Source organism: Homo sapiens, chromosome 5 (assembly GCF_000001405.40).
Source record: "Homo sapiens chromosome 5, GRCh38.p14 Primary Assembly".
NCBI lineage: Eukaryota > Metazoa > Chordata > Mammalia > Primates > Hominidae > Homo > Homo sapiens.
In genome coordinates, this window is record NC_000005.10 from 152,561,906 (window position 1) to 153,138,621 (window position 576,716).

General features: G+C 37.6%; 2 long non-coding RNA genes and 1 pseudogene across 2 annotated transcripts, besides 16 other annotated features; 2 read left to right on the top strand and 1 right to left on the bottom strand.

Annotated features, from left to right (window-relative positions):
* Positions 34,592 to 34,761: an enhancer, noted in NCBI's record as "experimental_83006 CRE fragment used in MPRA reporter constructs". NCBI's record gives its function as "activates a minimal promoter by MPRAs in K562 erythroleukemia cells, with activity observed for the introgressed 5:151976143 variant allele {active_cell/tissue: K562}" and the evidence as "EXISTENCE:reporter gene assay evidence [ECO:0000049][PMID:34662402]".
* Positions 47,131 to 47,306, top strand: TRC-ACA1-1 (tRNA-Cys (anticodon ACA) 1-1; annotated as a pseudogene).
* LINC01470 (long intergenic non-protein coding RNA 1470) lies at positions 57,060 to 410,444 on the bottom strand. Its single transcript, NR_109877.1, has 5 exons — positions 410,361 to 410,444; positions 404,336 to 404,429; positions 258,340 to 258,395; positions 122,756 to 122,880; positions 57,060 to 58,877 (listed from the first exon to the last, which is right to left on the bottom strand). It is a non-coding gene; the product is annotated as a long intergenic non-protein coding RNA 1470 (long non-coding RNA).
* Positions 80,853 to 81,438: an enhancer, noted in NCBI's record as "NANOG hESC enhancer chr5:152022318-152022903 (GRCh37/hg19 assembly coordinates)". NCBI's record gives its function as "activates a minimal SCP1, AML or CMV promoter by ChIP-STARR-seq in primed H9 embryonic stem cells {active_cell/tissue: H9 hESC(primed)}" and the evidence as "EXISTENCE:reporter gene assay evidence [ECO:0000049][PMID:30033119]".
* Positions 97,220 to 97,759: an enhancer, noted in NCBI's record as "NANOG-H3K27ac-H3K4me1 hESC enhancer chr5:152038685-152039224 (GRCh37/hg19 assembly coordinates)". NCBI's record gives its function as "activates a minimal SCP1, AML or CMV promoter by ChIP-STARR-seq in naive H9 embryonic stem cells {active_cell/tissue: H9 hESC(naive)}" and the evidence as "EXISTENCE:reporter gene assay evidence [ECO:0000049][PMID:30033119]".
* Positions 122,883 to 123,052: an enhancer, noted in NCBI's record as "experimental_83100 CRE fragment used in MPRA reporter constructs". NCBI's record gives its function as "activates a minimal promoter by MPRAs in K562 erythroleukemia cells, with activity observed for both the introgressed and non-introgressed 5:152064433 variant alleles {active_cell/tissue: K562}" and the evidence as "EXISTENCE:reporter gene assay evidence [ECO:0000049][PMID:34662402]".
* Positions 147,868 to 148,037: an enhancer, noted in NCBI's record as "experimental_83142 CRE fragment used in MPRA reporter constructs". NCBI's record gives its function as "activates a minimal promoter by MPRAs in K562 erythroleukemia cells, with activity observed for the non-introgressed 5:152089418 variant allele {active_cell/tissue: K562}" and the evidence as "EXISTENCE:reporter gene assay evidence [ECO:0000049][PMID:34662402]".
* On the top strand, positions 158,456 to 166,740 carry LOC124901117 (uncharacterized). The gene is made up of 2 exons (XR_007059009.1): positions 158,456 to 158,723; positions 160,567 to 166,740. It is a non-coding gene; the product is annotated as an uncharacterized LOC124901117 (long non-coding RNA).
* Positions 190,567 to 190,736: an enhancer, noted in NCBI's record as "experimental_83185 CRE fragment used in MPRA reporter constructs". NCBI's record gives its function as "activates a minimal promoter by MPRAs in K562 erythroleukemia cells, with activity observed for the non-introgressed 5:152132117 variant allele {active_cell/tissue: K562}" and the evidence as "EXISTENCE:reporter gene assay evidence [ECO:0000049][PMID:34662402]".
* Positions 206,467 to 207,046: an enhancer, noted in NCBI's record as "H3K27ac-H3K4me1 hESC enhancer chr5:152147932-152148511 (GRCh37/hg19 assembly coordinates)". NCBI's record gives its function as "activates a minimal SCP1, AML or CMV promoter by ChIP-STARR-seq in naive H9 embryonic stem cells {active_cell/tissue: H9 hESC(naive)}" and the evidence as "EXISTENCE:reporter gene assay evidence [ECO:0000049][PMID:30033119]".
* Positions 249,760 to 250,959: an enhancer, noted in NCBI's record as "P300/CBP strongly-dependent group 1 enhancer chr5:152191225-152192424 (GRCh37/hg19 assembly coordinates)". NCBI's record gives its function as "activates an origin of replication core promoter dependent on BRD2, BRD4, P300/CBP, MED14 and CDK7 cofactors, with strong dependence on P300/CBP, by STARR-seq in HCT116 cells {active_cell/tissue: HCT116}" and the evidence as "EXISTENCE:reporter gene assay evidence [ECO:0000049][PMID:35650434]".
* Positions 250,169 to 250,428: an enhancer, noted in NCBI's record as "active region_23470". NCBI's record gives its function as "activates an Ori minimal core promoter by ATAC-STARR-seq in GM12878 lymphoblastoid cells {active_cell/tissue: GM12878}" and the evidence as "EXISTENCE:reporter gene assay evidence [ECO:0000049][PMID:35858748]".
* Positions 306,302 to 306,471: an enhancer, noted in NCBI's record as "experimental_83374 CRE fragment used in MPRA reporter constructs". NCBI's record gives its function as "activates a minimal promoter by MPRAs in K562 erythroleukemia cells, with activity observed for the introgressed 5:152247852 variant allele {active_cell/tissue: K562}" and the evidence as "EXISTENCE:reporter gene assay evidence [ECO:0000049][PMID:34662402]".
* Positions 387,886 to 388,055: an enhancer, noted in NCBI's record as "experimental_83428 CRE fragment used in MPRA reporter constructs". NCBI's record gives its function as "activates a minimal promoter by MPRAs in K562 erythroleukemia cells, with activity observed for both the introgressed and non-introgressed 5:152329436 variant alleles {active_cell/tissue: K562}" and the evidence as "EXISTENCE:reporter gene assay evidence [ECO:0000049][PMID:34662402]".
* Positions 438,652 to 438,821: an enhancer, noted in NCBI's record as "experimental_83450 CRE fragment used in MPRA reporter constructs". NCBI's record gives its function as "activates a minimal promoter by MPRAs in K562 erythroleukemia cells, with activity observed for both the introgressed and non-introgressed 5:152380202 variant alleles {active_cell/tissue: K562}" and the evidence as "EXISTENCE:reporter gene assay evidence [ECO:0000049][PMID:34662402]".
* Positions 474,367 to 474,564: a silencer, noted in NCBI's record as "fragment chr5:152415832-152416029 (GRCh37/hg19 assembly coordinates)". NCBI's record gives its function as "represses an EF-1alpha promoter that drives an FKBP-Casp9 reporter gene in an ReSE screen in HepG2 liver carcinoma cells {active_cell/tissue: HepG2}" and the evidence as "EXISTENCE:reporter gene assay evidence [ECO:0000049][PMID:32094911]".
* Positions 514,279 to 514,819: an enhancer, noted in NCBI's record as "H3K27ac-H3K4me1 hESC enhancer chr5:152455744-152456284 (GRCh37/hg19 assembly coordinates)". NCBI's record gives its function as "activates a minimal SCP1, AML or CMV promoter by ChIP-STARR-seq in primed H9 embryonic stem cells {active_cell/tissue: H9 hESC(primed)}" and the evidence as "EXISTENCE:reporter gene assay evidence [ECO:0000049][PMID:30033119]".
* Positions 553,160 to 553,329: an enhancer, noted in NCBI's record as "experimental_83469 CRE fragment used in MPRA reporter constructs". NCBI's record gives its function as "activates a minimal promoter by MPRAs in K562 erythroleukemia cells, with activity observed for the introgressed 5:152494710 or rs75526615 variant allele {active_cell/tissue: K562}" and the evidence as "EXISTENCE:reporter gene assay evidence [ECO:0000049][PMID:34662402]".
* Position 553,245: a transcriptional cis regulatory region, noted in NCBI's record as "Neanderthal adaptively introgressed variant 5:152494710 (GRCh37/hg19 assembly coordinates) or rs75526615 in the experimental_83469 CRE". NCBI's record gives its function as "modulates activity of the experimental_83469 enhancer by MPRAs in K562 erythroleukemia cells {active_cell/tissue: K562}" and the evidence as "EXISTENCE:reporter gene assay evidence [ECO:0000049][PMID:34662402]".

Here is a 576,716-nt window from a genome sequence, read left to right on the forward strand (position 1 = left end):
TTGATGACTCTTTTGGACTCTGATGGCTCTTTGTCTTTTCTAGAATATTCCTTTTAACAAGACAGGGGAATAAAGGTAGCAGACTAGACAGAAGTGCACTAGTAGTTATCGGTGCCAATTCTGCCTCGAGTACTGAGTTGGGCTTGTATGATTTGTTAATGTAACTTAATTGAATTTTACCCAGTGTTTCTCAGTTCACCTTTCAGGAGAAGAACCAGGATGCCATATAATCCTTTAATCCACTGGTCTCAAAGTTTAAAATGTCTATAACAGCCAGTCAGGCATCAAAAACATAGCTGACCAGTTTCTAGAGAATATTTGCACATCTATGGGACTCAAGACCCACTTTGGATGTTTTCATGTTTCTAGAGATGTTTTCAGTTTCTAGAAAATATATGCCTCCATTTATTTCCTGACTTGCTGAATTTTTCAAATAAAGCTAGAAAAAAAAATATGCCCAATTTCTTGGTTTGTAAAAAGTGTTGGTGACAAGCATAAATTTTATAAAAAGTAGAACATGGGATGAACAAAACCCCTCTGTGGGCCAGATCCAGAGTATAACTTGTCCATTTGTAATCCTGATCTAATTCTTGACAATCACTGTTTGTTTTGAGATGGAAGAGACCTTTGGTTATGTGGAGTAGTAGAAAGGATACCAAATATGTTGTCAGGGGACTTGATGTTAGTCTCGATTCTGCAAAACACTAGCTAGGAGACCTTGAGTAGTTCTCATCTCTCTGAGTATCAATATTGTACTGAAAAAAAAAAATGGGATTAATAGTACCTTCTTCACAGGACTAGTATAAGGCTAAAATGAAATACTATGTGTCAGTATATTCTATACTTCAGTAACTCAAAAACAACCTTCACTTTTTTTGCCACAGCCAGATAACACATCTACTATTATTTACTTAATATTTTTCTTTCTTTTCACTTTTAAAAAATCTGAAATATCTACATAGCTCTCAGTCAAAGTAATACTATTCATAGAAATAGGAGTTCAGGCTAGGGACATGTTTTTCCCCATCATATGATAAATTAAATATGAAACACATTCAAATAGTTTGGCTATATGCCACTTTATACTTCCACAATACTTTCATAAGATTAATACACTTATAAAATAAAATAGCAGATGAGTGGGTATAATTGCTTCAGTAGTAACTTTATGGCAAATGTTGATCATTACTTTTAATGAGGTAAAAATTGATTTTATATTTATGAAGTAGCTCTTAAACTAGGAGCTCTCAGTTTAATTTTTTCTCATTTTCAACTTGGGGCTTGCAATTCCTTTTCTGCTTTCTTTAATAAAAATCAGCATAGGGTAGGTAGGATCCAATAACCTAGGATGTATTTAATATCACAGCTTTTCCTTGATATTGATTTGTATATTTATAAACATTTCCATTTTTAGCATCTCATTTTAGTGTTAAGTCAATAAACAGTAATATCTTCAAATATATTTTTTTATTACATGGTTGATGGGTCTTTAGTATTCCAAGGTTGAAGTTAGATGATAAGGGAGTTAAGGTACCTGATACGGTTTGGCTGTGTCCCCACCCAAGTCTCACCTGAATTGTAATAATCCCCATGTGTCAAGGGTGGGGTCAGGTGGAGATAATTGAATCATGGTGGTGGTTTCCCCCATACTGTTCTCATGGTAGTAAATAAGTCTCATGAGATCTGATGGCTTTCTGAATGGGAGTTTCCCTGCACAAGTTATCTCTTGCTTCCCACCATGTAAGATGTGACTTTGCTCCTCCTCTGCTTTCCACCATGATTGTGAGGCCTCCCCAGCCACATGGAACTGGGAGTCCATTAAACCTCTTTTTCTCTATAAATTACCCAGTCTCTGGTATGTCTTTATCAGCAGTGTGAGAACAGACCAATAAAGTACCACACTTAGTTCCTAAGGCTGACTCTGTAGTTATTTACTCAACAAAAAACATATTGAGTATACAGCCTGGGCACTGGGAATACAGCAGAGAACAAAACGAAGTGTTAGTCCTTATGAAGTTTCAGTCTGGTGGGGGAAAATAAGTAATCAAAAATAATATATTTACTACATCAGCTGGTGATAAATGCTATGAAAACAAAAAGCAAAGGTGGAAAGAGACAGCAATAGGGTTGGTCCTATTTTATTAGAGCCTGAATAAGGTGAGAGAGTAAACCATGATGTTACCTAAAAGAAGTATGATCCAGCAAAAGAAAAATTAGGTATAAAGGCCTTGAGAAGGGTGCTAGGTGTGCTTGTGAAGTGGCAAAGAAGCCAGCATAGCTGATAGCTGGAAGAGATCAAGCAGGAAGGAGAGGGGCAGGTAATGGGGTCAAATAACATAGGCCTGTTTTTTTTTTTTTTTTTTTTTTTTTTTTAAACTGAGTAAGCGGGAAGCCTTTGGGGAATGTGAGTAAAGGAGTGACATGATCTGATATGATTTTGAGCTATCTGTCTAGCGATTATGTGAAAAAGAGACTTGAGAGGGATAAGTGTGGGAAAGGCAGACCAAAGACCGTTGTTATGCTGCCTTGAGAGAGCATGGTGGCTTGGACTAAAGTGATAGCCTTAGAGGTGAAAAAATGTTGTCAGATTCTGGACACATTTTAAAAGCAAAGTAGATGATACCCTCTGATGAAATAGATGTGGGATAAGAAAGCAAAGAGTCAAAGATAAACCTAAAGTTTTCAGAAACAGAGCATTGGGAAGAATCAAGTTTTGATTTACTGTAATTTTCACCTTTGCTAAGCCTTTCATGCTTTTTCCATACACAGGGCTGCCTTCACAGGGCACCCTGATATAACTTACTTCCCTGTATGGCAAAGGCTAGTTTAAATTCATGCTTTATTATGCAAATAATATGCTTTTGGCCAGTGATCACTGACCACTTTTGTTAGAGTGGCCAAAAGTATCAATTAAAGAGCTCAAGATAAACAGGGAATAATGCTTACTTTTCACCATTCTTCTCCTCTATTTGATTCTTTGTTTTAATGATGTATTACCTATACCTAAAACGATGAGCATTTCCCAAAAAGTTCATATCAAGTAAAATAATTCGACTTGAATTATTTCTCCCTTTCTTGTCTACTTTTTATTCCTATGAACCTAATCATCCACTATGTCCTGAACACCAATCAGTACTCTTCTCTTTTTCTTTCTCTAAATACTATGTATCTTTGCACTTTAAATACTATTAAAAGCTTACCAGTGGGTTTTCATCAACCCTAAGTTGTATTATCTCCTTTTACAGTTGAAAAAACTGAAGTTCAAAGACTTTACTTTAATTAATCAAGCTCACAAATCTCAGAAAATGTGGTACTGAAATTTGAAGGTACAAGGGTCTGACTTGCAGGGCCAGCTCTTACATGCTATGCTTTACTGCATCAATGTTCTGCTTTTGCTGTATGGCATTCACAATAATCACATTCCTCTTACTCTACTGATTCCACTAGCTTCCCAGTAGATTCTATTAAGATGTTGTCTTAAAGAAAAAGTGGAAATTTCTAAGTGGGGGACCTGTCTCCACCAGGAAGCCTTCCTTGAATGCCTCAGCTTTTCTATGAGTCTCATTTCTTCCTGAAATACTACAATATTGAAACATTCTCACTGGCATATCTAAAATATCAACTCCTTTGTGAAGCCTTCCAGACTATCACCATTGCAATGCCTCTCTCCTTCCTCCTCCTACAGTGCTAAACCATCTCTATTATGCCGCTTATTAGAGCCCACCTCCAGTAGCACTGGTCTTGTAGTACTAATAGTACTGTTGTTTGTTGGTGGTGTCAACTCTCCCATTGAGTTCCTTAAATGGGCACCATCTTTTTGTATTTTTCATAGCCCAGCATTGGTACTAAATATATTTAATTATTTGAGCATAAGAATCTACGTTTATTCTATGTGTTTCCCAGTGCCTAGCAATACAGTTAGATATAAAGTAGGAATTGAATATATCTTGAATGAGCAAAGGGAAAATAGAGAGTTTCTATTTGTCACATTACCTTCTAAAGAAAAAAAAATGTATAGTCAGTTTCTCTGGCCTTTGTATATTCATGAATTTCCCTTCATAAGGAAGGTTTATATTTTTGTCAAAAGAATTTCTCTAGGATGTACATGGAGCTTACTGAGGCTGAGCTTTCTCTTTCATGCAGCAAAGGCCAAGTCAGCAGGGAGACTCCTGCCACCCACCCCAGCCTACTCCAAACTTCATGCAATTTTTATTAGCCCTCTTCTAGCCAGCCAACCCAGTATTGCAGTTGCATAAAAATTCAACCCTCTGGCATCTGATGAATAAAATAACTCTGTGGCCAGATAGACTTGTGGCAGGGGAGGGATTCAAAAGACATCCAGCTCTGCATCTACTCAGATTTCCTCAGTGAGGCATCCTTCCCATTTCAGTGCCCATCAGTAATTAGCCCAATGCCATTTGCTCACCTAGAGTGTCTTTGCAGTGGGAGGCAGAAGGGCAGGATGACTGGAAATCAGGAGACCTGCTCTAATATTTACTAACTTTTCCACTTGTCTCAATATTTCTGATTCTGCAAAATGGGAATTAAAAATCGCTTCAAAAGCCACTGGGTTGTTTCTAGAATCAAATGAGAGAGGACGTATGAAAATGTTTTCTAATAGATAATTCTATTTATAAAATAACCTTAAAATGACCTGTCTTTGCAAGATGATCATTAGTAAAGTGAAGAAGAGGTGCTCAAATAAGAAAATGAAACACTTAGCACAGTCCTGGTACCTGGCAAATGCTCAGTATGGCTGAAGTAGTTGCTGCTTCTATCGGTTTTGTTGTTGTAACCTAGTTTCTTGACTTTACCCCTACCATGCTGATGATCCCATCTCTAAAATTAGTAATAATTATTAATTTTGGGTGTTTGCTAAATGTCAGAAACTATGATAACTGCTTTGAAAAGATTTTCTCATTTAGTGCTGGTATCAAATGTCCCCGTCTCCTCTTCCTCCTCCTATTCTTTTACAAATGAGGAAATTTGTGTTGAGAGAGGTTGCGAGTAACTTAGTTTATAAGTAATCTGACATCTGAACATGACAGTCTTAACTCCAGAGGCCTTACATTTATTGCTACAAATTATTGGCCATTGGTGTAATGTAACACTGTAAAAATAAATATAGTGAGGTATCTAGCTAAAGTAATTCTGGAATTTTATATTAATCATCTGCCTTTTGATCTGAGCAGTACACAAGACATCTTTAATTACCTTTGTAAATAAGGAAACTGAGAGAGGCCTAAAATTGATCAAGAAATTGTGCCATTTCACAAAATTTTAGAATCTTGGAGCTCATCTTGTTTAAACCTGTCATCTTATAGAGGAGATGTTTGTGGGGAAGAAAGCATCATCTATTCAGCATTATACGTTGAGCTAGTAATAACATCAAGGCTAAAATATATTCTCTTTTAACCATATTCAAGGACAAATTGACCAGGCATGGAAGCATTATCAATAGTTACATATCAGATCACATGAACTGATCTATACAGCTTTGGAATGAGTAAGATTTCTAATCTACTTTAACTCCTTGTTTGCATAGAAATATGGTGTTAGTTCAGGTCCTGAAGTAATTCATGCCATTATTTCTACTGTGAGCAACTTTAGATTGAATCAAAGGCAGCTATTGGAGGATTTACCAGGTTCTTTATTAACACCTGAAATGAAAAGTACAACGCAAATGGATCTTTTTACAAGGATACTTGAAGCAAATACGAGGCCAGTGGGGAAACTGATTTCCTCCTTAAGTTAGAGACACTAGAGGGAGGGGGTAGAGGCTCATTGACCTTAGTGTGTCTGACATTCTTGGGAGCGACAGAAGTGCTAAGCCTTTGTGATCTGACAATGGGTGCCAATATTTCATATGTAGTACAGAAACTATGATTTCTGGGATTATTTTTCTCCCTATTGAAACAAATAAGTATTGGAAAAGCACTTACTTTCACCAAAATCCTAAGCAACAATTCTTTCCTCATCTAACATTGTATGCTTTGCCAATGATAGTTTTGAAATCTATTTTTTCTTCTCTTTTCTTTCTCCCAGCAATGACACCCTAATAATGATGATGATACTTTAAAAAAAACACAGTAATAATGACTCATAAAAGCTCTCAGTCACTAGATAAAAAACAAGATGCCAAGTTTGAGGCTCTCTTGTGATTTGGAAGAAATTATTTTTTTGTCATTGACTTATGTACTTCATCAAACAGCTTGCTATATAACTTGGCGATGGTTCAGAGAGAGGTCTAATGCACATGAAATGTGGATGTTGAATCCAAAAATGCCACTGTATCTCTTAGTGGAAGAGAAAACTATATACTCAGGCTTGTGACAACTGTTAGACAAAGGATGCATAATAATACTTCTGGGGAGGACTTGTACACAGGCTATTGTGGATGAATAAGTGGAGCTGTCCGTGGAACTGGACAAAACCCAAGAATCTGTGCAAAGCCATCTGGAATATTTAGGCCTTCACAATGGGGGCAATCAGACTTCTTCTAAGAGGACTGATTGCTAGTCTTGTTAACAGGGAGGAGTTAGTGATCAATGTGTTTAATCACAGCCTGACAATAACTTCTAGTAAATAAGGACTTAAGGAAAAACATTTTAGACATGAATCAGTGTTCTATAGTGTTTGAAAAGTTTTGTGTCTTGCTTCTTCTTTTCAAATCTATCAACCCAGGCAGGCTTTTTTTTTTTTCTTTTTAATGTCTGTCTTTTTCTTCATAATAAAATCATATGGATAAAAGATACTGAAATCTGTAGAGCACAGGAATGTGACTTCATGGAAATGTGTGAGTGGAAATCTATAACACTGTAGGTGACTTTGGTTTGTGCTTATGTTTGGGCAAGAATAGGTAGTTGCTTATGTGTAGGTATTTTAACTCAATGAATAAAATTCCAGTGTTAGCAGTATCATCTTTGAGGGTGATTTGGAAATGTTCCAGGCACAGATTTAAATTATAGTGGAGCTAAACTGCAATAACACACATTCCCTGATGTCAGATTACAAAATAATATAAAGTATAACAGGTGACATATTATATAGAATAAACTAATTCCTTTATTGAGAGGTACAGACAGTTTAATAGGAATGTAAACCAGACAGAGAGAGAGAGAGAGATTATATATTTGGTAGAAAAACAAAAATGTGAGATGTAGAAAATGACATTTGAGATGGTCTTTGACAAGCAGACAAGATTTAAATTATCAGTAGTGGGTCATGTCAAGTATCATTTTTCCTATATAGTAATCTTTTATTTTAACTGTATAATCCTTCACGGTAGTATGACATACTAAAGAATTAAACTAAAGGATGCAAATTGGTGGTTTCAAAATTTTTCAACTAGTACAGATTTTTTGACTGAGCATTTTGTTACATATACTCTCATAGGTTTTTAAAAGCATTGCAATGAAATAGTGTTTCATTTAGTAATAGAACAAGTGCTTAGTACATATTTTTGTATACCCAGAAAGCATTGTGATAACTTTATTAACCTTCATACGCTTGAATTTATGACCTCTGCCCTAAATAGTAATGAGTTTATCAAATTTATTTCTTTTGGAGACAGGGCTAATGTGGGCAGAATGAGGAATGGGATGTTTTGTGGAAAACAGGAGGCATTAAAAGAAAGTACTTGGTTATGGAAAGGAGGGAATGAGACCCCTTTCTATGGAAGTCATTAGTTCCTCTTTTATAGATAGAAAATTGAAACCCAAGGATTTAATTAGAATCGCATAGTCAGCCAATGGCTAAACTTGGAAGTTGGTCAGTCAACCAGTCAACTTGTCACATGTTGTTTTTCTTTTTTCTTTTTCTTTTTTTTTTTTTTTTGAGAGAAAGTCTTGCTCTTGTCACCCAGGCAGGAGTGCGCTGGCATGATCTCAGCTCACTGCAACCTCCGACCCCTGGGTTCAAGTGATTCTCTTGCCTCAGTCTCCCAAGTAGCTGGGATTACAGGCACAGGCCACCATGCCTTGCTAATTTTTGTATTTTTAGTAGAGACGGGGTTTCACCCTGTTGGCCAGGCTCGTCTCAAACTCCTGACCTCGGGTGATCCTCCCGCCTTGGCCTTCCAAAGTGCTGGTATTACAGGCGTGAGCCACCACACCCAGCCCATGTTGTTTTACTTACACCCTAATAGAAGCTGTTTTCAAAGACAACTGCCTTCTAAATTTGAATGTTCACATACAGCTCATCCTGACAGGTTGACTTACAGGGACATCTCAGTCTTAGGGCAAAAATGATAATGATATTGATGATGATGGTGATAGCTTGAACCAAGCAAGCCATAGAAAAATGGGATCTGGATCAGTGAAAAAGGATACAGATTTAAAAGCATTAGCAAGTTCATAGATTTCTAGTTGTTTAGTTGAATGAAGCACTAGGTAGTCTATTAAATTATTTATTCTGGTAATACCTTAATATCTCCTGTTGAAATATACAGAAATATATTTTAATTATTTTTTTTTCTGAGAGAGAAAAATGTCCTAACTACCTGGCTGTTATTTGTGTTTTTCCTCTGACTACCAATGTCTTTATTGTTTATCCTTTTTGCAGCAGGAATTTATAATGGATAAGAACATTTGGGTATAGGGGAAAATGCTGACATTGGAGATGAATCATTGAGTAAATTGACACAAATTTATTGTGACTGCAGGTCAGTGTGCTGACATCAATTCTCCCAAGCAAAATTGTTTTATCAAAATACAAATTAATGAAGAAAAATTTTCTATTTTCTTTCCTTTGAAGAAATTATTCTTGGTCCTTCTTATATAGAGTGCCGAATATTTCTGAAAGTAATTATTCCTTAGGAAAATAAGCTTTGGATAACTTCATGAGTTGTAAAAAAAATGCTAATGAAGAATATCTGATTTTCTGGCTACAAGTAAGGCATTTTCCTTTTGTGAGACTGTGATGTTCAGAGTGGACTAAAGCATGCACAGTTTGAGTTTAATAGCACTTAGATACATTTGCATAATATTTTATGTCAGTGGTTGTCAAACTTTATAGTGTATCAGAATAACCAAGATGGCATGTTAAAATGATATTGCAAACTGCCAGCCCCTGCACCTCTCCCCCGGCATTTCTGATTCAGTAAGTCAGGGGTGGAGCATGAGAATTTTCATTTCTATTAAGTTCTCAGGTTGTGCTAATGGTACTGACTTAAGGACTACATGTTGAGAAAATGTTTTACACTGTGCTTTAAAAATTTATTTCATAGTAATCATCAGGTTTGTTTATCAGATAAGCTTCATAAAATAGGAAAGGCTGGCAAAATTTATTGTATGTTATGCATGGTAAAAGGGGATGCTGAACTAATTTGCCAAAGTTTGTATGGTAAATCAGTGTTGAAAAACATACTGAAATCCATCTTCTAACCCGTAAAGTTGGCTTTAATGATGCAAAATCTTTTTTAAATGAGGCCCACTTGATGAGGCTAAGAAACAGACAGGGTATGAGATGATCTTTATTGGCAAGTAGATAAGATATAAATTATATAGGGAGTCTTTTGCCCTGTGATATGGTTTGGCTATGTCCCTGCCCAAATCTCACCTTGAATTTTAGCTCCCATAATTCCCATATGGTGTGGGAGGAATCCGGTGGGAGGTATTGAATCACGTGGACAAGTCTTCCCCGTGCTGTTCTTGTGTTAATGGATAAGTCTCATGAGATCTGATGGTTTTATAAAGGAGATTTCCCCTACACAAGCTCTCTGGCCTGCTGCCATGTGAGATGTGACTTTGCTCCTCATTCACCTTCTGCCATGATTGTGAGGCCTCCCCAGCCACGTGGAACTGTGAGTCAGTTAAACTTCTTTTCTTTATAAATTACCCAGTCTCAGGTATGTCTTTATTAGCAGCATGAGAACAGACTAATACAGTAAATTGTTACCAGTAGAGTGGGGTGCTGCTGTAAAGATACCTGAAAATGTGGAAGTGACTTTGGAACTGGGTAACAGGCAGAGGTTGGAGCAATTTGAAAGGCTCAGAAGAAGACAGGAAGATGTGCAAAAGTTTGGAACTTTCTAGAGACTTGTTGAATGGCTTCGACCAAAATGTTGATAGTGATATGGACAATGAAGTCCAGGGTGAGATGGTCTCAGATGGAGATGAGGAACTTGTTGGGAACTGGAGTAAAGATCTCTCTTGCTATGCATAGAGACTGGTGGCAATTTGCCCCTACCCCAGAGATCTGTGGAACTTTTAACTTGAGGGAAATGATTTAGGGTATCTGGCAGAAGAAATTCCTAAGCAGCAAAGCTTTTAAGAGCTAGCAGAGCATAACCGTTTAGAAAATTTGCAGCCTGAACTAGAAATACCATTTGACCCAGCCATCCCATTACTGGATATATACCCAAAGGATTATAAATCATGCTGCTATAAAGACACATGCACACATATGTTTATTGTGGCACTATTCACAATAGCAAAGACTTGGAACCAACCCAAATGTCCATCAATGATAGACTCGATTAAGAAAATGTGGCACACATACACCATGGAATACTATGCAGCCATAAAAAAGGATGAGTTCATGTCCCTTGTAGGGACATGGATGAAGCTGGAAACCATCATTCTGAGCAAACTATTGCAAGGGCAGAAAACCAAACACCACATGTTCTCACTCATAGGTGGGAATTGAACAATGAGAACACTTGGACACAGGATGGGGAACATCACACACCCGGGCCTGTTGTGGGGTGGGGGAGGGGGGAGGGATAGCTTTAGGAGATACACCTAATGTAAATGAGGAGTTAGTGGGTGCAGCACACCAGCATGGCACATGTATACATATGTAACAAACCTGCACGTTGTGCACATGTACCCTAGAACTTAAAGTATAATAATAATAAAAAATAATAAAAAAGAAAATTTGCAGCCTGATGATGCAATAGAAAAGAAACCCCATATTTTGAAGAGAAATTCAAGCTGGCTGCAGAAATTTGCGTAAGTAACAAGAAGCCAAATGTTAATCACCAAGACATTGGAAAAAATATCTCTAGGGCATGTTAGAGACTTTCATGGCAGGACCACCCATCACAGGCCTGTAGGCCTAGTAGGAAAAAATAACCATTTCATGTGCCTGGGCCAGGGCGCCCCTGCTACACAGCCTAGGGACTTGGTGCCTGCAACCCAGCTGCTCCAGCCATGGCTAAAAGGGGCCAAAATATAGCTTGGACCATGGCTTCAGAGGGTGCAAGCCCCAAGCCTTGGCAGCTCCCACGTGGTGTTGGTCCTGTGGGTGCACAGAAGCCAAAAATTGATGTTTGGGAACCTTCACTTATATTTCAGAGGATGTATGGAAATGCCTGGATGTCCAGGCATAAGTTTGCTGCAGGAGTGGGGCCTTCATAAGAACCTCTGATAGGGCAGTGCATAAGGGAAATGTGGGGTTGGAGACCCCCCACACAGTCCACACTGGGGTACTGCCTAGTGGAGCTGTGAGAAGAGGGCCACCATCTTCCAGACCCCAGAATGGTAGATCCACTGACAGCTCACACTGTGCACCTGGAAAAGCCACAGACACTCAATGACAGCCCATGAAAGCAACCAGGAGGGGAGCTGTACCCTGCAAAGTCACAGGGGTGGAGCTGCTTTGGGAGCCCACCTCTTGCATCAACCTGACCTGGATATGAGATATGGATTCAAAGGAGATTATTTTGGAGCTTTAAGATTTGACTGCCCCACTGGATTTCAGACTTGCATAAGGTCTGTAGCACCTTCGTTTTGGCCAATTTAAGTGTATTTACCCAATGCCTATAGCCCCATTGTATCTAGGAAGTAACTAACTTGCTTTTGATTTTACAGGCTCATAGGCAGAAAGGATTTTCCTTGTCTCAGATGAGACTTTGGACTGTGGACTTTTGAGTTAATGCTAAAATGAGTTAAGACTTTGGGGGACTGTTGGGAAGGCATGATTGGTTTTGAAATGTGAAGACATGAGATTTGGGAAGGGCCAGGGATGGAATGATATGGTTTGGCTGTGTCCCCACGCAAATCTTATCTTAAACAGTATCTCCCATAATTCTCATGTGTCATGGGAGGGACCCGGTGGGAGGTAATTAAATCATGAGAACAAATGTTTCCCATGTTATTCCATTGATAATGAATAAGTTTCACAAGATCTGATGATTTTATAAAGGGGAGTTCCCCTACACAAGCTCTCTTGCCTGCTGCCATGTAAGATGTAACTTTGCTCCTCATTCGCATTGTCATGATTGTGAGGCCTCCCCAGCCATGTGGAACTATGAGTCAATGAACCCTCTTTCCTTTATAAAGTATCCAGTCTCAGATATGTCTTTATTAGCAGCATGAGGACAGACTAATACACCAGCATTCAAGGTTTTCTTGACCTATCTCAGTCTTTTTGTTTCATCTCCAAATTATCTCTATTCTAGGCTCAAACTGGGCATTCCTTAAATAGTCAGATGATTTTCAGCTTTCAAATAGGAAGATACCCAAAGTATTTCCTCCATCTCTTCTCAATAAAATTGTATCTCAGAATTCAGTTAATATGCTACCTCTTCCATAGAACTTCCCATGTCTTTTCTAGCCTTACCCCCTTGTTCACATAGTAAGTGCTATGTAAGTCTTTACTAAATAAGTGAATAAAAGCACAGCATTGTGGAAGAAAAATATTAAGCTTTTATTTGATTTGAGGGGAGGTACACAGACAAGTGGGAGAAGCACATGGTAAGTTTTCCATATTTGATAGCCCTTTGCTTGTCATTTATTTTCTATTTTTGTGTTTAATTTTTAATACAACATAAAATTTACCTTTATTATGTGTATAGTTCTATGAGCCTATGTTTAGATTCATGTAACTATTGCCAAAATCAGGATATATAACAGTACTATTACATTATAAAATGACCTCATATTATCCCTTTGTACTCACACCTTCCCTAAACTCCTAATCCCTGGCAACCACTGATCTATTCTGTGTCATTATAATTTAGTCTTTATAAGAATGATATACAAATGAAATTGTATACAATATAAGCTTTTGAGACTGGCTTCTTTCATTCAGTATAGCTTTGAGATTCATTTAATTTGTTGCCTATATCAATAGTTTTATTTTTTATTTTTGTTTTTTTTTTTTAAAAAATAGTAGTACTCCATTGTATGGATGAAACAGAGTTTATTCACCTACTGAAGAACATTTGGATTTTTTATTCTTTGTTGATTGTGAATAGAGCTCCTATAAACATTTGTGTAGAGATTTGTTTTTGTGAATGTAAGTTTTCATTTCTCTAGAGTAAATATCCAGGAGTGGGATTTATGGGACATATGGTAAATGTATGTTCAACTTAAGAAACTGAAAAATGGATTTCAAGTGACTGTATTATTTTTCATCTTCACCAAAAATATATGAGAATTGTGGTTGTTTGCCATCCTCATCAGCATTTGGTTTTCTTAGTATTTTTAATTTTAACCATTCTAGTAGACATGAAGTGATATCTCATTGTAGTTTTAACTTGTGTTTCCATAATAGCTATCAGTCTTTTGTGTGCATATTTGTCATCCAAATATCCTCTTTGTGAAATATCCATTATTTTGATATTTGACCATCTTTTCAGATTTGGGGTCTCTTCCTGTTGCCTAGGCTGGAGTGCAGAGGTGAGATCATGACTCACTAAAACGTCAAACTCTTAGGCTCAAGTGATTCTCCCATGTCAGACTTCTGAATAGCTGGGATTACAGATGCTAGTCATCACGCCCAGCTAACTTTTTTAGTTTTGTAGATATGGGGTCTTACTATGTTGCCCGGGCTGGTCTTGAACTTCTGGCCTCAAGAAATCCTGCCTCCTCACCCTCCAAAAGTGCTGGGATTGCAGGCATGAGCCACCACACCTGGCTGACCGATTGGGCTGTTTGTTTTCTTACTGTTGAGTTTAGAAAGTTCTCAGTATATTCTGTATTTAAGTTGTTAGATGTGTAATTTGCAATTGTTACCTCTCAGCTTAATCTTCTCATAGTGCCCTATGCAGAACAGAAATTGTTAATTTTTATGAAGTACAATTTGTCCATATTTTCTTCTATGAATCATGCATCTAAAGTTGTACAGTAATTCTTTGCTAAGAAAGGAGATTAATGGATGCCTAGAGCTAAATGGTGAGGAGGAATGGGAAGGGTTGCAAATAGGTATAAAGTTTTTTATGCTGGTGAAAATGTCCTAAAATTAGATTGTAGAAAGAGTTTCAAACTCTGTGAACATATTAAAGTTCTTCAAATTGTGTACCATGGGTGAATTTTATGTAAATAATATATCACAAATTTATATATTATAGTTCTATAAAACTAATTAACTTACAATCAGTGATTACTAATATATCAATATTATTTGATTTAAAAATAATTCATTCAATTATATAAATAACATTATTTTTAAAAATAACTCTGTCTCATCCAAGATGATGAAGATTTTCTCCTATGTTTTCTTCTGAAAGAAAAATAGTTTTATATTGTACACTTAGACCTATAATCCATTTTGGTTAATTTTTATATAAGATGTAAGATTTAAGTCAAGGTTTTTTTTTTTTTTTTTTTTTTTTTTTTGGTAAATGGCTGCCCAGTTGCTTTAACATTATTCATTGAAAAAAACGCATCTTTCATTGATTTGCCCATGCACCTTTGTCAAGAATCAGCCATATTTGTGCTGACATGCTTCTGGATTGTTTATTTTGTTCTATTGGTCTATACTTTTGTCAATACCATGCTGTCTTGATTACTGTAGCTCCATAAGCTTAAAATCTGCTAGTGTGACTTCTCTGACTTTATTTTTTTAATTCATATTTATTTTGGCTGTCTTTATTGCTGTATCTTTTCATGTAAACTTTAAAATAAGCTTCCCTATATCTATAGACAATTCTGCTGAGATTTATTTGGAATTGTGTTGTCTATAGGTCAATTTGGGGAAAACTAACATCTATATAGGATGTCTTCCAATCCATAAACATGCTATCTTTCTCCATTTACCTAGATTTTCTTTGATTTATCAGCATTTTGTAGTTTTCAGCATACAGCTATTGCACATGTTTTATTATATTTTACATAAGTATATTATTATTTTGGAACTTTGATGCATTAAAAAGTTCTGTTTTCAATTGCTCATTCTTAATATGTAGAAATACTATTGATTTTTGTGTGTTGACCTTGTGTCGTGTGACCTAGCTAAAATCAATTATTACTTCTTAGAAATTATTATGGATGCTTAGAATTTTCTCAATTATCTTCCTTTACAATGTACATTACTTTTATTTCTTATTCTTAGCTTATTTCACTGACTAAGACTTCTAGGATGATGTTGAAGAGAAGTGGTGAGAGTAGATATCCTTGCTATATTCCCAATCTGAGGGGGAGAACATTCTGTGTTTTACCATTATATATTAGGGTAGTGGTAGGCTTTACAATTTTTTTATTTTTATTTTTTAAACCTTCTGTTAGGATGAGGAAGTTTTCTTCTATTTTTACTTTGCTTAGACTGTTAGCATGAATGGATGATGATTTTTTAAATGATTGTTCTGTCAATTTTGTTATCCTATAGGTTTTTTTCCCTTTGGACTGTTGATATAGTAGATTACATTGAATTATTTTCAAATATTGCAACAAAAGTGCATTCCTGTGACAAGGCCCACTTACTTGTGGTGCACCGTTCTTTTTATATATTATTGAGTTGGCTTTGTTAATATTTGGTGCAGGATTTTCATGTGTATGTTCATCAGAATTATTGGTTTTTAATTTTCTTTTCCTGGACTGTCATTGTCTGTAGTTAATATTAAGGCAATGCAGATCCTACAGGATAAATGGAAAAGTGGTAGCCTTATCTTCAGTTTTCCAGAAATAATATGTAAAATTGATATTATCTGCTCTTTTAATATTTGGTAAATTCACCAGTGAAACCATTTGGGCCTGGGAATTTTTTTCTAAAGAGTTTCAACTATGAATTCATTTAAAAAAGTAGTTATAAAGCTATACAGGTTATCTGTTTCATTTATTTGGTAATTCATGTTTTCTGAGGAATGGGTCAATTTTATTTACATTTTTGAATTTATGTGTATAGAGCTGTTTGTATTATTTCCTTATTTTATTTTAATGTCTTTTGTCTGTACTGCTATTTCCTCTTTGATTCCAAATAATTTGTAAACTAACTTTTAGTGTCATTTATTTTCTCTTTGTTTTATGTTTCATTGACTTTGCTCTTACCTTTATTATTTCCTCCTTTAGGCTTACTCTTAATTTTTTTAATTTTTTTTATTTCCTTAAATAGAAGTTTGGATTTCTGGTTTGAGACCATTTGCCTTTTCCAGTGTAAGCATTTAATGCTATACACTTAACTCTTAGCACAGCTTTAGCTGAATTGCATAAATTTTGCAAAATCATACTTTCATTTTTGAGAGTATGGTAAGTTCCCACTTACCAATGTTTGTTCACAATATTTTCTAATTTCCTTGGAGACTGATTCATGAAGTATTTACAAGTATATTATTATTTTTTTTAAATTATACTTTAAGTTCTGGGGTACATGTGCACAACGTGCAGGTTTCATTTCTAAGTGGATATTTTTCTGTTATTGTTCAGTAATTTAATACTAGTTTATTTCTATTATAGTCATAGAAAATGTTTCATATGATTTTAATTCTTTTAATTTGCTAAGCCTGAGATATGTCTATTTTGATGAATGTTCTGTGTATACTTGAAAAGAATGTGTTCTGCTGCTTTTGGATAAAGAGTTTCAAAGTTGCAGTGAGATTCATTCAATTGACTAATGATGTTGTCCAATTCTTCTGTATTCTAACAAATTACAGTCTATTAGTTCTATTGCTAAGAGAAAACTGTTGATATCTCCAACAATAATTGCAAATCTGTCTGTTTTTTCAGTTGTATGAGTTTTTGCTTCATGTCTTTTAAAGTTCTATTATTGAGTGTGTATGTAATTAGGATTGTTATTTCTTGCTGATTAGTAGCCCTGTTATCATTATGTAATGGTCCTCTTTTTTCCTGTTAATTTGCTTTGCTCTGATGTTTAATTTATTTGATACTAATATAACCTCTCTAGCCTGCTTTTAATGTTTGTGCAGTATATGTATTTTTCATCCGTTTGATTTTAACTTTTCTATGTCATTATATTTGAAGTACGTTTTTTGTAGATATAGTAATTCTTTTATATACATTCTGACAATCATTGATTTTTCTTCTTTTTAAAAAAATTTCTAACTTTTAGGTTCAATGGGTACATATGCAGGTTTGTTATATAGGCTAATTGTGCATTGCAGAGGTTCGGTATACAGATAATTTTGTTACCCAGGTAATTAGCATAGTGCCCAATACATGGTTTGTCAATCCTCACCCTCCTCCTACCCTCTATCTTTGAGTTGGCTCCAGTGTCTACTGTTCTCTTCTTTGTGTCCATGTGTACTCTGTTTAGCTCCCACTTATAAATGAGAACATGAAGCATTTGGTTTTATGTTCCTGTGTTAATTTGCTTAGAAAAATGGTCTCCAGCCCATCCATGTTGCTGAAAAGACCATGATCTTATTTTTTTATAGCTGCATAGTATTCCATGGTATGTATGTACCACATTTTCTTTATCTAGTTCACCATTGATGGACATTTAGGTTAATTCGATGTCTTTGCTATTGTGAATAGCATGTGTATGTTGCAGTGAACATACACATGCATGTGTCTTTATGGGAGAATGATTTATATTCCTTCAGGTATATACTCATTAGTAGAATTGCTGGATTGAATGGCAGTTCTATTTTAACTTCTTCAAGAAATATCAGACTGCTTTCCACAGTGGCTGAACTAACTTAAATTACCACTTAGCAGTGTATAAGCATTCCCTTTTCTCTGCAACCTTGCCAGCATTTGTTATTTTTTGACTTCTTAATAATAACCATTATGACTGGTGTGAGACAGTATCACATTGTGGTTTTGATTTGCGTTTCCCTAATGACTGATATTGAACATTTTGTTTTCATACACATGTTGACCACATGCATGTCATCTTTTGAGAAGTGTCTGTTCATGTCTTTTACTGATTTTTCCATGGGGTTATTTGTTTTTTGTTTGTTGATTTGTTTGAATTCCTTATAGATTCTGGATATTGGACCTTTGTCAGATGCATAGTTTGCAAATATTTTCTCCTATTTTGTAGGTTATCTGTTTGCTCTTTTGATAGTTTCTTTTGCTGTGCAGAAGCTCTTTAATTAGGTCCCACTTATCAATTTTTGTTTTTGTTGCAATTGCTTCTAGAGTCTTTGTCATGATGTCATTGTCTGAGCCAATGTCCAGAATGGTATTTCCTAGATTTTCTTCTAGAGTTTTTATGGTTTTATGTTTTACATTTAAGCCTTTAATTCATCTTGAGTTGATTTTTGCATATTATAAAAAGTAGGGATCCAGTTTCATTCTTCTACATGTGGCTAGCCAGTTATCCCAGCAGCATTTATTGAATAGGGAGTCCTTTTTCCATTGCTTGTTTTTGTTGACTTTGTCAAAAATCAGATGGTTTTAGATATGCAGCTTCATTTCTGGGTTCTGTAAGCTGTTGCATTGGTCTATGTGTCTGTTTTGTACCATGTTGTTTTAGTTACTGTAGTCTTGTAGTATGGTTTGCAGTTGGGTACTGTGATGCCTCCAGCTTTCTTTTTGCTTAGGATTGCTTTTGCTATTTGGACTCTTTTTTGGTTCCCTGTGAATTTTAGATGGTTTTTTCTAAATCCAAAAAATATCATTGGTAGTTTGATAAGAATAGCATTGAATCTATATGTTGCTTTGGGCAGTATGGCTGTTTAACAATATTGATTCTTCCTATCCATAAGCATGGAATGTTTTTTCATTTGTTAGTGTCATCTCTGATTTCTTTCAGCAGTGTTTTGTAATTCTCATTCTGTAGAGGTCTTTCACCTCCCTGGTTAGCTGTATTTTTAGGTATTTTATTCTTTTTTTGACTATTGTAAATGGGATTCCATTCTTGATTTGGCTCTCAGCTTGGACGTTGTTGGTGTATAGGAATGCTACTGATTTTTGTACTTTGATTTTGTATACTGGAACTTTGCAAAGTTGTTTATCAGTTCTAGGAGCTCTTGGGCAGAGACTATGGAGTTTACTAGGTATAGAAACATATCATCGCAAACAGTTTGACTTCCTCTCTTCCTATTTGGATGTCTTTTATTTCTTTCTCTTGCCTAATTGCTCTGTCTGGGATTCCCAATATTATGTTGACTAGGAATGGTGAGAGGCAGCATCCTAGTCTTGTTTTGGATCTCAAGGGGAACGCTCCCAGCTTTTGCTTGTTCAGTGTGATGTTGGCTATGGGTTTGTCATAGTTGGCCCTTATTATTTTGAGATATGTTCCTTTAATGCCTAGTTTGTTGAGGGTTTTTAACAAGAGATACTGAATTTTATCAAAATCCTTTTCCATGTCTATTGAGATGATCATGTGATTTCTGTGTTTAGTTTGGTTTATGTGGTAAATTACATTTATTGATTTGTGTATGTTGAGCCAAACTTGCATCCCATGAATAAAGCCTACTTGATTGTGGCTGACTAGTTTTTTGATTTGTTACTATATTTGGTTTGTTAGTATTTTGTTGGGGACTTTTGCATGTATGTTCATCAGGGATATTGGCCTGAAATTTTCTTTTTTTGTTTTGTCCCTGGCAGGTTTTGGTGTGAGAATGATACTAGCCTCATAGAATGAGTTAGGGAGGAATCCTTCCTTATCAATTTTTTATGAGGGTTTCAAAAGAATCAGCACCAGTGCTTCTCTATTTTTTTATTACTATTTTTTAGACAGGGCCTTACTCTGAAACCCAGGCTCAAGTACAGTGGCATGAACATGGTTCACTGCAGCCTTGGCCTTCTGGGCTCAAGCCATCCTCCCACTTCAGCCTCCCTAGTGGCTGGAACAACAGCCACGTACCACTAGACCTGGATATTTTTTAAATTATATTTTTGTAGAGATACGGTATTGCCATATTGCTCAGGCTGGTCTCAAACTCTAGGGCTCAAGTGATCCTCCTCACTCAGCCTCCCAAAGTGCTAAGATTACAAGCGTGAGCCACCCAGCTCTTCTTGATACAAGTGGTAGAATTTGGCTTTGAATCCATTTTATCCAGGGCTTTTTCTGGTTGGTAGCCTTTTCTTTTTCTTTTCTTTTCGTCTTTTTGTGTGTGTGTGTGACAGAGTCTTACTCTGTTGCCCAGACTGGAGTGGAATGGCACTGTCTTGACTCACTGCAACCTCCCCTTCCTGGGTTAATGCAATTCTTCTGCCTCAGCCTCCCGAATAGCTGGGATTACAGGCACCTGCCATCATGCCCTGCTAAGTTTTGTATTTTTGTAGAGACGGGGTTTCACCATGTTGGTCAGGCTGGTCTTGAATTCCTGATCTCAGGTGATCTGCCCACCTCAGCCTCCCAAGGTGCTGGGATTACAGATGTGAGCCACTGTGCCCGACCATAGCCTTTTCATTACTGGTTCAATTTTGGAATTTGTTACTGATCTGTTCTGGATTTCCTTTTCTTCCTGGTTGAAGCTTGAAAGGTTGTATGTTTGCAGGAATTTATCCATTTATTCTAGATTTTCTAGTTTGCATGCATGGAAATATTCATAATAGTCTCTGAGGGTTTTTGTGTTTTTTTTGTATTTCTGTGGGTGTCCTGACATGTGAGATGGGTCTCTTGAAGACAGCATACAGGTGAGTCTTTGTTCCATGTCCAATAGTCACTCTGTGCCTTTTGAATGGGGTGTTTAACCTGTTTACTTTCAAGGTTAATATTGATATGTTTTGATTCGATCCTGCCATTGTGTTGTTAGCTAATTGTTATGTAGAATTTATTGTGTATTTGCTTTATAGTGTTGATGGTCTATGTACTGGAGTGTGTTTTTGTGGTGGTTGGTAACAGTCTTTGATTTCCATACTTAGCACTCCCTTAAGGACCTCTTGTAAGGAATGCCTGGTGGTAATGAAGTCCCTTAGCATTTGCTTGCCTGAAAATGAATTTATTTCTCCTTCTCTTATGGAGCTTAGTTTGGCTGGATATGAAATTCATGGTTGAAATTTCTTTTGTTAAGGATGCTGAATATAGGCCCTCAATCTCCTCTGGCTTATAAGGTTTCTGCTGAAAGGTCAGAGTGGGGTTCTGTTAGCATGATGGGCTTCCCTTTGTAGGGTGACCTGCCCCTTCTCTCTGGCGGCCTTTAATATTTTTTCTTTAATATTAACCTTGGAGAATCTCATAACTATTTTTCCCAGGGATAGTTGTCTTGTATCTCACAGGAGTTCTCTGAATTTTCTGAGTTTTTATGTTAACCTCTCTAGTGAGGTTGGGAAAATTTTCATGGACAGTATCCTCAAATATATTTTCTAAGTTGCATGCTCTCTCTCCCTCTCTTTCAGGAACACCAATGAGTCATAGATTTGGTTTCTTTACATAATCCCATATGTCTTGGAGGTCTTTTTCATTTTTAAAAATTATTTTTTCTCTATTTTTGTCTGAGTTAATTTGAAGAACTGGTCCTTGAGCTCTGAGATTCTTTTCTCAGCTTTTTCTATTCTGCTGTTGATACTTTCAATTGTGTTATAAAATTCTTGTGAATTCTTTTTGGCTCTATCTTCTTGGTTTGGTTCTTTTTTAAAATGGCTATTTCGTGTTTCATTTTTTGAATTATTTTACTGGATCCTTTAGATTATTTGGAATAGATTTTAATTTCTCCTGAATCTCAGTGGTCTTTGATGTCATCAGATTCTGAATTCTATCTCTGCCATTTCAGTTATTTCCTTCTGGTTAAGAACCACTGTTGGGGAGCTAGTGCAGTCGTTTGAAGGAAAGGAGATACTCTGGCTTTTAGTATTGTCAGAGTTCTTCTGCTGGTTCATTGGCATCTGTGTGGGCTGATGTTCCTTTACCTGTGGTGTCATTTGAGTATAGTCAGTTGACTTCTTTTCTGGATGTTTGTAGAGGGCTGAGGCTTTGTGCAGGGTCTTTATTTGTGACTAAATTCTTGTCCTTGGTTTAACAGGGGGACATAGCAGAGTATTTTTGGTTTTGAAGTTTGGGCTGTGATGCAGTAGATGGCATTTACATGTAATGGATAGTAGGTAGGCTGTTGCTCAGCCACAAGGCTCCTCTGTGTGTCTTTGTGTTTATGGTCATGCTCTCTCTCCATGCTCTGTGTATGGGCTCCTCTCCCACTTGAGTGCTAGCTGCACATCTTGGCTTGGCACTTCCAGGCTGCATACAGAAGCCCTGGGGCAAACTCAGGCTTTATGTTTCCTCTTCAGCTTGGGGACAGCAGGGGTGGGAACCTTGGCAGTGGCAATGACAGAGGACCTTTCACTTGTCTCTTGGCACTCCGCCCCAGAGAACCACCGCCAATTGGAACAATCTGCTTGGGGTTGGGTGGCTGCATTGTGGGCCCAAGCCAGGGGTCCAGCCTGATGATAAGCAGAGGAAGGTGGGGGGCTTGCAGCGGCTCAGAGGGAAGACAGACTGGCCTTTTTTTCCCACAGGGCACCTGCAGCATGCTGGAGATGCCAGTAAAGCACTGAGGGTCTTTGTTCCTTCCCCAGTCCAAGGGCAGCAAGGGCAGTTCCACTGCAGTGGCAGAGGCCTTTCAGTTGCCTCTGGGAGCTCCATCTCGGAGAAACACAAAGCTGCTGCCAATGGGAATGTTCAGTCCTGGGTGGGGTGGCTGTGCTGTGGATGGAGCTGGGGGCCCTGCTTGGTGAAGCGTAGTGGGTGGGGGCTCACAGGGAAGAGAGACTCAGCTCCTCTCTTTATGGCAGCTGTGGCATATTAGAGGTGTCAGTGAAGTGGTCAGGCCCTTAGTTCCTTCCCCAGCCCAAGAGCAGTATGGATGGTACTTCTGCAGCTGCAGTGGCAGAGGGGCTGTGGATTGACTCTGGGCTTTTTTCCCTAGAGAAAGGCAGAGCTACCACTGACTGAAGTGTGTAGACAAGGGTAAGGCAGCTGTGCTGGGGGCCCAAGTTGAGAGGCCCTGGGCAGTGAGGAGTAACAGGGGCAGGGACTCGTGTGGAAAACAGTCTGACTGCATTTTGGAAGGCATCTGTGCTGTCCTGGAGGCTGGTAATAGTCCATAAATTCTTCGCTACCCACCAATCCTGAGGGCAGTGGGGTGGGAGAGAAGAGAAGGGCAAAAATGGCAGGCCTGTCTTTTACCTCTGAGCTCTGTCCCTGGGAAATGCAAAGCTTCTATTGGCCCCAGAGCTAAGTAAAGGATGGGATGTCTGTGCTGGGATACAAGGTTGGGTGGCCCTGCACAGTGAAGATTAGAAGGGGTAGGAACTCAGCAATCACTGATTTTCAACTGCTGTGATTAAGCCTTTAAACATACTACAATTATTAACATATTTGGATTTAGGTCTTTTATTTTCTTATATGTTTCCTGTTTCCCATTTATTTGGTTTCTCTCTACTCCCTTCCTTATCTTTCTTTCATATTGAATATTTAAAAAAATTCTACTTTATTTACTTTATTTTAAAACTATCTCATCCTATCATTTTGATAATTGTTTCTCTAGGAATTACAAATATAAATGCTTAATTCTTTTATTTAGAATCAGTATTTTACCATCTCAAGCGTAATGTTCAAACCTTACACTTTGATATAAGTTTCTTTTATGTTGTGGTTTTCTTATATATTGCATATATATCCATTGGGAACCCTATTAGACAATATTATAATAATTTTTACTTTCAATAGTCAACTATATTTACTAAAACAGGTGGTAGACTAGATTTGGCACATTGACTATAGTTTGCCAATCCCTTTTCTATAAATTGGATTGTAATGGAGGAAAAAAGACACAGAATAACAAATTATAAAATCTAAGAACATTAGTGGCTACTACAGGAGTGCTGAAGATGAGTTATCTAACCTAGCACAATAGTGATGCTTAAGAAATTCTTTCTGGAGGAGGTCGTATCTGAGATATGCCCTGAAGTGAAAGTGAAATTAAATGAGAAGGCCAGGCACAGTGGCTCACGCCTGTAGTCCCAGCACTTTGGGAGGCCGAGGCGGGCAGATCATGAGGTCAGGTGTTTGAGACCAGCCTGGCCAAGATGGTGAAACCCCATCTCTACTAGAAATACAAAAATCAGCTGAGCGTGGTGGTAGTGGGTGCCTGTACTCCCAGCTACTCAGGAGGCTGAGGCAGATACTTGCTTGAACCTGGGAGGCGGAGGCTGCAGTGAACCAAGATCATGCCACTGCACTCCAGCCTGGGTGACAGAGCAAGACTCAATCTCAAACAGAAAAAAAAAAAAAGAAATTAAATGAGGAATGATTAGAGAGAAAAGGGAGGCATTAAGAGGGCATTTTCTTAGGAGAAAAATAACATGAGCAGAGTACAGAGATATGTGTAAAGAATTACTCATAGACTTATGATGTTTTCAGAAGGTTAAAGGAGAAGGCCAAGAGTAAGTTTTTTTGAAGTATGCGTGGTGCTCAAGTGAGAGATGAGGTTAGAGAAGTAGATCAATAGGAATCCAGTGAAAGTTCTTAGGCAGAGAATTAATGTGTTCAGGTTTTCATTTTATGTAAGTAGCTCTGGTGGCCATGTAGACAGAAGATTTAAAGAAATCCTGGAAGCCATGACTTTATTAGGAGGCTATCCAGAAGAGGAACAATATCCAGAAACTGGACAGAAGTGAAAGGCAAAGAGGTTGGGGGGATAAAATCCAAGAAATATTTAAAAGCCAAAATGAGTGGGATATAATAATTGATTAGATGAATATATCATATTTGAAGGTGAGGGGAAGACAAAAGTCAGAAAACAGGGGAGGTTCCAAGATGGCCGAATAGGAACAGCTCCAGTCTACAGCTCCCAATGTGAGCGACACAGAAGATGGGTGATTCCTGCATTTCCAACTGAGGTACTGGGTTCATCTCAGTGGAGCTTGTTGGACAGTGGGTGCAGCCCACCGCAGCTCAAGGAGGCCTGCCTGCCTCTGTAGACTCCACCTCTGGGGGCAGGGCATAGCTGAACAAAAGGCAACAGAAACTTCTGCAGACTTAAATGTCCCTGTCTGACAGCTTTGAAAAGAGTAGTGGTTCTCCCAGCACGGAGTTTGAGATCTGAGAATGGACAGACTGCCTTCTCAAGTGGATCCCTGACCCCGAAATAGCCTAGTTGGGAGACACCTCCCAGTAGGGGCCGACTGACACCTCATACAGCTGGGCGCCCCTCTGAGATGAAGCTTCCAGAGGAAGGATCAGGCAGCAACATTTGCCATTCTGCAATATTTGCTGTTCTGCAGCCTCTGCTGGTGGTACCCAGGCAAACAGGGTCTGGAGTGGACCTCCAGCAAACTCCAACAGACCTGCAGCTAAAGGTCCTGACTGTTAGAAGGAAAACTAACAAACGGAAAGGACACCCACATCAAAACCCCATCTGTAGGTCACCATCATCAAAGACCAAAAGTGGATAAAACCACAAAGATGGGGAGAAACCAGAGCAGAAAAGCTGAAAATTCTAAAAATCAGGGCACCTCTTCTCCTCCAGAGGAATGCAGCTCCTCGCCAGCAATGGAACAAAGCTGGACAGAGAATGACTTTGACAAGTTGAGAGAAGAAGGCTTCAGATGATCGGTAATAACAAACTTCTCTGAGCTAAAGGAGGATATTCAAACCCATCGCAAAGAAGCTAAAAACCTTGAAAAAAGATTAGATGAATGGCTAACTAGAATAAATAGCACATGGAAGACCTTAAATGACCTGATGGAGCTGAAAACCATGGCACGAGAACTATGTGTTGCATGCAGAAGCTTCAGTAGCTGATTTGATGAAGTGGAAGAAAGGGTATCAGTGATTTAAGATCAAATGAATGAAATGAAGTGAGAGGAGAAGTTCAGAGAAAAAAGAGTAAAAAGAAATGAACAAAGCCTCCAAGAAATATGAAATTATGTGAAAAGAAAAAATCTACATCTGATTAGTATACCTGAAAGTGATGGGGAGGATGGAACCAAGTGGGAAAACACTCTTTAGGATATATTATCCAGGGGAACTTCCCCATCCTAGCAAGGCAGACCAACATTCAAATTCAGGAAATACAGAGAATTCCACAAAGATACTCCTTGAGAAGAGCAACTCCAAGACACATAATTGTCAGATTCACCAAAGTTGAAATGAAGGAAAAAATGTTAAGGGCAGCCAAAGAGAAAGGTCGGCTTACCCACAAAGGTAAGCACATCAGACTAGCAGCGGATCTTTTGGCAGAAACTCTACAAGCCAGAAGAGAGTTTGGGCCAATATTCAACATTCTTCAAAGAATTTTCAACCCAGAATTTCATATCCAACCAAACTAAGCTTCATAAGTGAAGGAGAAATAAAATCCTTCACAGACAAACAAATGCTGAGAGATTTTGTCATCACCAGGCCTGCCTTACAAGAGCACCTGAAAGAAGCACTAAACATGGAAAGGAACAACTGGTACCAGCCACTGCAAAAACATGCCAAATTGTAAAGATGATCGATACTAGGAAGAAACTGCATCAACTAATGGGCAAAATAACCAGCTAAAATCATAACGACAGGATCAAATTCACACATAACAATATTAACCTTAAATGTAAATGGGCTAAATGCTCCAATTAAAAGACACAGACTGGCAAATTGGATAAAGAGTCAAGACCCAACAGTGTGCTGTATTCAAGAGACCCATCTCACGTGCAGAGACACACATAGGCTCAAAATAAAGGGATGGAGGAAGATCTACCAAGCAAATGGAAAACACAAAAAAGCACGGGTTGCAATCCTAGTCTCTGATAAAACAGAGTTTAAACCAACACAGATCAAAAGAGACAAAGAAGGCCATTACATAATGGTAAAGGGATCAATTCAACAAGAAGAGCTAACTATCCTAAATATATACGCACCCCATACAGGAGCACCCAGATTCATAAAGCAAGTCCTGAGTGACCTACAAAGAGACTTAGACTCCCACACAAGAATAATGGGAGACTTTAACACCCCACTGTCAACATTAGACAGATCGATGAGACAGAAAGTTAACAAGGATGTCCAGGAATTGAACTCAGCTCTGCACCAAGCAGACCTAATAGACATTTACAGAACCCTCCACCCCAAATCAACAGAATATACATTCTTCTCAGCACCACATCACGCTTATTCCAAAATTGACCACATAGTTGGAAGTAAAGCACTCCTCAGCAAATGTAAAAGAACAGAAATTATAACAAACTGTCTCTCAGACCACAGTGCAATCAAACTAGAACTCAGGAATAAGAAACTCACTCAAAACCGCTCAACTACATGGAAACTGAACAACCTGCTCCTGAATGACTACTGGGTAAATAACGAAATGAAGGCAGAAATAAAGATGTTCTTTGAAACCATGAGAACAAAGACACAACATACCAGAATCTCTGGGACACATTTATAGCAGTGTGTAGAAGGAAATTTATATCACTAAATGCCCACAAGAGATAGGAGGAAAGTTCTAAAAGTGACACCCTAACATCACAATTAATAGAACTAGAGAAGCAAGAGAAAACACATTCAAAAGCTAGCAGGAGGCAAGAAATAACTATGATCAGAGCAGAACTGAAGGAGATAGAGACACAAAAATCCCTTCATAAAGTCAATGAATCCAGGAGCTGTTATTTTGAAAAGATCGACAAAATTGATAGACCAGTAGCATGACTAATAAAGAAGAAAAGAGAGAAGAATCAAATAGATGCAATAAATAATAATGATAAAGGGGATATATCAGCACCAATCCCACAGAAATACAAACTACCATCAGAGAATACTATAAACACCTCTACGCAAATAAACTAGAAAATCTAGAAGAAATGGATAAATTCCTCGACACATACACCCTCCCAAGACTAAACCAGGAAGAAGTTGAATCCCTGAATAGACCAATAACAGGCTCTGAAATTGAGGCAATAATTAATAGCCTACCAACCAAAAAAAGTCCAGGACCAGACAGATTCAGAGCCGAATTCTACCAGAGGTATCAAGAGGAGCTGGTACCATTCCTTCTGAAACTATTCCAATCAATAGAAAAAGAGGGAATCCTCCCTAACTCATTTATGAGGCCAACGTCATCCTGATACCAAAGCCTGGCGGAGACACAACAAAAAAAGAGAATTTTTAGACCAATATCCCTGATGAACATTGATGTGAAAATCCTCAATAAAATACTGGCAAACCAAATCCAGCAGCACATCAAAAAGCTTGTCCACCACAATCAAGTGGGCTTCATCCCTGGGATACAAGGCTGGTTCAATATGCACAAGTCAATAAACGTCATCCATCATATAAACAGAACCAAAGACAAAAACCACATGATTATCTCAATAGATGCAGAAAAGGCCTGTGACAAAATTCAACAGCCCTTCTTGCTAAAAACTCTCAATAAATTAGGTATTGATGGGATGTATCTCAAAATAATAAGAGCTATCTATGACAAACCCACAGCCAATATCATACTGAATGGGCAAAAACTGGAAGCATTCCCTTTGAAAACTGGCACAAGACAGGGACACCCTCTCTCACCACTCGTATTAAACAAAATGTTGGAAGTTCTGGCCAGGGCAATCAGACAGGAGAAAGAAATAAAGGGTATTCAATTAGGAAAAGAGGAAGTCAAATTGTCCCTGTTTGCAGATGACATGAATTGTATATCTAGAAAACCCCATCATCTCAGCCCAAAATCTCCTTAAACTGATAAGCAACTTCAGCAAAGTCTCAGGATACAAAATCAATGTGCAAAAATCACAAGCATTCCTATACACCAATAACAGACAAACAGAGAGCCAAATCATGAGTGAACTCCCATTCACAACTGCTTCAAAGAGAATAAAATACCTAGGAATCCAATTTACAAGGGATGTGAAGGACCTCTTCAAGGAGAACTACAAACCACTGCTCAACAAAATAAAAGAGGACACAAACAAATGGAAGAACATTCCATGCTCATGGGCAGGAAGAATCGATACTGTGAAAATGGCCATACTGCCCAAGGTAATTTATAGATTTAATGCCGTCCCCATCAAGCTACCAATGACTTTCTTCACAGAATTGGAAAAAACTACTTTAAAGTTCATATGGAACCGAAAAAGAGTCTGCATTGCCAAGACAATCCTAAGCCAGAAGAACAAAACTGGAGGCGTCATGCTACCTGACTTCAAACTATACTGCAAGGCTACAGTAACCAAAACAGCATGGTACTGGTACCAAAACAGAAACAGACCAATGGAACAGAACAGAGTCCTCAGAAATAATACCACACATCTACAGCCATCTGATCTTTGAGAAACCTGAGAAAAACAAGCAATGGGGAAAGGATCCCCTATTTAATAAATGGTGCTGGGAAAACTGGCTAGCTATATGTAGAAAGCTGAAACTGGATCCCTTCCTTACACCTTATACAAAAATTAATTCAAGATGGATTAAAGACTTAAATATTAGATGTAAAACCATAAAAACCCTAGAAGAAAACCTAGGCAATACCATTCAGGACGTAGACATGGGCAATGACTTCATGACTAAAACACCAAAAGCCATGTCAACAAAAGCCAAAATTGACAAATGGGATCTAATTAAACTAAAGAGCTTCTGCACAGCAAAAGAAACTACCATCAGAGTGAACAGGCAACCTACAGAATGAGAGAAAATTTTTACAATCTACCCATCTGACAAAGGGCTAATATCCAGAATCTACAAAGAACTTAAACAAATTTATAAGAAAAAATCAAACAACCCCATCAAAAAGTGGGCAAAGGATATGAACAGACACTTTTCAAAAGAAGACATTTATGCAGCTAACAGACACATGAAAAAATGCTTATCATCACTGGCCATCAGAGAAATACAAATCAAAGCCACAATGAGATACCATCTCACACCAATTAAAATGGCGATCATTAAAAAGTCAGGAAAGAACAGGTGCTGGAGAGGATGTGGAGAAACAGGAACACTTTTACACTGTTGGTGGGACTGTAAACTAGTTAAACCGTTGTGGAAGACAGTATGGTGACTCTTCAAGGATTTAGAACTAGAAATACCATTTGACCCAGCCATCCCATTACTGGGTATATACCCAAAGGTTTATAAATCATGCTGCTATAAAGACACATGCACACGTATGTTTATTGCAGCACTATTCACAATAGCAAAGACTTGGAACCAACCCAATTTTCCATCAATAATAGACTGGATTAAGAAAATGTAGGACATATACACCACAGAATACTCTGCAGCCATAAAAAAGGATGAGTTCATGTCCTTTGTAGGGACATGGATGAAGCTGGAAACCATCATTCTCAGCAAACTATCACAAGGACAGTAAACCAAACACCACATAATCTCACTCATAGGTAGGTATTGAACAATGAGAACACTTGGACACAGGGTAGGGAACATCACACACTGGGACCTGTTGTGGGGTGGGGGGAGGGGGAGGGATAGCATTAGGAGATATACATAATGTAAATGAAGAGAAAACACTCCCTGATTTACAGGTTGATAGTACTACGAAATTATATCAAGAATATTGGTAGGAAAAAGCAATTTAGGGGAGAAGATAGAAGTTTAGACAAGTTACATTTCAGGCAGCTGTGGGAGATGCAGATAAGGTTGTTCTGGCTTCCGTTAAATATCTACAACCAAAGGTGGAAGAAGGAACATGAATGTACACAAGAGGGAGCAGTTTCTGGAGGGAATGCTATATCATGTTATTTTTAAAGACTGGAGGAATGAAGGTGAGGATTGGTATAGACACAGGTAATTTGTAGTTGGCAGTAGGGAAGATAGTTGCAAATCACCCTTGGTGGCCTCAATTTTTTGATGAAATAGAATACTGAACCATACTTTAAGAGAGATACAAGGGCTGAGTACTGGGCTTGAGGATAGTGATAAAGGCCTGCAGAATTCCCATGAAAAATGGGAAAGTGAACTGATCACAAAAAACATGAGGCTCATAAGCAGCTTCAACTCATGAAATTATAAAGACTCTGATTTTCACAGTGAAATGAATCTTTCTAGTGATGCTAGTCACTTAGAAGGGCAGAGACAGAAGACTGTAGAATTGAGCCAGGGTTATGGGCTTTCTAAGCAGGTAGGGTGCTCAAATGAGTTGGAAGACTAGGAGAATGCCAGAAAGGAATGTGCCACAATTCCTGAGCACTTTTATCTTTTCTTCTACTGATGCTTGGATTTTTTCCTGCTTTGTCTACAATACAAAGGGTTTTATGCTGTGACTTAGCACAATCCTCCAGATATTTCTCTCTTTGTGGTTCTAAGGCAAAGCACAACCCTGCTATTATCTGATATATATAATATATTTAATATATGATATGATTATATATTATATATAATCATATCATATATATTATATATCATATATTATATATATTTTATGTTATATATTACATATCATTATATATTACATATAATAGATATTATATATGATATATAATATAAAATATATAACATATCATATTATATATTACAAATAATATCTGTTATATGATATATATTGCATATAAAATATACATAATATATATTTTCAATTTAAACTTCTTTAAGTCACTTTAATGTGATCTGCTTGAAAATTGCCCTGATATCACAACAAATACATAGTGACAAGGAATGTGAGTAGTGCCCTCTAGAGTTGGGAAACAAAAAACTTACACAACAGTAAGCAGTAGTCTTGGTTAAACAAATAACATGGTCTGACCCCTGGTAAACAAAGCAAAACATAAAGGAAGATTGAACTACTGATTCAACACACTAACTTTCAGCTTATTGACTCCGGTTGATTATTTCCATGCCCATACCTGTAATTCTTTATCCAGAAGATTAGGATCTCTGGAATAAATACATGAAATGATTTCTGTTCATTATATTTCACCTTGGGTTAGATCTTGGTTCCAGATGCTAGGGGAACTCGTTCTACATACCTAGCATGTTTTACTCTGAGGAAACCATTGTTAAACACAAACTGTCAAACTGACAAATCAGATATGCCATCCCCCCTCCATCCCCAATTTTTCTCTTCTCTTTATGTTTTAGAGGTCTAAATTCATTTTGGCTTTCAGGAAAAGCACTGGAATCTACAATTGTTTCCCTGGAGTCATCCTAATAAAGGTGTGGAGTTTTAGAGTTGTTGGGTCTGGATTCAAATTCTTGCTGCTGCTTTTGAGCACCTGCATCTCAATTTGGATGCTTTATCCCACTTTCTTTTCTCTCTCTCTCTCTCTCTCTCTCTCTGTGTGTGTGTGTGTGTGTGTGTGTGTGTAATTCAACATAAAGTACAACTTAAAACTTGTTTTTAAGATGAAAATTAAGTGATGTCAATTTTTTTGCTCCTTTTTACAAATGAGGAAACCAAGGTTTAAAGAAGTTAAATATGCTGTATAATCATGGTCTATAATAACAAGTGACATGTTTACACTCAGAAAACGTTAGTGTCATATGTTCTATTGAAAGGAAAGATTTAGAGTCGATTTGTAGGTACTATTAAAAACATTAAAGAAAATAAGAAGCCATGCTGCCCTTAAAAATAAAGGATATATTATTCAGCTCCAAATAATAGAACTAGAAATAACACAGGTTGAAATTTAAGTACTTTGAGATCGATATAAAGAAAAACTTTCTAACATTTATATCAGACCAAATATAAAATCCATAGTGAGAGCTAATAATTTTTGGTCACTTTATTGGAAATTCTACAGAGTTCCTGATAGTCAATTTAATTTAATTTAGTCAATTTAATTTTGATGACTGTGCCACTCTGTGCCATTACAACTTTTCTTAAGAGTCTATTCAATATATCTCAAAAGCTAGTCAGCTTTAGAATCCCATGTCTGAATGCAACATAAATGAAAACAGATTCAATAAAAATAATACTGTTAGGCAAAATTGTATTTTAATAATAAATTACATTTATTTCTCTCTGAATCTATTAAAGGACTTTCATTGCGTTGTTTCTGAAAACAAAGTAATTTAAGAAATATTGGCATTGGTTTTGGATTTTCTATAACCAAAAAAAGTGTAAATAGTATTTTTTGAAGATATTTATTGAGTTGACTTCTCCTAAAGACAGGTATTTCCATGTAATTGGTTACTTGTCTGTTAATAAATGTAATTTGATTTAAAGCTCTTTGTACAAAAAAAAAAATTCTAAAAACCCACATTAATCTACTTAACCTCTTGAGTCAGGTCAACAGAATTGGAATCGGATGAGTTTGGCGTATTACCTGTGCTGTGGGAATTTCTGTTTATGTATATACCCCAACCCCTCTGATTAGGAAAGTTTATACTCACACTAGTGTGTGTGTGTGTGTGTGTGTGTGTGTGTGTGTGTGTGTGTATGCATGCACTACACTTAGAAGAGATAATAGTCAAGCAAGAAGCAAGGGGCCATGCCCAGACTCTAGTTAGTGCCACTCTTACATTTAGTTGCTCTGAGCTAATTTAAATCCACATTTCTCCTTTTTCTTCTGGGCAGGGTCTCTCCAGAGACACAGTAGCTGTGAGTCTGTAGCCTCATCTGTTATAAAATTGCTCTGTAATGAAAGGCCTAGAGCCAAAGACCTTATTTCTTTTCCCCAGAGTCTTCACAGATGGAGGTTAGGATTTCTATTTCACAATGCGAAAGAGCTTGCTATTGGAATTACAGTCTCTGATTTTCCACTCAATTAAGCAAATTCAAAATTTAACATCCCCTGCTGCTGACCTAGTTATAGGGGCTGTGTTTTGTTAACCTGGCTGTGTCCCCTTTGTGGCTGTGCTTTAACTCACTGCAGGACCAGACCCTTGCATGGTTAGGACAGATGCTGCAGCTTGGCCCTGTTGAGTAGCATAAGAGAAAGGAATCCACAGAGATGCTGTAAGAGACTTGTGGCTGCCAATGTGAGGTTTTGGGGAATACTGTTCACCATTCTGGACTTTCTATTTATGTATTCTACAGGAATCCCATTAGTGACCTATAATCTACCTTCTTCCTTTATAATGAGGATTGTGAGGCCCAATATATTAGTAATTTGTCTAATTTTATACTGCAATTGAAAGAGGTAAACCCCAAACTTAGATATCCCAGAGCCCTTTTATATCCTCGGGTTATATATATTTTTAATTTACTTATCTGTAATTATCACTCATTTTATTGTGAAGTGGTGCTCCTTTCAGATCAGAGTTTTTTCAAGTATTATTCCTAAGAAATCTGCATCAGAGTCTCCTGGTATACCTGTTGAGATGCAGATTCCTGGGCTCTGCTCCAGGACTATCATTTCCATGTCTCTGGGATTGGAGAAATTTGTGTTTTCAACTCATGCTTCAGATGATTCCTATGAAAAATAGTGTGCATATGTTTTTGACATTTTGTTTTGAGATAATCTTAGACTTCCCATGAGTTATAAAGACAGTACAGGGAGTTCTTGTGAACACTTAATTCAGCTTCTCATAAGTAATGTTAACGTTTTACCTAACCATATAACAAAGATCAAAACCAAGAAATTAACACTGGAACAAAATTATTAACTAACTTAGACTGTATTTATATTTCATCAGTTTTTTTTCACTATTTTTGTCCCCTCTTCCAGGACCCAGCTTAGGGGTCCCACATTGTCTTTAGTTGTTACATATGGCAAGTTTTACTGTTCTATATAATAGTCCCATATTCCACGTGGATAGAGGCAGAATCCTGGCTCTGAAAGGGGTTAGAGAGTTTATTCAGGTAATGATATGACAAAAACTCAAGTCACGATGACAGGACTGTTAAATAATGCTGCAAACACTGAATTGGCCAGATTCAGAATTAGAGCAGAGATTTAAAAATTATTCAATCTTGCATTCTTATTTCATTGATGAGGACTTACAGCCCAGAGAAGAAACATAAGCAAGTTGGTAGAAAGATTGGAACTGAGCACATACCACTTGGCTCCAAAGTTCCTTGTAACGTATTTAAATATCTGCCTCCGATTATATTTCTTTTAACTCAAAGCAAGGATCATGAACAGTTAAAAACATCATATCTATGGCCTCATATGATTCTTCCAATTTTTCAGCGAGAGGAACATGAAAAGTCTCATTTCCTCTGCGTTGGGATTAAGAAAACAGGTTCAGACAGAGAAACTGACTTACCCAAGGTCCCATGGCCAGGATACACTTGAGCCATGTCTGTATCTCTATGACCTGACTCCAGAGTTGGTGCTATTTTGCAGTACATCACACTCCTCTGGCCTAGAATTTATGCACTCTGTGCTGAAATGGATATTTTGTGTATTCAAATGGAACATTTGGAGGAGTGAGTATTTATATACAAATTCAAATAGGGCACCCAAATGGGGAAATGTTGTGAACCTGGCATATTTAGCAATTATAAATGGGAGATGTGATTGTAGGAAGAGAACTGACATGAATCAGCATGAAATTTTGCACTTGGCAGATAGAACTAGATAATCCCAAGGTGTTTCTTTTTTCTTTTTAAATTAAATTTAATTTAAGCATCTTAGTCCTTGTCTGTCCTGAGAATGAAATGGGTTGCTTTTATGAATTTTTCTACTGCCGGTAGTTTGGCATATTTCTGAAAAAAAAATTGTTCTTGGGAGAATAAGTATAATTTAGGACTCTGCCATAAACACAGCTACCAACAAAATTGTAGACAGACGAGAGAGTTTATGTTTTGCCACTAAAACTTGTTATGTGCCCATAAGCAAATAGCTATTTTTGGATGCTATGCCTCAGTCACACAAAATGTAAAATGAGAGTGTTAGAATTGGTGACTTCTTGGGCAAAGCCATAGCTGGGATAGATCATGGGAGATGCCCAGGGGAGGGGAAGGATGGGTTGAACAACATCTGTACCATTAATTGATGGGGGTGGTATTTGCATAAAAAGTACCACCTTTTTCCTATATTGTCTGTGATTCCCAAGGTCTTGGTTTAACACTGTTTCCTGTGGTATCTTTTTGTCATCTTTAACAAAAGCCATGTCTGTGCCTGTCTTTATTTTTACTTATTGCTTTAAAGGCATAACTAGTTGTAAAAAGTTTCTATTGTTCCTATTCCAGCTGTGTCTCTGTCCTGAATTCCTACACTTTGTAAGTTTACAGGACAGAAGTACCACTCAGTAGGTAGAATAAAGAAATCTTGTGTTCTTTGAGGGCTTCAGATAACAATGATTTGCAGAGTGGACAGCCTTTTGGGCAAAACCATATGAAATACTCAATTATTGCAACTAGAGACCTAGTGTGGGAGACACCTTGGCAAATTGTGGATTAGTGAAATATGGCTTTAGTGTCTGGCACCTAACTTAGTATTTCTATACCCCAGTACCACCTACTTGTATCCCTATTTCCCCAGCTCGTAAATAACAAACATGGCCTTAGGGGGTTGCCCTGCCAATAGGATTTGCCTTCTAACAGGGGAATTTTACAGGTAAAATTTCTGAAGGGTGTCTGGGATTTTGAAAGACATTGTTAGCTGACCAGGACATATCCTAAAGTCAACCATAAGGGGATTTTTTTTTTTATTCTTTAAGGTTAGCCCCAGAAGTTATATTAGAAATTTTACTTAAATTTGAAATACATGACAAACTAAAGTGGCCCTTGCCCTTCTGTATCATCCTCCATCTTTTAAAACCAGAACCATAGTTACAGATAGTGGTAGTTCCAGAATTTCTTAGTTGGAGAGTCTTATATGAGCTAGAAACCTTGTCTTAAAATGGACACATTGGTTTAATTTATATGCTTATTTGATGTGGCTTGAATGTGGAGTCACTTTGCCAAGGATGGAGACAACCATAGACATTACTTTCTCTGACTTTTCTTTTAATTGATGGGGACACCGAGTTCAAAGATGGGAAATAAATTGCCCAGGATCACAACATAAATCAGAAGAAGGGTGGTGTTTGAAAACCAAGTCTAGGATCCTCAGGAAAGCAAACCCTTCCCTATAAAGCCATTAATTAAATTCAAAGCCTCAACTGGAGGGAATGTCTGCTGTCTTAGATGAGTACCCTTTTCCCAAGGCCAACTCAATACCGAGTGCATTTCAGCCGTATTGATTTTACAGAACGCCCTTGTAATTCTACAAGGCGCGAGAGAGGTTTTTATTTGTTTTGAAGTTTCTAGCCAGCAGCATTTTACAGGTATTTTGAAGAAAAGGGTGTCTTCTATTTAGATTCACAAGTATTTTGTGACTCAGAAGAAAAAGGCAGTAGAGAAAAATTCTCCTCTAAAATTACAGAATTTTAAGATGTTATTTTAAGATAAAAGGCAAGTTCAGTAGAACTAGTGCATCAATGAAGACTAACAAGGCAGTCAAGCCTCATATTTAAAAACGGACTCTCAAGTCAGCATGGGAGGCAAACATCAGGTTTAGTTACAACTATTCTTGAAAATATCCTAAGCAGGTGACATAATACCTCAGAAATTCAACAGGGCCAGTTTTTCCTCCAGTGACAAAACAGATATCTATTTCTTTGGATGAATATAGTTAAAGTATTTTCAGGACTGTGTAATATAGAAAAAAGTGCAGTGTGTCATTAAACAGAAAGCACATACAGCCCTGTTAGATGTTCATTCCATGAAGCACAGGTAAGAACTAGATCTGCTAAGTCTCCCACCTCACACTCACTACTGGACATGAGGCTTATTGAGGGGAATGGTGTATGGAACTGCTTATACTATTTAAATCATGCTCTCATGCTTTCTTAGTTTCTCTTCTCATTAATGCTCTCACACAATTCCTAACCCCCAGAACGAGTCAGATAGAGTTTGCCTACATGCATGTAAGATACAGAACTATAGACTCACCTATAACTCCAGTCTTTGACTCTGGTTCCAGCCTAACATTTATTGACACTTCCATTCCTTCTCTTTCCTCTCCTCTCCTCTCTTTCTTCCACAAATATTTAGTTTGTGCCTATCCATGCCAAAGACTATAGAAAATATTGGGATGAACCAGGTAGAATCTTACCCATATGGAGTTCATAGACTTAGGGGAAAAAGTAAAAGCAAATAATTGCTGGTTTATTTATTAAGTTGAAGAGGCAATAGAAGTTCAGAGTACTATGAGATCATATAACAGGATGACCTAATCATACCAAGCTCGGGTTCAGAGAAGCAGAACTCATCCTATTCATTAGCTATGGGACCATAAATATATCACTTACATAACTCAACTTCCATTTTCTCAACAATTATATTAGTAGGTTGTTAATAAGACTTCAACTAAATAGTGTTTCTGGGAGTACCTGGTAACCTATTGATTGTAACACAAATTATTTGTGCTATTTTTGACCAGCCTGTTTCCACATTTGCACTGGGCTCTACTGGAAATACCATAGAAGTAGAAGATGCAGATCTGCCTTTTTCTGCTTGGGAGGTCAGATTCATCCAGGGGAATAGTGAAGAGATGGTATTGTAGGACTCAAGTAATACATGCAACATAAGTTCAAAGAAGGGAGGAATCTATCAGTATGGATGGGGACATAGGGTAGTCTTTAAATAGTTGACTGAATTCTGTGGGTTTATTTAGAGGGAAGAATGAGTAACTTGTGTTTCCAGGAGGGGACACAGAATGTGATGTGTATAGGTGTAAGGATGCCATCATACTGGACTAACCTATCATGGATGAACCTCAAAGGCAAGCCACTATGTAGCTAGAATGTTTGTGTTTCCATGTTACTGGTATTTTTTTCCCACACCTTTCAAACAACAAAATGTGCAGCTTTCCATTATAGACCATTAAAAATGTTGCATTACCATAATGTCTCTATTAATAAATGCACATGAGAATGTTCTCTTTTTTGTCCTTTCACTGTTTTGAAGCTACAAGAAACAAACATATGGCTGCTTTGTGGAATGGTCATGCCCATATTTGAAGACAGTTTCCATGTGCCCTTTTCTCATACCTCAAGTTTGTTTACTCTTATGAGTTACCTAACTTTTCTATAATCCTGCAATTCCAAAAGCAAGGGAACCATTTTTGAGATTTCTATGAGTTGTATAGACCATGAAATTTTTCTTAAAGTAAAAGTGATCCTCCTTTTTGACCACCATATTTCTTTACTCTTAGTCAAGGCACATTTTTGTGGTTACTAAAATGGAGTTTTATAGTCATAAGCATCTGTGAAGATGTCAAAATTCATTTTAACTATTACTTCTCACAGTATACACTTTCTGGGCCACACAATAGAGCATGTAATTTTATGCCATCTTGCATTGTATTCTGCAAGATTGTTGTCTGTTTCTTTAGGTTCAAAGATACTTTGGACAAAAATCCTATGTGGCCTTTGTATCTCCTACTTAAAATGTCTAGCAGAGCTAAGTATAACATTTTTTAGTTAATTTTTTGACATTTTGATGGACACTGCGTTACATTTCTTAAGCTCAAAGTAAATATCAACTGAAAGAATGTTTGAGGTTGTTGATGAATGGGGCTCAGACTACATAATCTTGGATATCTTCCTATTAGGCCAGAGGAAAATAGTGTTTATCTTTGGTAATGTACCTTATAAAGCTGCTCTGGAATCAAATAGTCTGGGTTTGAAGATAGTTTTCTTGTTCCACCACTTAATAGCTGTGATCTTTCATCTCTCAAAATGTGAACAATAATGGTAACTACCTCATAAAGTTGTGAGGATTAAATGAAGCAATGCATATAAAGTAATTTGCAGTCTCTGAATATTATTTATACTCATTAAATGTTAATTCTCTTTAACATCAAACTCTCAAATATGGAGTAGTTTTATTTTTTAATACTTAATTATTAGGGTTTTTTTCAACCCATTATTGTCAGAAGGAATTACCAATCCATAAAGGCCCATTTCAAGTATTTTCCCCCTGGAGATCATTACAATGGGGGGGATAAGACCTCAGTGGTCTTAATTATAACCTGACCAGCTCATTCCAGAGCATTGCATGGAAATCACAGCTGGCCCTCAATACCATGTCAGACATTAACAATTGACAAGATCTGGCCAGGAATTTCATACCTTTGAGCAGTTGTCTCCTTACCAATTGAGGATTCCCTGTTCACTTGTTTATGGCTGGGTGAGTCAGGAGCACACTGACTGATTCTTTCCTTGAATTCCAACTTCTAATCCATCTTTGTTAGATCTGGAAGCTAACCACCTATCACTTGGATCATGGGCCTTAATTGTTTTCTCTACAGACTTGCCACATGAAAATCTTTAGACTAATCAGCTTAGACAAATGTTATCTTTTATCTTTTTTCAAAGAACCAAAAGTATTTGATTGAAATAGCTCTTGAGTCAGCAACTGGGCAGGAAACGAGAAAATAGTCTCTATGCTTAAAAGGTTTCCTTTGATAGCAGCTGTATTTGCTTGGGGAGTTGGTGGTGGTTTGTTCACTAAGGGTTACTGCAGGCATACAGACACAAAGATATTTTAACCAAGGGCACTGCTGTGTTTTCATTACATGGGTGCTCTACCTCAAAATTTATCCTGAATCTTGCCTCTTCTCTCCATCTTCAAAATCACCTCATTTAGGCCTCTGGGGTCTCTTGCCTATGTGTACTGCAGTAGCCTCTAACCTGTTTTCCCCCAAAGAATCCGTTCTTCACACAGCAGCCAGACTGACTCATGAAAAAGTAATAAAAATAGCAATAATGATGATGGCTATCCCTTGTATACCATTAACTCTATAATGGGTTTTGCTTTTTTTGAAAGAGCTTTATTGAGAAATAATTCACATAACAGTCACCCTACTGAAGTGTATAATACAGTGAATTTTAGTGAGAGAGTTGTGGAACAGGCACAATTATCTAATTTTAGAATATGTTAATCAACCCATAAAGAAATCCCATACTCATTAGCAGTTCCTTTTCCTACCCCTCAGTCCCTGGTAATCACAATCTTCTTTCTGTCTTTACAGATTTGCCTAGAGTTTGCTGGATATAGAATGATATTCTTTTTTTGTTTTCTTTTAGCACTTTGAAAATGTCACACCACTGCCTTCTGTTCTTCATGGTTTATGATAAGAAGTGTGCTCTTAATCTTTTTGAGGACCTCATTGTATGTGAAGACTACGTTTTTTCTCTTGCAGTCTTCCAGATTCTCTTTTTTGTAAAATTTTCAATAGCTTAAAATATGATATGTTTGGATGTAGAACTCTTTGAGTTTATCCTACCTGTAGTTCACTGATATTCTTAGATGTGTAAGATTAATGTTTTTCTTCAAATTTGGGAAATGTGGGGCTATTATTTCCTAAAATATTCTTTCTGCTCTTTTCTCCCTGGGTATTTACGAAAGTGAAATGAAAACACATATCCACACAAAAACTTTCACACAAATGTTCATAGCAGCATTATTTGTAATAGTAAAAAAAATGAAACAACACAAATATGCAACAACTGGTGAATAAATGGAATGTGGTATATATATATAATGAAATGTAATTCTGCTATAAAAAAGAATGAGCTACTGATATCTGCTATAACATGGATGAAGCTTGAAAACATTCTGCTAAGTGAATGAAATCAGACACAAGGACCACATATAGAATTCATTTATGTGGAATGAAGTCCAATGTATTCTTTAACTTTCATCAGCAAGTATTCCTTCTTGTTGTTGTTGACATGTTCTAATCTGAACCATTGACAAGTATTTATATTTTAAAGAGACTTATCCGAGGAGAAAAAATATTTATCATGTAATGGGTACTTAGCATGTGACTAACAGCAGTCACATGAAGAAGTTTCAGTCACATGTATCTGGAACATGTAAAATGCACAGGTAGCAAGCCCATCAAGGAAATTAATGGTAATGAACCTATTCCTGATAAAGGGCATATAAAATAATCTGGTGGAGTAAGGGCTTGGGAGTTGAGCAAGGTTCAATCCCAACTCAATCCCTTTATAAAATCAGTGATCTTAGAAGGTTTTAAACTTCTGTCTGATGTACTTTGTTCATTTTAAAATGGATATAATTATGCAATGTGGAAAAATTATCAGGAAAATTGAGTGAGAGAACTTATGCACTATTCCTGGCATGTACCAGGTTCCAAGTACAAGTTCACATAGGAAATTCAATGCTGGGAGACACAACTTTAGAGGAGGCGCTCTCAGAAATGGCTTGCTGAAGGAGCCTAAACTCTAGGTAATAATTATTATTACAAAAGTATATGTAGAACTTACTTGAAATGAATGACAAAGGTTATATGTATTATTGGAAAAGTGGTGGTGTTGATGTAGTTTAGAGTGAGACCAAGATTTGAATGCTGTAGGTATACCACTTAATAACTGTGAAACCTTAAACAATTTTTATTTTTTATATCTGAGGAAAAGAAAATTAAGCTGCCTCTCTCTCTGACTTATGGTAGTGACAGACATGAGAACACTTGAAAATGCCTGATCCCAGACAAATGTCAGTTCATTACAGGGAATAACTGGGGTGGAGGGGGGGAGTGGGTAAAAGGAGTATTTCAGATCCAAATAGGCTGGAAAGAGTTATAGAGATGATAGAGCTTATATAGCCTTTGACCAAGAGTTGAACACTTGGGTTTTCACAAGCACGTGGCATTCAATTTCCAGAAATTCATTACAGCCCCCACAGTACCTGCTTCTCACCTGACCATGGTAGTTGCACTGTCAGTGGTTGCTGTCTGGTTATAGGTTGATTACCGGTAGAGGAAAAGTGAGATAATGTGTGGAGGCAGGAGTCTCTGATCTCATTCTTTGGATCAGAGGTCTCCAAAGGGTAAGGCCCATACAACAAGAGGCAACACTAGGGTTGGGAGTGAGGGAATATTAAAATAGATATTTACATGTATTTTATAATAATTTGCATTTTTAACTTTTTTCACATTTATTTAAAAAATTGACAGATAAAATGGTATTTATTGTATACAACACGTTATTTTTAAGAACAAATACATAATGGAATGGTTAAATTTACCTAATAGATGTATTATTTCACAGTTATTTTATGATGAGAATACTTAATATCTACTCCCTTAACATCTTTCAAGAATACAATATGTCATAATTAATGATAGTCATCATGCTGTAAAATAGTCCTTTTGAACATATTTTTCCTATCTATAATTTTGTATCCCTTGAGCCAGCATCTCTCCAACCCACCATCCCCAATTGTCCCAGCCTCTGGTAACTGCCATTTTACTCTATCTATGAGATAAACTTTTTTAGATTCCACATATAAGTGGAATCATGTGGTATTTGTCTTTCTGTACCTGGGTTATTTCACTTAATGGATTTCCTTCGGGTTCATCCATGTTGTTTTAACATGGCAGGATTTCCTTCTTTTTATGGCTGATTGGATTCCATTGTACATATACCACATTTTCTTTATCCATTCATCCATCAGTGGACACTTTGGTTGATTTTGTCGTATCTTGGCTATTGTGAATAGTGCTGCAATGAGTATAGGAATACAGAGAGGTCTTCAACTTACTGATTCTATTTCTTTTGCATATGTACCTAGAAGTGGAATTGCTGAATCATATGGTAGTTCTATTTGTAATGTTTTGAGGAACCCATACTGTGTTCCATAATAGCTGTACTAATTTACATTCCCATCAATAATGTACAAGAATTCTCTTTATCCATATCCTTGGCAACACTTGTTATGGTTTGTCTTTTTGATAACAATCATTCTAAAAGGAATGAGGTTATATCTCACTGGGTATTTGATTTACATTTCCCTGATTGTTGATGTTGAGCAACTTTTATATAACTTGGTTATTCCTATGTCTTTTGTGAAATGTTTATTCAGGACTTTTGCCCATTTTTAATTGGGTTATTTAGGTGTTTTGTTTGTTTTTGCTATTAAGTTCCTTATGTGTTTTGGATAGTAATCCCTTATGAGATAATAGTTTGTATATATTTTCTCCTATTTTGTAAGTTGTTGCTTTACTGTCTTGGTTGTTTCCTTTGCTGTGCAGAGGCTTTTTAGTTTGATGTAATCCCATTTGTACATTTTTACTTTGATTGCCTGTGCTTTGAGTCACATCCAAAAAATCATTTGCCTAAATCAATGTCATGGAGCTTTTCCCCCATGTTTTCTTTTAGTAGTTTTATAGTTTCAGGCCTTATGTTTAAGTAATTAATCCATTTTGAGTTGATTTTTGTATATAGTGTGAGATCAGCATCAACTTTCAGTCTTCTGCATGTAGATATTCAGTTTCCCCAGCACCATGTATGGAAGAGACTGTTATTCCCCCATTATGTGTTCTTGGCACTTTTGTTGAAAATCAGTTGGCTGTAGATACATGATTTTTTTTTTTTTTTGAGTCAGAGTCTTGCTCTGTTGCCCAGGCTGGAGTGCAGTAGTGGGATCCTGGCTCACTGCAATCTCCGACTCTTGGATTCAAGCAATTCCCCTGTCTCAGCCTCCCACGTAGCTGGGACTACAGGCACACACAACCATGCCTGGCTAATTTTTGTATTTTTAATAGAGATTGGGTTTCAGCATGTTGGCCAGGCTGGTCTTGAACTCGTGACCTCAGGTGATCCTCCTGCCTCGGCCTCCCAAAGTGCTGGGATTACAGGCATGAGCCACTGCACCTGGCCTAGATACTTGACTTTATTTCTGGGATCTGTATTCTGTTCCATTGGCCTGTGTGTCCATTTTTATGCTAGTATCATGCTGTTTAGGTTACTATAGCTCGGTAGTATATTTTCAAGTCAGGTTGTTTGATGCTTTTAGCTTTATTCTTTTTCCTCAAGATTTCTGTGGTTATTTGGAGTCTTTTCTGGTTCCATATGAATTTTAGGATTCTTTTTTCTATTTCTATGAAGAATGTATGTGCTTTGGTGCAATCACAGGAATTGGAGGAATCATAACTTTTTTGTTGTTGTTGTTTTTTATTAACTAAATGACCCTGGCAAACCTCAATTATATCATGATTCTCTAAACACATGTTGGAAAAGCTAATGCTAAGAAAATTCATCACCTCTTTCCCTGCCAGGGCTCTATCATAACTCTTTCACTGTCCTTAATTCATTCTGTTTTAAAAATGTAATTTCATTGGTTGGGTGACAAATGTTGCTCTTTGTGGTGGAACACATTCTGTTCATGTGGCCCTGGCTGCCTGAAGGGAATGGATTTTTCTCTGTGGAATTACCTTGGGAATCACTGAAGCATCTGTGAAGCCTTTCTTGCCAAGTAATGCTTCCTTATTTTCTCCCCCTACAAGGGAAGGGGAGATTGGAGATGTGGCTGGGGAATCTCTCCCCATTGAGAATTCTTGCATTTTAAATAAAAAGAATCCCACAAGTCATTCAATCTATTAACTCATGTGGAAATGGTTATATGGCCCACATCAGCCTTTCATTGAAGACACCGTCTTGATTTTATGCTTAAAAGATATACAGATAGTAGCAGATTTGGACAGCAGAAATATATTTGTCATTGACTTTAAGGAAAGGGATTTTAAAAAGAAAAAGAAATGGTGTGTTTTACAGATTAGATTATTAGGATGAAACATTGCTCCTAGGCAAATGTGTTTTTTAAAAATGTAAATGAACTTCCACCATTATTCACTCTGAATCCTCCCAGCCTCCATTATGTGAAATCAAATGGGCTTTTATACTGAGAAGCTGTTCAACTCACAGCAGGCTATTCCCTCCCAACATACTGACAGTTGTTCTGCTTCAGAATTCTCTCAGGCTTCCTGTCAAAGAGGAGGCCTGTTCTGTGCAGTGCAATCAGGGTCAGCTCAATAGGATGCTACATCCACACCTGTGAAAGAGCCACATAAGCATCTTGGGTAATGAGAGTATTGCAGGACCTCCATTTGAGTAAACCAGTGAGCAGAGGGTGAAAAGGTCTGCAAGGAGAATGCTTTAATGAAAAACAGATAGTTTAAAAGTGATTATTTCTGGGGCCATGGCTTCAGAGAAACTGGGAAGTGATGCAAATGAGAAGTGGTGGGTGGTCCTAACAGAGTGATAGAAATGGAGAGAGAGAGAGGGCAGCATGGTGAAGAAGAAAGAACAGTGATTGCAAATCTGCAAGCTGAGTGCCAGCTTAGGTTCTGCTTTTGCCATCTGTGACGCCTTGTGCAAATCATTCTACTTTTTACTCGTTGGGCTTACACCCAAACACGGGTGTCTTGGATTACCTTACATTCATGTCTTCTTTTAGCTGTAATGCTCTCCTGATTAGCAAAGCCCATGCATTTCAATTTCAATCTGGCTGTTTTTGATAATGCCCAAAGGGTTGCAGTGAGCTGAGATTGTGCCACTGCACTCCAGACTGGGCAACAGAGGGAGACTCTGTCAAAGAAAAAAAAAAAAAAAAAAAACAAAAAAAAAATATATATATATATATATATATATATATATATATATATGATATAGAGTCAGACTACCTGGAGTTTTAAAATCAACTCCATTTCTCACTAACTGTGCGATGCTAGGCAAGTTACTTGGCCCTTCTGAGGCTCAGCTTATTTATTTGTAGAATAAGGGTCACAGCAATGCCTACTTTACAAGGTTGATGTGAACGTTAAGTGAGGTATTAGTCTTAAGTGTTTTGTACATTCCCTAGCATGCGAGTATTCAAATATTAGCTGATGAAAATATTTAATAATGACAATAACTGCTCAGCTATAACTTCTGTAATTTTCTAGTTATAAGCTTAAGCTTTGGGAAAAATTGGAACTTCTGTGTAACTTGGTAAAGCCATCTGTGAGTAGGTGTGAAGTAAATATCCTCCGATGTAGCCTGCCAGACAATTGTCTAGAGCCATTGCAATGGCCTTTGAAAGAGAACAAATGGAACGTGGCAGGCTTTTGGCCTTCCTTCTGAGGACTGACTCTTGGCTCTGATGTTCAGACTTCTGCGGACCAGCTGGCCAAATAAAGTACAGCTGACTTTCTCCCCACTCTGTTCCTCACAATAGCAAATGGAGGGGAGAATACAAGAAGGTATTATGGAAGAGGTATGATAAACCCTGAGGCCCTATTGTCAATAAGAAAATTGCAACATCGATGAAGACATTCTGGAGGGAATAAGGGAAACTGAGAAGTAATGGCCAGTAGGAATAAGTATTCTTTGTAAAAAGTACTTCCCATTAGTTAAAAGAGACTTCAGATTAAATGTGGGTCTCCTCACAGAATCCTATATTCGGGGGGCTGTATAGCTCAGTGGTAGAGCATTTGACTACAGAATCCTATACTCAGGGGAAGGAGAACTGGGGGTTTCTCAGTGGGTCAAAGGACTTGTAGTGGTAAATCAAAAGCAACTCTATAAGCTATGTAACAAACTTTAAAGTCATATGTAGCTGGGTTCAAATCCTGTTTCTGCCATTAATGAGCTGTCTGATTTGGGGCAACTGATTTCCACTCTCCATGTGTTACTTTTCTCATCTATTAATGGAGACACTATTTGTTTCCCTCTCATTGTTGATAAAGAATTTCAGATAATGATGGGAAAGCACTTAGCCTAATGTATGGCACTGGTAATCATTCAGTAAATGTTAGCTGAATGAATAGTAAAGGTAAGATTAGTATTAATAGATTAATTCTCTATTAATCTTAGTATTAATAGATTAATTCTCTATTAATCTTAGTATTAATAGATTAAAAGATTAATACCAATGTTACCTATTAATAAAGGGAATATTATATTGAAATCTTGTCTCTGGCTAAGAAAATCCCCTTTATCTTTCTCGAATCTCAGTATGCAACAAGAAACCCAGAAACAAATCAGCAGTGCCCCCAAAGGCCTCTGCATAAGGTGTCTGTTTCAATCAGTAGCCAAGGAGATGGGGATGGAAGGTCCCGCCTGTTCTTTGTGATCCTATTTTCAAAGGTTAGGGACATGCCGAAGACATTCTGTTCTCCTTTGAAGATATATTAGTTTTTCTAAATCTGTCTTTTAATTCCACACAGTTCCTTGGGAATAATGAATTTACCACACTTAGAAAAAGGACATTGAAATAGAAGGAGCCTTTGTGGTTCTGTGACACCAAGTTGCCATGTGACCTGTGGCTGGGGATGTACAGTCTTAGGTGTTCATTTTCCCCACTGGCAATACAAAGGAACTTCATTAGCTGAGTTGGAAGGTCTCTGGGAGATTCAAGTGTATGATTCTAAACTCTATTTCCTTTCATTTATTTTGAATTTACATGACCAGAGCTTTACAATGAATATGGAAAAAAGATCACTTTTGAAGTATTCTTGGGTTTAATCATGTAAGCCAAAGTTGCTGAGCATTTACCAAATGCCAGACACTGTTTCAGTCACTGGGGATATAATACTAAACAAAATAGGCAAAACATCATGCTCTTATGAAACTGACATCCTAGTTGGTTTGATGTACATGTTATGTGTTCATCTTCTCTTTGATATTCCTGATATCATTCATGGGAAGTTGATTGGTGACTTTCCAAGGAGCCATGGGGATAAACCAAGCATTATTTTTACACTTAATTAAATCACAGAATGTCAATATTTAGGGGTGCTTGGTTGTTCTTCCTTTGGAGTGGCCTGTCTTTCTAATGCACACCTGGGTTTCATGGACATTCATGAATATGGTGTTAATATTTCATGTGAGGGTTGGATTTTATAGTCAGAGAATTTGGGTCAGTGTCATAGCTTTGTTGTTTACTAGTGTATAACCTTGGTCAAGTCACTTTAATTTTCCTTAACTGTGGTTTTAGATCATTGATATTTACCACAAGAGTTGGATAAAGTAAATTCAGACATAAAAATGTTGTCCTGCTTTTTTTTGAAGATCATATATGTTATTGGGTATGAAAACATTTTTAAATAATTTTATTCATCTTATTACTAAGCAAAGTGAAAAAGTTGCAGGTAGCCACTCTTCTTAGCTGTTCTAGTTATGGAATACTGCATAACACTAACTCAAAGTTAGTGTTATAAAACAACCATTTGTTATGATCACAAATTCTGTGGGTGAAAAATTCAAACATCACTCTTCGGGGATGGTTTGTCTTTAGCCTCTTGATGTCTGGGGAATTGAATGGAAGATTTGAAGACTGGGAGCCGAAGTCGTCTGTAGGTTTGTTCACTCACATGTCTGGTGGTTGATGCTGGCTGTCAGCCTAAGTTTCTTTCCACGTGGGACCCTTTGCATGGACTAGTGTGGGCTACCTCCTGGATGGCTGTTCGATCCAGAGCAAACATTTCAAATAAAAAGAGCAGATAGAAGCTGTATCCTTTTTTCTTCTTTTGGTTTGGATGCTTCTATTTTTTTTAATTTTTATTATTTTTCTTTCAATTTTTATTTTAAGTGCAGGGGTACATGTACAGGATGTGTAGGTTTGTTATATAGTGTGCCACGGTGGTTTGCTGCACAGATCAACTCATCACCTAGGTATTAAGCCCAGGGAGGGAGAAGCTGTATTTTTTTTTTTAAGACAAAGCCTCAAAAGTCACAGAACATCACAATGTGCTTTGTTGGTCAGAGCAGCCACAAGAGAGCCAAGGTGCATGGGGAGGAGAAATAGACTATCATTTGTTTGCAACAAGCAAGATTATAGAAGAGCAAGTGGGATTTGAAATGTTGCTGTAACTATTTTTTGAAAAATGTAATCTGCCACAGTCAGCCTTCCGGCCACAATAATTCACATTCTTCTCGCATGCATGTAAAATATACTCACCTCTCCATCTATACTCGTTTATCAAAGTCCCATACCATTATAGTATCAGGCTCAGGTTTGCGGCCTAGAATTTCATAATCTGAAACAAGAACAGGGATGAAAAATGTTCCATAGATATAGCATCTCAATATAGCTTCTTAGGTGCAGTTTCTCTTAACCTATAAACTATAGAAACAATTGTCTTCCCACATCCATCCAACATACCACGGTAGAACTGGCATAGGATAACTACTAAAGGCATTCTTATTTAAAAAGTTAGAAGACATGAGGCACACAGCAATCACTAGTCCATAGGAATTTTGAAATCCAACTAGGCTTTTTTTTTTTTTTTTTTTTTTTTTTTTTTTGCCGGTTCTTTGACTGGTTCTCAGGACTACTGCTTGAGAATGATTCTCAGTGGCTCTTGGCTGTGTTTTCTGAGTCATTCTTCCATTTCCTTAAGAAATAGCTGGCAGTGTTTTCCTTTGTATATGAGAATATATAAGGGAATATAATAATTATCTTGTAAATGTTGTAGATTTTCTGTTTATTTATTGAGGTTAACTCCACTAGACAAAAGCTACCAACCACAAATATGATTGAAATAAGTCCTTGCCTACCTTAGACTTATTGTAACTCTGCAAGGGAACAATGCCCTTAAGATTTTTAGAAATCCCACACTTCAATAAAAAGGATCTTTGAGACATATCCTGAAGATCTTTGAATGGGGTTTTGTATGTTTGAGACACCACCTTAAGTCTTTTTGAGACCTCAACAAAGGGTTTGAACGTCATACCCTTGATTTTATCTGTAGATCATGGTTTCCCGACAGAACCCAAGATTTGATCTCTACACCAAAGCAGTTTATTAATTTTAGCATAATTTGCCATCTGGAAAGCCTAGGAATGAAAACTACTGTTATTTTTAAACCCAGAAAGTCCTGGCTCCTTTACATTCAGTAGTTTTTCATTAGCATTTCTCTATTTTCTTATATTTAACATAGAATGCTCTAGCAGTCTATGGTACAGGTGGCACTTTCAATAAATACTCCACCTGGAAGTCTCCATGGCTCAATTATCTAGACCAGTCAATACATTTTCTAGCCTCCATGTTATCACAGGTAATAGAGTTTCTAAACTTTCTACCAGTATATCACAAGTGTATTCTTTCAGTTTCCAGTAACCCTTTTATTTATTTAATTCCACTCTTAGACTCTTCTTGAAGGCCATCAAAGTTTCATTGTCAGACTTCTTAAGACCCTTTAGGTTTTCGCCAACACTCTCCTCAGTGTCTTTCCAGTCTCTATTAATCTCCAAATCCCAAAGTCACTCCTGTGTGGTTTTTAGGTAGTTTTGTTATGACAGCACCTTGTTTCCAGGCATAAAATATGTTTCATTTATTTAATGCTACATAACAAACTACTTTGAAATTTAGGATATATAAAACCCATTTATTATGTTCATGGATTCTCTGAGTCAGGAATTTAGACAGGGCATAAAGAGGATGGCTTGACTCCTCTCCATGATGTGTGGGGCCCCAGCTAGAAGATTCATTCTGAGGGCTGGAATCATCTGAAGGCTTGTTGACTCACGTAAATGGTGGTAGATAAAGGTTGTTGACTGGAACTTCAACTACACTGGGCATGAACTTCTCTGTGTGATCCTTTTGTGAGGGTGAGTGTGGGCCTTTTCATAGCATAAGGGTTGTCTTCGCAAGCAACCCAAAACGAAGGAGCCAGGGGGAAGATGGATTCTTTTTGAGACCCAGTCCCAGAAGTCATACAGCATTACTTCAATCTATTCTAATGGCTGGAAAAGTCACAAGCCTTTCCAGGTTTGAGGAGAGAGGAAATAGGTGACAACTCTTGTTGGGGAGTTGTAGGGTTCTGGAGAGGCATATGGAATTGAAAATATGCTGTGGCCATCTTTGGAGATTACAGTCTGCCACATTGCCTTTTATTAATGTCATTCAAACATTCCTGATTTTTAAACATTAAACTGATATGTGCATATGGCAGAAATAAAAAGACCAAAAGGTATTATACAATGTAAGAATAAAAAGGCCCTCAGTTTTTTCCTAATCACAAGTATGCAAGCTTAAATATTAGCAATTAAATTTAATCATTATTAACTTTATTGTGTAGTCTGTCAAAAATGCTCTATGCACATACCAACATATACTTATTTCTATTATATTCTATTGAGTCTCTACGTTCTAAAACCCTTTCTTATTTATCCGTATAGCTAGGGTTATAAATTACAGACTATTCTTGGAATTTTTCTCTTGAAAGTTTTTCTGAGTCTTTTTCTTCAAATCTGCTATGCCTATGGTTTGACTAAGCTAAAATACAACTGTATCTCCAATCACACACGGATGACAGAAAGTAGAGCAGAGGTTGACTGTATCCTGAGATGGCAGAGTGGCCATTTAGGAGGAAAATATTGTCCCTTGATGACAAAGAGTGGGTTTTGTTTTGTTCTCTCATGTTTAATGTTTTTAAGAGTTTGGTAGGGCAGATAAAAAAACTCATATGAGGATTTTGTATGAGTATGAGAATCTCAGGACACCTCAAGACTTAATGATTAGGGGATGAAGGGGAAGTGTGTTTCAGGTTTCTGATATATACTATGTAATAGAAAAAACCCTAAGTTAAGATTTTAGAGACTTTTTGGTCTTGGGTCTTCCTACTGGGAAGCTTTGTGACCTTGAACAAGTCTCCTTTCCTTTAAGCACTTAATTCATTTGCAACATAAAGAGGTTGGACTTAAACTCTAAAAGTATGGTCCATGAAACAGCAGCATCCACATCATGTGGGAGCCTGTTGAAATCTTGAATTTCTCTCCAGAACTAGTACATCTGATTCTACATTTAAAAATCTTCAGATCGTTCACAGTAAAGTGTGAAAAGCACTGAACTAAAGAATCTCTAAGGTCCCTTTCTATTCTAACTTGGTAGGACTGAAAGAACTTAAAGGAGAAGGATAAGAAGAAAACACAGCAACGATGATATTGATATTTTCTGAAAAAGTCAAATATTTTCTTTTTTTCTAGTTGAAAACTAGGGTGGCAAAAATGCTGAATGATACAAAGTTGCCTGTTGTATTTTGTAATATTGTAGCCCTGTTGTAGTTTCCAGCCAGAGCCTTTTCTGCTTCATTTGCTGTTCTCATTAGTCAGCTTCTCAAGGTAGCTTTCAAGAATTCTGTTAGAAACAAGCTAGGAAAAGTAAAGTAACCTACCAAAGATCATGCTTTAAGGCAGTGCTGAAAATACCAGTCATAATAGATGACAACAGTATTCCAGAAAGAGCCTCAAAAGATGTAAAAGATTTAGTTAAATAAAGCCTAGAACAGTAAGTGGTGTTTCGGGTGATTTAACACATGGTAGAATAAATAAAAGAAAGGGAGTTACTTTGTAGATTCTGGATATTAGCCCTTTGTTAGATGAGTAGGTTGCGAAAATTTTCTCCCATTTTGTAGGTTGCCTGTTCACTCTGATGGTAGTTTCTTTTGCTGTGCAGAAACTCTTTAGTTTAATTAGATCCCATTTGTCAATTTTGGCTTTTGTTGCCATTGCTTTTGGTGTTTTAGACATGAAGTCCTTGCCCATGCCTATGTCCTGAATGGTAATGCCTAGGTTTTCTTCTAGGGTTTTTATGGTTTTAGGTCTAACGTTTAAGTCTTTAATCCATCTTGAATTAATTTTTGTATAAGGTGTAAGGAAGGGATCCAGTTTCAGCTTTCTACATATGGCTAGCCAGTTTTCCCAGCACCATTTATTAAATAGGGAATCCTTTCCCCATTGCTTGTTTTTCTCAGGTTTCTCAAAGATCAGATAGTTGTAGATATGCGGCATTATTTCTGAGGGCTCTGTTCTGTTCCATTGATCTATATCTCTGTTTTGGTACCAGTACTATGCTGTTTTGGTTACTGTAGCCTTGTAGTATAGTTTGAAGTTAGGTAGCGTGATGCCTCCAGCTTTGTTCTTTTGGCTTAGGATTGACTTGGCGATGCGGGCTCTTTTTTGGTTCCATATGAACTTTAAAGTAGTTTTTTCCAATTCTGTGAAGAAAGTCATTGGTAGCTTGATGGGGATGGCATTGAATCTATAAATTACCTTGGGCAGTATGGCCATTTTCACGATATTGATTCTTCCTACCCATGAGCATGGAATGTTCTTCCATTTGTTTGTATCCTCTTTTATTTCATTGAGCAGTGGTTTGTAGTTCTCCTTGAAGAGGTCCTTCACGTCCCTTGTAAGTTGGATTCCTAAGTATTTTATTCTCTTTGAAGCAATTGTGAATGGGAGTTCACTCATGATTTGGCTCTCTGTTTGTCTGTTATTGGTGTATAAGAATGCTTGTGATTTTTGTACATTGATTTTGTATCCTGAGACTTTGCTGAAATTGCTTATCAGCTTAAGGAGATTTTGGGCTGAGACAATGGGGTTTTCTAGATATACAATCATGTCTTCTGCCAACAGGGACAATTTGACTTCCTCTTTTCCAAATTGAATACCTTTTATTTTCTTCTCTTGCCTAATTTCCCTGGCCAGAACTTCCAACACTATGTTGAATAGGAGTGGTGAGAGAGGGCATCCCTGTCTTGTGCCAGTTTTCAAAGGGAATGCTTCCAGTTTTTGCCCATTCAGTATGATATTGGCTGTGGGTCTGTCATAGATAGCTCTTATGATTTTGAGATACGTCCCATCAATACCTAATTTATTGAGAGTTTTTAGCATGAAGGGTTGCTGAATTTTGTCAAAGGCCTTTTCTGCATCTATTGAGATAATCATGTGGTTTTTGTCTTTGGTTCTGTTTATATGCTGGATTACATTTATTGATTTGCATATATTGAACCAGCCTTGAACTCAAACAAATTTAAAAGAAAAAAACAAACAACCCCATCAAAAAGTGGGTAAAGGATATGAACAGACACTTCTCAAAAGAAGACATTTATGCAGCCAAAAGACACATGAAAAAATGCTCATCATCACTGGCCATCAGAGAAATGCAAATCAAAACCACAATGAGATACCATCTCACACCAGTTAGAATGGCAATCATTAAAAAGTCAGGAAACAACAGGTGCTGGAGAGGATGTGGAGAAATAGGAACACTTTTACACAGTTGGTGGGACTGTAAACTAGTTCAACCATTGTGGAAGTCAGTGTGGCGATTCCTCAGGGATCTAGAACTAGAAATACCATTTGACCCAGCCATCCCATTACTGGGTATATACCCAAAGGACTATAAATAATGCTGCTATAAAGACACATGCACACGTATGTTTATTGTGGCACTACTCACAATAGCAAAGACTTGGAACCAACCCAAATATCCAACAATGATAGACTGGATTAAGAAAATGTGGCACATATACACCATGGAATACTATGCAGCCATAAAAAATGATGAGTTCATGTCCTTTGTAGGGACATGGATGAAACTGGAAATCATCATTCTCAGTAAACTATCACAAGGACAAAAAACCAAACACCGCATGTTCTCACTCATAGATGGGAATTGAACAATGAGAACACATGGACAGAGGAAGGGGAACATCATACTCTGGGGACTGTTGTGGGGTGGGGGGAAGGGGGAGGGGGGAGGGATAGCATTAGGAGATATACCTAATGCTAAATGACGAGTTAATGGGTGCAGCACACCAGCATAGCACATGTATACATATGTAACTAACCTGCACATTGTGCACATGTACCCTAAAACTTAAAGTATAATAATAATTTAAAAAAAAGGGAGTTACTTTATTCCTCTTATAAAAACATTTTTTCCTTCCTCACTGCAGCCCAGTATGTGGACATAATAGGAGCCTATTATGGTGAATTTATTCTTTCTTTAATCTTTCCAATAAATATTTATTGGGCACCTATTAGGTGTCAGACCTTGTGCTGTAAAAAAAAAAAAGACAACTTTATTCTTTTATTTTTAATAGTTAAGTTACAATTCACATACTACTCTATGATTCACATATGTAAAATATGTGAATTTAATCATTTTCATTGTGTTCATCAATATGAGTAACCATTACCAGAGTCAATTAATTTTAGGACACTTTCATCACCTGAAAAAGAAGTCCTATATCATTTAGCTATCACTCTCCTGTCTTCCCTTGCCCCAGCTCTGAGCAATTGCTACTACTTTCTATCTACAGATATTTCTTTATTCCGGACATTTTATATAAATGGAATTACATGATATGTGGTCTTCTTGTGACTGGCTTTTCACTTAGCATAATAATATATTCAAGGTTCATTCACGTTGCATGGATCATACTTCATTCCTTTCATAGACAGTTTCTTTTAAATAGATGCATTGCATTTTTCTTATCCATTTATCAGTTCGTGAACAGTTAGGTTGTTTTCACCTTTTGACTATTGTAAGTAATGCTCCAATAACTATTCACATGCAGGTTTTTGTGTGGACATAAATTTTCATTTCTCTTGAGTGTGTACTTAGCAGTGAAACTGCTAGGTCATACAATAATTCTATGTTTTATCACTGAACAACTACCAGACTGTTTTCCAAAGTGGCAGCATGAAACTTCACTCCTAGCAAACTTAAAGAAATGGGGTTGAATTGGAGGTGGCTGGCAGTATGTGAGATATTTGACAACATGCAGTCTGAATCTCATCACCCCATCCATTTCATTATTCCCACCTCCATCTGTATATGTTTCTTAAAACATCCTTATATTTCCCTGCTGAAAGACCTACCAGGGAAACTCACTGACTGGTAGGCCCATGCCCTCAAGGATGTGATACTCAAGGTGCTCCATATTATGACGTAAGCAGAGCAGTTTAAACATTGTAGCTTTATGTTCTTGAATGTATAATTCATTTATTTCTGCCTCAGTTTCCTTTTCTCTTAAATAGATTGCCATAAAATATTGAAATGTAGAATCTTTAATAGAGTTTCTGACATATTACAGGTAACCTATGGCAATGATTGATATAACATCAATAAAAAATAAAAAGTTGTATTTCTATTTAGCTGCAAACATTTGGAAAATGTAAATATACCATTTATAATAGCATAAACAGACCATATATATTTAACAAATTTTAATTATGGATACGTAAGAGTTATACACATTTATGGGCATATGTGATATTTTGATACAAGCATACAACATGTAATGATCAAATTAGGGTAGCTATCACCTCAAATATTTATCATTTCTTTGTGTTAGGAACATTTCAATTCCACCCTTTTAGTTATTTTGAAATATACCATAAATTATTAACTGTAGTTGTGCTATTGTACTACTGAATGCTAGATCTTATTCTTTTTAACTGTATTTTTGTACCCATTAACCATTCTTTCTTTATGCCCCCCTCTGCACTACCCAAAAAGATACAGAAACTCTACTAAACATTCTAACATATTCCTCAGAGATTTAAAGAAGACCCAAGTTTATGAAGATAGAGAACATGTTAATGAACTGGAAGATTTAATATGGTTTGATTAGACCTAATTACAAACTAAATGAAATTTGCATTTTTTTGGTGGAAATACACAAGTTTATTCTAAAATTTATATGAAAATACAAGAAATAAAGAACTTCCAAAGCTATCTTGAAAAAGAACAAATTCAGATAAATTATATTATTACTTTATATCAAGACCTGCAGCAAGCCACAATAATCAAGATAGTATTGCATTAGCATAAGGTTATACAAGCTGATCCCTGGGACAAAGTAAAGCTCAGAAAGAAATCAATACACACATAGTCAGTTAATTTCAATAAAAGCTCAAAGACACTTCAATGGAAAGTCTTTTTGAACAAACAGTGCTGGAATAACTAGATAACCATGGAAATAATGAATCTTCTTAGCCACAATTCACAATATTCACAAAATTAATGTAGATAAATTATAGATTCAATTATAAAAGCTAAAGCTGTAAAGGTTTTATGAAGAAAAAAAACACAGAAGACTATATTACAATCTTAGGCTAGGCAAGATTTTATAGAGATGAAAGAAAAAACACTAGCTGCAAAAAAGCAATAAATCGGATTTCACAAAAATAAAACAACAAAAATTCTCTGCCCATCAAAAGAAAATTAAAAGTTTAGCTGTAATGTGGGAAAAAATATTAGCAATATATATTCGATGATGAACTTCACCCAGAACAAGAGCAAACCATTAATAAAAAGATACTGTTGTTTTTTTTTACAACTGAATGAAAGTTTTGGACATTTAAAAAAAATGGTGAATTGCACATGAAAATGTGCTTGATATCATTAATCATCAGAGAAATGTAAACGAAAATAAAAATAAACTATTGCACCACTTCGTTGTGGCAACAACAAATGTTGGTGAGGATGTGGAGTAAGTGGAACTCCCAGATCTTACTCAGAGAAGTAGGTAATGGAGCATCCAGTTTGGAAAACAGCTTGATGATTTTCATAAAGTTAAGCATATACCTCTGTTGTGACTCAGAAATTCCATCCCTGACTATTTACCTATGAGAAATGAAAATGTTTCTACAACAAGACTTGAGCATGTTTATAGCAGCTTTACTAGTAAATAGCCAAAAGCTTTACTAACAATAGCCAATGTCAAGAGTACAATGGGTACATAAGTTGTGGTATATTCATATAATGGAATACTCCTCAGCTACATCAAGGTAACAAATTACTGATAACATGGAACAATATGAATGGATTTCAAAAAAATGATACTGCCTAAACTAGCAAGAAACAAATGAGACAGCACTATATGATTTCCTAAGATGTGAAGTTCTAGTACATAATGATAAAAATCAGAACTCTAGTTGTTTCCTGTGGAGAGTGGATTGACTGGAAGGGGACATGAAGTAATTTCCTGGGTGATAAAAATGTTCTGCATCATGATAGTGTTGTTTACATGGATGTATATAGTTGCTAAACTCGTGTAATTGTGCACTGAAGATTTGTGCATTTAACTTTCTGTAAATTTTGCTTGAAATAGGAAACTCTAAATCCATCCTGGGAAATGTATTAGCTTGTATACTTGGCAATGTGGTTTACTTGCCTGCACATTGGCACCTTTATCTCTTTAATGGATTATTACTGGATTTAAAGAGAAATCTAAAGTGTTCAGTTATTTTTGGCACATTACAGGTATAGAAGGTGTAGCATATCATTAACACAACTAAACTTTCAACTCGCCAAATAATTTGCTGTAGCCAAATGAGAATCTTGACGAGTTTTGCATATATCCATTTCATTAATTCTTCTTCGCGTTTGGTTCTGGACATCTTGGAGCTTGAACCTATGAAGTTAATCATTGAAAATTAAGAGTTGGTTATGCTAGCTACGACATGCTACTACAATCTTAAACCTTTTATTTCTTTCCACTTTTGTTTCCTCATATTGCTTCCTATGCCTAGCTGTGCATTAGAATCAGCTGGTGACGTTTTTAAAGTACACTGTTGTTTGGTTGTCATGGCAGAGATATTCATCTAATTGATCTGGTGTGAGGAGTAGGCGTTAGTATTTTTAAAAAGCTGTCCAGGCATTTGAATCTGGAGTCAGAGTTAAAAACCACTGGACCAGGTGATGTTTAACGATCCTTTCAGCTCAAATGGCAAATCTACAAGCTAAAAATATTCAATGGAAGTGTTTGGTTAAGCTACATTTTTAAATTGTTGTTGTATTGATGTTGTTGTTGAATTACAAAGTGTTTAAGCAGAGAACAGAGGTTCCAACTAAACATCAACACTATGCTTTCTATTGCTTCATATCCATCCCTTTTCCCTATTTACTTTATTCTGAAGGCATCGAATTTTCATATTTGTGATTTTTGGTTCTAAAGATATTCAATTCAGCAGCACCTATAAGGAAAGGGTCCCCCCCCCTTTTTTTTAACCATTGTGACTTATTGTCATCTTCTATGAATGAAAGTTCTGATCTTACTCATCTGGAAAGACATATAGAACTGGGAAACTAAATTTTGAATACAATCTCTCATCCTGCCTTGTTCAGTTGCAGCAAGTTGGCTACAAAATTGCCCTACACAGCTATTGTATCTACTGCTGTATCAGCAGAATAAAGGGAATCTGATATAAAACCTTCAGAAAATGCAGATAGTTATTTTTTTTAAGTCTGGGAATTACAGAAGAGATGAAAGAACAGCTTCACTGTTTTCTTTCCATATATAAGGTATTCAACTGGAGTCGGGGTAGTGAGGTCACTAACTGCATTACAAATAGCTGGATCAGGTGGGCTCTTATGAGAATAATAACTTAGTAGAATTCATAAAGAGAGAAAAGAAGGCGATACTGGGATTGGTCCTAAAACCCCTTTCAGTTCAAAGGAGCTGGACTAATGTGTTGTATCAGTGATAAATGATTTGCTATTGTCAAATCTTCCAAATGGCTGATAGTATAATCCACAGCCCAGAAGTCTGTATGTATTTGAAATGTTTCGTTCCTTTGTAGGGAAAAATTTAAAAAGTAAATCCCATGACAATTGAAGTAGATGATATCTCTCCCCAGCCACCTTGATCCATCCAGACATGTGACATATTTCCCTCCTTAATTTTGATCAAAAATTCTTTGGCATTTTATACAAAAGTAGCCCAAGTTACTTATTAAGATTTAGCAAATAAACATATGAAATCTTCCACAATAGTGCCTAATAAAGAAGAAAAGATAACTTAGAAAATATATGACTGAGTTGGTTAAAAGTTCCTTATGACCACCTGACATTAGACATGCTGCAGAGAAATTTATACATGTATTTCTTTTTGAATATTTTGGATATTAGGTACTCATTACTTCACAAGCATTGTTTTTCATTTTTGGACAAGTTTTAGAGCTTTCAACTATCAGTTGTATTCTGTTCTCCAAACCCACATAAAAAAAGTCATCTTCTTCAATGTGACAATTTTAAGTGTTAGGTAAAACATAACTGTCTTTAATTTCCTTTTGTTAGAATAAATATTCTCAGGTTCTTCATTCATCCACCACATGCCATTGCTTTTTGCCCCATCATCATCCTGGTCACCCTTCAAGTTCTAATTTCCCAAAGACCTCCTGAAGCTCTTTTTGGAATTTAGGACTCTCTTTCAGTGTGTGATCTGACAGCCAAAAGTGTGGAGAGAGATTTCTATCTGCTTGTTTCTACACAAAAATTGTATTACACCCTTAAAGCCTTCATGAAGAAGAGCAGAGAGAAAAAACCAACAAATGCCTGTTGTTCTATTTAACACAGTCTCAGATTGCATTAGCATCCCCCACCCCCAACTTTGGCAGCTTCATTTTTCCTTTTCAGTGAACTCAATCTTCACAGCTGGTTAATTCTGTCACTTGAGTGTGTGATTCAAATGAAGCCAGGCTGAGGGCCAAGCCTTCCATGGACACAACCCACAGCCCTTTTCCCTGCCAATCATCTGCCCACAGACCCTTGGTCATGAGAGAGACTGACAAACACTTTGTTCTTCCCATCCCCTAAATGGCAAATCTGAGGGCAGAGAAAAAATAAGCTGGGTATTAGCAACTTGGGGTGATAGTTCTGGATCTTCTCAGAATGGCTTGGTGACCTTACATAAGTTCTCTAACAGGGCTGCTAGAAGTTGTTGTAAAAATTAAATTGATACTTTGGGAGGCCGAGGCGGGCAGATCACCTGAGGTCAGGTGTTTGAGACCAGCCTGACCACCACGGTGAAACTCCGTCTCTACTAAAAATACAAAAATTAGCTGGGTATGGTGGCAGGCACCTGTAATCCCAGCCACTCAGGAGGCTGAGGCAGGAGAATCGCTTGAACCCGGGAGGCGGAGGTTGCAGTGAGCCGAGATCACACCATTGCACTCCAGCCTGAGCAACAGAGTGAGACTCCATCTAAAAAAAAAAAAAAATTAAATTGATATAGAGCATTCTTCTTACTCATATCCATTGTTCAGTATTAAGCATCATATTCCTTTTTTTTCTTTTTGAGATGGAGGCTCGCTTTGTTGCCCAGGCTGGAGTGCAGTGGCATGATCTCCGCTCACTGCAATCTCCACCTCCCAGGTTCACGCCTTTCTCCTGCCTCAGCCTCCCGAGTAACTGGGACTATAGGCGCCCGCCACCACGCCTGGGTAATTTTTTGTATTTTTAGTAGAGACAGGGTTTCACCATGTTAGCCAAGATGGTCTCGATCTTCTGACCTTGTGATCTGCCTGCCTTGGCCTCCCAAAGTGCTGGGATTACGGGCGTGAGCCACCTCGCCCGGCCCAAGCATTATATTCTTTTTGGAAGGTGAGCACATGATTTTATTAGTGGTCTGATAGAGCAGCTAAACATATTGAGCTTTGTTCAAGTGATGGACTTTCAACTGTCCTTTTATTTTCTTCTCTATTGAATTCTGAGTATGGAAAATCACTTTCTTTACTGTCACAACTTTTGAACATTCATTTAATTCCCCACTATATTATAAATACATAAAGGAGCTTTATTGTAGATTGAATTCTATTATGTTTAGTAACAGGTGTGAGGCAGTGTGATGGTTAATAGGAAGTAGAAGTGGCACCACTCACCATTACCCCTAGTGACCCAACAGCAGAATTTTTGCTTCCTGTTCCCATGACATTATGTTCTGCTGGCCTAGAGGTCTTAGTTCCTGAGGGAGGAATGCTGCCACCCAGACACAACATTGATTCCATTGAAATGAAAGTTAAGACTGCCACCTGGCCACTTTTAACTCCTCATGCCTCTGAGTCAAAAGGTTAAGAAAGGGGTTACAGTGTTGGCTGTGGTGACTGACGTAGACAATCAAAATCCACTACTACTCCACAGTGGAGGTAAGAGAGAGTATTTGTGGAATATAAAAAATCCCTTAGGGTGTCTGTTATTAATAGTATTACCCTGCCTTATAGTTACGGTCCACAGGAAATGACAACAGCCCAATCCAGGCAGGAATAGGGATGGCCCAGACCCTGTGAGAGTGAAAGTTTGGGGCCTGGTGTGGTGGCTCACACCTGTAACCCCAGCACTTTCGGAAGCCGAGGCAGTCAGATCACCTGAGGTCAGGAGTTCGAGACCAGCCTGGCCAACGTGGCAAAACCCAGTCTCTAGTAAAAATACAACAAAAATTAACAGGGTGTGGTGGCATACACCTGTAACCCCAGCTACTCGGGAAGCTGAGACAGGAGAATCTCTTGAGCCCAGGAGGCGGAGGTTGCAGTGAGCTGAGTTCATGTCACTGCACTCCATCCTGGGCGACAGAATGAGACTCCATCATCTCAAAATACAAAACAAAATGAAACAAAAAAAATAAGTTTGGGTCACTCTAGCAAATAAAAAACCACAACCAGCTAAGTACTTGTTAAAGACAAAGAAAATACAAAATAAATAATAGAAAAAGGTAATTTTTTAAATTTTAAGACAGAGTCTCACTTTGATACCTACGCTGGAGTACAGTGGCACAATCTTGGCTCACTGCAACCTCTGCATCCCGGGTTCAAGCGATTCTCCTGCCTCAGACTCCCCGGTAGCTGGGATTACAGGTGTGTGCCACCACACCCAGCCAATTTTTGTATTTTTAGTAGAGATGGGGTTTCACTATGTTGGCCAGGCTGGTCTCGAACACCTGACCTCAGGTGATCTGCCCACCTCGGCCTCCCAAAGTGCTGGGATTGCAAGCAGGAAAAGGTAATTATTAATACCAACTATGAACATGTGACCTGTTACAGAAATGAAGACTATGTTTGCTCATTTTGTTAAAAATATGTTTGTGCATATATATATACCTGTATTAAGCAAATATCTTTATTTTCTTTATTCCCTTGACATGTAACATAAAATATATTGAATTCATGTCGGCACTTCAGTGTTAATTTTATGTGATAATATTTAAGGATTTGTGCATTTTTGCTTGCATGGAGAATAATTATGTTAGGCAGAATTATGACTTATCTTTAGAGATTAAGTATAATTTTAAAATATATATGGGTGTCAAGTTGACAAACAGTGGATTTTGTGATGGTTAATATTAAGTGTCAACTTGGCTGGATTGAGGGATGCCTAGATGGCTAATGAGGTACGGTTTATGAGTGTGAGTGTGAGTGTGTTGCCAGAGGAGATTGACATTTGAGTCAGTGGACTAGGAGAGGAAGGCCCTCCTCAGTGTGGGTGGGCATCATTCAATCATCTGGCAGCACAGCCAGAACAAAGCAGGGGGAAGAAGGGGCATAAGCAGCTTGCTGAGTCTTCCAGCTCTCTCTTCTCCCTCTCTGCCTCTTTCTCTTCCTTTGTGAAAGGAAAATAAATCTTAGAACCCCAAAATCATGAAGCCAAAGGGAAAATTCAAGCTGAGAACTGCTTAGGGCAAATATGCCTCCCATTCTATTGCTTAAAAAGATAGCTAAGATAAGCTACATACCTCCCTGATAAGGAATTTCCTTGTGGACAAAGGACAGACAGAACTCACTGAGATAAATGCATATCTATTTGATCACCTACTTTGATCAGAGACTCAAAAGAATGGAACAATTTGTCTCCTATCTATCCTATGACCTGGAAGCCCCCTTCCTGCTTCGAGTTGTCCCACCTTTTCGGATTGAACCAATGTGCATCTTGCACATATCGATTGATGTCTCCTGTCTCCCTAAAATGTATAAAATCAAACCGTGCCCGACCACCTTGGGCATATGTCTTCAGGACCTCTTGAGGCTATGTCAGGGGTGCACAGTCCTTAACTTTAGCAAAAGAAACTTCCTAAATTGATTGAGACCTATCTCGGATATTTGGAGTTCACACCTTGCTGGACACCTTGCTTCCTCTCCTACTGCCCTTGGACATTAGGCTCCAGGTTCTTTGGCCTTAGGACTCCAGAACTTGGACCAGGGGTCCCCTGGGGCTCTCAGGCCTTTGGCCTTACACTGAGGGCTGCACTGTCAGCCTTCCTGATTGTGAGAGGTTTTTGTCTTGAACTGAACCTCACTACCAGCCTCTCTCTTTCCTCAGCTTGCAGAGGGCCTATTGGGAGACTTTCCTTTGTAATCACGGGAGCCAATTCTCCCTAATAAATGTCTTTATATATATATACATACATTTTATTGATTCTGTCCCTCTGGAGAACTCTGACCAACTCAGGCAGAGTGGAGTTAGGAAAACAAACATTTCAGCTGTGAAATTCTAAACTAGAGGATAGTGATCTAAAACCTTACGACATTGAGCCACTCAGGGTTGTGGTAAGATGTCTTCACATGAGTCCAAAATCCATTACAATGTTGCCAATGTAGTGAAATTGTCTTTGTTCCTTCACTTCTCACCTGCGGTATTTGGGCAAGCTTACACCTATAGTTAGTGATTGCTCAACCTCTGGAACCCAGATCAGTGTTGCAAATACTCTCTGTGCATGTCTTCATTCACCTTCTTACCTGTGGCAGACTTCAGCCATTGAGTATAGCACTTCTTATGAAGCCCAAACATAGCCCAAAGTACTTTTCCACAGAGGACCAAAGAAACTCACTACTAGTCTGTGGCTGGCATAAGAATAAAATGTCATTTTAGCATAATATTTAGAGTTCGACCATCTGCGTTCAAAGTCCATTTTCTCAACATAAGATTTAATTTCTCACTGTCTGTTTCCTCATATGTAATATGAAAATAATAATACCTACTTCATAGAGTTGTCAGGATTAAATGAGAGAATGTAAAAATGTTAGAACAGTGTCTATACATAGTTAGTTCTTACTATATATGGTAGTTTGCAAGTCAATCTAATTGCCCTTTTCTTTATGTAGTACTACCTTCAGCTATGTAATTAAAACTTTTTCTTCTTCTTTTTTTTTTTCTTTGAGAAAGAATCTTGCTCTGTCGCCCAGGCTGGAGTGCAGTGGTGTGATCTCAGTTCACTATAACCTCCGCCTCCTGGGTTCAAGCGATTCTTCCGCCTCAGCCTCCCAAGTAGCTGGGACTACAGGCACACGCCATCACGCCCGGCTAACTTTTGTATTTTTAGTAGAGACAGGATTTTACCATATTGGCCAGGCTGGTCTCGAACTCCTGACCTCATGATACACCTGCCTCGGCCTCCCAAAGTGCTGGGATTACAGGCGTCAGCCACCGCGCCTGGCCAAAAAGCTTCTTTAGTGATAAAGCTGGATATGAGTCTTAGCAGTGATACACTTCATAGTAAGAGATGTTCAAGTATGTGTCTGTATGTTTGTGTCCAAGTTGATTTTTATGTGCATTTGGAATGAATCTAGAAGGACTGCGGTTTATGTTTTTATATCTTGCTACTTCAGTTAACATTTGAATAGGGTCATTTGGTGAACATGAACACTAAAATATTCTTTCCAAAATGGGAACCAATCTGGATAATGATAATACTTAGCCATTAACCTGAAGTTCTTCCATTAGTAATTCTATTTACGGAATTCCAGAAAAAACTACCAAAAGCTTTAGGAAGCAGGAGCGGGTCATGCTAACCTTTCTGTTGGCATTTGATCAGGTCTTTCTGATTCATTCTTTTTTGGTCACACAGTTTTTGTCCCTGTGCCTGTCTTTAAAGTATTTGTGGGCTCTTGTTTTAGACAGCTTTGCTGAGATGCTGTTGTTACTGTTGTTGATATCAGAAAATATGCAGAAGTGAAAGAGAGTGAGCATGTTGTGTGATTTATGGGAGCATATTTATGTGTAGGTGTGGACACATGAGTTGTATATGTTGAGTTAAGGAAAACGAGCCTATTGTGTATATATGGGATGTGTGGGTGGAAGAAATGTATAGCTATGTGTCTCTGTGTATATATGTTTGCACGTGTGCACCCTTGGCAGTATAAAGAACAGCCTCTCCTTAAGTTGATTTTTTTTTTTTTAAACTCAGCCTGTTCAAGGTTATCCTGTGGTTTCTTTTTCCCTTTGCTGTCTTTTCATTCTACTCCTTCTTAATCCCTTTCCTTTCACATTTCCACAAGTTTCACTCTCTCCTATTGTACTAAGACTCAACAGTTTACACCTTACTATCTTTCGCCTAGAGCTAAAGCCACCATGTATTTACCTGCTGAGGGCTTCACAGAATGACTCCACCTAGTCTCTCAATGGTTCAATATAAGATAGCTCATGTTCACCCAAAACATGTATCACTTCTGGCTTTCTTGGGTCAAATATGCCTGAAACGTTGACTCTCAACTCTTCTCTGCTGCTCCCTTTGCAGAGCATTTATGGTCTGCCAGCTCCAGCTAAACAGGGCAGATATAATTACTCCCCCTTGAATAGTGAGGATTTAGAGGGCTATGAGAGGGTCAGAATTAGACTGTGGAGTTCTACAGAGGGTTGGTAGGGAAGAACTCTGCAGATCAGACATGTGGAAGGGGCTTATCAATAAAATACTCCCAGAATATTCTTTTACATTCTAGCCTTTTTCTAACCCCCAGTATTGTTGAATTATTACTCATGACAGGCCTTAGTAGTGATCTGTCTTTTGCTTGACTATTATTACAGGTCATGAATGAGATGTATATCCTTTTTTTAGTTTTTATTTTTGGGGGATACATAATAGGTGTATATATGGGTTATATGAGATATTTTGATACAGGCATACACTGTTTAATAATCACATCGGGGTAATTGGGGTATCCATCCCCTCAAGCATTAATCCTTTGTGTTATAAACATTCCAATTATGCCCTTTATTTTAAAATGTACACTTATTATTGACTATAATCACCCTGTTGTGCTATTAGTACTAGATCTTATTCATTCTATTTTTTGTACCCGTTAACCATCCCCACTTCCCCTCCCCCACTCCCACTACCATTCCTAGCCTCTGATAACCATCATTCTATTCTCTATCTTCATAAGTTCAACTGTTTTAATTTTTAGTTCCCACAAACAAATGAGAACATGTGAAGTTTGTCTTTCTCTGTCTGGCTTATTTCAATTAACACATCCACCCATGTTGTTACAAATGACAGGATCTCATTCTTTCTTATGGCTGAATAGCCCTCCGTTGTGTATATGTACCACATTTTCTTTATCCCCTTGTCTGTTGATGAATGCTTAGATTGCTTCCAAATCTTGGCTATTTATGCACAGTGCTGCAATAAGCATGGGAATGCAGATATCTCTTCAATATAGTAATTTCCTTTCTTTTGGGTATATACCCAGCAGGGGGTTACTGGACTGTAAGGTACCTGGATTTTTAGTTTTTTGAGGAACCTCCAAACTGTTCTTCATAGTGGTTGTACTAATTTACAATCCCACTAACAGTGTACTAGGGTCCCCTCTTTTCCACAACCTCACCAGCATTTGTTATTGCCTGTCTTTTGGATAAAAGCCATTTTAACTGGGATGAGGCGATGTCTCATTGTACTTTTGATTCACATTTCTCTGATGATATCAACGATGTTGGGCACCTTTTTGTATACCTGTTGGCCATTTGTATGTCTTCTTTTGAGAAATGTCTATTCAGATCTTTTTCCCATTTTAAAATCAGATTATTAGATTTTTTCCACTATAATTGTCTGGGCTCCTTATATATTATGGTGATTAATCCCTTGTCAGATTGGACATCCTTTCCTTTTGGAGTGGCATTCGTAGTGAATTAAGTTCTGGATAAAGGAGTTGCCTTTGCTTCATGTTTAGTACCCATGTTGACAACCTGCTCTGTTAAAATTAAAAGTAATATTAATAATCGTGGCAGGTCATGAACAAAATCTGTTGGTATCACTAAATATTCATGCATTCTGCAGCCCTTATGTTCTGTTTACAGTTCTAGTAATTAAGTAGCTCAGAGCTTAGAGAAATAACTGAGTTTAATAACAATTATGAAATTTTAAAAGGTAGCATTTACATAATGCAAATAAGGTAATTAATTACAACCCTGGAGAGAGTTCTTGCCTGCTGGTGAACTCTAAGCCCACAATATTCACATTAGGTAAGCTTTACCTTTTTTCTTTCAATGACATTGACCTTCCAACTGTCCATGGAAAGAGGACTACACCTTGGGGATTTAGAGGGTGTGAGCCTAAATATGGTAACTCTACATCTGATTCACAGGGTGACTTCAGTTTACAGCTAGTGCCTGATATATATAAAGCCCTTTGAATTTCACAATTTTTTTTCTTGTACATGGTCTCCTTTAAGACTTATAACCACACAAGGGAAGGGAGGTCAGATTTTACTTTTGAGGAAATAAAGTTACACAAGCAAATGAATACCTTTGGAAACATCTCAGCTGACAAACAGTCCCCTTGAAATGAGAACTGATCCACCATCTATTGGGCCAAAGGAGTGGGCCTCAGGCATGATGTCTAAAATTCATACACACTCTGTTCATACTTTTTGGTGAGGGGGAATTAGCTAGGCCTATCATACCTTCAGCTAGGAATTAAACATGGAAATGAGAATCAGGAATCAGTCTTTCCTTGTGGCTGGACCTATACCATGAAAACTTGGATTATCTTGTCTTCCACCAGGCAGACTGGGAGGTAAAGGAAAAAAAGCTGATTGTCAGAGAGAGAGAAGAAAGGGAAGCAATAATGAAAGAGGAATGGGCCCCTTGTAGTAGCTTTCTAGATCCCCTATCCACTGCCTTTGGGACCCTGTTGGTAACTCTAGTGTGTTTTTATTGTTAAAAGAGTCTCGAGTAAGACAAACATTTTGCCTAAGTCAAAAAACTAATGAGTAACACAGAGTGAGAGAGAACTCAGGTTTTCTAACCACTAATGTATAGTTCTTTCTATAGCACTGCAACTGCCTTTTATATTTCTCAGGCCTCATCCCTCTATTCAGGACCCATCCTCCCTGTCATGAAGATGGAGCCGCCTTAGGGTTCTCGGATCTTAGAGTCTGGCTTCTAGCATGTCCAGATGTACTCTATCAGGATGCTCCTTGATTCATTAAAATGCTATAAGAAGGAAACACAGCCAGCTGCCATTCTCTTTGCTCATCATCTTCCCTGGTGTCAGTCGCACCTCATTGCATTTGGCAACACTCCTGACGTGAGTGACATTAGCTGGAGCACAAATCAGGTAGCATCTGCTGAGGAGCAGAAAAAAAAAATCACAAACACATTTATAAAAGGGAAAATAAAATCAGGGTGACATTCAAGTTGTCTTTTTGATAGTCTCTGTTTCTACATTTGTATTTAAAATAGATGGCTCCATTTCGTGGTGTTCTAATTTACCTGTTTTTGAAGCCTGTTCCTAACCTTTACCTCAGAGGAAACTCACGACATTGAATAAATATAGTAGAACAGGAGTTATAACTAGGGCAACCATGTGGGTCAGTTTGCTGAAGATGACCCCAGTTTAGAGTATTGTCCTAGTATAATTTTTAGTAGACCCTTTTCCCCTTTCAAATATGTCCTGATTTGGATGATAAATAATTTGATCACCTTGGTAACAGTCTCCATTGGATAAACCATCCACCAGTGATACTTAGCATCTACTATGCATGACCAAAGGTGGTGTGTGTGTAATCATGTCACCACTATCTCTTCCTTTAATGAGCTTCAAATTTAGGGTTACCACAATAGCAAAACAGAACGGCAACTCCAGGACTCATCTTAACAGTGGGACCCAGAGAAAACAAGCCAACTGGTTATCAGTTTCCTATTCTTGAAATGAATGCATGCCAAGGCAGGGTATGCATGGGTCAAAGACAGAGAGTCTGGAGACAGACAACTTGGGCTCATAACACTTCCATTTCCTAGTGCTGTGACCATGAGAAGGTTAACTGATTTTCTCAAGCTGCTAATTTCACAAGTATACATATGGATGATAACAGTATATCCTCCTCCTTGTTGGAGTGCTGTGAGGATTAAGTGCTATAATGTGTGGTTGGGTAATTAACATAGTGCCTAGTGGAAACTAAGAGTTCAGTAAATGAGACCTACAGTAGGATCCATAGCAACAAGTGCTTCTTGGATTAAAACTCCTTAGAATCAGCCTTTCTATCTTTCAAACTCAGTGACATATTAGGTAAGGCTAATCATAGAAATCCCATGGTTGGAAGGGCCTGTGCTATTTTCCAACCCGCACTCCCTACCACTCAGTGGTGGATGGTTAGTAGGTAAACAACATTCCTCAGAATCATTCATCACATTTCTTCTCGACATTTTCAAATAGAGTTGTGACAGCAAGGCAAACTGTGTGCTGTAGGCTAAAAAGAACAGATGGTGTCAGAAGAATCTAGCATGTGATAGAAAAACATGGTATGTTTCCATCCAGCATAGGGAGGGGCAGGAACAGTGTGTACTGAAGAGCTCCTCCTTCCAGGTGGTGGGGTGGGAAGAGAAAAAGAGTTGGTGGGGTACCAACAGCAAAGTCCTTTGTGGACAAGGTCTGTCTATACTATAACTTCTCTGGGATTTCTTCCCTGAGTCTAGAAAGATGCTAAATTTTGTTAAATGCTGTTTGAATACGTTTCTTGGAAGTAGACTAGGAACACTTTCCATGACTTGATTGAACAAAGGCCAAAGAACATAGACCCATTAAAGAAAAACAAATATAAAGCCAAGTATTTATTCAAATTATTACCTATTATTATCATAGAAATTAATGGCTAACATTTATTGAACTACATGCCAGATTGAACTAAAAGCTTCGGAAGCATTATCTTATTACGTGTCTACAACTCCACTGTGACATACATGCTGGGATTATCCCAATTTTGCCTCCAAGGAAACTGGTGAAAGAGGCCTAGGGGTAGCACAGCCATTAGGAGGGGCGCCTTTTAACCTAGGTCAGTCTGACTGTTATATATACAATTGTTTTGTGCTCTTGACCATTATGCTGTGATTAACTTGCCAGAAAAATAATCTATTGCAGAACTTGGTAAGCAAAATGCCTTTGGTTATCACTGTGTTTAAGGATGAAGTAATATTAAATAAGAGGAAGAAAAATTAAAATATTGAGGGCTAGAGGACATTTCTGGTTTGGTTGAAACTTTCTCCTGTTCCCAATATGAATTACAGGGCATCTGGCCTTACAGTTGGGTGCCTAGTCTTGTTTCACAAAGAAGATCAATTTATTTTTCTTCAGGAAAACATTCTGAGATTTTAGTGGTATTAAATGCCAGAAAGGTCTTCCTGCTTTTTAACCTAAGATGATCTAAGTAGAGCACAGGAAGTAGGAATTGGAACACAGTTCTTTTTGCTATATTTGGTAACATACCAGTTCCTTATTTGTTTTCTCTTTAGTTTTATTTTTAATTATATAAATATTTGTGATATGACTCTTATATGCCATGCTCTGTACAAACCTATAAATGACATGAAGGTGAGAAAAATAGACACAGTGCCTATCCTCATTAAATGTATTATCTTGATTTTTTCTAATAAAACAAAAAAGATTATAAAATTTTGCCACATTCAATAGTTGAGTGTGTTTAATTGTATTTTATCAATCATGTCTATTTAAAATTTAGTTGCTTGCGTATCTCTCTAAATACGTTCATATGCTATTTTAGAATAAAGCAAGAGAGAAATCAGTAATGCAGCATTTATAGCTGATTGCCTTGATTCAGAAAGATAAGAGGGTCAGAGCTTTACTGAGTGACCTAGAATAAGTTGTTACATTTCTCCAAGCTTATTTACTAATTTAGAAAATGACCCTCTGCCCTCCGTTCCCTACAGGCAAACTGCAAATATATAGTCACTTCCCATGTGAAAATGCATCTGTCCCAGAGTTGAAAAGTACCTGAAGTCAGATGTCTGTGAAGAGCTGGTTTTAGAAGTACAAACTCTGTCTCCTTTTCCTTGTCTACCTTTAGGTGATTTACCTCATTTTGTATTAAGTGAGAGTGTCACTCCATTTTCTATTGACCTTGATGATGGCCCAATGTTAAGATCTAATGAGATGGGTGTGAAGATTCTCTATGAATTTAAGGGTTTCTAGTTGAACAAAGCTGAAATCTGAGCTGAGCTGCTTAGATGAGAGATATGAGATGATTTCAGACTGCATGGTTGTATGCCTTGCAATATTAGAGGATTTCTTTGTGGATTGTATGGGTGAAGAAGATGATGATGCAAATTATTTTCTGAATTCATTTCCCACTGTAACAAAAATATCTACTCTAATGTAATGTCTTATGACTGACCAAGTGGAAATGCCTGTACAGATATCTATCAATGCAGCTAATAGTCCATGCAATAAAATGAGTTCAGCCTCAAACTTCTATCCCTCCTGTTTCAGGAGAGATGTCCATAGCTCCTGGCACCAAGTCCCCAAATCTGCTTCCAGATTACAGCATATGCTCAGCAGGGAGCTGCTCCCTTGTCAACAATGAGCATTAGTATAGCAGTTGGACTGGAAGGAAAAGCCTTGGTCTATTAGGAAGCCTGCAGAGCTTGGTTGCTAGGCAACCCAGTCTGGAGGCAGCAACCAGTGTGCACCAAGAGGAAATCTAGGGAGGTGGGTCTAGAAAACAGGGAAAAGCAATTCTTTTCTCAGAATCAGCTGAGGCAGAAAAAAAGTCAATTGTACTGCCTACCATCCAGGTAAAGAAGTGCTCCATATGTTTATTTATGCAGTACATTTTAGCATCAAAGTGTTAGGTGCCAACACTCACAGGTAACTCTATATTGTCATCTGGAAAATTATGTGACCTTGAGTAGGTGACTTACTCCAGCGTTGGTTTCTCTGACAGTAGCAAAAAGTCAAGGAGTCAGGTAGCAGCAGCTTCTCCTCATGCCTACCACTGCAGCCATCACCCCTGTGCATAACCCTTAAATCAGAGAAACACTGAGTCTGATCTATTAGAAAATGACCCTCTGCCATGCCTTCTCTACAGGCAAACTACAAATATATAGTCATTTCCCATGTGAAAATGCATCTGTCCCAGAGTTGAAAAGCACCTGGAGTCAGATGTCCGTGACAATCTATCACTGAAAGTAATAGATTGTAAGCTTGGCAGATACAGATTTAAAGCAGGGCTCCTTCGCTTATTTTAGTTGTTAACCTTGGGCATGTTTCTTTGCATAGTTTACTCATCAGTGCTTGGGGCCTGACATATTTGTAAACAATGAATAGAGGCTAGTGAGCTAGCCAGTGTAGAGACTTGGGTTAGTGTCTCAGACTAAAACTGAATGGCATGGTTAAAAAAAAAAAAGTACAGGAGAAGGAAGTGAACATGGAAAGGTCCAGTAATAGGAGTTGGGAATCCAGACTTCCGTGGGAGTCTATGTCATCACCAAGCAATCAGTCCAAGTGGGATCTGGATCAATAATTAGAGTCAATGATCCCAGCTCAGAGGATGCACAAAAAGAGCAAGCGCCTGTGAAAGGCCACATTCCCAAGTATCACAGAGAACTACTACAGATCTCTGCTGAGGCAGGAAGATCGCTTGAGCTGAGTAGTTTGAGGCTGCAGTTAGCTACAATAGCACCATTGCACTCCAGCTTCAGAAACAGAGCAAGACCCTATCTCCAAAAAATTAAAATAACAAGAGAAAGAACCAAAATCATTTATTTTTGTTAACTCTTCAATATTTTGATGTACCGAATATACAAAAAAGTTTAAAATCTTTATAATAACATTAAATCAAAATAACTAATAGAATCAAGGCAAAGGAATATTAATTATTGCAGATTCTTCCATTTGCTAGTATGTCTTCAATTAGCAAGTTAAGAAATCAAACACTTTTACTGTATTGTATTAAGTTGTATATTTGGAAAAGGAAAATATTACTTGGGATTTTTCTTTGTTGTGATAAAAGATGGCATCTGTATTTCCAAACATGGAACAGTATTTTTCACATCTTACTTGATGTAAGATTTCTCAAAGTAGAATCATCACTTTTTAAAATGCATCTTTGAAATAAAGGGGGAAAATGCAGGCAAAAAAAAAAAAAAGTTCAGCAAATTGACTCCAAATTCAGAACACTTCCAGTCTGAAATTTGTAATTTGCAGGTATCACCTTTCTTTGAATGCTTTCAGAGGCTTTTGTATTCTTGGATCTGAGTATTTTGCTTTCCAGAAGACGACATTTGCAGATTGTTTTCTATTGAATAGGCCTTGCTCTAAACAATGTGTATCATTTTCCTTTCTGAGCTCCCATCTCCTCACCAATAACAAGAAAAATTGGCCTAGATGGTCTCTGAATCAACTTCAGCTCCAGTATTTTATACATTTTTCTAATACTTAAGAGCCTTGGAACTTTCCATTCATTTACCAGACACATTTTATTCAGTGCCTACTAGGTGCCAGACACTGTCATAGGCACTGAAGATACATACGAAGTTAAATAACCTGGCAAAACTTCTGTTCCCATGGATCTTATGATAGCAGGAGATGGATTGATAACCAGGTAATAGGACTGCCTGATTATTTCATATGGTGCTAAATGCTATGAAGTACTTCAGAAAAAGAATAGTCTTAGTTACAATTTCAAAGTAAAACTATCAAGAAGTTACTTCCTTAAAGCAAAAATTTATTTTCATGGTTCTGTGGGTTGACTGGACTCAACTGAGTGGTTCTCCTCCTCCCTGTGCTGTAGTTGAAGCTTTTCATGCAACTGCATTCAGCTGGGAAGTCAGCTGGGGCTAGAACAACCAAGATGGTGTCTCATTCTCAAGGTCTTTTCATCCTGTTGCCGTGCTGTGTTCCTTCCCAAGCTGTTTTATAGTACGGCAGTGGGACACCAAGAGCACAAGCCACAATATGCAAACGCCCCTAAAGCATATGTGGTCATGATGGTTTTATTTATTGAGACAGAGTTTTGTTCTTTGTCACCCAGGCTGTAGTGCAATGGTGCAATCTCAGCTCACTGCAACCTCCAGCTCCCAGGTTCAAGCGATTATCCTTCCTCAGCCTCCCCAGTAGCTGGGATTACAGGAATGTACCACCACACCTGGCTAATTTTTGTACTTTTTAGTAGAGATGGGGTTTCATCATGTTGGCCAGGTTGGTCTCAAAGTCCCGACCTCAGGTGATCTGCCCTGCCTTGTCCTCCCAAAGTGCTGGAATTAAAGGCTTCAGCCACCATGCTCGGCCTCATCATGGTTTTTTTTTTTTTTTTTTTAATGTGCCATTGGCAAAATTAAGTCACACGGGTAAGCCTAGAGTTGGTTTAGGAGGGAACAGTACAAGGACATAAATGCAGGGTGGTGGGAGATACCAACGTTTGGGGAAGATGACAACTTCCTATCAAAACATGAGAAAAGCCTTTCAGAAGCAGTGCTATTTGAACTGAGACCTGAAGGCTGTGAGTAGATCAGAGAGAAGAAGTTTTCAGGCAGAGAAAAAAACAAGTACAAAGGGGCTGGAGTAAGAAAAGCTTAGTGTTTTCACACATCTGAGATGAGGCCTCTATGACTGGATCTTTGTGAGCAGGGGAAGGAAGAGTTAGAAGATAAAGTCAGTGAGGGTGAGCAAAGGCCAGATCATAAGGCCTTCTAGGCCATAGTAAGTCTTCAGGTTTTACTCTACATGCAGAGAGATGCCGTCAATATATTGAAGATGGAGGGTGAATGGATGTAATTTACATTGCAGAAACAAAAGTCAGACTTCTTTGTGAAGAAAGGATGTTAAGAAAATCAGCCCAGGGTTTTTAATAAGTTGGAAACTTAAAAAAGACTATACTAGATTGAGAGGTTTAAATGACAACAAGGTACAATGAGTGAGTCTGGAATGGGGGAAAATAGCTGAAAAGACAATTGAGGATAATTGAAGCAATTAAAAAATTATTAAATGGAGAGAGATTATCCACTGGAAACAATTTACAAAACAGGAACACTATGCTGTCACGTTGGTTTAAAAAAAAAACCCACATATATGTACATGCATGGATAGAGATCCACAAAGATGTATATTAAAGTATCCTCTTAGTGGTGATTCATGAGTATAAGATTGTGATGTTTTTATTTGCTTTAAAAATAATGGTAAGGAGGCAAGATTGAAAACTTGAATAGATAAGAAGCTGCTGCGGGTGAGATAATTGTCATTTTAATAGATTAATTGCACTGAAGTTGGTGAGAAGTAGATATATTGGGGATATATTTTGGAGGCAGAGGGTTAAGACTTACTGATGAATTAGCAATTCTAGGAGAGGTAAAAATTAGAATGACTCCTAGGTTTGTGGCTTGAGAAACAGATGGAAGTGGCTGACATTTTCTGAGATGAGGAAGACCAAGCAAGTCAGAAGTGGATACCTTTCTTAGAGGGAGGTTCAGAGGTGCATGGACACTCTGTGGATGATGACTTATGAGATGTACCATTTGAAGTTCTAAATTGTCTCAGATGAGTTCCCTTTGATCTCCAGAGTTCTATTCAGGCCAAACTTTGTCAATCAGATTCTTAAAAATATGGCTAAGCGAGGCTGAATGAATGAAGACATGTCTTGAATGGTTCTCCTGGGATGCTAGGTAGAATGTAAATAAAATAGCACAGGATGCTCCATTACTCATGACTCTCCATTTTAGGAAGTCAGTACTCATACTTGAAATGGGCCAGAGCAAAGGAACCCAACTACTTACCACAAATGAAAATAGGACCACTGAAGAACAGAAAGAACAGTAAAGGTTACTATGCCGAGAGAGTGAAATCACACATTTTGGAGAGAGATTTATCAACATAAATCATCACTTTTTTTTTAGCCAACTCTCAGTTATATGAAATCTCCAGTTAACACAAACTCATATGTGATGGTTTTATTGTGATAATTTCACAACTTTGTAGGACTACCTGGAAGACTTCCCTCTCTCTGCTAAAATAAAGCAATAAAAGTTTTATTACAGGTGGAGAAGAATTTCCTGAATAGTAAGTCAGGACTAGAATAGAGGACTCTACCCACAGAAGTAAAGATTTCTGCCCTTTGAGACTATTTCCTAATTTATGACTTCATGTCCAAGTCTGTAAGACAAAAATAACCAGACTGTTGAAAGGCAACTCCATCCAGTGTATTTTTAAAAACCTGGCCCATAACCAATCTACCCAGATGCTTCCCAGCTGAATCAATCCAGATGGTTCTTTGAAACAGCCAAACTGCGCATTTCAGATGTGCCACAAATTTGGATATTGGAGATCTCAGGCTCGTCACTAAATAGGAAATCTGTGATGCCAATTACAGAAGCTCTGAGACCATGGGAATTAAGAGGGTAGGGGTAAAATGTCAAGTGATGAGCAGGTGTAATTTTTAACGGAAAAGCAATTCCCCAGCCTTCAATTGAGTTCAGGTATTCAACACAGTTTCTTCATTAACATTGTTCCATTTTTATAAAAAATATTGAAATTTTATACTGTCTAAAGAAAAATCTCAGAATACATGCTTTCGCTGTTCTTATTTAAGAAGTAACTTCCCAGTGGAAAGAAGATAATGTATAAAACACTTGGTTGTCTTAACAGCCTGTACAAAATAGTTGGGTGTATAGTCAAAAGTTTGCTTTCTTTAGCATAGCTAGACTAGTAAGGCTAAATGATAACTGTTCTAAACATTTGTTCTCAAAAAAGTCTCACATAAAATAATTTTCTCAACTATCAAATATAGAAAACATTTATCCATATCAGATAGACCATATTTCATTGCATAGTTACGTAATGCAGGCTTGCAGACAGCTGTGTAACTAGAATTCATCCTAAGACAGGCACGTCCTTCCCTTTCAGATCATCAATACATATAGCCTATTGATAATCAAATCTTAGTGTCTTTGAAAAATTCCCCAATAAGTGAGTTTAAACACTGGAAGTCTAAGAAATGGGGACAATAAAATATATGGGCAGAAGGCTGAGAAATTTAGTAGAGATCAGATTAAGCACTGGACTCAAGTTCTAGTTGGTTTCCATGGTGAGAGAAGGACAAAACAGGTTTTAAATAATCCATAGGTGCCTTCAGATGCCAAGTGAAGATGCCCAGTGATGGGCCATAGGCACTCTGCTTGATCTCTTCTCTTGGTAGAAGTTCTATTTCCATAGAGGGAAGAACAATGCTAGAGACAAAACAACTCAGGTCACAAAAACTCCCTGAGAAAATTATACAGAACTGGGTTCATATACTGACTGTATCAATTATTAGCTCTAGGACTTTGGATATGGCCCTTCACTTCTCTAAGTTTCCATTTTCTCATCTGTAAAAGTGTTGGTTTTGGAAATTAAGAGGCTGATATAAATACTTTAAAGTATACAGTGTTTGATATCAAATAAGTCTCATTAATGTTAGCTGTTTTTTATTATAGTCTAAGGAAATAAACAGCATAGATAAACCAAAAAATAAATCATGCGGTGGCTCACACCTGTAATCTCAGGACTTTGGGAGGCCGAGGCAAATAGATTGCTTGAGCCCAGGAGTTCGAGACTAGCTTGGGCAGCATGGCAAAACCCCATCTCTGCAAAAAATTAGCTGGGCATGGTGGTGTGCACCTGTAGCCCCAGATACTCATGAGGCTTAAGTGGGAGGATTGCTTGAGCCCAGGAATTGGAGGTTACAGTGAGCCAAGATCATGCCACTGCACTCCAGCCTGGGCAACAGAGTGAGACCCTATCTCAAAAAAATATTAAGAAAAACATTCAAACTAATATTATGGATTTTTCAATTGCATAACAGCACTATTTCTGAAAATGCTATAGTTCCTTCAAATACTGTAGGGAATAGAATCGCATGGAAAAGCCACGTAGTGCTAGAAAGCATATAGCTCTCTCAATACTTACAGTCTGAAATTTTCTTAGTAGCTATTAATATTATTTTATCACTGGGCCAAATTTGTTGACAAACAATTGTCTTAACATTCCAGGGGGCCTACAGAGATAAGATGATTAAATCTACTGTGGATTCATTCTTAGCTCCCTAATTTGCAAATTTAATAACTTTTGGTTGAATACCACCAACTTTAGGCTGGTAGTGCAAAGATGGTGCAACTATAAACAGCTTCTGCCGTGAGACACAGTTCAATCGTGTCAACTAGAGCTGTTCTTGTTTAACCCATAACTATTTGAATTCTAAATTCTGTATTTTCCTTTGCATGTGTGGAATCTCTCTTACATGGAATTGAATATATGTAACATGTTTTTTCTTTTCCTTTATCTTAGCTCTATTCCTTGGACTAGTCCTTCATTCATAGGTCAATTAAGTTTTTAATAAACCACACATACCGAAAACAATAGGAAAACTCTTACAAGGCAATATTTGTAACATGTTACGGTTCTAATAGCACATACACTTATATAATGCCCCATTTACCAATGGGGGATCTGAGGTCCAGAAAAGACCAGGTTACATAGGAGCAGGGGAAGGGAATTATTATTCAGGTCCTGGTGTTCTGACTCTATGGCGTTTTTTTCTATTTCACCATTCTGCCCAAATATTATGACCTGAGGAATTAGGATGGGGAGAATCAGGGAAAAGTACTGAGCAAAAACAAGTCTCAAAGGCAGTGATAAACAAGAAATGGGCCAGGAGTGGTCATGAGGGTATTTTCAACCAGGTACAGCCACACATATCCTAGTTTATGGATTAAAAACTCAGGCCTTGAATTTTGAGGCGGAAAAGCGTAAGTCTGTCATTTGGCTCTTTCATCCTTACGATGGTAATGTTATTTTCTAGCACAGAATGCTTTTCTGCATGGTGGGTGGGCTGGCCACAGTGCCTAATTTAATCTTCCACTGAATATATTTCCTCAAATATAGTATCTTTGTTGACAGTTATTAAATGCCTGGTTGACTACAGACATCAAAGAATTGAGGAACACACATTAGGTGCTGCAGATTCATTTAGCAATCAAAGAGAACTGCTGGATAAATAACGACCAGAGTAGATTTATTTTCAGGATGAATGGCCAGTTGCTATGTGAATTGCAATTCCTGCATATGTCCTCTTCATCAGCTTGCCAGAACACTCCAGAGGCACTCGTTTGAGGCCTTTCAGAGATTGGTTTTTAAATTCTTACTGCTGCTTAACCAACAGTTCTTTCAGATGCCAAAATGAATTTTCCTCGCTCACATCATTCCTCCACTATACGTTTAGTTTTTTTCACTATCTTAGCTGGCGTGGCATCTGTTACTTGAGAAATTCCTAAAAAGGGGGATTTTTCAATCCTCTCGCCTCTTCTTTCCCAATCTCTAGGGCGACCAGGCAAGTTCGCATGGAACCACACTCTTTGCTCTGCGGCTGTTCTTCTAAGCTGAAGTGTGCCTGGGAGTTTCACATTCCCAAGTCTCTACCTCCTCATTCTTTGTGTAGGCCTTCCACTGGTCAGTATTTTAGGGAAGATTGAGTCATACTGGTGACACAAGTGAATTTCATCTTATACCATCTTAATCCTAAACAATGATCCATATCTAGTAGAGGAGAAAACACAAATGCCTGCAGGCGCATGAAATGTAGCAAAAAAAAAAAAAAAAAAAAAAGAATCTGAGACTGGTGAGGCCAGTGGTGAAGAGGGGAGGACATACCTTGTCTAATGGCATTCTCATTGCTCATCATTATCAAGACTTTTTTTTTTTTTTTGAAGGACAACTCTTTCAAGCCAAATTTAAAACACCGGTGGGGCAGATTGGATCTTGGTCTCCCATTTGTAACTTCTTATTTACTTCTTTGTAATTTTCAAAGCAGTATCACAGTATGTGCATTTGATTCCCAGGGCAACTTAAAGAGAGATGGTAATGATTAGTTCTTATGCAAATGAGAGAACACAGCTTAGAGACTTAAAGGAGACCAGGGAAGAGTTAGGGCTCAAACCCAAGCCTTTTCTCTGCAACCCCAGAGAAAAGGAGTTGCACTCTTCATTACACTATGCCTATTTTTCCTCCTCTCTACTCCAGCTTTTCTGTCTAGGTAATCAGGGCCCCATTTATCTCCTAGTCATTCAGGGATACTATATTGATTCTAAGTCTGGGGTCTCAACAATTTCCATTTTTCCCTCAAGAACTTTTATGCCTGCTGTGACATTTTAGAATGCCTGTTAATGTGTTTGCCTATCAGTGAGTAATTCTAGGTGAGTAATCAGATAGGCTAAGAGTTTTAGGCATCACAATGCTGGAGTTCCTGTGTCAACTGTTTTTGAGAGAATTAACAGGAGTTGGTATTTTTTTCACTGAACAAACATTATTAGCATACTTAACATCATCTGATAGTTTTCTAAAAAGGGAGTTTAATTTCCCTTTCGCTTAGAAACTGCAAATAATAATAAGTGCAGAGTACAAACTTTGTGGGCCAGAAAATTTTGGTTCAAACTATAGAACCACCACTCTCAAGCAATGTGACTTTGGCAGCAAATCCTTTCAACTGCTTACACCGAAGTTTCCTCATCCATAAAATGGATAGTAATACTAGCTAACTGAATGTTCTAAGAACAAAATGCGATAATGCATGTAAAGCATTTGATACAAATACAATAAGGTCTTTGGTAGATTTAATAACATAACCCAGGCAGAATGTGCAAGAGATATTTCAAGACCAAGTCCATCAGATTACAAAGAATGCCATCTTTCCTTTTTCCATTGTTTTCTCTCAAGCCAAGCTCTGAGTCAATTAGAGACAGAAGCACTCTCCTGCCCACCATGGTCTACAAGTAGCCCCCATATAACTCATTGTTTGCTCTCTGACCCTGGTAATATAAATTTGACCCCAGATGGTATGAATATACAATTGTGTATAAGAAAGAAGCAGATTACATTTGTCTGACACTTATCTCTGTACTATAGCCAATTTTCTAATTGATGTGATGCTTTTTTAAAAGTAAATCATAGTCTCTTTTTACTTAAGCATGTTCAAACTTGTTGCAAAAAGCAAAATATTCCTCCTAGTATGGAGTGAAAAAGCAGTCTGTAAACACAGATCTTCCAACGTTCAAAAGGAAAGAAAGGGTGTGACTGAATTGCAAAATTATAAGGAACGTTAGGGAAATGTAAGCCAGAACTGTGAGGGGAACAGCTGAGAAGGGAAAGGGTGGGAGGAGTATTGATATAAGTGAAGTCAATTTTCAACAGAATAATAACAAATAAGATGGTTTAATAAGAATAAGAAATCATCCAGATAATGGCATGTTGGTATGTGACCTCCTCTGGTAGTAAAGGAATACATTAAATCAATCAGTTAACAAACAAATAAGTGCAAGCACATGACTCCAGGCATAGGTAATGGTTTACTGGATAGCTGTGGACAAGGTCATTATTCCTACTGTGAGTAAAGTCAATAAAATCACTACTGAATGGCTGCTTGGCTGCAATGTAATAGGCAGACCCACTCAGGGCAGATTCTGAAGGATCTGTTTTACAGCACCTCCTTCCAACTCAACTCCCATCTAAAAAACCTCTCTTAGATTTCAGTGAGCCAGATACATGGGTAGAAGTGTGCTTCAGAATCCTCCCTGAAGGGAGATTCCATCACACAATACTTCCCTTCAAGCCACTGCTTGAATAAGATCATCTTGCCATTGCTTCTCAGACGGTCATTGTTCAAGGCACCCAGCAGTACTATTTTTGTTTTTTTCCTTGTTCCTGAGTTTTTGCCAGAACAATGCAAATGGAGTTATATGTCCCCTGCCATGGCATGGTATTTGCCACTTGGAAGGTGAGGTGGGCTCCCAGCTTGGTTGACCTATTACTTCTATCCCTAGTTACAAAGTCCTTGTCACTCAGATCTGAGATTGAGACATAACTGTCACTTTACTATTTGGCAAAATATTTTACTTTTCCAAGCCTATTTCATGACCTACAATGAGGATAAGGTTGTTCTAGTCCCAAAGGTTAGGAAAGTTAACATTTATACAATTCTTAGCATTGGTTAGCATACTTTGAGTGCTGAACCTGTTGTCAATTTACTTCAAATTTAATCATGAAAAATCTCATAGAAGTTAATTGTGACACTTAAAGGTATATTATTTCATTTGAGAAGAAAAAATCTGTTAGGTTTATTTTGAGGAATTACTTAGAATGGATGCATTTTGAGAGGAATATAGTGATCAAGAAAAATAATGAAGCCATTGACCTTAAATATACTCTTGGACTGATAGACTAATGACTAATTTTTTTTTTAACTTTTACAATTAGAAAACTAGAAGGTTAGATAATTTTTAAAGGCTGTGTCACCACAAATTTATCTCTAAATCCCAGAGTAAGAAACTGTATCAAAGATTCTTAATATGCTCAGCAAAGACATCTTTAAGAGGACTCTAGTCTAATTCAATCCCAGTGCTTGAATTTTTCCACATTAACTCTTTCTGCTTTTATATCTTAGATGGTAGGGGACTTGCTATCTCCTCAAGACTCTTAATTCTCTTCTGAACTTGAATGTCTTCAACTACTCTATTTAAACACACTATATGAAAGACATTTCTGACTCCCTGCAACTTCCAGAAATTTAATTCTTGTTGTCACAATGTACATAACAAGTCTTTCCTTAACAAGACAGTCCCTTCATTTGATTCAAAGAGGGTATCACAGACCTTAGAATCTTTTCTTTCTAGTTAAATAACCTTCGGTTGTTCAATTATACTCCATGGCTGATAGTTTTAAAATCTTTTTTTTTCCTCTTGGTAATATTCCTCTCAAAACACTAACTTGGTGGTATGGTGTCCTTCTTAATGAATAGCACCCAGAAACATTCCACATGCTTATAATCTGAATTCTACATCTCATGTTCTCATAATCACAATTGCATGTCAAATTGTTTCAACCTTTATTCCACATAAGCTCCTGCCAGGCCACATTGCCTAGGTCCACTATGTGTATTTCCTATGTGTATATTTGTTTAAATCTTATATTTAAGACATACACACAAACTAATATGTCAGTTAGTCTGGAGATAATTTTCATCTGTTTTTTTTCCCCAAGAAGAATACTTGCTCATCTTGATAGATAATATTTTTGCACTGTGAAAAGAGGTTAGGTTCTGTCCCATTAGGCAAGGTATTTAAATTCGCTTAAACTCTCAGCTCTTAGGTAAAATGGGCATAATACTAAGACGTGAAGATTTAAAGAGTTATAAAATAATGATGGTACATGGTGACTTCCAGAGAATCAGAATTTGCAACCCCTCAAGTAAATCAGATTTTCTTTTTTCATAAGCTACACGTCTCAGAAGCACTTTGTGTCTACTTATATTACATTCCTAGAAGGAAACTGGTTACCAACCTCTACAAAATAACCTTAGTCTTATACTTCAAGCCTTCATCATCCTGCAGAGGTTAAATTAACAGTTGCTTTGACATTCATTCTTTGACCTCACAGTTTTCAGGGCACATGAACCTCCAAGAGAAAGGAAATAGGTAGGAGTCATCGGAAATTTTATCTTTGGTCTTTTTAGGCAATGTAATTCTTTTTATTTTTCTTAAAATTTAGGGAGGATTTTAAAAAGTTATCAGATAGAAATAGAGCCATCTCTTTAATTGTAGAAAATTGTAGTTCATCTACATATAAACTATTTTAAGTGAAGAGATTGCTTTCTGGAAATGAATAGTCCTGATGTGGATTGAAATTTAGGAGTTTGCATTTTAGCTTTGCTATGCAATTAGGCAGTATAATTGTCTACTGTAGCTAAAATTCTATATTTTATATTGTTTTGCTTCAGATTGCTGGACCAGTTCATGATTCCTTATGCGAAATGAGGTTTCACATATGTTATAATGACAAATTATGATTTTTGTATGTTTACAATACTTAATTTTATAAATTATTTTTTATCGACAAATTAAAACTGTATTTATGGTATACAACATGTTTTGATATACGTATATACTGTGGAAAGGCCAGATCCATCTAATTAACATATGCATTACCTCACATATTTGTCATTTATTTTGGTATTAAGAATTCTTAAAATCTACTCTTTTAGCAATTTCCAAGTATGTAATGTATTGTCAGTAATTGTAGTCACCCTGATGCACAATAGATCTCTTAAACTTATTCCTCCTGTCTAACTGAAATTTTGTATCCTTGACCAATATTTTCCCAATCTTTAAACCCCAATACCATGTATTTTAATAATGTTTACTTACCCTTTGGAAGTGAAGATATATTTTTCTATTTTATACCTGAGCAAACTGAGGCTACTCTAATTTTATAAACTAGGATGGAAGCTATCATTTCTTCTTCTAAGGGAGAAACACAGTAACAATAATGACTATTAAATAAATGAAATAGTAATTAAAACAGTATGACCTTATTATAATGCAAGGATGACAGAAGTATTTAAATGCTAAGAGGACATTTGCCTTGGGGAGTAAGGACTGGTTGCTGTGAACCCTTCTGTCCCCATCCGTAATAAATATAACAACAATTCTATAAAAGGGGTTTAAAAAAGTTATTTGTGGTATGAAACTGAGCAGACAGACATTTGGATTTGCATTGTACCATGATTAAACTCCTTTCTCTTAGCTGAAATCACATGTTCCCTTCTCCTCTTTACTAGGCTAGGATTTCTTCAATCTCTTGCTTCATGAATGGCCCTCAGACAAATTAAAAGCCCGGGAGAATTGCCATATGGATATTTCTAACATAACATGACAAGTTTCATAGGAGATCTACCCTGAAGGCCATCAACATGAGTTGCCCAGGAAAAGATTTCAAACACTCTGAAGGCAAAAAAGAAACAGTGACCACAGGTGGCATGCCAACCTTTTAAGAGTTGTGGTTATTTAAACTGGGAGAGGGTTCTGGGCAAGGGATACCTCATTTGGTAGTCGTCAACATATACGTGGTAGTGGTATTTATGTACTACAAATAGATTAGATTAGCAGAATGGCTATTGATAGAGAAGCAAAGAGGACCAAGGATTGAGGCTTGGTTTATTCCCATGTTTAGAATCTGGGGAGAAGGGGAGGAAGCAGCACAGGGAGTTAAGTTGGAAGAGGTAGAAGCTGAACCAGAACAATTGAGGTATCCTGGAAGCCAAGTGAAAAAAATATTTCAGGCTGGGTGCGGGTGGCTCACACCTATAATCCCAGCACTTTGGGAGGCTGAGGCAGGTGGATCACTTGAGGTCAGGAGTTGGAGATCAGCCTGACCAACATGGTGAAACCCCATCTCTACTAAAAATACAGAAATTAGCCAGGTGGAGGTTGCAGTGAGCCAAGATCATGCCTGCACTCTAGCCTGGGTGACAGACTGAGACTCTGTCTCAAAAACAAAAAAGTTTCAAGGAGGATCTGCTTGTTCCAAATGTTACTGATGGGTCAAATGGGATGAAAAAGGAGAATGAAATACTGGGGTTAACAATGTGTGTAGAGCAATAGTGATATTAAAAAGAAAAAATTTGTTACAAGGGATAGGTGAAAGTCTAATTGGAGTGAGTTAAAGAAAATTGGAGGAGAGGCTTTGGAGAGAGTACCACAGAAAGTCTTTTTAGGAATTATACTGTTAAGGGGAACAGAGAAATGGGGCTGCAGCTAGAGAGAAAAGTAGGTTAAAATGAGTTTTGTTATTTTCATTTTGTGTCTTAAAATGAAAAAAATTTCATATTTATGATCTGAATGGAAAAGTCCAGTAGAGGTAAGAAATTGATGAGAGAATGTATAAAACTGAAATGACCCTGAGAAGGTGAGAAGTGATGGCATGTGGTGCACCAGTATAAGGATTGACCAGGTGGGAATTTAGAGTGTGCATGGGAATTCTTACATTGCTTCACTCTGGAGCACAGTGGCCTGAGTTTGCCTGCTGCCTTTGCCACTCTTAATGCTAATTTCATTAGGTTTTAGGGAGATTAAATAAATCTACATATACAAAGTATGTAGAACTGTGCCTGGCCCATAGAAAATGCTTAATAATTAGTAGTTGCTTTTATTCTTCCATCATTTGATGAAAAGTCACATCTTCCAATAACAAAATAGGATGTATTATCAGATTTAGTCTATTCCAGGCTAGCACTATCTGTCTCTGCTTCTTTTGAACTCTGCCTAGCAGAAGAGTGAAGATATTCCAAGTCACTCTCCTGGGAGAAGCTAAACGTGGCAAAAGGATGATGCATATAGTCTATTATTCCTACTTGTTTTTTACATGGACTTATTCTAGTAACATTTAATTTTCAATAGCTCTTTAAGATAGATACAATTATTGTCCACCTTTGTTAGGTAAGTGATCTGGAAGTCAGAAAGGTTAAATACTTTGCCCGAGGTGACAGTATTAAAGTTGGCTGTGAACCCAAGAAGTCTGACTTCACTGCCCTTCTAATTAGTCTACAGGTAAGTATTCATAATTTGTATTATACCTTTTTGGTCCAAAGCATTCTTACCTAAATATTACTGTAGTTAGCTAAGGATACTGAGAAATACATTAAATTAACCATGTCATATCTTTAGCAAAGAAAAGAGTGCACATTAGTCAGTATCAAGTGGAACAGAAGCTTAAGGAGGCTATTAGGAAGGAATTAAAATAGTGAGTCATGAAACTTTTTCCAAAAGGATCCTATGCCAAAAAAAAGAATTGTGGAATTACCAGGCTATAGCTCAGCATGGTGAACAAGATTCTCTTCCAGAAAGGTCTGAGGATTAATCAGTTAATCATTTGGTGACATTTAATCAAGAGTCAGAAATCCAATCAATGGCCAACCTATTGCAACACTGGGGGTACTGGTTTGGCTTCTTGCCTGGATTGTCCAATGTTAATTAGCAATTATCTCAGCTGGATGACCCCTTGCTCCTGGGAAATTTCAAAAAGAAAAAACTATTTCTAAGTGGAAATTTCACCTTTTGCCTTCATCAGTTGTTATTAGTCAGTATGTTTATTCAGTTTCCAATGTCACATGGACCCATTTGACAAAAAGATCTGGGATTAGCCCAACAGTTACTTTAATGAGAAGAAAAAATGGAGCTGTCCTGAAGGCAGATGAAAGATTCTCTTTATTTTCATCTCGTTTTATAACTTTCTTCCTTTCTGTCACTCCAAAAACTGGCCTTATTTTATTAATTTAAGTTCCTTCTGGACTCAATAAAAGAAACCCAGCCCAGAGTCAAGAATGATTTTTGCTTCAACTCAAAACTCAGTTTTGAATTTTTTTTTTTCAGAATAAAGCCTTACTCAGATTCCTTCAATGATATTTTCTTTTGACTTCCACTTCGGAAGGTCTTAGATTCAAATCATGACTTTCCCTCTATGTGTCCACAGGCAAATGACTAAATTCTTTGAGTCTGTTTCAGAGGGGAGGGTCAGGAAAAGCATTTGTGTAGAGGTGTCATGTTAGCTAGGAGCAAAGTGAGCACACACAATGATTATCAAGATTGAGGACATTCCTGGAAAAGTGCTTTGTATCTTGTGGCTGGAACAAAATGAACCACACAAAGAGTGGTATATGCTGAGGCCAGAGACAGACACGGGCTGACCACACAGGACCTTGTAGATAGGGTGAGGTGTAAGAGGATTTTACCCAAAATGCAAGTGGAATCTATGGGAGAGTTTTAAGCACTGGAAGGATATGATCTAATTTACGTTACAAAAAATTCTCTTTAGTTTCTGTGTAGAAGACCAACAGGAGAAAATGTAAATAGAGTATGTAGCCCAATGTCTGGCTTATAGTATTTGAGAAATGTTAGCTATTGTCATTATTATTATTGTACTCAGTGAGGGGCACACTCCCTAGGATGGCATGTCAGAATCTTCCCTGAGAGGGGGCTGCATCTCAAACTAGGAATCCCTTAACCCCTAAAGCATGTAGTCAAGTTCTATAGGAAGAGGTGCTCTTACCAGGGTCCCCTCCACTTTCTCCATTTTCCTGTGGAGTATCATCAATGGCATGGTGTGTGTTGTCCATCTCAAGTGTGATGAAGGTGAACATAATGTTGAGAACCTTCATGGTTGTATCTAATCTCCCTCTGCAGAATTATGCTGCCACTGGGATTATATCAAACTCAAACTGGTCTGCAGTTCATTAGAGAACCCATTTCTACACCAAATGGAGGAACATAATATTTGCAGATAAGCACATTTCAAGGAACTCATTAGAACTCCAATTTTAAAAGCTGCAGCAGTGAAAGCAAGTCAATTTTTATAACATGTATTTATTTGCTGCTGTTAATAATACCAACAAGTGGCCTTGGATGACACTGAAAACATGGAATGACATCTTGCAAAACTTCATCTCATTTGACCTTTACAATAATCTGGTAAATTAGGTAAAGTTGGTATGGTGACTTCCACAGGGACAAGGATTGTGTGACATGCCCAACCCCACCAAGAGCTCCAACTGTGACCCCTAGTTGTAAATCACTGTAATACTCTTTTCATCATCCTAAATGACTGCTGCCACCACTTGTCTAGTGTTATGGAGAATAGGAGCATTTTAAAGTGCCATATAGAATGGGGATTTCTAAAATGTCATAGTAAAAAGCATGCCAGTGTTAATTTAGTATTCTAAAAAGAGAGCAATTCTGAATGGGCACTCTTAAACAGAAAATGTATGCGTTCGAACATTTTGCAGGGGAAGACTAGATTTCACTTGGAAACCTAATCTGTTTGGAATCAACTATATCTCTCAGGCACATGAAAAACCTGCTAGGTTTTGGAGAATAAACTGCCTAGGTGTAGTTTTGTTTTTAACCTATGATTTTCATGAACCTTCTTAATAAAGATTCTAAAATAAAAGCGGAGCTAACAGTCTGAGGAAATTCTAGGATTTGCAATGGGATTCCTACTTTTAAAATGAACCACTTTTTTGTTTTCATTTTGTGAAGTGTTTATTAAATGATAACATCCATAGAGGACGGTCCACACATTTTGAGTCTAACTATTTGACTAATTTTTACCAAGTGAATATGCCTGTGTAATCACCACCCAGATTGAGAAACACATCACCAGCATCCCAGAAACTTTCCCTCCCAGTTAATACCCTCTTATCCAGGAAACCACTATTTTGATTCTCTTATCCTAAGTTAATTTTCATTCTCTTAAATTAGTGGATATGATTTGATATCACATTTGGTGGGGCTTTCTTTAATGCTTTCCTTGAGGCATAATTATTTACATAACATAAAATTTAACCATAAGTATACACTTAATCATTTATAGACAACTTAGAGTTGTGCAACCATCACCATAATCAAGTTTCTGATCACCTAAAAATTTCACCCTGCCTGTTTACAGCTAATGTCTACTCCCATTCCCATCTCCCACCCGAGACAACCACTAATCTGTGTTCTGTTTGTATATATTTGCCTTCTGTGGAAATTTTACAAATTGCAAGCACACAATATGTGCTCTCTTGTGTCTAGCTTCCCCCACTTAGCATAACGTTTTTGAGGTTTATCCATGTTTAATTAATAGTCACCACCTGCATTTTCTGGAAATACCACTGCACCCTTAATAGTCTCATAAAATCAAGTCCTGCAAAGGGGAAGATATAAATATTGAAAGAGGGTTTTGAATGACAGAGGTTTGTGAATCAGTAGTTTGTTTCTTCTTATGGATGAATAACATGCCAATGTGTGACTTTTGTTCATCAGTTCTCACACATTTTGGTTGCTTCTACTTTTTGGTTATTATGAATAGGGCCACAATGAATATACAAGTCTTTGTGGAGATATGTGTTCACTTACTTACCTTGGTAAGATACCTAGGAGTGCAATTGCTGGGCCATACGGTAAGTATGTCCTTAACATTTTAAAGAACTTCCAATCTGTTTATAACAGTGGTTGTACCTTTACATTCTCATACTAGCAATGTATGAAGCTTCTAGTTTCTTCACATTCTTACCAATATTTCATATTAGTTTCGTTGATTCTAGCCATACTAATAAGCATGTAGTGCTATCGCATTGTGGTTTCATTTGTATTCGCCTAAGACTAATACTATTGAGCATCTTGTGTTTATTAGCCATTTGTATATTTTCATTAATAAAATTTCTACTTTAAACTTTTGCCCATTTAAAAACCTTGAGTTACATGTGTTCTTTATATATTTGGACCACAAGTCATTTATCAGATATATTGTGATACAATCTGATTTATCTTTTTCTTTCATGGCTGTGCTTTTGGTGTCATATTTAAGAAATCTTTACCTAATCCAAGGTCACAAAGATTTTCTCCTTTTTTTTTCCCATAAGTTTTGTATTTGTAACTGTTATATTTAGACATATGATGCTGTTTGAATTAACTCTTATGTATAATATAAATTAAAGGTCTCTGTTCCTTACATGTACATTTGCTAAAAAGACTAATTTGAATTGTATTGACATGAACATAAATATCAGGATTTATTTCTTGGGTATTTTTCCAGTTCTTTTGATCTATATGTTTATCTTTATTTCAATACTTTACTATCTTGACTACTGTAGCCTTCTAGTAAGTTTTGAAATCAGATAGTGTTAGACATTCAATTTATTCTTTTTTTCCACAAAAATTATTGTTTTGACTATTCTAGGTCTTTTGCCTTTCCAGATATCTATTAGACTCTACTTATTAAACGAATAACAACCTCCTTGGATTTTGATAGGAATTTCATTGAACCTATAGATGAACTGCCATATTAAAAATATTCTGTCTTCTAACAAACACATGAACATGGTGTGTCTCTCTACTTGTTTAGATCCTGAATTTTGGTTGGCAATGTTTTATAGTTTTCAGTGTATAGACCTTGTTTTTTTTTTATTTTTTTATTTTTTATTTATTATTATTTTTTATTATACTTTAAGTTTTAGGGTACATGTGCACATTGTGCAGGTTAGTTACATATGTATACATGTGCCATGCTGGTGTGCTGCACCCACTAACTCGTCATCTAGCATTAGGTATATCTCCCAAAGCTATCCCTCCCCCCTCCCCCCCACCCCACAACAGTCCCCAGAGTGTGATGTTCCCCTTCCTGTGTCCATGTGATCTCATCGTTCAATTCTCACCTATGAGTGAGAATATGCGGTGTTTGGTTTTTTGTTCTTGCGATAGTTTACTGAGAATGATGATTTCCAATTTCATCCATGTCCCTACAAAGGACATGAACTCATCATTTTTTACGGCTGCATAATATTCCATGGTGTATATGTGCCACATTTTCTTAATCCAGTCTATCATTGTTGGACATTTGGGTTGGTTCCAAGTCTTTGCTATTGTGAATAATGCCGCAATAAACATACGTGTGCATGTGTCTTTATAGCAGCATGATTTATAGTCCTTTGGGTATATACCCAGTAATGGAATGGCTGGGTCAAATGGTATTTCCAGTTCTAGATCCCTGAGGAATCGCCACACTGACTTCCACAATGGTTGAACTAGTTTACAGTCCCACCAACAGTGTAAAAGTGTTCCTATTTATTTCTCCACATCCTCTCCAGCACCTGTTGTTTCCTGACTTTTTAATGATTGCCATTCTAACTGGTGTGAGATGGTATCTCATTGTGGTTTTGATTTGCATTTCTCTGATGGCCAGTGATGATGAGCATTTGTTCATGTGTTTTTTGGCTGCATAAATGTCTTCTTTTGAGAAGTGTCTGTTCATATCCTTTGCCCACTTTTTGATGGGGTTGTTTGTTTTTTTCTTGTAAATTTGTTTGAGTTCATTGTAGATTCTGGATATTAGCCCTTTGTCAGATGAGTAGGTTGCGAAAATTTTCTCCCATTTTGTAGGTTGCCTGTTCACTCTGATGGTAGTTTCTTTTGCTGTGCAGAAGCTCTTTAGTTTAATTAGATCCCATTTGTCAATTTTGGCTTTTGTTGCCATTGCTTTTGGTGTTTTAGACATGAAGTCCTTGCCCATGCCTATGTCCTGAATGGTAATGCCTAGGTTTTCTTCTAGGGTTTTTATGGTTTTAGGTCTAACGTTTAAGTCTTTAATCCATCTTGAATTGATTTTTGTATAACGTGTAAGGAAGGGATCCAGTTTCAGCTTTCTACATATGGCTAGCCAGTTTTCCCAGCACCATTTATTAAATAGGGAATCCTTTCCCCATTGCTTGTTTTTCTCAGGTTTCTCAAAGATCAGATAGTTGTAGATATGTGGCATTATTTCTGAGGGCTCTGTTCTGTTCCATTGATCTATATCTCTGTTTTGGTACCAGTACCATGCTGTTTTGGTTACTGTAGCCTTGTAGTATAGTTTGACATCAGGTAGTGTGATGCCTTCAGCTTTGTTCTTTTGGCTTAGGATTGACTTGGCGATGTGGGCTCTTTTTTGGTTCCATATGAATTTTAAAGTAGTTTTTTCCAATTCTGTGAAGAAAGGCATTGGTAGCTTGATGGGGATGTTATTGAATCTGTAAATTACCTTGGGCAGTATGGCCATTTTCACGATATTGATTCTTCCTACCCATGAGCATGGAATGCTCTTCCATTTGTTTGTATCCTCTTTTATTTCCTTGAGCAGTGGTTTGTAGTTCTCCTTGAAGAGGTCCTTCACATCCCTTGTAAGTTGGATTCCTAGGTATTTTATTCTCTTTGAAGCAATTGTGAATGGGAGTTCACTCATGATTTGGCTCTCTGTTTGTCTGTTGTTGGTCTATAAGAATGCTTGTGATTTTTGTACATTGATTTTGTATCCTGAGACTTTGCTGAAGTTGCTTATCAGCTTAAGGAGATTTTGGGCTGAGACAATGGGGTTTTCTAGATATACAATCATGTCTTCTGCCAACAGGGACAATTTGACTTCCTCTTTTCCTAATTGAATACCTTTTATTTCCTTCTCCTGCCTAATTTCCCTGGCCAGAACTTCCAACACTATGTTGAATAGGAGTGGTAAGAGAGGGCATCCCTGTCTTGTGCCAGTTTTCAAAGGGAATGCTTCCAGTTTTTGCCCATTCAGTATGATATTGGCTGTGGGTCTGTCATAGATAGCTCTTATTATTTTGAAATATGTCCCATCAATCCCTAATTTATTGAGAGTTTTTAGCGTGAAGGGTTGTTGAATTTTTTCAAAGGCTTTTTCTGCATCTATTGAGATAATCATGTGGTTTTTGTCTTTGGCTCTGTTTATATGCTGGATTAGATTTATTGATTTGCGTATATTGAACCAGTCTTACATCCCAGGGATGAAGCCCACTTGATCATGGTGAATAAGCTTTTTGATGTGCTGCTGGGTTTGTTTTGCCAGTATTTTATTGAGGATTTTCGCATCAATGTTCATCAAGGATATTGGTCTAAAATTCTCTTTTTTTGTTGTGTCTCTGCCTGGTTTTGGTATCAGAATGATGCTGGCCTCATAAAAAGAGTTAGGGAGGATTCCCTCTTTTTCTATTGATTGGAATAGTTTCAGAAGGAATGGTACCAGTTCCTCCTTGTACCTCTGGTAGAATTCAGCTGTGAATCCATCTGGTCCTGGACTCTTTTTGGTTGGTAAGCTATTGATTATTGCTACAATTTCAGATCCTGTTATTGGTCTATTCAGAGATTCAACTTCTTCCTGGTTTAGTCTTGGGAGAGTGTATGTATCGAGGAATTTATCCATTTCTTCTAGATTTTCTAATTCATTTGCATAGAGGTGTTTATAGTATTCTCTGATGGTAGTTTGTATTTCTGTGGGATTGGTGGTGATATCCCCTTTATCATTTTTTATTGCATCTATTTGATTCTTCTCTCTTTTTTTATTAGTCTTGCTAGCGGTCTATCAATTTTGTTGATCCTTTCAAAAAACCAGCTCCTGGATTCATTAATTTTTTTGAAGGGTTTTTTGTGTCTCTGTTTCCTTCAGTTCTGCTCTGATTTTAGTTATTTCTTGCCTTCTGCTAGCTTTTGAATGTGTTTGCTCTTGCTTTTCTAGTTCTTTTAATTGTGATGTTAGGGTGTCAATTTTGGATCTTTCCTACTTTCTCTTGTGGGCATTTAGTGCTATAAATTTCCCTCTACACACTGCTTTGAATGCGTCCCAGAGATTCTGGTATGTTGTGTCTTTGTTCTCGTTGGTTTCAAAGAACATCTTTATTACTGCCTTCATTTCGTTATGTACCCAGTAGTCATTCAGGAGCAGGTTGTTCAGTTTCCATGTAGTTGAGAGGTTTTGAGTGAGATTCTTAATCCTGAGTTCTAGTTTGATTGCACTGTGGTCTGAGAGATAGTTTGTTATAATTTCTGTTCTTTTACATTTGCTGAAGAGAGCTTCACTTCCAAGTATGTGGTCAATTTTGGAATGGGTGTGGTGTGGTGCTGAAAAAAATGTATATTCTGTTGATTTGGGGTGGAGAGTTCTGTAGATGTCTATTAGGTCCACTTGGTGCAGAGCTGAGTTCAATTCCTGGGTATCCTTGTTGACTTTCTGTCTCGTTGATCTGTCTAATGTTGACAGTGGGGTGTTAAAGTTTCCCATTATTAATGTGTGGGAGTCTAAGTCTCTTTGTAGGTCACTCAGGACTTGCTTTATGAATCTGGGTGCTCCTGTATTGGGTGCATATATATTTAGGATAGTTAGCTCTTCTTGTTGAATTGATCCCTTTACCATTATGTAATGGCCTTCTTTGTCTCTTTTGATCTTTGTTGGTTTAAAGTCTGTTTTATCAGAGACTAGGATTGCAACCCCTGCCTTTTTTTGTTTTCCATTTGCTTGGTAGATCTTCCTCCATCCTTTTATTTTGAGCCTATGTGTGTCTCTGCACATGAGATGGGTTTCCTGAATACAGCACACTGTTGGGTCTTGACTCTTTATCCAATTTGCCAGTCTGTGTCTTTTAATTGGTGCATTTAGTCCATTTACATTTAAAGTTAATATTGTTATGTGTGAATTTGATCCTGTCATTATGATGTTAGGTGGTTATTTTGCTTGTTAGTTGATGCAGTTTCTTCCTAGTCTCAATGGTCTTTACATTTTGGCATGATTTTGCAGCACCTGGTACTGGTTGTTCCTTTCCATGTTTAGTGCTTCCTTCAGGAGCTCTTTTAGGGCAGGCCTGGTGGTGACAAAATCTCTCAGCATTTGCTTGTCTGTAAAGTATTTTATTTCTCCTTCACTTATGAAGCTTAGTTTGGGTGGATATGAAATTCTGGGTTGAAAATTCTTTTCTTTAAGAATGTTGAATATTGGCCCCCACTCTCTTCTGGCTTGTAGGGTTTCTGCCAAGAAATCCGCTGTTAGTCTGATGGGCTTCCCTTTGAGAGTAACCCGACCTTTCTCTCTGGCTGCCCTTAACATTTTTTCCTTCATTTCAACTTTGGTGAATCTGACAATTATGTGTCTTGGAGTTGCTCTTCTTGAGGAGTATCTTTGTGGCGTTCTCTGTATTTCCTGAATCTGAACGTTGGCCTGCCTTGCTAGATTGGGGAAGTTCTCCTGGATAATATCCTGCAGAGTGTTTTCCAACTTGTTTCCATTCTCCCCATCACTTTCAGGTACACCAATCAGACGTAGATTTGGTCTTTTCACATAGTCCCATATTTCTTGGAGGCTTTGCTCATTTCTTTTTATTCTTTTTTCTCTAAACTTCCCTTCTCGCTTCATTTCATTCATTTCATCTTCCATCACTGATACCCTTTCTTCCAGTTGATCGCATCGGCTCCTGAGGCTTCTGCATTCTTCACGTAGTTCTGGAGCCTTGGTTTTCAGCTCCATCAGCTCCTTTAAGCTGTATTGATTATTCCATTTATACATTCTTCTAAATTTTTTTCAAAGTTTTCAACTTCTTTGCCTTTGGTTTGAATGTCCTCCCATAGCTCAGAGTAATTTGATCGTCTGAAGCCTTCTTCTCTCAGCTCATCAAAGTCATTCTCCATCCAGCTTTGTTCCGTTGCTGGTGAGGAAGTGTGTTCCTCTGGAGGAGGAGAGGCACTCTGCTTTTTAGAGTTTCCAGTTTTTCTGTTCTGTTTTTTCCCCATCTCTGTGGTTTTATCTACTTTTGTTCTTTGATGATGGTGATGTACCGATGGGTTTTTGGTGTGGATGTCCTTTCTGTTTGTTAGTTTTCCTTCTAACAGACAGGACCCTCAGCTGCAGGTCTGTTGGAGTACCCTGCCGTGTGAGGTGTCAGTGTGCCCCTGCTGGGGGGTGTCTCCCAGTTAGGCTGCTCAGGGGTCAGGGACCCACTTGAGGAGGCAGTCTGCCCGTTCTCAGATCTCCAGCTTCGTGCTGGGAGAACCATTGCTCTCTTCAAAGCTGTCAGACAGGGACATTTAAGTCTGCAGAGGTTACTGCTGTCTTTTGTTTGTCTGTGCCCTGCCCCCAGAGGTGGAGCCTACAGAGTCAGGCAGGCCTCCTTGAGCTGTGGTGGGCTCCACCCAGTTGGAGCTTCCCGGCTGCTTTGTTTACCTAAGCAAGCCTGGGCAATGGTGGGCGCCCCTCCCCCAGCCTCGCTGCCTCCTTGCAGTTTGATCTCAGACTGCTGTGCTAGCAATCAGCGAGACTCCGTGGGCGTGGGCGTAGGACCCTCCCAGCCAGGTGCGGTCCGTCACCCCTTTCTTTGACTCGGAAAGGGAACTCCCTGACCCCTTGCGCTTCCCAAGTGAGGCAATGCCTTGCCCTGCTTCGGCATGCGCACGGTGCACGCACCCACTGACCTGCACCCACTGTCTGGCACTCCCTAGTGAGATGAACCCAGTACCTCAGATGGAAATGTAGAAATCACCGTCTTCTGCGTTGCTCACGCTGGGAGCTGTAGACTGGAGCTGTTCCTATTCGGCCATCTTGGCTCCTCCCCCAATACTGACCTTGTTTGTTAAACTCATTTTTTAGTTCCAGTTTTGTTTGTAGATTCTTTCAAATTTTTAAAATATAGTATTATATTTCTCTCATATTTCTCTCTAGAGAAAGGTATTTTCATGTTTTGCTTTTCAAAGTGTATGCCATCTATTTTTCCTTTGTCTATGGGCCTTATAACGTTGTATTTTTTTTTTCTGATTCAACTTGTAGGAATTCTTTATATATTTTAGTTAAGAGTTCTTCAGTGGCTATTTGTGTTATAAAATCTTTCATCCTGTGTCTTGCATTTTCATTATTTACTTAACTGCATCTTTTGATATACAGATATTTTCTATTAAAAATAGAATTTTATAGTAAGTTCTTCCATACAGCTAAAGAAAGAGCAAAACAAAGCACCAATCTTATACACATTCTTCCATGACATATAAAATAAATAAAAACTCCCCTACTTGCCTTCTGAGGTAAGCATAATAGAACTTGACAAGAGCATTACAAGAAACCAAAATTGCAGGTCAAGTTTTCTAACGAACATGGATACAATATTCCCAAACAAAATATTAAAATCTAATGACACATAAAATAATATAACCAAGATGGGTTTATTCCAGGAATGCAAGATTTATTTTACATTTGAAAGTCATTGCATTTCATTACATTAATGGAAGAAAGCAGAAAAATTTTATAAAATCAAGTGAACCTCAATATGATTAAAAAAAAAATACCTGCAGTGGCCATTATATTTAACAGTCCCATACTGAAAGCCTTTTTTTACCCCCAAGTGTAGGAACTACATGAAGATGTCTGACATTGTGACTTCCATACAGCATGTGCGAAAGCTTCTAGCCAGTGCAGTAGGAAAGAAGAATAACTGGCATAAGATTTGAAAAAATGAAGTAAAACTAGTAGTATTTGCAGATAACATGCTTATGTACATTGAGAATCTTCATGTATATACATTTAAAAGTAAATTTTAGAGAAAATAAGGCAAGATGTTGGAATAGGACTTTCTAGCATTCATTCCCCCACAGAAACTGAGGATGGAGAAATCAGTTTGCCCAATATCATAAAGCTATAAAATCATGAAGCTGGAATACAAACCTGATGAATTTGCATAGCTACAATAATAGAAGTACAATGTTTTCATTGAAGATTTCTAAGGTATAAAAGAACATATTAAATTCAGTGCCTAAAGAATGTACATTACTGAAAACACCCAGGAGGGGTTGCATGTGCCAATATCTATGGGAACTCAGATATATCCTCTAAACTTTTCAAATGCAGTAGTTCTCAAAGTGGTTATGACATTAATGTTCTCAAACAATTTGAAGATGGGCCTTAGATAATTTTTCCTCTAAGTACTGACATTTTTAAATGATTTAAACATTACAGCAGATGAGAGATTACAGCATCTGGTGTAGCACAGAAATAAGAGATACATTGAAGACGGTAGAAAGGACAGTTTCAAATTACCCATGTCACCTGTCCCCACAAGACCAGGCAGCACAGCATAGAGATAAATACCATTTACTGAAGGGAAGAACAGGAAAGTAAGCACTAGAATTTTCCTGGGACCCAATTAAAACCTTAGACTAGCACTAGGCAGGCCCCCATGGCCATAGACTTCAGGCTTGTACCTGTGGACAGAGCATCCTGGCCTGCTTCAGCACAGGCTGGATCCTGTAGCTACAGGCTTTCCTGACAGACCCAGTTACAAGGCCCTCCACACCCTGAGGCATGCAACAGCACTCCCTAGCCATCAGGCTGGCACTTGAGGACCCAGACTTCAGGCCCATTCCAAGTTCCAGATCACTTTGGTGGATCCACCCAGTACCAGAGTTGCTCTTGTAGATCTCCACTTTAGAAGACCTAGGGTCTAAGTTCATTCCAGTAGACCCCACTGCTGGCACAGCCCCAAAGAATCCAGGCTCCAGAACTGCCCCTGTGGACCCTGTTTCCTAGCTTTCAGGCCAGCATCTACAAACCAAACCTTTAGGCCAGTTTCTGTGGACTCAGACTTCATGACTTCCCTAGTAGCAGGGTCCAGGTTTCCTCCAATAAACCTTGGTTCCAGGCTGGCCCCTGTAGACTCAGGCTCAAGGCCTACCCCCACGCTTCTGTAGATCCAGGCTTCAGGCCAACCCCCATGGGTACAGTCTCTAGGTCCAATGACATAGATTCAGGTGCCAGACCTTCCTGCCTGCTGATGGACCACATCTGATAGTCTGTTCAGAATATCAGGACAGGGTGATTGGCATTGTCTGGGAAAGCCCTTCACCAGTCTGCAAGCACTACAATAAGTTCCTACTTCTTCAAACACACAAACATGAATATAAAGCAATGAGAAAACATTAAAAAACAAGGAGATATAATACCATCAAAAGAATACAATTTCCCAATAGCTAACTTCTAAAAATTGGAGACATACAAACTGCCTGACAAAGGACAGTCATGCACCACATAAGGACGTTTTGGTCAATGATGAAGCACATGTATGATAGTGCTCCCTTCAATTATAATGGAGCTGAAAAATTCCTATTGCCTAGTGATACTGTAACCATCATAACTTTGTAACACAATGCACTATATGTTTGTGGTGATGCTTGTGTAAATAAACCCACTGCCTTGCCAGTATATAAAAGTATTGCACATACGTATAGTACAAAATATTTGACAAAGATAATAAATATGTTATTGATAGAGGTATTCCGGAAGAAGGCATTGCTATCCTAGGAAGTGAAATCTCTATTCATGTTACTGCTCCCAAAGGCAGTCCAGTAGGACAAGATATGGAGGTAGAAGACAGTGATATTTATGATACTGACCTTGTATAAGCTTAGGCTAATGTATATGTCTGTTTTTAACAAAAACATTTAAAAAGTACAAAAAAAAAATAAACACATATAGAATGATGATTTAAAGAAAATATTTTTGTCCAACTGTACAAGGTGTTTGTGATAAACGTAAGTGTGAGTTAAAAAAATTTAAAATTTATGAAGTAGAAAGTTACAGTAAGCTGAAGAAAGAAAATTTAAAAAATAAATTTAGTGTAGCCTAACTGTACAATGTTTATGAAGTCTACAGTAGTATACAATAATGTCCTAGGCCTTCACCAATCACTGACTCACTCGGAGCCACTTCCAGTCCTGCAGTCCCCATTCACAGCAAGTGGCCTCTAGATTTTTAAAATAGCATACCACTTTAAAAATCTTTCATACCATATTTCTACCATACCTTGTCTGTGTTTAGATACACAAATACATACAATTGTGTTACAACTGCCTATGGTACAGTAACATGCTATAAAGGTTTTTAGCCTAGGAGCAATAGGCTATACCATCTAGGTTTGTATAAGTACACTCTGATGTTCACATAAATGACAAAATTGCATAACATCACATTTCTCAGAATGTAACCTGGTTGTTTTAAGGAAGTTCAGTAAGCATCAAATACAGGGAAAAAACTCAAGGAATAAGTGACCAAAATTAGAAACTTAACAGAGATCAAAGCACTTTAAAAAAATCAAACAAATCCTGGAACCAAAAACCATAAAATGAAATTTTAAAAGCAATAGAACATGTCAACATGCAATAGCGGATTGATGATACAGAAGAATCAGTAAACTCAAAGAAAATTATTTGAAAATATACAATTAGAGGAGAAAAAAGAGAAGAGAATGAAAAGAAATTAAGAAGGCTTTCTTCATTCTAAAAAGTTACGGATTTGTGGGGCAGCATAAAAAGAGCAAATATTCGTTATTGGAGTTTGTGTAGGAGAAGAGAAAGAGGGCAGAAAGCTTACTTAAAGAAATAATAGCAGAAAACTTTTCAAATATTGGGAAAGATATACCTATCCAGGGATAGGAACGTCAAATGTGTCCAAGAAGATTTAATCCAAACAAGACAACTCCAAGGCATATTTTATAATCAAACTAACAAAAATCAAAGATAAGTAGGGGATCTCAAAAGCAGCAAAAGATAAGCATATTAGATATAATGGAGTTCCAATAAGGCAAGCATATTTCTCAGCAGAAGCCTCACCATCGAGGAAACGATATGTTAAAAAATTGTAGAAAAACAAAGCAAAACAACACAACTATGATCAAGAATATTTTTTTCTGGCAAAGATGTCCTTCAAAAATGAAGGAGAGATAAAGACTCTCCCGGCCAAACAAAAGCTGAGAGAGTTCATTACCACCAGATCTGCCTTACAAGAAATGCTAAAGGAAATTCTTTAAGCTGAAGGAAAAGGATGGAAATCAATAAGAAAACATATGAAAACATATAACTCACTGGTAAAAGTAAGTACACTTTTTTTTTCCAGAATATGCCCACGGTGGTATGTGAATCACATATTTTTAGTATAAGGAAAAATACGAAAATACAAAAAATAGTATCTACAATAATTTAAAGGGAATGCACAATATAAAATGTATATTGTGACATTGAAAACATAAAATTTTGGGAGCAGGTGAAATAAAAGTGTAGAATTGTTTATGCAATCAAAGTTATTAGCTTAAAATAGCCAGTTATAATTATGTTTTATGTAAGCCTCATAGTAAATACAAACTAAAACCTCGTAGTAGGCGAGGCACAGTGGCTCATGGCTGTAATCCTGGCACTTTGGGAAGCTGAGGCAGGCAGATAACCTGAGGTCAGAAGTTTGAGACCAGCCTGGCCAACATAGTGAATACTAAAAATACAAAAATTTGTACTACAAATACAAAAATTAGCTGGGTGTGTTTCAATGTAAATAAATCTTCCAATCAAAAGACCAAGTGGCTGAATTGGGGGGAAAAATACACAACTACATGTTGCCTACAGTAGAAGCATTTCACTATTAAGGTTACAAATTGACAGTGAAGGGATAAAAAAAGATATGCCATGTAAGAAGAAAAAATGAGAGCAGAGATAGCTGCACTTATATAAGATAAAGTAGATTTTAAGTCAAAAACTGCAAAATGAGACAAAGAACATCATTTATATAAAGAGACTTATTAATCAAGAGGATATAACATTTGTAAATATATATGTACCTAACATTGGAACACCTAAATAGATAAAGCAAATATTAATGGATCAGAAGGGAGAAATAGAGTACACTGAAATTATGTAGGGGACTTTAATATCCCACTTTCAGCAATGAACAGATCATTCAAACTGACTTGAATTACACTTTAAACTAAATGGACCTCACAAGACGTATATAGAACATTCCATCTAACAGCAACAGAATATACATTTCTGTCAAGCACACATGGAACATTTTCTAGGGTAGACCACAAAACAAGCCTTAACAAATTCAAGAAGATTGGAATTATATCAGCTATCTTTTCTGATCACACGGTATGAAACTAGAAATCAATAACAGTTGAAAATTTAGAAAATTTACAAAAAACATAGAAATGAAACAACTTGCTACTGTAAAACCACTAAAAGGAATATCATAAAATACCTTGAAACAAATGAAAATGGGCATGCAACATGCCAAAACATGGGGTACAGCAAAGGCAGTTTAAGATGACAGTTTACAGTGATAAATGTGTACATCAAGAAAGACCTTAAGTAAATGACCCAATATTACACTTCAAGAAATTACAAAAAGAGCAAATTAAGTCCAAAAGTTAGCTTAAGGAAGAAAATAATAGAGATTAGAGACTAGAAAAATAATTTAAAAATCAACAAAACTAGGGATTTTTTAGAAAAATAAAATCTACAAATCTTTAGGTAGACTTCTAAAAAGACCCAAATGAAATCAGAAATGAAAGAAGAAATACCACCAACAAAGAGGATCATAAGAGACTCTAAGCAACAATAGATTTGATAACCTAAAAGTAATGGATAAATTCCTAGATACAAACAACTTACAAAGACTGAGTCATCAAGAAAATCCAAAGAGGTCAATAACGAAGAAAAACATTGATTCAGCGATGAAAAAGTATCACATCTAAGAAAAGCCCAGGACCTGATGTCTTTACTGATAAATTCTACCAAATATTTAAAGAAGAACTGGGCGTAGTGGCATGCACCTGTAGTCCCAGCTACTTGGGAGGCTGAGCCAAGAGGATCACTTGAGGCTAGGAGTCCAAGGCTGTAAGATGCTATGATTATGCCTGTCAATAGCCACGGTACTCCAGCCTGGGCAACAGAGTGAGAACCTATTTCTACAAAAATAAAAATAAAAGAATAAATAAATACTAATCTTTCTCAAATTCTTCAAAAAAATCTAAGAGGAAGCAATATTTCCCAACCCATTTCATGAGGCCAGCATTACCCTGATACCAAATCCACACAAGGACACTACAGGAAAAGAAAATTATAGGCCAATATCCCTGATACAGATACAAAATTTCACAACAAAATACTAAAACACATTAAAAACAAAATTCAAAAACACATTAAAATGATCATTCACCATGATCAACTGGGACTTATCCCAGGGATGCAAGGGTGATTCAACATATACAAATCAGTAAATGTGATAATACCACATTAACAGAATGAAGCACAAAACTCTGATGATCATCTTCATAGATGCATAAAAGGCACTTGATGAAATTCAACATAGTTTCATAATAAAATATCTCAGTAGATTAGGTTTCAAAGGAATATACTTCAACACAATAAAGGCCATGTGTGACAACCCCACAGCTGACATCATCCTTACTGGTGAAAAGTTGAAAGCTTTTCCTCTAAGACCAGGAGCAAGATAAGGCTGCTCACTCTCATCATTTCTTTCTTTCTTTTCTTTTCTTTTTTTGAGATGGAGTCTCGTTCTGTTGCCAGGCTGGAGTGCGGTGGTGCGATCTCGGCTCACTGCAACCTCTGCCTACCAGGTTCAAGTGATTTCCCCTGCCCCAGACTCCTGAGTAGCTGGGATTACAGGTGTGAGCCACCACACCCAGCCCACTCTCATCATTTCTATTCAACATAGTACTGGACCATTCTAACCAAAGCAATGAGGCAAAAGAAAGAAAAAAGAGGCATTCAACAGGAGAGAAAGAAGTGAAATTGTCACTATTTACTGATAATACGATTTTATATACAGAAAACTTTAAAGATCTGTTAAAAAAAAAAACCTGCTAGAAGAAATAAATGAATACAGCAAGGCCTCAATCTTGTCAAAAGATTCTTGGAAACTGCAACTTTAAGTGAAATGACCTATAATGAAACCATTTTTTCTCAACATTATAATTAAACAACATTGAAGGAATCTACTTTATTCAAGGACCTGTCATATGTCATTTCATTTAAAGTCATTCTTTCTGAAAGCCACTGATGGTGTTAAATGAGGACTTACTGGACAGCAAAGTTTCAGGACACAAAGTCAACATGCAAAAACCAGTAGCATTTCTACATAAATAATTAACCATCTGAAAAGAAAATCAAGAAAATGATCTCATTTATAATAGTATCAGAAAGACTAAAATATTCGAAAACAAATTTAACCAATGAGGTAAAATAACTATACACATGAAAAACTAAAAGCATTAATTTAAAAAATTGAAGGCACAACTAAATGAAAAGATATCTTATTTTCATAAATTAGAAGAGTATGGTTAAAATACATTACTCAAGGAAATGTACAGATTCAATGCAATCTCTATCAAAATTCCAAAGGTATTTTTTGCAGAAATAGAAAAAAATCCTAAAATTTGTGTGAAAACACAAAAGGCCCCAAATAGCCAAAGCAATCTTCAGTAATAGAACAAAGCTGGTAATATTAGGCTGCCCATTTTCAAAAGATGCTACACAAAGCAACATACTGCTGATGTATAAGCAGACAACAGATCAATGAAACAGAATATAGAGCTCAGAAATAAGGTCATGCATTTACAGTCTATTTTCAACAAATGTGCCAAGAATATACAATGGGGAAAGAGTAGCCTCCTAAATAAATAGTGTTGGAGAAACTGTATATCCATATGTAGAAGAATGGAATTAAACCCTTATCTGAACATTTTATACAAAACTCAGTTCAAACTAGAATAAATTTATAAACAGAAGACCTGAACTTGTGAAACAACTAGAAGAACAAATAGGAGGAAAATTCTATGACATTGGTGTAGGCAATGATTTTTTGAATATGACCTCAAAAGCACAGGTAAGAAAAGCAAAAATCGACAAATGAGATTACATGAAACTAAAAAGCCTCTGCATAGCCAAGAAAACAATCAACAGGGTGAAGAGATAACTCATGGATTAGGGAAAAAATACTTGCAAACCGTATATCTAGTAAGGAATTAATATCCTATATATAAGGAACTTAATAGAAAGCAAAATATATAAGGAACTTAAATATTCCAATTAAAAGTGGACAAAGAACCTGAATAGACATTTAGCAAAAGAAGTTACACAAATGGCCAGATATGTGAAACAATGTTCAACATCACTAATCATCAGAGAATTGCAAGTGAAAACTATAACAAGATATCACCCCACTCCTGTTAGAATGGCTACTTAAAGACAAAACAAGTGTTAGTTGGACTCTGTTAGTTAGACAGTTAGTTGGACAAGTGTTAGTTAGATTAGTACAGCCAATACTGAAAATATTGTGGAAGTTTTTCTAAACAATAGAGATAAAACTATCATATGATCTAGTAATTCCACTTTAGGTATATATCCAAAGGAAATGAAGTCAATATCTCAAATGGAACTCTGCACTCTCATATTCCTTGCATCATTATTTGCAGTTGTCAAGATATGGAATCAACCTATGTGACCATCAAGGAATGAGTAAAGAAAAATGATATATATACATAACGGAATACTATTAACCTTTAAAAAGGAAGAGAAATTCTATCATTTGAGACAACATGGATGAACTTGGAAGTCATTACATTAAATAAGCCAGGCACAGAAAGGCAAATATTACATAATGTAGCTTATATATAGAATAAAAAAAAATTGAGCTCAAAGAAGCACGGAAGAAAATGATGGTTACCAGGGGCTGGGACGGGGACTGGAGAGATGTTGTTTGGTCAAATGATACAAAATTTCAGTTAGCTAGAGGTAATAAGTTTAAGAATTCTAATGTATAACACACTGACTATCATTAGTAACAATGTCTTATATTCTTGAAAATCACTAAGAGTAGATTTTAAGTGTTCTCACCACAAAAAAAAGGTGTTTGAAGAAATACATATGTTAGTTTGATGTAGCCATTCCACCATGCATACTTATTTTAAAATATGCTGTACAAAGGAATACGTACAATGTTAACTCATCAATTAAAACAGCATGAAGAAAAGGTTTAAAATATTTTAAAGAATAATCCCAAAATTTTAGGAATAAAAGGGGAATATTAAGACGTGAAATATAAAAATCAATTGCATTTGCATATACTAACAACAATTATAAAATAAATAAATAAATTTTTGAAACCACTGAAATTGGAATTCAAACAACATTAGATATCTAGGAATAAATAACAGGAGATACACAACATTCCTCAGAAAACTAGAAAATATTACTGAGATAAACTAAAGAACACCAAAATACATGAAAAGTTATTTAATGTTCATGAATTAGATGCCTTACTATTTTACGGATGTCATTTCTCTTCCACGTTGCTATATAGGCTCAGTATAATATCAGTAAAAATAATATCAGGGATTTTTTTTTTCTGTAGAAACTGACAAGCTGATTTTAAAGAATACAGTAAGAGAGTCTATTCTGCCAGAAATCAAGACAAATTAGCTACAGAAATTAAAACAGAATGATATCGGTAGGGAGTTGATAAATTGATCAGTCGAACAGCCTATAGAGTCTCAGAACAAGTGGATACATATTCAGTCACTTGACTTATAGAAATGAAGTTTTGTCAATAAATGGTTCCAGCACAATTGCCCTAGTTGTAAAGCTCATCTGCTACCTTAAATCATAAACATTCAATTTCTATTTGATCATGGATCTAAATATGAAAAAAAACAAATTTCTAGAAAATAATATGTAGGAGAATATCTTCTCTGATAGATAAACATCTGATCTTGAGGTAGGTAGGTAGGCAAATAATTGTCAAACAGGGCACAAACAGCACTAACCATAAGAAAACAGAATGGTAAGTTGGACTTCATTAATATTCATCTATCAATTTTTTAAAATTATCTACTTGTAAAGAATAAGTAAATTGGAATTTGCAATCAGATATTGGAAATAAGGGAATATTGTCTTTTCTGTCACAACACATACATGCATGCACACACACATTCCTCTCTCCCTCTCTCCTTCCTAACTGCCCAGAAAACAAAAGACAAAACAATCTTATACACCAAATATAATGGTCCTTGATTATACATGAATTGACAATATTTTGTAAGCAAAATCATGTTCATATTTAGATAGATAATTAAATTACAATTTGCTTAAATTCATGGACTATCTCAGGCTTTTCCAGGTGATCAATTTGACTTGACTAGCAGTAAGATTCATACCATCCTTAATCCACGGGACTCCAAACAGAAACTCAAGGCTAAGTGAGAAAGGTCTTGTGAGGAGGTAAGTAACACTCAAGTTCACATAGGCCTACAATCTAACTCAAGACAGCACCCAAACCACAGAGTGCGATTTAAGACTACAAATTAGAAGGCTGGGCATAGTGGCTCAAACCTGTAATCCCAGCACTTGTGGAGGCCAAGGTGGGCAGATCACCTGAGGTCAGGAGTTCGAGACCAGCCTGGCCAACATGGTGAAGCTTTGTTTCTACTAAAAATACAAAAATTAGCTGGGCGTGGTGGCAGGCACCTATAATCCCAGCTACTCGGGAGGCTGAGTCAGGAGAATTGCTTGAACCCGGCGGGTGGAGGTTGCAGTGAGCCGAGATTGTGCCACTTCACTCCAGCCTTGGCGAAAGAGTGAAACTCCGTCGAAGAAGAAGAGGAGGAAGAGGAAGAAAAGGAGAAGAAGAGAAAAGAAGAAGAAGACGAAGAAGAAGAAGAAGGAAGAAGAAGAAGAAAACAACTACAAATTAGAATAGGTAAGGTACCTGGGAATAGAGGCAGCAGGAGGAAGCCTGCAATGTTTGTGTTTCTTGGCATGTGACTCAGTAGTTAAATATAATTTGGGATGTCTGAGGGGGTTAGAAATTGCAATTTGGAATCAGCCCCAGGACTCCTCCTATCCAATTTTACCAGGAATAGGCTAATATTTTGTACCATATCTTCCTCCTGTGTTTTTTTCCCAAGTTATAAAGTTAATGGGGAAAGAGGGATGATCAGTTATTGTACTTAAAACCAAACAGTGGCCCACTGAATTTGATGCTTTTATGGGACATTCACATGGAAGGGATGTTCGAATAACCATCTTTCAATACAAGTGTCAGGTGTTGGCTCATGAGGAGTTAGAGATAGAGGTCTGGAGTACAAAAGAGATAACATGAACAGAGAGTGAGTGGGAGGAGAAATGATGGAGGGCCTACAGTTCCCAAGTAAGTTGTTTCGAACATGTTCTCTGAGAAGACAGGAAGCCTCTAAGTCAATGTATATTTTGAAATGCATATACAGTTATTGATTTATTGTGCTGTTGAACTGACATCTACTGAAACTCGTAGGTAATATAGCAACAGTTCATAATCTTATTCTTCTTCTCCTGCACTATGAGACTTCCTATGGCTCATAAAAACATATCTCATTGTGGCATTTAGAGGAGTAGAAAAAGAAAGCATTGGTGTAGGTTTCTGAAAATAAATTGCTCTAATACTGCAGCTGTATTAAACTGTCATAAGCAATATTCCCATTGGGCTCATGGATAAAACACTGGCTTTAAACAGTGCCTCATGACTAGGTCCAAGGCTCTAAATTATATCTGGGTTTAGCCACTTGTTACAGAGGTAAGATGAATGTTTGGGAATTAACCATGCCAACTGAACACCTCTGGAATGCTGACAGAGATGAAGCATGTTAATGGAGTGCTACACTTCAGACTGATTTATTAAAAATGGATTATCTGGAGAGAAAGTAATTCTTGGTAGGACTTGGCTTAAATTGATTCCCTTGTTGCCCTTGAAAATAAGGGAAAATCCCCAAGCTTTCTTAGTGGTACATAGAGATGATGGTGTTGGATGGAGCTAAAGGTAAAAAACATTTCTAGGCCCAGCTGTGTCAATCAATAACTTGTGGCATATATATGTCTTCTTACTAAGAATGATAGTTTTAAAATTACGTGATTTCTGTGGAATCTTACAGCTTTAATATGCTTGGGTTAAATTAAAGTGTTTCTCATCAAATAAGTAGGAATTAAAATAATCTTTGTTATATTTGGGACTGTCCCTTCTGTGAGGCTCAGGCTTTTATTTATTCCCATGAAATTTTATTCTAAAATTTTGTAAAAATTCAATTTTTTTTTTATTTTGTTAAATGTGATTATGATGTTGTGGCTACTTAGGAGAATATCCTTTTGTGGAAGAGATGTGTGCTAGAGAAATTAGGAGTGAAGAATTAGGATGATTGTGACTTTCAATGTTCCAGGCTGAAAAGGTCTTTTATCTTTAATGAAAAGTACATTATATCTGCTATTGCTTTACAGCTTGCAAAGTAAAACTATCACTTTCATAAAGATTATCTTGTTGATCCTTGGTCTTCTAACGCACTTAGGATTAAATCTAAAATTTTGAAATACCTACAAGGCCTTACATGATGTGGCCCCAGACTGATTTTTCAGTTTCCTTTAGAGCCACTCCCTCCCTCCTTGGATCCGGAAGCACCAACCTTTTGAGCTCTCCAACATGTCACACCCCTTTCCTTCCCCAGGGTCTTTGTAAATGTTTGTTTTTAGCCACACAACTCTTTCCATTCTCACAGCCCTTCTGTATCTAACTCTTACATGTAGTACTAGTCCACTTTTGCATGGTTATGACACAGTAACGAACAATCCCCCAATGGCTGACAACAATAATAATTTCTCAATCATAACAGCCTTCTAAGGACTCTGGGAATTTAATTCCCTTCACCAGGTTTTCTCCTCTATCTGCAAAATGAGCTGATGATATCCATCCTTAGTATGTCATAGAACTCCCTGCTGTACTTAGAGTACAATCCAAAGTCCTTAAGCACAGCCTGTGTGACCTTACACCAGCCCAGAGATTTTGCCTTGTTGTGAATCACTTTCTTTATTCTTCAATTTGTTCCTATTATAGTTATCTCCTTCTGGTTCTTTGAAAGGACCCCACTTTCAGTGTTGTATGACACTCCCTGCTCATGGGAGGCTTTTACCCCTACTCCATAACTAACTTTCTAAGTCCCAGCTTAAAACATCCTTTTTCAGAGAAGGCTTTTTAGTTTTTCGATTTAAAATTAAGAGCTTCACCACTCCTAGGAGCTAATTATTTTCTCTCTTAAGAGGAAGCAGTGCATTTAGTGGTTAACAATTTAGGTTCTGGAGTCACAGTGCCTGGGTTTGAATCCTAGCTCTGATAGTTATAGTATTCCCAACTTACCCATGGGACATACATTCAAAGAACCCCAGTGAAAGCCTGAACCTCCAGACAGTACCAAACCTAATTATCATCAATCAGAACATCTGTGGTTTTGTTTTCCACATACAAATTTGGTGCCTTTCCCATCTTAACTAAACACCAATCATGCACTGTAGCCATAACTTTTGCCATTTTTGAGGTGCAACAGCAAAACTATCTCAAATTTCTTTTTTCTTCTTTACAATGTCACAGATAGAAAATTCATTCTTACTGCAGATCTTAGCAACCTCAGCATATGATTTTGTTTTCTTTCCTTAAGTTGAGAACTTTCACCTTCTCTCTTAAAGAAAACACTTGACAGCTTCTCTTTGGCATATCATTGGCATCACTACTCTTGGGCTGTGAGTTAATTATTAAGTAGAATAAAAGTTACCTGACAGAAGCACTGTGAGTTGATCAGATAACTGTGACAGCTACTAAGTCACAATGGGTGAGTAGGGTCTAAAGCTTGGATCCAGTGGAGAAAGGGATGATTCACAGAACAGAACAGCATGAGATGGCTCAATATTTCATCACACTACTTAGAAGAGTGCACGTTTAAAACTCATGAATTTCTTATTTCTGAAATTTTCTACTTAATATTTTCCAACTGCAGTTGACCATAGGTAATTAAAACTATAAGAAAGTAACCATGGAGACTACTGTTCTTAGTAGGTAACCTTGGGGAAGTTACCTTAACCTATTTTTGTTACCTTTAATATGGGTATTAGAACATTGCCTACTTCATAAATCTGTTACAGGAATGATGTGAATTAAAGGGCTTCACATAGTGCCAGGCAAATATCAAGTACTTCATAAATAATAGACATCATCATAATACTTCTAATAGTCATAGATTTACATGTTTCTTGGACACTTGCCTTTTCAAGTTAAAAGAGATCTTAAATATCTTATTAACTGATCACTTCCCTGACTCAGAAATGCTTTCTCTGATATTCTGGATAGTCACCTAGACCTTTTTTGAATATTTCCTTGGGTGATTTTGCTATATTACAAAGTAGTCCTCAATTTTTGTAGGTTTATGGTGTTAAATTGAGATATGTGTTCCTATAAATTCCACCTCTTGATTCTTCCTTCTAGGAGAAAAAAACACACACACAGTTAAGTTCTATTTTCTAAATGGCAAGTGTTCCTATACTGGAGGCAGCTTTCCTGGCAGCCCAAGGGACACCAATTCCAGTGTCAAGATGTCAGGTCTCACATCATCACTTTTCCAGTCAGCTTTTGAATCTAAAATGATCCTGGATGCCCTCTCCTTCATGCCATGTGAGTTTGCCAGTTTGTTTTATGGAGCTCAATGATGACTATGTGGAAGTGTGGAATGTGCATGTGGAATGTGCATTCAGAGCTAATGTAGATGCAAGGGTGAGGAGGTACTCCACAAAAGTAAAGTTAGGGCTGGTAGCGTGCTTGGAATACAAGCACATTGACAAAATCTGAGGACATATTCTCATCTAATAAGACTCTTCTGGATTCCTTCTCATTTGTACATCCTCATTCTTCTAGAACATGTATAGAAGTTAGCCAGGCAATCAGTACTCACTTGGTGCCTGTGATGTGGCTCTTTTCTGAGTATGGGGGATGTAGACACTCTGTAGTCATGGAGACTAAAGTCATAGAACTTTTTAGTCTAGACAGCAGAGAATTGATATGTGGATTCAAAACTGAAGTTACTTGTGTTGACATTGATAACAAAACTACTGAGTTGGTGTCAAGACTTTAGCTATTCAGTTAGCATTTGCGTACCTACTATTTGTCAGTCACCATAGCCACTGAAATGGAATAGGAAACAAGAAGGCAAGGCAATACAAGAAACTAAAGTCAGTAGAAAGTGTAAAAATACACAATCTTGAGGACTAGCCTTCAGGTGCTCCTAATGCTTATACTGGGATGGGAGTGGAGGATGAGTGGCCAAGGTGGGCTGCAGGGTTGTTGAAGCAGTCAGACCTATACAATATAGAATCTCTTGGAACATGGATGGAGCTGGAGGCCATGATCCTTAGCAAGCTATTGCAGGAAGAGAAAACCAAATACCACATGTTTTCACACATAAGTAGGAGCTAAATGATGAGAACTCATGGACACAAAGAAGGGAACAACAGACATTGGGGCCTACCTGATGTGGGAGGAGGGAAAGAATAAAAAAACACAAACTATGGGTACTAGGTGTAGTACCTAGGTGACGAAAATGTGTACAACAAACCCCTGTGATATGAGTTTACTATCTAGCAAAACTGCACATGTACCCCTAAACATAAAAGAAAAGTTAAAAAATATATAGAATCTTAGAACTGAGGAATGTATTGTAACTGAATAAAGATCTCTGGGTACCTACTTTATACCTCTTGTACCTGACTTAATTTATGTCCATACTTCCTCCTTTCTAACTGCATTCTTAAGCCTATTTTCTAGGCTTAAGATTTCTAGGATGCAATGTGTAGGGGACTGTTAGAGGAACAGTGTCTGGAATGGCAGGACGAAAACCTAATGAGGGTGGGTCAAGGAGAGAATTAAAGGAGAGGAACTAGAGACAATAAGCATAAACAAGTTTTTCTAGTGCTTTGCTATAAAGGGAGCAGAGAAATGGGGTGGTAGCTAACTGAGGGAGAAAATGAGGTCAGCAGATGTCAGAAGAAGTTAGAAGCCTAAATTCTTCTTAAGCCTATTCTGTCTGACCGTTAAATAGACAGTCAGCAAATGCTCCCCAAATGATTCTCTAATGCCTTTGGAAAAACTGCCAGGACCTGCATAGAGGCTGCGACATTACAGTGGCAGCTAAGCTAGAAAGGCTGCTCCAGTGGCAAATGGCACTAAGCTACTTGCCTTTTTTTATTAACACTAGTACATAAAGGTTGCCAGCAGAAAGCCCTTGTAATAACAGCCAACTGCTTCTAAGCATCTGAGCCCTTAATGAAACCCCATCCTCCTCCCCAGGGGAGGGAAGAATTGTTGGTTTTCTCTCTCAATTATTTTTCCAGTCTATTAAATTGTCACAACCCCTGTGTCTCTGTGAGAGGCGGGTGTCATCATAGCTCATCTCCTGGAGACAGGGAATAGTGCTGCCAGAGGAGATGTTTTCTGAGTCTGTTTCACCACCGCCAGAGAAAAGAAGGTGATGATGGAAAAACTCCAAAGCAGCAGCAGTAGACGTCCTGGAGAGATTTATGAGACACACAACAAGCGAAACGAGGATGTTTGTGCCATCAGGTTATAAAAAATATGCAATTTTAATCCACTAAGCAGTTTATCTTTTCATGCAGCTTAGTTTGCTGGGATAATTACCTTTCTGAGCAGTCCATGACATGGACGAGGCAAAGTGTGTGCAAAATACACAAATCTGTGTGTGCCATTGGAGAATATGTCAGAGGAAGGAGGATTAACTCAAATTTTGGAAAACATGCTGTAGACAATGCAGACAGTATGCTGAAAGTTTTTCTTCTGTCGTTAGCCAAATTATGAAGGTTTATTTTCTCTTAGAGCAACAGTAGCTATTTGACCCCTTACTATACATTAGATACTCTGTGGTATATTTTTCAAGCACCACAGAGGTTCAGGGAGATTAAATAATTTACTCAAAAATATGCAGTAAAGGCATGTGTGGGCTTAGATGTGACCCCAGGCCGTCTGCCCCAGGAGCCTGGATCTCCTTTCCTGACATGAGCCATCTGCGCCTATTGAAGACTCACACCTTCACCAGAGCATTTGACCCTTTCCCTGCAGCCTGATGACACACTGCAGCCATTCTCCCCACACTTTCCTGACATTTATTTCCCTTTATCTACTAGTTCTTTCCCATCAGTATGCACAAATACAACAGTTTTCCCATCTTGAAAAACATCTGCTGACCTCATTTTCTCCCCCAGTTAGTTACCACCCCATTTCTCTGCCCTCTTTATAGCAAAGCTACTAGAAAAACTTGTTTATGCTTATTGTCTCCAATTCCTCTCCTTTAATTCTCTCCTTGACCCACCCTTATTAGGTTTTCATCCCACCATTCCAGACACTGTTCTTCTAACAGTCACCTACACATTGCAGCATGTGGCATTGATCACTCCCTCTTTCTTGAAACATTTTCTCCTTTTTTTTTTTCTTGAGACAGAGTCTCCCTCTGTCACCCAGGCTGGAGTGCAATGGTGCGATCTTGGCTCACTGCAACCTCCGCCTCCCAGGTTCAAGCGAATCTCCTACCTCAGCCTCCCGAATAGCTGGGATTACAGGCTCCTGGCACCATGCCCAGTTATTGCTTGTATTTTTAGTAGAGATGGGGTTTCACCATGTTGACCAGGCTGGTCTTGAACCCCTGACCTCAGCTGATCGACCCATTTCAGCGTCCCAGAGTGCTGGGATTACAGGTGTGAGCCACCACACACGGCCAACATTTTCTACCTTTAGCTGCCAAACAGACATAGTCCTGGTTTCATTCCTTCACACTAACCCTTGCTGGTTTCTTTTCATCTTCCTGACATCTTCATGGTTAGGGAATACAAAGGAGCTCATTCCTAGGACTTCTCTTTTCTGTCTACACTCACTCTCTTGTGCTGATGAACCTTCCAGACATCTATCTTTGTATTTAATATCTTCATCTGGATGCTAATAGCCATCTCAAGTTCAATATATCTCAAACCAATCTAGCAACCTCCCTGCTTCTCAGCCAAATCCACTCCATCCATAGTTATCTACAATCTCAGTCGATGACAATTCTATCCTTTCAGTTGCTTAAGCCAAAACCATAAAGTCACCTGACTCCTGTTTATCTCATGCTCCACGTTCAATGTATATCTAGATTCTTACTGCTACTCACCCTCCACTGATACCACTATGATCCCTGTCAACATCATATTTTACCTTGATTATTGTAAATGCCTTCTAGATGCCTGTTTCCTCCACCCTTACTCCGTACATCCTAGTCTCAATGTATAAGCCATAATGATACTTTAAATTTGTCAGTCAGATCGTGGCATTTACCTGTTTAAAACACTGCAGTGGCTCTCCATCTAACTCAGAAAACACAAAGTCTTTACAAAAGTCTGTAAGGCCCCATGCAATATGTCCCATCCCTGCTTCAAATCTCCAACCTTCTCTTTGAATCACTCTGAGTTAGACATAATGGCCTCCTTGCTGTGTGTCCTGGCTTTTCTCTCTGCTGCACTGCAGTGCTCTTTCTCCAGATAGCCATATGGTTTGTTCTCATCTCCTCCTTCAGGTCTTTGCTCAGATGACTCTTTCTCAGTGATGTCTTCCCTAATTACTATATTTAAAATCAAACTCCCCCTCAAATACACATGCATAATCTATTCTCCTTCCGTACATTATTTTCTCTATTCCATTTATTGTCCTTTAACTTACTACATAATTTACTATCTGCTTCCCCAACTGGGATACAAATTCCTTGAAAGCAGTTTTATCTGTTTTCTTCAACACTGTATCCCAGAGCTTAGAACAGTGCTGGAAACACTGTGAAGTGACTATTTGATGAACAAATGAACAGTCATGACTCTTAAAGTCATTACCTAGAGAGGGTTGGAAATGACCTGAGAGTGAAAGATTTCCTCTTCCAAGTGGGCTGGTGTGCTGCCCTGAATTAGCATTGGAAACTGTAGCTACAATCCCATCAGTTATAATGTCTATAATTTACTTGTGAGAGGCAGTGGAGTGCTGGGGTTATATGTGGACTCCTGAAGCCAGATGGCTTGGGTATGGATTCCATCTCTGGCACTTACTAGCACTTTGAATAAGTTTCTAAAACTTTTTGTGCCTAGTTTTTTTTTCTCATCAGCAAAATGGAAGTAAAAATATTACTTACCTGAGAGGGTTGTTATAAGGATTTGATAAGTCAGTCAGTATACACAAAGTGCTTAGATCACTGTGTCCCATGGGCTTCTGCAACAAATTTCCCATGCCTTCGATGTTTTCAAGAAATGTTCATTACCTTCTTCCCTTAATATAAACCTGAATCTTTCCTGAGGATATGGCCACCCTTGAAGCCCTCTTGCTATAGGTTCTTTCTCCCCGATATCTCTTCTACAAGGGCCCTGAGGTGGAGTAAATGTCCTCCTTACTCTTCATTGATACTTCCAGATGCTTATTTATTTATTTTTTAACCTAAAAACCTATTGGAATCTTATATTGACCTCACATACATGTTGCCCCCTTAGTGTCATTGTCAGATGACACTTCATCATTATCCCTCATTCCTTAAAGATTTTGGTTCACTGCTTTTCCCTATTTAAACTTTCTTCTGGAATAATCTTTAGTGAAGTCAAAATTCACCATAGTGGATTGTTCAACACCTTGGCCTTTGTTTCTAACGTTTCCTTCTTCAGTCTTTTTCTCTTACTCATTCCACATACCTTATCATTAACAATAACCACAATACCTCCATAACCTCATTTTTAAACATTTCATTCACAAACCACCATCTCCCATCTCCCTAGCTCATTCTATTTACTATCCTAACTACAACATTCTATTGAGCCCACAGTCATCTAAATTCCTTGCTTTTGGTTATATATATGTATATTTACCATTGTGTGCATACCTAGTTTCACTGGTGCCATAGAAGAAGTTCATTAAAAGTGAAAGACTAAGGATATTAACAAAAGTGTCAGTCTGAAAATTTTCTTCTCCATAAAAGCAGAAAGAACACCAGCATAAATTGTCAGAATTAACTTTTTCAAAACTCTAAAAATTAATTAAAGGCTTATGGAAATCCTGAAAATATTTAAGATAACCAGCTGAATCTAGGTATGAACAGTGAGCTTTATGACATCTTAATTTTTCCTATTTGCATCCCCTCCCCTCCCCAGCACCACAGTAAGTCTTGAAATCCAAATAGCCTGCAATCATGGTAAAATCCAGCAGCCTAAGAACCACCAAAGGGAGTAGAATGGGGCAAAAACCCTTTCAAAGTCCCACTATCAGAGCATTGTCATTATTTGATCTGTTTGGTGGTTTCCTAGAAGAACCCACTAGCAAAGCTTTATTTATTTAACCTAACAGGAAGCTTAACTCCTGAAGAAGTGGGAAACAGTTGAGGAAAATAATAGGCTAACCAAAAAGCTTAAGGAAATCTTGGGAATAAGAGATCCAAAGGGTGTTTTGAAAAGCTCTGATATATTTCAGAGAATCTAGAAGGTCATAGACATGCACATAGGGCTGTGTACATGTTTGGGCCTATGAAAATGCCCTGGAAACACCTGAGCTCTTACTTCTGGCTAACCTTGAGTTTCTGCAGAAGGGGGAGATAAAGGCTAAATCATGGTTGTTAACTGCCTGGCAGAGTGTTGAAGGAGTGCAGTCCATCAAGCACACTAATATATAGACAATGGTAACCCCAAGAGGATAGAGAGAGATAGAATATTTGAAGAAATAACGGCTGAAAACATGTCCAAGAACTCCAAATAAGATGAATTCAGAGATCCATGCTCAGACCCATAATAATTGATTGAGCTGTTGAAAACCTAAGACAGAAAAAATCTTAAAAGCATCAGAAGAGAAGAAACTGATCATTTAAAGGGGGTGTTCACTCAAAGAGAATAAAACTGATTTGCCATCAGATATCATGGAGACCAGAAGACAGAGGAATGGCATATTCAAAATGCTAAAAGAGAAAGACTGTCAACCAAGAATCTATATCCAACCAAACTATTCTTCAAAAATAAATTTAGACATTACCAGATGAACAAAAACTGAGAATTCACTAACTTGACTTTTCCTATAAGAAATGCTAAATGAATCCTTCAGCTGATGTGAAGAAACACTAGAAAGTAACTTTAATTCACATAAATAAATGAAGATAACCGGTAAAAATAATTGCATAGGTAAATATAAAATACAGGTTAAATATATTTTTGTTTATAAGGGTTTTATTCTATTTGATTTAAAAAACTGCATAAATAATTATAAATTTGTGTTGATGGTTATATCATGTGTAAAGAAGTTATTTGTATGACAATAGCACAAAGAAGGGTGATGAACTGGATCTATGCAGAAACAATTTTTTCTATACTGGTTGAAATTGATTGAAATAAACTAGATTGTTTCAAATTAAGGTCATTGACATAATCCCTGGGGTAACCACTAAGAAAATAAATTAGTAGTAAAGGAAACAAGGTGATTAAAATGGTACACTTGAAAATATCTATTTAACACAAAGAAGGCAATAATGAAAGATAGGAAACAAAAAATAAGGAAAATAAATACAACATGGCAAATATAATTCCTACCTTACCTTATCAGTAATCCCATTTGTACTAAATTCTCAAATTAAGAAGCAGAAATTAGAAAAATGGATCAAAAGAAACCAGGATGCCACTACATGTTGTCTACAAGACATACACTTTACATCAAACACAAAAATAGGCTAACAGTTAAAGGGTGGTAAAAAGAAACACGATGTAAACAGTAAGCAAAAGAGAGCCGGAGTGGGGCTAGACTAATATCAGACAGAATAGACTTTAAGATAAACATGTTCTAGCAATAAAGAGCAATATTTTATAATGAGTCAATTCATCCAAAAATATACAATAATTATATAAGCATCAAAAAAGTCCCAAAATACACGAGGTAGAAACATACAGAATTGAAGTGAGTAACAGAAAATTTGATGATAATTGGAGACTTCAATATCTCAATTTAAGCAATGGATAGAACCAGACAGATGATCGACAAGAAAATAGAAGACTTGAACAACAATATAAATAAACTACATACAAAGTTATCTGTAGAGTACTCCACCCAGCAACAGTAAAATAAATCAAGTGTTCCTGAATACTTTTCAAGATAGAATCTATATTAGGCCACAAAACAAGTTTCAATAGATGTATAATGATTGAAATCACAAAAAGTATGTTCTCCAAGTACAATGGAATCAGTAACAGAGGGAAACTTGGGAAATTCAATAGCATGTGGAAGTTAAACAACATACTCCTAAACAACAATAAGCCAAAGAAAAAAATCACAAGGGGAATTACAAAACACTTCAAAATGAATGTAAACAAAATAGCATGCCAAAATTATGGGATGCAACTAAAGTAGTGCTTAGAGGGAAATTTACAGCTGTAAATAAGTCAATTAAAGAAGAAAGACATTTCTTTGAAGAATATATACAAATGGCCAATGAGCTATGAAAAGACAGTCATCATCATCCATCATTAGGGAAATACAAATCAAAACCAAATGATATCATCACTTCATACCCACTAGGATAAATCCATTTTAAAAAGACAATAGGTGTTAGAGAGAATGTGGAGAAACTGGAAAGCTCATATACTTTGGGTAAGAACGTAAAATGGTGCAGCCAGTTTGGTGAACAGTTTGGCAGTTCCTCAATGGGCTAAACGTAGAGTTACTATATGATCCAGATTATTTTACTCCTAGCTGGGTGTCTACCCAAGAGAAATGGAAATAAATGCCCATATGAAAACTCATACATACATGTTCATGTCAGTATTATTAATAATACTCAAAGTGGAAATGACTCAATGGCTATCAATTAAGAAATATAATATATTGACAGAAGGGAAAATCAGCCATATAAAGGGATGGAGTACTGGTTCATGCTCTACATGGATAAATCTTGAAAACATCCTAAGTGAATAATACCAGACACAGAAAGCCACTCATTTTATGATTCCATTTGTATTAAATGTACTGAATATGCAAATCCATAGAGACAAAAAGTAGATTAGTGGCCGCTAAGGGCTGGGGGGTAAGTAGAATAGAGACTGACTGCTAATGGGAACAAGATTTCTTTTTGGAGTGATGAAAATATTCTAAAATTATTGGTGTTGAATGCACAACTTTGAGAATATTCTAAAAGTCACTGACTTTAAAAGGATGCACTTTAAAAGCATCAATTTTAGGGCATGTTAACAATATCTCAAAAAATGAAACATTAATTCTGGTTAGGAAAATTATAAAAGACTTCATTGTTAGGGTACATTCACAGTAGAGCTAGATCATGAACACTCTGCAAACAGGGAGACAGTGTTATGGTGTGGAAGAAGGGAACAGGGAGGCAGGAAAGCATTAAGCACAAGTCAGAAGTTAATGCTTCTATTTTGGGCTGCAACGTGATATTGGGGAGTGAGTTTAGAATTGTTACTTGTAGCTAGGTTGGAGAGAAGCAACATTGAACCTCCATGCATGCTGCAGGCCAACTGTTTATGGCCCCAGGTTTAAAATGAAATTGTGGAGTACCTAAAATATTCTCAGTGGTGGCCTCAAATTTTGCTTTCATTATTCTTTACTCTGTACATTTAGGATTGTCCTGTTGTGAGTTTTCCAGGCCAGAGAGTAAAAGACTCCTAATCCAAATTTCTCTCAAATCATAAAATATAGACAGCCTCCGGGTTCCATATAATTATGAAGTTAGGTTCATATTTTCAGTTTCCAAAATAGCTTTCCAAGGCTGAACTTAGGTAACACCGGTGATAATGTTTGAGCCACATTCCCAAACTCTGGAAGAAAGCCCACAGTTAACAGAAAAGTACATTTCCCCAAAGCAGGCCCAAGTCAATTTAATGACACTGCTTGGTTTAGAGTAGTTCAGAGAACCAAAATATTTGGCTGACTAAAAGCATAGGGTTTGCCTATATCCACGGCAAGAGAGAAATAGTAGAAAGGGAAGCCAAGAACCCAAGGTATATATTTGGGGGGTTTTGTTTTAGCTTTTGTTTGTCCATATGCAAATGAAGACCTGGATTTGAAATACCTTAATGTTCAACTTTCAAGCTGGCAAACATACCTGTAAAATAGCTATTGCACTGAAAAAAAAAAAAAACAAAAAACAACCCTTATGTCATTTAGTCCATTCTGCTTTTAGATAAAATGACACTTATGCATACTTGTCAGTCTAAATTTAAGCCTCTGTTTTAACCCACTCTTCATCTCTCTTTCTACCACCCCATCTTCTAGAAGTAGCTTCACACCCTGTCACCAACTTATTCTGTAATCTCTTAATATGGCCTCTGGAAGATTGTTTTAATTTATGGTGCTTATCTCTAGAGGTTGTAAGACTGCCCACTTAAGTCTCGTTTCTCTCTTATTCCTTTATCGGGACTGATAAAAAGAACTAGAAGTCACTCCTTTCTCCATTCCTCATATTCTGTCCCAATCCCAACTCTTCATACGTGGAACTCTCAGAATATACAGTGGAGTTGGCCTCTTTTGTTATTTTTATCTATGCTTGGGTTACATGGAGAAATCTCAGCTAATGTGTCTTTGTGCCTCAACTCATCCTCACTTACGGTGAGGGTATAATTTTAAAAATTTCGTTATCTTTAAAATTTTACCTTCATCTCTCTTCCAGGATGCCTCACTTTCCAGATTCCAAGATGCCTCATTCTCCAGATGCATTCGTGTTTATTCATTTCTTTCTCCAGCTCCCTCTCTCATTCTGTCCCTTTCAGACTACCATCTGGAAAAAAAATAACATATGACAGATTTTCAGAAATAACTCAGTGGTCTGAAGGCTGTGCTGATGGTGTGTGAGGATAACCCTGTGCGACTAAAAACCTGTGCATCATGGTGATGCTTTTCCTGGCATTTGCGTCTACTTTGGCTTCATAAATTAAGGTTCTAATGAGACATTTCTCAGTTCTATGATCTGTACTTTGCCCCTTGACTGCCACCTTGGGAGAGGGAGTAAGGGATGATTGATTCATATGGCAGTTCATATTATTTTGGCTTATTGATCAGCTTTCTGCTAATGACTTAATATCTTAGCCCCATTGTGAATGTAACTTTCTCCCAGAAGTCATCTGATATTGAAACTTTGAAAAATATATATATATTTATATATAATATGTATATAAATATGTTTACATATATAAAAATATATATTTTAATTTTATCCTCTGAGTATTAACTGAGCATCATCTGAACTTCTCTTATAAATACTCTTAACGAGTATTTATAATTATAATAAAGTATGAATGTAATTTATGGGAATCTATTACCATCTATAAGTACCCTGAGGCCAAAATTAATGTCTAAATGAGACTTCTACCCCCCATGGTGGCAAATATGACATTTTATACATCACAGTTAATAAGGATATTTGTTGATGGATAGGTGTATAAGTTAAAGAAAAGGAGGGCAGAACAGGAATCAGTATACTAACAACTGATTCCACAACAGAGGAATAAGGGATATAGCTACTGAGAGTAGAGTCTGGGGGAAGAAAGGTCCGTAGTACCAAAGACAAAATTGACGCCCAGAGGACTTGGTGTAGAGACCTGTGATAATCATGACTTAACTGAAAACAGGAGAAAGATAACTTTAGCCAACCACCTGGAGAATCCAGGAGCTTGGCTGGCCAGGCTTAGTGTTGAATCAGCAGGTTATAGCTAATAAGGTACAGACAAAAAGAGAAATGATTATCAAGCGTTTATCACGTGCCAGATGCTATGATTAATGCCTGACCTCTTCCTTTCCCTTTCATTCACTTACTCTCATCCTCATTCTCTCATTTGTTTTTAGTAGAAAGGAAGTCTCATGCCTATTGTAATAAACCAATACTGTGCTATTCAGTATTGTTATGGTCATCTGAAAGCTTTATAGAGTGATGTAAAAGGTTACCTGAGGTTGTAATGTTAATACTTGTGAGGGATAAAAAGTGGAGGAAATAGAATTGGGCAAATTTAACAAGTCTTGGACCACCCATTGGGAAGACACAGAGCCAAGAGATAACCCACAGTGGGCAAAAATGGCCAAACTCTGATAACCCCATCATACTGAGTCATTGGCTGGGGATGCAGGTGAGGAATGTGGCATCAGCTGGAAGGACGGGGCAGATCCTGAAGCTCCTAATATTTGGAGGGTATCAGCTCACTGTATTTCTTAGAGTTGAATAGCAAGTTCCTTAAGAGTGATCCAAATGGCGTATGTCCCTGGCTGCCATACCACATACATGAGATCTTAATTGATGTATATAGACATTCTAATGACATCGTGCTTTCCTGATTCTAGTGTACTGCCTCATAGATTGATAAATCTATGAAAAACATCTAGTCCAATCATTTACAAAACACATTCCAGATAGTTCCAGATTTCCCCCGAAGATGTCTCTTGGATCACTGTAGGAATCATAAAAGAAGAGAGAGTAGCCAGTTGCTGTAACCTTCCTCCCAAACACAGTGGCTTCACTTTCTTGTGCTAGAGATTTGGGCTTCCATGTGAGATTCCATTTAAAAAGTAGTCTCTGCTATTGATAAATTAAAAGTGTAAAAAATCATTCATATCTGGCAGTGAATATCAGGGGTTTATAACTTTTCAGAGATTAATAGATTTATAGTAGGTACCAGGAACTACACATAACCCAAAGCCAGTCTTGTTTATGCCATAGTCACATACCTGGGAATAGCCATAGAAGAGTGTAGGAGATGGGTCAGAGTGGTGGGAGAAACCAGAGGGAAAGAGGCAGGCCTTCAGAAAGGAACAGGCCTTCGGAAAGGTCGGAAGGCTCTGCATAGCTTCAGGGGAGAATAGCTGAAGGCAGCTGTTTTCTAACCCTGAGGCAGAGGGCAAGGAGTAGATACAAGGGAGTGTAGGGGAATTTATCTTAAACAGGCTTGTTTACTTAAATTGACCAAAAGCTGACCTTTGATCATCCACACACATCCCTTTCCCTGAAAGGGGCACAATAAAGGTTACCCACAGATTGTGTTTGCTCCAGGCTATTGGCATTGTGCCTACACTGAGTAAATGCAAGCAACTCCAGCTTCTCGGGGCTGCTGCACTTTGGCCACTAGAGCACGGCAGTACCCTAGCTGCTCTTACACTGCATACCTGTGTCTGAGTACTCCTTTCATCTGTCGATCGGCCAGGGTCTGTGGGGCAGACCTGGCAGAAGAGTAACATCTAGAGACCAATGGGGGAGAGTCAGGTTGAGAAAGGGGATGGGATTTCCTCAAGGTTACAGGATAACTAGGGGCAGGAATAGGACACCAGTGGCCTGGTCTCCTGAATCCCTGTGCACTATTCTTTTCACTCTGCCATTATATGCCTATGACTCAGCAGACCCAGACAAAACTCTGAAAGTACAATAGACACTACTGAGAGAGAACTGTCAAACATCATTAGTGTCTACATTAAAAAATTAAAATCAATATGTTGAAGGGATAGCTGTACTCCCATGTTTATTTCAGCATTATTTACAATAGGTAAGATAGGAAAGCAATCTAAGGGTCCATCAATGAAAGAATTAGTAAAGAAAATGTGATATTTATACATAATGGGATACATACATCCTTTAAAAAGAAGATTCTGTCATTCATGACATTATGAATGAAACTGGAGGACATTATGCCAAGTGAAATAAGCTAGGCACAGAAAGACAAATACTATATGATCTCACTTATATGGTGAACCTAAAAACATCAATCTCATAGAAACAGAGTAGAAAGGTTACCAGAGGCTGAGGGGAAAGGAGATGGGAAAAAGGGAGATGTTGATCCAAAGGTACCAAGTTGCAGTTAGACTAGAGTTTTAGTGAGCTATCATACTCCATGGTGACCACAGTTAATAATGCATTGTATATTTTGAAATTGTTAAAAAATCGACTTTTAAAATATGGTTTGTATATATCATGGAATACTACTCAGCCACAAAAAGGAACAAAATAATGGCATTTGCCGCAACCTGGATGGAATTGGAGACCATTATTCTAAGTGAAGTAACTCAGAAATGGAAAACTGAGCATCATATGTTCTCATTGATAAGTGGGAGCTAAGCTATGAGGACACAAAGGCATAAGAATGATACAGTGGACTTTGGGAACTTAGGGGAAAGGGTGGGAGTGGGGGGTGAGGGATAGAAGACTACACATTGGGTACAGTGTACACTGCTCAGGTGACGGGTTCACCAAAATCTCAGAAATCACCACTAAAGAACTTATTAATGTAACCAAATACCACTTGTTCCCTAAAAACCTATTGAAATAAAGTTTACCACGAAAAAAATATAGGCTTTTAATGTTCTCAGTCACACAACAATAACTTGCTGAGGTGATAGATATGTTAATTAGCTTGAGTGAATATTTCTATAATGTATACATAGATCAAAATATCACATTGTATTGCATAAGTATACAATTATTATTTGTCAATTAAAAATTAATAAAAAAATACTCATCCCAGTCCCTGGAGTAGAATCCTTTTTTTACAGAAAACTTAGTGCGATACCACAGTACAATGAACAAATGAAAGTTGAGCAGCTCTGATTACAATTGGGGGTGGGGGTTAGTCCAAGTCAGAGGCTTCCCACCCTATTTGGCCTTTCTTTCTCTTCTCCTCCCACATTATGGTCACTCCTGAACACCTCAGTAGAGCTCTTGGCCTCTAAGTGATGTGATTTAATAAAGAGGAATGTGCCAAGACTCAGAACAGCACGGCCGCTTGCAGTGTTATAAGTGGATTAGTCATAAAATGAGCTGACTCATCATCGCAGCCCACAATAAGACACTGCCTTTGAAAGCCAACTCCTATCCTTTAAAACCAGGCATTTTAGAAAGTTTTGGGCTTAGAAATTATTCTCTCCTGTGTTGTAAGTTTGAACCTGAAGGCAGCCACTGATTTGAAAGTATTCATGGGGTTCAGGTCAAGGTTAGGAAATTCATTTCCAAAGATAAACTAATATGAAGGGAAGACTGCTATCACTCTGGAGCAGTTGATGCTGCAAATCAGTCACCTGACAAAGCAATTTACATCTGTCAACTCCCTGCCTTCCCTTAGGAGCAGGTAATGGGCTCTTGGCTCACTAAGGTGGCAAGAAGTACCACATTGTGGAATGAATTCAATTACCTGCTGAAATGTATATTTTGACTCTCCTAACTCTGCTGTGGGGAATGAATTTAAATTCCTCCATCTCATTAGCAGGGTGGGCTGTTGACCATTCTGCCAGAATGGGTCTCCATTCAGAGAGTTGTAACACACAACCCTGGAAACTAGAAAAGCAGTCAGCAAGCCACAGTGAGGACCTTCCCCTGGGCTTTCCATTGGTTGTGCTCTCCTCTCCCCACATGACCACTCCTACCTGCTCTGAGCCCCAGGCTGTCTCAGTCTCACCAGTCGTGTCACTCCCACCAACTGCTGCAGAGACACACTCAGGAAAATCTTATTGGGAGCTGCTCAGTCCCTTGAGGCAGAAAATGTGATTAGATTTCTACACCTTCCAAATGCAATACTGCATGCAGTCGGTCAAGCGAATCACTGAGCACTTTTAATCAGTCATTTCACGGGGAAGTTCCTGGGGCCTTGGGCATGGTCAGACTTCCAGGAAGGAGGCATAGGAAACACTCTTGGGAAAGCGGCCAAGGCTGTATGGGCCCAGGCTCAGCTAGATGTGCGGTCGAGGATAAAGCAAGTACAATTCGAAAGGACTTCACAGTTTACAAAGCACAAACGTGCTCATTATTTGAGGTTCTAAACAAATCTATGAGGTAAAGCTAAAAGGAAGTATTCTTCATTTTTTAGGTTTTATTTTAAAAAATTGAGTTCATATAAATAAATAGTTGCTAACCCAATTCCATGCAGTTATTGCCAAAGCTGAAACTCAAAGCAGGGTTTTGTGATTCCAAGTCCCATGTTGTTGGCATTTTCTTGCAAGATGCTAAACACACACAATGATCAGTAACAGCAGCAGCTAACATTTCATGAAGTACTATATGCTAAGGCCCTGCACAATGCGTTTCCTGTGCTGTCTTCGCAGACATCCTGTGAGATGGGTACTGACACATCCCTGTGAAGCACAGTGAAGCTGAGAGTGACTGTAATCTGCTAAAGGTTACCTGTCTCCAGGCTGCAGCACTCTATGAGGCAAATTTGTCTTCACCTATGCCACTAAAACCTCCTTAACTTCAGGGAAATTGGACTGATCCGCACATGTAGTTTCTTCCTTCTACCCCTAAACCTTACATAACTTTGGGAGAATCTCACATACCATTCTCTCAGCAGCCCTAAAGAGGTGCCTACTTACAAGGCTTGGGAGATGATAGAGGGTAACCCTGGAAATACAGTTATAATTTTGCTTCAGTTAAAAAGTCAACAAGTGTTAGTAATGACAAGAATCCTTCTACACTAAAAAGAATGCTATTCTTTTCATTTTATTTCTTCCTCTGTTCTACCACGCCTGCCCCCAAATATCTACCTAGGTGATAATGTCACAAAGTTGGAGGGACACAAGGATTATCGTGTTCTGTGTGTCCCTTTGATTTGTGTGATGCACAGCTCAACCCTTCTGTTACTTGAGAAGGCCCTTTGATCCTAACGTCTTGGAGTGTGAGGCAGGAGAAGGCTAGGTAGAAAAAAAAAAGAGAAGCAATTTCAGAAGAGGGTAAGACAAAAGCTGAATGTTCAGTGTTCCTCTCTTGGCATTTTGAGTGAGGTTGTGGTTGAAAGGAACTTGCAATTGTGGTGGCTTGAACTGAATAAGTCATGAGAACTGGACATTAGTCTAATCCTGTTTCTTTGCATTCTGGAAAGCAGAGTAGGAAGTAAACTGGGAAAACAATTGACACTTTTCATAAGTTTTCTTAATGAGACTTTTCTTTAAAGAGGTGCAAGAATAAACTTGAAAGTAAAGCCTTCTTGCCCTTGGGTGTCCTTCCTATGCTTTGCTTGTTACTTGTCCAAGTCTCATGCCAGCTTCAAGGTCTTCCAATGCCAAGAATGCCTTCCTTAATCTTCTACACACTCAGAAAACACCATAGCATTTATTGCCAGAACTCAAAACAAGTATTGATTATATAGTTACACTGTTTTCTAATTATTTAGTCTGGTAGTCTTAACTAAACCTCAGGACACTTGAGGGCAATGATCGTATTGTCGTCCTCTTCCCAGTGTATCTTATGCCATTTGCAACTTAGTAGGTCTGTACATGTAGCCAGTGATAAATAAACCTAAGTGCCTGTTAATAGTGATATACATGTAAAACTTTATCCCTCAGTAATAAAACTTGTATAGTGCCTGAGTACAGAACACATGTGTTCGTATTTGGGCTAATAACTCTTAGTGAGGGAAGAGAATTTGCAAGTTCACTATTAATAAAATAATTTTAATCTTCTCTAATGTTTTTAGAAATTTCTAAACCATAAGACTTCTAAATACTTGTACCATTCAATGATATTTGTGGATCACATTTTATTTTTTATACAGTCACACCTTAGACATATGGTGGGTTTGGTTCCAGACTACTGCAACAGAGTGAATATTGCAATAAAGTGTGTCATACAATTTTCTTTGTTTCCCAGTGCATATAAAAGTTATGCTTACACTATACTTCCTCTCCTTGTAAATTTCCATTAGAGCTCTTGGGTAACTAGGTGCATTGTCAATGATCAGTAACATTTTGAAAGGAATTTTTTTCTGAGCAGTTCTCAACAATGAGCTTAAAATAATCAGTTAACCATGCTTTAAACGAATGTGCTGTAATGCAGGCTTTATTTCTAGAGCACAAACAGAGTATATTTATTATAATTCTTTTTCCCCCCCACTGAGATGGAGTCTTGCTCGTCACCCAGGCTTGAGTGCAGTGGCACAATATCGGCTCACTGCAACCTCTGCTTCCTGGATTCAAGCAATCCTCCTGCCCCAGCCTCCTGAGTAGCTGGGATTACAGGCATGTGCCACCACGCCCAGCTAATTTTTGTATTTTTAGTAGAGATGGGGTTTCACCATGTTGGCCAGGCTGGTCTTGAACTCCTGACCTTGCGATCTGCCCACCTGAGCCTCCCAAAGGGCTGGGATTACAGGTGTGAGCCACTGCGCTCAGCAGATTTAGTATAATTCTTAAGGACCTTAGGATTTTTTGAATGCTAAAGGAGCATCAGCCTCAACTTCAAGTAACCAGCTGCATTTGCCCTTACAAGAGACTCAGCCTGTGCTTTGAAGCCCAGCATTGACTTCTCCTCTGTAACTATGAAAGTCCCAGATGGCATCTCCTCCAACAGAAGGATGTTTCCTCACCATTTAAAATCTGTTGTTTCATGTACACCTTCATCTATAATTTTAGCTAGATCTTCTGGGTAACTTGCTGCAGCTTCTACAGGAGCACTTGCTGTTTCAGAGTGCACTTTTCAGTTATGGAGATGGCTTCTTTTATAAAATCTCACAAACTCATCTCTGCTAGGTTCCAATTCTTCTGCAGCTTCTTCACCTCTCTCAGTCTTTACAGAATTGGACAGATTTAGGTCCTTTCTCTGGATTAGGCTTTGGCTTAAGGGAATGTTGTGGCTGGTTTGATCTTCTATACAGACCACTCAAACTTTCTCCATATTAGCAACAAGGCTGTTCACTTTGTTATCATTTGTGTGTTCGCTGGAGTAGCACTTTTAATTTTCTTCAATAACTTTTCCTTTGTATTAACAACTTGGCTGTTTGGCACAAGAGGCCAAGCTGCGGCCTGTCTCAGCTTTTGACATACCCTCCTCACTAAGCTTAATCATTTTTAGCTTTTGACTTAAAGTGAGTGACATGTGACTTTTCCTTCCACTTAAACACTTAGAGGCCATTGTGGAGTCGTTAATTGGCCTGACTTCAATATTCTTTTCTCAGGGAATAGGGAGGCCCAAGGAGAAGGGAGAGAGAGAGGTTGGGGAAAGGCCAACCTATAGAGCAGTTAGAACACACAGTTTGTTGTCTCCTATAGTCACAGTTTGTAGTGTCCCAAAAGAATTATTAACATTAAAGATCACTGATCACAGGTCACCATAACAGATATCATTTAAAAGTTTAAAATGTTGTGAGAATTACCAAAATATGACACAGAGACACAAAGTGAGCACATGCTGGTGGAAAAACTGGCACCAGTAAAGTTGTTCAAAGCAAGGTTGTCACAGAACTTCAGTTTGTAAAAAATGCCATATCCATAAAGCCCAATGAAACAAAGGATAAAGCAAATGCTATATCCTAGTCCAAGTAGCTCCAATGAAAGCCTAAGTCCCTCATTAAACAAAATGGAAAACTAGCTTAAAATACATATTTTTGAATATTAAATCAACCAAAAGCAATATATTGTGGGTTAATTTGTGTCTACCACTGGAGGAGAAGCGTCATTGCAAGATTTAACAAGTATTTTAAATTTCTCAATGCAGAAGCCATTAAGAAAAATAGGACAACACATCAGATTCACAAAATGGCATGAGAGAGAACACAAGAAGGCTACACTTTGATATGTTTCTGTCATTCAGAATAAAGTCTTGGGGGCATAGTATAGAAGATTCATTAGAGAGCTTGAAGTTGAGCTAGCCCAATCCCCTCAGGTAACAGGTGAGGAAACTGAACCTTAGAAGTGTTAAATTGTGCATGTAGAGTTCCACAGTTGAGTGGTCAGGCAACTTGGTTCTAGTCTCAATTCTGCCTCCAATACGATATAAGCACCTTAAGAATATAAAGATGACAGGAAGGTAAGGTGGAATAGTCTAGGAAAACTTACATAATTCTTTACTGATTTTATTCACTGTTTCTCTTCAAGATAGGTGGGAGGATATTTGTCTTTTTAACTTTGGAAATTCTACTGCCCAGAATATTAAAGCACTAGAAAAAATTGAGAGCTGAAAACCAAAGAAGGCTCATCCCTATTCATCAGATGTAAATGCAATGATTTGACTATCACTATCATTAACTGGTTAATAACTATTTATGACCCCAGGATGTAGTTTCTACCCAGTTAATGGGCTCCATAGTAAAGCTATGATTTTATCTTAGCTGCTATGACTGTTGGTTTCAGTTGCTTGCATTAAGGGATGAGCAGGTTCTGCTGATTATCCACATAATAAGAGATCATGTCCAAGGGCCTTCAAAAAAAAAAAAAAAACCTCTCATCAAACAAAATAGGAATTGTGCCTGAGAAGGAAGCCTTGCAGAAATAACATGTTGATTGCCCCCAAATAACCCTCACAAATCACACTTAAGGGAACTCGATCATACATTTTCTCAGCCACATTTTAAAGCAATTGTGAATCACTAAGTGCTGGGGGATTGTATCTGCTGACACTTCGCAACTAAGATTTTCCCAAGCTGTTTTCACTTAGCCTTTCAGCTAGTACCCACCCCTTGTAGGCACAGCTTTGTGAAAAATACAGAGTCAAGTGTGGCTGAGCTGGGCTGTAAGTGCAGGGGCTATTTCTGAATGCTTGGCCAGATGGGCTCCCAAGGAAGAATAGGTCCTGACAATCCCTACATCTGGTATCTTGACCATCCTCCAAGCCAAGCTCCACTTCTTCCTCCTCCTATTTTTTTTTCTTCCCTTTAAAAATTGCTTTCCTTTAAACATTGTATTCCTTTATTCAATCTGTATTTAATGAGCATACATGATGTGCCAGGACTAAGAAAGATGTGAAGAAAGCTTAAGATATGTTTCTTGTTCATTCTGACCTTGCAATTTAGTTTACAAGATGAAATATATACAAAAGCATTTTTCTAGATTTTACCTGATACCTACTATTTCTACTATATCACTCCTCCTGAAATTACCACTTTTGCCTGGACTATTGGAATGGCAATAACCCCAGCTGACATCCCCTTCTCCATTTTTGTTAAAAGGTCAGTCAGATCATTTTAGTTCTTTTTCAGAAAGGCTCTAGTGGGTTTGTATCTCATTCAGAGTAAAAGCCAAAGCCCTCCCATGACCTACAGGCTGTCTGTGACCTGGCTCTGTTTTTTTGCTTGACATTATTTTCTGCTACCTGTCATCTTACCTCACTCTGATCTGGCCCCACTATCCCTTTGCTGTTCTTCAAACACAATAATGGCTAAAGCATGTTAAGGCTTTTGCCCTTGCAGTTCCCCTATGTGGAGACATTTTTCCCTAGCATACACGTGGTGTTCATCCTCATTTTATTTAGGCTTCTTGTCAAATGTGAATTTGCTCTAAACCACACTCATCACTCTTTTCTCACCCAGCCTCATTTTTCTTCTCAGCACTTAAAAGCACTTAATGGGTTAATGTATCTGTTTCCCCAAACTATGTAAAGAGACATTGCTTAGTTCCCCAGTATATCCCTAAAACCTGGAACTGTGACTGGCACATAGTAGACTGTTATTACATTGGTCAAACTGGAAAACTTAAATGCTTCAATGACAAGAGACAAATGAAGGAGTGAATAAATGGAGTGTCCAGATGAGCTTCCCACTGTCTAGTAAATGAAATCCTGTCTCTTTACCTTGGCCTTCAGATATTTTTCCATTAGGGATACTTTCAGATTCAACCAACAAAATGCTTTATGAGCAGAAGTTTAAGCAATAAAGATACTCAATAAGGTCATACAACAAGATGCTGAGAGGTAAGCAATCTTGACCCAGCAGGTGCAAAGATGTATCAAAGACAGAACATCTTTCTATGTTTACTCTCACTACCCTTAGTATGTTCCCTTATAGCTTTATGGCCATAAGACCGTGGCTGTACAACCAGGCAGCATGAAAATATTCAAGGCATAGAAAGTGAAAATGGTAACAAAAGTGACATTTAACCCGTTTTTCAGGAAAACAAGAAGTTTCCCAGATGGCTTTTCCTAAGACATTTTCTATTATAACTGTGCAATTTATTCATCCCTCAAGGAGAAAGTAGTTTTTCATTTTTCCAGCCTCTAGGAAGAAGTTGGGCAAAGAAATGGGTTGTAAATGTGATTTTGTGTAGTCAACCTCCACTGTCTGTCACCTAATGCCTTCTATGATATGACCCCCCGACCTGATTTCCCACCATTCCACTATACACAGTCCTTGTTCCAGCCCAACTCTTTACTGTTCCCCAGATACTTCTCTTCTTTTTAAAAGGGTTTAAAAACTATTTTAACAGAAAAGTTGAGAATATAGTACATGGAAGTCCCATATCCCACCTTATTATTATCATCTTCTATGAACATGGTATTTTTTATTTACAACGAATGAACTAATATTGATACATTATTATTAAAGTCCATACTTTATCCAGATTTCTTCAGTTTTTACCTAATGGCCTTTTTCTTTGTTAAAATATATTTAATTGATTTGTAACAATTATACATATGTTGGGGTACATACGTAGTGGTACATGCATACAATTTGTAATAATCAAATCAGGATAATTAAGATATCCATCACCACAAATATTTCTCATCCTATTGTGTTAGAAACATTACAGTTCTTCTCTTCTAGCTATTTTGAAATATACAATAAATTACTGTTAACTATAATTTCCCTACTGCGCTATCCAATGTTAGAACTTAGTCCTTCTATCTAACTGTATTTTTGTTCCCTTTTGACCAGCTTCTGTTCATCTCCTGACCCTCTCCCCTTTCCAGCCTCTGGTAACCACCATTCTACTCTCCACCTCTATACATTATACATCTTTAGCTTCCTCTTATAAGTGTGAACATGCAATATTTGCCTTTCTTTGCCTGGCTTATTTCACTGAATATAATGTCCTCCAGTTCCATCCATGTTGCTGCAAATGACATGATTTTATTCTTTTTATGGCTGAATAGTATTTCATTGTGTGTGTATATCATTGTGTGTATATGTGTGTATATATATTACATATTCATATATTATATATATTTTTATATATTATATATGTATTATATATACATATATATGTAATATATAACACATATATAATATATAGATGTAATATATATAACACATATATAATATATAGATGTAATATATATAACACATATATAATATATATTATATATTATATATATTATAAATGTATATATGTATATTATATATACATATATACATATATACACGTATATATGTATATATGTGTATATATATTATATACATATATATTATATTATATATAATATATTACATGTTATATATAATATATTACATGTTATATATAATATATAATATGTTATATGTTATATATAATATGTTATATGTTATATATAATATGTTATATGTTATATATAATATAATATATAATATATATTATATATAATATATATTATATATATTATATATTATATATTATATATTATATTATATATATTATATATTATATATTATATATTATATTATATATATTATATATTATATTATATATTATATATTATATTATATATATTATATATTATATTATATATATTATATATTGTATATGTATATTATATATATTATATATTATATATGTATATTATATATATTATATATTATATATGTATATTATATATTATATATATTATATATTATATATGTATATTATATATTATATATATTATATATTATATGTATATTATATATGTATATATACATATATGTATATAATATATGTATATTATATGTATATAATATATGTATATTATATGTATATAATATATATGTATATATGTATATAACATATATACACATACATATATACATAATATATATACATAATATATATGTATATATACATATATACTATGTATATATGTATATTATATACATATATATGTATATATGTATATTATATACATATATATGTATATATGTATATTATATACATATATATGTATATATGTATATTATATACATATATATGTATATATGTATATATGTATATATGTATATTATATACATATATACGTACGTATATATGTATATATACATATATACGTATATATGTATATATGTATATTATAAATGTATATATTATATATTATATTTATATATATTATATATAAATATATATTTATATGTATTTTATATATTTATTATATATTTTAATATATTATAAATATATTTTATATATTTATAATATATAAAAATATACTATATATATTTATATATCAATAAATATACATTTATAATATATATAATATATATTATACATATATATGTATATATTATACATATATATGTATATATTATACATATATATGTATATATTATACATATATATGTATAATATATTATATATATGTATAATATATTATACATATATACGTAAATACATATACATATATACGTATATACATATACATATACATGTGTATATGTATACATATATGCATATATGTATATGTACATGTATATGTATACATGTACATATACAATATAATATACGTATATAATATATGTGTTATATATATTATACATATATAATATATATAATATATTATATACGTATATATGTGTTATATATAATACATATATTTTATATATATGTATTATATATTACATATTCACCTAAGTGAATTCTATGGTGAATTCTATGTCTTGGCCATTGTGAATGGTGCTGCAATACGCATGGGAGTGTAGATATCTCTTCTCTATACTGATATCCTTTCTCTTGGATATCTGCCTAGCAGTAGGATTGCTGAATCTTACGGTAGTTCTATTGTTAGGATCCCATCCAGAATACCACATTTAGGTGTTATGCCTCCTGAGGCTCCTCGTCACTGTGACAGTTTCTCAGACTTTCTTTTTTTGAGACGGAGTTTTGCTCTTGTCACCCAGGCTGGAGTGCAATGGCGCGATCTTGGCTCACTGCAACCTCTGCCTCCCAGGTTCAAGCGATTCTCCTGCTTCAGCCTCCCAAGTAACTGGGATTACAGGTGCCTGCTACCATGCCCAGCTAATTTTTGTATTTTTAGTAGAGACGGGGGTTTCACCATGTTGTCCAGGCTGGTCTCGAACTCCTGACCTCAGGAGTGATCTGCCCACCTTGCCCTCCCAAAGTGCTGGGATTACAGGCGTGATCCACAGCTCCTGGTCCAGACTTTCTTCATTTGTGATGACTTTGACAGTTTTGAAGAATACCAGTCAGGTTTCATAGAATGCCCCCTACTGAAATTTGGTTGGTATTTTTCTCATAGTTTTACTGGGGTGATGGGATTTTCTGGGAAGAGGACCACAGAGATAAAGTGCCATTTGCATCATATCATATTAGTATATACTATCAACATGAAGTGTTGGTTAGATTTCTGTACTATACAGTTATGCTTTTTCACACTTTCCCTACTGTGTTCCTTGGAAGGAAGGTCACTATAGTCCATGCTTAAGGAGTAGGAAGTTTTGCTCCCACCCCTTGAGGATGGAATATCTACATAGGCTATTTGGAATTCTTCTGCATGGGGGATTTGTTTCTTCTCCCTCAAATCTTTATTCAGCCATTTATTTATGTAAGTATGAACTCATTAATTTTTATTTTATACTTTGGATCATAATCCAGTACTGTATGAATCTCCTGGTTTGTTTAACCATTCACCTATTGAAGGACATCTTGGTTGCTTCCATTTATTGACAATTATGAAGAAAGCTGTCCTAAACATCCGTGTGTAGGCATTTGTGTGGGCATAAGTTTTCAAGACAGTTGGAAAAACCTCAGCATTGTGACTATATTTGGCTTTGGAAGAAAATGACAAACTGTTTTCTCAAGTGACTGTACCATTCTGCATTCCCACTAGCAAGGAATAAGAGTTCCTGTTGTCCTGAATCCTTGCCAGCACTTGGTATTGTTATCTTTTACAGTATTACCCATTCTAATAGATATACAGTGGTATATCATTGCCATTTTAATATCTTCAAATTTTTATGCTCTTCCTCAGGATATGAAAATTCTGCCTTATTTTTATATGTTTACACCCTTAAAAGCCAATTTCAATGTCATTTACTCCATAAAGTATCTCTCCAACATTTCCCTTCCTAACAAGATGAACTTCTACCTTCACTAAATTTAACATTCAACATTACCTTGATATTTGAAAGTGACTATGAGATCTTCAAGAACCATGTTATCATTTTCCGCATAAAATTCAACATTCTAAAATGAGATACCATCTCACACCAGTTAGAATGGCAATCATTAAAAAGTCAGGAAACAACAGGTGCTGGAGAGGATGTGGAGAAATAGGAACACTTTTACACTGTTGGTGAGACTGTAAACTAGTTCAACCATTGTGGGAAGTCAGTGTGGCGATTCCTCAGGGATCTGGAACTAGAAATACCATTTGACCCAGCCATCCCATTACTGGGTATATACCCAAAGGACTATAAATCATGCTGCTATAAAGACACATGCACACATATGTTTATTGCGGCATTATTCACAATAGCAAAGACTTGGAACCAACCCAAATGTCCAACAATGATAGACTGGATTAAGAAAATGTGGCACATATACGCCATGGAATACTATGCAGCCATAAAAAATGATGAGTTCATGTCCTTTGTAGGGACATGGATGAAATTGGAAACCATCATTCTCAGTAAACCATCGCAAGAACAAAAAACCAAACACCGCCTATTCTCACTCATAGGTGGGAATTGAACAATGAGAACACATGGACACAGGAAGGGGAATATCACACTCTGGGGACTGTTGTGGGGTGGGGGGAGGGATAGCATTGGGAGATATACCTAATGCTAGATGACGAGTTAGGGGGTGCAGCGCACCAGCATGGCACATGTATACATACGTAACTAACCTGCACATTGTGCACATGTACCCTAAAACTTAAAGTATAATTATAATAAATTAAAAATAAAAATAAAAATAAAAAAATAAAAAAAAATGTGTCAACACTTTAGATGCTTACTGATAACTACCATGTAGATGGCAGTGAATAGGAAGCAATAAGGACACCTTGAAGCAGAGGTATTGGGAAGGCAACTTAGTTCATTTACCAATGCTGCAATTCATTGCACGTACTAGTCTTACCCTACAGGGGATTCAATCATCTCCTCAAGTTCTATACTGCCATGGGCCACTGCAGGAACTTTTGAATTGTTGAAATTATGAATATTAAATCCATGAATGCAAAGAGTCTGCAGAACATTACCCAGGGCATACTTTTTTTTTTTCATCATAGTGATTTTTGCTCATGTCTTATTTCATTTTTAGACTGTAGAGACTTGAGGATAGAATATTTCTCTAATTTTATATTCAGTAAATATTTACAAATAAATATAAGTAGTACGATAGAGTTTTAAAAGGAAAGAAATATTCTTTCTTACAACAGAATTAGCTGGACTTTAACTGATTCCTTGAGATTTTAAAAAAGCCTCTGAAAGATAGTAACATAACACTAAAATAGACCATAAATTTAGTCATCTTATAGAGAAAGCAGCCCCTGTATTAATATCAAAGCCCTTGGGAGAGACATGTGTTTCCTTTGTTCCCATAAAGGCCATGGCTAGGGAGTGAGTGATGGTGCTGAAGTGATCAGCTTGCTCATTGCCATGGCAATGTAGCCACTCCTGCTGCGGTCAGCAAGTTCCCAGCTCTGCCTCTGCAGATTGAAGCCACCCACCTGATTTTTCTCTGTTTTTCCTACCTGACATGGTGCCTTTTATTGAACACAAGTCAAGGTTGGGAAATTTTGTCTCTGCCAGTGGGCTCATCAGGTGCCAGAGTACAGGTAAGCATAAAAGGATGGCTGGGGAAAGAGAAGCTGATAACCTCAGAGAATTGCTGTAGGTTATCTCTGACACTCAGCTAGGGATCCTCTGTCTCTTTTTTTACAAAGAGCAAAAGCAGTTTCAAGGAGACACTTCTCATGAAAATCCTCCTCAGCCCTAAATACGTGGTTCTATGTTCTGAGTGTTTCCAGAAGACAAATCCAGAACACAGGTGACTCCACAGACCTAAGACAGTAAAGAAGGGTCTTAAGTCAGCAAAGTCAGTGTCCCTGCAGATTCCTAAAGTTTTGCCACATTCAGGGCTGATCTTGGTGAAGGAAAGGGGAATAAGCCTCTGGAGGCATTTGAGGGAGTTGTAAGTCATCCCCTAGTTATCAAAGAGAAAGCATTTCTTTTCCTATTCAATAGTATTTTTGAGCATCTACTCTATGGCAGCCCTGGAGATACAACATAAATTAAGACAGATGTGTCTTGTCCCTCACAAATTAAGTAGATCTTCAAATTCTAATTGTTAACTACTCCCTTGGGTTACATAATTTATAAGTCATCTATAATTCATACATTTCTCGACATTAACACTATTATCAGTAATTCTAATGACAAAATCTCTATATATTTAGAGTACTTTATGACTGTCACAAAATTCAGGATTTCCTAAATCAACCCTGGGAAATTTTCATCTCCATTTTGTAGTTGAGAAGACTGAGGCTCAGAGAGTGCCTGACTTGCCCAAGTCCAAACAGTAGGCTTTCAAGATGTGGTCTGAAAACTACTAGCATTAGAATTTCCTGGGGAAGTAGTTTTTGAAAATGGACTTTTAGCAGCCGCCTCGCTTTCCACTGGATCAAGTCTATGGAGGTGGACTCAGGAAACTTCATTTTTCAGTGGTTCTAACTGTCCACTCACTAACTACTGCCGTATACCTTAGTTCATTCGGGATTTTAACTCAGATCTTCTGAGCCTTTTACACTTTCCACCCTATCATGGTGACAGCATGACCTGGGAGAAATGCTGTCTCTTGGTAACCTGAAGCATATTTGAGACTTAGTGTATCTTTCTCAGTACTTTCCTAGCTAAATGCTTCCTTGGAAAGGAAGCCTTCAGAATGCTGATTCAGGTTTTTTTTTTTTTTTTTTTTTTTTTTTTTAAAACATCAACCATCCTTCACCCATAAAGGCTGACCCCTTAAAGCACAGCACTGCTGTGAAGTGCTCGGATCACCATGAGCCTCTTGTTTTTTTGTTGGTGGCAGCATTTTGTCCCTGGAGTTTTCTGTTTTGACAGTTCATCAGAGCCCTGGAAGGTGGCAGGAACCTCACTATTCAATTAAACCTTAAGTGTCACCAGGGCATGCAGAGGAGAAGGAGGAACCTACGTAGAGGCAGATGAAATAAACGAGGTTTAGCAAGCTGAGTAGCCATTTTTCAAAAGTCAAGAGCTTCCCAAGATTTCAAACATAGTACCTAGATGCAGTGGGATACACTCTATTCTCAAGGCTCGGTTTGCTTGGCTTACATGTACAGATGGTCTCCAACTTAAGATGTTTTGTCTTACGATTTTTTGACTTTAGGGATTCGTTGGAATATTAAATGCATTTTTGACTTATGATATTTTCCACTTATGATGGGTTTATCAGGATGTAGCCCCATCATAAGTTGAGGAGCATCTGTATTGTTCTTTATAAATTATTAAGTATTCCACAAAATAATGATCAATTTAACAAATATTAAATACCTATTATGCTATGGGCATAAAGATTATAACTGCAATGCTACCCTAGTAATAAAGCACTGAGCAGGTACTACAGACTTTTAAAAAGTAATTTAAAGAGCAATGTGCATTTCCATGGAGACATTAAGAAGGGTATTCTGACACCATGTAGCAAGGTAAGTTAACATCACTCAGAGCTTCTCAAAGTGCAGTCTGAGAGCTACCTGGTCAGAAACCCCAAAGGATATTTGTTGGTAAAAATGCACAATGACTGGATCTACCCATAGACACTCTGGGGATGGGACTTAGGAAACTATTTTTTAAACAAACAGAAAGAACTCCTTAGGTCATTCTTTTGCACACACAAGCTGAGAATCACTGAGTAGGGAGTATTGGAAGACGCCAGGAAGTTGTCAAGGAAGACCTTTGTGAAGAAATGGTATGGGTGCAAAATGAAGTTTGAAGATTAAGGTTTAAACTAATGGGATTTGGGCAAAAGCTTCCCAGAAGGAAGTGACAGCATTCATGAAGATGCAACATGATTGGAAAGGAGGCAAAAAGTCCTCTGTGGCTGGAGAATAAGGAGAAATATGGAAAGAGGCAGAGATAAGGCCAAGAATCCAGATGCAGGGCTATGTCAGTATTGCAAAGGATTGGATTTTATTTTAACCCCCTGAAGGGTTTTAGGTGAAGATGGAGCATAGGTAAATTCCTATTTTAAAACAAAAAGCATGAAGAGCTTTTGGGATCTCCAGAGAGGATATTGGGGTACGAGGAGGAGGTTGTGGCAATAATTTGATGAGAAATAATGCTACCTTGGATTAGATCAGAGGCCATGAGAATGGAGAGAAATGATTGGATTTAAGAAGTATCAAGGAGGTAAAAATCAAGGTAATTCAGGGTTCCTGTAGATACAAATTGCCACCATGAGCATGTAGACTCTCTCTTGAACTTTAAGTACAGCAGTGGAGAGGATCTGTTGCTGCAGTGATGAGAACATGTTCTTTTCAAGGGACCTCCTGCCAACTCTCTCCCTTGTGGCCAAGGACATGCTTTGGTTTGGATAAGAAAATGCTGACTGGGGTAAAATTCTCAGTTCAAGGGGTCAGAAGACCTTCAGTTTGTTTCAGGTTCTGGCTTTAATCTCTTAGGCCCTGGCAGGATGGCTAACAGCAGGCTGATTCACTGTTACATGACAGCGGATGAGTACACTTGAGAAAGCTATGATCCCTGCCCTCATAGGACTCACTCTTTGAAATATGGGTATGTGAATGTGATACATACAAGGGAAAAAGTAGAAGAACGCAGTGACTATTTAGATATTAACAGTGAAGGTAAGGAGAAAAGTCTAGAAGGATTCACATGAACTAGTTTGGATACCTGGATGTTGGGAGCAGGCCCCCCCAAAACTGGCCATAAACGAAATCTCTGCAGCACTGTAACATGTTCATAATGGCCCTAACGCCCACGCTGGAAGGTTGTGGGTTTACAGGAATGAGGGCAAGGAATACCTGGCCTGCCCAGGGCAGAAAACCGCTTAAAGGTATTCTTAAGCCACAAACAATAGCATGAGTGATCTGTGCCTTAAGGACATGCTCCTGCTGCAGTTAACTAGCCCAACCTATTCCTTTAATTTGGCCCATCCCTTGGTTTCCCATAAGGGATACATTTAGTTAATTTAATATCTATAGAAGAATGCTAATGACTCGTTTGCTGTTAATAAATATGTGGGTAAATCTGTGTTCAGGGCTCTCAGCTCTGAAGGCTGTGAGACCCCTGATTTCCCACTTCACACCTCTATATTTCTCTGTGTGTGTCTTTAATTCCTCTAGTGCCGCTGGGTTAGGGTCTCCCTGACTGAGCTGGTCTTGGCACCTGGATGTGTGGGGTTACTATTAACTTAGGTAAAGAAATCTACAGAAGAAAATGAGGCCTTACAAATAAGGCAAGTTCAATTTGGGGCATCTAAACTACAATGCAAGACATGCAAATGAGAATGTTTAGTGGGTGATGGGCTACAGAATTTCACGATTTTGAAAAGAGGTCTAAGTCAGAGGCATCGCATGTCATTTCGAAAACTACCTTAAAACTTTTAAACAAATGAATGGCATATGAATAAATAAAATTCAACTAACAAAAGCTGTTGTTTATAGCAAAGTGCCAGTCTCATTTCTAAGTGCTTTGATTTATTTAATCTTCATGCCAATTCTATGGACTAGATACTCCTATGATTCCCATTTCAAAGATGAGGCACAGAAAGTTTGAGCATCTCATCCAAGGTTACACAGGCAGCAAATAGTAGGGATAATAGCATTGCAACCCTTACAGTCTGGATCTATTGCCTTTGCTTTCAAAATGAGTTTCTTCTGCCTGTCACAAACACAGTCAATGCCATAGCTGTCAGGACATCCTCCATCAGATTTCCCCTCTCCCTCACTCTAGAGCTTCTAAATGTCTTGACCAGAGATCTTGCTTTATTGGTCTTTTATTTATTATTTAATAAGTAAAGACACTGAGGGACTGAGGGGTAAAATTACTTCCATATAGTCACATTGTTGGGGAGTGGGTGAGCTGGTATTTGAACTCTGCTATTTCCTGGACTTATAAATTTAACTTCTACATATACTCATTACACAAAACCATAATTTTTAGTGCAACTTTTTGATTACTACCAGGGTAAAAAGGAAGAATGGCCATTGGTCTGGGAATTAGGTAAAGTGAATTACAGTCTAGGAAATTTTTATTTTTTTAAGTTCTGGGATACAAGTGCAGAATGTGTAGGTTTGTTACATAGGTATACAGTATTATGGTGGCTTGCTGCACTTATCAACCCATCATCTAGGTTTTAAGCCCCACATGCATTAGCTATTTGTCCTAATGCTCTCCCTCATCTCATTCCCCACTCCCTGACTGGCCCCTGTGTGTGTTGTTCCCCTCCCTGTGTCCATGTGTTCTCATCGTTCAACTCCCATTTATGAGTGAGAACATGCAGTGTTTGGTTTTTGTTCCTGTGTTAGTTTGCTGAGGATTATGGCTTCCAGCTTCATCCATGTGCCTGCAAAGGACATGATCTCATTCTTCTTTATGGCTGCATAGTATTCCATGGTGTATATATACCATATTTTCTTTATTTAGTCTATCAATCAGTGATGGGCATTTGGGTTGGTTCCATGTCTTGGCCACTGTAATTAGTGCTGCAATAAACATACATGTTCATGTATCTTTACAGTAGAATGATTTATATTCCTTTGGGTTTATATCCAGTAATGTGATTGCTGGGTCAAATGGTATTTCTAGTTAGAGATCCTTGAGGAATCACCACACTGTCTTCCACAGTGTTTGAACTAATTTACATTCCTACCAACAGTGTAAAAGTGTTTGTTTCTCCACAGCCTCATTAGCATCTATTGTTTCTTGACTTTTTAATAATCATCATTTTAACTGCTGTGAGATAGCATCTCACTGTGGTTTTGATTTGCATTTCTCTAATGATCAGTGATGTTGAGCTTTTTTTTTTTTTTTGTATGTTTGTTGGCCGCATAAATGTCTTCTTTTGAGAAGTGTCTTTGACCACTTTTTTGATGGGGTTGCTTGATTCTTGTAAATTTGTTTAAGTTCCTCATAGATTTTCCCACTTTTTGATGGGGTTGCTTGATTCTTGTAAATTTGTTTAAGTTCCTCATAGATTCTGGATATTAGACCTTTGTCAGATGGATAGATTGCACCCATTCTGTGGGTTGGCTTTTCACTCCGATGATAGTTTCTTTTGCTGTGCAGAAGCTCTTTAATTAGATCCCATTTATCAATTTTGGCTTTTGTTGCAATTGCTTTTGGCATTTTCATCATGAAGTCTTTGCCCATCCCTATGTCCTGAGTGGTACTGCACCTGGATTTTCTTGCAGGGCTTTTATGGTTTTGGGTTTTACATTCAAGTCTTTAATCTATCTTGAGTTAATTTTTGTATAAGGTGTAAGGGTAAGGAAGGGGTCCAGTTTCAGTTTTCTGCATATGGCTAGCCAGTTTTCCCAGCACCATTTATTAAATATGGAATCCTTTCCCCATTGCATGTATTTTTGTTTTTCCAGGTTTTTTGAAGATCAGATGGTTGTAGATGTGTTGTGTTATTTTTGAGGCCTCTGTTCTGTTCCATTGGCCTATATGTCTGTTTTGCTACCAGTAGTTTGGTACCAGTAGCTGTTTTGGCCACTGTAGTCTTGTAGTAAAGTTTGAAGTCAGGTAGTTTGATGCCTCCAGCTTTGTTCTTTTTGCTTAGGATTATCTTGGCTATATGGGCTCTTTTTGGTCCCATGTGAAATTTAAAGTAGTTTTTTTCTAACTCTGTGAAGAATGTCAATGGTAGTTTGATGGGAATAGCATTGAATCTATAAATTACTTTGGGCAGTATGGCCATTTTTATGATATTGATTCTTCTTATCCATGAGCATGGAATGTTTTTCCATTTGTTTGTGTCATCTCTTATTTCTTTGAGCAGTGGTTTGTAGTTCTTGAGGAGGTCCTTAGTCTAGGAATTTTGATTAAATATGTGATGTTAGATATATAACATTTGGTCCTTCTTAAGTAAAAGCTTAAAGATAAGATTAAGACTTAGATTAGACAGCCTATCAAGCTTTAGGACTTTTATGATTTTTAAATAAATTATTATAGAAAGAGGAAAAACATTGGGCCACTACAGAAAGCATCAGAACTAGCTTTAAAATACCACATTATTGTTGTTAAGTAGAGACTTCTTTAAATGTAATATCCCACTTGACCCTCCCCACCAGCGTATGAGGTGGTATTATTATTAATCATCCCTGCCCCCATCTTTTTACAGAAAAGGGAGCTTACCCTTAAGTAAATAAGCTTCTCAAGGACACACACAGGTAGTGAAGGACAGAGACATTTCAAATCCAGGTTTATCTAATGCCCAACTCTTAAACAATATGTGTCATTTCTTGTTGATTTATTGTAGAAGTGATTCCATTAAAATTGGGGCTTGATCAAGACACAGTTGGCTCAGGTAAATTTACCCTAGCAAACTGTTTGCATAAGACCAGTGAGTGAGGTATGCCACAAAATGAAAGCACTTCTTCCTTAGTGAGAACAGGGTTATTCATGCCTCTTCATCTGCTCTAAGTTCTCCAGCTTGCTCCTGATTATGCTGAAAAACACTGCAGTAGGCTCTACTACATTGACTGTGTGTTATGGAGAAGTACAAAACTGACTGTTTCGACTGTGATTTGGGCCTTGGAATAAAAATAGGTGCTAGGAAACATGTAATAGTGTGTTGGATAGAGAGTTAAGTTTACACAAATATACCTCTTCATATGGACTCACAGCAAGGTCTTCTGCCTGCTTCTTCACTAGATTTATTTTTAGTTTTGGCATTTTGAATTCTTACATTTAAAAATGATCTTACATATTCTCTGGATTTTAGCATATGTCTGGGAGAATCTTTAGTTGAACAATAAACAGAATGAACAAATGAAAGGTTGGGAAAAGAGAAAACAAGGCAGGACTGGTACTATGGATGAAATAAGTGATAGTATAATTTCTGGTTGCTTGAAGGCTTTTCTTCCCCTGATTGTATAGCTTTAATTGCCTCAATTAGTGAGTCATTTGGTCCTTGGGGTACTTCCTCTTTGAAAATGAAAATGACTATTAAAGTCCAGAAATGGCCATTCATGACTTAGTATCAATTAGTTTATGCAATTTGCTTCCTAATTTTTAGACTACTTCCTGAATTAGAAGAGCCTAAAAAATCACCTCATATAATCTCTCACATCAGTGAAGTCACTGAGGGCTAGGAGAGCACAGTAGTTTGATAAAAAATTCACAGGTTTTTTTATAATCAGCCTTATAACCCAAGCAGGAAGACTATCAGTGCACTGCTCTTTTCATCAATATTGTGCTGACGCAGATGTGAAAGTACATGAAAGTTGTGTTATCAAATGGTGTTATTGGCACAACATAATCTATAGTTAAGAGTGACATGGAGACAATACTTTTCAAAAATATTTAACAACATCAAACTACCGATTGAAGAGCTCAGAGAACACCAAACAGAATAAATACTGAAACAAACATACATACATGCCTGGACACATCATATTCAAATTGCTATAAGCTAAAGAGAAAATTTTGAAGGCAGACAGAAAAAAAGAGAACTTCTATAAAGAACAGCAAAAATAAGAAGCAGAATATACTTCTCATGAGAAACTATGCAAATCGGAAGACAAGGGAGTGACATCTTTAATGTGCTGAAATAAGGTGAAGTGAAATACAGCACCATTTGGATTGACAATCAATGTTCATTCAACAAAGAATGGTAGATTGGGGCCAGGCGCGGTGGCTCACACCTGTAATCCCAGCACTTTGGGAGGCCAAGGCGGGTGGATCACGAGGTCAAGAGATTGAGACCATCTTGGCTAACATGGTGAAACCCTGTCTCTAATAAAAATACAAAAATTAGCCAGGCGTGGTGGCAAGCACCTGTAATCCCAGCTATTCGGGAGGCTGAGGCAGGAGAATTGCTTGAACCTGGGAGGCGAAGGTTGCGGTGAGCCGAGATCATGCCACTGCACACCAGCCTGGCAACAGAGCGAGGCTACATTTCCAAAAACAAAACAACAACAACAACAACAACAACAACAACAAAAAAGAATGGTAGATCGATATTTGTCAGTTCTAGGATTATTAGGGGAATTTTTAGTGTTTTTAAGGAAGCACATTTAATATCTAACAAGTAAAATAGCAATATAAAATAGTAATTATAATCACCAACATATTTTGTATAGTTACTATGTAGTAGGAAAATGTTTTCAAATGTGCTCTCCCATATGGTTAAATGTTACCAACTATAAAATTTTAACCATTGTTAAAATTTAGCGGAGTGGTTCTTCTCTGATGAATAGAGAATCCAGAAAGTTTCCTGAAGATCATGGCAAAAAAATATATTTTTTGTTTGGGTCTTATTCCAGGAACTAGAGAGCAAGTATGGGCCTAAGTTAAAAAAATAATAATAAATAAAATAAACCTTCTCCATGTCCAGCAATGATATAGTTATATTGAAATGCAACATAGGTAAGCCTCAGTAATATGTATGGTTTCTTTCACTTCTTGTAGTCTTTGCTACTTTTTAACTTTACTCAAATTATTAAAAATAATCATTTAAAACACTTATGTATGTGTAGCCATGGTCACTAGGTGAGACAATCACTGTTTCTCATGATTTTCAAGGCCATATGTCTTAAGTGCATAAAAACCCAGACTTCAAATCTTCAGCTCTGTTTTACTGGGCTATTATAAGAACCGTTTCCCAGGGGTCATTGCCTTCCTCTTGACAATATAGTCTATCTTTATGAAGGCCAAACACGTGTCTTTTTAAAAACTAAGTGCTTACAATATTCCAGGAACTGCACTTACCACGTTATAAACATTTTCTCATCTAAGCATTATGCATTCCTATAAAGGCGACACTGGCTCTTCTATTTTAAGGATGAGGAAACTGAGGCTAAATGAATTTCTCAAAGGTATAGAGAGTCCACAGCATTATAACAAAGAATGTAAAAACCTGAGTCTGAAGCCTATGCACTTAACCAGAGCATTATATTGTTCTAAAACACTGACCTACCCAATACTGAACTCTATAGCAGTGTGTGGGGCACTAGTACTCACCCTATTTTCTTGAGATGGTAGCCCACAGCCAGAATCTAATGGCACTCATAGGACTGTAATCTAGTTTAAATAACGCAAGTTTATGTATTAAAACTCCTTTTGAGAGCCCTTAATCACTCAACAAATAGTTAATAAGTTTGCACCTGACATTACTTAGCTTTATGATATAGTAATTTTATTGCTAGTGCAGCTCAAGAGTTTCTAGCCATATATCCCAGTCGGTTTCATTTCATCTGTGTTTTTCAAATTGTAGTCCAGGTAACACATTTGTTAAAACCACCATGGCACTGAGCAAAACGGCAGACTCTAGGACCTGATCCAGACCTCCTAAATCAGATTTACTAGGGAGAAGGTAGAGGAATCTGCATTTCTAAGATGTTCCCTAGATAAATCTTGCCTATACTCAAGTTTGAGAACCACTGTAATAAACTATAATCATTAGAAGATAAACCATTTGGGGAAACTTTTGGAGTTGTTAAAAAAGGGGGAGTGGGAGGGGGAAGAGAAATGGTCTAGAACACTGACATTAAATCTTAGTAGTTTTTTGACCCACCAAATGCTTCTTAGAACATATTCTTTCTAAACTATTAAGATTTTCTTCCACATTATCATGAGGTTAACTTTTATTTTCTTCCAACTGAATGCCCTAAATTTCCCATCTTGTTTCTAGTAAAACTCCTATCTGAATGACCCATTTTTGAAATAAATCAGATTTGTTTTTATGCTTAAGAATTTCTAAGATTCTACAACTGGCTTTACATTATCATTTTTACAGCAGAGTTGCCACATGGTTCCAACTTAAAGCAGAAGAATAAAAATGCCTGCCATTCCCCTGCTCCCTATTCAAACACGTCTGTCTCAATTAACTTTTTACAGCCTGCTTTCTTTCTAGGTACTAACCTGAGAAGATTTACTGATCCCAACTAGCTACTGCTGACAATTTGGTTTTCTGTGTGAATGAGGAATTGCATCTCAGCAAGTAACTGGATTGTGTTTTGCAACAGAAAACATAAAATACTTAAGAAGCTAGGAAGCTGCATGTATCCAATATTTCTGTAATTAACAACATTCCGTGCTGTGAATTCTTAAGTTTTGAGAAGGCCACATTCCTTATGTTCCAGATAATAATGGCACATTGTAGAGCTTTCCAGGAAAGAGACCAGAAATAACCACTGAAATGCACAATTCTGAGCTTACTGGTCTCTCAGTGTATGTCATCTCTCAGATCCACAAAGCAACTTAGAATGCAACCAGCCCTTTCTATTTAAAGGTCACTTTACCCTGTAGGACATTCTAGCCATCTCTGGAATCATTATTGGTAATTTTGTAGAAGTACATAGTCATGTTGCCGTAAAAACTCTCTTCTATATATTAAAACCTAAACCTGAGATTGACACGGAAGACTACATCTCACTTTTGCTTCTCCACTTGCAATCATACCTACTATCCTTAGGACTGGAAATAGACTTATATCTAATAACAGTAGTTAGCTTTTTATTAATTTATTTTCATTTTTATATCATAAGAAATAAAATCAGAAAAACTTACTCCAGCTTTTTCCACCCAGAAAAATCACTTTCTCTTCTATATTTATTGAAACTTGAACAGTTTTTATCCCTAGTGGGTACACCTCTTGCTTCTTATTACCTGATTTTTAACAGATGTGGTATAACATTCAGCAAACAGAGTACTGTGTACTGAGCGATGTATCAGGCTGTTATGTTAAATAAAATGAGCATGGCTTTTGCCTTTAGGTACCTTAGAACATAGTGGGGCTAACAGAAATACAAATTTTCACAAAATTCTAAGTGTGTGAGTGTTAGAAAGCAGAGGTAGATGATAACACAGGGGCCTAAAGCAGAGAGATCTGACCAAATCAGAGAAGTCAGAGATGTCCTTGAAGAAGCAAAAGCAGAACCAAAGTCTGAAGGATGGAGCAGGCATTAAGGTGGCACACATTGGTGCAGAAGAGTGCTCCACATAGACAGCACAGCACAGAAAAGCCCTAGGCAGGAAAGATGCTCATAAGGTAAAGGTGGATAGGGTGGTTCACCCACAAAGAGACAGAGAGGGGGTTGATGCAAGATAGTAGGACAAATCTATTCAGGGCTTTCTTTTCTCTCTCTCTCTCTTTTTTAAATGAAAGATTTTTTTAATGGAAGAAATAATCACTTCTATTTATCTATCATTCAGCTTCAACAATTATTAACTTACAGTCAATCTTATTTTATGTATAACTTCTCTTGCACTTGTCCTCAACCTGGCTTATTTTGAAGCAAATCCAAGACATATATTTTTTTTCTTCTATAAATATGTCAGTTTTCATTCTCAAATATAAAGTCTCCTTTAAAAAATTTAACCACAAAACCATTTTCATACTTAGAATATAAACAATATTATTATTAAATCTAGTCAGTGTTCAGACTTTCCCAACTAATATGTATCAACAAATATATGTATATATGTGTGTATAGATGGATAATTTTTTATAATTTAAAAATTAAATAAGGTCCATGCACTGTAATTGGTTGATATATACCCTAAGTCTCATTCTCTCTATGGGTTCCTTCTACATTTTTGGGGTTTTTTTAAATTGATTTGTTGGAGAAGTAACATTTTGTCCTATAGAATTTCCCATGACCTGAAATGCGGATCGACTACCCGTGGTGTTATTTAATACATTCCTCTCTCTCCTGTATTTTTCTGTAAATAATTGGTGGATTAGGGGCTTGATCAGATTCTGCATTGACCATTTGGCAAGAATAACCTCATGGTGGTTCCCTGTAATTCAAGGCGTTGTCTTTCCTTGTGGTTCACAGCCATTGAAGATCATGGCTTAGACCATTATTTCCTCAGGATACACAATCATTCTGCATTCATTTATTAGCTGAAATACTCCTGTAAAGAAAAACTTTCCCCTTATTAACTATTTGGTCCCTGACATATAGTTTGTAAATGGAAGGAAGATATATGGTTGATTCTTTCCTTTAATTTACAAGTTGTCAGAATAATTATCAATGAGGGCTTTTGAAGTATCATTTTAAACACATAGATTTAAACATGTTTGCATTTCGATTCAATTAATAGTTAATACTCAAATTTTTTCACTTTTAGGCAATAGAAAGTACTTCAGGTAATAATCTGGGGTCACTTCCTTGCTTTCAGGTATGACAAAATATTTTGAGTTCATCATGTCCATTAACTATGCCAGATATTAATTTGGCTGTTTACCTAAGAAACTTTGGTTCCTTTATGGGAAATAGTTTGGAGATTACAATACAGGTAATAATAGTGCTGGGGGATCATTGTTTTTAGGACTTCTCATGGATAAAGCTTTATTTTAAAGATGTAATATTTGTGTTTATGCTTTCAATTCATATTTGAGATCACAGGGTTTTTATCTAACCTTTCAGTCTTCCATGTGTATCTCCTTTCTCCCACATTGAGAACACCGATTTTCATGGCACCGAACTAATCACTTTTTGCTGTAATCACCTAATGGACCAGAGAAAAGTCCCAAAGTGACCCCCAAAATTATAATTGCTTAAAACCATTTTAAGTCCTGTTGCAGCCTAGGTTGTCCATAGGGCATATACTCCTAGGGATATATGGTCAAATCACATTGTTTTTTGTCACTTGTTTAACTCCATTATTGTGTCTCTAATTTGATATACAGTTTCATCTTGCTTTAGATTTTAGTATTGCTTTTTATTTACTTCTGTTTCACTGTTATGTAAGTATGTGTATACAAAACACCCCAACCCATATAATGATTTCTATTTGATGATAATTTTTTAATAAAATATGTAAGCCAATACTCATTTATGTTTCAATGTCCCCCTTTTCACGGATAAATGGTAGCATACTTTATGTACTTTTCTTCACCTTGTCTTTTACACCTCATGTATCCCGGAAATCATGTTATAGTAGTTTAAAGAAATACACCACATTTTATCTTTTTTTTTATTATACTTTACTTTAAGTTTTAGGGTACATGTGCACATTGTGCAGGTTAGTTACATATGTATACATGTACCATGCTGGTGCGCTGCACCCACTAACTCATCATCTAGCATTAGGTATATCTCCCGATGCTATCCCTCCCCCCTCCTCCCACCCCACAACAGTCCCCAGAGTGTGATATTCCCCTTCCTGTGTTCATGTGATCTCATTGTTCAATTCCCACCTATGAGTGAGAATATGCGGTGTTTGGTTTTTTGTTCTTGCGATAGTTTACTGAGAATGATGATTTCCAATTTCATCCATGTCCCTACAAAGGACATGAACTCATCATTTTTTATGGCTGCATAGTATTCCATGGTGTATATGTGCCACGGGGATCTAATTAAACTAAAGAGCTTCTGCACAGCAAAAGAAACTACCATCAGAGTGAACAGGCAACCTACAAAATGGGAGAAAATTTTCACAACCTACTCATCTGACAAAGGGCTAATATCCAGAATCTACAATGAACTCAAACAAATTTACAAGAAAAAAACAAACAACCCCATCAAAAAGTGGGTGAAGGACATGAACAGACACTTCTCAAAAGAAGACATTTATGCAGCCAAAAAACACACGAAAAAATGCTCATCATCACTGGCCATCAGAGAAATGCAAATCAAAACCACAATGAGATACCATCTCACACCAGTTAGAATGGTGATCATTAAAAAGTCAGGAAACAACAGGTGCTGGAGAGGATGTGGAGAAATAGGAACACTTTTACACTGTTGGTGGGACTGTAAACTAGTTCAACCATTGTGGAAGTCAGTGTGGCGATTCCTCAGGGATCTAGAACTGGAAATACCATTTGACCCAGCCATCCCATTACTGGGTATATACCCAAAGGACTATAAATCATGCTGCTATAAAGACACATGCACACGTATGTTTACTGCGGCATTATTCACAATAGCAAAGACTTGGAACCAACCCAAATGTCCAAGAATGATAGACTGGATTAAGAAAATGTGGCACATATACACATTTTATCTTACAGCACCCCAAAGGGTAAATGTATTATAGTTTATTTTACCGTTCTCCACTTGATAGACACGTAGGTGGTTTCCTGTCTTTCCATTGCAAAGTTATTCATTTCATACTGTGTTACACATATGTTTTCATATTTTTTGCCAGATTCCTACCGGTGGATGCTGGGTAAAAATATACAAGTATGAGAAATTTTGGGCTGGACACAGTGGCTCACATCCCAGCATTTTGGGAGGCCAAGGTGGGAGGAATGCCTGAGCCCAGGCATTTGAGACCAGCCTGGACAACATAGCAAGACTCTGTCTTTATTAAATTATAATTTTTTAAAAAAGAAAGGTTTATACATATGGCCCATATACCCTCCCTAGGGTTTGTAACAGTTTGAATTCCTACTAACAGTATTCCTACTAACAGTATGTAAGAACAACTTTTTTTCACATAGCTACATCAATCAAGTATGTTGTCAAACCTTCAGATCTTTGTTCATCTGAAAGGTAAATAATGGTACCTTGACAGATTGAAGACAGCCAAGAGTGGAAAGGGTATACCAATCAAACGATATAGATATGGTACGATTGACAATTGGAATAAAGTTAAAGTCACAATATTCAGGAGGAAAAATGATAGGACTTGGTATAGAATCAAACTCAGAGACAGAAAGGAAGGGAGTACCAGAATAAATCTTTTCAAAAAGCCAAAATAGTCTGGGCAACATGGTAAAACCCCACCTCTACAAAACATACAAAATTTAGTTGGGAGTGGTGGCACACCTGTAATCCCAGCTACTCGAGAGGTTAAGCCTTCAGTGATCCAAGATTGCACCACTGCACTGCAGCCTGAGCAACAGAATGAGACCCTGTCTCAAAAAATATAATAATGACAATAAAATAAAAACATAGGAAATAAAATTTTTTTACTTGTAGTTTTCTCACCACCCTTTTAAGAAACAACTTCTAAATGCTTTCTTCTCTATGTGGAACACTATCTTTCTTTTAGTTGTAGAACAGTTTTGAGTGAAATGTTTGTAATATATGAAAATACATTTACTAAAGAAAATTGTGCTGAAATGATATAAATGGGTCAAGATGAACGTATGATATTTGAAATGATCTTAAGGTTTTGTCTGTATAAGGCAATTTTCTAGGTTTAAATTAAGTTTGGCCTAAAGCTGACTTTTTATATATTTTAAGTTCAGCCTAAAGATTTCTCCATACATGATAAACTGCAAGCCAACTTGATGTGTAAAGAGATTATAACCTACATGTCTAACAAGTAGCAGAGTCTTAGCCAATCACAGTAGCCAAATGTCAGTCAATCATAGTCAGCCAGCTGTTCAAGCCAGGTTGAAATAAGGGCAATGTCCATTTGTAACCAATCTAGCTGTTTCTGTACCTCACTTGATTTGAGACAGCCAGGTGGGAGGGGTTCCCTGGAGACACTCCAACCAGCCTGCCCACTGAGGTGGAGCCTTGGGAAGTTCATGACATTTGCAACAGAGAGGAGCCTGGCCCCTCCTCTTCCTGTGGAACCTGGGATTCGAACGGCCAGGCAGGAAGCACTCTAGTAGGGACTGTGGCTTAGCAAGAGTCCCTGTTTCCTCCTTTTCTTCCTTTTCACCCAATAAAACCCTGTCTTACCATTCAAATTGTCTGTGAGCCTAAATTTCTGTGGCCATGAGACAATCCCATCTTTAGCTAAACTAAGGAAAAGTCCTGCAACATGTTTACTGTATGTCACTTTCTTTTTTTTGTCCATAAATTTTATTCAACCACAAGATAGCCCTGGTTCTCCTCTGAACCCACTCTAGGTCCGAGGGGTTGCCTGATTTGTGAATCATTCTTTGCTCGGTTAAATTCTGTTAAATTTGTCTAAAGTTTTACAAGTGGGATCTGAAGTAGAGCTTCTGGTGACCCCCAGGAGCATCATGTGGCCAAGCAAGGTACCTGATGAGCCCACTGTGTCCGTTGCTGTCTCACAGCAACTGGGGAAGGTAAGTTTTTTGTCAAATTTGAAAACTTCAGAGATTTGTATTTTGAGCTATCTGAGTTTGTTCAAGGAAATTTTTTATCCACACTGGGCTAAAACTTGGGACAGAAATTGGACTGATTCTAGCTTTGGATTGGATCCAGAAATTAACTGGATTGGATCTTGTTATAAGCCTCAAATATATAAGTGGGTCACACATAAACTGGCATCAAATGGCAATACTGCAAGGAGTGCAAACTCTGGCTTCCAGAAATTCATAGGGATTTTGTGTTCTATTCTTTTTGTTTCTTTTCCTTGCATGCTTAGATAGGGAAATCTCATTGGCTAAGTTGATCACAAAGATCACAGAGGCAAAGCCAAGATAGAGTATAAAAATGGGACTGTTAATTTCTGAAGAACTTACTCTACCTTCATGCTACACCTACCTTTACATATATGTAGGTATTAGGCCCCAGAGGCAGCAAATGCTTACTAAAATGGCAAAATCTTACTAAACGCAATTTTAAATTATGGTGGAACATTCCAAATGAACAACACTACACTTTAAGAAATGCACTTAAAAATGACAGCTCCCAAAGTAGGCTCACCCAGGGATGCCTATTGATGTGTAGAAACTTATAAAAAGATTTTTATATTTTTATTGCCCCTTTTAAAAGACTTTTTACAAAAGGCAAATAAAAAGCATGAGTGACTAATTGATTTTAAAAATTTGACTGTGTTAACCTGTTGGTTTAGTTACTATCCTGTCCTAAAGGCAAAAAGCAAGTTGAATAAAAGTTTATACATAATGGGACCTCAGGTAAATACATAGGCTTGCTTCCTTCTCAGAGCTATTGGTGTTGAGTCCAGGCATAGACAATGTTTTCTTTGCCTTTTTTCTTAATGGGCTCCACCCTAAACTGAGTAATTTTAGCTAAGAAACAGAAGCTAAGTTAAAAAGACCACCTATGGAACTAAAATCAGTTTCTAAAATACGCCTTTCTGGCACTTAGCTGGTTATTTTGAGGTGCTTTTGTAAAATAAATTTTCATTTACAATAGAAATTTCCATTTGTAAGGATGTCTGCTTCTGTGCACTGGGAACAGAAGGAGGACTGAGTCACTGGAAACACTTACAATGAAAAAGGCATAAATTTCTGTAACAAGACAAACATTGTTTAAAGTGCTTTTTCTGGCCATCTTATCTTAACCAGGCCTTTACCTAAACCCTCCCTTCCTTGGTTTTGGCAAATGATGGTATTTAGGCCGAGCTAGTAAATAGTTTTTAGGAAAGATGAATGGACCCTTGGAAGAATGGGTAATGGTTTGTGTCAAGGTTTGTCTGAATGTGAAGTCTCCTTTCCTGTGATAAAAGTTAATCTTCCATGGTTCCTGGAACACCTAAGGAAAATATTAAGGACAATTAAGTTCCTTTGGAAAATAGACAAGGGGAATTCAAAAAGCCTTGCTTTGTTTAACTATTGGTAGCAATAATATACCAAAGTGACATATTTTAGTGTAGTATTTTCTAAACTTCTTCAATAGTCAGCTTTTTAAAAATAACCAATCCAAGCATAATTGTTAAGAACTAATAATGTAGGTAAAGGCAAATGGCATTAAAATTACCATTGAACTTAGAGTTTCAAAACTCTTTCAGCAATTTAAAATCTTTAAGTAATGTTAAATTAAATAATAGATACTCATTAAATATATGAATAATTTCTAAGCAAGTTAAAATCCTGACACATGAATTATTAAACATAAGTTGTTTATATATTCCAACATCTTGCTTTTATATAGTATACAGAAGCAAAATATATTTGCATATGTTAAGAAACAAAAAATTGAGGAAACATGACTTTCTAAAAATTATAACATGGTTTTCACCTATAAATACTGATATAAAACAGATCAAATTGCTCACTTCCTAGGATTTTCACTGGAAATTAAGGTTACTAAGAGTTAAATTGTTATTAATGTAAGTTACAGTGAGTTCCTCTTCAAAGGTTTAATTTGTTCAACTTTCTTGTTCTTTGTTCCTATAAAGAACTCCCTTGTACCTCCTCGTCCCTAGTTACCAGCTTAGTTACCTGGTTTGTAAACAACTCTTCCTACCAGTCCTGACCTGTAACTCACATCCCCCTTTCCTTCCTTATTTGGGAAAATATTCACAAATAGCCATTTGGGTCAGCTTAGATTGTGCAGTCTGACCCCAGCCCATGGGGGGAGTGACACACAGGTAGGGACTGCTTTGGGGATAAAAACCCCTTCCCTCTTTTCTTTGGGGTGCTCTAGGAGTAGCCAAAACTATGAGCAGCACCCATCTGCAGAAGTAAACTTTGCCTTGCTGAGAAATTCTCTGTTTGAGTGCTTGTTCTCTTGGTGACTCTAACCTCTTATTTCCAACAACCTAGGGCTTCGTCTGGGATCCCATTCTCCTCCGGGATCCCCTCTCATGAGGAGACACGTTCCGCTGCCTCACTGTGGCAGCCTTGGGGGTAAGGAATTGAGACCCACCGAGTTTGACAAATAAACCCGGACTCTCAGCAATGCAGGATGAAAAGGCCTACAGATACCACAATGACCAGGTAACTTTGTGCATAAACCAAGGTAAGAAAAACCACAGGGGCAGTGAAGTACTTCCTTGGTGGTCAGGACATCCTGGTGGTTGAATATGTGTGAATGAGATGCACAATTGAGTATGAAGTGAAAGCAGGGTAGTGCTGGAAACCTCCACTGGCAGAGAGGGGGTGGAGGAGTTAAGCCTGCAGGGAAAGGGTGCAAGAAATCTCTAGTAGGAGAGGTTCAGCCCCACAGAGCCTCCAGGGCAAAGGGTGCAAGAAATCTCTAGTAGAGAGGTTGAGCCCTACAGACCCAGAAAACTCAGGGAAACACCTAAAACTTTCAGGATGGGAAATATCTCAAGCAAGGCAGAAAATAAAAAGTACAAGAGAGACAATAAAATTCCCTCCGATAGTCCAGTGAGGAAATAAAGAGACCTAAGGGAAATGATAATTAAAGGAATTAGAGAATTGGTGCCCCACACCCAGAATATTACCAAAGCCTTTAATATAAAGTGGAGAAAGGATAAAGGACCTATGGGGTACTTAGGTAGGCTTAAAGAGCAAATGAGAAAGTATGCTGGCCCAGAATTAGAAGAATCCCTGGGACAAGAGATGTTAAAACTCCACTTTGTCACCAATAGTTGGCCAGATATTACAAGGAAATTACAGAAGATAGAAAATTGGAAAGACCGTCCCATAGAGGAACTTTTAAGAGAGGCCCAAAAGGTATATGTACGAAGGGATGAGGAAAGGCAGAAGCAAAAGGCAAAAATTATGCTGTCCACCCTACAACAGGGGACTCTTCAACAGGGAGCCCAGGGAGATAGAACCTGTAAGCCTTCCAAATACCTGGCTGTCAGACCCTACACAGGAGGCAAAGGAATCAAGACGGAAGGCCAGGAAATAAAAAGAGGAAAAGGGCAAAACAAATATTTCAAATGTGGAAAAACAGGTCACTTTAAAAGAGAATGCCCTAAGTGGGAAAAAGACAAGGAAGTCATCCCACTTACGGCTTTTGAGGAAGAATAGGGGGCTCTGTCTTTTCTATCTTGAATCCCACCAAGAGCTTTTGATAAATTTAGAGGTGGGACCCAACTCCAAGCTTATTACTTTTTTTTAATCGACTCAGGGGCGGCTCACTCCTCTGTTTGTCATTCCCCACCTGGTGTAATTTGTTCACAAGAAGAACTCTTTATTTCAGGAGTGAAGGGAGAACAATTTAAAGCAAAAATTATAGAGGAAACAAAAGTCATATACAAAAATAAATCAGCTAACATAAAATTTTTGTTAATACCAGAGGCAGGAACTAACTTACTAGGAAGAGATTTAATGCTAGAATTAGGTTTAGGCCCCTATGTTAACCAGAGAAAAGTTCTCAACTCCCTAAACTTACTCACTACTTAGATGAAGAGTATATCCATCCTAGTATCTGGTCAAGGGAAGGCAATCGAGGAAAGCTACTGGCTCTTCTAATCCATGTCAAATTAAAAACTCCTGGGGAAGTAGTAAAAAGAAAACCAAAACCTACTCCTTTAAAAGCTAGAATAGGTTTAAAACCTATAATTGAAAGACTTGTCCATGATGGACTCCTTGAACCCCGTATGTCCTCTTATAACACTCCCATATTGCCTGTAAGGAAACCAGATGGGTCATATTGGTTAGTACAAGACCTAAGGGCTATTAATCAAATAGTTCAAACCACCCATGCTGTTGTTCCCAATCCTTACACTCTTATAAGTAGGATCCCACACAACCACCAATGGTTCTACGGGTTAAATTCTACTACTAACCTTCCTACATTTGAAACAAAAGATCAGTTCCTTAAAAACTATATATTTGGTCTGTCTTCCACCTTTTCCTCCCTTAGGACTCAAGGTCTTCTAGCACAGACTCCACCCCTCGAATTTCCAGTTCACCAGCGCCAACCTGGAGATTACGTCCTTGTCAAAAGCTGGAAAGAGGGAATGCTTGAGCCCTCCTGGGAAGGACCTTACCTGGTGCTCCTCACAACTGAGACTGCAGTCCAAACTGCTGAAAAGGGGTGGACGCATCATATGCGAGTCAAAAAGGCATCGCCCTCTCCAAAGCCATGGACCATTGTCCCAGGGCCAACTCCCACCAGAGTAATGTTAAAAAGAAAATATTAATCTGTTTCTTCCTCCTTTTCCTCTTCTCCCCAGCTGTCTCACATCTTATTCCAAAGCCAAAGAAAGCTAGCCTCTTCAGAAAAGTACTCCCGCACCAAATGAGCACAGGGCAGTCATTGGAAGTTCTGTTTTGGTTGGGGAGATGTGGTCTGAACAATCAAGTATCAAGGCTGGACCTCCCCAGGAGGAGGTTGCACTAACCTAAACCCTTACATCCACTTTACAAAAAAGACAACTCCCTCTAATTGTCAACTCCAACAATGTAACCCTGTGCAAATCTCTATTACTGTCACCACCTCTACCAACACTAACCCCACTGTAGGTTGCTTCTATGGCATAGGAGCTGATGTTCCTGGAATAGACCCTATAGGATCCTTTGAAATGCACTTCATTACTCCTCCACCCTCTTCCCTTCCTCCACCTTCTAAACCTTATTCCAATCAAACAGCTGTTCTTTACATACCCAACGACGAAACTATAGTAAACATTGTAGAAGTTAAGGATTTAAAAGAAACCCTAGCCATAGAAACTGGGTATCAAGATGTAAATGCCTGGCTGGAATAGATTAAATATTCTGTTCACACCCTAAATAAGAGTTATTGTTACGCTTGTGCCACAGGCAGGCCAGAAACCCAAATTGTTCGCTTTCCACTTGGATGGTTCTCCAACCAACAGAGTATGAGTTGTATGGTAGCTCTCTTCCAAGACCCTGCAGCTTGGGGCAGTAAGGCATGCTGAACTCTCTCGCTGCTATTCTTGGAAGTTTAAGGCCCTGTAGGTCAGCCCCCAAGGGCCTTCCGGCCTCTGGTTAGCAATGTCAGTTTTACCTTGTGTCTCTCATGACAAAGGGAAAATTTAGCATTCCTTGGAAGCCTAATGGGATGCAGTGAGTCCAAGCCTTTTCAGGAGCTAACCAATCTGTCTGCCCTTGTTCATCCCCTGGCGGATGTATGGTGGTATTGCGGTGGACCACTGTTGGGTACTCTGCCAAGTAACTGGAGCGGCACTTGCACTGTAGTCCAATTGGCCATTCCTTTTACGCTGGCATTTCATCAACCAAACAAACAGAAAGGAAAATTGCAAAAAATGGAAGGTGCCCCTCATGGGTCTTTTGAACCTGGCATTTATATAGGTGCCATCGGAGTTCCATGAGGGGTACCAAATGAATTTAAAGCTCGAAATCAAGTAGCTGCAGGATTTGAATCTGCATTATTCTGGTGGTCTACTATAAACAAAAATGTAAATTGGATAAATTACATTTACTATAATTGACAGCAATTTGTCAATTACATAAGAGATGCCATTAAAGGAATAGCTGAACAATTAGGCCCTACCAGCCAAATGGCCTGGGAAAATAGAAGAGCCCTTGACATGATATTAGCTGAAAAAGGTACAGTATATGTCATAATTAGGACCCAATGCTGTACTTTCATCCATAATAACACCACCCCCTATGGAACCATAACAAAGGCTCTACAAAGTCTTACTATCTTAGCCAATGAGTTAGGTAAGGTATTCTGAAAATTACAGAATAAACAACCTCTTCACTAATTTAATGGGAAAATGGCTTGGCAAATGAAAGGGACTCACTCATGACCTCAGTCCTCACCTCCCTTACAACTGTAATAGCTGTACTTATTCTTGTAGGGTGCTGCATTATACCCTGTGTCTGCGGATTGGTGCAAAAACTTATTGAAACAGCTCTCACTAAAACCTTCTCCAATTCTCCCCCACCATATTTAGATAAGCTGTTACTCTTAGAAAATCAAGAAGAACAACAAAGCCAAAATATGTTAGACAAATTTGAAAAGGAAGAATTATAAAAATCAAAGGTGGGGGAAATTGCAAGGTACAGTGAGTTCCTCTTCAAAGGTTTAGCTTGTTCAACTTCTTTGTTCTTTGTTCCTAAAAACAACTCCCTTGTACCTCCTTGCCCCTAGTTACCTGCTTAGTTAACTGCTTTGTAAACAACTCTTCCCGCCAGCCTCGACCTGTAACTTATATCCCCCTTCCCTTTCTTATTTGGGAAAATATTCACAAACAGCCAATCGGGTCAGCTTAGATTGTGTGGTCTGACCCCAGCCCATGTGGGGAGTGACACAGAGGTAGGGACTGCATTAGGGATAAAAACTCCTCTCTTTTCTTTGGGGTGCTCTAGGAGTAGCCAAAACTATGAGCAGCACCCTTCTGCAGAAGTACATTTTGCCTTGCTGAGAAGTTCTCTGTTTGAGTGCTCGTTCTCTTGGCGACTCTGACCTTTTATTTCCAATATTAATATGGTTAGCATTAATGTGTGTGATTAAAACTACACACATTAATGTAAAACTACTACATTAATGTGTGTGATTAAAACTACTAAAACTACATTAATGTGTGTGATTAAAACTACTAAATAAGATAAATAATTTCATCTGCAAAGGGTACAAGAAAAACAAGATATATTTTTGGGAAGAAAGATTATAAAGAAGATATAAAAATGTGATTTTTGTTAAAAGAAAAAAATTTCCCATTTTAGAGATGACTTAAATATTGTTTTAAAATGAAGGAATAAATTTAAAAAATAGAGATAAAACTAAATGAATATTGAAAGCTAAAATGTAAAAGAAAATCTTGTGTGGTTAAACTGACTCAGGTTAAATGAATGTATTATAAGTGTTTTCAAAATTGAGCCTTAATATCAAAAGTATACCAATATAAAACTAAAATTCAGTTTTCTCTTTTAAATAATATCTTTTTGTAGTAATAATAAGAGAGCAAAAGACTTTCATTCACCTTTTGAGTGAACTACAAAAAACAAAAAAGGGGTAGGGGAGAGAAAGGGAAAAAGATTTTGTGTGTTTTCTGCTGTCTTTATTAGGTCTTTTGATTATTTGGAAAATTGAGTGTCTATCAAACAGTGAAGGTTTTTTCTTTCTCAAATCTTTTGGTTATTATTTTGGCTAAATGAAGAATTATTATCATGGCCTGTGATCCTATTTTGATCAATTATTTTAAACCTCTGACATATTTGACTGACTTTCCAAAATCAAAATTCAAAATCAAAATGAAGTCTTTTTGACCTCAAACTAACTTTGGATGTCCCAGAGGGCCCCTGAAGCATCTAAAAAAGAGAAAATAAAATAAACAAAGATAATAAATGAAGGCATATCTGATATGTTAAATTACACAAGTAGCACTGTCTTGTAACAGGAAAGAATGTTTAACCTTTTTTTTGAATTATGTTTCTATGGATATGCTATTAATACATGTTCCAAACTTGTATGAGATTCCTAAAATTCTGATATGTCTTGATGTATATTATCAGTCATAATTATTACTATTATATAAAATTATTACAGGCCACAGGAATAACCAAATTTCCTTGTCAATCGCATCTTTAACCATGACTGTTTTAAGTCTACTTGTACACAGTAAATTGCTTAATCTGATGCTTTTTTGGAAAGCTCTTTATAAGCTATTATAATCCTAAAGAGTTGTGCTTTCAAGGAGGTTCATGGAAGGGACTCTGAAAGTACAAATGTCTGATAACTTTAAGATTATACTGTTGGACTGGATAAAAAAACCTCAGAACTCTAATGAAAAAAAAATTGGTTCATAATACTGCTAACCCAAGCAGAGAAGAATTAAATTATGAGGAAATACATTGGCTAAGTCAGCCGGTACTGAAAATGTTAAAATATGCAATTTGAATGATCTCCTTGATCCAAGTCAAATTACCTATAATAATTAATTTAATAAACAGTGCTATGCACTGGAATTGGAGAAACAAAATTGGTATTTCAGAGGATATAAATTCAATATGAAATGTGTACTCACAGAGGGCCTGAACAGCTGCCTAGTCCTTCCTGCTTCCTTAACACCTCCATTATTAAAACTCTACACTCCATGACTCATCATGGAATAGATGATTGAAATAATGAAAAAAAAATGTGTGGAGACTTTTCTAAAATTGCTAAAATGATTTATGATCAATGTTTTATTTGTCAAATCCATAATCCTGGAAAGATAATCAAAACTTTGGGTACATTTCTGCTACCTGATGGGCTATATGAACATTTCTAGATGGATTTTTCATTCAATTGCCATTTTCAGTCTGTGTTTTCTGGTTGTATACAAGCTTTTTAACGCAAGAAGACCAATGCTATAACCATAGCTAAAGGTTATTAGAAAATGTGTTTTCTCCAGGGGTATACCTGGGGAAATCCCCAGTGATAGAGGTTCTTGTTTCACTGGATGAGTTGTAAAACAGTTAGCTAAGTTATTACAGACACAATAGCATTAAGCAAAACTAATTGAATCCACTGGATTGCCTTGATCAAAGGCATTGCAAATTGATGACAGTCATTTCTACTTCCAATTGAAAATATAAGTTGACCCCTTATGAAATAGTCACTGGAAAGGCCTGTGCTCCTAATAATAGAACCTAATGTACCTCCGCTCTCCTAAACTCTAGTGTGACTAAATACTGCATGGCTTTATGGTTGTACACCAAAGTATATTTTTGCCAGCTAAAGGAAGTTTTTCATGATCCACCAGCTGAGGACAATAAAACTCTTTACAGTCTAAAACCCAGAGATTAGGTCTTCTGGAAGTGTCATCAGAGAAAGAAAGACTGCCCTTGCCACCAACGCTGCAGCAAAACTTTGGGACCTCAAACCTTGGGTCCACATTTTGTAGCTCAAAAGTACCTCTTTATACTCTTGGACATGGTACACCCATGTGGATCCTAAGGTAAAACTCACCAGGAAAGTTTCTGCTCAGAAGCAGACAGTATCCTAGACATGGACAGCTTTCCCAGGATTCTGGGTCAATAGTTTTCTGTCATCATGAAACTCTTATCTTTTTCTTATTTATATATACCTCTTTCGCTCAGCAGGATAATGCTGTAATTAGATTTCCACAATCAGTACCTTCTGTGGGTAACTTTACGGAGCATTTAATATGTCATGCCAAACACAGACTTTACATGACCTAATGGATCCCGTAGTTCACACAGGGGGTAACTAGACCCACATTTTCTCATTCCTTTTTTTAATTTAACTCAGTAATGGGATACAAGGACCGGGACCAACACAAGACAGGTTTGCACCAAAAGCCTAGGAGGAGTTTCTTGCAAACTGACTTATGTGCTAGGGTACTACAGTATTCTTTCAACCTGTAATAATTCTACCTCAGACCCTTGGCTAGAAACTGCTAATTTCACCATTCCAAGTAATGTATCCATAAACAATGGAATCAGAAAAGGGGTCTTTGTACGCATACATGGGGTTTACTTTTATTTGTGGAGAATTTTGCAGACGACCCTATACATGGACAAACTTATACCCTGATTAATGGAAGATAAAGGGCCAATGTGGGCTAGAAAATTTAATAGTTCCTTTGTTGCTTCATAGTCAGAAACAGAATATTGATCCAATCCTCCTAACCTACACTGTAAGTAAGTTAAAAAGAACATTGCTGGCCAGTCATGGTAGTTCACACCTGTAATCCAAGCACTTTGGGAGGCCGAGGCGACAGATCATTTGAAGTCAGGAGTTTGAGACCAGCCTGGCCAACATGGTGAAACCCTGTCTCTACTAAGAATACAAAAATGCATGGCTGTAATCCCAGCTACTCGGGAGGCTGAGGCAGGAGAATCACTTGAACCTGGGAGGTGGCGGTTGCAGTGAGCCAAGATCGCACCACTGCACTCCAGCTTAGGTGACAGATGGAGATTGTGTCTCAAAACAAAAACAAAAACAAAAAACATTGTCAAGAGGCCTTTACCCTTCTGGATCAACATCATTTGTTAAGGCTGCTTTTTCATGGCCTGGAATGAATATAAACAAGGCAATGGTGGCAATGGTTAGATATTTATTCCCCAAAATAAACTCTACAGCAGATTTTACTACAAAGGCTCTGGTTGCACAGTAGACTTATTCTCTTGCTAAAGTTGCACTACATAATAGAATTACCCTAGCTTACCTACTGGCAGAATAGCGAAGGATCTGTGCAGTTGTTGACACTTCTTGTTGCACGTGGATGAATACAGTGGGTATTATAGAGACTCAGTTGCAAGGGATTAACAGACAAGATGCTTATTTAAAATGAATAGAATTCCTCCAGCTGATTCTTTAATGCATTTTAGTTGTGTTCGTTCATGGGAATCCCGGCGAAGAAGCACAATTCAGACTCGTGGTATTGTCTTTCTGATAGTTATAATAGTCTCCCTGATTTACAGTTTCTCTCAAAAGTTTTATTTTTTATTTTTGTTGAGATGGAGTTTCGCTCTTGTTGCCCAGGCTGGGGTGCAGCGGTGCAATCTCAACTCACTGCAACCTCTGCCTTCTAGGTTCAAGCAATCCTCCTGCCTCAGCCTCCTGAGTAGCTGGGATTACAGGTGCCTGCCACCATGCTTGGCTAATTTTTTGTATTTTTAGTAGAGATGGGGTTTTACCATGTTAGCCAGGCTGGTCTTGAACTCCTGACCTCAGGTGATCCACCCACCTTGGTCTCCCAAAGTGCTGGGATTACAGGCATGAGCCACCACGCCCAGCCTCTAAAGTTTTAAATAGTTGCATGCAGCCATCTGTAGAACATTAAATGGACCCTCTTTGACTGGAATAGAAAATCTCAAAGAAAAGCATGATTATGAGGACAACATAACCTATGAATGGCGTATTTAAACCAGAAAACTAAAAATGATGGTAACTGAGAAGAGTAGCACTCATGTCCTAAGGTTTGGTCACACTCTCACTTAGGTAAGAACCTGATCAAAAAGGGGAAATTGCTACGCAGAATTATGGGAGGGCAATGTTTTTGACTGAGCTCCTGCCCTAGGCCCCATCAGACCAGAACAAACTAAAATAGAATCACTCAGGCCAAATGCCATATAATCAAAACAAAACTTTAAGCAAAGAGATACAGGCCGGCCGCGGTGGCTCACGCCTGTAATCCCAGCACTTTGGGAGGCCGAGGCGGGCGGATCACGAGGTCAGGAGATCGAGACCATCCCAGCTAAAACGGTGAAACCCCGTCTCTACTAAAAATACAAAAAATTAGCCGGGCGTAGTGGCGGGCGCCTGTAGTCCCAGCTACTTGGGAGGCTGAGGCAGGAGAATGGCGTGAACCCGGGAGGCGGAGCTTGCAGTGAGCCGAGATCCCGCCACTGCACTCCAGCCTGGGCGACAGAGCGAGACTCCGTCTCAAAAAAAAAAAAAAAAAAAAGAGATACAAAAACCAGTTTTTCCCCCCACCCCTTCTGAAGGCAACAGATTCTGGTACATTAAGATCCCTTTAGTTCTAACCCTTACAAAAAACTAAACTGAAGTAACTTGATGTTAACCAGGCATTTTTTTTCTATTGTTCTGTTTCTTTGTTCACACCTTACAAAACCCATTGCTATTTTCTAGTGGGATTTGAGACCACGTAAGTCTATTTACAGTGGTGACAGAGTTATGTGAATGCCTAAAGTTTTGTTCAATTTCTCAAAATTGAGAGGCTGACCAAAAGGGAAGATTGTTAAACTTTGGGTCGGTTTGGCCTAAAGCTGACTTGTTATATATTTTAAGTTTGGCTGAAAGGTTCCTCTGTACATAATGAACTATAACTTGACATGTAAACCACCTGTAACCTACCATGCAACAAGTAGCAGAGTCTCAGCGAATTACTGCGGTCAAAGTTCCATTAACCACAGTTAGTCAACTGTTCAAACTAGGTTCAAATAAGGCAATATCCAGCTGTAATCAATTCAGCTGTTTCTGTACCTCCCTTCTATTTTCTGTATGCCACTTCCCTTTCCTTGTCCATAAATTTTATCTGACCATGAGGCAGTCCTGGAGTTGCTCTGAACACCTATTATAGTTCTGGGGGCTGCCTGATTTGCAAATCATCCTCTGCTCAATTAAACTTTGTTAAATTTTATTTGTTTAAAGTATATTTTTAACACTAGCTTCTCATCCAGGGAGGCCTACCTTCTTTCTCAATCCTGAGCTAAACAAGAAATAAAAACATGCTCTTAAAGTCCAAACAGACTTCTAGAGAGTTTCATTAATTAATACTGACTCATTTGGTAGAAATGTACTAGTCCCCCTACCCACAATTTTGTTTTCTGCAGTTTTATTTACTCTCAGTCAACCGTGGTCCAAGAATATTATAGTACTTTGAGAAAGAATATGTAAGAGACTGTGAATACACATATTTTCATAACTTTTATTATGGTATATTGTTTTAACTGTTCTATTGTATTATTAATTACTTACTGTGCCTAATTTATAAATTAGGCTTTATCATAGTTATGTATGTATAGGAAAATACATTTATTATAAGTCAAATTCTATATGATTTGGGGTTCTGGGCATCTACTGGGAGTCTTGGAATGTATCCCCTTGGATAAGGAGGGATTACTGTGCTACAGTGTGCACTGAATTTTTTGCAATAGTTTTCAATTTTTTGTCTATTTTCCTCTCCTCTTAACACTGTCACTCTCTTCTAAGTAGTTGAATTTGCTTATTAACAACTGCATGTACCCTGTTTGACAGGTGGTACCTTCCTCCATTTGTATTGCACTTCTCTCTACCCAATGCTAAACCTAATCCTATTTGTACTTCGAAATTCATGTTTTCAAGAGTCACCTATATTCTTTGGACCTTCCTTATGTATTCTTAATATCTATATGTGCCTTTCTTATTTTAAGTACAAGGAGTACACAAAGCAGCATAAGTAAACTGTGTTGAGTATAGGAGGGAGAATGGAGTACAGAGGACAAAAAGAACAAACTTAATTAGAAAAAGAAAGCCTGGGCTTTGTGTTTTTTATTTTTTTCCTTGAGTCTGAAACAAACTTCGTGAACTTGAGGCAATTGCTTTGTGCCTGTTTTTTCATATATAAAATATAGCTGACAATGCCTGCCTTGGTCCTTCATGGAATAGCTGTTAAGAAAAATGTATGGATATATGGTGAAATGGGTACAAGAAGTAAAATCACTATGAAGAGTTTTAAATTACATTTTTTATGTCCATATTAAACTTTTTTGGATATACAGTTTTACTTTAAAGTTCATACAGGTCATTTTTCAGTCAATACCTTAGAATGTAGAATGTATTTTCCCGTGAATATAATTTTGAAATTTTGGTTCTGATAAAAGCCTGTTTAAACTGTATTAGAAATACCACATATATACACATAGCATATATGCATGCATACATATATATGTATATAACATATTTAGGTATATAACATGATCTATATAGCAAAATGATAGAAAATATTGTTAGTAGGTACTAGAAATGGAAGTTGATAAAACAATAACCTTTATTCAAAATGATATTTCTTAAAAAAAACTGATTACTGGTACTTGAAGAAAAGTGGATGTAATTAGAGGAGTGCAAGATGTAGATACCTTTTGCAGATATTCTAAAGGAGATTTATGAACACTTAAAATCATTTTAGAAATTTAGAGCCCAAATTCTTAAGACACTGTGATTTCAGAACTTTCTTAATATAAGCGAATAATTATTAACAATAATCTTTCTTGTTGTCTTGAAGAAAAATAGCAAAGAAGAGAGAGGGAGGTGTTTTCTAACACATTGATGAGAAGTGGAAGAAGAAAAAAAGGTTTAAAAATAATAGCTGCCACTTACTGAGGGATTAGAATGAGCCACATAAGTGATTTGCTTGTGCTCTTTACTAATACTTGTTCCATTTGCTTGCTTGCTTTTAAGGTTGACTTTTATCAAGAAATAGTATACATCTTGTTTCAAATGCAGAAATCATGAGTTTACCTTGTAAATTTTCAAAATTTGAACACACACACGTGGTGTGGAACAAACAACCTGATCAAGAAACAGAAAATTACAAAGAGAAGCTACTCACATGTACCCATCTCACTTCTAACCCCATGCCATGGATAAGCACTGTCCTGACTTCTGAAACTATAGGTAATTTGGGTTTATTTAAAACATTATATGAATGCCAAGATATAACATACGTTCTTTTGTGTCTTTTTGGCCATTTTGTGATAGTTATCACTGATATTGTACATAGTTGCAATACATTCACTTTTACTGCTGTAGAAATGTAGCCTCTGATGAAATGTCTGTCAAGTCTTCTTTTTTATATCTTAGCATTTGCAAAATTATGATATTGCTATTTTATAAATGTTATATTTTTAATTTTTGTGAGTACATGGTAGGTATATATATTTATGGGGTACATTAGATATTTGTCTTTTTATTATTTTTAATGTACATTAAAATTTTACTTGATTTATAATTTTTATATATATATTCATGTGTATATATATGATCACACATACATATATATATATTTTTTCCCTACTCCATGGTATATATTTTCATTTTGCTTCTGGTATTATCACACTTAAGAAAGCAGAAAGTTTTCTTTATATTGGTGTTTATTTTATTATGTTTTTATTTTGTGTATTACCTTAATTAAAAAGTAGAACTTTTCATTTTCATTTTATCTATGCTTTGTGCAATTGTTTCCTGCTTAAAAAAATGTTGTCTACCTCAAAGTTATGAAGATATTTTGCCATATATCCTTTAGAAGTTTACTTGATTAATTTAGTTTTTCTCATTTAGATGAGCAATCATCTGGAATGGATTTGTGTGCATAGTGTGAAATCTATGGCTATGGTTTATATTTTTTCATATTAGAACTTGTATTTTATATTGTTGAATTAACATATTAGCACAAAGTTGATGGCTGAAAACAACAAAATTTATTATCTTACAATGTTCTAGGTTAGAAGTCTATCAGAGGTCTTGTCCAGCTAAAATAAAGTTTTTGGCAAGCAAGGCTATGTTCCTTTCTGGAGGCTCTAGGGGAGAACACATTTTCTTGTCTTTTCCACCTCTAGAGGCCATGTTTACTCTTTGGCTCATAGCTCCTTCATCTTAAAGCCAGCATCAATGGGTCAAGTTCTGTGTAGCATTGTTTTTCTGTTAGTTGCATCTCTCTCTGACTCTGACCTTTTCTCTCTAGGTAGATTTAAAGTTTTCTGATTGGCAACTGGTTGAAAGAGCTATTATCTAAAGGTCTGGAATCAAATAGAAAATCATATCTGGGTTACAATAGGAATTATGGAGATCAAGGTTTTATCATGCAGGTGAAGCCTTCAGGTAGCAGGCTTCAGAGAGAATAGATTGTAAATGTTTCTAACCATACCTAAAGAGTCTGTTCTGTCAGTCTTAAAGTCTCTGTATTGATATTTGTGAGGCATGTCTGATTCCCACTTCCCATCATGGCCTGAACTAGTCATTCAGGATAATCTGGGGAGGGGAGGGTGCATCAGCCAGTTTGGGGGTTTAGAATTTTATCTTTGGCTTACATCTTTTACAGATATTTCAAATAAATGGAATCACACAATATGCAGCTTTTGTGTCTGGCTTCTGTCACTTAGAAATGATGTTTTCAAAGCTTATCCATGTTGTAGCATGTAACAGTATTTCAGTCCTTTTTAGGCCTGGATAATATTCCATTGTTTAGATATATTAATTTGCTTACTGCTTTAGCAGCTTATGGAAATTTGGTTTGTTTCTGCTTTTTGTCTTTTATGAATAATGCATCTGTGGACATTCATATACAAGTTTTTGTGTGAACATGTTTTTAACTGTCTTGAGTATATATGTAGGAGTAGAATTGCTGGTTCATATGATAATTCTACATTCAACTTTTTAAGGAACTGCCAAACAATTTACAACAGTGGCTGTCCCATTTTACATCCCTATCAACTATGTGTTAGAGTTCTAGTTTCCTCACTGATATTTGGTATCATCTGTCTTGCTGGTTATAGCCATTGTCTTAGTCTGTTTCCTGCTAATATACCAGAATGTAACAGATCTGGTAATTTATAAAGAAAATAAGTTTATTTGGCTCATGGTTCCAGAGGCTGGAAATTCCAAGAGCATGGTGCTGATACCTGGTAATGATCATCTCATGGTGGAAGTTGGCACATAAGACAGAAAAAAAGAGCCTGCTATTACTAACCCACTCCTGCAATAACAGCATTAATCCATGTATGAGGGTAGAGTTCTCATGGCATAATAACCTCCCAAAGGCAGCACCTCTTAACACTAATTTAATAGCAATTAAATCTCATCATGAGTTTTAGCAAAGACATTCACGTCATAGTAGCCATCCTAGTGGATGTGAAGTGATATCTCATTGTGGTTTTGATTTGCATTTCCCTAATGACTAATGATGTTGAGCTTATTTTTATGTATGGACTGGCAATTTGTGTATATTCTCTGAAGAAATGTCTATTTAAATCCTTTAACCATTTTTTTAAGTGGACAGTTTGCTCTTTCACTATTGAGTTGGAAGAGTTCTTTATGTATTCTAAATACAAGTCCCTAATCAGATATATGATTTCCAAGTATTTTCTCCCAATCTGTCCAAGTATTTTCTCCCAATCTGTGGGTTTTTAAAAATTTATTTTTAATTGAGAAATAATAATGTTCATTTATGCAACACAGTGTGATGTTTTGATCTATGTACACATTATAGAAAAAAAGTTGACCAAGCTAATTAATATATTCATCACCTCACAAACTTATTTTTTGTGTGTAGTGAGAACATTAAATATCTATTCTTTTAAAAATGTTGAAATGTGCTTTATTATTAACTGTGGTCATCATGCAGTGCAATAAGTCACTAAAGCTTATTCTAGCAAACTTTCTACCCTTTGATCAGCATCTCCCCTTTTCCTGTCACTCTCCCTCCATCCTAGCCTCTGGTAACCACCTTTCTACCCTCTGTTTCTATGAGATTAATTTTTTTAGATTCCACATATAAGAGAGATCATATGCTATGTGTCTTTCTGGGTTATTTCACTTGGCATAATATTCTCCAGTTTTATCTATGTTATCATGAATGATACAATTTTCTTCTTTTTAAAGGCTGTACAATATCCCATTGTGTGTATATGCCATATTTTCTTTATTCATTCTTCTGTTGGACTTTTAGGTTGCTCTGATATCATGACTATTGTGACTAATGCTGGAATGAACATGCTAGTGGAGCTATCTCTTTAACATACCTATTTCACTTCCTTTGGCTATGTACCCAGAAGCTGGATTGCTGGATTATACAGTGATTCTATTTATAGTTGTTTGAGAAATCTCCATACTATTTTCCAAAGTGGCTATATTTATTTGCATTCCCACTAAGACTGCACAAGGTTTCCCTTTTGCTCACATCATCACAAACATTTATTATTACTTGTATTTTTAATAATAGTCATTGTAACAGGTGTAAAGAGATAACCTTATTGTACTTCTAATTTGTATTACTCTGATGATTAGTAATGCTGAACATTTTTTTATGTCTGTTGGAAACTCATATCTCATGTTTTGAGAATTTTCTGTTCAGATCCTCTGCCCATTTTCAATTTTTTTTCTTGCTATTCAGTTGTTTGAGTTTCTTATATATTTTGGATATTGGTCCATTATCAGATGTATGATTTGAAAATATTTTCTCCCAATCCATGGGTTGTATCTTCATTCTGCCAATTATTTTCTTTGTTGTGCAAAAGTAGTTTTACTTTGATAGAGTTCCATTGTTTATTTTTGCTTTTATTGCCTGTGCTCTTGGAATCCTATTGAAGAAATCATCACACAAACGGATGTCATAGAAATTTTCCTCTACATTTTCTTCTAGAAGCTTTAGAATTTCAAGTCTTTCTTAAGTCTTTTGTTCATTTTAGTTGAGATTTTGTAATTTTGTATATGGTGTGAGATAAGGGTCCAACTTAATCCTTCTGCTGTGGGTATCCAGTTTTCCCAACACCACTTACTAAAGAGAGTCTTTCCCCCATTGTTTTCTTGGCAGCTTTCTCAAAAATCAATTGACCATATATTATTGGGTTTATTTCTGGGCTTTCTATCTTGTTCCATTGGTTGATGTGTCTGTGTTTATGCTAGTACCATGCTGTTTTAATTACAATGACTTTATATTTTGAAATCAGAAATTTTAACGTCTTTAGCTGTGTTCTTTTCTCTCAGGATTGCTTTGGCTCTTTGACGTCTTTTCTATTTCCATATGAATTTTAGGATTTAATTTTTATTCCTGTGAAAACTGATGCTGGAATTTTGATAGAAATTTCATTGAACCCGTAGATCGCTTTGAGTAACATGAACATTTTAACAATATTAATTTTTTCATGAGTATATTTCCATTTATTTGTGTCTTCAATTTCTTATACTTCTCAGTGTACAGGTTATTCACAAATTAAATTGGTAGGTGGTAGGTGGGTAACCTCCCTTTCCTCTGCTCCAATCCTGGGTGAGTGCTTGTCTTGTCTTGCCTCACTCCTCTCTGCTCTCTATGGGTCACTAATACTTCATTGATGAATCACAATATGGCTTCCCAGATAATCCTCTTGAAGAGCTAGTGTTTACTCATCACTCTATCTCCTCTCCGTGACAGTGGTATACACAAGCTGCTTCTAGTCAGCCATCTTGGCACCTCTCCCTCGATGGTGTCTTTTGATGCAGAGAAATTTAACATTTTGGGCTGAGCGCGGTGTCTCATACCTGTAATCCCAGCACTTTGGGAGGCCAAGGCGGGTGGATAACCTGAGATTAGGTGTTCGAGACCAGCCTGACCAACATGGAGAAACCCTGTCCCTACTAAAAATAGAAAATTATCTGAGCGTGGTGGCACATGTCTGTAATCCCAGCTGCTTGGGAGGGTCATGCAGGAGAATCGCTTGAAACTGGAGGCGGAGGTTGCCGTGAGCTGAGATCCCGCCATTGCACTCCAGCCTGGGCAACAAGAGTGAAACTCCGTCTCCAAAAAAAAAAAAAATTAACATTTTGATAATATTCACTGTATCAATTTTATTTCTTTAGTTGCTTAAGCTTTTGCTGTTACAACTAAGAAACTGCTGCCTAAATTACAGTAACACAGATTTATAGCTAAGTTTCCTTCTAAGAGTTTTATAGTTCTAGTTGTTTAATTTAGCCCTGTAAATTTGAGCTAATTTTTATACATAGTGTGAGGTAAAAGTCCAAATTCTTTTGCATCTGGATATTCAGTTGTCTCATTATCATGTGTTGAGAAGATGATTCTTTCCCCCATTGAATGGCTTTGGCACTATTAGAAATATTTAGTTGACCATGGATGTATGGGTTTATTTCTTAATTCTCAATTTTATTACATTGGTCACTATGCCTGTTCTTTTGGCACTACTACACTGTCTTGATTACTACAACTTTGTGGTAAGTCTTGAAATATGGAATTGTAAGTTAACATTTTCAGTGCTATTTTGGTTATCCAGGGCCCCTTGCATTTTCATATAAATTTTATTATGGTCTTGTTTACTTCTGAAAAAACAAAATTGTAGATTTAATAAGAAATTCACTGAACCTGCAGATCCAGTTGGGGAGTACTGCTACCTCAATAATATTAAATCTTCTATCCCATGTACATGAAATATCCATTTATTTAAATCTGCCTCAATTTATTTTGACACTTATTTGTAGGTTTCAGTGTAAAAGTATTGTACTTTATCTTTAAAATATAGTTTTAAATTATTTTTGATGTTAGTGGAATTGTTTTTTCAATTTTCTTTTCAGATTATTCATTTCTAGTGTATAGAAATACAACTAGTTTTAGGGAGACTGATGTCAGAAAGATGATGGAACAGGAGGTCTCCTGTTTGTATCCCCCACAACAATAATTTGTCAGTGACACGGGAACAAAAATGGTTTGTTATAGCTTTGAGATCCAGGTAGGAGGTTACAATACCTTAGTAGAGTCAAAGACATAAGAGGGTCACTTTTGAAAAGGCAGGCTTGGACCTGCACAGAAGGATTGCCCACAGTAGTCTCAGATGCAGACCTGGAAACAGTCCTGTACCCCCATGGACTCAGCTACAGTCTTGTCACCTGGGCATTCCACAAAGGGAGCTGGCCGGAGGCATATCTGCTTGTGCCTTGGGGAACAGGCTTGTTAATCTTGGTACCAGCTGTGGATTCTGAAGTGGCCTGTAAACCAAGTCCACCTCCCAGCTGTGGTCTGGAAGTATCCTGCTTGCTAAGAATCCAGAAGGAGATACAACCATCCTTGAACTGGAGACAGGCTTGCCAACCTAATTTGACTGCAGATTTGAAACCTGCCCTATGACTTGGTTCTAGCCCTTTTCAGTTGGAGTCTACTGCCTTCCTGAGGGCTCAGTGGAGAGTGCATGGAGAGGCACGTTCCCCACTGAGCCCTAAAGAAGGACTGAGCCAAAGGCAGGGATGCCAATGGAGGTTCCACTGCAGATCCTGAAGTGGCCCTGTGACCTAGTACTGGCTGCACTCCACTGAGGTCTGGGGCCAGTCCTGCTGCCCAGGAATCTAGAAAGAGGCATACCCATCCCCAAAGACAGGCCTGTACGTATCAGTACCAGCTGTCAACACTGAAGCAGCCCTGTGATTCCATTGTCACCCATCAGCCACACTGCAGGACCACTCTGATTGTCCGTGGATGTACCCAGTGACCCAGTATGAGCCACCCCCATCTGCATAACTGGTATCAGGCCCACTATCTGTGGATTCAAATGTTGACCCTGAAATGGACACTTTCCCCAGCACTAGCCTTACTGACCAATGTCCTGGAGACACTTTGATCTACTCAGAGACCACGCAGGATCCACAATTGCCTGATGACAAGCCTATGAACCATAGACTTCATTGCAGACCCAGAAGCAGCCACATAACATAACCTAACCACAAAGCCACTTTATTGCATTCCCAAGAGGCAATTTCTTAAGTAAGGGGACCTGATAGAATAAGGTCATTATCTGCAGGATCCAGACTATAAGAAATAGAGTTGTTTGCTTCTTCAAATGCATGAACACTGATGATGCAAGCCTACATGAATCACAAAGAATCAAGCAAATATGACACCACAAAAAGAACAGAGCTCCAGTAGCCAACATGAAAAATTGAAGATCTACAAATTGCCTGACAAATAATTCGAAGTATTCATTTTAAATATGCTCAATGAGATGTAAGAAAACACAAATAGAAAACCAAACAAAATCAGGAAAATGATTTAGGGAAAAAGAGAAATGTAGTGAAGAAATAAACACCATAAAGAAGAATCAAACAGAAATCCCAAAGCTGCAGAATACACTGACAGAACTGAAAAAAAAATGATAGAAAGCTTGAACATCATACTTGATCATGAAGAAGAATGGATCAGTGAATAGAAGGACAGGTCATTTGAAATTAGCCCCTTAGAGGAACAAAAAGAAAAAAATGAAAAAGAGTCAAGAAAGCATATGGGACATATGGGAACCACCCAACAAATGAATATATGCATTAGAAGAGTTCCAGAAATATGCTAGAAAGAGAAAAAATGTAGAAAGCTCATTTAAAGAAAAACATGGCCACTTTCCAACTTTCCAAAATCTTGGGAGCAATACTAAATGTAGATTCATGAAGCTTTCAGATCCCCACTCTATATTAATCAAAAGAAGATTACTCAGAGACACCTTACAATCAGATTGTCAAAAGTTATGATAAAGAGAATTTTGAAAACAGTGAAAGAAAAGTGATTTACCACATACACAGGAGCATCTATTAGGCTATAAGTGAATTTCTCTGTAGAAACTTTGCAGGCCATGGGGAGCGGAATAATATATTAAATGGACTGAAAAACAAAACAAAAACTGCCAACTAAGAATATTATAATCAGCAAAGATGCCCTTCAGAAATAAGGAAAGATAATGATATTCTAAGACAAATAAAAGCTGAGGGAATATATCACCACTAAATGTGTTTTACAGGAAACACTGAAGAGAGTTCCTCAAGCTGAAACAAAAGGATGCTAAGTAATAAAATGAAAACTTATAAAATGAAAACATATAATAGTAAGGTAAACTTGAATTCAGAATACTTTAATACTATAATAGCTGTACATAAGTCACTTTTAACTCTCGTATAAAAGTTAAAAGCCAAAAGAATAAATAACTGTAGTTATGATAATTTGTTAAAAGGTACACAACATAAAATGTGTAAAATATAACACCAATAGCATACAATATGTGTTTGGTGGGTGGAGGAGTAAAATGTAGAGTTTTTATACATGAATAAGTGTTTATTTTAAAATACATTTTTACAACTAAAAATATTTTATGTAAGCCTCATGGTAGCCACAGAGGAAAACAAAATAGGAAGTACACAAAAGATAAAGAGAAAGGAGAAGATGGCCGAATAGGAACAGCTCCGGTCTGCAGCTCCCAGCGTGAGCGACGCAGAAGACGGGTGATTTCTGCATTTCCATCTGAGTTACCGGGTTCATCTCACTAGGGAGTGCCAGACAGTGGGCACAGGTCAGTGGGTGTGTGCACCGTGCACGAGCCGAAGAAGGGCGAGGCATTGCCTCACTTGGAAAGGGCAAGGGGTTAGGGAGTTCCCTTTCTGAGTCAAAGAAAGGGGTGATGGACAGCACCTGGAAAATCGGGTCACTCCCACCCGAATACTGAGCTTTTCCGACGGGCTTAAAAAACAGCGCACCACGAGATTATATCCCACACCTGGCTCGGAGGGTCCTATGCCCATGGAGTCTCACTGATTGCTAGCACAGCAGTCTGAGATCAAACTGCAAGGTGGCAGCAAGGCTGGGGGAGGGGGCGCCCGCCATTGCCCAGGCTTGCTTAGGTAAACAAAGCAGCCTGGAAGCTCGAACTGGGTGGAGCCCACCACAGCTCAAGGAGGCCTGCCTGCCTCTGTAGGCTCCACCTCTGGGGGCAGGGCACAGACAAACAAAAAGACAGCAGTAACCTCTGCAGACTTAAATGTCCCTGTCTGACAGCTTTGAAGAGAGCAGTGGTTCTCCCAGCACGCAGCTGGAGATCTGAGAACGGGCAGACTGCCTCCTCAAGTGGGTCCCTGACAGCTGACCCCCGAGCAGCCTAACTGGGAGGCAACCCCCAGCAGGGGCACACTGACACCTCACACGGCAGGGTATTCCAACAGACTTGCAGCTGAGGGTCCTCTCTGTTAGAAGGAAAACTAAAAAAGAGAAAGGACATCCACACCAAAAACCCATCTGTACATCACCATCATCAAAGAACAAAAGTAGATAAAACCACAAAGATGGGGAAAAAACAGAACAGAAAAACTGGAAACTCTAAAAAGCAGAGCGCCTCTCCTCCTCCAAAGGAACGCAGTTCCTCACCAGCAACGGAACAAAGCTGGATGGAGAATGACTTTGAGGAGCTGAGAGAAGAAGGCGTCAGATGATCATATTACTCTGAGCTACGGGAGGACATTCAAACCAAAGGCAAAGAAGTTGAAAACTAACTTTGAAAAAAATTTAGAAGAATGTATAACTAGAAAAACCAAAACAGAGAAGTGCTTAAAGGAGCTGATGGAGCTGAAAACCAAGGCTCGAGAACTACGTGAAGAATGCAGAAGCCTCAGGAGCCGATGCGATCAACTGGAAGAAAGGGTATCAGCAATGGAAGATGAAATGAATGAAATGAAGCGAGAAGGGAAGTTTAGAGAAAAAAGAATAAAAAGAAATGAGCAAAGCCTCCAAGAAATATGGGACTATGTGAAAAGACCAAATCTACGTCTGATTGGTGTACCTGAAAGTGATGTGGAGAATGGAACCAAGTTGGAAAACACTCTGCAGGATATTATCGAGGAGAACTTCCCCAATCTAGCAAGGCAGGCCAACGTTCAGATTCAGGAAATACAGAGAACGCCACAAAGATACTCCTCGAGAAGAGCAACTCCAAGACACATAATTGTCAGATTCACCAAAGTTGAAATGAAGGAAAAAATGTTAAGGGCAGCCAGAGAGAAAGGTCGGGTTACCCTCAAAGGGAAGCCCATCAGACTAACAGCGGATCTCTCGGCAGAAACCCTACAAGCCAGAAGAGATTGGGGGCCAATATTCAACATTCTTAAAGAAAAGAATTTTCAACCCAGAATTTCATATCCAGCCAAACTAAGCTTCATAAGTGAAGGAGAAATAAAATACTTTACAGACAAGCAAATGCTGAGAGATTTTGTCACCACCAGGCCTGCCTTACAAGAGCTCCTGAAGGAAGCACTAAACATGGAAAGGAACAACCAGTACCAGCCGCTGCAAAATCATGCCAAAATGTAAAGACTATCGAGACTAGGAAGAAACTGCATCAACTAACGAGCAAAATAACCAGCTAACATCATCATGACAGGATCAAATTCACACATAACAATATTAACTTTAAATGTCAATGGACTAAATGCTCCAATTAAAAGACACAGACTGGCAAATTGGATAAAGAGTCAAGACCCATCAGTGTGCTGTATTCAGGAAACCTATCTCACATGCAGAGACACACATAGGCTCAAAATAAAAGAATGGAGGAAGATCTACCAAGCAAATGGAAAACAAAAAAAGGCAGGGGTTGCAATCTTAGTCTCTGACAAAACAGACTTTAAACCAACAAAGATCAAAAGAGACAAGGCCATTACATAATGGTAAAGGGATCAATTCAACAAGAAGAGCTAACTATCCGAAATATATATGCAACCAATACAGGAGCACCCAGATTCATAAAGCAAGTCCTGAGTGACCTACAAAGAGACTTAGACTCCCGCGCATTAATAATGGGAGACTTTAACACCCCACTGTCAACATTAGACAGATCAACGAGACAGAAAGTCAACAAGGATACCCAGGAATTGAACTCAGCTCTGCACCAAGCAGACCTAATAGACATCTATAGAACTCTCCACCCCAAATCAACAGAATATACATTTTTTTCAGCACCGCACCACACTTATTCCAAAATTGACCACATACTTGGAAGTAAAGCTCTCCTCAGCAAATGTAAAAGAACAGAAATTATAATAAACTATCTCTCAGACCACAGTGCAATCAAACTAGAACTCAGGATTAAGAATCTCACTCAAAACCGCTCAACTACATGGAAACTGAACAACCTGCTCCTGAATGACTACTGGGTACATAACGAAATGAAGGCAGAAATAAAGATGTTCTTTGAAACCAATGAGAACAAAGACACAACATACCAGAATCTCTGTGACGCATTCAAAGCAGTGTGTAGAGGGAAATTTATAGCACTAAATGCCCACAAGAGAAAGCAGGAAAGATCCAAAATTGACACCCTAACATCACAATTAAAAGAACTAGAAAAGCAAGAGAAAACACATTCAAAAGCTAGCAGAAGGCAAGAAATAACTAAAATCAGAGAAGAACTGAAGGAAATAGAGACACAAAAAACGCTTCAAAAAATTAATGAATCCAGAAGCTGGTTTTTTGAAAGGATCAATAAAATTGATAGACCGCTAGCAAGACTAATAAAGAAAAAGAGAGAGATGAATCAAATAGATGCAATAAAAAATGATAAAGGGGATATCACCACCGATCCCACAGCAATACAAACTACCATCAGAGAATACTACAAACACCTCTATGCAAATAAACTAGAAAATCAAGAAGAAATGGATAAATTCCTCAACACATACACTCTCCCAAGACTAAACCAGAAAGAAGTTGAATCTCTGAATAGACCAATAACAGGATCTGAAATTGTGGCAATAATCAATAGCTTACCAACCAAAAAGAGTCCAGGACCAGATGGATTCACAGCCAAATTCTACCAGAGGTACAAGGAGGAACTGGTACCATTCCTTCTGAAACTATTCCAATCAATAGAAAAAGAGGGAATCCTCCCTAACTCATTTTATGAGGCCAGCATCATTCTGATACCAAAGCCAGGCAGAGACACAACAAAAAAAGAGAATTTTAGACCAATATCCTTGATGAACATTGATGCAAAAATCCTCAATCAAATACTGGCAAACCGAATCCAGCAGCACATCAAAAAGCTTATCCACCATGATCAAGTGGGCTTCATCCCTGGGATGCAAGGCTAGTTCAATATACGCAAATCAATAAATGTAATCCAGCATATAAACAGAGCCAAAGACAAAAACCACATGATTATCTCAATAGATGCAGAAAAAGCCTTTGACAAAATTCAACAATGCTTCATGCTAAAAACTCTCAATAAATTAGGTATTGATGGGACATATTTCAAAATAATAAGAGCTATCTATGACAAACCCACAGCCAATATCATACTGAATGGCCAAAAACTGGAAGCATTTCCTTTGAAAACTGGCACAAGAGAGGGATGTCCTCTCTCACCACTCCTATTCAACATAGTGTTGGAAGTTCTGGCCAGGGAAATTAGGCAGGAGAAGGAAATAAAGGGTATTCAATTAGGAAAAGAGGAAGTCAAATTGTCCCTGTTTGCAGACGACATGATTGTATATCTAGAAAACCCCATTGTCTCAGCCCAAAATCTCCTTAAGCTGATAAGCAACTTCAGCAAAGTCTCAGGATACAAAATCAATGTACAAAAATCACAAGCATTCTTATAGACCAACAACAGACAGACAGAGAGCCAAATCATGAGTGAACTCCTATTCACAATTGCTTCAAAGAGAATAGAATACCTAGGAATCCAACTTACAAGGGATGTGAAGGACCTCTTCAAGGAGAACTACAAACCACTGCTCAAGGAAATAAAAGAGGATACAAACAGATGGAAGAACATTCCATGCTCATGGGTAGGAAGAATCAATATCATGAAAATGGCCATACTGCCCAAGGTAATTTACAGATTCAATGCCATCCCCATCAAGCTACCAATGACTTTCTTCACAGAATTGGAAAAAAACTACTTTAAAGTTCATATGGAACCAAAAAAAAGCCCGCATCGCCAAGTCAATCCTAAGCCAAAAGAACAAAGCTGGAGGCATCACACTACCTGACTTCAAACTATACTACAAGGCTACAGTAACCAAAACAGCATGGTACTGGTACCAAAACAGAGATATAGATCAATGGAACAGAACAGAGCCCTCAGAAATAACACCACATATCTACAACTATCTGATCTTTGACAAACCTGAGAAAAACCAGCAATGGGGAAAGGATTCCCTATTTAATAAATGGTGCTGGGAAAACTGGCTAGCCACATGTAGAAAGCTGAAACTGGATCCCTTCCTAGGTTACACCTTATACAAAAATCAATTCTAGATGGATTAAAGACTTAAACGTTAGACCTAAAACCATAAAAACCCTAGAAGAAAACCTAGGCATTACCATTCAGGACATAGGCATGGGCAAGGACTTCATGTCTAAAACACCAAAAGCAATGGCAACAAAAGACAAAATTGACAAATGGGATCGAATTAAACTAAAGAGCTTCTGCACAGCAAAAGAAACTACCATCAGAGTGAACAGGCAACCTACAAAATGGGAGAAAATTTTTGCAACCTACTCATCTGACAAAGGGCTAATATCCAGAATCTACAATGAACTCAAACAAATTTACAAGGAAAAAACAAACAACCCCATCAAAAAGTGGGTGAAGGACATGAACAGACACTTCTCAAAAGAAGACATTTATGCAGCCAATAAACACATGAAAAAATGCTCATCATCACTGGCCATCAGAGAAATGCAAATCAAAACCACAATGAGATACCATCTCACACCAGTTAGAATGGCTATCATTAAAAAGTCAGGAAACAACAGGTGCTGGAGAGGATGTGGAGACATAGGAACACTTTTACACTGTTGGTGGGACTGTAAACTAGTTCGACCATTGTGGAAATCAGTGTGGCGATTCCTCAGGGATCTAGAACTGGAAATACCATTTGACCCAGCCATCCCATTACTGGGTATATACCCAAAGGACTATAAATCATGCTGCTATAAAGACACATGCACACATATGTTTATTGCGGCACTATTCACAATAGCAAAGACTTGGAACCAACCCAAATGTCCAACAATGATAGACTGGATTAAGAAAATGTGACACATATACACCATGGAATACTATGCAGCCATAAAAAATGATGAGTTCATGTCCTTTGTAGGGACATGGATGAAATTGGAAATCATCATTCTCAGTAAACTATCGCAAGAACAAAAAACCAAACACCGCATATTCTCACTCATAGGTGGGAATTGAACAATGAGATCACATGGACACAGGAAGGGGAATATCACACTCTGGGGGCTGTTGTGGGGTGGGGGGAGGGGGGAGGGATAGCATCGGGAGATATACCTAATGCTAGATGATGAGTTAGTGGGTGCAGCACACCAGCATGGCACATGTATACATATGTAACTAACCTGCACAATGTGCACATGTACCCTAAAACTTAAAGTATAATAAAAAAAAGAGAGAAAATTTAACAGCAATTAGGTTTTTACAAGGTGATATGCAATTAAATTTAGCTTATTTTAAAAGAAAAAAAAAGAGAAAGGAAACATTGAGCAGTAGTTTGTAGTTCTCTGTGTAGAGAGCCTTTATTTCCCTTGTTAGCTGTATTAATAGGTATTTCATTCTTTTTGTGGCAATTATGAATGGACGTTCTTTTGTGCTTTGGCTCTCTTCCTGCCTGTTGGTGTATAGAAATGCTAGTGACATTTGCACATTTATTTGTATTCTGAGACTTTGCTGAAGTTGCTTAATAGCTTAAGAATCTTTTGGGCTGAGATGTCAGGGTTTTCTAGATATAGGATCATGTCATCTGCAAAAAAAGATAGTTTACTCTCCTCTCTTCCTATCTGAATATCACCATTTCTTTCTCTTACCTGATTGCCCTAGCCAGAACTTCTAATACTATGTTGAATAAGAGTGGTGAGAGAGGACATCCTTGGCTTGTGCCAGTTTTCAAGGAGAATGCCTCTTTTGCCCAATCAGTATCATACTGGCTGGCTCTTATTATTTTGAAGTATGTTCCTTCAATACCTATAACACAAGCAAATGGAAAATCATTTCAGCCTTATGGATAGGAAGAATCATTATCTTGAAAATGGCCATACTGCCCAAAGCAATTTATGCATTCAATGCTATTCCCATTAAACTACCATTGACATTCTTCACAGAACTAGAAAAAGTATTTTAAAATTCATATAGAACCAAAGAAAAGAGCTTGAGTAGCCAAGGCAATCCTAAGCAAAAAGAGAAAAGCTGGAAGCATCACACTACTTGACCTCAAACTATACTCCAGGGCTACAGTAAACAAAACAGCATGGTACTGGTACAAGAACAGACACAACCCAGAAATCAGACCACACGCCTACATCCATCTGATCTTCAACAAACCTGACAAAAAGAATGGGGAAGTGATTTTCTATTTAACAAATGGGGCTAGGAGAACTGACTAGCCATATGCAGAAAACTGAAAATGGACCCCTTTCTTACATCATTTACAAAAATGAACTCAATATGGATTAAAGACTAGAATGTAAAAGCCAAAACCATAAAAGCACTACAAGAAAACCTAGGCAATACCATTTAGGACACAGGGGTGGTCAAAGACTTCATGACAAAAATGCCAAAAGCAATTGCAACAAAAGCCAAAATTGACAAATGGGATCTAATTAAACTAAAGAGCTTCTGCACAGCAAAAGAAACTATCAACAGAGTAAACAGACAACCTACAGAATGGGAGAATATTTTTGCAATCTATGCACTTGATGAAAGTCTAATATCCAGCATCTATAAGGAACTTGAACAAATTTACAAGAAAAAACAACCCCATTAAAAAGTGGGCAAAGGACATGAACAGACACTTATCAAAAGATGACATACATGCAGCCAATAAGCATATGAAAAAAAGCTCAACATCACTGTCCATTAGAGAAATGCAAACCAAAGCCACAATGAGATACCATCTCATGCCAGTCAGAATGGTTATTATTAAAATGTCAAAAAATAATAGATGCTAGCAAGGTTGTGGAGAAAAACAAACACTTTTACACTGTTGGTGGGATTGTAGTCAACCATTATGAAAGACACTGTGGTGATTCCTCAAAGACCTACAGATAAAAATACCCAGTAATGGTATTACTGAGTATATACCCAGTAATGGTATTACTGAGTATATACCCAGTAATGGTATTACTGAGTATATACCCAGTAATGGTATTACTGAGTATATACCCAGAGGAATATAAACCATTCTATTATAAAGACACATGCATGCATATGTTCAAAATAGCACTATTCAAAACAGCAAAGACATGGAATCAACCTAAATGCCCATCAGTGGTAGACAGGATAAAGAAAATGTGGCATATATATACCATGGAATACTATGCAGCCATAACTTTACAAGGACATGGATGGAGCTGGAGGCCATCATCCTTAGCAAACTAATGCAGGAACAGAAAACCAAATACCACATGTTCTTACTTATAAATGTGAGCTAAATGAATGCATAGAGGGGAAAAATGCACACTGACTGGGGCCTACCAGAGTGTAGAGGCTGGGAGGAGGGAACAGATCAGGAAAAATAACTAATGGATAGTAGGCTTAATACTTGGCTGATGAAATAAGCTATACAACAAACCCCCATGACACATGTTTACTTATGTAACAAACCTTCACATCCTGCACATGTATCATTGAACTTAAAGGAATCAGAGCATTCCATTACAAAACAAATAACAGCAAATAGCAAGAGACGAAAAGGAAATAAAAATGTCATAAACAATAAAATGGCAGTAGTAAGTCCTTACCCATTAATAATTACTTTAAATGTAAATTGATTAAATTTGCTATTCAAAAGACGCAGAGTGAAAGGATATAAAGAAAAGTAAGATTCAACAATATGCTGCTCATAAAAGACTCATTTAAACCCTAAGGACATACATAGGTCGAAAGTGATGAGATGGAAAAAGATATTCCAAGCAAATGAAAACCAAAAGGAGCAAGGGTGGCTATATTTCTGTTAGACAAAATGAACTCAGTCAAAATCTGTCACGAGAGACAGAGAAAATTACTACATAATGATAAAAGGGTCAATTCATTAAGATGATATAAGTATTGTAAATATATATGCAGCCAACACAGTAGCACCTAAACATATAAAGCAAAGATTGCCAAAACCTAAGGGAGAAATAGAAATACAACAATAGCAGGGAATTTCAATGCCCCCTTCAACAACAGATAGATCATTCAGATATAACTTGAATAACCCTATAGACCAAATAGACCTAACAGATACATATGCAGCACATCTCATCCAAAGAGAATACACACTCTTCCCAAGCACACATGGTACATACTCCAGAATAGATTATATGTGCGGCCACCAAACAAATGTTAACAAATTTGAAGATTTAAGTAATATCAAATGTACTTTTCTACCACAGTGGTATAAAACTCAAATTCAATAAAAGGAAGAATTTTGAAAAAATACAAACATGTAAAAAGCACACTACTGAATAACCAGTGGGTCCAAGAAGATATCAGAGATGCAAAGATGTTTCAATGTATACAAATCGGTAAACATAGTACACCACATTAGCAGAATGGGGAATTTAAAAATTATACCATCACTCCATAGATGCAAAAAAAGCATTTGACAAAATTTTGTATCCTTTCACCATACAAAAACCTCTCAACAAATGATATATACAAGCAATTTACCTCAACATACTGAAGAACATACATGACAAACCTATAGCTAACATTATACTTAATGGTGAAAAGATGAAAGTTTTTCCTCTAACATCAGCAACAAAGCAAGAATGTCCGATCTCACTATTTGTATTAACATAGTACTAGAAGTCCTAGGTAGAGCAATTAGGCAAGATACTGTAGGCAGTATCTACACGGCAAAGAAATAAGTTAAATTGTCTTTGTTTATAAATGATATGATTATATTTCTAGGAAACCCTGAATACTTCCCCCAAAACCTGTTAAAGCTAATAAATGACTTCAGTAAAGTTGCAGGATGCAAAATTAGTATAAAAAGCAGTTGCCTTTCTATACGCTAACAAGTTATCCAAAAATTATATTAAGAAAACAATTCCATTTATAATAGCATCAAACATAATAAGATACTTAGGAATAAGTTTAACCAAGGAGTTATATTTTGAAAAATTTTAAAAGATACAAATAAGTGGAAAGATGTTCTGTGTTTATAGCTTGGAAGAATTAATCTTGTTAAAATTGTTATACTACCCAAAGCAATCTTCAGATTCAGTGCAATCCTTATCAAAATACTAAAGTCATTTTTTTCATAGAAATAGAAAAAAATCCTAAAATGTATACAGAACCACAAAAGATATTGAGTAGACAAAATAATCTCGAGTAAGAACAAAAAACTGGAGGCATTGCATTTCTGAATGTCAAATTATATTACAAACCTATATTTGTCAAAACAGCATGGTACCGACATATTCAGAAAGACAAATGGAGCAGAATAGAGCATCCAGAAATTAATCCATACATGTACGGTAAACCAAGCTTTGAAAAGGGTGCCAAGAATACATGATGGGGAAATGATAGTGTGTTGAATATATGATGTTGAGAAAGCTAGATGTCTGTATGCAAAAAGATGAAATTATATCCTTATATTACACACAAAAATTAACTCAACATGGATTGAAGACTTAAATGTAAGACCTGAAACCAAAATTCTTTAAGAAGAAAACATAAGGAGGAAAAAAAAAAACTCCTAGACATTGTTCTTGGGAATGATATTTTGGATATGACACCAACAGCACAGGCAACAAAAGTAAATGTAAACAAGTATGACTATATCAAACTAAAAAGTTACTGCACAGCAAAGGAAATAATCAACAAAATGAAAAGACAACCTGCAAAATGCAAGAAAATATTTGCAAACCGTCTGTGTGGTGAGGGCGAATATCCCAAACTATAAGAAACTTATAGAACTCAAATAACAAAAATAACCTGATTTAAAAATCAGCAAACAACAATTGATAGTTAATTCTATGTATCAACTTGATTGGAATAAGGGATGCCCAGACAGCTGAGAAAGCATCATTTCTGAGTGTGTCAATGAGGGTGTTTCTGGAGAGATTAGCATTTGGATCAGCAGACTGAGTAAAGAAAATCAGGAGAGGCCAAGACGGTCGGATAGGAACAGCTCCAGTCTTCATCTCCCAGTGAGATCAAAGAAGAAGGTGGGTGATTTCTGCATTTCCAACTGAGGCACCTAGTTCATCTCATTGGGATGGGTTAGGCAGTGGGTACAACCCATGTGGAGCAAGCAGAAGCAGGGTGGGGCATCGCTTCACCCAGGAAGTGCAAGGAGCTGAGGGTCCTCCCTCCCCAACCTAAGGGAAGCCCTGAGGGACTGTGCTACCCAGCTGGGTTACTACATTTTTTCCACAGTTTTTGCAGTCGCAGATCAGGAGATTCCTTTGTGTGCCTAGACCATCAGGCCCCTGGGTTTCAAGGACAAATCTGGGCAGCTGTTTGGGCAGACACCAAGCTAGCTGCAGGAGTTTTTTTCATACCCCAGCGGCTCCTGGAACCTCAGTGAGATAGAACCATTCACTCCCCTGGAAAGGGGGCTGAAGCCAGGGAGCCAAACGGTCTTGCTCAGTGGGTCCCACTCCCACAGAGCCCAGCAAGCTAAGAACTACTGGCTTGAAATTCTCACTGCCAGTGCAGCAGTCTAAAGTCAACCTGGGATGATTGAGCTTGGTGAGGGGAAAGGCGTCCACCATTACTGAGGCTTTAGTAGGCAGTTTTCCCCTGACAGTGCTAAGGAGGTGGGAAGTTTGGACTGGACAGAATTCACCACAGCACAGCAAAGCAGCTGTGGCCAGACTGCTTCTCTAGATTTCTCCTCACTGGGCAGGGCAATGCTGAAGGAAAGGCAGCAGCCCCAGTCAAGGGCTTACAGATAAAACTCTCAACTCCCTGGGACAGAACACCTGGGGGAAGGGGTGGCTATGGGTGCAGCTTCAGTGGATTTAATCTTTCCTGCCTGCCAGCTCTGAAGAGAACAATTGATCTTGACAAGGGGGACTGTCCCAGCACAGAGCACCAGCTCTAAGAGACAGACTGCCTCCTCAAGTGGGTCCCTGATCCCCATGCCTCCTGACTTGGAGAGACGTCCCAACAGGTATCAACAGACACCTCATACAGGAGAGCTCCAGCTGGCATCAGGTCAGTGCCCCTCTGGGAGAAAGCTTCCACAGGAAGAAGGCAGCAATCTTTGCTGTTCTGCAGCCTCCACTGGTGATACCTAGGCAAACAGGGTCTGGAGTGGACCTCCAGCAAACTGCAGCAGACCTGCAGAAGAGGGTCCTTACTGTTAGAAGAAACAGTAACAAACAGAAAGCAACAACATCAACATCAACAAAAGAGACCCTTACACAAAAACCCCTTCCAAAGCTCATCAGCCTCAAAGATCAAAGGTAGATAAATCCACAAAGATGAGGAAAAAACAGCGCAAAAACACTAAAAATTCCAAAAACCAGAATGCCTCTTCTCCTCTAAATGATTGCAACTCCTCTCCAGCAAGAGCACAAAACTGGACGGAGAACAAGATTGATGAATTGACCAAGTAGGCTTCAGAAGATAATAACAAACTCCTCTGAGCTAAAGGAACATGTTCTAACCCAATGCAAGGAACCTAAGAACCTTGATAAAAGGTACAGGAACTGATAACTAAAATAACCAGTTTAGAGAGGAAGATAAATGACCTGATGTAGCTGAAAAACACAGCAGGAGAACTTCACGTAGTATACACAAGTATCAATAGCTGAATCGATCAAGTGGAAGAAAGGATATCAGAGATTGAAGATCAAGCTACTGAAATAAGGCATGAAGACAAAATTGAGAAAAAAGAATGAGAAGGAATGAACAAAGCCTCCAAGAAATATAGAACTATGTGAAAAGACCAAACCTATGATTGACTGTTATACCTGAAAGCAACAGGTAGAATGGAACCAAGTTGGAAAACACACTTCAGGATATTATCCAGGAGAATTTCCCTAAACTAGCAAGACAGACCAACATTTAAATTCAGGAAATACAGAGAACACCACTAAGATACTCCTCCAGAAGAGCAACCCCAAAACACTTAATTGTCAGATTCTCCAAGGTTGAAACAAAGGAAAAAACATTAAGGGCAGCCAGAGAGAAAGGTCAGGTTACCTACAAAGGGAAGCCCATCAGACTAACAGAGGATCTCTCTACAGAAACCCTGCAAGCCAGAATAGAGTGGGGGCCAATATTCAACATTCTTAAAGAAAAGAATTTTCAGTCCAGAATTTAATATCCAGCCAAACTAAGCTTCATAAGCAAAGGAGAAATAAAATCCTTTCCAGACAAGCAAATGCTGAGGGATTTTGTCACCACCAGGCCTGCCTTACAAGAGCTCCTGAAGGAAGCACTAAATATGGAAAGGAAAAACTGATACCAGCCACTGCAAAAAAACTAAACAAAATATAAAGACCAATGACAATACAAAGAAACTGCATCAACTAATGTGCAAAATAACCAGCTAGCATCATTATGACAGGATCAAATGCACACATAACAATATTAACCTTAAATGTAAATGTGCTAAATGCCCCAATTAAAAGATGCAGACTGGCAAATTGGATAGAGTCAAGACCTACTGGTAGGCTGTATTCAGGAGACCCGTCTCATGTGCAAAGACACACATAGGCTCAAAATAAAGGGAGGGAGGAATGTTTACCAAGCAAATAGAAGGCAAAAAAAGGCAGGGGCTCCGTTCCTAGTCTCTGATAAAACAGACTTTAAACCAACAAAGGTCAAAAAAGACAAAAAAGGGCATTATATAATGGTAAAGGCATCAATGCAACAAGAGCTAACTATCTTAAATATACATGCACCCAATTCAGGAGCACCCAGATTCATAAAACAAGATCTCAGAGACCTACAAAGAGACTTAGACTCCCACACAATAATAGTGAGAGACTTTAACACCCCACTGTCAATATTAGATAAATGAGACAGAAAATTAACAAGGATATTCGGGACTTGAATTCAGCTCAGGACCAAGCAGACCTAATAGACATCTACAGAAGTCTCCACCCCAAATCAACAGAATATACATTCTTCTCAGCACCACATAGAACTTATTCTAAAATTAACCACATAAATGGAAGGAAAACACTCCTCAGCAAATGCAAAAAAATGAAAATCATAAACAATCTTTCAGACCACAGTGCAATCAAATTAGAACTCAGGATTAAGAAAACTGACTCAAAACTGCACAACTACATAGATATTGAACAACCTGCTCCTGAATGACTACTGGGTAAATAACAAAATGAAGGCAGAAATCAAGCAGTTCTTTGAAACCAATGAGAACAAAGAGACATTGTACCAGAATCACTGGGACACAGCTAAAGCAGTGTTAAGAGGCAAATTTATAGCACTAAATGCACACATCAGAAAGCTGGAAAGATCTGAAATTGACACCATAACTTCACAATAAAAAGAACTAGAGAAGCAAGAGCAAACAAATTCAAAAGCTAGCAGAAGACAAGAAATAACTAAGATCAGAGCAGAGCTGCAGGAGTTAGGGACACAAAAAACCCTTCAAAAAAATTAATGAATCCAGGAGCTCGTTTTTTGAAAAGATTAACAAAATAGACTGCTAGCTAGACTAATAAAGAAAAAAAGAAAGAATCAAATAGACACAATAAAAAATAACGGCGATATCACCTCTGATCCCACAGAAATACAAACTACCATCAGAGAATACTATAAACACCTCTATACAAGTAAACTAAAAACAAATCTAGAAGAAATGGATAAATTCCTGGACACATATACCCTCCCAAGACTAAACTGGGAAGAAGTCGAATCCCTGAATAGAACAATAACAAGTCCTGAAACTGAGGCAGTAATTAATAGCCTACCAACAAAAACAAAAGCCCAAGACCAGACGGAGTCACAGCCTAATTCTACCAGAGGTACAAAGAGCAGCTGGAACCATTTCTTCTGAAACTATTCCAAACAATAGAAAAAGAGGGACTCTTCCCTAACTCATTTTATGAGTCCAGCATCATCCTGATATCAAAACCTGGCAGAGACACACAAAAAAAGAGAATTAATTTCAGGCCAATATCCCTGATGAACATTGATGCAAAAATCCTCAATAAAATACTGGCAAACCGAATCCAGCAGCACATCAAAAAGCCTATCCACCACAATCAAGTCGGCTTCATCCCTGGGATGCAAGGCTGGTTCAACATATGCAAATCAATAAATGTAATCCATCACATAAGCAGAACAAATAACAAAACCACATGATTATCTCAATAGATGCAGAAAAGGCATTCGATAAAATTCAACACCCTTTCATGCTAAAAACTCTCAATAAACTCGATATTGATGGAACATATCTCAAATTAATAAGAGCTATTTACGACAAACCCACAGCCAATATCATACTGAATGGGCAAAAGATGGAAGCATTCCCTTTGAAATCTGGCACAAGACAAGGATGCCCTCTCTCACCACTCCTATTCATCATAGTATTGGAAGTTCTGGCCAGGGCAATCAGGCAAGAGAAAGAAATAAAGGGTATTCAAATAGGAAAATAGGAAGTCAAATTGTCTCTGGTTGCAAATGGCATGATTGTATATTTAGAAAACTCCATTATCTCAGCCCCAAAACTCCTTAAGCTAATAGGCAACTTCAGCAAAGTCTCAGGATACAAAATCAATGTGCAAAAATCACAAGCATTCCTATACACCAGTAATAGACAAGCAGAGAGCCAACTCATAAGCGAACTCTGATTCACAATTGCTACAAAGAGAATAAAATACCTGGGAATACGACTTACAAGGGACGTGATGGATCTCTTCAAGGAGAACTACAACCCACTGCTCAAATAAATAAGAGAGAACACAAACAAATGGAAAAACATTCCATGCTCGCGGATAGGAAGAATATCGTGAAAATGGCCATACTGCCCAAAGTAATTTATAGACTCAGTGCTATTCCCATCAAGCTACCACTGACTTTCTTCACAGAATTTGAAAAAAACTACCTTAAATTTCATATGGAAACAAAAAAGAGCCTGCATAGCCAAGATAATCCTGACCAAAAAGGACGAAGCTGGAGGCATCATGCTACCTGACTTCAAATTGAACTACAAGGCTACAGTACCCAAAACAGCATGGTACCAGTACCAAAACATATATAGACCAATGGAACAGAATAGAGACCTCAGAAATAACACCACACATCTACAACCATCTGATCTTTAGCAAACCTGACAAAAGCTAGCAATGGAGAAAAGATTCCCTATTTAATAAATGATGCTGGGAAAACTGGCTAGCCATATGCAGAAAACAGAAACTGGACCCCTTCCTTACACCTTGTACAAAAATTAACTCAAGATGGATTAAAGAGTTAAAGCTGAAACCCAAAACCATAAAAACCCAAGAAGAAAACCTAGGCAATACCATTCAGGACATACACATGGGCAAAAACTTCATGACTAAAACACCAAAGGCAATTGCAACAAAAGCCAAAATTGACAACTGGGATCTAATTAAACTAAAAAGCTTCTGCACAGCAAAAGAAACTATCATCAGCGTAAACAGGCCTACAAAATGGGAGAATATTTTTGCAATCTACCCATCTGACAAAGCGCTAATATCCAGAAACTACAAAGAGCTCAAATTTATAAGAAAACAAACAAACAAACAAACAAACAATCCCATCAAAAAGTAGGTGAAGGATATGAGCAGACACTTCTCAAAAGAAGGCATTTATGCAGCCAACAAACATGAAAAAAAACTCATCATCACTGGTCATTAGAGAAAGCGAATGAAAACCACAATGAGATACCATCTCATGCCAGTTAGAATGGTGATTATTAAAAAGTCAGGAAATAACAGATGCTGGAGAGGATGTGGAGAAATATGAACGCTTTTACACTTTTGGTGGCATTGTGGAAGAGAGTGTGGCGATTCCTCAAGGATCTAGAACCAGAAATACCATTTGACCCAGTAATCCCTTTACTGGGTATATACCCAAAGGAATATGAATCATTCTAGTATAAAGACACATGCACACATGTCTATCACAAAACTATTTACAATAGCAAAGACTTGGAACCAATCCAAATGTGCTTCAATGATAGACTGGATAAAGAAAATGTGGCACATATACACCATGGAATACTATGCAGTCATAAAAAAAGAATGAGTTCATGTCCTTTGCAAGGACATGGATGAAGCTGGAAGCCACCATTCTCAGTAAACTAACACAGGAATAGAAAACCAAACACCACATGTTCTCACTCATAAGTGGGAGTTGAACAATGAGAACATATGAACACAGGGTGGGGAGAATCACACACTGGGTCTGTCAGGGGCTGAGGGGCAAGGGGAGGGAGAGCATTAGGACAAATAGCTAATGCATGTGGGGCTTAAAACCTAGATGATGGGTTGATAGGTGCAGCAAACCAGCATGGCACATGTATGCCTATGTAACAAACCTGTATGTTCTACACATGTATCCCAGAAGTTGAGATTAAAAAAAAAAATCCCCCTTCATTAATGTGGACAGCATTATCAAATTCATTAGACAAAAAGGTGGTGGAAAGGCAAATTATTTCTCTCTTCTTGAACTAAGACATCTGTCTTCTCCTGCCTTGCCCTTCAGAGCTCCCAGTTCTCAAGCCTTCAGACTCTAGGACGTACATCATTGGCTCTGAGTTCTCAGGCCTTTGGTCATGGACTTAGAGTTACATTATTTCTTTTAGTTATTGGGCCTTCAGACTCAGACCAAATTACACCACTAACTTTTCAGATTATCCAAGCTTGCAGATGGCATACTGTGGGACTTGGCCTCCATAGCTGTAAGTCAATTCCTATAATAAATCTCTGATTTCTATCTGTATAATTGTTTCTGTTTTTCTGGAGAACCCTAATACAGACCTAAACATTTTTCCTAAGATGACATATAAGCGCCAATAAGCATGTGAAAAGGTACTTATCATGAATAATCTGGGAAATGAAAATTAAAATGAGATATCTCACACCTGTTAAGTGGCTATCATAAAAAAGACAATAGATAACAAGTGTTGGCAAGGATATAGAGAAAAGGAAATTCTTATACACCAATATGATTTAGTAGGAATGTTAATTGGTACAGCTAGTATGGAAAACATTACGGAGTTCCTCAAAAATTAAAAATAGAACTATACTATGATCCAGTAACACCACTTCTGGGTGTACAGTTGTTCCTTGACTTACAATGAGGTTGTGTCCTAATAAACTCATTGTATGTAAGTTGAAAATGTTGTAAGTCAAAAATGCATTTAATACACCTACCAAACATTGTAGCTTATCCTACCCTACCTTAAACCTGCTCAGAACACTTACATTAGCTTACGTTTGGACAAAATCATCTAGCACAAAGCCTATTTTATTATAAATGTTGACTATCCTCAAGCAATTTATTGGAGATTGTACTAAAAGTGAAAAGGAGAATGGTTATATGGATACTTGAAGTGTAGTTTCTATTAAATGCATTTTGATTTCACACCATCGTAAAGTCAAAAAATGGTAAGTCAAATTATTCTAAGTTAGGAATTGTCTCTATATCCAAAATAAATGAAATCAGTGTCTTGAAGTGATATCAAATCCATATTCATTGTGGTCTTCACAACAGCTAAGGTATGGGAACAACCTATACATCCATCAGTGCATAAATAGAGAAAGAAAATGTGAGACACACTGGAGTATTGTTCAATCATAACAAAGAAAATAAATTGTCATTTGCAACAATATGGATGACACCGAAGTCATTAGTAAGTGACATAAGCCAGAAACGGAAAGACAAAATACTGTGATCTCATTTATATGTGGAATCCAAAAACGTTGATCACACAGAAACAGAATGGTGTCTGCCAAGAACTAGTGGGTAGGGAGAATGAAAAGACATTGGTCAAAGGATACAAAATGTCAGTTATAAGTGATTAAGTTCTGGAATCTAATGTAAAAATGTTGAATATAGTTAAAAATAGTGTATTGTATACTTGAAATTTGCTAAGAAAGCAGTTCTTAATTGTTCTGAGCACACACAAAAAAGGTAACGCTGTGAGGTGACAGATGGGTTATTTTACTCAACTGTAATTATATCACATTGTTATGTTCATATCAAACCATCAAAGTATATAACTTTTGTTAATTATACCTCAATAAAGAAGGAAAAATAGAAATATAACGTTTTTGTATATTGATATTGCATCCTACATATTTGCTAAATCATTTATGAGCACCAACAGTTTTTTATGGATTCTTCAGGGTTTTTTTTTATGTATGAGATTATGCCATCTGCAAATAGTGATATTTTTACTTCTTCCTTTCCAATATGAATGACTTCATTTCTTTTTCTTGCTATTTTCCCTAGCTGCATCTCCAGTACAATGTCAAATGGAAGCTGTGAGAGTAGGCATTCATGTCTTGTTCCTCTTGTTAGCAGGAAAGTTTTCAGTCTTTCACTATTAAGTCTGATGTTAGCTATGCTCTTTTCATAGATACTCATTGTGAGGTTGAGAAAATTCCCTTTATATTCCAACTTTGTTGAGTGTTTTCATTATGAAAGGGTGTTGAGTTTTGTCAAATGATCTTTCTGCATTTATTGAGATGATCATGTAAGATTATTTTACTATTATAGCATATTGATTGATTTTCAAGTTTAGTCAACCATTTGTTTATGGTGATCGTCTTTTTGAATATTGAGTTTTCCTTTTCTCACACATATGAGTTCAAGTTTGCATTTTTTTCTGTTAAGGGAGATTTAACTGCATGCCAAAAGATTTGAAAAATATTATCAATTATTTAAAAATATTTTCTAATTTATATTTTTGTTTCTTAGGAATTGGGGATTATTTAAAAGTGTTCTGCTTAATTTCTAAACATTTGAGGATTTTCATAGCCATGATTTATAGTTTTTGTGTTACCAACTAACCTCTTATCCAATTCTACCACAGGAAAATAAAAAATAATGCTCTGTATAATCTCCAATTTGAAATTTGTTGAGAATTGGTTAAATGACCTAGCAACTGATCAATATTGGTAATTATTCTATGTGAATTGATAACTATATTTTGCAGTTGTTGATTGCATATGTCTGTGATCAATTTTATTGTTATAAAAATATTTAATACTGCTTATTTTGTTTTACCAGTTACTGAGAGATATTAAAAATCTTTTACAATAATTAATGATCTGACTAATTCTCATTTTCTGTATGTGAGCTTCTTGTACTTGTTTTGCAGTTTTAAACTATGTTTATGTGTGTTTATGTGTAGATTAAATATTTTATCATAGCAAAATGTTCAACATAATCTCTAGTAATTTTTCTTTAAAATTCTACATTGATTTTAGTATACTAGTTCTCATTTGGTTAGGATTTGCATAATACATTTTCTTTTATAGTTCTAATATACCTTTCTCATGTAACTTTCTCTTCTTGCCACTTAAAATTAGTCTGTTTTAAAGTAATTTGATGTCTTCTATTTCCTTTCATTAAATTGCTTGTTACACATTTATTTTTCATGGTGTCTCTAGATATGCTGGAATGGATTATTGACTTATTAGCATTTGTAACAAATGCTTTTTCCAGGTCCCGTAAAATAAAGTCATCTTATAACATTCTAGCACATATATCTCCTCATGCTTTTAGTGCTGTTGCAATATTAAATTGTATGTATATTGAAAATTTTGAAATATATTATCTTTGGTTTTAACTAGCCAATATTTGTTTAGTTTTGTCTATATATTTACTCCTATGTTATTCAATCTTACTTGCAGTTCCACATTTCTGAGTTTATTTTTGTTTTGCTTGAAAATATCCCTTCTTCTCGGAATGCCAGACATTTCAAATTTACTATTCAAGAGCTTAAGGATGATACTGTCTTTTTCCAGAGATGATTTAGTTCTCTTATTGGCAAGCAGTTGAAGTAGGGGCAGAGGATTTGAATCAGGAATTGCAATTTTTCATGGTTGAGTTTTAGTCTTTGTAAGTCCTAGTCTATTTTGGTTTGCCTACTTCTCTGGCTTTGTTCTTCAAGGTTCTCGACTGAAAGCCAATATGTATAAGACCCTCTTCTTTGGAAGACCTAAACTCCAATAGGTGGCTGACAGCTCTACCTGTCTTCCCAGAAGCTCCCTTCTTGGCTTATGAAAATTTTCACTCTTTGCTGTTTAGAGTGAGGCAAATTCATTGAGGTAAAAAGTGATGTACCAAGAGCTACCATGGTTGCTCTTCAGTGCTTTCAAATGCCGATTTCTTTTTGTTTTATTAAATTTCTATAATTGTTCTCAGCAGGAAGGCTAGGCTATTAAGCTGCTCCATCATAACCAGAAGTGGAATTTTTTCATTACTTCTTACATTATTCTATAACACATTTATTATTACTCTCATCTGACAGATGAGGTAATTGGTTTTTAAAAAGTGGTGTTATTTACTCACAGTCACACAGGTGAGTGGTCAAGCTGTGTTTATTTTTTGATTCCAAAAATTGTGCTGTTAACAAAGCAATATTATAAGGTAGAAAGATGTTCTAAGGCCGGGCACGGTGGCTCACGCCTGTAATCCCAGCACTTTGGGAGGCCGAGGTGGGCAGATCATGAGGTCAAGAGATCGAGACCAGTCTGACCAACATGGTGAAACCCCATCTCTACTGAAAATTCAAAAATTAGCTGGGCTTTGTGGCATGTGCCTGTAGTCCCAGATACTTGGCCGGCTGAGGCAGGAGAATTGCTAGAACCTGGGAGATGGAGGTTGCAGTGAGTCGAGATCATGCCATTGCACTCTAGCCTGGGTGACAGAGAGACTCTGTCTCAAAAAACAAACAAACAAAAATGTTCTAAAGCATACTGAGAATGTGATATGAAAGAAAGTGGTGGAGAAACACAACATACCCGAACCAGTCTATAATCAGAACTCTGGTTTCGACTTAACTTGGTGGCAGTGTCAGTAGGGAAAGAAAGTATCTAAGTAGCCATAATAAAATGTATCCAAATCAGATTATCATAATTTAGGCAATACTTGTATGATTTCTTCATTCAGATGCAATATACATTTCTTTTTTTTTCTTTTATTATTATACTTTAAGTTTTAGGGTACATGTGCACATTGTGCAGGTTAGTTACTTATGTATACATGTGCCATGCTGGTGCGCTGCACCCACTAACTCGTCATCTAGCATTAGGTACGTCTCCCAAAGCTATCCCTCCCCCCTCCCCCCACCCCACAAGAGTCCCCAGAGTGTGATGTTCCCCTTCCTGTGTCCATGTGATCTCATTGTTCAGTTCCCACCTATGAGTGAGAATATGCGGTGTTTGGTTTTTCGTTCTTGCGATAGTTTACTGAGAATGATGATTTCCAATTTCATCCATGTCCCTACAAAGGACATGAACTCATCATTTCTTATGGCTGCATAGTATTCCATGGTGTATATGTGCCACATTTTCTTAATCCAATCTATCATTGTTGGACATTTGGGTTGGTATCAAGTCTTTGCTACTGTGAATAGTGCTGCAATAAACATACGTGTGCAAGTGTCTTTATAGAAGCATGATTTATAGTCCTTTGGGTATATACCCAGTAAAGGGATGGCTGGGTCAAATGGTATTTCTAGTTCTAGATCCCTGAGGAATTGCCACACTGACTTCCACAATGGTTGAACTAGTTTACAGTTCCACCAACAGTGTAAAAGTGTTCCTATTTCTCCACATCCTCACCAGCACCTGTTGTTTCCTGACTTTTTAATGATAGCCATTCTAACTGGTGTGAGATGGTATCTCAATGTGGTTTTGATTTGCATTTCTCTGATGGCCAGTGATGGTGAGCATTTTTTCATGTTTTTTGGCTGCATAAATGTCTTCTTTTGAGAAGTGTCTGTTCATGTCCTTCACCCACTTTTTGATGGGGTTGTTTGTTTTTTCCTTGTAAATTTGTTTGATTTCATTGTAGAGTCTGGATATTAGCCCTTTGTCAGATGAGTAGGTTGCAAAAATTTTCTCCCATTTTGTAGGTTGCCTGTTCACTCTGATGGTAGTTTCTTTTGCTGTACAGAAGCTCTTTAGTTTAATTCGATCCCATTTGTCAATTTTGTCTTTTGTTGCCATTGCTTTTGGTGTTTTAGACATGAAGTCCTTGCCCATGCCTATGTCCTGAATGGTATTGCCTAGGTTTTCTTCTAGGGTTTTTATGGTTTTAGGTCTAACGTTTAAGTCTTTAATCCATCTTGAATTAATTTTTGTATAAGGTGTAAGGAAGGGATCCAGTTTCAGCTTTCTACATATGGCTAGCCAGTTTTCCAAGCACCATTTATTACATAGGGAATCCTTTCCCCATTGCTTGTTTTTCTCAGGTTTGTGAAAGATCAGATAGTTGTAGATATGCGGTGTTATTTCTGAGGGCTCTGTTCTGTTCCATTGATCTATATCTCTGTTTTGGTACCAGTACCATGCTGTTTTGGTTACTGTAGCCTTGTAGTATAGTTTGAAGTCAGGTAGTGTGATGCCTCCAGCTTTGTTCTTTTGGCTTAGGATTGACTTGGCGATGCAGGCTCTTTTTTGGTTCCATAGGAACGTTAAAGTAGCTTTTTCCAATTCTGTGAAGAAAGTCATTGGTAGCTTGATGGGGATGGCATTGAATCTGTAAATTACCTTGGGCAGTATGGCCATTTTCATGATATTGATTCTTCCTACCCATTAGCATGGAATATTCTTCCATTTGTTTGTATCCTCTTTTATTTCATTGAGCAGTGCTCTGTAGTTCTCCTTGAAGAGGTCCTTCACATCCCTTGTAAGTTGGATTCCTAGGTATTTTATTCTCTTTGAAGCAATTGTGAATGGGAATTCGCTCATGATTTGGCTCTCTGTTTGTCTGTTGTTGGTGTATAAGAATGCTTGTGATTTTTGTACATTCATTTTGTATCCTGAGACTTCGCTGAAGTTGTTTATCAGCTTAAGGAGATTTTGGGCTGAGACAATGGGGTTCTCTAGATATACAATCATGTCGTCTGCAAACAGGGACAATTTGACTTCCTCTTTTCCTAATTGAATACCCTTTATTTCCTTCTCCTGCCTAATTTCCCTGGCCAGAACTTCCAACACTATGTTGAATAGGAGTGGTGAGAGAGGACATCCTTGTCTTGTGCCACTTTTCAAAGGGAATGCTTCCAGTTTTTGGCCATTCAGTATGATATTGGCTGTGGGTTTGTCATAGATAGCTCTTATTATTTTGAAATATGTCCCATCAATACCTAATTTATTGAGAGTTTTTAGCATGAAGCATTGTTGAATTTTGTCAAAGGCCTTTTCTGCATCTATTGAGATAATCATGTGGTTTTTGTCTTTGGCTCTGTTTATATGCTGGATTACATTTATTGATTTGCGTATATTGAACCAGCCTTGCATCCCAGGGATGAAGCCCACTTGATCATGGTGGATAAGCTTTTTGATGTGCTGCTGGATTCGTTTTGCCAGTATTTTATTGAGGATTTTTGCATCAATGTTCATCAAGGATATTGGTCTAAAATTCTCTTTTTTTGGTTGTGTCTCTGGCAGGCTTTGGTATCAGAATGCTGCTGGCCTCATAAAATGAGTTAGGGAGGATTCCCTCTTTTTCTATTGATTGGAATAGTTTCAGAAGGAATGGTACCAGTTCCTCCTTGTAACTCTGGTAGAATTCAGCTGTGAATCCATCTGGTCCTGGACTCTTTTTGGTTGGTAAGCTATTGATTATTGCCACAATTTCAGATCCTGTTATTGGTCTATTCAGAGATTCAACTTCTTTCTGGTTTAGTCTTGGGAGAGTGTATGTGTTGAGGAATTTATCCATTTCTTCTTGATTTTCTAGTTTATTTGCATAGAGGTGTTTCTAGTATTCTCTGATGGTAGTTTGTATTTCTGTGGAATCGGTGGTGATATCCCCTTTATCATTTTTTATTGCGCCTATTTGATTCTTCTCTCTTTTTTCCTTTATTAGTCTTGCTAGCAGTCTATCAATTTTGTTGATCCTTTCAAAAAACAAGCTCCTGGATTCATTAGTTTTTTGAAGGGTTTTTTGTGTCTCTATTTCCTTCAGTTCTGCTCTGATTTTAGTTATTTCTTGCCTTCTGCTAGCTTTTGAATGTGTTTGCTCTTGCTTTTCTAGTTCTTTTAATTGTGATGTTAGGGTGTCAATTTTGGATCTTTCCTGCTTTCTCTTGTGGGCATTTAGTGCTATAAATTTCCCTCTACACACTGCTTTGAATGCGTCCCAGAGATTCTGGTATGTTGTGTCTTTGTTCGCGTTGGTTTCAAAGAACATCTTTATTTCTGCCTTCATTTCGTTATGTACCCAGTAGTCATTCAGGAGCAGGTTGTTCAGTTTCCATGTAGTTGAGCGGTTTTGAGTGAGATTCTTAATCCTGAGTTCTAGTTTGATTGCACTGTGGTCTGAGAGATAGTTTATTATAATTTCTGTTCTTTTACATTTGCTGAGGAGAGCTTTACTTCCAAGTATGTGGTCAATTTTGGAATAGGTGTGGTGTGGTGCTGAAAAAAATGTATATTCTGTTGATTTGGGGTGGAGAGTTCTGTAGATGTCTATTAGGTCTACTTGGTGCAGAGCTGAGTTCAATTCCTGGGTATCCTTGTTGACTTTCTGTCTCGTTGATCTGTCTAATGTTGACAGTGGGGTGTTAAAGTCTCCCATTATTAATGTGTGGGAGTCTAAGTCTCTTTGTAGGTCACTCAGGAGTTGCTTTATGAATCTGGGTGCTCCTGTATTGGGTGCATATATATTTAGGATAGTTAGCTCTTCTTGTTGAATTGATCCCTTTACCATTATGTAATGGCCTTCTTTGTCTCTTTTGATCTTTGTTGGTTTAAAGTCTGTTTTATCAGAGACTAAGATTGCAACCCCTGCCTTTTTTTGTTTTCCATTTGCTTGGTAGATCTTCTTCCATCCTTTTATTTTGAGCCTATGTGTGTCTCTGCACGTGAGATGGGTTTCCTGAATACAGCACACTGATGGGTCTTGTCTCTTTATCCAATTTGTGAGTCTGTGTCCTTTAATTGGAGCATTTAGTCCATTTACATTTAAAGTTAATATTGTTATGTGTGAATTTGATCCTGTCATGATGATGTGTTAGCTGGTTATTTTGCTCGTTAGTTGATGCAGTTTCTTCCTAGTCTCGATAGTCTTTACATTTTGGCATGATTTTGCAGTGGCTGGTACCAGTTTTTCCTTTCCATGTTTAGTGCTTCCTTCAGGAGCTCTTTTAGGGCAGGCCTGGTGGTGACAAAATCTCTCAGCATTTGCTTGTCCGTAAAGTATTTTATTTCAGCTTCACTTATGAAGCTTAGTTTGGCTGGATATGAAATTCTGGGTTGAAAATTCTTTTCTTTAAGAATGTTGAATATTGGCCCCCACTCTCTTCTGGCTTGTAGGGTTTCTGCCGAGAGATCCGCTGTTAGTCTGATGGGCTTCCCTTTGAGGGTAACCCGACCTTTCTCTCTGGCTGCCCTTAACATTTTTTCCTTCATTTCAACTTTGGTGAATCTGACAATTATGTGTCTTGGAGTTGCTCTTCTCGAGGAGTATCTTTGTGGCGTTCTCTGTATTTCCTGAATCTGAACGTTGGCCTGCCTTGCTAGATTGGGGAAGTTCTCCTGGATAATATCCTGCAGAGTGTTTTCCAACTTGGTTCCATTCTCCCCGTCACTTTCAGGTACACCAATCAGACGTAGATTTGGTCTTTTCACATAGTCCCATATTTCTTGGAGGCTTTGCTCATTTCTTTTTATTCTTTCTTCTCTAAACTTCCCTTCTCGCTTCATTTCATTCATTTCATCTTCCATCGCTGATACTCTTTCTTCCAGTTGATCGCATCGGCTCCTGAGGCTTCTGCATTCTTCACATAGTTCTCGAGCCTTGGTTTTCAGCTCCATCAGCTCCTTTAAGCACTTCTCTGTATTGGTTATTCTAGTTATACATTCTTCTAAATTTTTTTCAAAGTTTTCAACTTCTTTGCCTTTGGTTTGAATGTCCTCCCATAGCTCAGAGTAATTTGATCGTCTGAAGCCTTCTTCTCTCAGCTCATCAAAGAAGTCATTCTCTGTCCAGCTTTGTTCCGTTGCTGGTGAGGAACTGCGTTCCTTTGGAGGAAGAGAGGCACTCTGCTTTTTAGAGTTTCCAGTTTTTCTGTTCTGTTTTTTCCCCATCTTTGTGGTTTTATCTACTTTTGGTCTTTGATGATGGTGATGTACAGATGGGTTGTTGTTGTGGATGTCCTTTCTGTTTGTTAGTTTTCCTTCTAACAGACAGGAGCCTCAGCTGCAGGTCTGTTGGAGTACTCTGCAGTGTGAGGTGTCAGTGTGCCCCTGCTGGGGGGTGCCTCCCAGTTAGGCTGCTCGGGTGTCAGGGGTCAGGGACCCACTTGAGGAGGCAGTCTGCCCGTTCTCAGATCTCCAGCTGCGTACTGGGAGAACCACTGCTCTCTTCAAAGCTGTCAGACAGGGACATTTAAGTCTGCAGAGGTTACTGCTGTCTTTTTGTTTGTCTGTGCCCTGCCCCCAGAGGTGGAGCCTACAGAGGCAGGCAGGCCTCCTTGAGCTGTGGTGGGCTCCACCCAGTTCGAGCTTCCAGGCTGCTTTGTTTACCTAAGCAAGCCTGGGCAATGGCGGGCGCCCCTCCCCCAGCCTCGCTGCTGCCTTGCAGTTTGATCTCAGACTGCTGTGCTAGCAATCAGTGAGACTCCGTGGTCGTAGGACCCTCAGAGCTAGGTGCAGGATATAATGTCGTGGTGCACCGGTTTTTTAAGCCCATCGGAAAAACGCAGTATTCAGGTGGGAGTAACCCGATTTTCCAGGTGCTGTCCATCACCCCTTTCTTTGACTCGGAAAGGGAACTCCCTGACCCCTTGTGCTTCCTGAGTGAGGCAATGCCTCACCCTGCTTCGGCTCGTGCACGGTGCGTGCACCCACTGACCTGCGCCCACTGTCTGGCACTCCCTAGTGAGATGAACCTGGTACCTCAGATGGAAATGCAGAAATCACGGGTCTTCTGCGTCGCTCATGCTGGGAGCTGTAGACCGGAGCTGTTCCTATTCGGCCATCTTGGCTCCTCCCCCCCACAATATACATTTCTTTAAAAGCAAGGTTATTTACTCTATTTGTCAGTATCACCACTAATTAGGCTGAACACAATACTGTGTGAACTAGAGATAACTGCTAAATGGCAATAAAGCTAGTTAAATGCCGAAGGGTATCCTTGCTCCTATTCTAGTCTGTACTCTAAAGACTAACTATATTTTGTACACCAGTTATTAATGTTTCTACTTATGCATGTTATGTTGAAATATAATGTCCCAGTACCAGGTCTAAAAAACCTCCTAATATGTTTTCTTACGGAAAATCCAAGCAAATTTCCTGGACTTTAAACTCCATGACAGCAGTAGGTCAGCATCGTCTTACTTTACCTACCCACAGTAACATCAACTGATTGACAGTGTTTGAATGTAGTTGACCCTTGAACAACATGGTTTGGACCACGTGGGTCACTTATATGCAGATTGTTTTTCTACCTTTGCTATTCCTGAGACAGTAAGGTAACCCCCTCTTCTTTTTTCTCCTCAACTTATTCAATGTGAAGACAACTCTTACTTAGAGAAGAAAAAAAGTTACTACCTTAAATACAGGGGGAGTGACAGCCTATGTGTTAACACATCACAGACTCTTCAAAGACTAAAGACTTGATCCATCTTCCTCCAAATATCTCCTACCTGCCAAATTTAAACTAATAAACAATCCTCTAATGAGGCAAACATCCCCCTCTTAAAAAGTTGCCAAAGCTTCTGAGAAAGTTAATATCATACTAATTAAATACGTTTTACCAAAATGAGGTTCATCAGCTGACATATGCATTTAATATATATTTACTCAGTACCTGCTCTTTGAAAAGAGTATAGAGTTTATAAATTGACTACATCGTTTTTGCCTTCTTGAAACTTACAGCTCATGATTAGCTACAATAAGAATAGCTGCAGTAGATCATAATGAAGAGAGTTGTAGCTTTCATAACAAAAAGGTTTTGAACAAAATTCTAGTTTCACTCCTTAGTAGCAGTTTGAGTTTATATAACCCAATTAACATTTCTAAATTTAAATTTCTTCCTTTGCTAATTAAGGATTATTATGTCACATGAGTTGTTTTGAGATTTTATTGAAAAAATATTTAAAGTACTTATCACTTCACTTGACAGGGAGTAGGCACCATATAAATAATTCATTTAAAATTATTATTAGAATTAAAACTAAAATAATTAAATTTGCTATGTTTTATACAGCAGAAAATAATTTCAGTGCTATTGGTAACACGAAACAGTTGGTAATTTAAATTCCCACAATAAGAGAGTATATTAAATTAAAAATTTAGATACAATAGACACAGTTCAAAGCAGAACAACCAACTGAAAATATATTTGCAACATGTCTAACAAATTAAGGATTCGTATTTAGAACACATCAGTAAATCCTACAAATCAATGAAAAAAGATAAATATTCCAACAGAAAAAAGTAAGCAAAGGCTGTGAACAAGGAAATCACCAAAGATTAATGCAAATATACACATGAAACAATTCACATAATCACTGGGAAATAAAGTACTGCAGCTGCATATTTCACTCAACAAATTGACAACGGTGAAATACTTTTGATGACACTGGTTATTCATGACGGCTAATGATGGTGTAAATTGTTCCTTTGGAGAGCAATTGGCACATTAAATATTTTTTTCTATATTAAAAAAATTTGTTGTAGCATACATTATGCAAAGCAATTTAAGAATGTGTAAGCATCATTGTTAGAAAAGCACCCATGCTTACATAAAAATAGAAAAATAGCACATTATATAAAATCCCAATTAGTTAGTTAAGCAAGATTATTTCATTTTACTTAGCAAGCCTACACTGAAAAATCACAATTTGCAATGTATTCTAGCTTCAAAAAAAAAAGAGCAAAGAAACAAGTAACAGTGGGATAATATGTTAAAAAAAAAATACAATGTTGAACAGGACATGAGAATTTGATACAATAACATTTGGCAAAAGGAAAGGGAAGGATGGAGGGGAGCAATGGTTTTTGGTTTTATCGTATACCAGTGATATTCTATGTGATCGTGGTATAACTACTTTTCAAATTTCTTTCAGTATATGCTTCTGGAGTGTCTCCTGCTGACTGGTAAATCACCTTGGTTGTAGAAGTTTATGGGGATTTTTTACAACATGAAATAGATTGACATTTATTTTCAATCTGTCCTTTATGTTATGAATAGCCCTATATGGATTATTTGATGATTCAGCCTTGCAACATTGCCTAATTATATGCAAACTAATGAATTATTCTTCAGTTATTACAGTGACATGTTTTTTTTTTAATTATGGAAACAATCAAATGATTACCAAAGTAGGTAATCAAACGATTACCATATTGAATCCCCATGTATCCATTACCCAATTTTAGCAATTAGCAACTCATAGCTAATCTTGTTTAATCTAATACATACTCACCACCAAACAAGGTTATTTAAAAGGAGTTCACAGACAAAATATAATTTTATAAATATTTGAGATGTATCTAGATAAAATCAGACTGCATTTTTATGATCATAGTGAACCTTTGTTATGCCTAAAAAAAACAGCAAGCACTTAATATCACATAGAGTTTCCAAATTTTCTCACTTGTATTATAAATTTTACTTTACCATTTATCTTTTATTTTAGGCCTAAATAACTTCTATACAATGTGATAGGTTGATATAAATTCTGAGTCACTTTAAACTATAATTTCGCCCCTCCTTTTATTTCCTTGTAATTTTTTGCTAAAGTAACTGGGTCCTAAGTCCTGCAGAATTTCCCATAACTTGGGCTTTGCTGATTACATTTCCATGGTTATATAATGTTTACCTAACTTTTTTATTTTCAGAAGAATTGGTGGTAGGATATAGAGGCTTGTTCTAATTCTGGTTTGTAGTTACTTTTGGCATGACAACAACACATGTGGCATGGTGTGTTTTAATCAGAAGACATATCTAGTTGACTCTCCTTCTGTGATATTAGCAACTATTACAGACCATTGTCTACATCAGTGCCACTCAAATTGTGTTCTGTGGGCCCACCTTGGTACCACCTAGAAGCTTATAAGAAATGCAAATCAGTGGCTCCACCCCAGACAGGTAAATCACAATCTCTGGAGGTGGTGCCTAGAAGTCTTTAACAAATTTCCTGGGTAATTATTTTGCACATTAAATTTTGAGAATGGCTAACTTAGGTCAATTAATTTACCATGGGTTGGAAAATGGTTATGATAAAATATCATTTCTTTTCAAATTAATAGTTGTAACTCTATATACTATATATTATTTCTTTTCAAATTAATAGTTGTAACTCTTTATACTATATATTGTTTTTTATTATGGTCATATTTATTACTATAATTTATTATACTCATTATTTTTAACTGACACTATTTGTATATATGTGTGGGGTACAATGTGATAATTCAATACACATATGCAATGTGCAATGATCAAATCAGGGTGATTTGCATATTCATAATAAAAAAATTATCATTTATTTGTATTGAAAATATTCAAAATCTGCTATTTTAGCTATTTGAAAACATAGACATAATTGTCTTTTATTATAGCCTCTCTATGGTACTATAGACTCCTAGAACTTTTTCCTCCCATGTAGCTTTACTTTTGTATTGTTGATGAAAAGAGCCAAACTCTGTAAAATATTTTAAGAGATTTATTCTGAGCCAAATATAAGTGACCATGGCCCCTGACACAGCCTTCAGGAGGTCCTGACAATATGTGCCCAAGGTGGTTGGGATACAGCTTGGTTTTATATATATATATGTGTGTGTGTGTGTGTGTGTGTGTTTGTATATATATATTTACATATATATATTTATATATACAATTTTACCAATATTTATTTTTCCTTATAGTATAGAAAGCTATATATATTTATATGCCTTCATAAACTAATTTATATGTATATATTATTAATATAAAATTTTAAAAAATATATATTTTATATTATTCGTATATATATTTTAGGAAGGCATGAGACATCAATCAAATACATTTAAGAAATAGATTGGTTTGGCACCAAAAGCAATGGCAACAAAAGCCAAAATTGACAAATGGGATCTAATTAAACAAAAGAGCTTCTGCACAGCAAAAGAAACTATCATCAGAGTGAACAGGCAACCTACAGAATGGGAGAAAATTTTTGCAATCTATCCATCTGACAAAGGGCTAATATCCAGAATCTACAAAGAACTTAAACAAATTTACAAGAAAAAAAAAAGCAGCCCCATCAAAAAGTGGTCAAAGGATATAAACAGACACTTCTCAAAAGAAGACATTTATGCAGTCAACAAACATATGAAAAAAAGCTCATCATCACTGGTCATTAGAGAAACGCAAATCAAAACCACAATGAGATACCATCTCATGCCAGTTAGAATGGCAGTTATTAAAAAGTCAGGAAACAACAGATGCTGGAGAGGATGTGGAGAAATAGGAAGACTTTTACACTGTTGGTGGGAGTGTAAATTAGTTCAACCATGTGGAAGAGAATGTGACAAATCCTCAAGGATTTAGAACCAGAAATACCATTTGACCCAGCAATTCCATTACTGGGGATATACCCAAAGGAGTATAAATCATGCTGCTATAAAAAAAAATACACACGTATGTTTATTGCAGCACTGTTCACAATAGCAAAGACTTGGAACCAACCCAAATGCCCATCAGTGATAGACTGGATAAAGAAAATGTGGCACATATACACCATGGAATACTATGCAGCCATAAAAAAGGATGAGTTCATGTCCTTTGTAGGGACATGGATGAAGCTGGAAACCATCATTCTCAGCAAACTAACACAAGAACAGAAAACCAAACACCGCATGTTCTCACTCACAGGTGGGAGTTGAACAATGAGAACACATAGACAGGGGGAGGGGAATGTCATACATTGGGGCCTATCAGTGCATGGGGGGCTAGGGGAGGGATAATATTAGGAGAAATACGTAATGTAGATGACGGGTTGATGGGTGCAGCAAACCACCATGGCGCGTGTATACCTATGTAACAAACCTGCACGTTCTGCACATGTATCCCAGAACTTAAAGTATAATAAATTACTGTGCAGAAGCTCTTTAGTTTAATTAGATCCCGTTTGTCAATTTTGGCTTCTGTTGCCATTGCTTTTGGTGTTTTAGACATGAAGTCCTTGCCCACAGAGTGAACAGGCAACCTACAGAATGGGAGAAAATTTTTGCAATCTACTCATCTGACAAAGGGCTAATATCCAGAATCTACAATGAATTCCAACACATTTACAAGAAATAAACAAACAACCCCATCAAAAAGTGGGTGAAGGATATGAACAGACACTTCTCAAAAGAAGACATTTATGCAGCTAACAGACACATGAAAAATGCTCATCATCACTGGCCATCAGAGAAATGCAAATCGAAAACACAATGAGATACCATCTCACACCAGTTAGAATGGCAATCATTAAAAAGTCAGGAAACAGGTACTGCAGAGGATGTGGAGAAATAGGAACACTTCTACACTGTTGGTGGGACTGTAAACTAGTTCAACCACTGTGGAAGTCAGTATGGTGATTCCTCATGGATCTAGAACTAGAAATACCATTTGACCAGCAATCCCATTACTGGGTATATACCCAAAGGATTATAAATCATGCTGCTATAAAGTTACATGCACACGTATGTGTAATGTGGCACTATTCACAATAGCAAAGACTTGGAACCAACCCAAATGTCCAACAATGATAGACTGGATTAAGAAAATGTGGCACATATACACCATGGAATACTATGCAGCCATAAAAAGATGAGTTCATGTCCTTTGTAGGGACATAGATGAAGCTGGGAACCATCATTCTCAGCAAACTATTGCAAGGACAAAAAACCAAACACTACATGTTCTCACTCATTGGTGGGAATTGAACAATGAGAACACATGGACACAGAAAGGGGAACATCACACACCGGGGCCTGTTGTGGAGTGCGGGGAGGGGGGAGGGATAGCATTTGGAGATATACCTAATGTTAAATGATGAGTTACTGGGTGCAGCACACCAGCATGGCACATGTATACATATGCAACTAACCTGCATGTTGTGCACATGTACCCTAAAACTTAAAGTATATGAAATATATATATATATAAATTTAAAACAAAGTATAATAAATTAAAAAAAATATACATTGATTTGGCTTAGAAAGGCAGGACAACTCAAAGTGGGGGCTTCCAGGCTATAGGTAAATTTAAACATTTTCTGGTTGACAATTGAGTTTGTCTAAAGAGCTGGGATCCCCAGAAGGGAATGTTCAGGTTAAAGGATTGTGGAGAGCAAGTTTTATTGTGTAGAGGAAGCTCTTAGATAGCGGACTTTAGAGAAAGCAGGATGTAAATTGTTTTTTATTGGATTTAAAAGGGTGTCTGGCCCTGAGTTGATTATCTCCTGGATCTGGGAAGGAAGGAAGGAAAACAAAGGGGGAAGGGGATTCTCTATAGAATGTGAATTTTTCCCACAAGAGACTCTGCAGGGCAATTTCAAGGTATGACAAGGAAATATATTTTGGGGTAGAACACTTTGATTTTCTTCCTTGTTAAGCCAGAGTCAAATTGGAAAGTAAGTCACAATATACAGGGTCAAATAAAACCCATCTGATGAAAATTTAAGGTTTGTAGGGCATGACTCCCTAGACCACTTAGATAGGAATTTGGGCAAGAGAAAAAATCAGAGCTTAGTCTGCAGTATTCATTAACCAACCACTGGCTATTTCCCTGTAATTCTATATTAATCTTTATGTTGTCACCTCGCTAATTATACTGGATTTCTAAAGCTTGTTCTACAATAGGCTCTCATGAAATGCCTATGGGACAAATACCTTATGTGTTCTTGCACATTCATAATGATTTGTCTTAGCCTTTATACTTGAAGCTCAAACTGGCTGAAAATAAAATCTGAGGGGCACATTTTCTTTGAGTATTTTATAGACATTACCCACTTTCCCCCATTTTACCACATAAAGGCTGAGATATACAGGCCGTTGAAAACATTTTATAATGAACTCTAATATACCTGCTACCTCAATTCTATTATTACTATTGTCTACAGTTTTTTAAATCACAGTTATCAATATGTCCACCTGTCAAACCACCTTAATTTTGATGGACTTCTAATTGTAGACAGTGCATACTTCCTCAATACCTCAGCATATGTATCACTTACTAGAGTTCATTTTTTAGTTTCTGTAAAATTTATGTACACTAAAATTAATAAAATTTAAAAAGCTAAAATAGACAAATGTGACCTAATTAAACTAAAGAGCTTCTGCACAGCAAAAGAAACTACCATCATTGTGAACAGGCAGCCTACAGAATGAGAGAAAATTTTTGCAATCTACCCTTCTGACAAAGGGCTAATATCCAGAATCTACAAAGAACATAAACAAATTTACAATTAAAAAATCAAACAACCCCATCAAAAAGTGGGCAAAGGATATAAACAGACACTTCTCAAAAGAAGACATTTATGCAGCCAACAGACACATGAAAAAATGCTCATCATCACTGGTCATCAGAGAAATGCAAATCAAAACCACAATGAGATACCATCTCACACCAGTTAGAATGGCGATCATTCAAAAGCCAGGAAACAACAGGTGCTGGAGAGGATGTGGAGAAATAGGAACACTTTTACACTGTTGGTGGGACTGTAAACTAGTTCAACCATTGTGGAAGACAGTGTGGCGATTCCTCAAGGATCTAGAACTAGAAATACCATTTGACCCAGCGATCCTATTATTGGGTACATACCCAAAGGATTATAAATCATGCTAGTATAAAGACACATGCACACATATGTTTATTGCAGCACTATTCACAATAGCAAAGACTTGGAACCAACCCAAATGTCCATCAGTGATGGACTGGATTAAGAAAGTGTGGCATATATACACCATGGAATACTATGCAACCATAAATAATAATACTATGCAGGGACATGGATGAAGCTGGAAACCATCATTCTGAGCAAACTATCGCAAGGACAGAAAACCAAACACCGCATGTTCTCACTCACAGGTGGGAATTGAATAATGACAACACTTGGACACAGGGCGGGGAACATCACACACCGGGGCTTGTCGTGGAGTGAGGGGATGGAGGAGGGATAGCATTAGGAGAAATACCTGATGTAAATGACAAGTTAATGGGTGCAGCAAACCAACACGGCACATGTATACATATGTAACAAAACTGCACGTTGTGCACATGTACCCTAGAACTTAAAGTATAATTAAAAAATAACAAAAAATAAAATTAAATTAAAATATACAGTTGTTTTTTGAAAACATGCATACGTCATTACTCAATTATCAAGATATAGAACATTGTCGTCACTCAAAAAGGTCCCTCATATCTATTTCCAGTTAATCTCCACTAATCCTCCCTAGATTGATTTTCACCATTCTAGAATATCATTTATATGAAATTATGTCTACATTTTCTTTTACCTAAGGCTTCTTTCAGTCACAATAGTGCTTTTAAGTTTCATTCTTGTTGTTTCATGCAGATATGTTTGTTTCAATTAATTGGATAGTATTTCATTATATGAATACATCACAATTTGTTTTATCTATTCCTCTATTGATGGACACCTGGGTTGTTTGACTTTCTTGGTTATGACAAAGTTGCTATGAATACCTGCATGTAAGTCTTTTTGTTGACACATTTTTTTTTTCATGGGAAAATGTCTAGGAGTAGAATTGTGGGGTCTTAGTGTAGGTAAATGTTAGTTGTGTAAGAACCAGAACCTTTCCTAAACCGGTTGTACAGCTTTATACTCCTACTTGATCCATAACCTTGTTAGTTCACATTTCATTTTTGCCTTTTTAAAAATAAATATTTTTGTCCTGGTATTATCATTTTTAGATCTTTGTATACCCATGAGACTAGTCCTTGGTTAGATATATGTTTTGTAAATTTTTTTGAATCTGTGGTGTACCTATTCATTTTCTTAATGGTGACCTTTAATGGGAAGTATATTAGATTTTAAAAATGTCCATTGTATTAATTTTTACTTTTATATTTATTTCTATATTGTATAGGAAACACTAGCTTATTCCCTTGTAATGAAAATATTTTTCTGCTTATTTTATTTTAAAAGTTCTATGATACTTGACTTTTACATTTAGGTTATGAGTCATCTCCCAATCAATTTTATGTATGCTGTGATATAGGGTCACATTTAACTATTTTGCCATATGGATATCGACTTGGATCAGAACAATTTATTGAAAACATATGTCTTTCCCAAACACATTTCTTCCTCAAACAATTGTTTAAGTCTTAGTTGGTTTCTAGGCTGTTTGTTTTGTTCCATTGGTTCGGTTGTCAATAATTATTTTAGTACCCACCCCCATCTTAGAAACTGTTATAGAAAGTACTCTATGTCCTTCGTGTTGTCTTTTTTCAAGGGTGCTTTGGACTGTCTAGGTCTTTTGCTTATCATATAAATTTTAGAATTATGTTGTTAATTTCTATAAAATTTCTGCTGGGAGTATGATTGAAATTGCATTCATCTGAGTCTTTCTCAGTTGAGGTAATTTTGCTTCTCAGGGGACATTTGACAATATTTGGGCACAGCTTTTGTTTTTACAGCTGAAGAAAATAGTAAGTGAGACTAGGGATACTGCTAATTATCTTACAATGAATAAATATTCCACCTCTGGCAATAAAGTATTGTCTAACCCAATCTTATTGTCAGATTTCTCTTTTTCTTCTATGAAAATTCATCTGCTTAAACCTGTCTTCAGAAGAACCTATATGGACAAATAATGTGTCCTAGGAAATCAGACGTTTTAGGTAGGCTTTCAAATATGGATTTAATCCATAATTTTATAATGGTACTATTTACTTTATTAGGATGACTGGCAAACACGTATTTCTTAAAAAGCTGGATATATAAAAGAAACAAGCATTTCTCTTGCCTTTCCTATTTGGCCTACATCATTAATAACAATGTTAATGAGAGGAAATGTCTCATTAAAGTTATTCTCAAAAATAGTTTTAAAACATAATAGAATTAAAATATCACCATTTTGCAATTGTTAATAAATTAATATATCTAGGTATTAAGCAGCAATGGGTGTAAACATCACAAAGAACAAAAACTAGACATTATATACCTCCTGATGAAAGAGTACAATGCCACACATAATCATTCCGAAGAGGTCGAATGTAAGTATAATCAACCCTTTGGGTCTGCCTCCCAATTGATAGAAAATCCAGAGGACAATAGAGTGTATTGTCTACACCAGGAGTGTACAATCAATAACATCCAGATGATAAAAAAAAAAACCTCTATAGATCAAATGTTCTGAATTCTTCAAGAGATTAATTGTATGGAAAAAGTTAAATGGTAGGAAACCTGTAGATTAAAAGGAATTTAAAAGACATATCAGGTTAAAAATGGACAAGACTAAATTAAAGAATCTAGAGATATATACTTAGGTAGTGAAATAATGAGGAAAACCAAGAGTTATTACTGTAAAATGCAGGATAGTAGATACCTTTAGGGGAAGAAGAGAGTTGTGAATGAGGCAGAGTAATAAACAAGGCTTCTGGGATAACTAGAAATGTCCACTTCATGACCAGGGTGGCAGTTACAATTAAATTCAGGAAACCATTTATTTGTTTTAGGTGGTTTTCTGTTAGTTTTATTTTATACTAAAAATGTTACAAAACATCAAAGACAAAGTACTATCAGGGAAATAATATTTGTAACTTCTTAGGCAAAGATCTATCTCTGTATTGTATAAAGAGCTCTTATAAATTGAGAATTTTAAAAACACAAGCTCTAATGCAATAATGAGCAAGGAACTTGATTAGCCAGGTCACAGAATAACATGCAAATGCACTTAGACACAGTTTTTAAAGTCTCAACTTCAATTACAATGAGATAAATTATATTAATTGCTATTTCCAGTTATTACTGGATTAGTAAAATTCGAGAAGTTTGAAAGCCCACTCTGGTGAGATTTTGAGGAAATAGGCACTTTCATACATTGCTAGTAGAAACAGAAAATGGCACAACTACTATGGCAGGCAGTCAGCGGTATCTACCAGAATCACACATGCATTGCTCTTTAAACTAGTAGTCACTTCTAGGAATGCAGACATACACAAATACTATTTCTGAAGCTATGTATTACAACATTGTTTGTGATAGCAAAAGGCACACTCTAAACATCCCTCTGAGGGGATTTATTAAATAAACCATAGTATATACACAAAATGTAATACTATTTAGCTGTAAAAAAAGAATGAGAGCCCTTCACATACATACTGAAATGGAAATACTTCCAGGATACTAGATGCAAAAAAGTAAGAATTTAACTTAGATCTAACATATAGGTACAAAAAGCAGATTAAGAGAACTATTTATATTTGTCTTCTAATAAACCTGAGAAATATAAAACAAACTTTAAAAAGAGGTATTCATAGATAGCAGAATGAGAAAAATGGCAGAAATACTTACAATAGAAAATACTTTTTCTATCATTTTGATTTTGAAACATGGGAATACATTTAATAAATAAAATGCAATTTAGTAAAATAAGCATTCCTCTAGATTCCATACCTTTTATAGATATTTTATAGATATTACCTCATTTCTGTTTACCTTACAACAAAATTCATTATGTGTACTTCTGCACCACTATTTCTTGAAACCTCTTCAATGGGACTTTCATCCCTACCATTATACCAAAACAGCTCTGATGAGGATTATCAGTAACATTTATTATATGTCTAAGCCCAATGATCAGTTCCTAGTCTTTATCTTACTTGATCAACGGCAGTTTTTTTACACAATGGATCCCTTGTCCTCCTGGAAGCATATTTTTATTTTCTTCCAGGAAAATCCCAGTGACTTGGGATTAGTCCTTGGGTCTCTTAGCTTCTCTAATCTTATTCCCTTAATGATCTCTTCCTGCAATCTTGGCTTTAAATACCATCTACATACCAATAACTTTCAAATGTGTATCTTAGGTCTGGACTTATGGCTATACTCCACATTTCTAGATTCTTCTATCTACTCACTGTCTTCACTTAGATATTGAATGTGAAACTCGATTTTAATAATTTAAAAACACAACTTCTTACCTTTCTCACCCTTGCATCAAGCCTGCTCCTCTTACAGTTATCTATCTTATTAAATGATGACTCCATCTTTCTCATTGTTCAGGCCCCAAACTTTAGTGTTATCCTTAATTTCCCTCTTTCATTCATACCCCAAATCCAATTCCTGAGAAAACCCTATAGTGTCTACTTTAAAATACATCCAAGACAGTAAACTTGCAATCAGTTCCCCTTGCTCTTTTCTGTTCTTAAAACAATAGTCAAAGGGATTCTTTTAGATACAAATTAAATCATGTTACTCTGCCCAAAACTCTCCAATGGCTCTATATTGTTACCTGCCCTGCAAGGCCCTACATGATCTGAACCCCTTGCTCTCTGACTTCTCCTCTAAGTACACTCACCATGAGCATTGCTCAGTGTCTTCAGCTACGCCAACCTCTCCTCTCCCAAAGTCATCCTGGTGACTTGTTCCTACACCTTTTTATGTTTTATGTTGAGATCTCAACTTAGTTACCATTGTGTTTCAAATGGCAATTATAAGCATTCCTTCCTGATGCTTTGTTTTTTCATAGTATTTATCATCTATCTAACATTTTATATATGTTATTTACTTATTTGCTTCTATCTCCATACAGAAAGGGATTTTTTAGTCTGTTTTGTTCACTGCTGTATTCCCAGTGCCCACAACAATGCCTGAAACATAGAAGAGACTCAGAGAATAAAAGTGGTGACTAAATGATGTACAACTTAAGCCTTTATAATTTTTGGTGCTTTTTCTTGTGTTGCTTAGTTTACATGAAGCAGAAATGAACCATTCTGACATTACATTTCTGCTGATCAGGAAATAGGCCCTTTTATACCTCCTCTACAATGGCAGAAGAAGGAAATATATTTGAAAATAAGACATACTACCATCCACGGAAAGCTCTTTGAATAGTAGATATAGTCTTCAAGAGCTCTCAATCAGAGGTCTTCCATACTCTCCGCAAAAGCCAAAGAGTTTCATTACATTTCTTCGACCTGAGCTGAAGCAGACTGTTAGTGTAAAATGTTCATGGGGATTTAGAAAAATTTTGTAGTATGTATTGTAGTGTGCATTTATGGTTCCGTGGCAGAGTGCAAGGAGCAATAAGATTGAGAAAAATTTATTACAACAATCTATTTTAATCTTTATTTTCACATGTCGAAATGCTTTAATGCTGTCTTAAATTAAAATTATGACTAAAAGTAAATCAAAGGCTTTGGAAAAATAATTGTTACAACTAAATCTCCCATTTACTTGGAATGATAATATATTGGACAAATATTTCTGGTCTAGGTACTACAGTAATTTTATACTTTGACTTGCCTCACTCTGCTCCAAACATAACAATAATGCATTAAATATATTTGGGGAAAAAATAAATTGCAGGGCTCTCAAACAAAATGAACAGAAGTGGATTAAAAACAGAAACTAAGAGAAGAACCAGAGCCATGGGCTGCTCTAGGCCTGAGTTTATCTCTTGTGTGAAAATAACAGAGACAAAAAATATTCCCACGCAATAAAGCTGCGGTCCCCGACCTTTTTGGCACCAGAGACCAGTTTAATGGAAGACAATTTCTCTATGGAGCAGGGGTGGGGTGGTTGGTTTCAGAATGATTCAAGTGCGTTACATTTATTGGGCATTTTATTTCTATTATTACGTTGTAATATATGATGAAATCATTATTACAACTCATCATAATAAAGAATCACAGAGAACACTGATCTTGTTTTCCTGCAACTAGACGATCCCATATGGGGGTGATGGGAGACACTGACAAATCGTGAGGCATTAGATTTTCCTTAGGAGTTTGCAACCTAGCTCCCTCACATGCACAGTTCACAACAGGGGTTGTGCTCCTTTGAGAATCTAATGCCACTGCTGATCTGAGGAGGGGCAGAGCTCAGGCAGTAATGCGAGTGATGGGGAGTCACTGTAAATACAGATGAAACTTTGCTCATTCACCTGCTGCTCACCTCCTGCTGTGCAGCCCAGTTCCTAACAGGGCACAGACTGGTACTGGTCCATGGCCCAGGGTTCAGGACCCTTGCAATAAAGTACACACAAAATTCATCTTATAAAATAATCTGCAAAAAAGACTTCAAAATGTGCATTAGAGTATATTTAGGATGCTCAAAATATATGTAAATAATTTATTAATATAGTAAAAGAAATCATGAACTTTAAACAGGAAAAGGTAAGCGTAAAAAAAAAAAAAGCAATCAGAAATCTCTGCTATGCTGAGATTATAACTTAATTACTCCCTTACGCTCTGTGGACCAGATTCAGAATACATGTGACCAAGGCTAAAGGCCTAGGTTCCATGGTTCATACAGTGAAGCGAGCAGTGGAGACAGGAGACAGTAGGCTCAGCTTCTTCATGTTAGTGACCTGGAGGAAGGTTCACAGCTTGAAGCCAGAGCTTGGGATAAGTCACCTCCAATCCTAAAAGGAACATCCCAAACCACCTCAATAAAGGTTAAGCTTTGACTGGGAAGACTTTACCAGAGCCATAGGCCTAGGGAAACAGAGAACAAAGATGTAGTCTTACTCCCAGTAACTATGCTAACCTGTCCCCATGCATATATATGACATAGCCCTCACACCACAGAGGAGGCTGCAATTCGAATCTGCAACAGTAAAGCCTAAGAGGTCTGGTGACCTCTTGCAACATGGAAGCCTAGTGGGACTCTGAGTCACTGCGTGGAAGTGAGGCCCCCAACCTGCATTAGACTATGCATGAGACAATATCAAAAACAAATGCTTGGTTTGTTGTGACATTGAGATTTTAGAATTCGTGTTTCTGTTGTGGGAGACAGTGTTAATAACCTAATTAATGTAACTATTTTTAATTTGCCTAGTAAAATAAAAGTAACAAGATACAATGTACAATGGGTAGTTAAAATACGTGAAAGGTCTTTTTTGTTTATAAAAAGAGAGAAACTTGCATAGCTTTAGAATTTTATAAAATTATTAAATCTTCTATCAATGCTACAAAAGGCAGATGGGAGGAAAAAATATGCACACAAAGATGACAACAAAGTGATAGAAATAAGTCTAAATAAATAAAAAATTATAATGAATGCAATCAAGTTGAACTCCTGATTAAAGGATAAATATTATCAGGTTGAATAAAAACAGTAAAACATAGTGATAACCTGCATATAAGAAACATTCCTAAAACACTCCTAAAATGAACTTGAAATAAAAATGAGCTTCATAGTAATATTAAAAATGGAAATAGCTTACAAGGCAAAACTCATTAACAAGAATAAAGAGAAATGCTACATTGTAATAAAAAAGATAATTCACCAAGAACATATCAAACCTATGAACTGGATGTTCACACCATTGTGCATTAAAGTATGTAAAGTAATACTGACAAGCACAAAAAGAAATTGACAAGTCTACAATTATACTGGAACATGTGAAACACCTCTGTGAGAATGAGATAGATGAAGCAGACAAAAAATTAGTAAGGCTATGAGAATCTTAACAACAAAATAGACACATCTAACATGTTTGCCAATCTACATATTTACCTCTACATTTGAGAAATAAAGTACTACTACAAGATATTCTTTTAATAATACAAGATTTAATTTTTAAAGGAAGTCCATTTTATTCCCTTTTTCTTCTTACTGAGATGAATTTAAATTTTGAATGTCCTCTGAGCAGCAAGAAATGAAAGCTACCATACAATCATCTTTGCACCTGCATTTTTGGTTTGTTAGTAGTAGTGATAAAATAATATAATATTTGCCTTGTTTTCATTGTCCTCAGTGGGTTTTAAAATTTTGACATTAAAAGTTCAATGTTATAAACATTGAGTAACATAAATGTGCTTTGTTTGCAAAGTTTTAAGTGAGCATTATTTAAAAGTTAAAAGAATGCTTACTACCATATTATGCAAGACAGACATATTATGGAATCATTTATTTGCAGACAGTGTTCTATAGCTTTTTTTATTGTGGTAAGAACAACTAACATGAGATTGCCCTCTTAAATTTTTAAGTATGTAATACATTACTGTTGACTGTAGGTACAGATCTTCTAATGCTTACTCACCTTGCATGACTGAAATTTTATGCCCATTGATTAACTCTCCATTTTTCCCTCTCTTCATCAAAAACACCTGGTTTTTACATCATATCAAGGAAAGAGGCACTGAAAAGGGTAGGAAAGACAGTTTGAATTGCCAAGACCAACTTTTCCCCATTTCTCAGCAGTAACCACGTGGTACAGAGAGAGAAAGTGTATGCTTGGGAGGGAGAGTGCACTGACTGTGGGACTTTGCATTGGAATTCTGTGCTGTCCTATCACAATGGAAAGCAACACAGCGTAGAATTCAATTGGCACCCAAAGAAGAAACATTTAGACCAGCCCTAGTCAGAAGGGAATCGTCCATCCCAACAGTTGGAGATTGAGTTCCCGTTAGCCCCACCACAGTGAACTAAAGTGCTCTGGAGTTCTAAATAAATTTGAAAGGCAATCTAGGCCACAGGGCTGCAGTCCTGGTCCTGTGTTGGGCTTGGAGCCAGTGGACTTGGGGTACACATGATCTAGTGAGACACCAACAGGTGTGGCCAAAGAAGTGCTTATATCACCCCTCCCAAACCACAGGCAATGCAGCTCACAGCTCTGGGACAGACTCCTTTCACCTGAGGAAAGGAGAGGGAAGAATAAACATGACTTTGTTTTGCAACTTAGATACCAGCTCAGCCACAGTTAAAAAAAGCACCAAGCAGAGTCCTGAAGCCCCCATTCTTTGCTGTAGCTCCTGACCAACATTTCTAGACAAATCCTGGGGCCAAAAGAAACCCACTGCCTTGAAGGGAAAGACCCAGTCCTGGCAGAATTCATCACATGCTGACTAAGGAGCCCTTGGGCCTTGAATAAACATTCACGGTAGCTAGGCAGTACTTGCCGCAGGCTTTGGGTGAAACCTACTACCAAACTGGGTTCAGGTATGAACTAGCACATTGCAAGCGCCATGACGACCATGGGGAGAGACTCCTACTTGAGGAAAAGAGACTTTGTCTTACGACTTGGGTACCAGCTCAGCTACAGTAAAATAAAGCACCAAGCAGACTCTTAAAACACTCTGGTTCCAGGCCTTAGCTCCTAGATCGCATTTCTAGACAGTCCCTGGGCCAGAAAGGAACCCATTACCCTAAAGGCAGAGACTTAGGCCTAGCAAGATTCATCACAAGCTGACTCAAGAGCCCTTGGGCCTTCAATAAACATCAGTGGTAACCAGTCAGTACTTGCCATGGGCCTTGGGCAAGACCCATTGCTGTGCTGACTTCAGATCTGACCCAGCACACTCCTAGTGGTGTTGGCCACAGGGATACCCCAGTCATTAACACCAGACCTGTCCTATAAGAAATGCTAAAGGGAATTCTTCAATCTGAAATAAAAGGATGCTAATGAACAATAAGAAACCATCTGAGGGTACAAAACTCACTGGTACTGAGTACACAAAAAAATACAAAATATTATAACACTATCATTGTAGTGTGTAAAATATATCAGGAACAGAAAGACTAAAAGATGAACCTATCAAAAATAATAACTCCCACAACTTTTCAAGACATAAACGGTATAATAAGATACACATAGAAATAACAAAAGGTAAAAAACAGTGGGGTGGGTTTAAGTTAAAATGTACAGTTTTTATTAGTTTTCTCTCTGTTTATTAGTTTGTTTCTGCAATCAGTGTTGTCATCAGTTGAAAATAATGCGTTATGAAATGATATTTGCAAGCCTCATGTAACCACAAATCAAGAAACATACAACAGATGTACAAAAAATTAAGAGTTAAAACATACTACCAGAGAAATCACCTTCACTAAAAGGGAGACAGGAAGAAAGGAAGAGAAGGCAGGAAGAAGGCAAGGAAGGAAGACCACAAAACAACCAGAAAAAAAAATGGCAGTAGTAAATCCTTATTAATAATAACATAGAATGTAAATGGACTAAACTCTGTATTCAAAAGATAAAGTGGAAGAATGAATTAAAAACCAAGTCCCAACTACCTGCTACCAGAAACACACTTTCCCTATAAAGACACACATAGACTGAAAATAAAGGAATGAAAAAAGATATTTCATGCAAATGGAAACCAAAAAGGAGCAGGAGTAGCTACATTTTTATATCAAGTAAAAGAGATTTGAAGACAAAAGCCAGAAAAAGAGGCAAAGAAGGTCTTTACATATTGATAAAGGACTCAATTCAGCAAGAGATTATAATAATTATAAATATATATACATTCAACATTGAAGTACTCAGATATATAAAGCAATTATTATTAGAGCTAAAGAAAGACATAGACCCTCCAATGCAATAATAGCTGAGACTTCAACACCCCACTTTGAGCAATGGACAGATGATCCAGACAGAAAATCAACACACAAACATTGGACTTAATCTGCATGCAGACCAAATGGACAGAATAGATATTTACCGAACATTTCATCCAAGTGCTGCAGAATACCCATTCTTCTTCTTAGCACATGGGACATTCTGATGGCCAGAACATATTTTAGGCCACAAGACCAGTCTTAAAAATTTCAAAAAACCCCAAAGAAATTTAAATAATGTCAAGTGTCTTCTCTGATATAATGTAATAAAACTAGAAATCAGAAACAAGAGAAACTTGGAAACTATGCACACAAATGGAAATTAAACAATACACTCTTAAATGATAAGTAGTTCAACGAAGAAACTAAAAAGGGAATTTAAAAAAATTCTTGAAGTGTCCAAGATGGCCGAATAGGGACAGCTCTGGTCTGCAGTTCCCAGTGTGAATGACACAGAAGACAGGTGATTTCTGCATTTCCAGCTGAGGTACCAGGTTTGTCTCATTGGCACTGGTTGAACAGTGGGTGCAGCCCACGGAGGGCAAGCTGAAGCAGGGCAGGGTGTCGCCTCACCCAGAAAGTGCAAGAGGTCAGGGAATTTCCCTTTCCTAGCCAAGGGAAGCCATGACAGACTACCTGGAAAAACAGGACACTCCTGCCCAAATACTACATTTCCCCAAGGTACTAGCAACTGGCAGACACGGAGATGCTCTCCTGTGCTGGTTTGGCAGGTCCCACACCCAAGGAGCCTTGCTCACTGCTAGCACAGCAGTCTGAGATCAAACTGCTAGGTGGCAGCCTGGCTGGGGGAGGGGTGTCTGCCATTGCTGAGGCTTGAGTAGGTAAAAAAAGTGGTTGGGAAGCTCAAACTGGGTGGAGCCCACCACAGCTCAACAAGGCCTACTGCCTCTAGACTCCACCTCTGTGGGCAGGGCGTAGCTGAACAAAAGGCAGCAAACAACTTCGGCAGACTTAAACGTCCCTGTCTGACAGCTCTGAAGAGAGCAGTGGTTCTCTCAGCATGGTGTTTGAGCTCTGAGAATGGACAGACTGCCTCCTCAAGTGGGTCCCTGACCCCATGTAGCCTAACTGGGAGATAGCTCCCAGTAGGGGCTGACAGACACCTCATATAGGCTCCCCCCTGGGACGAAGCTTCCAGAGAAAGGATCAGGCAGCAATATTTGCTGTTCTGCAGTCTCCGCTGGTGTACCCAGGGTCTGGAGTGGACCTCCAGCAAACTCCAACAGACCTGCAGCTAAGGGACCTGACTGTTAGAAGGAAAACTAACAAACAGAAAGGAATGGCACCAACATCAACAAAAAGTTCATCTACATCAAAACCCCATCTGTAGATCATGAACATCAAAGACCAAAGGTAGATAAAACTACAAAGATGGGGAGAAACCAGAGCAGAAAAGCTGAAAAGTCTAAAAATCAGAACACCTCTTCTCCTCTAAAGGATCGCAGCTCCTCACCAGCAATGGAACAAAGCTGGACGGAAAATGACTTTGATGAGTTGACAGAAGTAGGCTTCAGAAGGTCAGTAATAACAAATTTCCCCGAGCTAAAGGAGGATGTTTGAACCCATCACAAGGAAGCTAAAAACTTTGGAAAAAGATTAGATGAATGGCTAACTAGAATAAACAGTGACCTGATGAAGCTGAAAACCATGGCATGAGAACTTCATGATGCATGCACAAGCTTCAATAGCTGATTCGATCAAGTGGAAGAAAGGATATCAGTGATTGAAGACCAATTAATGAAATAAAGCAAGAAAAAGGTTAGAGAAAAAAGAGTAAAAAAAAATGAACAAAGCCTCTAAGAAATATGTGACTATGTGAAAAGACCAAATCTATGTTTGATTGGTGAACCTGAAAGTGATGGGGAGAATGGAACCAAGTTGGAAAACACTCTGCAGGATATTATCCAGGAGAACTTCCCCAACCTAGCAAGGCAGGCCAACATTCAAATTCAGGAAATACAGAGAACACCACAAAGATACTCCTCGAGAAGAGCAACCCCAAGACACATAATCGTCAGATTCACCAAGGTTGAAATAAAGGAAAAAATGTTAAGGGCAGCCAGAGAGAAAGGTCGGGTTACCCACAAAGGGAAGTCCATCAGACTAACAGCAGATCTCTCAAAGACACCCTACAAGCCAGAAGAGAGTGGGTGCCAACACTCAACATTCTTAAAGAAAAGGATTTTCAACCCAGAATTTCATATCCAGCCAAACTAAGCTTCATAAGTGAAGGAGAAATACAATCCTAAGCAGACAAGCAAATACTGAGAGATTTTGTCACCACCAGGCCTGCCTTACAAGAGCTCCTGAAAGTAGCACTAAACATGGAGAGAAACAACTGGCACCAGCCACTGCAAACACATGCCAAATTGTAAAGAACATCGATGCTATGAGGAAACTGCATCAATTAACAGACAAAATAACCAGCTACCATCATAATGACAGGATCAAATTCACACATAACAATATTAACCTTAAATATAAATGGGCTAAATGTCCCAATTAAAAGACACAGACTGGCAAATTGGATAAAGAGTCAAGAACCATCTGTGTGCTGTATTCAGGAGACCCATCTCACGTGCAAAGACACACATAGGCTCAAAATAAAAGGATGGAGGAAGATCTACCAAGCAAATGGAAGGCAAAAAAAAAAAAAAAAAAAAAAAAGCGGGGGTTGCAATCCTAGTCTCTGATAAAACAGACTTTAAACCAACATAGATCAAAAGAGACAAAGAAGGCCATTATGGGATCAATTCAACAAGAAGTGCTAACTATCCTAAATATATATGCACCCAATACAGGAGTACCCAGATTCATAAAGCAAGCCCTTAGAGACCTACAAAGAGACTTAGACTCCCAAACAATAATAATGGGAGACTTTAACACCCCACTGTTAATATTAGACAGATCAACGAGACAGAAGGTTAACAAGGATATCCAGGACGTGAACTCAGCTCTGCAGCAAGCAGACCTAATAGACATCTACAAAACTCTCCACCCCAAATCAACGGAATATACATTCTTCTCAGCACTACATCACACTTATTCTAAAATTGACCACATAATTGGAAGTAAAGTACTCCTCAGCAAATGTAAAAAACAGAAATCACAACAAACTGTCTCTCAGACCACAGTGCAATCAAATTAGAACTCAGGATTAAGAAACTCACTCTAAACCACACGACTACATGGAAACTGAACAACTTGCTCCTGAATGACTACTGGGTAAATAATGAAATGAAGGCAGATGTTATTTGAAATCAATGAGAACAGAGACACAATGTACCAGAATCTCTGGGACACAATTAAAGCAGTGCGTAGAGGGAAATTTATAGCACTAAATGCCCACAAGAGAAAGCAGGAAAGATCTAAAATCGACACCCTAACATCACAATTAAAAGAACTAGAGAAACAAGAACAAACAAATTCAAAAGCCAACAGAAGGCAAGAAATAACTAAGATCAGAGCAGAACTGAAACAGATAGAGACACAAAAAACCCTTCAAAAAATCAATGAATCGAGGAGCTGATTTTTTGAAAAGATAAAATTGATAGACTGCTAGCAAGACTAATGAAGAAAAGAGAGAAGAATCAAATAGGCTCAATAAAAAATGATAAAAGGGCTATCACCACCCATCCCACAGAAATACAAACAACCATCAGAGAATACTATAAACACCTCTATGCAAATAAACTAGAAAATCTAGAAGAAGTGGATACATTCCTGGACACATACACCCTCCCAAGACTAAACCAGGAAGAAGTTGAATCTCTGAATAGACCAATAACAGGCTCTGAAATTGAGACAATATTTAATAGCCTACCAACCAAAAAAAGTCTTGGACCAGATGGATTCACAGCCGAATTCTACCAGAGGTACAAGGAGGAGCTGGTACCATTCCTTCTGAAACTATTCCAATCAACAGAAAAAGAGGGAATCCTCCCTAACTCATTTTATGAGGCCAACATCATCCTGATACCAAAGCCTGGCAGAGACACAACAAAAAAAGAGAATTTTAGACCAATATCCCTGATGAACATTGATGCAAAAATCCTCAATAAAATACTGGCAAACCGAATCCAGCAGCACATCAAAAAGCGTATCCACCACATTCAAGTCGGCTTCATCCCTGGGATGCAAGGCTCATTCAATATACACAAATCAATAAATGTCATCCATCAAATAAACAGAACCAAAGACAAAACCACATGATTATCTCAATAGATGCAGAAAAGGCCTTTGACAAAATTCAACAGCCCTTCATGCTAAAACTCTCAATAAACTAGGTACTGACGGAACATATCTCAAAAGTATAAGAGCTATTTATGACAAACTCACAGCCAATATCATACTGAATGGGCAAAAACTGGAAGCATTCCCTTTGAAAACCAGTGCAAGACAAGGATGCCCTCTCTCACCACTCCTATTCAACATACTGTTGGAAATTCTGGCCAGGGCAATCAGGCAAGAGAAGGAAATAAAGGGTATTCAATTAGGAAATGAGGAAGTCAAATTGTCCCTGTTTGCAGATGACATGATTGCATATTTAGAAAACCCCATCGTCTCAGCCCAAAATTCCTTAAGCTGATAAGCAACTTCAGCAAAGTCTCAGGCTACAAAATCAATGTGCAAAAATCACAGACATTCCTATACACCATTAACAGACAGAGAACCAAATCCTGAGTGAACTCCCATTCACAATTGCTACAAAGAGAATAAAATACCTAGGAATCCAACTTACAAGGGATGTGAAGGACCTCTTCAAGGAGAACTACAAACCACTGCTCAATAAAATAAAAGAGGACACAAACAAATGGAAGAATATTCCATGCTCATGAATAGGAAGAATCAATATTGTGAAAATGGCCATACTGCCCAAAGTAATTTATAGATTCGATGCATCCCCATCAAGTTACCAATGACTTTCTTCACAGAATTGAAAAAAACTACTTTAAAGTTCATATGGAACCAAAAAAGAGCTCGCATTACCAAGACAATCCTAAGCCAAAAGAACAAAGCTGGAGGCATCACACTACCTGACTTCAAACTATACTACAAGGCTACAGTAACCAAAACAGCATGGTACTGGTACCAAAACAGAGATATAGACCAATGGAACAGAACAGAGGCCTCAGAAATAACACCACACATCTACAACCATCTGATCTTTGACAAACCTGACAAAAACAAGCAATGGGGAAAGGATTCCCTATTTAATAAATGGTGCTGGGAAAACTGGCTAGACATATATAGAAAGCTGAAATTGGATCCCTTCCTTACAACTTAAACAAAAATTAATTCAAGATGGATTAAAGACTTAAATGTTAGACCTAAAACCATAAAAACCCTAGAAGAAAACCTAGGCAATACCATTCAGGACATAGGTATTGGCAAGGACTTTATGACTAAAACACCAAAAGCAATGGAAACAAAAGTCAAAATGGACAAATGGGATCTAATTAAACTAAAGAGCTTCTGCATGGCAAAAAAAAAACTACCATCAGAGTGAACAGTTAACCTACAGAACGGGAGAAAATTTTTGCAATCTACCCATCTGACAATGTGCTAATATACAGAATCTATAAAAAACTCAGACAAATTTACAAGAAAAAAACAACCCCATCAAAAAGTGGGCAAAGGATATGAACAGACACTTCTCAAAAGAAGACATCTATGCAGCCAACAGACACATGAAAAAATGCTTATCATCACTGGTCATCAGAGAAATGCAAATCAAAATCACAATGAGAAACCATCTCACACCATTTAGAATGGCAATCATTAAAAAGTTGGAAACGAGATGCTGGAGAGGATATGGAGAAATAGGAACACTTTTACACTGTTGGTGGGAATGTAAATTAGTTCAACCACTGTGGAAGACAGTGTGGCCATTCCTCAAGGATCTAGAACTAGAATTACCATTTGACCCAGCCATCCCATTACTGGGTATATACCCAAAGGATTATAAATCATGCTACCATAAAAACACATGCACACGTATGTTTACTGTGGCACTATTCACGATAGCAAAGACTTGGAACCAACCCAAATGTCCATCAATGATAGACTGGATTAAGAAAATGTGGCACATATACACCATGCAATACTATGTCGCCATAAAAAGGATGAATTCATATCCTTTGCAGGGACATGGATGAAGCTGGAAGCCATCATTCTCAGCAAAGTATAACAAGGATGGAAAACCAAACACCGCACGTTCTCACCCATAGGTGGGAACTGAATAGTGAGATCACTTGGAGACAGGGCAGGGAACATCACTCATCGGGACTGTCGGGGGATGGGGGCTGAGGATAGCATTAGGAGAAATACCTAATGTAAATGATGAATTGATGGGTGCAGCAAACCAACATTGCACATGTATACCTATGTCTCAAACCTGCACGATGTGCACATGGACCCTAGAACTTAAAGTATAATAAAAAAATTCTTGAAACAAATGAAAATGTAAACACAATATACCAAAACCTATGAGATACTGCAAAAGCAATACTAACAGGAAGGTATATAGCAATAAGTGCCTACATTAAAAAAGTAGAAAAACTTCAAATAAACAACCTTATGATAAATCTTAAAGAACTAAAATTGCAAGAGCAAACCAAACTCAAAATCAGTAGAAGAATAATAAAGATCAGAGCCGGGCTAAATAAAATTAAAATAAAAAAAGAATACAAATGATCAATGACTGAAAAGTTGGTTTTTTGAAAAGATAGATACAAATTGACAGTCAGGCTAACTATGAAAAAGAGAAGACCCAAATAAATAAAATAAGAGATTAAAACGGAGACATTACAAGTGATACTGCAGAAATTAAAATAATCATTATAGACTACTATGAGCAACTATATGCCAATAAATTGGAAAACCTAGAAGAAATGAGTAAGTTTCCAGAAACGCACAACTTACCAAGATTAAACCACGAAGAAATCCAAAACTGGAACAGACCAATAACAAGGTATGAGATGGAAGCTGTAAAAAGTCTCACAGCCCAAAGAAAAGCCTGGGACCCGATGGCTTCACCGCTGAATTTTACCAAACATTTAAAGAAAAATAATATCAATCTTATTAACTATTTCAACAAATAGAGGAAGAGGAAATAACTTCCAAACTAATTATATAAGGCCAATATTACCCTGATATCAAAAAGCTAAAAAGACATATCAAAAATAGAAAACAAAGGTCAGTATCTCTGATGAACACTGATGCAAAAATCCTCAACAAAATACTAGCAAATAGTATTCGACAAAACATTAAAAGATAATTCACCATGACCAAGTGGGACTTATCCCAGGGATACAAGAGTGGCTCAACATATGCAAATCAATCAGCGTGATGCATCATATCAACAGAATAAAGGACAAAAACCATAAAATCATTTCAAGTGATGGTAGAAAACTACTTGTTTTTATGGTTTTTTTTTTAAAAAAAACATAAAAGTTAACATCTCTACATGATACAAACTCTCAGTAAACTGGGTATAGAAGGAATATACCTCAACACAATAAATATACCTCAACATATCATATGTATGATATAGCAACATATTATATATATGGATAGAGCAACAGGTAATATCATACTGAATGGGGAAAAATTGAAGCCTTCCTCCTAAACTCTGGAATAAGACAGACATGCCCACTTTTACCAGTTATTCAATACAGTACTGGAAGTCATAGCCAGAGCAATCAGATTAAAGAGAGATATAAAGGGAATCCAAATTGGAAATGAAGAAGTAAAATTATCCTTGTTTGCAGATGATATGATCTTATGTTTGGACAAATCTAAATACACCACTAAAAATACTATTAGAACTGATAAATTCAGCAAAGTTTCAGGATACAAAATCAACATGCAAAATTCAGTAGCATTTCTATAGGCCAACAGTGAACAATCTGAAAAATAAATAAAAAAAGTAATCCCACTTAAAACAACCACAAATAAAATAAAATACCTAGGAACTAACCTGACCAAAGAAATGAAAATCTCTACAATGGAGACTATAAAACACCTGATGAAAGAAATGGAAGACACTAAAAAATTGGAAGATATTCTATGTTGAAGGATTGGAAGAATCAATGCTGTTAAAATGTCCATATTACCCCAAATAATTTTTAGATTCATTGCAATCCCTCCCTATCAAAATACCAACAACATTCTTCACAGGAATAGAAGAGAATCCTACAATTTATGGTGACCCACAAAAGACTCTGAGTAGCCAAAGCCATCCTGAACAAAATAACACAATTGGGGGAAATCACATTACCTGACTTCAAATTATACTACAGAGCTACAGTGACCCAAATAGCACGGAACTGGCATCACAACAGAGACATAGACCAATGTAACAGAATGGATAACTCAGAAAAAATTCATATAACTACAGTGAACTCATTTTTTACAAAGGGGACGAGAACATACCATGGGGAAAGGCCTCCTCTTTAATAAACAGTGCTGGGAAAACTGGATATCCATATGCAGAAGAATGAAACTAGACTGCTATCTCTTTGATATCCAAAATCACATCACAATTGATTACAGCCTTAAATCTAAGACCTAAAACTACTACAGAAAAACACTGGGGAAACTCTCTAAGACATAGGTTTGGGCAAAGACCTTCACAAGCACAGGCAACCAAAGCAAAAATGAACAAATGGAATCACATCAAGTTAAAAATCTTCTGCACAGTAAAGGACACAATCAATAAAGAGACAACCCACAGAATGGGAGAAAATATTTTCAAACTACCTGTCTGACAAGAGATTAATAACTAGAAGATATAAAGAACTCAAACTCAATAGGAAAAAATCTAATAATCAGATTAGAAATGGACATAAGGTCTGAACAGACATTTCTCATAAAAAGATACACAAATGGCAAACAAGTATATGAAAACGCACTCAATATCATTGATCATCAGAGAAACGCAAACCAAAACTCCAGTGAGATATCATCTCACCCACATTAAAATGGCTTTTATCTAAAAGACAGCCAATGACAAATGCTGGAGAGGATATGGAGAAAAGGGGACCCTCATACACTGTTGGTGGGAATGTAAATAAGTACAACCACTATGGAGAACAGTTTGAAGAATCTGCACAAAACTGAAACTAGAACTACCACAGGATCCAGCAATCCCACTGCTAGCTATATACCCAAAAGAAAGAAAAATAGTATATCAAAGAGATATCTGCACCCCCATGTTTATTGAAGCACTATTGACAATAAGCAAGATTTGGAAACAGATAATCTAAGTGTCCATTAACAGACAGATTAAAAAGGTGGTACATATATACAATGGAGTACTATTCAGCATAAAAATGAATGGGATTCTGCCATTTACAACAACACTGATGGAATTGGAGGACATTAGGTTAAGTGAAATAAAACAGGCACAAGAAGATACACTCGCACGTTCTCACTCATTTATGGAAGCTAAAAATGGAAACAAGTGAACTTATGGAGATAGAGAGTAGAATGATGGTTACCAAAACCTGGGAAGGGTAGTGGTAGGGGGTTGTGGGGAGTAATGGGGATGGTTAATAGGTACAAAATATAGTTCATGAGAATTAATAATATCTTGTATTTGATAGCAAAACTCGATGACTTCAAACAATGATTTATTGTACATTTAAATTAACTAAAAAAGTATAATTGGAATGTTCGTAACACAAAGAAATGGTAAAAGCTTGAGGTTACCCCATTTACCCTGATGTGAATATTAGACATTGAATGCCTGTATCAAAACATCTCATGTGTCCCATAAATACATACACCTTCTATATATCCAAGAAATTAAAAATTTAAAAATTTTAAAAATCATATGGGCAAGGCACGGCGGCTCACGCCTATAATCCCAGCACTTTGGGAGGCCGAGGTGGGCAGGTCAGGAGTTCAAGACCAGCCTGGCCAACATGGTGAAACCCTGTCTCTAATAAAAATACAAACATTAGCCAGGAATGGTGGCATGTGCCTGCAATCCCAGCTACTCAGGAGGCTGAGGCAGGAGAATTGCTTGAACCCATGAGGCGGTGGTTGCAGTTGAAGGGGTGGCTTGCCCCTCCACACCTGTGGGTATTTCTAGTAGGGTGGGATGAGAGACTGAGAAAAGAAATAAGACAGAGAGACAAAGTATAGAGAAACAACAGTGGGCCCAGGGGACCGGAGCTCAGCATAACAAGGACCTGCACCAGCACCGGTCTCTGAGTTCCCTCAGTTTTTATTGATTATTATTTTCATTATTTCAGCAAAAAGGAATGTAGGAGAGCAGGGTGATAATAAGGAGAAGGTCAGCAAAAAACATGTGAGCAAAAAAATCTATGTCATAATTAAATTTAAGGGGAGGTACTATGACTGGACGTGCACGTAGGCCAGATTTATGTTTCTCTCCACCCAAACATCTCAGTGGAGTAAAGAATAACAAAGCAGCATTACTGCAAACATGTCTCGCCTCCCACCATAGGGCGGTTTTTCTCCTATCTCAGAATTGAACAAATGTACTATCAGGTTTTATACTGAGACATTCAGTCCCCAGGGGCAGGCAGGAGACAGTGGCCTTCCTCTATCTCAACTGCAAGAGGCTTTCCTCTTTTACTAATCCACCTCACACAGACCCTTTACTGGTGTCGGGCTGGGGGACGGTCAGGTCTTTCTCATCCCACGAGGCCATATTTCATACTATCACATGGGGAGAAACCTTGGACAATACCCTGCTTTCAAGGGCAGAAGTCCCTGCGGCTTTCCACCGTGCATTGTACCTCTGGTTTATTGAGACTAGAAAATGGCGATGACTTTTACCAAGTATACTGCTTGTAAACATTTTGTTAACAAGGCACGTCCTGCACAGCCCTAGATCCCTTAAACCTTGATTTCATACAACATGTGTTTTTGTGAGCTCCAGGTTGGGTCAAAGTGGCTGGGGCAAAGTGGCTGGGGCAGAGCTACAAATTAACAACATTTCAGCAAAGCAATTGTTTAAAGTACAGGTCTTTTTCAAAATGGAGTCTCATATGTCTTTCCTTTCTACATAGACACAGTAACAGTCTGATCTCTCTTTCTTTTCCCTACAGCAGTGAGCTGAGATGGTGCCACTGCACTCCAGCCTGGGAGACAGAGTAAAACTCCGTCTCAGAAAAAAAAAAAAAAAGTCATATGAAAGCATAAAACAGTGGCAGAAGTAAACTTGTAATCAAACTCAGAATACTTAGTTAATGCAATGATGGTGTATAGTCTTTCTAATCTCAGTACAAAGTTAAGAGTGAAAATAGTAACAACTATAGCTACAATAAGTTGTTAAGGAGTACATGATATAAAAAGATGTAAATTAAGGCAACAAAATTACAAATTGTGGGGGTAGGTTATAAAAGTCTATGTGACTATGTGACCAAAGTTAAGTTGCAGGCAGCTCAAAATCTTCTTCTATAGCTAAAAGACATTTTTTGTAATTCCTATTATAACCAGAGGAGAAAAAAATTAAAGTAGACACACAAATGAGAGAGAGAAATGAATCGAAGTATATCAGTACAGAAATCATCAAACCACAAAGGTAAGCAACACAAGAGGAAGCCAGGAACAAAAGGTCTTCAAAATAACCAGACAATAATTAACAGTATGGCAAGAGTAAGTACTAACCTATAAATAATAACCTTGAATGTAAATGGATTAAATTAAAAGATACAGATTGGCTGAATGAAACAAACAAACAAAGATCCAACTATATGCTGCCTACCAGTGACTCACTTTACCTGTAAGGAGACACACATAAATAGGAAATATAGAAATGGAAAATGATATTCCATGCAAATGGAACCGAAAAGGAAGCAAAAGTAGCTACACATATAAAATAGACTTGAAATCAACAACTGTAAAAAAGAGACACAAATGGTCATTGCATAATGACAAAGGGATCAGTTCAGCAAGTGGGGTATAACACTGTAAATACATGTGCATTTAACACCAGAGATCCCAGATATATAAATCAAATATTATTAGATTTAAAGAGAGAGATTGACTGAAACACAGTATTAGTAGGGGTCTTCAACACCTCACTTTAAGCCATGGACAGATCATTCTGACAGAAAATAAAGAAACAGATCTAAACCATACTCCAGATCTAATGGACCTAGCAGATATTCGCAGAACATGCTACCACACAGCTGCAGAATACACATTCTTCTCATCAGCACGTGAAATGTTCTCCAGGATAGATAACATGTGAGGCCACAAAACAAATCTTATAAATTTTTAAAAATTGAAATAGTATCAAGTATCTTTCCAGCTGGAACTGGAAATAGAATAATACTAGAAATCAATAACAGGAGGAACTTTGGAAACTATGTAAATATATGAAAATTAAACGACAAACTCCTGAAAAACAAATAAGTGTACCACTTTTAATGTCCATACTGACTTTAAAAATAATCTTGTGTCAATAATTTTGAAAAAACTGATAATTTTTAAGAAAACGATGAATAACCAAACCTATATGAACAAATAAGCATTAAACAGGAATATTTATAAAAGGGTCCCTCCACAGCAGATTCCAAACCCATAGAGTTATGTTGTCAAATTTTATAAATGTTTCAGAAAATAGAAAAAGGCAAGCTACTCAACTCATTTTATGAGAATCCATTACTTTATGAATCTCGATTCCAAAACAAAAAAAGGACAGTGTAAGAAAAGAAAATTCAGACCAATACCTCTTAAAAACACGGGTTGCAAAAGATAAACAAAATGATAGTAGACATAATTTAGCAGCATGTTAAAATATACGTATCATGAAAAAGCAGGGATTTTCTCAAGAGTGGACAGATTGTTTAAAATCAAAGTTGATTATGAAATATACCACATCAATAGATAAGATGTATCATTTAAACATTAGAAAAATATCTAATCATTTCAATAGATGAGAATAAGCATTCAATATAGTCCAAAACTATTTATGAAGAAAATTATTAACATTTAAAAATAGAAATTTTCTTTACCTGTCAAGAAATACCAATGAGAAAACTGGAGTAAATTTATTTAATGACATTTTAGAAACATCCCTTGAAAGCCAATAAAAGATGAACTTTACTGTTACTTCTCTTTTACATGATACTAGAAGAACCAGTGAAATAAGAGAAGAAAAAACAAAAGAACTGGCATATGAATTATACAGGAAAAGCTCTTTGAACTTCAATTACTATAAAAACTTTATATTGTGGTTAACAAGGCCCTGTGTGACCTGACCTTACCTGCCTCTCCCATTTTAGGTCCTGACACTCTTTCTCCTGCTCTGTCCTCCTGACACATTTGTTTATTATCAGATTTTTATTCAGTGTCTTTAAACTGACCGCTTCCCCCACCACCATTTCTAGAATATTTTCCCCCTGGCTCTATTCATGACTGGCTTTAGTTCCAGTTTAAATATACCTCATTTACTCCTACTTACTTTCCTCTTTGCACTTGCTGCAGTCTAATTGATGACTTAGTGGTGCATTCGCTAATCGTTTGCATTAAGTTGGCAACTTGGTAAAGATATCTTGTTCACTGTCGTATCTCAGGAGCTCAGCACAGTGTGCATGGCACAAAATATACTGCTCTATCAATATTTGTCAAGTGAATGAATGAGTAAATGAGCAAATACCTTGATATGCTTACTAGATGAACTTCATGTAGTACAGCACCTTCTTTCCTCTATATTTTTGAAAGACATTATCAAACTTTACATCTTTGTTCTCTCCTTTTATAGAAGTGCAGATTCATCTTGTGTGGAATAGCTCATTTGTTTTTGAGACTGAGTATGGTGTCATTATGTGGACATAATTTCTCTTCATTACAATCATAAAGTCATACAATTATGTCTCACTAAAGTTAAGCCTAGGCCACCTGGGCTGGATCTGGGATGCTGAAAGACTATTTTCTGTCAGTTTAGGAGCATCTTTAGAGGGCAGCTTCCTGTTAGCACAGTAAACAGATGACAACTTAGTAGAGTAGGCAAGAAGCAGAAGTATCATATGTATGGATATGCCTGTATACACACAAATATAATGATCTAGACTTGCTTTATAAATATACATATATTTTGAGATGCAGTTTTGCTCTTGTCGCCCAGGCTGGAGTGCAATCGCGCAATCTTGGCTCACTGCAACCTCTGCCTCCCTGGTTCAAGTGATTCTCCTGCCTCAGCTTCCTGAGTAGCTGGAACTACAGGCACATGCTACCATGCCTGGCTAATTTTTTGTATTTTTAGCAGCAATGTGGTTTCACCATGTTGGCCAGGCTGGTCTCGAACTCCTGACCTCAGATGATCTGCCCGCCTCAGCCTCCCAAAGTGCTAAGATTGCAGGCGTGAGCCACCGCGCCTGGCAGACTTGCTTTGTATTTGTAATACATTATTTTTAAAACTAAGATCTTACTATTTATATATCTGTAGATAACAAATATATTATCTAGAAAAATTGTATGACAAAATAATATACTGTGTAACAAGGTAATAATAGTTATATAATACAAATTATATTACCATGTGTATTTTACACAATATATAGGTAATACAGAACATATATTATCTAAATATTAAATATACTACCCCCATTTTAAGCAAATTTGTTTTCCTTGAAAAGCTATTACTAAAATAATAGTGCTTTAATGGAAACAAGATAACAAGCTAGAGTTAGATGTTCATTAATAAATTGGCCGCTAGGATCTGTAGAACTTAAATATCCTCAACAGATGCCCCTCTCCAGTGACCCTTTGATAAAAGTGGCAAATCATTAATACTTGTAAATCAATCATGCCACTTAGTGCTAATGAATTAAAAACTATTCATGAAGACTGTCCAATTCTTGGCTAATGATGTGACAGCTGACCTGACCAAGCTTGCTGAGGATGATGGCTTTGTTAAACAGCAACTGACTCTTCAGTTTTTATTCCTGTTGTCTTTCATAAGACCCAGCATCAATGAGTTTGGGGCAAACGTAAGGGGAATCTACATAATGAGATGCTTCATTCCATTATGTTTATATTTTCTGTTACTCTCTGTGGAATTATAAATAGAAAAAGGTCAAGGAGTTTCTTCTGCTTTCTCTGATTTGAAGAAACAAAGATATAATTGCACAAGGGGCGCAGAAAATAGCTAACTGGGAAGTTGAGAGGTCAGATATAACATGTCTCAGATGTCCAGAAATGCATAGAGGCACCTTGGCTGCAACATCTAGCCACCAAGGCCATAATAAAAAGTGATTATCATTTGACTTTCTCTCTTCATCTTGCATGTATGCAGGAGTGAAAGTAGAAAATGTTGGGAGACTACTGTGGGTTCAAGAAATCGGGTCAGAGAGACACAGGTGAAAACACCCCATAATAGGACACACAGAGGTAGGCTCTGGATTCAGGTTAGATGCTAACTATTCATGCCATGTTCTATGCAATTTGCTATCATCACAAAGAAATCTACAGATTTGTTTAAGAATACTATAGCAGTATTGATTTTAAAAACATTTTATGTGATCTACTATATTTAATTCACCATTTAGCAAAATGTGTACTGTCTTGAGTGCTGTTCCTTCATTCCTATGTGCAGCTGAGTCTTCCTATGATTTGGCTACTATGGCCTGATTATGTTCACCTTATTTCAGTGTTTATCCATACACACACACACTCACATACATGTAGCTAATTGCCTGGTTTGGTTTTACAGTAATTGGTGTAAAACAAACACAGAGATGGATGATACCAGGTTCTAGGATGGGGTCCTGCCCTGGCCTTCTACTCTATGGAAGAGCCATTGCAAATCCAGATACCCTAGCATTCCCAAATGGATACTTTTTCCTCTGCAGCACACAGATCCAACCAAAGCATATGCTGATGACTCTGGGCAGATAATCCCATTACCTTTATAATGACAGCGTTAGGTTGTGTCATGTACGGTTTTTAACTTCTATAATGTCTGTATGAGTCTGTTCTCACGCTGCTAATAAAGACATAGCCAAGACTGGGTAATTTTTAAAGGAAAGAGGTTTAATTGATTCACAGTTCAGCATGGCCAGGGAGGGCAAACATGTCTTTCTTCACATGGTGGGAAGCAAGGAGAAATGTAGGCAAAAGTTGTGGGAAAGCCCCTTATAACACCATCAGATCTCATGAGAACTCACTCTCTATCACAAGAACAGCATGGAGGTAACTGCCCCCATGATTCAATTACCTCCCACCAGGTCCCTCTCAGGACATACGGGGATTATGGGAACTACAGTTCAAGATGAGATTTGGGTGGCGACACAGCAAAACCATATCAATGTTGCATTCAAAAATCACAGCAAAACGAAGTGTCAGTTTAGGGGAGTGTTGGTACCAAATGGCTGATAGAATTTCTTGCAGCCATGAGATTTTAGGATTCTTTAAAATCACCTAGTCATGTAGACACAAGCTCACTGACTACTGTGGTCACTGTGTACCCCTTGACAAGCCACATGAATTATCTAAATAATCTGTTTCTTCATCTCTAGAAAAATATGTAAGTGACAGAAAGATAATTTTTTCAAACCTGAGCAAAAACCCCAAGTATGGGAATCTGTGGGAAGAAATAACACACATTGATGTAGTGTATCTGAACGCAATATAGTGGTTTGAATGTTTGGGTCCTACCAGAACCACTTGGCATGAGGATCTTTGCTCTGCTTCTGTGTCTCCTCTGGGCAAACCATTTAATCTCTTTGAAAATTTGAAAATTCATAATTCATTCTTGTTTTCCATTTTGTCCATTGGGAATAACAGACCTAGTTCATAGGATCACTATAAAATTAAATAAGATGAAGCATATACTCACATAGTATAGTGTTTAACTATACTCAAATACTCAACTAAGGCCAGCAGTTATGATATCGCTTATTTATTTCCAATTATTTATATATCTCAATTTTATTTTTACTCACATTCTCTGGGTTTAATAACCCATTTACGTTAAGGCTTTTCATCTAATATGAACTAACAAAATAAGCTCTGATTCACTTTCTTTCCATGAAACGCAGCCTCTTTGCATCCTCCCACATGAAAGCAGCAAACTGGAAAACAATTTCAAATACTATGCATTCCATGTGTAGAAAACCAGAGTGAGGAAAAAATACTCTATCAGATCATATTTAAATTGAACATTCTGAGCTACTGGATTTGGGTGTTTGACTCAGTCTGTAATTGACATTCCTGAAGCATAACCAAGCAAATCCAAAGTACAACAGTTTTTGCATTTCCTCCTTATTGCAGTCAGTCATCCACTCAACAACTATTTGATTCTGTCGTAGAACTGAATGATTTTGACACTAGAAAGGGGCTTAGAAATGCCCTATTACAATGTCCTTTTCAAAAATCAGGTCTAGGATGGTTAAATGCCGTGTTTTTATTTCCACAGTGGGTAGAAAATAAACAAAACATCCTTTGCAAGGCAGTGTAGTAAATAGAATGATGAGTAGGAGCTTCCACTTAGTCTTGAGGATCTTACGGCTAGTAGGGACATAAGATGTGTGTACAGATATTAATAATAGTACCTATTAATAGGAAGGGAGTTGGAAAAAAGCTGTCAAATCCTACAGAAATTTTTATAGGATGAGGTATTACTTCCAGCAAAGATAAATGGTTGAAGTAGAATCCTATGTCTGTGCTATCTCATTAAACATTCCCCTTTCTTCTGTTAGCAAACCCCCACTTTTCCTTTTAGTAGTCACTCTCCAGCACTTGCAGATCATATAGTACAGGTGGAATTAACCCCACTCCCAAGACCATGATTAACAATGATCTTGCCTACCTGATTGGAGCACCACATTCTCCAGCCATGACAACTGCCTTGGAGATGGGAGCATGACCCAGTGGCAGCCATAAGACCCCTACCAAGAACTTTTGCTGGATATATCAACAAGTAGGTTTTCTAATTTTAATAGGATTGGTAAGTTAGAAAAACATATTGCTTGAAACTGCTGGCACCCATTTTTGTTACTTCAAAAGAAGATCTATAAGGAAATAATTTTCCCCCTTTGGTAAAGAAGGCTGCATGATAGACATGTTATTAATGTTTTTGTAAAGTCTTTCCTTTTGAGAAGGAGCAACGTACTTCTATTTCCTTCTTGACATAAATTTGTGTTCTGTGGGATGATTCTTTCTACTGATATTTTCTGTTGCTTAAATGTCACTGTTGGTTCCTGGGAAATTCTAGGAGTGTCATTTCACATTCATGCACATACATTCACTTTCAGTGATGACTTACAATGTCTAATCTCTTCTTCTTTAAATCCTCTTCAACTCAAAATTTTTCAAACCCATCACCATTAGCTTAGAACAACATGGGAAAAATTATTTTACCTATCACAAGCATGGTTACATCTGGGAGTCAGTTTTTAATAATAATAATATCTTATATTCTTGTAAATTCCTTTTACTTTTTCGTGATGCCTTAGCAACAGTTCCTTACTTTGAATATCCAAATATTCTGCCAAATAATTAGGGAAGTTTTTATCCTGCTTTAACCAATTTGGTGACTATAGCCCAAATCTGCTCAACTAGTTGCTTAAGGGCAGAATCAGGCTAGTTACAGAGCTGGTGTTTAAATTTCAGACACCTGGCCCAGAAGTTTTTCTATCAGTCCAACATAATTTTTCAAAGATATAGTGTTAAAAGGACTTCTCCATCTAGCTGAAGGATACATTTGCTTAGAGACATTTACATATTTTGGAATGAAATGTGGTGATAGATTTTATGACAACAAACCTTTCGCCCTACAACTTTGCTAGTAATTCTTGAGGATAAATATTGACATACTGAAGGATTCACATTAAATACAAAAATACAGTTTCTATAGAGACTAGGATCCACTGGTTCAATCATGACCTAAGAAGGAAGGTCCCATCATTCTTCCTGCAATAGGAAAATCTTGCTTCAAGAGCTGCCTCAGAGCATTCCTTTCAAAACAGAATTGAGCAGCAGTGAGAATCACTTAAAGTGCTTATTAAAAGTACAGATTCCCCAGGCCTGCCATCACAAATTACTCAGTGGTTATGAGTGGAGGCCTATAATCTGTTTGTGGTACACAATCCACACACTGAGAACATTATGGTCCTCCAACCGTGTTTCCCAAGAAGGCTCTGAAGTTATGTCATTGTAGTGAGATTCCTAGAGGAATACCGTGAAGAGGTCTTACAACCCAGATGTAAACAACACCGTCTGCTGAAAGCTAAACAATAAAAAATGGATTAGAGCAAAAGGATGTAAAGTCATCTTGACTTCTTATCAACAAACCAGGTATGACACTAGAGTCAACAAACCTAAAAAAGTAGTATGTCAACCAGAAGAAGTCAGCTATAAAAACAGGAAAATGGTGCCCCCACAACAAAGAGCAGCCACAGTAAACATCCAGGTTGGCTTATTCTTGGGAGCTCCAAGAATGCACCCAGTGTTGACACATGCCTAATATGGATTAGACTACCTGGCTTTTCTCTAGGGCCTTGCTTTTCAATCTTTTCTTCGTTATTATCCCCTCCCAAGGAACCCTTTGGACTTTTTCCCCCTAATTGTTTCCCTATGAAATGTTAAGATCATAGATATATTGTGTATCTATTTATATATAGTATGTACAGCTGTACTTTACACATAAAGAGTAGGATCCCCTTCTCACCACCAAGAATTAATTTTTGCCTCCTTGGTGTCAATATTGCCCCAATTGAGAATACATGCTCCAGGGACACTTCAAACTTGCTGTCTTGCAGTAAAAGCTCAACATTATACGACAGACTTTTTAACATTCCAGCATATTTTCATTTATGTGCACTATTATTTTAGCAGACACTCTTAGAGTGATGCTCTGAAAATAGCCATGGCATTAGATTCATGTTATTTTGTGTAGAATAAACTACTTTCTATACTTACAATGTGAACTTGCATATATTGGCTTGGAATTTAGCCACATCTGATATAAACATGGCCTCTGTCTCTCTTGCCAAAAGTTAGTGGCAAAATGAGAAGAACCTGTTGTATCTTATTGCTAGTCTTTACAGTTACTACAACTACACAAAAGCTTCTCTGGACATCCTGACTCTAGTTTGATATCATTCCTATTTATTAAGCCTCTCCTTGACCATTTCTTCTAGAAAAATCATCTATTAATTTATTCCTTGCCCCAAATCGAACACAGGTTTTCCTTTCTCTATACCTTTGTTTCTGCTCCTCTTTTTGTGTGAAATGTCATCCTTTTTTGCATCTACCCATGCAAATTCAAGGCACATTTCTTTCATAAAGTATTCTCAGCCCATGGTGACCTCCTCCTTCTCTCCTCCAGCAGCACTTCCCATGTCTAGTATTATTTGGTATGTATTCGTTACTGGTGGAAGAGATCCGAGTTACCCCAAGTTACCAGTGGCATATCTGTAGGCCTCTGCAGCAATTTTAGTCCCTACTTCCTCAGAAAAAAGAATTTGACTGAGGGGCATAAAGCAGAAAAAGAGACTGAGGCAAGTTTCAGAGCAGGAGTGGAAGTTTATTTAAAAAGGCTTCAGAACATGAAAGAAAAGGTTCACTTGGCAGAGATCCAAGAGGGCTCCTGAAGGTCAAAGAGAGAAAAAGGGGCATTTAACCTTGATCCTAGGGCTTTCTAGGCTCACCTCTTTTCCATGATTCTTCCCTTAGGATGGGCTTCCCAAATGCTCAGTACCCTCCTTACCCTTAAGAATTGAGCAGGGGCAGTGTGTTTAGGAAGGTGTACACATGCCCATCTGAGGCTTTCTTCCTTTTTCCTGTGGAGTGTACTAGGAAGGTTGTGCTTCATCATCTTGTCTGTTAAGGCACATACCCAGGAAGTTTTTCTCCCTGGCATCCATATTCAATTCACACTTTAACGTTAATAGCTATGGATAATCAGGAAATGTCCTCTCCCTGGCTTTAGAGATGTAGTGTGATAGTTATTGAACCATCACCTGATATTCCCAGTGGGTTGGGGGAGAGCCCTCTCCTGCCCCGCTCACACCTATCTAACTACCTGTAACATATTTATGGACTCCTCAAGGGCCTAGAATAGGGTCCACACACACATACACTGAACACCAAAATGAGGATGGAAGCCCTTTTCTACAATACTCATGACAGCTGTTAATAATCAGTTATTCCCACTGAACAATGAAGAAGCTCAAGAGAGACACTTTTAGTGATGTCAAGTTAATATACAAATAAAAGCTAATTGCCTCCTGGGTTTTGTTATTATCTTTATAGACCCAGAGCCCTTAACATAATCTATGTACACAGAATATGTTCAGGAATAAATATTTCTTTGATAAATGAATAGGTGAATAAGTCTATCCAATACGGATGCCTCCAAGAATGCTACAGCCTTCATTCCAGAGCCTACAGGAAACCTAAATGGAAAGGACAGAGAAAAAATGAAGACAATAAGAGGGAGGTAAATATTAGTCATATCTAGGTGATGTTTGCCTGAGCTCTTAACTTCTCTGGATGTCAACTAAAAAAAAAAATGTAAATGATATATTCTAGGACTAAAACCCAAAGTTACCCTATATCTAAACTGCTAAAGTAATTGTCTTCAATGTCATGAAAACATTTGTCAAGAGAAGAAAAGACTCAGGTAGGCCCCAGTAGCTGCTTTTACATATCTGAAAAGATCATTCAGTTTTCAGCTCAATAGAAAGAAATTTCTTACAGTAAAATCTAGTCAAGGTCAGATTAAACTTCTTTTGGAGATGAGTCACATGACACTAACAGCATTGAAGAATACATTGGACAGCTTGGCAGGAAATCATTAGAAGGCATTCAAACAGCGGAAGAGGGCAGGGGAGACTGGACCACCCTAAATTCTTCCCCAGCCACATGAGACTGTAATCCAGATGGCTCATTCCAGGGCTAACTGGTAATTTACTGTGAGTATCATATTCAGAGCATACAAGCCATTCTCTGAAAGGGCCTGATTCCTTTATCTCATGAGGACACAAGCTATACTCTTAAACCTTGCAACTTCCTATGCTCAGTGACAAACAAAGGAATCATCACAATGAAGAAAAAATGAAAAAAACAAGTAGCTGCTTAAAATTACCATTATTGTTGCTGCTGTAAAGAAAAGCATTTGTTGATTTCTGCTTTTGTCCTACTCACAAAATTACCAAGATGCTTTTCCCAGGTGTGGAGTAGCTCTTTTGATTACAGGCTGTTTGAATATTACATTTCTTCCCAGACAGCGACTTTATGCTGTAGGCAAATTGAGCTGTTTTCATATAAATACAGCCAGTCCTTCAGCAATATTTTAATTACCAACTAAATGGGTACTTGACTTTCTCCCCCACAACCCACCACACATTACAATCCTCTGAATGACCTCCCTAATTCAGGTAGACCCATGGGAAAATCATTAAACCCAAAGTTGAAGTGTTTCCTAGAATTCCTCCATTATAATACTTATTCATCATATACACCGTGCAATAATACCTTCTCTAAGTAACCCAAAGCCCTTTCTTGGTAGAGAAAGCTCCATAAAAATAACTGATGTCTGCTGAGTACGTAATGTGTGTTACTTACATAGTGCTCACAAAACTGATGAAATAAATATTATCATTCCCATTAATTAAATGAGGAGTTACTGAGGCTTTGAAATTAGGTAAATGGCCCAAGGGGACAGAGTTAATATGCAGTGCAGCTGGAATTCAACCCTATGCCCATTTTGTTTTAGAGCCTGAGTTCTTTACCACAATGTTATGCTTTAAGTCATTGATTCTCAAAACGTAGCCCCTGAATCATCATCAGCAGCATAACCTGGGAACTTCTCAGAAATGCAAATTTCCAGGCCCCACTATATTTACTGAATCAAACTCTGTCTTCCAGTGATTCTGATGTATTCTGAGAACTACTGGGCTAAGCAAATAATGTTATCTCTACTCTGTGTCAAGAGTCATGCTAGGTACAATATAAGCTACAGAAGAAGTTTGGTTTCTTCACAGAAGAGTTTATGATTTAGGAAAGGAAAAAAAAAGATTAAAATAAAAAGAATGAGTAGTATAGAGAAACACACATAGAATTTAATAAATATTTGTTCGTTAATTGAAATAGATTCGAAATTGTAGGCTGAATGATTTTGTGGATTTAAATTTTCTGCAACTTCCTTTTCTCCCTCCTGCATATCTATTCAAGCTTGGGAAATATTTTACGAAGCTTAACAAAAATATTTCATTTTCAGATACACTTATGTATGTGTCTCTTAGTCTACTATGTATTTCTAATGTTTGTGTGATGTTAGTATGCTTTTTTTTTTTTTTTTTTTTGAGACGGAGTCTCGCTCTTTCGCCCAGGCCGGAATGCAGTGGCGCTATCTCGGCTCACTGCAAGCTCCGCTTCCCGGGTTCATGCCATTCTCCTGCCTCAGCCTCCCGCGCAGCTGGGACTACAGGCGCCTGCCTCCGCACCCGGCTAATTTTTTGTATTTTTAGTAGAGATGGGGTTTCACCGTGTTAGCCAGGATGGTCTCTATCTCCTGACCTCGTGATCTGCCACCCCGTGATCTGCCCGCCTCGGCCTCCGAAAGTACTGGGATTAAAGGCATGAGCCACCGCGCCCGGCCTGTTAGTATAAGTACCTTGCATTTTAATTTTCAGAAGACTTTCCAGTAGAGAAGGACACTTCTTCAAATGGACTAATCCCAAGGAGCTGAGTTCTGAATCTGCCATGTATACCCCACACAGATTCTGCTGAACAGTGGAAGGAGGCCAGGATGGGAAGTTTGTCAAAGGGTCACACTAAGGTTCATTCTGCAACCCATCTACACTCCTGAGTGTTTCCCAAATGCTCTGGCATCACTGTCAACATTGTTAACTCATCCTCTCAGAAATAAGGGCTTCATTTTCTTTTAAAAACAGGATTAGAACCTGGCAGGCCATCAGTATATAAATTTGTTTAATTTAGTCAGTGATTCTCAACAAGGATAGCTTCATCCCAAGGGGGAACTTTTTGGTATTACAACTGTTTGATGCTACAAGCTTTTACTGAGTGAGATCAGAGATGTTAGAAATCTTGCAATTCATCAGACCTATACTAAGAAAAATTGTCCTATATCCCCCAAACTTTCTGAATACCTTGCCAGGCCCTCGGGAGGTGGAAAATACAGTTTATGATAATCTGAGCCTAGAACCTAAGTAAATTTTACACATAAACAAATGGCATTTTTGCATGGTGTTATGCGAAATTTTCTAGGAATGTAACTGTAAGGTAAATCAAGGGAAGATCATATTTTTTTTCATAACTTTATCAAGACTTATTCACTATTTCAATAAAGCATTCAGTCATCAGTATTGACGTTCTGTTTGTCTTGCTAATGATACACCAATATCAGTAGGTACTTGTAGCTTTGACAGTCATTATGAATTTAAATGTGTATGTTAAGCCTCAATTTTGAAACAGCAATTATAATAAAAAGTATTGATTATATTCAGATATATATTGTCTTATTGTCATATTTCTCTCAAATCTAAACATGTTGTTCATTATAAGTAGATGTGGCTGGGCAGGGTGGCTCATGCCTGTAATCTCAGCACTTTGGGAGGCCGAGGCAGGAGGATTGCTTGAGCCCAGGAGTTTGAGATCAGTCTGGTCAATAAAGTGAGAGCCCATCTCTCTCAAAAAAAAAAAAAAAAAAAGATAAAGAAAAAGTACATGTGTTGTAGAATACTGTATCAAGGTAACAAATAATATAATTGTATTATAAATGAATCTTTTTGTATTACTTTTTATATTTGGATTTTATAAAAGTATGATTTTGTTGATTACCAGAGATGGTGAATTCCTCTTCAAAGGGTTTAATTGAGTAATGTCCTTGTCCTTGGTTCAGAGGCCTCACCTCCTTGTACTTTCTTGTTTCTAGCCTGCTAGCAGCCCTCCCACTCTCGTTGTGCACCCTGACTTGCCCAGACATGTCCGAACATGCCTTGTGCTGTAGCAGAGGGACCACTCCTTCCGCCTCCCTCCCTTGCAGATGGAACGTTTACCTTAATTGGAAAAGTTTAAGTCAGCCAACCAGGGTCAGCCTAGATTGTGCAGTCCAACCCTAGCTAATAGGGGAAGGACACAGGGATAGGGACTGCATTACGAATAAAAACACCTTCTCTCCTTTGTTTGGTGTGCTCTCACAGCAGCCAAAAGTGCAAGTGGCACCCTTCTGAAGAAGTAAATTTGCCTTACTGAGAAATCCTTTGTTTGAGTGCTCATTTTCCTTGAAACTCTGAGCTCTTGTTTCTAACATTGATGAAAATGTTGATTTGATCAAAGTATGCATCAAAGTTGTTTATATTATAAGCTTCATATCAGGATATGAAAAACATTATGAAATATTTGTTATTAAAAAGGAGCTCTGGGTCAAGTAAGGTTGAAATATGAATAAACAAATGATGTTTTGATGTATACATTTTTCTGTATTACTCTTCCTAGACTATAAACGCCACAGGTCCAGGCATCTGTTACATTCACCATTGTAACACCAATGCCTAGGATAGACCATCTCACCTAGCAGGATCACTCACTCACTCTACAAACATTTGCTGAGCATCGCTGAGTCAGGAACAAAGGGAACATACCCATGGATAAGACAGCAACCAACAAATGGCAAGTAGTATACATATAGACTGGAGCAAGTCCTAGCAGGAAAATACAGGTGGTAGAAGAACAACCTAGGATGGGTGTAATTTGACAGCATGGTGAAAGCGGGTCTCTCTGACAAGGTGACTTTTGTAAAAAGGCTGAGCTGTGAAAGTAAGCCAGCCATGAGAGAGCCCTGAAAGAGCATTCTGGGCAAAGGGAACTGTGACACAAATGCCTAAGGCAAGGTAGGGATGAGCTTGACCTCAGGACAGAAAGCCAGATGTGTGGCTAGAAGGTAGTGATAGAGATGGTGGGAGATGAAAGTGATACAAGGTGAACTGAAAGAAGCAGTCAGGCGCCAAATCTCACTTGGCCTCATGGGTCTTGGTAACACATTGGAATTTTATTCTGAGAGCAATATGAGGCTACTGGAGTCTTTTAGGGAGAAAAGGAATATGATCAAGTTTCCATTTTAAAAAGATTACTCTGGCTGCAGTGAGAAGATTAGACTATTCAATGTTCACTAGTTATTTGAATAAGTAAATGCCCAAATAAATACATTTTTTGCATGAATGAATGAATAAATCTGTGAATTCAATGACACAAAAAATGCCAAGGGCTGCAGCCCTATGCTGGGCTCACATGACACCTCACTCCTCCTTTACCTTGCTTTATAACCTCCCATCTGTCCCTTTCTGAACCTCAGGTTCCTCACGGTAGGAAAATAAGGCCTTGAAGATACCCTCCAGCTCTGGAAATAATTCAATAACTCCTGCCAACCCCACCCCACTGCCAAGGCTCTCAGGCTGCAAACAGCTGAAAAGGAATGATGAATGCCTCTGCTCTGTTTATCATCCTCGCTTTGGCATTTCATCTGCAGCTGGAGCCCTCTCTATAAGACCACTCAGCAGCTATAAGCTGACTAATTTCCATGTTGATTGCAAAGCTAGAAATGTACACACTTGTAATTCTTATTCTTGGCCCAAATGCTTCTTGTCGGCAGTATCTCTGACGATGAGGCGCTGACACCACTCACTAGTTATTGTCTGACGTGCTTGCTATTGATATGAGTGGGTTTAGGAAGATGCACAATTTGATAATCAGACCCCATCTGCAAAGCAATCACGAGTCACATTATGGAGAAAATTTAAGTAAATGCTGGAGATGTGACTGTCTTATTTTCAACTTCCCTTACCCTAGCAAAGACTGAGTAAACAGATGTTGATGTATGAAACAATTTTGTATTTTTTTAAAATATAAAGAGCATCTCCCAGTGCTTTAGCATTTAATATAAGTACAGCAAATGACAGGCTATAAAACAAAATGCTTTTATGTGTATGATCTCCTTTTGCAAATGCATTGTATTAGAGTCGTAAAGTAATACGTGTTTGGTGAAGATATTCTGACCATGGGGAAACATACGACACTGAAAGAAAATATCCCTGAAGTACATTTCGGTATCACCCCCAGGTTGATGTAGTGCCTGAGGGCAGAATTTCTGGTCAAACTACATGGATTTAAGTCCTGTTTTCATCTTGTAGATCATTTTCTGTTCTGACCTCAGACTTACTATTTCACCTCTGTCCCTCAGTTTTTCCATCTGTAAAGTGGAAATAAAAATAGTACCCTCATAACAAAGTTGTGATGCCAATCAAGTTAGTTAATGAATATAAAGCATTTAGAATAGTGCCTGACACATATTAAGAACTCAATATATATTTACTATTCTCCGTCTTACCAATTTTATTACTTCTCCTCTTCGAAGCCAACCATATTTCATGGTGTCGTACAGCTTTCAATCTAACAATTCATCTGCCCACATACCCTTTATTTCTATTTTTTTAATTAAAAATGAAATGATAGGTATGACAGATTTTCAATTCTTTCCACTCAAAATATATCATGGGGATTTTATTAATATGTAGATCTGCATCGTTAACAGTTGCATAGTATTTAATCTTAAGGATGGACTAGTGTTTAACCGTTTTTCAATTAATGAACACTTAGCCTGACTCTAACTTTTTACTGCTACAAATAGTGTTAAGGTAAACTTTCCTATCAACGTATCTTTGCCCATTTGTGAGAATTTCTGTACAGGACAGATGCTGAGGAGTACCTAATCTCATTTGTATCATCACAAAAACTCTAAGGGAAAACAGGGTGAGTGAGTGCTGCCATTCACAAAGGGGGCAAATTTTAAAAGTTGAAGAAATTTCCTTAACTCCTCACAAATGCACTCTTCATAGTACATGATGGAAATGAGACAAATACTCAAGTCTTCCATTTCCAAACCCTATGCTCTTTCTACTAGATGATGAGTTGATTAAAGATTTGCTTAGTGTGTCTGATGACTTTTGCAGCCTGCAAAGTTGCCTGTATTAAAAATCTTAATAGATTTATTAGCTCCAGCTGCAGGTGAGCCTGTCAGGCCTGACTATAAACTGATTGCACATAACTAGCCATGTCTCCTTTTTATATATGTCCATAGATAATTCCCCATCCTTAAACATGGGTTAAAGATAATATTTACTGATAACATGGTAAAGACACCATACAGGGGATACAAAGGAAACAAAGTTAAAATCAGATCCTGTGGAGAGACTTTTCCCTCCATCAGCTCACAGTCTAGTAGATAGATATGAAATGTGTGTAAATAATTAAAATAAAAATTAGATTGATCACTCAAGCAAAGTGACAAATAGCAACTCTTGAGGGCTTAAGGAAGAAAAGACTGGTTATTAAAAAACATAGCCTACCCCTTCAAGCCTTCTCCTGAGTGTCCTGCCACCACATCCCTAAAGTAAATTAGGTATGGCATCAATCCTGTAACCTCATCATTTGAGTCCTTGCCATCCACAGAATGACTATTTACTCATGAATGGACAGTACTCTAGCACTCAACCAAAAATGCTTAACTTTTGTCACTTAATTTGTGAATACAGATTACAAAATTTTTACATATATATATATGTATATACATATAGAAAACTGTTGAGATTAAATGTGTAGCTGAAATGGTCTATCCAAAAGTTTGGATTGTTAAAATCAACTTTATATCATATTTTGGCAATATTCATTCAGGTGAATTACATAAAAAATTCTATTTAGTGCATTGTTATTAAATTTTTTTGAAAAATCAATAGCAATTCTTATAATGGTCTCTCTGGTCATTATCAAGCTATTCAAATATATTTTCTTTTTTTTTTTTTTTTTTTTTTTTTTTTTTTTTTTTGAGACGGAGTCTCGCTCTGTCGCCCAGGCTGGAGTGCAGTGGCGGGATCTCGGCTCACTGCAAGCTCCGCCTCCCGGGTTCACGCCATTCTCCTGCCTCAGCCTCCCGAGTAGCTGGGACTACAGGCGCCCGCCACTACGCCCGGCTAATTTTTTGTATTTTTAGTAGAGACGGGGTTTCACCGTTTTAGCCGGGATGGTCTCGATCTCCTGACCTCGTGATCCGCCCGCCTCGGCCTCCCAAAGTGCTGGGATTACAGGCGTGAGCCACCACGCCCGGCCTCCAATATATTTTCATAGCATTTGTTAGAGTCATTCTTTAGCAGCTTTTATACCATGGTTTAACTCTACTATATTGGTACAAATGAAATTCTATTTCTTTTTGATGTTTGTGGTTATTTAAAATCCATAATCAGGCAAAGGGGAAAATGGGGTGGTCCTTAGCACTCTGATCCCTAGAATGAATTTTATCTTTTTACTGTAGGCATAAAAATAAATACCAAAAATGCCAGCTGTCTTAGCTATATTAACCAGTGTTCGCTATTAAGAGGCTGAACTTGTTGGATATTACTCATAGCAGTTTTAGGTGTAAACTTGCTTATCAATGCTCCTTGAAATTCTAATTTGTTTAAAAGACTGATGCTGTTAATATCCATTCGATTTTTTCATATGGAAATATTCTGGCTCAGAGGCTGCCAATATACAATTCCACATCCTACTTGAGCAGTGATTATACTATAGATAAAAAGGTGGTGTAAGAGAGGCAGGTATACACATAAGTTCATAATCACTAGTATCTTTGTTAATAACAACTAATTCTAGAACAGCGAAATAAAATATCTCCTGACACATTGCAAATATCTATGAGTTTCGGAAAAAAAAGAAAGAAAAGAACAATTTGATTGGTTCAGTGGAAATGAATCAGGAACATATGCCTTGGATTTCTCAGTACGGGAACATGGCTGGCAAAATTCATTTAAACTATGCGGAACCCATAGTGCTTGAAAATGAGCTTGACAGACTGAAAATATATCTGTGCTATCCTATGAGCAATGCAAATAACTCTTGAATTAAGCCCAGATTTTTTTCCAACAGGCCATGAAACCTAACTGTATAATAACAGCTTGCATTTCCATAGCTCTGTTTTTCTGCCTCAACAATCCTGAAATACCGTGAGCGATGCATCCATTTTTCCTCTTTTCGCTTACAGCAGAATGTTTCGGTGGGACAGAACACACACACACACACACACACACACACACACACACACACTGATGTTTTCTGGAGTTCAAAAGAAGAAAAACAGCCACCATCAATTAAAAGCTTACTGTGAAAAAAAATGCAGTTGCAGGGCACTCTAAAAGCATTCATGCATGTAATACTTTCAACAAATACAGAAAATAGGTTGTCTTGTCAATCTCTATTTTAAAGATGTGAAAATTGAGGTTTATAAGTAACTTGGCAAGTTAGAAATTGACAGAACTCCAGTCTGACTTACTACTTAGCTAGTAATTGTAATCACTATGTTCTACTTAGCATTACCAAAATACGACAGTTAAGTCTGAATTTCAGATAAATGATTAATATTTTAAAATGGATATGATCTATGCAATATTTAATGTCATGTTTATACTAAAAATAGTAATTTAATAATTTTTTAGTATAAAAATGTGCCATATATTATTTAGGATATATTAATACTTAAAAGTATTTGTTATTGACCTATAATTCAAATTAACTGGGTGTTCCATGTTTTAATTTGCTAAATCTGGAAATCCAACTTCTATTGCTTCCTTAAATTAAATAAATGAGACAAGAGATGGAGTTTGTGGATTAGAGAAGTACGTCTCTCTACAAAGGAAAACGACATCTGAAATAAGGCTACAAGTAGCAGAAACTTTTCACCAACCAGTTTTTGGGCTCAGAAAGGATACGCATGCCATTACAGTTGGCAAACAAACAAACAAACAAAACACAACCAGTTTTAAAAAACATTACTCAACTCCTGGTTTCCTAAAAGCCCCTTCCTACTTTCAACAGTATTGTGGGACAATTAATTATTCTTAGAAGGAACATAGTTGATAGCTATTTTAGATAGATACTTGTTATTTGGGGAACTTATTAGAGAGAGCATGAGGTCACTGTCCACCTGAGTAGGGGAGGAGAAAGGCAAACACTGAGGAGGCAAAGAAACCCAATATGTGCATTATGGGTACCACAGAAGAGCATGCTCTCTAGAGAGGGGTCCAAAGACTAGGAGTCAATAGTCTTTGTGAATCTCTTACCCTCTATCTTGTTTAGTGTTAGAGTCTCAGTTCCCAGCACAGTGCTTGGCAGTGTTGGTACCCGATAATTATTTGTGGAATAAATGAATAAATGGATTTTCTCAGCTGTAAACATCAAAGAATGTAACCAACTCAGGCAGAACTGCAATGTTTCAAACCAGGCCTATTATTTTTGCAGATTTTTCTCTGGGGTTACCTTAACAGAATGGCTCCTGAAGGCAGGCAGGGAAATCCTGGCACAATTCTTACTTCAGCCAGAGCACCTCCTGGTCTAGCTCTTTAATACATTGAGGTGCAAATGAGATTTCACTTAGAAATAGTTCCATTGTAAAAATTAAATAGTTATAATAATATGTTTAAAATTTAGGAGAAAAATCTCATTTCTCAGGTTTTTTTTTTTTTCTCTCTCTACCCGTGGTCTATTCTCCAAAGCAAAATGATCTTACATGCTTGCTCAAAGCCCGCAGGTGAGGACGGAGAAGACACGATCTACAAGACAGCAGAGTGAAGATGGACCCTCAAAAGGACTTCTCACCCCGGTCTCCAGTTTTCCCAAATGATTTTTCTCAGTAACCTCAAGTCTTGCCTGAAGAGATAATTACTTGGCAAATTAACAGTACAAAAAATGAGGGAAAAAATCATGCACAATCTCTCCAGCAGTTTGTCATATTGAAAATACAGCATAATTGATTCTATTAATGCACCAAGGGAATACAAAACCGTAATCAGTTTTTCTGTCATGTTTATATGTATAGTGATGGAAGTCTAATTGCATAATTTATCATTATGAAATAACAGTACAGATTACAGGTATGCGTAGTAAACAGCTGGATGGTGTTAACTAGCTTTTGTATAAATCATTGTAGGCCCTTTTGATTCAGTACACAAATCAGTCTGGGGAAACCTCAATTTTGACCATGTTCAACTATATTATAATTCTCACGTTAACTGTTTCAATACCTACGTATGTCACTAGCTCAAGCTCTGGTCATCTCAGAGGGCATGTTACAGGAGGGCGACCTTAAAAATTCCCTCAAGCCATGCTCCGGTCTGCACAATAGCCTTCAATGGCTTCCCGTTAGCACAGAAGAAATTCAGACTGCTCAGTCCTTATCTCCAGCCCCTTCTCTTTAGGCCCTACCATGCACCCATTATATCAGAGCTATATCAGATTACTTGCCACTCCTTGAAAGCTCAATCTTCTTTATCTTTTATGGTCCTTTGTTTATTTTTCTAAATCCTACGGTTTTATATGTGGATTAAAATGTCTTTAAATAAAAACTATTCGGACATCAGGCATGCTTCTAGGCACATGTCTGTTATTAAAGTAAAGCGGAAAGCTTCGGAGAAAACAAAATAGATAACACCTATCCCTACTTCTCCTGTTAAGCACAAATAAAAACGCTGAACATTATAAGACAGACGGAAGACGACTCTGAAAACTGGGCAGAAGGTGGCAGACTGGATAGGGAACTGTGCCCTGAATGATGACATGGCTATGAGTTTCCTGGGTTTTCTTTTATTTTGCATCAGACAACTCAGACTAAGTGCTGGTGAAGCCAGCTAACTGGAAATACCAAAAGGCACAAACAAGCTAAGCAACATCAAAAGACTTTCTCCAGTCAAAGCAGTGTTCAGGCAAAACCAGAAAATGTTTAGCCAATAATGGCACTCCTGCAGCCACTCTGACTCCTCACTTCCATGTTGTAACAAGAAGTGCCAGCCTCCCCCAACCCACCAGGGTGCTGTCTGAGAAGGCCAAGTGAGAAACTGAAACTTTTATCCCTGCTGGGCAGTAACAAGCTCCAATCCCTATCAGTATCAGAGTAAATCATATGGGGGAACCTGGACTTTCACCCAAACCCAGTAAGGAGGCACACCTTCTCTCCCTCCATACCTTCTCTCCTTCCAGGTGGTGTATCAGGAATGTCACAGGAGATGTCATTACAGAGACTGTAAACATAAAAAGGAGAATAAGGGGCTACTATGAACAATTCTACACTTACACATTTGACAACTTAGATGAAATAGATCAATTCCTTGAAGCTATCACAACACATTCAATGTAAAACAGAGAATTTGAATAGCCCAATAACTATTAAGGAAATTAAATTCACAATTTAGAAACTCCCCATAAAGGAATCTCCAGCCCCAGATGGTTTTGCTGAAGGATTTAACCAAATGATTAAAAAGAAATAACACCAATTCCACACAATCCCTTCTAGAGCAAAGAAGAGGAGGAGGAGGAAATACTTTCCAATTCTTTTATAAAGCGAGGATCCCTCTGATCGCTGATACTAAATCAGAGAAAGTACAAAAAAGAAAACTATAGACCAATACCCATCATGACATGGACACAAAAATCCTTAACCAAATATTAGCAAACGAGTTTAGCAATAGGCCAGGCCGGTGGCTCACGCCTCTAATCCCAGCATTTGGGAGGCCAAGTTGGGTGGATCACTTGAGCTTAGGAGTTTGAGAGCAGCCTGGGCAACGTGATGAAACCCTGTCTCTACCAAAAATACAAAAAATTAGCTGGGCATGGTGGCGTGCGCCTGTGGTCACAGCTACTCAAGAGGCTGAGGTAAGAGGATTGCTTGAACCTGGGAGGCAGAGGTTGCAGTGATTTGTGATCACACCACTGCACACCAACCTGGGTGATCAAGTGAGACCCCCCCTCTCAAAAAAAAATAATAAATAATTTGGCAACATATGGAAATAATTATAAATCATGACCAAGTGGAATTTATTTCTTAGATACAAGTCTGGTTCGATATTCAAAGATATGCCAATATAATCCAACATAGATCTAGGTTAGAGATGAAAATAGATAACATAGGCTGGGCACGGTGGCTCACGCCTATAATCTCAGCACTTTAAGAGGCCGAGGCAGGTGGGTCACTTGAGGTCAGGAGTTCGAGACCAGCCTGGACAACATGGTGAAACCCCATCTCTACTAAAAATACAAAAAATTAGCCAGGCATGGTGGCACATACCTGTAATCTCAGCTACTTGGGAGGCTGAGGTTGGAGGATTGTTTGAACCCAGGAGGCAAAGATTGCAGTGAGCCGAGATCATGGCACTGCACTCCAGCCTGGATGACAGTAAGACTCCGTCTCAAAATAAAACAAGATAACATAGCAATTTATGCAGGACCCATTGACAGTTAGAGAAACTCTCCGAAATGTAGGAATAGAAGGAAATTTCCTCAACTTGATAAAGAGCATCTACACACACACACACCCACACACCCACACACACACATATACCACAGCTAACATTAAACTTAGTGGTAAAACACTGAATGCTTTTCCTCCGAGATTGGGGTACAAGACAAAGATATCTGCTCTCACCACTCTAATTTAGCACAGTGCTGGAATTTCTGGCCAGTGTGATAGGCAAGCAAAGAAAATAAAGGGCATACAGTTCAGAAAGGAAAAAATAAAACCACATTTGGAGATCAGAAGACTACTACAAACATTCTAAAGTATAATAATAATAAAAAAAGATGCCCTAAATTTTTAAAATAAAAGGCAAAATATAAAAAAAATTCCAAGAATCCACAAAAAAAAAAAAAAAAAAAGAAAACACCTAGAACACAAAAGTTGGTTCAGCAAGATCATAAGATACAGCATAAACATACAAAAATTAACTGAATATCTATATCTCAGCAATGGGCATATGATATCAAAATTAAAAATAAAATGATGTATAAAAGCTCAAAAGAAAAAAAATAAAATACTTAGATGTAAATCTAACAAAACATGTATAGGACTTGTATGCTGAAAACTAAAATCACTAATGAAAGAAGTCAAAATATACCTAAACAGAGAAACATACAGAATTAATGCATTAGAAGACTCAATATAGAAAAGATGTCAATTCTAGGTAAATTGAAATAGAGGTTTAATGTAATTCCTATCAAAACCCCAGTAAGGGTTTTTATAGATATACACAACTTTAAACAAAAACATATATGAAAATGCAAAGGAACTCGAATGGATAGTAGCATTTTGAGAAGAAAAAGTAGAAACGATCAGTTTATTTGATCTAAAGATTTAATATATAACTTCAGAAGTTAAGACTGTATAGTATTGGTGGAGATACAGATATATACATCAATATGAATGGATAATTCAGAAGAAGATGCACATGAATATGCCCAATTTTTGACAAAAGTACAGATACAATTTGGTGGAGGTAAAAGAGCCTTTTTAACAAATGGTAAAGGAAAAATTGGACATCCATAGCCTAGGAAAAAAAGAAAAACACTATCGTAATCTAAACCTCGCACATTATAATAATGAACTCAAAATTGATAACAGACTTAAACATAAAAATAAAGCTATAAAACTTTTAGAAGGAAAAACAAAATCTTCAGGATCTATGGCTAGGCAAAGAGTTTTTAGATTTGACACCAAAAGCATCATTCATAAAAGGAAAAATCGAGGAACTGAACTTCATTAATATTAACATCTTTGCTTTGTGAATGACTGTTAAGAGATGAAAAAACAAGCTACAGAATGGGAGAAAACATTTACAAAACCCACATCTGGCAAATGACTAGTACCTATAACAAGTAAAGAACTCTTGAACTGTAGCACTAAAAAGTCAAACAATTAAACTAGAAAATGCACAAAAATCAGGAATAGACATTTCATGGAAGAGAATAAAAACAGATGACAAATAAACATGTGAGAAAACTGTTCAATATCATTAGCCACGAGAGAAAGGCAAAATAAAACCACAATGAGATGTCACTACAGACCTAGGAGGATGACTAAAATAAAAAATATAGTGAAACTACCAAATGCTTGTGAGAATCTGGGAAAACTTCACCACTTTTTCACTTTACTAATGGAACATAAAAGGGTACAGCCACCAAGAAAATAGTGTGCCAGTTTCTTAAAAGACGAAACATATAACTGCCATATAATCCAGCAATGCAGTCCTGGACATTATCCCAGAGAAGTTAAAATGCATTTTCACATAAAAATATGTACAAAAATGTTTACAGTAGCTTTATCATAATTATCTCAAACTGGAAACAAACCAGATGCCTTTCAAGAGGTAAGTGGTTATCCAAACTGTGGTATATCCATCCTGTGGAGTGCTACCAAGCTAAAATAAATCAATCAAAAGAGACATTGATCTACTGATTCACGTGACAACCTAGATGAATTTTTAGAGATTCTTTTTTTCTGACTGAAAAAGTCCTAAAAGGTTGCATAATATATGGTTCAATTTGTATTACATTCTTATGACAAAATTATTGAAATGGAGCACAGATTATTAGTATTCAGGGGGTAAGGAAAAGGTAGGAGATGGGAAGCAATTAGGAAACAGGTTACAAAAGGGCAAAATAATCCTTTAGATAATGGTAATGTTCTGTATCTTGACTGTATCAATGTCAATATCCAGGTTGTGATAAAGTATTATAGTTTCACAAGATTACTCAGTTACCACTGGGGTAAACAGTAGGTAATCAATGATTATTTCAAAACAAAAATTTAAAAATCCATTACCATGGAGGAGGCAGGGGTGTTTCTAGAGGGAAATAAATGAATTCCACATCAAACAATAGACTGTTGGTATGTTTGAAGGAAACTACAGCACAGCTCCTATCCTATCAATTATGAGATGCTGTTAAATGGCACCTTCGGCTGGCAACAACACTTATACGCAATTTTTTTTCCCTGTGTTCCTCTTATCCTCTTTAGTGTCCCTTTCTTTCCTATCACCTTCCCCCACTTCTCTAAGGCCCTCAATACCCCTTATAAAAAAAGATAATTAACAGAATTGATCTAAGCAACTCCCTAAAGTGAGGACAACTCCCTAAAGTGAGATAAATGTTGACGCCATTTCATATAGAAGGAAATATCACCAGAAATAGAGAGAAGACCTGGGCTCTAATTCCAGCTTGATACTTCCTTGGAGAGTCATTTTGAGTGAATGATTGGACATCAGTTCCCCTCTCCAGAACACGATTAGACTCCATGTGTGTTCTGTCTTATAGTGTGTTGATTATGAGAATAAATGAAATAATGGAAATCAAGGGGTTTTGTAAAGGACAGGGTGCTGCGCATATGCTGACATTGTTATTATTTCAACTTGAGGGCATCTCTTTATATGAGAAGGCAAAAGTGCAAGTCAACCTTCACTGGCTGAATTTTCAGGAATGAGTCACAACTGACAGAGGGGATTTTTTTTTTTTTTTTGTATAACCACCACCCAATTTGCCTACTTTTAAGACTACTCTTTGATAAATTCCCAGTACAATAGTACAATTGCCATCATAGGCACAGGCATGATCCGAAATGGCAGTTTGAAAGAACATTGCACCATTATCCTCAGGAGATCTCACAGTGTCCTGCACAGAGAGTCCTCAAAATATGTTAATTTGAAAGGAATAATACTTACAAGGGCTAGCTGATGACTGTGACAATCAACAATATAACCAATATCTTGGTGGGAGGTTAAAACTATGAAGAGGGAACTCTGCTTGGCATGCAAAAATCCAAAGAAACTAATATTCTTAGGAGGTTGCTCCTTATCCAGGTACTAGGCAGAGTAGACTCTGCCTCCTACTCAAGATCCTAGATAATCTGTTTGTTTCCTGTCTGTCATCTGGGCAAACCTCCATAACCTAAACCAGGTATGGTGAATTCAAGGCATGTTTACTGCTGTACTCTGCTCCCACATCCAGGGAAGGCGTTGCTAATTGAATGCAACTCTTTGAGGTCAATCATAGCTGCCACTCAAGAAGAAATCCACTCGCCAGCACTTGTTAATATGCTCTTTGCCAAAAAGTCTTTTAATGAACACCTCCATTTCTATAGTGTGATGTAGTGCCTATTACATATAAGGCAGTAGCGGGGGGCAGCAGTTGATTTTAAGGGGCTTAGAGTCAACCAGAAGGGAAAATTTGGGCACAGATAACTTTTCCTTGGGGTGGACATGGTGACGGTGCCAGAACAAAGACACAAGTATCAAAGCAAGTCTAGAAAGTGAGACATTTACTATTAGCATCTAGGAAGACTTCATGATAAGGTGGCAAAAGTGTTGCTTGGTCTCTAGGTTGGGGAGGACTTAGATTTCCAGACATGACAGAAAGAGCATTCTATTCAGAAAGCAAATGCAATAAATGTAGGGAAGCCAAAAGTATGTATAGGGAACAATGGATACTCATGTTTGATGCATAGGATGTATTGAGGGAAATGGAAGAATGACCAAAAAGGAAATTTAACAGGAAAATTGGGGCTAAATCTTAAAGACTCTGGGTGAAATGGGATGAAAATACCTGCACTTCCCAAAACACCCAGATAGGGCAGACTTTTTCATAAACACATCAATTTTAAAACCAGAAGAGTTGTCAAAGAAATCCTCTACTTTTTATGCAATACAGTATTATTTCATTTCACAGATGAGAAAACTGAGAACCCAAGAGGCTTAGTATTTGGGTCAAATCCAGAACCAGGGTAGAATGTAGGGGCCCTGCCACTTAGTGAGCAGTGTGTTCTTTCCTGGTTTTTAGTTGTCTGTCCCGTAAGGCACAGGGGTAAATGATAAAGCGTGCTTGAATCACACCTCCCCCGGTCTCTTCATTGGTGCGGAGTTTTCCTCATCAGAAGTCACCTCCTTGTTGAGGCTTTCTCTGCCCATACTTTCTGAAGTAGCCCCCTCATCCCTTTCCATCTCATCAGTCTGATTTTCCTCACAGCCTACGTCACTCTTTGAAATTACTTTCTTCATTTATCTATTTTTATAAATTTGTCTTCTTTTTTCAGTAGGCAAGCCTTATTCTTTTTGCTTTCCCCAGAACTCTATCTTCTATTATTTCAAACCTAGGAATAATTTCAAGCCTAGGAAAAAGCAAGAGAATAAGATGAGCCAGAAGGATGAGATGGAGAGAGAGAGGAAATTTACAAGGAAGTCAATGCAGTTTACAAGGAAGTCAATGCAGTTTACAAGGAAGTCAATACTGTTCATTCAACAAACTCCGAGCACCTGCCTTTTGTGCAGCTCTGTGCCAGGCAATAATGAGAGGGATACCAGAACGAGAATTAGGCATGCTACAGTCCCCATCCTCAAAGAGGTTGTAGTCTAGAAGGAAAGCCAAAATTCATCCACTTCATATCTAGATTTTAAAAAATATTACAACTAGGGTTAGTTTAAATAAAGGGAAATCCAAGTAACTATGAGAGCATATAAGACTCAATCTTATCAGAGAAGACTTCACTGAAGAAATGATGTTTAAGCTGAAGACCTTGAGGAAGATATGAGTAAATGTGGTGAAGAGAGGAAGAATACCCTGGGTGGAGAGAACAGCAATTCATCAGCCAAGTGCCACATGCCTAGGTCTCCTACTGATAATGGTGGTCTCCAAGTGATGGTGGTCTCCAGGCAGCCACATGCCTGTCTTTCTGGAACACTGTCATCCTAGCAGGGCTCCTGGCCACGTGAGGAATAGGTGTGTGACAGGATCAGTGGTACCAATTAATTATCATTCTTTGTGCTCGAATCATTATTAGTCTCAGAATAAACACTGGATAGCTGATGAAATTTTATCTCTCTGCAGCAGCATTTTAATTTGCATGCTTTATGACACTAATATTTGTACAGTAGCCAGTAGTTAGTTTTCAAAGCCAGCCTTTCTCACCATTTATCTAATGAAGTGAGAGAGGAAATTAAGTAGTTTTCCTCCCCTCTCCCCGCTGAGGATTTCTCCTTCCTCTGGGCGTTTCTGTATTTCCTTTCACATTTCCATGACTTCACTTGCTTATTAATTTAACATTTGCTGAGTCCACTATGGGCAAGGTACATGGTGGAAGCTATGGGGAATTCTAGCTCTCAGGAAGTAAATGTACTCAGAGACTGATCAGTCTTTTTTCTTTTACATTGAAGACAAGAATCATCCTCTATTTGCAGTTCACTGAACACGCTGTTGTTTCAGGCCTTCATGTGTTAGTCTTGTTACTCTCTTTGCCTAGAATTTTCTTCTTCCTTTATAGGCCTTACACTCTTTAAAATTTAGCTAAATTCAAGTGCTCTTTTGAAGTCACAGATCTCTCAGGATTATTTTGATTACAATTGACAGAAACCCTAATTTTAAATAGCTCATATTTAAAAAGGAAATTTGTTGTCTTATGTAGCCAAACAGTCTTGAGGGATACCTGGCTTCAAGTATAGCTTATTTCAGGCAAACCAATGTCACCAGCAACCAGATCTTTTTGTGTGTGTGTGTATATTTTACTCTGTACAAACTCCAGCCCTTGTAAACTTCTGGTTTCACATCTCATGGGGGAAAACAAGAGTGTTTTCCCAGCAATCTCAAGGAAAAGTTTCATTTCTCATTGGCCTGAACTGCATCTCATGATCATCCTTGGACCTCCTGCTGTTCTCACATGAGTGCAGGGCTCTGATTAGGCAGGCTTAAGTCATGTGGTAGTCTTCTTGACCCATGGCTGTTTCTTAAATACTTTTTTCATTCCTATCATGAAATCATCCCTTTCTTTAGCCCTAGAATTACTCATAAAACTGTATTTTCTACATGTTTGGGAATTCCTTGTAGCAGATGAGGTGGAGAAAGAGACAAGGGCATGGTGACAGAGATGAAAAAGGCTGTAACTGACCTACTTGTAAAGATGTTAATAATAAATATTCATTTGTTGGTGGCTTTCTATACTCAAAGTATCACAGGGTGCACATCAAAGTAGAGGTTAAACAGGAAGATATGGCCTACACCCAAGAAACTGGATGGTAGTATTGTCAAATATTAGTATGAAAATAATGTCATTAATATACATTTATTATATACTAAATATCATTCTGTGGGCTTTACTAACATTTTTCATTTAACCTATGCAATAACATACACATTTACAGATGGGTAAAGAGAGATTTGAAGTAATTGGCTTGGTCATACAACAAATTCCTGTATCAAAATTTGAATCCACTGTAAGAGATGAATAGTGCATAAAACCCAGAAGTTATTGCCTTCATAGGGTGATACAGCTACAGTAGGAAGACATTATTTAAATAATGTATAAAAAGATCAAATTACACAGTGAAAGATTCACAATGAAGAGGCACAGGGTGCTATAAGAATATATAGCAGAGGGCCTCTGGAACATTAAGTAAAGTTCTTCTGGAAAAAACTATATTTGAACTAAGACTTTGGAGATATGACTAGGGTTAAGAAGACGGAAAGAAAAGGGACATTCTAGACAGAGTACCCAATGTGTTTAGGTGTTCTGAGGACCCAGGAAACACGACATATTTGAGGATCTGAAAGAAGACCAGAGTGGTTAGCGTACCAAGAAATGTCCTGCTGTATGGATAACCTGGTGTGTAACAAAACTGTAGAGAAAGTAGCCAACCTTGCATTTTGGCTAACCTTGCAGGAGTTTGGTAGGCTATAATACATATTTTGGTCTTTGTCTTTAGATTATTCAGAAACAATTTTGAGCATAGGAATGACTTGATTAGATTGCACTGCAGAACAAGAAAGAAGGTAGAAAGAGACCAACTAGGCATTTGTTGGATAGTCAAGACAACAGATTGCAGTGGTGTTAGAAGTAAACATAGAGAAATTGACTGATTCAATACATGATTAGGGATTAAAATCAGTAGCACTTCGTCATGATATTAATTGTTGGGTTGGATTTGGAAGGGTAGGGTGGGAGAGAAGGAAGTGTCAGGATGAAGTCCAGGTTTGTGTAGTTATCTTACTAGGAACTAAAGATAGCTGGCATAGTGAAGTGCACACATCAGGTGGGGAAATTGAGGAATGCAGGTAGAATTGGAGGAGAGGCAAGAGTGCCATCACAGGAAAGAGGAAAGCCCATGTGGGGTGGTTTTGGTGAGCAGAAAATTACCAGGAGCCATTTGGTGAGGGAAAACAATGGAAGATAAGATAGGAAAACAGGATAGAAACAGATCAAATAGGATCTCAGAAACCAGAATAAGGTGTATATACATAATTCAGTAGCCAGGGAGAACCACCAAAAATTTCAGAGAAGAGGAATGGCATGACCAGCTGAACATATAAGGAAGACTCTTGTGATGTGGCAGCACAAAAAAATAATAATTGTAGGGCATAGTGAAGGGGCATCGATGAGATCAGAGTGAGGATGAATAATACAGAGGCTGATGCCATGTCTTCAGAGAAAGACAGAAAGGGTCTGAAATGGGATAGTGGAGATGGGGTAGAGAATCAGATCCAAAATCCAAAGTAAGGTGAATGTGCCATGGTGCTGAATACCATCAGGTTTAAGAAGAATTAAAACGTGATTCTCTGCCTCAGGAAAATTACAATTTAGCAAGAAGTGAGATTTAGTTTTATTTGTAGAAGCTCAATGAGTAATATAAAATAGGACAAAACTATAGAATTTCAGAAGACAGAGGGATGATTCTATTTGAAGGGATATAAAAAGAACTCAGAAAGAGGACTAGAAGAATTCAGAACATTGCTTTTGTTCAGTAGACAGAGAAGAGGGGGAAAGCATTTTCAGAGGTCACAAACTCAAATGTTTTTGTGTCCGGAATGATCTGATTTTGATGTTTGCCTAAGATTCCATTGTCATATGTCTGATTCCTTGGTACGATTTTGCCTCTCTTTTCAGCCCCTCACTAGTAAGCATCTTCTGCAAATTGCTCTAAAGAGACCTGCAGCCCTTTCTAGAGCAGTTAATGAAGATGGTAATGAGATTGGGCTGAACTGTGATCCCAGAGAGTCCCCTGTAGACAACTTGACCTTCTTGAGGCCTGTGATGCCACTCGCCGCTACCCTTTGTCAGTTTTCCCATTACATTCTTTGACAGTTTTCAATCCTGATGACAGTGCTCATATCCAAGCCATTTTACAGTTAATCTTGCAGGTAGTCTCTCATCAAACTCTCCCACAGTTTCCTGAGATGCCAACATACAACTCACAATGCATTTATTTCATGTATTATATCAGAAAACCAGTCAAGGATTTCTAATGTTTTTATCATAATACTAAGTAGCATATCCATTTATATTTGTAGCTTCGGAGCTGACAGCTTTGTTAGAAAATGAAGCTGTAATTATCAGTGGTTGTTCTAGAATCAAAGGAACAAAATATTTTACTATAGGAAGGGGACTAAGAGGTAGTCTGATAATAACTCTCTCATATATGTCCAGCAGTTTTACAGTTTTTAACCATTCTCCTTTGCCCCATGACACACACTGGGCAGGAGTCACCATCACCATTCTGCAGTTGAGGGAATGGTGTCTGAGAAAATTAATGTGACTCACTCAAGGTGACACAGCTAGCAAATGGCACACAAACCTAAAACCCAATCTTTTGATTCTTAGTTTACTTATCTTTGTACTTTACTGTGTTGGTATAGAAAGTATGAGAACTGTCAGGGTGTTGTCAAAGTCAAATAACATCAAGGGATAGGGGGATTAGAAAGTAATAGTGTTTGATGCACCCAGGTATTATCAAACATGTGAATGATGGAACTGTAGCCAAAAGAGAAGGTATATGCCCGGTCTAACAGCATTAACATAAAACATAGCCCCACTCTTCTGGCCAAATACAGCACACATGTAGACTGGATTTGGCCTACAGAATGCCAGGTTATGACCCTTATTTCAACATCTGAGAAAAAAATAACTACCCAGTTTCTGTTCCCTCAATCCCTAGTTTTCAAAATATTTTACCTTTGTGAGAATGTTTGATATTTTTATTCCCATAGTCCTCTGTCAAGTATTCAAATCCTCAGGTTGTTACATATGCTTTTGATAATCACATTTATATCAAGAACCATATGGTTATCATGATAATTAAGATGGTATATGTACAAAATAAAAGACAGTCAAAATTACTACTGAGTTCAGAAGAGGGATGTTTTCCCTGGGGACTGATGTGATTAGAAGAGGCTTCCTGGATTATGATACTTCATTTGAGCTTTAAAGAATGAGTAGCTCTTAGATGATGATAATGTTCAACCATCAGTCTCTAAATATAGGTGCTCAAGACACCATTGAAAAAATATTATATCCATATTAATTTTATCTATTCATATTTAAAATTTTATTTAAGTTTAGCAGGCATAGAACATATTTGTGTACTAATATCTGTATATAATTTATAAACAATAAATATACATTTGTTTGGATATATTCTGAATTTTTTTCTAATGAAAGTTGAGATCAAAAGAGTTTAAAAGCCATTAGACAGGTAATGATAATTATCGTTTTTGAATGGTTATTCTGAGGTAGGTACTTTATCTATTTCAATTTCATTCATTTCTGCTCTTTATTATTTCCATCTTGCTGCTTCTTTTGGCTTTATTTTGTTCTACCTTTTCTAGACTCCTGAAATAAAAAATTAGATTATTGATGTGAGATTTTTCTTTCTTCTAATATATGTGCTATATTTAGTGCTATAAATGTCCCTCTCAGGCCTGTGTTAGTTATATCTCGTAAATATTGATATATAGTATTTTTATTTCAGTGAATTTTTTGGGTTTCCTTGAGACTTCTTTGATTCATGAGTTATCTAGACATATGCTGTTTAGTTTTCAAGTGTTTGAAGATGTTACCTTTCTGCTAATAAATTTTAGTTTGATTCTATTGTGGTCATTTCAATTCATGTAAATTTGCTGAGGTTTGTTTCATGACCCAGTATATGGTCTATCTTGGTATATCTTCTTTGGGCACTCAAAAACAATGTGTATTCTGCTGTCATTTGATTAATTATTCTACAAAATTTTGTTACATCTTGTTGATTGATAGTACTGTTGGATTTTTCTGTATCCTTACTGATTTTCTGTTTAGTTGTTCTAACAATTGTTGAAAGAGGGGTGTTAAAATGTTTAATTATATTTGTAGATTTGTCTATTTCTCATTTCAGTTGTTTCTCTTTCACATATTTTACAGTTTTTTTGTTTGGTGCATATACATTTGGAATCCTAGGTCTTCTTGGTACATCAACAATTTCATCAGTATATAATGTTCCTTTCTGTCTCTGGTAATGTTTTCTGTGGTTAAATATATATTATCTGATATTAATATAGTCAATTCTGCTATTGATTACTTTATAAATACTTTTTCCACCCTTTACCATCAATCTGCCTGTATCAATATAGTTGGCCCTCTGTATCCACAAGTTCCTGATCCACATATTCAACAAATTGCAGATCAAAAATATTTGAAAAAAATTAAAATACAATAAAATAATAAAGATAAAAACAATACATTTACAGAGAACTGACATTGTATTAGGTATTATAAGCAATCTATAAATAATGTAAACTATACAAGATGATGTACACAGGTTATATGCAAATACTACACCCATTTTATATAAGGAACTTGAATATCTATGGATTTTAGTATGCACAGGGATTTTGGAACCAATTTCCTGTGGATACTGAGGGATGACTGTATTTGCAGTACCTTTCTTAAAGACAATATTTTGATGTATCATGTTTTTCAATCTACTCTGTCAATCTCTGTCTTTTCATTAGTATAGCTAGAGCATTTTTACTTACTGTAATTGCTTATGTAACAGCGTTTATGTCTGCCATTTAATTTTTTTTATTTGTGGTTTGTTTCTGTATTGTTTTGTTTCTGTTTTTTCTTTCTGCCTTCATGGGTGTTAAACATGTTTTAGAATTCCAATTTCTCTAGTTTGAGTATATTCCTTTGAATAGCTTTTTTAGTGGTTTCTCTACATGTATTAGTTATCACATTGTTATAAAGAACTAGCTGGGTAATTTATAAAGAAAAGAGGTTTAGGCCGGGTGCAGTGGCTCACGCCTGTAATCCCAGCACTTTGGGAGGCCGAGGCGGGCGGATCACGAGGTCAGGAGATCGAGACCATCCTGGCTAATACGGTGAAACCTCATCTCTACTAAAAATATAAAAAAATTAGCTGGGCATGGTGGCAGGTGCCTGTAGTCCCAGCTACTCGGGAGGCTGAGGCAGGAGAATGGCGTGAACCCGGGAGGCAGAGCTTGCAGTGAGCTGAGATCGTGCCACTGCACTCCAGCCTGGACAACAGACTGAGACTGTCTGAAAAAAAAAAAAGAAAAGAAAAGAAAGTAAAGGGGTTTAATCAGCTCACAGTTCTGCAGTTCTGCAGGCTGTGCAGGAAGCACGGCTGGGGAGGCCTCTGAAAACTTTGAAGCATGGCAGAAGGTGAAGGTGAAGCAGGCATGTCTTACATGGCCGAAGCAGGGGGAAGAGGGTAAAGGGGGAGGTGCTACACGCTTTTAAACAACCAGATCTCAGGAGAACTCACTCATTGTCATAAGAAAACAGAGGGGGAAATCTGCCCCCATGATCCAATCACCTCCCACCAGGCCCTTCCTCCAACATCGGAGGTAACAATTTGACATGAGATTTGGGTGGGGATACAAATCCAAATCATATCATTAGGTATTATATTACATATACATAACTTAATGCAGGCTATTGATGTCATCATTTTACTCCTTTAAGTGCATAAATCTTGCCTTCTTTTATGTCCTTTTACTGCTCTTTATTTGGGTCTTAGCTCAGGCTGCCACTGAAAACTACCAAAGGCTGGGTGGTTTAATAATAGTATTAAATTTATTAATTAAATTTATTTCTCACAGTTCTGAGTGCTGAAAGTCTCTAGGATAAGGGTAAAAGCATGGTCCATTTCTAGTGAGGCTTCTTCTCCCATCTTGCAGATGTTCGCTTTCTCCGTGTCCTCACATGGCTGAAGAAGAGGAAGCTCCCTAGAATCTCATCTCATAACAGTTAATTCTATTACGAGGGCCTCACCCTCACCACCTAATCTGAACCTAATCTGAACCCAAAAGACCCCCTTTCCAGACACCATTACATCAGGGATTAGCGCTTCAACATGTAATTTTTAGGGGATGGGACACGATTCAGTCGTTAGCAATTTGTAATGTAATCGTCTTAAATATTTTCTTTATAGACATTTAGGACTACACCAGACAGTGCTACTATTTTTGCTATTACTGTGAAATATAATAACATAACGTAGAAAGCTCAAGAGGAGAAGAAAAGTCTATTACATTTACCCATGTATTTTACTTTGTTCCTTCTTCATTTTTAATGCTCCAAGAATCCTTCTGCTATCATTTCCTTTCTGTTTACAGAACTTAATTTGGTCATTCTTTTAGAGTAAGTTCAATGGGAACAAATTGTATTAGTTTTATTTCTTCCAAAACTGTCCTTATTTCCTTTTTTCCTGAAGAATATTTTTGTTGGAGATAGAATTTGGGGTTGACATTTCCTTCTTTCAGTACCTGACAATGTTGTATCATTCTTTCTAGCCTCTAACAGTTTCTGGTGAGAAATCTGCTGTCATTTGAATTATTTCTTTTCTACAAGTAAACTGTCATTTATGTCTCCCTGCTTTCATAATTATTTTGTCTTTCATTTTCAGAAGTTTGACTATGGCATTTATTGGTGTGAATTTCTTTGGTTTTCTTCTGTTTGGGATTCAGTTGGTTCCTTGAATCTGTATGCTTAAACCTTTTGCCAAATTTGAGATATTTCAAGTACTTTATCAGCTATGCTATCTTCCTCCTCTCATTTCAGGACTTCAGTGATATCAAAGTTAGAACTTGTCTTATAGTTCCATATGTCCCTGAGGCTCTGTCCGTTATTTTATCCAGTCCATTTTTTTTTTCTTTAGTTTGGATTGTATCATTTCTATTGTTGTAGAATAAAGACCCCTAATGTTTCTTTCATATGACAGGGTCTCACTTTTTCACCCAGGCTGGAGTGCAGCAGCACAATCACAGCTTGATGCAGCCTCAAGCAGTGTTCCCATCTCAGCCTCCCAAGTAGCTGAGAGTACAGGCACCACCACACCTGGTTACTTTTTATTATTTTTTTGTAGAGATGGGGTCTTGCTATGTTTCCCAGGGTGGTCTTGAACTTCTAGGTTTAAGCGATCCTCCTGCACTGCCTGAATTTTTTCTCTAGCTCCTCTATTTGCCTAATGCAAGCTGCTGATCTCACTGTGGATCCAGGGCCCCTAACCCTAGCAGCCATACTCGGCCACAGACCCAGAATCTGTTTTCAGAGTTGTGTACTCCCTACAGTTACTAATGTGGCTCCTCATGCACCTGCAGAATCTGTAGCCACTGGATTTGAATTACATTACTTTCAGTTTGATACATTGAAGGTTGAAAAGCTGTGAAATCTTTACAAATGCATTGCTCACATGGTTTAGTCTATGCTCCCAAGTAACTTTCAAGGAGATACAGTCCAAAAAGTCCAAATTAACTTTTAAGTATTGCAGTTTTTATGTTTCTCAAGAGATGTTAAAGAAGAGCCAATTCATATGACCTTTCTCATGCAACTTTTTCTCCTACCTAAGTCTCTTCTATGCAATATTTCACTCAATGCTTTAAGAGCCTGTGTGGATTTTGTTCTTTTATGCTGTACCTCATATCACTGAACCTAACATATTTTATTAAACCTTTCCTTTCCACTTACTCCTTTTTGGATTTATTTTTCTTAGTCTATTCACTTGCTTCTATATTAAAAAACTTTGAGAATCACTCTGGAAAGGCAGACCATTCTTCAAGAGAGGGCTGGTGGGAGTTGGGAAGAGATTGTGAACATACTTTTGAATTCCATCACAGCTGCCAATGCTTTCATAAAATTTCCTACTTCTATAGAGTTAGCTTTTTAAAGTATGATACCCAATGTAATAAAATCAACATTATTTTATCTGCCAGTAGCTCAGAGTTAATTAGACACTAATTTAAAAAAATTCTCAACGCCTCATTTCACTGTGTAGGCATGAGCAATGCAAGTGTCATTTTGTATGCGAGATCCAGAGTGGAAACCACACATTTAAAGTTGGGCAATATGTATCTAGTTCCAAACATTGCTGAATAGGTGTTTGGGCTGGAAATGATATCAGGGATTTTCCAGCCCCATGTTTTTCAGTCTGGAATGTATGTCTCCAGTGGTGCACCAGAGAATATAATGCTACAAGAAAACAGTGCACGTCATTCTAGAAAAGCAATTCTATACAATAATGATTGGAAAAATAAGGATAAGAGTAAAACAATAACAGATATATTTTTCAATAAAATAAAATTTGAGGCTACTTTAAAGATATATTGTGACATTTCAAAGAAATTGAGATTTTTTAAATACTGGACTGCTTCCAACTGTGCCCCCATACCTTACTAGAATATATATTCACCCTCTCTTCATATAGGACATCTGGATGCACATTATGATAACCTGGGGTGCTGTTTAAATTATAGTGTTCTTCTGCACATGAATCCCAGCCCTTACTTCAAACATGTTGCAATCAAAATATCTTAAGACTAAGAACCTGAGCATCTGGTTTTTGTTTTTACTTTATTTAAATTAAAACTCTCTAGCCATTCCAATGTGAAACCAGCATTGAGAGTCACTGATTTAGGAGGTACTTCATTGGAAACATAAGAAAAACATGGGTATATTCTTTTCATTTTTTACCTAAGGCAGCTAAAACTCAGAAACTAGAAGGAATTCAGTCAGGTCACATAGCATATTACTGTTAGAGCTGAAACTAGAATGCAGAAATCTGATGTCTATGAAGTGATTTTATCATTATCATGTTTATTCCCATTATATTTATAATTGCCTGGTGTCAATTTCACAGACAATTGCTGCACAAACGACTATTTAGAAAAAGAACCTCAAGGCTATCCCACTAAGAAAAGTATCTTCCTACATAATAAATTAACAAATCAGGAGTGTCTGGGCTGATCCCCACAGAAGGTTTAAATAGAAATAGCCTGAGCTTGGAAGGTCTGGGTATTTTCCCATTTCCAAGTACCTATCTGCTTATTTCTTTAACTCAATAAATAGGCATTAAAGCATAGCTCAGTGTTGGTCATCCCAAGGAAAGTAAAGTGGATCAGGATTTCCCAGAGCTCTCAAGGAGTTTTCTAGTCCAGTGGAAAACCCAGGCATGCCTACAACTGCTATCAGTCGAGGCAAGATAGCATGAGAGAGATACCAGCACAGATGGTGGGGGACTAACAGAAAAGAGATGATGCTTTGGAAGAGGAGGACCAAAAATGTTTCATGGCAAAGAGAGCTTTGAGTTCAGCCTTAAAGACTGAATAGTGTTTGATTTGAGTGGAAGGGGGGTATACCTCACCTATGGTAGCCAGAGTGAAGGCATGGGGTGGAAATGTGTAGGTTCCATACTGAACCTGCATTTCACAGAAGGTTTGGATCTCAATCAGGGATGAAAAAATTACATTTAAAAAACTCTTGAAAATTAGTCACCCATGGAATAGAGTACATATCTTATATAACCAACCTCATGCAGTAATTCTTATGTATAAGTACAGGGAAACAACTCTGAGCAAGTGCAAAGAATAAAATAGGGTAAGTCCGTATGGCTCCCTGAATATCCAAATCGGTCTATCTTTAAGGTAACCATCAAATCTCTAGGAAGATGGCAAATTCTATAATGTTATGGCTTGCAATGTCAGGATTTATGATTTTATATCACGCATATTATAGATATGTTTGCTGAAATGAGGTCTGAAGGAGGTAGAAGATTCAAACCTTACAATAGAGAAAGCAGTATCAGGTTTTCCCATGTGATAAATATCTAGATGTTGTGACTTCACTGTAGAAGATGAATAATGAGGGGTGGGATCCCAGGGCGTCTGCATCACAAATAAACATTTGGCAATCATATGCCTCTTAGTCTATGCTAAGGAATAAATACAGAATGTAGAGGAGAGCGGAAGGCATGGGACCCACCATCACCCCAGCTGTTTTAGGATATGGGATTCAAGATAACTGATAAAAATAGAATTAAATAAAGAGTCAAATATTAGCCTCCACTACTACTGAAGCAGGATATTTCCCTGACCCCTTTGTGGGACTCATGACAGGGTGCCACATTTACTCAGCCCGCCGCTCTCAACTCCTCATGGGAGGGAGTGTGAGAGCAAACAAGTATGGGAACTGGAGTGAATGAATGCTGGAACCAGCCAGCCGCTTTGGCATGGGTGGGATCAAACTCCACTCACTCGATACCCTGCATTCCACCCCTTGTGGGAGGGAAACATGCAGGTGAGTGGGTGCAGGAACTGGCAGGATACTTTAGTGTCAGCAGGAGTGAGCTTCATGCAGGTCCCACGGCAGCACTCAGCAGGCAGGGGTGCCTGTGACTCCTGAAGCCCCAGAGGGCATGTTACAGTACTCTTTTAGCTCTGCCATCTGCAAACAGCTTACGTGTTAACAGCTCAGTGGGCCCTTTGCCTTTTTATGTGAGGTGGCTGCCCTCCATTAGCAAGGGCAAAGGGGCAGTGTGACAGCCTTTTGTATCTGCACTCATGGCTCCCAGACTCTTGTCCAGCATCCAGGAAAAATGAGGTCACACGAATGAATTGAAGGATGGTAAATTTGGAGGATTTTATTGCCAATTAAAGTGGCTCTCAGTGGGAAATGAAACTGAAAAGGAGACGGTGTGGGTAAGTAATCTTCCCCTGAAGTCCAGCCATCTCTGCCTGGATTCTTCTCCAAAGTTATGTCATCAAGCTGTCCCTCTGAAGTCAAGCCTCTTCTCTCTGATGTCTAGCTGTAGTCTTGTCTACTGGTTGAGTCTGGGGTTTTTATAGGCACAGGATGTGGCAGGGCAGGGCCATGGGTGGGTTAGGAAAAGGCAACATTTGAGCAGGAAAACAGGGATATAAGTTTCTACTTTGGTGGCAGTTTCAGGCTTTTCGGCTTGAAGGTGGGGTTTTGCCAGGGATCTGCCCTTGTCTGCCCAGAATTTCTCTGCCTCCTGCCTTTATTATTGTATCACTACCTTAAAAGATTATTTTTCTCCTGTAAGCCAGGGAGGTAGGTTTAGCTGAGTGAGAAAGAAGTTTACTGATGGTGTCAGGCGTGAAATCCTCATGCACTAGAAAGCAGACTCAGTCCAGATCACATTATTTCTGACCTAGGAAATGTTCATCAGTGTCCAGGAAAGCTGTAAAAGGGAGTTCCTGCCTCACAAGACCCAGCAGACCAGAACATAGACTTACCGTAGGAGCTGAAGACCTGTTTTCCTTTTCACTTAACTTTTCCCCTTGTCTTTTTTTCTCTTCTCTCTCTTTTCCCAAACTTTTCTTTTACCCTGGGAATATTTATTTATTATTTATTTTATTATTTTTTATTTTTTATTTTTCTCCCAGGAATAGAAGAGGCTGATTTGGGTATAGAGTCACAGATGTTATTACTATCGTGATTGCTGCTGTTGTTGGAACTCTGTAGCTTTTTGTGGAAGCATGTGCCTGTATGAGACTCTTCAGAAATATGACTTAGTTTTAGTATGACCTGTTTATATTGATATTAATGTTAAATGATGTCTCAGAAGACTCAATCACCTGAGCCAACTAATAAGAAATGATAAGTAGTAGGAAATAATGACAAGTACTAATAAGTGGTAAGTAATAGGAAAGTGCAGAGGAAAGAGAGATCTCTGGCCTTGAAGTAATAAGGGAAGCTTGCATTTTCTGGATAAGCCGTGTTTTTTTTCAGACAGCTTCAATGAAAAAAAAAAAAAAAGCCACAGTGTCAGGAGCGTATAAACTTCTGGGATACTTGGTTCTGAACACTAAAAGGCTCAGAAAGCTGTGAGACCACATCATGATTTGAGAAACCCAGATATTTCTTTGCAAACACTCAATACTCATTACCACTACCCCTCATCAATTCTTTTAGGAATAGTGAGTAGGGAAGAAACAAAAAACTGAGCATTTTGGATTTTTAAAAGGAGCTTCATGGAGGCTGTTAGGAAAATGTAGGGATGAGAATCGAAATGAGTGCAAGTAGGAAAATCCATAGAAACATAAGACATTCTGGAAGAACGGGCCAAATGTGGCTCCTCATCTGCCACAGGCTCCCCAAAATATATGGGTTTGTTATTCCAAGCACATAGGAGGTGCTCCTATACCACCACCATAATCTGTCCCTGCTAATAAACTGTGAGCCCCCCGAGGGCAGGGATGATGCTTTATTATTCCATCAGTGACCATGGCTTAGTACCTAAGAGGTGAACTACAGATGTTGGAAAGACAGAAAGGAAACAAGTAGGAAGGTTAGCTGATCAAATGTCTAGCTTACGGAGCTGTTATAAAAATAAAATATTTGTGAAAGTGTTTCGTGCTATGCTTTGTGCACAGTTTGTCCATTATAAGTGTTTCCTGAATCTGAATTTGCTCAATTCTCTGGAAATGCTCATCAGAACAGTTCTATTTCCGGGCATCTTTAAAACTCCCTGCCATGCTTGAAAACAACGCATTTCTCTTCAACACACATCTTCATCTTGCTGAGAAGATCAAACGTTAACTCCTATTTGTTCTTGGTCCTCTGAACCACAAAAGCAACTCCCATCTTTTTCTCTCATGCCTTCCGTGTGAGCACAAGAACTGTGTCATCTTGCAAGAAAGTTTTTTCCCACCCCATCTTCCCAAGTAGCCAGCAATCCATCTTACTTGTACTCTTTGGATTTCTTCAGTTTCGACCATTGCCTTTTCTTTGTTTTGAGATACAATTTCTTGCAAAGCTTTCTAAAAAAGGACAATGTATTAAAATGCAATTTAAATTTTTTTAAATGAGGTGCTATCACTTACATTTCAATCAACTGTAAAATCCTTATCTATCCTTCCCCCACTTACTATGTTCCATCTTTGTCTAAAGTTTTCTAGTTACATTCATGTTTATTACAGAGAATGCTATGGGCATGAGTAAGTAATATACAAATGGAAGAACTACTGGTTTTTCAGGGCTTGAAAAACAAAACTCAAAATAAAGTGCTGCTTTAAGGACAGAAAGGGAATATGACTAATTAGACAATGAGAGATATATAGAGACAGCAAAGTTTGTGTAGCAAAGCCTGGTAGGGAAGTTGGCGGGGAGAGTAATGAATGACAATTTGGATTGTAGACAATATGAGCATCATGACAATATGAGCATAAAATGGCAGGGTTGGGTTGGGTCTTCAAAAATAAAAATAAAAATAAAAAAAATCTCAAACGCAAATTGTTCTGAAATGTGGGAACACAAGGAGGCTCTCTTTGGGGATCATTATAACAGATGTTGACACCAGATTGTACATGTGCCTTTGATAAGTCAGGGGATAGGGAAGAGACAGTAACTCCCTCCCACCACATTTTAGCAGAATACCAGCACTGTTGTGCTACATTACTGCAGTTGTGGCAAGGATTAGTCTGTGGCATTCATTTAAGTGGATAACATGTGGGCTACAAATTGTCATGGAAGGCACATATTTTAAAGTCCAAACTCCTTAGTGTTCTTCGTAAGACCTCCATCATCCTGACCTCTGCCTGTCTGCTCCCACCTTCCCCGCACTGTTCTGGAATTTGAACTCTAGGCTCCAAACACAGTGAACTTCCAAGGCCTCAACACTGAATTTTCGTGGCTGTCTTTCCTATGCTTGAATCCATCTCTTCTTTGACTCTTCAAAGCGTTTTCCTTGAATTCACCTCCTGTGTTGTTTAGATGAAGTGCTTTCCTTAAACCTTCCTCCTAGCACTGCCCACTGTGAAGTGCCTGCTTATTCCTCAATGCCCCTCCACCCTGATCTTGAGCTCATGCAGGACGAGGCCTGATACATTCATGAATTCTTTGTCAGGCACATAAATGCTCAATACAGATGCTCTTTTATTAACACTACTTATTAAAAGTTTATTTAGTGAGTGCACATAAAATATATGAAAGAATATCTTCAATGACTCATCAGTGCTCAACATGCTAGACTTACATTCAGTAGTAGGTTCTTGATTAATCAATTACTTAATCAGATAATTGTTATTAGCATTATATGAAAAGCACTGTTTTGATGCTTGCAATAAATTGGTGAACAAAAAAGATAAAACTCTCTGCCCTCATTGAGTTTACATTCTAGTGTATGTATGCGTTGGGAGAAGGACAAATAATAAATCTAATAAATAAGTACATAATATGTTAGAAACATGTCATGGATAAAAGCAAAAGGAAGAGAGAATAAAGAATATGATGGATAGAGTATTGTACTGTGAATAAATAGGAGATCAGAGTAGTTATTGTTGAGGTTGTGACATAAGCAAACTATTACGGGAAATAAGAGATATAACAATGTTAACATCTGGTGGGAAAATATTACTGGATGGAGAACTTGCAGGGAAATGCCCTAAGGCAAGAACATGAGTAGGATGTTTAAAGACAGCAAGAAGACCAGGAGGGCTGAAACACAGTGAACAAAGTGGTGATAGGGATAACCATGGAGGAGGAATTTGGGAGGCAGGGGATGTCATATACTGACTCGTAGTTCCTTACAGGAACTTCGCTTTTTATTCCAAATGACATGGAAACTAGAGGTACTGGAGGGTTCTGAGCAGAGGAGGAACATGATATGAATTACATTTTAAAAGACCCACTCTGGCTCCTGCATTGAGTGGACTGTAAGTAGACCAGAGACAGAAACAGGTAGACTAGTCAGGAGGCTATTGCAGAGATCCAACTGGTTCACACCAGGGTGGTATCAGTGACATAGTGAGAACTGATCTCATTTTGGATACATTTTGAAGAGAGGAGATTTCCTGATAGATGAGAAATAGACTGCAAGAAAAGAGGGGAAAGATTACCCCAAGATTTTTGTCCTGAACACTTGGCAGGATGGACTCCCATTAACTGAATTGAAAACGGTAAGAAAAAATGTGAAAGATCAGAAATTTGGTTTTGGATTAAAGGCAGATGGACATACAAATCTGGAGTTCAGAAAAGAATTATGTGCTGGAGGGAAAAACCTGGGATTACTAGCGTAGAGATGGTATGAGAAGCCATGGGACTGAATGTAATCATGGAGAAAGTAAGGTAAGGGAGAAGGGAAGCAAGAATGGAAGCCTGGAGCATTATATTCTATAAGAGAGTTAAAAAACTGAACCCTAAAGCATCATGATCAGAAAGAAGAGAAAGGAGCAAGCAAAGGTAACTAACAAGTAAGTAGAGGAAACCAGTGAGATTGAAGGAATGCCTAATGCCCTGTAAATCAAATTTAAAAAAGGGAAGATATGATCAACTGTGTTCAATGCTACTGACAGGTCAAATCAGATGAGGACCAGGAATTAACCACTGAATTTAGCAACGTGGTGGTGCAAGTCACTGGTGAGCTTGATAAATTTTTTTTTGTAAAATAGTGGGAATGAAACTTGCTTAGAATCAGGTCAAGAGAGATTAGGAACAATATTTCTTGTTGAGGAATTATGCCATGAATTTGAGTGACCATCAGTTAAAATCTTGGCTGTAGCAATAAGGTATGATAATCTGACTTTGGGCTAGGTATTCAGAGCAGGACAGGAGGAAATGTTTGTTTCAACAGGCTGAGAACACTAAGGGTTAGAATAAGAGTTATTGTGGGTTGAACATATTCATATGTGCCAAGCACTGCATAAACATTTGATGTGCATCACCTCCTAAAATGGTTACAGCAAGCTTAGGAGTAAGTCCTATAATTTCCTTTATTTTACTGAAGAGGATACAGGAACTCTCCGAGGTTTCATTGCTTGTCCAAAGTTACATGGTAAATAGCACAGCTGGAACCCTAAGGCCAGGCTTTTAACCACTACGATGGTTACAACTTCTCTTGAGACTCCAAAAGGATTTACAGAAATAGTTGAGAAGACTTCAGTGAGAGTGAAGGAAGATTTGGGCAAGACATTCTGCCTCTGTTAACAGAAATTCAAATTAATACAACATTAACTTGAAAGATATAAGTGGTCTTATTTTATTTATGCATAACATTAACAAAAGCATTGCTTTTAAATTATACCAAAACTACAAAAGCCAGCTTCTAACTTGAATTTTATACCTGTTGGAATTCCAGATTTTCTTTAATCAATAAGCTTTATTTGTTAAAGCAGTTTCATGTTTGCAACAAAGTTGAATGGGAAGTAGAGTCTCCATAAACCCCTGTCCCCTCACATGCACAAACTCTCCCATTATCAATATCCTTCACCAGAGTGGTATAATCATTAGAACCAATGAATCTACATTGCCACATCACTGTCAACTAAAATCTGTAGTTTACATTAGGGTTCACTCTTGGTGTTATAGATTCTATGGTTTGGACAAATGTATAATGACATATTTACCATCAGAGTACCATACAGAATAGCTTCACTGCCCTAAAAATTCTCTGTGTTCTGCCTATTCATCCCTCTCTCTAACAACTGATACAGCTACTGATATGTTTATTAAGTACAGAGTTGTGCCTTTTTTCCAGACTGTTATTTAGTTGAAATCATACAGTATATAACCTTTTCTGATTGGCTTCTTTCATTTACTAATATGCAATTAAGTTTCCTACAGTTCTTTATATAGCTCACTTTTTTAAAGCACTGTAATATTACATTGTACAGATACCACAGTTTATATAACCATTCAGCTATGAAAGGCATATTGGTTGCTTCCAAGTTTTGGTAATTATTAATAAAGCTGCTGTAAACATGTTTTTGTGTGGATGTGAGGTTTTTTATTCATTTGGGTCAATACCAGATAGCATGATTGCTGAACCATATGGTACGGGATGTTTACTTTTGTGAAAAACTGCCAGGTTCTCTTTCAAAGTTGCTGTTCCTTTTTGCATTCCAACCAGCATGAATGAGAATTTCTGCTGCTCCACATCCTCAGTGGCATGTGATGTTGTCAATGTTCTGGATTTTAGCCATTCTAATAGTTGTATGGTGGTATCTCATCTTTGTTTTAATTTACAATTTCCCAATGACATATGATGTTGAATAACTTTTCATATGCTTACTTGTCACCTGAATATCTTTGGTGAGATATCTGTTCAGGTCTTTTGCCCATCAGGTTGCCTTTTTTAATTGCTGATTTTCAAATTTTTTAAAAAATATTTTGGATAATACTCTTATTAGATGTATTTTTTGCAAATATTTCCTCCCAATCTATGGCTTGTCTTCTCTTTCTCTTGACATTGTCTCAGAGCAAAAGTTTCTAATTTTAACAAAGCTCAACTTAGCAGTCATTTCTTTCGTAAATCACGCCTTTGGTATTGTATCTAAAAAGTCACTGTTATAACCAAGGTAACCTATGTTTTCTTCTATGTGATCTTCCAGGAGTTTTATGATTTTGCATTTTGCATTTAGGTCTATAATCCACTTTAATTTTTGTGAAAGGTGTAAGGTATGTGTCTATATTCATTTTTTTTTGTATGTAGATGTTTAGTCATTTCAGCACCACTTGTTGAAAAGACTGTCTGTTCCTTTGTATTTCCTTTGCTTCTTTGTAAAAGATCAGTTGACTGTATTTTTGTGGGTTTATTTCTGGGACCTCTATTCTGTTCCATTGATGTGTTTATGCTTTTGTCAATACTATATTGTTTTGATTACTGTAGCTTTATAGTAAGTCATGAAGTCAAGTAGTGTCAGGCCTCCAACTTTGTTCTCTTTAAACATTGAACTCATTATCCTGAGTCTTTTGTCTCTCTCCTAAACTTTAGAATCAGCTTGTCAATATCCACAGAACAATTTGTTGGGATTTTGATTGGGATTGCATTGAATTTGTAGATCAAGTTGGGAAGAACTGACATCTTAACAATATTGACTATTCCTATTCATGAATATGGAGTATCTCTTCATTTAGTTTGTTCTTTGATTTCTTTTGTCAAAGTCTTGTAATTTTCCTTATATAACTTTTGTGCATATTTTGTTAGATATATACCTAAGTATTTCATTTCTCAGGATGCCAATATAAATGTCAATGTATTTTTAAAGTTCTACTTTTTTATTTTATATAAAAAAGTTATTGATTTTTGTGTATTAACTTATGTACTATACAGACTTGCTGTAATTATTAGTTTCAGGAGTTTTTTAGATTGTTCATATAGATGGTCATGCCATTTACAAACAAAGACAGTTTTATTTCTTCCTTCTTGACCTGTGTATGTTTTATTTCATTTTCTTGTTTCATTGCATTAACTAGGATACTCAATATGTTTTTGAAAAGCAGTGGTAAGAAAGGATATTCTAGTTTTGTTCTTAATCTTAGCAGGAAAAATTCAAGTTTCTAACCATTAACTATGATAACTGAAGGCTTTTTGTAGATGTTCTCTGTCAAGTGGATAAAATTCCTCTTTATTCCTATTTTGCTGAAAGTTTTCATGATGAATAGCCGTTGCATTTTGTTAAATGCTTTCTCTGAATGTATTGATATAATCATGTGATTTTTGTTAGCCTGTTGACATGGTGGATTACATTAATTTTCAATGCTGAACCAGTCTTGCATATCTGAAACAAATCTTGCTTGATCATGGTGCATAATTATTTTTATACATTGCTGGATTTGATTTTCTAGTAGTTTGTCAAGGTTTTTTATATCTCTGTTCATGAGAGATATTGGTCTATACTTTTCTTGTAGTATCTTTGTCTGACTTTGGTATCAGGGTAATGTTGGCCTCAAGATTAATTACAAAGTACTCCCTCTGCTTCTAAATTATGGAACAAATTGTAGAAAATTGGTATAATTTCTTTCTTAAATGCTTGATAGAATTCACCAGTACACTGATCTGGACCTGGTGCTTTCTGTTTTAGGAGGTTATTGATTACTGATTCAATTTATTTAATAGGTATAGGCCTGTTCAGATTGTCTATTTCTTCTTATGTGAATTTTGGCAGGTTGCTTTCAAGGAATTGATCAATTTCTTGTGAATTTCATCTATGTTTTCAAATTTTGGGGCTTAGAGTTTTTCATAATATTCCTTTATTATGTATGCTCTGAATGTCCATGGATTCAGTAGTGATATCTTTTTTTTTTCTTGGTTAGAATTTTGCTGTTACCCTGGCTGCAGTGCAGTGGTACAGTCATAGCTTACTGCAGCCTCAAACTCCTGGGCTCAAGTGAACCTCCTACCTCAGATTCCTGAATAGCAGGACTACAGGTGCATGCCACCATGGTTCACTTAATTTTTTTTTTTATTTTTGTAGAGACAGAATCTCACTAAGTTGCCCAGGCTGGTCTTGAACTACTGGCCTCAAGCAATCCTCCCACCTCAGCCTCCCAAAGTGCTGGGATTACTGGCATGAGCCACGATACCCTCTTTTATTTCTGATGTTGGTAATTTATGGCCTCTCTTTTTCTCAGCTGGTCTAGTTCGAAGTATATCAGTTGTTTTTATCTTTTCAAGAACCAACTTTTGATTTTGTTTATTTTTCTCTATTGATATCCTGCTTTCAATTTTATTAATTTATGCTCTAGTTTTCACTGTTTCTTTTCTTCTGTTAACTTTGGATTTAATTTCCTCTGTTTCTAGTTTCCTAAATCATAACCTTAGATTATATATGTTACATCTTTCTTTTCTTTCTTTTTTTATTTTACTTTAAGTTCTGGGATACCGGTGCAGAATGTGCAGGTTTGTTACATAGGTATATGTGTGCTATGGTGGTTTGCGTCACCTATTGACCCATCTTTTAAGTTCCCCTCGCACCCCACCCCCCAACAGGCCCTGGTGTGTGTTATTCCCCTCTCTGCGTCCATGGGCTCTCACTGTTCAACTCCCACTTATGAGTGAGATGATGCAGTGTTTGGTTTTCTGTTCCTATGTTAGTTTGCTGAGGATGGTGGCTTCTAGCTTCATCCACATCCCTGCAAATGATATGCTCTCATTCCTTTTTATGACTGTATAGCATTCCATGGTGTATATATATCATATTTTCTTCATCCAGTCTATCGTTGATGGGCATTTGGGTTGGTTCCATGACTTTGCTATTGTAAATAGTGCTGCAATAAATATATGTGTGCATGTGTCTTTATGATAGAATAATGTATATTGCTTTGGGTATACACCCAGTAATAGGATTGCTGTGTCAAATGGTATTTCTGGTTCTAGATAAGCGACTTAAGCAAAGTATCAGGATACAAAATCAATGTACAAAGATCACAAGCATTCCTTTACACCAACAATAGATAAGCAGAGAGCCAAATCATGAATGAACTCCCATTCACAATCATTACAAAGAGAATAAAATACCTAGAAATACAACTAACAAGGGATGTGAGGACCACTTCAAGGAGACCTACAAACTACTGCTCAAGGAAGTAAGAGAAGACACAAACAAATGGAAAAACATTCCATCCTCTTGGATAGGAAGAATCGGTGTTATGAAAATGGCCATACTGCCCAAAGTAATTTATAGATTCAATGCCATTCCCACCAAACTACCATTGACTTTCTTCACAGAATTAGAAAAGCTACTTTAAATTTCATATGGAATCAAAGAAGACCCCATACAGAAAAGACAATACTAAGCAAAAAGAACAAAGCTGGAAGCATCATGCTACCTGACTTCAAACTATACTACACGGCTACGGTAAACAAAAGAGCATGCTACTGGGACCTAAACAGACATATAGACCAATGGAACAGAACAGAGACCTCAGAAATAACACCATACATCTAAAACCATCTGATCTTTGACAAACCTGACAAAAACAATCAATGGGGAAAGGATCTCCTATTCAATAAATGGTGCTGGAAAAACTGGCTAGCCATATGCAGAAAACAGAAACTGGACCCCTTCCTTACACTTTATACAAAAATTAACTCAAGATGGATTAAAAACTTAAATGTAAAACCCAAAACCATAAACATCCTAGAAGAAAACCTAGGCAATGCCATTCAGGACATAGGGTTGGGCAAAGATCTCATGACGAAAACACCAAAAGCAACTGCAACAAAAGCCAAAATTGACAAATGGGATCTACTTAAACTAAAGAGCTTCTGCACAGCAAAAGAAATTATCATCAGTGTGAATAGGCAACCTACAGAATGGGAGAAAATTTTTATTTCGATTTTATTCAATGTATTTTTTATTTTTTAAGATTTCTTCTTTAACTCATGTATTATGTGCAAATGTAATGTTTAATCTTCAAGCATTTTGGAATTTTCTGTCTAAAATTTTTTACTGATTTCTAGTTTACTTCAATTGTAGTCTGAGAATAGACATTACATGATTTCTATTATTATTTTAAATTTGTTAAGTGTGTTTTATGATCCAGAACATGGTTTGTCTTGTATCTTGGGGAACGTTACATAAGAGTTTGAGAAGAATGTATAATCAGTTTTTGTTGGATGAAGTAGTATATAGATGTCAATTATATCTAGTTGATAAATGGTGCTGTTGAGTTCAGCTATATACATACTGACTTTCCCTGCTAGATCTGTCCATTTCTGATTGAATAAACATCCCCAATTCTAATAGTATATTCATTTACATCTCCTCACAGTTACATCAGTCTTTTGCATCACACATTTTGATACTTTTTTGTAGGCACATACACACTGACGATTGGTATGTCTTATTGGAGCATTAACCCCTTTACCATTATATAATCTCCTCCTTTATCCTTACTAATTTTTCTTGCACTGAATTTGGCTGTCTGAAGTTGATGTAGCTACTCTCATTTCTTTATTAGTATTAGCATTATGTCTTTCTTCATCCCTGTATTTTTAATCTATATATATCCTTATATTTAAGATGAATTTGTTGTAAAGAACAAATAGTTGGGTCTTGTTTCTTGATCTATTCTAACAATCTCTTTTAATTGATGTTTAAAGTGATAATTGATATAGTTGAATTAATATCTAACATATATGTTAATGTTTTCTATTTCTTGCCCTTATTCTTCTTCCTAATTTTGTCTTCTACACATTTGCCTTCTGTGGTTTCAGTTGAGCATTTTATATATCATTTTCTCCCCCTTTTAAGCATATCATTTAAACTTGTTTTTGTATCTCTTTTAGTGGTTGCCCCAGAGTTTGCATTATTCATTTAACTAATCCAAGTCCACTTTCAATTAACACTGTACCAATTTATGAATAGTGCAGGAACCTTATAATATTCCTAATAATTCTCAATTTTCATCTTTTTAATATTGTTATCATTCATTTTATTTACACATGGGAATACATAAGCATATACATATGCATAAGCATACATAATCAAATGCATTGTTGTCATTATTTTGAAGAAATTGTTACATCAAGTGAGAATAAGAAAACTAAAAGTTTTTTGTGTTCACTTACTCATTCTGATACCCTTCCTTTCTTTATGTGGATCAGAGTTTCTGACCCATATCATTTTTCTTCCCTTTGAAAATTTTATCATTTCTTGAAGGCAAGTCTACTGGCACAGATTTCCTCAATCTTTGCTTGTCAGGAAAAGTATTTCTCCTTAAGTTGTCAAGGATAATTTTGTAGGGTACAGAATTCTAGGATGGTGGTTTGTTTTCCCCTTAATGCTTTAAATATTTCACTCCACTCTCTTCTTGCTTGCATGGTTTCTGAGGCAAAGTCAGATGTAATTCTTATCTATGGTCCTCTATAGGTAAGATGTTTTCTACCCCTCTTGCTTCTTTCAATATTTTTCCTTTATCTTTGATTTTCTGAAGTATGAGTATAATATGGTTAGGTTTCATTTTTTGAGTATTTAGCCTGCTTGATGTTCTTGGTGCTTCCTGGATATATGGTTTAGTGTCTGGATATATGGTTTAGTGTCTGACATTAGTTTGGGGAAAAGTATCAGTGACTATTGTTTCAACTATTGCTTCTGATCCTTTCTCTCTTTTTTTTTTCTCCTTCTGAAATTCCCATTACTCAAAAATTATGCCTTTTATAGTTGTCTCATAGTTCTTGGATATTCTGGGGTTTTGTTTGTTTCAGCCTTTTTTCTCTTTACATTTCAGTTTTGGAAGTTCCTATTTTCATGTAATGAAGTTCAGCAATTCTCTCCTTAGCTATGTCCATTCTACTAATGAATCTATCACAGATTATTCATTTATGTTAGTGTTTTTGATCTTAACATAATTTTTTATTTTTTCTTAGTATTTTCATCTATTTTGCATATCCATCTGTTCTTGCATGTTGTCTACTTTTTCCATTAAAGCCCTTAGTATATTAATCACAGTGGTTTTAAATTCCCATTCTGATAATTTCAATATCTGACTCTGGTCCTGATACTTGTTCAGGCCCTTCAAATTGGTTTTTAGCCTTGTAAAGTTTTTGTTGGAATCTAGACATGATGTACTAGGTGAAAGAAACTTCAGCATATGGTTTTTTAGTGGTGTGGTATAATGTGTAGGGGAAGTGGAAGTGTTCTATGGTTCCATGATTAGGTCTCACCCTTTTGGTGAGCCTGTGCCACTGGACTGTGAACTTCACTATTGTTTTTCAACCTTTCCCTCTCCTCTTAAGCGGGACAAAATAGCTAGAGGGCTGAAGTTGTGCATTCCTCTTCCCCTTTGTGGAAGGTTGAAGGGAGCTGGAGTTGGGCATTTTCCTTTTCCCAGGTAGGTTAGGCTCTGATAAAAACCCTGCAGTTTAGTCTCTGGTAAATTTTTTTCTCCAGAGGGCAGGTCTTGTTAAGAAGAGCAGAACACACTTGTGTATTTTTAAATGGTTACTCCCCACCCTATCCCCTGTCCACACAGGAGGGGATTTTTCTTTCATGTTTACTGTGAGAACCTGATAGAGCTCCTGGAGGTAAAACTAACAAGTGTGTCCCCTTCTCCATGACTGAGTCCCCTGGAGTTCTTAAATCTCAAACTTGTCCACACTGAATTTCCAGCAATTCATCAATTACAGTGTAGGTTTATCTACATTGACATTGGTTGTCATGGAAGTTTCTGCTCTAAGTTGTCATTCTCTGTATCTGCCTATTTGACGTTTTAATTCCGGGAGCAAAAGTTTGTCTTGTGACCTCACCTTTCTTATGAAGTTAAAAAGAGTTATTGACTTTCCAATTTGTGTGTGTGTGTGTGTGTGTGTGTGTGTGTATTTAAAGACAGGGTCTTATTATGGTGCTCAGACTGGCCTTGAGCCCCTGGGCTCAAGTGATTCCTCTGCCTCAGCTTCCAAGTAGCTGGACCCATAGCCACACACCACTCTGCCCAGCTCTGTTTATCTTTTTGCTTGGTGATAGGATGTGGTGGAGACTTCTAAGATCCTTACATGTAAGACCAGAAACCTGAAGTCCTGGTTTTAGCTTAATGATATTGTTATCTACCACTTGCAGAATGCTAAGGACATTTTCTAATTCCAAGCCATTTTCAAATGCCAACCCTCAACTATAATGAAAACCATAATGTCCTAAAGTTTAATTTCTGAAATAGCTCAACTACACATTTAAAATGATGTACAAAATTTTAATCTGAAAGTAAATAGATATGAATTTTCACACATCATTCATATCTCTCTCTCTCTCTCTCTCTCTCTGTGTGTGTGTGTGTGTGTGTGTGTGTGTGTGTGTTTGGGAAAAAGAGTTTCAAGGAATTTAAGTGAATACCTTTTATACAAAAGTTTAGTAACAAATATAACCTCAGCTTAACTTGAGCCTGGCAAAGCAGAGAATACAGCAAATGAAAGAAGAGCCCGTCAAGAAGTAATTGTGGGTAGTCTTTATGAAATCTACACTTTCACCCTAACTCATTGATTCATTTTGGTTTCTGTAACCTTGTGGTCCTGCCAGGAAACTTGATAATAAATTAAATCTTCTCAGACTTTCCTGACTCAGGGATTCTCATTCTTGCTTTCATTCTCATTCTAGAGAGAGATAGAAAATTAATCAATGAATTATTAATTTTAATAATAACATAAAATTAATACAACTCACTCCTCCTACGCTAAAGAGAAGCTGCCATCTAATTAAAAGAGGAATTGCGCTACCATTTAAAAGAAATGGAGGTAGCCATTTGTTAACAGGAACATTACCATTTTAGTAAAGACTGAAATGAGATCACTGGAAGTATAATGTTCGTCCAGAATTGTTTTTATCTTAAAGAGACATTGCCATCAAGTTTCACTTTCCCTAGAAAAGCCTGGTGTGGATGTAGTATTGAGGTAGAAAGCAGTGATGAAAGAACAAGAAGATAAAAATAATATTATAACATTTTCTCTGTGCCCTCCTCATCATCTAGTGCAGAAGTATTAAAGGAGGACTCCTTGATCTGAATTTTCTGAAAACTTTATCATTAACAGCTGAGAAACCAAGATAACGGCATCAATATTTAGACCTTTAAAGTTAGTGTTCTTTTACTTCCAATTTATAGAAACTGACTTCAAATACTTCAACCAAGTAAGGATCCCATCATAGAAACATGGCTTCTGGGCTCAGCCTTATGATTGCCAGTGACAGCTGTCAGAGGAATAGGATCATAACAGGCTGATCACACATCCAAAAACTGCTGGGAGCTGTGGCCTGAGATGGTATTTCTCTCCTTGGAACTCTTTACCTACATATTAATAATATGACAGGGACACACTGGTGAGATAGAAATTAATCCAACAACTCTCCATGGTAACGAGTTTATCACCCACTCTCACATATTTGTTGTGGTTCTTTGATTTCTTTGGTTGTCTTTTTTTAAATTTTTCTCAAGAAGCAGATGTACCCTCTGAAAGTGAGGCTTGATATAGCATTGTCTTTGGTTTCTCTCCAGATGTGGCCAATTTAACAGCTCATAGGATGGCAAACAACTGCTTTCCAGGGAGAAATCAAATTATGACATTTAAGTCTTAATTGCTGCTTAGAATAATACCCTTTTTAATGTTTAATTCAAATAAATTGACTTCATAGTTCTCTACATTTAACTAAAAAGAGATGTTGAGTTTTAAAAAATGATAATTCACTTCTATAGTATTTCTTAAAACTAAAAGAAATGTAGTTTTGTATGACTTTCTTTATATTCATGAAGTGTAACTACTATGTATTTAGTTGTATCATAGTTTACACCTTGTCTCCCACGTACTTACTGATGTGCAAAATCTAGTTCTTAGGGAAACATGGAAATTCTGCAAACATCTGTCATCCTGTATCCCCCACAACTACATAACAATAGGATCTTGAATTTGCAAAGCATGAAATTAGCATATTTTCTCTCTGCCAGCCCTAATGCCTGAAATTCTGCCCTCAAAATATAATTAATTTTATTTAAAGAATGTACTTCCAGAAGTCACCTGTTAAAAACTCAAATACTGCTAGAAGGGACAATACATTAATTTATTAGGTGAGAGATACAATTCAATCCCACATAAGATTTAACTTTGCAAGTCCATGTCAGTAGACCCATCCAAGAAAAAAATGGGATGCCTGAAGAGGCGATGAACTCCCAACTGTAGGAGGTTATTAAGCAGGGGCTAAATAGCCACCTAGCAGAGATATTACATATTTAGGCATTGAATGGAATATTAAATATGGTGATTGCTGAGATCCTTCCACATATGAAATTCTAGCATTTTGTTTGCTTCTTTATGCAGCCATTCATCTATCTAACATGTATTCAGTTTCTGCTACTATTATAAACTCTGGCCAATCAGCTGTAAACAAAAGTGTCAGAGACCATGATGCTGAGGAGATTATAATCAAAGGCTCTATAATTAGTCATTGGTATTACAGCATGAAGTAGTTTATTAAAAAGTTAGACATGTTACTGCTTGTGCAGTTGTTGATAATTATATGGTGGGAAGTCTGCTAAATCTGGTCCAGCAGATGCATAAGTAGAGCATGGGGCTGGGGGCTGCCCAGGACAGAAGAGGCCGGGGAAGAATGAGGCACCAGTGGAATGTAGCACAGGTACATTAGAAACTGTTAGAAAGGCACTTCTCAAATCACAGGATCGTGAGTTCCAACAACCACCCCACTCTGTTCAAATCTCCTCCAAAAGCTTTGTCCTCTCTCTTTTGATGATATTCAGTGACAATTGCCTTATTATTTTCCCTTCTAACAGCTCAACTTCATTATATTCTAGTCTTAACTACTACTAATGTTAACAAGAATAACAACCGTAACTTGCAGTTATTGAGCACATGCTAGAGACTGCATTATCTGTATGAATTATCTCACTTTATTCCTTACAAATGCCCTATAAAGGAGGATCTAATATTATCTGTACTTCACAAGTGGTATCACTGAGGCTCAGTTCAGTGAAGTAACTTGAACACGAAGTCAGCCTTAAATAATTAGATTCAGAAAATATGATTAAGTATAGAGTTTATCTGAGCACAAAGCTTGAGACTGGTAACCCAGGAAAGCATGAACTCCAAGTGAATCAGGTCAGCTTTTCCAAAGTTGAGAAGTTACAGTTTCCATTTTACAGGAAGACAGTGAAATTCCAGCAGGATTACATTTTCCATACAAGACCAGTGCACACACCCACAGCGATTGATTGGTTACAGATTGCTATATTCCAAGGAAGCTTACTTTATTACTCTGTGAGGAGGGGTGGTGATCTGAGGGGGTTTTATCTCTGGCGTTTAGTCTTCCTAATTATCTATAGGAACAAAAAAGGCGGAAGTTGCAGCTGCAGGCTCGGTGACTCAGATCACATAGCCACATTCCTCTCAAGGCTCAGGATAATTTGAAGTTCCAGCAGCTTTAAGTTATTTTAAGTTTGAATTATTTAATTTCACAATGATAATACAGTAAGTGGCCAAGCCAGAACTCAAACTCAAGCCAATCCAATGCCAAAGTCCCGGCTCTGTGGTTTATTTTTATGTTGGGCTGAAGCTAGCTTCTTTGGAGCTTTAAACCCTGGTTCTGATTATATTGCCTGGATCTTCACAAAAGCTATACTGCTCATGTACCTGACAGATAACTGAAGATATGTTCTCAACACTCCTGCAATCTTTTCTTCTGATGAAATAACTCCATTTCCTTGATTCAATCTTCACTGGATATGGCTTCCAAATGCCTCCCCTGCCTGGTCTCATGTCTCCTTTAAAATTCAGGAATTTTTCTGAAACTCTCTCAAAGTGATATACGAGAAGGGAACACAGTCTCCACATGTGACCTACTAGGCACTGAGTGGAGCAGGATCATCACTGTCATTATTACCATCCATCAGCTACTGTCCATTGCCATTATCACAACAGCAAATAATAATCAAATTCATATTCGAGCTTAGCAATTGGGCTTAAAAACATAGCTTTTGATTTTCACAATTTTCTTCTTGTTCTAGACACCATTAATACTGCTGAAGGACACTTTTTTTTTTCTTTTTTGCTAGAAAGTACCTCCTTGTCATGAGTTGAAGCCTATCTTCCCACAGCTTTCCAACTTTGATCCAATTTTGCCAGGAAGAAAGAAAAGTCATATAGCTAGTGAGTGGAGCTGGAATTCCAACCCAGGTCTATATTACTCAAAGCCCATACATAGTCTTAGCTACTTTTCTACAATGTGTCTAGTGTTACCTGAAGACATGGTCAGCATGTTCTGTCCAAATCACTAACAGAATTGATCAATAGAATCAAGCTGAGGAAATAACACTATTAAATAATCTTCATGTTCTTTCCTGTTTCACCCAGGGCTGGGCTGTTATATAACACTTTCTTTGCCCATTCAAGGGCTCATAAGAACATTTGAAAAATCATTTAGAATCTTTTCATTTCACCTGGCAAATCCCATATCCCTGTTGTCAAAAAGCTGTAAGAATAGAATCCTGCAATGTATTTGATACAGTGAAACAACTTCTTACTCTGAGGAGCAGAGAATGTTGATTACCATTCAGATCAAAACAGTCCCCAAATCAGAATCTATGGACAAGGCTGAAATAATAGATTTTAGATAACGTTTTATCTCAGTGTTAGATACCTATTTCATAATTATTATCCCCTTGGAGTTATGTTTCATTCTTTTGATACTAATAACTAAAAGCTATGCCTAAAATTATATTATCTCTTACATTTTTATATCTCTTACTCCCTCTCTTATCATAACAGAATAGCTAGGAGAGGGATTGTTTTCCTCCAAATGGTCATGAAGCAACTGAAACACAGAAATAATATTTATAACTTATAAAGAGTCTCATAGTAATAACAATAAATATATTAGGGTGATTTAAAACAAGTGATATTATCTGAACTCAGAGCAATGCAAAATAATAGAATGTATATAATTAGGCTATGGGGAAGAGTATTACCATACCAGAAAACTCAAACTAATGAGGGCTAGTACTATTTTCTTTGAAAATTAACGCTAGGCTTTTGGCAGCTTATAAGAAAGCAGAAAAATCTACATACTCCATAGATTATGTCATTTCATTGGAAGGAAGAGTAGCATTTCATGGGGCAGGAGACATAGGTCACAGAAGTGTCAGAACTGATTACATGAAATATATCAAGAAGAGAGATTAAATTAATATAGAACCACATGCTTCCAAAGCTGGAAGGACTTTCAGATCTCTTTTAATGACCTAATTTTACAAATAGATAGACTTGGGCACAGAGAAGGGAAGTAAATTCCATAACATCGCCCAGGACATGAAGTGGATAATGCTGGGATGTAAGCTAAGGGCTCGGAGTTCACCACATTTTCCATGTTATCTCACTTCCCCTGAAATCCACGTAGCTCCTTCCTGGGTCATGAAGAAGAAACCACTCGGTCCTGATTCCTGGCCTGTATGGACAGCTCAAAATATACAGCCACACTAGCTCAGATTAGAGAAAGCTCTTCTCCCTTTTTCTCTTTTAAGAAGTCTAAGTTTAGAGAGCTATCTTTAGCTAAGGCTTGGTTGACGAGTAGAACTGACAAAAAATTACAGGGCACAAAGTTTCTGCAATTCTCAGGGAAGTATATGACAAAAAATAAAAAAATTGGTTTGTATCAATTTTAATCCTTTTAATACAGAGACAAAAACAACCATGTTTGTAGCAAAACCTAATATTAATTGGATTCTATGCAGAAGACCCTATAACTAAGTGCTTTATGTGCATTATTTCATTTAATCCCCACACAAATCCTGTAAAGCAGCTTTTAGAAATTATCTCAATTTTACAGATAAGGAAACTGAAGCACAGAGGTTATGTACATTTTCTAGAGATAAGAAACTCTTAAGTGGTAAAGCCAGAATTTGAACAAAAGTCTGATTCAGAATTTCTCTTGTTCTTGCTTTGCTGTGGCATGAGAAGAATCTAATTAAGGGGAGAGGAAGAATACAATTTTTGTGGAGGGTGAGTTTGGGTGGAGTGGGGAGTGCAGAAAAATAATAACAGGAAGAGAATTTCTAAGACACCATTCTGGGATCCTTGGCTTTATGATCTAAATCTACAAATGAAAGTATGAGAGAAGCAAGTTTATAAATTTAATGAACTACTTTTTGTTCTAATTTTGCTTTGGGCCTCTTTTTCTTAGTTTTTTTCTTTTTTTTTTTTCTTTTTTTTTTTTTTTGCTTTCATTTTCTACTTTTTTTTAAACATGGAAATTAAGTTTCTGTTTGACATAATTGAAAGACTCCTGATCAATATGGGTAGTACCTTGCCCTTCAGGGGAAACAATTTTAATGTCATAGATCATACACATCCGGACGAGTATGCTTCCTGCTCCGGGAGCACACAGGGGACTCTGGGTACAGGCCTATCCATCCCATGTATCTGCTGCCCCACTGTACACATTGCATTCGGACATATCCTAAGCAACAGGACAGGACTCCAATTCTTAGTCATACCAGGCCCGTTTATACATCATGTATGTGTTTTATAAGATTATAAAACAAACTTTAAAAAAAAATTCCCCAAATCAAAGACAAAAAGAAAGAAATGAATTCAAGCATATATCCAACTGGTGGCATAATCACACAAAGAAGACTTAATTTTGAGTGATTTTGAAGCACAGTAATTTGGCAGTACATCCTTTTGGGGATATATCCTGAAGACAAAGGAAGCTGTAAGGAAGTCTCAGCAGATTTCAGTTGTCATATTATTGTTAATTAAAACACTATTACTGCTGATACAATTATAAACATAGATTGGAGCAAATAACATTATTAGGAATCAAGAATTTCAGCATAAGAGAAATGAAGCATAAATATAAAGTCAAAGAAGTTAAAGTTGTGTAATCCTAAATTTGAATTGTAAATGATAGTTTATATTCAAGAAGTATGTTTTCTTTCTCTTTCCTTCTTTCCCTCTTTCTTTCTTTCTTTGGTTATTGCCTAGATTCAACCACTGAAAAAACCTGGTAGCAATGAGCACCCTTATTGTCTACATTCTGGACTCTAAATACAAATACCTAATTAAAATAAACCAGGGCTCTTTGGAAAAATGGTAGATTCTAGGTTTGGGATAGAAAATGTACAAGAGGACCCTAAAATTTCTTGTCATTTCAGAAATCGAAGAAGTTATCAGTTACCACGGGTGTCATGGGAAAAAGACTCAGGGGCCAACTTGAATAGGCCCAACTAATAATATGAGGGGACATTATTCAATAAGGATAATTGCAATGGCTTGCAATAGATATACATTTATAAGTTTATAATAAAATGAAATAATGCCACATAAGAAAAACATATTGATCAGCAGAAGAGGATAGGAGACAAAATTTACTAGTTTAGAAACTGACAAAGTAAAAGAATCAAGTGTTCATCTTGCCTTCCCTATAGGTACAATAATGATGATTGGAAGTTTCTAGCCAACTATTTTTCAATCTGATGCAGAGAGTAAACAAACCAACAAACAAAGCAGCTATTATGTGTCTCCTGATGGATCTACACAATAGCGATTATGGAGATGATTGCTAAAACATACTGATCGAGTTCCTACATTAAAGAAAACACAGGTGAGAGAAGAATGTGCAATTAGCAGAACCAGGAATAGGAAACGCTATAAAAATTATTTTTTAACAAATAAATTATAAGAAAAAGGTGAGAGATGGAGGGAGAACTGAGAGATTAATAAAATTAAGAGACTAGCAACCAACTAATATGTATAGACCTTAGTTTCATTTCAATTTGAGCAATTTGCAAAAGACACAGAAGGGAGAGATATAGGGTCAGATAAAGCCAAAATCAGTCAACTGAGAAAAGCTCAATACCTTAGTCATTATTGTTTCTATTTGTTAGGTCTGACAATAGTATGTAGTTATATTTTTAAAGAAATCTATTTTTTTTAAGATACATGCTGATATGTTCATGAATGAAACACCACGGTAGGAGTTGATTAAAAATAAAATACCGCCAGTATGGCGGTATACATACAAAACAAAATCGGCCCTAAGTTCTCTTATAAAAAACAATTTGGAAATTTTCTTCTGTTTTTCATTTTCTAAAATAAGCACTGAGATTATGTGTTATTTAAACATTTGGTAGAGTTCCCCTTGAAATAATCTGGATCTGCTGCTTTTTTGTGAGGAGTAGGAGTGGTGTGGTTTTAAATGTATATAGGTTAGACAGACATGGATTGTATTTGGTCCTGCTACTTCCTCACAGTGTGACCTTAAGCAAGTTACTTAAACTCATTGAGCCTCAGTTCAACTGTAAAATGAAGATACTAATAATGCCTAGAGCCCAGGATTATTATCAGGATTAAATGAGATAATGTGCCTTTTAGTTTCTTTTGTCTAGATTTAACCTCCCTCTCCTCTTTGCATAGTTAATTCCTTCTGACCCCTTCATTTGTCAATGCCGTCATCATTTCTTAATGGCACCCATTCCTTTTCTTTTCTAGCCCGGTCAAATCTCCTTATTATGGTTCCTATAATACCATACACCTCTCCTTCATAGCTCCGATCACAGTGTAAGTTTGCATGTCTCAGTTAGTATTTAATTCATATGTCTTCTCTTTGACTCTAAGCTCCATGGCATCAAAGAAAGTATCTGTATTTAGCATGTAATTCTCCCTAGCAGCTAAAATCTTGCTCGCTACATGGTAAATAATGAACTAGTGTTTGTTAAGTACATAAATGGGTGAGTGAATTGGTAAATGAATGCAGTATTTAGCACAGTGCCTGACTCAGAGTCAGCACTCAGTAAATACTGGTTACTATTGTTACTTCTGTTGTTATTGTTTTTCTGGTATCAGACTCCAGTGGTAGCTGAAAGGGAAGGGATAGGACTGATAAGAGAAAATTAAAGGTGCTAAAAGTAGGATATTAAATGTAAGGTGAAAAGATTGAGAGCAATTCTCCAAACTCAGTAGAAAACACATTGTTTATACAGTGGGTGAAGGAAAGATCCTGTTGTTCAACCTGAACCATCATATCTGAGGTTAAGTGAAACCTGTGGCTTAGAGCGTCACTCACCCTTGGCATAGATACTGAGCCTTCTCAAAGTTCAATCTGCCCCGGTCAGTAATTTAGGCAGAATGGAATTTGGAAAGGTAGGAAATGCATTCTCTGTCATAGTTTCCCTGCGCTGGGATTATTGGTTCTTCTAAATTCTCAGTGAGTGTTTTGAGTTGATTATAAATGTGTTGAGTTCTGTTAGTGAAGAAGCAATGGACATTTCATCAGAGAATGCTGATCACAAAAGAACAAATGGTTAGGCTTTTTGTTTCCAAAGTCTTGAAAGCATGTGAAATTAATGGATTGCTTCAGTTTTATAATTATTTACCAAAGTTAACCCTTTACTTTGATGCATACAAGAAGTAAAAATAATGAATATAATTTTTCTAGGCTTCTAAAAAAGGGGCTGAAAGGAATCCCTATAGTATCTGCTAAAAGTTTGTTCTGATTCTATGAAAAAAATGATTTGCAAATATTTTACAAAACATCAAAGGCAGTGGTTCTTAAATTTGGGGAATTATAATTCTCCTTGAGACTCCAAAGAAAAGAGCAGACCTTTCTCAAAAAACACCCACTATAAACAGCAGGCTTCCAGGATTAACTTCAGGATGTTCATGGAGTGTTTGGAGCTTACAGAGATGTCCTACTGTAGGAAGGACTGTTATGAAGCTACAGCTTCATGTGCGGACACGCACTGTAGATTAAATCTAGCTTTTCACAATGTGATGGCTTTTTATATTTGCCAAAGTCTACTGAATAATGGTCAATGTTCATTAAAAACAAAAAGCTAACAAAACAGAAAAACTACCTAAATATACTGCTAAGTTAATGATTCTATCATTTGAATTAAACTTGTCATTTCAATTTCCTGCAATAGTGAAAACAAACTATATGTATTAATATGTTTCAAAAACATTCAGATAAAAAAGATATGATTTACTAACACATGTGGTTTAATGTCATTTATATAAAATGTAAAATAAAGTTATATATTTTACAAACATATAAACATGTAGCATAAAACACAAACATTCACAGAAATTCTAAACACTCAAATGCATCATAGCATTTACTTATGGATATGGAGTGAGAGAACTGAATCAGGGAAAGATACTGGGGGTTTTAACTGTAATGCTTTTTTCACAGAAAAGGGATAGAGCTGGAGCAGATATAACATTAATACTTGGCAAATCTGGCTGGTAGGTACAAAATGGTTTATGTTATTATCCTTTATTGTCCATATATCAAAATAAAATATTTTAAAAATGAAAATACCCACTGTCTAGCTCGGAGGGATGTCACGAAAAATGACTGAAAGGTAACACACAGTACTTCAGAAGGCTGGGTGTGGTGGCTCATGCCTGTAATCCCAGCACTTTGGGAGGCTGAGGCAGGTGGATCACATGAGGCCATGGGTTCAAGACCAGCCTGGCCAGCATGGTGAAGCCCCTTCTTTACTAAAAATATGAAAAAAAAAATAGCTGGACATGGTAGCGTGCCTGTAGTCCTAGCTACTCAGGAGGCTGAGGCACGAGAATTACTTGAACCTGAGAGGCAGGAGGTTGCAATGAGCCGAGATCGTGCCACTGCACTCCAGCCTGGGTGACAGACAAAGATACTCCCTCCCCCCCCAAAAAAAAAAAATCTTCAGAAAACACAATTACCATGAAAATTTTAGAAAATATTAGGCATAGGTTTCCCTCACAAAAATTTATGTCATTTAAATTTAACCCAGCAACTGTTTATTAAACAGGGCTATAATCTCATTGGAACCAAGAACAAATGAATGTAAGAGAATAGTCACAGCCTTCATATTCCATGGGATCTTACTACGCACCTTAATCAATGCATTCCAAGGTGCTCTCACTCTTAGGATTCCACACAGAAGCACCTTGGGGAATATAAGTAGAGGTGAAGGACAATTTTTATTAATAATTTATCAGGCCCATGGACACTTATCATGCCTCGATTAGAACTATATCCCTTTTGTTATATATGTTTTATCAAATATTTTGTTGGGAATAGTGATCTACTGCTAAAGATTTACTAAAAATAAAAAATCTACTCTTATTACTTCTACAGGACTCAAGAATTAGAGTGAAAACTTACTGTTTTTGCTGCTGACCTCTCATGCTTTCCTATGGCACCAGAGCTCTGATTTTGAAGAACATCCTTTACATACCGTCTGCTGAGATGTCAGTAAAAATGCCTTATCCAGACCTGAGGATCCAGCCATACTGAGGAAGATGTGACCCAAATTTCACATCTGAGTCAATCCTGAGACTTTGACATGAACACTTGACAGAGAGGGCTTCTTACTTTCACTAAACTCAAGACTGCTCATATAGCATGTAAATCTGATTCTTCCAGAACCCATCTTGCCAGTAAGAGGGACCAGAGTTTTCCTGGGAAAATGGGGCAGACAAATGAAAATAAATGGAGCTACTACAGAAGACAGCAGAGTCAATAAGTGGAAAGACTCTAGATGCTAAGGATGTCACTTGAACCCCTGGATTCAGCTGTGACTTTTCAGCCACCTGAAATAATTTCCCTTGTTGGTTTAAATACACTGAAAAGAGAGAGAGAGAGAGAGAGAGAGAGAGAGAGAGAGAGAGAGAGAGAGAGTATACTATTATATATAATATATATGCACTATTATATATTTATTTACTTACAGCTGAAAGATGCCCAAATCAAGTGACTCTCAATGCTGCCATACCCCCATTTATCCCCAGTGATGAGGAACTTACTGTCACATGTAAGTTCCATCCTTGGACTGACTTTTAAAAAGCTATATATAATTATTTAAAATTTCTTTACTTTATACCCATTGTTCCTGTTGCCTCACTTGGAGTCAGATGGAGTATGCCTGTTTCTTCACAAAGGCCTATAGATATTGGAATATTACACTAGTCCCTCTTCCTTAATTTGCCCATCTCCTGTCCAAAGTTTCTTATATACTGAGACTTCCAATCTAAACCTTAAGATTATCTTATCTACAAAATGTTTTTAATAAGTATGCATCAAAATGACTATTTTTGTTATCTTGCATAATTGTCAGAATTAAAATTGAATTATCTTTAGGTGCCTGCCCACACATTAAACTTTTTTCTTTTCCCCCCTTTTATAAGAAAACTCCAAAACAGATTATAAAATGAGGAATGATTAATACATTCCATTTATACGAAATAGTGCAAGCCCACATATCCCAGAGAAACACGGAAACAGCTGCCAAACCTACTCACTTCATTTTTCATGAAATGAGAACAGCTGTTGAGTGTCTCATAAATATCTAGGGCAAGACATGAAGAAATTACAAAGGAAACCCTTTCCAAGTAGGAAGTATATGTTCCCAAATCCTTGAAAATTCATCTCAGAGCATGGTAAAGCCAAGTAAGCTCGTTAAAGTTAATGTATGAGTTCCACAGAAGACAAGAGACTTTTCCAGAGTCCCAAAGAGATAGCCATAGATCTCAGATCTTTCTTCTTTGATGCCAATTTTACACACAGCATATAATGAATTACCAAATAAATGGTTCAGATATCAAGTGCATTGGATTTAGAGAAGGGAGATAACCATAAGAAGTGGAGATGCTAGGCAATTTTTTAGCTTGGTCAATGGCTGAGATTTAGTCAGGAGCTTTACCTCCATTCTGTCTAAATTCCTAAACAGTAAGATGAGATTCCATGAACTAAGGGAAATGCTATTAGAGTCTCTAGTTACTCAAGTATTCATTCAGACAAATATTTACTGTTTTTAAGTACCATGGACAAGGCACTGTGTTAAATACATTGTATGTATTGTCAAGGCAGAAGGTGTGGAGGTGGGGTGGGAAAGAGATGATGCCTTCTCTGAAGAAGTTTACAAATTCTGAGGAAGTTCCCAAGACATATATTTTTCAATGTTCAGTAACAATAAATGCAGTGCTATGTTTTAACTCATCCTCTTAAGTCATGGGGAATTCCTTTTATCCCTAGAAAACAGATGACACTGACCTTAAATGTTTGGTAAATACATTTCTAGGTAAAAAGTTGAGACCTTAGGTTATGACCTTAAATGTCTTATCTTATTCTTCCTTTATTTTTTCAACTACCCATCCTTCAAAATTTATTCCAATTCTCTGCTTATCTACAGAGCTTTCTTTGATGTTCCCTCCACTGACATTAACCTTTTAATGAGCCCTTTAGCATATTACTGGTATTTTTCTTGATGCTTAAGCATATGATTTTTAATACAGTTACTTAACTGCTTTCTATGTTAGGGGTTATTTCCTCAGCTACATTGAGCATCTGGGCGATAAATGCCTTACAATTCCTTAGTTTCTAGAACAACATAAGTATTCCATGTATTGCAAGGAAATAAATTAATAAATGCCATACCCCTTTGATTCTTCATTGCCAATTAAGTCTACTCCACAGAACTTGTCCTCCTGGCCATCTAAGCCCAGTCATGTCTGAGTCATAAGAAAATATACCTTAAGGACAGATACTGATTTTTATTTTAATTTTACTGTATTTCCCTAGTTGAGGCAACCTCCATTGTTAACGTACTTCATCCAGTACTAGCCCTGTGAGACATCTGTGAAGGAATGAAATTCAGTGATAAGATATAATTACAGATAATCAAATTAGTCAAAATGATATAAGATTATCTATCATTGAAGCACAATATGATCCAGAGAAGTATAAACTAATAGAAGAGCAGCCACTGAAAACTACAGCCAAATCATCACTTATCTTGCCTGAAAATGTAAGAAATTTCAATTATCTGGTGTGTGTGGGGAACATGAGAGATTTTCATTATTCTCAGTGAATGTATGGAGTCCATGCTTTGAAGAATATTAGTAAGCTTGGTCAACTGCAGAAGTGATGGGCTAAGTATTTGAAAGAAAGGAAGAGAACTAAGCTTTAATGACCTTTAACAGAAACTTAGTAGGCTACTAATACGTAGGATTTAGACATATATATGCCAATTATGTGTATGTATTAATATTGTTTATGCTACTGCATGACTTTCAACCATTAAAAAAAAAAGAACTTACATGTTTACTTAGTTATCACTAGGAATACCCTCTTAGCAGTTTAGAAGCCTACCTGTAGTATTTCCCCTTGGGCAGGGTCAATTTTTAAAGATGACATCACCCAAGAATAATGGCCATGAATTGCCCTCAGAGGAATCACCTTAAAGGAGAACTTTATTTTTGTTCTACTTGGTCTGATCAATTAGCATATATTACTTGAAACAGAGTAGGAGAAAGAACAATGCAATAAGGTCCACTGAAATCCAGTTCAAAGCTGAAGCATATCCAGAGGAATGTTAATCTGATTACTAAATGCCAACACATTGTTTTAATGAGTGGCTGGATTTTATGTAAGTGGCAGGTCTTTGCAGCCTCTCACCTGCTAAAGAAAATCATCCCTGCCTATAAGACAATACACCTTTCAATTTCTTTAAGAAAAGAAATTCAAGACAATATAGTTTACCAGAAAGCTTGTAGTAAACCCAATCCTCACCAGCCTTCTTTCCAATCACAAATGTCCTATGTTCCTTTCTGTCTCTTAGCCTTTTCAGATGTTGGTCACTCAGCTAAAATGACATTCTTCTCACAATGGATGCTAACATAGATTATGATTCAAACCATAACAATTTTGAGAGTGAGAGAGGATAGTAATAATAAATTGGATATACTATATTTGCAACCCTATTGCAATACTATTTTTAAAAATATGTCTTAAAGTAGAAAAGCAACATATGTCCACCAAATACACTAAAACAATTTTTTTTTAACTTTGTATTGATTGTTTAAACACTGAAAACAAAATAGGATGCCTAAGCTTTAATCAGTTCCTTAGCTATATTTTTCTTTAAAAATGTCTTGTAGGTATCTTTATTGAAGAATGTATTTTTTAAATAATATAATGTAGGGTAAGGAGATTCTCCTTTTTGGAAGGTGAGTTTAAGGCTATTGAAATCGATTTACAATAGACCAATTTACAGGAAGAAAGGTTTATAAATTAACAGGTACATGGGCATGGTAGTCCCATAAATATAAAATGCAAAGGAGGGAACAGATGACTGAAGTTTTTATAACATCCTGGGGTTACAGAAAGAACACCTGGGGTTTCTGGTGGGGGTGGTTTCACAGGCTATGGAAGATAGATGGGAGGAAAGTGGTGCTATAGTTTAGATGTTCATCACCTCCAAATCTCATGTTGAAATTTGATCCCTATCACTGGGGATGGTGCCTAATGGGAGGTATTTGGGTCATGGGGGTGGGATCCCTCATTAATAGATGAATGGCCTCCCTGGGGAGATGGGTAAGCAAGTTCTCATTTTATTAATTCCCCCAAGAGTTTGTGGTTAAAAAGAGCCTGCCCCTACCCCAACCTTGCTATATCCTCTCTCACCATGTGATATCTCTGTACATGCTGGGCTGTCCTTTGCTCTCCACCATGAGCAGAAGCAGCCTGAGGCCCTATCAGAAGCAGATGCTAGCGCCATGCTTTTTGTACAGCTTGAAGAACTGTGAGCTAAATAAACCTCTTTTCTTTATAAAGTACTCAGCTTCGGGTACTTCTCTATAACAACACAAACAACTAAGACCTATGGCAAGCAAAGGTTGCCTTGTTATACAGATAAAAATCTCTCAGGTCATCTTGGGGCTGCCCTCAGAAGGAATACATGGCAGCCAGTGGTAAAGTTTCTTTGTCAGAGCTTTGATGTGTCAAACTTCTAGTTTTCTTTTCCAGTAAATTAATCTTTCTGATTAATCTGATAAGGCAAATAAGGGAGTGGGCTTCAGAGAGAGCCTGTTTGAATCTGCTGTTTATTTCACTAATGTAGATTTTCTCTACATATGCAAATCTCCTCAACAAAAAGGCAGCTTTTCAGGGCTATTCCTGTGGCTTGCCCTCCCTCCAAATGACCATCTTGAAATAGGCCAAAAAAAGCATATTTGGGGGTGAAATATTCTGGTTTTCTTCAATGATTTTATTGTTTTCACTAAATTACCTGTAAGTGAGCATCATCAAAATTGCATTTTATGTTTAATAAGTTTGGAGTGTTTGACAACTTCAGTTTACTTTCTGCTGTAAAGCATTTTTTTAAATTAAGAAAACTCTCTTTCTAGATGTGGCATAAGCTTGTTAGCTGTCCATTTTGAAAATAGTCTCTCGTACTAAAATATTTTAACATTCTTTTTCAGCTTCAGTTTGGAGTTTCCTTCTCCCATAAATATATTTATAGCAAAATATTATATTTTATGCTTGATTTATTTTCATATATTAATAAAGCAAAATCATATATCTTCTGAATTTCATTTCATACAACTAGAGAATAAAAGTTTGTCTAATTAAAAATAGGAGCTTTGGCCAGGGGCGGTGGCTCACACCTGTAATTCCAGCACTTTGGGGCACCAAGGTGAGTGGATCACCTGAGGTCAGAGGTTTGAGACCAGGATGGCCAACATGGTGAAACCCCATCTCTACTAAAAAACTACAAAATTAGCTGGGGCATGATGGTGCATGCCTGTAATCCCAGCTACTTGGGAGGCTGAGGCAGAAGAATCGCTTGAACCCCAGAGGCACAGGTGAGTCGAGGTTGTGCCACTGCACTCCAGCCTGGGCGATAAGAGTGAGACCCCATCTCAAAAAAAGAAAAAAAAAAAAGGAGCTTTATCAAAAGATTTTCCCCAAGAGTCAAGATCAAATTACAATTATAGAATTTCAAATTTAAATCTGGAATAACATTTGAGTGCTGATCATTTAATTTGTGTGGATTCTTCCTTGCTTGATAGAGAAATTTTTGATTGTCTTTCAATTTGTAGGCTTTGTTTCAATACTTGCAATTTACTAAGAACTTTATAAAAGGTGATGCATTTGGTGTTCAATTATTTTAATATTTGAATAAAGATTTCATATAGATTTGAAAAAAAAATACAAATTTAGTGAATTTACATCAAAAAAGCTATGGCACTGTAAAATACATGAACTAACTTTAGTAAAAGCTCAAATATTTCTGAAATTTAGCTGAATTTCAGCCGCAAAAAGAAAAAAGAACTGTCACATTAAATAATTTTTGAAAAATACATTCTACATCACCTTTGTCAAACAAATGTTGTGGTTTAATTAATCTAATTATGCACATATAAAAATGCTTGTAAATTTTGACAACTGAAGAATCTATTTTGATTGGTGGAAAACTGAAAATGATTTGAAGGCAATTATAAATATGGGTGTCTCACAAATAAATACCAAGTACACTTTAGTGCCACAGATGTAATTTAGTAAGAATAATAAATTTAAGAAGAATATAATGCTATGTCCATTGAAAACATACAGTCTCATCATCATCACAAAACTTTTTTTGGTGATAAATTTTTAAATTGAATTTAAATTAACAATCACAATAACGTCACATTTTATGTCTGACAGATAAAGTGAAAAGTTTTACTTTTGTTTCATGGATTGGATAATAAACTAAGTCATGGTTAAAATGAATTGATTTTATGTATATTGGAAGCATATGTGGATAATGACATAAGGCAGAAATCATTAGCTGCTTGCAAAGTTCTGCCAGTGAGTGCAATGATATTAGCTATTGTTTCATTCTCTGTATATTCACAGAAAAGCTCAGAAATGAGAATAAGCAAAATTAAATTAAAGAAAAAACATTCACTGGATTTTTGATTAACTAATTGTTAGGAATGTTAATACTTTGGCCATGGCTCAGACCTACTGAAGCAGAAACTCAAGAGTTGCATCTCAGTGACCTGTGTTTCACCAAGACTGCCAGGACATTGTGATGCACATACAAGTCTAAGAACCAGTTACTTTAATGAAAAGTAATGTTCTACAGAGTGGTTTTTTTTTTTTTTCTTAAGATGGAGTCTCGTTCTGTTGCCCAGGCCGCAGTGCAGTGGCATGATCTTGGCTCATTGCAACCTCCGCCTCCCGGGTTCAAGCAATTCTCCTGCCTCAGACTCCTGAGTACCTGGGATTACAGACACCTACCACCACACCTGGCTAATTTTTGTATTTTTAGTAGAGACAGAGTTTCACCATGTTGGCCAGGCTGGTCTCGAACTCCTGACCTCAGGTGATCTGCCCGCCTCAACCTCCTATAGTGCTGGAATTACAGGTGTGAGCCACCATGCCTGGTCCCACAAAGTGTTCTGTAAATCCACCTTCTACAGCTGCAACTGTTGAATCAGTGTTGTGGGCACAGCCTTTATAAAATAACTACTGACTGTTAAGTACAGAAATAGAACTACACACACGAATATTTTCAATTAAGTTTTTTTTTTTTTTTAACAAAAGTGTCAAAAGAATTCAATAGGGAAAGGAAAGGATTTTCAATAAATGGTGTCATGAAAATTTGATGGCCATATGCAGAGCAAAACAATAAAACTTCAACCCACACCACACAACATCACAATAAAACTTCAACCCACACCACACAACAAAAACGAACTCAAAATTTACCAGAGACCTTAAAGTAACTGCTAAAACTATAAAGCTTTTAGAAAGAAAATAAAAAGAAAGAAAAGGAGAAAATCTTTGTGACTTTGTTTTGAAAAATTTCATGTTTTGAAAAAAATCATGTTTTGAAAAATTTCGTGAATTTGAAATACCTAATGTAGATGACAGGTTGATGGGTGCAGCAAACCGCTATGGCATATGTATACCTATGTAACAAACCTACACCTTCTGCACATGTATCCCAGAACTTAAAGTATAATAAAAAAAGAAAGAAAATTACACAGGCACTTTCAAAAGGTACTGTTAATAAAATTAGAATCTACAGAATGGAAGAAAATATTTGTAAATCTGACACAAAAGACTCATATCTAAAATATACTTTTAAAAACACTTAGAAATTTAAAAAATGGTCAAAATGTGAACAGATACTTGACCAAAGATACAGAAATAAGCACATAAAAATATGTCTGACATCATTTGTCATTAGAAAAAATGCAAATTAAAGCCACAATGAGATACCAATACATACTTCCTAGAATGAATAAATTTTTAAAAAATTGATGATACCAAGAGTTGGCAATAATAGAGAGGAATGGAAAGTTTCATCATACATTGTGGGTTGGATTGCAAAATGATACAACAACTTTTGAAAGCAGTTTGGCATTTTCTTAAACATGTACTACCATACAATACAATTACTCCAATCCTGCATATCTGTCCAAGAGAAATTAAAAAAAGTTTATATAAAGATTTGTACACAAATATTCATAACAGTGTTTTTTGTTATAGCACAAACTGGAAACAACTTATATGCTCACCTAAAAAGAAAGGATAAATATACTGTAGAATATCAAAACAATAGATTACTTCTCAGCACTAAAAAGGAAAAAACTACTGATATTTGCAATAACATCAATGAATTCTCAAATAATTATACTAAATGAAAAATGTCAGACACCCTTCCCCAAAGAGTATATACCCTGTGATTTTATCCATATAAATTTTTTAAAAATTCAAACAAATATATGGTGACAAAAGCAGATTAATTGTTGTCCTTGACAGGGTGACAGTGAGTGGTAGGTGCGAAAGAGCCAGGTTGAAACTATGCCCAAGAAAACTTCTGAGATAATGAATATATTCATTATCTTTATTGTGGTAATACTTTCACAGGTGTGCCCATGTTAGAACTTATTACACATTTTAAATATGTATAGCTTATTGCACCTCAATTATAACCCACTAAAGCTGGGGAAAAAAAAGAGAAAAATCCAGTTAAATAATATACCAGATGGTATAAATCAAGACTGTACCAAGCAAATGAGGATGTATTGTTAATCCACCTTTATGGGCATACAGACCTACTTGCACTGTTAATTCTAATATTCTTTCAGTTCTTAGATTAATACTCATCCCCGCTCCCCCCAAATGATTCCTAATTATTGTTGATTAAATTATGTTACTTTACATTTGCTTGTAGCAATATATACCTCTTTCCTTTTAGGGCTTTGCACATTGTAATGTCTATATCGGTCCACCAGGTTGTAAAAAATTTGAATTCTGGAATCTTTTCCACCCCTCCCTATTTACATATTCTCAATGTCTGGCACCTATCCCTAATTAATATTTGTTTAAAGAATGAATTTAGCAATGAAATTAAGGATTTACTTAAGAGGGAGGAAGATATTCTATTCCTCTATTTTACTTATGGAATCCATGAAATAATAATACAGTCTTATATTTAAAGCATTTATATGTGAAGAAACACTCTTTTGTTTACTATTCTATTTGTTCCTTATAAGAATATTGTAAAAAATGCAAAACAAATAAAATGAACCTGGAACTCAAAAAGTCAAATGGATAATCAAGCAGTGGAAACCAGTCCTGAACCCACAGACTTGTCATCAAGGCTAATCTCTGTTGCACTAAAGCAGAGCTATTGCTTTAAAGGGCTTTGTTATCTTATTCTTGAATATTACATGTACTTTCTGACATACTGACTCTCTACCATGGATGCATACTGGAATTACATGAACAGTGTTTTGTTCATTTGTTTGTTCAATACTGATGCCTTTCTCACATCCTCAGAGATTTAGATTTAATAGGTCTGGGACACTGGCTGGGCATGAGGAATTTTTAGAGGTCTCTAGGTGATTTTAATGTGAAACAAATTTTGAGAGCCACTGGTTTATTTGTCTCAGTCTGGAGAGTTGCACTGTCTCCAATCCATCCTCACTCTGAAGCACACACCATAGATTTCAAACACAAATATGAATATGTCACTTGTCCACTTGAAAACCTTCTATATTGCCATACAACATTCAAGGTGCCCCAATGCCCAAACTTGAGATCTGAGAAAGGATCTGCCCCACAAAAGAATCAGACATAATTGAATTCCATGGCTAATGCAGTAAAAATAAGATGAGCCTAGAATATCTAGTGCCAGAAAGTAAGAAATTGCTAAAAGAAAGTGAGAAATGTCAAAAGGTAATAGGAGATCATTTGGAGGGACTCCACTGGCCAATTGGAGCCTCAAAATAAATGACAATAATAAATTATATAACCTATTACCTAAAATAAGAATCCTATTACCTAAATTATAACCTATTACCTAAAATAAGAATCCATGATTCCATACTGATAATACATGAACTTACAGATAAATATGAGAGGAAGTTAATCCCTTCTTTACAATCAATGGCAATTAATAAACTGAGAAGAAAAGATTGGCATTTTCAACCATCATGCTAATAATTGATTTAGACAAAACTCAGAGATGCTAAAATTATTGGGTGAAAGTTTTATAAAGAGAACTGAACTAGATTAACATAGACTCAAACTATCTCCCCCAAAACTACTTATTAGTTAAAAAGCTAAAAAGTAACTTTACTGTGGATAGACCTGGCTGACACCACCTCAACCAAGTGATCAGAGTTAAGATCCTCAATACAAAGTTACCTTTCCTGTGCCATGATGCCACCACCATCACTACAAATGCCCACATGGAGGCTAGCACCTGTGTGCCCTCCAGCACACCACCTCAGCTGATGAGTGTGCACCTTGCTGCCCTGCCACTGCTGCTGGCAGGTGCAAAGCAGTGCAGATCTTGCTATCACTGCCTGAAGAAGCACTTTGGCTGATAACTCCCCAATAGGAGTGTTGTGGCCAGTGGACTAGGAACACCTCGGCCCCTCCAGCATAGCAGTCTCATAACCTCAAGGGGCCAGAGAACAAAGTGGGGGGCCTGATTAATAGCTCCCCCAGAATTAGAGCACACAGCCCAGGAGCCCTGAGCTGAGCTTTTGCCCACTAAAATCTTCTGGAAACAAGGCCAGTTAAATGAATCCACTTTATACCATAATCAAATCCCCAAGAACATTAAAGAGGATAAAAGAAAATCCCATCTAAAGGACAGCAACTTAAAAGATTGAAGGTACATCAGTCCACAAAGATGAGAAAGAACTAGCACAAGAACTCTGGCAACTCAAAAGACCAGAGTTTCTTCTTCACTTCAAATGACCATACTAGATCCCTAGCAATGATTTTCAACCAGGCTGAAATGACGAATAGAATTCAGAATCTGGGTAGGAACAAATATCATTGAGATTCAGGAGAAAGTTGAAACACAGTCCAAGGATTCTAAGCAATACAATAAAATGACACAGGAGATGAAAAGACAAAATGGCCATTTTAAGAAAGAGACAAACTGATCTGACAGAGCTGAAATACTCACTTTAAGAATCTCACAATATAATTATAAGCATTGACAGCAGAATTGACCAAGCTGAGGAAAAAATCTCAGTGCTTGAATCTGGCTCTCCAAGATAACTCAGTCAAAAATAAAGAAAAATAATAAAGAATGAACAAAACCTCTGAGAAATATGGAATTATGAAAACAGACCAAATCTACAACTCATTGGCAACTCTGAAATAGAAAAAGAAAGCAAGCACGTTGGGAAACATATTTCAGGATATCGCCCATGAAAATGTCCTTAAAACCTTGCTAGAAAGGCTAACAATCAAATTCAAAAAATGCAGAGAACCCCTGTGAAATACTGCACAAGAAGACCATCCCCAAGGCACACAGTCATCAGATTCTCTAAGGTTGAAATGAAAGAAAAAAATGTTAAAGGTAGCTACAGAGAAGAGGCGGGTAATCTGCAAAGGGAACTACAGCAGGCTAACAGCAGACCTTTTAGCAGAAAACCTACAAGCCAGAAGAGACTGAGGGCCTATATTTAACATTCTTAAAGAATTTCCAACCAAGAATTCAATATCCTGCCAATCCTTTTCAGGCAGGCAAATTCTAAGGAAATTCATTACCACCAGACCTGCCTTACAAGAAATCTGTAAGGGAGTGCTAAATATGGAAAGGAAAGAATGTTACTGGCTGCTACAAAAACACTTAAATACACAGACCAGTGACACAATCACACAAACAAATCTACATAATAACCAGCCAACAACATGACAACAGGATAAAATCTGTATATATCAATACTAACCTTGAATGTAGATGGACTAAATGCCCTAATTAAGAGGCACAGAGTGGCAAGTTGGATAAAGAAGCAAGAACCAATGGTATTCTGTTTTCAAGAGACCCATCTCATGTGCAATGACTTCCATAGGCTCAAAGCAAAATGATAGAGAAAAATCTACCAAGCAAACAGAAAACAGAAAAAAAAAAAGTAGAGGTTGCTGTTTTAACAAAATAGATTTTAAAACAACAAAGATTAAAAAAAGACAAAGAAAGGCATTAAATAATGGGAAAGGGCTCAATTCAACAGCAAGGCCTAATTATTCCAAATATATACACACCCAATACAGGAACACCTAGATTCATAAAGTTAGTTCTCACAGACGTACAAAGAGACCTAGGAAATCACACAATAATAGTGGGAGACTTCAACACTTGATATTAGACAGATATTAAACAGATTATCAATGCAGAAAACCAACAAAGACATTTGGGACCTGATCTCAACACTTGACCTAATGGACTTAACAGACATCTACAGAGCTCTCCACCCCAAAACAACAGAATAGACATTCTTTTCATCTGCACATGGTTCATACTTTAAAACTGATCACACAATTAGGCATAAAACAATTCTCAGCAAATTAAAAAAAATCATACCAACCCCACACACAAACCACAGCACAATAAAAATGGAAATAAATGCTAAGAAAATCACTCAAAATCATAAATTTGCATGGAAATTTAATAATCTGCTCTTGAATGACTTGTGGGTGAATAATTAAATTGAGCCAGAAATCAAGTAATATTTTTAAACTAATGAGAAAATAGTTACAACATACCAGAATCTCTGTGACACAGCTAAAGCAGTGTTAAGAGGGAAGTTTATAGCACTAAATGCCTACATCAAAAGTTAGAAATATCTCAAATTAACAATCTAACATAACAAATAGAAGAACTAGAGAAACAAGAGCTAACCAACCCCAAAGCAGACAGAAGACAAAAAAATAACCAAAATCAGGGATGAACTGGAGGAAACAGACACAAGAAGCCATACAAAAGACTAACAAATCTAGGAATTGGTTCTTTGAAAGAGTTAGATAGATGGCTAGCTAGACTAATAAAGAAAAAAAAAGAGAAAATTCAAAAAAAAGCAATCAAATGAAAAAGAGGGTGGTACCAAACAAAAACAAAAACAAAAACAAAAAAACCCTGAAACTGCTATGAACATCTCTACACATACAAGCTAGAAAACCGAGAAGAAATGGGTAAATTCCTGGAAACATACAACCTCCCAAGATTGAATCAGGAGGAAATTGAATCCCTAATCAGACCAATAATGAGTTCTGAAATTGAAACAGTAACAAAAAGCCTACCAACTGAAAAACCCAGAACCAGATTGGATTCACAGCCAAATTCTACCAGATGCACAAAGAAGAGCTGGTCCCATACCTATGGAAACTTTTCCAAAAAACTGGGGAGGAGGGACTCCTCCCTAACTCATTCTATGAGGCTAGCATCATCTTGACTCAAAAATTGTAGATATAACAACAACAAAAAAGAGAGAAAACCTCAGGCCAATAACCTTGATGAACATGAATGCAAAAATTCTCAACAAAATACTAGCAAACTGAATCCAGCAACACATCAAAAAGCTAGTCTGCTATGATCAAGTAGGCATTATCCCTGGGATGCAAGGTTGGTTCGACATACACAAATCAATAAATGTGATTCATCACATAAATAGAACTAAAAACTAAAACTACATGATCATCTCAATAGATGCAGAAAAGTTTTTGACACGTCCTCATGTCAAAAACCCTCAACAAACTAGGCATTAGAGAATGTACTTAAAAATATTAAGGGCCACCTATAAAAAATCCACAGTCAACATCATATTAAATGGGCAAAAGCTGGAAAGATTCCCTTTGAAAACTGGAAAAAGACAAGGATGCTCTCTCTCACCATTCCTATTCAACATAGTAGTGGAAGTCCTAGCCAGAGCTGTCAGGCAAAAGAAAGAAATAAAAAGCATCCAAATAGAAAGAGAGGAAGTCAAACTGTTCCCCTTTGCAGATGACATGATTCTATGCCTAGTAACCCCATGGTCTCTGCTCAAAGTTTCCTGATCTGATAAACAACTTTAGCAAAGTTACAGGATACAAAATTAAAGTACAAAAGTCAGTATTATTCCTGCAGACCAACAACATCCAAGCTGAGAGTCAAATCAAGAATTCAATCTCATTCACGATACTCACAAAAAGAATATCTAGGAATACAGCTAACCGAAGAGGTGAAAGATCTTTACAACAGTAATTAAAAAACATTGCTCAAAGAAATCAGAGATGACACAAACAAATGGAAAAATGTTCCATGCTGATGAATAAGAAGAATATTAATATTGTTGAAATGGCCATACTGCCCAAAGCAATTTACAACTTCAGTGCTATTCCTATCAAACTACCAATGACACCGTTCACAGAGTTAGAAAAAAACTATATTTTTAAATTTATATGACAGCCGGGTATAGTGGCTCATGCCTGTAATCCCAGCACTTTGGGAGGCCAAAGCAGGTGGATCACCTGAGGTCAGGAGTCTGAGATCAGCCTGGCCATCATGGAGAAATCCTGTCTTTACTAAAAATACAAATATTAGCTAGGTGTGATGGTGCGCGCCTGTAATCCCAGCTACTCAGGAGGCTGAGGCAGGGGAATCATTTGAATCTGGGAGGTGGAGGTTGCAGTGAGTCCAGATCATGCTGGTGCATTCCAGCCTGGGTGACAGACGCTCTGTAAAAAAAAAAAAAAAAAAAAAGAGAGAGAGAGAGAGACAGAGAGAGAAAATTCACATGGAAACATATAAAACAGCCTGAATAGCCAAGTCAATCTTAAGTAAAAGGACGAAGCTGGAAGGATCACATTACCCAACTTCAAACTATACTACAAGGCTATAATAATCAAAACAGCATAACACTGGTACAAAAAAAGGACACATAGGCTAACAGAACAGAGCCCAGAAATAATGCTGCACAGCTATAATTATCTGGTCGCTGACAAAGCCAACAAAAACAAGCAATGAGGAAAGGACTCCCTATTTAATAAATAGTGCTGGGATACTTCACTAGCCCACGTGCAGAAGATTAAAATTGGACACTTTCCTTATCCCATATATGAAAATCAACTCAAGATGGATTAAAGACTCAATGTAAAACCTCAAACTATAAAAACCCTGGGGCCAGGTGCTGTGGCTCACACCTGTAATCCACAGCACTTTGGAAGGCCGAGGTGGGCAGGTCATGAGATCAAGAAATCAAGATCACTGGCCAACATGGTAAAACCTTGTCTGTACTAAAAATACAAAAATTAGCTGGGCATGGTGGTGTGCACCTGTAGTCCCAGCTATTCAGGAGGCTGAGGCAAGAGAATCACTTGAACCTGGGAGGTGGAAGTTGCAGGGAGCTGAGATGGTGCCACTGCACTCCAGCCTGGCAACAGTGAGACTCTGTCTCAAAAAAAAAAAAAAAAAAAAAAAAAACTGTGGAAAGATAACCTAGGAAATGCCATTCTGGACATGGGACCTGGCAAAGATTTCATGATGAAGACACCAATAGCAATTGCAACAAAAACAAAAATTGACAAATGGGATCTAATTAAAGAACTTCTGGACAGCAAAAGAAACTGTCAACAGAGTAAATAGACAACCTACAAAATGGGAGAAAATATTTGCAAACTACATATCTGCAAAGGTCTAATATCCAGCATCTTTAAGGATAGTAAAATAATTTACAAGCCAAAAAAATTAAAAAGTAGAAAGGACATGAACAGATGCTTTTCACAAAAAAACGCATACATGCAGGCAACAAGTATAAGAAAAAATGCTCCACATCACTAATTAGAGAAATGCAAATCCAAACCACAATGAGATACCATCTCACACCAGTCAGAATAGCTATTATTAAAAAGTCAAATAATAACAGTTGCTGGTGAGGTTGTGGAGAAAAGGGAAAGCTTATACACTGCTGATGGCAGTGTTAATTAGTTCAGCCACTGTGGAGAGCAGTTTGCCAATTTCTCAAAGAACTTAAAATAGAATTACCATTTGACCAGCAATCTTATTATTGGATATATATTCAAAGGACTATAAATCATTGTATTATAAACATGCGTGCACCTGTATGTTCACTGCAGCACTATTCACAATAGTAAAGACATGGAATCAACCTAAATGCTCATCAATGATAGACTGGATAAAGAAAATATACATATACACCATGAAATAATATGCAGCCATAAGAGAAATGAGATCATGTCCTTTACAACAACATGGATGGAGCTGGAGTCTGTTATCTTAGGCAAACACATACAGAAAACAAAAAACCAAATACCACATGTTCACATACATAAAAACTAAATATTGAGTAAATATGAACACAAAGAAGGGAACAACAGATGCTCGGGCCTGCTTGAGGGTGGAGGGTAGGAGGGGGGTAAGGATAAAAAAACTACCTATCTGGTACTATGCTTAATTACATGGGTGAATAAATAACCTGTATACCAAACTCCTGCAACACAAAATTTACCTGTATAACAAACCTGCATGTGTACCCCTGAGCCTAAAATAAAAGTGAAAAGAAGTTACCTGAGTCTTTGGATGTAATGCTCTGAGAAGGACACAATATCACTTATGTGATAATTCCTGCCAAAAATGCAAAGTATGAATCCAATCATAAGGAAACATTAGACAAACCCGAAGTGAGAGACATTCTATAAAATAAGTAGCTTGTATTCTCCAAAAATGTCAAGAAATGAAACACAAAGAAGAGGTGAGAAACTGTTCTAAATTAAAGAAAACTAAAGGTACGTGATAATTATATACAATAATTGTGTCTGGATTAAATATTGTACTGAGGGAAGGATGGAAACCCAACATCTATAAAATGACATTATTGGGTCAGTGGCAAAATATGAATACAAAGTATGGATTAAATAAAAACATTGCATCAATGTTAAATTTTCTGATTTCAATCACTGCACCATGGTTACATGTAAGAGAATGTTCTTATTCTCAGGAAATAGTACACTTAAGTGTATGAAGTGTTAAAGGAACAGCATATCAGCAACTTATTTTTGAAGGGTCAGAAAATGGAATTACAGAAAAAGACAGCGAGAGTGAGCAAGAGGGTGAGAGTGAGCAAAAGAGCGAATGCTGGAGAGACTAATGGGGCAAAATGAAAGTAATAGTACTTTGTAGTATTCTGACAATCTTTAAGTTTCCAATTTTATCAAAATAAAACTTATAAAAATCAAATAAAACAAAGCCTGCCTTGAGCTGGCTCTTGCCTCCCTTAGCATCCTTCATTCTCCAGGAGCGTCTACAATCTTACTGCACTGAGACCCTGCTGTGCCCTGAAGTCACTATGATCTTTCTTGCTTATAAGCAATCCGTTACACCTACCTGCAATGTGCTACCCTTCATTTGTTGGGGGTAGTTTCTACTCATTCTTTCAAACTTCTTTCAGGCATTCTGTCCTCTGTGGAAGTTTCCCTGGCTGCCCCCAGCCCATCTCCCTTGCTCTGAGTGCCCCTCACACATGTTCCCACAACACACACTGGGCATTCCTTTCTCCTAGTTCTGATCATACCATCCCATTACCCATCTCCTCCAATGGACAGTGAGTGCTTTATTATCCTCCATATCCATAGTCCCTCACATGTAAGAGGCATGCTATTAAACACTGATGCACAGAGATGGTAGAATGAATGCCCTCCATGGAGCAAAATTGAAAACAAACATTGTATGTATCTTAGTACCTCTTTTAAGAACAGAAAAAAAAGATTGTTGAGTTACCTTATTTCTCCATGATTTTCATTCATTATATATAACTTTATATATACTTCAATGTGTAGTTAATAGAACCCTTAAAAAATGGTATCATCTGGCAGAAAAATATGCTTTTTCTTCCAGTGTCTAAGGAGAATGACTCCTAACAATTGGAGGGGCATTTGTTTCATGGGCTCAAATCATATTTCTGCAAATGTCCTCATATTTGAAGTATGAATTAAGTGAGGGGTATCACTGAGCTGTGACAGAGTTGAATTACTCTGCATAGAAAAGCAAGGACACAGAGATTCTGGGAGGAGGATCCTGGAAGGAGGATGGGGTTTGCTGCTTCTCAAGGTCAAGGGTAAAAGGGAGAGTGGGAGACTCAGAGAGAGAGAAGACAAAAAGAGTTACTGGGGAGAAGAGACAATCTAGCACATGGTAGGTGTTCAATAAACATTTGTTGAACTAATGTCTGGGCATGTCATATATACTTGGAAAGTGAAATTCTGTGTACTATAAACTCTTCATTTATCTTTGCCACAGAGTCTTCAGTAAGACTACTACTTTCATTAATGGCTGGTAGACCAGACTGTGGATAGTGAGATAAAGATACTTGCTAATCAAGTAGAGGTTAACAGGGGAAGAAAAGAGGCCACATATGGGAACCCAACCTTTCTCCCCAGCCCTGCAAAAAAATTGCTATGGCCAAATCTATATCTACTGGTTGAGTTTGTAGCTAGTACATATAGATTTGACCATACATTTTTTATAGCTGGCATTTGTTTTGATTCATTAGGGCCTGTGCTATATTCCAGTTGTTAAATATTTTGAATGCATCTGATAATAATGTGATAGAATACATATGATAGTACAATAAGAAAGTTGTACAAATTAACTTGGAAAAGACATATTCATAGAAAAAGCTATCTGAGAAGAACAGTCATAGAAAATGAACCAAATTAACACTGTGACAAATATATGCTCCTGCTGTTTAAATATTTCATGAAATATTGTGACCAATGATACTGGAGTTTGATTATCCTACAAATTTATGCTTTTTTACAGTGTCTCTATAACTATATGTTCCGGGTTATTATTGCACTTTCAGCTAGCCTATTAACATGCTTATTAACAAACTTCGATGTGCTAGACACTGAGATTTTGTCCTCAAGGATCCCGTAGTCTAGAAAAATAAATATATAGCAGGTAACTTAATAAATCTCATAAATTATGTTTTAAGACTTTCAATTATGAATGCTTTTGTGTCTTAGAATATTTAAACATTCGATTCTAAAGTAAAATGAGTCATGAAACAAAATCTAAAGAGAAGAGAAAACCTCATTTATCTTCTAAATTAAGATAAAACCATAGAGAGTATAGGAATACCACGATACCGCTATATGGACAAGAGTTCTGCCTTAAAGCATTGATTTGGGAGTCAGAATGGCTAGGTAGAGGCTTTAACTCAGTCACTATCTAAATATATGTACTTGAGTAAGTCACTAAGCCCATCTTCTTACACAGTGAAAGGGATGGATAAGATCAGGGGTTTCAAATATTCTGCACAAAGGCCCTAAATGGTAAGAAGCAATCTGTTGGGCAGGACTCTGTATCTTCCACTTTCTCACTCTACCAACCAAAGCAGCTTTGCTTTTTTACACTCCATATGTTTTCATTCTGTTTTCTATTTTGTTTGAAAGATTCTACCACTGTAACTAGATTTCCCCTAAGCCGTGTTCTACTTCTAATAGACCCTAATACATTTAGGGTACAGCATCCAGAGCTGAAAACTGGCGAATTTGTGAATAAAAGATCTATTTTGTCTTTAGGACATAGTTCTATAACGTTTTGAGGAAATCTTTTTAAGTTGAAATTTATCCTCTACTATATATTTCCAAAACTTTCCCCAGTTGTTTACATTTACTTTTCTCTGATAGGTTTAAACATCTATATTGCTCTTTTTCAAAGTTTCAACCAATTAAGAGCCAGGATTTCATGCAAGCAGAACCCATTTAACACGCTTAATACTTTCATCAGCTATTAACTTAATTAGAATAGTCAGCAAATTTCCATCACTGTACCAAAGTTGGCTGAGTGCCCAGAGTACTTTGGGGAAGTCAAGATTGTAACATAGACATGTTTTGTGTCTTCAGAGACCTAACATTAAAAGAAAAAAGATTAACTTGTTTTTTCTATCTCATGTAATTTGAAAATGTGGACGTTCTCTTAAGAGATCCAGGCCACCAACTGGCTTCCCCAGTGACCAGAACAACTCTTTCCATTTTTGTGCATGCATTTTATATTTCTCTAGAGACTACTATTCCCTTAATTCAGTTATCCACCCTTGCCCACTAATTATGAGCACTTTTTATAAACCGGACTTAGCTATGTTATGCTATGTTACATTCAATCAAGTATGGGAATGACATCAGTTGCTATTTAAAGATCCAGTTGGGTAAATAAATGATATAAATACAAGTGTTGTATTGTATACCTTGCCCCTAGCATCATTAATCAATTCCTGCACTGTTTCCCATTACATCTCAGGTCAAAGACCTTAGTTAACACTTAATTTCCTAGTCTCATTTAAAACCCCAAGATTGACCACTACTTTTACCAAAAAAAAAAAATATATATATATATAGATAGATAGATAGATACTCAATTTCCTCCCTAGGTGTCATGTCTGGCCTCTTCTACTCCTCTTTTATCTCTTTCGACTAAATCTATAAATGGCTAGATTTTTGTTGATGCTTACCACAAACTTCACAAACCTAGTGAGAAGCAAGAAGAAAATCAGCATATTGTCACAGCTCCAAACTAGCAGCAAGTCCTACAATTAAACCTTTCCTTTTTCTTTACCATGCCCAATCTCCCTCCTACCACACTCTCCCTCTAACTCTCATTTCTCTAGGAATGCCCTCCTCCTGAAAGCTTAAATATGGGCAATTACTTTATCCACAGCAAGCCAACAGTGCAGAAATTACCTCTGCCCTTCCCAACCCTGCCTCAGGGTATATGTTAATTACAGCTGTCAGAGGTAACTAGTAAAAGTAACTGGGGTATGGAGCCCTGGGATTGGGTGATTGGCTCATCTGAGCTCTATGGGTTCTTCCTAGTCCCCATGCTGAAAGAGGTGAATAATTTAATTATTCTAAGCAACACAAACTATGAAGAAAGGACTTAATAAAGGCTGTGAGTGCAGCCTTCTTGGTCAGATAAACCTGGATTCCAATATCTAGCCTCTGCCACCAACTAGTCCAGGGGCATTAGCCAATTCTGCTCTCTCTTCTACAAATGGTGTGGTATTAGTAATTATTTTTTTGCAGCATTGGTTCCCAAATTAAGTGAGATAATGAATGTGGGGTTCTCAAAAAAAATCATTTGGCCCAAAATAATCATAATATATTCTTATAAAATTTCATCAACATGCCACTTCCAATAGACAAATTTTTCTTGTTAACTAGGAGTGCCAAAAGAACAGTACTGCCTAGACATACTAGCAGAAACATACGGTTCTCAAATATTCTCATGTGATATGTTCAAAGTAACGTATTACTTTTAATAACAATACTTACTCATACCTCACACTCAATCTATTTTTTCCAACTCTGTAAATGATAGTTTTTCTAAATTGTTACTATTTCTGAAATTGTGGTGGTTCTTAAAATTGATGCATACATTTACTGTAGTACTGCAACTGCTTTCTCTTAAATAATTGTATTGAAATGCACAGGGTGTCTTACAATCAGTGGTGCTTTAATTACATAATTAAGTAAAATAGCATTATTAAAAATGCATTGTCTCCTTTAAGACATGAGCAGAGCCATGTTCTCGGAAGTTTCAAAAGATCTAGCAGACTGCTTAAATTGTCAGCAAACTTCCCCTTTGAATTTTTTACTGTATCCTTGGGTCTCTCACCTTCATTCTTCACTGCTGTCTTTATCTTCTAACTACTACTTTCTGATTACTTGCTATGTTCTATGTACTTTGTCAAGTGCCTTATCAATGCCATTTTATTTTACTGCACATAGTTCTAGAGGTGGATAAAATTAAGGATGAGGATATTGAGGCTCTGATAGGAAAACTGAGGCTCAGACGGTAAAGTGATGGCCCTATTCCACAGTAAATGAGACAGTTCAAATTTAAGACTGACTCCAAACCCATGATTCTTAAGCACTACCAGAGTGTCTTGATTATAAAGAAATGGCTTCAATAAGCAAAGAAATAACACTGACCTCACAGGAATAATTTCATGTTGGAAAACAGAAGATGAGGCTGTCGAAGTAGCACCACGGAGTTGCAAAAGCTTACAAGGTAAATATAAAGGTATGACTACCTCCTTCTACCAGAGTTTCTCCTTCTGAGAGCTTTTGTTTGATCCACAAAAATGCACTTATTCAGACTCCATTGATGAGGGGAACAGCTATTGATGGATATTCTGAAAAAATTGAAAGGCAGTGCTCATGACATTTTAGAATACTTGTGGAGTTTTTTTCTCCTTGAAATAACATTTTAATTCCTAAATATCACCTTAGAGCATAAAGTCTTCTCCTGAGCATCAAGTGGCCCAGTGCTACATTCATATCCCTCCAACTTTATCTTCTACTGCTTGATACTGAATGAATTCAGAAGAAGAGTTTCCTGAAAGACCACACCTTTTCTGTTAGAACACATTGCTTTCCACTCTACTGGGCTTCTTTTTTTTTTTTTTTTTTTTTTTTTTCTTAATTCAGTGTGAGAGGCTTTATTTTTTAACACAGCACTTTAATCCATTTACATTTATTTTTGTAATTCACATATTTGAACATGTTCATACTTAATTTTACTCATGAAAGGGTGAGCATGGATGTACTAAAAATGTAAGCAATAATTAATGAATGGTTACAAACTCATTATTTTACTTGTTTATGTTATATAGTGGTAATAACAATAATCACCAACGTATATGACCTTACTATGTGCCAGACACTGATCTATATATTCCTGTCTACATTAATTCATTTGATGCTTACAAAGTAAACATTTACTACATAAAGAACCTAAGGCAAAGCATGAGTGAGAAAGTACTGAGTTAAATGTCTATGTTTTTAGTAGTTCTTTGTGAAATATTGTGATGGAACTTACAGGTCTTCTTTGTGCTACTAAGAGAATGTCCTTCCAGTCTATATGCATTAAAATGATTTTATCCAGAATTGGTGATGAATTCTACTTAATGTCTTTCTACATCTATCAAATTAATCATGTATTCTTCTTTTTTTTTTTTTTTTTTTTTTTTTTATTATACTCTAAGTTTTAGGGTACATGTGCACATTGTGCAGGTTAGTTACATATGTATACATGTGCCATGCTGGTGCGCTGCACCCACTAATGTGTCATCTAGCATTAGGTATATCTCCCAATGCTATCCCTCCCCCCTCCCCCGACCCCACCACAGTCCCCAGAGTGTGATATTCCCCTTCCTGTGTCCATGTGATCTCATTGTTCAATTCCCACCTATGAGTGAGAATATGCGGTGTTTGGTTTTTTGTTCTTGCGATAGTTTACTGAGAATGATGGTTTCCAATTTCATCCATGTCCCTACAAAGGATATGAACTCATCATTTTTTATGGCTGCATAGTATTCCATGGTGTATATGTGCCACATTTTCTTAATCCAGTCTATCATTGTTGGACATTTGGGTTGTTTCCAAGTCTTTGCTATTGTGAATAGTGCCGCAATAAACATACGTGTGCATGTGTCTTTATAGCAGCATGATTTATAGTCCTTTGGGTATATACCCAGTAATGGGATGGCTGGGTCAAATGGTATTTCTAGTTCTAGATCCCTGAGGAATCGCCACACTGACTTCCACAATGGTTGAACTAGTTTACAGTCCCACCAACAGTGTAAAAGTGTTCCTATTTCTCCGCATCCTCTCCAGCACCTGTTGTTTCCTGACTTTTTAATGATTGCCATTCTAACTGGTGTGAGATGATATCTCATAGTGGTTTTGATTTGCATTTCTCTGATGGCCAGTGATGATGAGCATTTCTTCATGTGTTTTTTGGCTGCATAAATGTCTTCTTTTGAGAAGTGTCTGTTCATGTCCTTCGCCCACTTTTTGATGGGGTTGTTTGTTTTTTTCTTGTAAATTTGTTTGAGTTCATTGTAGATTCTGGATATTAGCCCTTTGTCAGATGAGTAGGTTGCGAAAATTTTCTCCCATGTTGTAGGTTGCCTGTTCACTCTGATGGTAGTTTCTTTTGCTGTGCAGAAGCTCTTTAGTTTAATTAGATCCCATTTGTCAATTTTGTCTTTTGTTGCCATTGCTTTTGGTGTTTTGGACATGAAGTCCTTGCCCACGCCTATGTCCTGAATGGTAATGCCTAGGTTTTCTTCTAGGGTTTTTATGGTTTTAGGTTTAACGTTTAAATCTTTAATCCATCTTGAATTGATTTTTGTATAAGGTGTAAGGAAGGGATCGAGTTTCAGCTTTCTACATATGGCTAGCCAGTTTTCCCAGCACCATTTATTAAATAGGGAATCCTTTCCCCATTGCTTGTTTTTCTCAGGTTTGTCAAAGATCAGATAGTTGTAGATATGTGGCATTATTTCTGAGGGCTCTGTTCTGTTCCATTGATCTATATCTCTGTTTTGGTACCAGTACCATGCTGTTTTGGTTACTGTAGCCTTGTAGTATAGTTTGAAGTCAGGTAGTGTGATGCCTCCAGCTTTGTTCTTTTGGCTTAGGATTGACTTGGCAATGCGGGCTCTTTTTTGGTTCCATATGAACTTTAAAGTAGTTTTTTCCAATTCTGTGAAGAAAGTCATTGGTAGCTTGATGGGGATGGCATTGAATCTGTAAATTACCTTGGGCAGTATGGCCATTTTCACGATATTGATTCTTCCTACCCATGAGCATGGAATGTTCTTCCATTTGTTTGTGTCCTCTTTTATTTCCTTGAGCAGTGGTTTGTAGTTCTCCTTGAAGAGGTCCTTCACATCCCTTGTAAGTTGGATTCCTAGGTATTTTATTCTCTTTGAAGCAATTGTGAATGGGAGTTCACCCATGATTTGGCTCTCTGTTTGTCTGTTGTTGTTGTATAAGAATGCTTGTGATTTTTGTACATTGATTTTGTATCCTGAGACTTTGCTGAAGTTGCTTATCAGCTTAAGGAGATTTTGGGCTGAGACGATGGGGTTTTCTAGATAAACAATCATGTCGTCTGCAAACAGGGATAATTTGACTTCCTCTTTTCCTAATTGAATACCCTTTATTTCCTTCTCCTGCCTGATTGCCCTGGCCAGAACTTCCAACACTATGTTGAATAGGAGCGGTGAGAGAGGGCATCCCTGTCTTGTGCCAGTTTTCAAAGGGAATGCTTCCAGTTTTTGCCCATTCAGTATGATATTGGCTGTGGGTTTGTCATAGATAGCTCTTATTATTTTGAAATACGTCCCATCAATACCTAATTTATTGAGAGTTTTTAGCATGAAGGGTTGTTGAATTTTGTCAAAGGCTTTTTCTGCATCTATTGAGATAATCATGTGGTTTTTGTCTTTGGCTCTGTTTATATGCTGGATTACATTTATTGATTTGCGTATATTGAACCAGCCTTGCATCCCAGGGATGAAGCCCACTTGATCATGGTGGATAAGCTTTTTGATGTGCTGCTGGATTTGGTTTGCCAGTATTTTATTGAGGATTTTTGCATCAATGTTCATCAAGGATATTGGTCTAAAATTCTCTTTTTTGGCTGTGTCTCTGCCCGGCTTTGGTATCAGAATGATGCTGGCCTCATAAAATGAGTTAGGGAGGATTCCCTCTTTTTCTATTGATTGGAATAGTTTCAGAAGGAATGGTACCAGTTCCTCCTTGTACCTCTGGTAGAATTCGGCTGTGAATCCATCTGGTCCTGGACTCTTTTTGGTTGGTAAACTATTGATTATTGCCACAATTTCAGAGCCTGTTATTGGTCTATTCAGAGATTCAACTTCTTCCTGGTTTAGTCTTGGGAGAGTGTATGTGTCGAGGAATGTATCCATTTCTTCTAGATTTTCTAGTTTATTTGCGTAGAGGTGTTTGTAGTATTCTCTGATGGTAGTTTGTATTTCTGTGGGATCGGTGGTGATATCCCCTTTATCATTTTTTATTGTGTCTATTTGATTCTTCTCTCTTTTTTTCTTTATTAGTCTTGCTAGCGGTCTATCAATTTTGTTGATCCTTTCAAAAAACCAGCTCCTGGATTCATTGATTTTTTGAAGGGTTTTTTGTGTCTCTATTTCCTTCAGTTCTGCTCTGATTTTAGTTATTTCTTGCCTTCTGCTAGCTTTTGAATGTGTTTGCTCTTGCTTTTCTAGTTCTTTTAATTGTGATGTTAGGGTGTCAATTTTGGATCTTTCCTGCTTTCTCTTGTAGGCATTTAGTGCTATAAATTTCCCTCTACACACTGCTTTGAATGCGTCCCAGAGATTCTGGTATGTGGTGTCTTTGTTCTCGTTGGTTTCAAAGAACATCTTTATTTCTGCCTTCATTTCGTTATGTACCCAGTAGTCATTCAGGAGCAGGTTGTTCAGTTTCCATGTAGTTGAGCGGCTTTGAGTGAGATTCTTAATCCTGAGTTCTAGTTTGATTGCACTGTGGTCTGAGAGATAGTTTGTTATAATTTCTGTTCTTTTACATTTGCTGAGGAGAGCTTTACTTCCAACTATGTGGTCAATTTTGGAATAGGTGTGGTGTGGTGCTGAAAAAAATGTATATTCTGTTGATTTGGGGTGGAGAGTTCTGTAGATGTCTATTAGGTCTGCTTGGTGCAGAGCTGAGTTCAATTCCTGGGTATCCTTGTTGACTTTCTGTCTCGTTGATCTGTCTAATATTGACAGTGGGGTGTTAAAGTCTCCCATTATTAATGTGTGGGAGTCTAAGTCTCTTTGTAGGTCACTCAGGACTTGCTTTATGAATCTGGGTGCTCCTGTATTGGGTGCATAAATATTTAGGATAGTTAGCTCCTCTTGTTGAATTGATCCCTTTACCATTATGTAATGGCCTTCTTTGTCTCTTTTGATCTTTGTTGGTTTAAAGTCTGTTTTATCAGAGACTAGGATTGCAACCCCTGCCTTTTTTTGTTTTCCATTTGCTTGGTAGATCTTCCTCCATCCTTTTATTTTGAGCCTATGTGTGTCTCTGCACGTGAGATGGGTTTCCTGAATACAGCACACTGATGGGTCTTGACTCTTTATCCAACTTGCCAGTCTGTGTCTTTTAATTGCAGAATTTAGTCCATTTATATTTAAAGTTAATATTGTTATGTGTGAATTTGATCCTGTCATTATGATGTTAGCTGGTGATTTTGCTCATTAGTTGATGCAGTTTCTTCCTAGTCTCGATGGTCTTTACATTTTGGCATGATTTTGCAGCGGCTGGTACCGGTTGTTCCTTTCCATGTTTAGTGCTTCCTTCAGGAGCTCTTTTAGGGTAGGCCTGGTGGTGACAAAATCTCTCAGCATTTGCTTGTCTGTAAAGTATTTTATTTCAGCTTCACTTATGAAGCTTAGTTTGGCTGGAAATGAAATTCTGGGTTGAAAATTCTTTTCTTTAAGAATGTTGAATATTGGCCCCCACTCTCTTCTGGCTTGTAGGGTTTCTGCCGAGAGATCTGCTGTTAGTCTGATGGGCTTCCCTTTGAGGGTAACCCGACCTTTCTCTCTGGCTGCCCTTAACATTTTTTCCTTCATTTCAACTTTGGTGAATCTGACAATTATGTGTCTTGGAGTTGCTCTTCTCGAGGAGTATCTTTGTGGCGTTCTCTGTATTTCCTGAATCTGAACGTTGGCCTGCCTTGCTAGATTGGGGAAGTTCTCCTGGATAATATCCTGCAGAGTGTTTTCCAACTTGGTTCCATTCTCCACATCACTTTCAGGTACACCAATCAGACGTAGATTTGGCCTTTTCACATAGTCCCATATTTCTTGGAGGCTTTGCTCATTTCTTTTTATTCTTTTTTCTCTAAACTTCCCTTCTCGCTTCATTTCATTCATTTCATCTTCCATTGCTGATACCCTTTCTTCCAGTTGATCGCATCGGCTCCTGAGGCTTCTGCATTCTTCACGTAGTTCTCGAGCCTTGGTTTTCAGCTCCATCAGCTCCTTTAAGCACTTCTCTGTATTGGTTATTCTAGTTATACATTCTTCTAAATTTTTTTCAAAGTTTTCAACTTCTTTGCCTTTGGTTTGAATGTCCTCCCGTAGCTCAGAGTAATTTGATCGTCTGAAGCCTTCTTCTCTCAGCTCGTCAAAATCATTCTCCATCCAGCTTTGTTCTGTTGCTGGTGAGGAACTGCGTTCCTTTGGAGGAGGAGAGGCGCTCTGCGTTTTAGAGTTTCCAGTTTTTCTGTTCTGTTTTTTCCCCATCTTTGTGGTTTTATCTACTTTTGGTCTTTGATGATGGTGATGTACAGATGGGTTTTCGGTGTAGATGTCCTTTCTGGTTGTTAGTTTTCCTTCTAACAGACAGGACCCTCAGCTGCAGGTCTGTTGGAATACCCTGCCGTGTGACCCTGCTGGGGGGTGCCTCCCAGTTAGGCTGCTCGGGGGTCAGGGGTCAGGGACCCACTTGAGGAGGCAGTCTGCCCGTTCTCAGATCTCCAGCTGCGTGCTGGGAGAACCACTGCTCTCTTCAAAGCTGTCTGACAGGGACACTTAAGTCTGCAGAGGTTACTGCTGCCTTTTTGTTTGTCTGTGCCCTGCCCCCAGAGGTGGAGCCTACAGAGGCAGGCAGGCCTCCTTGAGCTGTGGTGGGCTCCACCCAGTTCGAGCTTCCCGGCTGCTTTGTTTACCTAAGCAAGCCTGGGCAATGGCGGGCGCCCCTCCCCTAGCCTCGTTGCCGCCTTGCAGTTTGATCTCAGACTGCTGTGCTAGCAATCAGCGAGATTCCGTGGGCGTAGGACCCTCTGAGCCAGGTGTGGGATATAGTCTCGTGGTGCGCCGTTTTTTAAGCCGGTCTGAAAAGCGCAATATTCGGGTGGGAGTGACCCGATTTTCCAGGTGCGTCCGTCACCCCTTTCTTTGACTCGGAAAGGGAACTCCCTGACCCCTTGCGCTTCCCAGGTGAGGCAATGCCTCGCCCTGCTTCGGCTCGCGCACAGTGTGCACACACACTGGCCTGCGCCCACTGTCTGGCACTCCCTAGTGAGATGAACCCGGTACCTCAGATGGAAATGCAGAAATCACCCGTCTTCTGCGTCGCTCACGCTGGGAGCTGTAGACCGGAGCTGTTCCTATTCGGCCATCTTGGCTCCTCCCCCCTCTACTGGGCTTCTTGGGAGGAAATAAAGTGGGATATCTAAGGTGAGATTCTGACTATAAATTGCTTGACTATCAGCAAACTATCTCTTATCAAAATGATGTCTGGACAGTCACAACACCTGAAATTTTTACAGCGGAGTCATTTGTGTGTGTGTGTGTGTGTGTGTCTGTGTGTGTGTAAAAAAGATAATTATTCTCTCTAGATCCTGATGTGGCTAGGTAAGAATTCTTAATTATTTTTATTAAGCACCCAGAATCCACTTATCTTCTTTATTTTTATTATTTATTTATTTTTTGAGACACAGTGTCACTCTGTTGCCCAGGCTGGAGTACAGTGGCGCGATCTAGGCTCACTGCACCTCCTGGGTTGAAGGGATTCTCATGCCTCAGCTTCCTGAGTTTCTGGGATTACAGGCACACAGCACCATGCACAGCTAACTCTTGTATTTCTTTAGTAAAGACAGAGTTTTGCCATGTTGGCCAGACTGGTCTCGAACTCCTTGCCTCAGGCCGTCCTCCCACCCTGGCCTCCCAAAGTGCTGGGATTACAGGTGTGAGCCACCACACCTGGCTTTCTTTATTCTTTACAGAACTCTACATATATTCAGGTTGCTATACTTCTCCTATATGCCTCAAAGGATGATGGCCTTAATCACCTGTTCCATGTACAGATGCCCATAGGTTCAAATCATCAGTCCACTGTCTTTTGTGGGTTGACTTACATTGGTTCAGAGGTGACCTTGTTTGGTCCAAATGGAAGGTCTGACTCTGCGCTTGGGGGAATGGCTTCTATCTCAGTCTGTGCATTTGTCTTATCTCTTTTCTGTAGGAGGTAAACAAAAAGCTATCTATATTTCCCCAAATATTATTAGCAGCTATACTGTCACCATAAGATTATCAGTTCTGTAATGAAATAAATATCTGAGGAAGGCAGAATGGAGAAATGGAAAAAAAAATGAGCCCATGGTAACATCATTGAGTATAACCTGCATCTGAACTTTCAGTTGCAGACATAAGGATAATGTTGTTTAAGTAGGTTTGAGATAATAATTGTGTTTCTTGCACCCAAAAGCATGCACATGGGTTCTGTACTTTGAGAGGCATAAATGATTGATTAGAGGAAACATGGAAGATGGAACTATTTTGGTAGAGGGCAGCAATACTGACCCAATCCAACTGGTCAGGCCAAAATTCCAGAAGTTATTTTTGGCTCTTTATTATTTATCACCTCAAAATGGTTAGAAACTTTATTTACCTCCAAGATATTCTGTTTTTCATCTATTTTCCTTGAACACAATCTTATCCCAAGTATCCTGCATTTCTGGCCTGAGACATCATCATATCTACCCAAGTGGTCTCCTCCTACTACTATTGCCACACTCTAATTGTTCACATTCACATCACAGAGAGATTTTGAAAATCTTTTAATGATTCCCTATCACACAGGGGTCAGAAGCTGCATTTCTTATCAGGACACAGAGAGTCCTATATAATCTGCCATCCACCTTTGCAGCCTCATCTCCTACCTTACTTTCCCAGTATTTCTTCCATTCCAGGCACTCTGACCTCTTTCCATTCTTTTACTTAAGTTTATTCTTGCACCAGGAACTTTGCACTTTTCTATCTATGGTGATTTTTCTTGGCTTTACTTGGTTGACTCATTCCCACCCTTGAAGTCTCAGCTTAAATATCACCTCCTTAGAAAAGCCATTTCTTTATCTTTTAATGTTTCACTTATTGTTTTCTGCTCTGCCTTATTCAACATTGATCACATCATCCCATGTGTTTCCTTATTGTTCTTACTAAAATCAAATTATATTCTGCTGTTTGTACATTTTTTGTTTAGGTTTGTCTCCTTTTGGGGAAAATCATCCTTATGGAGGGAAGAATCTGAATGATTTGCCTACCTAAGACACTGACTTAGGTGGTAACTTGCTCTGGCAGGCTTAAAATCTTGCTGAAAATTCTTCAATATGCCCCCCTTTGAGAGGTGGAATATATGTTCCCTGTTCTTAAACCTGGTGAAGCTTTGACAAATATAGTTCTTTGTGACTTTTGAGAGTTAGTCATAAAAAGCTATGTGCTTTCTAACTGTTTGCTGGAAAAGCTCTGTCATGGAGCCCTGAGACACCTTCCAGTTACTCAGCCTGCTGTGCCAGAGAGGCTGCACATAGGTGCTTTGGTAAGTAGTGCAAGCTGATATCTTTCTAAGCCATCCCAACCCAGCATCCAGATATCTGAGTAAATAATCCATCTTGAAAGTAGATGTGTTCCAGGCTCCAGTCATTCAAACAATCTTAGCTGAGGCCATGAAAATTGTAAAATCACAGAGTAGATAAAAGATGCCCTGTTGGTGCCCTTTCTGAATTCTTGACTCAAATAATCTATGAGCATAGTGAAATAATTATTTTATGCCATAAATTTCAGGATGTATTATAATATAACAATAGGCATCTGAAACACTGGCCCCAACCAAATGTTCAAAACTATTTGCTGAATGAGACTGACCATGCACCTTATAGGGACAATTATTTAGAGATCTGGGTTCTAGTCCAGGCTCTGCCACTAATGTATTATCTGACCTTAGGAAAATCCTTCCTATCTACGAGTTTCAATTTCCTCATATGTACATTCAGATGATATAGTTAGCTAAATCTTAGGCCCCTTCCACTTAATTATTAGTCTATAGATGATGGTTCCAGCAACAGCAAAGAAAATTAATAACCTGAAATAGAGGTTTTCCCTTCTTTGAGTATTAACACAGTTTAAAGAATATAATCTGTAGATCTCTGGGCAGGCTGGAGACAATGAGATAATTTGACAAGGCACACATTTCTCTGCCTCTGAGTATTCACATGGAAATAATTTGTCTTTGCCCTTAAAGACAGATCATGTGGGATGAAGGAGCTTAGCGGGCAGATGGGTTAATTGGGGAAGAAGGAGGGAAAGTCTGCAAATGAATGGCTTCTAAAGGTTTCCATTTTTATAACTGAACTATTTTCTTTTCTTCCTGAAGTTCTGAAATCTCTTTCTACAGTGTTGACTCCAGAAACCAGAGGATGAAACAAAAACTGAAGCAGAAACATGGCAGCAAGACCACTAGGTCTGTGGGCTGCTCTCAAAGCAGGGAAGCTATGTGCCAGTCGCCACTCTGACCTTTCAATTGTGTAAAATAATGATCCCTCTCTGCACCCTCTTCACTAGGAGATGAATGTATCTTCCCCAAAGGCACACAGGAAATCGAGTGAAATGAGGATAATAACAAACAAGAGTATCCTAATTTGTAATCCGGTACCATTTCACTACACCAAGCACCCTCTCCAACACTTGATGGGCTACCCGGCATGGGCATCAATTTCCAAAGAAGGAAAAGCATGGAAAACCCACTTTTTACTGCCTTTGGGATCTTTCTGAGTTTATTCACTAAGGATAGATATTTGGAGTCTGACTGGGTGGGGAACTAGAGAATAAGAGAAGACATGAGAGAGGTCATTCTCATTATGAGTAGAGTAGGTAGGATGGTGATCTTAGCTTATAGGCCCATTAGTTGTTATGGTTTAGACATCTGCCACTGTGAACATGGAAGAAGCACATTCCAGAAAGAGGAATTGAGAAGACTTCTGCAGGAAAACTGATCAGAAAGAATCAAAGCAAATAGATCAGCCTGTGGCTATGTCAGCCACTGCTTACCTTGCCTTTCTTCAGCTAAGTTCATATGGAGCCTCAGAATCTTTCTCAACATGGCACCATAAACAGCCATAATAGATTAGAGCTATGGCAAAAGACCAAAATGATCCTCTCACCCAAGGGAGAAAGTGATTTTGAATACAGCCTGGTTTCAATTGTCAGACTTTTTTCCCCAAACGCAACTCCCTCTAAAAGACGCAAAGATTGATATGTCTGGAATAAAACCTATCTAATGGGAGGGGGATCTTGTTTTTTAAAAGTCACACAATTAGACACAAAACCCAGACTTCCACATTTGTGGTTAAATGCCTCCTGTATTACACAGCAGTGCCCTCATGGAATTCTCTCTAATAAAGATCCAATGGCCTGCGGTTAGAACAGGCTAGAATAGGTGTAAGGAGCAAAACAATAATTTTATATGATACAATTCTCTTTCACTTTGCCTATTTGAATTTAAATGAACTTTACAGAGGAAGAAAGTACAGAATACATACAAACTATTTTTCTCATTGGGTAACTGGTCCTATATGACTCCTTTCACCATAAAAATGCTAAAAAAAAAAGGAGTGATTTAAAAATTAAAGTCCTATATAATGTAAATGATTAGTACCATTAACAATCTGAGTGTACTTTAAAAATTCGGATGTACTTTCAAAAGTTCAAGGAAAACAATTACTATTAGGATACTGGAAGGTAGACGTTTATTGAGAAACTGGTTAATTATTCCATACAATCAATTTAGCTAAAGTGAATTTAATTCTATTCAATCTTCTCCTGTTCTGAGAGAGTGAAATTACAAACCAAAATGCAAGCCAAAGAAAAAAGAGACAACTGTCATGTGAATAGACTACATTTTACATGATTGTTTGAGGAGTAGCCCAGCCAAAATGAGGCAGGAAGGGGAAGATGAGGCAAGTGTGTGATGGTAAGCCCAGAGCCTACCTGCCACCATCCTCAAATCACATACACCACATGGACATTACAAATTAATTACAGCACTCCTTTCTGTTAAAAATTGATGAGGGCCTCAGAACTCTCCTCAATAAAATAGTATTGCCTGCTCTGGCAGCCAACCGGACTTGACATATGAAATGAGAACCTATGTACAAAACGTTGGCTATTAATAATGGTCTAAGAATTAAGATACCTGTGTTCTAGTCTCAGCTTGGCCACCAACTGAGACTAGACAAATTGTGCACCAAGGACACATTTCTTACCCTTTCCAGGTACTAGTGCCCTATCAGTAAATGGAAGAAAAAAATTCCAATATTGCTTATATTAGAATCATTGCATTATTGTTTTCTGGAAGAGATCTTACCGATAAGTTAAACTTGCCAAGCCACCCAATGTCAGAATGTAGGGAGTGAGGGTAAAGCAGAAGGAGTGTTTTACACTGTTTTTGCAAAGTTATTTTAAATTCAAGTAGTCAAAAGAAGCAGAAAAATATTGTATCAAATTATTACCAGTTTCTTTCCTATTCTATTCTGTTTTAACACTATGCCATTGTATCACTGTTAGAATTCCTTGGGGAAATCTCAGAAGGATGCAAAAGACCCTGATTAAAATAGCAAATCTTGGGTTTTGCTCCTCACTAGCCATGTGGTTTTGTTAAAATAGTTTCTCCTCTAGGATGCTACCTACTCCAAATATATCTATCTCTATTTTTCATACTTCCAGCCTCTAAAACGGATAGTCGATCGTACCAAAAACCTATGGACAGCCAGATTCTTTTTCTCTAGTGAATCTGAACTGTGATTTATAGAAACTGAAGCCAATCCATCACAAGCCTTTGGGTGGAAAGTTTTCACAGAGACAATATGTGAGCATCTATGTTGCTTCATGATCAAGATGAGGAGGTAGAGGTAAGTGTTCAGGAGAGTGCAAAGCAGAGGGATTTAAGAGATAATACTATTTGCCTAGGTTCTACCTATACAGTTTTTATTTCAAATTTCATTGATGGTCTGAGAGGCTTCATCACCTGTCCCAGACTTCTCTGAGCTCTCTGTAACCTTACCATGAATTGTCCTTTCTTTTGGCCAACTTTTGTTCCTGCAGTTAAACCATGTTCTGTTTAATGAGAGGAAATGATGAAGGAGTGGCTTGGACTGAGACCTCTGAAGTCACTTTCGTGAATCTGTACTTGTTTGTTTCCATTATGATGAAGGCTGTCTCCACTCTGAGGCTAACTTGACATCAGCTGACCAGTTTCATGTGGGAACTTTACTTGCCCACATTCTCATCCATTCAATTGTCTAGAGCCTATACTAAGTGTTGGGTGAACTCTTACCTCTTCTTACACTGAGATTTCTTTGATCCCAGTTTTTCCAGCATCTTTACCTTTCTCTGTGTCTGCTTTTTTTTTATCCCTCTGTTGCCCTTGCCTATCCTTCCCAACAAATGTATTGCTGCAAACTTAACCCTTCATGCAGTCAAGATGACCCCTAAAGACTGACACATTTCTAAGAATCTGTTCAAGTATAGCTGTCTCAAGCAGTTTCCCAAAAGGAGTAAGATACAGACTTCTAGAGTCAAACTTGGGTTTGAATCCTACCTCCATGAATCGCCGGAAATGCAATCATGGAAAAGTTACTTTTCTGAACCTCAGTTCTTTCATATTTAAAATAAAGTCAAATCAGATCATGTGTTTGCTGGTCTAGCACCGTTCCTTGGATTTAATAATGACTCAGTAAATGCTGTCACTCTTATTGAAGCAGGAGAATAGGGTCTGGAAGCAGGGAACTGAAGACCAATTTGTGCTGACTTTCTAAAAGGAAAAACACCAGGGCCTGGGGGCAGGGAATCTAAGGTCAATTCACGCTGATTTCCCAAACCTAGAGCACAAGGAAAACACCTGGGTATAGGGGCAGGGAACCTAAGGCCAATTAATACCAACTTCCAAAAGCTAAACCAAGAAAACAAAAAATCAGAAAAACTCATCTCCCCAAGCCCCCCAGAGTAGAAAAGGATCAAAGGCTACTTTCCCTACATCCCTCATGCTTCCACCACAGATGGAAAGAGAGAATGCCCTGGATTGCCTGCAGGCCAAGCATGGCCATCCCTTCATCTGCACAGGGAACAAATTCACCTCAGCCATTAATTAGCCATGGACCAAATCCTTCATCCAGATAAGGGGTAGCCAATAGGGACCTCAGAAGGAGTACTTAACACCTAGAAAACTTTGTAATTGGGCCCTTGAGCCGCTTACTCGGGCTCAGTCCAACCCCATGGAGTGCTTTCTTGCTTTAATAAATCCCTGCTTTCGCTGCTTTGTTCCTGTGTTTCATTCCTTTGTTACTTTGTGTGTTTTGTTCAATTCTTCGTTCAAAACTCCAAGGATCTGAACAACTTACACTCACGGGGCCTTCCTTCCAGTAACATCATTATCAGCATCATGCTTAGCTCAGCATGCCCTCGGCCTGCTTCTGAAGGCCACCATGGGTCACAATGCAGCTCAGTCATTGTCTTCTCCAGGGAGGCTTCCTTGATCTTTCCTGCTTCCTAATTTTTAAAGTGATTATAATATTTAACATATTATAAAATGATACTTCATATGTATGTATTTTCCCACAAATCTGAGATCCTTAAGAACAAGGAAATTATTTTGTTTGACACATCTTTCTCCCTCTCCAAAGACAATTAATCACAAATCATTTTTGACTTTTCTTCCTACATGTGTCTAAAATCCTGCTCTTAGTGTTCCACCTCAACTGAGATGACTATATCTGTTGAATTAAGATAACTGAAGGTTATACAAGGTCTCTCAAATTGGTGATCATACCTATTTACATGAAAGAAATTAAACTGAAAGAAGTGGCCTGCCCTGAATCACCCAGATGTCAGCTTAGGACAGAGGGATCCTCACTCAAGAAGACTCACATAAAGGGGAGTCTGTACTGTTCTGACATCACCATTTTCTGGATGGATAACTCTATTTAACATATAAGCTTCCACCTTTCATTAAGTTCAAGTCCTTCTTTTCAACAACTTCTTCAGTTGCTAGTGCAAATTTTTAAACTCCTCAGGATAAGTCTCATCCTTCATCCCCCAACAGCCCTCTAGACACTTGAAGTCAATGATCTTGTCTCCATTTATTCTTCCTTTGAATCTCAGCAATGCCATCAGGTTTATCAGATTGCAGCAGAAATAATTAGAATGGCTGAGGAAGTATAACAAGGAGGATTCCAGGCAAGGACAAAGAGTCAGTTTCTTTAGTAAGGGAAAGTGGAGGAGTGCTATATGTTATGTGATATGACAGAGACATCTAAATGAAATGCCACAGGACATCTAATTAGGCGTTCCTTGCCACCTGGTCCCATTGCCTAGCCAGAAGGGGACAGTTAATGAAATTAGCAGTCTAAATTTAGAGAAGATCAAAGAAAATCCTTCTCTACACAAAGTGCAATTATCCACTACTGCAGGATATTATTGAGGTAAATTGAAGCAAGAAGAATTTGGAAAAAGATTAGGTGCTTATATGAATAAGAACAGCTTGTGCAGTTACTAGCAAGGATAACAATTAACAATTACATGGCCGATTAGTCCCCTGGTGTTAGGGTATGCACTGAGCTCAAACTGAGGTCAGAGAATGAGCTGCCTATAGAATAATACAGTAACATCACATTTTCTAGGTGCATTATGACATTTTTCTTTGACTAATTCTTCTGCAGAATCTAAGAAGAAAACAATTCAGTTGGCATAGTGTGAATTGTTTCAGGTTTGGCTTTTGGATCTAGATCAGAAATAGAAATGGCCTGTGAGAAACCTTCACACGAGATCCGATTCCAAAATTTTGAAATAACTTTTTGAAAACAGTAGAATGGGAAATATAGTATACTAGCAGTTTAAAGACCTGGATTTAAGGGACTATTTTATATTGGCTAGATGACTTAGAGGAGATCATCTACTTTTGTAAGCTTCAGTTACTGTATTAATCTGTTCTTGTGCTGCTATAAAGAAATACCTGAGGGCTGGGTAATTTATAAAGAAAAGTGGTTTAATTGGTTCATTGTTCTGCAAGCTGTATAGGAAGCATAATGGCTTCTGCTTCTGCGGAGGCCTCAGGAAGTTTCCAATCATAGCAGAAGGCAAAGAGAGAGCATGAATTTCACATTAAGAATATGAAAGGCCCTTGAATAACACCAACTAAAGTCACCCGAGAGCAGAAATTACATCTTAATTCATCTGGTTTCATCTTGTGCTTAGCACAGTACCTGACACTTATTATAATCAAGAGATGATGAATGAAGAAGCAATTTGGTAAATATTTGGAAGAAAATACTTCTTCCACTCTTTTAAGTTTCTTTCTTTTCTTTCTTTATTTTATTTATTTATTTTTTTTGAGATGGAGTCTTGCTCTGTCGCCCAGGCTGGAGTGCAGTGGTGCTATCTCAGCTCACTGCAACCTCCGCCTCCTGGGTTCAAGTGATTCTCCTGCCTCAGCCTCCTGAGTAGCTGGGATTACAGGCGTGTGCCACCATGCCTGGCTAATTTTTATATTTTAGTAACAGACAGGGTTTCCCCATGTTGTCTAGGCTGATCTCGAACTCCTGACCTCAAACAATCCACCCACCTCGGCCTTCCAAAGGGCTGGGATTACAGGCATGAGCCACCACAACTGGTCATTTATATCTTCTAACCACACAATATGAGCACAAAAGTAGCAACCTCCCCAGAAAGACCCCTCATCTGTTAGAGGCACACGGTCCCAGTTAATTCTGGGCTATCACAACAAATACAAAGAAGGAAATCTGACCCTGTTACTCCCCTCTTCACCAACACATTCCCTGCATTGGCCTATGGGTCTCTAAACTGCCAAAGTAAAACTAAAGTTAAATATTTGTTGATTGGTTATTTTTTAATCTGAATTTAGAAGATTTAAATATGTAACCACAAAGTCCCTAAGGGACCTAATTTCAAGTCGTTAAGCATAAGACTGACTTTGGAAGGATGAGAAAAGAGAAAAATTTCTGAACATCCAGAAAGCTACCATGATTCAAATGAAAATAACAAAAATTAGACAGTGGAATTGTCCCCTCCATTTCATGAGTGTTATTACAAAGGTACACTCTCAAAGTAGATGGCTTTAAGAAGAAGGAAGACAGGAGTTAATAACATATGAAAAGTAGAGAGGAGATGAAACTGTGCACACAAAATGTTTTATTTCCCATACCCTACTCAAAGCATTAACAAGAAAGAAGCCTTCCCAATTATTCTCAGCAAGCTAGCATAACCAGTAACAAAACCTAATGAAGATAACAAAAGACAAAAAGTATTAATCCCACTTGTTAATAAAACATAGAAATACTGAATTGAAAATGAACCTAATTGCATGCCATTTTAAAAGAATAATATACCATGAACAAACAGGATTATTCAGGCATGCACCAATGACACAATATTAGGAAACCTATTAGTGTAATTTGCCAACAAATAGACTGAAGGAGAAATGCCATCATCTTAATAGAGGCCGAAATTCAGTTGACCAAATTCAACACACACTATAGCTAAAAGCTCTTGCTAATCTATGAAAAGAGTGCCAGTACCTTAACCTGGAAAGAAAAATGTATCTAAAATTTACTGCCAACATTGTACTGAAGGAAAAAGTATAATGATATTCCAACTAAAATCTGGGGAAAATAATGCTATCACTACAAGTTTCTGAATATGTTTTACATTGAGACTGTGTAAAATCATAATATAAATGGAAGAAAAATATAGAAATTATTAGAAAAGGCAGGACCAAGCTTTTTTACTACTGGGATACTAGGGATAGGATAATTTGTATAATGAGCCTAATAGAAAATTATTAAATAATTATTAAATCTTACCAGAGTTTTTAAAGATGACTTGCTATAAAGAAATAATAGCTTGCCTATGATTTTGTAAAAACAAGTTGGAAATGTGATTTTTAAAAATCCTATTTTTATAATACTCAAAAAAAGAAAATGTATCGAAATAAACTTAAGTAGAAATGTGTAGGACCTACCTAAAATAAACATTTCATTAGAGATATAGAAAAAATGTACAAGTAAAGAAGAGTTATGTTTTCAAGTGAGAAATTTCAAATATTTTTTTCCCAAGTAGTTTTTAAATTGGACTCTATTGTCACTGAATCTCAAAGGAAATTATCCTTTCTTTGTAACTAACAAAATGATCATAAATATAACAGATGAGGAAGAATTATCAAGAAAACTTTCAAAGAGGAACAATAGTGGGAGATACACATTGCCAGTCATTGAAATTTTATATAAAAAATTTAGTTTTTAAAATTGTGGTAATGGCACCAGAATAGGCAGACAGATGAATGAAACAGAAGTAAAATTCCAGAAACAGACCCAAGTATTTAACAGAATTCAGTTTAAGATAAATGTGACATTTTAAGTCAACAATTAATGAATGGGCTGGGCATGATGGCTCATGCCTGTAATCCCAGCACTTTGGGAGGTGGAGGTGGGAGAATCACCTGAAGTCAGGAGTTCAAGGCCAGCCTGGCCAACATGGTGAAACCCCATCTCTACTAAAAATACAAAAATTAGCCAAGTGTTGTGGCATGTGCACGTAATCTCAGCTACTCGGAGGCTGAGGCAGAAGAATCGCTTGAACCTGGGAGGGAGAGTTTGCAGTGAGCTGACATCATGCCACTGCACTCCAGCCTGGGCAACAGAGTGAGACTCCATCTCAAAAATACAAATAAAATAAAAAATTAATGAATGGATTATTCAATAAACTGCACTCATAATTAGTTAACAATTTCTGAAAAAAGAAGCTGATCTCTGTCTCAAATAATATTCTAAAAGATTTGGACTATTTGAATAGTTAAATGTTAACAAGGAGCTAGAAGAGAAGAACAGAAAAAACATGTAAAATAATTTGAGGATAGGAGGAAATACTAGGCACCAGATGCAGACACCATAATTGAAAAGAATAAAAAATAGGCTGCATAGGAATTTAAAATCATAGGATTAAAAAAATACTTTGAAGAACATTAAAAGGTAACTGAGAAGTGGGATATTTGCAGCATCAGTGACAGAAAAAAGGCCAACATCATGAATAAAAAGTTACGACTTGAAAATAAAAAGAACAAAACCAGTAATATATATTTAAAAATTACACTGTAGGTGATTTACAAAAGATAAAACAAAAACAATAAACAGAAAAAGTACATTCCTTAATAATAATGTAAAGCAAATAATGAAACACCATTTTTCACATGTCAAACTAAAAGGAAATAAAATACATCAGATTCTGTAAATAAATAATATACGTTTTAGTATAATTAATTTTAAATTGCATCAAAAGCATTTAACCCAGTAATTGAATTGTGAGGGATTCTCCTAAGGAAGTTTTGATGGATATGTACAAGCAGTTCTTCCTAAAGAAATTTACTAAACATTGCTTAAAATAATGAAAAAATGGAAACAAACCAAGTGTCTGACAATAGGGAGTTGGTAAAATATTTATTGACATGTTAATAATTCCATTTTTAAACATGCTGAATATGGAGCCGGGCAATGTTTACAGTAGTCTTTTATGCTATAAAACCATTTTAAGGTCACAGTTTATAGGTTAAAACATTGTAGGTCAAACTGGTAAAATTCAATTCTTTCAACCTACAAAAATTGTGATTTTATATGCCTCAGCCTACTAATAAGTTATTTTTGTTTCTTTACCACACATACACAAAAAATAAAATTCTGGAAAAAAATAAAATATCTAACAATTCATGTCTCCAACTGGGTGGCATGTAGAAATTTTCCCCTTATGTGCTTTTCTGTAGTTTATACATTTTTTCATGTATTTTAGTCTGGTTAAAATATATTTCTAAAATATAAGGAAAGTAAGGTGACATAAAGGACATACTCCCAGATCATCCTTCCTTAACCATGTCTCTGGAATAAAATGAGGCTCCCACACACTGTCCTTTTTCTAGAGTGACACCTAGCTCAAATACTGTACACCCTAGGAAGTTGAAGGGGTGTTGTTTTTTCCATCTCTGACACCAGGGTCAATTTTTTTAGCTTGTCTGTTCACAGAAATGGAACACAAATGGACAAGGAGACAGCAAATCATGAAGAAAAAATTAGCTCCCACCCCAATACGTCACCACACACATGAAGGTTGCCACTGTTAATCCTGAGTGACTGATATATCTAATTGCTAAAGATATTTCAATATAACCTAACACAAAATCTTCCAAGAGAAGCCATTTAACAGAGACAATGCCCTTTGAAAACAGGCTGGCATTGTAGATGTTTGGAGGAACCAGCATTGAGGAGCTAACAGGAGGGCAATAATTTTCTGACAGCTAAAGCCAAAGGGAAAACTCATCAAGTTGTTAAACTGTCATTGTCTGACAGTAGAAATTATATAAATCTATCTGTGTAGACGATTTTATTTTTTGTGGGACTAAAGTAAAGCAAGAATTTACCATATGAATCCAGGTAAAAAGGACATTAAATCTGCTTATGCCTAGTGTTTCATTATTGGAACACTAAGCATGTGGAAGTTATTTATATCCTATTGCTCAAGGTTACCTCCAAGGTCTGATTGCAAAAATTCAAAAAATTGCAACCTCTGGCATAAATGGGTTAAGGGATGCAATGTCTCATTCCTCCAAGTGTAGACCATAGACCAGCAGCAGTATCATCACTTAGGATATGCCTTGCTAGAAATGCAGAATATGGAACCTTATCCCAGACCTCCAGACTCGGAATCTTTATTTAATAAGATCCCTAAGGGATTCATATGCACATTCAAGTTTGAGAAGCACTGAAGTGGTGAACATAATATAATACCTTCAGCTGTGGTTTTACAATAGTATGGGAATACTGTTCAACTGTAGGTCAGAGAGGATTCCCCAGTGGAGGAGAGCACCTACACATCAAAGAGGGATAGCTTTCCATAGTTCTGATACTATGTAACCAAGGCCAGGATCATTTGGGGCAACTGTTGAAGGTGACAATCTAGAGGAAAAAGAATCAGAAACAATTCTAGAGAAAGAAGAGTTAAATGGGGCCAGAAGAGTCCTTAACAAGTTCTTGTGTACTCCTTTCTTGGAATTAGAGGCAATAGAAATGACTGGTCATTAAAAAGAGCAAGGCTAATGCTGATTACTCAAAACTGAAGAGAAAACATTTCCTTAAATATGAGTAAGAATTTTCCAACAAAACTGGTACAGATGACATGGACCATCAGAGGGCTGATAGTACTTTTACTACCACCTCCACCAGCAAGAACTATTAATTCTATTCAAACAGTTATTTTTTGCTTTTCATTCCATTTTGGGTATTTCACCCATATACCACTAATTTTGACAATCTATTATCTACTTATATGAAATTCAGAGATGATAGGTATTTCCTCACTCTGAGCTTAGTAGGCAACTTGCCTAAGGTGACCCAGTAAGGAAGTGGTAAAATTAGGATTCAAATCAAAGCTACACTACTTCCATAATGATGGCTGAAATCAGAGATACTGAAGAGGCTCTGTATGCATCAGATAAATGAGAGACAACTTAACACTTTCCAAATTTTCCTTGTTGAATATCAAAGCCATGCAAAGTACATTTGTAAAAGCATGGATTCTAGAGCCTCGTTTATGAGAAGTCTGATGCATTTAGGTCAGGGTGTGAGAGGAGGCTGGAAAATATGCATATCTGTATTTCAAAAGGTCCCTTGATATTTGATATAGTTTATCGATCATTATAGTACTGTGTTTCCTCTGGTCTAACTTAACACAGGTGTGGGACATGGAAATTCGATGCCCTGCACAGCTATTAGTTCTTCCCATATTCATCTTCAGTTGTTTCTAACAGGAGAGGGCACATCCAAGGTTGAACTATGAATTTCCCACAATTCTAGAATAGAGGCGTGAGCTCAGAAGGGCCCCCAGATTCTAAATTTTCTATGAAATTGACCATCCTACCAAGGCAAGCTAGTCAACAGCTCTCTGCTTATCAAAATAAAAAAAAGAGAGTAATTGCTTTTCCATAGGGATATTACAGGCACTTTAAAGACATGAAACATGTTTGTCTGCTTGTAGAGAAGCAGGAAGTATTTTGAATAATGGCAACAAAAAAAAAATAAATGCACAGAGCCAGATCATTTCTCAAAAAAAAAAAAAAAAAAAACCAACACATTCTCTATGCTTTAGCTGTCCAAAAGAAGACAGAGTTGCTTTCATTTTGCTACTTTTCTTTATTCTCATAAAGCTCATTAGCTGGCAATTATGCAATGATATATGCAGAAAAATGGCTACAGTATAGTCTTTGAATTGTGACTGCTGAGATGCCTCAGAATATACTAATGAAGAAAAAATGAAAATTCTCATGAATTTGAAAACAGTCAGCTTGAAGCCTTACTCACACAAATCAATTCAGCATACTATGCTTAAGTACTTTGTGAATGGAAAAAAGGACACGTTAATACCTGATACATTTAAGAAGTGAACAGTAATCTAATTTCCAAATAATCACCACCTATGGTTAGTTTCATTTTCTTCTCAAAGGAAGATTGTATCGCTCTAGTTAAGTGTTGCCATTTTTGTCTTACTGGTTCAACAACAACGATATCATCACCCTGAATAACTTCTTATTGAAAAATAGGTGTAGTGGAAAAAAAATAGGTATAGTGGAAAGAAAATAGGTATAGTGGAAAGAATTTTAAAAAGAAAGATCTCTTAAATCTCAGTTCTATCACCTGTTACGTATTTGAACTTGGACAAGTTCCCTAATTACTCCGGGAAGTTAGGATTAATAGTGTTTTCCTGAATAAATGTTTTGAGCTTCATAAATAATTAACACAAAATATTTGGCATTTAGCTCACTAACCATTCAGCAAATAGAGCTTTCCTAATTCTGCCTTTTCACCTACATTGGTAGTGGAATGGGAGGAAGTCTTTCTTGTATGGGGCCTAGACCCTGCAAATTAGTGCTGCTTGTAAAAAGGTTTCTTGCATTGGTGTGCCACCTGGCTGCCCCTCTAGTCCTGAAATTATGGGCAAGATGTCACAGTTATTTCTGAGTATGATAGTTTAAATTTAGGTACAAATGTTTAAATCTAAGATTGTGCTTGGCTGATAATGCTTGGAGATAATTTCAGGGTATTTGTACACATGTGGTTTAAAGCAACTGGCTTCTCTTGAAAAGTCATGGATTTATCTCTCAGTATCGTTAAAGAGAAAGCTTCTTGGCAGGGCATGGTGGCTCACGGCTGTAATCCCAGCACTTTGGGAAGCTGAGGCTGGTGGATCACGTGAGGTCAGGAGTTCGAGACAGGCTGGCCAACATAGTGAAAGCCTGTCTCTACTGAAAATACAAAATTAGCCAGGCGTGGTGGTGCACGCCTGTAATGCCAGCTACTCGAGAGGCTGAGGCAGGAGAATCACTTGAACCCAGGAGATGGAGGTTGCAGTAAGTCGAGATTGCACCACTTCACTCTCCAGCCTGGGCGACAGAGTAAGACTCCATCTCACAAAAAATAAAAAAAATAAAAAATAAAAAAAAGAGAGAGAGAGAGAGAAAGCTAGTTGGCCCTCTAGCATCCTGATAGAGTGTGGTGTGTACTTCAGTCTGTGCTATAGCAGCAGATGCAGTTTGTGCACAGAACTGCCATCTTTGCCATTATTAAATGAGGGAGCCCACACCTCAGTACTCAGTAGACCTGAGTTTTGTAGGATGATATCCACTCCCTCTGTCTCCTGCACTACTGTCCATTCCATTCTGCCTGGAGAGATAAAATCATAACCTCTCTCCTCCCCTGGGCTAGAGGCCTTCCCCCTCCACCCCACTGATCTGGGAATTGGCAGGAAGCATCCTTAAATTAAATTTATAAAATTCGCATCTGGAGAATCTTGTGAGGATCAAATTCAATTACAGGAAAAGAGTTTATTCTTAGGTTCAAATTTAAAACTACAAAATTTGTTTCTAACCCACACGAAACGTCACCAAACCATCTATATGTCCCCTGTGAACAAAAGCATCAAACTATGCCCCCAAAGACGTTTTTGTCCCAAACTCCCTAATCCTGCTCAGCCTTGCACATGTAGCAATGAACCTGGTTTCCACCAAGCCTTGTGTGCTCTTTTAGGTGGTGAAATGTCACTCCTCCTTCACCTTCCAGGGTGTTACACAGAGGAGGCTGGACCAGATGTTTCTCGGGACATTTTCAGACCTGTTTATGTGCCAACGATTCCATTTTAGTTTTCCATTTGTCAGAGTTTTTGAAGAACTTGGACAGTCATCTCATTTATTACCATCTCTCCACTCTTTTCTTCCACTTAATTCAGCCTTATTAATCGGTGAATCACAAACTTCATCCCCTGTTCTTTTGCCTGATTCCAAGTTGGCTTAAGCGCTGTCGGGTAAGCAAATTTATGAACAGGGTTGCATAGAAGACACTTCTGAGCGTATAAAGAAAATAAAATAAAAAGCCCATTCCCCAGAACGTATGGTGGGAACTAATCCTCTTCTCCCCACCTTCTGGGCATGGATAGTAACCATGTGCACATCTATATGGAGGGGACCTGTCAAAGAGTGGAGAGGCGGGATGAGCACTCTTATACCACCAGCTTTATTCCCCCCAATCTCCATAAGCCCTGATCCACTAATATCACTTAGGAACTGGTTCTTAAGTATGAAAACTATCTTATAGAAATGAAAAGAGTGACAGTTTTCAGAGCATTTGATAATCGCAATTGCTTTGTGTACTAACCCTGCATGCATCTCAACTGGCCTCAGAATAAAGGTAACAGCTAGAACCCATTTTCACTTACTCAGAGAACATAGATTGAATGCACACTAAGATGGACAATGGATAGGAAATTTTGCATACATTCGTCTGTTTAATATGCTGAGGAACTCTATTTTGTAGGCACTCTTTTTATCTCCTTTTTATAGATGAGGAAACCAGGACACAGAGAGGTTCAGGCTCTTGCTCATGTTTGCACAGCTAGCGTGGGTTGCACATCAGAACTTTGAACTCAAAGCCTGAGATTTTTCTAGGATATCAAATTGCCCTGCTGGAAATTTCATTTCCAACCTGTGGGCAGTACATATAAAAACCTCTTTAAAGCTCCTGAGTCCTTCCTTATGTGTGTATCAGATGTGTCGTTTGTTTTGCTTTGTTGGGATGGTGACAGAATTTCTGAGGGAGCGAAGAACATGCACACGATAAATGCAGGCAATGAGGAAGCATGATCAGGTCACAGTCAGTACAGTACTGCAGATTAGGAGGCAAACGAGGATGTAGGCAGAGGGCTTTTTCTCTCTGGATGAGAATGTCTATGGTGAGAAGCACTAGGATCAGCAGTGAGTAGGAAAGAGCCTTAAGAATAAACCAACACGTTTAGAGGCAGGATGGTAGAGGTCAAGTTGTTTGTGTGTGTCCTTTTCAACTTAGCTTCAATTCACTGGTATTCCTGAACCTGTAATTTGATGTTTCTCATGGCCTACAGAAAAGCTCACTGTGAAAACCATTAGCTTTTCAAATATTGCTCCTGCCCTCTTCTTTCTTCCTCCTCCACACTCTAAGAAAACTGTTGTTAGACTTTTCTGTGCATGCTATCTAGCCTTTAACATTCTTCCATATTTTCTTTTTGTCTCTTGATGCATTCTAGATAATTTCTTGTCATTTATTTCTCATTTATTCTCTCTTCAGCTGCCTCTAATCTGTTGTCAATCCTATATATTGGGTTTTTTAAAAAATTTTTAAGTTCAGGAGTGCGAGTGCAGGTTTGTTACAAAAAACTTGTGTCATGGGGTTTTGTTGTACAGATAATCTCATCACCTAGGTATTAAGCCTAGTATCCATTAGGTGTTTTTCCTGATCCTTTCCTTCCTCCCCACCTCCACCCTTTGATCGACGCCAGCGTGTGTTGTTACCCTCTATGTGTCCATGTGTTCTCATCTTTTAGCTCCCACTTACAAGTGAGAACACGTGGTATTTGGTTTTCTGTTCCTGTGTTAGTTTTCTAAGGATAATGGCCTCCAGAGCCATCCATGCAAAGGACATGATCTTATTTTTTATGGCTGCATAGTATTCCATGGTGTTTATGTACCACATTTTATCTGGTCTATCACTGATGAGCATTTGGGTTGATTCCATGTCTTTGCTATTGTGAATAGTGCTGCAATGAACATACATGTGCATGTGTCTTTATAATAGAACAATTTATATTCTTGTGGGTGTATACCCAGTAATGCAATTGCTAGGTCAAATGCTATTTGTCTTTAGGTCTTTGAGGAATCACCACACAGTCTTTCACAATGGCTGAAATAATTTACACCCCCACCAACAGTGTGTAAGTGTTCCTTTTTCTCTACAACCTCACCAGTATCTGTTATTTTTTGACTTTTTAATAGCAGCCATTCTGAGAAGTGTGAGATGGTATCTCATTGTGGTTTTGATTTGCATTTCTCTAATATCAGTGATGCTGAGCTTTTTTTTCATATGATTTTTGGCCACATGTATGTCTTCTTTTGAGAAGTGTCTGTTTATGTCCTTTGCACGCTTTTTAATGAGTTTTTTTTTTCTTGTAAATTTGTTTCAGTTCCTGATAGATGCTGGATATTAGACCTTTGTCAGATGCATAGTTTAATTTCATGTGTAGTTTCTACTTTTAGCATTTTTTGAATTTTAAAAAGTCTTTATTGTTACTAGTTATAGTTTCTTCTTCATTTTAGATACTCTCAACCTTGTTAAGGTTTTTTTATCATTAAGATTACTAAGCTTAGTTGTTTTCAAATTTGTATCTGATAAAATCACTACTTGAAGTCACGGAGACTCAGTCTCTAAGGCTATTGTTTCTGCCAGTTTCTACTCTGTTTTGGGGGGGTTTGGTTACCTAGAATTATGATCTGATTATTGGCTTTGAAAAATTATTTGCAGGGATTTCCTAGGATCTAGAATAAAGAAACTCCTCTGGAGAGAACGTTTATTTCATTTCATCTAGCACCTGGAGACTGATAATCCAAAACCATTTTAAACTACATTCAAGAGCTAAGGGTTTTTGAAGTCATATTTGTAATACAAAATTGGACTGAAATTTGACTAGGGTACCAGCATGTAATGTCCCACCTGCCAGAGGTAAGTTAAATTTGTGCTCACCCCCTCCATGGCCCCAATCTGCTCATACAAGGCAACACTCAGCCCAGTCTTATGAGGGAAGGTAGAGGTGAATAAATTTCTCAGTTTGTCCTCACCTGCAGGCACATGCAAGTAAAGTCGTGTTTATCAAGCTGCCCTCCTTAAGGTGGTCTTGAGTTTCCACTTGCTTGTTCCCAGAGGTGTCAAACACAAGCTATTTTCTTCAGCTTTATTTCTTCTGAATGGGCAAATGTTCTCAGTGTAAAATGAGCTTACAGGGCTTTCTTGCTGTTCCAAGAACTTGCCATCCCCTGGATCTTGGCCTGGTAATTCTTCATTATTTTTTGGCTTTACAATGGTCTTAAGGAGAATTTTTTCCAATATTTCTAGTTGTCCTCCATGGAAGATGTGGTCTGAAGACTTAACCTGTTATTACTGGAAGCAGGTGATTATTCAGAGCATATTTTTCTCCATCTTACCCAAAATGCTCAATATTGGAAACAAAGGCAATAAGAAGAGTGACATCACAAAGCATCTGTGTTAACAGTAGCTTCATTTTATGGATGAGACCATTGAAGATACAGAGAAGTTAATTTCCTAAAATCACTCAGCTAGTGAACAAAGCCAGGATGCAAACCCAGGCAGAGAGTCTGCTAACCTGTTCCTAACCATGACAAAAACCATACTTACTAGTCTCATCCAGGCACGGATATGAAAACTACTTCATTACACAGAATGTCCCAATATGCCACTCTGTTATCTGACCGTAATTTATCTTTTTAGTCTTATGTCCTGCATTTACGATATTCTTCCCCAGCACTCCTGCCTGGCAATGCTATGGTTGCCTGAATTAGTGTTATCCTTAGATCCATCTATTGATACTTATACCTCATGTTTATGGCATATCCAAATTTCCTCATTCTTCAAATACCAATGTAAATGCCACCTCTCTAAGCCTCTTAGTACATAAAGCACCAGACACTTGGTTTACTCCATCCACGCTGTCAGTATTACTATTCTACAGGGAGGAAATGGAGGTTCTGAGGAGTCAAACAATTTGGTTGTACTAAAGTTGGTGACTGATCCAGGCAGGATTTGATTCTTTATCTTTTTGCCTCCAAAATTCCTGTTCCTAACCTCCAAAGTTCCTATTCCTAACCATTATCTTGTATTTCTCTCCTGTCTTAGAATAAAAATGCATTTGGTGTGAATTTCCTACAGCTCTCTTTACTTTATATTGCAGGACCATTATCACAGGACATGTCTTATCTCCCCTACTATGCAATAAATGCTTTGAGATATAAGACTATATTCCATAAAATAAGGCTAGCATGATGCTTAGTCATAGTAAATGCACAATCTGCTTTCTCGTGGCTAGACAGACTGTTAAATACAAGGAGAATAATTTTTCAGGAACTTAAATTTGGCTTTTGGGTTTTTTTTTATTATTATACTTTAAGTTTTAGGGTACATGTACACAACATGCAGGTTTGCTACAAATGTATATATGTGCCTTGTTGGTGTGCTGCACCCATTAACTCGTCATTTAACATTAGGTATATCTCCTAATGCTATCCCTCCCCCATCCCCCCACCCACAACAGGCAACGGTGTGTGATGTTCCCCTTCCTGTGTCCATGTGTTCTCATTGTTCAATTCCCACCTATGAGTGAGAATATGCGGTGTTTGGTTTTTTGTCCTTGCAATAGTTTCCTGAGAATGATGGTTTCCAGCTTCATCCATGTCCCTACAAAGGACATGAACTCATTATTTTTTATGGCTGCATAGTATTGCATGGTGTATATGTGCCACATTTTCTTAATCCAGTCTATCATTGTTGGACATTTGGGTTGGTTCCAAGTCTTTGCTATTGCGAATAGTGCTGCATAAACATTCGTGTGCATGTGTCTTTATAGTAGCATGATTTATAATCCTTTGGGTATATACCCAGTAATGGGATGGCTGGGTCAAATGGTATTTCTAGTTCTAGATCCCTGAGGAATTGCCACACTGACTTCCACAATGGTTGAACTAGTTTACAGTCCCACCAACAGTGTAAGTGTTCCTATTTCTCCACATCCTCTCCAGCACCTGTTGTTTCCTGACTTTTTAATGATTGCCATTCTAACTGGTGTGAGATGGTATCTCATTGTGGTTTTGATTTGCATTTCTCTGATGGCCAGTGATGATGAGCATTTTTTCATGTGTCTCTTGGCTGCATAAATGTCTTCTTTTGAGAAGTGTCTGTTCATATCCTTCACCCACTTTTTGATGGGGTTGTTTGTGTTTTTCTTGTAAATTTGTTTGAGTTCATTGTAGATTCTGGATATTAGCCCTTTGTCAGATGAGTAGATTCCAAAAATTTTCTCCCATTCTGTAGGTTGCCTGTTCACTCTGATGGTAGTTTCTTTTGCCGTGAAGAAGCTCTTTAGTTTAATTAGATCCCATTTGTCAATTTTGGCTTTTGTTGCCATTGCTTTCAGTGTTTTCGACATGAAGTCCTTGCCCATGCCTATGTCCTGAATGGTATTGCCTAGGTTTTCTTCTAGGGTTTTTATGGTTTTAAGTCTAACGTTTAAGTCTTTAATCCATCTTGAATTAATTTTTGTATAAGGTGTAAGGAAGGGATCCAGTTTCAGCTTTCTACCTATGGCTAGCCAGTTTTCCCATCATCATTTATTAAATAGGGAATCCTTTCCCCATTTCTTGTTTTTCTCAGGTTTGTCAAAGATCAGATGGTTGTAGACATGTGGCATTATTTCTGAGGGCTCTGTTCTGTTCCATTTGTCTATATCTCTGTTTTGGTACCAGTACCAAGCTGTTTTGGTTACTGTAGCCTTGTAGTATAGTTTGAAGTCAGGTAGCGTGATGCCTCCAGCTTTGTTCTTTTGGCTTAGGATTGACTTGGCAATGTGGGCTCTTTTTTGGTTCCATATGAACTTTAAAGTAGTTTTTTTCAATTCTGTGAAGAAAGTCATTGGTAGCTTTATGGGGATGGCATTGAATCTGTAAATTACCTTGGGCAGTATGGCCATTTTCACGATATTGATTCTTCCTCCCCATGAGCATGGAATGTTCTTCCATTTGTTTGTATCCTCTTTTATTTCATTGAGCAGTGGTTTGTAGTTCTCCTTGAAGAGGTCCTTCACGTCCCTTGTAAGTTGGATTCCTAAGTATTTTATTCTCTTTGAAGCAATTGTGAATGGGAGTTCACTCATGATTTGGCTCTCTGTTTGTCTGTTATTGGTGTATAAGAATGCTTGTGATTTTTGCACTTTGATTTTGTATCCTGAGACTTTGCTGAAGTTGCCTATCAGCTTAAGGAGATTTTGGGCTGAGACAGTGGGGTTTTCTAGATATACAATCATGTCGTCTGCAAACAGGGACAATTTGACTTCCTCTTTTCCTAATTGAATACCCTTTTTTTCCTTCTCCTGCCTGATTGCCCTGGCCAGAACTTCCAACACTATGTTGAATAGGAGTGGTGAGAGAGGGCATCCCTGTCTTGTGTTGGTTTTCAAAGAGAATGCTTCCAGTTTTTGCCCATTCAGTATGATATTGGCTGTGGGTTTGTCATAGATAGCTCTTATTATTTTGAGATATGTCCCATCAATACCTAATTTATTGAGAGTTTTTAGCATGAAGCCTTGCTGAATTTTGTAAAAGGCCTTTTCTGCTTCTATTGAGATAATCATGTGGTTTTGTCTTTGGTTCTGTTTATATGCTGGGTTACATTTATTGATTTTCATATGTTGAACCAGCCTTGCATCCCAGGGATGAAGCCCACTTGATCATGGTGGATAAGCTTTTTGATGTGCTGCTGGATTCGGTTTGCCAGTAATTTATTGAGGATTTTTGCATTGATGTTCATCAGGGATATTGGTCTAAAATTCTCTTTTTTTGTTGTGTCTCTGCCAGGCTTTGGTATCAGGATGATGCTGGCCTCATAAAATGAGTTAGGGAGGATTCCCTCTTTTTCTGTTGATTGGAATAGTTTCAGAAGGAATGGTACCAGCTCCTCCTTGTACCTCTGGAAGAATTTGGGTGTGAATCCATCTGGTCCTGGACTTTTTTTGGTTGGTAAGCTATTAATTATTGCCTCAATTTCAGAGCCTGTTATTGGTCTATTCAGAGATTCAACTTCTTGCTGGTTTAGTCTTGGGAGGGTGTATGTGTCGAGGAATTTATCCATTTCTTCTAGATTTTCCAGTTTATTTGTGTAGAGGTGTTTATAGTATTCTCTGATGGTAGTTTGTATTTCTGTGGGATCGGTGCTGATATCTTTATCATTTTTTATTGTGTCCATTTGGTTCTTCTCTCTTTTCTTCTTTATTAATCTTGCTAGCAGTCTATCAATTTTGTTGATCTTTTCAAAAAACCAGCTCCTGGATTCATTGATTTTTTGAAGGGTGTTTTTGTGTCTCTATTTCCTTCAGTTCTGCTCTGATCTTAGTTATTTCTTACCTTCTGCTAGCTTTTGAATGTGTTTGCTCTTGCTTCTCTAGTTAATTGTGATGTTAGGGTGTCAATTTTGGATCTTTCCTGCTTTCTCTTGTGGGCATTTAGTGCTATAAATTTCCCTCTACACACTGCTTTAAATGTGTCCCAGATATTCTGGTATATTGTGTCTTTGTTCTCATTGGTTTCAAAGAACATCTTTTTTCTGCCTTTTATTTATGCCTTTTTTTATTTTTGTTATGTACCCAGTAGTCGCTCAGAAGCAGGTTTTCAGTTTCCATGTAGTTGAGCAGTTTTGAGTGAGTTTCTTAATCCTGAGATGTAGTTTGATTGCACTGTGGTCTGAGAGACAGTTTGTTATAATTTCTGTTCTTTTACATTTGCTGAGGAGTGTTTTACTTCCAACTATGTGGTCAGTTGTGGAGTAGGTGTGGTGTGGTGCTGAAAAGAATGTATATTCTGTTGATTTGGGGTGGAGAGTTCTGTAGATGTCTATTAGGTCTGCTTGGTGCATAGCTGAGTTCAATTCCTGGATATCCTTGTTAACTTTCTGTCTCGTTGATCCATCTAATGTTGACAGTGGGGTGTTAAAGTCTCCCATTATTATTGTGTGGGAGTCTAAGTCTCTTCTAGGTCTCTAAGGACTTGCCTCATGAATCTGGGTACTCCTGTATTGGGTGAATACATATTTAGGATAGTTAGCTCTTCTTGTTGAATTGATCCCTTTACCATTATGTAATGGCCTTCTTTGTCTCTTTTGATCTTTGTTGGTTTAAAGTCTGTTTTATCAGAGACTAGGATTGCGACCCCTGCCTTTTTTTGTTTTCCATTTGTTTGGTAGGTCTTCCTCCATCCCTGTATTTTGAGCCTATGTGTGTCTCTGCATGTGAGGTGGGTTTCCTGAATACAGCACACTGGTGGGTCTTGACTCTTTATCCAATTTGCCAGTCTGTGTCTTTTAATTGGAGCATTAGCCCATTTACATTTAAGGTTAATATTGTTACGTGTGAATTTGATCCTGTCATTATGATGTTAGCTGGTTATTTTGCTCATAAGTTGATGCAGTTTCTTCCTAGCCTCGATGGTCTTTACAATTTGGCATGTTTTTTCAGTGGCTGGTACAAGTTGTTCCTTTCCATGTTTAGTGCTTCCTTCAGGAGCTCTTTTAGGGCAGGCCTGGTGGTGACAAAATCTCTCAGCATTTGCTTGTCTGTAAAGTATTTTATTTCTCCTTCACTTATGAAGCTTAGTTTGACTGGATATGAAATTCTGGGTTGAAAATTCTTTTCTTTAAGAAAGTTGAATATTGGCCCCGACTCTTTTCTGGCTTGTAGAGTTTCTGTCGAGAGATCCTCTGTTAGTCTGATGGGCTTCCCTTTGTGGGTAACCCGACCTTTCTCTCTGGCTGCCCTTAACATTTTTTCCTTCATTTCAATTTTGGTGAATCTGACAATTATGTGTCTTGGAGTTGCTCTTCTTGAGGAGTATCTTTGTGGCATTCTCTGTATTTCCTGGATCTGAATGTTGGCCTGCCTTGCTAGATTGGGGAAGTTCTCCTGGATAATATCCTGCAGAGTGTTTTCCAACTTGGTTCCATTCTCCCCATCACTTTCAGGTACACCAATCAGATGTAGATTTGGTCTTTTCACATAGTCCCATGTTTCTTGGAGGCTTTATTTGTTTCTTTTTATTCTTTTTTCTCTGAACTTCTCTTCTCGTTTCATTTCATTCATTTGATCTTCCATCACTGATACCCTTTCTTCCAGTTGATCAAATTGCTACTGAGGCTTGTGCATTCGCCACGTAGTTCTCATGCCGTGGTTTTCAGCTCCATCAGGTCCTGTAAGGACTTCTCTGCATTGGTTATTCTAGTTAGCCATTCATCTAATCTTTTTTCAAGGTTTTTAACTTCTTTGCCATGGGTTCGAACTTCCTCCTTTAGCTTGGAGTAGTTTGATTGTCTGAAGCCTTCTTCTCTCAACTCGTCAAAGTCATTATCCATCTAGCTTTGTTCCATTGCTGGTGAGGAGCTGCATTCCTTTGGAGGAGGAGAGGCACTCTGATTTTTAGTTTCCAGTTTTTCTGCTCTATTTTTTCCCCATCTTTGTGGTTTTATCTACCTTTGGTCTTTGATAATGGTGATGTACAGATGGGGTTTTGGTGTGGATGTCCTTTCTGTTTGTTAGCTTTCCTTCTAACAGTCAGGACCGTCAGCTGCAGGTCTGTTGGAGTTTGCTGGAGGTCCACTCCAGACCCTGTTTGCCTGGGTTTCAGCAGCGGAGGCTGCAGAACAGCGGATATTGGTGAACAGCAAATTTTGCTGCCTGATCATTCCTCTGGAAGTTTTGTCTCAGAGGAGTACCCGGCCATGTGAGGTGTCAGTCTGCCCCTACTGCAGGGTGCCTCCTAGTTAGGCTACTCGGGGGTCAGGGACCCACTTGAGGAGGCAGTCTGTCCATTCTCAGATCTCCAGCTATGTGCTGGGAAAACCACTGCTCTCTTCAAAGCTGTCAGACAGGGACATTTAAGTCTGCAGAGGTTTCTGTTGCCTTTTGTTTTGCTATGCCCTGCCCCCAGACATGGAGTCTACAGAGGCAGGCAGGCCTCCTTGAGCTGCGGTAGGCTCCACCCAGTTTGAGCTTCCAGGCTGCTTTGTTTACCTACTCAAGCCTCAGCAATGGCGGGTGCCCTTCCCCGAGCCTAGCTGCTGCCTTGCAGTTTGATCTCAGACTGCTGTGCTAGCAATGAGTGAGGCTCCATGGGCATAGGAACCTATGAGCCATGCGCAGGATATAATCTCCTGGTGTGCCATTTGCTAAGATCATTGGAAAAGCACAGTATTAGGGTGGGAGTGACCCGATTTTCCAGGTGCCATCTGTCACCCATTTCTTTGACTAGGAAAGGGAATTCCCTGACCCCTTGCACTTCCCAGTTGAGGTGATGCCTCGCCTTGCTTCAGCTCATGCTCAGTGCACTGCAGCCACTGTCCTGCACCCACTGTCCGACACTCCCCAGTGAGATGAACCTGGTACCTCAGTTGGAAATGCAGAAATCACCTGTCTTCTGTGTCGCTCATGCTGGGAGCTGTAGACTGGAGCTGTTCCTATTCAGCCATCTTTAAAGTTCCGGGTCTTTTTTTTTTGAGAGGCTTCATCAATGTTTAATATCTCTGTGCATTAGTACCGCATGTACTGTATTTAGTCTTAGTGAGATATTCTGTATTAACTTGATGTCCATTGATTTTTGAAAGAGCCTTTGGTAGTGTTTTAATTACTGATTGTGAGATTAAACCCTGATTAACAAAATAATGTTCTAAAAATTAGAGAGATAATGTCATTGGTTATTAGGCATTTGGAAAGAGCCCATAAAATATATAAGAAAACTGTTTGTACCAAAACAGAGATATAGATCAATGGAACAGAACAGAGCCCTCAGAAATGACACTGCATATCTACAACTATCTGATCTTTGACAAACCTGACCAAAAAGAGCAATAGGGAAAGGATTCCCTATTTAATAAATGGTGCTGGGAAAACTAGCTAGCCATATGTAGAAAGCTGAAACTGGATCCCTTCCTTACACCTTATACAAAAATCAATTCAAGATGGATTAAAGACTTAAATGTTAGACCTAAAACCATAAAAACCCTAGAAGAAAACCTAGGCATTACCATTCAGGACATAGGCATGGGCAAGGACTTCATGTCTAAAACACGAAAAGCAATGGCAACAAAAGCCAAAATTGACAAATGGGATCTAATTAAACTAAAGAGCTTCTGCACAGCAAAAGAAACCACCATCAGAGTGAACAGGCAACCTACAAAATGGGAGAAAATTTTCGCAACCTACTCATCTGACAAAGGGCTAATATCCAGAATCCACAATGAACTCAAACAAATTTACAAGAATAAAACAACCCTATCAAAAAGTGGGTGAAGGATATGAACAGACACTTCTCAAAAGAAGACATTTATGCAGCCAAAAGACACATGAAAAAATGCTCATCATCACTGGCCATCAGAGAAATACAAATCAAAACCACAATGAGATACCATCTCACACCAGTTAGAATGGCGATCATTAAAAAGTCAGGAAACAACAGGTGCTGGAGAGGATGTGGAGAAATAGGAACACTTTTACACTGTTGGTGGGACTGTAAACTAGTTCAACCATTGTGGAAGTCAGTGTGGCGATTCCTCAGGGATCTAGAACTAGAAATACCATTTGACCCAGCAATCCCATTACTGGGTATATACCCAAAGGATTATAAATCATGCTACTATAAAGACACATGCACACGTATATTTACTGTGGCACTATTCACAATAGCAAAGACTTGGAACCAACCCAAATGTCCAACAATGATAGACTGGATTAAGAAAATGTGGCACATATACACCATGGAATACTATGCAGCCATAAAAAATAATGAGTTCATGTCCTTTGTAGCGACATGGATGAAATTGGAAACCATCATTCTCAGGAAACTATCGCAAGGACAAAAATCCAAACACCGCATGTTCTCACTCATAGATGGGAATTGAACAATGAGAACACATGGACACAGGAAGGGGAACATCACACTCTGGGGACTGTTGTGGGGTGTGGGGAGTGGGGAGGGATAGCATTAGGAGATATATCTAATGCTAAATGACGAGTTAATGGGTGCAGCACACCAGTATGGCACATGTATACATATGTAACTAACCTGCACATTGTGCACCTGTACCCTAAAACTTAAAGTATAATAATAATAATAATAATAAAAAGAGGGATGGTATATACTTGTAGGTAGAAGACTAGGGTGAGGAATGGAAGTTGGAGACTTCCGTTCCATTAACATAGAAAGTAATCTAGGGATATAATAATGGACTGTTTAGGGGTATAGTACAATGGCCAAACCCTGAATAAAGAATATGCTATAGGTTTGCTAATTTTGCTTATTCAGGGTATTTCCAAATTATCGAATTTTTGTTTGTTCTTTTTCTATAAGTGAAAGTAGACATCAAAATGTTTCTGATGTTTGCAGGTGTGTTTCCTTACTACTGTGCTCCCTAACTCTGGCGACCTCTTTGACCCAGCCATCATCCAAAAGCATGTTTAAGGCCATAATTAGGGTAACTAATGTTAAGAATAAATATTCTTTCATTAAGAAACATTATTTAACTCATTTTCCTTATGTATCACTTAATATTATTAAGTGACCAATTAGTTTTTAATTATTTCAAATAAAATCTAAAAAAAAAAAAAGAAAACTGTTTGTGTTTAATGAATACTGGAAAAATAATTTAAGGTCCACTTTTCAGATATCAATTAGTTGTAAATTTTAAACATATATTTTAAATATTTAGTAACTAGGAAAATCACTTACTTTTGTGATGGGGGATTATGTAAGAAGTCCCATAGCTAATAGAAAAATTGGGAAAGAATGTAAGTAAGAACATGGATGGGGAGAAATACAAAAACGATCATTACAATTTGTTGCTAGACTTCTTATATCACACACATCATTACGTTAATCCTCCTGGCAGGTGTTACCCTAAACAGTGGAAACAAATTACTCAGTAGGGAGGCAGAGCATTGGCCTCTAAACTTATTTATAAAATCTTATGAGGTATCTTCTGAAAGCAGAACTTGGTCTCTAATGAACATATGAGAGACAAGTGCCTATTAAATGGAAAATATAGCCATTTGGAGGGACATTTGCTTTAACACACTGCTTCTTATCTTGGATGCAAATGTAACTGCCACCTTTAATTTTTACATTCTCCAGTGAGAGTATGGAGGATTAAAGGGTTTGTATGTTCTCCAATGCTGCACTGCAAAGTAATATGGTCCCAGTGATGTATCCTAATAACTGAACAGCCTAATTCTTTTGCAGATTGGAGGGCTTGAGAGTGTCTTCTCCATCCTGGGCATTATTTTCCTCAACTATATACAATGAATAATTTGAACATGACGAACTTTAAGGCTCTCAACAACCCTAAATTTGGAGACACAATGGTTAATGTTTTCATTAACAGGTGGTTATTCTGTTGCTCTTCTTATAATAAACTCTTTCAAATAAATTTCAGACCCTTTTTGTAACAAATAAATGGACTTGAGGCAGATCTGAAAATGTGGAAAGATTAATGTGTATATGCAAAATAAAATATGACAAGGCAAACTGTGCTGAGGATGATGATGAACTTATGAGGGATCTGCCGACGGGTACAAATGATGGTAAAGATGATTAACAGTTGCTGAAAGTTTATTATGTTCTGGGCTTTGCTCTTAGTAGTCTGGAAACATTATTTCAATTAATTTACAAGACAATCCTAAGAGACTAACCTTATAACCACCCTCATATTACAGATGAGGAAACTAAAAGACAGAGAATTAGATAATTGTCTTAAAATTGCCTAGCTACTGGTGGCAGAGCCTAGATTTTTATCCTGAGAATTTAGCTTCAAATACTTCGCTCTTCACCAGACCAATTTTCTTTCTCTTCGAAAGTGAGTGGTATGCAACAATGTAAGGGTATTTATGGTGTTAAGAGGATATTATGGAACATAGTTACTACCTCTACAGGGCTGTCAAGAGAAAGACACACAGACAATGGCAGACATAAAGCAAGTATCTCTCTGTTGTGTAGTAGTCTTGGAAACCCATCCGTGATGCAAGGAAGCTCCTATAAACTGGGGACGGAACACATGCCTCGGGATAGAGGTCTAAGAACCTCCCACTACTTCTAAACCAGCCACTGCAGACCTGCCAACTCAAGTCCGTAATCTAAAATTATACAAGCAAAGGCTCAAAACAAAGGAGAAGTGGATCCTGAAGTAGGTTCAGCCATTTCCAAGACTCCTCTTGCTATAAAAATAGAAAACAAAAAGAGGGGAGTATAGAGACATTTCTTTGGAAGTAATACTACCCTTGGCAAAAGTTGCTCAATCCGTATCCTAGAATCTGGTCAATCAGATTTACATATTTTCCTGGGTTAGGTTGCAAGATGAAAGAATGGGGTAGGAGGAAAACAGACTTTTCTAGAGGTCTGCAGATCCCAATCCATTGGGAAAATCAAGAAAAGCTTCTTGTTGGAAATAAAGTTTGAAGTCAGTTCAGGATTTGTATAGTTTGAGATGACAGGTGAATATTCCAAGTAGAAATGGCAATGTACAAAGATAAAGAAACACTGCAAGGCAAATAAGAAGAATAGAGAGTACACATAGGGTAGTACTGCAAGACAAGATAGAAAGCAAAAGAGAACAGAGCCTCATTAAAGAGGAGTGGGGTAAGTAAATGACTACACAAGATTTACCTCTATAAATCTAATTGGACGTTTGTTAAAAAAAAAAAAAAGTAGAGCCTAGAGCCTGTGATTTGGAGAACAACAGCGTTATCAGATTTCCCTATTTCACTCTATTTGACCACATTATATACATAGTGAGTGATATGGTTTGCATCTCTGTCTCCACCCAAATGTCATGTTGAAATGTAATCCTCAATGCTGGAGGTGGGGCCTGACTGGAGGTGATTGGATCAAGGGGTTGTTTCTGATGGTTTAATACAGTCCCCCTAGTGCTATTCTCATGATAGAGTTCTCACAAGATCTGGTCAATTAAAAGTGTGTGGTGCCTCCCCTCCTCTCTCGGTCTTGCTCCTGTCACATAAGATGCCTGTTCCTACTTTGCCTTCCACCATAAGTAAAAGCTCCTTAAGGCCTCCCCAGAAGCAGATGCTGCTATGCTTCCTGTACAGCTTGCAGAACTGTGAGCAAATTAAACCTATTATCTTTGTGAATTACCCAGTCTCTGGTATTTCTTTATAGCAGTGAGAGAATGGACTAATACAGAAAACTGGTACTGAGGAGTGGGGCACTGTTATAAAGATACCTAAAAATTTGGAAGTAATGTTGCAACTGGGTAATGTGCACAGGTTGGAATAGTTTGGAGGGCTCAGAAGAAGACAGTAAGATGAGGGAAAATTTGGAACTTCCTAGAGACTTGTTAAATTGTTGACCAAAATGCTGATAGTAATATAGACAGTGAAGGCTAGGCTGAGGAGGTCTCAGATGGAAATGAGAAACTTACTGGGAATTGAAACAGAGGTCACCTTTGTTATGTGTCAGCAAAGAAGTTGGCTTCATTGTGTTCCTGCCCTAGAGATCTGTGGAGCTTTGTACTTGAGAGAGATTACTTATGAAAGGGGTTTGCAGCCCCAAGGCCACAGACAGGTACCCATCCATGGCTTGTTAGGAACCAGGCCACACAGCAGGAGGGGAGCAGCAGGAGAATAAGGATTACCAGCTGAGCTCTGCCTCCTGTCAGATTAGTGGCAGCATTAGATTCTCAGAGGAACACAGACCCTATTGTGAACTACGCATACAAGGGATCCAGGTTGCACACTCCTTAAAAGAATATAACACCTGATGATCTGAAGTGGGATGGTTTTATCCCCAAACCATCACCCCCGCACCATGGTCCATGCAAAAATTGTCTTTCATGAAACTGGTCCCTAGTGCCAAAAAGGTTGGGGACCGCTGACTTAGGGTATCTGGTGGAAAAAAATTTCTAAGCAACAAAGTGTTAAAAATATGATCTGGCTGCTGCTTTTAGCAACCTGTGCTTGTAAGCATGAGCAAAGAAATGACCTGAAACTGGAGCTTATATTTAAAAGGCAAACAGAATGTAAAAGTTTGGAAAATTTGTAGCCTGGTCATGTAGTAGGAAAGAAAAGCATATTTTCAGGGGAGAAATTCAAGCAGCCTGCAGAAATTTGAGTATGTAAAAAGGATGCAAGTGGTAATGGCCAAGACAATGAGGAAAAGGCCCTGAAGGTATTTCAGAGACCTTCCTGGCAGCCCTTCCCATCTCAGACCCAGAGGCCTAGGAGGGAAGAATGGTTTCATGGACCAGATCCAGGGCTCCACAGCCCTGTGCAGCCTCAGGACACTGCTTCCTGTATCCCAGCCATTCCAGCTCTAGCCTTGGCTAAAAGGGGTCCAGGCACAGCTTGGGCCCCTGCTTCAGAGAGTGCAAGCCATAAACCTCAGTGGCTTCCATGTGGTGTTAAGCCTGTGGGTATGCAGAGTACAAGAATTAAGGCTTGGGAGCCTCTGCCCAGGTTTTACAAGATGTATGGAAAAGCCAGGATGTCCAGACAGAAGCCTGCTGCAGGGGTGGAGCCCTCATGGAGAACCCCTACTGGAGGCTTGGAGCCCTCCACAGAGTCCCCATGGGGGATCTGCCTAGTGGAACTGTGAGAAGGCCACTGTCTTCCAGACCCCAAATGGTAGCTCTACTGACAGCCTGCACCCTGTGACTGGAAAAGCCACAGGCCCTCAATGACAGCCTGAGAAAGAAGCTGAGGGGGCTGTATCCTAAAGAGCCACAGAGATGCCCTAGGCTTTGGGAGCACGCCCCTTACACCAGTGTGCCCTGGATGTGAGACATGGAGTCAAGGAAGATTATTTTGGATATTTAAGATTTAATGACTTCTATGCTGGGTTTTGAATGTGTGAGGGGGACTTTAGTCCCTTTTATTTGGCCAATGTCTCCCTGTTGGAATGGGAATATTTACTGAATGCCTGTACCCCATTGTACCTTGGAAGTAAATAACTTGTTTTTGATTTTACAGGCTCATAGGCAGAAGGGACTAGCCTTGTCTCAGAAGAGACTTTGAGCATTTGAGTTAATGCTGGAATGACTTAAGACTTTGGGGGACTGTTAGGATGTCATGATTGTATTTTGAAACATAAGAACATGAGATTTGGGAGAGGCCAGGGGAGGAATGATATGGTTTAGATCTGTGTACCCACCCAAATCTCATGTTGAAATGTAATCCCCAATGCTGGAGATGGAGGCTGATGGGAGGTGATTGGATCATGCGGGCAGATTTTGGTTTAGCACCATCCCCCTAGTGCTCTTCTTCTCAGGAGTTTGGGTCTTTTAAAAGTGTGTGGTACCTTCCCACCTCTCCTGGTCTTGCTCCTGCCATGTAAGATGCTTGCTCCTACTTTGCCTTCTGCCATAAGTAAAATCTTCCTGAAGTGTTCCTAAAAAGAGATGTCAGCATACCTCTTGTATAGCCTGTGATACTGTGAGCCAATTTGACCTCTTATTATTATAAATTACCCAGTCTCAGGTGTTTCTTTATAGTAGTGTGAGAATGAACTAATGCAGAGAGGATAGAGTGAACCTAACTGCTTTGAGGCATCCCTATAGCTGACCCTAAAAGTTGTGCTCTTGTCCCATGCAGTAGCTCTCCCTTCATTCTGCCCTTTTTTCAAGTGAGAAGACATCCCAAAGAATCAAGCAGAATCTGCCTCCCTCTTTTTACTCCCTAATCATATACTGGTTTATTAAGAAGCTGTTCTCTGGGTGCTTGTCTTGTTTCCTTAGGCCTGAATAATCAATTGCTGCCTCAGGGTGGTTCAAACAGCAGTCCCTAAAGTACCAACAATTTATCATCTCTTTCCCCAGCAAGCAAGAACCAGAATAAAACAAATATGTGTTATTCTCCACTCTAATGAGCAGCAGGGACAGCCCAGTGTTTCCACAGGAAGGAGCAATTAAACAGAATGATTGGCAAGATAGCATTTCAAAAGTCAAATGGGGGATTTGGAGGATCTCCATTATCAGTCAGTAGTCAGCAGTTTAAGGAGAGGCTGGAATTCCCAACTAAGGCAGAACAGTTATTGTGTACACAAAAGACAGGAACAAGAAACATGCTATTTCCTCTGATCACTCCTTACCTAGGTGTCTGCATGATCTCTATATACCAATCTTTGCAATAAGAGTAGTGATGAGAGGCATATCTTTGGTTTTTTCAACCCAAGAGAATTAGAGAGATTAACAAATGTGTGATGTTAGAGCCAGGTGACACAGAAGGAGTTAGGGTACCAGAGGTAGGCCTCCTGGACTAGAATTTAAAATCCACTACTTGGCAGAAATCAGGGCTCTCAAAGTGGCAACTTATAGGCCAAATGCAGCCTGAAGGTATAAGTCATTTAAATCACATAGAAGTTTCAAAAAAAAAAAGTTGCATTAGATGCCAACATTTAAATATTGGGAAATTTTGCATACTAATCTAGTTTTCCAGCTTTTTTAAAGCAATTGTCTGGAGTCAAGTACAATCTTCTGAATTCTTTTTCCATGGTCCTCACCATTTCTATTGTTCTCCAACAACAAGGCAAGGTCATTTGCATTTATTATGCTTGTATTGGGCTTTCTTTCCCTTCACAGCTGAGAACTTTTCTCTATCCTCTTATCTTTAATAAAATGTGGAAAAATGAAAGACCAAAGGGGCTTTTTTTTCTTTTTTTTTTTTTACCTGACTCATTTACATGATCTGACTGGCCCCTGTAGGCATTAGAGCTTGCATCGTCCTGTTTTAGAAATAGCTTACATTATTAAACACTTGGTATGTGCCAGGGATTCTTCTGCATATATTAACTCACTCAGAAAGTACATAGCCACTATATAGCATTATTATCTTTATTTTCTAGATGGAGAAACCATCTAGTAACTTGACCAAGGTCACACAGCTATTGTGAGCCTGGCTCCAGAATCTAGTCACGACCTCTTTAGTATACTGCTTTTATCACAGTAACCCAATGGGAACAGAAAAAGCCATAATAAACATTGGGAATATCCTGTCATTAGAAAGCAGTACAGCTCATTCACATGATGGAATATGTAGGTCCCCCTAACATTATTAAACAGCTTATGGAAAGAAAGGCAATCTTAGCACAAACAGGAAAATAGAAGAAGATACAGGTAATTATTACCTTTTTCCTGAGCTCTAAAGTTATAGCTCATTTGTAGCCTATTATTTATGCTCAATTGCCCAATTTTGCATAATAAACTTTACTATTATCATCAGACAAAATAAGTTTCATTGAAGAAAATATTGTTGTTGCTCTCTCTCAGGACATTAATTTCTCCATGTTTTTCCATCCTGAGCATGCTAGAAACTAACTGAGATGAAGAGGTCAACCCATAGGCCTCTGCAAAAGTTGCTCAGATCGCAGGATTCTTTTTTTTTCTTCTTTGGTTGCAAATGGGTTAGAGGAAGAAGAACTGGAGGTACGACTTTATCAGTAATACAGAGGACTCAGACCCTGAATTATGGTGATGATTATCTAAAAAACAAAGTGCTAGAAGAAACCCATATATCTGGATGTGTGATAATACCTGGCCTCTTTCTCTAGCACAAATAATTTTGACCACTCAATCTACTACTGAACAATGAAAAGACCTTTCTTTGGGTATTTAGGACCTTCCTGGGAAATGGTCTCCAAACTCATTTACAGAAAACAGATTTTACAGATCTCATTCTCAGAAGTTTCTCAAACAACCCAGAAATGACTGTATTGTTCTCTCCAATTCTATACTCTTTGCTCCACTCTTCCTGCCAAATTTTACCCTATAATATACTATATGCTCCAAGTCTGACCCTTTAGTGTCAAGTCTTACATCTGTTAAATATGTAATAGAATACACTTGTGAAGGAGAAGGAGGAAAATATTGACTGCACTTTGTAAGAAGAGAAAACACTTTCCCCACATCTTTGCCTTTAATAAGAGTGATCCTGCAATTTTGTGACCAGAAAAGAGACTAGAGGTTTCTGGGCTCTGGTAGAGCTACAAATCTTAGACGATACTTAATTATTGGAAGTGTTTGGAGTTGAAATTTTTAATGCAAAATAAATCATGTTACTTCATGGGAGATGATAAAAGAAAATATAAATGAGAATGGTCGAATGTAAGATGTGGGCATACATGATCCTGAATTGGGACAAATTAAGAAATGCTATCTAAATTTAAAGACTATTCTAAAGAAAAGGAGGGGAAAATGAGTTAAAAAGTAATCTGGATATATTGAGATTAATAAAAATTTATAAGAAACGAACAAGCAGTGAAGAATATCACACCTCCTACCTTTGAAGAATGAAATCATTTGACTTGAAACTTCCTCCATGAAGCCTCCCAGAACCACACATTTAGACTTTGTTTTCTGTGATTCTAAAGACCTTTTGTAAATCTGTAATAATATATCTATTATGTGCACTTATCTATCTCCGCTATTAGCTTGTAAGCTCCATGATTCTATTATAGCATGTGTATCTTCAAAAGTGACATATGCCACAAACTGAGAGATTAAAGAAAGAGTGAAGATGTGAGTCTGTGCTTTTGAAAACTGCTGGATTGAAGGAAACAACAAAATTATCTGTCACCTCCAGATGTCCAAGCAGCTCTTAAATGCTCACTTGGCAGGGTAGCGTAGGAAGGGAATTGTGCACAGGAAGATGACTGCTTGGAGGATGCTGACCTTCTGACTGTGACTGTGTATCATCTCTCTGCCAGCTGCATCTTGCTCCACCGGCAGGATGCTTGTTTGCAGTAGGCTACTAACTATCACGCCAGCCTTGTCACTCACTTATTGCTTATGTTCACATATTTTGCTCTGGGCACCTGGCCTTTGTTCTGCATTTCTATCACCCCAAGGCTGTTTCCATCTCAGCACACTTCAATTTGCTGCTCCCTCTACCTGGGAAACGTGTTCCAAGATCTTTGCATGTTAGGACTCAGTTCTTATTCGGGTTTCAGCTCTGATGTCACTTTCTCAAAGAAGCCACCTCTCACCACCCTGCAAAGTTAGTACTCGCTCCCATGGTATCGTGCTTCACATTGCTGCTTTTGTCTTCATAGCACTCAGCACTACCAGAAATTCACTTATTTGTTTCCTCATTTATCGTATACTTCCCCACTGAATGTAAGCTCCAAGAGAACGTGCTTGTTCTGTTCCTGGCCAGCATCAATGCTAGTGCCTGGAAGACAGAAAGCACTCGATAAATGTTTATGTAACAGTGAGGGGAAAGGGGCTCATGGAAAGGGGAAAGGTGTTTATTGTGTATCTACCTTGTACCTGGCACCATACTAAGCATTTTCAAATACATTATCTCCTTTAATTCTTGCCATACGTTCTGAAAGAAGCATTACAATCTCCATTTGATAGTGAAGAAAAAGCTTGAAGGAGGTAGCATAATTTGAGCAAACCACTCAATAAATATTTGTGGAAGAAAGGTGGGCAGGCAAGCAGGCAGCTGGAATGTGGTAGAATTCATATTTGACCCACGAAGTCAATCTGGCACCAAGGTCTTTGTTTCATCATACATTATTCATGAACATCAACTTCTTTTTTGACAAGGTGAGCAGTATATTCTGAGATTCTAAGTCTGAACTTTATGGAAGTATCTTTCTGACAGTCAGAATCAATACTTTTGTTCATCAGGCTGTAACCTTCTCTGCAGATTTGACATGCTATTCCCATGTAACACTGTCGCCTTTGATCCAAGCTAACGACTGTCATCTTCCATTTGGAAGAGAACAGAATTCAGGGTGAAGATTGTTAGCATTAACTCCCTACTATAGTCTAGAGCCTCCCATTTTGACTTGGAGAGGACTCATACCTTCAATTAGGATTTTTTAAAATGTAAAAAGCAGTTCCCTCTCCTCTTTTGGCAATCTGACATCTCCAAAGTCTTCTTTTAACAGTCATGTCAGTTGGATGCTGTGCTCCTGTCATATTCTAGATGGAATCTTACATTGCTTCACATGGCCTACAAGTTCCAGTATAATCTGGTCCCTGCCTGCTTCTCTACCCCTAGGTCTGGTCACTTCACCTTCTGAAAGCATGGCCCAGCAATACATTTCTAATTTGTGTTTGGTTAGTATCTCATGTTCTCTAACATCTTCCTGCTTTGGCTTTCTGTCAAAATACCCTCCCAAATAATTCTTCATCTGGTGTAATTCCATTTTAATGTTAAGTCATGCTTCCCAAAACATGGTTTTCTCTATAAAGCTTTCTTTGATCATCCATATTCTCTTAGCCAAATTCGATATTTGTCTTTGATTACAGAGTACCTTTCAATACCTCTACAATAATTATCTTGTCTCTTAATAAATACTTGTTGGATTTTCTCTCTATTAGATTACCAGCAACTTGAGGCACAGTATTTATCTTACAATAGAAGTAGTAGTAGAAAGACTTGATATTTATGTAGTGCTTACAATATAGTAGCCATTGGATCACACATTTTATATGTAGTATCGCTTTTAACTTAAGCAATAATAGTATTATTGTATACTGAGTACATGTTATTTTGGAGGCACCATACTTACAAAATTATATAACACTTATCATTCTCATTCCACAGACGAAAAACTAAAGTTCAGAAATGCTAAATCACTCACTCAAGGCACAGAACTAGCAAATAGCAGAATCACACTTTGACCCCACACATAATGCTCATTCTAATATATGTATTTTTTTTCTGTCAATGTCCGCTGAACAAATGAATTTACTTCTATTCCTCGGGGCCATATCTGAGGTGAGCCATAAGCCAATGGTATCATCTATTCAATCACATCTGTCTGAAGACTTTCCAAGCAAGCCAAGTGAATCTTATTACATTCCCCAAACTCATCCTGTTCATTCCCGAAACATATCTCATTTGGCTCAACGTGAAAGGTTGGCACTCTCCTTTTTTGCCTATACAAATATTCTCCAAAATTCCACGTTTTTATTTTAGAACCTCAGATTGGAAAACTATAGCCAACTTTTCTAAACTCAATGTCACCCTCTGTATGGTGAATTTTGATACGTCATTAGCATGCAATCCAGCAACACATGAAATAGGAAGAAGTTATTTGCCATGGTTTTATCTCTGGAGCCTGACTGCCTCAGTTCAAGTTCCAGGCTTACTTTCTATTGGCTGTGTTACTTTGGGACCAGTACTTAAGCCTCAAGTTTCTTGGCTGTAAAATGAAGATAGTAGTACCTCTAGCTTCATAGAATATGAAAATTAATTGAAATAATAGAATAATGTGAAATATGAAATAGAAAATTAAACCAGAAAATCTACTTCTGACATTAGCATAGCTTCTGTTTCATATTAAGAGCTCAATATTTATTACTTTATATTATTAACTAATTAGATAAGAGATTATCTATACCTAAAGAGACTAAGTCCTTGAGTTTACAAATGGAGAAAGAAGCCAAGAAAGAGAAAGCTGCTGATTCAAAGTCATGTTACTCAACTGAGAATTCCACCCAAATTTTAATGACTCTCAGCCTCAGGCAATGTTGATGTAGCTTTTTATATTTGACAGACATATGCAACTTCAAGGTATGAATACTTACTTAATCCCCATTCACATTCTTTATTGTTTCTAGCCAAGTGATTATTAAAGTTTTGCCAAGTAAAGGATTACAGAGTTTCTCAAAAAACATCCTTTAGCTAAGTCTTAATATTCAGTGGAATTTTTCTCTGCCATGAAGTTGGCTTTCTTTGAGATTAAGAATAGGGCTAGAAAGTAGCAGTAGTATATTCATCAAGGAAGAGGAAGAAAGGGGGAGGAAATGAGGAAAGAGAGATCCATTATGAACAATTTTAGAAATAGAATCACCAGGCTTTCAAATTCTAAGCATCTGGGGAAGGAATCAGACTTGTTACAGGAAATAGCTATTTACTGAGAGTTGAAGGCACTTTGTTTCTCTAATCCAGGGCCTGCTAAGCCTTATGTTTCTAAGATTCACAGAAAATGCAAATTGAGAAGAGAACAAACTCATCTTTCTTTGCCAAATTATCTCTTATTTAATCCAAGACAAACTTTTCCCAGACTTAGAAACCATGACAAGCAGTTTTCCCTTAAAGACCAGACATAGAGCCCAATGAATCTGCCAGTGTTAGACAATCGCGTTTATGACTCTTCTTTTATAGGATTACCATTAGTAAAGGTACGAAGGAAGTCAAGTTTATTATCCTATCCCTGTGCATCCTTTATGTTCTCCTCTCATCTCAGGCACTCATTCATCATCTCCACCAGGCCTCTCAGGCCACATGTCATCCATGGTTGGCCAATACCTTCACCGGAGGACAGTATTCTACCCCAGTCAGTTTCTCAGGGCTCAAAACATATGCTCTTCCCTCCAAATTCCGATTCTCTTAATATGAGAACTATAACTCCACTGTAAGCTTTTTGATAGTAGGGTCTTATATACGTGTGTCTCTCTAAGAGTAGCAAAGAGAATATTCATAGCAGAAGGTCAAGGCATATCTGGTATGTGTGTAGATAGATGAACAAGTGAAGGAATTCAGTAAATGTGAGAATGGAAGAATCTACACAAAATAACATGCTATGAACAATATGGTAGCTCTTCCACTGGTCCTTTCATTTTAATAGAATATTTATTTTTTCCAAAATAAAGCATTTCTAGAGAAGGTATGTGGGCAAGTGTCTTTCCTCATTTACTCCAGGAACACTCTGTAGGCAGCTACATACTCCACACTTTTGAGAAACTGTGTGATCTATAAATACCTGTCTCCTGGAACGTAGAGGTGGGATTGCAAACTGGGAACTGCTCTGATTTTAATAAACTCAAGTTTTCCCCTACAACTCTCAATGGATACATTAATAAAGGAAAACATGAAGAACAATAACAACAATAACAATAATAATAATGTTACTATTCCCAAATGTTAAGGATAGGGAAAAGAAACTGTTAGAAGAACTTGAGTTCAAAATACCTGTAGAGAACAGTCTTTGAGCAGAGGTTATTGATTAAAAAAAAAAAAAAAGAAACTAGAGTTAAAAACTTTGTGAGAGGAAAAGTGCTAAGAGCTATCTGTCTTAATAGCATTTCGATGGGAGGCTGAAGACTGAAAAAAAGAAATTTTGTACCATGAATATAAAGACCTGAATTTGAGTTTCAGTTCTACCAATAATTTAGTTCTAGGGTCTTAGGCCATTCATTTAATCACTCTAAATCACTTATCTCACCTTACAAAAGGAGAGAGTCAACTGCAAAAGTACTGGGATAGTGCATTTTAATGGGAAGGTGGTCACATTCCCACTAAAGGAGCAGCATTACTAGAGAAGAGAATCAGAACCCAAAGTGAAAGCTATTCTCCTTCCTCTGCCCCCACAGAGGGAAGAACCAGGGGATGAGATGAAGCTCCCTCATCGCAGCTTTAGCCAAGCTCTCTGTCACTGACACTCTGCTTTCTTTAGGATTTTGCAATACGCAAAGTTTTGAGGAGACCAGTGATCCACACACTGTCTGTAGCCTGTCGACAGATCACATGGTGACCATAACTTTGTGGTGATGTGAACAGCTGTTTAAAGTCAGAACTATTTCAACTTTTTCTCTTGCTTTTCAATTTAAGTTTCTTTCCAAATGGGCTATGCAGTATTCTGGTTGAAGCTGTTTCCTTTTATCAAGCCTCCTTCAGATGAAAGATAAGGCAAACATCAGCTGGTAAGATAATAGTATTTTAATGCTTTGCTCTCTTTCTTGCTGCAAAAGAATGATGAAATTCTGACCTGAAGACCATCCAAGAGGATACTCCAGGCTGGCCCATTAAGGTCTTAATGTTTATAATGTAAAACTTTCTAGAGCAGCACTATCCAAGAGAAATATAGTCAAAGTCCCATATGCAAGCAAAGTGTAATTTTAAATTCTCTAGTAACTATATTTAAAAAGCTAAAAAAAAACCCAGATAAAATTAATTAGCATATTTTATTATCTCCTATATACCCACAATATTATCATCTTAAAATGTAATCGATACAGCAGTTGAGAGATATTTTACATTTTTTTCCAAGTCTACAAAATCACTATGTATTTTATACTTACAGCATATCTTAAATCAGACAAGCCACTATTCAAATGCTCAGTAGAAACATGTGACCATATTGGACAATATACCTCTAGACCTTTGCTGTATCTTTTTGTTCAATATATATTTTATTAGCACGGTTTATAGAGGCATTTTCTAGCAAGAATAAAAAATTAACGTGGAATACAATATTAATAAATGTTTGCTGCTTTGCAAATGAAAAAATCACTAGATTTATAAAGGTTTTATGATTTCTTAAGTTATTTTTTGTGGAGTGCAACATGAAATAAGGCAGGAATGGTACTACCCTACAAAGAAATAAGATAAGAGTCCATTGTAGAGATGACTGCTATAAATGGAAGTAATAATCTCTTAAGTAATTTATAATCTAATAGGGAAAATAGGATAAATGCTTTCAAAGATATTTAAGTGTCAGTAAAAAGCAATATACATCTAAACCACCAAATGAGAGAAAACCACCTATGTATTCTATAGAAATTAAAGAAACAAAATTCCACCTCTTAGGTAAACGTCGTGAAGATTGCTAACATACAAGGTTGGAGGAAAAGTGACTGGAGTTAATGTACAAGGTTGGAAGGAAAGTGAGTGGAGGAAAGTTTTCCAAATATCCCTAAAAATTACATCTTTCAACACAGCCATTTTAATTCTACGCTTTGAGAAAATTACTGGATAAGGACATAAAAATGAACATAATGGGATGCTTACTTCACTGATATGAGACTACTGAAAACTTGGAAACAAATTAATCCACTAATGTGGCAATAATTAAACATATTATAAATCTATTTAAATATATATGTAGATATGTCTAGATTATGCAGTTGTTGAAATGCCAATGCAGTTTTATATTTCTTAATATATATATTAAATGAAAAAATTCAGGTTATGGAATTGTATATATAAGACATCACTTAAAGTACACGCACATAGCAATGGGGATATTTAAATTTTGCTTTGCACTTTTTAGAAATAATATTTTAATGAGCATACAGTGCTTTAATCAGAATAAGCAATAAGTCTGCATTTTGGAAAAGAACTACATCATGGAAACTTGAAGAATAACAAAAATAAAAAATAAAGGAAAAGATCATCATGGCCTGTAGAGGTTAAAACAATTTTCTTTAAAGAGAGGAACACTGACTAAGAAGAGAATACAAGAAAATTATTCTTTATTCAAAAGTGCTACATTTTCCTGTGACTCATTTGTCTCTAAAGTGACTTAGTTACAAGCCTTTGATCTTCTTAAACTTGAAATTTAAGAGAAAAATCTCTTCTTAAAGTAGGGCTATCAAATGATTTCCTATTTGACAGGTTTAAAGATTGCAACCTTCACTGGAACATGCACTCAAGTTTACTTGCCAAGAGCAAACCACAGGAAGGAAACTTGGGGGCAGAAATGAAGTGTTGAACTGGGAAATAAAGTAAGGGCAAAGCCATTAAAACATAAAATCAGCTCAGAGAAAGGTCAACTGAAAATGTGTCACATAAAGAATGAAACACAGACAGGACTTTTATCCAGGAAAAACAACATAGGTTATGGGTGCAGGACACCAACATGGCACATGTATACATATGTAACAAACCTGCACATTGTGCACCTGTACCCTAAAACTTAAAGTATAATAATAATAAAATAAAATAAAATAAAAACAACATAGGTTATCTCTTGGCTCCCCTAGAAAAATTCATTCTTACTGTGTGCTCTGGCCTGAATGTTTGTGTCTCCACAAAATTTATATATTGAAATCTAATCCACAATGACATTAAGAAGAGGTGGGACCTTTAGGAGAGAATTAGGTCATGAAAGTGGAAGCCTCATGAATGAGATTTGTACCAGGCCTGAGGGAGCTTATTTGTTCCTTTCACTATGTGAGGACATAGGATCCCACCAAACAATGAATCTGCTGGAAACTTAATCTTGGACTTCCCAACCTCCAGAACTGTGAGAAATAAATGTTTATAAACCACCCGGTTTGTGGTATTTTTGTTATAGCAGCCCATGTATCCTACGACATCTTCCTCTGTGATGGGCACTTTACCCCAACTTCCTCATTCTTTACTGTTTCACTTCCAGGAGACAGGATCAAGTCCTCATGATCTCACACCTGGACTGAAGCCATCACTTCACACTCAGGTCTCTCCCTCTCAGTTCATTGTAGGTGCTCTCCTTTCCTGACTTCAAACAGTCACATGCTCCTCAGTCCTTTCTGGGTAGCCCAGAGGCTGGTGAAGCCAGCCAATTAGGTCCTTACATCTCTGGGGTTTTTGGCATTGCTGCTGTTTTGCTTCCAATATTAATTTTTTTAAAAAATAGATTAGTAGGCCACATTTGAAATGTACAATACTTTACATGAAACCCTAAATCTTCCACTCCTCCTTAAAAATCAGAAAGATGAACAACATTGATCTCACTTACAGAAGACATAAAAATGTCTTTGAACTGAATGCCAGCTGCCTCTTTTCAGCAAGGACAAGAGGTGACTTGCTTTCTTTTTCTTTCTTCTTCCCTCTAACAATCCCCTCCCCGCAGTTTGTTTCACTCATTTAGATCACCGCTGATATAGTTTGGCTCTGCGTCCCCACCCAAATCTCACCTTGAATTGTACTCCCATAATTCCCACATGTTGTGGAAGGGACTAGGTGGGAGATAATTGAATCATGGGAGTGGTTTCCCCCATACTTTTCATGTGGTAGTGAATAATTCTCATGAGATCTAATGGTTTTATCAGAGGTTTCTGCTTTTGTGTCTTCCTCACTCTCTCTTTGCCTGCTGCCATCCATGTAAGATGTGACTTGCTCCTCCTTGCCTTCTGCCATAATTGTGAGGCCTCCCCAGCCAAGTGGAACTGTAAGTGCATTAAACATTTTTCTTTTGTAAATTGTCCAGTCTCAGGTATGTCTTTATCAGCAGCATAGAAATGAACTAATACGCCTGCTTTGTCACTACAGGGTATCTACAAGCCTTCCATGATGTAACGTGGGACCCTTCCCAACATAATCTACCCCACCTTCCCAGAGATATTTCCCATGTGACTCCTTCATATATTGAATTCCATGTGTACCGTCAGCATGCTTTTCTCTTTTCCATACCCCATATCTTGCCTTCCTATCATGAAGGTAACCTTTAAGTTATTTGTCTTCTGAGTTTTCCTGACCATCTGCCAAAAATGAACTCTTTCTTCTCTAGATTTGGTCAGAAATTAGCATCTGTGTCTTTCATCTAGAAACTATGAATGACCCTGTGCATGTGTTCTGCTACTTGCTAAGTACTTTCCCCAATAATTCTGAGTTCCACAAAATTATACAATATAGTATAATGCTTAACAAAGTTTTATTAATTGATCCATATACAAATCAGGCAATATGAGTCTGCTTTTCTCATCTTGGCTAGTTTCAGCAACATATCATCCATAGTACAGAGAGCAAATTGAGAAAGCAAGATCTTGGTGATCAATAGGTTGACTTGGGGCTTGCCAGAAAGTCACTCGAGTGACATCCAGGAAACAGTTTCTTCTTAATGCAGGAAGGATTGCTTTGATAATTGCCAAAGCTCTTCTCAAATGAGTTGCTATGATTACAAGAGCTTTGCTAATTCCACTTTCCCACTGAAACCACAAGAAAAAAGAAAAGCAGTTTGTAATCTTAAGTTTTCTAGCTTCCTTGCTTGCTGGGATTTGCACTTTCAGGAGAGACAAGTGTTTTCCTTGAGAAACAGACACATCAATTTTATCTTGTGTATACAGGGTATCAGTAAAGCCCTTATTCGTTCTGATTAGTATCTCAATGATCATGTGTTACCCATTGAATTTTACTAAATGTCCGCTCTGCTCATGCACCCCATAACCAGGATTTAAATAACTGTTATGTTGCTCATTTATTGAATAGGTCCTCTGCTATGCTCTGAGTCCAGGAAAAGGAAACACAGGTTAAGACACAGGAGCAGGGAGAGGTTCTTGGTCATAGGTAGCCACAGGCAGCCCCAGTGCTAACATTCAGCCTTCATTTTACACAGGAATATTTTTACTCTACTACATTGCAAAAAGGAGAACTGTTTTCAGACTTTGGTATTGTTAAGTCACTCATACAAAATTTAACCCAAATTCATTTTTTTTGTTTGTTTGTTTTTTTTATTATACTTCAAGTTTTAGGGTACATGTGCACATTGTGCAGGTTAGTTACATATGTATACATGTGCCATGCTGGTGCGCTGCACCCACTAACTCGTCATCTAGCATTAGGTATATCTCCCAGTGCTATCCCTCCACCCTCCCCCCACCCCACCACAGTCCCCAGAGTGTGATATTCCCCTTCCTGTGTCCATGTGATCTCATTGTTCAATTCCCACCTATGAGTGAGAATATGTGGTGTTTGGTTTTTTGTTCTTGCGATAGTTTACTATGGAACCAAAAAAGAGCCCACATCACCAAGTCAATCCTAAGCCAAAAGAACAAAGCTGGAGGCATCACACTACCTGACTTCAAACTATACTACAAGGCTACAGTAACCAAAACAGCATGGTACTGGTACCAAAACAGAGATATAGATCAATGGAACAGAACAGAGCCCTCAGAAATAACGCCGCATATCTACAACTATCTGATCTTTGACAAACCTGAGAAAAACAAGCAATGGGGAAAGGATTCCCTATTTAATAAATGGTGCTGGGAAAACTGGCTAGCCATATGTAGAAAGCTGAAACTGGATCCCTTCCTTACACCTTATACAAAAATCAATTCAAGATGGATTAAAGACTTAAATGTTAGACCTAAAACCATAAAAACCCTAGAAGAAAACCTAGGCATTACCATTCAGGACATAGGCATGGGCAAGGACTTCATGTCTAAAACACCAAAAGCAATGGCAACAAAAGACAAAATTGACAAATGGGATCTAATTAAACTAAAGAGCTTCTGCACAGCAAAAGAAACTACCATCAGAGTGAACAGGCAACCTACAAAATGGGAGAAAATTTTCGCAACCTACTCATCTGACAAAGGGCTAATATCCAGAATCTACAATGAACTCAAACAGATTTACAAGAAAAAAACAAACAACCCCATCAAGAAGTGGGTGAAGGATATGAACAGACACTTCTCAAAAGAAGACATTTATGCAGCCAAAAAACACATGAAAAAATGCTCATCATCACTGGCCATCAGAGAAATGCAAATCAAAACCACAATGAGATACCTTCTCACACCAGTTAGAATGGCAATCATTCAAAAGTCAGGAAACAACAGGTGCTGGAGAGGATGTGGAGAAATAGGAACACTTTTACACTGTTGATGGGACTGTAAACTAGTTCAACCATTGTGGAAGTCAGTGTGGTGATTCCTCAGGGATCTAGAACTAGAAATATCATTTGACCAAGCAATCCCATTACTGGGTATATACCCAAAGGATTATAAATCATGCTGCTATAAAGACACATGCACACGTATGTTTATTGCAGCACTATTCACAATAGCAAAGACTTGGAACCAACCCAAATGTCCAACAATGATAGACTGGATTAAGAAAATGTGGCACATATACACCATGGAATACTATGCAGCCATAAAAAATGATGAGTTCATGTCCTTTGTAGGGACATGGATGAAACTGGAAAGCACCAAATTCTTTTTTTAAATGTCTAGTATTTACATAGAATCCAGGATGGCTCTAGTTAAAAAGTCAGCAAAGTGTAGCACATGAGTCAAATTTGGCCTGCCACCTATTTTTGTAAATAAAGCTTTCCAGTACACAGGTATGCCCATTTGTTTATATTTTGTCTATATATGCTTTATCATGGGAAAGTACTTGACTAGTTGCAACAGACTACATGGCTATGAAGCCTAAAATACTTACCATCTGGCTGTTTGCATAAAAAATTGTAGATGTCTATCTTCTTGGTTAAATGAATAAACTGCAACTAATATCAAAGGCAGATTATCCCCTTTACAGAACCTCAAAACCCACCAGATATAAATAAATACAAAGATAGACAAAGAGAAGAGTGAATGAATGAGCTTACTGGATTATTGCAAGAAGATTATCTTGGAAATACACAGACCTGAAGCAGTTGATACTGGCCTTACCAAAGCCACAAAGATGGAAATTACATCTGGGAACTTGGATTTTCTTGGCGGTGGCTACTAGCTTCCAGGTTAACCTTGGTCAATTGCTACTTTTATGATTAAATGTAAAGCCTTGGCATCCTATTTTATCTACCCATCTTTTGCTCCCCACAAACCTTAATGGAAAAGCGTGACCCTCAAATGTCTGTCTGAGCAAATGGTGAGTCACACAGATTCAGTGCCTGTGCAGAGATGTAGCCACACATCACTCACTCGAGACTATTTCCAGTGGTCCTCACCCATTCTAGTGGCTTCTGTTTCTCTCAAACTCACTGAAGTGATGGTGAGCATGCAGTAAGAAAAGGCTGACAGCTATCTGACCTTTAGTTAATTGAACAACAGATTTCTACAGCTTCCAAAAGCAGCAGGGAAAGAAAATAGAAGAAATATATCACACCAATAAACTTTTTCTGATTTAAGCATCAAGTAAGTTATGCGTGTATTTATGGAATATTTGAGGGTGTGGGTGGATAAAAGGTAAAAATAGATGCAACTTCCAATGCAAGGTACTTAAGAAAAATTTACATTTATTCCAGTGAGGTACAATAGTAAATTAGAGCTTTGGTAACTGACAGGTGGTCATAACATCTACTTTGGAAATGTTGCTATATTTTTGTATTCATTTAAATTAGTATAGTACTTCATGCCAAGCAGATATTTTATGCATACAATTACAGTGATAGTTTTGAAGGCTCCAGAAAGATGCTATTAGCCTAAGCTATTACCATAGAAGTACTCCATGTCAGTTTTGGCTAGCATTAATCATGGGAGTGGAGACCTGAACACAGTTGTATATAGAGGCAATATTACATTCACTAATAACATTCCCTAAAGATCTAATTCTGCTCATCAGTGTGTATAATTTAAATAATTTTTCATATATGGGACTTTGATTTCTCATGTTGGAATTTTATATACCAAATGTGTTATGATCTCATTATGTGAAGAACGTTGTGTCATGATTAAGGTAGAACTGACAAAGACCTGATCCTGCCACTCAAAGTACTCAGAGTCCAGTGAGAGATAAAAGATCTTGAGGAGAGACCCTTCTACCTTGGTTTCATCTCTTAAGCATTTGCATCAGCAGAATTGCATGTAGCTGGAAGCAGGGAGAATGGGCAAGATAGTAAAGTGAGCTAGGCCAATGGAGTAGGCATAATTTCTCTTCAATTGGCTGTTCTTGCTTTGAAATTTCCTGGGATAACCATTTTGGAATGAGATTTCCCAGACTCATATCCAGGCCAGAGAAAAACAGATTCTCTGGTAGCACAGCCTGGGAATCAAATGCCCCAGGGAACCCTGAAGCACATTCAAGTCTCAGAACCAATAACATCACTATCCTCTGACTCCTCAATCAGAAGCCACAAGTCATCCCAGTGTGTTCTCCATATCCCTTACACCAGTGAATATCAAACATCAGGCATTTCAGAGTCAGCTGACAGGAGTAAGGGGCAGTGGCAAAAATACATCTGAGAGTCTGATTCTGTAGCTCTAGGGTGAGACTTCTAACATATGTCGTTTCCCAGTCAACCTCAGGAAATGCTGCCACAAATACAACCGACCAGCAAATCCTATTACTCCTACCCTGGAACGCACACCCGGGCCAGAGAAAAACAGATTCTCTTGTAGCACAGCCTGGGAATCAAATGCCCCAGGGAACCCTGAAGCACATTGAAGTCTCAGAACCAATAACATCACTATCCTCTGACTTCTCAATCAGAAGCCACAAGTCATCCCAGTGTGTTCTCCATATCCCTTACACCAGCGAATATCAAGCATCAGGCATTTTGGAGTCAGCTGGTAGGAGTGAGGGGCAGTGGCAAAAATACATCTGAGAGTCTGATTCTGTGGATTTAGGGTGCGGCTTCTAATGTAATTAATTTCCCAGTTGCCCTTAGGAAATGCTGCAACAAATACAACTGTTCAGCATGTCCCATCTCTAATTCTTCTCTCATCTTTTCTAACACCCATAGTCACAGCATTAGGCTCCCCACATCTCCCTCTAGAATTTCTGGAAGAGCCCACTAATTAATCTCCCTGTCTTCAGTCTTATTATGTGCCTCAGCTCAGTTCCTTAAACTGTTTCGAAAATGAAGTATACGCAACATGCCTCTTTCTTGCCTACATTCCATCTATCCTAAAGGTGAGTCCCATGCTTTCAGGATAAAGTCTGCGTTGCTATGTCTGACACGGAAGCCCTTTGTGAGGTAGCCCCTGTTTTCCTCTGATTCTTGATTCTACCCCTCTTGACAATTGCAACCTTCATTCTCTGGCTTCAGACAAAGTAAACTACACAGTCTGGAGAATCTCGCTCATAGTTCTGTGCTCCTGTCCTGTCATTGCATCACTATGTGTGATTATACTTCTATGTGATTATTTAATGAGGGTCTGTCTGCACACTACAGTGTAAGCTTCAGGAGGACAGGGTCATGTCTATCTGAGCTTGGCATCTAACACATTACCAGGCCTTCGATAAGCACTCTTAAAATTTTTGTTACCATTGTTGGACGTTTGGGTTGGTTCCAAGTCTTTGCTATTGTGAATAGTGCTGCAATAAACATATGTGTGCATGTGTCTTTATAGCAGCATGATTTATAATCCTTTGGGTATATACCCAGTAATGGGATTGCTGGGTCAAATGGTATTTCTAGTTCTAGATCCCTGAGGAATCACCAAACTGACTTCCACAATGGTTGAACTAGTTTACAGTCCCACCAACAGTGTAAAAGTGTTCCTATTTCTCCACATCCTGTCCAGCACCTGTTGTTTCCTGACTTTTTAATGATTGTCATTCTAACTGGTGTGAGATGGTATCTTATTGTGGTTTTGATTTGCATTTCTCTGATGGCCAGTGATGATGAGCATTTTTTCATGTGTCTTTTGCTGCATAAATGTCTTCTTTTGAGAAGTGTCTGTTCATATCCTTCACCCACTTTTTGATGGGGTTGTTTTTTTCTTGTAAATTTGTTGGAGATCATTGTAGATTCTGGATATTAGCCCTTTGTCAGATGAGTTGGTTGTGAAAATTTTCTCCTATTCTGTAGGTTGCCTGTTCACTCTGATGGTAGTTTCTTTTGCTGTGCAGAAGCTCTTTAGTTTAATTAGATCCCATTTGTCAATTTTGGCTTTTGTTGCCATTGCTTTTGGTGTTTTAGAAATGAAGTCCTTGCCCATGCCTGTGTCCTGAACACCATGGAATACTATGCAGCCATAAAAAATGATGAGTTCATGTCCTTTGTAGGGACATGGATGAAGCTGGAAACCATCATTCTCAGCAAACTATCACAAGGACAAAAAACCAAACACTGCATGTTCTCACTCATAGGTGGGAATTGAACAATGAGAACACATGGACACAGGAAGGAGAACATCACACACCAGGGCCTGTTGTGGGGTTGGGGGAGGGAGAAGGGATAGCATTTGGAGATATACTTAATGTTAAATGATGAGTTACTGGGTGCAGCACACCAACATGGCGCATGTATACATATGTAACTAACCTGCACGTTGTGCACATGTACCGTAAAACTTAAAGTCTAATAAAAAAAAATTCGTTACATAAGTGAATACAATATAAGGCAGTGCCAAGGCTCCATATCTAAAAATATGTTACTTCTCTTGCTTGGGATGACTTTCTCTCTCTTTATTTGTTTACTGATTCCCACCAAATTATTCAAGTCCCAGTTCAAGTGTTCTGAGCATGTCCCTTCTTTGCTTACTTTCCAATTTTTAAAGAAACTTTGCAGCCATGTAACTTCCTGGCCTTGAAATGACTAAAGAGGAGTTTACTGGTCCCACTGTTGTGCTCTGTACACACTTCTCTAATTGCATTTATCACATTATATTGCAATTGTTGACTGGCATGTCTGTCTCTGCTATAACACAATGCAACATCAGAGAATGAGGGCTGTAATTTGAATTCCGATTTGTAACAAAGTGTCGGCCATAGAACAGATGCCCTACAAACATTGGTGAATGAATAAAAATAAAATCAAACAAGTCAGTGAATCAACAGGTGAGTGAATGTATTAATAAGTGAGTGATCAGGGGCTGGAGCAGCAAACTTCTGTGCAAGCTGCACCTGACAGCAATTGGAAGCCAAATTGGGTCTCAGGCATCCAGTCAAACCAGCAAATAGGCCAACATTTGGATTTCTCACATGGAAGTCACTGGTACTATCCAGAAGCTCCACTGGGACTGGGAGCACAGCAGAAAATATTCAGAAGTTATTATCTTGGAGTCACAGTCTTCTGCAAACATAGATCAGAACATGCCCTGGCTTTCCTCAATCACCTCTCAATGCCTATTTAAAAAGTTTGAATCCTTTAGTCTGTCATTCAAGCCAGCATAATATAAAGGTCAAAATTATCTTTTAGCATTTTGCCCATATTCCTTATACACACATCTTTTGGTCCTATAAAGACTACTGGATAGTCTCCTGGAGTTATTACATAATTCCATTATTTTAGCTCAGGCCTCTCCTTCAGTCAGGAGTGACTCTGCTCCACTGCAGTTCCAGCTCATTTTCCCCTGACAAAATCTCATTCATCCTTCAACATCTTCAGTGCCACCTCCCCTATGAAACCTTCCTTGATTCTTCCAGTCAATAAAGCATTTCTTCTTTTACATAATACAGATGGTGGCAAAATGTACACATTTGAGAGCCAGACTCCTTGGGGTTCACTCAGTTGTACCATAGATCTATTCTGTAAACTGGACAACTCACTTATTGCCACTTTATGCCTCAGTTTCTTCACCTGAAAATGAGGTCAATAATAGTACCAACCTCAGAGGAGTTTTGTAAGCTAGAGAGGAAAGGAGTTAATCTGTTGAAAACATTAAGTATATATTCTGTAAACTGGCTTTTCTACTCCCCTTTAGCCTTCTCTTCTTTATTGTATCCCCACTGTTCTTTGCCAATACATGTGAGTTTGAATGTCATTTTCTCTGGAAATGTCATTAACAATTGATACTGTCTCCAGCATAATCTTTTGTTTTGTTTTGTTCCATTCTGGTACCTCCCCTAAAAAATCGTCAGTACTTAATTTTATTCAGTTCCACTAAAGTTATTTACTTTTAGTATTAGCAAGGGTATCAATGCCTTGGTGAACATTTCTAAGCCTTGGTTTCTTTACCTAGTACATAAGCATCATGCCTCAAGGATGTGAGGATTTAATGGCAAATGCATTTAGAGTATCAAAGCTCTGTCTCTTCCCTGCATGCCCCCACCAAGGATAGTCACTGACTAGGTGTCTGAGGACAGGAGATTCCTCAGAAGGAGTTTGGAGAGTAGCTATTGTACCCTATAGCTGTGTGTCAAAGCTGGTAAAGCTTTAGACTTAGTCCCAAGTCATTCCTCACTTTAGAGATGAGGGCATTAGCAAACATATTTACCCTCTGGGCCTGAGACACAGTAAGTGAATCCAGGCCTGGCTACCAATCTCCTGCTTGTATTTTACCCCACTATGCCAGCCTCATGCTCTACCTTCCTTTCATCTGACACTGCCTCTTGATCTGAGGGTCTCTGTGATCCATACTCATGACAGTCACTCATAAATATTTTGCTTGAAAAAGTGAATAATTAAATGTTTGATGCAACTCTGGGTATTACATATTCCTTCCTTTCTCATTCACTGCCAGTTTGCCATTCCAATGTTGCTCTCTGGCTGCTTTATCCCCTCAAAAAGGGAAAAGCTGTTTTAGAAGGAGGTGTTCAAAACAAGTCTATGAGCTGAAGGGAGGCATTAGGGTATTTCTTTGGGTCCTGTGTGTTCCCTTTCCCACTCCTCAAACAGCAAGCAAAAAGAAATCCTGCTGATACCTATACTGAACAGCACAGGGTCACTATATTTCCCAAGGCTATTGTTCTTTTTTTCCCTTGGGATAAGGGGGTGTTTTAAGTGATGAAAGGAAAGCTCACTTCCTTCTATAATTGGGAAACACATGGTATGAACTATTAAAATTCAGTTAGAGCAGTTGGACAGAGCCAGGAACCAGTTCAGGAAAACATAGATTAAAACAAAGATGTCATTTTCTAGGCACCAAGAGATATTTTCCCAAGCCTAGCACAGTAACTGAGACAAATAGTAGCATCTGAAGAGACTGTGCACTTCAACCCACTTTCTAGAAAGGTTAGAAGAACTTAGCAAAGGCTTTAGAGAATGAGGTTAGAGCTTAGAAGTTGAGGCTTAGCCCACAGGGAACTCTACTTTGACAGGCCCAGCTGACCTGAAAGAATCTTTCAGGAGCTTCTTATTCCCATCAATTGTTCCTCTTCTAGAATGGAGCTCTGCTGAAGCATGGGGGCCCCAGTCAAGCCATACATGTTTGCATGAATGAGGGGGACAGGGCAGAGAGAGATCATTCCAGGGAAACAGCAAGATGTGAAGCAGTTTTAATAAAGCATCCTCAACTAGAAAACCAGAAAACTCATGTTTCTATTATGGCCCTGCCAACCAATAAGCAATGCAACTTAAAGCACCTTTATTCCCCTTTCTTATTCTGTTTTCATATCTACAATAGAAATGGCTTAGATTTATAGTTCTCTCTAATGCGCATCTAAAAGGTATACATTAAAATTACATAAAATGATTTTTAAAATACCAATGAACAGCCACATACCAGATCAACAAAATTTGAATACCAGAGGTAAAGCTGAAGCATTAGAATTTTAAAACTTTTCCCAGGGACAGACAGGCATGAGAAGCACTGGGGTAGATCATCAGTCTTCAAAACTTGAAATATTTCAGAGTCTACTGAGGAGCTTGACAAAAGCTGAATGTGCTAAGATACCACACTGATTCAAGAACTGCAGTAAGGACAAATAATTTACACTTTTAATATGTTCTCTGGGGAATTTTTATAGACAATGAAACCTGAACTACCTGGCTAGATGGTCTCTGAAGACACTTTTAGCTTTTATGAATTATAATTTTTTGGGCTCCTTAACTGGGACAAATTCACAGTGAGGGTACAAAAGTTGACTGCAAGATTCCACTCAACCTCAGAGCAACAATGTTGGCTCCAAAGTTTGGAATGGGGTGGAGTTGAGAACCAGTGAGAAGTGCACATGTGAGTGAATGTGTATATGTATTCTGAGAGCCAGAATAATATAGTAGTTAAGAAATGAGACTCTGGATTCAGATTGTCTGGTTAGATCTGGATTTCCCATTTAACAATTTAGCAAACTTTGGTATTTAAAAAAATTATCCAAATCTCATTTTTTCTTGTTATCTCTTAAGCAGGGATAATAACAGCGGACACCGTTAAGATATGAGGGAATGAAAGTAAAGAAGTAAAGTGCCGAACACAATAGCAATGTAATCATAGAGTAAGCCATAGAGTAAAACAATAATGAAACTATTCATCATTATCATTTACACCCCTACGCAGACCAAGTTTTCTCCCCCTCTGTGCATTTCTAAATGGCCATCCTTTGATAAGTTATAGTACTACCTCCTCCATAAGTACTTCCCTGATTGCTCTGGTATTCATTCGTTCATCTCTCCCCATCTTTGACCTACCACAGCATCAATGGCAACACTGTACACTCAGACTTATGTACTGTTTCATGTGTTATTCCTGTACAATGTTCCATGCACAAACAGTGAACATGTCTCTCTAACAGAATAACATACTCCTGGCAAGTCTTTGATTTCCCTTGTTTGGAGAGAAGAGAAAGTGAATGAAGAAGAAAAGAGGAAGGTACTGTAATAAATAACCTGCATTGCTCAAAGACAGATATTATATTTTCCTTTCTAGCATTTATCCTTTGAGAAAACATCCCTTCTCCAGCCTCAGACTATGTATATATATTTGGCTGACTTCACTCCGAGCTCCAGGAATGGGATGTAACTCAGGTTGGACCAATTAGCATATACCATTTCCCTGCAACAGTGATGTGTGTAGCAATAGTCACATGTCCTAAATGTACCCAAGAAGAATAATCCTAAAATTCATGCTAGAAATAATGAGGAAAAAATGACCTATTTCTACAGGGAATCCCTATCTGATAGAATGTTGGACTATTGCTGGTTACTGTATTTCCACCATGGAACAAGAGTCTCCCTAACAATAAAGCCATCAGAGAAGAAAGTTAAAGTTCCTTTGAGACAACATTTGTGACAATACAGAACATGTGACTCCATCTGTACCTGAAGTCAGTATACAACTAAATTTTTCAAATATGGAAGGTAATGAATCCTCCCCTTTGCTTTGACTTTAGCCAGTTTGAATCAAGTTTCTGTCATGGTGATTAAGTTTTTCACTAATATAGGTGGAGGCTAGTCTCCAGAAAAAAAAGTGAGATGTTAGGTCATCACAATCCAATTCTGTCGTCATCCCATAGATCTCTCAACTAAAGAAAGAAGGAAGGATAGTCACATTTGCTATATACCTATGATGTTCTAGGGTTTATATGAGTACTTTACCCACATTATCTCATGAAATACTTCCAATGATTCTGTAATGTGGGCATCATTATTTCTATTTTATAGTAGAACAAACTAAAGCACAGAAAGTTCAGAAGGCTTTCCCAAGGAGGTGACTTAGAGAATGGCAGAGGAAGGACCAGTGAAAATCTGCTCCTTTATAAAAGTAATAAGGATAAGGACACTGGCAAAAAATGCCAAAAACGGCATTTTTAGAACTCTGGAAATTAACTGAAGACGTGCAACCATCTGAGACGCACTTATTCAAGAAAATGGATACATCTTGGTAAGAATAGCAATCTTTGTGATATTTTAACTTGGACTAATCCCACTCCCAAGCTCCCTAGCACAACAGTGGCCTGGAAAACCAACTTAGTATGGTATATAAACGACAGTAGCTTTGCAAAACAGCAGGATAGCAGCCACTGTAAGGAACACAACAGACTTGGAAATCCTAAAAGTCTCATCCCCAGAAAATTGTCACTATTCAACCTGTCTGGCAGCTATTACACTGAAAAGCTCTATTCTCAGGGTTTATCTTTATTTGACCTGACTCACAATTCACCTTGTGGTAAGAACCCTCCAGACAGGAATTTTATTTAAACAATCAGTGATAGTGTTTAATATCACAAATGCCTGAGATGCCCTTAACAGTGTGGCTCACCAGACTCACCAAAAAGCTTCAAGGTAAAACTCAGCAAGAAGATGTTCATAGGTGACTTTGAAAAACTCTGACAATCTTGGGGATTTATATTATCATGCATAAACACAGTGATGTAAACATATCAAGGAAAGACCTGAGAAAGATCTCTGACTGACTGACTTTAAGGCTTTTCACAAGCAGGACGTACATGTTAAGGCAGAGCTGTGGATTGCCTGCTGGAGTGCTGAAAGTATACTCCAACAGAAAAAAAAGAACCCCTCAGCAAAGACAGGAAAGTTCATTGGTTTAAGGCATTAAGGTACTATGTTCACAAAGCTAGCTGAGCAGAGACTTCAGTGGCCACACATGACAAAGCTACAACACGTTCATGAATTAGTACAGGAAATCACAGCTTGAATATGCAACATCCTGGGAAGGGAGAGAATCTGATTTCCAGAGCTGCCACATCATTTAAAATGTTCAGTTTCAAAACTAAATTAAGAGACAAAGAAACAAGAAAGTACAGTCTATACATGGAAATTTAAAAAGCAGTCAATAGAAACTCTCCTGAAAGATGCCCAAACACTAGACTTGCTAGACTTTAAATTAGCTATTTTAAATGTGATCATAGAATAAAAGGGAATGATATATAAAAATCTAAAGAAATATAAGAAAATGATTCTCACCAAATAAAGAATATCAACAAAGAGATGGATTATTATGAATAAAAATTCTAGATTTAAAAAGAAAAATAATGGAAAGAAAAAAATTCACTAGAGGGACTCAACGTAGATTTGACATTGTATAAAAAAGAATCAATAATTTTGTATTTAGAAAATCCTAAGGAATCAATAAAAAATGCTAATAATTATGTTCAGCAAGGTTTCAGGTTACAACAGCATTCAAACATAAATTATATTTTATATTATAAAAAAATCTGAAAAATAAGACTCAGCATTCAATTTCTTTTATAATGACATCCAAGGATACAATATTTAGGAATAAATTTAATAAAAGTGTAAAACTTCTACATGAAAACAATAAAACATCATTAAATGGAATTTTAAAAGACCTAAGTAAATGAAAAGACATCTCATGTTCATGCATCAGGAAATTTAATGGGGTTAAGATGGTAATACTCCCCAAAGTGATCTATAGATTCAATGTAACCCTACCAAAACTCTGTTTTCTGTAGGGGGGGCCCTGGGGCAAAAATTGATAAAGTGATGACGATAAAATTTATATGGAAATGCAAGGGATCCCAAAGAGAAAAAAAAATCTTAAAAGTAAAGATCAAAGTTGGAGAACTCACACTTTCCAATGTCAAATCTTACTCTACATATAATCAGTTGATTTTTGACAAGAGTGCTAAAACGATGGTGAAATACAGTCCTTTCAACAAATGGTGCTAGCAGAACTAGTCTGTCACATGTGAAAGAACAAAGTTTGCACCCCTTCCTCATCCCTCCACACAAATTAACTCAAAATAAATCATAGGCCTAAATATAAACACTAAAATTATAAAACTATTAGATGAAAATGTAAGTAAATCTTCATGCATTAGATTAGGCACAAGCAACAAAAAGAACTAATAGATACGTTGGGCTTCATCAAAAATTTTTTTCTAAAAAACTTTTTGCTTCAGAGAATGTCATCAAGAAAGTGATAAAAAAAACCAACATATAGAATGAGGGAGAATATTCACAAATCATATATCTAATGAGAGACTTTCATCTAAAATATGTATATATAAAAATTTGCAACTTAATAACAAAAAGACAAACAACTAAATTTAAGAACAGGCAAAAGATAAATAGACATTTCTCCAAGAAGCACAAGAAAAGATGTTCAGTGTCATTAGTTACTAGGGAAATGCAAATCAAAACTACAATGAGATATCATTTCATACCCACTAGGAAGGCTATAATGATAAAGATAACACAATGGGAAAAAAAACAAGTGTTGGTGAGGATTTGAAGAAATAGGAACTGTCATCCATTGCTAGTGGGGATCTAAAATGATGCAATCACTTTGTTTACCATGCCTCAAACAATTAAACAGTTACCACATGACCCAAAAATTTTGTGTGCGCTCAAAGGGATTGAAAATGTATCTACACAAAAACTTGCACACATATTTATACCAGCATTATACGTAACTGCCAAAGAGTGAAAACAATCCAAATGTCCATCATTTGATGAGTTGATAACCAAAATGTGGTATTCATACAATCAAACATTATTCTGCTGTATAAAGAAATGATGTATTAATACATACTACAAAATAAATGGACCTTGGAAATATGGTAAGTGAAAGAATCCAGACACAAAGGCCAGGTTTTTGTTTTTTTTTTAATTCCACTTACATGAAATGTCCAGAATAAACAAATCTCCACAGATTAGTGGTTGCCAGGGGCAGGGATGGAGGAGAAGGAATGGTAAGTTGCCACTAATAAATAGGGGTTCCTTTCCTGAGGTGGTAAAAATAGTCTAGCAAGAGATGGTGTTAATGAGTGAATATCTGAGTATTTTAATGACCACTGAATTATATACTTAAAAATGGTGAACTTTATGGTACACGAATTGTATCTCCATTAGGCTGTGTTTTTAAAACCTAAGACTTTCTCAAGTACATACAACTAACAGTGAAGATTAACCATAGATTTGGAATAATTTTATAGTAATTTTAAATCCTATTATTTGTTGTAGCGTAGTACTTCCTAACTTCTGCCTAGGGGACTTCGGGTAGGATAAAATATTTAGCAGTGTGGTCATCCTATACTCTACTTGCAGCCTTCATGGACTTCTGGAGAAAATGGCATTTTATGGAGGACAGGAGCCTCAGAGAATTATAAAAGATGCTCAGAATTTCCAGACCCTGCTTGCACAGCAGGAGGGAGAGGATATGGCTCATGCAAGGCTACACTTTCCCACTGAGAAGTTAAGAAACTTCAGAACACAGTGCATAATCAGAATTGGTTGTAAAAAATTAGGGTTGAGAAAATCAGAAAAGAGCAATAAGCTTCTCTTATTCAAATACTGAAGGTCAAGTCATGCCCTCGTACTGTCGGATGGCAGGAGAAAAAAAAAAAAGGATAAAAGCCGTACGACTGGGGGCAAAATATCTAGTGTTTCTTGGTTGCTTTCTTAAAGTGAAGTTTTTTTCATTGAAAAAGCAAGAATATTAGCCATTGTTAATTTTTTTAAAGGAAGGTGAGAAGTCTGACGGCTCAGGGTAGAAAGAATAAGAGGTGCAGAGAACTAGTAATTACTGCTATCTGGAGACAAAGCCATGTGTGTGTGCGCACACACACTTTTGTGTTCGCCATTCTCTGGTATTCAGTTCATAATTTAATTTCTTCCTTCCTGCCAACAGAGGCAGCTTTCTCCTGTGACACTGGCAAAGCGAAGTTGCAAAACAGAAAAGACATCAAAGTTCACTGCAGGGTGGAAATTTACCAACTGCATAGATGTAGCTTCCACGGTGAAGAATGTCTTAGTTTTATCAAAAGTAGTAAGTACTTGTGTTTTGGAGGTATATAATTTATTTTTCTCTTAAGCCCACATTCTTTTACTTCCTCTACTGTCCATGTTCTTCTGTTTAGCCAATGGATGCGTGAATAAATGTTTCTAGCCATAGATTTGATGCCAGTTTTAGAAGTTTTGAAGGCAGAGCTATGTCTAGAACATGGTCATGAACCACAGTGGGGGGAAAAAAAGGAAAGGTCAAAGGGAAGCATGGACAAATACCACGCAAGTTAACACAATGTTCTCACAGAAGAGTACTTCACTCTGAGGCTTCTTCCTACACTTAGTTTAGATATAACACGTATGGCTGTTTGACAGTAGTCATGTAAAAGTGAAAGGGACCATACTAGAAGCCAGTGTGGAACTTTGCCCACCTCTTGAGTCTTGCAGAATGAAGCCAGAATTAGATTTCTATCACCTATTAGCTGTGTCATCTTAGGACCATTTCTCAAACTCCTTAAGGATCAGTTTTCTCAAATATAAAGTAACGATAATGGCACTTGACTATTTTTTAAGAATTTGTGAAAATTAGAGAATAAATGAATACACACACACACACACACACACACACACACACACCCCTAGTATAGCTTTGAGAACCGGGAGGTATTCGACACAGGGATAAACCACGGTCATTATCATTCTAATTTAGTGAAATTCATGCTTTTAACAAGAAGTAATAGAACACTTTCTATGAAGATATCCAAGATACAAAAGACAAACCACATCAAACTGTTTAAAATACGGTGGCAGAGAACATAAATGGCCAAGAGCCTCCTCATTGAACCATTAGGTCCCTATTCAATATGGTACCTGATGAGTTTGAAAACCACACACCTTCACATCCAGCATCCTTTTTCAACTGAGGATCCCAGAAACAAGAGGAAGAAAACCACTTTGACAAGATTACACAGCCTATTTGTTGGCAAAGTCATTAGTAAAACTCAGTTCTCATGACTCCCAGTCCAGTCTCCTGTCTCCTACGTTGCAAGGTTTCCTCAATCCATTTTTCACTTTTATTTTTTTTTATTTTACTTTAAGTAAAAGTGCAGAACATGTAGGTTTGTTACATAGGTATACATGCGCCGTAGTGGTTTGCTGCACCTATCAACCCATCATCTGGGTTTTAAGCCCTGCATGCATTAGCTATTTGTCTTAATGTTCTCCCTCCCCTTACCCCACCCTCTGACTGTGTGTGATGTTCCCCTCCCTGTGTCCATGTGTTCTCATTGTTCAACTCCCACTTATGAGTGAGAACATGCATTGTTTGGTTTTCTGTGCCTTTGTTAGTTTGCTGAGGATGATGGCTTCCAGCTTCATCCACGTCCCTGCAAAGAACATGATGTCATTCCCTTTTATGGTTGCATAGTATTCCATGGTGTATATATTCCACATTTCTTTATCCAGTCTATCACTGATGGGCATTTGGGTTGGTTTCATGTCTTTGCTATTGTAAATAGTGTTGCAATAAACATACGAGTGCATGTGTCTTTATAGTAAAATGATTTATACTCCTTTGGGTATATACCCAGTAATGGGATTGCTGGGTTGAATGGTATTTGCCTTTAGGTCTTTGAGGAATTGCCGCACTGTCTTCCACAATGGTTGAACTAATTTACATTCCCACCGACAGTGTAAAAGTGTTCCTATTTCTCCACAGCCCCACCAGCAACTATTATTTCTTGACTTTTTACTAATCACCATTCTGCCTGGCATGAGATGGTATCTCATTGTGGTTTTGATTTGCATTTCTCTAATGATCAGTAATGCTGAGCTTTTTTTTCATGTTTATTGGCCGCATGAATGTCTTCTGAGAAGTGTCTGTTCATATCCTTTGGCCACTTTTTGATGGGTTGTTTTTTTCTTGTAATCATTTATTTTTATAGTTAACAGTGACACTAAGAGTTTACAGGAGAAACTCAATTGTTAGAAATAGATATTTGGAGCATAGGAATATATAACAAGGCATAGTGAAGGAAGAGATAGGGAAACTAAAAAGATAAAAGAAATTAATCTGTACTGCCACTGAGGAAAATTTAACTTAAGAACAAACAGAGCTACTCAATTGTGCAGGGACACATATTTCTTATGAGAACTTTAGTTTGCAGGAGTTTTTCAAAAGTTGTGTGATAAATTCCACGCAAAAAGTTAGGGAAGTCTCAAATGTGTTATGCAAGGGCATATATCCCAAATGGGTAAAGTTTAAAAAAAAAAAAAAAGTTTGACATTTAAAGGGTAAGCTTCAGTAACCTGGAAAATTCACTTTTTATCAAATACTACATGCCTCAACAGTATTAGTTCATTAGTGAACTTTTTCTATTTGTGTCAAGATATTTATCAATAACTTTTTATCAAATAATTCCCATGGTTTGAGAAGATAAGAACTCCAAAGCACATATACATGGTTAAAAGGAAGAAAAACTGCATGAAAGGACAAATGAGGAGAGAAAAGTCTTTGTTTTTCATAAATGCTGGGTTTATATGTATCTATAATAACTCTTGCTATCAAATGTCCTTCGCTATTCCTCAATACCTAACCAAACATAATAATCACCTCCTTCACAGCATAGTCTCCAGCTACTCCTAGCCCACAATGACCTCTCTATCTATTCTACTCATGCCTTGTAACATTTCTTAAATTGTCGATTTTGTTCTATATTCAAATTGTGGATCGTTTATTAATATCTCATGCAAGTATCATACGTATGCAGTTAAATTAGCAATCATTTCAATAAAGATACAAAGTTTGATATTTCATTATGTAAACCAGAGCACATAATACTCTCTGAATTTGTCGAATAAATAAATGTGTGAATAAATTAATTTAGGAGCACTGTTCAATACATTGGGCAAAAGCAACCCTAGTCTAATGAATGCTCAAAAAGTTTACATGAGGATTAAATTAATATAATTAATTTAATGTACACAAATTAATATAATTTAATGTACACAAATTAATATAATTAATGTACATTAGATCATTATAATCGATTTAATGCACATTAAATTAATATAATTATATTATATTAATTAAATTAATTAATTAATTAAAATAATTAATTAGTAAATTAAATTAATACAAAAATATTAATTTACTGTGTATTAAATTAATATACATTTTCAATTATGAGATGCTAGCTTATTTTATGAGATCTTTGCATGCTGTAATGGAGGAGAAAAAAAGGAACTAATAATAAGTATTGAGCTCTTGACCAAGTCAGCCACCGACTAAATTTTGAGCAGATCATATCACATCCAGGCCTAAGTTTCTCCATCAGTTAAGTAAGCAGGCTGGATTAGAATCTTTCACAATATTTGATTTATGATGCAATGGGAATGGGAAATGACTAGCCATTCCCTTGCCAGGTAGAAAAAGGTCCCAGTTTATTAGTTTGATTTAGAAGCCAATGATTCCAAACCCAATAACTCTTCAGAATTACTTATGAAATTTCAAAACTATAAAAATATAGGTTGGAGCTCATAATATTCCTATTCATTTGTATTCCACATTTTGAAAACTACCAGGGTTATACTCTAAACTCAGTGCTTTTCTTATACTTAGCACTTTTCTTGTACTTAGAGACCAGGATAGAAATGTGTACAGTGAATAGCTCTATACTAATAGACATAAATGGACACAACATAATACACTGATAAAAGCATAGACTTTGATAGCAGGAAGGCTTAGTATAATAAGGAAGATTTTCTAGGAAACCTGAAAAAGAAGAGAGATGGTTGGTGGGTGAGTGGGGTGGGGTGGGGGAGGTAGTCATGCAAGAGATTAAAACCCATTCCAAAGACTCAATCATTTAGATTATACTGGCACATGAATAGATGGAAACACTCATAGAAAAGTGTATAAAATTTCAAGTTATGCATCAAACATAGGAAAGTTTAGTATAAAGTATCTATTTCTAATGAGCAAGCTAAAGATATACTCTTAAATAAATGATACTGAGGAAAACAGATACCTTTGGAAAAAAGATAAAGTAGGATCCTTATGTCACATCATACAGCAAGGAAAACTCCACATAGATTAAAGGTCACAATGTAAAAGGCCGGGGTACAGGGGGAGGTGGTGAGGAATCTATATTAAGTACTTGAAGAAAATGTGGAACACACTTTAAAACACTGATTTTGATACTTTAAAATCTGAGTGAAGAAAGCCTTTATAATAAAGATTCAAAATATAGACTCCATGTATAAAAGATTTGTGAGTTGTAATATATATATATGTAAATAAAAAATACGTACCACATTTTTTTTGTCCAGTTCACCATTAATCCACATTCAGGTTGATTCCATGACTTTGCTATTGTGAATAGTGCTGTGATGAACCTACGCATATGTGTGTCTTTGCAGTAAAGCAATTTATATTTCTTTGGGCATATACCCAACAATGGGATTGTTGGGTTGAAAGGTACTTCCTTTTTAAGCTCTTTGAGAAACTGCCAGGCTACTTTCCACAATAACAAAAAAGTGCTTGATAAAATGGATAGGGACATGTCAAAGGGAACCAATCCGAAAGACCTTCCAATGGTCCAAGCTGGAACAATATGAACAGTAAAATAAATGATTAAGGCCCAACAAATATTCCTAAGTCTATGCTGACATAAAATAGAATAAAGAATAAAAGGAAGAAAATCTTACAGAATTCCAAATACAAATCAATGTAAACGGATAATGCAAAATAGAAAATCAACACAAAAACACCACAGTGATAATTATTGTAGGCAAGAATCCCAGAGGAATGCAAAAATTGTATGTAAAACTTGAAGAATAAACAGTGTATTTGCATAATTCCTAAGTATCTACCTTCAAGTATTTATTAATAACTTTTTCTCTAAATTTCTAAAACACACCTATGACTATTTAAAACAAAAATTATGACATTGTATTGTGGTATTTCTAAGTGGGAGATGTAAAATTTATCATAGTAGCATAAGGAATAAAATGAGATAAATGAAACTGCTCTGTGGCAAGGTTTTTATATTTTACATGTATTAAGACGGTACAGAATTAACTCTAGATTTTGTTGAGATGTTAAAGATTCTTAATGTAATTCCTGCAGCAACTGCTAAAAAATGCAAGAAAGTGTAACTTAAATGCTAATAAAGGAGAATTAATATATTTTATAGTCATAATAGCCCAAAGCAGGAAACAACCCGAATATCTATCAACAAGAAAATGAATGAACAAATTGGATAGCATTTATACAACAGAATACACCTCAGAAATAATAATAAAAAAAAACGAATGAGGGACACACCCTGGATAAATCTCATAAACCAGTTAAATGAGAAAAGCTAGACATTAAAATGTATACATTTATATATTGTATTATTTCAGGCAAAATAAATGTATGGTGAAAAAAAATTAACACAGAAATAGCCTCTTGTATTTTGCCTGGGATAAAAGACAAGTGAATTTTCTGAGGATGACGAAAGTATTCTGTTTTTAGAAGGGTGAAGATTATATGGATTTGTCAAAAATGTACAGTTAAGATTCGTGCCTTTCAATGTATGTACATCTTACCTCATGAAAAAAGAACTAAAAAAAATAAGTGGGCATGGAGAATGCGTTAAAGTATAGATTAAGCAAAAATGGCACATAATTAGTTGTCGAAGCTAAGTAACGAGACTATTATACTATTTTATTTCTATATGCTTAAAAATTTTGTAGTCAAACACTTGTATAAATAGACAAAATTGGTCTACAATGTTAACCTGGTTATCTTTGGAAAGGGAGGGCGGGAAAAAGTTATTGTCTAGGCATTATTGAAGATAATTCTATTTCTCAGTTACATAAATAAATTCTCTATTATAATCCATCAAGCCTTAAATGAAGTTTCTGTGTGTATTTCTGTATACATGTTGTAGATCAATAAAAAATTAATTATATATGTGTACAAAAATCCTAAAAAAAAATTCCAATTTATATCATAGATCCAAAGATAGTCTCTAGTATATAAAGAGCAACCAGAAACAGCTGGGCTCGGTGGCTCACGCCTGCAATCCTAGCAATTTAAGAGGCTGAGGTGGGCGGATCACTTGAGCTCAGGAGCTCAAGACCAGCCTGGGCAACATGGCAAAACCCGATCTCTACTAAAAATACAAAAAATTAGCTGGGCATCATGGCGCACGCCTGTAGTCTTAGCTACTCGGGAGGCTGAATCACGAGAATCACTTGCACCCAGGAAGTGGAGGTTGCAGTGAGCCAAGAATGCATGACTGCACTCCAGCCTGAGCAACAGAGCAAGACTCTGTCTCAAAAAAAAAAAAAAAAAAAAAAAAAAGAGTAACCAGAAACGAGATGAAAAAGACAGGGAACACAATAGAAAAAAATGGACAAAAGAAATGAACAGAATCCACATAATATAAAGGCAATGACCCTATGTGAAACAGAAGCTTAACCTCACTCTGAATAGAAACACAAATTAGAACAACATGAAGGAGTTTCAGTACCAAGAAGGGCAGGGGATTGTGTGTTGATTAGCATTCCTGAATATAGCAATTATAAACACTGGACGCAGTATGATGAATGACTATTTGAAGACATTAGACTGCAGATAAGAGCAGGCAGAAGCTCAAGGGAATTGAACTTTGAAAGAAGGGATGTTCACTTGGAAAGATATATATTTATAGTATTTGGCTCCTGAGGGTGCTCCTCTCTCTATAAAGGAGAAGCTCAAACAGTAAACCAAAGCGCTTGAAATCAATATTTATCAGAGCATGGAGTCAGTGTCTCCAAAGCAGTTGGAAATCTGTGTGTGTATGTGTAAGATGTAGAAAGATATAGCCTAAAAAAATATAGTGGCGACTTTTCTATAGTAGAGATAAAGGATTTCATTTTCTTATTTTATCTTCTACTCTTCACATTTATAGCTTTTGTAAAAATGAAAATGAAAAACAAACAAAACAAAATAAAAATAAATAACCCGGATTTGTGATTCAGCTCTACCAACTACAGCGTGAACTTGAGAAAATTATTTGGTTTTATCAATTATCTTTTTTTCTCAGTTAGCAGAAATAGTTCTGATTTCAACCACATATTATTCTTGTGAAGTTTAGTGGCCAAAATGCATTTAAATATCTTAGTGTAGTGCTTGACACTGGTATTAAATGCTAGGGATCATCATCTTCATTCACATCATTATTGGTGCCTGGTTAAATTTGTCTATTGAACAAATGAGTGAATCAATCAATGAACAAGATCCATCTAACAACCACATGAGGAATTGGCCTGGTCTTCAGTTCTCTCATGCAAGTCAGCCATGCTCAGTCCTTGGAATAGCTGCCAAGGATATCCTGGCTGAGCTGGCTCAAGTGGGATGACAAGATGACACTGATTAAAGACAGGCTGGTAAGCAATGAAAAGCAAAGTCACCTGAACAGTCACCTGCCTCTCCCCTCTGGCCACAGCAAGACAGCACACATCAGGGAGGCAAAGTTATTAGTGAAGTTAAGGAAACTAAAATCAAGTGTGTGCCAAAAGCAGAGGTTCAAAGGGTGCTATATATGACAAAGAGTGATACCAGCAGCTTCAGCTTAGTGGGTTCATATTAAAACAATCTTATAAACTGTCTTTTTTCCTCCACAAATGTTTCACTTAAGTTAATGGACACGAACTTATTTTTTTGGATACACTGAAATTATAGTCAGTTCCCCCAGTTCCCCTGGAGTTTACAGGAGAGAATAATGAGTGAGAGGGAACACAAGAGAGGGAAAAGGAATGTGTTTTAATGTCAGAAAGGAGTACCTTTTACAAATTTAATCTTAGAGCACTGGTCTTGCCTTACTTAGGGTATATATTAGGAAATTTACTATTGGTAATACACTTAACAGTTGTAGGACTGGCAGTAATAATAGTGGCAGTATGACAGTATCTGTGGGAGTAAATTTGAATACTTACTCCACTTACTAGTATCCTGGATCCACAAAATACCAGGGAATTGATGTTCTTCATATTTCATAGAGGAGAGAACTCATGGACCTGACTGCTGTCAAAATTTCCTCCACCTGTCTATAGTGTACCCAGCTTAGAACCCAGCATGGCTGACCCCTAGCTTATCTACATTTTTCTTGTCCAATCACTTGCCCTTCTGCTACACTCCTCTAAACACATACTTATTTATTTATGATTCCACTAAAAACACGGAAACACAGACTGCAGATGAAATACCTCAGAGCCATCTCCTGAACTTCAGGCTCATATGCATCTTTCCAATGGTCAGTTTCACTTGGAGGTCCTCTATGAATTTCAAAATCAAATTGTCCTGAAAACATATCATCATCCCCTCCCTAAACCTTCTCTTCTTTCAGTAGGAGAGTTTCCCTAGAGGGAAGAGAGTCACAAATCTTCCAGTTACTTACTCCTGAATCTTGGAAATCATTCCATGCTTCTTCTCTGTGCCTTGAGCAATTTTTTTTTTCTTTAAAGATGGAGTTTTGCTCTTGTTGCCCAGGCTGGAGTGCAGTGGCGTGATCTCGGCTCACTGCAACCTCTGCCTCCAGGGTTCAAGTGATTCTGTCTCAGCCTCCCGAGTAGCTGGGATTACAGGTGCCCACCACCACACCCACCTAATTTTTGTATTTTTAGTAGAGATGAGGTTTCACCATGTTGGCCAAGCTGGTCTCCAACTCCTGACCTCAGGTGATCCGCCCGATTCAGCCTCCCAAAGTGCTGGAATTACAGGCATGAGCCACCGCGCCTGGCCTAACCATTCTTGCAACATCCAGTCATTCAGCCAAACTGTCTCATCTGCTGCCTATTCGGGCCTCTTCTCTCCATTATCATGCTACTTTACTCATCTCAGGCCACCTTCCTCTCTCCCTTGTGTTAATACAAGAGCCTCCTAACTGATGCCCTCTCAACCTTCAGCCTCAAACCCCCCTGGCCCTTTTTGCACTACTCTTCAACAATTCTCCCCTTTATGTGTGTTAGTTTTTGAACTATGAGAAGCATGGACACAATTGATCATTTCCTCCTTCTTGAAACACTTTCGTTTCCTTCATTTGGCAACTAGGTCACCACTCATGGTTTTCTTCTATGTTCCTGATCAAACTGTCTCAGTTTTCCCTTGCTGGTCCTTTTGCTTCTCCTAGATGACTATTGGTAGTCATTCCCTGGGGTGAGCTCTTCTAACAAGATTATTTTAAAATACTATATTTATATGCTGATGACACATTTATACCTCCACTTGGACCTATCATCTGAACTCCAGAATTACACATTTGGCTGTATTGTTCTGTCTCAGATGCTTAACAAACATCTCAACTCTAACGTGTCCAAAATCAAACTCCTGATCCCCCTTCCTTGACACAACTACTATTCCTACAGTCCTCCCCACCTCAATCAATGGAAATGGTATCACTTTGCTTGTTCAGGTTTTCGTTCTACCCAGTCTAGCACTCCTACTATTCCTAGAATAAGCCAACCATACTCCTTAAGGCCTATGGACTTGCTGGTCCTTCTATCCAGACTATTCTTCCCTTAGGCATCACATCACTTTCTCTTCCCAAATGTTTCCCTAGCATCAGAACTTTCTCTGACCACCCTATAGAAAATAATAAACCTCAGAACCATTTTCTATTCCCTACTTGTAATCATATGAAAGTCTCTATTTTTCTTTATTAATTTTCTCTCCCTCTGCGACAGTGTGAGCTCCGTAAAGGTAGGGAACTCACCTATTTTGATAGCTAGAGAAAGATGTGGTACATAATAGACATGCAAATATTTGCAGAATGGATGAATAAATGAATATATCACCTGTTCCCTACAGCACTGTAGTTTATACATCTGCCTGGACTCTTATACTATATTATAATTATTAGTTAATTTATCTCTCACTAGACTACTCTTAAGATTAAGAGTACTCTTAAGGTTAAAGCTATGCCTTAATCATACTAATATCCCTGTGGCTAGCAAGCAATTGGCATGTATTAAGCACTGTATGTTTTCTTTGTTTATTTGAAAGAAAGTAGAGAGGGGAGAGACATTATTAGCATAGGCAGGTTAGCACAAAGTAACTGGGATTTATCACCTTCTTTCACTTGGAAAATTTTTTGTTTGTTTGTTTGTTTTGTTTTGTTTTTTTTAAGACTAAGATGTCTTTGCTTTTAAAATGGTCCATAATTTTTTTTTCCTCCAAGAGTAAAAGTTTAGAAGGTCATGAATGAACAGGCTGCCCACCTCTAACTTTCAGGAATCACAACCATGAACCATAGGTAAAGACAGAAACACAGAATTCTAAACACCATGCTGTCCTCCCCTCATTCTAAACTGAAAAATGTGTCTATTCAGAGCTCATAAAATATTAATGATGAAAGGAATCTTTGAGTCCAACCCCTACATTTACTTATAGGTAAACTGAGACTGGAAGAGATTTTATTTTCTGCCACAGAACAAGTTAATAGCACAGTCAGAATTCAAAATTAATTTTCCTTAATCCCAATTTAGTTTTAGTTTTCTAACACACCAAAGCCTCATCATTCCATATTTAAGACCTCATTAATAGATATCCATAATCTTTCTCTTCATAGATATGAACCTAAACTTTGTATGTTAAAATGATAAAAAAAATACATATCATCAGTGACTTACAGTTTGGGTGGGGAGTTGCTTAACAGAGCATCAACATGCTAACAAGGAAATAAAGAAGGTTAGGCTGTAGACACTGAGCTCCGATGGAAATTAAAATTGTCAGCATCAAGGTATATAAGTATAGCTCAAACCATCCAGTTAATTAACTTTTAAGTTCTTGATACTCACATTTCCCTTTGATTACAGTGAGAAAGATATTGGTGGGTTTGAATTGAGCTCTTGTTACCATCACTACTGAAAATGCAAGACCTTTCGCTGACAGATCAATACATATCTCTTCATTTAGACTCATGAATTGTTAGAGTATCCCTTTTTGGTCATCATTCCTAAAACAAACAAACAGAAACTATTCCCCAATCTTCTGTGACAACATTTATTTTATTTTCCTCTTTCCTATGGACTGTTCTAGTTTCTTTTTTTAATGATCTCATATGTTACTAATACTAAGAGTTGCATTGTCAGCCCTTCTGTCATCTTTCATACTTCACTTACACAATCTCATTCATTCCCACAGTCTGGAATATCTACCCTCTCATGATTCCAAAATCCATGTCTCTAGCTCACTCTCCTAAATAGTGTTTCCTATATTCAATTCCTCATTGCACATAACTACCAGGAAACCTTGCAAGCACCTCAAACTCCACACATTCCAAACTGAAATCTTTTTCCACCTCCTTCATACCTTGTTTTTTTCTTCAGAATCTCTGTCTCAGGAAAGGCACTATCTTCAACCCAGTCATTCAACCCAGAAACCTGGCGGTCATTATGGATGCTTCACTCTATGTGTATTTACCTCTTCATCCCCAGCCCCTCCTTCATATTCAACCAACCACCAAGTCCTGTGGCTTCCACCTAAAATCCCATCAGATCTCTATTTCATGGCAGGAGTTTCCGCATTGATATCGAATGTACCGTCTCTGTCAGGGTGGTCTCATGAACCGCTATTGTCTTGCACAAACACTTGTGTTATACAGACACAGATGAAGAACTTGCAAGGATCATCTGGGTTACCTCAGAGCAGGAAGGTATATTAATGTTACCATTGTTTTCTGAAGGTGGACAGGGACTTCAGTAACACAGACTTTGATGTCAGTCATACATAAAAAGAACACAGCTGGAACTTAAGAAAAAAAGGTGGCTCTCCAAAAATAATAAAAATGAATAAATATACAGACTAAAAACTATGAAATATTTAATTTATAATAATTTTATTATCAGTATTATTTAAATGTTTGCTACAGTCCTGACACTTTGCTAAATATTTTCATGTAGTGCCTTATTTGTGTTATAACTTTACTAGCATATGGTCTATTCGGCAAAGTAACTGTAATTAATCACCTCCTTTCACTTGGAACATATCCTTTTTTCCAGCCTAAGATGGCTTCACGTGTAAAATAGTCAAAGAAGAGGAAATTGAGGCCCAGAGAATGTAACTTACCTGCTACAATCACAAAACTTATAAATAACAGAACTGGGGAGAAGCCACCCTCTCTAACAGAGAGTTCAAGTGCTCTTATCTCTCCCCAAACCCACATACCTCCTTCTTTATTTGGGAGTCTCTGGACAGGGCAGTCTCATTGTCACTTCTCTCTTTGTTCATTAAACAGTCATTTCTCAGTTCTCAGGAGTTCCTAGAAGATAAAGTACTTCTGTCCACTCACATTCACATATACTGCCCAGAAGTCCCCTGGATCTCCCACAGATTTTTCTAAGAATTCCAGCATCACATCTCTAAGTACCACAATCTCTATTACCAGTGTGTGATGTCTGAAATGTGCAGGCTACTTAGTCAGAAATGTTAGACAGGAGGTAGGAAAGTGGCCTTGAATGGTGATCACACATTTCTGGAAATCTGGAAATTAGTATCATCTACAAAAAGGGGTGGTTTTCTTGAAGGGAATGTGTTTGTCAACAGTGGTCCAAAATGAGCCAAGAGAAGTAGCAATGCAAAACGGAACTTGGATTTCCCACCCACAAGATAGTTTTGAGTTTTGCCACTTCTCTTCCTCTAACAGCAAAAATAACTGTGAATTAGGAGTTGCTATATTTGGAATGAGAAGGCGTGGGGAACTCAAGCTCCTGAGGCCAAGGCAGGAGGTGGATAAAGAGCAGCAATAACAAGTCATGTGAAATCACAACTTATTATCAGCAAGCAGGACAGCTCCATCTCCACCTGGATGCAGAAATCACCTTGGAAAAAGCCAGCAAGTAACTTAGCAAAACCCTCAGGACAAGCTCCTGGAAAATACTCCAAAGACACAGCTTCTTCAGAGCAAACCTTTATGTGAGTTTAAAAAAAAAAAAGAAAAGAAAAGAAAACGAAAATCGCAGGAGTATGAGAAAAATCAGAGCTATCAGAGCAGAAAGGAAACAGATTATCCTGTCACACCTTTGAAGCAGAAACTGAAGTCCAAAAAGAGAATGGGATTCAGCCAAGGGCACACAGGATATTAGTAGCCGACAGTTGCTTTTAGGATTAAGATCCAAATCTCAAGTCCCCTGCATGATCTTCCAGTCTCTTTTCTCAACCATAATTTTAACTCATCTCATTTTACCTTTTAGTTTCCCTGATGCAGTATTTCCTAACCTTTTTGATAATATAGAGGAATACTGGTATTCGTAAGATGCACTGGGGAAAACATATGACTCTTGTGTTCAGACATAATGAGCACTTGGGTCTCGGCCCACCTCCCGCCACCTTCATGGACCTCGGCACCCTAACCAGAATGCTCTGCCGTAATGCATCATGCTTCCCTTGCTCCACACACATGTTATTCACCCTTGAAAGGCACTTCACCTAGTTAGCTTGTACTACCCCTTCAGTTATCAGCTCAAGAACTCTTTCATCTAAGAAGTCATCTCTAAGTCACTGAACCCTCAGGACATTTTGACATGTCCTCCTAAAGAAGTGAATTATCTTCCTACATTAAAATCCTAAATACACATACACCTAACTCTGGAGCTCCCAGATTCATAAAATAATCACTACTAGACTTAAGAAATGAGATAGACAGCAACACAATAATAGTGAGGGAATTCAACACTCCACTGACAGTGCTAGACCAATCATTGAGACAGAAAATCAACAAAGAAACAATGGACTTAAACTACACTATAGAATGAATGGACCTAACAGATATTTACAGAACATTCTACCCAAGAACTTCAGAGTATACCTTCTTCTCATCAGCATAAACAATTCTCATTCAATTTTTAAAAACTGAAATCATATTAAGTATTTTTTCAGATGACAATGGAAAACTAAAAGTCAACTCCAAAAGGTACCCATTAAACTACACAAACACATGGAAATGAAACAATCTGCTCCTGAAAGATTTGGGGATTAACAATGAAATCGAGATGGAAATTAAGAAAAATCTTTGAAATGAATGACAACAGTGACAAAAGTTATCACAACCTCTGGGATACAGCAAAAGCAGTGCAAAGAGGAAAGTGTATAATGCTAGATGGCTACATCATTAGTGAAAGATCACAAATTTGCAACCTAACATCACACCTCAAGGAACTAGAGAAACAAGAAGGAATCAAACTCAAAGCTAGCAGAAGAAAAGGGATAACAAAGATTAAAGCAGAACTAAATGAAATTAAAACAAAAAAAAACACAAAAGATCAATGAAAATAGGTGATTCTTTGAAAATATAAATAAAATTGACAGACCATTCACAAGATTAACCAAGAAGAGAGAAGATCCAAATAAACTCAGAAATGAAACTAGACATTACAGTCGACACCACAAAAATACAAAAGATCATTTGAGAGTACTATGAATACCTCTATATACAAAAACTAGGAAATCCAGAGGAAATGGATAAATTCCTGGAAACATATAACCCTTCCAAATTAAATCAGGAAGAAACAGAAACCCTGAACAAACCAATAATAAGCAGTGACATTGAATCAGTAATAAAAAGAAAAAAAAATTGCCCACCAAGAAAAAATCCCCAGGGTCAGATGGATTCACAGCCAAATTCTACCATTCAAAGAATTGGTACCAATTCTACTGAAACTATTCCAAGAGATATAGAGAAAGAGGGAATCCTCCCTAACTCATTCTATGAATCCAGTATCGACCTGACCCCAAAACCGGGAAAGAACATAACAAAATAATGAAAAAGAAAAGTACAGACCAATATCCCTGAGAAACATAGATGAGAAAATCCTCAGCAAAATACTAGCTAAATCCAACAGCATATCAAAGAGATAATACACCATGATCAAGTAGGTTTTATCCCAGGGATGCAGGTGTGGTTTAACATGCACAAGTCAAGAAATATGGTACATCCCATGAACAGAATTAAAGATCATCTCCATTGATGCCAAAAAAGCATTCAACAAAATCCAGGATCCCTTTATGATAAAACCCCTTAACAAATTTAGCGTAGGAGGGACATACCTCAAAATAATAAAAGCCATATATGAAAAACCCACAACCGACATCATACTGAATGGGGAAAAGTTGAAAGCATTCCCCCTTAGAATTGGAACAAGACAAGGATGCTCACTTTCACCACTTCTATTCAAACACAGTATGGAATTCCTAGCCAGAGTAATCAGGCAAGAGAAGAAAATAAAGGGCATCCAAATTGGAAGAGAGGAAGTCAAACTGTAACTGTTCATCAATGATATGATTATATACCTAGATACCTAGAAAATCCAAAAGATTCCTCCAAAAGACTCCTAGATTTAGCAAATGAATACACGAAAGTCACAGTTACAAAATCAATGTACACTAATAAGTAGCACTACTATATACCAATGATGATCAAACTGAAAATCAAGCTGAGAATTTAATCCCTTTTACAATAGCTACAAGAAATAAGATGAAATACTTACGAATATTCTTAACGTAGAAGATGAAAGATCTTTACAAAGAGAACTACAAAACATTGCTGAAAGAAATCATAGATGACACAAATGAAAACATATTTTATGTTCACGGATTAGAAGAATCAATATTGTGAAAATGACCATATTGCCCAACCTACAGATTCAATGCAATTCTATCAAAATACTAATATCATTTATCATAGAATCAGGAAAAAAAATCCTAAAATTCATATAGAACCAAAAAAGAGCCCAAATAGTCAAAGCAATCCTAAGCAAAAAGAACAAATCTGGTGGCATCACCTGAATTCAAATTATACTACAAGGCCATGTTACCCAAACAATGTGGCACTGATATAAAAGTAGACACATAGAACAATGGAACAGAATAGAGAACCCAGAAGTAAAGGCAAATACTTAAAGCCAGCTGATCTCCAACAAAGCATACAAAAGCATAAACTGGGGAAAGGACACCCTATTTAATAAATTATTTAATAAATGATGCTGGGAAAACTGAATAGCCACATATGGAAGAATTAAATTGTATCTCTCTCACCTTATGTATAAAAATCAACTCAAGATAGATCAAATACTTAAACCTAAGATCTAAAACCATAAAAATTTTAGAAAAACACCTAGGAAAAACTCTTCCAGACACTGGCATAGGCAAAGAATTTTTTACCAAGACCCCAAAAGCAAATGCAACAAAAACAAAAATAAATAAATGGGACCTAATTAATTTTCTTTATCCATTTGTTGCTGCACGGGCACTTAATTTGGTCTCATATCTTTGCAATTTTTAATTGTGCTGCAATTAACATACGTGTGCAGGTATCCTTTTGATATAAGATTTTTTAAAGCTTCTGTTCAGCAAAAGAAATAATTGGAGTAAACAGACAACCCAGAGAATGGGAGAAAATATTTGCAAACTATGCATTCTACAAAGGACTAATATCCAGAATCTACAAGGAAGCCAAACAAGTCAGCAAGAAAAAAAAATCAAATAATCCAAATAAAAGTGGGCAACTGACATGAATAGACATTTTTCAGAAGAAAATATACAGATGGCCAAATGTGAAAAATGCTCAACATCACTAATCATCAGGAAAATATAAATTAGAACTACAATGAGATACCACCTTACCCCTGCAAGAATGGCCATTAGTATAAAGTCAAAAAACAGTACATGTTGGTGTGGATGTGGGAATGCTTATACATTGCAGGTGGGAGTGTAAATTAGTATAGCCTCTAAGGAAAACAGTATGGAGATTTCTTAAAGAACTAAAAGATCTACCATTTGATCCAGCAATCTCACTACTGGATATCTACCCAAAGGAGAAGTCATTATATAAAAAAGGTTACCTGAACATGTACGTTTATTGCAGCACAATTAACAATTGCAAAGATTTGGAACCAACCTAAGTGCCCATCGACCAATGAGTGAATAATGAAAACAGGGAATATTACTCATTACTACTCACTATTCCAGTACACCATGGAATACTACTCAGCCATAAAAAAGAATGAAATAATGTTTTTTGCAGCAACTTGGATAGAGACAGAGGCCATTATTTTAAGTTGGGGAACCCAGGAATGGAAAACCAAATGCCATATTTTCTCTTATAAGTGGGAACTAAGCTGTGGGTACACAAAGGCAGACTAAGTAGTATAATGGACTTTGGAAACTCAGAAGGAGGAGGGTGGGAGGTGGTTAAAGGATTAAAAAAACTACATATTGGTATGATGTACACTACTTAGTGCACACGAGGGCACTAAAATCTCAGACTTCATCGCTCTACAGTTCATCCATGTCACCAAAACCCACTTGTACTCTAAAAGCTATTGAAATTTTTAAAATTAAAAAAAAAACACTGGATTGCCTTCCTGTAAAACATTAGTCACTTTGAAAATACACGTGCATTTGTGTGATTCTTTGATCTATATGTACCTTCTGATGAGAAAGTAGGCTGTCAGATCATAAGAATAAAGACAGTGTTTCTTTTGCTCATGATTATGCCTACAGCCATTAGCATATAACTTATATTAGGTTCTCGATAAATATTAATTGATAAAATGGCCAGAGTTCATATCCCAAGACTTCTAGATAAGTACTTGGCCCTCATACGCCTCTTTCTAATCATATTTTTTAAACTTAACAACTATACCTTTTTTCTTGCCCATGGAAAATTTCGTTAAATTTACAGGAGCAGTACTCTTCACACCACACTTTGGAAAAGACTGGGAAGTGGAAAGAGCAGAGGTCTAGGTGTTAGCAAACCTACATTCTAGTCCAAACTGATTATTACTTTCTACAGTCCCGCAGGGAAGTAACGGCCCCTCTCTTCTCCTCAGTGGTCTCATCTTTCAACAGACTAGCCCCTTCTAACCCCATTGTTCCATTTCTATGCTGTTAGAATATATTTCACACCAGTTTTCTCCATTTTTATAACTTATCTCCAAGGTACCTGGTATCTATTGTTTTCTTCTGAATATGCCCATTGAGCTGTCTGTTTCCAGCATTCCCAAGGTTTTTCTCCCTTTTAGAACTGACTTGTTCCACTCACTTGGGGATTCTGATTACTTCTACAGTTGCTCCATTCAAGCCAGTCATATTTAGCTTAAGGGATAGTTTGTAGCTGGGTGTATTAGTCCTTTTTCATGCTGCTGATGAAGACATACCCGAGACTGGGAAGGAAAAGAGGTTTAATTGGACTTACAGTTCCACATGGCTGGGGAGGCCTCAGAATCATGGCAGGAGGTGAAAGGCACTTCTTACATTGCAGCAGCAAGAGAAAAATGAGGAAGAAGCAAAAGCAGAAATCCCTGATAAACTCATCAAATCTCGTGAGACTTATTCACTATCATGAGAATAGCACGGGAAAGACCAGCCCCCATGATTCAATTACTTCCCCCTGATTCCCTCCCAAAACACGTGTGAATTCTGGGAGATACAATTCAAGCTGAGATTTAAATAGGGACACAGCCAAACCATATCACTGGGTAAATTAACACTGAATAGGGAAGCATTATTATTTTAATAAGTGCTCCTGGTTTCTTAATCCAAAATGGGAGAATTCAAGAACTATGGCATAGACAAGACATTTTGGGAAAGGTAAGACCTTTCAGTGACACAAGTAGCATTTTGGATAGCTGTCTATGTAAGATTGATGCTGAAAACAGATACTAAAATAAGTAAACCAATGAATTCCAATAAATGTATGGCTCAGTGAGTCTTCTCAGCTAAAACCCAAACTATGCTGTTTCCCCAAGTGTAGGAAGGCACCCAGAGGGCAAGTCTATTGAGTCAGCAGGAAGATGGATTGGACGATATAGACCTGGCAAAGCCTGCAAGGGTACTGCGGAGGGGAAGATAGATGCCAAACCAGTTCACAACACACAGCGGGAACATTAGGAATGCCGTAGCAGAGAGGAAAGGAGGAATCCAACCCAGATGCCTCACAGCTGGAAGTAAAAGCTGCTCATTGCTAGACTGTTATAAAGTAAATGATACACAGGAGTGGAAATTCACCTGTCCCTAGAGGTAAGAAGTACCCTTGCACCATCACTGAGTTTGGATTAGTTCTCTCACGTGAAAGTCCCTTTAGGACCTGATGAATTAGAAAGCAGCTCCCTCCCACAGCCCATCTGAAAAACAGCTTTATAGGGCCAAGGAGCCCCTCAGCCCTGTGGTAAGTAAGGCTCCAGATCCACCAAAGTGAATACTCCACAGACCCCATTCTCATAAGTACTCTTCAGATTCTAGAACACAACCTCGTTCAAGATTCACTCTCAATAACTTTCCCTCTGTAGCAGGAATTGGCAAACATTTTTATGTAAAGGGCCAGAAAGTAAATATTTTAAGCTTTATAGGCCATTCTGTGTCACAACTACTCACCTGAGTCAGGGTAGCATCAAAGCAGCCACAGACAATATGTAAATGACTGAGCGTGTCTGTGTTCCAATAAAACTTTATTTACAAAGAGAAGTAGTAAGCTGAATTTAACTCATGGGCTGCTATTTGCCAATTCCAGCTTTACAGAAGTTAAGGCAAAACATTCAACACCTCCTCTCTTGCCATTTGCATAAACCTAATACTCCAACAGGAAAGATCTCTGAAGTCCCCTAACTCACAGAGTTGGAATAACTGCCCTAATCCATGAGTTCTTTACTCTCCCAGGCTATACCTTACCCTAATTCTTCAGTAAAACTTAATCACAGCCAAACCTTTGGGCTTTATTCATTCAGTGTTCTAATTTTAGGACACAAGACAGCAAATATAATGGCACAGTGGGAAAGAGCACCGTAGATGCAACAGAGGATTATCAATGGTATAAATAGTTCTACCATGTCTACTGTTAAGAAAACTGGACTTAGGAGTCTTACTCCTTAGCTTTATGTCCGACTAGACTAGGGATTAATGACCAGAGACAAGATGATTACAGGTGAGGGAGTTACTGGCAGACTTTATTGATTAAAAATGTGAATAAAAGTATAAAATAAAAAACAGAGAAAGATGCAATGCCTTAGACTACCAGTCACAAGGCCAGAGACCTAGTCATGGATATGACTACTGGTCTTTAGGTCTTGAATTAAGTCTCTCAGACCAATTTTTCTCATTGGGGAAACAAGTGGACACATCCTGTCAGCTCCCTAAATAACATGCTGTAAAGACTCTTGCTAAGCTTTTGAAAAAACTCAAACTTTTTCTTGTCTCTTATGACTTTACCCTTCACAAGTTACTCTGAAGCCATGGGTTGCATGACACATCCACCCCTTACCCACAGACCTCTATGCAGTGTTTTCTTCTAGGTAGATTATTACTTAGGCTCCATGTCCACCATGCCTCTCAATTTTGTTTATCCTTCTAGTATCTAGTTAGACAGCTGTCTTATATTTTTCTTGGTTCCCTAAAACTTGATTTGATGTTCCTTTTTTAAGATAAGCCCATATAACTCACTTTCTCTATTGTTATTCTCATGACACATTACTATACTTGCTTGTTCACCCTACTAGGCAGTGACTTATCTGAGCACCATAATTTTTTGCACTCTGCATTGTATCACCAAAGTCTAGTTCTCTTCCTGACATATAGCATCAGCTCAATTTGCTGAACTAGCTAATTAATAAGATGGGACCCTGTCTTTCTTCTTCCACACAAGGGATTCTTGTGATTACACTGGGCCTACCCTGATAATCCAGGATAATCTCCTTAGTTTAAACCAGCTAATTAGCAACTTCCATCTATCATTTTAATCCCCCCTTGTCATGTAATATAACACATTCACAAATTCCAGGGATTAGGGCATAGCCATCTCTGGGGTCATTATTCTGCCTACTGTACTGCATCAGGTCAAAGAGTGACTTTGTAGCATGCCAAGTGACAGAAGAGGCCAGGTGCAGTGGCTCATGCCTGTAATGCCAGCACTCTGGGAGGTCGAGGTGGGTGGATTGCTTAAGTCCGGGAGTTTGAGACCAGCCTGGCCAACATGGTGAAACCCATCTCTACAAATAATGCAAAAATTAATCAGGCATGGTGGCACATGCCTGTAGTCCCAGCTACTTGGGAGGCGAGATGGGAGAATTGCTTAACCCTGGATGGGGCAGAGGTTGCAGTAAGCTGAGATTGCACCACTGCATTCCAGCCTCAGTGACAGAATGGGATCCTGTATCAAAAAACAAAACAAAAAACAAAGTGACAGAAGAATAGTAAAACAAATGAATAAAAGAGGAAACTATAATGTAAGATTTAAGAGTCAAAACTTTGAAGCTATACCATCTGGGTTCAAATCCCAATTTGCCACTCACTAGCTGTGTGATGCCCAATCATTAAATAGTAATGATAACAAAGTATATACTACAGGGTTGTTTTGAAGAATAAATGGTTGAAGTTTAAGAAATCTGCCTAATATCTGGTTCATGAAACAGTAGACACTCAATAAACATAACTATTATTGTATGTATGTATATATAAATATACATGAATATATATATACATACAGGCATACCTTATTTTATTACACTTTGCTTTATTACATTACAATTCACAGATATTGTGTGTGTGTGGTTTTACAGAAATGGAAAGTTGTGGCAAGCTTTCTTTGAGCAAGTCTATTGGTGCCATTTTCCTATACCATGTGCTCACTTCATGTTTCCGTGTCACATTTTGGTATTTCTTGCAATATTTCAAATTTTTCATTAGGATTATATGTATATGGTGATCAGTAATTTTGAAATTACTATTGTAATTGTTTGGGGGTGCCGTGAATTGTGCTTATAGAAGATGGCAAACTTAATGTGTGTGTTCTGCCTGCTCCACTTGCCGGCCACTACTCCATCTCTCCTTCTCCTCAAGTCTCTTTATTTCCTAAGTTACAACAATATTGAAGTTAGGGCAGTTAATAACCCTACAGTGGCCTCTAAGTGTTCAAGTGAAAGGAAGAGTAGCATATCTTTCACTTCAAGTCAAAAGCTAGAAATGATTAAGCTTAGTGAGGAAGGCATGTCAATAGCCAAGATAGGCCAAAAGCTAGGCCTCTTGTACAAAACAGACAAACTGTGAATGCAAAGGAAAAGTTATTGAAGGAAATTAAAAGTGCTACTCCAGTGAACACACAAATGATAAGAAGGCAAAACAGACTCATTACTGATATGGAGAAAGTTTCATCCCTCTGTATAGAAGAACAAACCAGGCACAATATTCCCTTCAGCCAAAGCCTAATCTAGAGCAATGTTATAGCTCTTTTCAATTCTGTGAAGTCTGAGAAAGGTGAGGACTCTGCAGAAGTAAAGTTGGAAGCTAGCATAGATTGGTTCATGAGGTTTAAAGAAAAAACTCTCCCCATAACATAAAAGTGCAAGATGATGCAGCAAGTTATCCAGAAGAACTGGCTAAGATCTTTAATGAAGGTGGCTATATAAAACAACACATTTTTCAGTGTAGATGAAACAGCCTTCTACTGGAAGAAGATGCCATCTAGGACTTTTATAGAGAGATGTCAATGCCTCGCCTCAAATCTTCAAAGGGATTCTCTTATTAGGGACTAATGTAGCTGTTGACTTAGACGCCAATGCTCATTTATCACTCTGAACATCCTAGAGCCCTTAAGAATTGTGCTAAACCTTCTCTGCATATGCTCTACAAAGGAAACAACAAAGCATGGATGTCAGCACATCTGCTTACAGCATAGTTTACTGAATATTCTAATCCTATTATTGTGATGTATTGCTTGTAAAAAAAATATTCCTTTCAAAATAATATTATTCACTGACACTGCGCCTAGTCACCCAAAAGCTCTGATAGAAATATATGAGGAGATAAGTGTTGTTTTCATACCTGCTAACACAACATACCTTCTGCATCCCATGGTTCGCAGAGTAATTTTGACTTTCAAATCTTATTATTTAAGAAATACATTTTGCAAGGCTGTAGTTTCCACAGGTAGTGGCTCCACTGAGGGATCTGGGCAAAGTAAATTGATAGTCTTCGGGAAAGGATTCATTATTCCAGCTGCTACTAAAAACATTCATGATTCATGGAAAGAGGTCAAAACATCAACATTAAAAGGAGTTTGGAAGAAGTTGATTCCAACAATCATGGGCAGGAGTTCAAGATGTCAGTGGAGAAAGTAACTACAGATGTAGTAGAAATAGAATGAGAACTAGAATTAGAAGTGCAGACTGAAGATGTGACTGAATTGCTGCAATCTCATGATTAAACTTGAATGGATGAGGAGTTGCTTCTTATGAATGAGCAAAGAAAGTGGTTTTCTGAGATGGAATCTACTCCTGGTGAAGATACTATAAACTTTGTTGAAATGACAAAAAAAGTTTAGAATGTTACATAAACTTAGTTGATAAAACACTAGCAGGGTTTGAGAGGACTGACTAATTTTGAAAGAAGTTCACAGTTCTACTATGGGTAAAATGCTATCAAACAGCATTGAATGCTGCATAGAACTCTTTCATGAAGGAAGAATCAATTGACTCACATACATATGTATAACATAAATGAATGAATGGAAAGAGAGATACGTAGAAAGATATGGTTGGGGTTGAGGGGAGCAGGGAAGGTGTTACGACCTCTAAAGAAAGAAAAAAAAACAAAAACCATACACCAAAATGGTAATGGGAATTATTTTTGCAAGCAGAAAGATGGTAATATTGGTAATTTATTTTGAGATTTGAATTGTTTTAACTCATTTATGTGTTTATTTTCCTCAGAATATATAAGATTTATTAGTTATTAAACATACACTTGTAGTTAAATAAGGAAGTTCCTGGTGCAAGGTGTGGCACATAATAGAAACTCAAGATACAACTATCATTATTATTATTATCACTATTGTCATTGAAGAGAGATAGCACAGAAGCCTCTGAATGAATAATTTTAAGTTAGAATAAAGTTTAATTCTTCTCTCTTACTAACCATGTAGCGTAGGACACACTAATGCAGCTATGTTTCAGTTTTCTTGTCTGGTAAGTAAGGACATAAGTGCCAACCTCAATGAGCTATGTATGTTAAAGAGATTAAGTTAGCTAACAGAGTATTTTATTAGCAAAATACCTGAGGCACGGTGAGCGCTTGATCGAGAGAAACAACTTATAATATCCCATCATGATTAATTTGTAAAACTCTTCTACATTTTTCAAATCTTTTCTCCTGATCACATCTAGTTCTTTCCCCATTCCAGCCCAGGTTGGGCCTTCCATGGATCCTTAACTCTGACTTCATCTCAGCCTTCTGGTCAACATCCCTTGGCCTTGTTTCCAGTTGCCTCAATCCTTCCATTAAGTCACCAGAGTTGCAAAATCCATTTATTTTGTGATGACTCCTTGCTCAGCTCACCAGGGAAACCTGACCAGCCACTTGCCTTTGATCTAAAACCATCCTTTGCCAATTATGATGATACTGGGGAACCAGCAAAAATAGAGCCTTATAGGTAGATATGTGAGCAAAGCCTATTGCAGAAGGAAATGTGGTCATTGAAAAGAGAGCAGCAGAATTTTTTTCTGCTCTGGAACTGCTAGAAGGCTCAAAGTGCTGACTGGCCTGCTTTATCAGACACCTTTGCCTGAGGGTTTAAATCATTCTAATTGCTCCGGATTCCTAGGAGGCCAGGAGGCTGCTGATAACTGTTGAGGTCAGCCTGTCTACTGCTTGCCCTTTTTGTTGTTGTTGTGTGTGTGTTTTAGAAAAAATGTAAACTACATAAAGGTAGCTTCAGCCCAGAAAGGCAGGAGAATGTTTTCAAGCACAGGAGGGGGCAGAGAGAAGAAAGAAGCTTGAAGGAGGAAACAGTGTGTGATGGTTAATATTGAGTGTAAACTTGATTGGATTGAAGGATGAAAATTATTGTTTCTGGGTGTGTCTGTGAAGGTGTTGCCACAATTAACATTTGAAGTCATGGACTGGGAGAGGAAGACCCACCCTCAATGTGGGTGGGCACCATCCAATCAGCTGCCAGGGCAGCTAGAAAGTCTTCCAGCTTTCATGTTTCTCCTGTGCTGGATGCTTCCTGCCCTTGAACATCAGACTCCAGGTTCTTGGGCCTTTGGACTCTTGGACTTATACCAGTGGTTTGCTAGGGACTCTTGGGCCTTTGGTTACAGACTAAAGGCTGCATTGTCAGCTTCCCTACTTTTAAGGCTTTGGGACTCAGACTGAGCCACTATTAGCATCCTTGCTCCTCAGTTTACAGATGGTCTATCTTGGGACCTTACCTTGTGATCCTGTGAGTCAATTCTCCCTAATAAACTTGCTTTCATATATATCTATATATTTATATATATGAAAGCGTATATTTGTGTGTAAATATTTGTGTGTATATATACACAAATACATATGTATATATGTATATGTGTGTGTATATATGTGTGTGTGTGTGTGTGTGTATTTTTTATATATATATATCCTATTAGTTCTGTCCCTCTGGAGAATCCTAATACACAGTGTAAATCTATCCAAATATTTTAGATTATTTAAATGTTCTCCTCTGTAGACTCACTGAACTGAAATCATCCTCTTTAATGTACTCCGAGGCTCTTTTATTATGCAATTTATCAATTTTACAACATATGTTTATTGAATGCCTACTATGTGCCACACAACATTTTATACATTCAATATACTTCACTTGTATTAACTCATTTAATTTTCATGGTACCTTTGAAGTAATTATTATTATACCTATTTTTGAGATAAGAAAACTGACAAAGGTTATATTAGTTGCCCAAGATAATACAGAACTAGAATTTATGACAAATACATACTTATAATCACGTACTGCATAAAATCATAATTTCTAAATAATGCTTTTTTTACTTGTATATTTAAAGAAACAAATTAATTTTCAATTCAAACATCTTGGACATCAGTTTTGTGGTCATGCCTGGAGCCACTTTTTGAATCACCTAACATAATATCCCACGCTTCATTTCTGCCTAAGCTGTTCTTTTTGAATCTGTGTTTTATTCTGACTTATATAGAATTTGAAAATGTTACCAAAACCCCCAACCATTTGAACAATATTTGAACTTTTCATCCATGCATTCAAAATTCACCATAAACTTATGATATTGATTTTTATCAAAATAATGTATCCATATAGCTTAAAATACAAAGTAGTACTATAAAACTTATGAATTTTTTTTGAAACTAGACTTTTCCCAACTTCCTTATTCCCCAGACACATCAATTCCTCCCGGCCTCCCTTTGGTATTTACCTCTTCATTTCCATATAATATGCTTAATTTTGTTATTTTTTATTTACCAAAATTAGACAAAATCTATTGTCTTCCTATTGTGAAAAATAAAGATTTAGTATTCTTCTAACACTAGTCTTCCATTTGTTTCCAACCTCTCTCCTCTAATTAGTTAGATAACTTTTGGTTAAATAGCCAGAGTTTTTGTCAATGTGAATAAGTATATATTGTTTCCTGCTGAGAAATTATGAATGATGACATTTTCTTTTATATGAATTTCCTAGGGTTAATAATTTACTTATTTTTTCTTTTGTTACTTCTATGTGCACCTATTGTTATCCCTCTCAAACACTCTGACTTTGTATAATATAATTTCAGCATAGTCAACTGCATTGGGTACTTATTTATTTCATTTTCTGAAAGACTGAACACCTAGACCCATCCATCCTCCTACTTATGTATTTAAGTTGGTGCTTTCCAGGAATGCTGAACATTTTTTGTGCTAGGACATTCTTTTGCTACCTTTCAAGGAAATTCTTTACCTCACTTCTCAATTAGATCTCCTGTTTTTTGGATACCATGTCTTCCTTCTTTCCAATTGCTACCACATTTCATTGAACACATCTTCCATGGCTTCCCAAGATGTTATGGGTAAACTCCCTGTGCAACTTTGTGTATATACTACACACTTGATTGACGATTTAGCTAGGTATAAAAATCTAGATTGAAAATATTTTGCCTTCAAATTTTTTAAAATGCTTTTCTAATTTTATCTAACATCTAGTTTATTGTTTCTGTTCCTGATTTCTCTACTCCCTCCCCCCCTTCTTGGCTATGCACTATAAGCTCTTTTTATCTTATTGTGTTGAAACTTTATAATAATGATGCAGGGGGTGAGGTTAGAACTTTCAAACTAGAAACATCTTATACAGGCCTAGGAATCTTTTTTTCTGTATTATCTCTTTGTCCTTTATTCTTCCTTTTATGTGGGATGGTGATCATTCAGAAGTGGTTCGTTAATTTTATTCTCTGATTTTCCAACTCTTTGTCTTTTATTCTACTTTATGTTTCCTTAACTTTGTCTTCCAGTTGTCTTCTGAGTTATTTACCCCCCCACCAAGACTAATCTAATGACTCAGCACAGACTGCCTGGTTCCATTTCTGACTCTGTCACTTAATATTTAAATGGCTTTTTGCAATTTATTTAACTTAGATAGACTTAGTTTTTTCTCAGAGAAAAAACTACCTACCTAACTCTCAGGGTTGTCATGAGGATTAAATGAGTTAAGATTAAATTTTAGAAGACTGCCTGACACATAGTAAATGCTACCAAGCTCATTTAAATAATTATGGGCTTCTCCAGTTCCAGCTGTCAAGAATACTGATAAATAATATGAAATATTAATATATTTAATATATTTTTATATTCATGTATAATATGAATATAAAAGCTATACCTCATGTTAATCCTAACTTTGCTTTCCTACTTTCTGATACCCATTCATTCCTTCTAAAACTTGAAAGAAGCATTTACCTATTTTGTCTACTCCATTCCAAGGTCATAACGATTATCCCCATAACCCCACACGCATATACCTATCTTAAGGCAATTCCCTTCAGCTATTTTTCACTGAGACTATGCCACATTCAGCATCTTGGCCATAATTCCCCATAGAACACACTCAGTGGAGAATAACCCAGGTTATTAAAGAGGACTCTGAATCTTGCCATTTAAAGAATACTTGAAAAATTAGATGTTTTTATCCCAGAGAAAGGATGGCAAAGCAGAGCAAGTAAATGTTTTACCATTGCCTGTTTTGGGGACCCATTTAGAATTTCCGAGTTGGTATGAAGTTTATTTTAAACTGAAGACATTTAGGATTCAACAGATGCATAAAGAAGCCCTCTTGGAGCTGCACTTATCTAATCAAAAGCAAAGACTTCTGGGAAATGAGGCTGCCATAAATTCCATCTCCGGGCTGGCTTTTACTCCCATGAAGGAGATCAAGAGTGAACCTACCAAAAATTCCATCTCTAGAATAGTTTTATGGCCTTGGAGAAAACATAAAGACCACTCACACCTGCATACCACGCACAAAGCGTTATGACAGTTTTCCTATCTCCTGCTGGCTCTTCCCAAAACCCATTTGTTCTTCCCATAGAGGCCTTTTGCTTCCACTCCTTTTTTCCTAAGTTAGATATGTAAACCTCAAGCTTTAACCGTTTATGAGCTACTTCTTTTGTTAACTCCTGTATGCATACAAATGCACTTCTTTTCTCCAGTTCATCTGTCTGTCGTCAGTTAAACTCACAGGTCCCCAGACGCAGAAAGTTTTCCTTCCTGACACTGCAGCACCAAGTCCCCTTCAATTGCTAGTAACTCTCTTGTTCTCCTTTGGAAAACCATTCTTTTCTCACTATCAGTCTATATGGTTCAAGTGGGACTGACTTCACCCATTGGCTCCAGGAATTAACAGATAACATGGATCCAGGAAGGATCAGGCTGGTCAGAGCATTGAATCCCCTTGTTTCATTGACAGGCTGAGGGATGGGTCTAATGCAGTAAAATCAATAATTTGAGGACTCTTCTGGATTTATTGGGAAAGACAAGCTTTTTTCCCCAATGGTGTAGCACGTGACATGATTTTGACCACATAAAGAAATCCTGTTATAGCAATGAAGTCAGCACAGAGGAAAAACAGAGAGGACAGACAGATTACTAACCATGACATTTAGCCCTCAATACACTTACACCTGAAGCTATAAACCATGGAATTTTTTAAATTTATATGAGCTAATAAATTTCCATTTTTTTTAAGCCAGTTTGAGTTGGGATTCTGTCATTTTCAAGTAAAAGTCCTGAGTAACTCAGTGGGCATGAAAGCTGCCTTTATGGGTATCAAGTAAGAGCATACTTGAACTGAATTCATTCGCTGGGAAAACATTTATCTCATGTCTGTTATGTGTAACAGTCTTAAGGATTTCTGAAAAACTCTAGTTGTGACAATTCATTCATAGACTGACCTTGGCCTAGATAATAAAGGGACATTTTATTAAGCCTAGCACTTGAAAAAAACCTTCTTTAAAGGGGATAGGATTAAAGGATAATCTCTTCCACTCAGATAAATATTTATAGTCATCAAGTTTTTTCTTTTCCCCCAGTAAGGTAGATGCTTTAAAAAGGAAAAGGAACTTGCTTAAGAAACTCCAGAGTATAGAACATTTTTTAAAAGAAAATGTAGCATAAAAACATAGACCCTGAAATCAGACTCATCAGTTTTAAACCCTGATTCTACCACTTATAAGCCGTATGCTCTTAAATAATTTACTTAACCCTTTTATGTTTCAAGTTCCTCAGTTGTAAATTATCAGAAACTGTCACAACTCACAGACTGTTGTGAGGATTAAATGAAATACCATATGTAAAGAATTTAGCATTTTTTTCTGGCACAGATATTATTACTGATACCATCACCAATAAATTGGGTTTGAATCTAAACATGCTCCTTCCAACAAAATGCTAGATTTGATATGATTTTTTTCCTCATTATGTCCTATTTCAAATTTTGTTTTCTCTCTGAAGTACTTAAAAGAAAAAATCTGTCCTTTCTCTGGCTTAGGTGGTTTAGGTTGGTAATATTAATAACAGGCTTTGACTGATAGCCTTTAGAATACTGAGAACTATTTTTCAAAAAGTTAGAATAAATGTCAGCACCCTGATAGGAGAAAGATTTTTTTTGCTATGCAAACAGATGATAAAGAGACACTTCTGCGGGGTGTTTACCCTTGGCCCTCTCAAACCACCAGATAGGTAGCCACCTACTCTGGTGTAAAATATACGTAGAGGGCCGGGCACGGTGGCTCCTGCCTGTAATCCCAGCACTTCTGGAGGCCAAGGTGGGCAGATCACAAGGTCAAGATATCAAGAACATCCTGGCTAACATGGTGAAACCCCGTCTCTACTAAAAATACAAAAAATTAGCTGGATGTGGTGGCACACGCCTGTAGTCCCAGCTACTTGGGAGGCTGAAGCAGAAGAATCACTTGAACCTGGGAGGTAGAGGTTGTAGTGAGCCGAGATCGTGCCACTGCACTCCAACCTGGGCGACAGAGTGAGACTCTGTCTCAAAAAAAAAAAAAACAAAATAACAACAACAAAATATGTGTGTGTGTGTGTGTGTGTGTGTGTGTGTACACACTAAACTATATATACATGTGTATATATATATATATATATATATGTAGAGAGAGTCAAATTTCAAGGTAACTTCTAAGAGAGTCATACATCTGTGGCTATAATTGATCCATTACTCACAGCTATCGGGAACATGCTCTTTCATTAAAAAATAATAATAATAATAAAAAGAGACTCACCAAACATCTCTGAAAGCGATTAGCCAAAGACACCACCATAAATCTCATATCCATGAGCATCACCAAAATTGAGTAGGGTTGGTGGCATGGGTTTTCTTTTTCGGGCAATAAAAATGTTCTAAAATTGACTGTGGCAATGGTTGCACACATCTGTGAATATTCTAAGAACCATTGAATTTTATGCTTTAAATGAGTGAATTGAGAAATGCAAATTATGTCTCAACAAAACTGTTAAAAAGAAAAATGAGTGGAGTCGCCCAGCCTGGTTCTCTTGGCCCACATCTATACAAGTATTGCACAACCATGAACATGACAGCAAAACAATGAGAGACAGCACCAACTAATACTTGAACTGATTGCTATGTATCAAGCACTTTGATAGACATTTTGTTATCTCATTTAATTATCACAGCAAATCAATAAGCATTATTCCTATTTCCATTTGTCAGAAGAGAAAACAAAAGCTCAGGGTGGTTATCCTGACCAAGGTCATGGTCAACAGGGTCAGGATCCAAATTTGTCATTAGTCTCACCCTCAAACCCATATTCGTGACCACCAAATAGATAATATTCCCCCATGTAGAACTCCCACTTTTGTCAAGCTTCTATGTACAAATAAAACTGTCTGCAATTAGCATAGACTAGAATCCCAGGATGGGCAGCAGCTTGATTTGGGGCTAGAAAACATTGGGTTCCACTGTTGGGAGGACAACAAACACACAGACATGCACATATATATATATCCCTGATCTTTTGGGTTAGAAAACAGAATTTTTAAATAATAACAGGTAATAAAAAGAGCTTTTTATTTAACTTATTAAATGAATATAACTTTAAAATGATCAATTGTTTTACATTTAATCAAATGGTTTTATTAAATAGATTTTATTTCATACACCTAATTTAGCTGCACTCTCACTTTAGTCAAATTCTGTCAACTGATTTGGAAATTTATCCTTTATGCTAAAGAACTGATGAGTGAGTGCACATGAGTTTATAAAGACTCAGGAAAACGCCCCTCATCTGTACAGTATTAAAACTAAATGAGAAATCATAAATGATCTAGTCCAATCTCTATTTCCAAGGTGAAAAAAATTAGGGCCAAAGAGGACATTCTTGAACCTCCTACCAAAAGGAAGTATCAAAAACTAGATTTATCTAACTCTAGGAGAATAGCAAGTTTTTGGCAACGTTACGTAGAAGGAATTGCTCTGATTTTTCTCACTTTTGGTGTTTCAAGTACAAATGTTTGGCATGTTCTTATTAAATGTTCTCCAACATTTTCATCACCAAAAACCTAAATTATTATCTCTCTACAGTCTCCATTTGTTGTGGTGTCTGTAATTTACTTTGAAATACTTCAGTGTGAACTGTGTGATTTATATATGCCTGTGTGAGTTAGTTTTAGTTTATAACCTGAGAATAGCTAGTTAATGTTTCTGGTATCTTCATGGAGAATACATGCTCTAAGGACGGTGTTTGAAAGACAATCAAAAGCTCACACAGGACTTTAGCTACCTTTATCTCCAATGAAAATCAGGTTTGGGTAATTAGCATAAGTGATTATTAGAAACATTTTTCCATAAAGACATGTAAGAATACAGTAAGCCTAGAAACAGACAGTCTTCAGAATGGTGTCTAAGATTAGGATTCAGAAGTATGTCTCAGTTCAGATAGTGGTGCAGAGAATTTCTGTCACTTGACTCCAACTGGCAAGGTTAGAGGTTCCCAGGACTCAGCCTCAACCATCTCTAGTAAACTTTCATATAGTCAGGACTTTATTTTAAAAAGTATGATTCATAGCTATTTGCATGTCTGCTTATATTTGTGGCAGATATGAATTGCTTTCTGATTGCATATAGCTCAGTTGTAGCATCACGGAGGAAGAAATCTGTAAATTCTTACATGCCTCTAAATCATGGAGGCTACTGACATTAACAAAAAACACCCAATTATCATGCATGACTAAATTAGCATTGGCCAGTTTGCAAGAGCACTTCTTGAAATATTTGGTGTTTGAATTGTTCCTGTTAAAGTATTATAAGGACGTTTTAGGGCTGCATTCAAGAGTAAATTAGGGAATAGACTCTAATCCAATGGTTCCTGAGCCTATCTGAACTGGAAATACCTGAAGAGGTTTTGAAAACATAGATGACAGCCTGGCCCCAGAATTACTGAATCAGAATCTCCAAATACGAGACTTGGATATCTATATATCTCATAGTTCCCTCAGTGGTTCTTATAAAGTTAGACACACTAATTCATGAGCCAGCTGGCTTTTGGAAATCACATAGCAAAATAACCCTTAAAGTTTCTTCTGTAATTCTATGTCTATATTACTCCTAGTTCAAAAACCTCTTGAAACATCACTTGAAATGTCTATACTAGAGAAGCACAGACAGAGACAGGAAGAGAGGCAAATGATGGATCCTGGAGAGAGAAGATAGGTATCAGGAAATGGGGAGATGCTACAAGAATTCTAATTAAGGATCTCCTTATAATCTGGGATAATGACAAGGACCACTAGACAGACCCCTTCCTTTCCTTGGAACTGAGAAATCAATCATAAGCTAACAGCTTACTTTTGCCAACTCTCAGTTAAATCCCTGGCTAGAGTTTATCTTGAGCAAATGAATTCTAGTTATTCCTCCTAACTCTTGTTGGCAGAACACAGGACATTTACCATCTGTTCAGCTTTGCATTGGCAATAGGTAAACACTGCCTATCTCCCCAAGGCAATAAGCAGAAAGAGGTAACAAATCACAGTAGAGCTGAGGGTGGGGCTTCAATGTCTGGCTGAGTTACTCCACTGAGAAGGATTTCTGCAGCTCTAGTGGCTTGCTTAGCTAGCTGGGACGAGGACCTGATTCCTATTCACCAATGCAATTCTATGATGGTGGAAAGTTATAAATCTTTCTTATATTAGTTCTCGACTTTTACATTTTCTTCAAACGTTTGGATGAACTTTAAACCTGTGGTTTACTGAGAAGTTACTTTGGTCAAGCCCTCTGCAATCACGACTGAAACCCAAGATTCTCTGCTCTCAGGAAACTTACAATTTAGCATGGAAAACAATTCAACAGGTAATCAACAATGTTCTAAGTACTCTGACAGGGATAGCAGGTGCCCTGAAGGCACCTAGGAAGGGTTGCTTAGTGGAACTGGAATGAGCATTGTCACAAAAGGCTTTGCCAAGGTTTTACTTAAACAGAGACGTTTATGAGTTAGCTGGTAGAAAGAAAGAGCATTACCCGAGAAATCACAAATATAATCAACAACGTCATATGCCTGGAGCATAGAGACAAAGGTAGACAGAGGCAAGAGTTGAAGCTAAAATGATACTCAGAGTTTAAGTAATGAAGGTCTTCTCAGGCCATGCTAATGAATTGGCATTTTACCCTAATGGCAATAGGAAGACTTTGAAGGGTTTTAAGTCTGAGAACAATAAGATGAGACTTACCACCTCCCCACAGTCTCCCATCCTAAATATATTCATTTATTATTCATTCAACAAATATTATCAGCACTTCTTATATTTGATAGTACTGCTATAGGAAGAGATACAGTGCTGAAACAGAAAAGACCTATGTTCTCATGGAGCAGGAGAAACAAACCCACACATTTAGAAGATAATGTCTGATGGTGGTATGTACTGTGAGGATAATAAAATGACTGACTGAGGCAGAGTGTGCAGGGCTGTTTTTGGCAGTAGAGTCAGAAAACGCCTCTATGGCAGTAGAGTCAGAAAACATCTCTATCTAGAGGTGTTTGAGATAAAATAGTCTTATGAATATCTGGGTAAAGGGTATTAGAGGCAAAGGAAGCAGCAAGAACAAAGGCCCTGAATTAAATAGAAACCTGGGATGTTAAAGGAAAAGAAGGAATGTTAGAGTCACTTCAATGTAATGGGCCAGAATAACAGTGTAAAGTTGGACTGGAGAGGTAATAATGGAGCACTTACTCCCATGAGTGTTGGGAATACAACAATCTCAAGTTGAACTTGAGAGAACCTTTTCTCTTGATATACTGCTTTCTTCCTACTCTGCCCTTTTAATCAGACTTTTCCTAGAACACAAAGTATCTCTTTATTTCTTTATTTATCCTCAGGATTCTGGTCCCTTCTGATGTCCTCCAGGAATAAGGTGACCAACTCATCTTATTTTTCTGGGACTTGCCCAATTTTAAAATGGAAGGCCCCACATCCTAGGAACCCTTTCAGTCTCAGACAAACAAGGACAATTGATCACTCTATTGAGGACACCTACCCCATCACCCCAGACTCAGGATCTCACAGATACTCAAAACCTATTTCCCATGCCAGTGTTTCTCCAGAGATGGGGACAGCAGAGAGACAGACAGCAGCCAGATTATCAGGGGCTTGTGGATCATGGCAATAAGTTTGCACTTTATTCAAAGGACAGAAGGGTGTATCCCTAAAGCATCAGTAATGCTATATTACCTATCTACTGCTATGTGACAAATTTCCCCTCCAAAAATATTGATTTAAACAACCAGAATCACTTATTTTTCTCTCACAGATTTTGTGGGCCAGGAATTCAGATGTGGCTTGGCTGGACAATTCTGGCTTGAATGTCTCATAAGGCTGCAGTGAGATTTCAGCCAAAGCTACAGTCATCTGAAGGCTTCACTGGGCTGAAGCATCTGCTTCCAAAGTGCCTCCCTCATATGACTGTCAGATTGGTGCTGGCTTTTGGAAAACCTCAGTTCCTCTCTATGTGGACCTCTCCACAGGGCTACCTGAATGTCCTCACACCATAACGGCTGGCTTCCTCCAGAATAAGTGATCAGGATAGAAGCTCAGTACCTTTTATCACCAGACTCAGAAATCATACAATGTTCCATGCTATCAATGATATTCTTTTGGTTACAGGTTTGATTCATCATGTGATGAGACAAGGGTACAAATACCAGTAAGTGAGAATCACTGGGGGCTATCTTAGAGGCTGGTGGCCACAGATGTCACTTTAAATACTGGCTTACTAACTCACTAAAGAATGTTCTTGGTCAGGGAGGTAACTAAACGATTCAATGTGATTTTTCTCTACAAGCAAATTTCTACTAATGGAACAACTATGGAAGGCACATCCACACACTGTAAGCTACTGATTTTATGTAGTCACAGGTACTTCAGATACCATGATGCTAAAGTTATGCTCTGAGATTAGTATTGCTTTCAAGAGTCATTAGACCTCCCTTCGTGGTATGAACAAACTGTGTTGCTAATATACTCACCCATTCCATCAACATTCATTGGCCACCAGATGTATAGGAGGACATAGCCAAGAAGAAAAAGCCACAGTTACCAAGATTTGAGACTTTGCAGCTGCTTAGCTTGGAACACATGCTGATGAACTTTGCCTATCTCATTACAAAGAACTCATGAAACGGTTGGAGTCAGAAGATGAGTTATGGCCTCCTCCTGAAATAACTCAAAGATAAGACAGATATCTAACAACTTCCCAAAAGTACAAAGTGCTTGAGGTAGGAGTGTTTGAAAATGCAAAAAGAATACCTGAGGTGGAGTGAATAGGAGGGTGGAGAAGTTCAGAAAGATAGCCAAGACCCAGATTTGCAAGGCCTATAATAGAGATTAGGACTTTGGATATATTCTAGTGCATAGAAGATACCAGAGCATTTCAAGCATAGGGAAAATGTAATCTGAATTCTTTTAAAAGGATCACTTTGCTTGTTACTGCTGCTCCACAATCAGCCAGAGGGATATGTCTGAAATGCTGTCTTAGGTATTCACATCTCCCGCCTCACTTCAACCAGCTCTTCATTCAAATGTCACCTCATCAAGTAGGATGACTTAACCACTCTATCTAAAATAGCAGTTCCATTCCCCCTCACTCTCCATTCCCTTATGCTGCATTATATTTTTTAGCAGCACACATTATATGATGCAATGGTATATATTTATGTATGTTTTAACGATTATTATCTACTCCCCCTTCTCAAGGGCAGGCCTTTATTTTAGGCATGTCCACAATGCCTAAAATGCAGCATAGAGTATATTCAGAGTGAATATTTGTTGAGTAAATGAATGAATCTCAAATACTGAATTTTTTTTTCACATCCCCATTGGAAAAGGCTCTCTCCCACTTCTCAAGCTTGTTAGTCATGAAGTAGTTACATCATATGAAAACAGATAACTTAGCATGTTGTCTGGAAAGCTATTTTAAAAGCAATTCTTAAACACTATTTGTCATCAGCAGGAAAGACTTTCAAGTTTAATTGGCAATAGCTATCATTTGCTTGGGAGAAAAATATAGTGACCTGCCTCCTGTTTATATTTCTCCTATGCAAAGGTGTTTAATTTCACCTTGCATATGACTCATCGACCTATGATTTGTATTTTAATAATGTGTGCCTGTGCTTTATCTTCTCGCTTAGCAGGCAGCTTTTTAAAGCCAGGAATTACATATCTGTGCCTTGGTTTCTTCATCAGCAAAACAGATTTGATAATAATATCTTCTTCATATTTTAATACAAGAATTATAGAAGATAATACATTCTAATCACTGAGGATAGGACAAGGTCCACAGAATCTTCCCGAAAATGCTAGTTGCTTTTGTTACAATAAAATCAGTAATGATTATAAATACATATTCTTAACACCTAGCACGAAATACAAAGCCTCGCAAGCAACAGAAATCTGAAACAGCTATTAAATAAAAGCAGGGAAACGTTCTTCCTCAGGGTAAGACCAGCGATATATAAGCACTTACTGTTTGCAGTGATACATTTAAATACGTGGGCAAACTCTCTCCCAGTTTTACAGGGTCTTAGCAAAAGATGGAGCAGCTATTTGAGGGATCTCTTATAAGTTCACATGTGAAGCAAGCCACATCCCAGGTCAAGAAAGTGTACGGCAAAAAAGGTGAATAGCCATCATCTCACATGTGTGGAGTGGATGCTTAATAACAGATGGAGGGAAAACCTTCAACTCCTTGAATCTGTATTCTATATTATCACTGGGCTTCTTCCTCACCAATAATTCAACAGAGCCCTTTGAGAACCTGTGCAAAGAGGCCCTGCTGGCTAACAGCCTTCACTCTGCCAACTCCTTGAACCGTGGAACCAGATCCACTGACCTTCAGGGATAAGTACCAAATGTCTATTTTCTCTTTCGGTCAGAAACACCATAGGCATAACACTACATCTGCCTTCACTCCTGTGTTGCAGAGTAAAAGCTGTTTCACCTCTCTTTTCACCACCAGTCTCCAGCTGGTTACAGCCTTGGGTTAATTAAATCAGAGACCTCACTCCCCTTAAGCCTTTGAGGTACCACCTGTAATTATTCCAGTATTTAGAGATGTCAAATATTTGTATTTAGGATATTTAAAGTGCATTCAATCCCTGTGGATAGGGGATACGGTTTTATAATAAAACCATAGGCAACTCCATTTGGAGAAAGAAGTCGTGTGTGGCACTAAAACACACAGTAAAGAATTCCTTCACGCCAGTGAAGCAATGCTCAAAATAATGACATTCATCTTCCACTCTGTGCTAAGCATAATGATAGGCAGCCTGTGAGCAATAAAAAGAAATGAGACATGGCCTCCGCCTTCAGGAACCTTATCCTCCATCAGGATAAACAAAACATGTGCAGAAGCTAATAAGAAAGCAGGTGCTTTCGGTCAAGAAAAGATCATACAAATCCATGGCAAGATAGTATAAAAGTGAGGAGTCCAGGTTTTGGATTTAGAAGATCAGTGTTTAAATCTTGGCTCCACTCCTACTACTCAGCAGTATGGCTTTGAGCAGTTACTTTCCCTATTTGACACTGTTTCCCCATCTGCTAATAACAAGACCCACAGCAGAGAGATGTTATAGGGACTCAAGAGAATGTATATAAAATGCTTTAGTGCAGTGGCTGACACAGAGTACTTACCCAATGCATCCATTCCCTCAGCAAATATTTAATGGGCACACTGTTTGATGTTGGGCACAACAGAGACACAGTTCCAGCTTTCACTAGGCTTATATTCTAGTAGAAGGATCATATGATGGAAAGATAACGCCTAATAGCACTTGGGACATTACTGTATGCCAGGTACAACAATAAAGTAAGCAGGTAAGCTCAATATTTTCCAATTCATAGACTTCTTATGAAAGAAATTTTAAAAGGTGCAGTGTTTAAGACTTAATTGCCTGTTTGGGGAAGGTGTTATTTGAGCTGAGGTCAGAACAGCCTGAAAAAGCCTGCCATATAAAGATTGAAAAAAAAAAAAGAATATTCCAAGCAGGGTCAAATCAATAAACCCTGGACATTGCTATTAATATTAAAACCAGGTTCTCAGTTTTATGGAATTGGCTATACATCTGGAGGAGTTCAAGAAAGTGATATGCCAGAGTGGCTTGGCCTGGACAGGACGTTCTGGGTAGAGGACGGTCTTGAGCTGGATGCTGATGGTGAGTAGCATTTAGCAAAGAAGATCAAACAAAAACACTTGTACCACACATTAAAACAGTGCTTTAGACAAGGGATCAGAACTTAAAGTCACCCCCATTCATTGACATGTTTTCTATGTCTGCTTTCACACAATAGTAGCAAATTAAATAGTTCAGGTAGAGATCTAGCCCACAACATCTAAAATATGTACTATCTGCTTTTTATAGAAGAAGTCTTCCAAGACCTGCTTTAGAGTTTACAGAACATATCTAAGTAAATGATACTGTTGGGGCACTCAAGCTTGTTTGGGGTAGGCTCTACCAGAAAGTCCACTTTACAGCACAGAAGTGTAGATATCTACATGGGTCAATTCTACAACCTAAAGTGTAATTCAAGGCACCTGGCTGGTTCTCATTAAACATTGGTTGCATATGAGAATGAATCAAATGTCTCAGATGAATTTTTCCATAAAATTAAGAAGGTCTTCTTTCCTCCCTTTACTGAAAATTACAGAGAATTAAAGACCTACTGTAGGCAAAGTAAAAGCTAAGACTAGAACCAGGTTTCTCATGACTCCTAAGTCCTAGTGTGATTTTTTTTTCCACCAAAATGTTCGCGGCATACTCAGATCTGGAGTGCCCACCTGCCAGTCCACACCAAACTGAAAGTACGAAGAGATGGCTCTCTTTCCTGGCCATCAGCAAATCCTCAGCCAAGCCTCAGGTCTTCAGTCATCGAACCTGATCCTAATTAATCACCATATGACATGCCTGCTGGATGCTGGACCTCTCTCTCAATTACCCACAATTCTATTGAGTTCTGGAAGGACACATGAGAAGGTTCATGGGTATTTGTTAATAATCAGTCCTACCCAGCAATCACTACAAGCTCCATGTCATGCCCTCTAGCAACTTAACTGTATTTCTCTTTCACCCAGTCCATCACATGGGGAACGAAAAAGTCCCACCATTCAGGGGTTAATTGTTCATGCCTAACAGGGACTTTAGCCAGGGAAAAATATTACCAGTTACTACCCATATTAGAGACAGAATGATGATATGTCACCGTGAACAGCAAACTAAGGATCAGAAGTCAGATCATAAATATAAATTAGATTTTGATACACTAAGCTGCTCTGCATATACTGCGTGTTGTCAGGATTATATTACTCAGCTGAGGAAGCCTGTCTAGTGTTTGTTTACTTGGCCTGTGATTTGCAGGTCATTCATAGGAATGGAATGTTTCATGGCCAGGTGCTATGTGAAGCTAGGGATTAATTAACCTGTGATCTATGAGTTTTAATTATTGTTCTCAAGTTTTACCTAATATTTGCCAGTGACTCTTAAAAAGCCATGTGGCCTAGCAAAAGCATTTGGGACTGAAAATATATTGGCAGAGACACTCTTCTGTGTTATTCCATTGCCCTGATTAGGTTTGCAGCGAGAAGAAGCTTACTGAGCTGAGATTTGCCAAGTTTCCAGACCAAAAATTTAAACTGTGGAGTTTAAATACACATATGCACACACATTTGCATACTACATATGTGTGCATAAGCTCATACCAGGGAAGCATGTTGAGCAGCACCGCACCTGAAAGATAACAGGAGTTCGGAGGTCTAACATATTTCAGGTTCCTTTACTCACTAGTTTTATGAACTTAGGCAAGTTACTGGGTTCCTGCATGCCTGCGTGCCTACATTTAAATCTTGCTAACAGTAAATTTCAAATGTTAAATATTTGAGGTGATGAATATGTAAATTAGCTTGATTTCATCATTTCACATTGTATTAAAAATAATTACATCACTTTGTTTGTCATGAATATATACAACTATAATTTGTCAATGAAAAATTAGAAATAGGACTAGTAAAATCTACCTGGTAAGGTTACAAAAAGACTGAGAGATGAAGATGAAATTTGTAGATACCTAGCCATAATTGACAATCAGTGTAAGGTTATAGCTGGGTTAGTAATATAATTTTTAAATGAACTCTGTTATTTTTTATGAGACCCTAAGTCATTTAGTTGACTCTCAGATTCATCATTAATACAATGAGACTAATATGATCTACTCCATGGATTCATTCCTTCAACAAATATTTATCAAACACCTTCTCTGTTCCAGCACTGGATTAATTACTGAGAGCACAATGATAAACAATAAAAGGATAACTCTTTTCCTGATGGTGCTTAAGGTCCATAAAAAAGAGAAATATTAAACAATGGTAAATATAAGATGACTGGTTAGAATAAGTTCTAAAGAAAAAGTCCAGAGGCTATAAAGGGGAAACCTACTTTAGAAGGGGAAATCATAGAATGATTCAAAAGAAGAGACATTTAACCTTAGATTTTAAGAATGAATAGGAGTAGCAAACCACAGAATGGCATGACGAATGTCAAACAAGAGAATGACATATATAAAGGCCCTGTTGGGGATTATTCATTTGTTAAATAAATGGTTAATGGGGACCAACTGTTCTGTAGGTCCTGGGGATTAGAGGGTAACAAAACAGATGATTTCCACCTGTGTTGTTTATATTGGTGAAAGAGTATGGCAGATAATGCATTTAAATCACTAGCACAGGGCATGCCACAAAGGCAACACTCTCTAGGTTGTTAATTATTAAGATCACTGTAGCAATAATAATTATTATAAAAGTAACAATACATGCTCTTCAAAGAGGCTTTTAAGAAGACACTGAGCCAGCTACTATTTTGTGTGTATATAATGCTAGCTACTACCTTGTACCCAATTACCTAAGAACCAGCAGATTTCTTTCTAAATGATCCTATCTGAGACCTAAATACCTCTGAATCTTTCTGTTAGGGAACTGGAAAGAATGGAACATATAATGTGTCTTTCCTGAGAGTCAATAGTAAACTTCGGGACCCAACATTCTAATCCTAGATCTGCCAACTTTGGCTGACCTAATCACCTTAAACAACCCCGTCTGTTTGCTGAGACTAAGGATTAGTATCTATAAAAACAACATTTTATTTGACCTACAGAGTTCTTTTGCTTTTAACTGTACCCAAATTTTAAAATAATTTTTATATTAATATATTGACCTTTCTAAAAAATAAGAAGACCTGGTCAACAGGATTAATAACCTTAAATAATGACCTGTGGAGCTCTGGAGTGGCTGCCAAGTGTTCCCGTCCATACTGAGTCTATATCTTTCAGTTATGCCACCTGTGTGGACCCAATATGTCTTTGAGTCTGTGAGCCTGGACTCAGTAGTAAATAGCTGCATCAGGCAAAACATTCCCTATTCCAACAGAGCTCACATATTCATAAAATATTATTTTATATATTTGATGTGTGTAACTCCCTAACATTTCAAATAACAACATACCTATGGTAACTCACATTTCCTAAACTACATTTTTACATTTTGATCAAGGCTGCTTGATTATTTGTACTTAGTATTTCTATAGGGTGGGTTCTTTTTTGCCTCATTTCTAATTATTATTCTCATTCCTCAAAGCCCTCCATCCATATTCATAAAAGTGATGCTCCATTTTGATCTCAATTTATGTGATTTTTATCTAAAGTTTCCTTAGCATTTTTCCTAGCCTTGTCAGGGATTCTTATACATGTTAACTCAAGTTCATATTCCTTAAAACTTTTAGGTTTTCAAGAAAATAAGTATTCAAAATGCATCCAAGTGCTCAATTTATTTAAAATCCTGTAGAAATGCATTTGATAATCTTATTAATCATTTTTCTTTCAGTCACTTGGTGTACAGACAAAACAAATAACAGGCAAGTTTAATGTCTAATCAGTAGAAGCTGGCCCATTGGTTTCACCATAAAAATGGCCACAAGCAAACTTCAGAAGTACCTGCAGAAGCATGTGAACAACCAGGGCAGATCTTGCTAGCTCTGCTTCCATGGTAGAAGGAAAGACACATAGCCTGTCTTATTGAGATTTCCCTGCTAAAAAGCCACTTTGCCACCAAGACAGTCAGAGACAGATTTGTTATGAGCAAGTTTATGTTAATACCAATAACATTTCTGAAGAAGATTCCCAGAAGTCTCTTCTCTTAACATTCTGATCTTTAGATAACAAAGTCACTGGTTGAAGCATTTGGTTTTGACCACGTCAAGGATCTTCTTAACAATTCTATCACATTGCGAAAAATAAATAAATTTTGACTGAGTTACCTGCTTGCCTAAGCAGACCAGACACATTAGTTCATTTGATAGATCTTTGAAGATCCATGATTTGAGGGAACACAGCCACTCCAACCTGTAATTCACTCTGCTATTGATAGAGACTTCTCAATTGTTTGAAAGCATTCTTACTAGAGCCAATGATCTCAGCCTTGTGTCTAGGACACTTCCTAAGGTCACCATTTTTAAAATTTTTTTTAGGTGGAGTCTTGCTCTGTCACCCAGGCGGGGGTGCAGTGGCGCCATCTCAGCTCACTGCAACCTTCACCTTCCGGCTCAAGCGATTCTCCTGCCTTAGTCTCCCAGGTGGCTGGGACTAAAGGCGTGTACCACCACACCTGGCTAATTTTTTGTATTTTTAGTAGAGACAGGGCTTCACCGTATTAGCCAGGATGGCCTCGATCTCCTGACCTTGTGATCCACCCGCTTAAGCCTCCCAAAGTGCTGGGATTACAGCTATGAGCCACTACACCCGGCCCAGGTCACCATTTCTTATAAAGCACCCAATCACATGCCTTAGTCTCACTCTTAAAACTCATCCTCTAAGCATTACACACTAATGCTTAGAAAAACCAAGACATAAAGATTGAAGGTGAGAGTGGTATAATTTTTCTGAATGAAGAATATGATAGCATATGTGAAAGGAAAATGAAACCTCAGGACCCCAAACTCAGCATGCTAAAGGGAAAAGTTAAACTCGGGAAATGAGTCGTGTAAGATCTGTTCTCCCCTTTTTCCTAAACAGATCGCTATAATTTCACATTCTTACTTTATCTTATGTGAAATGTAGATCTACTAAGTGTGAGACAAATGCCTAACTGGCTTTTTCACCCACTCCCCTCTTTTCACATGTAAAATGTGGATTCAATGAGTGCTAATAAAAGCCTCACAAGCGTGTGACCACCTACCTCACTACCTCCCCTCCTCTCTTTTTTTTTTCTTCTGCCATTCTTTCCACATTAAATATTAAAGTCCTCAAAACCCTCTTAGAAAAAGCTCAGGCCACAGACCCTACTGTAACTTGTGTCTCTTTTTTCCTGGGGACATCCTCGACCTTGGCAAAATAAACCTCTCAAGTGATTGAGACCTGTCTCAAACACTCTTTGGTTTAAACATGAAAACAACACCTTTTACTTTATGCTTGTAACTTCATAACTAAAATAGTTTTTTACAACAATATTTGTGAGCCTTATTTTTTTTTTTTTTTTTTTTTTTTTTTTTTTGAGACGGAGTCTCGCTCTGTCGCCCAGGCTGGAGTGCAGTGGCGCGATCTCGGCTCACTGCAAGCTCCGCCTCCCGGGTTCACGCCATTCTCCTGCCTCAGCCTCCCGAGTAGCTGGGACTACAGGCGCCCGCCACCACGCCCGGCTAATTTTTTGTATTTTTTTTTAGTAGAGACGGGGTTTCACCGTGTTAGCCAGGATGGTCTCGATCTCCTGACCTCGTGATCCGCCCGCCTCGGCCTCCCAAAGTGCTGGGATTACAGGTGTGAGCCACCGCGCCCGGCCTTGTGAGCCTTATTAATTCATCCAAGGGTCTCCGTTTTACCTTCAATGTTCAAACCATCCTTTTTTGAAGGCTCTATTTTTTCCTTATACTTGCTGACTTAATCTTCCTCAGTAGACCAGTCACACTCTCTCAGAGCCTTACTTGTCAATGCATTTGCAAGATGTTCCAGCATCACTTTCATAGACTTTACAGAAGTCTTGCATACTGCAAGATTTGCAATTTTGCCTGGCAATTAATTGTTAATGAAATTCCACTGTATTGTCTGACATTCAAAACATGCAATAATCAGCAAGAGACTGACCTATACAAATGCAAAGACAACTCTTTAACATGAATGTAGATTGTGTTGAAATTAATAAAATAGAAATTCATTTGAATTCATAGTGACTTTTAAATTATAGGTTTATTCACTCAAAAATATTAAATGTACAATTATTATAACAAGAACAAAATTTGGGCCTTGGATTTTTGAATGTGAAAGACAGAAATCCTTTCTTACTTGAGAAAGTGGGCAATGAGTGACCTAGTCCTATGGTTCTCAAAGAGATGTTCCTGAAAGAATAGCATCAGCATCACCTGAGAACATGCTAGATGCTTTCAAAATGAAAATTCTCAAGTTACTGAATCAGAACCTCTATAGGCAGAGCTCAGAAATCTGTGTTTTACCTAACTTTCCAGGTGAGTCTGATGCATGACAAAGTGTGATAACCACTGATTCAGTTAAATCTTGTTTTACTGAAGGAAGTAAAACCTAGAGAATAAAATGTAATATTGCTGAGGTACAAGAACAGGCAAGAACAAAGTTCTGACTTCATGCAGTGTACTTTCCTCCTTTTTAATAATACTCAGAAATTCTATATTAACATGGGAACTACAAAGTTTGCTGTGTGCCTGCTTAATTATCACTTCTATTTTATGAATAGCTTTTATCTCCATTTTATAGATGAGAAATGCTCAGAGGAAGTCAGGTACAAAGTCTCATTTAGTAGGGGGTTGAGCCTGGATTCAACTTTATTTTTTCAAACTCAGGGCTGCATTCATTTAACTAAAGCATCTGATCCACCCAACCCATCTATACATTTTCAGAAGGCAGAGCTATACTTTCTTTATATATTTTTTCATTGTCACAACATTTGAATTATGACTATAGACTCACCCCCTAGTAAAGGAAACAGCACAGTATTTCACAGAAATCCTATTTCTGTCTCTATACTTCTATATCCACAGTTAATTAAATTCACTACTTTCTAAACTTCAGAAACAAATGCAAAAACCAAGCTATCTACATCAGATTGGCCAGAAAAGTTATTTTTAATCCTCATTGTTATGTATAAGATGATTCTTGTTATACATTTTGGGGCTGTTGTTTCAAATTCTTAATATTTTAAGTAGTGTTCATTTATTATATTTGAGGCTTCAGGCTATGTTAGCAAGTGGCACAATTTTAGAAATCTGAAAAAAAAATTAAAATGCCATGTGGTAAGATAATAATATGATAACGTATAGATTCTCAATATAGAAGTAAATTTTCTTCTTCACAAAAAGGCTACTGATAACAATTATCATCATCAATAATCACTAATACTTATTGAGGTCTTACTAAGAACTAGAGAAGCATTTTATATATAATATTTCTCATAATTCTCACAATAATCTTATGATGATAGTACCATTACTGTAACCATTTCATGGATGCAGAAACCAACTTTCATAGATTAAATAAATTGCCCAAAGCAACAGAGTCTGTAAACCCAACCCCAGAGTCCACAACCCAATCCCAGACTACTAGTCCAGTGCCCAGATGTTCACCACCACACTATACTGCCTCCTAAAGCAGTGACCTCCACTGCCCTGCCCAAGTCCCAAGAGCTTTTACATGGAGTCTCAAATGAGTAGACTGATAAGCAAAGGCCCCACAATCTGACCATAACCTACCACAGTCCAGATTTATTTTATGCTTCTTCCTTTCATGCTGCTTCTATTCAAGTCTGCTTTTATTTTCATATCAGCTAGCTGTTTCCTAACTCCAAGCAGTCCTGCTCCTCTATTGTTAATATAACCTTCTCCATTCTACATTTCAGCCTATTCAAAATTAACACTTCCATCTCAATTCTATCCAGTTCATTTTGAGTTTCCAGTCATGGTAACAATATATTAGTTTTGCCTTATCTACACAGTATATGTTCCAAGACCCCCGGTGAATGCCTGAAACTACAGACACTACCAAACCCCATATTTACTATGTTTTTTCCTATGCATACATAGTTATGATGCAGTTTAATGTATAAATTAGGAATAGTAAGAGGTTAACAGTAGCAAAATCAATCAATATACTGTAATAAAAGTTATGCGAATGTGGTCTGTTAGTATGCTTCTCTCTCTCTCTCCTTCTCTCTCAAAGTATTAGGTTGATGAAAAAGTAATTGCAATTTTTGCCATGCTTTTAATATCTTAGTGTACTGTACTCTCCCTTCTTCTTGTGATGTGAGATGACAAAATGCCCACATGATGAGATGAAGAGGCAGATGCAGTCTCTCCAGAGAAATATAAACTTTTACAGTTTTATTTTATCCATATAAAATTCTTTTATTTCTCAGTCCAAACCTAGTCAGTCCTGAATCTGTATAAGCATCCCTTACTTACAGTAAATAGCTTGGTGCCAGCTGTTTCATAGGATCCCTTGCTGAAGTCTTTGTATAAACTCAATGCTTTCTTTGGTAACATGTTGCCATGGATTGGAACACATTTTCTGGTTAGGTCTTCCATTCAAAAATGTAATGCCTTTCCATCTTACTTAAGCACATATCATTCACTGTGGTCATACTTTTACAGTCTGAAATGCAACAGCAAAACTACCACAAGTTTCTTTTTCCTTCTACACAATTTCATGGATAGAAGATGCATTATTACTGTAGGTCTTACCAACCTTAGCATACATATTTTTTCTTCTTCTTATCTCCTTATTAAGCCAATAACTTTCACCTTTTCACTTAAATATAGCACATTATGGCTTCTCTTTGCCATATCTGAATTGCCAGCATTACTACTCTTGTGCTTTGGAGCCAGTATAAAGTAAAACAAAAATTACTTGAATACAAACAGTGCAATACTGAGACAGTTGCCATGATGACTAAGATAGCTACTAAGTGACCAACAGGCAGGGAGCATCTACATTGTGGGTATGCTGGACAAGGAATGATTCACATTCTGGATGAAATGGATATTTCTTCAAAATATTCAGAATGATGCACTATTTAAAACTCATGAATTGCTTATTTCTAGAATTTTCTGTTTATTATTTTCAGGCTGTGTTTGACCAATGGGTAACTAAAACTGCAGAGAGTGAAACTGTGGGTAAGGGAGGACTACTGTAATAAAAACAATCCCCCTGATCTCTGGCACCATAATGAGGATGTAAATATACTCCTAATGGTATGAACTGTCTTCATACCACCATACCAGTGGTAGTATGGAATTCTATCTGGCTATAATCTGGTTCCTGACCTTTGTACTGTTTCTATGTTTACCAAATGGCAAAAGTTTCTTGGGATGCACATAAATAAGACAGTCATTCAGTGTTAATATAGTAATAAGCTGTCAGTCTAAGGAGAGAATGGTACACACAAATTTAGGCTATGAGGAGTGGCATGAATTATGATTTCAGGTTCTGCTCCAGTGCTGAAGCTTCCCTAGAATTTTCGTGGTTCTTCTTGTCTGTACCACTTGATTGGCATCTGTATTCATTATCTTGTGTTGTAAGCATTTTGGCCACGTGTTCATATTACAAGCTCATTTTTTAAATTGGAAATCCCCTGAGAGAAGGAATTAAGGTTCCCATTTTTGACATATATAAATGCAACAGCTTCTTAACTCCCTGCATTCATTATACCATCATTTTTCCATCCATTCTCCACACACCATTATAGCAAACTAAAATACGAATAAATTGTCCAGAAACCATAGAAGAAAATATTGATAAACTTGACTACATATTTAAAATTTCTTATGGAAAAAATTCTTAAAGGGGTATGCTAATCAAAAACAGTGAAAATAGGAAATAAAATGGGGGTAATTTATTTATTTTTTTATTTATTATTTTTTTAAGTCCCTCAGAAATTAAAGAGACAATTGAGAAAATAGGGAAATGGGAAAAGGCAAATATAAATATGCCAAATAACATGAAAAGATGTTCAACCTCAATTTTATTTGAAGAAAAGCAGATTTCAAAACTGGCTTGCCATTTTTCCACCCATTTAATTGGTAAAATATTTTAAAATTTCCTGATACCTACTATTGGCAAAATTGTGTGGTAATCAGTGCATTCCACGCCTGAGTGTATATATTATTAGCAGTATGACTGATAGGTAACATTATTACATTTAAAAAATTTTATGTCAACATGAAATGAATACATTGATACAATACTTTGGGAGATGTCAGAATATTCCTCAAAAATTTAAATACACACTTTCTTTAATCCAGTGGTTACAATGCAAGCAAGTTTCCTATGGATCTCCTCTCACATAGATGCCAAATATAAAAAGAAATACCCACTGAAAAATTGTTTCAGTAGCTTAAAATTGGAAATAAACCTAAATATAAATCTACCCATACACAACTAACTAAAAAAAAATTTAGTACATCTAAATCAGGGGTCAGCAAGTATTTTCTGCAAAGGACCAAATAGTATTTTTAGCTTTGAAGCCTACACAACTACTCTGTTCTTCGTAAAAGCAGGCACAGACAATATATAAATAAATGGATGTGGCTGAGTTACAATTAAACTTTATTTACAAAATCAGTGTAAGGTTCATAATTTGCCAATTGGCTGAAGGTTCAGTTTGCCAATTCCCGACCTAAATGAAAGGATCTTTAAATGACAAAATATGTGGAAATATTGAGTCAATGTCTCCCCTCTCTTTCAAATTATGTTTTCCCACGATTCTGTTTCTGTGTTTATTCTTAAGAAGATGGAGGAGAAAGTGTAAGCCAGAAGGGAAAGGAAAAGACAGAGTAGAAAGCCATGACAAAAGGGAGGGGGATAAGACAATCCCATGTGCAAGGGTTAAAAAGTTAAGGAGAATTGGAGTTGGGAGAGCAAGCAGTCAAACAAGTGGACTCTTTATCTTCCCTGGGCAGAAATACTGAAGAAAAAGGTATTAGAAATGTGGAAAAACCTGAAAGCAGAGGTAGTTTGTGTTCACCTCCCGTTCTGAAATTGTAGAAGACTTCCATGTTGGCTGGAGCTAAAGAAATAGGAGTGGCCACAGAAAAATAAAAAGGATGGTGCGGGAAGGATAGAACAAAAGAGCTGTTCAGCACTCCTGGTTTCATTCAAGTACTACCTCAGCTCCCAAATGCAGTCAATCCTTATATTCATGGATTCCGTATTTGTAAGTTTACCTATATGCTAAAAGGTATTTGTAGCCCCCAAATCAATACTTGCCATGTGTTTGCAATGATTTAAAGACATACACAGAATGGTAAAATATTTGGGCCACCCAACACTCATGTTCTCATCTGAGGTTGAACAAGGTGCTACTCAGCCTTATTTCAGCTCTTTCACTGTAAAGAAGTGTCGTTTTAAAGTCTATTTAGTGCCACATTTTTATGCTTTTTGCTGGTGATTTCACTGTTTAAGTAGACCCTAAACATGATGCTGCAGTGTTGTCCAGCGTTCTGAAACACAGAAGAATGTAATGTGCCTTAAGGAGAAAAAACATGCGTTAAATAAGCTTCATTCAGGCATGAGTTATAGTGCTGCTGGCTGTGAGTTCAATGTTAATAAATCAACAGTGTATATTAAATAAGTTGCCTTTGAATAGAAATACTCATTAAACGAGGTTATGTATTGTTCAGTTGACAAAAATGTGACCAGAGTCTTGCATAAACCTAACCCTGTATCTCCCTAGAGACAATGGTTCCATTTTCTCTAAATGAGTGTTCATAGTGATTTTGGAAACATAACTACAGGAAATAACAAGAATCAACTGTAGAATAACAAAAAGAGCAACAAGTTATTATATAATTCATAGGGATATAGAACATTTCTTAGCTGAGAGTCAGTCAGTTCCTTCTAGTGGGTAGAAGTGAGTAGACATCCACCACAGGGCTTGGTAGGTAGTGGGTAAAGGAAGCCTAATTCAGGCCTAGATATAGAATGTTGCCAGGTTTAAAATCTATTGTACCAGCTTGAGTGGAGATGGTCCAAGAAAGCAAAATGTCTGCTTAGGGCCTGGCCAAGCCAGATGCATCCCTCCTTGAATATCAGCATGTTATTCCCAGGAATCAGTCCACACTAACCTAGTCTCCTCACAACAGAGGCCTGTGAAAACTCAGATGATGCAAAAAGATGCATCCCCTATCACCTTGAAGTTCTGATTTTTATTTTTTATTTTATTTTTTACATCAAGAGATTTCCTAGGGACACCAAGGAAAAACTCCAAAAGACCAAGCATCCGCCGAAATGAGATAAAGTTCATCAAAGGAAAACTTTGTAAAACCAAAAGAACCTGTCTTAAATCAGAAGGGACCGTGATTCAGACTTGGCAAATATTTAAGTTTTATTTGCTTTCTCTCATCGCTACCAGCTGCCATCAACAAACACAGTGGGGGTAGGGCTTATTGAAAAATTTAATTCAGTTATGAAAACTAAAATAAAGCTACAGTTCCCTATACATTTGTATATAGTAGAGAAAAATCTATAATTCTGCTGTAATCCTACAAAGTATTTAAAGGAGGGAAGGAGCTCTATATATGCTAATGTAAAAATATGTCTAAAATATATTTTTAAATGTAAAAAAGCCAGTTACAGAATATTATATATGTATTTACTATGGTTTGAATGTTTGCCCCCTCCACAACTCATGTTGAAATTTAATTGCCAATGTAATAGTATTAAAAAGTAGGACCTAATGAGAGGTGCTTAGGTCAGGAGGACACCACCATCATAAGTAGATGAATGCCATTATGTAAAGGGCTTTTGGGAGTCAGCACTCTCTCCTTATGCTTCCAACTTTCTCCAGGAGATGGCACAGCAATAAGGCCTTTACAAGATGCTGGTACCTTGATCTTGGACTTCACAGGCTCCAAGATGGAAAGAAAGTGAGCATCTGCTTTTTAGGGATTATCCAGTCTATACTACTCTGTTCTAGCCACACAAAACAGGTTAAGACAGAAATTGGTACCAAGAGTGGGGTGTTACTACAGCAAATACCTGAAAATGTAGAAGAGGCTTTGAAATGTGGTAATTGGAAGAAGCTGGTAGAATTTGGAGGAATAGGCTAGAAAATGTCTGTATTTTCATGAATGGAGCATTAAGAATAATTCCGGTGAGGCCATAGGGAAAGTCTAAAACTTTTCAGAAATTATGTAAGCGATTGTGATTAGTAGGTTGGTAGAAATATAGACAGTAAAAGCAATTCTGATGTGGTTTCAGAGGAAAATGAAAAATATTAGAAACTGAAGGAAGGGGCATCCTTGCTATAAACTGGCAAAGAACTTGGCTGAAATGTCTCCATGTCCAAGAGATTTATGGCAGAATGTAAGAGCAATGAACTAGGATATCTGGCAAAAAAAACAGCTCAGTAAAGCAATGGTGAGGACTGTGTAGCTTCTCTTAACTATATATAGTAAAATGTGAAAAGAACTAATTCAAAGATGGAATTTATAATCAAAAGGGAAGGAGAATCTAGAGATTTGGAAAATTCTCAGGCTGGCTATGTAAAGAATAAAAAAGCAGGTTAGGAGAGAAAACCAAGGGTATGGCAAAGCCACTGGTTTGATAAGGAGATGAGTATGCATAGAAGAAAGCCAGGTGCTATTAATCAAGACAATTAAAGATTGACCCTAAAAATATTTCAAAGACCTTCCAGGCTGCAAGTCTGATCACAGGTCCAGAATGCTAGGTACCTGAAGGCAGAAAGATTCCCGGAAAGAGGTGTGGGGTACCTACAGGATCTAAACATTCACTGCCCTATGCGGCCTTAAATGTCTGCTCACTATATACTGGTGCAGCACCCCTCGACTATCCCAGCTGTCATTCAGGTGGGTACATTTATGGCTCCAGACACCATTCCGAAAAGTACAAGCTGTAAATCTTCACAGCCTCCACATGGTGCCAATCCAGCAGGCACACTGAATACACAAGCTGAACTGTAGAATGTGCAATGCCAGCCTGGAAGAGCTTCAGACATGAGACTAACCCATGAGAGCTGCTGCATGTGCTGAATCCAGCAAAATCATATGAGTGAGGATGCCTGAGGCCCAGCAGGTAGGACATAAAGTCAAGAAGAAATATTCTGGAGCCTTAAGATTTAGTGTCATTTGCCCTGTTGGGCTTTGGACTTACTTGGAACCTGTTGTTCTTTTCTTCTGTACTATCGCTCCCTTTTGGAATGAGGATGTCTATCTTAAGCTTGTCTCCTATTTTATTTTCGAAGTAGATAACTCTGATTTCACATACCCAAAGCTTGAGGGGAATTTGCTTCAGGATAAATCATGCCTTGAGTCTCAGCCACATCTTATATTTAGATAAGACTTCTGGACTTTAAAGTCTTGAGTTCATACAGGAAAGTTAAGACTTCTGGGGCACATATATATATATATATATATATATATATATATATATATATATGTGTGTGTGTGTATTTACTATGGTTTGAATGTTGAAATAGAATAAATGTATTTTTTATATGAGAAGGACATGTGTATTGGGGAGCCAGGGGCAGAATGCTATGGTTTAAATATTTGTCCCCTCCAAACTCATGTTGTAATTTAATTGCCATTGTAATAGTATTAAAAGGTGGATTCTTTGGGAAAAGATTATGTGGGATTGTTACCTTACAAAATGATGAGTTTGGTTTCCTTTTCCTCTTTACCCTTCCACCTTCCTTCATGTGAAGACAAGCTTTTCTCCTTTTCCAAGAGTACAAGTTTCAAGATGCCATCTTGGAATAGAAATTGCCAAATTCACCCATATTGATATTGGACTTCCAAGCCTCCAGAACTGTAAGCCAATAAATTTGTTCATAAATTACCCAGTTTTTTACATTCTATTATATGTATGGAATGAGACCCATATGAAGCTATCTGTACATTAAAAATATATTTATACACATGTTTTTGTAAAGGCATGAAATATTTCTGTAGTCTGTCTTATCTCCATTGTTGCTTTACCCAGCATGCTGCCTTATATATAGTAGGTATTCTTTTAATATTTGTTGAATGAAAAATTAAATGAACAAGTTATTCAATAAAAATGAGAAGGGAGGAAATCCAGAGACTTCTCTTTGTATTTTTATATCCTTCACTATTTGCACTTATTAGCACAAGCATTCATTACATTCAGAATAAAAAAACATCTGAAATGATTACACCACTGTTTATTTTTCAAAGGCAGTGGCTAAGCCCCTTTCAAAATCACAATGATATTCCTCATCCTCTGTTCCACCTCCTCACACACCTTCCTCCAATCCACAAAGATAATGAGCCTCTTTACAATCCTGTGTGTACTTTGGGACTAAACTTTGGCTACAGAGGATCTTAGAGGAAGATGCTTGATGTGACCTGGCTTATCTGATTCTTTCTCATGTAAATGTGAACTTGTTTGTTCCCAAGGGGCGACAATATGTTAGATTCTCTGCTGGTTGGAATCAGCTATGTATTTGAGAGTTGTGGATGTCTGTCATGGACCTTGAGTAGCAAAGCAAACCACTTATTAGGAAAGAAAAATGAGGTAGACAGAAACCTATAAGCCATAAGCAGCACAGAAAAGAAACACCTCAAGCTTCTGACATCTTCCCATTTTTGTTCTTTTTTTGAGGGCCAGTTGTACCCCTGTCCCAGGGTCCCCGGGGATTCAACAAAATAATCAACTATTTCACAGAAGCCATCTTGAGCTGCTTTCTGTAGGCAGTCATTTAGAATTCTAATGGATCTCCCTATTGCCTCATCAATGAAGACTGAGCATTATTGCCCATATACAAAAGCATATACATGACCTTTCATGATTTGGCCCTCACCTACCTCTGTGTCCTCTTCCCCTCAATACTCCATTATACATTGCCTCCTTACTTTACCCAGGGATACCATTGTAACACTCTTTATTGGGCTAACGCTGACTCTTTCCAGTATTAATTTCTTTTTTTTTTTTTAAAGTTCTGTATGGCCATTGAAGCCACCACCCACCACATCTCAGTAAGGACTTCAGCGTGTGCTCCTCTATAAAAGGGGCACTCATCACACAATAACACCTTACTCTTCCACATGTTTGACTCTCCAACTAGACTGCAGCTTCCTTGTAAATGGAATCTTCTAATTGCGGCTTTATCATCAGCATCAACATGATTTATGTCTCTCACATAATTCCCATTCAATAAATATTAACTGAATAAATTATTATATTCACATCCACATTGTTCATAATCTTATACTTTCATATTCTATTGATTAAAATACCTATGAAAACACAAAACAATAAAAAAATTGGCCAACCTGATATGTTTATATTCCCTCAAGTCTAAACTAAAAAAGACACAGTTAGAACTAATGGATGTGGTGACCACATAACAGATGCAGATACCTCAAGACACAGCAAATTGGAGAATACAAGAAGTAAACTAATTACAATTTATTTGAAACTGTTAGTCTGACAATTAGATATCATACAACAAAAACTCTCATAATTGCAGGTTTTCATAGTTATGAATCCAAAAGATAAAAATAAGAAATCTCTCAGGTAAAAATTAGTTTCTTTTATCTACTATAACTAAGTTACTGTACTTTTATCTTTTTAATACACTGCCTCATTTAAAGACACTTCATAATCTAAAACATCTCCTGATTTTAAAGATGAGGGAATGCAGATTTGGATAGAAGTAATATGACTGTATTAGTCCATTCTCACGCTGCTATAAAGAACCGCCAGAGGCTGTGTAATTTATAAAGGAAAGAGGTTTAATTGACTCACAGTTGTCCATGGTTGGGGAGGTCTCAGGAAACTTACAATCATGGCAGAAGGGGAGGCAAACACATCCTTCTTCACGTGATGGCAGGAAGGAGAAGTGCCGAGCAAAAAGGGAAAAAGCCCCATATAAAACCATCAGATCTTGTGAGAACTATCATCAGAACAGCATGGGAAAAACCACACCCATGATTCAAATATTTCCACCTGGTCCTGCCCTTGATATGTGAAGATTATTACAACTCAAGGTGAGCTGTGGATGGGGACACAGAGTCAAATCATATCAATGACCAAGATCAGAAAGTTAATTAGCAGCTGAATGTGGACTAGAAATCACCGCTTTTGGCTTTCTTTCTTGATCCAAACTGGTTTCCTTCATCTTTAACAGCAAGTTTTCAGGTCAATTTTAGTGCTTTCAGCTCAAGCCTGCCTAGAATTTAATATTTCAGGATTGCCATGCTCTAGCCCCTGGATAACAGAGGTATGTGAAAACCAAAATAAATTTTATTGGAAACTGATTTTATAGGCAGGAATAAAAAATATCATCTAAATAAATCACTGCAGTGTTAATCTTGAAGTAAAAGTTGGTTATGTCTCGAGCAAGGTCAGTTTTTGGCATTCAAATTAAATAAATATAAGCCAGCTTATCTTTTGGAAAGCAGGAGACTATAAAAACACAATTGCCAGAATGGGAGAAAATTGAAGCTGATTTCCATGGCAACAAAAGAGTTACACAGATGAAATAGGGGCACATAAAAATTGATATATGCTACATTAAAAATAGAAAATGGAAAGTAAACAACAAGGGATTGACATTCATAAAGAATTCCCTGAGAGAGGAGGCTACCACTGAGACACCTTGAGTCTACGAGCCAGTAGGGAAAATGTTTTCAACTGGAAGTCTCATGTCTGGCTTATTGCAGTATACAAATGCCTCAATGGTTATGGTTTCTCTATACTAACATGGAGTGGACTTTGTCAGTTGGGTATTTTTCTGTAGCAAACTTTTGTGGACTTATTGAATCTTTAGGTGGAAGACTTGGGTTGAGGTTATCAGACACCTTAAACTTAGAGAAGTCTCTTCATCCTACTAACCTTACCTTAGTTTAGTTTCCATCATAACCTTCATGTTCAAGGTCTTTGCCCACTTTGACATATACTCCATCACCCTAGGGGATTTACTTTTCTAAAACAAATCTCAGTCAAGATCCATTTATAGTCATTTATATGAATCCCCACTACCCTCTTTAGCATGACATACCAGCTTTTCATATTTTAAGCCCTACTAAATCCCCATCCCATGTCATGTTCCCAGCACTCTAAGCATACCTTTCTTCATCACCGAATGCCTCCTTGGAACTGAAGACATTTGCCCACGCTACACTCATTGTCTGTATCATATGCCTTTTCATGGTCGTCCATTCCTCTCTCCTAGCTTTTCCTTATTTTAGTAGGAATAACCTCCACCTGGAAGCCTCTGCTGACTGTTCCACCCACCTCCACGGGCCAGATGTCTCTAAAAACATGCTCCCATGGAACTCTCTGCATGCAGTGATTACAAATGTTTATTATATTGTACAGAAAGTGCCTGCTCATTTGGCAGTCTTCGTTGCTAGGCTGATAGCTAGTTGTGATTTGTCTGTAATCACAGCCCTAGTGTCTGGCACATAGCACAAACTCGATATATATTTATGGACTAAAATGAACTAAAGATAAATATCTCCTATGAGTATTTGCCTATATTTCTGTTGCATACCATTCCTAACATAAAGCTCATTTACTACAATGAAATCTCAATCTACTTTTTAATAGTTTGAACACTTAGAAAGTTCTATCAGGCAGGAGAAGGAAATAAAGGGCATTCAATTAGGAAAAGAGGAAGTCAAATTGTCCCTGTTTGCAGATGACATGATTGTATATCTAGAAAACCCCATTGTCTCAGCCCAAAATCTCCTTAAGCTGATAAGCAACTTCAGCAGTCTCAGGATACAAAATCAATGTGCAAAAATCACAAGCATTCTCATACACCAATAACACACAAGCAGAGAGCCAAATCATGAGTGAACTCCCACTCACAATTGCTTCAAAGAGAATAAAATACCTAGGAATCCAACTTACAAGGGATGTGAAGGACCTCTTCAAGGAGAACTACAAACCACTGCTCAATGAAATAAAAGAGGATACAAACAAACGGAAGAACATTCCACGCTCATGGGTAGGAAGAATCAATATTGTGAAAATGGCCATACTGCCCAAGGTAATTTATAGATTCAATGCTATCCCCATCAAGCTACCAATGACTTTCTTCACAGAATTGGAAAAAACTACTTTAAAGTTCATATGGAACCAAAAAAGAGCCCACATTGCCAAGTCAATCCTAAGCCAAAAGAACAAAGCTGGAGGCATCATGCTACCTGACTTCAAACTATACTACAAGGCTACAATAACCAAAACAGGGTGGTACTGGTACCAAAACAGAGATATAGACAAATGGAACAGAACAGAGCCCTCAGAAATAATGCCACATATCTACAACTATCTGATCTTTGACAAACCTGACAAAAACAAGCAATGGGGAAAGGATTCCCTATTTAATAAATGGTGCTGGGAAAACTGGGTAGCCATATGTAGAAAGCTGAAACTGGATCCCTTCCTTACACCTTATACAAAAATTAATTCAAGATGGATTAAAGACTTACATGTTAGACCCAAAACCATAAAAACCCTAGAAGAAAACCTAGGCAATACCATTCAAGACATAGGCATGGGCAAGGACTTCATGTCTAAAACACCAAAAGCAATGGCATCAAAAGCCAAAATTGACAAATGGGATCTAATTAAACTAAAGAGCTTCTGCATAGCAAAAGAAACTACCATCACAATGAACAGGCAACCTACAGAATGGGAGAAAATTTTTGCAACCTACTCATCTGACAAAGGGCTAATATCCAGAATCTACAATGAATTCAAACAAATTTACAAGAACAAAACAAACAACCCCATCAAAAATGGGCGAAGGATATCAACAGACACTTCTCAAAAGAAGACATTTATGCAGCCAAAAAACACATGAAAAAATGCTCATCATCACTGGTCATCAGAGAAATGCAAATCAAAACCACAATGAGATACCATCTCACACCAGTTAGAATGGTGATCATTAAAAAGTCAGCAAACAACAGGTGCTGGAGAGGATGTGGAGAAATAGGAACACTTTTACACTCTTGGTGGGACTGTAAACTAGTTCAACCATTGTGGAAGTCAGTGTGGCGATTCCTCAGGGATCTAGAACTAGAAATACCATTTGACCCAGCCATCCCATTACTGGGTATATACCCAAAGGATTATAAATCATGCTGCTATGAAGACACATGCACACGTATGTTTATTGTGGCACTATTCACAATAGCAAAGACTTGGAACCAACCCAAATGTCCAACAATGATAGACTGGATTAAGAAAATGTGGCACATATACACCATGGAATACTATGCAGCCATAAAACACGATGAGTTCATCTCCTTCATAGGGACACGGATGAAGCTGAAAACCATCATTCTCAGCAAACTATCACAAGGACAAAAAACCAAACACTGCATGTTCTCACTCATAGGTGGGAATTGAACAATGAGAACACATGGACACAGGAAGGGGAACATCACACACTGGGGACTGTTGTGGGGTGGGAGGAGGGGGGAGGAGATATACCTAATGCTAAATGTCGAGTTAATGGGTGCAGCACACCAACATGGCACATGTATACATATGTAACAAACCTGCACGTTGTGCACCTGTACCCTAAAACTTAAAGTATAATAATAATAAAATTTAAAAAAAAGAAAGTTCTTGCTGTTTTTCACATTTTTAGTTTCATGTATCGCAACATTTATGTACCATTACTTTGTGTTTTATTATTTGGAATTCTCACAACCACCAGAGAAGCTCCTGATGGCTCCTTTCTGAAACTCAATTGCTCAAGAATGAAAAAGTAGAAATATGCAATCAAATACTACATGTTGTTTAGTATTTATCCACTACCTGGAACTGCCTGTTAGATTACACTAAGGAGAAACTGAATAAAGGCAGAGAAATAAAAAGACCAAAGGAAGAAAAAACCTATGTCCACAAAATGGCATTTGCAAAAAAGTTCACAGCAACTGATTTATAATAGCAAAGAAATAGAAACAATGTGACATCATTAGTATGGTGGTGTAGGAAGCCCTGGACTCTCCTTTCCTCCACCAACATATGAATTCAACACTTTATGGACAAATAACCTTGTGAGAAATCAGATTGAGAGTCTTCTGCATCTAGGAAAGTACATACAACTAGACTCATCAAAGCCAGTAGGGAGATTTAGGATATTCTTTTACCAGACACTCTGCCACCAGTGTAGGACTGTTCAATTTGGAAGAAACCCCCAACACCCCCAACCCCAGTTCCCAGTTTCATCCAGGAGGAAGAGGAAAGAGATTGGTTAACACATCCAATGTCCCAGTTTTTACAAGGGGATTCTTCAAAAAACTGCCTTCTATTTCACCAATCCTGGAGCGCTGATGGGTCCAGCAAAGCCTAGCTCCCCAGGGGCAGAACAGAGGCAGTAGATTGAGTTGGTAGATGCCATCAACCCTCCCTTTTGTTCAGCAAAGAGCGAGCAGACAAAAAAACATCCTAACTTTAAATTTCCCTCTGGGAGGAAAAGAGCTGACCTGTGCATTTACTACCCAACTTCCCCAGGGTTGCTCAAGTAACTAACAACTGTCTCGCCAGACACGAGTCTTTTTTGGGTCCAACAAAGTCTAGCCACCAAGGGAAAATGGAGACAGTGTCTTAGGCTGATAGACACCACAGCTTCCTCAGTTAGTACAGTACAAGCAGACAGAATCACAGCTACCTGCTTCTCCCAAGAATTAGAAGAGGCCTCCAGAATATCTGGCTAGTCTTACGAGTGGGAGTCTTTCTATATGAGGCCCATTTGTAAAAACTGTAAGAGATGCCTGCTTTGCCTAATGTGAAGACATCAAAGCAGAGAGCAAAGAAAAAAATTTAAAAATCAGCTAAAGATGTTCCGAAGAAAGAGACAAGATAACAAGATCTCTAGAAGTTGATTTTAATAAAAGTTATATTAATAACTTTACCAATAATTAAAACTCATGAAGATGCTCACCAAGGTCAAAAGAAGAATGCATGGACAAATTAATAATTTCAACAAATTATATATATATATATATATACACACACACTGTGATTTTGTGTGATTATAAATATATAAAGCTGGTGCAAAGTTGCGTTTTTTTGGCCATTAAAAGATACACACACACGCACACATATATATAAATTCAGTTGCTTTGTTCTTCAACTCTGATTTCTGTTTGGTGATATATATAGATATATAGCTATCTATAACTATAAATATGCATCTGTATACAGATATAGATATTTCTGTGGTGATATATATAGGTATCTATCTATCTAAAATCACAGAGTTGAAGAACAAAGCAACTGAACTGAAAAATTCACTAGAGGGATTCAACAAGAAAAGACCAGAAATCTCAAAAACTGGCCACAAAAAATAATTCAGTCAGAGAAGCAAACAGAAAATGAATGAAAAAAGGTAAAGCTTATGGAATGTATGAGATACCATTAAGCAGGCTAATACATAGATTATGGGAATTTTTAAAGTAGAAGACTAATAGAAAAGGGCAGAAAACTTATACAAAAAAATAATAGCTTAAACTTCCCAAGTCTTGGGAAAGAGTTGTGTATCAAGATCCAAGAAGCCCAAAATAGAGCAAATAAGATGAGCTCAAAGAAACTTACACCAAAATGCATTATCATCATATTGTTAAGTCAAAGACAGACAGAATTTTAAAAGCAGCAAGAGTATAGCAACTTTTCACATACAAGGGAATTCCAATAAAATTACTGGTGGAATTTTTAGCATACACTTTGCAGACCAGAAGGAAGTGGGATGATACATTTACAGCGTACAATGAAGAAAACGTCACTAACCAAGAATATTATGGCAGCAAAACTGGCCTCCAAAAATGGAGAGCTAAAGACTTTCCCATATATACAAAATCTGGGAGAGTTCATCACAACTACACATAGGTTAAAAGAAAAGCTAAAGAGAGTTCAAATCTAAATAAGAGGACACTAAACCGCAACATGATAAATTGCTTACAACATAAGAAAGTATGAAACTTATGGGTAAAGGTAAATATATACATGAGTACAGTAATATACAATAACAATACTATATTACTGTACATTGTCGTGGCTAAAACCTCTTTCATTCCAGTATAGAAGCTAAAAGACAAAATATTTTTTAAAAGTTTATCTGCAACTTCTACATCCATGAATTTAACCAACCACAAATTGGAAATATTTGTAAAGAAACACAAAAAATAACAGTACAACCATAAAAATACAAATTCAAAAATAGAATATAACAACTATTTACATAGAAGTTACATTGTGTTAAGTATTATAAGTATTCTAGAAATGATTTGCCATATATAAGAGGATGTGTATAGTTTATAAGCAAATACTACACCATTTTATATAAGATACACCACATCTATAAATTGTGGTATCTGAAGGTAGTCCTAGAACTAATTCCCCACAGAAAATGACAGATGATCATGTGACTACAAATATGTTAACAGTAATAAGACATAAATAGATATAAATTGTGACAACAATAACATAAAGTGTGTGGTGGGGATAAGTTTAAGTGTAGAGTTTTTGTAGGTGATTGAACTTTAGTTATCAGCTTAAAATATACTTATTATAAGATATTTTATGTAAGCCCCAAGATAACCACACAGACATACATTTAAAAGCTGTGGAAATTACAAAAAAGAAGGAAATCAAAGCAATCACAGTAGGTCAATATTAAAAAAACACACAAAAACAGAGTGAAAGAGAAAGATAAAAACAAGACTAACAGAAAACCACTAGCAAAATAGTAATAATAAATCTTTCCCTATAGATAATTACATTAAATGTAATGCACTAAACTCCCCAAAAGGCATACAGTGGCTAAATGAATTTTAACAACCCAATTATATTATCTCTACAAGAAACTCACTTAGATTTAAAGACACACATAGAAGAGGTAGAAAAAACGTGCCACGGTAATTAAAAGAGAACAAGCGTGGTGATACTTACATTAGACAAAATAAACTTTAATTAACAAATTGTCAATGGAAGCAAAATCATTACAAAATGATTAAAAGGTGAATCAGGAAAATATTATAGTTATAAATTTATGTGCACCTAACATCAGATAACATAAATATATAAAACAAACATTGATAGAATTGAAGGGAGAAATAGCAATATTATAATAGTAAGAAACACCAAACCCTACTTTCTGTAACATACTGAAAGTGCTGACAGATCTCTAATGAAAGGGAACTTGAATAACACTACACACCGACAGGACCTAAAAGACATATGCAGAACATCCCACCCAAAAACAGATGAATGCACATTCTTCTCAAGCCTATGTGCACTTTCTCAAGAACGAATCACATATTAGTTTACAAAACAGGTCTTATTAATTTAAGAAGTTTAAATCCTATCAAATATCTTTTCTGACTACAATAGCATGAAACTACAAATCATGTTTCTAGTTTGGAAAATTCAGAAATATGTGGAAATTAAATGAAAAACTCTTAAACAACCATGAAGTCAAGGAAGAAATAAAAATAAAACAAAATAAATATCTAAGGCAAATAAAAACAAAAACACAACATCCAAAACTGAGATGCAGTAAAATCAATATTAAGGAGAAAATTCATAGTGATAAATTTCTACATTAAAAAAGAATGATCTAAAATAAACAACTTTACATCTCATGGAACTAGAAAAGATAACAAACTAAGCCAAAGATTAGCAGAAGGAAGGAAATGGCAAAGATTAGAACATAAAGCAAAATATAGAAATTACAAAAATGCTAAACAAAACAGTCTTTTTTGAAAAAAAATATTGACAACCCCTTACCTAGACTAATTAAGAGAGAAGACTCAAATAAATACAATTAGAAATGTAAGAGTAGATTATAACCGATGCCATAGAAATATGAAAGGTCATAAAAGACTACTATGAACAATTATATGCCAACACACTGGATTACCCAGAAAAAAAATGGATAAATTCCTAAGAACACATAGCCTATCAAGGCTAAAGCATAAAGAAATAAAAAGTTGAACAGACTTTTAAATAATATGAAGATTGAGTCAGTAATCAATGTCCCCCACCCCCACCCCAGGAAAACCACAGGACCAGATGGCTTCACTGAAGAATTTAACCAAACATTGAAAAAAAAATTAACATTATTATTTCTTAAACTCATCACAAGACTGAAGAGGAGGGCACATTCCCAAACATATTTTATGTCTAGCATTACCCAGATACCAAAGCCAAAGATACCACATAAAACTACAGACAAATATTCTTGATGAATATAGACGTAAAATTCTTGACAATATACTAGCAAACTGAACTCAATAAGATATTAAATAAATTATACACCGTGATAAAATGAGATTTATCCCTGAGATGCAAAGATGGTTCAACACACAAAAATTAATGGATATAATACACTATGTTATCAAAATAAATATTGCGTAAGAATTTCAGTAGTCCTAAAAAAAGCATTTGACAAAACTGAATTCTATTTTATGATTAAAAAAACTCTTAAAAAACTAGGAAAAAAAGTAAATTGCCTCAACATAATGAAGGCCATATATGAAAAGCTCACAACTAATATCATACTCGATGAAAAAATGAAAACTTTCTCTCTAAGAACAGAAACAATATAAGGATTTCCACACTTACCACTTGTATTTATCACAGTAATGGAAATCCTAGCCAAAAAAAATTTAGGCAAGAAAAGGAAATAAAAGATATACAAATAGGAAAAATAAAAGTAAAATTGTCGGCCGGGCGCGGTGGCTCACGCCTGTAATCCCAGCACTTTGGGAGGCCGAGGCGGGTGGATCATGAGGTCAGGAAATCGAGACCATCCTGGCTAACAAGGTGAAACCCCGTCTCTACTAAAAATACAAAAAATTAGCCGGGCACGGTGGCGGGCGCCTGTAGTCCCAGCTACTCGGGAGGCTGAGGCAGGAGAATGGCGTGAACCCGGGAAGCGGAGCTTGCAGTGAGCCGAGATTGCGCCACTGCAGTCCGCAGTCCGGCCTGGGCGACAGAGCGAGACTCCGTCTAAAAAAAAAAAAAAAAAAGTAAAATTGTCTGTGTTTACAGATGATATGATCTTATATATAGGAAACCCTAAGGACTCCATTAAAAAAAACTGTTAGAACTCATGAACAAGTTCAGTAGAGTTTAGGATATAAAATCAAAATATAAAAATCAGTTGTGTTCCTGTAGACTAAACAACAAATAACTGAAAGCAAAATCAATAAAACAAGCCCATTTTAAATAGCACCAGAAATAATGAAATACCAAGGAGTAAACTAAGGAGGTTTAAGACTTGTATAATGAAATCTACAAAATAGTGATGAAATAAATTAAACACACAAATAGACATCTGTGTTCATGAATTGGAAGGCTTCATAATGTTAAAATTTCCATAATACCTAATCTACAGATTCCATGTAATTCTTATCAAAATATAAATGGCATTATTTAGAGAAATAGAAAAAAACTAAAAAGTAGATGAAATCAAAAAGTACCATGAATAGTCTAATTAATCTTGAGAAAGAATAACAAAGTTGGTTGTATAACACTTCTTGGCTTCAAAATATATTCCAAAGCTAAAATAATTAAAACACTATGGTACTGGCATAAAAACAGACACATATGTTAAACAGAATAGAGTGCCAATAAATATATCCACACATACATAGCCAACGAATTTTCAACAAACCTATCAAGTATACACAATGAGAAAAGGATAGCCTCTTCAAAAAATGCTCTTGGGAAAAATGGCTATCTACAAGAGGAAGAATGAAATTGGACCCTTATCTAACATGAAACACAAAAATAACTCAAAATGGATTTAAGATTAAATGTAAGACCTGAAACTATAAGACTACTGGAAGAAAACAGGAGAAAACATGCATAACATTAGGACTGGCAATAATATGACACCAAAAGCACAGACCACAAAAACAAAACATACATGTGGGACTACATCAAATATAAAACTTCTTCACAGCAAAAGAAAAAATCAACAACATAAAAAGGCAACCTACGAATGGCAGAAAATTTTTGCAAACCAGACATCTGATAAGGAGTGAATCTTCAAAATATATAAGAAGTTTCTGTAACTCAATAGTAAAAACAAATTCAAAAACTAATAATAATAATCCATTTTGAAAATGGGCTAAGAAATAGAATTAACATTTTTCTGAACATTTTTTCCTGAAGAAGACATACAAATGGCAAAGAGGTATATGAAAAATGCTCCATGATCACTAGTAAATGCAAATTAATAATACAATGAAAAAGAACCTCATACCTGTCAGGATAGCTAATATCAAACAAACAAAAAGACAAGTTTTTTAGGATGAGGAGAAATTAGAACCCTACGCACTGTTGGGAGGAATTGAAAATGGTGCAGATGCTTTGTGTGTGTTTATGCCTCAGACACTGGTGCCACTGTTGCTACAGGTTAGTGCACACCATGGTCTCTGGAGCCACGAAAGCTCTGCATATAGCTGTGCTCAAGAAACTGATCTCCTAGCTGCACCATAAGCACATTCAACTGGCACACCACTACAAATGTGGTAGCAGGGGCACCTGCACCCAGACACTGGTGCCATTGCCACTCTGGACCCCAGAGCTTTGGCCTCCCATGTATGCTAATGCTTCAGACTCCCCTTCCCCATTCACAGGTACCTTTTCACAGGTACAACACATTAGACACTGTTGCAATGAAAGCATATATGCAAGCTGGACCCGGCAAGAAAATAATTTCCCTTAGTCAAAACTTCTCTGGTGGGAGAATTACAGACTGGGAGGAAATCAGTCTTTGCCACTGAAAACACCACCAGCCCTCACTGTCACTGAAGACACCCACAGTCTTGGCCACTGAGGATCTCTGCAATCTTCACCAATGCAAGGTGAATGTATCACCAAAGCAGACAGAGCTATACGAAGACAAAACTGTTGTGTACTCTCCAGAGCCAGAACCATTACAATTCACCCAGAGCCATCCTTCTATCCACCCTCAGGAGGTCTGTCCACACCAAAGCAAGTCCATAAAGCTTTGGAAGAGGTAACTGTTTCATCAAACATGCAATCATCAAGGCAAGGCAATGAAAAAAATAATTTAAAAAATAGCACAGCAACAAAAAAGAAACCACAATAATTTTATAGTAACAGACCACAAAGAAATGGAAATCTGTTGTCTGAAGAGAAATTTAAATAGCTGCTTTAAGGAAGTTCAGTAAAATTCAAAATATCACAGAGAGAAATTCAACAAAATCAGGAACACAACAGAAGAACAAAAAAAGAAATTTAATAGATTAAAATTATTAAAAAGAAACAAAAAATTCTGGAGTAAAAGAATACAATGAAAGAAATAGAAAATGTGATGGAGAGTGTAATCAACAATTCCTTAAGCACAAGAAAGAATATGTGAACTTGAAGATAAGTTGTTAGAAAATATACAATCAGAAAAAAAGGAATAAAGAAAGTCTAGAGGATCTATGAGACAATATCAAAATAGCAAATATTAAAATTATCAAATAAAAGGAGGAAAGAGAAAGTAGAAGCAGAAATCTTATTTAGAAAAAAAAATGACTAAAATATTTCCTAATCTGAGTAAAAATATAAATGTCCAGTACAAAGAATACAAAATTTCCAATTATATTCAACCCCAAAAGGACAAAACTAAGACATACTATATCTTACTATCAAAGTGTCAAAAATTATAAAGAGAGAATCTTAAAAGCAGCAAAAGAAAAGCAACTTGTCAAATACAAGAGAATAATCATAAGGCTATCAGTGTATTTTTTTAAGAAAAAATTGTTTTAAGCCAGGAGACAGTGGGATGACATATTGAAAGTATAGAAAGAAAAAAAAGAAGAAAAGCAAGCCAAGATTATTTTACTTGGCAAAGCTGTCCTTCTGATATAAAGAGATGAAAACAATACTAGACAAACAAAAGCTAAGGGAGTTCATTACCACTACACCTGCCTTACAAGAACTACTAAAGGAAGTTCTTCAAGCTGAAATGAACAGATGCTTACTAGTAACAACAAAACATATAAAAGTATAAAATGTACTGGTAAAAGAAAGTATCTGGTCACATTCAGAATACACTAATACTGTAATGATGGTATATATGTCATTCATATCTCTGGTACAAAGGTTAGAAGACAAAACTATGAAAATAATTATAGCTGCAATCATTTGTTAAGTAATACATAATATAAAAAGAGATAAATGGTAACATCAAGAACATAAAATGAGGGGCGCAAATAAAACTGTAGTGAATTTTATGCAATCAAAGTTAAGTTGTCATCAGCTTAAAAGAGTCTTTTACAACTACAGGATAATTGTGTTACCTTCATGGTAAACACAGAGCAAAAGCTTCTAGCTTATAAAGAAAACAAAGAAAAAGGAATCAACATACCAGTATATAAACTTATCAAATCATAAGGGAAGTAGCAGGAGAGGAAGAAAGAATAAAGAATCTACATAACAAACAATAAAATGGCTGTAGTCTGTCCTTACCTATCAACAATTACCTTGAATGCAAATAGATTAAATTATTCAATCAAAAATAGAATGGAGGCCAGGCACAGTGGCTCACGCCTGTAATCCCAGTGGGAGGCCAAGGCAGGCAAATTGCTTGAGCTTAGGAGTTCAAGACCAGCCTGGGCAACATGGCAAAACCTCATCTATAAAAAGTACAAAAATTAGCCACGTGTGGTGGCACGTGCCTGTAGTCCCAGCTACTTGGGAGGCTGAGGTGGGAGGATCACTTGAGCCCAGGAGGTTGAGGCTGCAGGGAGCCACTGCCCTCTAGCCTAGGCAACAAGGTGAAACCCCATCTCAAAACAAAACCCAGAGTGGCTAGGTATAGAAAAAATAAGACCCAACCATATGCTGCCTACGAAAGACTCCTTTCATCTTTAGGGACATATACGTGCTTGAATATGAAGAGATGAATAAAATATGTTCTATGGAAACAGAAACCAAAAAATAACTTATATCAGACAAAAGAGACTAAGTCAAAAACTAAAATGACACAAAGATGGTCATTACGTAATGATAAAGCAGTGAATTCACCAAGAGTATATAATACATACACACAAACCCCCCAACATTAGAGCATTTAAATATATGAAATAATTATTAATAGATCAGGAGAGATTAACAACAATACAATAATAGTAGAAAACATTAATACCCCATTTTCCACAATGAATAGATCATCCAAATAGAAAATAAATAAGGAAACATTGGACTTGAACAACATCTTAAACCAAATAGACCTCACAGATATACAGAATATTTTATCCATTAGCAGCAGAATACACAGTCTTCTCAAGCACACATAGAAAATTCTCCAGGATAGATCATATGTTAATCTACAAGGTAAGTCTTCACAAATTTAAGAAGATTGAAATCACATTGAATTTCTTTTCTGACTACAATGGCTTAAAACTAGAAATTAATAATGAAAGAAAATTTGGAAATTTCACAAATATGTGGAAATTAAACAACATGCTCTTGGATAATTGAGTCAAAGAAAAAATAGAAGGGAAAATTAAAAATATCTTGAGGCAACTAAGAAATGGAAGCACAGCATACCAAAACTTACTGCCTGCTGCAAACGCAGCTCTAAATCAAAATGATTTCCAATAAACCACCTAACATTACACCAAAATGAATCAGAAAAGAAATAACAAATAAAGCCCAAAGTAGACTGGAAGAAATATCAAAGGCCAGAGCAGAAATAAGTAAAATAGAGATTAGAAAAATAATAGAACAAAACTAATATTTCTTTTGAAAAAATAAAATTTACTCACTTTTAGCTAGACTAAGAAAAAAGAGAGAATACTGAAAAGAAAGAAGAGACATTACAACTGATACCATAGAAATACAAAGGATTATAAGATACTATTAATGCTATAAACAATGGAATGCCAACATACTGGATGATCTAGACAAAACTGGTGTATTCCTAGGAACATACAACTTGCCAAGACTGAATCATGAATAAATAAGAAATGAATAGCAGTACTTCCCAAACTCTTCAGGAAAAAAAAAATGGAAGAGGAGGGAATACTTTCAAATTCATTTCACAATGCCAGTATTACCCTGATGTTAAAGCTAGACACCACAAGAAAAGAACATTTTAGGCCAATTTCGTTGATAAACACAGATGCAAAATCATAAATGCAATAATGACAAACAAAATTAAATTGTACATTAAAAAGATTATTCACTATGATCAAGTGGAATTTTTCACTGGATGCAAAACTGATTGAACACATGGAAATCAATAAATGTGGCACATTACGGTAGCAGAATGAAGGACAAATATGATACAATTGTCTCCATAAATACAGAAAAATCATTTGACAAGATTCAACATCCTTTGATAATAAATGCTCTCAACAAATTAAAGGTATTTAAGAAATATATCTAAACCCAGTAAAGACTATCTATGAAAACACAAAGCTAATATTATACTCAATGGTGAAAAGTTGAAAGCTGTCAGATAAGGAAAAGACAAAGATGTCCACACTTTAATCACTTCTATTCAACATAATACTGAAAGTCTTATCCAGAACAATTAATAAAGGAAAAAAAGACACTTGATTAAGAAAGGTAATGGGTACACAAAATAGAAGAATGAATAAGTTCTGGTGTTTGCTGGTACAAAAGGGTCACTATAGTCAAAAATAATTGTACATTGAAAAATAACTAGAAGTATAATTGGACTATTTATAACACAAAAGATAAATGCTTGAAGTGATGGATACTCCATATACCTTGGTGTGATGATAATGCATTGCATGCCTGCATCAAAATATCTGACGTAACTCATAAATATATACACCTATTATGTGCCTACAAAAATAAAAATTTTTAACAAGAAAGGAAAAATCTTAATAGTGTGTATTTGCAAACCACATGTTCTTATATATGGAAAACAGATCCACTGAAAAAAAACGGTTAGAAATTCAGTAAAGATGCAGCACACAAAATCAACATACAAAAATTGTAATTTTTTATAGACCAAGAACTATTCTTCTTTTGAGAAGTGTCTGTTCATGTCCTTCACCCACTTTTTGATGGGGTTGTTTGTTTTTTTCTTGTAAATTTGTTTGAGTTCATTGTAGATTCTGGATATTAGCCCTTTGTCACATGAGTAGGTTGCGAAAATGTTCTCCCATTTTGTAGGTTGCCTGTTCACTCTGATGGTAGTTTCTTTTGCTGTGCAGAAGCTCTTTAGTTTAATTAGATCCCATTTGTCAATTTTGTCTTTTGTTGCCATTGCTTTTGGTGTTTTGGACATGAAGTCCTTGCCCATGCCTATGTCCTGAATGGTGATGCCTAGGTTTTCTTCTAGGGTTTTTATGGTTTTAGGTCTAACGTTTAAGTCTTTAATCCATCGTGAATTGATTTTTGTATAAGGTTTAAGGAAGGGATCCAGTTTCAGCTTTCAACATATGGCTAGCCAGTTTTCCCAGCACCATTTATTAAATAGGGAATCCTTTCCCCATTGCTTGTTTTTCTCAGGTTTGTCAAAGATCAGATAGTTGTAGATATGCGGTGTTATTTCTGAGGGCTCTGTTCTGTTCCATTGATCTATATCTGTTTTGGTACCAGTACCATGCTGCTTTGGTTACTGTAGCCTTGTAGTATAGTTTGAAGTCAGGTAGTGTGATGCATTTACGCAGCCAAAAAACACATGAAAAAATGCGCATCATCACTGGCCATCAGAGAAATGCAAATCAAAACCACAATGAGATACCATCTCACACCAGTTAGAATGGCAATCATTCAAAAGTCAGGAAACAACAGGTGCTGGAGAGGATGTGGAGAAATAGGAACACTTTTACACTCTTGGTGGGACTGTAAACTAGTTCAACCATTGTGGAAGGCAGTGTGGCAATTCCTCAGGGATCTAGAACTAGAAATACCATTTGACCCAGCCATCCCATTACTGGGTATATACCCAAAGGACTATAAATCTTGCTGCTATAAAGACACATGCACACATATGTTTATTGTGGCATTATTCACAATAGCAAAGACTTGGAACCAACCCAAATGTCCAACAATGATAGACTGGATTAAGAAAATGTGGCACATATACACCATGGAATACTATGCAGCCATAAAAAATGATGAGTTCATGTCCTTTGTAGGGACATGGATGAAATTGGAAATCATCATTCTCAGTAAACTATCGCAAGAACTATTCTTCAAAAAAGAAAATCAAGATACTTCCACTTAAAATAAGCTACAAAATTAAAATATTTACAAATAAATTTAATCCAAAAAGTAAAAGATCTATATACTGTAAACTTTAAAACAGCGATGGAAAAAATTGAAGACATAAATGTATGAAAAGACATCCTGTGTTCATGAACCGGTAGAACACTGCTAAAATATCCACATTACCCAAAGTTAGCCACAGAACAATTGTAATCCCTATTAAAATTTCAACGACTTAAAAAAAGAGAGAAAGTAATTCTAAAATTTGTGTGGAATCACAAGAGACCCCAAATGACCAAAGCAATCTTGAACAAAAAGAACAAAGCTGGAGGCATTACAGGTCTTGATCTCAAAATCTACTGCAAAGTTTTAGTAATCAAAACAGCATGGTACTGGCATAAAAACAGACCAATAGACCAAAGGAGCAGAATAGGCAGCCTGGAAATAAATCCACCAATTTACAGTGAATTGATTTTCAACAAAGATGCCAAGAACACACAATGGAGAAAAAACAGTTTCTTCAATAAGTGGTGCTGATAAAACTAGATATCCACATGCAAAATGAAATTAAAACTTTACCTTCCACCACACGCAAAAATCAATTCAAAATGGATTAAAGACTTAAACATAGGATCTTAAACTGTGAAACTATTCAAATAAAACATATGGATAAAGTTTCTTGACATTATTCCTGGCAAAGTCATTTTTTGATATGACCCCAAAAGAATGAGCAATAAAAGCAAAAATTGACAAATGACATTAAATCAAACTAAAACGTTTCTGCACAGCAGTCAACAGACTATACTTTAACTATGGGTAGCTTATTATATATCAATTATACCTCAATAAAAGTATTTTTTTAATTATACTTTAAGTTTTAGGGTACATGTGCACAACGTGCAGGTTAGTGACATATGCATACATGTGCCATGTTGGTGTGCTGCACCCAGTAACTCTTCATTTAACATTAGGTATATCTCCAAATGCTATCCCTCCCCACTCCCCCAACCCCATAACACGTCCTGGTGTGTGATGTTCCCCTTCCTGTGTCCATGTGTTCTCATTGTTCAACTCCCACCTATGAGTGAGGACATATGGTGTTTGGTTTTTTGTCCTTACGATAGTTCGCTGAGAATGATGGTTTCCAGCTTCATCCATGTCCCTACAAAGGACATGAACTCATTTTTTATGACTGCATAGTATTGCATGGTGTATATGTGCCATATTTTCTTAATCCAGTCTATCATTGTTGGACATTTGGGTTGGTTCCAAGTCTTTGCTATTGTGAATAATGCTGCAATAAACATACGTGTGCATGTGTCTTTATAGCAGTATCATTTATAATCCTTTGGGTATATACCCAGTAATGGGATTGCTGGGTCAAATGCTAGTTCTAGATCCCTGAGGAATCGCCACACTGCCTTCCACAATGGTTGAACTAGTTTACAGTCCCACCAAGAGTGTAAAAGTGTTCCTATTTCTCCACATCCTCTCCAGCACCTGTTGTTTCCTGACTTTTTAATGATTGCCAGTCTAACTGGTGTGAGATGGTATCTCATTGTGGTTTTGATTTGCATTTCTCTGATGGCCAGTGATGATGAGCATTTTTTCATGTGTCTTTTGGCTGCATAAATGCCTTCTTTTGAGAAGTGTCTGTTCATATCATTTGCCCACTTTTTGATGGGGTTGTTTGTTTTTTTCTTGTAAATTTGTTGGAGTTCATTAAAAAAAAAGTATTTTTTAGGTAGGAAATTTGCTGAAATACCACAACTATAATGTTTCCTACAGCAAAAATAACACTCAACTTCAAGGATAAAACAGACTTCCCCAGGGACACATGTCCCAATGTGAGAATTAAAAATGGAAGCTAGATATGAAATTCACAAAAGAAATCAGCAAAACAAAAAGCTGTCTGTTTAAACAGATAAATCACTAAGTTTCCAGTCAGGAAAATAAGAAAAAAATACTAATACCAGAAATGAAAGAGGAGACATCAATAAAGATCCCATGAACATTAAAAAGATAAAGGAATATTATGAACAATTATATGCTCACAAATTGGATTACTAAGATGAAATGGACTAATTCCTTGAATGATGCAATCTGTTAAAACCACACAAGAAGAAATAGACAATCTGATCAGGCTCATATTAAAGAAATTGAATCAATAATTAATAACCTTTCAAAACAGAAAGCACCAGGCCCAGATGGATTCACTGGCGAATTCTACCAAGCATTAAAATAAGAAATGTCAAATCTATACAATCTTTCTCAGAATGTAGGAGCAGAAGGAATACTTTCTAACTGGTTCTATGAGGCCAGCATCACCCTAATACCAAAATCAGACAAAGCCATTACAAGCAAAAAAAAAAAAAAAAAAAAAAAAAAACTATAGACCAATATTTCTCAGATGAAAATTCTCAAAAAAATTAGGAAATCAAATCCAACAATTCTTAAAATTAAATATTAAAATACCATGACCAAGTAAGATTCATCCCAGGTATACAAAAGCTGGTTCAACATTTGGAAATCACTTAATGTAATACAACATATCAACATGCTAAGTAAAAAAAAAATCATGTGATACTATTGGAATCATATCAATAGATGCAGAAAAATCATTTGAAAAATCTAACATCCATTCATAATAAAACTCTAAGTAAACTAGGAATACAGGAGAATTTCCTCAACTTGGTATATATACCAAAAACCTACAGCTAACATTATATTGAAGAGTGTGAAACTAGAAGCTTTTCCATTAACATCAGGAATAAGATACGGATGTTTTATCTCACCACTCCTTTTCTAGAATAGGCAAGATTATGGAGACAGTAGAAAGTTCAGTAGTTACTATGGAGAGATGAATAGACAGACCTCAGAGGATTTTTGTGACATTAAAACTACTCTGTATGATGCCATAATGGTAGATAAATGTTATGTATTTGTTCAGACTCAGAGTGTACAACACCAAGAGTGAGCCCTAATGTAAACTGGACTCTGGGTGATAATGATGTGTCAATGTAGGTCCATTGATTGTAATATATGTAGGTCTCTGGTGGAAGATGTTGATAGTGGAGGAGGCTATGCATGTGTGGAGGTCAGGGGTATAGAGAAGCTCTCTATTTTCTGCTTGATTGTGCTGTGAACCTAAAACTGCTCTAAAAGTCTTTATTAAAACATGAAAGCCAGTGGGATTTTTTCCTCCTATAATCACACCAGAAATATGTTGATAAGACTATAATTTGGGGCACTACCTGGTAGGAAGCAACAAACTTCTGTCTCCCTCTATTACATTCTATTTGTTTGTGTCATGGCAGTACCCTGTTCACAAGCCTGTGATGGCTTTCTATCATCAGAATCAAGTCTTCATCTCAGCAGGTACTTGAAGAAGTTCTAAAACATGGCCCTTAAATACTTAATTTTATTTCCCATTACCTCTTTTCTGCGATCTAATTGAAACAGTCTAGACCAAGTAATACTGGGATTTTCTGTTTTCTTAGTAATCAATCCCTCCTTTTCAGTCTCCATGAAAACAGCTACATATCACTCACTTTATACATGCAAAGACTCAATTAATAAAGATATTTAAATTACCTATACAGCCCTACTTAGCTCTAATTCCACCTCCTTCCATAAGGTGGTATCCCACTGCCTTCTCACCTTTCTCATGCTCCCATATCCAATGGGGGGATTACAGAGATGGGATCATAGGAACCAAAATTTAACCTTCACTCTGCCTACATCAGTTTCCTATTACTGCTGTAAAAAAAATCCTCAACATTTTGTGGCATAAAACAATACAGATTTAGTATCTTAAGGTCCTAGAAGTTGGAAGTCCAAAATGTATTGTATTAGGGCTAAAATCAAGGTGATTGGCAGGGCTGCATTCCTTCTGTTTTCCTTCTGGAGGCTCTGGGAAGAATGTTTCCTTGCCTTTTCCAGCTTCTAGAAGCCGTCTGTCTTCCTTGGCTCATGCCTTCCAGCCAGCAATCATATCACTCCAACTCCTGCTCTTAACACATTCTTCTCTGACTCCCCTGCTTACCTGTTTTACTTGCAAGAATCCTTGCTATTACATTGGGCTCATCTAGATAATCCAACATAATTCCCCTATCTCAATGAGCCTTAACTTAATTTTGCCATAGAAAGTAACATATTCACATTCTCCATGCATGAAAATCTAGACATATTGAGAGGGGGGCATTATTATGGCTATAAAATTGTACTTTTCCATTATGGTATGGGGTTTGAATGTGGTTAGTGACACAATGATATAGTTCTAATTAATGGCTCCATGCCAAAAAGAAACTTATTTTAGTTTTTTCTGCTAAAGAGATATCCAGACCAAAAGTGAAGTTACCAAATCTACAATGCTTTTTCCCTTTACAGCAATTATATTCATTTCTCATTTGGTACTATACCATTAGATATATTGTAATTCCTTTTCCAGTTCAGCCCTCTTGCTCCCATTACCACGACAACCCACATCTTAATGACAAATGGTGGAGGTATCTATCAGCAGAAACCCTCAGAGAAGCAAGCCTCCAAATCCTACAAGCCTGAGGACCTTACCTTGTCTTAGGAATATTGTCGGGACTGCTAGGATTATACATATTAGAACACCTAGGTCTGGTACAATCAGTTCCATTCAGATAATAAAAAGTATTACTGGAAGGAATCCCACATTAAGAGTCAGTGACCTACATTTTAGTTCTAGAATCATGCTACTCTGCTCTATTAGCTGGACACATCACAGAGCTGCTCTGGTCCTCGATATCCTTGGATACAAAATGACATGAATAACATCCCCGCCCGCCCCCCACCCTGTTCTCCTCTGTCCCTCCCTGTCAGGGCTGATGAAAAGACCAACTGAGATCATCAGCAGAAAAGTGCTTCATAAGCTATAAAATTCAAAGATGAGCAATCAGTGTAATAATTATTGGCAAAGATTGTGCAAGCTACGATGGGAAATATAAAGATACCCAAGGCAGTTTTTGCTCCTGAGAAATCTATAGTTTGATACAGGTAAGTCATGAACACAAAATAGCTCATTCATGTCCTTTTCTGATGGCAAGATTTTTAACCCAATCTAAAAGGCAGCATTCATCACAGAAAACGGCTAACCAAGGGAAGATCTGGGGCTTTGTGTAACCCTGGGGACATTTTAGTCATGGATGTTTCAGCACACTGTTTAATTTCCTACTTAAACTCCAATAACAATAGGATTAATGTGAAATCATGTTAGTGGGGAATATTTCTCCACCCCTAGTATTCATTTCTTTGGATGGGAGCTCAATTAGCATAATCCCTGGCCTATCTCCATCCCTTTATTCACTTTGTTCTTGGAGTAGTTGAGAGATCTTTGAATGACAAAATTGGTTAGAGTAACTAAGAACATTCCATTTAGCTCTTCCTTTCCCCTTAGAAAGCACCAATTCTTCTCTGCTCCTCCATGTCCTCTGTGGTTCAGGAACTCCACTGTGAGTGTTGCTTTGCATAAATACTGCCATAACTAAAGATTAGCTCTGGATTTGCTTATTAGCAACCACATTCTCCAACCTGGCCTTTATCAGTAAATAGGGTGATACTTTGGCCTCTAGTTTTGCATTTATTTATCAACCTGTTTAAAATGGTATAGGAAGGTCATTCCAAGAATCACCATGAATAGTATGTTCGAAAAACCATGCTAAATAGTTTCCATGCCTTGTATCACGTAATCTCCATAACTACTCCCATAGGCAGGATTATTTTCTTCACATGATTGAGGAAATTGAAGTAATTCATGTAATTTACCCAAGGTCTCCCAGCTAGTAAGTGGTAGAGTTAGGAGTTGTTATGGACTGAGTGTTTGTATGCCCAGCCATAGATTCATATGCTAATGTTCTAATCCCCAATGTGATGGTATTTAGAGATGGGGGTAATCAGGTTTAGATGATGTCATGAGGATAAATTCCTCATGATGGGATCAGTGCCCCTATGAGACACCAGAGAGCTTGCTTCCTCTCTTTCCCTACAACACAGGGAGAAGGCAATCATCTACAAACCAGGAAAAGCACCCTTGTCAGGAACTGCATTGGCTAGCACCTTGATCTTGGACTTCCCAGCCTATATAGAACTGTGAGCAGTAAATGTCTGTTATTTATAAACCACCCAGGTTATGGTATTTTGTTAAAGCAGCCCAAGTAAAATATACTGGAATCAAATCTAGGGTTTTCTGAATCTGAAGCCTGCATGATTAGCTGCGTTATCTATACATAGATTACTCATGGAGGGAATTCTATAGTTTCTACCTTACACGTGAGCAAAACTAAAGCAAAGTTTGATGTTAAGAAAATATCATTTTTGTACTTTGCCTGCTGCATTATCTCTGAATTTTTATTACTGTGTTTGTAAAAGAGAAATAATGGTGATACTGAGGTTTCCTAAGGCAATTGGTTGTACTGAACACATGAGATGGTAGATGTACAGATCTTTGGAGATTTGATGGCATGACACCAGTGAAGATGGTCAAGGTTATCATAGTTACAACCTTAAGATGATAGGATTAAGATCACATGCAGGCAGGTTTTAGGAACTGAATATTGAAATTGTAATTATGGTTCAGCACACATTTTTTACCACATGTTTTGATCCAACAACCCTACAGTTGTTGTGTCACCTTCCTCACAGGCCTTAACCCCTTTAATGCCCATTTTTCTCTGTGATCAAGAGTGACACTTCAGATGCCACCTAGAACAGCAGTTCCCCTAAGTCTGAGTTTAGTGACTGACAACTCTGCAACTTCCATTCAAATTTATAAATGTGTCTTATGTGTGGACTTATGTAGATTTCTAAGTAAAACAGAAACTTCTGAAGATTTTCAAAACGGATTCTGTGTAACAGGCACAGTATTTTACAACAGTGTCTATATATTCGTTTTATAAAGATTCATAAAGCCACAATCCTCATCTTTGTTAGAAATGCTTGTTCCCCATTGCCATAAATAATAGCACTTGAACCTGGGAGGCGGAGCTTGCAGTGAGCCAAGATCATGCCACTGCACTCCAGCCTGGGCGACTAAGGGAGACTCCATCTCAAAAAAATAAAAAAATAAAAAGAAATAGCACTTGAACATAAATTTAATTTCCTCAGCAAGGCCACTTTTACTTTCTGCAGAAAAGGTACACTCGCCAGCAGTTTTGCCACGAGAGTACACAGAACGAAGGAGACAGGGTCATTTATAATCTGACTTGTCCACCCTACTGCTGCGACCGGTTTCCATTGGCTGGAATGGGACCTCAAATTCTGTATTTGTCCCAATTGGCTAGCAATTTAGAACTTTTTAAAAGAGGCAAAGGCAGAGAAGAACAAAGGAAGGAGGAAGTAACTTGTGGAATGCTGAGAAAGGTAAAAACGCCTTCAAATTAGGGCGAGGAACAGGCTATGACCTCATGCTTGCTTGGATCAGTATAAGCATGCCAAGGCAAATATTTAGGCTAAATTGTGGGAGCTAAGAACATAAAGTACATTGATTTATTACAGCTAGCAGATATTTAATAATGTTAGCACAGGTCTTTAAATCAATTTTGCTTCTAAGAGAAGTTACTGTTTATTCCTAATTAGATGGGGAGGAAAGTCTTTGAAGAGGAACCTCTACTTTACTTTTTACATCTTGATCCTAATAATGAATTTGTTGCAGGTGGGTTATATGTCATGTCCCAGGCTTCTCCAAGTCTCCAGAGAATTAAATACTCAGATAACTGGAAACCAATAGTATCTCACCAAAAATTCATAATAATAAAGCTAAATAGTTTGTTTTATCATCTGTACTTCAAAAGCCAAGTGGAAAAATACTACACCCATGATGATAAGTTAATACTTAAACATAGTGAAATGACTCAAGGCACATTTTATGAACGAGACTCAATTGCTCTTCAATTTAAGCAAGGGAAAATTTGTTATGGAAAAAAATATAGCCAGCACATTTTTGTTTTAAAAATGATACTATTAACTTTTGGTAAGCTGATTATCTGTCCCTTAATATTATCTTACACTTCCCACAACATTGCCACGTGGCAACCCTGGTCAACTGAACCTATAATGCTTGCTCTAGATAGGATATCAAATATGTAGGAATGAAACTTGTTACTGCTTCAAGGGTAAAAACATTCCAGTATAGGATTAGACTGGGATGATAAGTGCTTTCTTGAGGTGAAGCACACTTTCCCACAACTATGACTTTGGACTTAGCCATGTGACTTGCGTGAGCTATAGAAAGTGACCATATTCCAATTCCTGGTGGAGGCTTTAAGATACATCCTGTGGTCTTAGCCAAGCTCTATGGACTTCTGCCTTTTGCCATGAGAAGAGCATGCCACAGCAATGGCTACTCCTTTTGGCTGAGTCCTAAATAAGAAGACACAGAGAACTTAGCAACAGAACTGGCTACATAATTTATGAGACCCAGTGAAAAATAAAAACATAGGGCCTCTTGTTCAAAAGTGTTTTAAGACAGTGACAGCAGAACATTAAAACAAATGCAGTACTCTCCTTAACACAGGGTCCTATGTGACCATCCTGGTCACATGCCTATGAAGAGTCCCAGCTGAGCTCCAGCCTTCACGTGATATGAGCAAGAAATAAATGTTTGCTGTTGCAAGCCATTAAAATTTTGGAGCTATTTGCCATAGCAGAAGCTAACTAATACAGCAGATAGCTAAAATGAGTAAACTAAACAGCTGTAAGCGTGTTTGTTATCATGGCAAACTGGAGGGCCGATGTCCCATCCAAGGCAGGCGGCAGCTAGATGGTTCCTGCTCACAGTTGCCCTGAGAGCATGCACCACTTTCCAGGGTGTTCCTCCGGTGCTACAGTGCTCCCTGTTTTTAAACAGTCAGTAGTAATCCACATTTTATGTGAAATATCTCCATTTTAAAATATAGGTAACTTATTTTTTTAAGATGTTATGTAGGAATAACAAAATATTCTGCTTTCCAGATCTTCTTTATCATTAAACCATGTAATTTCAATTCTGGTATTATTTGTTGGTATAAACATAAGATTGGTGAAGACTGTGAGGAGTTGAAATGACCACTGTATTATATTCTACCAATGTACAAGTGGCTTCCTCAATAGCCAGAGCTTATTCTTCAGGTAGTGAAGTCATAGGCTAAGAGGAGAAAATCATCATCTGAAATCTCATGCAGGTAAACAGACTTGGCCCCTGAATCCTGAACTAAAGATAAAAGGGGCTTTCATGGAGTTTAAGAAAAGCTGACTGGGCACGGTGGCTCACACTTGTAACCCTAGCACTTTGGGAGGTTGAGGTGGGGAGATCACTTGAGGTCAGAAGTTTGAGACCAGCCTGACCAACAGGGTGAAACACTGTCTCTACTAAAAATACAAAAGAAAAAAAAATAGCTGGGCATAGTCATGCATGCCTGTAATCCCAGCTACTCAGGAGGCTGAGGCACAAGAATACTTGTACCCAAAAGGCAGGAGGTTGCAGTGAGCTGAGATCACGCCACTGCACTCCAGCATGGGCTACAGACTGAGACTCAAAAAACATAAATAAAAGCTGAGAGAACATAATAAAATATGCACTTTAGTCAGAACAAAGTCAGAGAACTTACTACTCCAACAAGCAATTCTATTTCTCTAACACACAAGCACACACACACACGCACACACACTTTATTTCACAGGAGTTTAAATAAAGCTTGACTTGAATTTTACCTCAGTCACCTTTATGACAAAGAATGTGACAACATTCTTTGTGGGGTCACAATTTTCTCATTAAAAGATAGTGATTTTAATAGAACCTATCCTATAGGGTTGAAGATTAAGATACTGCCTGTAAAGTTTTTAGCACTCTACCTGCTACGCAGTGAAGTTATCTATTATTTTTATATTGTTGGTGGGGATGCCATCTGATTTTACTCACCATGTGTATCTAAGCTCTAGGACAGTGCCTATCATAGATATTTAATATTTGTTGAATGTAAGTAGTCAATTTTGTCCCAAAAAGCAGTTCTACCCAATTGAAATCTTACTAGCTATTGTGAGAAATGCAGAGCTAGCGAAGTCAAAGCTATAGCTAATATTATTTCACCTACTGAATATAGATTCAATATATTCAAATATTATTGACTCTATTTAAGAGAGCCATTTCCTCCCCGATTGCTAATAAATAGAACTCCAATTTTATTCAGCAGTCAGACAGATGGCAATGTGCTCAGCAAAGATGAGCCCCTCCTTCCACACCACGGGATGCATTTTGATTGGCTTAAACTTTGATTGCTCTAAACCAGTGGTCATGATTTCCATTCTCTCTGCCAGCAACTGGTTTAGGACAGGCATGTAAATCAGTTTTGGCTAATGAGACATTAGAGGAACTCTACTGGTAAGCTTTGGGGAAATCGTTTCTTCCCAGATTAAAAACAGGCCTGTAAGGAGGTGGGGGGGTCAGCCCCCCGCCCGGCCAGCCGCCCCATCCGGGAGGGAGGTGGGGGGTCAGCCCCCCGCCCGGCCAGCCGCCCCGTCCGGGAGGGAGGTGGGGGAGTCAGCCCCCCGCCCGGCCAGCCGCCCCGTCCGGGAGGTGAGGGGCGCCTCTGCCCGGCCGCGCCTACTGGGAAGTGAGGAGCCCCTCTGCCCGGCCACCACCCCGTCTGGGAGGTGTGCCCAACAGCTCATTGAGAACGGGCCAGGATGACAATCCCGGCTTTGTGGAATAGAAAGGGGGGAAAGGTGGGGAAAAGATTGAGAAATCGGATGGTTGCCGTGTCTGTGTAGAAAGAAGTAGACATGGGAGACTTTTCATTTTGTTCTATACTAAGAAAAATTCTTCTGCCTTGGGATCCTGTTGATCTGTGACCTTACCCCCAACCCTGTGCTCTCTGAAACATGTGCTGTGTCCACTCAGGGTTAAATGGATTAAGGGCGGTGCAAGATGTGCTTTGTTAAACAGATGCTTGAAGGCAGCATGCTCGTTAAGAGTCGTCACCACTCCCTAATCTCAAGTACCCAGGGACACAAACACTGCGGAAGGCCGCAGGGTCCTCTGCCTAGGAAAACCAGAGACCTTTGTTCACTTGTTTATCTGCTGACCTTCCCTCCACTATTGTCCTATGACCCTGCCAAATCCCCCTCTGTGAGAAACACCCAAGAATGATCAATAAAAAATAAATAAATAAAATTTTTAAAAAAAAAAAAAAAAAAAAAAAAGAAAAACAGGCCTGTAGAGGCACTAGACTTGTCATCCCTCCTCAAATATTGACCCCTGGGGAACTGCGTTTGGCACCATGGCAACCAGCCTGGGTCCTTGAGGTGTAAAGCAAGAAATTCATAGAAAAAAAAAATCCAAGTCCACAATTATTGAGCAATTAAATTGTTATATTGCAACTGTTAGCTCCAAACTTCTATTAAATGAGATTACAAATGTTTTACTGTATAAGTCAATCTTAGTTGGTTGTTCTATTTCTTGGAAATTCAAAACATCCTAATTGATATCATAATCACTATCTTGCTAAAGCTTTCATTCCAGAGGATAGAGACAGGTACATGGAGAATTATTGTGTAACATATGAAGTCACAGGAGGGGTAAAGCTAAAATGCTGAGAAAGTTCAGGGGCAGGTACAATTACTTCCAGTTGCTTTGTTTGTCACTGGTTGGGAAGGAGTGGAGAGATAGGGTCAAATGGAAAAATCAGGAAAGGCAGTATGTCCAAACTAGCTTTTGGAATGAAATCTGAATGATGGGTAAAATTTCAATACACCAAGATGATGTACTTGTAGGTTGATAATACAACAGAAGCAAGACATGGAGGGAAATACGTCTTGTGAAATAAATGCATGGATGACATAGATGTGATGGATTACTAGGGAATACAACAGCATTTAAAAAATAAACAGTTCATAACTAGAGCTGCCCAAAGGGATGAGCTACCTCATGGAGTAGGAACACTAGAGATATTCATACTGTAGAAGCATGGCCTCTTTTCATAGATGAGAGAATTCCTGCTCATTGGAATCGATAAGAACTTAGGAATTCTACAACTTGGAGGGTGATTCTACCATTTGAGGTTGACATTAAGGAAGACAGTTGTTGTCTAACAATATGTCCACATGAGAGACAAAATCTAGAAACGAATGGTTCATGGGCCTGATTAGGAATTAAAACTCAGGTGATGATAGGCTCTTCTGAAGTTCTCAGACATCTGAGTGAGGGCCCAGTAGCCATGTTGGGTTTGGGTCTTCTCAAGTGGTTCTTATGCTTAAATCCTAATCATGTAAAGGTTTGAAATCCATGTCATAAAACAAATAACCAACTCCACAGAGTTATGAAAGAAGATTAAGTAGCACTGGTCCCTATTGGCATGACATAGTGGATACACATTGTGCTTAGAGTTAAAATGGCCTAAATTTCAAATCCTGAGTCTGCATCTTACAAGCCATATAACACAGAATAAGATACTTAACTTTCCTTAGCTAATCTATTCAAGGGAAGACTGGAGATAATGCTGACCTTAGCTTTCTGTGAGGTGAATAAAATAATTATGTGTACATGAACATTAAGTCCAATGAGTGACCTCTAAGAAACACTCTGTGGTTCTTAAAGGAATGATGGGATAAAATAATAATCTGGATATTCACAAGAATATAAGAACTTAGTTTAGTTTAAAAATGAAAGAAAAAAATGACATTGATTGGAATCTAGAAAAAAATCATTTCCCAGATAAAAATTCCAATTCTCTCCAGCATTGAGAAAATAATAGGCATACCAAGAAAGCTTTTTTTATAAGAGAATTTTGTCATTGAGATTTTAGTGATAACACTGAAGAAGAAGAAAGAAAACAGGAGGAGGAGGAAGAAGACAGCTGGCATGCCTTGAGCACATGTGGATTGCACTATGCTAAAGAATTTATATATGAAGAGTGCTACTACTACTCTCTTGGGTAAGCACTATTACTGTCCACGGTACATAAATGAAAGAAAATTGGCTTAGAAATTAGTAACCCCTCCAATAATGAATAAACTATGATTCACAATCCACTACACAACTGCTCCCCTGCTACGAGATCCTAAGCTGAGACTTGTATATTTTCAGTCATCAACTCCCAGTGTCCCTTCCAGCTATAACATTCTGTGACTCTATGTATTTTAAAAGATTTCTCTCTGCTGCAAATATAGCTTCAGGTGCCAGATATTTTTTAATCTCCACAGAAACTTGACTAAAAGGAAAAAAATGTATATAAACATATTTTCTTTTTAAAATTTAGTCACTTGTGTTGTGCTTACAAATTACATCCATCCATTATTTTATGCACAAACTAAACCAAACCTTCAAAACCAGGGAAAGAGTAACAACACTGACGTGCACTAAGAAAATTTGTAAATCCAGGTCTCTCTGCGGGTGATTAAATTGCTATTTAAAAACCATTTAGTACCAGGCAGCTCCAGGAAAAAATAGGAATATGTGAAATAGATGGGTCATTTCCCCCTCTCTATAATCTTTCATGCTGCATCTACTGAATGTTTCTTTATTGAGGCATTAGATATGGAGACGCTCATTAAAAGAGATAAGAGATTTGGGCTTATTTTTAGATTTTACTTCATAAGTATGTTGAGCCTGGTAGTAAAATAGGATTTAGAGTAAGACAGCTGTGGATTTGAATCCTGGCTCTGTTTCTTGACTATCTATGTGGCTTTGGGCACAGCTGTAAAATGAGGTTTGCCATAGTTCCCGTATCTCCAGGAGAATGTGGGGATTAAATGAGATAATAACATATAAAGTGCCCACTAGATAGTGGAGACAATATTAGCTGTTAAAAATGGGAGACTTTCTCACACCAGTCAGAATAATGATTATTAAAAAGTCAAGAAACAATAGATGCTGGTGAGGCTGTGGAGAAATAGGAATGCTTTTACACTGTTGGTGGGAATGTAAATTACTTCAACCTTTGTGGAAGATAGTGTGGTGATTCCTCAAGGATCTAGAGCCAGGAAAATCATTAGACCAAGCAATTCCGTTACTGGGTATGTACCCAAAGGAATATAAATCATTCTACTATAAGGACACATGCACACGTATGTTTATTGTAGCACTATTTACAACATCAAAGACTTGGAACCAACACAAATGCCCATCAATGATAGACTGGATACAGAAACTGTGACACGTACACACCATGCAATACTACACGGCCATAAAAGGGAATGAGATCATGTTCTTTTCAGGGACATGGATGAGGCTGGAAGTCATCATCATCAGCAAACTAACACAAGAACAGAAAACCAAACACCTCATGTTCTCACTCGTAAGTGGGAGTTGAACAATGGGAACACATGGACACAGGGAGGGGAACAACACATACCAGGGCCTGTTGGGAGGTTGGGGGTGAAGGTAGGGAACTCAGAGGATGGGTCAATAGGTGCAGCAAACCACCATGGCACATGTATACCTATGTAACACATCTGCATGTTCTACACATGTATCATGGAACTTAAAGTAAAATAAAAAAGGGAGACTTTAGTCAGGCTTGAATCAATGTTTTAAAAGAAAATGTAGCAGTATGAGATAAGGAAAAATGTGCACAAGAAAGGGCAGCAGGAAGAATGTGTTGTTCTTTGAGACTGGTGAGAGGGGGGTGCCCAAGGGTGTTGGTGTATAGATAAATATGGAGGTAGAGGAGAGGACAGAGCACTTCTGAGGGCCTCCACTTCATGATGACCAAGGGAGCAGAATAATCAGAGAACAGTGAAGGGAGTGAGGATCAAATAGGGACCTTGTGCTAAGAGGTGAAAGTACAATAATTGTTGAAGTTAGTGGGAGAACAGAAAAAATAAAAGGATTTGCTGGCAGCACCTGTGGCTGATCTGAGATGAGAGGCTGTGAGTGTGCAAGGGTGCCAGCATCCACAACCATGTGATGATTTCACAGCAAAACCTGGCCTCCTGGATATGCACAGAGAGAAGTAGAGAGCAGCACAGATCCAGGACTAGAATATTCTTTTTTTTTTACATTAAAAAAATTATTTAGCTATTTTCAAACATCACGAATATATAACATGAATACGTATGTAATCATAATCCAGTTTTAACAATCCTCAGCATTTTGCCAATCTTGTTTCTGTTGATTGCATTTAAAGCATTATGATACTTTTATAGTTGGCTCTATAAAAACTCACAAGACTTATCATGTCTGAGAGCTTGCTTTATGAACATAAATCCAAGTATCAAATGGTCATAAGTCTCATACCAAAGAACAGAATAGAAGATAGCTCTGTGAAACAGTAATGCATTTTTTTGTTTGTTTGTTTTAATTATACTTTAAGTTCTGAGATACATGCGCAAAATGTGCAGGTTTGTTACATAGGTATACATGTGCCATGGTGATGGTTTGCAGCAACCATCAACCCGTCATTTACATTAGGTATTTCTCCTAATGCTATTGCTCCCCTAGCTCTCCACCCCCCGACAGGCCTACGTGTGTGATGCTCCCCTCCTTGTGTCCATGTGCTCCTATTATTCAACTCCCACTTAAGAATAAGAACATGTGGTGTTTGGTTTTCTGCCCCTGTGTTAGTTTGCTGAGAATGATGGTTTCTAGCTTCATCCATGTCCCTGCAAAGGACATAAACTCATCCTTTTTATGACTGCATAGTATTCCATGGTGTATATGTTCCACATTTTTTTTTCCAGTCTATCATTGATGGGAATTTAGGTTGGTTCCAAGTCTTTGTTTTTGGGAATAGTGCTGCAATAAACATGCGCATGTGTCTTTATAGTAGAATGATTTATAATCCTTTGGGTATATCCCCAGTAATGGGATTTCTGGGTCAAATGGTATTTCTGGTTATAGGTCCTTGAGGAATCACCACACTGTCTTCCACAATGGTTGAACTAATTTACACTCCCACCAACAGTGTAAAAGTGTTCCTATTTCTCCACATCCTCTCCAGCATCTGTTGTTTCCCAACTTTTTAATGATCACCATTCTAACTGGCGTGAGATGGTATCTCATTGTGGTTTTGATTTGCATTTCTCTAATGACCAGTGATGATGAGCTTTTTTTCATGTTTGTTGGCTGCACAAATGTCTTCTTTTGAGGAGTGTCTGTTCATATCCTTTGCCCACTTTTTGATGGGGCTGTTTTTTTCTTGTAAATTTGTTTAAGTTCCTTGCAGATTCTAGATATTAGCCCTTTGTCAGATGGATAGATTGCAAAAATTTTCTCCCATTCTGTAGGTTGCCTGTTCACTCTAATGATAGTTTCTTTTGCTGTACAGAAGCTCTTTAGTTTAATTAGATCCCATTTGTCAATTTTGGCTTTTGTTGCCATTGCTTTTGGAGTTTTAGTCATGAAGTCTTTGACCATGCCTATGTCCTGAATGGTATTGCCTAGGTTTTCTTCTAGGGTTTTTATGGTTTTAGGTCTTACGTTTAAGTCTTTAATCCATCTTGAATTGATTTTTGTATAAGGTGTAAGGAAGGGATCCAGTTTCAGCTTTCTACATATGGTTAGCCAGTTTTCCCAACACCATTTATTAAATAGGGAATCCTTTCCCCATTCTTGTTTTTGTCAAGTTTGTCAAAGATCAAATGGTTGTACATGTGTGGCATTACTTCTGTGGCCTGTTTTGTTCCATTGGTCTATATATCTGTTTTGGTACCAGTACCATGCTGTTTTGGTTACTGTAGCCTTGTAGTATAAAGTCAGGTAGTGTCATGCCTCCACCTTTGTTCTGTTTGCTTAGGATTGTGTTGGTGATGTGAGCTTTTATGGTTCCATATGAAATTGAAAGCAGTTTTTTTACAAATTCTGTGAAGAAAGTCAATGGTAGCTTGATGGCGATAGCATTGAATCTATAAATTACTTTGAGCATTATGGCCATTTTCGTGATATTGATTCTTCCTATCCATGAGCATGGAATGTTTTTCCATTTGTTTGTGTCCTCTTTTATTTCCTTGAGCAGTGGTTTGTAGTTCTCCTTGAAGAGGTCCTTCACATCCTTTGTAAGTTACATTCCTAGGTATTTTATTATCTTTGTAGCAATTGTGAATGGGATTTCAGTCATGATTTGGCTCTCTGTTTGTCTATTACTGGTGTATAGGAATGCTTGCGAATTTTGCACATTGATTTTGTATCCTGAGACTTTGCTGAAGTTGCTTATTAGCTTAAGGAAATTTGGGGCTGAGACAATGGGGTTTTCTAAATATGCAATCATGTTGTCTGCAAACAGACAATTTGACTTCCTGTATTCCTATTTGAATACGTTTTATGTCTTTCTCTTGCCTGATTGCCCTGGCCAGAACTTCCAATACTATGTTGAATAGGAGTAGTAAGAGAGGGCATCTTTGTCTTGTACCAGTTTTCAAAGGGAATGCTTCCAGCTTTTGCCCATTAAGTGTGATATCAGCTGTGGGTTTGTCATAAATAGCTCTTATTCTTTTGAGATGCGTTCCATCAATACCTAGTTTATTGAGAGTTTTTATCATGAATGGGTTTTGAATTTTATCAAAGGGCTAGAATATTCTAAAGGGAAAAGATGGAAGTAGAACATGCCAACAATGGGGTCCACAAGGGGTAAAAGTCCAACAGCTTTCCAAAACATTTTTACAATGTGGTATACAAAGAAAGAGATGATGGTTCTACTGTACCAGAAGAAAAATATAGTAGATTAAGAGTCTAGAAAGTGACTAGCAGAGGTAATGAGATACATTAGCTTGTGAGGTGAGAAAAGCCTTCTCTGATTAGGACCCATCTATGGAAAGATTTGTAAGAAGAGCATTTCAGCCAGAGGGGACAGCAAATGCAAAAGCCCCAGGGCAAAATTAAACTTGGCCATTTCCCAAAAACAGAAAGGACAGTGAGACTGCAGACCAGTAAAGTAAAAGGCATGTGTTCCATCATAAGATGAGAACTAGAAGAGGGCAGGGCTCAATTACACACAGGGCATAGACAGACACAACACAGAGCATGAGACTTACTCCAAGTTCATTGGAAAGCCACTGGAATTTGAAGTATGGAAATGACATGATGTGGTTTACGCCTCAAATGCAAGCTCTGACACATAAGTGAAGAATAAACTGGGAGTGGGAACATGAGGGCAATGAGAAAGGAAAGTTTTAGAGTCTATTACAAATAGTCTTGGTAAAGATTTTAGAGGCCTGAGCCAGATAGTAGCTACAAAGAAAAAGAGAAATGGATAGATTCTGGACATATTTTGTTGGTTACACCAAGAGAACTAGCTGAGGGACTGGATGAAAGATAGAAGGTGAAGAAGAATCAAAATGGATTCTAGGCATTTGAAACAATTAGGCCACACTGAGGTCTCAAATCACTTAGTCCCTCTACACCTCAGTCTACTCAAGTGTGAAATGGGGATGATAATGTTCTCTCTATTCATAACACAAGATTGGGCATAAGAATTTATAGTGAATATGCAAAAGTGCTCAGAACACACACACGAAAATATAAGAATAAGCATACAGAAAGAAACTGGATGAATTCTGGTGTCCTTTACTGAAATAGAAAGCAAGTTTGCAAGGAAAAAATCAAGAGTCCTTCTTTTCATATGTTAAATTAAAGACGTCCATTAGAGTTTCAAGTGGTGATGGATGTCAAGAAAACAATTGAATACACAGTTCTTGAGTTCTAGAGGGAGGGCATGTTTAGCAATATGAACATGGAAGCCAGAATGCAGGTGGTCCAAGCCACCAGTTCAGGTGAATTGATGTAGACAGAATATAAGACAGAAATGGAGGAAGCCAGGAACAAGACCTAGGGAGAAACACTGAAATGGAGGTGCCAGAGCCTGAAGCAGGTTTCCTTGCTATCCTCTCTCCCCTGCACCATGCACATTGTTTTTTGACCTCCTCTTTGCCCATTTGGCACCTGTACCCTACAACATATGCCTCCCTGAAACATTTCTTCTGGCCTTTACAGACCTAAAATACATGCACGCTTCAGAGACAGGCATGAAACTGGAAGATATTAGCACACAATGACCTTTCCTACCTTTGACTCTTGTATTAGAGATGACAGGTGGATGACTGAGCAACTTTTCCATGCTAGGCATCCACTGTGTTCGCCTGTTGTGCATTCCTTTAATTTCTACATTTCAACCCAAAGGATAGTCTCATATGATGAAGAAAAAAAAAAAACAAAACATGTTCAGTGAAGTGACATATACCAATTAAGCAACAGCTCTTGGAATAGAAAGCAGTTTGTTCTTCTTTATGCTTCATTTTTTTCTGCCATATTATCAAATAGGCTCACATGTACAATGCTCATTTCCCCAGGGGGAACAAGAACTCCACAAAGCCAGGGATCAAAGAGCTCAGCAAACCATTAGGCCACATTGAGATCTCAAACAAATCACTTAACCCCTCTATACCTCAGTCTACTCAAGTGTGAAATGGGGATAATAATATTCTCTCTATTCATAACACAGGATTGTATGGGCATAAGGATTTATAATGAATATGCAAAAGTGTTCAGAACACACAAAAAATGTAAGAATAAGCATACAGAAAGCTATCATTCCAGTTCAGGGTCCTTAAGTGGCCCACAGTAGTAATTGGTTCATCGAGACAGAATTGTATTTAGAAGGATCTTTTTCAAGGGGAATGTTATCAAGTTGTTAAATTATTTGGCGAACTAAGAGCTTCATTAAGTCCAAGCTCATAAACATTTGCCAGATTGTTATAGCTTTAGTCCAGATGTTAAATTTTTCTTTTCCAATTTTCCCATAAGTATTTAGCAGGTCATCCTGTATAGGGTTTCATCCTTAGATTAATTGTCCCATTGACCTAAGGAATTTGAGAATCTGTGCACCATTATAAACTAACCACACTAATTTTTTTTAATACAATTGTACACTTCAGGAAATAATGTGACTTATCCAAGATAACAACCCTCCAACTGACTACACACATGTTCTCTCTCCCTTTCTCTCCCTCTTCCCATCTGAAGTTTGTGAGCCTTTGTTTCTCCCAGAGCATCATGGATTAAAGGTAAAATATCCTTAGAATTCTAGCACATCAAATTTGAAAGGGAACTTGGCAATTCAAAAAAGGACTATACAAACTTATCAGATTTCCCTCCCTCCCTCCCCTGCATTTTCTCCTCCTGTTTCCTCTCCCTCTCCCCCTTCCACCTTTCTGTCTTGTGCCTTTAAAAAAAAAAAAATTCTTTCCTGCATCCTCCTTGCAGGGCAAGTATCTTTGGCTATACTAGAGATTCTCAAACTTTTTAGATTCAGGACCACTTTGTACTCTTAAAAATTACTGCAGACTCCAAATAACTTTTATTATGTTGGTTTTATCTACCAACATGTTCATATTAGAAATTAAACAAAACAGTGTTAACATATTTAATCTGTTAATATACAAATTATTTTTATCCTTTGTGTTACAAAAATTCCAATTATACTCTTATTTTTAAATGTATAAGAAATTATTGTTGACTGTAGTTATCCTGTTGTGCTATCAACTATTAGATCTTATTCTAACTATAAAAAATAATTACCAAAATAAAAAAATAGTATGACATTGTTTTACATTTTTGCAAATCTCCTATTTGGCTTAATAAAAAAGAAATGAATCCTATATTTTTTGTGATATCTTATTTTGGTTGAAATATAAAGAAGATCTATCTCACAAAGATATATACTGTAGCTGTAAAAGAATGGAATATTTTCACAGCTTTTTCAAGATAATTGTGGATGTTCTTTGATATTACACTAAAACTCAGGAAGTGGTAGATTTTGTCATTATTTCTATTGTGGAAACAAACCATATTAATATAATTTTGTACTTTATTGCATTTAAATTCATTGGTCATCTTGCACTTTAAATGTATCTTTAGCCATGTATGATTTTATAAAGCATGTATTGGTCACTTGGAAATATTGTTTACCTGACCAATGCAAATCTTCTGAATGTTGACATAATTCATCAGAAAATATTAAAAATCACATTCATTAATATCATCTCCAATTTTAGCAGAACAGTCTGAGCTCTAGGAAGCTATTAAGCTCACTGCAGAGGCAGATAATGAGTTTTCTAAAATTCTAAATATTGCCTCATGCTCGAAATTTCATCATTGGTAACAAATATTATCAAATTATTTTCCTCAAAATGACAAGCTCAGTTTGTTCATTTTTTAAGAAAATGTTGGCCAAATACCCAAGTTTGCATAACCATAGTGATATGATTGGGCTGTATCCTCACCCAAATCTCATCTTGAATTGTAGTTCCCATAATCCCCATGTGTCATGGAAGGGACCCAGTGGGAGGTAATTGAATCATGGGGATGGGTTTTGCCGGTGCTGTTCTCATGATAGTGAATAAGTCTCATGAGATCTGATGCTTTTATAAAGAGCAGTTTACCTGCACATGCTCTTTTGCCTGCTGCCATGTAAGACATGTCTTTGCTCCTCCTTCAGCTTCCGCCATGATTGCAAGGCCTCCCCAGCCATGTGGAACTGTGAGTCTATTAAATCTCCTTTCCTTTATAAATTACCTAGCCTCAGGTATGTCGCTATTAGCAGCATGAGAACAGGCAGTTTACACAGTTTGTTTATCAATCTTCTTTATTTAAAAAGGGAGCTCCATGAAAAAAACTGCTAGTCCAGATTATAGTTCAAACAATAGTATGATTTTTCCTGAAACAACCATTATACTTCAGTGTGCTGTGAAAGTGCTTTAGAAATACTTCCCATTTCATCACATTGCATAATAAAAAGATGTATATTCAAGGATCTAGATTTAATAATATTAACCATTTCTACTGCTTCATGTAGAACATTCTAAGTAAAACTTGACTTATTTTTCATTTTACATTCAAGTGTGAGCTAACAAAGAATACAATGACTCCTAGAACGGCTTGGTGCCACTGCCTTGCACTGTGTGCTAAGGTACAAAAAGTTTTCCATTGTTTTTGCACCATTAGTCAAATGCCAACGGTGGAAAAAAAAAGTGTCCTGGTGTTAATACAAATCAGTTTAAGAACTGCTGAGTTACACAGTGATGTAGATCTTTGTAGCAAAATGATATCCTTTAATGTGGAGAGGAGAAAACTTCTAACAGATTTTCAAGAACCAAGATACACTTACTGTGACCATTCAAGGAGGCATTTTGAGGCCATAGAGGAGGGACAAATACACATAAAGGAAGAAGATATTCTTCAACCCTCCTACACACAGAAATGAGACACTCAAATACCCCTCAACACAAAGGCCTAAAACTTTATGCCAGGTACTTGCCACCTAAGAGATGCATTTTTAAACTATTAGAGCTGACTAATTTTCCCTAGCACAAACACCTCTTATGTTTGACTTCCTACACACCAAGCACTTTTTGAGGCACCTGAGCTGCACCATTATTAAACCTCACCACAAACCTACACTGTAGGGAATGATATATTCACTATTTACAGGATGGCTCAGAAAGGTTTAGTGACTTACCTGAAGTTAGACAATGGTGGACCCTGGATTCATTCCCAGGCATTCAGGCTTCATAGTCCCCTCCACTCTATCAAAAGCTGGAGTCATCCCTCTGGACACAATTCTGTGGGTGATTTGCCCCTGGTGTCTGGAGATAATCCCATTTAATGGGAGAATCAATCTCCTCTGGATCATCATAGAGAAGTGGTAACAAGGCATGTTTTTTTCAATAGCTTCAGAGAAAGGGAATTTCTTTCATTAGCATAAGAATGAGCTCCATGGTAATTATTTACCAAAAGATTTTATGCCCAAGCCCTTCTGTAGGCTCTTTTTATTTTGTTACTGATGTTGTTCATTTTCTATTTGAAAATTAACACAACCAGAGGGCTCAGGCACAGTGTTTGTCCAAGGCACTACTAGAGGTGAATGTATATCTCACCCAGATCCAGTACTGAAACAACTAAGTGCCCCCTGTCCACTGAAAACCCACAAGGCTGAAAACCCCTCATTATTCCATGGTAACAATGGCTCATCATTCTCTCTAAATGCACAGCCTGTGCACATGGTGTTCTCTGGGCTGGGACAACCTCTCTACTACCTCCACTGTAGTCAAGCCCTATTTACTTCTCAGCTCTCATACCCTGTCCTGTAGGAAACCTTCACTCACTCACCAGGTTAGGTGAGGTGACACTTCTGTGTTCTTTCATGAGACTCTGTACTTACCCTCAACAAGGCAAGATTGTCACTTTGTACCTATTGTAAACCAAGAATGAAATTCTAAGCCCTGCAACCAACTGGATGGATCCCTCCTCTCAGCCAAGGGCATTCCAAAGTAAAACTTAAAAACTAGTTCTGGCCATGATGAGAAGGAGGACCCAGACATGCCTCATTAGACCTGCCTCTTTTTGAAATTCAGGTACAACTGACCAACACTGACATTGAAACAAAGTTCTTAAGACTGACAGAATAGACCGTTGCAATGAGATACCAAATTCCAATCTGACTCTAGCATAGGGTCTCATGACAGATAGCAGGCCCTGAAAAAAATCTAAATATCTTTCTTCAAAATATATTTCTTTGACACATTTTGAAATGGTCCTGCAAAACTGTCTTTTATGGGAAAAATCTACATTCTATAGAGAATCCCTTTCCCTTTCCAGGTTATTTCCCGATCCAGACTCTGGATCAGAAAAAGGTGCTTAAGAGTCTGGCACCTTTTAGGTCTGATTGAGGCATTTAACATCTATTATCTCTAAAGCCTGATACCTGAAGGCTTTATCTGCATAGTAAGAACCTTGGTCTTAACCCAGACACTTCTTTCTATTGATTCCAAGTCTTCAGATAATAACTTTCAATCAGTTGCCAATCAGAAAATCTTTGAATCTATCTATGACCTGGAAGACCCTGCCTCAAGTTGTCCCATCTTCCCAGACTAAACCAACATCCACCTTACATGTATTGATATCTGCCGATAGCTCTGTCCCTCTAATATGTGCAAAAATCAAGCTGTATTCCAAGCACCTTGGGCACGTGTTCAGGATTTCCTGGAGCGTGTCATGGGCTTTGGTCACTCATATTTGGCTCAGAATGAGGCTCTGTAAAAATTTTACAGAGTTTGACTCTTTTCAACCGCACTATTCTTCTGTATCTAATGGTAGGCTGGAAACTCCATGAGGGCAGAATCTGAACTGTCTTCACTGTTGTAATTCCAAAATCTGGCTTATACAAAAATATGAGGGTGAGAGAAAAAAAGAGCAAAGCAACTGGGTGGACAAGAGACAGAGTCAGGAATTATTAGTGACCTTGTCCTGTTGTCCTGTAGAGTATGCGCAGGTCCTCAGATGAGCCTACTGTCCATGCCTTTCCTTAGAAGGCAACAACAATCAGTCTCAGGATACTTTTTTTTTTCTCTCCAGAGAAAACAAAGATGATGGATGATGTGCTTAAGCTTTTGGTAAATTTCTGATGCATGGCATGTCTGATATCTTCCTTTTTGAATATTTCTAAAGGGAGATGAGAGGATGCTCCTGTCCCCTTTCCCCCTTCCATGATGAGGTTTGAGTCCTCATGCAACCTTGTGAGCCTGCACCTGCCATGTACACCATACTTCATGCATTCCATTTGGGTGTGTAGTACTCCATCTCTTTGTTTCCTTCTCTGCTTGTATTCCTGGGGAGAAGAATCATCTTATTTGTCCTTTTAAACCCAGAGTCTACCACAGCAAATGAAACACTGCAGGCTCTTCATAGAGGTTCTCTGAGTTGAATTAGCAGGTCTGGCTAAGTGGATGTCGTAGTGGTAGGGGAAACACTCTGTGCAAGATAACAGGGTCTGTATAATAAGAACAGGCACTGCCAGAGTTCAGAGATTTTACCAACAAACCAAGGCAGTAGAAAAACAGCTACCACATACAACAAAAGCAAGCCAGAACATGCCACACTACTAAGTGGTATGATGATCCTACATTTAAAAAATTTCCACTTAATAAATGCTTTCTATATGCTGGGTACTGTGAAAAGGGTTTACATAAATTATGTATTTATCCCCAACTTTACAGAGAGGATAACTGAGGATCAGAGACTCACCTAATACCACATGGCTAGTTAAGCTGCAGAGCAGGCCTTGAGACCCTCTTCTGTCTGTCTCCATAGCCATGGTTTAAGTCTCAACACAACAATGGCCCTTTGCTTTGCCCTATTATTGTTCAGTGTGGCTCTGTGTGGCCTGCTCCCGAGCTGGCCAAGAGGTCTTGTGGCATCTGGCAGGCTATATGAAAGCACCTGCAGTGACATTCATAGTCCTAGTTAATGTCCACCTGCCTGTTTTTTGCTACATCTACTTGTCCCTGATAGACCAGACATTTCCCTCTTTCCAGTTTCAAGTTCTCAGGAATATGTTCTCTGAAATTGGAAGGGAACAAATAGGGATTGAATCAGAGCTGACCCTTCTCCTGGCTCTATTTGGTTCTTTCATTCTTAACAGAGAACAGAAAATGAGACCCAGGTTACATTATCCACTCACTGTGACTCTCATTATCGCTGTCACACATCTGTTTTCATTTAGTTGCAAAGCAGTATGGTCCCAATTTTTTGATAATTCACATACATGAAAACACGAATTGCACATAAACACAAACATGTATGTATGAACCTGCAAGAAAATACACTAAAACGGATGGTGAGAATAAAAGCACTTTTAATTTCCATGTTTATATTTTCCTATTTCCTCTTTATTTTCTACAATGAATGTTACTTTTATAATCAAGAAAAAGTAAAGCACTAAATACTATCCCCAAAATCTCAGCGGAATAGGAGTCAGAAAAGCTGAAAATAAGAGCTACTCTCATTTTTACCCGCAGTGAAACAAGGAACAAGCCACTTAATTTCTCTAAGAACTCAGATTCATAAACTATTAAATGAGAGTGCTGATTCCTAATGGCTTCAAAAGAATTGTCATGAGGATTAGAGGAATAACTTACATCAAAGTACTTGTTAAACTATAAACAAACCTGTGACGGCATCGTTCTTATTTAACAGTGAAGGTTATTACTTGGGAGTAATAGTTTTGGAAGCTCTATCGCACTGCTGAATCTACCAGAGATCTGAATAATAGTCCCCCTCAGAACAACTGAGTTCTTGAATTCAAAGCTTTAAAATGATATGGCTTTCTCTGGGAGGTTATATCATCTTTTCCTTACCCCAGATGTTTATTTTCAATTGGACATCCCCAGAGACACTAATGGGCTTGACAATTATTAACAGAAGGAGGAAGGGAGAAAGGAATATAACATGCTGGGTTAAAACAGCTTTTATTTCCTAGATATACAAATAATAAGACATACAGTTAAGTAAGAGGTGGAATGCCCCCCAAAGAAAAAAAATTAGACTCTAAAATTGCTTTGTTAGGTATATTTTTACTTTGATTCAAAATGTCCGTGTCAACCTCTTCATGTGCTGGGTTTTAAGGAAGAATAATGAAGGCTAAAAGCAGCCAAGCACATAAAGTTGGGTAGGAAGGGGAATGGGGAAAGTTAAAACCTTTAAAAAAGCATGGAGCTGGGCACCCTGGCTCACATCTGTAATCCCAGTACTTTGGGAGGCCAAAACAGGAGGATCGCTTGAGACCAAGTGTTCAAGACCAGCCTTGGCAGGCAACACAGAGAGGCCTTGTTTCTAAAAAACAAAAACAAACAAACAAACAAAATTAGCTGGGTGGTGGCGCATACTTGCAGTCCTAGCTACTCAAGGAGGCTAAGGTGGGAGACCGCTTGAGCCTGGGAGGTCAAGGCTGCAGTGAGCTATAATTGCATCACTGAACTCCAGCCTGGACAGAAGCGAGATCCTGTTTCAAAAAAAAAAAAAAAAAATTGCATGGACCATCTTTATTCATCACCCCAGCCTTATTATCTAGAAATCATACTAAAAATGTTGTTTTTTCTTAAGAACAATGGACAGATACAAAGAAGAACGGGCAGGGGAGTGGAAAGATCAAATTTAAGTTTTAAGTGAAAAATAAGCATAATTAGCAGTAGCTTTCATACAAGCTGAAGGGTGTTTAATTGACAATAATTATGCATATATGGAGTAAAAAGTGATATTTTTATACATGTATACAATGTGCAATGATCAAATCAGGATAATTAGCATGTCTATCACCTCAAACACTTATATCTAGTTGGGAGTTTGTGTCCATTAACTAATCTCTCTGTAGTATCCCCTTTCTCCTACCCTAGAAAGCCTCTAATAACCACAATTCTGCTCTCCGCTTGGATATCACTATCTAAATAAACTGAAAACACACTTCTGACCCAGGAATAAGACAGTATTCCAACAAAACACTGAGTTTTAAGTTATTTATGAAGACATAATCTGTTATAGAAATCATGCTACACTACTTAACAACAACAAACGGATATAAAGAAATATTCCTTGGGCAGAACAACTTTTTGTGGAGTAAACACATAAAACAACATCAGTACATGACTGTGTTTATTCCCTCAAGCCATCTCTTGTTATTAACAAAAAATATTTAATAGTACTGGCTTCTATACTGAAAAGAAGGTATCCTTTGTGTGTAAAAACTATCAAGAGAAAGGATATATAATTGTTCTTTATACTTTTATCTAGCATTATTTTATCTGTAACTTTTAGCATTAAAATATGAAAACACAAGATATTACTTTTTCAGATTTTTTACTTGTGGTAGAATATACATATTATAAAATATATCATTTTATCTATTTTTAGTACCATTCAGTGGCAGTAAAGTATATTTACATAGTTACGCACCCATCACCATTGTCAATCTCTATAATTTTTTGTCATTCCAAATTGAAACCCTGTACCCATTAAAAAGTAACTCCTAAGCTCCTGGTAACCACTATTCTACTTTTCTATGAATTAGACTACATTAGATATATTGTATAAGTGAACTCAAACGACTTATGTCCTTTTGTGTCTGGCTTATTTCAGTTAGCATAATGTTTTAAAATCCATCCATCTTGCTGCATGTTACAGAATTCCATTTCTTTACAAGGTTGAGTAATATCTGATTGTATGTATATACTATACCTATTTATCCATCAATAGACATTTGGGTTGTTCCACCTTTTGGCTATTGTGAAACAGAAGGTGTTCCACCTTTTGGCTATTGTGAATAGGCTGATATAAATGGGGATGTATATCTGCTCAGAACCTTGCTCTTTAGTCTTTTGGGTATATACCTAAAAGTGGAAATACTGAATCATATGGTAATTTCATGTTTAATTTTTTGAAGAACTGCCATAATGTTTTCCATAGTGGCTGTATCATTTTACATTCCCACTAGCAGTGAACAAGGGTTCTAATTTCTTCATGTCCTCACCAACGCTTGTTTTTGTTTTAAAATAAGAACCAATGTGTATACAGTGGTAAGGGTATTATTTTTAAATTGTTGGTGGATATGTGTTTTTAGAAGACATAGCATATGTTATATGTGTGATTATACTAAGTTCATATATAAAATTTGGACAGGCATACTTTGTGTTATGTTGAGAGTGGACCTGCAAGACAACTTTGTGATTTTTCATGTTCATTTAAGATCTTTGTCTAGTTGGTATGGCCCAAATGCAATCAATTATCAATATGTTCTTTCTATAGGTCACCTGGGAGTCAGAGTCACGAGTTCTGAACCCAAATTTGCCAAGAAGAATATGCACCCTTAGATAAATTTTGTCTTCTGAAGCCTATATTTACAATATGAAGGCACAGGCTACATGTATTTTAGTTACTCTTAAAGATAAGCTCCTTAAAATAGTCTTCAAGCTCTTGCACAATTGGCTTACTTATATCTCCAGCCATCACCTCCCAAATACCTTCTTTGTTCACAGCCCGCTGCACAGGTCCTTCTTTAATCCTTGATCATTCTTCGTTCCCTCTTACCACAGGGCATTTGCACCACACCTCCTCCCACCTGTGCACTTCCTTTCTTTGGAGTTAGTTTGCCTTTTCTGCTCACCTACTTAATTTCTAGTCATCCTCCAGATTTCAGCCCAAGGTTTTTTTTTAAAGGAAATAAGGACATTTTAGGGGCAATTTTCCTGCTGCTCTCTTTCGATCCATTTTAATTCTCATTGAATTGTGTCTTAATTTTTAGAACATATCTCTTTTAGAAATATATATTCACTAGTGTACTTCACCAACTAATGCATCTGCTCCTCTAAACTATCCACTTCATGGGGACAAACACTAATGGTTGCTTTCCATAAAATATCTGTAGCCTCACCCAGGATCCAACACACAGATGGCACTTTTATCAGTTAGAAAACTGGTTCAAGTAACAAAAACCTCTACCCTAACTTGCTGAAGCAAAAAAGTAATCTAAAACACACTGGCAGGGCTGAACTTATCCATATCTTAAAACAAGAGACAGATTCAAGGGTCATTTCGTTTGTAAGCCATGGACACAGGGTTCTTCTGTATCTTCCTAGTAACAGGTTATGAGGAGGACCCTAGAGGTAACCACTAAAAATTCAGGAATGAGGTTCTAGGGAATGACATGTCAGTTCCAGCTTAATTTTATTAGCACTGGTGTGAGTACCATTTGACTTGAGAGCAAAACACGGGCCCAACTGTGCAAATGTACATCACTGGGAAAAATCAGAGTTCCACTGTAGGGGATTAATGTGCATTGGCAGAGAAAAGTGAGGCCAATTTGCCCTGCTGAGAGCCTACTTCTTTGCCTTCCTGTGGCTTTGTCAGGTGCAAGGAGAAAGACATCACCCCTAGCTTTCAGATAAAGGAAAGAAAATCACATGTTCTTTCCTTCATCTCTTGATTTGGGCATTTTTCCACTTATTTAAGCTAATATTTTTAAAAAGAAGATGACCTTAGAATTGATTCTTTGAGTCTCAGTTAGAAGAGACCTCAAATGGTAACTAGCCTAAGCTCTGAGAAATTTCATTTACTAATTCATTCATTCAACACAGTCATTGATGTTACAATCTAAGAGTCTCTTCTGCCACAATGTCTTCCAGATTCAAACCAAACTCAAATGAGTTGCTAATGAATATTAGTTCTAGGGTCCTATTTACTGCCTTTTCCAGTTCTTCAGCTTTGATCTAAATTAATTTATACCCAATAGTAGCTGGGTATAATTCAAGATGTGAATTAAATTGAAGAAATTAAATTGAAGAAAAGGCTCATACCTGTAATCCCAACAACTCAGGAGGCCAAGAAAGAAGAAACACTTGAGCCCAGTAGTTCAAGACCAGAATGGGCAGCATAGTGAGATACCATCTCTACAAAAATAAAATTTTAAAATTTTAGCCAGGTGTGGTGGTGCATGTCTATAGTCCCACCTACTCAGGAGGCTGAGGTGGGAGGATCACTTGAGCTCCAAGAGTTCCAGGCTGCAATGAGCTATGATCACACCACTGTACTCTAGCCTGGGTGACAGAGTAAGACTATCTAAAAAAAAAAAAAAAAAAAAAAAAAAAAAAAAAAAAAACCTAAGAAAGGAATTGTGAGATTTTTATTGTTGTCAATCCAGAATGAATGTATCATGTAAGTAATTGTGAATTGTGAATTGGGCTACCATTTGAGATTATTTCCAAAATTAACGTTTTTTTTTCTGCAAGGTCTTTTGTCTACAGGATTCCTACAAGAATTGTGGGATATTAAGTATTAGAATCTTTAATTCACAAAGGATGCACTAAGAACTCATTAAATGTTGCCAGTTATGATTACAGGTTCAGAGGGACGGGGAAAGAATACATCTAGGGGATGAAGGGCAGCTACATCTTAACCAGCTGCTCTTAAGTAGGTAGATAGATTGTACTATGTTTCTGGCATTGTGCTAAGTGCTTCAAATAATCTTTACATTCAATTGACATGTATTCATGCTAACTCTTTCCCCATTTTACATACAGAGGAGAAGAGGCTCAATGAGCTAAATAATTTGTTCACAATCACAGAAGTAGTCACTGACAGAAAAGTTTCTACCTTGCTCCAAAGTCTACAATTTTCACAAATGTCATGCAGTCTCACACTTGGATGGACAGTTGTTCTTTCAGAACAAATTTCCCTCTGTTCTCATATTAAGGTACCACCACTAGCCCAGATACACTTTGGAGGTTGTGGAGAGACAAACATAGGGTTAAGAAAGAACTTCCATGCTACTGAAAGATCAGCCAATAAAAAATGGTTTAGGCAAGTACAGATATACAAATATGTTGTATAACATCTTATTTAGAGAAGCAGATATTGCATTAAGTAGAAAAAAGCAATAAAAGTTTATAGAAGGAAAAGGAAAGCATAGGAATCCTCTACTTTTGGCCATGCGAATACACCTGTATTTCACTTCTGGCTGCCTTTAGTCACTCATTCAACAGTTTTAACCAGCAACTATAATACGTTCTAACAAAAATAGAGGGTTGCATACAGAGTCCCACTCACACTTCATTGAACTGGAACACCCTCTTGAATACATAATTTTTCCAGCCATTCACATTCAATAAAAGACTAAGTGTCAACTACACTTAAGGCACTGGCCTGTCTTTCTCTACCATTTTATGCTCACTGCTCTTCCTTGCCTTTGTCACCAGTAGCTTTACAGGAACCAAGCCTAGGGAAAACCATGAAATCACTCAGACCTGCATGCCACTGAGGTGTTTTCTCAGCTATTAAATCACCGTGTGATCCAGAAGGTGGAAGGGGAAAAGCAACAGCACGTGCTCCCAGAAGTTCCATGAAACCTACGCAGGTAAAGCCCAAAAACTTGTTTACTTTCTTACGTGGGTCGCAGAGTTAAACCAGTAATGAAAGATAAACATTCTTCATCCATCCCAAGACCTGCAAGTTAATTGGAATGCCGTGTTTATGATTTACCTTAAGTGGCTATGGCAGAATAAGAGTCTAAAAGTCTGTGCTATAGGTGAAGAAGGTCCACAAAGGAAGAGGCCATGCAGCCTTGTGGAATATGAGCCCCGATGAGAGGAGCAGAAAAGCCTAGGCCAGGTTACCACCTCATTATCTCTGAGGCGAGTCTAAAAGACAGCTGTCAGATCTTTTTGGGAAATTATATGCAATATACAATAAATTCGTATTTTAAATTGAATTATAAGTCTATAAATATATAAAATATGCATAAGAATAATACTAAGAGTTAATACTAAAGATACTGCCATGTCACGAACTAGGTTAATTGTTTATATTCACTTTGTTTCACAAGAACCCTGTGAAGCAGGTGCTATTATGCTGCTCATTTTACAGTCAGGAAATGAGGGCACAGAGGTGGCAACTGCCCAAGGTCACTGCAAAGCCTACTCTATAAACCACTGCATTATGGTGCTTTGCTTGCCACCAAGGTGCTGCTCTACATCGATTATAGAAATAGGTGAGGGGACTTGAGGGGACGTGTGGGTAGAGAAATGCCGTATTAAAATGATGAACAGAAGCACAGCACAAACAAAAGAAAAAGAGTGAGACTGTAAGGTGGCCCTCGGTTACAGAACATCCCCATATGAAAAATACAAGTAAGAGCATTTCCTGTGTCAACTGGCCATATCACAAGCACGGAGCCTTCCAGTGCCTTGGTTGCCTCATCTGGGAGGAGATGGCTACAGCAGCTCAAAGTTCTTAATGGAGAGAGAACATACAAACTACCTAGCTCAATTCCTGGCACAAGCAGGTACCTGGTAAACCAATCAAGCCTGAATCTGAAGAGGTGGTTTTGTGATTCTGTCAAGTACTGGAAGATAGAGAGGAAAAAAGATGTGCATTGAATGGAAGGTTGCACTAAATAATTCTTTTTTTGCTCTTCCACATCTTGTCACTCTGTACTTGTCCAGAGCATCAAGTGAATGTACCAGGTAAATTCCATGGATGTGAAATCATAGGTGCTGTTGGAATGGACACTTGTCAATAACTCCTGAATTAGATGATCAGTAGCTTCATTTTGGAGTTTTGTCTTTTCTACAACAACACACTGCTTGGGGGATATGACAAAGTCCTATGTCCATTCCTAAAAACTGTAGTTCATAATAGTCATGAGTCTTTATAGGATATAGATAGATTTGAGAAAAAGCTCACTGGGTTACTGTAATCTAATCCCTTCAGGGTGGGGATGAGCAACTCTCACACCCCATTCCTGCTTTGAGACTCCCAATCCTAGTCTATTGGGTTACTGAAGGGTGGTCAGGGACACTTGACATCACCCAGAATAAAACTAGGAACATAATGACAGAGTTCTTCATAAATCTAAAATATTCCATTTAAATCAGTATCTTTCATTCTGAGCTCATGCATTTCCTATATTTGGGGTGTTAAAATATCCTTCCTCTTATAAATATTATTGTGATTGTAAATGGTAGTATGTTTTGTTTTTGTTCCTTAAATATTTAATTGGGTGGAAAATATTTGGCTATTCCATGTTGAGAAAAAGCAGAGACTACTCTTAAGGGTCTGTGCCCACTCCCCCAACCAAGCATAAGAATAAAAATTTTGAGTTTATTTAAGAGAAATTCCAGTCACTTAGCTTGCTCTGAGGAGTCAATGAACAACTTGATAAGCAAGAAGGTAATAGTAGCTTAAAACAATAACCAAGGGAGAGTCATGGAATGTTTGGCTTCCTACAGTAACTAAAGATAACATCTTCACATATGTCCCTGAGTTGTTCTTTAGAAACCCGGACCTCCACCATATGGATTCACTGAGGTCTATGTACCTTAAATAAAAGGAAACTGAGGACCGAATTCTGACCACTATTTTTGGTTCTTAAGTTCTTCCTGAGGGACCGGGAGGAAGTCATATCCCCAGGCCAGAATTAACACTCTCCAAACATACTAACCCCAAATTTTTAAACAAAGCTTCTCCTTCTTAACCAACTGCAAATCAGAAAATCTTTGAATCTACCTATAAGTCCCCACTTCAAGATATCCCACCTATTCCTGCCAAACCAATGTACAGCCTTCATGTACTGATTTACTGTTTTGCTTATGACTTCTGCTTCACTGAAATTTACCCTTGCTTTTAAAAACCCTTCCTTGCAAGCCATTGGGAAGGTTGGGTCGTAAGTGAGAGCTGCTCAATTCTCCTTGCTTGGCGTCATGCAAATAAATACCTTCTTTCCCCCATGGCAAATTTCAGCATGGTTGTTTGGCTTGACTATGTCAGGTGAGTCGACCCCAGTTCAGTGTGTTAATAATATCAGAGATTTCTTTTATCTTTCCTTTTCAAATTTTGCTCCTGAAATTTAAATATATGGGAACTAATGACCTAATCTAATACCTTAAATATCATAATGAGTAGAAAATCCCTGGATAAAGCACTAAGTTTCATTCAAACATAAACATTATCAGCATTGACCCCTGAAAGTGTTAGTGGCATTACTGTAATATTCTACAGCCCTTAGTAGACATTAAGGTTTGTCAAATAAGTTTATCTAAAAATTTTGACCCTATTTCTAACTACATGACTACTTCTTCATGTTGTTCCTTCCTAGTCACTAATCTTCATTTTTCGAAGACTAGAATTAGCCTTGCCTGGAAAGAAGAAAATTAATCACTTCTCATAGTTAAGATTTGAAGATAACCGCCAACTAAGACTCCAGATCTGTCCTCCCACTTATATCCCTACATAAGTACATAAAATTAAAAAGGAGAAAAATATTTACCACACTGATATAGAAATTTTACCACACAAAATCAACTTCGCATAGTTTTCATCCGAGCATCTGGTTGTGGTGTGACTTTAAGCCTGTCTCTTTTCCCACTCTGAGATTAATAGAAAATGAGGACGTTGAAGGGATGAACCTTAAGGTTCTTCCACCCCATCTCTGAAGTGCCAGGGAATCATGAGCTCTCACTTATCAAGTATTTACTGACACCTACTTAAGTGGTACTACTTAAAGGCTTACAATGAGCATCTCATTTAATCCCAAGTACCCTAACAGGTGGCTATAATTGTAATTGCTGTCTTATATAAGAAACTGAACCTCAGTTTCTTAACAAGTTTGGAGCCTAAAATACTGTTGTAAATCATTTTGCTGCATAAGAAAAAGAACTCCTGGTAGCCATTTCCATATCTGTAAAATGGGGATAATAGCTACCATAAAACATTTAGCACTGCACCTAGTACAATACTATTATGTAAAATATTGCTACAAAATAAGCATATGTGTGGATAGAGCCCTTAATCTTGTAACCAATGCACATTAAAGGGAACATAGGAAAAGAGAAGAATTTTATCTCTTCTAGAGCCCTCTCTGAGTTCTGATAATAGTATCTCTCTTTGATGCTTTTTTCCATTCACTCCACCCAACCACCCAGCTCCATAGCATGTTACAGTGAAAAGAACACTGATTAGGAGTCTCCAGCCTTAGATTCCAGAATAGGGTAGTTAAAAGGATGGGCACAGACATCAGGATGGAGTTCAAGTTCCAATTTTATCATCTACTATCTTTGTAACCTTGAGTAAATTATCAAAACTTTCCAAACCAAGACTTATAGATGAGAATAACAAGACTTTTAAATGATAATCCACATAAGGAGTTTTGCACAGTAACAAGAATATAGCTAAGGAATTCCCAGGCACTAAGTTTGAATCCCAGCAATTCACATGTAACTTGCTTTCTCTGTGCCAAATTTCCTCACGAGCATCCTGTTAGTAACAATGAGGTGGGTAAAGTTTATGGTGAAGATTAAATAATACGTGTACAAAAAATGCTTAAAACAATGCTTAGCACTAAAGGTTATTTATTTTTGATATTAGTGTTATTCCTACTATTAAGAACTTTGTCGAATCAGTTCTTTCTCTCTGAAACTTAGTTTCTCCTTCTAAAACATGAAGGTGTAGGTATTTTGTTCACCTCTTCTTTGAGACCGGGTCTCACTCCATCACTTAGACTAGACAGCAATGGCATGATGTCGGCTCACTGAAACTTCTGCCTCCTGGGTTCAAGTGATTCCTCTTCCTCAGCCTCCTAAGTAGCTGGGATTACAGGCATGAGCCACCACACCCAGCTAATTTTGGTATTTTTAGTAGAGATAAAGTTTCACCATATTTGCTAGTCTGGTCTCGAACTCCTGACCTCAAGTGATCCACCTACCTCAGCCTCTCAAAGTGCTGGGATTACAGGCGTGAGCCACCACACCCGGTGGTTCACCTCTTCTTTACCCCATTAATGAGGGAGGGAGTCCTGCCCTAGCATTCTGGGCAGGCAGACACCTGTCATTAGACAGATGAGATCCGCAGCAATTTATTAATCACACAGACTCACATCATGGGAGGAGTATACCACACACCATGCAGGGATAAACCAGGATTGTACTCAGGAGCAGAGTGAACCAGCAGGGGCTTTATAGTAATGACAAGATAAAGTGCCCCCTGGTTTCTGTGGGAGAATATGATTGGCTTGTCTGAATAAATGTGAAGGCTGAGATGGAGGCTGAGGACTGGGTGGGATGCAGCTTTTATGGCGGATAAGGGAACTAGCTGGCTGGGGAGTCTTTCCCACCGGCTGCTGGACTTATCTGGAGAGATCAGGGAAACTCATGGTTAGGTCTGCTGATCCTGTAAGGTTCAAAGATGTAAAGGAAACACACGAAATTTTGGACCTTACAATATAGCATGTCTTGTTTCTAAGTACTCACCTAGCTCCAGGACCCTAAGATTCCAAGGATTCTTTGGCACCAACACCTCCACTTCCACCTCTCCCACTGCCTGTGCCTTTGCCCTTTAAACTTACAACCCCATCCTCTTTAAGGTCACCAGCTTGGAGGCACTTTGTGTTTTCAGCCATTTTTGCTTAAGAAAAGCAGAAAGTCCTCTCCTGCTCTCATCCCTGCTTAATTAGGGGGAATTCAGAATGATCCTGAAGCATCATTGGGACTGCTGTCAAACCCCAAGGAACCTGCTAGTATATTGAAAGGCCACACTCATTACTTTGCAATAATTGTATGATCATCCCACCACTATTCATCCTCCATCCCCCATCCCAGCTTCCTCATTTGCTTCTTAACATTTAGAATAGTTTTTATTTATTTGCTCATTTTTAAGAAATTGGTTTCTGGTAAGCCTAGTTAACGTTATGCCCCTGGTGTCTTACTGTTGCCCACCTCAAATTAGGAAGTATGCTATTCCCCAAAGCATACATTGAGGGGCTATCAGCGAGGTAATGCACCCTTGATATCACCTGGGGGTTTTACATTGCCCAGGGCTGTGTTTGGACAGAGCAAGTCATCTGTTGATTTCTCCCATTACTATCTGGCAGGTAAGATCCTTAGTCCACGTAAGACTGATGTCCTTATGAGAGATGAGAGACAAACACACAGAGCAGAGACCACCACATGAAGACACAGACATGCAGGAGGAAAGACAGCCAGGTGACAACAGAGGCAGAGATTGGAGTTACTCAGCACAAGCCAGGAAATGCCAAGGTTTAACAGAAAACCCAGAATCTGTAAGAGCAAGCATGATTTTGAACTTTTAGCTTCCAGAGCTTGAGAGTATAAATTTCTGTTGTTAGAAGCCACCCAGTTTGTTACAGAAGCCCTAGGAGACAAATACACGTGTTGATTGTATCTTAAAAGCTCTCAGGTGCTGCTAATGGCAGTTTTTAAAATGGCTGTGAAATCTGCTTCTTGCCTGTTACCTCAGCATTCTCGAATGCTTTCTTCTTCTGCCCAGCTTCAGTAGCAACTCCTGATTATCCAGTCCTCAATTGGAGGTCATTTCCCCTAGGAAGCTTTCTCTGACATCTCAGAGCAGGGTAAAACAGAAGAGTTCTATTTCCTGGCATGTTGCAGGGAACAGGGACTGCAGAAATGCTTGTTTAACCAGGAATGCACATTTGAAAAAGTGCAGCCCACGTTAAAAAGAAAGAAAACGTTCATCATGTGTCTTTAAAAAAAATTTCCAATTCTGTTCAAACTGTTTTGACAATTATTCTTTCATTTTTAAATTTATATTGGGTGCTCATGTGACCTCAGAAGCCCTAGATTTATCAAACCATGCTTGTAATTTCTTATGATTACTTTCTTAATTGCCTATCTTGTGTGTTTGAGTGCTGGCTCCCTTGGAGAAGGGCCACGTTTGTGTGTTCTCTGGTCTCCCGATACTTGGCACACAGAGGTCCTTAGCTTGAGGACAAGTGAATGAAGTGGATGAATGAAAAAATAAGAGATGAAGACTCTTGTATAGCCACTGTTAGGGTTACAGTGATTCCAATGGAAACATCAAAAGAAGAGAATTACTAGAAAAGTGAAAGTTGATAATGCTAGAAATGACTTCACAAAACCAACATCTTAGGTAGGGTCCGTATTTTAGACCCACGGATGACTAAACTCATAGGGAAACCCACAGGCAAAGGCTCTGCTCCTTCCCCTCAAAACAATAGTCCCCTCAGTTCTGGGCCTGACCTTGATTCTAATAACCTTACTTAGCCTGCAGTAGTACCCTGAGGTGAGGCTTTTTTTTTTTTTTTAAGGTCACTAGCTGACAATTTATGCTTACAAAATTTAAGTTTTGGGTCCTCTGTCTCTATTAACATAGCTGAAGACTGGCTTTGAGATAGGGAGAAAAGCAAAAGTAGAAACAGTGGCCTGTTTTCAGGGTGAGTTTCTAAAACAGAAGTTGCTAAATGAGGTGGAGACAAACACACTGGATCTGGAATGATGCCTCCAGGCATGCCTCTGACACTCCTTTGAGCTACTCTTTCCCAAACTTCAATTTTTAAAAGTCAACTGTTGAATTTTAAAAAGCCAAACCAGGAAAGGACAGTTAATCGTCCTACCATCATTAGTGTAACCACCCAATGGGTCTTTCTTGCCTGATGCCCAGATAGAGCTGATTTATCAAGGTAGTGAAATTCCAAGAGAGAAGAAGTTTTACATAGAACTGGCTAAATGAGGACCAGAGTTTTATTATTACTAAAATCAGCCTCCTAGAAAATTTAGGTGCTAGGGCCTTTCAAGGATAGTTTGGGGGAAGCGGTAGGAGTGCTAGGCAATGGGTGATTGCTGTTCATTGGTTGGGGGTGCAATCATAGGAGTGTGGGAAGTGGTCCTCATACACACTGAGTAGCTTCTGGGTGGGGCCAAAGAGCAGTTGGTGTGTTCAGGTGGAGCCATCAGTAGACATGCAAAAAACCTGAAAAAGTATCTCAAAAGGCCAATCTTAGGTTCCACAATAGTGATATCATCTGCAGGAGCAATTGGGTAAATTGCATGTCATATCTTGTGACCTCTGGAATAATGGCTGGCAATCATTTATGTCTACACCTTAGCAGAATTCAGGCTCCTCTATCCACCTAGCCTAGTGGTCTCTCTGCTTTACAAAGGCAGTTGAGTTTTGGGAAAGGGCTATCGTCATTTAAACTATAAACAAAATGTCTCCCCAAGTTAGCTTGGTACAAGCCCAGGAAAACTGAAGGGCAGCTTAAAGGCCAAAGGCAAGACAGGGGTTGGCCAAGATCAGATCTTCTTCACTGCCATCATTTTCTCATTGATATAATTTTTGCAAAGGCAGTTGCATTAGGGTTTATATGTGGAACACGTTTTTGAATATTGGTAAGAAGTGTAGCCCTCAAAGCAGGCAGTTATTTAAGAATCTGCCCCCTCCTGCTAGCCTTGAAGTACCTTCTAGAAAAGGATATAGCTGGGGGTAAAGTTTTTCTAAAGCTGTGCTTTGTCTCCCTTAAGTGTGATGAGATAGATGGAAAGGGTAAATATAATAACATTTCATAGTTCTTGTAACTGATACAAAAAGACCTTCCAGTAAGGTTCATCACTGTGACCTGGAGCAGCAGGGCAGGACAGAGAGCACAAGCTGGGGAAGATGTGCCTATTTATACAGGAAGATCCCACTAGTGCAGACCAGTCAAGTACTACATTCAGAAAGTAGTGTTTCTGAAAGTTGGATGTGCATAACAATTGAAAATCTTGTTAAAATGCAGATTTGAATTTAGTAAGTGTGGGGTAGGGACCCAGATTCTATATTTCTAACAAGTTTCCATGTACTGGTCTGTAAATGATGATACTTTGAATAACAGGGAACTATATGGCAAGTTCTCACGTGCAAGAGTTTTCATGGTAAGATTATTTTAAATACAAATGTACTTTATGCACACATTTTTAGCTAAAACAATGCACATTTTTACTTTTTATCTGTTCAGAAATGCACCTTTTCCTACCTTTTAACATTTCTGAAATCAGAATGCACTTTGCAGCCCATAGTGCTTTGTAATCTCTGTCACCCAAGTCAGGCTTGAGCTGTACTCATGTTATCATTTCTGGGCATTTGGAAACATCAACAACTGAAGCATCAAAACTTCAGAATGGGTGTCAGTAACTTAGAAGAAAATCCTGAAGGCAGGAAAGAAACACTCTGAACCAGAAGGAGACAAATGGTTGTGGGAGGGAGTGGGGCAGCAGTGAATCAGTTGTTTCCCAACATTCCTGAAGCTGCCCTTGCAAGTAGGCTTGCTCTACATAATCAAAAAAGAGCCTAGCACCTGTGGGTTTTGTTCCTGTGCAGATTCTTTTAAAAAATGCTCTGTCTTCATTACTTTTGGTAGCAGAAAGAATGATCTCCTGTGCTAATAATTGGCATTGATGACTGAGTTAAAAGAGTTGGATTCTGAGTGTGAAGTTTTAGGAATAACTTTCTTTGTTCATGTTTGGGTTTTGTATATGTACAAGAGTAATGTGAGAAAAATGTCTCTAGGAAAATCTAAAGTATATATGTTCTCAATAATAGAACAATATGTCACCATTTAATCAGCAACATTTTTTTCTCGTAGTGTATATAAAGTGATAAGACATTTTACAATCCATGGCATCTTAGATACGATTAAAGGTAGTAAAAAACAATTGTTACTATTGGGTACTATGAACTAGACAGGATGCCAAAGTGCCAATCCTCAGATAAACCTTCAGATAGGTAACATTATGATGCCCCTGCATGGTTAAAGCTCAGTACATTTTTGTTTTTCTTTTTTCCATGTTGCAAGAAAGGAAACTGAGATAACAGAAAGGGAAACTTTCTGATTCAAGGTCAGGCTGGTAAGTTTCACTCCTCACTTGTGAAATAAGCTATAGTTGAATAGAGGTGGCATCCAACTAGCCTTTTCTCTAAATAGATAGCATCTTCATAATAGTTCTTATTTAGGGGGTACCTACCTTCCACCCTCTTGGAACGTTGGGAAACATGTGCTGTGCTTATGTTGTGGTGGGTGGGAAGTTGTTGCATTTGATTATCACAAGGACTCAGAAATGATCCTGGCTTTTCATGAGTACCAAGACCCAAAAATATCCTCCGTGCTTTGTACAGTCCTGCAATGGTGAAAGAGTCCTTCCAGAGGACTAACAAGCCCCCCTGTTAAGAAACACTAAGGTATTTTGACACCAGAAAGTATCTCATTGTAGAATCCTTAGGGGTGTTGTCTCAATTTGCTCCAGAATTTTCATTCTGTTTCTATTTAATTTTCTGACTTAGGAAAACCTCCCCCTACATCTTAATCCACTTGCTCTATAAGCTGTAATTAGTGTGCATTCTGAGTTGCTAAGGCTGGAAGTCTATATTTTTTTTAGTGTAATGAAATAGATTTCCTCACTGTTAAATCTGTATTCTGACATGTTAAATGGACTCCTGGGAGCCCACCTAAGGTCCAGGAATAATGCAGCATGAGAAGAATGCAAAACCATTTCTGCTATTGAATCAGATTCATGGATGGCATTATTTGGCCTCCTTGGAGGCCCAGACAGATAAGGGGGGTCCTGGAAGACTTTGTGCCATCTTGCAAGCTTCATCTCTTCAATCCATTTCACCACTATCAGGGTGTCTTCCTATACTCAGGTCATTGTCATCATCAAAGTACTTACTGAGAATTTACTACAAGCCAAGCACCATGTTCAGAGCTTTACATGGATTATTTTATGCCTATGGCAACCCTTTGAGTTATCTCTACTTCACAAATGGGTAAACTGAGGCTTAGAAAGTTGAGGGCTTTATTGCCATGTTTACAGCCAGCAAGTGGCAGCGTTGGACTACCAACTCAGGCAGCATGCTTCTAAGCTCTCCATTGTAACTCAACACATCCAAGGGTACCCCATCATCCACAGAATAAAGTTCTGTGTTCACAGTTTGGCATTCAGAAGCCTCCACAATGTGGCTTCTTCCTACCCCTTCCAACTTCATTTTATTCCTCACCTCTTTAAATGCACCTTATATTTTGACACAGTCTTCAGTTTCACACCTCGAGTTGTATGCATTCCTAAACAAGGCAACACCGTTCTGAATGCTCTACAATTTTGGTACACAACAAGGCTGAGAATGAACACGCCATTTCTTTCCCCTGTGAATAATACCCTAAACCCTCCCTTGGTATATAATTACTCCTCTTTCTGCATTATTGGAGACTTTCCACCTCTACTGATTGTTTTCTTTGGCTTTATGTTATATATAATGGTTTCCTGTACCCCACCCTTCTCTACTGGTTTTACATTCCTGATGTATAAAAATGTTCTCATTCATTTCTGTTTCTACTAAATCTCTAATTTAATTTTGTATACAAAGTAAGTGGGAAGATGAGAACAGAAGAAGGGGGATGCAGAGAGAATTTTTGAAATTACGAATTCCCAGTGGACAGAGACCATATCAAATTTAGCTTGAAATAGACTCACAGAAGAACAATACAGTCATCCAATTGGTATTCTCTTCATAGAATCTTCACAGCAAAATCAATCAGTCACAATTCAATATTCCAGTAACCAGGACTGACACACCTGTATGGGCATCCAATGACAATGTGAGTTACCACTAACAGAAGAACAGTTGGTTATACTGCACCCTCATCTGCTTCTTCACATATTTATTGTCTATTTCTTGTTTGAAATGCTTCCTAAGCCCTTCTCCATTGCATGTCACCTCAGATGCCATTAGCAGTTTTCTTAATGTGTGGCACACTAGAGCATCAACCCAATAATGGACTCAACAGCTGAGAACAAGATAGGAGCATCACTTCACATGTTGGTGTCACTGTTTCCACAATCACATTCTGCAATGCTTGTTCAGTGCAACACTCAGCACACTTCCTTTGCAGTCATTTATTCTCAATCATTTGATAAAACATGTGCTCTATGTTTTGGTTTTAGGACCATAGGCCTAGTCAGACTGTGTTCAAATCTCCTCTCCAATGTATACTAGCTATGAGTTAGACTGGTGCTTTTTAAACATTAATGTACTAATGAATGACCTTAGGGAGTTGTAAAGGCACAAATTATTATGCAGAAGGTCTGGGATGGGGCCTGATATTCTGCATTCATCACAAATGCCCAGGTGATGTCGATGCTGCTGGGCCATACCACTCAATGACCTCAACTAGAGCCTTACTAGGCTTTGGCTTCATATTAAAATCACTAGTGAGGCTTCAAAACTCCCAGTACCCATGGCTGCATCCCAGAGTTATGACACTTCAATCCCTAGGTGGGACCCAAGCATCAGCATCCCAATTTCTCACTCTAAGGAGTTCTATGAGGATTCCATTAACTTGCCATATAAACTGCACTTAAAAGGGTCACTAGAACATGGAAAACACTCAATGTAGATTGGTTATTTTGCTGTGACTATTATAAAAAAGTAGTGCCATGTTTCTCACAACACGGTTTCAACAAGGTGTCAATAATATTCCTAAAGTGCTTCATGATCATATAAATGTTCGCAGTTCTGTACCTACAGCCTCTCCTGGAGACAAATCTCTTAAGCATTCTCTAAAATTCTTTGATGAGGAAATCTATTTAACATTAGTTAAACTGACATTTACCAAACAGTGATGATCCTTGAGCCCTTTATTTGGTACTATTAATTTTTTTAAAATTTTTACCTCTATAATAAAACTTTTTATTTTCATGTAGTTGTTACTCCATACGCATTTTAAGGAGGAATATGAAAAGACCCTATGTACCCTTTACCCAGTTTTCCCCAGTGATAAAATCTTGCAAAACTATAGTACAACCTCTCAACCAAGATGCTGACATTGATACATTCGAAATGCAAAACATTCCCATCATCACAACAATCATTCATGTACAACTTTATAGACATAGCCTCCTTCCCTCATATTCCTACCCCTTCCTTAATCCTTGGCACTCACTAATCTGTTTTATTTCTAAATTTTTGTCATTTTGAGAATATTATACAACTGGAATCATGAAGCATGCAACTTTTTGAGATTGGCTTTTTTGAGTCAGAATAAGTCTCTATAGATTCATTCAGTTTATTTTATGTATCAATAATTTGGTTCCTGCCAGGCACAGTAGTCACACTTGTAATCTCAACATTTGGGAGGCCAAGGAGGGAGGATTGCTTGATCTCAGGAATTCAAGACCAGCTTGGACAACATAGTGAGACCCCATTCTTATAAAAATAAAAATAAAAAATTAGCCAGGCACCATGGCTCACTCTGTACTCAAGAGAAGGCTGAGGCAGGGGGATCACTCAAGCCTTGACCAGGTCAAGGCTGCAGTGAGCCTTGATTGTGCCACTGCACTCTAGCCTGGGTGAAAGAGCAAGACTCTGTCTCAAAAATTAAATACATATATATATATTTTATACATATGTATATATATGTGTATATATATATATATTTTATATAGATAGATAAATAGATAGATAGTTAGAGAGCTGAGTAGTAGTCCACAGTATATATGTACACCACAGTTTATTTAGTCATTTACACATTGAATCTGGGTTGTTTCCAGTTTGGGATTATTATGAATAAAGCTGCTGTAAACAGTTGTGTACAGGTTTGTGTGAATGTAAGTTTTTATTTCTCTGGGATAATACCCAGGAATGATTGTAGGGAGTTTTCATGTTCAGTTTTTCCTCTTTTTAAACTGCCCAAGTGTTTTCCAGCATAACTGTGTCATTTTCCTTTTTTATTTTTTTTTTTAATTTTTTTTTTATTTTATTATACTCTAAGTTTTAGGGTACATGTGCACATTGTGCAGGTTAGTTACATATGTATACATGTGCCATGCTGGTGCGCTGCACCCACTAACGTGTCATCTAGCATTAGGTATATCTCCCAATGCTATCCCTCCCCCCTCCCCCGACCCCACCATAGTCCCCAGAGTGTGATATTCCCCTTCCTGTGTCCATGTGATCTCATTGTTCAATTCCCACCTATGAGTGAGAATATGCGGTGTTTGGCTTTTTGTTCTTAAGATAGTTTACTGAGAATGATGGTTTCCAATTTCATCCATGTCCCTACAAAGGACATGAACTCATCATTTTTTATGGCTGCATAGTATTCCATGGTGTATATGTGCCACATTTTCTTAATCCAGTCTATCATTGTTGGACATTTGGGTTGGTTCCAAGTCTTTGCTATTGTGAATAGTGCCGCAATAAACATACGTGTGCATGTGTCTTTATAGCAGCATGATTTATAGTCCTTTGGGTATATACCCAGTAATGGGATGGCTGGGTCAAATGGTATTTCTAGTTCTAGATCCCTGAGGAATCGCCACACTGACTTCCACAATGGTTGAACTAGTTTACAGTCCCACCAACAGTGTAAAAGTGTTCCTATTTCTCCACATCCTCTCCAGCACCTGTTGTTTCCTGACTTTTTAATGATTGCCATTCTAACTGGTGTGAGATGATATCTCATAGTGGTTTTGATTTGCATTTCTCTGATGGCCAGTGATGATGAGCATTTCTTCATGTGTTTTTTGGCTGCATAAATGTCTTCTTTTGAGAAGTGTCTGTTCATGTCCTTTGCCCACTTTTTGATGGGGTTGTTTGTTTTTTTCTTGTAAATTTGTTTGAGTTCATTGTAGATTCTGGATATTAGCCCTTTGTCAGATGAGTAGGTTGCGAAAATTTTCTCCCATGTTGTAGGTTGCCTGTTCACTCTGATGGTAGTTTCTTTTGCTGTGCAGAAGCTCTTTAGTTTAATTCAATCCCATTTGTCAATTTTGGCTTTTGTTGCCATTGCTTTTGGTGTTTTGGACATGAAGTCCTTGCCCACGCCTATGTCCTGAATGGTAATGCCTAGGTTTTCTTCTAGGGTTTTTATGGTTTTAGGTCTAACGTTTAAATCTTTAATCCATCTTGAATTGATTTTTGTATAAGGTGTAAGGAAGGGATCCAGTTTCAGCTTTCTACATATGACTAGCCAGTTTTCCCAGCACCATTTATTAAATAGGGAATCCTTTCCCCATTGCTTGTTTTTCTCAGGTCTGTCAAAGATCAGATAGTTGTAGATATGCGGCATTATTTCTGAGGGCTCTGTTCTGTTCCATTGATCTATATCTCTGTTTTGGTACCAGTACCATGCTGTTTTGGTTACTGTAGCCTTGTAGTATAGTTTGAAGTCAGGTAGTGTGATGCCTCCAGCTTTGTTCTTTTGGCTTAGGATTGACTTGGTGATGCGGGCTCTTTTTTGGTTCCATATGAACTTTAAAGTAGTTTTTTTCAATTCTGTGAAGAAAGTCATTGGTAGCTTGATGGGGATGGCATTGAATCTGTAAATTACCTTGGGCAGTATGGCCATTTTCATGATATTGATTCTTCCTACCCATGAGCATGGAATGTTCTTCCATTTGTTTGTGTCCTCTTTTATTTCCTTGAGCAGTGGTTTGTAGTTCTCCTTGAAGAGGTCCTTCACATCCCTTGTAAGTTGGATTCCTAGGTATTTTATTCTCTTTGAAGCAATTGTGAATGGGAGTTCACTCATGATTTGGCTCTCTCTTTGTCTGTTGTTGGTCTATAAGAATGCTTGTGATTTTTGTACATTGATTTTGTATCCTGAGACTTTGCTGAAGTTGCTTATCAGCTTAAGGAGATTTTGGGCTGAGACGATGGGGTTTTCTAGATAAACAATCATGTCGTCTGCAAACAGGGACAATTTGACTTCCTCTTTTCCTAATTGAATACCTTTTATTTCCTTCTCCTGCCTGATTGCCCTGGCCAGAACTTCCAACACTATGTTGAATAGGAGCGGTGAGAGAGGGCATCCCTGTCTTGTGCCAGTTTTCAAAGGGAATGCTTCCAGTTTTTGCCCATTCAGTATGATATTGGCTGTGGGTTTGTCATAGATAGCTCTTATGATTTTGAAATATGTCCCATCAATCCCTAATTTATTGAGAGTTTTTAGCATGAAGGGTTGTTGAATTTTGTCAAAGGCTTTTTCTGCATCTATTGAGATAATCATGTGGTTTTTGTCTTTGGCTCTGTTTATATGCTGGATTACATTTATTGATTTGCGTATATTGAACCAGCCTTGCATCCCAGGGATGAAGCCCACTTGATCATGGTGGATAAGCTTTTTGATGTGCTGCTGGATTCGGTTTGCCAGTATTTTATTGAGGATTTTTGCATCAATGTTCATCAAGGATATTGGTCTAAAATTCTCTTTTTTGGCTGTGTCTCTGCCCGGCTTTGGTATCAGAATGATGCTGGCCTCATAAAATGAGTTAGGGAGGATTCCCTCTTTTTCTATTGATTGGAATAGTTTCAGAAGGAATGGTACCAGTTCCTCCTTGTACCTCTGGTAGAATTCGGCTGTGAATCCATCTGGTCCTGGACTCTTTTTGGTTGGTAAACTATTGATTATTGCCACAATTTCAGAGCCTGTTATTGGTCTATTCAGAGATTCAACTTCTTCCTGGTTTAGTCTTGGGAGAGTGTATGTGTCGAGGAATGTATCCATTTCTTCTAGATTTTCTAGTTTATTTGCGTAGAGGTGTTTGTAGTATTCTCTGATGGTAGTTTGTATTTCTGTGGGATCGGTGGTGATATCCCCTTTATCATTTTTTATTGTGTCTATTTGATTCTTCTCTCTTTTTTTCTTTATTAGTCTTGCTAGCGGTCTATCAATTTTGTTGATCCTTTCAAAAAACCAGCTCCTGGATTCATTGATTTTTTGAAGGGTTTTTTGTGTCTCTGTTTCCTTCAGTTCTGCTCTGATTTTAGTTATTTCTTGCCTTCTGCTAGCTTTTGAATGTGTTTGCTCTTGCTTTTCTAGTTCTTTTAATTGTGATGTTAGGGTGTCAATTTTGGATCTTTCCTGCTTTCTCTTGTAGGCATTTAGTGCTATAAATTTCCCTCTACACACTGCTTTGAGTGCGTCCCAGAGATTCTGGTATGTGGTGTCTTTGTTCTCGTTGGTTTCAAAGAACATCTTTATTTCTGCCTTCATTTCGTTATGTACCCAGTAGTCATTCAGGAGCAGGTTGTTCAGTTTCCATGTAGTTGAGCGGCTTTGAGTGAGATTCTTAATCCTGAGTTCTAGTTTGATTGCACTGTGGTCTGAGAGATAGTTTGTTATAATTTCTGTTCTTTTACATTTGCTGAGGAGAGCTTTACTTCCAACTATGTGGTCAATTTTGGAATAGGTGTGGTGTGGTGCTGAAAAAAATGTATATTCTGTTGATTTGGGGTGGAGAGTTCTGTAGATGTCTATTAGGTCTGCTTGGTGCAGAGCTGAGTTCAGTTCCTGGGTATCCTTGTTGACTTTCTGTCTTGTTGATCTGTCTAATGTTGACAGTGGGTTGTTAAAGTCTCCCATTATTAATGTGTGGGAGTCTAAGTCTCTTTGTAGGTCACTCAGGACTTGCTTTATGAATCTGGGTGCTCCTGTATTGGGTGCATAAATATTTAGGATAGTTAGCTCCTCTTGTTGAATTGATCCCTTTACCATTATGTAATGGCCTTCTTTGTCTCTTTTGATCTTTGTTGGTTTAAAGTCTGTTTTATCAGAGACTAGGATTGCAACCCCTGCCTTTTTTTGTTTTCCATTGGCTTGGTACATCTTCCTCCATCCTTTTATTTTGAGCCTATGTGTGTCTCTGCACGTGAGATGGGTTTCCTGAATACAGCACACTGATGGGTCTTGACTCTTTATCCAACTTGCCAGTCTGTGTCTTTTAATTGCAGAATTTAGTCCATTTATATTTAAAGTTAATATTGTTATGTGTGAATTTGATCCTGTCATTATGATGTTAGCTGGTGATTTTGCTCATTAGTTGATGCAGTTTCTTCCTAGTCTCAATGGTCTTTACATTTTGGCATGATTTTGCAGCGGCTGGTACCGGTTGTTCCTTTCCATGTTTAGTGCTTCCTTCAGGAGCTCTTTTAGGGCAGGCCTGGTGGTGACAAAATCTCTCAGCATTTGCTTGTCTATAAAGTATTTTATTTCTCCTTCACTTATGAAGCTTAGTTTGGCTGGATATGAAATTCTGAGTTGAAAATTCTTTTCTTTAAGAATGTTGAATATTGGCCCCCACTCTCTTCTGGCTTGTAGGGTTTCTGCCGAGAGATCTGCTGTTAGTCTGATGGGCTTTCCTTTGAGGGTAACCCGACCTTTCTCTCTGGCTGCCCTTAACATTTTTTCCTTCATTTCAACTTTGGTGAATCTGACAATTATGTGTCTTGGAGTTGCTCTTCTCGAGGAGTATCTTTGTGGCGTTCTCTGTATTTCCTGAATCTGAACGTTGGCCTGCCTTGCTAGATTGGGGAAGTTCTCCTGGATAATATCCTGCAGAGTGTTTTCCAACTTGGTTCCATTCTCCCCATCACTTTCAGGTACACCAATCAGACGTAGATTTGGTCTTTTCACATAGTCCCATATTTCTTGGAGGCTTTGCTCATTTCTTTTTATTCTTTTTTCTCTAAACTTCCCTTCTCGCTTCATTTCATTCATTTCATCTTCCATTGCTGATACCCTTTCTTCCAGTTGGTCGCATCGGCTCCTGAGGCTTCTGCATTCTTCACGTAGTTCTCGAGCCTTGGTTTTCAGCTCCATCAGCTCCTTTAAGCACTTCTCTGTATTGGTTATTCTAGTTATACATTCTTCTAAATTTTTTTCAAAGTTTTCAACTTCTTTGCCTTTGGTTTGAATGTCCTCCCGTAGCTCAGAGTAATTTGATTGTCTGAAGCCTTCTTCTCTCAGCTCGTCAAAATCATTCTCCATCCAGCTTTGTTCTGTTGCTGATGAGGAACTGCGTTCCTTTGGAGGAGGAGAGGCACTCTGCGTTTTAGAGTTTCCAGTTTTTCTGTTCTGTTTTTTCCCCATCTTTGTGGTTTTATCTACTTTTGGTCTTTGATGATGGTGATGTACAGATGGGTTTTCGGTGTAGATGTCCTTTCTGGTTGTTAGTTTTCCTTCTAACAGACAGGACCCTCAGCTGCAGGTCTGTTGGAGTACTGGGCCGTGTGAGGTGTCAGTGTGCCCCTGCTGGGGGGTGCCTCCCAGTTAGGCTGCTCGGGGGTCAGGGGTCAGGGACCCACTTGAGGAGGCAGTCTGCCCGTTCTCAGATCTCCAGCTGCGTGCTGGGAGAACCACTGCTCTCTTCAAAGCTGTCAGACAGGGACACTTAAGTCTGCAGAGGTTACTGCTGTCTTTTTGTTTGTCTGTGCCCTGCCCCCAGAGGTGGAGCCTACAGAGGCAGGCAGGCCTCCTTGATCTGTGGTGGGCTCCACCCAGTTCGAGCTTCCAGGCTGCTTTGTTTACCTAAGCAAGCCTGGGCAATGGCGGGCGCCCCTCCCCCAGCCTCGTTGCGGCCTGGCAGTTTGATCTCAGACTGCTGTGCTAGCAATCAGCGCGATTCCGTGGGCGTAGGACCCTCTGAGCCAGGTGTGGGATATAGTCTCGTGGTGCGCCGTTTCTTAAGCCGGTCTGAAAAGCGCAATATTCGGGTGGGAGTGACCCGATTTTCCAGGTGCGTCCGTCACCCCTTTCTTTGACTCGGAAAGGGAACTCCCTGACCCCTTGCGCTTCCCAGGGGAGGCAATGCCTCGCCCTGCTTCGGCTCGCGCACGGTGTGCACACACACTGGCCTGCGCCCACTGTCTGGCACTCCCTAGTGAGATGAACCCGGTACCTCAGATGGAAATGCAGAAATCACCCGTCTTCTGCGTCGCTCACGCTGGGAGCTGTAGACCGGAGCTGTTCCTATTCGGCCATCTTGGCTCCCAACTGTGTCATTTTAAATTCCCATGAGCAATGTATGAGTGATCCAGATTACACATATCCCCATCAGCCTTTGGTGCTGCCCTTATTTTTTATTCAGCCATTCTGAAAAGTCAGCTTCCCTGAGAAGAGGCTAAAGACACACCAGGCAGTTTGTGCCATGTGTTAAAGTGGACCCTGTAGGTTTTCCCTTATCTGAAATACAAGCCTTGAGAGTGGAGATAGGAGTGGTTTTCATCCAGGAAATAGATTCTGAGCAGGTAAAACATTGACAAAGTCAAGTCAGAGGTCCCCATGAGCAGGGAGGGACATGAGGACAGGGTAAGGGAAAAAGAGGATGGGAATGGAGGCCTAGAGGGAAGGCAGAGCAAGAAAGAACTGTTGGGGGTTGGGGAAGCCTGTTTTGGGTTATGCTGGGTTAGCAGGGGTTTTTCTGTTGTTCTTCACCTCAGAGTGCAGATGAAGCAAGTGAGAATGTACTTTCTTTGTGAGAACTCTACCTTCTAATAATACCTTGATCTCACAGGGTACCTTGTTTCCCAAGACCTCAGAGGGTGTGACAAACCTCAGTGTTCCTGTGATACTTGACCTCCTCTTCTCAAGGGAAAGAAACTGAGGCAGAAGAGACAGGCAAGCATCAATCCTGGAATTATCTTACATAGACTAGGAATTGGAGCAATGAGAGGTTAGCATTCTAAGGCATTAATGTTAATTTCCTGTATTGAACATCTCTCTTTTAATACAAGATGCTGTGACCATCTGTTTTCATTCAGGATGCATACAGTTCACCAAATGACAGCATTGATAAAGGGATGTTCAACCCTTTCTCATCTCCAGATTATCCTTTCTTCTCATTTCCAAGAAACAGTTAATGTAGAAAAAAAATCATGAAGCTAAACTTTGTGTTTGCATGATATCCAAGTTAACTTCTCCATATTTATTTTGAAAATAACTATCATAACCTCTTTTGAAAATAAGTAAGGAAATAAATAGAAAAGTTGATTGTGCTGCCTGCCTCAGATTCTGGAGATAATGCAGACCAGACAACCCAAGTTGAAGGCTATTTTGACGCCAGTCTGTAGGCAGCAAGCAAATTACTCAAGGACACAAGAGAGGCAAAGACTGTTTTCTTTTTGATGTTGATAGAGCAAGTCAATAGAACATTTAAATGGAAAACATAACAAACTGATGAAAGAACTAAATGAGGATTCAGTTTTCACACATACCACACTCCTATTCTAGTTATGATGTTTATACTACCAAAAGGTAGTGATAGTGGCTATGGAAAATCTGCATAAAGAGGTATTTTGAAGGCAGCAACACAGTATTAGATTTTCTTTTTCATAGAAATTCTGTCCACCTAGACAACTGCTACTGATTTCTCAAAATTCTGCTCAAGCATCTCTCCTTTTCTGATGCTTTCCTTTAACCTGTGGATCCTCCCCAACCTTGGCCCTATCTCGTTTATTACATGGGCTACATTGGATAGAAATGATTTCTTTATATGGCTGTCAGCATCACTAAACTGATCATTTAGTTACTACATTAACTGCCATTCATTTTTGTTTCCCTAACAGAGTGCCTGGCACATAGGCCATTTTCAAGATTTGTGAGAAAATGGAATACATATCCTGAGAAATCATTGTAGAAACACTTCCTAGGAGACAGGAATTCTGAGATCCAAATTACCACAATGTGTTTTTTCTCAGAAACATTTAAACTACACGAGTCTCAAAATTTTTAACCACAAATGAGGTATAGCAATACCTACTTTATCAGGCTTCATGCAAAGACCACCTGAGATAATCCACTGTGTAAATTCTTCCTTCATTGTCAAGCCTCATAATAGATAATTATTGTTAGGACTCACGTCATCTCAACTCCTACTTGAGATAGCTCCAAACTGCTAAAGGTTCCATGATAGAACTGGGACTTGCCGTCTTGTGGATTTTTTCTCAGGAAGCACATTGGTTAGTATTCAGATCACGAACTTTGAGGCTTCATTGCCATAAACCTATCTTGCTCTTAATTGGCTCTGTGTAATCTCAATATATTGGCCCAATAATTCTCTTTTTCAAGTTTGGGGTAAGCTTCATCCCTAATATTCCCTTCCCTCAATTCCATTTCCCTCTAAGGTGCTACAGTTGAATTTCTAGACACCTAGTTACATAATAGAAAAATAAAGGAAACAACACTATACAATGAAAACACTTTAAATTTAGAAGGATTCAGGTTAATAGCAGACTTCTCTTACGGAAACCTTATTATGTGTGACTTGCATAAATCCCAGGGCCTAATGTGACCCTCTAAGATCAGAATTGCATTTAAAGATGTATGTTTCAGCAAGCAAAGAAGTAATCCAATATTAACTTGAATCTCATAAGGACTATAAAAGAAGTTCTATGATGTAACTCACAGAAAGCTTCTGAAAAATGTCATATTTCTCTCAATCTCTAATGCTCATGTCAGAGGCATTGGAACCAGAGCAACTCCACCTTGAATAGGGGCTGGGTAAAATAAGGCTGAGACCTACCAGGCTGCATTCCAAGGAGGTTAGGTGTTTTAAGTCACAGGATGAGATAGGAAGTTGTCACAAGATACAGATCATAAATGCCTTGCTGATAAAACAAGCTGTGGTAAAGAAGCCAGCCAAAACCAAGATGGTAACAAAAGTTGACATCTGATCGTCCTCATTGCTCATTATACACTAACTAAAATGCACGAGCATGCTAAAAAACACTCCCACCGGCGCCATGACAGTTTACAAATGCCACGGCAATGTCAGGAAGTTACCCTATATGGTCTAAAAAGGGGAGGAACCCTCAGTTCTGGGAATTGCCTACCCCTTTCCTGGACAACTCATGAATAATCCACCCCTTGTTTAGCATATAATCAAGAAATAATTATAAAAATAGGTAACCAGCAGCCTAAGGGCTGCTCTGCCTATGGAGTAGACATTCTTTTGTTCCCTTACTTTCTTAGTAAACTTGCTTTCACTTTACTCTATGGACTTGCCCTGAATTCTCTTTTTTTTTAATTATTATACTTTAATTTCTAGGGTACATGTGCACAATGTACAGGTTTGATACATAGGTATACATGTGCCATGTTGGTTTGCTGCATCCATCGACTCATCATTTACATTAGGTACTTCTCCTAATGCTATCCCACCCGCAGCCCTCCACCCCCTGACAGGCCCCGGTGTGTGGGGGTTTGTTCCCCGCCCTGTGTCCAAGTGATCTCATTGTTCAATTCCCACCTATGAGTGAGAACATACACTGTTTGGTTTTCTGTCCTTATGACAGTTTGCTGAGAATGATGGTTTCCAGCTTCATTCAGGTCCCTATAAAGACACATGCACAGGTATGTTTATTGAGGCACTATTCACAATAGCAAAGACTTGGAACCAACCCAAATGTCCATCAATGATAGACTGGATTAAGAAAATGTGGCACATATACACCATGGAATACTATGCAGCCCTGAATTCTTTCTTGTGCGAGATCCAAGAGTCCTCTCTTGGGGTCTGGATCTGGACCCCTTTCTGGTAACACTCACGTTCAGAAACTGATTCACCCAAGCAGCTGGATATTACTACCAACTGGGGTTCGTCTCTGTCAGACTATATTTACCTTCTCATAGAGGCAGTTTCAACCTTGTCTGGTAACATGCCACCATGCCAGTTTTTCCAGTCCTCCCTTCTGACAGAGTAGCCCCAAATCTCCCTTGATTAAGGATTGGGGAGGGAGCCCATAGAAGTACTAACAGCAGTACGTTACTAATCAAGGTAAACATAAAAATAGGCAGTGCGAGCATTGAGGTATCATGCCACAATTTTCCTCAATTTTATAAAAAGGACTCTCTTCTACAAGCTAGCTGTTTTTCAAATTGAGGATTCAAGACCCAGAGAGGCAAAGACCAACTCACACAATGCAATAGTTCCGGACCTGTGAATATAACCCATAACTCTTCAATCTCAGCCCATGGGACTTCCCAAAAGCCTGCATTGTAATAAAGCCAACAAGAGACATGGTTTGCTGAACCCAAAGCCTGTTACGTCTCCATAACAGGGTTTCCTGGGAGACCATCTGCTGCAGAGCAGAGCTATCAGAACTGCAGACGCTGGTTTTTCCCACTCGAATCCACAGTGGGGCCTGGTGAACAGCGAAGAAAAATACCTCAGCTTCTTAAGTAATCATCCTACCCTCTCCAACTCTGTGCTTCACGCTCCACACATGGCCCAGCTTTTTTCACTTAATCAATTGCATTACACATTTATTGCCTCATTTTTCTCCCTGTTGTAAAGATTATTGCTTGAATAAGTCTTAGTGAATTGGAAACGAGCAAAAAGGAATCACTTAAAGACTTATTAAGAAGACATGTTTTCCTTGCACTGATCTAAAATCTTCATATACCATGAATAAATGAAATTCTTCCTTGTTTATGTCAAAGAAAAGAAAGAAATGTTGCTCTAATATATACATAGCTCAAAGATCCACTCTTAGGATTCTTCACCAGTGTACTTTCCCTGGGAAGAGGGCAACTATTGCGAAAGAACAAGAGATGTTGACATGAATCATCCTCAGCCCTGTTCGCAATGAATGTTCCCACTCCCCGTCATTACCCTATGTCAACCTGACAATGAAGCCATGGCAGCAGCACCTGACATTTTTATCATCCTCCCCGTTTATCCCAGCTGTTTTACAAACACCATCTCAGATCCTCATAACACCTGGCAAGGAGACAAGGAGTATTTATCTCTACTTGATCACCTCATTTGACTTGTCCAAGGTCATAGAATTTATTAAAGTCTGAATAGAGCCCCAAATGCATGATTTTTAGTACCTAGGCCAAAGCTTCTGTATCATTCAGAACGTTTTTAACTGGAAAGAACAGAAAGATTACAGTGCTTCATTGAGGAGGATTTTCTGAATTCTTATCAGTGGAAATCTAGAGGTTGGGAAGGCTACTGGGGACCTTCTCTCAGGCGTCTGGAGGGAGAAGAGGGGGAAGAAAAGGTGGCAGAGATGACAAGGGTAAAAAGAAGAGGGAAACAGAAAAAGAGGGGGCAGAGGAGGGAGAGGAGAAAGGGTAGAGGAGAGGAGAAAAATGCAAAATGAGGGAGATTGCTAAGAATACATGAAGGCCTGCCTGGAATGGGCATGAGACATACTAGTGTAAGTACAAGAGAAAGCGCTGTTTGGAGGACAGTCCCTGGTAGGTGCGAAGCCCAGGAAGCAGGGAGTCACACTGCTTGGGAGGCTCTATGACAGAGGGTCAGTGAGAACTTCAGGGGTTTAGTGGACAGAACCACAAAATGCTCTCCCTGATTCTGCATGGTAATGGCACATTTCTCTTAGGATCACCCAAGCACTTTAGAGTTGGCAGAAGAGCAACACCATTTAGCCTAGACATCAAGAGAAATGAACTGGTGGTTGACTTTTCTGCCCCTCAGGAGTGATAACAACCTTTGCCTCTTAAAGTTAGATGAGGAAAACATTAGCAGGTTCACTGTGGGGAGCCATCCAGGCTGGCGCTGAAGTGAACAAGTGGCTGGAAAATTATCTGGAAGGGTGAGAAGACTCAGCTACCTGCCCCTTACATTTAGCACCCACATGAAGTACTTAGGAGCCTGTTGGAAGATGCCTTGAAACACTGGGGGGTCTGGGGAAATTACAAACAAGCATACACCTCAGCTTTGAAAAACCCTTCAGATGCTTTTTCTTACTTTTCCTTTAACTGAAAAATAGTTATAAACTAACATTAACACAGAGAAAAGTAAAGAGAATGAGACTGGTAAGAAATATTCGTGTGTCCATTACCTGGACTTAACAATCTAACATTTTCCCTTTTTTTTTTTTTTTTTTTTTTTTTTTTCAGAATTTTTACTAGAAAAAAAGTGTGTTACAAAGACAGTGAAATGCCCCTCTCTACCACCACCATTCCCCATCCCATTCTTTCCCTCCCTGGAGAAAACAAACCCTGAAGTAGGTGTGTATTCCTCCTACCCATGTTCTTATGCTTACTATTTATGTGTGTAGGCATATATAATAGACATTTAATGTAATATTTTTTGTACTTTAAAATGTTTCATAAGGGCTGCATCTTTTTACCACTTGCTTTTTCAATACAACATTTGGGTCTTACCTGTGTTGACTCATGCAGACCTAGTTCACTTACAAACATTATATATGATTATATACATGAAGGTACCACAATTCATTAATCCGTTCACTGATTGATGGACACTTAAATTGCTTCCAGTTTTCACCATGGTGACAACAATGCAATAGACATTCTTGGACATATCTCCTCATGTACAGTGTGCTAGTTTTTCTAGAATAAATACTAAGCCATGCAATTGCCAGGTTGCAGGGTATGTGCATTTCATCTTCACTGACATTGCCAAAGTGTTCAAAAGTACATGATACACCAATTTCCCTAAGCTGCATCAAAACGCTTACTCCTCTTGAGGAAGGAGATAATGCTCCAACCAGTGTTGTATCTACTTACCAGAAGTCCAATTAATTTCTACAGGAAGTCTAATGAAGAGATCAATTTGCTTCAAATTGGTGCAGGTTTGACTGTGAAGTCACAGAGACCTATATTTAGCCATCTCTTCCACTTACTACCTGTATGACCTTGGGCAAAGTAATTCTGTCTTTTACCCTCCTCCTATAGGTAAAATGGGAATATTATTAGTACCACCTGTTAGACTTACTGTTAGGATTAAAGGAAATGATGCATATGTAACACTTGGCTACAGTGTCTGGCATCTAAGGACACTCAATAAATGTCCTTGTTTTTGCTTTTTAATTGCTGTCCTCTGTGCTATAGAATCCAAGGTGCTTTTGAAGTGGCTCAGGGGATGCACAAATGAACAGATTATGAGAAAATAGTGAAAAAGAGTCAATGCCAACTTTTCTTCCATGCAATAAGGCTTCACAAAAGGGTAAAGGAAAATATCATGGGTATAAGCCTGGGTAGCATTGAAGGCAACTGAAATATGTCCTGCTTAATTCATGCTCCAGGATAATGTGTGGACTCTTTCTTCCTTCCTTCCTTTTTTTGTTAAAAAAAAAAAATCCAAATAACACATCATATGGACTCTTTGAAAAAATACCCCAAGGAACCCAGTGTAGCAAAGAAACCTGAAAGGCAACACCTACTGCTTTGCATAAAGCCTCCAGGAGGCTCCTGATTGCCCTTAATAAACCTGGCTAAAGTTCTGGCACCCCTTCCATGGCAGCACATTTCTCTAGAGGCCACAGGAATAAAAAATAAAAAGCCTCTCTCTAGAATGTTAGCAGAGGATGCCAACACTTAAAACATGAGTGGGAGGGAACCCAAGGAGGAGAGAGAAATGCTGAGAGAGTAAGAGAAAGAAAGCAAGTAGCAACAGAGAGCATGGGAAGGCTGAATACCTATGTTGCTATCTAAATAGGGCAACCTGCAGGATATTTTTTTCTCCTGAAAAAATAAGTAAATGGATCACCTGCACCGATAATGCATCCTTCCCTTTATTTCACAAGAAAGAAAAGTACGTTAAGTATATACGCCCAGAAGCGCAGTTGCTTAGGAGTCCTGATCAAGAGACAAAAATAGGATGTCAGTTTATGTAGTCATTAACAAGTGTATTGGAAGAATTGGATCCATGCATGTTAGGATTTGCAACAAGAGAACAATCCTGTGAGTCACAGAGTCTAACAGGATTGATGTTCCTTCCTGTCTAATGTAGAGGAATTTATGAGTAAAGATCCTGATGGGAAAGGTCAAAATAAGCATTTCAGATGCTGTGCCCTTTTCACCATCTCTCATCCCTCTAAGTCAAGCAGGATGAAATCCTCTGAGCCTAAAATTATAAGACTAATTAGCAGGATGGATGGGAAGACATTAAAAGAGAAATGTTCCCGAGTTCAGTAAAATCTCATTAATTTAAATCCCATTTGATAAGTTGAACATAAGCTAGAATGAAACTTACAATATAGTGCAGCTGCAAAGAACACGAACTTAAGGAAGAATGACCTGCTGGTTAACTTCCTTAAGCCTCAGTCTTCTCATGTGTAAAACGGGGATTATAAGAGTACTTTCTTAATTACTAGGCATGGTATGATGATTAGATTGAATAGGAACTGCCAGATACTTAGCACAATTTCTAGCTAGTGTTTAGTAAATTGGAGCTATTATTTTTATTACTAATAACCATTAGAATAACTCAAGTCATAGAACTGTAGAATTTCTGAGCCCTAAGAGACCTCATATGGTGCAGCACCCTATTTTGCAGAAAGTAAAAGGGGCCTAGATAGGTTCAGTGACTTCCGAGGTCACTCAGCCACCTGCCTCATGTCTTCCAAATAATCTCATTCAGGAGCTTCTACCATTAATGAGTCAGAGTGTTAGCACCTGTGGCTGAAAAGAAGTTGTTATTAAAAAGGACTTAATGTCTTCATTAAATCAAAGCCACACCGAGTTCTACTAAGAAGTGCTTCATAAGCAGCTAGTTCAAGATAGTACAGCACTTAAAAGAAAATGCTGCTTTAAAACAGAAAACACGAAAGACATAAAAACCCAAAAGTTAATTCAAACTTGCAAATTCATCTTCCCCCCGCCCCGGTCCCCCAAAGTAATATTTGCTTTTTATTCAGGTTTTCTGACTTGTAAAAGTAACTCAATATTTTCTAAAAGGTCACTTTTATAGAAGGTAAGAGTAGAAAGGAAAAGAAAGACAAAAGTAGAGAATGGAGAGAAGGAAGAAGGAAGAAGGGTAGGAATCACACATAAAGTCTTTTAAAGAATTTGGCCTTGTCACAGCTATGGAAAGCTGAAGGGCTGGGGTGATATGGGCAGCACCAGACTAACGTGACCACTGTTTTGGCTTGTACTCTTACTCAACACCCATACTCCAAGTCAACGTAATGCAGTTATGCTTTAAAAATGCAGTTTTATTTGTCTTTGCTCTTCAACTAAAATGCTCTTTTCTTGACAGACTTAAGGTATCTGTTTGTTTTGAATTGTTAACTAACACTCTATCTAATGGAAGTGCATAAATCAATGTCATTCTCTTGTGTTTTTCCATAATTCAGTTCTAATGTATGCATTTGGTGCATGTACCACATGCAAAGGGTCTTGAGATTTTAATTGAAAGGTAAATGTGTGTTAGTTTTTACACTAGCCAGGAGGGAAAAAAAGCAACTCCTTTTTTCTCAGTTTTTTTAAACGAAGGATCTAAAACAAATGAGGAACTTTAAAATATTGATTTATCTTTAATTATTATGGATACATAATAGTTGCATATATTTATGGAGTACATGTGAAATATTGATACAAACATACAATATTGTCATGATCAAATCAGGGTATTTGGGATGTCTATCGCCTCAAGCATTTATCATTTCTTTGTGTTAGAAACATTCCAGTTCTACCCTTTTAGTTATTTTGAAAAGCCACTTGTTCTGAAGGTGGGATTAGGGCTTAATGTTTTTAAAATTCATTTTTTAGTATATCCACCTTGCCCTTCAGAAAAACACACACACAAAACAAAAACCAGTGTTACATCAATGCCTTTATTCCTGTCCTGATAGCCACACGTTGACATTTAGGCCCCAGGTTCACTAGGCTTTGGTCTGCACACCAGCTGCCAGCCTCTGACAAGTTGTGCCAGCATCCGCCCCACCATCAGGGTTGCTTGTGGCCTGGGAGAAGGAAACAAATGCAGCTAATGAGCTGGAAAAATAACACACTTGTAAGAATCAGCACAGGGATTAGATGCTTCCTATTCTTAGGAAAAGGAAAAAACTCAAAAAAAAAAAAAATGCAACCCCCACACCAACCCCCAACACCCTGCAAAACATTCACACAACAGCTAGTAGCATTCTGAGTTTCTCTCTTAATTAAAAATAAAAATAAAAAGTCCAGCTGTCATAGTGCCAGGCATTGGAGAAATAGCACAGGAACTCTTTAACCACGTAATAGCAACTGCAGTCCAGGTTATCCTGAGGCGAAGTTGTTTCTTTACTGTGGGAGCCATGGATAGTTGAGAAACATCATGGTGCAGAGGAAAGAGTAACCTCATCCTGGCAGCGGTGAGCCATGTGGCTGCTGCTACACAGACGTCTCAGTCCTGTGCCCCACCACCAACCTTTTTTTTTTTTTTTTTTTTTTAGCATTGATGAAATGGGTAGCATAAATCCAATACTGTATGTTAAAGAAGGTGTATCCAAAAAGGCTGACAGCACAGCTGAATTCCTGATGGACTGGCTTAAGAGCAAAGTAGAGGCAAGCTAAAAGTAAGTGCAAACCCCAGCTTGCTCTCTTAGCAATTATGTGACAAATAGAGTAACACTCCAGACCAGAGTAACCCACACATGGTTATTGCAGTAAACCTCAGCTGTTTTACTTCCCCAGTATATTTGTTTTCCGGGACTGCCAGGACAAATTATAAGTTGGTAGCTTAAAACCACAAAAAAAGTATTATCTCACAGTTTTGGAGCCAGGCATCTTTAAAAAAAAAAAAAATCAAGACATCAGCAGGGTTGGGTTGCTTCCTTCTGGAGTCTCTGAAGGAGGATCTGTTCCATGCCTCTCTCCTAGCTTCTGGTGGTTGCCAGCAACCCTTTGCATTCTGTGGCATATAGATGCATCACTCCAATCTGTGCTTCCTTCTTCACATGGTCTTGTGTGTCTTCTCCCCTTCTAAGGACACCCTTTCATTGGATTCAGGGCCCACCCTAAATTTCATCTCATTCTGAAGTCCTTAGCTTAATTACATCTTCAGGGGCCCCTTTTCTAAATAAAGCCATATTCACAGGTTTGAGTAGACACATCTTTTGAGGCACTACCATCCAACCCAACATACCCAGCATCTATTCTCCTGCCTACTGGTAATAATACTTCACCTTCACTTTAGGAAATCAATTCCACCCAGACTCCAAGGGTGATGCTATGGTGCAGACCAAGCCCATCCTTAGCCCATCCCAATAGCCTCATTGGCAGGGTCAGTCTGCAGTTCCAGCTTTTCAATTACATTAAGTCTTAGTTATTTTCTGAAAGTACTGGGGATAAAATACTTTTTTGCCTGGAGTTGCTAAGCTTGGAGTTGTTAGGAAATTCAGGAAAAGCATGTATGAGAAAGTACAATTCTGTAGAGAAGACTCAGCAAATGGGGAGAGACCAGAGACCTCCTGGGCCCACCTGGGCCAGAAAGCACCCTGAGATTTCAGTTATGTGTTCCACTTAAGGCCTCCTTTAGCTTCACGTAGTTTGGTTGAGTTTCTTTCACTTGCAAGTGATTTTTGAAAAAAAAAAAGCTAGTGCATTTTTATTCATTTTACAAATATTTGGCTGCCAATAATGCACCACACATGGTGTTAGTCTCTGGGGATAAAAATGATAAAGACATAATTCCTGCCTTCGAGGAAGTCATAATCTTTTAGGGGACTGTTGAGATGTCATGAGATTTCTGTGGCAGCTAGAAGGGAAGCTTAGAGTCCATCTCGTGTTCAATCCCAACTTTTCACGGCAGCATGGAATATAAGAGTAAGATCATAAGCCAGTGGGGAGTCTGAGTGCTCACTCATTAATTTGCAAACATTTGAAACAGTGTCATCACTCCCAATGCTCCAGGGAAAGACAAAGGTGTGGAAATGAAGGGTAGATGGTGAAGATGGATCGCAGATTGTCTGGCTCTCTACAGCTAGGAGGGAGCCTGACTTCTCCCCCAGGGTATTTTTAGCTTCCTATTCTTAGAGATGATCACAGCATTCTGGTCTTCTCAGTACTTCCATATGAGGAAAAACCAGAGACAAAAGGAAAAATCAGAGCAAAGGGCACCAGGAAGGAACTGGGTGTCCCAAGAGAAAATCTGGTGACAGCTTCTCCACAGGGTAATCTTTCTAGGCAAACTCAGTAGTGAGCTGAGTTTACTAATACTAATACAAACTCTAGTAGTATATAATGGTTTTGAGTTGTAATTGTATAGCATATTTAAAACATCATCTATTTTCAATTAGACAGTAAATTTGTTGAAGATGGAAACTCTAGAGGACAGTCTTTCTTTTGGCATTCAATGTCTAAATCTCCTTATATTAGGGAATCCTGTACTGTACCAAATCAACCTGTGTCCCTCCATAGGGGCTAAAAGGCCAGATGGTCTGCTTCTCAGCCTGTCTCTTGGCTAGGATGTGGGGATGAGACCCAGGCTCTGCCAAACAGAACCATCAGCACCAAATGTTAAACTAAACATTAGTGATGAGAAAAAGTGGGGCCATTCCGCAAACAGTGACAAAAGTATTCACTGTGTTTATAGGGGTAGTGTGCAGGATTGCTGTTTTCAACAGTACAACTTGAGGCATCTGGTGCCCAGTGACAGTAACATCTGAACCAACCTCACTGCGCAATCTTAGATGATGCTTCTGGCTGCAGTCTCTGCACCTGCTTCTTCCGCCTTCCTAAAGATTTATGTCTTCTTACTAATTTATTTCCCAATAAAAGGTGAGAATTGGTTCCTGCTGTTTGCAACTAAGAACTCTGACTTAGTTTCCTTTAGTCATCTAGCTAACTCCAACAGATTTAGTCAATAAATGGTTATTTATTTGAATGTATTACCCTCTGACTCCACACCACCCCATGTTAACTTTGCCAGGCAAGTACCATTGTTTTTTCTTTTTTCCCTTCCCAACTGGTTGGAAACAAGGCCTAGAAAAACTAAATGACTTATGAAGACATATGGCTGGCAGTGAGTAAACCCTTTCCACACTGTACCAGGGGTCACACACACTGCTGCTTATGAATGCAACATGTAAAAATAATCAGGGAATCTCTTATTTCTGACCCACATTATCACATTGAAAGTCATAAAACAAGGTTGGACTAGCCCTGCATTCCTGCTGGCACCTACGAGAGCCATGCTGACTGCTCTCTTCAGACACAGTCTACGCTACCCAGCTCACACCAGTCCCTTCACCTTGTCTTACCCACCCCCCCTCCACTCAGGCATGTTACCTACCTGGCTGCAGAACTATTCCACTCTACCTCCAGGGAATGCAGAAAGCAAAGAAAACAGGCACTTAAATTTTCTTGCTTCAGTGCTAGAAACGTATTCTGGATCTAAAGTACAAAAGCCCAGAACGTCACACAAAACAGCAATGTAAGAAGTCAGTCTTCTAGCCAATGAGTCAGGGTCCAACAAGAGGGTATAGGTCAGGGGGAGGAGGGGAATCAAAATGTCTTGCCTTTGCTTCATGTTCTACCCCTTATGTGCTAACCTAGAATCTTTGTTAATAACATTCAAATGAGATCACACAGAGTACTTTTAATTTTTTTCAATCAGTTTTGTTTTCTGATTGCAGAAGTATTAGGCATGGTATGGTAAAAAAAAAAAAAAAAAAAAAAAAAAAGGTCAAGAAAAGGAGAAACAACATACATACCATTCAGTTTCCAAACCCAAAGAAAATAATTGTTGGGGAATATATCTAGCATTTCAGATTCTCTTGACGCATTCTAAATGATCAAGTTTTCTACCAAGGTACTTTTGTTATAGTACGTTTCATAGCCACTGCTCGACTCCTACAAATCACAGATTTAGAAAATTTAGAGTATTGAAAGTCACAAGTGGGCATCTGCAGACCTGGAGGCCAGGCAGGAGAGCTGCATGGATGCGGAAGAATTCCTGAGAGAGTCAAAGGTGAGAGAAGAGGAGGGAGAAAGTTTCTCTGCCAGTCTCCAGAAAAGACAGAGGCCTACATTCTATTACTTAGAGAGGCAGGGATGAAATGATGTGGAATAAGTGCCCCAGAGCTTGAGATTGAAGTAGACACCCCCCAACCCAGAAGGGAAATATGGAGGCAATGAGCCATGATGCAGTTAAAAGGACACTTTTTCAGGGGTCGGAGACTAAATATAGCAGACTAGATGTATATCCACTCCAAAGAAAATGGTGATCAAGGTGGAAATACTGTGTTGGGGGACGGGAGTAAAAAATCAACTATTTTCAGGAGGTAGGCAAGCAAAGCAAATGAATGAAGTAGGCCAGGTATGAGGGAAGTGAGATAAACTTTGCTGGAATTTTAAACACACAAATATTCTTCCACAAATAAGTATTCTTTGTCACTTTTTGGAAACATGGCAGCCTTCTTTGTCTTTCATTTTCACAGTAGGAAAAACAGGTCAGACACAATGATAAATGGAAGTTGATCATGGATCGTGGTATCAAGGAGACAATGAGATGTGGCTGGGGGTTCTAGAAGACTGGAGAATTCATACCCCATCTGAAGGGCTATACCCTGGCTAATAAAAATAGCAAAACAGAATAAAAACATAATATTCCAGAATAAATTCCAGAAGTAGGCTGAAAGGTATTAATACCGTTAATGTTGGAAAAGGTCTGGGAAGAGGAAAGGGAGGAAGAAGGTTGAGAGAGAGAATGAATGCATGAATATGAATGGTGGCTCATAGGCTATATGACTTACCAATATCATAAAAGTAAGCATTGAGAAGAATGACTCAGTAATTTATGATAAAATGGGGAAGTTTTTATGTTGACTGTCATTTATAGAAAACATAATACAATTAGTGTTTTTCCCCCTCTAAAAATACTTTGACAAAAGGATTAAATTCAATAGACTGTAATGATTGGGGGAAAGAAAATAGTATAAGATTTTTGTTTTTTGCAAAATTTACTCATGCTTTGAAGAATCATTGTGACATCTGCATCTATTTCATGGAAAAGAATCATGATTTTTCTCCTTAAGTTTTAACTATAAACAAAGAAAGGTACAGAATAGTAATTTAGGTCAATATGAATAATTATTGTTAACACCAAGAACTATTCACATGAAGAAAATAATGTAATATGAAGAGTCTTGGTATTGGGTTCTAGAATCTGCACTGTATGTGGCCTTAGCTAGAGAATTATCCTTTGAGACACAGTTGCCTCTTTTCAAAAATGGGTATGGTACTACCTGTGTATGAAAAGGGAGATGGACTGTGTATGAACTCTACAAATTTCCAAGCCTTCCACAGACATACATTTAAGTTAAGGTAGGCTAATATGATTCAAAGATCTAGAAATGCATACAACATATTTATTAAATTTTAACTAATTTTGAAATTTAAAGATCTTATGGCATCTTGTCCAATCCCACTCAGCCAACCTTACGCCCATCATGTCTTACCCTAACCACACCACACCTGATAGCCTAGGCGCTTTTAATCCCAGAGCCAGGAGACCCCAAAATAATATATACCTAGAGTTAAGAATTAGAACAACCTTAGTTCAAAGTCCAATTTCATAAGCTTAGCCTCTCCGTTTCCTAACCAGAAAATTGAGATCCTAAGGCCTACTTCAGAGGTTGTTGTACAGGTAGAGAAGGAATGTAAAATACCTACTAAAGCCTAGCATAAAGAAATTACCCAATAACTACAGCTTGTTATTGTTGGTTCTAATAGAGTTTTATCCTGTTATTCTTATTAGGAAACTCTAAGTAGAGATTTCTCCCTGATGACAGGGAGATTGGTTAACCCTTGACATCCAGTGCTGCGTTAATGTTATCTAGCGTCAAGTGTGTGTGTCCTGTAATCATCATTACTGTGTCACAAGCTTCCTGAGAGTAAGAATCTCATTCGATACTTACTGAGCATCTTCTCTATGCTAGACACTTTTCTCAGACCTGGGGCTCCCAGGAAGCCTGGCTCCCTCTGCTCTCACAGAGCTTATGCTCTGAGAAGAGGCAGCCTATCAACAGGTATACAAATTAAAAGCAGCTCTTGGGAGATGGTATACATGAAATAACCAGAGGATGTAACAGAGACAGGATGTGGTGGGAAAGATGGGGAGCTGTATTAGAAAGGCAAGGAAGGGCCTGTGAGACCACAAGGCCTGACACGGGAGGAAGAGCAACAAGACACAGACCTGAGTGAGGAAAGCAGCACGAGCAAAGGAGGGGCAAGTTCAAATACTGAAGGAGAAACCCAGGCTGTTTCTTTGAGGAATAGTGGAAAGAGCTAGGGAGCTGAGAGAGGAGAGAGAATTACACAAAATAAAATGAGAGAGGTAGGCAGGATCCATGTCTCATAGGGCTTTAAGCAGAAGAGGGTTCCAAGTACATGACTATTTCATCAAGTCACCATTTCATCAAATACACCATTTCCTGGTTGCTGAACAGTAAGAAAAATTTTGTTTTCTTTCTTTTTTGTTTCAAATATGATTTCATATTTGGGTCATTCTTGCCTTAGCCCCTTGCAAGAAAGTACTGGGTATCACTCCCACATCCCCACCTGCCTTCACCCAGTCACCTGAAGAGAAATGCCAGGTGAGGAACCCTTGACTCATTTCAAAGTTCTCCCCTTCCAGCTACCAGTGGTGCACTCAGTGTAACAGACCAATGAGGATTTCTTCAGCCCGTATTCTACTTCTCTCTGGCATTTCAGAAGTTGGCTCCACTGCCTGAGGAAGACATTTTAGGAGAGGTTTCCATAGAAACTTAAACTTTCTCTCCAGCTGCTCATGTAGTTTATCCCTTTATTTTTTAAATGCACATTATTATTATTGTTTTCAATCAGCTTTTGGGCTTTTGCTTTCTTGGGTTCAAATAATATCAGATCTCTAGGAACACAAGCTCTCTCATTCTCCATTCAACAATCTCTCCTAATTATGCTTCCATGGCTGACAGAGAGGGTTATAGAAGCTTTGCTGCCATAATGAATCAATTCTCAGATTAATATTCACTGTATCCCTTAGAGACCCTTAGGTGGTTAGCCCTCAGTCACCAGTGTAGCCTTGATAGCACTGATGTTACATAAGAAGTCTTATGAAGCCATTGTCCAGCCTCCTTCCACAGCCTCTTTTCATGACACTAATCTTTTCTCCTAGATCACCACATTTCAAATCTAAAACCCACTGCACCTTCTTTCTTATTAACACAGGCTTAAGTCTCACCCACTTTGGGCATTGTAAGTGCCATTTCTTTGAGCTATGTTATACTCATTCTTAATTTACATAAAGTAGTACTTCCCAAATTAAACATTTCCTGACCTCTTGTGGGGCTGGATTCACCTGTTATGGCTTCCTCATAGCACTTCTCATAATTATAATAACATGATTATTTTGATGGTTATATATGTGGTGTCTATCTCTGTTAAAATGTAAATTCCTTAAGGAATTATGTCTTTTGTATCTTCTGTAACATTTAACAGTATTTTTTGAAAAATAAAAATATTACTATTTCTCTAATATAGCCATCTTAAGTTCAAAAGAAGAGGAATCAAGTAACTTCTACTTTGTGCATTTATGGAGTAAAATTTATTTTCTTCAAGGAAACAAGTGTATATCATGTATTGTGAAACAACTGGAAAAAAATAAACTTATTTTGGTTTCAGTGAAGCTATCATTCAATAGGGTATGGATCAAAGCAAAAGACAGGCCATTTAAGAGCTGCACATAGTAATTTGAAGTGGGAATAATGCAACTCTCCACCTCTTCTGTATACAGATGAGCAACAGGTGAGCATGACTGTCAGCATGGTCCAGAATTCTCACTCCACGTAGAAGTTAAGAGAGAATGGAGGGGAAGGGAAGAGTAAGGAAAAGAGGGGAAAGAAGGAGGCAGCGGGACAGACAGAATACTAAGAACATGTGGGAAAAACAAAGACACCACACTCGAGGATATGAGAAACAGAATAAAAGAGACCCACATGGAGACTCCAAGTCCATCTTGGGGTGGGAAGAGAGAAAGGCAATACAAATTGGCTGGGAGGAGAGGCCTGGAGAAGAGATCCAACCTGCATTTCGGGGGTGGGGGGGCTCAGAACCTTTGACAGTTTACAATTCTGTTCTAAGGGCATAGATAGATCATCCTATGCCAGATACCACCAGGAGGCTGATGTGTGAGATGATTTCTTTAGGCCTGCAGGTCAAACCTAATCATACAGTTACCATTGCTGAATCTGTTGCATATGCTGGTTTCCTTAGAAACATTGCTGTAATAAATCCTTACAAGAACCTGTTTTACCAATGGGGAAGCTCAGGCTTAGAAAGTTTAAGGTACTTTACGAAAGTCACCCAGCTGACATGTGGCAGATTTTAAGTCTGTATGATTCCAGAACTGAGCTCTGTTCATTATACTACCCTGGCCTGGCTCAAAAAAAAAAAAAAAAAAAAAAAAAAAAGTCGGGGAGGGAGGCGGGCGGGGGCTGAGAATCCTCATTCTACAACACAATGGGGGAGGGAGATGATGGAGAACCTACCAGGTGAATATAATGATGGGTGGCATTCAATCAGCTAAACTTTCTTTATAACATGACCATTCCCTTGCTTAACCCCCTCCAGTGATTCCCCACTGCATTTAGGATAAAATTCCTAAGTCCTAACCATGATTTGCAAGACTCTGTACCATCTAGCCTGTGCCTAACTCTGCAGCCACATTTGATTCTCTGATCCCCAGTTTCTGTCCGCTTTTCAGCTATGAGGGTCTTCCTCTTCCTGGTCAGTGACACACGCTTATGCCAGGTACTTCTAGTAGGACCATCTGCCTTTATGGAAGGTTCCACCCTCTACTCTTTGTCTGGCTTCAAGAGACTTGGGTTTTTAGAAAAACCTTTCTAGGCCGGGCGCGGTGGCTCACGTCTGAAATCCCAGCACTTTGGGAGGCCCAGGCGGGCGGATCACCATATCAGGAGATGGAGACCATCCTAGCTAACACGGTGAAACCCCGTCTCTACTAAAAAATACAAAAAGTTAGCCGGGCGTGGTGGCGGGCGCCTGTAGTCCCAGCTACCCGGGATGCTGAGGCAGGAGAACGGCGTGAACCCAGGAGGTGGAGCTTGCAGTGAGCACAGATCGCACCACTGCACTCCAGTTTTGGCGACAGAGCGAGACTCCGTCTCAAAAAAATAAAATAAAATAAAATAAAATAAGAAAAAGAAAAACCTTTCTAGATCTCATGATGTAATTCAGGACCACACTTTCCTTTTTTCCATTGTACCTTACATTCTGCCTTCATATCACAATACTACAGTAACCTCTGCGTATTTCTTCATTTGATGATTTGGCTAATGCCCACCTGCCCCACTAGATAATAGACTCCAGGAGGACAGGGACTGTGTCTCTTATTCACTGTGGTATCCCAACCCATAGTACAGTGTCTAAGACATGGTGGTTATAAAAACTCAATTTTTTTGTTAACCATTACAATGACCTTCATTCAGGAATGCTGCAGAGGAAATGTCCAAGATAAGTGAAGTAGTGAGATGACTAGTGAGGAAATTTCATTTACAGCCATTGCCAGTGCTAAAAGGTTTGCTTGTAATTTGACTTCCTGCAAGAAGCAACTTAAACTATTCATAAATAGTGAACATCCTTTGGACAAAAGTGGAAACTGTCCCCCATTCCCCCTTGTACACGTACACTGCTGCCTGCACCCGCTTGTTTTTAACCTACCTCATGAGTTTCTTATGTCTTTGTTCTCACAGATTTGTTTTATAACCATTCCTTCTTTATTCCAGACACGCATCAGAAAGCCAATGCCATAGAGAACCAGGTCCTCAACTACCATTAGGAAAATGAAAAACATGATGAATCACCAACAGTATTAGCATGAAAACAGTCTCTGAGCCAGACTGGGCTCAAATCTGCTCAGAGTCATCAAGGCACTGCCACACAAATGATTTTGACATCACAATTCTAGGATTTTGAATTCATGTGTTGCCGAAGTCAGAAACCTGAACTCCAGGAAAACAAAAAATCTGTTATTATGCAAATAGTTTTAGACACTAAAAAAAGGGGGAAATGAAAAGATAAGCAAACACAGACTGCATAATGCCACCTGGCTTCTAAAATAGTACCCTCTAAAAGTTTTAATAGGTGTTAGCTCATCTGAAACAAAGGTCTCTAATCACATAGAAAGCGTTTTACTCAAATGATTTCATTTTCTATTTTGGTAACTCTTCCAATGGTGTGATTGTGCTTTCAGAGAAAAGAATAACAGGAGACCCTGAATGTTTTCCTTGTATTAGGAGTAATTTCCATCTTTTCTACCAAATAACAAATGGGCAATCATCCTGCATGCTTATTCAACCAGCACTGGTTATGTGCCAGGCACAGTGCTTGGCGCTGGGGATAAAGTACGGAGCAGATACAGAGAGGACCTGTCTTCCTGGAATTTGCAGTCTTTCATAAACATGTGTGCAGCTTGTCCATTCCAAAGATGTTTGTCTTTCTATTAAAATGCATGCATTATGGCACTGTATCTTTTACAAAGTTCTTTTACATATACCACTTTGTCATCCTCTTGAGAACTCTAATAACAACATGAATGTAAAGATTTTCTCTTATAATGAAGAAGGAAAGGCTCAGAGTCCAAAAGTACTGGCGACAAATCACATAAAACGTGTTCTTTCAACCACACTGATAGTAACAAAACACAGCAAATGTTTAACATAACGCTTATAAAGTCTAAGCATTTATAGCCATTCTCTGTTAATTCTTACAACAAACCTATAATTCCCTACTTAAAAAGTGGTGTGACTGAGACTCAGAGGTTTAGTAACTTATTATAAGCCAATCATTCAACTAAAAAGAAAGATGTGAACCCAAGCAATGTGATTGGAGAGCTGGCATTCAACCACAGCAATGTATTGTCAAGATAATACAAACTGGTCATGTTCCTTATTTGATCAGTCGTTGGAATAGCTATCATTATAATCCATTATCATTAGAATCCATTTGAATAGAGAAACTGAGGCCTATGGTGGTTAATGGCCACATTCAAGGTCATACAGTCTAGATGAAGTTAAAATAAAATCTAAATCCCCAAGATGTGAAATTCAACTCACCTTTCTACTTGAGCAAGTGTTCTTACCTCCTCACAATGCAAGAGAAGATATTTTGAGAGACCATCCAGTCTCAACTTATGCTTTAAGGTCAAGTGAGAGGTCTTCTTATACTGGACCTGGGCTTGGTCAACATGATCAGGTGTAAGCAAGAATTGAAACTGAGACATTCAGAGTGAGAAAGCTCAAGGCTATCAAACACCTCATCAGTTTGGGAGTCCCTATTCTAAATGAGATTTACCTTTGGCTAATATGTCAAAGTTTAAAGATGATCTAGGGACAGATCACTTCCTTCCTTCTGAATAATGATGTTAGGAGAGCCATTTCCATTGGAAAGAGGGTAAGAGAATGTGAAGTGCATTTGTGTATAATATAGGGTTTGTGAAAAGAGAATAGGGAGATAGCTGGAAGGCAAGGTAAATTCCAGGTCATCCATTCAACAACAACAACAAATGTATATAACAACAACTATCTATATATCTATATTTATTAGATATTTAGTACTTTCAATATTACCAATGCTGTATTTAATCCTGGAGAAAAAGATGAATATGACATAGTCCTTGGCCCTAACAATCTAGTAGATACAGAATTAGAAGGCTCAGAGAGTATAATATTTTTCTTCAGATACCAGAAAGCCACTAAAGGTTTTCAAGAAGAGGATGATGTGACCATAGCTGTTCCTCTTACAGATTCAGACACCGATTTGAGAGGGACTTCGAAGGTTAAAGTGTCCTCCCGTGGACCACAGATTTCCATGCAATAATGCCCTCTATGGCTGTACTAGCCTACGCAGTAGCGACCTATGGCTATGGAGCACTTGACATGCAGCTAGGCAAGCTGCCTGTCTACAAGTATAAAGGACATGCTGGACTTTGAAGATTTAGTATTGGAAAAAAAAAACAAAGCAAAATTCCATTAAAAATATGTTATATTGATTATACATAGATGTGATAATATTTTAAATATATTGAGTTAAATCTGTTACTAAGATTAATTTTACCCATTTCTTTTTACTCATTAATGTGGCTACTAGAACACTTACAATTATGTATGTGACTTGCATTGTTTTTCTTTTAGACAGTGCTATTGCATAGAATTCCTGGTAAATGTTCACCCAGGTTTTCTAGAACATCTCTCCCAACTGCACATTCACTGGCTCTTGAGGAATTCCATTTTGGTGCTCAATAGGTCTGCCTGCAGATCTTTTTGGGAAGCCACAATCTTTCTGTAGAGTTTACCCATTGGGAATCATGATACCCTAGTGTGTCCTTCCAACAGTGATGTCCAACTATATTTTCCCCCCATAGGTCCAACATCTTCCAGTCTTTTGTCTTAAGTAAACACCTTCGGTTGGTTTTATTACTCCTTGCACACTATGTTTTCCAGGCCTCCGATGATTTTTATCATTCTTATCTCATACACTCTAAATTATCAGTACTTCCTTGGAAATAAAAAAAAAAATGTTTCTTTAATTGTCTGGTTGGAGGTAGCAGGGTATGGTAGAAATACCTCTAGATTGGAGACCACAGGTAGGTTTGCTTCCCATCTGCTGTGGTTTAGATATGGTTTGTTTGTCTCCACCAAATCTCATGTTGAAATTTGATCCTCAATGTGGCAGTGTTGGGAGCCCTGGTCTAGTGGGAGGTGTTTGAATCATGCAGGAAGATCCTTTACAAATAGATTAATGCCCTCCCACTGAGGTGCGTGTGTTCTCATAGGACTGGATTAGTTCCTGAGGGAGTGGTTGTTAGAGTCTGGCTTCCTTGGGTTCACTCTTGCTTCCTTTCTTGCCATGTGAGCTCTTTACACATGCCAGCAACTGTCTACCAAGAGCTGAAGTAGGCTGAGGCCCTCACCAGATGCAGATGCTCAATTTTGACCTTTCTAGCCACCAGAACTATGAACTAAAACTCTTTCCATATAAATTACCCAGTCTCAGGTAGTCTGTCATAGCAACACAAAACACAGACTAAGACACCACCTCCCCCATCAGTGTACAACCTTGAGAAAGTAATTTCACCTTATATTTGAAAGCATATTAAAGCCAATTTAAAAGTAAAATAAAGGTTGGAGGTTTTATATATAGTTCTCTGCAGTAAACCTAGTCTTTAACTGCTCCACACTCATGTCTCCTGCCAATAGAATCCACTCTCAAATCATGTAATTTCTGCTGTTGTATGAGGGAGGAGAGACAGGTTAACCTTTATCTTCAGCTTTAGAGAAGGCTGAACCCCAGCCTGGAGAGGTAAAGTCACAGAAATTGGTTTAGTGATGGGTGCAGTACTCAGCTGAGGCAAATGCATTACATGGAAAGAGCCAGCTTGAGAATAAAGCAACAGAGAAAGCAGAACTAAAATATACTGGGAATGGGGGACGAGACCTAATAACATAATTCACATCATTTGAATGCCTGGTTCACCTGTGCTTAAAGTAATGTATTCCTTGGTTTTTAAAACACACACACACACACACATGAACACAAACACACACAAAAAAAACTGAATTAATAAATTCTTTGTATTTCTTAAGCTAGTTTGAGTTTACAACCAAGAGCTCTGACTAATGTACTGTCCATCTCTAAAATATTTCTAGATGCTTTATTTCATTCCAAGCCCCTCTGATTTGTCATGTATGCACCTACACTTACAAACGAGAAGCAATGTTTTCCAAGCAAACAGAGAAGGACAGACATTTTAAGATGGCAGAAGACAGGGATGGTAGAGCCCCCATTCTCTTTCCTTTCCTCTGAAGAAGCATGTCCATTAATCATTCTCCCATGTCATGGAGAAACCACATGGTCAACATTTAAATTACTAAAATTGTCATTTCACATTAAAATGATATTTGTTATATATTTCCTCTGAAGTGTGTGGCAAGTAATTAAATAACATTACAGCATGCCTCATCTTGTAAAATCAATGTGTGTACAAAAGCCAAATTGACTTCCATTAAAATTCCTGACACACTTTATCTGTTCTTCTGATTGATTCTCAGTTGGCAATATCTCCCAACCCTTCAGCTTTCTAGTTCTCTTCCTATGCCCCCATATCTACCTAACAAGTAGGTTTTAATATAATACCAAAGAACTAAAAAGACCTTAAAAAATGGCTACTACTCTGCTCCCTCAGTGTATTGAGTTCCAGATGATAGGATGTGACTCTCTCAATGGCTCTCAAACAGTAAGTTGGAGATAAAATTTTTGCAAGAGTTTAATGTTCCTGAAATATATCATACAGCATCTGTATTCTAAATGGAGCCCCCTGTTTATAGGTCTCTTTGATTATGCAAATCATCTCCAAATTTAAACATTTTTTAAAACAAGATCAGATTACTCTATTTTAGTTTTCAAAAACTGGGTTTTTCCTTAATTTGGGTGCATAAGATGTGATTAAATACAAATAGCCACTGCTATTTATGTACCCTGTACCTGGCATATGCTTAATGGGCACTATGGGGCTCAGTCTTCATAAAAATCTCTTTGAGACTGGTACTGTTAGAATGCCCCTCTTACAGAGAAGGAAGCTGGGGTTGAGAGGCTATACACTTGGCTTAAGTGAGACATCTGATAAATGGCATGCAGGATTGATTCCATTTCTAGCTCTGACTCCAGAGCCTGAGCATTTAACATGAATATTCTATATACTCAGAAAGATTAGGCAAGCTTTTTATTAGCACATGTCTGAAAACAGACAAGCCTTTGAGATTCAAGACCTGCAAAATTTTTTCAATATCTTACCAGACAAAACTATCATATTGCTGGTGAAAATTTAGAATGATACAGCTTTTTTGGAAAATGGTTTGGAGGTTTCTCAAAAATCTAAACATAGAATGACCATAGCAATTCCATTTCTATGTGTATAACCAAGAGAAATGAAAACATGTCTACTTTTCCTCATAGAGTAACATGCATATAGCCCAGAATCCAAAGAAACTGAAAAAGGATCCAGAGGAACTTTCATTGCTGCAAGCTCAGTTGCTGCCCCAGGCCAACCATGTGTTTCATCAGACATGCACAACTTGAATGAACTGCACTGGTACCTCAAATCCTGCTATACGACTTTGAGCCTAAAAAGCAAGGTGATTACTATTTTATTTCTGACTTCCACATCTCATGCAAATGTCTCTTGTGGTTCATGCTAATCCATAACTATGCAAGAAAGAACTCGGAAGGATAGTCCAGCTTTGCTAAACAAATTGACCACAATTATTATTAAAGAATTTGAAAGCCAGATAGGTAATGTTATGCAGTGCATAAATACATTTTACCCTTAAGAAGAAATGCAAACTTGTCCTAAATTCCTTGGTCTAATCTGCTTAAATTTAAAAAACAATTCTGCAAACGGTACATTTTTTAAATCAAGGTTTCTCAGCCTCAGCATTATTGACATTTTGTGCTAGATAATTCTTTGTTACTGGGGCTGTTCTGTGCATTGTAAGGTGCTTAGCAGCATCCTTTGCCTCAAGTAACTGGATTCTATAGCACCTTCCCAGTCTTGGCAAGCAAATATATCTACAGACAATGCCAAATATCTTCCAGAGTGAAAAAAATCACCCCCAACTGAGAACCATTTCATTGACCAGTATAAAATATGCAGCACCTTTGTTTTGGAATAATCGAGTTGAAAATAGATTACATATTATGCTGTTTGTACATTTAATTTCATACCACCACACTCCAGCCTGGGCAACAGAGTGAGATCTCATCTCTATATAATAGATTATATATTATACTGCTTGGACATTTAATTCCATAGATTATGATTTTTGATTACATAAAACCTCACCCAACATAAACATTAACTCACTGCATTGGAAGAGACTCTCTCTGTTGGTTCAATGTTGAGTCAAATCACAAAATCGAGGTTCAGTTGTTCAAGGTCACTATTTAAAAACACCACGAATGTGTTAGCTTCAGAGATCAAGCTTAAATCCCAACAAAAGGAAGGATACAGTAGAGTAGGCAAATCTGCATTTACTACAAGAAATTTTAGCAAAAACACTTCCCTTAATGATGCAGTAAAAGGCTACAGAGATGATACTCTCAAAATGGTGAATAATGTTTCTTGGTCATGTCAAAGTATCTCTCATTATTATTTTAAAAATAGAAGGCTGGGTATGGTGGCTTATGCCTGTAATCCCAGCCCTTTGGGAGGCCAAGGTGGGAGGATCACTTGAGCCTAGGCTTTCAAGACCAGCCTGAGCAAACTAGCAAGACCTCATCTCTACAAATAACAATAAAAATTAGCTGCGTGTTGTGGTGCATGCCTGTGGTCTCAGCTAATTGGGTGGCTGAGGCAGAAGGAGGATCACTTGAGCTGGAGTGGTTGAGGCTGCAGTGAGCCATGATCATGCCACCACACTCCAGCCTGGGCAACAGAGTGAGACCTCATCTCAAAAACAAAAGTGAAATTGTTGTTCTCACTTAAGCATTAATTCTTGAATGGCCTACCCTATGATAGTTGCACATATTTTAAAAATGACTAGCATGACCGGTTAACATTATCAAAAGCACTCAACTAACTGGTTACACCTTGCCCATATCAAATCATACTCAAACTCAGGGGTCCCCAACCAACTGGCCATGGACCGCTACCAGTTTGTGGCCTGTTAGGAACTGGGCCACACACCAGGAAGTGAGCAGAGAGTGAGTGAGAAAAGCTTCATCTATATTTACAGTCACTGTCCATCACTGGCATTGCCACCTGAGCTCTGCCTCCTGTCAGTTCAGTGGCAGCCTTAGATTTCTCATAGGAGCACAAATCCAATCAAGAACTGCACATGTGAGGGATCTACATTGTGTATCCCTTATGAGAATCTAATGCCTGATGATCTGTCACTGTCTCTCATCACCTCCAGGTGGGATCATCTAGTTGAAGGAAAACAAGTTCAGGGCTCCCACTGATTCTACATTGTGGTGAGTAGTATAATTGTTTCATTATATATTACCATGTAATACCAATAGAAATAAAGTACACAATAAATGTAATGTGCTTGAATCATCCACAAACCATCCCCCATCCCCCAGTCTGTGGAAAAGTCTTCCATGAAACCAATCCCTTGTGCCAAAAAAGGTTGGGAACCGCTGCTGCTCTAACCCAAGGACAGAAAACTTCAGTATCATCAGGAGCCAAGCAGGCAAAATTAAGCCCACAGAGAGTCATAGGAACTACACTGAACTGAAAAGTCTATGCCTCACCTAAAAGTAAGCCATTTCTGCTGATCCCCTTCAAAAAGTTGTGACTTTGAGAAATCCAAGAGCTTGTATAGTTGTATGAAATTACTTGGCAATTGATTCAATTTTTAGAAATCATCACAAGGCAACATCACAGGGGAGAAATATATATGTTTACATCTGTGTGTGTATACGTATGTATTTGTGTGTAAAATGGCTGAATCACTCAAGCTGGTACAATATGTATATTGCTTGTGCATACATATGTATTGTATATGCATATTTTTATGTATATATTATGTGCATGCCTATGTATACCTGTGTATTTGTGTATCTGTAGCCTGAATTCACCTATCAGGAGGCTAAGTTATTACTATTATTACAAACAACTAATAAATGTAGTTATTTCAAAAAAATCTCTTCCCACTTAACTCTAAGTTGTTTGTCAATAACAATATCAATAACTTAATATCACTTACATGGTCAAAGAACCAATAAGCTTACTGTTCTGAAGATCAGTAAGAAAATCTTACTTCCGATAAGTCATCCAAATTGGAAAAGAAATAGTTAAACTGTCTGTCTGTAGAGAACAAGGTCTTATCTATACAAAACCCTAAAGAATCTGCCAAAAAAAGGTGATAAACAAAGGTTCAGGATACAAAAATCAACATGCAAAAGTTAGTAGCATTTCTCTACACTAACAAACTTAAAAAAATCAATTTGCAATAGCTACCAAAAACAAAAGCAAAACAAAAAAATACCACACTTAGGAATAAATTTAACCAAGAAGGTGAAAGATCTGTGCACTAAAAACTATAAAACATTAATGAAAGAAATTCAAGAAGGCACAAATAAATGGAAAGATATCCTGTGTTCATGGATTCGAATCTTGGTCAATATGTTCATGCTACTCAAAGTGATCTACAGATTCAATAGAATCCCTATCAAAATTTCAATATCATTTTTCATAGAGAAGATACAAGTTTAAAATTCACATGGAACCACAAACACACACACACACACACACACACACACACACACACACCTGAATAACCAAGGCAATCATAAGCAAAAAGACCAATGCTGGAGACCCCACACTATCAAATTTCAAACAATACTGCAAAACAATAATAATTAAAACAGTATGATATCTGCATAGAAAAATAGACACATCATCCAATGGAATAGAATAGAGGGCCTAGAAAAGAACCACTGCATCTATGGTCAAGTGATCAACAAACATGCCAAAAATATAGGCTAAGAAAGATAGTCTCTTAAATAAGTATTGGGAAAACTGGATATCCACATGCAAAATAATGAAAGTGGACGCTTGTCTCACACCGCATACAAAAATCAACAAAAAATGGATTAAAGACTTAAACATAAGACCTGAAACTGTAAGTCTACTAGAAGAAAACATAGGAAAAACACTATACAACATTCATCTGAGCAATGACTTTTAGTTTTGACCACAAAAGCACAGACAACAAAAACAGACAAATAGGATTACATCAAAATGAAAAGCTTCTGCAAATCAAAGGAAATAATTAACAGTGAAGAACAACCTATGGATTGGAAGAACATATTTGTAAGCCATACATCTGATAATTGTGTCAGCATAAAAAAATACATAAGGAATTCAAACAACTCTGTATAAGGAAAAATAATCTAATTAAGGAATGGCCAAGAGATCTGAATAAAGATCTGAATGGCCAAAGAGATCTGTTTCTCAAAAGAAGACACATAAGTGGCTAATAGCTGCATAAAAATGCTAATATCACCACTAATCACTAGGGAGATGGACATTCAAACTACAATGATATATCACTTTACACCTACTAAAACGACTGTTATCAAAAGGACAAAAGATAACAAGGTTGATAAGGACATGGAGGAAAGGGAACCCTTGTACCCTGTTGATGGGAATGCAAATAGTATAGTATACAGGGTCGCCAAAAATAGTAAACATAGAATTACTATATGATCTAGCAATCCCGCTTCCAGGTATTTACTCAAAAGATATGAAATTAATATGTCAAAGGGATGTCTGCCATTCCCATGTTCACTGCAGCACTATTCTCAATAGCCAAGTTGTACAATCAACCTAAGTGTCTGTCCATCAACAGAAGAGTAAAGAAAGTGTGGTAGAAGTTTCTTTAGATGAGTTTAGAATAGATACAGCATGGTGTATATATACAACAGAACACTATTCAGCCTTAAGAGGAAAAATGTCATTTGTGACATGATGGAATTGGAGAACATTATTCTAATTGAAAAAAGCCAGATACAGAAAGACAAATACTGCATGTTTTACCTATCTGTGGGAATCTAAAGCAATTGAACCTATAGAAACATAAAGTAGAACGGTGGTTACCAGGGGCTGAGTGTCAGGGGAATAAGGAGATGATAGTCAAAGGGTATAAAGCCTCAGATAGAAGGAATAAGTTTTATTCTTTTTGAGATCAGTAGTACAGCATGCTGAATGTAGCTAATAATTGAGTACTGTACATTGAAATATCGTTGAGCAAATTTCTAATGTTCTTATCACAAAAATGTTGAATATTTGAGGTGATAAAAGAAAAACTTATTTCCAATGTTATAAGAGAAAACTGAGGATCAGAGAGCTAATATGAATTTTTCAACATCACAAAACTTGGAAGTAGTAGAGCCAGGGCTCAAACTCAAGTCTCTTAAGCGTTTACCCAGTGCCCTTTCGTACTGATAAATATCCAGAGCACTGCTGAAATTAAACTGGCTTAAATTAGCACTAACCTATGAGGGCTTTGTGTGCAGTCCTCATTCCTGAAAAAGGTTCTCTTTGGTCCTATAGTTCCCCAGGTAGGATGACAAATGTTGTGTTAAGAACAAATTGTGCTATATTGCATTTGCATGGATTTCTTGAATATTTCCATTTACTATGTAGCAAACCCCTTCAGCACCATCGTAATGTGGAAGTACATGCTTTATTGCTTCTAAATATTTGAATTCCAATTGTGAGACTTGTCAATCTACCTAGACTCGTAAGTTGGCATAAACTGATTTTCTGTTTCATGACAATATTGTTTAGTATTTGCTGGGCTGTATTTGACACGACATTTTTAATATTACATTTAGTCAAATAGATTGAAAGCTGCTAAAATAGTCCTTTCCCTAAATTTTGCATTTTTTTCTTTTCTCCTTTTTAACTCTGGTGAGTCTATCTATTAACAAAGTAATTATAAAATTTATCTACATTGGGAAATTGTCAAGTGCATGAGACCCAGCATGATGTGAATTTCAGGTTGTTTGTTTGTTTTGAGACGGAGTCTAGCTGTGTCGCCAAGGCTAGAGTGCAGTGGCTCGATCTCCGCTCACTGCAAGCTCTGCCTCCCGGGTTCATGCCATTCTCCTGCCTCAGCCTCCCGAGTAGCTGGGACTACAGGTGCCCGCCACCACGCCCGGCTAATTTTTTGTATTTTTTTTTAGTAGAGACGGGGTTTCGCCGTGTTAGCCAGGATGGTCTCCATCTCCTGACCTCGTGATCCGCCCGCCTCAGCCTCCCAAAGTGCTGGGATTTCAGGTTTTGAAGAAAGGATCAAAGAGTCTCCTTACTCTCCTGAGAGTCCTTTCTCACAAGAACTTAGATTCTCTGCAGATGACATGGCTATGTGCTAGCATCCTTTAAGAAAAAGAAGTGTTATTTACAAATCAAATAAATCAATCTCATTTCTCCTCACCCTTTGCAGTAATTTTAAGCATCTTTTCATTTTTTACTTCTTAACATCAGTAAATAAAAAAGTAATATGCTAAAAAAAATCAAAAAGTTTTCTTCAATTCCTCAACTGCTTGAGGGAGAGAGAAATTTCAGGAAATCATGTCAGCTCTGGCTTTAAAATATCTTTCAGATGCATCCTTTCTCCATCTCCAGTTTTATCCCATTACCTCTACATCACCAATGTAGCCTGAGTCAAAAATTTTAGTTGTCTAGATATTTGCAATAGCCCCTTTCTCATTTATATTCTCTTCCTCCTCCAATCCCTTCACCACAGGACATGTGTAGCAGAAGTTGCTGGTTGCCTTCCCTTTAAGGAACCGTACTTAACAAAAACCTGATTTTCTTCTGGGTAGAAATGTACTCAGCTAAAAAGGCTGTATTTCCCAGTTTCCTTTGCAGTAGAAGTAGCTAATTATTTGGAAGTCAGTGGGCAAATTTTCCACAAAAATGGAACAAAGGGACAGATTGTTTCCATACGATGCTAGTACCTCTCTCCCCTCCCCCATTACTTTTTCATCTGGAAGACAGAAGGGATGCTGGAGCTTCAGCAGCCGTCTCATGCATTTCAGAATGCAATTCAGGGCCAAAGAGAGCAGAGAAAAAGACAGGACCTAGGTCCCTCATGATTCCACTGACCTGCCATACCTGCCCCAGACTGCATGACTGCCTTCTTTCTCTTCTCCTCTCTCTCTGTCTCTCTCTCAGACCTAACTGATATGTTTGAACCACTGTCATTACAGCTGGAACTATCCTCTTTGGGCAAGTATGCAAAGTGATGGTTTTAAAAGCCCAATCAGACCAACTCATTATAGGTACCTGCTACCACGCCCAGCTAATTTTTGTATTTTTTAGTAGAGATGGGGTTTCTCCGTGTTGGTCAAGCTGGTCTCGAACTCGTGACCTCAGGTGATCTACCTGTCTTGGCTTTCCAAAGTGCTGGGATTACAGGTGTGAGCCACTGCACCCGGCCCAACTCATTAACCCTTAAACTCATTCAAATTCTCATCTGCTTGTTATGGCTAACATGGCCCTGAATGATTTTATACCAATATCTATTCAAGCACCCTTCACACCATATTACTTCAGGTACCTCCCTTCAATTCCTCCAACTTGTTCAGACTTTTTCTTTCATACTTGCTGGTCTCAGGACCTGAACAGTGTAACTGGTCCCTTCTCCATTCTTCAGATGTCATCTCAAGTAGCACTTCCTCACAGGTACTCTCAACTTTCCTAAGCTGAAGGCTTTACAACACCGCCTTCTACCATCTCCACCATCTAGTTCATTCCTATCACAAAACAGATCACCATCCTTAATTATCTTATTTACTCCCTTGCTACTTGTCTATCTCCACAGACCAGAGGCCTTCTTTGTTATAGAAGCTCAGTCTCAACAAATATCTCTTAAATAAATGCTAAGTGCATAAAATTCTCACTACTGCTCTGCACAAAACCTTACCTCCCAACCCCATTGCTCTAGTAATGTGTAAATCCAATTACATGAGGCCATCAGTTTAAACTCCTCCTAGAGTTGCAAAATAAAAATAAATTCTATCATGTAGTAAATAAGCCTTTTTGTGATCTAGTCATGTATCCTCCACTATCTATACTTCCTGAAATGTAAATCCTCTTTCCTTTGCATGTGTAGTTCCTGCTAATTAAAAGATTTACCTGGCTGAATGCTGACCCCTTGACAATTTCTGAGGCATCACCCTCTTCATGAGACTTCCTGGACTCCAACTCTCAAATCTGGGTTAGCTGTCCCTTCTTACAGAGGTTTGGAGATGATCACATAGTGTAGTATGCTTCTGGAGCAAGTGCACTGGCTTTGGAATCAGACAGTTTAGGTTCAAATCTCATATCTGTCACTTGGTGACTGTTTGGCCTAGAACTGTCCCAGTCATCACCTGTAAAAACTAAAACGATTGCAGTCTAGGGCAGGATATATGATTGACATCACATAATGCATGTAACACACCTGCTAAGTTACAATCAATGGTGACTACATTATCATTAACAATATTGCTACCTAATCAGCACATGACACTCTGTGTATACTACTATCACATGTTTAACAGTGTAATAAATATATACATTTTTCGAGATGGAGTTTTGCTGTTGTTGCCCAGGCCGGAGTGCAATGGCGCGATCTCAGCTCGCTGCAACCTCCGCCTCCTGGGTTTGATTCTCCTGTCTCAGCCTCCCAAGTAGCTGGGATTACAGGTGCATGCCCCCAACGCTTGGTTAATTTTTGTATTTTTAGTAGAAATGAGGTTTCATCATATTGGTCAGACTGGTCTCGAACTCCTGACCTCAGGTGACCCACCCACCTCAGCCTCCCAAAGTGCTGGGATTACAGGCGTGAGCCACCATGCTCGGCCTAACAGTATAATAAATATTATGTATCTTGACAGTTTTCCCACTAAATTGTGTGTTCACAATAAAGGAGTGGTTTGTAATGCCTCTTTTTAACTCATAATGTCAAGCATCATATCTTGTACAAGGTAAGTGTATAATTGATATAATTGATAATTAAATCTACTGTGATGTTGACTATGTTGAGTGCAATCCTGTGCCTGGCACCCTGTTATAGGCAGAGCAGCTAGCAGATTGGGCATGATGCTTGCCTTCATGGAATTGTCTATTAGAAGAAGAGAGTCAGACAAATAATTTCTTTTTTTTTTTTTTTTGAGACAGAGTCTCACTCTGTCACCCAGGATGGAGTGCAGTGGTGCGATCTCGTCTCACTGCAAACTCCACCTCCCGGGTTCACGTCATTCTCCTGCCTCAGCCTCCCAAGTAGCTAGGACTACAGGCGCCTGCCACCACGCCCGGCTATTTTTTTGTATTTTTAGTAGAGACGAGGTTTCACTGTGTTATCCAGGATGGTCTCGATCTCCTGACCTCGTGATCCGCCCACCTCGGCCTCCCAAAGTGCTGGGATTACAGGAGTGAGCCACCATGCCCAGCCCCCAACAAATAATTTCTTTTTTTTTTTTATTGTACTTTAAGTTTTAGGGTACATGTGCACATTGTGCAGGTTAGTTACATATGTATACATGTGCCATGCTGGTGCGCTGCACCCACTAACTCGTCATCTAGCATTAGGTATATCTCCCAGTGCTATCCCTCCCCCCTCCCCCCACCCCACCACAGTCCCCAGAGTGTGATATTCCCCTTCCTGTGTCCATGTGATCTCATTGTTCAATTCCCACCTATGAGTGAGAATATGCGGTGTTTGGTTTTATGAAATAATTTCAACCGTGAAAAATGTCAAAGGGGAAAGCAAGGGAAGCTGTGGGAACATATGGTAACAGGATTCAACCTTGTCCAGAGGGACAAGGATTCACTGCCTTCTGCATCTTTGAAACTTGCTAGACCCCAGCACAAAACCTCACATGACAGGTATGCAACAATTGTTCATTAGTTTCTTTGTAAGAGGTGTCAAGCATGTACTATTCCGTTTAAGTTTGTTCCTCTTCAAACTTTAGTTCTCCAGATACCCATCCAATTTTACAACCTTGATGAAGCTTGATGGTCAGCAGATGATTGGATTAACTTAGAAAAAAGGAAAAGCGAAATTTGCATATAAATGCAAACATGTTATTTTTTCTTATTTAAAAGAAAACACATTATCCTGGCAGGCCAGGGAGATGGAAATTTTTTTTAAAAATTAAACAACAACAAAAAGAATGCTAACCACAAGGTCAATGCTGAGAGTTTGGGGAAAACACAGAAGACATAAGAGAAGGAAGCACAGCAAATTACCAGAACTAAGTGGAAATCCTGAGGGGGTTAATGTGCTAGGACGGTCTCATAACAAGTAATTAATTTTCATTATCAATCTGTACTAACAAGTTATATCAACATAACTATAAATAGCTGCAGAAGCATGGATTTGAGGTTTTGGAATTTTCTTCCAACCTAGGATGTTGGTGCTACACAAGTCTATCCACACATTGTTCATCTCAGCTGCATTCTCATGTAACCTTCTCTCAGAATGATGAGCACAGACTATAGATAATCAGTTAGAAAGTACACACTCTATAAAACAAAAGTTGCTTGATTTCTGGTTGTGATGCATAATGGCCATGCGACTTGGATAAAATAACTTCTGTTAACCTTAATTTCCTCTTTTGGAAAACTGAAAAACTCCTGTCTCACAAGGTTGAAACCCAGCCTGGAAAAAAGAAAAATAGGAAACTATGCTAAGGGTTAAATTTCTTGTCAATGATGCAAAAACAATTCCCTCTGAAATTCATCAGGTTTTGTAAAATGTACCAGACCTTAACTTTCCAGTGCCAATAGCCAGTTCCAGGTGAAGCAATTACCAGGTTGATTGCAGGGGCTGGGAACTGCTGGAGTGAATCACTGATTAAGAGATTGATTTGGATTTCTGTTTGAGCTGTGTTTGATTAGCTTGCCCATGACAGTGAGCAATCCAGTCTCAATGGGCACATTCCACTGGACACAGAATAGCTCCATATTCCCAGCCCCAATTGCCATTCAGGAAAGAGGCATAAGTTGGTATCATTAACACATGTTCATTTATTTTAATGGGGCATTAGGACTGATTTATATGGTAGCATTAAAGAAGAAAGATTACTCCAGACTTATAACTATATAAGAGCACTTAACATTACCTTGCCAATAAGCCTTCTAAAAGGATGAATACCATTGCCCTCAATTCAAAAAAAGATTTCACTGTGCCACCAGATTTGTCAGCAAAAAAAGGGAGCAGGAGAACACAGAAAATCAGCTTCAGCTTGCATGTTTCTTTCTGTTATGAAGCTCATATTACTACTGGAGAACTCAAATGTTAGTAGAGACCAAAATCACATTCACTTTTCTGAATTTCTAAGAATAGGCTGCTATAATTCCTCTTAATCGAAATGCTTTTCTTTTATTGGTAATACTTTAAGATAATGGTATAATCAGTATTGATTTTACTGTTACACATCGTAACAGTCTTAAGAGCACTCAGCTCCATTTTTCCCAGAAAAGTCAGCAAAAACATTGCAGTTTATCTCTTCATATACTTTCTCCGCTTCAGCATTAGTTCCTCCTCAATTCCTGTTTGCTATTCTGCTCCCCACTTCCCCGTGGTTGTCCCTCTTTCTGCATCATTAATCAATGGTGGTTCTATGAGAAAAGAAACATGGAGATGAAAATAGCATAACTCATGTCTGCTAACATCAGGCTTACACCACTGAAAACATAGGAAAAAAATACCTTTCTAGGAAATGCCCTGAAACAATTGGTTAAAAGAGAGCTTGCAGTGCCTGTGTTTGTATTGATGTGAGGAGAAGTAAGCTTTTATTTGTAATCTATTTAATTTCTCACTTTCCCATTAACCTTCAATTTTGCGAAGACAAAATTTGACTCGGAATCTTCACCATCAAATCCTCAGTTATTATTTGTCACACACAATGCTCAATAAATACATTTGTTTGCTGACTTTGTTTGCTGGTACTATTCTCCTCCCTGGTCACTATCACCCCTCTCTGTTAAGGAAGTAAAAATGACAGGCAATCATCTTCCACTTCGGCTTTATTCAGACCTTTGCAGGCTGATATGGCTTCTCAAGTTCATCCCAGAACCTTGATGCAATGGTCCATTTATTGTACAAACAGACAAAAGAATATTCACAATGATAGATTGTAAGAAAAAGTAATTTGAGAAATTCAGAGCTGGAAAGAGAAGAGAGTTCCCAAAGTAACAGTTCTACTTAAGTCTCTACTCATGTTCTGAACCAATAGGATCAAAATTCTATTTTCAGTCAAGTCATAGAATCAAGAGCAAATATTAAAAAATGTTTACCAAAAAAGCTTCACATGCTTCAGTATAAGCTCCATTATTATTATCAAGACAAGAGCATCTCAAAATTAGAGACATGTTGTTTATGTGAAACTACCTTACACTGGCTTTCAAACTCAGTATACCAGTGTTTGTATTAACAGTACCTCACTATTCCAAAAATAAATGCAATCAGGCCTCCAGATACTTCTAAACATATTGGACTTTTACTTTCCACCTGAACACAAGAAATTTCCCAGGTGTTTCTGATTTTTATGTATTAAAATAAGGTATAAGACATATCCATTGATCTCCCATATCTCTGATGCCATATCTTGTTAGTTTGAAATGAATTCATTTTTATTTTATCTTTCTTTCAATCTAACACCATCCATAATTTCACATAAGAATGAACTCTAATATGCTCATATCTCATCAAGAAAGATAATGGCCCTGCCAAGAAGATATATTTTTTTGGATGTGATTCTTCAGTGAAGCAGAACTTTGTAGAAGCAGAGAGGCTGGAATGACATTTCTGATTTTCATAGATTTAACTGACCCTGACATATTCTCAGGAGAAATGGCTTTGTCAATCAGGGGAACATCAGATTTAAATTGCTTATTTTGGTATTACTACCCATTGCTTTCCTTTATGCCAAACATTTAATCTGATGAATTTATTATTCAATAGTTGGTGTTTTCACCTACGCTGTAAAATAAAAACAATTCAAGTAAGTAATCACAGGAAACAGACTGTTATCAACTCATAAAACCTAGTTCTCCCAACTAGTATTTTAAGCCCTGAAGTCTTTTGAATTGTTAAAGCAATGGGACAAAATTCATGATTTCTCTCCTATTTATAGGAAATGGCATAAGAGAGAAATTGTGCCCATACAAGTAGATGGAGTAAGAAGGAATGTTTTTGGTGTGGTGTGGCAACTGGCCACACCTAAACTGTATGTGTGTGTAGTGGGGCGGTGAGGGGAAAAAACCTAACTTCCAGTTCTATCTGCTTATATGACATATCCAGACTCTAACATAACCCTAGTTTTCATGAACCATTGAACAGAGATTTACAACTTTTTCAGCACCAGGGACTGGTTTTGTGGAAGACAGTTTTTCCACAGACCAGGGAGGAAAGGGTAGTTTTAAGATTATTCAAGCACATGACATTTATTTTGCACTTTATTTCTGTTATTGCATTGTAATTGATAATGAAATATTTATACAACTCATAATATAGAATCAATGGGAGCCTTGAACTTGTTTTCCTGCAACTAGGCGGTCCCATCTGGGGGTGATGGGAGACAGTGACAGATCATCAGGCATTAGATTCTCATAAGGAGTGCACAACATAGATCCCCTTCATGCACAGCTCATGATAGGGTTTGTGCTCCTATGAGCGCAATTTAATGCCACTGCTGATCTGACGGGAGGCAGAGTTTGGGTGGTAAGACGAGTGATGGGGAGTGGCTGTAAATACAAATGAGGCTTTGCTCACTAGCCCACTGTTCACCTCCTGCTGCATGGCCCAGTTCCTAACAGGCCACTAGCTGCTAGTGGTCTATGGCCTGGGGGTTGTGGACCCCTGCTACAGAACATATACCTCCAGTACTCCAGAGCCAAAATGAGGTAAATCTGTTATTAAAACAATTTTCAGGAAGAGGCAAAATTATGATTCTCATACAAACATAAAAATGTTAGAAATTTTGTTTACTCATGATGGAGCCAGCAGATACACAACCTGTACAAAGGAAGAGTCATAAAAGCACAAATTTATATAGAGTAAAGGGATCTTGAAATGAATTACAAATGGAAGCACACTCACCTCCTCACAGGGGAGGAACAGAACAGGAAGTAAACTTCTGGCAGATGGGACAGAATTTGCATGCCTATTAGATACCTACAATTTTCAGTTTTAAAATAGCTCCCATAGAATCAGAATGTAAAGCATAAAGTGGAAGGGTGTGCTGTAGATAATGTGTAGTTTTCTGCTGCAGTGCACAACCTTTTTCTTCTATACTGTTATAAAGTGAGAACTAGGAAGAGGGAATAAACAGGTGAGAAAATAGGCTACAGGCACCCTCTCTGGGTCTAAACAAGCAGACTAGCTAGCTCATACTTAGTCATCTCTATCTTGACTAGTTGCTGCCTCTGTTTCTCACACACCTCTATTATTGCTTGAACTAGGAGTTGGCATTTACCTATTTGCATTGAAACAGTGCCAAATGTATGGGTAGGTTATCCAGATATATACCCAGGATTCTAACAGTGCTGTGCATGTAGAGATGCCATTCAAATACTCAAATATTTCATGAATCTGTACTGGAGACCTGTGCCAAGACACTTTCTTCTATGCTTATGGTATCTCAATAGTATAAGATAAAAATGAAAGAGACAACTGTGTCTCAGGAGATTTTATTGGCACAACTGGGAGAAGAAAATACTCTGCTCCCAATCCTACCTCAAGCAAAGAACATCCACAAAGATTTTATATGTGATTCACCACCCAATAATACTTCATCTTTTCTCACTTCCTTTCACCTTCACTTTCCTCTCATCATCACCATAAACCATATCCCACAATAAAAGTCTTGCTGGTTTTGCCTCTCTGGGCTATTCTTGACATCCCGTGACATACACAGCACCCCTAATAAAGATGTGAGGATGTAGGACATTGCTGGCCATTGTAGATTTACTGGTTTCTTGCCATATTTAAATCTGGCATTGTGTTTTTAAAGAACCCAAGTTATATGTCTTTTACAGCTGATGAAGAAAACTAGCTTTTACATATTATTCATAAAAGTAACTAGATTTTTATCAGGCAGCCATAAAATGCCACTAATTAAAAAAAAATCAGAGAGTCAGCAAGATATTCAAAAGCAATTCCCTAGGAAAACAAAGAGAATAAAGACAATTAGTAAAAGATAGCCATTAAGTCTATTCCAGACCAGAGGGGGTGGGAAAAAAATCTCCAATGCCTGGGTCCAAACTAGAAAAAGAGGGAGACAATGCATAAAACTTTCATTCCTTTATTGAAGTTCACTTTTATTGTTTTAAAATCTTACTATAAAGGCTTGATATAATAGTAACTAAATGAAACCACCAAAATGGTAGTTTTGATGCAAGACGAGACTGTGTTATAAGCAAACTTGTTTTTCTTCGGGGGTTGCGGGCTTTCTCCTGGCTTGTTTGATTTCCTAATGCCACCTGACTGCTGAATTTGTCACTCCATTTCACCCCATTTCAGCAACACTCCATGCTTTAGGCTAATTGTTCTGAACTGGGGTCCATTTGCCCCTCAGGAGACATTTGAAAACCTTACATCTGGTGGAAGGGAAATTAATACTTTTTTAATTTGCTTATAAAGAGAAACAGCTGCCTCCTCTTCCCCTCTTGAAAGAGTCTCCTTGAGAATGTGGTAAACCTGAATCTTTTCTAACCCTTGGACTGTAGATAAATTTCTCCAGGGACTAGAAAAGCATAGTCTACAATGCAGAGTTGTCTCCAAGGCCACAGATCTTTAACCCCTTGAAACATAAGGAAACCATTATGGAGTAAACATAGAAATGCACCTCCAGATATAATTGTCTTTCAGGGAGACTAAAGGCATCTTTTGGGGAGATAAGTCATTTTATTGTTCTTTCAGGAAGATAATTAAGTAATAGTTACCTTAATTCCCAAGAGAACTTTGTACCTGCTTTGCTGTATACATTTTTTAGTATTTTATTGGCTTTGTAGTCTTTTATAGGCTATCTAAATGCGTGTAGGCTGTTCTGCTTGTTCAAGAATAAACCAGTTTATTTTCACATTGATCTGGAGAATTTCTGTGTTAATGGAACATTTCTTTCCCCCATACTGGAGCCATTTTTTGTCATGGGGGTTGGTGGCAGGGAATTTGGGATTACTAGTGGCTATTTAGTGGGTAGAGGCCAGGGATATTGCTAAGGATCCTACAATGCACAAGACAGCCCCCAACACCACAGAATTATCTGGCCAAAAATATCAACACTAACGTGATTGAGAAGCCCTGCTCTAGGCAAAGGTCTTAAAAATGAGCTACTGGAATAAAATATTAGACTAAATTTGTAATGCATGCTGGTGGTGTCCCACCAGGTTTCCTTCAACCTATTAGGTGCACCTGCTCCCCAGCTGCTGCAGATAACTGCCAATGGCTCCCACCTACACTATTCTCCAGTAAATTGCTCTCGACTGACAGGAGCCACCCTTGCCAAGAGGATGCCTAGGAGGTATAACCCTCCTGAGAGTGGCTGTCATAATTAGTCACTGATGCTGGGGTATAATACTCCAGACCCCCTTACCTCTGGGAGACACAACCATTTTGGTGTAGTTTACATTCCAGGGCTCCCTGTGAAATCACACTGAGGTTAGACTTCTCCTGAAATCATGTACTTGCCAGCTTCTTCCCCTACCTGATTCTGCTCCTCTCACTCTCTTACAGGTTTCTCTTTAGAGTACCCCCTCAATAAATCACTTGTCAAGAATCCCCACCTAAGGGTCTGTCTGCTTCTAGGGAACACAATCTAAGACCTACATATAGCCTTCATCTAAATTAAGAAATTACATTGCACTAATATTTCATACTTGTGCTGACACTAGCACCATCACCCTGCCCTGATGTCAGATGTTGTAAGTCACAGATGACATTCAGGCCGCTCCAGGCAAGGCTGGGATTTCTATGACATAAAAGAGTTGACAAGGATGATCTCACTCATTTTTTGCTAACAGCATATTGCAAAATGTTACACTTCAGCTGTGCTAGGTTAAGCTGATTTATAGATTACAGGTTAGTTTAGCCAAAACTAGATAAGGTAAAGAATGAACAAGTGGCTTTAAAAGATCAGTGAAAAGAAACCTCAAATTGAAGATAATGTTGATGATGCAAGCACCAGAAAAGAAAGAAAATGGCAGAGCTGCCACTTCTGGAAAACCCTTCATCTGCCATATAATGGGGTAGAAGCAATGAAGATCCAGTTGATTCTGAAAAGTCAGTAAGATATACTGAAATTAAAAAGGATTTCAAAAAAAGTATCAATTTATACTTACAACCATTGAATGTCTAACATCAAGTATTGTCCTTAATGTATATGCTGTGACTTGAAATTATGTAATAAAGTATAAAACCTTCTTAAATTAACAAAATGTTTGCCTAATAGACTGAAAATGGCTGCCCAAAAGATATCCATGTCCTATTCAGGGAAGCTATGAATATTACTTTATATGTAAAAGTATCTTTGCAAATGTGATTAAAGATTTTGAGATGAGGAGAGTATCCTGGATTATCGGTGGGTTCTAAATTCAATCACATGTCTTTTTATAGGAGGGAGGCATAGGGAGACTTCACAGACACAGAGAAGGCAATGTAAAGATGAAACAGATTTGAAGATGACGACTTTGAATATAGGAGTGACGTAGCCACAAGCCAATGAGTGCCAACAGCCACCATAAGCTGAAGAGTCAAGAAATGGATTCTTTCCAAGAGCATCTAGAGAAAGCATAGCCCTGTTGACATCTGATATCAGCCTAATAAAATTGATTTTGGACTTCTATCCTCTAGAACCATGAGAAAATAATTTGTTATTTTAAACCACCAAGTCTGGAAATTTGTTACGGCAGCCACAAGAAACTAATACAGCTTGTTTATCTAACTTTCTTTTGGACTCTAACATAACTTACATTTATATCAGTAATTATCTTCACATTTCATTTATAAAAAACAACTTATCCTAAAGAAGACAAATGATTAAATAAAACAAAAACCTAAAACTACTCCTCCCCAGAAACAGAAACTGAGATTTTTTTATTGTTGTTGCCTACAAAGTGTTTTAAAACAATTTAAACAAATATTTAAATAACAAGGCATTCCACATGTAAATCCAAACTTCCAGCTTTTTTGAAAAATGGGAAGCTCTGGCAACCCAACACCCACATTCTCACAGCCACACCAGTATCCATATTCCCAATTAGACACAGTTGACTAATGAATATCGGCTGGCCCTTTAGGGTTACGTGTTACTCAGTTCTCACCTGACTGCTCACTTTTACCCTACCTGCCTACACCTTGCATGGTGAGAACTGTCAAGCTTCTAACTTTTCCCAGTATTCCTTCCCCATCATTTTTATGTTCCTCATCTCCTTTCTATGTTTTTGTTTCTGCTCAGCAGCAGCCATTACAGAAAAGGAAAAAAAAATGAGTATCACAATTGTTCAGTAGACAAACATTAGTACCGTACTGCCACGTATTTATGAACTAAAAACATTCTGGATTATTCCACTCAAGTCCATGAATTCTCTAGGAATTGTGTCTAGAAAACAATTGGAAAGATAGCTTGACTGGGAGTTAAGATTAAGTTCTCAGGCCCAGACATATCTTAAATTTACTTGAGACTCTGGGCACATGTAGGCCATGTGACCTCTCCAAGTATCCATTGCACATTTTCTAAAATAAAGCAGGGTTTGAGGGGGAGACAGGAAATTAAACTATATCAGTGTTCTGAAGATCCATATGGTCACACATCTGTGCCTTTGGAGCTGAGGTTGGGAACCAAGGGCCTACAGGCAGAGTTGCCAATGCTATGCCCACTTCAGTGTGGGCAGGCCTGCTCCCTGCCTTGACATGATCTACCAGTCCCTGCTTGGTCTCTTCTCCTGTCTAACTGAGTGGCCACACTTCAAGTCATTGTCTCCATTCTCTGCTCTCTAGTTTTCTTCCCACTTCCACCAGTGCTTTGGCTTGCTCCAAGCCATTGTGCATATCTGATTAGATCATTTCTCTACTTGAAATATTTTTTAAAATTCCCCACTCTGAAGATCAAATTCAGTCTCCTTGCCCTGCAGGGCCTCTGGTCCTTTCAGGGTCTGGTGTCTGCTTACTTCTCCAGCTTCAGCATATACCACTTTCCCTCCCATGTTTTAACTCTATTCCATGCTGCTCTTATTTCCATTTTACAAATAGGACAAACCCCTTCAACCTTGGGGCCTTCCATTTTACTAGTCCCTCTGCCTGGAGCTCTCTTTATGCCTTCTCCACTTAGTCAACAACTACTCATCCTTGACAGGGCAGCACTAAGACCAAGAGAAAGCTGTAATGTAAATGGTTTGGACTATGATAAATGTATTTCCTTATATAACAAGCCATCTGCAGATGGAGTTCCAGAGTTAATTTTGGTGTTAGGTAATCTCATCCAGTTCATAGGTATTCCCTGTCTGCGGTCCCTTTATGTTCACTAGATAGCTATAGCACAAGCAGGTATTGCAGGAGGATGCTTGAATTCCACAGGAGGTGGTGGCACATTTCCCTGTGTACGTTTTTGTTAGGATGCAGAATATTTCCCAGAAGCACCTCCACAGATGCCTTAGCTCCAAATGACCATCATGGAACACATGTCCTTTTTCTAACTGAAAAGGAAGGAAGAAAAAGAAGTAGAAAGTCAGCCCTAACTATGTGTGGGTTCCACATCCGTGAATTCAATGAACAGATCAAAAATATTTGGAAAAAACCCTAAAACAACAAACAATGCAACAATATAAATGCAAATAAAAAATATAGTATAACAACTACTCACATGGCATTTACATTGTTTTAGGTATTTTAAGTAATCTAGAGATTACAAAGTGTAAGACAGGATGTACTTAGGTTATATGCAAATATTACACCACTTTATATCATAGACTTGAGCATCTGTGAATTTTGGTATCCTCGAGGGGCCTGGACCCAATCTGTCCCACAGATATTGAGGAACAACTCTTCAGCATCTAGAATGAGAGGCAGAGTCTACTACAAAGTTAAGAAAAACAAATAGAAAACCTACATATTCAGGCAAGATCAGGCTTTCCTGGTTGGAGTATTCCAGTCTCCTATTCTTTCAGAATACTTACAACATTGGTAATCTATAATTATTTTGGTTATGGCTTTGGTCAGCATTGGTTTCCTCTACAACATTACAAGTTTCTTAAAAACAGACACTGAGTCTTAATTACAGCTGTCTATCTTCTCTTCTTTGATGCTGCAGTAACTCCAATTCCAGAGGTCTCAAGCTGTTCCCAAACTAAAACATGTCCAAATAACAGTTTATACATCTACACTGCAAAAGTCTTAAGTAGATTCACTATACCACAGATAGACAGTATAAGTAAATGCTTGCTAAAAGTAAGGCCAACTCTGGAGTCAGAGTAGTGGGTTCATGGGCATAGCTGTTAACTTGCAATATGACGTTAGGCAACTACTTAACCTGGTAGAGGATCATTTTTCCCTGCTGAAAAATGGCGATAGTGATAACAACTTTATAAGGTTCTATTGATGAGTCAATGTGTGTGGGTAAATCTCGACAAAGAGCTTGGCAATACTTAAGTCAAATGATTACTATTATCAAGATCATTATAATAACTACTATTAATAATTATATTACAAGAAGATACTTGCTTCATTTTCTTCCTTACCAATATCCTAATCACAGGAACCTCCAGCAGAAAGAACACACAAAGGTGTCAGTAGCTCCCTCCTCTGACATTAGAGGGGTTAATTATGAGAACAAAGGGAACACATAAGGACTATCAGACCCTGGAGAAAATAGAATTCTTCATCAACCAGAGCTCAGAGGCAGAGGTCACCATCTAAAGGTTTTTGTGCTGCTGTACAATTCAACCTAATTCTGTTTAGATATTAGACTTCCCCAGGGCAAACAACGAAACTCTTTAGCACCTTCCAAGTGAAAATTTGGTAAGCCTATTGAAAAAAAAAAAAAACAGCTAGCTTTCTTCCCAGCACATTTATCATCATTGTTATCCTTGCCCTAAACACCTTTGAAATTCAATACGCTAGAACCCATGGTATTGCTTTAAAAAAAAAAAAAAAAACAATGTTCTGAGAAAAATATAAATATCTGGAGAGAGCAGGTGCACATGGTCACTTGGGGGGAAGAAGAGGATGCATTATGGCTTCAAAATTGCTGTCACACCTCTCAGAATCACATTTTCACCTGCCACTGAGCTTGCTTTCACTGTGCTTTGTGGTCTCTGTCTCCCCTACTGTGACTTGAGCCGCCCCTATAAAAGTCATCTTCACCACTTTGAAAAGTGCTGCCGGCCTGGGCAAACATAAGCTAGAATAACTGAGTAAACAAAGCCAGGTGCAACTTGAATGCAGGTTTAAAAAAAGAACATCTTTCAAGGGAAAAAATTGAAGGTTTGGTTTTTATAACAGGCTGCTTAACAGGAATAAATACTTGATTTAAAATGGGCACTGTGGAAAGAACCAGAGAGGGAATGCATATGTGTTTTGTATTACTGAATGTCTTATTCCTTAAAAAAAAAATGCCTGAAGAAATTAATATTCCAGGTTTGGTGGTTCTTCCACAAACACTGAGTGAATACTTGTCATTTATGGTGGCAATGGCATGGATAGTTAGAGTTCGAGCCTGAATGATTTGACAAGTTAAATTATCAATTGACTGTGTCTATATACAAATAAAGAACTTATAAAGGAGAAGGATATATAGCTGGTTAAGTGTAGAGACAACACTTAATTAAATAAAAACTGAAAAAAAATCACTATGAATAGAGAGACTTCATATAAAATATTGAGAGTCTGGGTGATTGAAATAGTTGTCATCCATATCAGAAGAGTTGAACACATGTACTAGCAGAGAAAAATCTAAACATCTACATGAATATATTCCCTACACCACCTACATGCCACCTGATGTGGGCTCAAATGTAGAAGGGTTCTCTATGTTTCTTTATTCACATCCAGAGTTTTGTTTAACTTGTTCAGTAGTAGCTAAAATGGAGAATGTCTTTTTGTGGTGTTGGTTATCAGTACTGGCTTAAACTCAGAACTAGATTCGTTAAATTCCAATTAATCTAAACCTCAAAGCAGGTGACATTATCAGTCACTGAACTTGACATTTATACAAAATAAAAAAAAAAATTGAGCCTGGAGTAGTGGCTCACGCCTGTAATCCCAGCACTTTGGAAGGCCGAGGCAGGCAGATTATTTGAGGTCAGGAGTTCGAGACCAGCCTGACCAACATGGTGAAATCCTGTCTCTACTAAAAACACAAAACAGTTAGCTGGGCTTGGTGGCGGGCACCTGTAATCTCAGCTACTTGGGACGCTGAAGCAGGAGAATCGCTTGCACTGGAGAGGCGGAGGTTGCAGTAGGCTGAGATCACGCCACTGTACTCCAGCCTGGGTGACAGAGTAAAACTCCGTCTAAAAAATAAATAAATAAATAATAATAACAATTTCATGGATACATCTTCCAATCAGAGTCCAAAATAACATTTAGGGGCAAAACTGAATGTCAACCAGATAATGTTTACCTCCCCCAGAACAAAACTTGTCACTGGGTGTGTTTCAAAGGAATATTCAAACCACATGTATGGAAGTTTGAGAAGAAAATATATAAAGGAGAGCAAAAGCCTATACTTAAAAAACAAGCAGCAGTAACAAGATTAAAAGAACTACCATTATGGCCAGGTGTGGTGGCTCATGCCTGTAATCCTAGCACTCTGGGAGGCCGAGGTGGGTGGATTACTTGAGCTCAGGAGTTCAAGACCAGCCTGGGCAACATTGGGAAACCCTATCTCTACTGAAAATACAAAAAATTAGCCAGGCATGGTGGTGTGTGCCTGTGGTCCTAGCTACTTAAGAGGTTGAGATGGGAGGATTGCTTCAACCTGGAGGCTGAGGTTGCAGTGAGCCAAGATGGTGCCACTGCAATGCGGCCTAGCCTGGGTAGAAGAGCAAGACTGTATCTCAAAAAAAACAAAAATAAATAAATTGCTATTAGAGTTGTTTTCTATCCCGGAAATTTTGTTAATTAAATAGCATAAACAAAATCTTCAGTGGATCATTTTCTGAGAAAAAAAAGAGCAAACCAGCAAAAACCTTTACTCTCTGTACTATGAATATCATTTTACCCCAAACTGCCCATGCAGGCAATGATAAATGAGGGAGGGAGAGGCGGGGGAGATGCGGGGAGAGGTGGGGAGAAGGGGGGACGGGGGGAGATAATAATTAAGATATAGAGAAGTTAGATTGAGGCTCCTCACATGTATTTGATAAAAGTTCTAAAGGGCCCAAGAAAAAGAGAAGATGGAAAAAGCAATATTTGTATGAAAATGGCTGAAATTTTTCCAGAAAGCAAGAAAGTCATAGATTTCAGATTAAAAGAACTGCTAGTGTCAAACAGGACAAATAAAATAAGTCCACATATGACTACATCATAATCACCCTCCAGAAGGACAAAGATAAAAACAAACAACAACAAATCCTCATAATTTACCAGGGATCAAAAGCCTATTATTTTCAAAAGAATGCCAATTAAATTGAAAGCAGACTTTTCATCAGCAACAATAAGATGCCAGCTCCAAGCAGAACTGAGGAAAAATAGTCAAGCAAGATGTGTCTCCCAATCAAACCAAAATAACCATTAAAGGAAGAAAAATGAATGTAAAAGAAAGAGATGCAATTTACAAAAGTACAGTGAACACAAACCTTGATTTTAAATATTCGTAAATGTTTAGGTGACTAAAAACAAGGGTATGTCTATTTTAATTAAACTTTTGTTTTGAAATAATTTAGGTTACCATTCACTTGCAAGAAAGAGAATAAATTGATTCCAGAGAGACGCTTTTGTTTGTAGTAAAATACAGAGGGCTGACTGATAAATGGGAAGGGCATAGGGATTTGGGGGGAAAAAAATCAGTATTTTGCAGCCATCGTAACACAGACTGATTCATGCAAGAATCATTAAAAGGGAAAATTATAACAGGAATCAGGATAGTATGATATTTATACTAAAGAGCCTGTCTTTATTACTTGGTGTTTGACTAATGATATATTTTAAGCCTCACCCCTCTCTCTCCCCATTTTGCCCCATATCTGGGCAAGCTGATAAGAAAGCCCGGGTGCTCCCTTTAGCACTGGCAGGAGTCTGAAATCAAACAAGTCCCTGTCCGCCCCCTAACCATAATAAAATGCCCATGGCGGTCTCTTTTTCTCACTTCTTTGCAATCCATTTTTGGACTAGTTTGGGAAGTCTTTCCTGCTTTCCCCCGAAAAAGTCTCTAATTATGTCAGTAGAATGTATTTTTTTTAACCTCATGATGTGTGGCATCATGAATCTCAACATCCAAATGAACTTTTCGGTTGGATTCCATCCTGTTTATTCAGGGTAGCCCCAACAGTCTTAAAGTATCTGGTTCTAAGGGAAAACATAATTATACAGTGGAGAAATGAATCAAACCTTGATTAAGTGATGAAAATTGATGACACTAAAATGTAGCTCCCAGGTACATCCTGAAAATGGCATGCATCTTTGTAGTTTTCCAACTGACAATGGGGAATTTAAAACCAATTCTGAAGAAACAAGAGATAAATCCAAAATGAGAAAAATCCCATCAAAAAAGGGAAAGGGGTACAGATTTAATTCTTCAAAAAGTCAGTGTCATAAAAATCAAAGGCTATATAAATGTGCCAAATTAAAGGAGACATGACAATGAAATGACAAACCTTACCTTAGATTGGATTTTGCACGAAATGGGGAAGAAAATGCTATAAGGACATTGGCTCAACTGACAAAAATGAAATATAGACACTATATGAAAATTCCACAGCAGTGTCATATTTACTAAAGTTGATAACTGCTCTGTTATTTAAGAGAATATCCCTATTCGCAGGAAATACATACTTAAGTATTTGCCTGTAAAGGGTCGTGATATAAGTAATATATCCTTAAGTGGTTTAGAGAAAAATTGTGTATATATATTCACATACATAGAGCAAACACACAAATGATAAAACCAATGTAGTAAAATATTAACAATCAATGGATCTAGGTAAAGGTTACACAGATACTCTTACTACTTTTATCCTTAAAAATTTTTCTGAAGTTTTAATTTTGAAATAAAAAGTTAAAGACTTGCGTGTTCTTGAACATGCATAATCTTAAAAAACAGCAACAGCATTAGTGACAGATTTTTAATCTACATATATCTCAATAAGTTAATACTTCAGATACTTTTAAACAGATTTTTTTAAATTGATGGCATACATATTCCTGCATCAAGTAATAAATATGTATTTTCAAAACTCATGAAACATACACAGAGTTTGTCTAGATTCAGTTTATGTGACAAAGGATCATTGATGACAATATATTTAGATTAGAAATAAACAGGAGAAGAATCTTATAATGCTTTGGAAGATGAAAAACATTTTTGTAATACAAAGAACATCAAATTGGAAATGATATTCTTAGAAGTGAATAACAATAAAAATACCATGTATCATAACTAGTAGGAATCAGCTAAAATGCTACTGAGAGGTAGAATTATAGCCACACTGAAATTTTTAAAGAAAGGTTTAAAATAAGATAAACATTCCTCTTCAAAAGGTGAAATAGAACACAGTAAGTCAAATAAAAGGTGGAGGAATAAACAAAGAACAGAAATTAATCTAACAGAAAACATGATATGATAGTAAAAGTAAAAAAAAAACCAAAAGCAAAAGTAATATCATCAGGAAGTAGACAAAGCTTTAGCTAGGCTTAATAGGGAAAATAATACTGGGAAAGAAGAAAAGTGACAACTGGAGATAGGACAGAGTTTGTATCTGTTGACTAAATAACAAAGATAAGTTTAAAAACATTAGCCAATTTTCTGGAAAAATAATCAAAATCACCCCAAACAGTAGAAAATTAGAAGTTTTTAACTTGAAAAAATCAGTAATAAAAAATATATTGCACCCAACTTCACCTCAGTAAAGTTTTAAAGATCCACCCTAAATGATACCAACCAGCAAGAAACAGGTATCTCTTATCTATTAGATTTGGAAAATAGGAAAGGAGTAACCTCTAACAATTATGAGACTGGTTTGACATCAAGCCAGAGAAAGAAGATTTTAGAAAGAACAATTACATCATTTCACACGATTACATGCATCCAAAAGATTTTTGGGGAAAAAAACATCTAATTATTCACAAGCACTCTGATTCAGTATAAATCTTTCTAATTGTTGAGATACTGGTGTCTCCTACTACGCAGTTAGCCTGTCAAGAAAAAGCACTGTGAATTATTTACTTGGAACCATAGCAGAAAAGATTTTAAATAGGCATGACCATAGAATCAACTATAGAGGATTTTTTGTGGTTATTTTTTCATTTAGATTTTCAAATTTTACCTCCCAATAAATTGATTAGGTAGGCCTATAAAGGGCATAGTCATTCTTATTTAAGAAAACAGAAAAACAAAATTCTACAAGTGACTCCACTGTACAGGTCTAATTAATAACTACTTTACTTGAACATATTAGAGGATCCACATGTAAGAGACTTTCAGTAAGTGCTTGTTAAATAGTATTTGATTTGTAATATCCCTATTGTGTCTTTGATTTTTCTCCTGATTTCTTATAGCTTTCTCAGAATGGGGTCTTTCTCATCTAGGAAGTTTTAGTCCCCTTTAGCCCAAATCTGCCTTTGCTTATACTATATACTGAGCTCTTGGGGCTCACTCTTTGTTTGCCTGCTGTGTCCAAACTCATAAACAGTGTCAAATCCACTGGATTCCTGGAACAAACATGACACTGGAAAAGCCAAAATGTAGAGAAGATAGAAGCCCTCAGCACAAAGAATCAATACTCAATGACTACATGGCTCAGGCATGAGCAATGAGATGGTTAAAGTTGACATATTCCTGATACGATCTGCAGTCTCAGTGACTGTGGTATTAAAAGGTCTTCATGGACAGCCTCCTGGGATTAAAGATTTTAGCATTAGACTGTTCCCACAAGGTGGCAAAATAACCTGGAGAAATAAAAAAGCAGCAGTTTATTAACCTGTCGTTTTGCTTATACAATATATTTGATTAGACTTAAAAGCAAATTAACTATCACAGCTAAGCAAATGACTGGGATAAAGGGCTATCTGCATGCAGAGGTTGAGAACCTGTGTCTTTTCAGGACAGGACTTTACTCAGAAGGGTCCTGGGGAGGCGGAGAGGAGCACTTGAGGAGCACTCATGCACACCTTCCTGGAGACTTGAGAAAACATTCTGCATGAAGGAAGTATGAGAAACAGATATAGGAAATTATAGAGGAGTCACAGATAGATTTTTCTCAGAGGGTGGAACAGTTGGGGAAATTTGAATTAATTTTTAAATTCACAATTAGTATGACCTCATCTGTTCTCACAGGCCAATTATCAAGCAAATTAAGTTTAGATAACAAGTCCTTTAGTAATGAAAGATTTATTTTGGAAATGAGATATTACTTGGGAAAAATTAGAATTATATACAGGAAAATAGAGATATATTTATTTAAATATTTCACCAAAGACTGACTTTGATAGGCAATGCCATTGTGCAAGAGACACCACTGGAAGAACAAACTCACCAATAACTATTGCATAGAGTATAAACATGGTCTAACTCAACAGTGTCTATTCCAGGAACATAAGACAATTATTGGGGGAAATTCAGGTGTGCTCTAATGCTAGGCCAGAAGCATGTTTCTCTTAAGTATTATCTTTGAGTCACTTTGAAAGTGATTTCCTAGTTAGAATAGGTGACATTTTTCTGTCTTTCTCCAAAGTTTATTTCCTTTATGGAGGAATCAATGCTCTTTGTTTCTGATCTTTCTGCTTTTAAGCATTATATTACAAACATATTCATATCACAGTCCACAGGCAATTGATTATACACACAGAAGTGCAAATTATTCAAACCAAGCAACAGTTATTAGCTGGTGACCTTCAGTAGGGTCACACACGCTCCCCAGTATCCAGCTGTGTAAGTAGTCAATACTAAATGTATTCTAGAGTTGCTTACCACTGATTTGGTAAGAACAGATGTATGCACATGAGGTGATTGGTAAACAAGCCAAAATGGTTTATAATTAAATTTTGTATTGTGTGACTCAGTCTATTAGTGCATTGGATCAGAGAAGGGAGAGATCAATGTGATTTGAGTCACTAAAAGTTTTGGAGGAGCCTACATTTGTGTTGACACTTGAAAAAAAATGGAGATAAGCAAGAAATTAAGATTTAAAAATTCTTTTTGGCCACCTGATATCTAAATTTCTTCTGGTGTTTTAGAAATTCCCTATCATGTAAGGCAGAGCTGGGCTACCAATACACAGGCTGAAAATGTCACGTGCTTTTTTCTCCCATCAGCTCTTCGAGTTTAAACATGGCCACACCACCTGGGTTTGCCAAATCAGATGCTTCTAACCCAAACTGCCAACCAGAAGCTGGGATGTTGAAGAAAGCAGGGATCATTTGCCAAATGGTCAGCTACAGAGTATCTTCACTAGACTAGTTTGAGGCATAATTCTGGGCATTGTACCTGGCTTCATGGCTTCAAAACGCCTTTCTGGTTCTCTTGAATATTCTCATATGCTACCATATATTCTTTTAGTAAGTGTGATTTTCCTCTTAAACTTGCCAGAGGTAACTTCTATTACTTTCTACTAACAACCTTGAAAGTAGTAGAAATGCTGTACATACAGAGACACTGCAGAGAAGACGCAGATGAGAGAATTAACACATGGTATTGATATAGGCATTAAAAAGAAATTATTTAGGTAGATAATGAGGGTAAGGAAGCCCTTGTTAAGGTTGCCCTTTTAATAAAAGCAGCCCTGAAATCATTTTCCTTCCTAACAAAGAGCAGCCTGTAAAAATCGAGCTGCAGACATAGACAAGCAAGCTGGAAGCTTGCATGAGTGAATGCCAGCAGCTGTGCCAATAGGAAAAGGCTACCTGGGGCTAGGCATGTTCAACATGGAAGCTCCATCTTCCCTTTTCCTCACCAACCACATATACAGTAAGGAGCAGACAACATGGAACTGGCCAAGTGGAAAACCCATTTGCATAATAAAAAGATTAGGATGGGGTGGCCAGCTTCCTCAAGCACTATGTAAACATCACACCCAGTCCAATCAATCTGTGGGCCATATGTAAATCAGGCACCACCTCCTCAAGCCAGTCTGTAAAATCCAGTGCAGTTCTCTGTAGGCCGGAAATCTCACTCAGGCACCTCTCTCTCTCTTGTCTTTCTCTCCTCTCTCTCTCACACAGGAGTTTTTCTCTCTTCTCCTTCTTTTGCCCACTAAACCTCAGCTCCTAAACCCACTTCTTTTGTGTCCATGTACTCAATTTCGTTGGTGTGAGATGACGAAACTCAGGTATTTACCCCAGACAAACGAGGCCGCTTCAGTATGAGTTTCAGGAGGCACCTAACCTGGATAAAAGAATAACAGAGAAGGAAAATCTTTTCCCCCCCCTCAAACCTAGCTAAGATGTCATTTGGGCTTGACCAAATTAACCACTGAATACCAGAAACTTAAAAAGATAGGTGGCCTATTTGTCCAGACAAAGAACAATGGTACAGTAGCCACAGTTCTTCTCCCAACCTCATCCCAATACATGATAGTCTCACGATCTGGTCATTTTTCCTAGTTGGACAGGATAGTGGGGGATGTAATATAAATGATGTCTTCCACTTGGACACTAATCTCTCTTTTCTGGGTCCAATCAGACAACTGTCTGGAGAGAAGCTAAGGTCATAAGTCTAAAAATATGCTACATTGACAATCTACAACAAATTTCTGAGGAACTTGTTTAGAAGTGCAGATTCCCTGGCATATTAGTCTGTTCTCATACAGCCATGAGGAAATACTAGAGACTGTACCAAGGTTGTACCTTGACCTCTCTTAGCCATGGCTGGAGCTGAAGAAGCTGGGACACAAGACACTAGGTCATAAGGCTGCATAACCCATTGTCTTGGTGATTAACATTTGGCTCCTCTTTATTTATGTAAATTTCTTGAATTTCTCCCCAGAAAATGGGTTTCTCTTGTCTGTCATATCCATCAAGCTGCAAATTTTCTGAACTTCTATGCTCTGCTTCCTTTTGAATGCTTTGTTGCTTAGAAATTTCTTCCACCAGATGCACTAAATTATCTCTCTCAAGTTCAAACTTCCAGAGATCTCTAGGGCAGGGGCAAAATGCCACCAGTCTCTTTGCTAAAGCATACCAAGAGTGACTTTTACTTCAGTTCCCAACAAGTTCCTAATCTCTGAGACCACATCAGCCAGGAGTTCATTGTCAATATCACTATCAGCATTTTGGTCAAAGCCATTCAACAAGCCTCTAGGAAGTTCCAAGCTTTCCCACATCTTCCTGTCTTCTGAGCTCTCCAAGACTCTAAGAAGTTCCAAATTTCTCCACATTTTCCTGTCTTTTTCTGAGTCCTCTAAACTGTTCCAACCTATGCCTGTTACTCAGTTCCAAAGTCGCTCCCACATTCTAAAGTATCTTATAGCAATGACCCACTACCTTGGTACCAATGTACTGTGTTAGTCCGTTCTCATACTGCTATGAAGAAATACCCGAGACTGGGTAATTTATAATGGAAAGAGGTTTAATTGACTCACAGTTCCACATGGCTGGGGAGGATTCAGGAAATGTACAATCATGACGGAAGACACCTCTTCACAGGGTGGCAGGAGAGAGAAGTGCAAGCAGGGGAAATGCCAGACATTTATAAAACCTTATGATAAACTTATAAATCAGATCTCGTGAGACTCACTCATTATCACAAGAACAGCATGTGGGAACCATCCTCATGTTCAATTACCTCCACCTGGCCCCACCTTTGACATGTGGGATTATGGAGAATACAATTCAAAGTGATATTTGGGTGGGGACACAGAGCCAAACTACATCACCTGGCCAGTCCTAAGCTTGACTCAATGGATAGCTGTGGAAAGCCCTGGAACTGGCATTTTAACAAATCTCCTGGGCTATTCTTGGAAACACTAAGTTTACAGCACCACTTACTCAAGGGATCAAATTTGGTTTTAGTACACAACTAAAAAGTTATATTTCTTCCAGCAGGGGCTCAATCTTATAGTGTAGAGTTTCTCCCCAAACTCCATCAAATAGCATTAAATAGCAGCAGGTTCTGCTTCTCTCTGGTTTGTCTATTGATAACTGCCTCAGAATTGAGACTTCATTCTAGGAATCTCCTCATAGAGGTTAGATCTATTTCCTCTCCTCTTTCATTTTAGTTAGGGATGCTGCCAAAATTAATGTAGATGTAGGAACAAATAATCTCAAGGCAAAGCCTTATTGAACAGCACGAAAGATCTCTAAAATCTGGCTGGGTGTGGTGGCTCACACCTGTCATCCCAGCACTTTAGGAGGCCAAGGTGGGCAGATCCCCTGAGCTCAGGAGTTTGGGACCAGCCTGGGCAACAGAGCAAAACCCCATTTCTACAAAAATAAAAAATTAGCCAGGTGTGGTGGTGCATGCCTGTGGTCTCAGCTACTCAGGAGGCTGAGGTGAGAGGATCATTTGAGCCCAGGAGGTCAAGGCTGCAGTGAGTTAAGAGCATGCCACTGCACTGCAGCCTGAGCAACACAGCGAGACTCTGTCCCATACACACACACACACACACACACACACACACACACACACACAACTCTAAATTCTATCCACAGTCATTAAAGAAGACTAATTTATCACAACTTTTATGTTTACCATTTCCAAATTAGATAAACACATCATCTTTTAAAAGTTCCCTATTTATGTGGATCAGAAGTTGTAAGCGGGAAATGAATCTGAGTAGATCAAAAAGAACTGGATGTATGGAAAAACTTAAACTTAAGATCATAGGCATTGGAAGTTTTTGTGTGTTGAACCAGTATAGTGAGAATGAGGCTATTGCCTTTCAATCGCAAATTTTGTAGTCATGGTGATGTGAAAACTCAAGGGTCTTATGTTTACTTTCTAGAATAGAAGAAAGTACTGGTTTCCTGTGGCTGGTTTAACAAATTACCACACAGTGGATGACTGAAAACAACAGAAATCTATTCTTTTATGGTTTTAGAGGCCAGAGGTCTGAAACCTACACACCAGCAGGGCCATATTCCCTTTAGAGTCTGTAAAGGAGAATCCATTATTTGCCTCTTCCAGCTTCCAGTGGTTGTCAGCATTCTTTGACACATGGCCACATCACTACAATCCCTGCCTCCATGAAGGGGCACCATTACCTCCTCCTTTTCCACCAAATCTCTCTGTCACTTTGATAATAAGCTTGTGATTGTATTTATGTTTATCCAGATGATATAGTATAAGATCCTTCTCTCAAAATCCTTAACTAAATCATTGGCATATAAGATAACATTTATTCTTATCATATGAAGTAATTTTCACAGTGTAATGGACTAAATGTTTGTGTACTCCCAAAACCCCAAGTAGTATTAGGAGGAAGGACTTTTAGGATGTGTTTAGGTTGATTATAGACTTCACAAGTGGGATTAGTGTTCTTATGAGAGAGATCCCAGAGAGCTAGCCTCTTCCTTCCATCATGTGGAAACCCAATGAGAACATATCATATATGAACCAGAAATCAGGGCCTCACCAGATGCCAAATCTGCTGGAGCCTTGATCTTGGTCTTCTCAGCCTCCAGAACAATGAGAAGTAAATTTCCATTGTCTATAAGTTACCCAGTTTATAGTATTTTGTTATAGCAGCCTGAACTGACTAATATACATAGGTTCCAGGGATTAGGACATGGACATATGTTTTGGGAGAGGCCACAATTTAACCCACCACCAGGATCTTAACTTGGCTTTAGAGGAAAGCTACATCCTTTAAACTAATGCAAAATTGTCTGTGTATGTATTTTTCTGGGGAGAGGATTACTAGCTTCTACCCAATTCCCAAAATGTCCCTGACTCCAAAAAAGGTTTTAAATCACTGCTTCAGTAAAAGGAAGTTGGAAGGAGAATACACTTTTAAAGTTGGAAGGTGCTTGGAGGATTTAATCCAGTTTCCTCAATCGCCAACATGAGATTTATTCAGAGTTTTACTTGTATTTCTCTCTTCCTTTTCTGCTTCCTTTTCTCTGTAAGCTCCCGGGCTTGTGTGAAATGCACTATCAGCTCCTAAACTGACTAAACTGATGAAAGGGACTCTGTCTTCCCTGAAGTCACTACTTATCTCTGTGCCTCAGATGCTGTCATCTTCTAAAGAAGGAAAACAGCACTTAAAAAATTATTTCTGGACATCTTATCAGACTAAGAGGTCATCATGAAATGATATCTGTCTCTCAGCCCACTGTGACTGTCTCATGACTTTTACTTAAATTATCACTCATCCAAATTTCCTGAAATCCCTTCCACTCCATCTAACTATCACTCAGAAGAAAAACATTTATTTGGTCCAAAGAAACTAGCATGGGATTACTCTCAACAAATAGCAACTACAAAACTCTTCTAATCTCTCTTAAGGGTACTTCCTAGACTATATAACAGCTCTAGGGAATGAGAAGAGAAGGTAAACCTATAGGCAAAACAGATAATAACAGTGCTCCATAAACTCATAGGTTCAGGCAGTTCTCTTTTCATTCCTTCCTCATTTCAGGGGCTCCTCTTCTACCCTCAAGACTTTTCCTATTTCCACCTTAAATCCATTTATCATTTCTGAAGCCATAGTTCTAATTGTAAAACTAATAATTTGCCCTATGTGCTCAACTCTTATTTTTTATAAGATATCTTACTTTTACTTATATTTAAGCCCTGGTATAAAGTTTAGTGTGCTTTTCCCACCTAATACCTATTTAAAATATGTAACTATTAAAGTTTGGAAAATGTTCATGAGTCCTGTTAACTCATGTACAATACCAGTAGTATAGATTTCACCTTTGGGGAACATTGTCTTCATTCATTCATTTATTTATTTATTCAGCATGTGCCTGTTATAGGTATAACTAAAGTATTTCACATTCCAATGGCATGGCTCTTTACATATCCCAAAGGAATAAAAAGATTTAACATAATTTGAAGGGAATGCACCAATCAAGCAAAAGAAGAGAATGAACTTTGAGAGTCATTTGAAGCACGTCTGCTATCATGTAGATATGATTATTCCATCTCTTGGAAAAACGGTTATGGAAAAAGAAAAGTTTCCAGGAAACCAGTTACCAATGACTCATGAATTCCTTTTCAGGTTGTCAGCTTTCTCATTTAATGATGCCCTACCTAGTGGTCGATTTTATAATTCAGTCAGACTCTCTGTGAACAGGCAACCTCAGAAAGTACAAACCCCTAGCCCGATCATGCATTTGCAAAGAAGAAGGTTGTGCCAGGACAACTGGAACACACATCTTATTGAAGGAACTGGAGGTGAGGAATAAAGAGGGGTTTTTCTTCCACACAAGGATTGAGAATTGAAGCAGGACACCAGGCAGATGAGAACCCTTGAGTTCTTACCAAAAACAAGACGAGGAATGGAGGAGAACACAGTAAGCTATCAATAACCTCAAAAGTATAGACATCAAACACCCCGAAAATAGAGTCCAGAGCTGTTTCATAACTGGCTTTAATGTTGCTGCCCTTGGACCCTTTCCTGTCTGCCCTTCTGGACTCAGTTTCTTCATCTATATAATTGAGAAATCTAAAATAAGTGAGTCTTGATATGTCATGATAATCAGTAGTGCAGGCTCTAGGGTCAAATACACCTGGGTACATATATTGGCTTTATTACTTTCTAATTATGTGATCTGGAACAAGTAATTTTGAGCTCTGAGCCTCAGTCTCCTCAAGTATATCATGTATAATTGGGAGATTAAAATCAAGCAATGCATGAACACATGGCTCAGATCCTGCTGCACATCAAGTGCTCTGACAGTGCAATCAATAATACCACCACTCTACTGACTGACCCAAATCAGGAATCAAACAGACCTGAATAACCGAGAGACTGTAGGTGACACGGACCAATCAGAAATGGATATGGAATGCATACTTGCTAGACAAATCCTAACTTAGAGTTGTAACTAATAGTAGACTCAGGAAACAAGTTTCTCATGAACTGAATGCAAAACTCATCCAGGAGTGTCCCTTAGAATCACCAGAGGAGCTTTTAATAACATAGGTCCTTGGGCCATGCTATAGAAGGAAAGGAGAACTTGTGCAGTGTAGGTCAATGACTCCATTTAGAGCTATTTTTATTTTTGGGCCATTTAAGAAGCTAGAGATAAACATAGAGTATTACAAAAATACTCCTGTACCTACCATCTAGAGCTGAAACAGTTTCTGTGTTTATTTTTAGGATTCATGTTTTGTAAAAGAAATTAAAATCTCATAGATAAAGTCTCATATGCCCTCATCTTTATCTCTTTGCCTTGTTTGTTCAATAGGCCATTTTGAAGAGCACTGGAAGTGGGGTCCCCTGAAGGCAGGTATTTTCCACAATCACCTTAGGTTTCCCAATTATACCCCTCCCTCATTCCTCAACACAAAGCTGTGTACACCACAGCCAAAAATCACCACTCTACCTTCAACTATTGGAAACTTGAAAGAACAAAGTCTTTAGCGGTGGCAGACTCTCTCTCTCTACCTGCTAATTCACTATAAGAGTCCACACGTTTCAACTCGGTTTTCTCTCCCAGTCCTGCATGCTGGGAAGCCAATTCCTAGCAATGAACTCATCACAGCTGAGTGAGTCCACAGAGCACTGCTCTCCTACAAAGGGTCTGAAGCATTCAGATTTGCTTTTTAGTAGTTCAACTGAACATCTCCCACACTCTAACACAATCCCTCCCCAGAGAACCCCTGACAAAGATGTAAAATCGGAAGAACACATCAATGAGTTGGACCAGTGACACACCAGAAAGTCAGTAATAGAACAAATCTCCTTTCTGTCAGTCTGCAGACTTAATTACAGCACCACCATTGCTCATTATCCATCCTCCTTTGCAGTCTGTGTAAGCAGAAAGATCGCAGAACACTTAACAAATGCAGGGGTTACAGGGCTAGGAGAGATATACCCTTGGGACTCTATGAAGTCAGTTTTAAGCAGTGGTGAACATAAATCCAGCTTGTAGAGTTATTTGGATGAAAGACACTGTATAAATGCAGCTCGTTACCATAATCATTAAGCAACTGTTCAGGATGAGCAAAGCTCTGTCTCTGCACCACCTCCTCCTTCCTTTAGGAAGAAACATGACTGGATTGGTCCTTGTCCATCAGTAGTGGAAAATGCAGACCAAGAGGCAATTTAGACACATTATTTTGAGCCCAGGTTCATTAATAGGCAAAACGTCCTGTTCTACATTTGTGAACACTTTGAAATTCTCTTGGTTCTGAATCAAGTACTAGTTCCCCTTAGCAAATGACATATTATTCTCATCTACCCATCAGAAAATACTTACCTAGTCTTGGTACAGAGGGTGGAAGCATGTTGCGGGCACAGGGAGAGAAGCAAGGAAGTATTTGGGCCCCTGGAGAAGACTGGTTAGATCAGCAGAGCCCATCGGCATCTCCAATCAAGTGGATCCTCTGAAATGCTTGTGGGGAGTGGCTGGCTAAAGCAGGATAGGTCACGCCAGGTAATCAAGGAAATTTCCAACACCTCTAGTAAGGATGGCATGGGCACACTTTGACTGCCACATGCTGAAGCCTGTCAGTCTCAGAGAAATGAGGGGCAGGGCAATATGTCTCACACTAGAATGCATCAGAACACATGGAGGATTTATAAAACAGATTTCTGGCCTAGAGACTGATTCAATTGGCCTGGCGCTGGATCTCAGAATTTGCTTTTCTTACAAGATTACAGGTGATACTGCTGCTAGTCCAGGGAAGACATGGTAAGGGTAGGGTAAGAGGCCAGAGCTGAAAAGGGAAGAAACATGATTTGAATTGTATCATAGGTGTACCTTGCATCACAGCTGTGGTTTGTACCTTAAATGCATCCACTGTCCCTATCTGGGTGTCAGCTGAGACATCTGAATTAGATTGATGCTTCTCAATGTGTGTTTCTTTGATCATCTGCAACTGAATCACTTAGCATGCTGGCAAAATGCAAATTCCTGGGCCCAAATCCAGATATCAGAGGCTCATGCCTAGGAATCTGTAGCTTAACCATCACCCCAGCTGATTCTTATAATCATTAAAGTCTGAGAACTGCTAAACTACATAATTTCCAGCGTTCCTATTATCTCAAAATTGCCATAAACCTTGAAGACAAAAATATATGTTAT